This window comes from Ceratotherium simum, chromosome 2, assembly GCF_057802395.1.
Source record: "Ceratotherium simum simum isolate JZ-2026a chromosome 2, ASM5780239v1, whole genome shotgun sequence".
NCBI lineage: Eukaryota > Metazoa > Chordata > Mammalia > Perissodactyla > Rhinocerotidae > Ceratotherium > Ceratotherium simum.
In genome coordinates this window covers 33,550,932-34,127,647 of record NC_141901.1, presented here as the reverse complement: position 1 = coordinate 34,127,647, position 576,716 = coordinate 33,550,932, and the positions used below count along the sequence as shown (strand labels likewise).

The 576,716-nt window shown below is 42.8% G+C and overlaps 5 protein-coding genes and 2 pseudogenes across 12 annotated transcripts in view; 3 read left to right on the top strand and 4 right to left on the bottom strand.

Moving 5' to 3' along the window:
* Positions 1-138,900, top strand: part of ATF6 (activating transcription factor 6) — a 214,681-nt gene extending 75,781 nt beyond the window's left edge. Inside the window, exons 10-16 of one of the 2 annotated variants that reach the window (XM_014783280.2) lie at positions 1,179-1,310; positions 5,696-5,809; positions 6,892-6,991; positions 20,085-20,152; positions 26,526-26,637; positions 85,253-85,337; positions 133,550-138,900. In XM_014783280.2, coding sequence (XP_014638766.2) covers positions 1,179-1,310; positions 5,696-5,809; positions 6,892-6,991; positions 20,085-20,152; positions 26,526-26,637; positions 85,253-85,337; positions 133,550-133,758 — 820 coding nt within the window. In that variant the 3' untranslated portion in view covers positions 133,759-138,900. Of the gene's footprint in view, positions 1-1,178; positions 1,311-5,695; positions 5,810-6,891; positions 6,992-20,084; positions 20,153-26,522; positions 26,638-85,252; positions 85,338-133,549 lie in introns of both variants that reach the window. The other variant, XM_004424822.3, reaches the window with a different exon arrangement.
* Positions 56,497-57,891, top strand: LOC106800973 (proteasome activator complex subunit 3 pseudogene; annotated as a pseudogene).
* A 17,263-nt stretch (positions 138,901-156,163) lies between the features above and the next one.
* OLFML2B (olfactomedin like 2B) lies at positions 156,164-193,257 on the bottom strand. 4 transcript variants are annotated; one of them, XM_014783282.2, is made up of 8 exons: positions 192,643-193,257; positions 189,705-189,968; positions 187,558-187,665; positions 176,715-176,891; positions 170,734-170,965; positions 168,334-168,867; positions 157,818-157,994; positions 156,164-157,242 (listed from the first exon to the last, which is right to left on the bottom strand). In XM_014783282.2, exons 1-8 carry the CDS (start codon positions 192,814-192,816, stop codon positions 156,641-156,643), a joined length of 2,268 nt encoding a protein of 755 aa, XP_014638768.1. In that variant the 5' UTR covers positions 192,817-193,257; the 3' UTR covers positions 156,164-156,640. The 4 variants fall into 4 exon arrangements, with proteins under 4 accessions (XP_014638768.1, XP_014638767.1, XP_087296337.1 ...); XM_014783281.2 differs by having other exon boundaries at positions 168,334-168,870; positions 192,643-193,253; XM_087440211.1 differs by having other exon boundaries at positions 168,334-168,870; positions 170,734-170,962; positions 192,643-193,253.
* Positions 193,258-235,294: 42,037 nt separating this feature from the next.
* On the top strand, positions 235,295-518,465 carry LOC101395489 (carboxyl-terminal PDZ ligand of neuronal nitric oxide synthase protein). Of its 2 annotated transcripts, none has more exons than XM_004424825.3 (12): positions 235,295-235,819; positions 307,991-308,062; positions 428,242-428,334; positions 440,397-440,455; positions 468,695-468,803; positions 479,627-479,768; positions 488,591-488,757; positions 490,432-490,611; positions 497,668-497,833; positions 499,317-499,469; positions 513,664-513,973; positions 514,832-518,465. In XM_004424825.3, exons 1-12 carry the CDS (start codon positions 235,715-235,717, stop codon positions 515,328-515,330), a joined length of 2,055 nt encoding a protein of 684 aa, XP_004424882.3. In that variant the 5' UTR covers positions 235,295-235,714; the 3' UTR covers positions 515,331-518,465. The 2 variants fall into 2 exon arrangements, with proteins under 2 accessions (XP_004424882.3, XP_004424881.3); XM_004424824.3 differs by having other exon boundaries at positions 440,382-440,455.
* LOC147917811 (uncharacterized) lies at positions 493,787-495,081 on the bottom strand (annotated as a pseudogene).
* Positions 505,947-508,850, bottom strand: SPATA46 (spermatogenesis associated 46). 2 transcript variants are annotated; one of them, XM_004424826.3, is made up of 3 exons: positions 508,733-508,850; positions 507,146-507,259; positions 505,947-506,470 (listed from the first exon to the last, which is right to left on the bottom strand). In XM_004424826.3, the coding sequence occupies exons 1-3, from the start codon at positions 508,833-508,835 to the stop codon at positions 505,947-505,949; spliced, it is 741 nt and encodes a 246-aa protein (XP_004424883.3). In that variant the 5' UTR covers positions 508,836-508,850. The 2 variants fall into 2 exon arrangements, with proteins under 2 accessions (XP_004424883.3, XP_087274795.1); XM_087418669.1 differs by lacking the exon at positions 508,733-508,850 and adding an exon at positions 508,583-508,661.
* A 9,367-nt stretch (positions 518,466-527,832) lies between the features above and the next one.
* Positions 527,833-565,400, bottom strand: SH2D1B (SH2 domain containing 1B). Of its 2 annotated transcripts, none has more exons than XM_014783287.2 (4): positions 565,189-565,400; positions 534,813-534,876; positions 533,127-533,292; positions 527,833-531,498 (listed from the first exon to the last, which is right to left on the bottom strand). In XM_014783287.2, the coding sequence occupies exons 1-4, from the start codon at positions 565,320-565,322 to the stop codon at positions 531,467-531,469; spliced, it is 396 nt and encodes a 131-aa protein (XP_014638773.1). In that variant the 5' UTR covers positions 565,323-565,400; the 3' UTR covers positions 527,833-531,466. The 2 variants fall into 2 exon arrangements, with proteins under 2 accessions (XP_014638773.1, XP_087296327.1); XM_087440201.1 differs by lacking the exon at positions 565,189-565,400 and adding an exon at positions 553,436-553,560.
* Positions 565,401-576,716: the final 11,316 nt, after the last annotated feature.

Below are 576,716 nucleotides of genomic sequence, written 5' to 3'. Positions count from 1 at the left end.
TGTAGAAAAAATAAATTTCACACAACGGCCAGAATTTGGTAGTACACCTTTGAAGAGTTTGCAGTATGCCAAAGTGCCACAGTGTACTGTGTGAGAACCACTGGATGGCAGTGATGCTGGGGGTGAAGAATTGAGAAGAATGGCAAATACAATAAGAGATCAGAAAAAGATTCTAGAGAGGCGTACCTGCTTTCTGTTTCCCCCAACACCACTTTGGCCAAATTTGGAGAGAAACTACTATATCCCCAAAGAACTCCTTTTCTCTTAGAACCACAGGGCCCTTAACTGTGACCCTCTTTCATCAGCCTTACTTTCCTCCTCCCTCTAAATAGAATCTGATGTCCTTTCTTTTGTGCTTCTCTACTGAGATTCCCTTTGTGTTGAATTTCAAGAAGGTTATGACTAGTGTAAATTATGTGAGTGGCATCATAAAATGAAGCACAGACACACGAAATATCTTATTGATGAGCCAAACATCTAAGCCCATGGTTAATGAGTTATAAGTGTTAAAAAACTATTGCAAACAAATAGGCATATTTGTTTGCTCCAAATACTTACGCCCATCAATAGGACATACACTGATGAATGAAAGTATTAAGGATAGTGGGGATAAAGAAGTAAAGAGGAAGTTTTTACATGTAAATAAAAATAGAAGTGTTTTTTAAGTAACTTTTGTTAGCTTTATTTGATAGCCTACTTTCTGGGATTGTGAAAGGCTAATGAATTTGGCTGTTGAAAAAGAGAATAGTGCCCATTTCATTTGCAGTAGTCCCTCATTGAAAACATCAGTTTGCAGCATCCAGGAGGACTTCTTATTTCAATTATCTGAGTTTAAAATTTGTTTGTACATATGTGGTACTTATTTCTACTTTATATACATACATAACATAATAATAGTTTTTAAAGCATATAGAATACCGACTTTATTTAAACAGTTTATAAATAAGGTACTTCTATACTCATAAAAATTATTTTCAAAATTGTTTTTCATATGTATAGGATGTTAAGCTAGAGATTTGACCACATCCATGTGCTGTTTTGACTTGCAGCTATGCCCAGCATTCTTGCTGTGTGCATGGACCTACAAAGGAATTCTGGTTTGTTTCAGAGCTACAGGTAGTATGCACATGTGTGACATATTTTTATTTCAATTATGGTTTCACATTTTTTATTTTCAGCATGTTGGAACAGGATTCCAGGAGAATGAAGCCTAGTGTGAACCCTGCAAATCAGAGGAGGCATCTTCTAGGATTTTCTGCTAAAGATGTGCAAGACACGTCAGATCCTGTCATCCAGAAAAACAACTACAGGTTAGATGGCATGTCTCTGTCTGTTAAATTGATTTAATGAAACTGAAACAGAGAATTGTATAGTATAACTTTACATCTAAATTGTTTATACACAGTTTTTTGTTGTTTTTTTTAATTTAATTTATTTTTTTTTAATTTTTTGTTTATTGCAGTAACATTGGTTTATAACATTGTATAAATTTCAGGTGTACATCATTATACTTCTATTTCTGCATAGATTACATCATGTTCACCACCCAAATACTAATTACAACCCATCACCACACACATGTGCCGAATTATCCCTTTCGCCCTCCTCCCTCCCCCCTTTCCCTCTGGTAACCACCAATCCAATCTCTGTCTCTACGTATTTGTTTATTGTTATTATCTACTACTTAATGAAGGAAATCATATGGTATTTGACCTTCTTCCTCTGACTTATTTCACTTTGCATAATACCCTCAGTGTCCATCCATGTTGTCACAAGAAATGATGAAATCCAGCCATTTATACACAGTTTTAATTAGTAGAGCAGACAAGTTACTCAGGTCATTAATAAATTTTACTGTTAAGACCAGTTCCAAGAATAAATTTACTTTTTGAAACTTTTCCCAGTTTTAGAATTCTTGTAGAGATGTGACCTTAACATCTCAGTTTGTGTGCATTAATATACATATTGAAAGACATACAATATATATACATTATATTGTATTAATGTCTTTAATATAGTTATTTCATTTATCTATCATATGTTTACACATATAATGTATCTAATATTTGTTACTGTATCATCTGTGATGGATATGATATGGTGGAATGATATGGCCGAACCTATTTGCAATCATTAGATAAAATCATTTATACTTGTTTATTGTGATTTTTGCTGAATCTCCCTCCATTGTTACAATTTAATACTGTCTTAGTAGGTGTCCATAGAGCTCGTCAATAGTAAAAGACTTAGAATTTTATGAAAATACAATTTCTATATTATGTTAACTAGAAGAAGGTTATAGTGGACATGTTCAAAGCTGTATACTTTTTTTCTTTTTTCTTTTGTGAGGAAGATCAGCCCTGAACTAACATCAATGCCAATCCTCCTCTTTTTGCTGAGGAAGACTGGCCCTCAGCTAACATCTATTGCCAATCCTCCTGGTTTTTTTCCTTTTGTCTCCCCAAAGCCCCAGTAGATAGTTGTATGTCATAGTTGCACATCCTTCTAGTTGCTGTATGTGGGACACTGCCTCAGCATGGCCGCACAAGCGGTGTGTGGGTGCGCACCCGGGATCCAAACCCAGGCTGCCAGCAGTGGAGCGCGTGCACTTAACCGCTAAGCCACGGGGCCAGCCCCAAAGCTGTATACTTTTTGATAAACATTTCCCTTTGTTATTTGGAATTTTTATTAGAGCCAAGTGGAGCTAGGTCTTTGACTAGCAAAGCAAAGGGAGGTCACAGTGTGACACCCATGGCACAGGAATTCTCATTAACTCTGGCTCCTTAACACTGTCCTTTACTTTAGTGATTTATTTGCTGAAGCTTTTCCTGTTGGTATAGAATGCTTTGCAAGCAGCCTAGAACTCTGACCATCTCAGGGTTAGTGTGGATCTGATTGTCTCCAGATTGGATGTTGGCTTAGATTCTCTGTTTTCTTTCCCCTTCAACTCCACCCAGACCCTTTCCTCGTATTTCTCCTATCGGACTTTTTTTTTTCTGAAGAATATTTTTGGCTGATAGAACAAAGCCAGTCAGCACAGATGTGCAGAAATCATTACTGGAGTTTATCACATGAAAATAAAATTATAAATCAGAAATGTATATTCAAAAGCAGTTTTGAACTTTTCTGATGGACTACAGCGTTTATATTTTTGTAGGTATGCACACCTGATTTTTAAAATAGCACATATGTGACAGATCTTTATTCTTGTCTTTTTTTAGTGTGGCAAACAGCCTCTTTTCATAGGCATTCAGAATTTACCAAGTACAAGGCAGAGTTTTTGTTCTTCTCCATCAACACTTCGTTTTAGGCTGATCTCCTTTTGTGCGTGCAGTTATTACCTGTGTGCCACCGTCTCTGTTTTGTTCCGAATAACTTAACCCTAACAGGCAGAAGAAAGGACTTCAAGAATGTTCCTGGTGCAAGTTGTAGGGTGGAATGATCTACATATCCTCAGCTGTTGCTTCTTTTCCCTAGTGTGTGGCATTTCTTTTCCCTTGTGTGTGGCATATGTAGAAGTCTATCACTTCTACCTTGAAGTTAGTTTTCCACTGTGCCAAAATTATTTTTGTCAAGGATGGCAGTGATTTCAGTGTTGCCAAATTCAATGGAAACTTCTGTCTTCATCTTACTTGATCTTTCCTCAACATTTGGCTGTGTGGATCACTCCTTCCTTGCAACATTCTTCTTTTGTATTGCTATATTTTTTAGTTTCCTCTTTTTTCACAGGCTGCTGCTTCACAGTCTTCCTTGCTGGCTTCTCCTCTATCCAAATCTCAAGGTTTGAAACTGTGAATTTTTAGTTTTCTGTGTGCCTAGGTGACTCATCCATCATTGAGCACACAATCCATGTCTCTATATCCTGATGACTCTCAAATTTATGTTTCCCATCCAGACTTCTCTTCTAAGTCTCCACACTCATATATCCAGTAATTTCTTTGACATCTCTATTTTAGCGTTTCAGACTTAACACACACACAGTGAAACTCTATGTCCTTCTCCCTGTTCCACCTCCAAGCACTTCTCTACAGCAGTCTTCCTCATTTCTGTTGCTTAAGCCAGAAATCCTGATTCCTCCCTTTCCATAAGTGCTGTTGATATTCTTTCCAAAAATTATCTTGAATTTGCCCACTGCCACCACCTTAGTCCATACTGCCTTCAGTTTTTGCCTGGATTACTATAGCTCTTTCCTAACTGGTCTCCCAGCTTCCCCTTTTGCCTTCATTGAATCCATTTTTGGTACAATGGTAAGGTGTAAATGTAAACTGAAATTTATCACATTTCTATTTAGCCCCCTTTTGTGGCTTCTCATTACTTTTAGTAATTCCTTATCATAATCTGGTCTCTCTCTTTCCAACCTTATCTTGTGCCTCCCTCACTTGCTCACAACTCTTCAGATGGTGAGTGGTCTTTAGGTTCCTTAAACCTGCTTTTTTTCCACCTGCCTCCATCTAGAACACTCTTCCCCAAGTTCCTATAGGGCTGGCTGCTTCTCATCCTTTAGGCCTTGACATAAATATCATCTCCTTTTCAGACCATTTTATCTAAAGTAGGTACTGACATTAGTTGTCTGTTTTAACCATTTGTTTCTTTTGTAGCTCTAACCACAGTTTGGATTTATTTTATGTGTTTTGTTTCTTGCATTTGGCCCATGTCCCCCATTAAGGTGTTTGAGGATAGAGACTTTATTTCTCTTGTTCCCTGTTGGATTCCTAGCACCTAGCACATTACCTGGCACACAGTTGGTATTCAGTAAATATTTGTTTAATGAATTAATGAAAAGTGTAAATCTAGCCATGTCCAATTTTATGTGTTTGTATTTTTCCTTTTTGGGTTTTAGTATGTCTAGTTTTCTAAATCCAAAGCATTGTATATAAATAAATTCAAGACACATCTAAGATTTCTTAATGAGAAAGGTTAAAATAGCAGCCTGAAGAGAATAATAGCAATAACGTCCCCAGCTCAAATTCTAATTTTCAACTCAGGTTTTGCTCCCTATGTCACACTCTGGATATGAATCCGTATGATATAGATCAGTGTGATGGTTAGGAAAGTATATTTTTTTAGGCTGATGGAATAACTGGTTAATGTCACTGTGGTGTTTGATTAGTGATTCAGATTCCTCCATGATGCTAAAATTTATATTTAGCTTTTCAATGCTCTCACTTTTCTCCTGTCAAGTATTTTATGCCTCCCCTCTCCCAACCACACATACTATTTTAAGCAGACTATTTGGTTTTATTATCACTGAATTGTGAATGACTATAAAACTGTAGTCCTGGTCACATAATACTGTCTTTTTTCCTGTCAATCAGTGGGTCTTTCCCCCAATTTTCCCCGTTATTGTGTCGCCTCCTGTGTTCCAGCAGCACTGTTTATGCCTTGAGCTCACTGAAGACGTGAACCATGTGTTATCATTGTATCCCTAGTTTCTGGTACATAATAATTGCTCAAAAAATGGTGGCTGGATAAATATGAATTACTATGATAATCTCTGTAGAAAATCAGAAAATGACATTTGTGCTGTATGGTCTATACTTCCCTCCTTTTCTATTACGTTTACTTTTATCTTGCAGTATGTCTATTTACTATATTTTTATTTCCATGAAAATTAATACTAGTGATGACTTTCTTATAGCAAACTTCTTAAGGATTTAAGATGCAAGGAGACACATTTTGTTCATGTTTATTTCAGATATGATCATTCTGTTTCAAATGACAAAGCCCTCATGGTGCTAACTGAAGAACCACTACTCTATATTCCTCCACCTCCTTGTCAACCCCTGATTAACACCACAGAATCTCTCAGGTGAGTCTTGTAGATTGTTGCAGATATATCTGAGTGGGTTCCTGTGTTTAGCTTTGGAACCTAGAAAGTATTCGTTCAGATTAACTAAGGGGCTAAGAGAATCTCTGAATTATTTATTGGATAACCATAGGCATATCAATTGTTGTCCATTTTCCCCACCAACCTGCTAGAGGTGATGAAGGGTCTATTTAATGTGATAGTATTGGGGTTGAGTACTTAAATATGTCTTATTTGAAAACTACAGAATGATATTAATATAAAAATTCAGGGTAATTGTTAGACTTGCGGATGATAACATTTACACCAGAAGGTACCTTTTTCTTCAAATTAGGAAAGTAATATTTTGAAGATATGTGATTCTGGAGACACTTTCCCCTTAGTATGCCTTTTCTTGTCTATTTTTCCCTTGAATTTTTCCCTCTGATTTTGGATCCTATCTTTCAACCTCAAAAACTGCTTCAGTTTTTTTGTGATAAGTAGTAATCAAGTATAGTTAAATAAGCATAGTCACAACTGCTTCACAAACTGCTCTAGAAAGGAAGCAGAATAAAGGGAAGTTATATTTGAACTAAGCTTTTTTTATTTCCAGTGTTGGAAAATTGGAAAATTTGGATTATAGTGCATTGAAATTTTTTTTTCCCCAGCAGTAGAGTACATTCTTTTCCTTCTCCCAAAAGTGCATGATTTTCAAAGGCTTGAATGCATCTGTTTGTTGCTAGGAGTCCTGTGACTTGTGAATTGCTCTCCATCGTCTCCACTGTTTCTGTGTACACAGCCCAAGAGCAGAAACAGGAAATACTTTTTTTGTGGAAAAACCTTTGCATCCAATATTTATATTTGGCAGGTGTTTAACTATGGTTTTCTTTGAATTTTGAGCTCATTATTGAGGAGGCTACCATATAAAAATTCATGTCTTATTAAAAACAACATTAAGTGTCTTAGTTTTTTCAAATCAAAAAGCAACGTTGAGTCATCAGGCACTTGGAATGCTCTTTGGAACCTATAAATATGATTAAATTCATTTTTAACCAAGGGGTGAGACATTTATTTCTATGAAATATGTTAATTAAGCTATTTTATAGGTTAAATCATGAACTTCGAGGGTGGGTTCATAGACATGAAGTGGAAAGGACCAAGTCGAGAAGAATGACGAATAATCAACAGAAAACCCGTATTCTTCAGGTTTGTTTCTGCTTGTCTTCAAACAATGTTTGGCGTATTTGTTGGAAGGCTTCCCCTTGCTGAGTTGCTCTCTTTCCTGGAAGAGTTGGGAAACTTGAACTTTAGCCATTTCCCACTGCCTCCTGCTGCTTCTGATGCAACTGTCACTGCCACTGAAGCCCTCCTCCCAGGTTTTATGGCACTAGATTAGGTTTTATAGCACTAGTATTTCCTGCTCAGGCATGGGGCTGTTTTCTGCTTTCTCCCTCATATTTGCTTTCAAGCCAGGGGTTTCTACGCATGGACATCTGTATCAAATGTTTTTGCCACAAATGGTATAATAAATGATACTATTTATCTCCTCTGTTCTTAGAGCTTTTCAAAAAGAGGACGTTGAAACATAGGATAGCTTGGAAGTGAAGGCAGATCTCCATGGAGGGCATTTTTGAACTTAGACTTGTAGCACTACAGGTTAAGGACAGCTCTTACTTAGAACCTGTTTAATTGGGCTTCCATCTTAATGTTGTTTGCCACAAAGCACTGTTTATAGTCATTCCATCATTCATCAAATATGTTTTACTACTTCTGAAGCACTTAGACTAGCAACTGGCACGTTGTAAGCTCCCAACAAACATTACCTGTGGTAGTAATAATGAGCCAGGTTCAGTTACAGACCTTGGGTATACAGTAGTGAGTATGATAAAATTCCTGCCTTCATGGAACCTACATTCTAGTGGGAGAGATAAATAATAAATGACTAAATAAATATACTCAAAATAAGAGATAAGTTCTCTAAAGAAAAAGCGTTGGATATTAGAGTTTGAATTGAGAGGTGAGTGGCTAGTTTAGATTGGGTGGTTAGAGAAGGCTTATCTAAAGAGATTCCACCTGAGTAAGGTATTGTCAAGGTAATTATTGCTAGCTGTTTAACAACTGGCCTCAAATTTTCAGTGGCTTTATGGAATAAAAATTTGTTTCTTACCCACGCAAAGTCTGATGTAGCCTCTCTAGGATGGCTTTCCTCCAAGCAGTGACTAAGGAATCTGGGTTCTTTCCACTTTGTGGCCCCAATAACTTGAAAGTCTTTGCTTCTAGCTTTGGGTGTTAGGGAAGAGAGAGCTTGGCAGATAATGTGAAATGTATTAGGGATCAGGCCTAGAGTTTAGCCAATTTTCAATTGGCTAAAACTCTGTCACTTTTCCTGGTCTCCTTTGCAGTGGGTTAGGAAAATCTAGTCTTCCTGTGTGCTCAGGAAGAAGAAAAGGATTTGATGAGAACATTGCTTTTCCGTAGGCAGAAAATGAAGGAGTAAACAATGTAAAGATCTAGGAGAAAATCTGGTGAAAGAGCTACCAGACAAAGGGAATAGCAAATATAAACACCTTCAGGAGGGAACAATTTGCATGTTTGAGGAACATCAAGAAGTTGAGTAAGGCTGGACTGTAGTGACAAAGAGGAGAGAAGTAGAGGATGACATCAGAGACAGCAGAGGCTAAATCTATCAAACTTCACAGTCTATGGTGAGAACTTTGGATTTCATCCTAGGTGTGAGAGGACAGCATTGAGATGTTTGAGCAGGGGAGTGACTTGATCCAATTTCTATTTTTTTTTTTTAATTGATGTTTTAATAGTTTTTAACATTGTGAAATTTTGGGTTGTACATTTTTGTTTGTCCATCACCATATATATGACTCCCTTCACCCCTTGTGCCCACCCCCCACCCCCATTGCCCCTGGTAACCACAATACTGTTTTCTCTGTCCATGTGTTGGTTTATATTCCACATATGAGTGAAATTACACAGTGTTTGTCTTTCTCCTTCTGGCTTACTTCACTTAACATAATACCCTCCAGGCCCATCCATGTCCCAGGCCCAATAATGTCCCATTGTTGCAAATGGGACTATTTTGTCTTTTTTTATGGCTGAGTAGTATTCCATTGTGTATATATATATATATATATATATATATATATATATATATATATATATATATACCTCATTTTCTTAATCCAATCGTCAGTCGAGGGACACTTAGGTTGCTTCCACTTCTTGGCTATGGTGAATAATGCTGCAATGAACATAGGGGTGCATAAGCCTCTTTGGATTGTTGATTTCAGGTCCGTTGGATAGATTTCCCAGTAGTGGGATGGCTGGGTCATAGGGCATCTCTATTTTTAATTCTTTGAGGAATCTCCATACCTTTTTCCATAGAGGCTGCACCAGTTTGCATTCCCACCAGCTGTGTATGAGGGTTCCTGTTTCTCCACATCCTCTCCAACATTTGTTGTTTTTGTCTTGGTGATTATAGCCATTCTAACGGGCGTGAGGTGATATCTTAGTGTCGTTTTGGTTTGCATTTCCCTGATGATTAGTGATGTTGAACATCTTTTCATGTGCCTATTGGCCATCTGTATATCTTCTTTGGAGAAGTGTCTTTTCATTTCCTCTGCCCCTTTTTTGATCGGGTTGTTTGTTTTTGTGTTGTTCAGTTGTGTGAGTTCTTTAATTATGGAGATCAACCCCTTGTCAGATGTACGTTTTGCAAATATTCTCTCCCAGCTGGTGGGTTTTCTGTTCATCTTGATTCTGGTTTCGTTTGTCTTATAGAAGCTCTTTAATCTGATAAAGTCCCACTTGTTTATTTTTTCTTTAGTTTCCCTAGTCTGAGTAGGCATGTCATCCGAAAAGATTCCTTTATGACCAATGTCAAATAGTGTGTTGCCTATATTTTCTTCTATGAGTTTGATAGTTTCAGGTCTCACCTTCAGGTCTTTGATCCATTTTTTTTTTGTGTGTGTGTGTGTGTGAGGAGGACCAGCCCTGAGCTAACATCCAATGCCAATCCTCCTCTTTTTTGCTGAGGAAGACTGGCCCTGGGCTAACATCCATGCCCATCTTCCTCTATTTTTTTATATGGGACGCCGCCACAGCATGGCCTAACAAGCCGTGCGTCGGTGCGCACCCGGGATCCGAACCGGCGAACCCCAGGCCGCCGCAGCGGAACATGCGCACTTAACCGCTTGCGCCACCGGGCTGGCCCCTTTGATCCATTTTGAGTTAATTTTTGTGAATGGCAATAGCAGATGGTCCAGTTTCATTCTTTTGCATGTGCCTGTCCAGTTTTCCCAACACCATTTATTGAAGAGACTTTTCTTTCTCCATTGTATGTTCTTAGCACCTTTGTCGAAAATTAGCTGTCCGTATATGTGTGGTTTTATTTCTGGGCTTTCAGTTCTGTTCCATTGGTCTGTGTGTCTGTTTTTGTACCAGTACCATGCTGTTTTGATTACTCTTGCTTTGTAGTATGTTTTGAAGTCAGGGATTGTGATGCCTCCTGCTTTGTTCTTTTTTCTTAGGATTGCTTTAGCTATTCGGGGTCTTTTGTTGCCCCATATAAATTTTAGTATTCTTTGTTCTATTTCTGTGAAGAATGTCATTGGGATTCTGATTGGGATTGCATTGAATCTGTAGATTGCTTTAGGTAATATAGACATTTTAACTATGTTTTTTCTTCCAATCCACGTGCATTTCTTTATGTCATCATCGATTTCTTTCAATAATGTCTTGTAGTTCTCATTGTATAGGTCATTCACCTCCTTGGTAAGATTTACTCCTAGGTATTTTATTCTTTTTTGATGCATTTGTAAATGGTGTTATCTTTTTGAGCTCTCTTTCTGTTAGTTCATTATTAGCGTACAGAAATGCAACTGATTTTTGTAGATTGGTTTTGTACCCTGCAACTTTGCTGTAGTTGTTGATTATTTCTAATAGTTTTCCAAGGGATTATTTAGGGTTTCCTATATATAAAATCATGTCATCTGCAAATAGTGAGAGTTTCACTTCTTCGTTACCTATTGGGATTCCTTTTATTCCTTTTCTTGCCTAATTGCTCTGGCCAAAACCTCCAGTACTATGTTGAACAGGAGTGGTGAGAGTGGGCAGCCCTGCCTCGTTCCTGTTCTCAGAGGAATGGCTTTCAGTCTTTCCACGTTGAGTATGATGTTGGCTGTGGGTTTGTCATAAATAGCCTTTATTATGTTGAGGTACTTTCCTTCTATTCCCATTTTGTTGAGAGTTTTTATCATAAATCCATGTTGTATCTTGTCAAATGCCTTCTCTGTGTCTATTGAGATGACCATGTGGTTTTTCTTCTTTGTTTTGTTGATGTGATGTATCACATTGATTGATTTGCGGATGTTGAACCATCCCTGCATCCCTGCTATAAATCCCACTTGATCATGGTCTATGATCTTTTTCATGTATTGCTGTATCCAGTTTGCCAATATTTTGTTGAGGATTTTTGCATCTATGTTCATCAGCCATATTGGCCTGTAATTTTCCTTCTTTGTATTGTCTTTGTCTGGCTTTGGTATCAGGGTGATGTTGGCCTCGTAGAATGATTTAGGAAGTGTTCCATCTTCCTCTATTTTTTGGAATAGTTTGAGAAGGATGGGTATTAAATCTTCTTTGAATGTTTGGTAAAATTCATCAGAGAAGCCGTCTGATCCTGGACTTTTATTTTTGGGGAGGTTTTTGATTACTATTTCAATCTCTTTACTTGTGATTGGTCTATTCAGATTATCCATTTCTTCTTGGTTCAGTTTTGGGAGGTTGTATGAGTCTAAGAATTTATCCATTTCGTCTAGATTGTCCAGTTTGTTGTCATATAATTTCTCATAGTATTCTCTTATAATGCTCTGTATTTCTGTGGTATCCGTTGTACTTTCTCCTCTTTCATTTCTAATTTTATTTACTTGAGCCTTTTCTCTTTTTTTCTTAGTAAGCCTGGCTAAGGCTTTGTTGATTTGTTTATCTTCTCAAAGAACCAACTCTTTGTTTCATTAATCCTTTCTACTGTTTTTTTGGTCTCAATTTCATTTATTTCTGCTCTGATATTTATTATTTCTCTCCTTCTGCTGACTTTGGGCTTTGTTTGTTCTTCTTTTTCTAGTTCTGTTAGGTGTAATTTAAGGTTGCTTATTTGGGCTTTTTCTTGTTTGTTAAGGTGGGCTTGTATCGCTATGAGTTTCCCTCTCAGGACCGACCGCTTTTGCTGCATCCCATATGGTTTGGTATGGCATATTTTCATTTTCATTTGTTTCCAGATAGTTTTTGATTTCTCCTTTAATTTTATCAATGATCCATTGGTTGTTCAGTAGCATGTTGTTTAATCTCCACGTTTTTGTCACTTTCCCAGTTTTTTTTTCATGGTTCATTTCCAGTTTCATAGCATTATGGTCTGAAAAGATGCTTGTTATGATTTCAGTCTTCTTAAATTTATTGAGGCTTGCTTTGTTTCCCAACATATGGTCTAGCCTTGAGAATGTTCCATGCATGCTTGAGAAGAATGTGTAGTCACCTGTTTTTGTTTGGAGTGCTGTGTATATGTCTACTAGGTCCATCTCGTCCAGTTTTTCATTTAAGTCTACTATTTCTTTATTGACTTTTTGTCTGGATGATCTATCCATTGACGTAAGTGGGGTATTGAGATCCCCTACTATTATTGTGTTGTTGTTAATGTCTCCTTTTAGGTTTGTTAATAGTTGCTTTATGTACATTGGTGCTCCTATGTTGGGTTCATATGTATTTATAAGTGATATGTCTTCTTGGTGGAGTGTCCCTTTTATCATTATGTATTTCCCTTCTTTGTCTTTCTTAACCTGTTTTATCTTGAAGTCTACTTTGTCTGATATGAGTATGGCAACACCTGCTTTCTTTTGTTTGCCATTAACTTGGAGTATTGTCTTCCATCCTTTCACTCTGAGCCTGTGCTTGTCTTTAGTGCTGAGATGTGTTTCCTGGAGGCAGCATATTGTTGGGTCTTGCTTTTTAATCCATCCTGCCACTCTGTATCTTTTGATTGGAGAGTTTAATCCATTTACATTTAGGGTAATTATTGATATATGAGGGCTTAATGTTGCTGTTTTGTCACTTATTTTCTGGTTCTTTTGCGTTTCCTTTGTTTCTTGTCCCATTTGTTTTGGACTGCCAATTCAGTTTGGTTGTTCTGTCTTATGACTCTTCTAGTTTTCTCTTTGTGTATCATATGTGATTTTGTTTTGATTATTTGTTTAGTGGTTACCTTGAGGTTTGTGTAAGAAATCTTGTGTATGAGATAGTCCATTATCTGATGGCCTCATATTTCCTTATCCTAAGTCAATTCAACCACCTTCCTCTTCCCCTTCTAATTCATTCTTGTTATACCTTATTCTATCTTCTGTTGTGGCTGTGTGTTTACAGTGATGAGGTTAAATTTATTTTTGGTGAATTCCTTCCTTTGATCTTTGATTTTAGTATTTAAGTGGTTGCTAACCTATTCCGGTAAAGATCTACTATTTTTCTGAGTTTATCTACCTATTTTTCTCCTTGCTCCAAGCTTTGTATTCCCTTTCTCTTCTTTTTTTCAGGCCTGAGAGCCTTCTTGAGTATTTCTTGTAGTGGGGGTCTCATGGCCATGAACTCCCTTAGCTTTTGTTTATCTGGAAGAGTTACTATTTCTCCATCATATTTGAAGGATATTTTTGCTGGATAGAGTATTCTTGGCTGAAAGTTTTTGTCTTTCAGTATTTTGAATATATCATTCCAGTCTCTCCTAGCCTGTAAAGTTTCTGTTGAGAACTCCGCTGAGAGCCTGATGGGAGTTCCTTTGTACGTTATTTTTTGTTTTTGTCTAGCTACCCTTAATATTGTTTCTTTGTCATTGACTCTGGCTAGCCTTACCACTAGGTGTCGTGGAGAGGACCTTTGCCTGTTGACATATTTAGGTGACCTCTTGGCTTTGCTTACTGGTATTACCTGCTCCTTCCCCAGATTTGGGAAATTCTCAGCTATTATTTCCTTGAATAGGCTCTCTGTTCCTCTTTCCCTCTCTTCTCCCTCAGGAATACCTATAATTCTTATGTTACATTTCCTAATAGAGTCAAATATTTCTCTGAGACTTTCTTCATTTCTTTTTAGTCTTAGTTCTCTCTCCCCTTCCATCTGGAGCATATCTGTATTCCTATCCTCTAAAATGCTAATTCTTTCCTCATATTGTCAGCTCTGTTCTTTAAAGATTCCAGGTTCTCCTTTATCTCCTCCACTGTGTTCTTCATCTCCAACAGCACTGATTGGTTTTTCTTTATGATTTCAATCTCTTTTGTGAAGAAACTCCCAATGTCATTGAATTGTTTGTCTGTGTTGTCTCGTATTTCGTTGAGTGTTTTTATGATAGCTATTTTGAAATCTCTGTTGTTTAGGTTATGGATTTCTGTGTCTTCAGGGTTGGTTTCTGGGTGCTTGTCATTTTCCTTCTGGTCTGGTGATTTCATGTATCTTTGCATTGTGGTTCCTGTGTTGTCTTTGTTTTTCCTCACCTTGGAAATCTCTGGTTGCAATTTCCACCCGCCACCACTGTGTGGTGGTAAAGGGCTGTGTAATCTAAGCCCCCTGCACTCTGCCCTGGTTTTTCCGCTGCTATGGGCGGGTCAGATTGCTTGGTCTGGTCTCCTGCAGATCGCTTGGTCTGGTCTGGTCGGCTGAGCTGCAGGGTCTGGTTTGCGGGGAGGAGGGGGCTCTCTCTTTTGCCCTCTGGGTCCCTGGTGTGTGGGGCTTCTCGTTCCCCCCTCGTTATCTGCTCTCTGGGGTGCTCAGATGTTGATGGTAGCCCTGTGGCTTTTCTGAGTCCTCTGTGTGGGAGTTTCCCACTGGTTGAGAGAGCCCGAAGAGCTACGGTTTCCCCGCAGAGGGCCGCCCCTCCCCCCTCTCTGGGAGCCGCACGGACAGGATCGCTGATCTGATGGGGAGGGAGAGGAGTTCTCCTTACCTCTCCCCATTTCCTCCGGGGGCCCAGCACGTTCCACTCTCAGATGTGCAGCAATGTGGATCTTTCCGATCTTGCTTTTCACTGTCTGGGATTTGGTTGTTGGTCTGTGACTGTTCCTTTTGTTGTATCTTATCGGGAGAAGAGTTCACGGGAAAGCTCACTCCGCCATGACACTCTCTAATTTCTGTTTTTAAAAGATCACTCTAACTGCTACACAGAGTAGAGAATGGCAGGGAACATGAGTCTAAGTAAAGAGACCAGTTAAGAAGCCATTTCAGTAATCTAGATGAGAGATCATTGCAGCCCATAGAACCATGGCAGATGTGAAGGTGGAGGAAAGTACTTGAAGACCAAATATATTTGAAAGTAGACTGAATAGAAATTGCTGGTGTAAAATAAAAAGGAGTCAATGATCATTCCTATGCCTCAGCTACTGGATGAATGGTGATGCCATTTACTGAGACGAGACTGGGCAAGGAGGAGTTGGAGGCAGGAATCAGCAGTTTTAGAGATGTTAAAGTTTGGTATGACTATTAGACATTAAAGTAGAGAAGTAAAGTGGACAATCAGATATCCAGGTATGTAGTTTAGAGGAGAGGTTGAGACTGGAAGTTTATTTGAGATCATATCACCTAGGGAGAAAGTAAAAAGGAAAGAAAAGAGGTGAGGAACTGAGCCCTGGGCCAGCTCCAACTTAGAGCTGAAAGAGAAAGGATAATCAGCACTTGAGAAGGGAGAGCAGTGGCTAGGAGAGTGCCTTGAGTAGGATAGGAGAAAATGTAGGATAGTAGTGTCCCAAAACCCAAGCAAAGAAAGTTGTTTTTTTTGTGTGGGAGGAAAATCGGCCCTGAGCTAACATCTGCCAATCCTCCTCTTTTTTTGCTGAGGAAGACTGGCCCTGGGCTAACATCCATGCCCATCTTCCTCTACTTTATATGGGATGCCGCCACAGCATGGCTTGACAAGCGGTGCGTTGGTGCGTGCCTGGGATCTGAACCGGCGAACCCTGGGCCGCCACAGCAGACCACGCACACCCAACCGCTTGCACCGCCGGGCTGGCCCCCCAAAGAAAGTTTTTTAAGAAGGGGCTGTGATTAACTGTTACAAAGGCTAAGAGAGATTGATTAAGATGAGGACTGAGAAATTCCCATTGGATTTGATTATTAGAACTTGTTAGTGACCTTGACAAAAGTCATTCATTGGAGTGGTGATGACAAAAGCCTGATTGATGTGGATTCAGGAAGTAATAATAAATGAGGAAGTGGAGGAAATTATTTCAGGATGATCCCTCTTAATGGGAACAGAGAAATGGAATAGCTATACAAATCAAGGAAGAGGTTTTATTTTTGGATAGGATATATTTCACCAGATTTACATGTTTATATGCTAATGGAAGTACCTTTAGCTATTTGATTATTTGGAGAATAATTGGAAGCAGTATGTGATATGTTCAAAAGTACACTAAAAGGATGTTGAGAAACACGGGCTTTTAACCATTATGGGTCTGTTTTCATCTGAAAAATAGTGAGGGTTAGTCTAGATGAGCTCAAGCTCTGACATTGTGAGATTTCATGATTATCCCGTGTGTGCCTCTGTGGGCCTCTCCAAAACCTTTTGTTCATGTATTATGGCAACTTTATTGTTTGTTAGTACTTCTCTTGGCTGTAGACGATCATTACCAATGTCACAGGTACCTCAGAGTCTCAAAGCTGCTTACTGTCATTGGAATGCAATGTCCAGTACTGTAAAAACCCACTTCTGCCGAAGTCTACACATCAGCTGCCACCATGGTCCGAGGGAAAATGGACTCTGTCTCCCTTCTGCTTTCCAAATCTGGTGGCAGTGTATCTTATTGGCAGAACCTAAATTAAATCCAGAAACCTGGTGGCAAAAAAGTTTGAGTACTGTAGTTTTCAGCCTTCCATCCCTTGTTGTATAGGGGAAGAGTAAGAAGAGGGCAGGAATAGATCATTGGCAGTAGATAATTCCACGCAGCTGGTATAATGGGCTTTATGAAAAATTAGATTGAAGTTCTTGGCCTAAATGAATTTTTTTGCTGTATCTTTTGATATAATTTTTCATGTTATTCTTTCCTGTTCATTAGATAAATGAATAGAGAGTTTACTCTGTTCATTTAGGAGGAAGGAGTTTTAATGCAAGGAAAATAATTTTATTTTAATTTCACAACCTGTTAACATTTGGAGGAGATTTGTAGTTTAAAGTCTTATCTCTTTCTCTGCTATCTTGGGTGCGTATCTTTCTATAGGGAGCTTCGATAGTGGTCAGAAATGTGGGACTCGTAGCTATTACAGACAAAGGAATGACAGGGGTGAATCTGTATTTATCAAGGGTAAAAGAAGTTCTTGGTCAGTCAGAGGAAGGAGAAGAATCATTCTGCTTATGCTGTTGTCAATACCAAAGCATATAGAGAATTCCTCTGATTCTCTTTCTTAGTGTAGAGAGCCTGTAGCTGCTCTGCTTTGTCTTCTTTCCTCATTTCAACTTTCTTTTTCCTCACAGTCATCCCTTTGAGATGTTAAAAGGACCCAATAGTCTAATAAGATACTCTGTAAATTTGACGAATTGACATTTCTTTGAAATTTCTGTCATCTCTAAGCATTATATCGTTGATTTGGCTTGTCCCATTTCATAATTCTACCCTCTTCCTAGACTGTGAGTTATTAGAAAAGGTAAAGGGGCAAATTAATGAAAATATCTTTCAAAATGAAGGCAAAATAAAGACATTTTTAGACAGACAAAAACTGAGATTATTTGTTGCCACAAGATCTGCACTGTAAGAAATACTAAAAGAAATTTTTTAGACTAAGGGAAATGATAATCACATAGAAACCCAGATTAGCAGGAAGGAAGAGTACCAGAATGGGTAAATATCTGGGTAAAAATAAATGCCTCCCCCTTTTTTTAGTATCTTTATTTCATGTGCCTGCGTGTGTGTGTGTGTGTGTGTGTGTGTGTATGTGTTTTAAATGTCTTTAAAAGACTGTTGTCTTTTTAAAGCAAAACTCATAACAGTTTGTTGTGGGGTTTATAGCTTATATAGAAGTAAAATATAAGGTAATAAGAACACAAAGGGAGAGAGGGATAAGTGGAATTATACGCTTATAAAGTTTTTATATTGTTCAAGTAATATTTGAAGGTAGACTAAAGATCAAAGTATAATCTCTAGAGCCGCCACTAAAAACTAACACAAGGAAGTTAGTGGCCAAAAAGCCACTGCAAGAAATAAAAATGAAATTCTAAAAAATATGCATTTCAACCAAAGGAAGTCAGGGAAAGAGGAATAAACAAAGAACAAATAAGATAAATAGAAAATATATAACAAGATAGTAGACTCACACCCAACCATATTAGTAATTAAATTTAATGGGCTAAACACATCAATTAAAAAGGAGAGATTGTGAAACTAGATTTTTTTAAAATGGAAGACGCAATATATGCTGTTTACAAGAAATAACATTTTAAATATAAAGATGCAGACAAATGGGAAATAGGGGTAAAAAAGTGTGTATACTATGCAAACATTAAGCATTGGAAAGCTGGTGTGGCTATATTAATCATACATAGTGTGCTTCCAGACATAGTATATTATAAGAGACCAAGAAGGAAATTTCATAATGATAAAAGGAGCGTTTAATCAAGACATAATTCTAAATGTGTAGGCCACTAATAACAAAGCTTCAAAATATATAAAACAGAAAAGTGACAGAACTAAAGGGAAAAACAGCCAAATTCTACAACATACTTGGAGATTTTAACATCCCTCTCATTTCTATGTAAATGTCTACCTCACATTTTTACTGATTATTATCCTTTGCTAAATCCACATAGGTAAAAATGCCAGAGCTCGTGGCCAATTTTTCAGAGGTTCCTTTGTTAATTGATGTAAATCTTAAGTAAATAGCTCTATTTGCCTAATGTATCTGTAACTCAGCCTTACTTAAAGCCTACCTACTCATTTCTGAGTCTAGGGAAAGAAGTCTGGCTTCTTTCAGACTTATATGTTAATTTTATATATGCCAAAGTAGCAAAATAATTTAAAATTCACCAGCTATTTAATCTGTTCATTTTAAATCTTATATTTATCAACTGGCTGTAATTTAATTTTTGCTTTTTTTACTGCTTACTTGATAAGCATGTCAGTAAGTGTAGTATTTTATTATTTAAATGTATTTGTTTCTCTCTTTTTTTTTATTTTATTGGTGCTCTTTTCACTTTGTTTAACAAGCATTTATTGAACATCCACTATATGCAAGACCTAATTAGATTTTCATAAAATAAGACCTTGACTTGTTACAGAGCCAGAAATTGGAAGCACTATATTCATCCCTGCATATTGGTTCCATCCACCAAACAAATTGTTCCCTTTTCTTTTTTCCCTTAACCCTTTGTATATTCTTCTGTTTTAGCATTTATCACATTGCATTGTTTCCACATATCTGTCTTCCCAGTTAAACTGCAAGCTTTTTGAGGGCAGAAGTCAACTATTAAATTTTGTAGCCCCAGTGCATGTAGTAGCTGCTCTATAAAGGTTTGATTGCTGAAGGATGGATGGATGGACACAGTAATGAACAAATGCTAGTAGTCTGATGATTAAACAATTGCTTAAGCTACTGTTTGGCAGGGTAATAGTAAGGTCACTTCTTAACACAGTAGTTGGTAATGTGCCCTTCAACTCTGATACCCTTACAAAACTCTTGTGAAGATGAGCTTACAAAACTGCCAGGGAATATAAGAAGGCATAGGGTAAAGCAGATGCTACGTGGAAGACAGGTTTCCAGAGTAGCATATGGGAGCCACTAATGGTTCCAGATTGGACTGTTGGCTAAAAAGAGTCATCGGTGAGATCTCTTTAATGGTAGCTTAGTCCATAGGTATATTTAGGCGTGAAGATCTTTTACACAATAGGATCTAGTTTCATTATTATGCTTTAGGAACTTTTCATTGGGAAAATAATTATTTTAGACAAACATAAGTTGCTCTGTGTTTAGTAATACTTGTATGACTTGGTAATAAAACTTAGGGTACTTGATCTAAGCTTTCTTTAAACTTTATAAGTGCCTTAGATGTCTTAATCTCTGTAAGACACATCTCCCAGCCCAGAATGTGACCAAAAGAGTTCTAATTTCTATGTTGATATTTAGTTACGTGAACTTAATATGTCATAATATTTGTGAAAAAAAATATGAATACTTTAATGAGAGCTTAGTAAATGTAAATGTAGAATGAGTCAGTATAGGAAATCTTCATATAATTTCGTTATATGGCATTAAATCTTTTTTTTCCCCCCAGGGTGCACTAGAACAGGGCTCAAATTCTCAGCTCATGGCTGTTCAATACACAGAAACTACTAGTATCAGGTAAGAAAGTGTGGAAGCTCTTGGCCAAGGAATTTAAAATACCTAGTATTTTAGTAAAGTTGAAATGCATACTTCCCTTCCGTCTTAAACTTGTTCTTATCCGTGATTTTTATGTTAGTCCACATAACATATACTGCTTCTGAGCACTCCCGGTAAACCCAGATAATTTCAGAGGGTTAACTCTCCCAATCTGTGTTCCTTAAATACAGATTTAGTTGGAATACAGTTCAGTCATAATGTTGCTGTGAATTTTAAATACACATAGCTTTCCTGTCCTTGATTTGCATCTATCTTGTGAGCCAAGGGGAAGGGAATATTATTTTATGAATATCTGCTCTATCCAAGGTATCCTGCTGAGTGCTTTACATGGGTTTTTTCTTTAAATCTATATAATAGCTTGAAGTGTAGATACCATGGTCCCTATTTTATATATAGAAAAACTGGGCAAGTCACTTATTTTTTCCTAAGTTTTAGAGTCATAGAACCAATAAATGGCAGAATCAGAATTCAGATCCTAGCTATTTAACTTAAAATGCATTTTTCACTACACAATACTACTTAAGATTTCAAAAGATTTCAAAAGATTCCAAAAGGAGTGCTGTACCTAGAGGTTTAAATGTGTTAGCAAAGACATATCTAACTAAAAGGAACAATAATATGGGAGGCAATATAGTGTCATGGTTAAGATGCTAGCTTTCACCTTGGGCAGAATTCAAATCAGAACTGTGCCACTTACTTGCTCTGTGGATTCAAGCAGGTTAACTTAAAGTTTCCTCATCTGCAGAATTCTGCCTGCACAGAATTGATATAATGATTAAATTAGATAATATACGGTCATGCGCTGCATGACGACGTTTTGTTCAACAGTGGACCACATATAGAGCGGTAGTCCTGTAAGGTTAGTGCCATATAGCCTAGGTGTGTAGTAGGCTATACCATCTAGGTTTGTGTAAGTATATGCTATGATGTTTGTACACGGAACATCAAAAGACGAAATCGCCTAACGACACATTTTTCAGAATGTATCCCTGTCGTTAAGAAACACATGACTATATTTAAAGCACTTTGCATGGTACTTGCACGTCTTAAGTGTTCAAAAAATGGTAATGGTGATGTGATGATATTGACAACAGTATCACTGAAGTGAAAGTTAAGAGTCTCAGGTTCTATCTGTAGCTGTACCACAGATTTACCATTCACAATTTATTTAATATTAATTTAACGTTTACCGAGAACCAACTGTGTGCCAGTGTTCCAGGCACTGAGAATACATATAAAATGTAAGTTGAGAGCTGTTCATTATCCTGTTAACTGAGAGTTACTATTAAATAGCAGTAAGCAGAATATCAGCAATTAAGAATATTTAAAATCCTGAGATATTCTATTAGCCTGTAGAAACAGATCATTCAGATCTATATAGTAATTAATAATTCTCTGTAACCAGAATATTTCATTCACTATCTGTTTATTTAAAAATATATCCATTTTCTGATGTATCATTATGATGGCATATTATTTCTTCATTAGTTAAAAATGTTTTTAATCTCTGTACCTTCCTTTCAAGTTTTGAATCTAAAACTGCTCTAAAAAATAGTCTTTAAAAAGTATTTTAAATGAATTATAGCTGCCCTCATTATTCATGTATTGTGTTTGTGTATCCGCCTACTTAACTAAAATTTATTTGTAACTCTAAAATCAATACTCAAAGTGCTTTCACGATCCTTTGCAAACATGTGTAGGCATTCCCAGGTAAGGTTTAACAAGGCAACCCTCTGCCTACCTGTTTCAGCTCTTATGTTGTAAAACAAGTGTCCTTTTCAGGGTCTGTGTAGTGCCATATTTTTCACATTTTTGTGCTTTTTTGTTGGTGATTTCACTGTTGAAAATGGCCCCTAAGTGTAATACTGAAGTGCTGCCTAGTGTTCATAAGCACAGGAAGACTATTGTGCCATATGGAGAAAATACACGTTGGGTAAGCTTCATTCAGGCGTGACTTATAGCGGTGTTGACTATGAGTTCAATGTTAATGAATGAACAATATAGTAAAGAAAGTGTCTTTAAACAGAAACACATAAAACAAGGTTGTATATTCATCAGTTGACTAAAATGCTGTAACTAGGGGTTCGCAAGAACCTAACCTTGTATTTCCCTTAGGAGAATGGTTCAGTATTTGCTAATTCAGTGTTCACACTGACTTTATAGAACATAACTAGCATGAATAATAAGAATTGACTGTATATTCAAAATATTATAGTCAGAAATGGCCTAGTGAGCAAATGGAATTATTTCAAAGGAAATTCTTACAACTCATTTATAATTTCCATTTAGGTCAATCTTTCTTTCCTCTTAAGTTAATAAAGTTTGATTGAAAACATAAAAGACGACCATATAAGAAAGAAAACATATAAGTTTTCTTTTTGGAGAAAAATGAAACATTATTTCTTTAACTCTTCTTTAACTTTGGGGTGTTAGCTTATTGTGCTAAACAGTAAAAGACTGAAAATATTATTAAGAACTATATTAATATCATTTGAGTGTATCTTTTGGGATATGATGTGGTTTGAGGTATTATAATTTAAGTTATAATTTTATCAAGGCACTGACATGGTACTTTTAATATCTATAGCTAGGAATTGTTGAATGACTCCTATGGAACAGGACCCGTGCTTGGTACTTTACACGTATAACATCTCTGACCCCAGTAACGATCCTGCAAGGTTTATACGATTATCTTCATTTTACTGATCAGGAAAGTGGGGTTGCTCAAAGGTTCATTTCCCCAGTAACACCCACTTGAGTTGTGGAACAGGAATTCCAAGCCAGGTCTACTTGTTTCCAAATCCTAAGCTCTTCCCACCTTTCACACAGCCTCATAGGCAAGTGTACCGTGACAGACTGGACAGAGTGGTGAAAGGTAACTTTCCCTCAGACTTAATTTTTGTTACCCCACTTTTTAAAATCATGTACACCAATGCAGAAATCTATTTTCTGATACTTTTATTATTTTGACATGTATTGCAATGCACTTGACTGACTGGTACATTTTAGAGCCTTGATTCAGAAATGAAGTTTAGCTTTAGCAAATTGGATCTTACCTTGGGCTTTTCAAAATGTTATTACAGTTATGTGCCACATAATGGCATTTCAGTCAACAACGGACTGCATATACAACTGTGGTCCCATAAGACTATAATGGAGCTGAAAAATTCCTGTTGCCTAGTGACACTGTCGCCGTCGTAACGTTGCAGCACAATGCATTACTCATGTGTTTGTGGTGATGCTGGTGTAAGCAAACCTACTGTGCCAACTGTATGTGCTATAAAAGTATAGCACATACAGTTATGTACAGTGCATAATACTTGACAATGATAATAGGCGATTATGTTACTGGTTTATGTATTTACTATACTATACTTTTTATTGTTATTTTAGAGTGTAGTCTTTCTACTTATAAAAAAAGTTTACTGTAAAACAATATGTCATGTTACACCGGCAGCAGCCTCGTACATCTCATATTTACCGTATCTCTTGATTGCATCATTTTCTCTTGTGCTTGATTTAATCTCATTGTTTTGTTCATCATGGCCCCTAAGCATACAAAATTCACTGCTAATGTTGCCAGTAAGAGATCATGTTGAGTGATTGACCTGGAAATGAAATTAAAAGTGATTAAGCACTATAAAGGTGGAAAATCAGTGATGGTTATTGCTTTCCTGTCTGGCACGTCTCAGTCTTGAAGAACAAGAACAAAGTGACAGAAGCTGTTAAAGGCAATGAGACTAACAAAAATTTGAGAAGGGGGCTGGCCCGGTGGCATAGTGGGTAAGTTCACACGCTCCGCTTCAGTGGCCCGGGGGTCACAGGTTCAGATCCTGGGCGTGGACCTACACACCACTCATCAAGTCATGCTGTGGCCGCATCCCATGTACAAAATAGAGGAATATTGGCACAGATGTTAGCTCAGGGGCAATCTTTCTCAAGTGAAAAAGAGGAAGATTGGCCACAGGTGTTAACTCAGGGCCAATCTTCCTCACCAAAAAAAAAAAAAGAAAGAAAGAAAGAAAGAAAATTTGAGAAGGGCCTGTATCAGACAGAGAGAAACTTCTGATGACCTGGATTGAAGACCAGACGCAGAAGCGTATCCCTTTCAGCATCATGATGATCACGGAGAAAGCAAAAAGTTTGTTTGCAATGTTGAAAGAAAAAGCTGGACCTGGCCACAATGTTGAATTTACTGCTAGCTCTGGGTGGTTTAAATGATTCAAGAATTGTTGTTCATTACATTATGTGAAAGTGAGGGGTGAGTCTGCGAGTGCTGATGTGAACGCAGCTGAAGAATTTTTAGAAACTCTAGGTAAACTGATTGTGGAGGAAAACTACTTGCCAGAGCAAATATTCATTATGGATGAAACCTCCCTATTCTGGAAATGGTTGCCTGAAAGGACTTTCATCTCTAAGGAGGCCAAATCAATGCCATGTTTCAAGGCTTTTGAGGACAAGATAACAGTCTTGCTTGGGGCAATGTTGCAGGCTACAAATTGAAGCCCTTTCTGATCTGGCACAGTGAGAACCCCAGGGCCTTCAAGCATATCAGTAAGCACATTCTGCCAACATACTACAGGAGCAGTAAGAAATCATGGATGAGCCAGCTTCTCTTCCAAGGTGCCCTCCTGAATTGCCATGCCAGCAGAATGGAGTATACTGTTTGGAGAGTAACATACCTTTCAAGATTTTGCTTATTGTTGATAATGCTCCCAGACATCCTCCTTTTATTGGTAATCTTATCCCAGTATCAAAGCAGTGTCTCTACCTCCAAATACCACCTCTTTGATCCTACCAACGGTCAAGGAGTTATAGCAGCTTTTAAGGCCTAGTACTTGAGAAGGCTATTGTCACAGTTGAGGAAGACACTGAGAAGACATTGATGAAATTCTGGAAGGATTACAACATCTATGACTGCATCAAGAACCTTGCTTGGGCTTTGGGTGATGTCACCAAGGAGTGTATGAATGGCATCTGGTGCATTATCTGCCTACAAGCAAATCTCTGATGAAAAAAAGAAACCAAGCAAACCACCGTGGACATATTTCTGAAAAGAGTGACACCTTCTCAAGAAGAGCCTCAGGCTGGTCCTTCGGGGACATTCCAGAAGAAGGCATTGTTATCATAGGAGGTGACAGCTCCATGTGTGTTATTGCCCCTAAAGACCTTCCAGTGGGACAAGATGTGGAGATGGAAGACAGTGATATTGATGATCCTGACCCTGTATAGGCTTAGGCTAATGTGTCTTAATGTATGAAAAGCAAAAAAAAAAAAAAAAAAACCTTTTAAAAATAGAAAAAAGCTTATAGAATAAGGATATAAAGAAAATATTTTTGTGTGTGTGTGTGAGGAAGATCAGCCCTGTGCTAACATCTGCCAATCCTCCTCTTTTTGCTGAGGAAGATTGGCCCTGGGCTAACATCCGTGCCCATCTTCCTCCACTTTATATGGGACGCCGCCACAACATGGCTTGCCAAGCGGTGTGTCGGTGTGCATCCAGGATCCGAACCAGTGAACCCCGGGCCGCCGGAGCGGAGTGCGCGCACTTAACCGCTTGCACCACCGGGCCGGCCCCAAGAAAATATTTTTGTACAGCTGTACAATGTGTTTGTGTTTTAAGCTATGTGTTATTACAAGAGTCAAAAAGTTTAAAAAATTAAAAAGTTTTTTGAGTAAAAAATTTACAGTAAGCTAAGGTTAATTTGTTATTAAAGAAAGAAAAATATTTTTTTATAAATTGGGTGTAGCCTAAGTGTACAGTGTTTGTAAAATTTACAGTAGTGCACAGTAATGACCTAGGTCTTCACATTCACTCACCACTCGCTCACTGACTCACTCAGAGCACTTCTAGTCCTCCAAGCACCATTCATGGTAAGTGCCCTATACAAGTGTACCATTTTTTATCTTTTATATCATATTTGTACTGTACCTCTTCTATGTTTAGATATGTCTAGATACACAAATACTTACCATTGTGTTACAGTTGCATACAGTATTCAGTACAGTAGCATGCTGTACAGGTTTGTAGCCTAGGACCAGTAGGCTATACCATATAGCCCAGGTATGTAGTAGGCTTTCCCATTTAGGTTTGTGTAAGTACACTCTATGGTGTTTGCACAATGACAGAATTGCCTAATGACACATTTCTTAGAACATATCCCCTTCATTAAGCAACACATGACTGTATAAAAATTATTGCCAAAATGCCACTAATATTTTGATTGAGAGAGATTCTTATAATTCAGACATAGCCTTAGAATGGGAAGTATTTTTTAGAGGATATGAAATTTATTAGTTTACGAACATTTTGCCTTTTTCTTAACTTCAGCAGGAACTCAGGGAGTGAGCTACAAGTGTATTATGCTTCACCCAGAAGTTATCAAGACTTCTTTGAAGCCATCCGCAGAAGGGGAGACACATTTTATGTTGTGTCATTTCGAAGGGTAAGTTCCTTTTGAAAGAATAAAGGAAATATTTTTGAGTATCTACTGTGTACAAGGCATTGTGCTGAATGCTGTGGAAGATAAAAAGATGTGAGGATAGGAAGCAATATAAAATAAATGAGTGGAACAATCTAGGCACTATTAATTCATACATGCTTGACTTTGGGCTGTTCAGCATTATGAAGAGGAACATGAAATTGATGTCAGGCAATGAGTTTATATTTAGAAAATATAAACTGCTTATAGATTTTTGTTCTTTGTCCCTCCACAGCTATACTGTTTGTTTACAACCAAAGGAAAAGTAAAAACATAAAACTTTCTGTTTAGGCTTTGTGGTGGTATTCCCATTTGGTTATTGAGAAATAGACTTCCCAAATTTTGGTTTAAGATGAATCATGGGCTGATTAATGTATTGATTGTGTAATGTTTGGATCTATGTTTCTGAGGCACTCTATTCCTCTTTTCTCTCTCCTTCATCAAACATTTACTCCTGTTGGTGAAGAATGTGTTAGATAACTAGTCAGCTTATGCAAAATTAAGTGTTTATACAAGCACTTTTGAATGTTACAGATGTTAGACGAAATGGAAAAAAATGCATAGCTATTTACATTCCATTTTTTTCCCCTATAAAATGAAAATATATTTTTCATAGAGTTGCCATATGAATATCTCTGACAGAGTGCTGTATGTTAAATCAGGAACACATGAATGAGTTAAAATTCCTTGCTGGTTTGTATCCTCAGTTTTTCTTTTTCTTTTCGGGAAGAGGGAGCATGGTTAGAAATAAGCATATACTAACCGTAAACAATTCATTCTCTGATTATTGTCACCACTCACCATCACTGAAATTCTCAGTTAACTTAGTTCTTTTCCTAAGGTATAAATATCTAGTAGCTCAGAATTTTAGGACCAGAGAACTTAGACACTAGAGAATTAGGAAAATCAAACATTTCATATATTTTTAGTTATTAATCAAATATGCTAGGAGATTTGGACTACTTTAGCAATGGTATCTCATGATTTCTGCCTTTTCACAAAATTCCCTGTGTTCAGCTTATTTTCTCAGACATAATTGGCGTATTTTGATTCTGTACCAGCCTCAAAGTTCATTTTCAGCAGCAAGGGGGCAGCTGAGAACAGGGTTTCGGCAAGGCTCCAACTGTATTGGCTGATGAGAACTAAGTATTTGCTTCATTGTTGACACAATCATGTTTAAAGTGGAAAAAAATATATAAACTTTTAAAAATGGGATTCAGCACTACAAAGAAGAGACTTGATGGATGTTAAAATGAGTGTGTTGAAGTATATGTTATGGAAGTTATCACAGAAGAATTATTTTTAACACTCAGGTAGCCAAATACTTGTCTTAGGTTCAGGATAATTTCTCTATTATTTGATCAAAACAGTATAGTATATATTAGAAGAAGCAATTGTCAAGCCATGGATTGAAGTTATGGTTAGTAATGTTTTTCTATGGAAGAGAACAAGTATTTGTTACAGAAAAAATAATCCTAGCTTTAAAGGGACTGCATTTTTACAAAGGAAGGTGAATGGTATTCTTTTTTTGATGTATGCATTATGTTTCTTGAATTTGTAAAAGCTATTTCTCATTAGTTTGCTATGAAACGTACTGGTGGAAAATTATTGATTCCCTTCCCCTCCACCCCCCATCCTTTGATGTTCTAGATGAAACAGTCTTTCTCATGTTTAGGAAAACTGTTCGGACTCTCTCTTACATTCTGTTTGGGTTTCTCATTTCCTAATTACTGATTTATCACATTTTGGTATTTTATATCAAGGTCAAGTTAGGATAAACCTGAACTTAATTAGATAACAGTAGTTAGAAAGAGACAACATCCTTTTTCATTTTTTCTTTCTTGTTTTGTTTTAACAGTAGGGATAAGGAAGTTAATTTTATCCTGATGACTATAAACTATGTCATGGGACAGGAATTTGGTTCTTAAATCCTGGATTGTTCTTTTTGTTCTTGCTAAAATGAAAATGAAAGAAATAATGACCTCATGCTTGTTTTTTTCTTCCATTTTGCAATATAAAATATTCTAACAGTTTCATCAAAAAGGCAAGTGGGGGCCGGCCCCATGGCTTAGTGGTTGAGTGCGTGCGCTCTGCTGCTGGTGGCCTGGGTTTGGATCCCAGGCGCTCACCGACGCACCGCTCCTCCGGCCATGCTGAGGCCACGTCCCACATACAGCAACTAGTAGGATGTGCAGCTATGACATACAACTATCTACTAGGGCTTTGGGGGAAAAAAAATAAATAAATAAAATTATAAAAAAAAAAGGCAAGTGGCATCATTTCTTATGCAGAAGGATGTAGACTTTTTCTGCCACTTAGGTTCTTAATTTGGTTGACAGAAATTATTGTAATTGATACTGTATGATTGCATTGGAAATTAAGAAATACAGAGATTCTGAAGCCCCAAGGTTGTGCTTAGTATAAACCAGACATAACAGAGCCAATAAGCAAGTCATATTGTTTTATTTTATAATTGGACATATATTAAAAAATATTTTAATATCTAAAAAAGTAGAAGTAGCCATTGACTGTTTTGTATACTATTATTTAATAAATCATCTCTCTCCCAAACTTATACTCCCTTATAACCTACACTCTTGCATGCTTAAATCTCATTATAGTTGAGCTGCTGAAATGATTTTCTCCAAAGCAGACTCACTCTTGGATAACTACTGAATTTCTGTTATAGGCCAGCAAGAAAGAATGCTTATGATCCCAGTAGTCCGGACAAAGTTTCAAACCTTTTCCTGTTCTTTTGACTTTCTTTTAAGTTTTTGCCTCCAACACAGTAACTCCAACGCTCTACTCTGTTTCGTTCCAGCTATTCATAACCTGTTTTCCTATAAGTATTTTGTCTTTTTCTCCTCTCTTTGACTTGTTTTAGTATGATGTGGAGTAGGGGGTGGTGGTAAATAACTTCTCAAACTTCCAAGTCACTTTGAGTCTGGTATAACTGACACGTTAATTTAAAAAATCCAATTAAGTTTAATGTTTATTTTTTCTTAATGCTTTCATATGATAGTCTGTTTAGGGAGGGAGAGGGCACATTAAACAATATAACCAAATAAATTCAAGAGCATGGAACAGAAACAAATACTCAGGAAAGCTCAAATAAAGTCGGATAAGAAAGTGATTCCATATACACAGTGGAATACTACTCAGCCATAAGAAATGATGAAATCCAGCCATTTGTGACAACATGGATGGACATTGAGGGTATTATGCAAAGTGAAATAAGTCAGAGGGAGAAGGTCAAATACCGTATGATTTTCTTCATTAAGTAGTAGATAATAACAACAATAAACAAACACATAGAGACAGAGATTGGATTGGTGGTTACCAGAGGGGAAGGGGGGAGGGAGGAGGGCAAAAGGGATAATTCAGCACATGAGTTGTAATTGGTATTTGAGTGGTGAACATGATGTAATCTCTGCAGAAATAGAAGTATAATGATGTACACCTGAAATTTATACGATGTTATAAACCAATGTTACTGCAATAAAAATTAAAGTAAAATAAAGAAAAAAAGAAATTAAAAAAAAAAGAAAGTGATTCCATAGCAGAGAGGAAAGATAACATTGAGAAGAAAGGTGGGAAAATGATATTTACTTTATCTATAACTTCAATAAACTTTGAAAAACTATCCTTAGATGCTGCTCTCTTGTCCACTAATAATTAAAGAAAAGAATTTTTTACCTTCCTGGGGCAATTCCCCATTGAAAACAGGTTCTCTTTGATTCAGATGGCTGTGAATGTCAGTTCACCATATTATCTCCACTCTTGTTTGATATTTCTTTTTCAAATGAGATGGATGCCATATTTGGAACACTTTTTATTTCTTTTATATTTTGTTTTCAGTACCCATCCCTCAAATGAAAAACAGACGCTTAAAATTGTCTTTTCATCCGTTTCAAATACATACATAGTGTAACATACGTAAGAAGAACCTGAGCGGTAGCTATAAGCCTGCCTCATAGATGTTTCTCTCTCCCTCTCTTTCTGAGTACTTGATGTATTCTAGATATAGTACTATACTTGGGTATTTTACCCTTCTTGGTCTCTGATAAAAAATTTATTAGCAGTATCATATATGTGGCATGGATTCTAAGGATAACACTTAAGTAGTAGGCTTTTATTATAAGCTACATGGAAATTGAAGAACCACAAGAAACGCCCAGCAGCCAAAAAATTTCTCTGTGCTTGTGCTCCATAGACTGTAATGTACACTCGTCCTCATGGAGAACTGGATTAGTGGCTCGTTGTCATTCCTGATTCAATAGCAGCTCCAGTAATTCCATTTCAGCCTTTTTCACACATTGTTCATTCAGACTCTCCTCTTTCTTTCAGCCTCTCCAAACAGAAAGAGGATCTGATTGTATATATATATTTACCATCTCTTATGTAGAATCACTATGATAATCTTGGCTCATGATCCGCGGTCCGTTTGTGACCAGGAAAATAGGGTTGATTTCATTAAATGCGTTCTCTTGCTTCGTAAGCCAGCAACTTTATGCAGAAGGAACAGCCTGGGGCCACTCTTCTAAGAAAATGATTGTGGTGGGCCCTTAGAGCTTCATAAACTGTTTACTACGCTATGCACCCTGGCTTAAAAAAAAATTCTCTTGTACGGGTCCCTAATTGTTTGATTTAAAAGGCTCATCTTCTCATCTATATCATAAGCCTCTTAAAGGCAGGAAGCATCATATGCTTTTTTATTACCACTCCTGATGCTCAGCACGATGCCAGCCACTCAGTGCTTATTAAACAGAACAATTTTAGGTATGGGTCACTAAGAGAAGTCACAGTGATGGAACTTTGCTGTTCTTCGTGATCATTTAAAGAGTGTTTTTACATCTGTTTTGCTTAAAGAAATTCAAATCTATTTTACTGATCTAAGAAATAACACAGCGGTGCTGAATTCGAGCAGAAAGTTTAGTTAGAGATGACCTTTCTTTTGTCCATTTATGGTTGCACTAGCCAGAGATGCATCAGCTTTGTTCTTATCTCTGAATCTAAGCTTTAGAGCTGAAGAAATCTGAGTGAATTGTTTGACTGTGAAATGTTTAACAGTCAATAGGTAGAACTTTGAGGTACTTGCATCCTCATTTTTTAATATTTGCAGAAACATTTTGGAGTGGATTGTCGTTAGACCTCACTGCCTTCTTTTTTGGGGGAAGGGATAGTGTCCGGTATCTGTACAGATTCCGGCAGCATGAGCTAGAAACTTGAAACTTTGGAAAAATATAGGAAAGGCTCTAATTAGTGCAGAAAGGTTGACTGGTGATGTTATTGGTTCAAAATGTTTGCAAAAGTTTATTGCCATGGAAGGCCACAAAAAAAGAATTTCGTAGAACAGCAATATTTCCTAAATTAATACCTAGATTAATTCCTAGTACATGGCTTAGAAGAATGGTGTGTTTTCTTAATGCATATTATTAATTTCTTGAAAATTTCTGTTTAGGTTTAGTTTTTATATAAAATCTTCAGGGGCAGGAGGAATTTCCTTAGTAATCAAAGGAAGTTAGTCAGTTTATAGTCTACTTTAAAAGGATACAGCTCCTTTTGTTTCGGGACTTCACAACTTGAGCATACACGTGGGTCTTGGAGTTGGGCCATTTTTTGATCTCCACTTTCATGGCCTTTTAGCCAAATTCTTTCTCTAGCTGGAAAAAAAAATGTGAATAAATGAGTTTGGAAAGACACTTGCATTAAAAAAAAATATCTTATCTCAGAAGAGAGACTTTTTAAAAAACCTTCTTTTAGAAGGCTTTTTTCTAATTAATTTTTAATTTAGTTTGAAATATACTCTCTTTTGGGTCTAAAGCACATTATAAAAAGTAGTGCAGAATTGTCTGAGTATCCACTTAACCTAGATTTACTTAATGATTACATTAGTAACATTCTCTTTATATATCCATTTTCTCTTTCCTTTATATATAAATACTGACACTTTTAATGTATACAACCATTATAGTTTACAAACCTCTTTCACATACATAATCTTCTTAGTTCCTTACATACATTAGAGTAAGTATTCCTAGTCCTAATCTTCGGATGAAAAAATTGAGGCAAAGAGAGGTTAAGTGGCTTGTCTAAGGACACAAAAATGGTGAGTGGTAGAACTAGGGCAATAATTGAGGTGTTCTAATTTCATACAGTGATTGTTTTCTTTACATTCTGGTGCTGCATTTAGATATATTGCAGAATATGTAAATAGCAAGATGACTGTGTTCCTTCAAAGCCAACCATGTTTCATTGCTAAATCTGCTGGGTAGTTTTGCTGGAGTTATTGCTTAACAATTAAATTTTTTTCTGTTTGTTAATTACTTGATTCTAGCTTAAGCACTTTATTAGCTTACACTTTTTATAATAGTAAAGAATAACCTAATGGTCTGAAAGGTTATAGTATAACTTCAGATTGCAAACCAGGGAATAGAATAAATAGGCTTTGAGAGTTTCTGGTTTCTTTTTAAAACAATTGGGAAAAAAATATCTTTGCTTTGTTTTAAAGAGGAAGTAGTTTAGCCAAAATAGACATTGTTTTAATGATTGGTACTTTAGAACGTCTCGTAGAGAAGAGTGGTTTTTGTGCATGTGTAAATGCATTTTATTACGGATTCTGTATGTGGCATGCCAGATTCTTGAGATCAGAAACTTTTGATCTCAAGCTCCTTGTTAAATATGAGTTACTGTTGTGTGGTTTTAGGGGATTTAGTCATTTGTTCCTTGGCTCTATAACAAATTGCTGCTAACATAAAAAAAAAGATTTCTGTTATTTAGACTTTTCAGTTGCAAACTCTAAAGTAACTTGTTTTATGTTTGAAAAATGATTACTCAATAGTCTCTGTAACTAGACTTGTATATAGAATAGCTATGGACACAAAGAGCTTATAACTCGTGAATAATTTGAAGTCTTCAAGATTATTAAGATGGTGGACAAATCCACGTGAGTCAGGACAGTTTTCCAACTGTTCATTATTTGTGTGCTCTATTTAGTAGTCTTTATTTTATAATGTTTTTCATATGCATTTTTTTCACCTCCCTTTTAAGGTTGCATGCTTTCTCTGGGCAGAGATAAAGCCTAATCATTCTGTTTTGTCTTTCTACAAGGTCTGTTGCAATGCACTGCAGACTGTGTGGAGCAAATCCTAAATAAATGTTAGCTGCTCAAACTGCTTTTTATTTGTGCCCTTTAACCTTATTTTTTATGTCCTACCATTCAAAAGATGACTAGAGGTGAGGTTTGCAGAAACAAAGGAGGAAAATTTTCTCAATGAATGTTTAAAATTACTTTTGTAATTTGAATAACAATGAAAATTTAAAAAATGCATAGTCTACTCTGATGTGGATGGACCTTTAGCTGTAGAATAGAATTGTTCCTGAAAGACTTTTAAAGTTACTGAAGAAAAATGGGATTAATAATTGATACTTTAAAGTTTTGATAGTTTCCTTCTCATCAAATTTCAGGTTTTTTGTAATGAGGGAAGAAAATATTTCCTGAAAGCAAAACTTCATCATAAGAAAGACTATTTCTTCACATGATGAATATGTGAGGGAAAAATGTTTTTTCAACAATTCATAGATGCAGACTTTAGAGACCTGCGTTTTAGTCCTGATTCTGCCACTATTTGCTTTGTGACTTTAGACAAATCACATGTCTCTCCTGTCTTCAGTTTCCTTACGTGTAAAATGATAAAGTTAGAGTAGATTTGCATTTTCCTTCTAGCTCTAGAAAGCTATAGTATTCTTCTAACTATTTGTGTGTGTTTATGTGTATGAACACTGTCTTCTTAGAAATCTGTAGTATTGTGTTAAAACTCTTGGAAGTTACTAAATTGGTTCAGTCTAGTGGACTTAGTACATTAAGGGTTTTGAAAAACAACAAAATGTCAAGTTATAAGGTAGGCCTATAAATTAATGAGTTTTGTTTTTTAATAACTGGTGGTCTTGTAATTTATTTAATAATCACTTTTATAGTACATACAATATGCCAATATTTAATCCTCATAATATCCTTATGAGAGGTAGATACAGTTATTATCCTTACTTTACAGAGGGGGAACCTGAGGCATGGAGAGGTTAATTAATTTGTCCAAAGTGACATAGTTTGGAAGTGACAGAGCCAGAATTTAATCTAGAACATCTGGCTCCAGAGTCTGTGTTTATGATCACTTCCTAATGTTGCCTTTCTAGAATTTTTATATCCAAATGTCTTATCTTTCAAAGTATTCAACTGGGAATTTAATTCCATCGATCTCTCTGTTCAAAATATATTTTGAGTTTCTTCAGGTTCATTTTCTGTAGAGAACAAGACCAAAGACAAAGCCCTCTGAAAAGCAAGCCACATGCTACTACTGAAAGTAATAGTGTAGGAGAAACAGGAGGTAGCAGGGAAACACAGAAGAAATGATTAGAGATGTCTAAGGAGAATTGGAATAATATACTACAGATTATGGGGGGAAAATCAACTTGTTTATTTTGTTTTAAAACGTGGAGGTCAAGGAAGAAGAGTTCAAAAAGGACGTGGTCAGCAGTATCAGATATCACAGAGCTTGCTGAGAATGAGAAATGAGAAAAACCCATTTGTCCTGTCTAAACATGGAAAACATGGAAGTCATTGGTGACTTGAGATTACAATTATGGTAGAGTAATCATTACAGAATCCAGTCTAGAGGCAGGTAGGAGAGAATGTGAAAGAAATAAAGTGATAGGTTTGGTAAATTTGGCATTGAGGGGAAGGAGAGATAGCCCAGATATGATTAAAAGGATGAGAACTAAGGGGGGTGTGTGTGTGTGTGTGTGTGTGTGTTAAGGATAGGAAAGATATAAAGGTAAAGTATAAGGTAAATAGAGACTATTTTGGTTAATTTATATACATATAAATATAGGAATGGAGCATATATTTTATTTTTGACAGATGCTTTAAAGGAAAATAAACAAGTCAGTGTTTGTTTCACATCTATATTAATGTTACTGTTTAAAGCAGAGCATGGAGAAAGTTGAAGAAAAATTTTTGTTTATCTGCAGTAGGACTACAAAAAAAAAGAGAGTATGGAATTAAACAGGTTTTTAAAAAATAAAATCATATCTAAAGTATTCCTTGAGACATCAAAAGTCTTCTAAATCTTAAATAAGGAGCTAGTTTTTAATAATGGTAAAGAGTTTTAAACATATAAAAGTTGATAGAACTATTTCTAATTTAATTTATACATAGATAGTCTTGGAGTTTTTCCTCGTATGAAGTCAGAAAACTAGCAAAGTAGGCTGTTAAATCATTTTATGTCTAAACAAAATTTGGTACAAGCTTTTTGATGATGTCACAAAACTTAATCATGGAGGAAGCAATTATTATAGTTAGGAAAAGTTGATGATTTATGATCTGACTCAGGATTAAGGTCTGAAACACTCGTGTCATTTCCTCCCTTCTCTCGTATGTGGTGATTTGTTCATTTTGGACTCTGATTCATTTAACTTTGACACCATCAGCAAGTCTGAACACTGACACTTAGTTGATTTTTCTTGAAAAACCCTAAAGCTAATAGTTGTGTGATATTTATTTCAAGGCATTGATGCTAATCCATAAAGAGCCTATTATGGGTAGGCTTTGAGGAGTTTTCCAATTCGTAGTCTGGGAATCACACTGGAAGCCAGCAGGATGGATGATGAGCTGAGACAAAGAGTATAGTAAGTGCCTAACTAAATAATTGTGTGATTGTTTGCTTAATGTTTGTTTTTCCTGCTAGGCCTTAAGCACCCTGAGGGCAAGAATTATCTCTTAGTCATCACCCTATTCCTAGTATCCAGCATAATACCAGGCATATAGCAGGTATTCAGTAAATACTGAATGAATGAGTGAACAAACGAACGAATGAACTGGATACCAAATCCGTCAGTTTGACATTATATTCTAAATTTGTTTATACCATCACCATAATGTGATAGAAAATCTGTGATAGACCAGCTTCTTGACTGTTTTTATTAGGGCCATCTCTGTCTCATGATAAATCTAGAAATCAGGCTTTGAAAATTAGTGAATTCAAATGCATTTTTAAAAGGTGCCATTTTGCATGAGGGAAGCTATACATCCAGTAAGATTTCTCCAGGTTTCAGAGTCAAAACCCTGATCTTGATAGTACATCGACAGAAATGATTATTTTTCACTTAGGATGCTGAACAGACTGGTGTCATTTTAAGCTCCAGAATTAATAAACTGTGGACTGAATAAAACCCATATTTACAGAGGCCCATCTACAATGTGTGTCTCTGGTGTCCTAGAAGGATGGGAAGATGTTAGCATTTTATCCCCTGCACAGTGTTTATTTTGAATATGGAAGGTATTCAAGAAAAACTTGTCAACTTGTTAAGTCTTCAACTCTAGAAATAAATCTTGAAAATAAAACTAAAATCTGTCACACACAATAAACAGGCCTGTTATTCAGTTTAAGTTTTATAGTTATTTCTCTTCTGACTCCATTTGTTATTGAATAGAAATTCAATAACTTTTACTCTGTTAAGAATGAGTCTGCCTTGGAGGGGAGTGTCAGATGTTTACTTTGAAGTTCCTTGTAGAGACTGGTTGCTTTCTCCCTCTAAAATGTGCTTTGAATTAGCAGCTTTTGAATATCTATTCTGGTGGAGGTACAAGCAATGTGAACTAAAGAGAATGATATATAGTCAAAAAATAGTTTTTCCTTGACTTTAGAATGAAGAAAATCCAACTCAGAGCTATGCAGGCAGACATTTATCTGATCAGATTTTTATCCACTCATCTTCTATATGTTTGACCCTGACCTTTTAGGCTCCTGTTTTGCCATTTGGCCTAAGACCCAACTGAATAATAAGAAAGTGGATTTCCTTAGATTGATGTGGATCAGTGGTTCCTACTTTTTAGTTTAGAACTCCTTTATATTTTCCAAAACACAGAGAAACATTAGTGAGAAGAGTGGCATGGTTTTACATTTTTATGAATCTTTTTAATATTTGGCTTAATAGAAGCCAGCTAGATTCTCATATCTGCTTCTGCATTAATCATTTCTTTTTGGTTGAAATATATGAAGAAAATTTGGCCTCACACAGATATGTAGTTGGATAAGGAAGGAATATTTTTAAAGCCTTTTCAGATAATTGTGGGTATTCTTCTTTGATGCTACACCAAAATTCAACAAGAGAGTTTCTTAAAGGTCAGTTGCAATGTAGAAGCCACATCTATGAACTTTTAGTACTCTGACACCTTAAAATCCATTGGTTTATCATTTGGAAAATATTGGCTTATTGACATGCAGGTCTTCCAAAATGTTGACACATTTTATTATACGATATTAAAAAGTCACATTCTTTAATACTGCCACAAATTTTATCAGAAAAGTCTTTAGGAAGCTGTTAAGGTCATGGTAGCAGATGCAAGTTTCCCAAAATTCTAGTTTCTGCTTGAAGGCTCAAATTTTATCATAGTCAAAAATATTGTCAGCTGTTTTCCTTGAAGTGGCAGGTTCCCTTAATTCATTTTCAAGAAAATGTCTATCAAATACCCAACTCTAAATAACTGTAGTTTGCCTGTCTAACATTCTTTCAAGTAAAACTGGTGTTCCATTAAAAAAAGCTAGTACAGCTCATAACTCAATTACACAAGTGGTTTCCCTCTAGACAACCAGTATACTTTGGGATGCAGCAGAAGTGCTTTATGTGTATTTCCTGTTTTGTCACACAGAATATTAAAAAGAAGTCTACTCAAGGGTGAAGATTTAATAAAATTAATAATTTTTATTGCTTTATCAAGGATATCTTTAAACTGACTTTGTGTGTCTATATCCAGACATGGGGCGATAAATGATACAGTGAACTCTAATACAGTTTGATAGTGCTGTCTTTTTTCTTGTTGTTGTTGTGAGGAAGATCAGCCCTGAGCTGACATCCATGCCAATCCTCCTCTTTTTGCTGAGGAAGACCGGCCCTAAGCTAACATCTATTGCCAATCCTCCTTTTTTTCTCTTTTTCTCCCCAAAGCCCCAGTAGACAGTTGTATGTCATAGTTGCACATCCTTCTAGTTGCTGTATGTGCGACACTGCCTCAGCATGGCCAGACAAGCGGTGTGTTGGTGCGCACCAGGGATCTGAACCCAGGCCACCAGTAGCAGAGCGCGCGTACTTAACCACTAAGCCACAGGGCCGGCCCCAATACTGCTGTCTTGATTAATGCTAAGGCACCAGAATTGCTTTTGCACCATCAGTGTAAATATCAACACAGTTGTTCCAGGATAAATGATGAGATCCAAAAAAAGTTATTCAACACTGAATGTTTTAGTACTGCTTGTGTTTGTTGCCAAGCATTCCCATAAAAGATCTTTGTTGCTGATTACTTGGTGCTCATACCAAATGAATATATACAAAACATCAAGTCTGTAGATTCTTTCATTTGCAAAACAAAAGCACAATTCTTAGTGGAAATATTAACTCAGTCTACATTTTTGCAACTAAATCTTTAATTTGATGAGTTACTATATGATTGGAAAGTAGCAGTGCCATGATGTCTTTCACTGAATTTTCATCCAGCAGGCACTAAGCAAGGTCATCCAAGATTTTATTAGTCTCTCAGCTATTGTATATGCTTCTTCAGCCAATGAATTATGATTTACTATGTAAGACGTTTCAGTGGTCTTTTCATTTCTAGTATGAAAAGCTATAACAACAAATTTAGATTTTTTTTTTTTTTTTTTGCTGAGGAAGATTCTCCCTGAGCTAACATCCATTGCTAATCTTCCTCTTTTTTTGCTTGACGAAGATTAGCTCTGAGCTAACATTTGTGGCAATCTTCCTCTATTTTGTACGTGAGTCGCCCCCACAGCACGGCTGATGAGTGGTATAGGTCCGTGCCTGGGACGTGAACCCGCAAACCTGGGCTGCCGAAGTGGAGCGTGCTGAACTTAACCACTAGGCCACAGGGCCGACCCCAAGACATTTTAATTTTTAAAGAACTCATCACATCTATGTTTAAAATATTCAGTTCCTTCTTCTTTAAACTCTGCATGATTGGTCTCAGAATGACATTGCAACTTAACTGACATCATTGTAGTATCTGAAATGTTTTGTTGCATAAGAGACAATAAAATAAATTATTAACACCTATAATGCAAGAGAAAGATAGCTTTCAAACTATAATTTTTTTTTTTTTTTTTGGTGAGGAAGATTGGCCCTGTGCTAACATCTGTGCCCATCTTCCTCTATTTTGTATGTGGGATGCCGTCACAGCATGGCTTGATGAGCAGTGCGTCAGTCCGTGCCTGGGATTCGAATCTGCGAATCCCGGGCCGCCGAAATAGAGCGTGGGAACTTAACCACTACACTACCGGAGCAGCCCCTATAATCATTTCTTATTAACAGTTTCAGCCAGTTCTTTGGAGTGGATTCTGCCTTTCCATGAGTCAGAGAATTCTGTAATATGTCAGTTTTATCTTTTTCAGCATCTTAGATGTAGACGGTATAGTTGTGGGTTGAGGAAGCAAGTTTTCTAATCTCTCATTTTTAAGCCAATGATTCAACCTTGAATATAAGAAAAATGTATTACAGGGCCAGCCCGGTGGCTTAGCGGTTAAGTGCACGCGCTCCGCTGCTGGCGGCCCGGGTTCGGATCCCGGGCGTGCACCGACGCACCGCTTCTCCGGCCATGCTGAGGCCGCGTCCCACATACAGCAACTAGAAGGATGTGCAGCTATGACATACAACTATCTGCTGGGGCTTTGGGGGAAAAAATAAATAAATAAAATCTAAAAAAAAAAAAAAAAGAAAAATGTATTACAGATTTTATTTTATAAAATATTAAACTTTAAGAATAACAGTTTTAGATAAAATTTTAAAATTTAGAAAAGTTTCGAAAAAATTTTTAAATATTATTACAAAACAAAACAACAAAGTGTACTTTCTTCTTTGTTACATTTGGATGGAAAGTTGTGGTAGTGAAGTCCGCCCATATAACTAAACTACATAACAACGTGTTTTCAGAACTTTCTCCATTAGTCTGCTACTAGATCATGGAAGGCTTGTATATCTTAAGATTTATTTTTTCATGTACTCAGCAAATATTTTTTCAGGAACTGTCTAATGAATATTCTGATGATATGCCAGGATCAGGGGTTCCAACGATAAATAAGACAGATACAACCTCTGTGCTCATGCGGCTTATATTTTAGTTGGTGGTGCTGACCAGAAACCAAAAAAAGTAAACAGATTAATTTGTAAAATAATGGACAGATGTAATACGTTTCATGAAGAAACAGAACAGTGGGCTCAGAGAGAATAATAGAGAGGCCTCCTAAGATAGGATCATCAAGAACACTCTCCTGAGAGGTGACATTTAACTGACATCATGAGGTGAGGGTGGGGATTCTGGGCAGAGAAAAGAGCATGTACAAAGGCAGAAAGGCAAGAAAGAGCTTTATTTGAGGTATTGAAAGAAAACCAATGTGGCAGAAGACTTAGTGAATGGGATGGGGGAGTGGAGCTGAGTCATGAAATTGAGGTTGGAAAGACTCTGGAAGGGGCCAGATCACACAAGGACTTGTGAGCTATGGTAAGGAGTTTGGATTTTATTCTGAGGGCCAGTGAAGGGATTTAAGCAACTGAATGACATGAATGATTTAGTTTGTAGGATGACTTTATTTGCTAAAGTGGATTAGAGGGAGACATAATAGAAGCAGAGAGACTAATTAGAAGGCTTTTTCAGTAGTCTAGGCAATATTATGATGGCAGTGGAGTGATGAATGGGTTCTAAATGCGTTTTGCAGATAGATTCAGTGGGAATTGGAGATATACTCGATATGTTCAGATTTCTGGCTTGAGTAACTAAGTAGACAGTGCTACTACTGAGATGAAAAAGATTTGGGGTAAGCAGGATAATGTATTTGGTATGAATGTTAAGAATTCTTTTTAACACATTTAAGTTTGAAATGTCAAGGAACTGTGTCAAATTGCTCTGTGCATTTGGGACTTGAGGAGAGGTTAGGTCTGAGCTAAGAAGGTGAATTTAGGAATTGTCAGCTTGGAGATACTTAAATCTATGAGATTTCTCTAGGAAGAGAGTGTAGAGGGAGAAGAGGGTCCGGGACTGAATTAGAGATTCCATTAGAGAAGGATAAACCAGCAAGGGAAACTGAAATGGAGCAACCAGCAGAGTAGGAGGAAAGCTAAGAGAGGAGATGTTTTCAAGAGAGAAGGAGTGGTTGACTTGAAGACTGCTGAGAGGTCAGGTAAGATGAAGGTAAACATCCACTGGATGTGTCAACATGAAGGCCATTGGTATCCTTGACAAGGGCTCTTTAGTGATGAGATGGAAGTGAAAGTTAGATTAAGGATGGATTAGGTGGTAAGGAAATGAAGACAGCATAACTATTTGAAGAATTTTGCCTATAAAAGGGAACAGAGAAAAGATGGTTTTATTATGTTTTTTAACCCAAGATAACAATTTAAAAATTTTTAAAGTAATGAACAGTATATAAAAAGAGAGCAATGTTAAGGGAGAAGTGATGAAGTCCTTGAGAAGGGGCAAAAGGGTGGAATTCATATCACAAGTAGAAAGATTGCCCTTTGCTAGAAGGTGGGACCTTTCTTCTCTTATGGTAGAGGCAAGCCGGGTTCATAGGTAGGAGGTTTGGTTCCAGGAAGATAAGACACCTCTGATCGTTTCTGTTTTCCCACTGAAGTACAATGTGATGTCAGCTGAGCGTGAGGATTCTGGTGGAGGTATAGGAGATTTGAGGAGAGAGGAGCAGGTATGAAATAGTTGTCTTAGCCAATGGATACTGTGCCTACCAGAGAAACAGTAGAATTATCAGGCCATGGTGGGATGCCAATTTGCAGTGTGAGATAAGTGAAATCTCTGCAAGAAGGTGCCAGGTGTGGGGTTACAGTTGATTAACAAGACACAGCCCTTGCACTCAAGGAGTTTATAATCTAAAGAATGAAAGACAAATAGTTAATTACTATACAGTCCTGTGCAGGGAAGCTTTTCTGGAGACTTAACAGCTGAGACCTGACTGCTCTGAAATACCTAAAACAATTACATCATAGCTCAAAAAATATTCTAGAAGGTATGATAGTCACAACTGTGTTATTACATCTTTATGTAATAGCTTATTTTCTTCCTGCTAACATCATCAGGCATCTTTGAATTTCTGACAGTCATTAACACTTTGAGATGCTGTGAGGAAGAGTGCCATCCCTCTCTTTCTCTTCATACCTTTCCTTAATTCCAGCTGTTGGAAGCTAGAAAATTTACAAGAATTTGTAGATGCAACCTAATAGTATTATTTTGTTTTCATTTGGCATATTCTTTTTATCATTTTCAAAATAAATAAAATTTAATTTTATGCTATTGTAATCAGGAATATTTGAACATGTAGCATTTACCTTGGATTTCCGCCTTATTGCCTTCTGAGGAGTTAGCCTTGTAACAATTAGAAATCTGGTATACCACTTGGAAGACTCTAATTCTCTTAATATAAGAATAAAACCTTGCAGCTAGTTTGAATTTAATTCTCTGCCATATGAAGCAAAGATTTACTCTTTAACATAGTTTGTAGTTAAAATTAATAGTGGAATTTTGTATGTCATGCGATGCTGCTTGTTTTGTTTTGTTTTTGTGAGAAAGATTAGCCCTGAGCTAACATCCGTTGCCAATCGTCTTTTTACTGAGGAAGATTGGCCCTGGGCTAACATCCATGCCCACCTTCCTCTATTTTATATGGGACGCCTGCCACAGCGTGGCTTGACAAGCTGTGTGTTGGTCCACGCCGGGATACAAACCTGCGAACCCTGGGCCGCCAAAGTAAACGGTGCGAACTTAACCACTACGCCACCAAGCCGGCCCCTGTTTTGGTTTTTTTTAAGGTGAAGATTTGGGTTTTTCCCCCTTAGCTTTATTGAGATATATATATCATTGTGTAGGTTTAATGTGTACAACATGATGATTGAATACATATATATGTTCAAAATGATTACCACAATAAGCTTAGTTAACACATCCATCACCTCATATAATTGCTTTTTTTTTTGTAGTGAGACCATTTAAGATCTAATCTCTTAGCAACTTTCAAGTATATGATACAGTATTGTTAACTATAGTTACCATGCTGTATATTAGATCCCAAGAATTCGTTCATCTTATAACTGGAAGCTTGTACTCTTTGACCAACATCTCCCCATTTCCTCCACCTCCCTGTCCCTGGCAGTCGTCATTCTACTCGTTTCTGTGAGTAACATTCTACTCTGTTGCAGCTTTTTTTAGATTCCACTTATAGGTAAGATCGTACAGTATTTATCTTTCTGTATCTGACTTATTTCAGTTAGCATAATACCCTCAAAGTCCATCCATGTTGTTGCAAATGACAGGGTTTCCCTTTTTTGTGGCTAATATTCCATTGTATATATATACCGCATTTTCTTTATCCATTCACCCGTCGATAGACACTTAGGTTGTTTCCATGTTTTGGCTATTATGAATAATGGTGCAGTGAACATTGGGGTATCTCTTTGAGATAGTGATTTCATTTCCCTCAGATATATACTCAGAAGTAGGAATGGTAGTTCTGTTTTTAATTTTCTGAGGAATCTCCATACTGTTTTCCATGGTGGATTAGTTTTTTTTAAAAAAAACAGCTTCATTGAGGTGTAATTGACATATAAGAAACTGCACATATTTAACTGCACATTTTATAAATTTTGACATATGTATATATCTGTGAAATCATCACCATAGTCAAGATAATCAACATGCCCATCATTCTGGAAAGTTTTAAGTTTCCCCTTGTCCCTTTGTAATTTCTCTCCACTCACACTCTCTCCTCTCATCAGGTAGCCACTGATCTTCTTTCTGTTACTATAAATTAGTTTACTTTTTTGAAAATAATTTTATATGTAGGAATCATACATTATGTATTTTTTTTCTTCCAGCATAATTATTTTGAGATTCATCCACATTGTTGCTTTATCAGTAGTTCATTCCTCACTGCTTAGTATTCCATTGTAGGGATATAACATGATTTGTTTATCCATTCACCTTCCTCTTTTGGCTACTACAAATAAAGCTACTATGAATATTTGTGTACAAGTCTTTATAGGAACATATGGTCTCATTTCTCTTGTGTAAAAACCTAGGAGTAGAATGGCTGCATTATGTGGTAGGTGTATGCTTAGCTTTTTAGGAAACTGCCAAACTATTTTCCAAAGTGGTTGTACTATTTTACATTCTCACCAGTAGTATATGAGAGTTCCAGTTCCTCCACATCCTCACCAACACTTGATATGGCCGTTCTTTTTAATTTTAGTCATTCTAATAGATACGTAGTGGTATCTCAGGTTTTAATGTGCATTTCTCTAATGACTAGTAATTTTAACCATCTTTTCACGTGCTTGTTTGCCATCTATATACCTTCTTTGGTGAAGTGTCCATTCAAGTCTTTTGCCCATTTTTAATTGGGTTGTTTGTTTTCTTATAATTGATTTGATAGTTCTTTATATGTTCTAGATACAAATCCTTTATCAGATACATGATTTCTCCCAGTCTGTTGCTTGTCTTTTCAGTTTCTTATCAGTGTTTTTCAAAGAGCAGAAATTCTTAATTTTGATGAAATCCAATTTATCAGCTTTTTTCTTTTATGGATTGTGTTTTTGTTATTCTAAGAAATCTTTGCCTAACCCAAGGTCACAAAGATTTTCTCACGTTTTCTTCTTAAAATATTATAGTTTTAAGTTTTACATGTAGGTCTATGATCCATTTTGAATTAATTTTTATATATGGTGCAGGGATGTATCAAAGTTCACTTGTTGCATATGGTTATCCAGTATTGTATCATATTCAATGCTGTGTTTTCATCCAGCAGCTTTTAATGGAAGAATTAAAGCAAAGGCAAGTTTAAAAGGTTATACAAAGCTGTCAGGTTTCTTTGTGTTGTCCTTAACTTTCTTGTTAAGTTGTACATTTTGCTGGAACTTCTTAAAACAGTATCCTGTGATTGAACTTCTTCAACCTCAAATTTCCAGTCTTTTTACTTAACCAATAAAATGTTATTTATATACTCCTTGGAAACATAACATATACTGTAGATAATTATAGCAAAAGTGTAATGGGAAGCAGAAGATATTGCCAAACCAAGAATCTGGAGACTAGACGAAATAAACACTTAACATGTGCCTTTATAGATCACAGTGCTGGGAGATACACAGAAAAGTAAGTGAAAGAGGAACTAAAAATAAAGTTCTTATAAGAACCGTCCGCTACTTTTTGTTTAATCTACTAGTGGGTTTTTTCCTTTTATGTAGTAAAAGAGAGCTGCAGAATTAGACCCTGGAATTAATCTTTTAAAAATATATGTATGTATTAATGTGTGTATACTTACACATATTTTAGGTATTGGCTTAAAGAGTAGAAAAATAGCATAGGGTATAGATAGTTTATCCTGTAGTGTTGTGCAGCCTTATTCAGAAATAAGAAAAAACGTTTTTCCACTCAGCTGTGTTAGTGGAGAAAATAACTTATAGGGGGCTGATACAGCATTTTTTTTGTAGGCAATCTTATAGCATGGGCTTTGGAGTCAGATGAATCTGGATTTCAACCAGGACTGTGCTACTGCTTACAAACTCCAAGACTTTAGGGAAATACTTTTCAGAGCCTCAATGTCCTTATCTCTAATATGATAATGTTAATAGTTACCTCTTCCTAGGTTAAGAAGTTTAAACGAAATAATAAATCAAGTACTAGCACAGTACTTAACACATAGCAGGTGTTCCATGTATGTCTGTTTCTCTGTCATCAGGGAATTGACCTTTGAAGCATATGGCTACAGTTTGAAGAACTCATAAATGAATAGGACAAGGGGAGAGAGTTCGTTTTTCATTAGATGTGATCCCTCCGTACCCCCAACTCCCCATAAAGATTCATTTTAATGCTATTGTTTTCCTTATCATCCATCAATAGACAGAAAATTAGCATATTTGGAAAGAGAATGAAATCTGAGAGACTACACAACAGTGGCTTTTATATTACTATCCATTATCTAATTAGGTTTATGAAGGCTTGATTTAGATAATTTAGACCTATCTTTTTTCCCTTTTTAAAAGGAGGGAAAGGGGATCATAAATTTTAAAGGAAGGGCTCTTCCAAACAGAAAGATAGCCAGAATCTCCCTCAGTAGTCTATGCCTCTTATAACAGCCTTTAAAAAAGTGATTTTAGAGTTTTTTAAAAATATTTCCCATATTGTTTCTAATTCAGTGTTCATTTCACATAATGTCTGTAGAAAAGAGAGAATTAGATTACATACAGAAAACGGAGTAACAGCAGACACCAGGTTTTCTGCTCTTTCTAGGGTTTATTTAAATTGACTATATCCCATTCATTTTAATGGATTTAGTGACATCAGTTGATAATTGAAAAGAAACTATGCAGTTTTTAATCTGACCTTTCCATGTTGATAGGAGCCTTATGACTGCCTTATGTCATGAGTTCATCCAGAAAATATAATAAACATTACTTTCGGGCCAGCCCCATAGCTTAGTGGTTAAGTGTGCGCACTCCGCTACTGGCGGCCTGGGTTTGGATCCCGGGCGCGCACCGATGCACCGCTTCTCCAGCCATGCTGAGGCCATGTCCCACATACAGCAACTAGAAGGATGTGCAGCTATTACATACAACTATCTACTGGGGCTTTGGGGAGGAAAAAAAAAAAGGAGGAGGATTGGCAATAGATGTTAGCTCAGAGCCAGTCTTCCTCAGCAAAAAGAGGAGGATTAGCATGGATGTTAGCTCAGGGCTGATCTTCCACACAAAAATAAAATAAATAAAAAAGAATGAGTAAGATGATAAATTTCATTAAAAAAAATAGTAAAAAAATAAACATTACTTTCATTTGTAGCATAAAGCCAGTCTTGTTTTCTTATAAATGTTAATAACATATACACGTAATCATATGTAGATTTTAAAAGTTACATAAGCATAGGTTTAGTAATTATTAATAGATGTTATTGCACAAGGTAGCAATTCTTTATTTCTCATTTTTAGATGAAGGCCTTTACCTGACATTTTCATATATAATAGAAGTCCATAGGTTATTAAGAAGATCGAAAATTAATGATAAAATAATTTGAATTCATATTATAAAATAGTTCAAGTCTATTATGATGCAACAACTTCACTTAAATCTGAGGCTTTAGGGTCAGCTTTTTAGTTATAAAGTTTATCTTGCTTATTTTTTAGTAAAATATGAGTATATATAATATTCTACCATACAGAAAGAAGTGGTCAACCTAATTTCTGTTCATATATGATTGCTGATTATTTGAAAGCTATTATCCTCCTGGGATTATTTTACCAATTTTTTGTTCGGCTTAGATTAGGGAGAATATAGTGTCTCCTTAAGCAAAGTGCTCATTACAACCAAAGCAAGTCCAGACTCAGTTGTTTTTATTTGTATTTTTCAGTTTTTACTGTAGTTTTGTGTAGTTGACCTGAGTTTAAAATATAAAGCCAAGGGGCCGGCCTGGTGGTGCAAGCAGTTAAGTGCACATGCTCCAGTTCAGTGGCCCAAGGTTCGCAGGTTCAGATCCCGGGGGTGCAGCGACGCACTGCTTGTCAAAGCCATGCTGTGGTGGCAGCCCATATAAAGTGGAGGAAGATGGGCACGGATGTTAGCTCAGGGCCAACCTTCCTCAGCAAAAAGAGAGGAGGATTGGCATCAGATGTTAGCTCAGGGCTGATCTTCCTCACAAAAAAAAAAAAAAATATATATATATATATATATATATATATATATACACACACACACACACAAGAAGGCATATTTACCATCTACCAAAATGTGACTCAATTTCCTTTTGAACATGCTTCTTTTTTAAGAGGGCGAATGGTAGTGATAAATACCAAAATCCAAATTTTTAAAAAACTTTTAGTGCCTCTTTTGTTGCTGTTTAAGAGAAAACATAAATATGAGATATCTTCAGAGCATAAATGATTTCTTTCTTCAGACCTTTAAGAATTGATTTTAGTACCCAAAAAACTTTATTCATGCTAAGTTGTGACTATCTACTTGAATAATTGCTTTACTTTTATAATTAAAATAGCTCTTCCAAAAAAGCAGCTGTCCTCAAAGAATTATTATTTAATCAAGAGATTTAATAAATTTTACTGTCATTCATTCAATGAAATATTTATTGAGTAGCCATCATGTTCCAGGTTATTCTCACTGCAAAGAATCCAGCAATAAACAAAACAAACCCCTTGCTTTTATATTCTAGAGATGGACACAACAAATATATAAGTAAATAATCAGTTGGTGAAAAATGCTGAGAACGAAAATCAAAGTAAAAGAACAGAGTAATTTTTTTGTGTGTGTGAGGGAGATTGGCCCTGAGCTAACATCTGTTGCCAGTCTTTCCTCTATTTTTTGTATGTGGGTCACCGCCACAGCATGGCTTGATGAATGGTGTAGGTCCGCACCTGGGATCCAAACCCACAAACGCAAGCCATCGAAGCAGAGTGTGCCAAACTTAACCACTACACCACTGGGCTGGCCCCAAGGACAGAGTAATTTTAAATGAACATTGAGAAGGTATACTTTTTCAGGTTGAAGCATATAAATTCTTTGGCTTATGTTTTTAAATTTCCTTTTGACTATTTCTGTTGCCAGTGAAAATTATTTAGAGTAATTAGAAACTTGTTATACATATTTTGTATACTAATCTAAAACTTTAACCCCAACTAGTGAATTTAGCATTTATAAATGGAAGTGTCTATGGAGAAATAAAATCTTTAGTTAACCACGACTTTACTTTTAGCAGTAAAGTCTGCAGCTCATGAAATTTGTAATTCTGGAGTGGTTTCAGCTTGCAGCAGCCCCTGGGGAGCCTGTTGATACACCACTGAGTTACAGATTATTATTCAGCTGTAGAAGTTTTATGCTTAGACATTTTCTTACATCTTCCTCTCTCAGTCAGTTGAAATCTTGTATTTTTGCCAAATAAAACAAATCCCATACTAATAAGAAGCTATAAATAAACAGTAGGAGCATGAGTCAGAGCCAGCATCACCCTTATTTCTTGTGTGTACCTCTCTAGTACTCCCCAACATGTTTATTTTGCACAAACATGTAGTACTGCATAACTACTGTTCTACAGACCAACTCCAGTTACTTAAGTGAGGGCTGTTTTTTAGAGCTAAGCAATACGGTGACTAGTAGAATTCTGGCATATTACCAAAGTCAAAAGCAGAATGTGAAACTCAGCATGCTGTTGATGGGAGAAAAAAGAAATATATTTCCTACCTTTCCTGTATAAATCCCTAAAGAGTTTAGCCCATAAGACTGCTGTTAGATCTCCAAAATGGATTTTTATATGATGTAGCATCATTCAGCAATTTTTCAGGGGGAAAAAAGGAAAAGTTGCTAGAGAGTCCCATCTCTTTTGCTAGTCAGGTCCTGTCTGATAAATTTTATCCTATTTTGTTTCATTAATTCATTTATTCATTCAGTAAATGTTCATTGAACACTTATTGTTACCAGGCACTGAGCTACCATAGAATATATAAAAATGAATAAGCTAAAATCCTTGTCTTCAAGGAATTTATTATAGTGGAGCGAAGTAACTTGTAAATCCAAAATTACAACACTGTGATAGGAACTATAAAAGAGATATATAGAGAATACTTTGAGATTACAAATAAAACTACTGTTTATGAAGCATTTACTGTCCTAGCTGTTTTTTTTTTTTTTTAATTTTATTTATTTATTTTTCCCCCAAAGCCCCAGTAGATAGTTGTATGTCATAGCTGCACATCCTTCTAGTTGCTGTATGTGGGACACGGCCTCAGCATGGCCGGAGAAGCGGTGCGTCGGTGCGCGCCCGGGATCCGAACCCGGGCCGCCAGCAGCGGAGCGCGCGCACTTAACTGCTAAGCCACGGGGCTGGCCCCTGTCCTAGCTGTTTTATATATTTCATTTAATCCTTTCAACAGCTCTATGAGGTAGATATTATGACAGTATTTAACTTGTGCCAGGAGCACTAACTTCATCTAGGAAGGAGAAGGTGGTATCAGGGAAGGTTTTTTCAGAAAACAATTCTTGAGTTGATTGTAGAAGGATGAATGGGTAGGGTATAGAGTGGGAGAAAGACGAAGACGAGGCAATGTGGCATTTCACTCAGAGAGAGGTGAATATGTAAAAGCATAGGACGGGTGAGAGAACTGTTGTTGGAATGTGGAGTAGGTGCTGGGAAATAAAAGATGGCAGGATCTAGATCATGAAGGAACTTGTGGGCCATGCCTAAGGAATTTGGTCCTTACCCTGTAGAAGATAGAAATATGATCAGACATGCATTTCAGGAAGATAACTCTGTAATTGTTTGTACAAGGCATTAGAAGATGGTTTTTACTTTTAAAGGAAGTAATTTCTTTTAAGGAAGAAATTCTCCTCCAGCATTGACTTATGTTTATTAAGTACATATAAACATAAAACTCGAAACATTTTCAACTTATAGTTTTACAGTTACCAAACCAAAATAATTGAATAAATTAAATCTAAATAATATTACAAAGATAAAATTCAAATCAACAACATGAATTTATGTAACAGATTACGTTTTTGTAAAAGTCACTACTGACAAGTGAAGGTGATACTAACTCTCATGGTGCAGGTCCTTTCTATGTTTAATCAGACATTTCCATACTGTTGAGTACTCCGTGATAACTTAATTCTTCCTCTAGTTTTTTCTATGTGAACCACTAAGAAAACTTTTGTTCTCTCCAAACAGTTGTTTGGGAGAAGGAAAAAAAGGATAATCATTCCTAATAGGCTCTTCTCTCACTCATCAATTAAAATAATGGTACTTGGTGCCATCATAATCATAAACAAATGTAATTGCGGGCCCCAGAACTACATGGCAGTTGTAATATGACCCAGAATATGCTTACATCAATTATCTTATCATCCAGATGAATACACACAAATAATTATAGGGAACTGATGGACTCCAATTTGAGAAATGCAGAACTAGATGATTCATTGTTCATCCAGTACATTATTCATACAGGGATTTTGCAAACAAGGAAGCCATCAGTGTCTTGGGTGGAAAGTCACTGGCCAAAGCACCTTAAAAAGTCAAGAATCTAGGACCCAGAGGTCAGTAGATTTTTGTTAAAATCAGTGATCTTAAGGACCCTTGAGAGTAGACGTCGTTGTTCCAAACTATACCAATTATGTAATTTGTAAGATAAAATACTGTGAACTTGATGCTATTGCCAGAAGGGGTTCTGCTCAGAAATGCACTTTTCAGCCAAAGTAGCCAGTAAACTTTGTTCTTACTTCATCTACGCCCTCTTTGATATGGCCACTAAACACTGATGATCTCAGGAATTCAAGCTAGTTTTTTTTAAATACTTATATTCAACTCTGTAGTACAATTAGTCATCACTGCTAAATAACAAGATAGTGAACAAGAAAATTATACCTTGGTTTGTTGGTATAGAATTCACAGTTCTGCTCCATTTCAAAGGGTGAAGGGAGATTTTGGAATATTGATATAGAGACTCTCCTTCAATAATAGCTAACATTTATTGAGCAATTACCATGTTCAAGGCACTGTGCTAAACTCTTTACATATATTAACTAACTTAATCCTCAAAGCAGCTTTTATGAGATAGCTATTATTATAAAGTTCATTTTATAGATGAAGGGAATGAAGCACAGAGAGGTTTAGTAACTTAGCCAGGGTCACATGGGTAGTAAGTAGCAAAGCCAGGATTTGAACATGGCAGGCTAACTTCATAGCCTTAACCACAATGCTGTATTGCCACTCCTCTTCATCTTCACCTGTATGCACACTTTGGATTTGGAGACTGATTCTGGACATGTTGCATTGGCAACTACAACTGACAAAAGGACACTGCAGCGAATGCCTCTGCATTGTTTATTTCTGTATCCTTACTTGTAGCAGTCTAAGAGGAAGAATGAAGGAAGGAGAAGTGATATGTTTGTCAGCTCTAGAAATTGGCTGTGGCAGGGTTCTCAGTAACTACGTTGTAAAACTAAACATTTTATGATACTCCCTAGGGGGTATTCATAAGTGATAAATGAAGCCATTTGGTCTAGATAACTTAAGATCCATTGCAACCCAGAGATGAAGAATTTTATAAATGTGAAGAGATAAATATTACCACCTGCCAGAGTCTTAAGATTATCTAGATTTAGCCCCACTGATTATATTTCTTCTAACTTTTATAGACAAAGAGAAATCAGTGGGAAAAAAAAGTATTTTGAAGGATTAAATTCCAATCTGTGTCTCAAGGTTACATGTATGTCCGTACAGTTGACACAACAACAGTTGCTTCAAATAGTTTTGTAAATGGAACTCACGGATAGGACCACAGAATCCCTTCTTCACAGGGCATAGTTTCAGAGTTGGAGGATATTTAAAGGATAAATCAATCCATAAATCTGTAGGATTCCTAAAAGAAGAGTGGTGTGTCAGTTATTGGCATCAGTACATGATGAACCCTGCTGGGCTGTGGAGAAAGGAGAACCTGACCTGAACAAGACAACACTCTACACAGCTGTCCCTGGCCTTCCTCCGCCTGTTAGCACTCAGTGTTAATTTCATGGGTCAAATCAAGTGCATTACATAATTTTTAAAAACAACCGCTGATTGCTGATGGTCGATATGGGAAGAAAAATTAGGAGCTGTTAATTTCCAGTCAACTGCTATTTTTGTTAATAAGGGCAAGAAATATGAATAAATAAAATACTTACATCACACTAGAAAAAAGAGCAGTTGAATCTCCCAGAGAATTTTATATTTTATTGTCAGACAACTAAAGAAAATAATTTCATATAAATGGCTACATTAATCAGTATCATAATGTAGGTAGAAAGAAACTGCCCCACTTCTTTAAAAGAAAACTAGAAATGTTTTCTTTTTGAAACTAGAGTAATCATTTGTTAAACTATATATACCATTGAGGATGTTTTTGATATAAAAGGGAATTTCCATAATAGCTCCATTGTAATATTTTATAGGCAAAGTTATGAAAAAAGGTATGAGAAAATTGTGGTCATGTTTCAATAAGTATTTGTTTTCCTTTTCTCTTTGATAGCCCTAAATTGGTGTAACTTGAATGTAAGTGTGTGTGTGTAAAAATGTGTGTATGTCTAATTCACCTCTTAAGAGAAGTTTAGTGTAAATATAAACAGCAATTCTTTCCTTAAGTAAAAAAAAAACACATTATTGAATTCTGCCTTTTTTCATTTCTTCACATCCAAAACTATCACCAAGTACTGTTAATTTTACTTTCTAAAATTCTCTTGATGCTTCTCCTTCAACGCCATCGCCACCACTTTAAATGAGGCATACTTTCTCTTTTGAATTATGGCACCAGTCTCTCTTCCTTTGGTCTCTTTTTCAGATCCACCTCCACAACTGAAATCATCCATCTGCATGTATTTTTTCCCTGCCTAAATGTCCTTAATTGGCTTTTATTAAATCCAAGTTCCTTAAGCATGGCAAACAGGGCCCTGCCTCCATGAGCTGGTCCTTGCTTATTTCTCCTGCATCATATCCTGTCCCTTCCCTTATATCTTAAGAGCCATCTTAAGATCCAACTTAACAGTAGTCCCCCATTACCACCCCAACATACATGTACACCCTTATCCCCCACCCCCCACCTTTAACATATAATTCTCTCCACCACATCCTTCTTTGTCTCATTCCTGCAAGACTTGAAGCCGTCCGAACACAGAAACCATCTTTGAATTTCCAACTCCTAATTGGGGCTGAACATAGCTGAGTTGAACACAACTTACATTGCTAGTTTGTTAGTATAGGTATCTTCATATGATACACGTGTAGTTGAAGCTATGACGCACTCCCCAGATCCCTCCTCAGAACTAAAGGATTTATTTCCCAACTGCTGGAAGTCCTGCTGCCAAATAGCCCTCTTCAGGAACTGCCTTGTCTCCAACTCAGGACAACTCTGAAGGGCCTTTCCCAGTTCCCCATGGGGTCAGCTGGGGCCTTGAGATTGCATCAAAGTCCAACTTCTCCCTCTGTTCTATCTCTGCCTTTCCACAGGTGTTTATATCAAGAACACTCCCTAAAATTCCTGTAAGCAGACCCTCAGTCGGCTTGCTGGGGAGCTCAACCTGTAACATCTTTGTCTTGTTGATACTTTCCTTTTAGCTCTAGATTTTGTGAAGTTATAGTTAGCTAAAATCTTACTAATTCAAGATCATTTCATCCGATATGTATTGAGCACCTGCTCCATGCCAGGCGCAATGGAAATGAATTAAGACTTGGCCCCTACCCTGAAAGAGTTTACAGTCCAACTGAAGTGACAGTTACATTCGAAACTATACTGTAGCATTTTTATGTTACCGAACCAAGTGGGCTTGCCTCCTGGTGAGTTAAATAAGACTCTACACCAGTGGAAGTTGTCTCACAAAGTAAAGTGTATTTGCAGCAAATAGGAGACCATGAGGAATCATTTCCAAAGTCATGGCGTCCCTGAACAAAGGAGAGCAGGAACTTAGGAATATTCAAAAGGGAGAGGTGGGTATTCACTTGCATAGGCTCAGTTGAAGAACACGCTTCCACATAATGAGGCCTAAGCTACTCCTGGAGAGATCTTTGCATTAATAAGGCAAAGGTCATGGGTGTGTAGCTCTTGTGGTGAGGCTTGGTCAGTTTCAGGATGGTTGGTGGTTACATCTCCTTAATATACAAAGGAAAAGAAGCAACTTGGAAAAACAGTTAATTGCTTCCAAACCCACCTTTGAGATTCTCCAGGTGCCTAGTTGGTAACATTTAGAATAATCTTTTTTTGAACTAAACTTCAGTAATTTTAGTATATAAGTCAAAGGCATGGACTTTACTCTGTGGTGTTGCAAAGAACAAAAGGAAAATATTTCAGGGAAAGGAAAAGAAATATAAATAAGTAGGTGAAATTTTAGAAAGTTACAGAATTTCTCTTTATCATTTTAGAAGCCTTTAGGGAAAAGATAGTTTTTTCACTTTTTATTTTGAAATAAGTTCAAACTTACAGAAAACTTACAAGAATAATACTGAACTCCCATACATCCTTTATACAGATTCATCAATTTTTAACATTTCTCCACATGCTTTAGCATTCTTTCTCTGTACATATACAGATACACAATTTACTTTTCAGAACCATCTGAGAAGAGGTTAAATATATCATGTCACTTTATCCCTTAATACTGTAATGTGTATTTCCTAAAAACAAGGATATTAACCTCTGTAACCACCATACAGTTAAATTCAGGAAAATTTGACTTTGATACTTTAATCTATAGTCCAGATTCAAATTTTGTTCATTATCCTAAAAAAGATGAATTTAAGAAAAGCCACGTAACTTAACATTTGTAATTTAAACTAAAAATTGTATAAAGTAAGCCATGGAAGATCTGAGTAGTTTACTAACTTGATTAAAATACCATGGTGAAGTGAACCACTTGTGACTTTCTAAAGATAGAGCATGGCTAGGCCCAGGTTACCTGTAAAGGTGTGGCTTAAGGGCTCTCCAGAAGTGAGCCTTGCTCTGTAGAGCCCATTTCGTGAGGTGCCTTTCAAAAGAGGTCATGTATTCTGGACCCAGGGATTGTGGATTTCCTTGAGTTCCATGTAAAGTGCACTGACTTGGCACTGCCTGGTCTTCACAGCGCTTAACTGCAAAAAACGATGTTTTTTGGAACCGTCTTCAAGCTCAGGCTTCCCGCCCGCCAGGCTGGGAGGTAGAGGAGGTGCTGCTGCGGTAACTAGATCTGGCAGAGCCCCCTGACACGTGGTCCTCCATGCTCTAGCGCTGTGCGGGCTGCTGGGACCTCCGGGATGTCATTTCCCACGTGGCAGGGTGTGGTCTGTTGGGATTGGCAGGTGGCAGCAGAAGCCCAAACCCAGCCTGCCACGGAGGGAGAAACCCAGGTGGTGTCCACCCCAATGCTCGACCCCCCTGGAGGTCGTGGCTTCCCCGCTGAAGGTAGAGCAGGACATGCAGAGGAAAGTAGATTCGTGTCAGCCTGTATAGCCCAGGAGGCCGAGGATCTGGTGTCCACCTTCTTCCCTCAGAAGCTGTTGGAGCTGGATAGTCAGGTCTAGGCACTCCAGCTGCAAGACCTACCCAGGTCCAGAGCCCCCTGCCGCCGCAGGCACTGTGGGCGATGTGCCCAACCGGGATCTGCCGCCTCGGCAGACCTGGTCCTCGGTCAGAGTACCAGCAGTGCTGGGCGGTGGGGGACAGCTTCTGCGGAGCAACCGGCATCATGTGGAGCTGATTGAGCGAGTAAAACCTGAGCTCGAGCTGTTGAGAGAGAAATGCAACACGCTGCGGGTACAGGTGCAGCTGCTCATCCCAAAGGTGGAGGATGGCAACAACTTTGGAGTGTCTATTCGGGAAGACACCGTGGAGAGCACAGCAGCCTCCTGTCTACGACATTCTCCACCTATTACAACACCCAGGCCAAATTGGTATCCAAAATAGTGAAATACCCCCTGATGGAAGATTATCTCTGCACTGTAGCCGAGGTTGACGAAAACAAGTACCTGAGTGTGCCCCAGATCCTGCTGCAGGTACGGAACCAGTTTGCCACCTTGCCTGAGGTGATCCTCAGAAACATGGAGAAGATCAAGACTCCTTGGAGCACGGACACTGACAACCTATGCTAAGGACTTTTCTCCACCCCAGTTTCCTTCAGGAGTTGGCCGAGCTGTTTAGGCAGCTAGAAGGCTGGTTATTAATGACTCCACATGAAATGACTGGAAATGCAGTTACTGCTTAGTGAGAATTTCATACAGCCTTATCCTCATACTGAATCCTCTTTTGTTGTAATTTTTATTTGATTTTTCTTTCTGGGAGAGAGTGGAGACAAACCATCTGGTAGAAGGTACTAAGGTTGGCCAAGGAGAAAGGACTACCATTTTAAGAAGCAGCTTTAGGGACCAGTCTGGTGGTGTAGCAGTTAAGTTCCCATGCTCCACTTCGCTGTCCCGGGGTTCGCAGGTTTGGACCCTGGGCGTGAACCTGTGCACCCGCTGTCAAGCCATGCTGTGGTGGGCGTACCACATAAAATAGATGAAGATGGGCAGAGATGTTAACTCAGGGCCAATCTTTCTCAGCAAAAAGAGGAGGATAAGCAACAGATGTTAGCTCAGGGCTAATCTTCCTCACCAAAAAAAAAGCAGCTTTGTAGATGAACGTTTGCCAAAGTTTTGTTTTTTTTTTTTGTGAGGAAGATCAGCCCTGAGCTAACATCTGATGCCAATCCTCCTTTTTTTTTTTCTGAGGGAGAGTGGCCCTGAGCTAACATCCGTGCCCATCTTCCTCTACTTTACATGGGACGCCACCACAGCATGGCTCGACAAGCAGTGCGTCAGTGCTTGCCCAGGATCCGAGCCGTTGAACCCCGGGCCACAGCAGCGGAGCGCGCGCACTTAACTGCTCGCGCCACTGGGCCAGCCCCCCCCTTTTTTTTTTTTTATGGTGTTGGTGACATTGAATGATCATGCGTTACTCAAAGAAACCTGAAGTTTTAAAGAAGGTTAATTGAAGCTTCTCCTAAGGTTCTGCCATGTGTTACTTTGTTCAGACCAGAAATACTCTGTTTACACCATCATTTGTTTTTTGCAAGGAAAGAAATTTAAAGGGATGTGTTGAGGTCATTGTATGCCTCCAGTTTAGCAAACTGAAATAAGACTTGGTTTTAACATTTTATGATGGCCTAAGTATGCTTATCTGAACTTTAATTTTCTGATGTATAGGATTTCCCTCCTCCTCAGTTGGACTATGATCATACCCTTGATATTTTTCAACTCGGTTGTGTAAGAAAAGTGAGCATATGAAGAGTAATAAATCTTAATTGTTCTAAAGAAAAAGACATCCATGCCTCCCATAGAATGAAGAGGAATCTGTGAAAATGTGTTCCTTGCATAACCTTCTACCATGTCAACATCTTCCAGTTTCCTTTTACACACAGTTTAGAATTTCTTCTGCTTGTCCATTCGTCTCATAAGTCTCTGCTAAATTTTTGAAGCTTTATATCACATTTACTTTTTTTTTCTCAGTTGATTTTCATCTCCCTTCCTCTTTTTTCTCTTGAGATATTTCTTATAGGCCCTTATTAGAGTTTTCCTCTCATATTATATGGGTCTTTCTTTAAATCTGAAGACTCTAAAATGTGACTTTGGATTTTTTCCTCCTGCCTGCTTTTGCTGCCTGGTTGAGGGGAAACCATTGGTGTCTTCTTAGCAGTGATCTATACTGTTGGTATTTTTCAAGTTCAGCATTTCCACATTTTATTTGCAGGTAAGGTAAATTATTGCACTGTGAGTCACCTCATCCATCAGAGAGAATTTCATGCTTGTGATGTGATATGATGAATCTATAATGTTTTTTGTTCAGAATTGTATCTTTTCTAATGATAGATACTTTAGCCAGCTGAAGTGTTAGAACACCTTTTTTTCAGTACTAGTATTATTTCAGAATCTTCATCACTCAAAAGCACCACCTGTGGAAGTTATATAATATAAATTTGGAAAAGTATGAGTGGGAGTTCTTTTTGATGTCTTTTTCTATATAGGAATGAGATTATTCCTGTGCACAATTGACAGCTTCGTCTCTTTTTTCCATTCAGCTAACTGTGCCCTGAATCTTCATATTTTTGAGACTATGTACACACATAAGTTATGACCTTAATCTTTTAATGTATTTTACAGTAATACTTTCATGCAATAAATTATTTTCTCAAATCAGGTTTTTGTGGGAAAATTAGGAGTGATTAAATTTATTTTTTGTGAGAGATGAGAATGTTTTCCATTGAAATTTCTTTTTCATATAAGACCCTCTGAAACTGGGTGACCATATAAGAAAGTATAATATCTATTATTAAAACTTATTTGTAATTCTACCTTTTTTTTCCCTTTTTGCAGTATCTTTTTAAGGATATCTTCCTTGCTATAAATGAAGTTATGCCTTCAGATCTTGCTATAGATAGGGTTATAACATGATTATTTTATCTCTTCTTTTCATTGATCCTAATTGCCCCCGCTTCCCCCTTCCCATTTCCCCATTTAATGAGTGCAGTCACTTTTGCATGAGACTTTTTCTTCAGGAGTGTCTCTTCAACAATGTGTTTTGGTTGCCGAGGGTGAAAACCAGCATGACTTGATTGTACCACTTGATTCTATAAGCTGCTTTAAAACATTTCCTATTTAACAGCAAGAATTGTTTAAGATGTAAAACAGAGATGTTTTCTTTTGCATGTTTTTTGAAAAAGAAATATTTCTGAGTTTAAAATACACCACATCACAAGTAGGTGGTTTTTTGTTTTTCTAGGGTGGTAGTGATACCGATTACCTTTTTCTGAGATGGTGTCGATGTCTATCCAGAAAGTGCCTAATGATTCCTGGCATTTCTTTTGCTTTTTCATTTTCCTTATCTGTTTCACCAGAATGAGTGAAAAGACTCTATTTCTCCATGAGTAAGGTGAATTAACTTGATACATAAAATTCTGTTTCAGTCACCTTTGTTTTTTATCTGTAGGTATATCTAGAAAATGTGCCTTATACTGGGCCCTGTCCTTACTAAAATCGATATGAATATTTGTCTATTTTAAGCTATATAGATTAAAAAGATTTGTAAACTGGTTTAGTAGTAACTTTATTTTCAAAGTAAACTCCTGAAAAATGATTCCAAGGTAAAACAAGTTTATTCTTTTTCTTTTTATTGAGGTAACGTTGGTTTATAACATTGTATAGGTTCAGGTGTACAACATTATAATTTGACATCTGTATACACTACAGTGTGCTCACCGCCAAAAGTGTAGTTTCCATCTGTCGCCATATAATTGACCCCCCTTTACCCATTTCGCCTTCTCCCAGCCCTTTTTCCCTCTGGTAACAACCAATCTGTTGTCTGCTTCTGTGAGTTTAAAAAGTTTATTCTTTTGTTGAACTTCTGAAAGCCTGAGTTTTTCAAATCTTACCTTAAAAAAAACAACCACAAAAGTTATTGTTTAATAGATAAAGACATCTGTTTGCCTTTGACATTTCCCCTCAAGAGTTCTCTTTATTTCCCTTGTGAGGTGTTATACCTGATTCAGAAAAATGCTAAGAACCCTACCGTCAGTTCATACCATCTGACAGGCATTTAATTGCCTGCCAGTCTGTAATGGACAATGTAAGGGAAGTCCAAACGTTGTTTAGTTTTTCAGCCATAGTTAATCATCTAAGGTTTAAATATCTGTTCTGTACATAATATAACCATTATCTTTTGCTTATTCCTTTTACTCTTAAACTGTCAAACCCTATGCCAGATTGAAATAAATTGTCTCTAATACCCAGGCATGCCTTTTACTAAGAAAATATGCTTGTCCTTCGTACTTAAAGATTTTTGGTATTTGCATTTTTCTCCCTGTTGTAACACTATATCAAACTAAATGCAAGCTGGAATGCTTTTATAAAGTCCCTACTTCTGCAAAAATTAAGCCTTTTGTGATTTTCCTCTGTCTTGCAAATGATTGGAAAAAGGTCTTATGATAAAAAACCTATTTTAGGTAGTGTCAAAACATGATATCCAATATAAATCATTTGCCTATTATTAGTACTTCAGGCACCTTTTTTGTTCCTTTTAAAAAGCCAGCTGAATTGAGTGTGTGTTTTGATGTTTTGTTCATAAGAAATAGTCTTTAAAACTCATTTTGGAATTAAATAATTTTAGTTTTACATTCCTTTTGTAATTCGTGAAAGCTGCTAACTGAAATTTGATTGGAAACTCTGAAATTAGTAGATCTGGTTTTTAGAATTGAGTGAAATACCTTTCTTAAACCATGTGAATAATGTAGAAGAGGCTTAATTTTAAAGTTCTTAAGCTTTGGAGCTTAGAGTCTTTTTAAATTACTGAGTTGTTCATAAATTCTTCTTTGGTTGTTAGAGGCAACATTTTTTAATAATCCATGAGGTTTTCATATTTCTACAGAATTCTCACCAAATTGTCTCAACCATTAATAGATACCTATGTGATCAATTTAAAATGTTTTTTAATTTCAAAAGGACTATCCCAATGCTCAGAAATTTGAAAATAAACAGAGGGAAATCACCCATAACCTACTAGTTTAACAAAATGATTGAAATGTATGTGTGGGTTTCATTTATTTTAAAGGATATGTATGTATTTTTACATCGTTGCAACATAGAATATGCATACTTCTATAGAGATTAAGCATTTATATTTAAATCCAGTCTTAATAATATTATAATTTTATTTGATTGATATCCCCAGATTCAGATAGCAATAGATGAACCTTCTTTCATTCTATCTTCCAAGGATTCTGAAGGCTCTGTTACCTAACTTTGAGAATGATATTCATCTGAGACAGGGGTTTGGCTAGAGTGTGGAAAATAGAAATCAAGTAGCCAGGAGGACATGTGCTTAGATGGCTGTGAGAATGTCTAGATATTTACGTTAGGATTTTACTCTGCTTTTGAGTTGGGGGTCCATAATGGCATTAGCAATGTATCGGTGATCATTTTATTATTTAGTGTTTATCCCTCCCCCTCCCAAAAAAGCCTTTTAATTACCTCCATAAAATATGTACAAGAAAGCAATTACACTGTTGTGTACTGATTAGATGAGTTGTTCCTGCTTACATAATTTGGTATGAGTAGGAGAGAATCCTGCTTCCTCTGTCAACATTTAAACATTTCTGAAAGATGCTATTGTGCACTGACATCAAGGCGTTTTTTAAAAATTACTGATCTTTTTGAAAAACAAAGGACTCAGTCAATTACAGAAACAGGTGCTGGACCACCCTTGTTGTCTGCATTAAAACACTGTACAAAGAGATAACTAAGTATCTGCCCACCTCGAACTGAAATTATCCATGGGAAGCAGAATATATATATAGAAGTTTCATGACTTATCTTTTCATCAGCAATAATAGATGCTTCATGTTAGACAATTATACATTTGTGTATCTTTTTTCTTTGCTTTCTTTGTTGTGATAAGTCTTCAAGTTCCTAAAGGTCAATTAGCAGAATTTTATCAGTGAAGCTTAGTGATTCCCATCACTCAAATTTAAAATGTTTCACTAGTAAACTGAATTTAATGAATTTTCTCAGAGAATGTCAAGTGTTATTTTTGCTTACTGGTGAAAAGCTAACAGGAGCTGATGAATAAGAATTGAACCTACAATCAGAATTAGGTTCCTTTCACAATTTGGCCATTTATTGTAACATTTGTTTCAAATAATATTACTTTCAAAGTGTAAAGCATTTTGAAATTCTTGAATAAATATATAGTTTCCAATTTAGATTTGTGTGTGTGTATGTATGTGTGAGGATGATTAGCCCTGAGCTAACATCTGTTGCCAATCCTCCTCTTTTTTTTTTGCTGAGGAAGATTGGTCCTGGGCTAACATCTCTGTCCATCTTCCTCTCTATTTTATATGTGGGATGCCTGCCACAGCATGGCTTGATAAGCGGTGCGTAGGTCCAGGCCTGGGATCTGAACCTGCGAACCCCGGGCCGCTGAAGCGTAGCATATGAACTTAACCTTTACACCACCAGGCCAGCCCCTCCAACTTAGATTTTTGAAATTGAGAGATGTACTTTTGCCCCCTTAATTTTATGGGTGAAGAGAATTAGACCTAGACAGTTTATAGCATCACACACCTCATCTATGACAAAGCAAAGTCCAGAAGCCAGATCATCTTCCATTTTACGCTAGTGTTCTTTTTGCTGCACTACACTGATTCGTTATTATCAATAAATGAGATTGTTAAAAGAGTTCTTCTAGAAATATGCAAACCAATGGGATTCAACAAATTAACACAACAGCCCTACGAAGTAGTGTGTTATTTTATTCTGTGAAATTTAAGGAAATTGAAATGTTTCTAAACCAGAATGGGCTGTAATATTTTTACTTAATTAAAGATTATGTAAAGAAATAAAAAACAATCTCTAAATTTATATGTTAAATTTAACTTTATTTTGTTCATAAAAAATGACCCTTACTAAACAAAACCTAGGAGTTTTAATAACTCCCATTACATATCCTTCTCAGGAGGACTTATTCCATCCCATCAGCAATGCCATTTGTGTGGAGGATGGTGCTATTAGAGCATTTGGAGATAGACCAGGAGAAGTATAGTATAAGAGTTTGTTTGTTTCACTTGATTATTTGGGTTTAAGATATCCTACTGACCAACTCCTCCACCTCCTGGTGGTGGTCACCATCAAAGAACTGCTAAGTGCAGTTGTCATGGCTGCTGTTCCTAGTAACCTACAGAATGAAGGGAGAAAGCAGAGGAGCTGTAGTTTTCTGTTGGAGAGGAAGCCTGAAAGGACCATTTCCCAAAAGAAGTTTATCCTGAGTACAGTTCAGTATATTAGCCACAAGTCTTCAAATGTAACTAGTCCTAATTGAGATGTGCTGCAACTGTAAAATGCACACTAGAGAATGAAGAAAAAAGTAAAATATCTCAATAATTTTTACGTTGATTGATTACATGTTAAATGATAATATTTTGGATATATTAGGTTAAATAAAATAGATTAAAATTAATTTCACCTGTTTCTTTTTACTTTTTTATTGTGTACTAGAAAGGTTAAAATTATGTATGTGGCTTGCATATATGGCTTGCAGTATATTTATATTAGACAGCACTGCTCTAGAGCTGAGATTTCTAAGGTAATTGAGATGAGCCTTGAAGCTGAACCAAAACCTTCTACACTGATATATTATGGGAACATGGTATTCCATTTAGTGTAGACTTTTTGACTTTTAGTAAAATTTTTATTGGTTTATCATCTGGTTTATAATGTACAACTCTGTAAAAGCCATTCAGAGAGAGACTACACTTTGTGAACCAAGCCTTCTGAGAATCCAACTTAGTCTTGGAACTTAGAGGCCTAAAGGAGTGGCTGGATGGCTAGCATGCCCCTTCAGCATGCCTTCTAAATGGCATCTCTCTTATCCAGGCTTTAGGTGAGAGCCTAGAGTACTAGTATTCTATATTGCTAATTAAGGGTGGCTCCATATGCTTTGGAAACCAAATAGATGGTAAGTTTGACATCTTAATATGAAAATTGAGACACTTATCTGATAGTGTTTTTATCTGGATGAAAGAATAATGTACCTCTGGTGCCTATGAATACCTACAGGCAGTCGGGCTCTTCCTCAAGGAACAACATTTGAACACTCAGTTAAATCCCCATGATTCCATTAAAATTCCCGTAATTCTTTGTATTATTTTTATGTATATGTATACTTTCTCTAGATAAATTTCTTGAGAATAGTGAGAGGTTTTTAATTCACTCTTTATCGCTTATAGTGTTTTGCATATATTAAGTTTATAAAGTGTTTTGAATTAAGTTGAACTAAACCAAAACTGGATCAAACTAAAGAAAATTGTTTCTCTCTTTTCTCATAAGATACAGTAAGTGAGGCGCTTTGCTACAGCTGAGCATGTATGTGGATGTCTGCCCAGGAATATGTCACAGTCGTGAGAGACATCTGAAAATCTAATTCAGAAGTAAACAAGGCCAATTTCAGGCTTCTAATTAAACATTTTTTCATATCACAATAATATAAATGTTTTAAAGTACTCCTGGCAATTCTCCTTCAATATTCCCAGTGATTTCATTAAACCTGTTCATCCTGCAACAGCTGCAAGTTATTCCAAACATCTGTATCAAATCCCCATGCTCTATAAGCCCATTTGAAAGCAGCTCTCTCACCCGATTAACAACATCAGTAATTCTCTTATTACTTTTCTAACCAAGAGTTATGGAGAAATAAGTCTAGTGTATCAAAGAGTGAAGAATCCTGAAACTTGTTTTACAAAACTGATTCTCTATGGTCATGAACATAATGCTTTACCCTTCCAGATTTCTGTATTTAAAATGTCAAACAGTTTTTTAAATACTTGAAAGTTACATAGTTTGTTAAATACTTAAGAAGGAATTCTCTTAGTGTTTTTTTTTTTGAGGAAGACTGGCCCTGAGTTAACATTTGTTGCCAATCTTCCGCTTTTTGCCTGAGGAAGATTGTCCCGGAGCTAAGGTCTGTGCCAATCTTCCTCTATTTTGTATGTGGGCCGCCGCCACAGCACAGCTTGATGAACGGTGTGTAGGTCCGTGTCCAGGATCCCAACCCAAGAACCCTGGGCCGCCAAAGCAGAGCACGCAAACCTAATCACTACACCACTAGACTAGCCCCTTAGATTTTATTAAGTTTTATTTGCTAATAAATATAAGGACTTAAAACATTCCATGTGAAAATTATTTCATAAATTTTAAACAGTTTAAATAGAGTAAGTAGAGTGAACTCAGCACACCACTACGTTATTCCTCTGTTTCTTTAATATTGATAAACGGTTTTCCCTATCTTTTATGCTGTGAGACAAGCACAAAAGGGTTGAACCCATTGCCTTTATATTTCACAGCTTATTCCAATACTTCTATTAGGCACACATCCAGAACTGAAGAAATTTGACAGGCTATGTGATTGCTCTTCTGTGGAGGAGTAATACTCAACTTATGCTCATAGATAATTAACAAATCGCATGAAAAAAGACCTCTTAGAAAGCCATTTTTATGAGCCTCATGAGCTGGGGTTAATATTTTCAATAAGAAGCCAGTAAGTTGAATATAATCTTTTGCATTTAAACTCCACATTATTGTGTTATAAGAAGTCGAAAGACCAAACAGTGTGGTAGGAAGAATAAAACGTTATTTATGAATGTAATTTATGTTTATGCTTTTCGAAGATTGAGTATTGGCAACAAATGAAGTCAGAATAACTTGATTAAAGCCAGCAAATATTGTGGTTTATTTTTTTTTTTAATCTCCTTAATTTTATAGTATGTGCTAAGTTTTTCCTTTGCAAGTACACATGTAGAGACATAAATTTATGCGTTACCTGAGACATGCTCATTCTGTAAAAGTTTTGTGCAAAACTAATGATCTTGAGATCCATAAGAAAATTTAAAAATTATTCATCACATTTGAAAATTGAAAAATTAAAACTTTGATAAAAGCAAAGCCTACGAGAATTATCATAGTCGGAAAGAAATATTATATTACTCATTCCTTTTAGCTCTTCCTTTCCTACCTCAGAAGTCATTTAAATTTATTCAAAAAGGTTTAATTTAAAAGTTCTGCTTAGAAGATAAATTTGAGACTTTTAGTATTATTTCACAGTAATGCTATGTTTGACCTCTTAATTTAAACATTTTAAACATATGTTTATACAACAGGCAGATTGGTGTTCCTTTTAATGAATTAATACCAGAATATAGTTATTCCTTTATTTAGTGTCTTTGAAACTTCACTAATTTCTAAACTAACTAAATTTACTCTGAAAAGAGTTCTGAAATTTTTAGTTATAGTCAGATTAATGGCTGGTTTATTTTAGAGACAATCTTGATCTCTCCTCAGTAACTTCAAGAAGCAGTATTATTTCATTAAACCATCAAATTGTACTAGTCTGTTGATTAACATATCCTGAGAATTTATTGATCTGTTATTTTGTTCAAGTATATATGAAACTCTGTACATGTTCTTGGGCTTACAATTAGTATTAATGCATTTACTAATTTATGTTCGGGAATACCTTTGCTGTATAATCTTAGTAACTGTTATGATATTTAGTATAAAATTACAGTATACAGACCACTGTGTCAACCACTCATACATTATTCTGTCCTGTTAACAGCAAACCTTATCCTTAACTGTTATAAAACAGGTTTTCCTGTTTGTCATACATGTGAAGTATTTATATGTCCTTACGTGAAGTAATTTTTAAAGCCAGTTAGTCTTGAATGAGCAAGACATATTCTTCAGTCCCAACATTCCCCCCTACCCGCCCAGTATACTTAAGTATGTTTTAGGTAAGCCATAAATTGGGTTTATATTCATAGTTTTGGCAATGCTAATGTGAGTAGCAAACAGTAGCTATATTTTGTTTTTAGATTTGATTATTTATAAACAAACAGCTAAGTTATATACTCACACAAGGTTTGTCATTTAAAACTACTATATTATAATTTTAACTTACTATTTTATATTGGAGTGATTTTTATTTGCTATAAAAGTTTTATATTCTGAGAGTTGTCATCAGATCATGCTTTGATCATTCTTTGATTTTCTGCCTACAGTAGTCATATTTATTTCATCTTTGTGAACAAAGAAAATAATTTAACAATTCTCAGTTCTCTTTGTGAAGAAAGTATATCCTGGGAGCTGTGGAAATAATAAATTCAAAGATTTATAAGACAGTTTTCACTACTCATTACTTGTGACATGTAAGAATAATTACTAATATATAATATTGCCTATACCTATTTTGACTTTAACATTTTAATATGTGACTATGTTAGAATTGTTCATGCAAATGCATTTTAGGGTCCTATCGATAATACTGAAATAATTCTCTATATTGATGTGAAATTACTTCAACTCACCTTCATTTACAATCATCCCTAGTTCTTACTTTCATATAATTATGTGTAATTGACATAAATTAGAGGCTATAAAGATTATCTATGATGACAGTTTTTTCCCCTGTATATTTACCATCCTGATCTTATATGATTCAGAGTGATGTTAAAGGTAGCGTATGCTTCCTGATCACACACCAAAAAAAAAAAAAAAATAACTAGAAGTACACAAGGGAGAGAGTGGAAATTTTATGTCGTAGACAAATATGACTTGATAGATAATTATGTGTTGTTAAGTTGTTGATGGATATTGATTTCCTTTTATTTAGGGACATCCCAGAAACCTACCCAGATAGTGAGCAGAATCCAGCACTTTAGCAATTTGATAAACTGCCTTTCATGAGTGAAATGTATTCTCCACTTTGAAGGTCTCAATGTCATTTTTCTTGGTGATTTTAGAAACATTTATTTTGATTTGGTTGATTGTTGGTATGTTGGAATAAAATTGTTGTTGACCGATCTGGTTCTAAATCCCAGCTGGGCCTCAATTTTTTTAAAAGAGGACATGGGCTACATGATCTCTGAGGTTTCTTCCTGCCCTATGACTCTGTGCTCTTGCCTAATATATTTTCTGTGATAATTTTGGTTGACTTTTTGAATGTAATAGCAGACCTTTAAGAAAATCCTCTATGTGAGACTTGAGACCTGAGATTTTGGGGTTGAGAGGGAGATGATCATAAAGCCTTCAAAGATGAAAAATGTATGACCTGATTCGTATAAGGAGAAAAGGTATTCCCAGCACAGAATAATAAAGAGCAAGGGCATTCTGGACACAGGAACCTCACTGTAAAGTTAGGTACACGTGAAAGAACATGGTGGGAAAGAAAAGAAACAAAGGAAATAATTTGAGTTTATTAGAATTCAGGGAGTATTGTACAAGGTAAGGTTGGAGAAGGAAGTTGGGACCTGATTTTCAGTTTATTGGCTATCATCTCCTAGTTAAATAGTCTATATTTGTATGCTTTTTGAATGTGACAGATATAGCAAGAGTTGGGAAATAGAAAAACTTCAGGAAAATTTTAAACTGCTTTGGATTATTATTTTTTTAACATTTTAGAAAGCAGCAGTTTAGTATCTTTGCCTAACACTTGTGAGTATGTTGAAACAAAGAAAGGATTAGGATTTGTCAGTTGAATATCTTTACCTCCCTTTATTATCTAGCATTCACTTCCTAGACACTTTCCTTGGTGGGTTTTTTATAATAGTACCTAGTTGTTTTCCTAATTGATAGGCTTTTGTTTCCCTTTTTAGTTTATCACTCCTCTTTATAATTAGCCTGATACTTCAGTCAGCCATTTCAGATTGTCATTCTACACATCTTTTTGAGTTCCATGTTGATAGGTGACTTTTCATGATCTTCTGTGAATGTCGTGATCTTCAGAGCTCACACCATTTGGTAGTCTAAAGAGCATATATCCTAATAAAAGATTTACTTGTAAGAACAAAGATCCAAAACTTAGAGAAAAAATCCCCACCTTACCCCCCCCCCCCAAAAAAAAACCCTCTAGAGTAAGGAGCATTATTTTGTATAATAACTTGCTTAAGGCCTCCCATCTATTCAGTCTTTGTTTATGAAGAATACTTGTTTGTGTGACCTGGCATTCCAGGGCAGGGCTCAGCATATCTTATTTCCTCTAACGCTTCACCATTAATGACTCATATCAGCACTTCTATAGATCTCACATTGGAGAGTAAACTCCGGTTTAGATTCTTGTTACATTGTTTTGAGAGTTTCCGTAGGTAAGTGTTAGGCAGTATCTTAAATGATGGCTTATTTCTTAGAGGCATCTGTTTAACAGCTGAGCTCTGATGAGGAGAGTAAATAATTTTCAATTATTATGATTTCCTCCAGTTGTACTCCTCATATTACTGTTTCTGATGAGGAGCATATTTTCCAGTTGGGTGCTCTAAATTTTCTTCTTTTATCCTATTTTATGTGTTTGTGAGTTTTATTTTGTTTTTACTATCTTTACAGCTAAGGAAGTTTGTAAAAAAATGAATTTGTCTAGACATTATAATATCTCTAGACATATTAGTCTCTTGAAATGAGTATACCTCATGTTCTGTTCACTTAAGATTCCCTTTAACAATAAGAAAAAAGGTTCACTCATTCACTTATTCACTTTTTAAAAGTTTTAATGAGCTTCTGTTATTTGCTCAATGTATTCTAGTGCTATCGATACCAAAATTTCAAGCTTCTTATCTCTTGGAAGTCATCTTTGTAGCAACCAGCCCTATATTCCATTTATTCCTAGTATGTCTCATCATAGTATGAATACAGATTGGTAATAATATTTGCTTTGGTGGAATTTGAGATGTGTTGGGAAAAGACTTCATTTAATTTTGGGGAAGACTATAAATGTTAAAAAAGAGATTTTCTAAGGATATGAGTGAATAATGATGATGATGGAGTAACCACAAACTGACCAGAGCAGATGTTAGTTGTTTCTATTAAATCATGTCTGGGTTGTTAGAAAATGACAATCTGAACTGAAATAAATGGTCATTAATTTAGAGAAGAAACTTTCTTTTTTTTTTTTTTTTTTTTAATTTTTTGTTTATTGCAGTAACATTGGTTTATGACATTGTAAAAATTTCAGGTGTACATCATTGTACTTCTATTTCTGCATAGATTACATCATGTTAACCACCAAAATGCTAATTACAACCCATCACCACACACATGTGCCGAATTATCCCTTTTGCCCTCTTCCCTCCCCCCTTCCCCTCTGGTAACCACCAATCCAATCTCTGTCCCTATGTGTTTGTTTATTGTTGTTATTATCTACTACTTAATGAAGGAAATCATACGGTATTTGACCTTCTTCCTCTGACTTATTTCACTTTGCATTATACCCTCAGTGTCCATCCACGTTGTCACAAATGGCTGGATTTCATCGTTTCTTATGGCTGAGTAGTATTCCATTGTGTATATATACCACAGCTTCTTTATCCATTCGTCCCTTGATGGGCACTTAGGTTGCTTCCAAGTCTTGGCTATTGTGAATAACGCTGCAATGAACACAGGGGTGCATGTACCTTTGCAAATTGGTGTTTTCAAGTTCTTTGGATAAATACCCAACAGTGGAATAGCTGGATCATATGGTAGTTCTATCCTTGATTTTTTGAGGAATCTCCATACTGTTTTCCATAGTGGCTGCACCAGTTTGCACTCCCACCAGCAGTGTATGAGAGTTCCCTTCTCTCCACATCCTCTCCAACACATGTTGTTTCCTGTCTTGTTAATTATAGCCATTCTGACGGGCGTCAGGTGATATCTCATTGTAGTTTTGATTTGCATTTCCCTGATAGTTAGTGATTTTGAACATCTTTTCATGTGTTTGTTGGGCATCTGTATATCTTCTTTGGAGAAATGTCTGTTCAGGTCTTTTGCCCATTTTTTAGTTGGGTTGGTAGTTTTTTTGTTGTTGAGATGCATGAGTTCTTTATATATTTTGGAGATTAAGCCCTGATCAGAAGTATGGTTTGCAAATATCTTCTCCCAGTTGTTAGGTTGTCTTTTCGTTTTGTTGATGGTTTTCCTTTGCTGTGCAGAAGCTTTTTAGTTTGATGTAGTCCCATTTGTTTATTTTTTCTATTGTTTCTCTTGCCCGGTCAGACGTGGTGTTTGAAAAGATGTTGCTAAGACTGATGTCGAAGAGCGTACTGCCTATGTTTTCTTCTAGAAGTTTCACAGTTTCAGGTCTTACATTCAAGTCTTTAATCCATTTGGAGTTAATTTTTGTGTATGGTGTAAGGTAAGGGTCTACTTTCATTTTTTTGCATATGGCTATGCAGTTTTCCCAACACCATTTGTTGAAGAGACTTTCTTTTCCCCATTGTATGTTCTTGGCTCCTTTGTCAAAGATTAGCTGTCCATAGATGTGTGGGTTTATTTCTGGGCTTTCGATTCTATTCCATTGATCTGTGTGTCTGTTTTTGTGCCAGTACCATGCTGTTTTGGTTACTATAGCTTTGTAGTATATTTTGAAGATTTTATTTATTTTTTTTTATTTTTATTTTTTTATTTTTTCCCCCCAAAGCCCCAGTGGATAGTTGTGTGTCGTAGCTGCACATCCTTCTAGTTGCTGTACGTGGGACTCGGCCTCAGGATGAACGGAGAAGTGGTGCCTCGATGCGCACCCGGGATCCGAACCCAGGCCGCCAGCATCGCAGCGCGCACACTTAACCACCAAGCCACAGGGCCGGCCCTGTAGTATATTTTGAAATCAGGGAGTGTGACACCTCCAGCTTTGTTCTTTTTTCTCAGGATTCCTTTAGCTATTCGGGGTCTTTTGTTGTTCCATATAAATTTTAGGATTCTTTGTTCTATTTCTGTGAAAAATGTTGTTGGAACTTTGATAGGGATTGCATTGAATCTATAGATGGCTTTAGGAAGTATGGACATCTTAACTATGTTAATTCTTCCAATCCAAGAGCACGGAATATCTTTCCATTTCTTTGTGTCTTCTTCAATTTCTTTCAGAAATGTTTTATAGTTTTCGGTGTACAGATCTTTCACCTCTTTGGTTAAGTTTATTCCTAGGTATTTTCTTCTTTTTGTTGCAATTGTAAATGGGATGGTATTCTTAATTTCTCTTTCTGCTACTTCGTTGTTAGTGTACAGAAATGCAACTGATTTTTGTATGTTGATTTTGTATCCTGCAACTTTACCATATTCGTTTATTACTTCTAAAAGTTTTCTGGTGGATTCTTTAGGGTTTTCTCTATATAAAATCATGTCATCTGCAAATAGTGACAGTTTCACTTCTTCCTTTCCAATTTGGATCCCTTTTATTTCTTTCTCTTGCCTGATTGCTCTGGCTAGGACTTCCAGTACTATGTTAAATAGGAGTGGTGACAGTGGGCATCCTTGTCTGGTTCCTGTTTTTAGAGGGATGGCTTTCAGTTTTTCACCATTGAGGATGATATTAGCTGTGGGTTTCTCATATATGGTCTTTATTATGTTGAGATACTTTCCTTCTATACCCATTTTGTTCAGAGTTTTTATTATAAATGGATGCTGTATCTTGTCAAATGCTTTCTCTGCATCTATTGAGATGATCATGTGATTTTTATTCTTCATTTTATTAATGTGGTGTATTACGTTGATTGATTTGCGAATGTTAAACCATCCCTGCATCCCTGGAATAAATCCCACTTGATCATGGTGTATAATCTTTTTAACATATTGTTGTAGAGAAGAAACTTTCTTATAAAATGCTTTGCTAAACTTAGATTTCTCACTCTTTCACTATAAATAAAATCTAACCGTTCAAGTACATTATATCTATAAGTGAATCTTTTTGCTTCAATGTAAATAAGCAATTGTTATAGCATGAAAGTCATTTGTCTGTAAAATATGAAACAATTTTGAGTGAGATAATTTTTTTCACTAGAAGAGTCATTCATGCTAAAATATTTATTGAATACCTTTAGTCTGAGATGCTAGGAATTGAAGGATGGAGTTTTCCCTTTAAAGCAGTGATTCTTCATCCTTTTTTGATCTTGAACCCTCCCTCTCCCAAGAAAAATGCATATACATATTTAAATATAATGCCTCATATGATTTCAGTAGGCCTATGAATCTCACCATTGTGAATCTTACCCTGAAGACATGCAGCCGAGCAGAAACAGACATATTAACACAAACTATAATATGTTAAGTGATTTAAGACGGATGGGTATAAGAGATTGTGGAAACATAAATGAAGGGCAGTTAATTTTGCCTAGGCCTAGGTGGTAGAGAATGGAAATGCAAAGGGGAGAAGTAGGTAGGTGGGAATTGGTCCCAGAAGGGTGATAACGGAATTGACACTTTGTACGTTAAAAATGGACTAAAAATGAAAAACAGTAACAAAATGAAATGCTGGCAAAGATGTGGACAAACTGGATCACTCATACATTGCTGATGGGAATGTACAATAATATAGCCACTCTGGAAAAGTTTATAAAACTAAACATGCATTAGATATAACATCAAAAACACAAGTAAGAAACTTTAAAAAATAGATAAATTAGACTTCCTCAAAAGTAAAAACTTTTGTGCTTCAAAGGACACCATTAAGAAAGAGAAAAGAGAACCCACAGAATAGGAAAAACTATTTGCAAATCATATATCTAATAAGGGACTTGTATCCAGGATATATAAAGAAATCTTAGAACTCAACAGTAAAGGACAACCCAGTTTTTAAATGGGCAAGGGATATAAGTAGAGAAGATATACAAAAGGCCAATAACACATAAAAAGATGCTTTATATCATTAGCCATTAGTAGAAGTTAAAACTAGAAATGTTTCAAATATTTATTTAATAACTTATTTGAAAATAACAATAAAACAATTACATTTTTAAATCAATAACATTTTTAATGAAAAATAATTATATCCTCCAAAGCAAAAAAAAAATTTTTTTAGTGAGAAGAGTGGCATTGTGTTACAGTTTTGCAAATTTCTAATATCTGATTTAATAGAAAAATAGCAGGGTTCTCTTATGTGTTTCTGCATTCAATCTGTTGTAATGTATTGTTTTGGTTGGAATATGTGAAGAAAACCTACCCTACTACAGATATGTAGTTGGAAAAAGGAGGAGTATTTTAATAGTATTTTCATAGAGGAAATGTGCCAATAGAGGAAGATTGGCACAGATGTTAGCTCAGGGCTAATCTTCCTCAAGCAAAAAAAAAAAAGGAGGAAGATTGGCAACAGATATTAGCTCAAGGCGAATCTTCCTCAGCAAAAAAAAAAAAAAAAAGCCATTGTAATAGCACTCCTGTAGCTAATTTATTTATATTATAAACCATTTTTGGATCCTGGCTATATAAAAGACTATAATAGGTCCTGGGGATTTGGCAATTAACAAAACAGATAAAAATATCAGCTGTTGTAAAGCTTATTTATAAAGACAGTAAGTGTTAGGGAGAAAAGTAAAGCAGAGAAGAGAAAGGACGTGAGTGTGTTTGGTGGGGATATGTCTGTGCAATTTAACTAGAGTAGCCAAGAAAGGCCTCACTGAGAAGTTGACATACGAGTGAAGATTTGAAGGGGGTGAAGGTGTGTGCCATGCACATGTTCCAGGAAAGGATATTCCAGGGTGAATAGCAAGTACAAAGGCCCTGACGCAAGAACATGCGTTGTATGTGTGAGGAACAAGAAAGGTAGCTGTTGCAGCTAGAGTGGAATAAATAAGGAAAAGAACCATAGAAGATGATGTCAGAGAAATAAGTAGGTGCGTCAGAACATACACAGCCTTAAAGGCCATTGGGGTTATTTTAATTTTTCTCTGTGATTGGAAGTCATTGGAGCATTTTGATGTATATTTTAACAGGATCATTCTGGTTGCTGTAATGAGAATAGACTTCAAGTAGGAAAGAGCAGAAGTGAGCAGACCATTTAGGAGGCTATTGTAATTATACAAATAATAGATAATGATGGCTTGGACTGATGGTTAGATGCCAGATATATTTGGGCAGTAGAATTGATAGGTTTCACTGATGGATTGGTATGGAGTATGAGAGGAATACTATAAGATCTTTGGTCTGAGTATCTGAGAGAAATGGCATTGCCATTGAGATGGGAAACACTATGGGAGAAGCACATTTGAGAGGTATATCAGGAGCTTAGTTTTAGGTATCTTAACTTGGAGACGTCCAAGTGGGTATTTTGAGTAGGCAGTTGGATATAGGAGTCATCAAGGCCAAAGGAGTGAAATGGGCTAGAAATATAAATTTGGGAGTCATCAATGTATAGATAATATTTAAAACCCTGAGACTAAATGAGCTTGCCAAGGAGTGAGTAGAGATAGATGAGAGGAGCTAATGTGGACTTAAGCTCAGGAATGAGAAAGGGACATATTTAGTGTTGGGGGTAAGAAAAATGAAACAGTCCAAGATCATTCTAGGTTTCTCTTTGGATAAATAGAATTTGATGAAGTTAACTAAAATAGGAAATCTAGGGGAAGATAAATTGTAGTTTAAGGACCTATAGAATATTCCAGTGGCAATGCCTAGCAAGCAGTTATAAATATGGGTCTTGAGTTAAGGTTTGAGTGGTTTGAGCCAGACATATATTTCAAGTCATGGGACTAGATGAGAATGCCAAGGAAGGATATGGATTGAAAAAATATTTGCCTCTAAGAAACACTAATTTTTAATGTGAGTTGTGGGTAGAAGAGAAGGCAGCAAAGAAAAAAAAAGTTGGAGGTAAATGAGAACTAAGAATTTGAGGAGTGAGAGTTGAAAGAGTAAAATGCTGCAGAGAGAAAGTAGGGTGAGGACTAGATACAAGCAAGTGGGTTTACCAGTTAGAATACAATATTTATGAGGACTATTACAGTAGAATGGTGGTGACAGAGCCAATTTTCATTACTTTGGGGATCGAGTGGGAGATAAGGGGGGTCCATTGATTTATGACTCAATCTGTTGTCTTTTATTTACCTAAAATAATGCCATGGTTAATCTAATTAAAATTAATGTTTTTGGAAAATGTTAGGTCAGACATTAACCAAGCAATATCAAATATGTCAGAAATGAAATTCCAGTACTGGGCCACTAATGGTGCTTGGTTGTAAACAACAGAAACCTACTATAAACTTAAAGCAGAAACTGCTTACATTAAGCAGAAAAGGAATTTATTAGAAGGCTGTTTGTTAGTTCACAGACTCCTTGGAAGGTTGGAGAATTCAGCTCAGAACACTCATGGGAACCAAAGGAGGCCACACAGCAAAGAACACAGCCATTGTCTCAGCTCAAGAAGGTGGTTTAGTTGCTTGCCCTTTTCTGAGACTGATTTTGGCATGATGACACATGCAAAAGAAATACAAATCCAAAACCTCAAAAACTTGATAAGTAATGTAGGCCTTTAATGAAGTCTCTTGAAGATACTGCAAACGAAATATTAAATCAAACAATAGACGGCAAAACGTCTGTCTCGCCCCCCCCCCCAACACACACACACCATAGAGTCACTGTCCCAGTCTCTCTGCTAGCACACAAAGGTCGCAGCTCAGGCTAGCCCTCTTTACCAATCTCTTTTCTACCCTTCTAACTTCTAGACCTTTTTTCCTGCTAATAACTCATACCTTTTTTAATTTAAACCAATTTAGCTTCTTCCAACTTTCCTTTCCACCTACGACCTTACCTGAACCACACACACAATCCAGCAGTGCTTAAAAAAATAAAAATCCTTGGAAAAAGCACAGAGATAGAGTAGAAGCTTTGAAAACTTGTGCTTCAATTATTTTTCCCCTATCATCTTTTAAATTAAAAGAAGTGAAATATGAGGGTGTCCTCTTTTCTTGGTTGATTTCATAGAGAATACCTGTGATGATTGGCACTAGTGTTTGTGAAAAGGAATAGTGAGAGATCGTGATGGAAAGAAGCCAGAGGAGTAGGGACCAAATTATAAAGAGCTTTCGTTTCTAGGCTCAGCAGTTTGGATCAGTCATGTGTGCCTGTCATCCTGTTTCTGTTCAGCAGTGGAGCAGTGGCTCTTGGCTATGATGTGGAAAGGAATAAATCTAGACAACAATGTCAGCGTCCATGCTCACGCTACCTGTTGCATTTCCTCAGGGACTTCTCTGACCTCAAATTCTTTGGTCCTTTTTTTAAAAAAATTATCAAACACTTATAATAGTGCTTTCTGCGTGCCAGTCACTATTCCAAGTGCTTTAAGGTATTAACTTGTTTAATCATTATAAACAATCCATGCAATAGGTATTGTTACTGTCCCTTTGTTCCCTAATAATCTCTTTTCTCGGAAAACTTGTTTAAATTTTTTTTTAATTTTATTTATTTATTTATTTTTCCCCCAAAGCCCCAGTAGATAGTTGTATGTCATAGCTGCACATCCTACTAGTTGCTGTATGTGGGACGCGGCCTCAGCATGGCTGGAGAAGCGGTGTGTCAGTGCGCGCCCAGGATCTGAACCCGGGCCGCCAGCAGCGGAGCACGCGCACTTAACCGCTAAGCCACGGGGCCGGCCCTCAGAAAACTTGTTGACTCAAATTTGCTGTAGCCTCAGACCTCCTCCTCCCCGCTCCCCGTGGTTTGCTTTGGTAGCATCTCTGTAAGATGCAATTTAATCTTCAGGAAATTCACTTCCTACCAGTAGTCTTGAGTAAAGTGAGTTTCTAAAATGAAATATCTTGTAAACATTATGTCTGACAAATTCACATATGGTTAAAGCCTTTATGCATTTAGTGTTTGATCTTTTCCCTTAATAAGGCAGTTTTTGGATTGCCACACTGTTGGCACTCAACAAATGATGATTGATAACAAGTTTCCGGGGTGCTAATTTACTTCCCTAAATCACACACTGTCCAGCCTTTGAAAAGCTCTGTATTATATCTGACCAAGTTTTGAACTTTGATTAGCTCAAGTTATTGAATGAAGTAATGTGAAGAACAGGGTCAAAGACCTCCTAACCCTCTACCTGTCCAAAGCATGTAACCAGCATTTTATCCAACAGCTTTCTTCAGGGAAAACAATCCTGACTGGTTTAGAAACACTTTCCCTGAAACTCTCATCAAGAGAGAAGAATGATTTGGAAGCTACTGTCTTATCCTTGGGAAAGTATTTACAAGAAACCATTTTGACCAAGAAACTCAGAATTAATTCTGGTTTTAAAAAAGAGAGGCATATATAACTATTAGGTTGAACCTTCTGAAATTATTTATATTTGACCCACAAAAATGACAGTTTTGTGTGGTTCAACCTTATACATTTTTGTCTGAATGAAAGGGGATATCAAGGTCCCTTGGGCAGGTTTGGGGGCTTCCTACAGAGTTTGATATGAGAACCACATCTTAAAGCAAAACTTGAGTTAGCACTTACGAGGATGTCTAGCTAATTTTTCCTCTGGTGATCTCGCCTACATTATCAGGTTTGAATTAAGTGCAAAAATTTTCCTCTTGTCAAAATGTAAACCTTGGCTTACTCTTGGGCCATCTGTTGAGCGCTAATAGTTTTGATTTATTCTTCCTCTGGCTGCCATGCATACTAATGGTACAGATGCAAACTTTACATTTCCTTTTATTGGTCTGTGGTTTTCCTGCATACGTTAGGGGCACAAATACCGCATTCATATTACCTATTTATATTAACTGTTCTAGCTTTGAGATGAGTAATGTACTTTGCTTATGTTTTTACTGTGATGGGAAGCCCTACATCATAGACATTTTAATAGACTTTTTAAATGATTACATTCTACTTAATTTTACTACCTCTATTTTTTTGCAATTTTTATTTTCAGGATATGTCACTATGTGTGTCTGTGTATTTTAATGATTTCAAATTTCCTAATTGCCTTTGCTTTTTACTTGCTTTAATGAATAGACACGTTTGGTTTCTGATCAACAATTAGTATAACTACTAGAAAAGAATATTAGTTTTTTAGTTCAGAATGTTGTAATTTAGATAAGTTTGAAAGGCCTACTTGTAACTGCTGCTTTGGCCCTCTTATGTTTACAGTTTGATATGTTCTTCAGTTTGTTTGGTAGCTTGAAAGATACTTGGTAAGGTAAATAAGGTAGAGTGATGATAGAAAACAAAAGCTCTCTAGGATAGGAACATAGGTTAGAGAAAATTCAATACAAAGCTATTTTTGAAATGAGGATAGATGCTATTTTTATTTTTAATCTGGGTTTAAATAGTTTTCTATATTGGAAAACAAACTCTATCTCGGTAATCTAGTGAATATGGACCAAATATAAAACGTTACGAAGCCATTATTGTTAATATGCAAGGGCCTGATATGTACATCTTTTTGACTGATAGAGATACATGTTGATCCAAGTGAAAGCTGTTCAGTGTCACAAGTGCAGCCTGTTGCAGTCTGTGTTTCCCTCATCCATAAGGGACATCAGTAGATATTAAATACATTCCTTTCTATCAAAGATAAAGGCTCCAACCTGAGTCAGTTTCCTAATACAGGAGAAGCTGTGTTACCTGGTACAACAGAAACTAGTGGATGATCTGTTAATTAATAAAATTGCTTAAATCGAATGGATAAAGAAGATGTGGTATATATACACAATGGAATACTATTCAGCCATAAGAAACGACGAAATCCAGCCATTTGTGACAACATGGGTGGACGTTGAGGGTATAATGCAAAGTGAAATAAGTCAGAGGGAGAAGGTCAAATACCGTATGATTTCCTTCATTAAGTAGTAGATAATAACAACAATAAACAAACACATAGAGACAGAGATTGGATTGGTGGTTACCAGAGGGGAAGGGGGGAGGGAGGAGGGTGAAAGGGATAATTCGGCACATGTGTGTGGTGATGGGTTGTAATTAGTATTTTGGTGGTGAACATGATGTAATCTATGCAGAAATAGAAGTATAATGATGTACACCTGAAATTTTTACAATGTTATAAACCAATGTTACTGCAATAAACAAAAAATTTAAAAAAAAATTGCTTAAAGCAAGGGATCATTAAAATTATATGTACCTTTATTTTATTTCATTATATAAATGTGCATTCATTTGACACATTTTGGTGTAGGGCCAACACCTTTTCTTTGAGTCCGGATCCACTAGAGTTCCATGTTGCCTTTCCCGCATAAACTGTACTCACAATGCATCAACCGTAACTTCCAGTATCAGTTACAGTTACTTTAAATTAGAATAAGAACTTAAAGATAGTTGTTAAGCAATGTGAATGCAGACTGTTATGATTTTTTTCCCGTCTTTTATGGTTGTCTTGCAATGAGAGAAATTTTTTTTAACCAATTCACTTTTATTAAATCTTGCTCTCTTTTCACACTGTATTTTATCAGTTTAATATTTTATTAGATTACACAGTTACACTAACAAATACAATTAGCAGAAGTAGTTTTGGAAAAAACACAGCTAGTCATGAATGTTCAGTTTGCTATGGGCATAGGTAAGTTTTAGAGGAAGAGAGGGAAGGGTTGTTTAATCTAGTAAGTCAGTTTAAGTTGAGATCCGTTACTACTCTACACAGATGTGTAGAATCAACATTTCACAGCACTTAGTCGGACCTTAATTTTATTGTGAATTACGTTAGTCGGACCTTATTTTTTTTTTTTTAATTTTTTTTTTAAAGATTTATTTATTTATTTATTCCCCCCAAAGCCCCAGTAGATAGTTGTATGTCATAGCTGCACTTCCTTCTAGTTGCTGTATGTGGGACACGGCCTCAGCATGGCCGGAGAAGTGGTGCGTCGGTGCGCGCCCGGGATCCGAACCCGGGCCACCAGCAGCGGAGCGCGCACACTTAACCGCTAAGCCACGGGGCCGGCCCGGGACCTTAATTTTATTGTGAATTACCATCATAACCTTCAGCTGAGTAAAATGTAGTCCTGTTCTTTTGATAAGTTAGTCTCCAGTGCTTTAGCTCTCTTAAAAAGAGGAGAAACAGATAACTTTGGATGCTGTGTTATGCACTAATATTTTGTCTTTTTCTAATAAAATACTTGGAAGAGGGAATTGGGAGAATTGTATGAAAATAGCATATTTTCTCATTGCATAACATTGGAAAGCTGATGCTTTATTCTCACGGTGAAATGTTTTGGTGTTTTCCCACCAGTGTTTCTCTAACTTCTTCTGGGAATAAGAGAACAAAGCTTTGATTATAGTATTTGTCCATATAGTTTCCTCCCTGAAGATATCCCGTGGTGTCTCAGTCCTATAAAGGCCTTTAAGGAGTCCATTTGAAGACATCTTAAAATTAGTGACATGGTTTTGAATGACAGTGCCAAAATATATCACATTTATATTGTGATATAATATATCACAACATAATTTGCGGCAACATCCTTTTTCTACTTTTCCTTTTTATTTTTAAATAGCTTTACTTTGTTGCAGTTGGATTATTTTAACTGACGTAACAGGACGGAAAGAGTTTCGTTCAGATTCGTCAAATTGTACCTCTACTTTTCCAGGATTGAATTTCTGCTATAAGTTCTTTATAAATTAGTAAAATGGGGGGAAAGTACATCAAGAAAGCTAAATAATAAATATGGTGTTTTTATGCTGTTAAAAAAGAGTAAAGCTGTCTCTGATTACTTTAACCCTTATTGAGATTCCTCTTGACCAAATACCTTTAGTACTGTTTCACAAATTTATAATATAACTAGTAATTAGGTTTAGGTTTAGCTATGAGTGACAGAAAATCCAAAATAATAGTGGCTTAGACAAATTAGAATTTTGTTTCTCTCTCATGTGTAAGTTCCAGAGATCTTCTGGTAGCTCCTTGATCAGGATCCGTAGCTCTGGCTTGTTGTTTCATAATCCTCAGATTGCAGCTTCCATCTCATGGTCCAAGATGACTACTCCAGCTCTAGCAGTCATATCTGCCGTCTAGCTAGCAGAAAGGAGAACAAGGGAGGAGGAGGATTGCCTTCCATCACCACCACCTTGAAGAAGCTGCATGCAGGCACCGTTTCTCCTTTCAGCCCATTGACCAGAACTTGAATATATGGCCTCATTTGGTTGCAAAGGAGGCTAGGGAATAAAGTCTTTATTCTGGGTTTCTTTGTGCCCAACTAAATATGGAAGGTTCTATTTCCATTCTAGTTCCTATGGAAAGCAGAGCAGATATTGGGCACAAGTGGCTGTTTCTGCCACAATTAAACATTGCCACAATTAAACAGCATTGTTTCCCCAACAAAATTAAAAACCTGAATTTATATTCTATGAAAGAAAATATTCTGTGTAGCACGGAGCTGAATACATAGCAGGTCACTATGCTCAGTAAATGTTTTTATGAATGGTAAGAAGTCAATAAATATTTGTTGATTGAGTAAGTAAAGCTCCTTTATTTCTGACGATGTCACTAGTAGAATTAATGATGTGCTAAAAAAAGGAGCGAGATGAACACAGTTGGAGAGAAAAAACTGATTGAAGATTCTTTGTTGTGCTAAGGAACATTTAATTTGAGGAAGTGAAAGTAAATGTTAAATGAAGCAACTACGTACACTGTCGCAGGCGTGTGTGTGTGTGTGTGTGTGTGTGTGTATAAATTACTTTGTAACATAAGATAAGCATTATTAAAGTTTGTAGTATAGTGGCTTTGATTCCCTGCAATTCTGATGTTTAGGCCTCTTGGTAAATAAGCACTTTAAATTATAGGTTTTTTTCCCCTAAGTTTGCAAACTTTTGATAATTAGAGGTAAGGCAGGTTGACTGTAATAAATTTTTATGCATTCAAGATGTGATTCTTCTTTTTCATAAATAATAATGTGTCTTTTGGCTTTCTGCTACAAAAATAACTTCTTTGTTTAAAATTTAATGAAGAGAGAAAGTAGGGAACATAATGTTTAGGAAATCATATTTAAAAACTTTTAGTATAGCAACTAGCTTTTAGCAGGAAACTCAGATTTAAGTTGGAGACTGACCTTAACCCATGACCAGTGGGATCTAAGTGTGTTTATTTTTACAATAGCCTTAATTTGGGGCTTGCAAGTTTGTTGGTTTGTTTTCTCATTCAATTTTGGGGACGCTAAAGCAGTATTTTAATTATAGGAATTAAGCTATTTATAATTTTCATAGCATGAAGATCAGCAAATTTTGTTTTTTCTTGGTTATAATATGTTATCTTACTCTTGGAAATGTGTGATCTTTGTGTCTAACAATGCACTTTAAAAAAAAAACTCCTGTGCTGCAATGCTGGAATTCTAACAGAACAACCTCATTATCTTTTCCCTGCTTTTTAAAAAACAAGTTCTCACAGAAATGTTGCCTTGAATTAGACAAAGCACAAGCGGTTACTGGAAATGTTTTCTAAACAGTTCTGTTCATGTACATCCATTTCAATTTGTTCTTCACGTTTAGATTTTTTCTTAAGCTTTACTGATAATTGTATTTCATAGTCACATTGATTTTGAACTAAGTTGCTTTGAATTTTTATCACTCTCAGCTGTGTCAAATCCTACCTTTGATGCTTCCTTTCATGTAGCAGGTTTGTTGACTGAATTTTGAAACGAAGGGACAAGAAAAGAAAGCAAAAGGAGTTACCTTAGGTTCAGCTTTATCTCAGTTGAACCATGCTCCCTTAAATGGAAACACTAATGTACGTTTTTTTCTTTTTACTGTGACAATTCCTATGCTTTTGCTAGGAAGAAAAGGAGTTACTGAAAACAGCAGTAAATATCACAGTCATAAGTCATTTATAATCAGCTTTGGAATACCTACAGATGTACATACCTTTTCCAAAACACTTGTACCTCCCCCATTTTTGAAGCCAAACTCCTCTTGGCTCATTCTTCTTTTTAGTATTTGTGTGGTTGGAAACCAGAAACCTCAGATGCCCTGGATCACTTATAGATCATCACAAGTTGGCAATATTATATTAAGAACTATATAATTGAACTAGACATGCATTTATAATCTTTTAAAACTCTTCCACTAAACTGTGTGCTTTTTAAGGACAAGAACTATACATCTTCTTTAGTATGTACCTGTTACTCACAAACAAAGTCCAATGCTGTGACTGCCCCAGAGGGAGAAGAGGAGGCTAAATAGGCAAGGCTCCAGGCCCTGGCCCTGCTTCAATGAGAATCTCTTTTATATATCAGTAGTTTGGGATCAGAATTTTTTTGGGGAAGAAAACATTCCTCTTCTTTAAAAAAAAGTTTGAAAAGACTCTATTGGATAGATAACTTCAGTATCTTGTGACATTGTCGAGCCTAGCTCCCTCTTTTTACAGGACTGGAAACAGACCCAGATCATACAGCTATCCAGTGGCAGAACTAGAATTAGAATCCCTCTGTTCTGACTGCTTGACTGATACTCTTTGTAGTATACTGCAGCATATATGTTAGCAGAACCTAGGAGTATTCCAAGAATACTACATAGTGCCTGGTAATGATAGACACTCAGTAAATGTTTATTGCATTATGAATGAATGAACCATAAGATGATTTGTAGTTAATTACCCCTAGGCCAAGTTCAAATAAAAACTGTCATTTTTTGTGATCCCAATGAAATGTTGGCATCTTAGAAACCCTGAGTTTGTTCTGTTATAGGACTAAGCCAACTACTATAAATAACAGATTGTTCTTTGTTAATCTTAGGATCACCTGCTGTTACCAGCTACCACCCATAACAAGACCACACGACCAAAGATGTCAATTGTATTACCTGCAATAAATATAAACGGTAAGTTGAAATTTTATTTATGAATGACATGATATTGCTTTGTTGAACCAAAATTCTCTGGATTAACTAAAAGACATTTGAAATGTTCAGTTGGTCAGGCATATATCCATACATTAATTTTGAAACATTTTTCCACTGTTTTCACAAAATATGACTTTTAAATATCTATACTTGGGGCCGGCCCCGTGGTGTAGCGGTTAAGTGCGTGTGCTCCGCTGCTGGCGGCCCGGGTTCGGATCCTGGGCATGCACAGACGCACTGCTCGTCAGGCCATGCTGTGGTGGCGTCCCACATAAAGTGGAGGAAGATGGGCATGGATGTTAGCCCAGGGCCAGTCTTCCTCAGCAAAAAGAGGAGGATTGGCATGGATGTTAGCTCAGGGCTGATCTTCCTCACAAAAAAAAAACAAACAAAAAAATAAATAAATATCTATACTTTTTTAAAAAATTACTGTTTTAAAAATTAAAAGATTTAATTTGAAGTTACATGTAAAATTACTACATTTTTAAAAGAAAAAATTCATTTCCTTTTATTTACAAAATTGGAACAGTTAGCATCTTGACTGCTCTATAGATTTGTTGTCTGGGGCCTTTCTGGTTATACATGCAGTATAAGAAGTCCCTGCTGTGTTCTAAGAGTGAATTTGTAAGGTAAGTTTTTGGAACTCAACGCCATTGACTGTATTGCATAAATGGTGGTATGATTCCCAGACCAAACCTTAGAAGCCTATTTATATTTAATCTGTAATACTGAATCTATCCATACTGATGAATTTGATATTGATAGTATTACTATTGCATTTTGTTCTCCTACTAGTGCTGGGTATTAAGTAAAATACAAATAATACTATAATACTTGGAGACTATCCAAAGATGTCAAGCATAGTGTACTTGCTTATAGCCTAGAAGGAAAAATAAGATAAGCACAGAAATCACTGTACTCCAAAGAAAAAGTCCCATAACGAATATACAAAGTACTAAAGAAATTTAGTAAAGGAGAGATTACTTCCAGCTGGGCTATTCATGGAAAAGAGAAATATCTTACTCCCAAAGCCAGCTGTGTGTTGTAAATGAGCTCAGTGTATATTGTTGACTAATTGCTTTCTTTGACACATCATATTGGGCTCTAATGAAACTAGGAGGATTGGCCATCCTTTTCAAGTCCATTTATCTGGTGTAATAGAACTGCCGGTAAATTTTCTGTCTAGTAGTAGAAACTTCGTAGTTTATAAGTAAGACGAAAATGAAAAGCCCCTTGAACTAACCTGCAGTTGAACGGGTCCACATTCTGATTGCTGATCATAATTAAACCACCAAATACAATTATAAAACAAAACACTGGAATTCCAGATAAATTCCAATAAAATTTAGTCTTGGAGAAAAAGTATTACATATTCATTGTACATTTTAAGACCATAGAGGTCTATAGAATTTCAATGAGCTGTATATAGACGACTTATTAGACATGCTTAGGAGGCAACTTTATAGACATAAAATATTTTGTTTTTGTTGTTAAAGCATAAAAGAATTATGTTAGTCTTAAAAAGACATTTAGAACCAATCAAAAAGAAAAAACTATAACATTGAGAAGAACTTCTCTTTCTTCAGTAAAGGCGTACCTCTGAAGCTTCATAGTGCAATCAACTACTACTTCAAGAAGGACAGTATATTCCAAAGAGTACTATATTACACTCCAAAAAATATATTTAGGAAATATCATTTATTCTTATTCCATAGATACCTAGGTTTCTCTGCTTGAACCATAATAGATTTAATTTCTGGTCAGCTTATGCTCAGAAAGGCAATTGTCTAGGCTTCAACAAGGCGGAATTCACTTAATTTTGTTGTTCTGATACTGGGTTCTTATGCAAGAAAATGCCTGGTGTTATTTTATAACAGTGAGCTATCCATTTATATTAAGCCAAAAACAATAAGATGCTATTCGACTCTATCTTGGCCAGGGGACCAATTTTTGGAAGTGAGCCTTTCGTGGATTTAAAAAATATAATCCTTAGAGGACCATTTCCTTTTTATTCTGGTTTGGATTTCTTTGTACATAAGTTTTGTTTTTTTCCTTTTTAGGATATAGTAAACTATTAGAAAAGTTAAAATTTAAATTCAAGAAATATTGATTGAGTATATTTCATGTGTCAAGTACTGTGCTACATCCTCAGCCTCTTTTCTGAACAGTCCTTTCACCTGGTCAAATAGAGCCTGATTTTTCTTCCCTACCTCATGTATCTCTGAGCCTGCAGGTGGGGTGGGTAGTATCCTTGCTCCCCACTGCAACTTCCAAATTAGCTCTCCTTCAGTCTCCCTAACATCTTTCAAGTATATAACATCAGACTTTACTCCTCTTACCCTTCTTTGTTGCTGTCTTCTACCCCACCTTCACTGATGACTCTCCACCACTGCTTTTGTCCTCTCTCTATAACTTCTACATCCACGTAGAGGATTCTACGTGGATGTAGAAGTTATAGAGAGAGGACTCAGGCACTCAGGCCTCTTTTGATCCAGTCATCTGTTCTGCGTCACCTCAGCCTCCCATTTACATGGTCATACTCTAGAGCTCATCATCATCAATAGTGGCACTCCCTTTGAAATCTCTTCAAGCTTCCCACTTTTACTTACTCTCTTACTGTAATACCCACACTCCAGCTACTTTCTGACCTCACAAGTCTCCAGTCCTCTGACCCTACCACTTTTTCTGTATCTATCACATCCTTAATGGCCATACACTTCTTCTTACCTGGCCGAGATTTCATGTCCCATACTATCACCACTCTGTCGCAAACCCCGCTTACTCTCTGGCTCCTGTTTTCTTAGGTCCCACTTGTCTGTAAAAATCCAACTATCCTCTTTATGCCTGCTTTCAAGCAGCTGAAAGTTGCTAGAAAATATCATCCAGACAAGACAAGTAGATTCACTTCAAATTTATGACCATTAATTCCAAAGGGGCATTCAATCCTGCCCGTCATTGCTAGTAAATTCACTTGCCTTCTCTCTGAAACAAGAATGTCTCACCTTCTCTTCTCAAATCTCCACCATCCCCTGTCCCCACCCCCTCAGCTGATGAACTCACCAAATGCTACATTGAGAAAATAGATGTAATCATACGAGAGCTACCTCATCTTTCCACTACCAACAGCCCAGCTGCATCTCCACCCACAAACTCTGCCTTCCCTCTTGTTGCACTGGAAGAAAAGTCTCTTCTCTTGGGTTCTAAATCTCAACTTTGCTACTTATTAGATATGTATTGTTGGGCAAGTTAATAAACTTTCTGTACCTCAACTTCTTTGTCTGTAAAAGAAGATATTACTAATACTTTCCTCTTAGAGTTGGTGTGAGAATTAAATGAGTAAAAATGCTTTAATTAGTGCTTAGCTATTTTCAGGTTAGATACTATGTTACCACCTTTGTCATTTGTTGTCATTGTCGTCATCATCACCATCATCTAAGGTGACTCTTTCCTTTTGGACCCTGCATCCCAGCTCCTCTCATAGTATCAAAGACTTGGCTCCTGCGTTTATACCTTTTCTGTCCTGCATGATCAGTTTCGTCTCTACTGGATCATTCTCGTCAACATACAAAATGTCTTAATATTACCTTTGGTGTAGGAAGACTCTCTTAACTCCATGTCCTGTTTCTCTGCTACCCTTCGTAACAAAACTCTTGAAAGAGTTACTTGTACTCATTGCTCCTATTTGCTCATCTCCCATTTCTCTCCCTGCTCATTCGTATCTAGTTTTTGCCCCTCACTCTACCGAAATGCTCTTACAAAAGGGTCACCAGTGACCAATATCTTGCCAAAGCCAAAGGTCATGTCTCCGTTCTAATCTTACCTGACCTCTTAACAGTATTTGACATGGTTGACTATTCTCTCTTTTTTTCAGCCCTCTAATTTTTATTTTTAAAAGTTTCAATTCTACAGAAAAGTTGAAGGTTGAGTACAGTAAATATTTGGAGACCGTTTACCTAGATTTCACCAATTGTTAACATTTTTCCACATTTGCTTCATGTTTATCTATTTACATTCATATGTGTTTTTTCCTGAACCATTTGAGAGTAAGTTGCAGACATTCTGACAATTTATCCCTAAATATTTGAATATGCATCTCCTGAGAAAGCGATATTCTCCTACATAAGCACAATAAAATGTCCACACTGAAAAAAGAAATGTTTAACATTGATACAATACAGTTTAATATATAGTCCATATTCAGATTTCTACATTTGCCCCCAAAATATTCTTTATAGCTTTTGGGGGGGAGGGATTCAGAATCCAGTCAAAGATCGTACATTACATCTGCTTGTCACACCTCTTTAGTCTCCTTTCATCTAGAGCAGCTCCCCTGCCCTTTCTTTTTTTAAATTGTCTTTCATGACAAGTACATTTTTTTAGAAATCAGATTTATTGAGGCATAATGTGCATACAATAAAAATCACCAATTTTATGGGTACAATTTAATGAGTTTTGACAAATGTAAACAGTTGTGAAACCATCACTTCAATCATGATGTGAACATTCTTATTGCTTCAGAAACCTTCCTTGTGTCCCTTTGCAGTCAGTACCTTCAAAGTACATTTTTGACATTCTCTCTTTTTTTGAAATGCTTTATTTTGTAGGCTTTTGTGAAACCATGGCTTGTCTAGTTTTCCTCTTGTATCTCCTTCTCCGTCAGCTTAGCCAGCTTCTCCTCCTCTGTGAGGACAGGAACCTTGTTTGTTATGTTTGCCACTTACAACCATATCCCCAGCACCCAGAACAATGCCTGGCCTAGGAAACATGGCAAGATGAAGCACTTGCCTCTCTGTTAGTTCATGTAATGCTCAGCTGCCAGCTAAATGTTATCTTCATTTTATAGATGAAGACATTAAAGCTCAAGAAAGTAATTTGTACCACTTATGCAACCCTACATAACAGAGAGCCAGGATTTAAATTCATTGTATAAAATATGTTCTGATTAATTATTATATTGTTATTTCAGTATTAAAGACAGATGTGCAAATATTGAAAATATTTGGGACTCTAGAATTTAAGATAAACTTTTATACCACTTTATTCTTATGGTATAAGGTTATGCACATTCGTTGAAAGCAGTATAATACAATGTAATGTAATGTTTTGAATTTGATAGACACGTTTGTTGAATGATACAATAAGTAAGGTAAATGTTATTTGGTCATTACTTTGTGGTCACTTGAAAGATTTTACTATTTTAATTCTTTATATGATTAAAAACAACTGGCAAGCACAATTTAGTTTAATCTTTTCAAATGTAAAATAATTGAAATGTGTACTAGGTCACCTTTCTACCACATTAGTTGAGATTTGTAATTCACAATAAAAAGTGAATTGAAATTATCAACCTCCTTTTCAACAATTGTTCTACAAAGGAAAACACATGCAAAAAATCAACCTATAGAACTCTCCTAGTTCCAGAGATAAATTTCTTTGGCTTATTAGGCATATGAATTTGGCAAGCTGTACTATAATTATATCATTTATAATCTGAAGAGTGTAAGTTACATAGGCACAGGAATTTGGGCACCTGTTTATTGAAAGAACAGAGATGTTGTGAGGACATTTCTAATATCAAAGTTTCTCATCCTGAGCAATCTAAAGATTTGAGAAAGTTGAATAAAATATGTTGTCTGCCATTTCTGAGTTCAAAAGTTACATGTAACTTGGAAAGAAAAATGAGTTGTGGGTTTGATCTCTCTCTCTGACTTAAGTGGAGCCTGTAGAATTTTGGAGAAGGTGGTAGAGGACATAAAGTCAAATTTTATTGGGCAACTGGTTTATGTAGTACCTTGGATAGGGATATTTGGGAAGAGGAATTTGATTTTCCAATTTTAGCAAAGTAAATTAGATTCCCAGGTCAATGTCTGGTCCTAAACTATAATGTATAATGATTCTACTTTGTGGTTTTGAGCTGTGGAGAAAGTCTATACAAGAAATAGCTAAAGAGAGTAGGATGTGGGTGTGAAATTAATGCCATTTAGAAAATACTAGTCACATCGTTCTGTGTTCTCCATGCCAATTTAATTTTTGTAATTTATTGTTTTCCATTTTTCATTCTCTTTATTATTTAATTTCCTTTGTCTCATAAGGGAGTTGAAACAGGTTAGTGAAGCTGCAAGAAAGTCTTTCTTTGTCTGAGGAAGTCTTCACACCAAAGATTATTGAAGTAAAATAAAATGCTAGGTACGCTTACCGGTGGCGTATAGTGGTTAAGTTCGCGCGCTCCACTTTGGCGGCCTGGGGTTCGCAGGTTCGGATCACGGGCGCGCACCACTGCACTGCTTGTCAAGCCATGCTGTGGCAGCGTCCCATATAAAGTAGAGGAAGATGGGCATGGATGTTAGCCCAGGGCCAATCTTCCTCAGCAAAAAGAGGAGGATTGGCATCGGATGTTAGCTCAGGGCTAATCTTCCTCACACACACACAAAAAAACCTTATTAAAAACTGATTGGAAATGGTTGGTAGAGCAGTGGATAATGAATTAAAAACTATTGCTATTTTTAAAAAAGAATTCTGGAAGTTCTCCTTATACTGTAAGTCAACATTTCCTGCTTTTAAATTATTTCCATTTATGTTGTGATAAAACTGCTCATTTCCTTTCTTTCACGCTTAATAAATAATTCAACAAAATAGAACATAGAAGAGTTTTTTTTTAATGGTAGCTACTTTGTAGACATCTATCATCAGGGAATGAACACAGCCATTAGCAGATACATTCCATAATTTGGCCAGTGCTTTCACTGATTTGGTTTTACTGTTCTCCTTCCCTCTGTCTGCCATGTACCTAGCTTAGTGTGGTACAAGAGTAATAAAAATAAAACTGTAACTCTAATTCTACCCTATCATTATTAAAGGCCCAAGTAGGTGAACAAATGATTATGAGGCTAAACTATAATTATATTTCATCTCAAAGTAATTTCCATGTAAAGAAAATCAAGAAGAACTTACTAGCAATGAAACACCTTTTTAGTTGGAGAGGATATAACAGAATGGCAGGAAGCAAACCAACCAAATAAATGGGTTGGTTTTAATGAGAAGAGAATGTTGATACAACTGCTTTTGATGATCACAGTTTCATAAAAGGGCTATCCCAAAGAAGATATGTTTGGAAACTGTCCTGTTTGAGACATGTTCTACTCAAGCAGGCTGGTTGCCCAGGAGAGTTGTGCCTGAAAGTCATGCCTTTTACTCTTATAAATTGATTTCTCCTTAAAGATCTGCCCATTATCTATTTTTTTAAAAATGTATTTACAACCTTGCATTTTCATTGCAGTTCATTCCATTTCAATGTTATATAATCACATCCAGACAGTTGAGTGAATGGAGTCTTCTTCGAAACCATGTTTTAATTTTAAAAAAATGCGTAATCAAATAGGTCTCTGACTTTTGACTCACTACTAAAACCAGTAGTAAAATTCCCAAGCTGAGAATTTCTTCTGAGAAAAGTCACACTGTTCACCTAGAAAAAAAAGAGTTTCTTTCTCTCAAAATATATACACAGATCTGTTAATTGTGTATAACTGGCAAGTAAAATGATGAGTGTTCACATTTACTAACTATGATAAGCAATACCTTCGTAAAGACCTAAGTTTACATTTTGAGTGCCTGAATTGAGTTGGCAGTTTTCTAGTAAGAATGCAGTCACCTAAGAGAGGCAGAGTATGACTCAAATTGTCTTTAGAATTTGGGTAAAATTTTGCTCAATTCCTTAGATCGCTTTTTAGCTCACAGCCCACGTTGATGCTAAGTTACCACCTAGGCCTCGACCAATAGTGATAATTTAGATCAGTTCTAAACCAGAAACAACATGCTAACTAATTTTTTTAAAGAGGGATCAATTAGGTACTAGGTAGTTATAAATCCCAGTATCTACGGTATAGGATTGAACATTAGAAAAATATGATAGATGATAGAATCTTGGTGACTAATATCAATTGGTACCCTGGAAGATAAAACTAGAACTGGACTGTAAAAGAAACTTAGGCTATAAGGATAAGGAAAGGATAAGATAATTAAGTATATAAGGATTGCATTCAGCTACAAGTAACAGCAAACCTAACTAAGCATTTGCTTAAATAAATTCGATTTATTTTTTCTTGTATATTAAGAATTTCACAGCAATGAACCAGTCCATTTGCTGGTGTTGATTCAACAGTTTAAGGATGCTAGGACTAAAGTTACTGCAATTCTCTTGGTCTTTCCCAGATGATCTCAAAGTGGCTGCTGCAGCTCTAGCCATCTTATCTGTATTTCAGACAGAAAAAAGGAGGAAGGCATGGCATCTGTCAGGAAAGCAAATATTTTTCAGAAATTTCTAGCAGACTTTTGCTTATGTCTCATTGGACATAAACTGTGTCACATGCTTATGCCTAGCTTCAAGGGAGGCTCAGAAATGTAATGTTTAACTACACACACCTTGATCTGAAAAAAGTGTGGCCTTCTCTTAGTATGAGAATAATGTATATTGAATGGACAAATTAGCAGTAGCTGCTTGCTGCAGCACTTCATCTGCCAAGTTGGGATTGAGCAAGGTATCTGGGAGGAGACAGTACAGAAAGGATTCATGTTGAAGAGAGATGAGAAATAAGTGTTTACTGCATGGCATACAGCTATATGATTTAGGTCATTAGGAGTTAAGGAAGTAACTTTAAGCTATCTAACATAAAAATAACACCATGAAAGTCTGTTAAGAGACTGTTAATCTGGCTGAGGTCTGTAAATACAAAAAAAGTTAGGAGGGAAGATAAGCTAGGAGGAAGGGTAGGATAAGTCAAAGCTGCAAAGATGAGGTGGAGGCATTGCAGCGATCTTGGGGTGAGGCTGTTAAAGGCCTAGAATGGAGAGAAAGGAAAAATGTCCAAAGAAATTTCAAAAGAAAAATCTGTAGCGCTTGGCAACTGAAGGAGAGAGAAGTAAAAGCTGATTTCATGATTTTGAAATAACTGTCCTATAGATGTTTCTTGCCACCCTCATTTCCTCTGGTTGGCTTTCTTTCCCGATTATCTCTTGAAGTCATCGGTATCCATTTTTAACTCCTCCCAAACCATTAGGTTATCCCCACTTAGCATAGCCTCTTCTGAACCCTCTTCTACAAAGTAAATCTGAAAATAGATTTTTTAACTGGAAAAAACAGGATTAATGGTAGATCTGCCTTTATGTACTTGGAATACTTATCACTTTGTTGAGAATGATTATTGCTTTGATGATTTACTGGCAACTACACAGGTAATTTTTTTCCATGAGTAGTTTGTCTTTTTTGTATTTGATTTACTATTAAGCTGTTTAATCTATAGGAACTTTCACAAGACCCCAGAGGTTTAGATTAGATCAGCTTACACTGCATCTTCTAGGATATTAGTACTTCCGTGACCCAAAAGGGCCAGCTGCTGAGTGCACTGTACCTACTGACCTTAGACTCCCATTCACTTTCAGTGAGATCACTTTCACTCCTTCTCCCTTGTGGCAAAAATCTGTTTCTGCTCAAACAGATGGTTTAGCTTTCAAGTAATAAAAACTAGAGATCAGCATCTATTTAAGCCAACAAAATTGGTTTCAGCCTTCTATTAACGCTCCAAAATATGAATTATTTCTTTATTTTACACATATTAAGCTCCTCAGAATGGATTTATCTTTGTACTGGAAAATCAAGAACCTTGTAGTGTGTTAGAAGATTGAGCCATTGCACATAATCTCAAATTTCTGTTTTTCAGAAGAACTGCTTAACAAGCACAGATTCAACTCCTCTGTGTATTCTCTTTTGCAGTGATACCAACTGGAAACACCAGGGATCATAACGTTTTCTGAAGTGTTCCATAGTTCTTTCAGCACTTGCATGATAATTTCTTTGTTATTTAAGACATCTGCAGGCTGAGGACAGGGTGATTGGCCAGCATCATCTCGGAGATATACGTCAAAGACATTGTAATTTTTGTTTATATTGGGAAATACCCTTCCTCTTGGGCTTTTACAAGTAAAAGGTAGAGAGTCCTAAGAAATCTATATTTCATTTTCCTGAATCTAGAATCTTGAAATTGAAAATATGGATTAGAGAGAACTTTTCCTTTGGGGATCCTGAGTACATCAGGCAAGAGTTGCCTTTGGACTCAACCAAATATCCACAGAGATATTTTCCTCCAGATTTATTACAGATTTTACAGAGACAAATGCATGCCTTAAACATAAGATTGAGATTAAATAATGAGACAAATGTGAACTGTAAAATAGTTTGTTGTTAGGAGCAGAGTTGTTAGAAAGGCCATATAATTAACCTCCCTGAATCTCTTTGTTTTCATTCTACTTACTATATAGAACACAGCCTTGTGGGAAATGTGTTCTACTTGGCATCACTACAGTATAGATTAGGACAAAGAAAGACTCATTAATATTCATGTGTTTGAGCCATAAAATATCAGGGTTAAAAAGGCTTTAGTACAAAGTCATCCATGCTAACTTCCTTCCAGTGTTTGGATTCTCTTCTACAACATTTTGCTCAGTGACCAACCAGTTTAGATACAGTCACCTCCAGGGATGAAGACTCCCTGCTTTAAATAGCTCTGGCAATTTGTAAATTGTTCCTTTTCTGTCTCTTCCTTACTTTACCACATAAATTCGCAGGAACACATATAGTCTTTCTTCCATACGACAGACCTTTAGCTATTTGTATACTGTATACCCTCTAAGTCTTCACATTCTAAGGCCTTCTAGTTTTCAGAAGCTATTCCTCTTGTGGCCTAAGTTCAAGGTGCCTCAATTCTGGTCATTCTCTTCTGAATGGGCTCTGGTTTTTCTCCCTTTCTTAAAGAGGGCTGTGAATGCTGAGCTTAATGGAGTATCTCCAAATTCTGTACAGTGTGTATTTCTATTGTGAAACCAGTGTTTTTTTCCAGTTACATCATACATTACACTTTCTAGTCCATAACTCTTTTTCACGTATATTATTACCAAGCCGTGTCTCCTTCATTTTACTTGCTGATTTTGATTTTTGGACTGAAGTTTAGGACTGATTTTATCCTGATGGGACATCTTTTTGATCAGAGTTTTTTCTTAAATCCCTTACTCAACAAACTTTCAGGGAAGGCTTTCCTAAGCCCATAAAAATAGGTTAGGTGTCCCTCCCCCGCCTTACCTGCCCCAAATACTCTGAACTCCCTTATTTTTGTACCATTCATCTCATTTGTAATCAGTAGTTTATTATCTGACTTCCCTGCTAAGCTGTAAGCTCCTTAAGGTTAGGGACCCTGTTTGTTTAATATTTTTTGTTACGTCCTAGTACCTTATAAAAATAAGTGCCTAACACACAGTGGGTGCTCAAAAAAATATTTGTTGAATTGAATTAAATGTATAAAGCATCTGTGCAAGCCAGGCACTATCCTTTGTATCCAAGAAAAAAATGTAATTAATTAAATAAATACACACACACACACACACACACACACAGTGATATTTGAACTGAATCTTGAAGAATAAGTAGGATTAGCCAAGTGGATGAGACATTCTAGGCAGAAGGAGCATTATAAATAGGGATATCAGAGAAAGAAAAACACTTAGCCCATTTGGAGGATTAAAGTACATAGGTACTGAGGTGTAGAGGAAGCTAGAGAGGCAAGCAGAAGCCAGTTTATGAAGGCCTTGTATGACATGGTACAGAGTTCTGATTTTATCCTGTGAGTAACAGGAGCTACTAGAAGATTTTGAGCGGAGGAGAGGCGCAAATAGAATCATGTTTCAAATACTTCCCTGACAGCAGTATAAAGGATAGATTAGAGGAGATGATGCTTTTACAGGGATAAGAGTTAGGAAGTTATTATAATCATTTAGGCAAGAATTGATGGGTACTTCATATAAGAAAGGATTTTATATATATATATATTTATATAACCTGCGTATATTATATATGTTATATATATAACCTATATAACAAGTTATGCATAACCCCAACAAGCATAACCCCAAAACCTAGCAGTTTGAGAAAACAAATATTGATTATCTCACATAGTTTCTCAGGGTCAGGAATCTGGGAGCAGCTTAGCAGGGTGATTCTGGCTCCAGGTCTCTTGTGAGGTTGCAGTCAAGCAGTTGTTGGAGCTGAAGGTTTGATTGGGATTGAAGGAGCTGCTCCCAAGCTCGCTCACTGTTGGTAGGTGGCTTCGGCATCTCACCATGTGGGCCTCTCCCTGGGGCTTCCCCCAAAGCAACTAATCCATGAAAGCGAGAAAGTGAGCGAGTGAGAGAGCTCCCAAGACAGAAGCCAGTCTTTTACACCTAATCACAGAAGTGACATACTGTCACTTCTGCCACATGCCCTTGGTTACATAGACTGACCCTGATACATTGTAGGAGAGGACTGCACAAGGCTGTGAATACCAGGAGATAGGGATCATCTTCAAGGCTGCTTACCAAGCTGGCTTTTCACAGTGTATAAAGAGTAAGTCCAGAAGTTGAGAATATTTTGATGGTTTATGGAGATAAGAGGACAGAATACTTCACATAGAAACTATCTTATTGGTCATTCTTCCCAGCTTCCTACTACCGAGAGCAGGTAAAGGCAGCATTTGCTTGACTGAAAGGTGAGATAAAGACCCCATTGCAAATTTAAATAATGGTTACTTTGCAGTAATTGCTTATATACTATAAGATATGATAATCTTGTTTCATATTTGTTTTTATAGTGTAATATAATTGCAGTTCAGATTTATAAATAAGGAGTGCATAACACTATGCTAAGTAATGTACAGATTTCAAAAGAACTCTGAGATGTGATTCATGCCTTCAAAGAGCTAATAATCTTACTGGGAGGCAGACTTAGGGACAGTCTAGCATAACAGCCTCCTGATACAGGTAAGAAAACAGGTTGGGGGAGGCAAATGGTTGATCCAACCCAGCTGCTAATAGAGCTGTGAGCAGAGCCCAGATCTTTAGATCCCCAGGCACAGCACTTTACACATGAAAGGTAATTTGTTTACACCACCAAGGACATTCTTTGAGAATGTAAACCATTTTTATATTTGAAGCAAAATGACTTAGCATTTAATGTGAGGAAAGGCAAGACATAAATTATTTTAGAAGACACTTCTGTCTTCTGTTAGAAGACCAACTCACTCTGTCACCACTTACTGTATGACTTTGAGCTAAATTATAATACATTGGTAAACAGAGAAAATAATTAACACTGCCACATACCTTACAGTGTTTTGAAGCAGGGACCACCCTAACTGACAGTGAGATATTTACATAAATTTTCCCATTTTAAAGTGATAATATCCAGGGTTAAATAAAGTAAGAATTATGGTATAAATTATGAGTAAAAATAGTATGCAAGTATGAGCTACACTGTTAGAATAATGAGAGGGTAGAAATAAATGAAATTAAGCATTTACAAGATTTATTCAGTATATATTACAGTTTAAAATATTTTAGAGTTTTGTTTTTTTTCCCCCAAACAAAATGCTTTTTAACCATCCATTGCCTGTATTAATAAATAGTTTAAGTTGCAAATTCAGGTTTAGTTCTCTCTTTTTGAGTACTCACCATGGATATTAAGCATATTTCTGGGTTCTTTAACATATATAATTGCATTTGGTCTTCACAAAGTCTTCATGATATAATTTTATCCCTATTTTATAGCTGAGGTGGCTGAGAATTTAAGAGAACCATAACTGAACTTTCTGAATAGTCCTTTGCGGTCAGTTTTCTGCAGCCCAAGCTCCTAATAGTATTTTCAACCTTTCCCTGAAGTACAGTTTATGACTAAGTGAAGACAGTAGAACTAAGTACCAGTTTATGTTACCATAATTTCGGAGTAACAGCTACTGGGTTTATGTTCCGATCATCTGTATTTAATATTAAGCACATAATTTGGCATGATGGCCAACAAAAAATGAAGTATTTATATTCATAATAAGATAGATGTGTTCACAAGCTAGTTCCCTGGAATTTCCGTGATAAACCAGAAAGACTTTTTTCACCACTATATTAAAATCTGAAGAAACAAACTGGGAGACTGTAAAGCTCCAGCTTTCTTGGCATCGTAAGTTTACCTAATTAAAGCACTTTTTTAATAAATTCATTCCATCCAAATTTAGCAGACATTGATTTCAAAGTTTGCTTGCTTTTTCCATGGCATTTAAGCATACAAAAGTCTTTTTTTGCGTTTTCTAGTAAGTAAATGTTTAGTCATTTCCCTAAACTATCCTGTCCCAGACCAACAGATCAGTTCTACATTCAAAATAAAACATATCATTTAATAGTAAAAATAAACCGTCTGTCTTCTCACTAATGAATTTACTGTCTACATTTCTGTAGATGTGGCCATGTATTTTCCCAGGAAAACAAGCTTGCACTGAGACTAAGATAGCTAGTAAGTTCCATTAGAAGAACCAGGTTATGAACATGAAAAATCTGCCCCCTACTCTGAGTTTGGCTAATTGTGCTGTTCTCACATATTCTAGCAGATGTACTATCTTGTTGGTGCTGTCTTCTCCCTCTTATCCCAGGGAGCCTCATTCAGCATACAGTTAATCAATAACTTTGTTTGTAAGCAGCCAGTTCAATTCCACGTTTATTAAGAACCTACTAAAAGCTAGACATTGTTTTAAGAGCTGAGAGATACTATTTAATATGAAAACTATATGTAGTCCTTGCTCCAGATAAACTCACAATATAGTAGAGCATTTTTTTTTTTAACTTGTAGCTGCTTGTATCAATTAATTTTCTTAATTTTAAGTAACAGAAACTAACTCTGGGTAAATTAAGCAGAATTTCTAGGAGAGCCAGAGAATCAGACTTGAAGGTCCCTTAAATAAAAACAAAGCCCCAAATTACACCACAGAGCTCATCATAGACCATAGCTTGCTCCATTGATATCACTGATTCCAGACTCGGCTTCCAGCACCAGTGCTGTGGCTGGCTCTTGAAACTAGATACTACTGCTTCCAGGGCCACCACCCTCTCAGGAGGGTCTTCATAGCCGTGGCTTCTTTGCAGTCTGGAGATGGTCTATCGCCTAGGTTACACGCCTGCACCCTAGTTACGAGGAAGTCTGGTAAATCAAGTGCCTGGTACTGTACTGGAAAAACCTATAGTTCTCCTTTCCTGTGTCTGTGTCCTTTACTGCTCACACAGAACACTCACAAAACTTCTGGTCATCAAATGTGTGGGATTTTTTCCCCAAACCAAGTAATTCTCTGCAACACCAGCTGGGTGTCCTATAATTTAATTCAATATAATTCAATTCTGACGCTATCTACCTAGAGATAGTATCAGATCCCACATGTTAAGAGCTCAGTCCCACAGACTGCTCCCACTCCACTTTAGATGCCAATCTCAAGTAGTAGGTCCCCAGGTTACCCACAACTTTTGTCCGACTTGGCTACAAATTCGAGGTTCCCATGATCCCCTCCTCAGGTTCGATTAATATGCTAGAGCAGTTCACAGAACTCAGGGAAATATGTACTTAGATTTATCAGTTTCTTAAAGCATATGATAAAGGATGCAGATGAACAGCCAGATGTAGAGATAGATAGGGCGAGGTCTGGGAAGGTCCCAGGCGCAGGAGCTTCTGTCCCCATGGAATTGGGGTGCATTACCCTCGTGGTACGTGGATATGTTCACCAACCTGGAAGCTCTCCAGACCCCATACTATGGGGATTTTTATGGAGGCTTCATCACATAGGCATGATTGATCATTAATCCCATTTTCAGCCCCTTTTCGCTTCCCAAGAGAATGGGGGGTGGTGCTGAAAATTTCAAGCTTCTAATCATGGCTTGGTCTTTCTGGTGAGCACCATCATCCAGGAGCCATCCAGGAGCCCACCCAGGGTGGCCTCATTAAAACAAAAGACGCTCCTGTCACCCAGGAAATTACAAGAGTTTCAGGAGCCCTGTGTCAGGAACTGGGGTCAAAGACCACATATTAGAACAAAAGATGCTCCTAGTGTTCCTATCATTTAGGAAATTAAAGGGTTTCAGGAGCTCTGTGCCAGGAACCAGGGGCAGAAACCAATATATATTTTCTATTACCTCACAGGTACTTAAACTTATATAGTGGGAGGTAAGCTTTGCTGATAAGAGGGGAGATTCTCTAAACCTAGAAAGATAGTCAGATGCTAAAACGTCTATCAACAGCATTTTGAAGAATCAGAGAAAGTTAAACACAGGAGGAAAGAAGAAGGAAACGACAACCAAGGAGAAATACAGTGAGTTTGGCCTTACTATCACTAAAAGAAGAAAAAAACATCTCTTTTCCTAAACCATTTGATAAAACTCAGTCAATGGAAGGCTAGGTGATAGCTGATATTCTCAGAAGGTCATAAGGTCCTAAGGACTGTAACCCCCACAGAGGCCCATTTGCTCTCTGCAGGTACAGGAACTATCATCTCTTTGGAAAGGGTTAGCTTCAGCGTAATATCCAAAAAAAACAACAAACCCGAGTTCTCACCCTACTCAGCCCTTAACCAGATGTGTGACTTGTAAGCAAGTAGTTCAGTTTACTGTCCTCATCTATAAAATGAGATGGTTGAGGTAGGTGATCTTTGAAGTCCCCTGTGGGCTCTCAAATTCTGTAACTTCTACATGATAGGCTAATGACAATTAATGTTTTTACTTAAATTGATTGTGTGTTTTAGAAGGCCAATATATCATGAGCTTATTTTTTGATGACAGTAAATTTCCTTGAACTCAAAGAATTAAATCTCCACTTCCCACTTAGTTTTTTTGTTTTTGGGGTATTTTTTTAAAACAATGGTATTTTCCCACACAGTATGGTTTAGGCATTCAAGCTGCAGCAGGGGAAATACTCGTTGAATTTGTCATCATTATTTTTGGCTTCTATCTTTATGAGAGCCTTTTTAGTTTCCTAGTTTCAATGATCTATTTCTCAAATAGATTTTAAACCATAGCATACCTGATTTAACATTTGAGGATTAAATTGCATTTATGATAACGAATTAAAATGTTTTCATGTCTCTTTCAAAAATAGTTTTATATCAATATGAAATACAAGATTCTTCATATTTATTGTAAAGTGGAGAATTTTAGAGACATTCTGTATCCACTAGTCAGCTATTTTCCTGTTTTGATTCAATTGATTCAATGATGGAAATGGTAGCAAATTGAGCATTTAAAATAAAGCGAATCAATTGAATAAATGCTAAACTGTTTTCCACAGCAACTGTACCTTTTACATTCCCACCAGTTGTGTACAAGGCTTCCATTTTCTCCACATTCTTGACACCACTTATTATTGTCTGTCTGTTGATTATAGCCATCGTAGTGGGTATGAAATGGTATGTCAATTGTGGTTTTGATTTGCATTTTACCAATGGCTAATAATGTTGAGCATCTTTTCATATGTTTATTGGCCATTTGTATACCTTCTTTGGAGAACTGTCTCATCAGATCATTTGTCCGTTTTTTAATTTGATTATTTGTCTTTTTATTACTGGGTTGTAAAAGTTCTTTATATATTCTAGATACAAGTTCCATATCAGATATATGATTTACAAATATTTTCACTCATTCTGTGGGTTTATCTCTTCACTTTCTTGAACAAGCCTTATTCTTAACTCTGGTTAAATTTTGGTCTCCTGAACTTTTTGCCAAATTTCCTAAATGTCTCAAGTTGTAAAGTAACCTGAAATTCTTTGAAAGTAGAACTAGACTTTAATTTAAGACTGTAACAGAAAATAGTAATTGTTATAGGAACCAACATTTTTATGGTTGTTTACAAATGTGCCAAGCATTGTGTCGAGTGCTTTACAACCCTAAAATATAGATATTCCTGTTATACGGATGAAGAAAAAGAGGCAGGAAGAGGTTATGTGGGTTATAAAAAATCAAAAGGCACTAATAAGTTGGAATGCCAGTGCAGGTTATTTTCTTAACCAATATTCATATTTTGTGTCTTTATATTCCACGATCATGTTTTTAAAAACAATATTATTTTACAGCTTCATTTTTCATCCACTAACAATCCCTAAATTTTTCTCAGGCATGTTGGAGCCTAGTCATTTACTTCTGTGCTTAGATTTTTGCCTCTTTGAAATTGGAATTTCTTAGTTTCTGACCAGATCTTTTCATTAATATAACCTTTTAATTTTTTGACTGTCCCCTCCAAATTGGCCCTTTCAAACGAATTCTATTAGTCAAAGTTTTAAAAATATTATAAAGGTAAACTGGCTATTACAAAGTGATTAAATGTATATTTGAGATGTTTTAGATGTCTTTTGGATTAGCTGCTGTTAAGAATTTAACTGATCTACTTCTCCATTAAAATGTATTAGTAGCTCAGTGTATTAGTTATGTATTGCTGTGTAACAAATTACCCCAAAACTTAGTGGCTGAAAACAACATTTATTATTTCCCAGTTTCTATGGGTCAGGAGTCCAGGTGTAGGCTAGCTGGGTGCCTCTGGCTCAAGGTCTTTCATGAGGTTGCATTTAGGCTGTCAGCTGGGGCTGCAGTCTCATTCTGAAGGCTCAGCTTAGGGAGGATCCATGTCCAAAGTTCACTCATGGCTGTTGGTAGGATTCAGTTCCTTGTGATCTATTTGGCTGATATCTGCAGTTTCTCACTGGCTACTGGCCAGAGGCCTCCCTCAGTTCCTTGCCACATGAGCCTGTCTGTAGGAGAGCTCACAACGTGGCATCAGGCTTCTCTCAGAATGAGCAGACAAGCAAGTGCTTAAGATGGAAGCTACAGTCTCTTTATAACCTAATCTCAGAGGTGATATCCCATCACTTTACCACATTCTACTCATTAGAAGCAAATCGTTAAATACAGCCCATACTCAATAGGAGAGAATACCAAGGGTATGAATACCAGGATGTGGGGCTCACTGGGGATGATCTTAGAGGCTGCCTGTCACACTCAGTGAATCTGTTGTACTGTCATGGATTACCCAAAAGTCATGGTGTTCCTAGATAAAATATTGACATATGTAATTGCATCATGCAAATAAATAAGATAATTTGATCTTCAGAAAATATGTATTATAAGCAAGTCTCTCCATCCTGATAGATAGATAGATAGATACATAGATAGATACATAGATAGATACATAGATACATAGATAGATATAATATTTAAAAGCATCTTAATGGTAAATATTCACTATTTATTAATCCATTTTTCTTAAGAGACAGCATTAAAGTCCTGAGACACAATTAAAAGAGAAATTTTTATGTGCAACTTCATTTTTTTTCCTTGACTTAGAAGGATTGACATTATTCAATTTTAGTGATGGAAAACTTTGGCCAGTGTAAAGATGATTTTAATTTAAACATGTTCAACATGCAAAAGAATATTTTTCTTCCTCTTAAATCATACTATGAACTTCATTTCTAATTTAACAAAATAAGTAGTTCTGAATGGACTTTAATAATTCATTTGTTCAAGAAGGCTTATTGAGTTACTCTCATAACACATTATGAGTTATACCTATAATAAAGTCCGCACTCCTAAATTTGGCCTCTATGGCTCAACTGATATCTGTCCATCTCTCCAACTTCATTTCCTTTATCACCACCCCCCCGTGCTAATTCCACTTCGGTACACAGTCCTTCTTGCTCATCCTCAACCTGACTGCTCATTCGTGCCTCAGGCCTTTCCATTTTTCTGGAAACCTCTTACCCCAGATCATCACGTAGCTCACTCCTTCACTTCATTTACTTCTCTGTTCCAGCATCACTGCCTAAAGGGGTATTCTTTCACCACTCTTCATGGTGTAGTAAGGATCATCAAACGCCAAGAACGTGATAAAAATGATGTTGGAGAAAGATTAATCTGCTGACAGTGTACAAGATGACTTGTAGGTAGACAAAAGCTGGATTAGACATGGATGAGCAGAGGCCACAGTTAGGAACTTGCACACTCATTCAGGTGTGAATTGATAACAATCTGACCTGGAAGAAAGCTTAGGACGATGTACTCTTAAGCAAAACACAAGACACTATAGACGATGGCAAGTAATCTACTAAAACCATATTACTTTTTCTTGACCATTTAATTGACCTCATTTTTAAAGGACCCTGTTGAACTCTTTGCATACAGTTTTGTCCATTTTATTGCCTTGACCTTGGAGACTTGTTTGTGAGAAATGCTTCCCTCATGAACACCAGTGTCATGTTGATGAAGGACAGTGGGATCTCCATGGTTACTCTGTGATCATCTCACAGGGGAGATATCTCTCTATGAGCTTAAATGGAAAACATCTGCTATTGGTCTTTCTCTTTACCTATTATAAGGAATGTACAGGGTCAGTCTTCCCTGAATTGGCAGTCTAGTTATCTTTGTATTTTCAGTGAGATTACAAACCACTCTTCCTGCTTGTACACTTGAGTAGAGAAGTCTCATGGATATTTTAGTGTTTGTATCAAGCAAAATGTGGGTGATTTTGGCTGACTCCCCTGCCTGTCTCTATGGCCTACTCAAAGCCTAGGTATTCTTTTAGATCAATTTTTTATTGCTGTCATTCTGGTTCCTGTGTTTTCTGGAATATATATGAGGTTTTCTTCATACATATTTTTTCTTCCTCCCTGTGCCAAGGACGTTTCAGAGACTGCAGAGATGTTATTGTGGGTAAGGAGGTCAGCCTGGTAAAGAATTTTCCTGTCCTCTAAACTGATTAATTTGGCAGTCTCAGATTTAATTCGGTTGATACTATCATGAAAATAGGTGTTGAAGAATAGAAAGTTAGTGAATGCAGTTAAAAAAAAGGAAGTTAGAGAAAAGTTGATGGAGACCAGCTTTTGTGCTAAACTTCTCTGACAGGTTCACAGTCATCTGTGTGATTACTTGTAAGAATATTGATATCAACTGTTATTGTCATGCAGGGAAGTAAAGCTTTCATTTTTAATACAGGTTACTGTATTAAGGAGTAGCATGGATGCTAGTACAAGAACATACAATGGTAAAAGAGCCACCTGAAAACTATGTGAAACAATTTATAGAGTGACAGTTGGAAACTAAGCACAGATCAAGCCAGTGGGTAAGTGTTGGTGGCTAATTAATCTTCAGCTAGTGTGGGGATAGCACAGGTTGTTCTATGAAGAAAAATTTTAATCAGGACACAATGGTTGAAGCCACACACATGTCCTTTGAATGAGGAGGAGGACTGTGCCTGCCCCCACATAAAGTAAAAGCTCCATCCAAGCAGGTACTTCTGTTTCCCATGAGAACTCCTTGGAAGCTGAGCTGACCCTGGTGAGCCACTCAGCAGGAAGACCACCTTCAGCATGAGCAAGGCTACACAAACGGCCTACAGAATACAGATCTTCCCTCTGGTTTATAATGTCAATAAATTGTTGCTACCTTCCTCCCTACCCCTTTAACGGAGCCACTTCACAACCCAAAACCTGATAAAGAAAAGTTTGGGGGGCCGGCCCCGTGGCTTAGCGGTTAAGTGCGTGCGCTTCGCTGCCGGCGGCCCGGGTTCGGATCCTGGGTGCGCACCGAGGCACCGCTCCTCCGGCCATGCTGAGGCCGCGTCCCACATACAGCAACTAGAAGGATGTGCAGCTATGACAGACCACTATGTACTGGGGCTTTGGGGGAAAAATAAATAAATAAAATCTTTAAAAAAAAAGAAAAGTTTGGGGCCGGCCCCATGGCTTAGCGGTTAAGTGCACGCGCTCCGCTGCTGGCGGCCTGGGTTCAGATCCTGGGCGCGCACCGAGGCACCGCTTCTCCGGCCATGCTGAGGCCGTGTCCCACATACAGCAACTAGAAGGACGTGCGACTGTGACGTACAACTATCTACTGGGGCTTTGCGGGGGAATAAAATAAAGGAGGAGGATTGGCAATAGATGTTAGCTCAGAGCCGGTCTTCCTCAGCAAAAAGAGGAGGATTAGCATGGATGTTAGCTCAGGGCTGATCTTCCTCGCAAAAAAAAAAAAAAAAAAAAAAGTTTGATAAAAATAGGGAGCACCAAAATAGCAGGAAATTCTTTATCAGGAATAAAAACCACTGTGTGGTAGGGGCTCAGCTATAAGAAGGAGTGAGTTCTTCAAAGTGACCTCCATCTGTGTGCTGTTGCTCCTGAGACGCCTTCCGTTCATAGACATTGTCTAGTGGTGTTGGCAGAGCTTCTGCTGGGTGCACCACATACTTTCCCAGAGACCTTTTTAAGAAAATGTATGGCCAACGCCCTCTGCGTAAAGGCACATAACTCTCAGGAGTGTGAGTTCAACTGTAAGTTTTTTCCACAGGAGTTATGATTTGGTGGTTTCTCTTCTTAGTTCTCTTCTAATTGTTTTTCCCCGTATTCTTAAGCTCAGTGATTTATTTTTTCCCTGTATTTTTCACATGCTTGTGGAAAGAATAAATATGTTTCCCTGGCACTTAGCATGTTATAAATGCGTTGTTTTCCAGGGAGTAAGCTCATTCCACCACTGAGAGCATTAAACCTGTGTTCCTAAGGTAACCCATGTTTTCCTAGGGGCAGGGGAAGAGTTATGACTAGCTTTCACATTCTCTGCTTTGTTCCTGTGGCATCACCCGTTGTGCTGACCACTCCCAGGAAGTTTCTTCTCAGAAATAACGTTACTTTTCTCTCTGCCCTCCTTCCAATTGACCTTCAATTATAGATAGAGAAACTTTATCTATACAGACTTTACAGAGAAATCTTGATATGTACTGCACTCAATTATAAAGCAAGATGCAGCTGGGTTTCAGTAATTGGTATGAAGTTGTCACAACTCTTTAGATTAACAGGTACCTATAAACTAGGTAGGATTTTTTTTTTATTGAGGTAACAGTGAATGTTTATAACATTATGTAAATTTCAGGTGTATATCATTGTATTTTGACTTCTGTATAGAGTACGTCATGTTCACCACCAAACGTCTGTTTGCTATCTGTCACCATACACACACCTGCCCCTTTATCCCTTTCGCCCTCCCCTCACCCTCTTCCGCTCTGGTAACCACTAATCTGTTCTGTGTATCTGTTTATTTTCCATATGTGAGTGAAATCATACAGTAATTTCCATCTGACTTATTTCACTTAGCATTATACCCTCAAGATCCATCCATGTTGTTGCATGTGGCAAGATGTCATCTTTTTTATGGCTAATTAGTATTACATTTTATATGTGTATACCACATCTTCTTTATCCATTCATCCATTGATAGGCATTTAGGTTGCTTCCAAGTCTTGGCTATTGTGAATAACGCTGCGGTGAATATAGGTGTGGGTATGTCTTTCTGAATTAGTGTTTTTGTGTTCTTTGGATAAATACCCAGAAGTGGAATAGTTGAGTCATATGATATTTCTATTTTTAATTTTTTGAGGACTCTCATACTGTTTTCCACAGTGGCTACACCAATTTATATTCCCACCAGCAGTGTTCCCTTTTCTCCACATCCTCTTCAACACTTATTATTTGTCTTTTTAATAGTAGCCATTCTGACAGGTGTGAGGTGATATTTCATTGTAGTTTTGATTTGCATTTCCCTAATAATTAGTGATGTTGAACATCTTTTCATGTGCCTGTTGGCCACTTGTATATCTTTTTTTTTTTTTTTTGTGAGGGAAATCAGCCCTGAGCTAACATCCATACCAATCCTCCTCTTTTTTTGCTGAGGAAGACTGGCCCTGAGCTAACATCCATGCCCATCTTCCTCCACTTTATGTGGGATACCACCACAGCATGGCCTGACAAGTGGTGCATCGGTGCGCACCCGGGATCCAAACCCGGGCCGCCAGCAGCAGAGCGTGTGCACTTAACCGCTACGCCATGGAGCCAGCCCCACTTGTGTATCTCCTTTGGAAAAATGTCTGTTCAGGTCCTCTGCCCAATTTTTGATCAGGTTGTTTTATTGTTGAGTTGTATGAGTTCTTTATAGATTTTGGGTATTAACCCTTTATCAAATATATGATTTGCAAATATCTTCTCCCAGTTGGTCGGTTGTCTTTTTGTTTTGTTGATGGTTTCCTTTGCCATGTAGAAGCTTTTTAGTTTGATGTAGTCCCATTTGTTTATTTTTGTTTTGTTTTGTTTCCCTTGTCTGAGTAGACATATTCAGAAAGATACTGCTAAGACTGATGTCAAAGAGTGTACTGCCTATGTTTTCTTTTAGGAGTTTTATGGTTTCCGATCTTACATTCAAGTTTTAATCCATTTTGAGTTGATTTTTCTATATGGTGTAAGATAATGGTCTACTTTCATTCTTTTTCATGTGGCTGTCCAGTTTTCCAAACACCGCTTATTGAAGAGACTTTCCTTTCTCCGTTGTATGTTCTTGGCTCCTTTGTCGAAGATTAGCTATCCGTAGATGTGTGGGTTTATTTCTGGGCTTTCAATTCTGTTCCATTGATCTATGTGTCTGTTTTTGGCAGGATATTTTTTTAATCCATGTTAGTTATAACATACACACTTGAAAATACTATTATATACACTTGAAAATATCCAGAGAGAAAGATATGCCTATAAGCATGGGCGTTTCAGACAGACGGACATAGGTATGAATCTCAGCTCTTCTTAGCTATATGATTTTACTCACTTTGCTCCGAGTTGTAATTTCTTCATATGAGATTGTAGTGAAGAATGATTTAACATATTATGTAAAGTGCTTAATAATATGTCCAGCATATGAAAGCATTCATGATAGGTTCTCAGTAAATAGTGACAGTGCTCAAACATTTCTAATAAAAGAGAATCGATTATATCTAGAGACAGTCCATTGTGCTTCAGACAGCTATAAATGTTAGAAATTTCTTTTTGTGTTGCTCTAAAATCTGTACTTTTCAATTATTGGTTCTAATTCAGTATTCTTAGGCCTCAGAGAAAAGGTCTAATCCCTTGCCCATTTGGTAGGCTTCCAGGTCTTTGAGGATGGCTGTTTTGTACCTCTGCATCTTCTCCCCACTCAGTTCATAGAAACACAGTTCCTTTATCCACTTTCTCATGGCCTGGGTTCAAACCAACCCAGGATGGAATACCACACTGTAGATGTGTTCTCATCACCAGTGGAGAATAGAACTCTCACCTTTTCTGTTGTCTTCTTAATACAGCCTTAGTTGGCATGAGTTTGGGGGGCAGTTATGTTTCACCTTTGGCTTATCAAACTTATACTTGATTAAAATCTCCAAATCTTTTCCAAACATGTCTCTATTCCACTGTGTCTCCTTCATCATTTATTTGTATGGAATTTTACATTTCGACCTATTAAATTTCTTCTTGTTAGAGTTTGCTCATCTTTTTTCCCCAGCCTATGAAGCTGTTTTGGAGTCCTGATTATGACAGTGAGTGACTTGGCTTTGCACTTCCTCAGCATGTGTTCAGTATCTGCACTCAAATCGTTAAAAGTATTTGACAGGGAAGGAAATTTATGCCTCCAAACTCAACCTACCCCTGAACTCTGGATTCATATATCCAACTGCCTATTTAATATCTCCACTTAGAAGATTTCTAGGTAGGTCACACTTAACCAGCTTCCTGATTCACACCCCCCAGTCTTCTCCTCCCGTTGTCTTCCCGTCTCGGTTAATGGCATATCCATCCTTGAGTTTGCACAGCCAAAAACCTTGGAGTCATCCTTGGCTCCTTTCTTTTTCTCCCACACCCCACATCTAATCCCTCAACTAATTCTGCTGACTCTACTTCAAAATATGTCCTGAATCATACCTCTTCTACTTCTCACCTCCTTGCCCTACCACTTTGGACCAGACCATCGGCATACCATGCATGGATACTTCAGTAGACTCCTAGCATTTTCTGCTTTTACCTTTGCTTCCTTTAGTCTCTCCCAGACACTATAGCGAGAGTAATCCTGTTAAAACAAATTATATCACGTCACTCGTCTGTTCAAAGCCTACCAATAGCTTTCCATCTCACTCAGAGTAAAAGCTAAAGCCATGACAATTGTCTGCACCACCCTGCATGATTCTGACTCCCCCTACCACACACACACACACACACACACACAAACACGCTGCATTTCTGACCTCTTTTTCTTCTACCCTATTTTCTCCTCTCTATGCACAGTGTCCTCCTTGCTGCTGCCTGAACATACCAAGCATACTCCCACCTCAGAGCCTTTGTATTTACTGTTCTGCCTGGAGTGCACTGTCTTCATAGCTTTCAATGTCTGGGAATCTTTCACATGAAACCTTCAGCTCTCATTTTTTGTTTAAGGTATTTTATGAGACTCTATGGTAATAATAGAAGTTATAGGACTCTTGACTAATGGCAACTATACATTTGGCTTCTGGACTCATACACCTGAATATGTTAAAATTACATCTAAAGGAATAATTGCCTGTATACAGAGTATTGTGTGTGGACAATTTCCTCCCCCAACAGATTCCTCCCCCATCTCCTTTCCTATTAAACTTTAGTGATTTTTCACAGTACTTGAGATATCCCTGTGAATCTAAGAGAAATACAGGAGCATAAGGATTTTCAAGGAAATGGTCAGATTTCTCAAATGGGAAAAGTACACTAAAGTTTTTATCCATTGGTACCAAAAATTCAGGGTAAACAAAAAATGTTTATAGAAGAAAGTTATGTCAGACTATCAAAAAGATTTTTTTAATTGGAGGCACTGATTTCCAAATAAGAAGGAGTCCCATAAATTACCTCTATTTCCACTTGTCGTGTGGCAGTAGCATTTGTGCTATTAATATGACCTTAAGGGTCTCAAGTTTAACAGCTTAAGCTGTCATTCCTTTATGGGAGTGAGTTTGGATTAGATTTTCAAAGAATTACTCCTTTATAAAAATTTAAGTATTTCATACTGTATTTCAGAGCCTTTGCTTTTTATTAAAACTGTCATTACAGTAGGTTTGATAACAATAATGCTCACTTACAGAAAATTCCTCACTTGATCCTTTGTTTCCTCTCCAGTTACCACCCATTTCTCTATTACCATCTTTAGCAGAGCTCCTTGAAACACTTATCTGTACTTGCTGTTTCCTCCTTCTCTCCTTCTATTCATTCTTTTTTTTTTTTTTTTGTGAGGAAGATCAGCCCTGAGCTAACATCCGTGCTAATCCTCCTCTTTTTGCTGAGGAAGACCGGCTCTGAGCTAACATCTATTGCCAATCCTCCACCTGTTTTTTTCCCCCCAAAGCCCTAGTAGATAGTTGTATGTCGTAGTTGCACATCCTTCTAGTTGCTGTATGTGGGACGCGGCCTCAGCATGGCTGGAGAAGTGGTGTGTCAGTGCGCGCCCGGGATCCGAACCCCGGCCACCAGCAGCGGAGCATGCGCACTTAACTGCTAAGCCACGGGGCCAGCCCCCTCCTATTTATTCTTTAACCCACTTCAAATAGTCATTCATCTCGTCACTCCCCTGAAACTTCTTGTCAAAGCTACCTTCACCTTCATCTGCCAAATTCTCTTCTCTGTCCTCATCTTCCTGCCAGCAACATTTGGCACCATCTTAAAACACTTTATTATATATACTTGATTTCTAGTATGACCTGTTTTGTTTTGTTTTGTTTTTTTATCTTATTTCACTAGCTACATTTTCTTGTTCTCGTCTATTGACTCTTTCTCTTTTCCCAAACCCTAAACATTGAAATATCCCAGGGCTTAGACCTTAGCCCTGGTTTTTTGCCTAAGTGATTTCATTCAATCCATGGTCTATAAATCACAATATAGGTTAAGCTACTGTAACAAAGAGACACCAGAATGCAGATGCTTAAACAAGGTGAAAGTTTATTTCCCTTTTCTGTGAAAGTAGGTAGATGGTCCAGGACTGATATGATAGCTTGTTAGTATTGGAGACCCAGGCTCTTTCTTTCCTGTTGCTCTGCTGCTCTCAGCATGCTGCCTCCATTTCTTGGTCCCAGATGGCTGTTCCCACCTCTACATCATGTCTGTTTTCTAGCCAGCGGGGAGAAGGACACATCCTTACCCTTTGAGGACAAAGAAGTTAAACCCATTTCTTGTACTCTCATCCCATTGGCCAGAACTGAGTCATGTGACAACAACTTGCTAAAGGGACTCTAGGAAATGTAGTCTTTTTTTTTTTTTTTTTTAAAGATTTTATTTATTTTATTTTTCCCCCCAAAGCCCCAGTGGATAGTTGTGTGTCGTAGCTACACATCCTTCTAGTTGCTGTATGTGGGACTCGGCCTCAGGATGAACGGAGAAGTGGTGCCTCGATGCGCACCCGGGATCCGAACCCGGGCCACCAGCATCGCAGCGCGCGCACTTAACCACCAAGCCATAGGGCCGGCCCTGGAAATGTAGTCTTTAATCAGGTAGCCATGAATTCTAGCTAAAATTTGGCAATTCTTTTACTAGAGGAAAAAGAGGATAATGAATTTTGGTGGACAGAGAGCAATTTCTGCCCACATGGCTTTAAATATTATCTATGTCCTGATGCCTCCCAGTTTTGTATCTCTAGCCTTGACCTATTCCCTGAGTTCCAGACTCTATACCCAGCTGTCTCTCCAACATCCCCCAACACCTGCGTGTTCAAAACTGAACTCTTTTTTGGTGGGGACGGGGTGGGTGGAAGTTGGCCCCTGAGCTAACATCCGTTGCCAGTCTTCCTCTTTTTGCTGAGGAAGATTAGCCCTGAGCTAACATCTATGCCCACCTTCCTCTATTGTATGTGGGATGCTGCCACAGCATGCCTCAATGAGCGGTGCGTAGGTCCGCACCCGGGATCTGAACCTGTGAACCCTGGGCCACCAAAGCAGAGCGCACAAACTTAACCACTATGCCACCGGGCCAGCCCCCAAAACTGAACTCCTGACTTTTCTTCCCAAACCCTTTCCTCATCTTAGTTCTCCCAGCTGCTCATGCCGGAAGCCTAGAACAACCTTGATTCCTCTCTTTCTCATCCAATATCCAATCCATCTGTAAGTCCTATTAACTTTACCTTCAAAATAGACACCAACTCCTACCACTTCTCACCATCTCCAATCCATCACTCTAATCTAAGCCACCATTATCTCTCAGCCAAATGATTGTAATTCCTCCTAACTAGTAGTCTGTCGTTCTACTCTTCACACAGCAGCCAGAGTGACTTTTTCTTTTAATGTAAATCAAATCATATCCCTGTTCTACTCAAAACCCTACAATGGCTTTTTGTCACACTTAGAAAAATCTCCAAAACTCTTACCCCGGTTTACAGATTCCTGCATGATTGGGTCGCTGCCTTCTTCTTTGACTTTATTTTTCTTCTTCACTCGCCCCACCCTAGCCTCCTGGCCTTCTTGGGCTTCCTGGAACATGCTGAGCTCAATCCTTCATCAGGCCTTTACACTTGCTAGTCCCTCTGCCTAGAAAACTCTTCTGTCTGGTCCTTCCATGGCTCTCTCTATCTAATCACTTAGATCTCAGCTGAAAGAGGACATCCTCAGAAAGGCTTTCTCTAACCATACTGTTGTTGAATATAGCGTATTCTTTCCTCTCTCTTTCCCCTTCGCTTTCTTTCTCTCCCTCTCTTTCTTTCTCTCCTCTTCCCTTCTTCCTCTCCTGCTCCCCTCCCTCCCTATCACCTGCCCTCCCTCCCTCCTCTGGGTACTTATCCTGTTTTGGTTTCTTCATAGCACTGTCACTATCTGAAACTGTATCTTTGTTTTTGCTCTCATTTCTCCACTATTATATAAGTACCATGAGGGCAGGACTTAGATTTGTTTCTCTAGCCCCTAAGATGGTGTCTGACATGTATTAGGTGCTTAATATTTATTAGATGCTCAAGTACTTCTTCATATTTCATCATAGGCATATAAATACAGGTTAGGCTGCTATAACTAAGAGACCCACCACCATGAAATGGATGGAGTAGGAATTCAGTGTTTGTGTAATGACTAGATATGCAGACTAGAGATGGGCAGAATTTTTTTTGTATTCAGTCACCTAAAATGTTGGACCCAACCAGTCTTCAGTTTGGAAATCAAATCTCAAAGGTCCCAAGAGAATCTGTTTCTATACTATTTTTCTTCTCTGTGGTAAGAGAAAAGAAAAAGCTAACAGGGAATGGAGACATTTCTAAAATATAGGGCATTTTAATGAACCTAAAAGATCTTTCTGAGCCCAAATAAAGTATATGTTGATAAAATTTGAATTGCTACCTCTTCTTGAGAGGTCTCATAGCCTGCTGTCATGAAAGGATACCCAGACTTTGGAATCAGACGTGGTTCAAATCTGATTCTGCCACTTCACTAGCTGTGTGCTTTTGGGCAATTTACGTAAATCTCTCAGACTCAGATATCTCATGTGTTAATATTGGGGATATAATAGGTACCTCATAGGGCTATCCTGAGGATTGAATGAAACAGTGTATGCCAGGTGCCTTGGTACAGTTCCCTTCCTGTTTCCATATCCTTTCCCACTTCCCTTTACCTAAACTACTTTGCTCCTCCCTAATGAAAGCATTTACTGCCATTGTATGGTTTAATTGTGTTCATTTTGAAGCAGCCATAGCCGCAGAAGTGGCTTGATATGTGTGTTCTTTAATAGTGTAAGCAGTTAATTAGATAAATAGAAAACTACAGGAATTGGAAACAAGGTAGGAAATGTGGCAGATTCTTCAATAATCCCTTGATAATCCCTTGTTTTTCCAAATCCTTTTTGAGTAGCCTGTTTGACTGTTTAAAAACAATAAAACTTCTATTTAAGGAAAAAACCATTCCACGGTAGATTGTGCCACTTTATTGGGGGGGAGGGTTTTTTCACCATGGGTCTAAGAGTCATATTAGACTTTTTGAGATTCCTCTCTTATGTTGAGCTTATATTATTAGCAACATTTATTAGAGTTAAACCAGACCTAATAAGGACAGAGTATGACTCGTGCATCAAGTGGAATATGCTTTAGAATGTTGGGCATACATTAAAAATCTTTGTTCTATACTTTTATATAAGGCAAAACTGATAGAACTCAGCTCTAGAAGAAAAAAGTCAAGATGTATACAATTTAAGATTGAATCATCCATTTGTTCTTGTCTCCATCCTCTACCAGATCTTTCCTCTACATTACCACCAGAGTGACCTATTTAAATAAAATACATATCCTATCCTGTTTCTCACTTCCTTAAAACCCTTCAGTGGTTCCCCATTGCCATTGGGATAAATTCCAAACTCTGTGTGAACCACCGCTTCTCACCTCTCCAGCCTCGTATTTCCGCTTTCCACCTCACACTTTCTACTTCAACAACACCGTGCACAGAACGTTGCCTCATGACTTCATGTGTTTACCAATGCTTATCCCTCTCTAGAAATTCCCCCACTTCAAACCCGGTTGAGGAATCCTTCAGGGTTCAGCTCAAGTGTCACTCCTTCAGAAAGCCTTCCTTGTCACCTCTTTACCCCTCAGGCTAGGGAAGGCACCCCTTCTCTTTGTTCTCATTACAGCATATGCATACCCTTATCATGCTTATGCCAGGCACTATATCTGTTTACATAGCTGCTTTCCTTACTGCGTGGTAAATGCCTTGATCATGGGCCAGGTCTTACTCATCTCTGTTTCTCCAGCATCCAGCACAGTGCCCGACACATAACAGATGCTAAGTAAATATTTATGTAATTGAATCATATTGATCATATGAACAAGCTCCCACTGGGAGAACATCTGCCCTGCCTTATATATCTGAGAAAAGCCCTTGTTTATTATACCCTATTAATTGACAGCTGCTTGGCTATATATATTAAATTAATTTAGTCCCTGCTTAAAAAATAAAGGTTAAATTGAGTATATTCATAGCCCTGTTAAGATTACGGAGTGCCTGTTAGAGCAAAAACATAGGTCGTGACTACACTTTACAGTTGGCTTGAGATTTGTGATGCCCAGCTGCAGTCTAGGGTCGCTTTCCCTGTTGGGTGATTTTTCGACTAGATGAGCTAATAGTGTAAAAGTAGCAAATCACTGTTGGTCTGTGGAAGAGGTTGGGTGGCAAGCCTTCTCTGCTTTAAAGTCTTGCTTTTTAAAAAATGCCAAGGAATATAGGTTCTTTTAAGAAAGTTTTTGGCCTGCATCTTCTAAGTCATAAACCGACCCAGTTTTCAGCCTTCAGCCTGGCTCCTGTAGAGATTAATGGTGACCCATATGAACTATGTGGTGACTCTAGCTGTTTTACCAAAGAAGGGCCCCAAGATTTTCATTGAAGAAGCCCAGAAAGAAGAGATGTCACAGATTCTGGTGAGAAGTACTAAGTTACAAGAAGCTGATTGAGATAACTTATCTTAAAAATGAAAGAGAAATAGGAAACTTGCCAAATTTTCTAGTGCTTTCTTAGCACTAAAAGAAGGCTTAAAGAAGGTTTTAATACTTGCCAAATTTTCCTCTCAGAAACCATTTCCACTGTGTGATAGAGATTTGGATATGCTGCTGCAAACCTTTCTTCTTCTTTTTTTTTTTTTTTGGTATACTAAGTCAGAATTCAAAAGGCTCTGGATAAGGTTTTCATGATAAACAGATAAATCTCACATTGTTTCCAGTGCAGCAACTTCCTCTGGATTCTTTCACTGTCTCCTTAATGTAAGTCTTCGTCACACTTGTATTAACAGTAGAAACACTCTGTGGTATCTCCTTTCATACACTGGTGTTACAGCATTAACTCCTTAACCCTCACACCACCAGAGGAAAATGGCAGTCACTGTAACCCTCATTCATGGAGAGATGGAGAAAATGGATGAACTATGGGGAATGCAGTTGATTTTCTCTCCACAAGACCATGACGCAGTGGAAGGCCAGGGCTAGACCCCAGGATCGCTGATTCCCAGGGCTCTTCCCTGTACTCTGATGCCTTTCGGTTCTTGCTACATTGAGAAGTGTATGTTAGGTGCTTGACGTAATATGTTTAACTCTCACAGCCACCCTACGTGTTAGGTATTAATATCCCTGTTACAGATGAAGTGGCAAAAACTTACTAGCTACTACTAATTGGAAAAGCTGGCCTTCAGACTCATATCTGTCATTCCAAAGCCTAATATCTCTCCACTGTGCCACACTGACTCTACACCATAACAATAAGTCATATTTTATGTCACTTTATAGCCTGGAAGTCCTCCACAAACATCATCACATTTAATCCTTAAGAACTTCGGAAATAATTATCATATCCTTTGCAATAAATAAGCAAGACACGAGTCAAAATGATCTTATTAAAACCTAAGTCAGTTCGTGAAACTCCTGCTCAAACCCTCCAATTGTGTTCCATCTAACTAGAGTAAAGGCCTAAATCTATGTGACCTGTAAGGAGTCTGGTCCCTGGATCCCCCTCCCTGGCCTCGTGTCTCCCACTGTCCCCCTCTTTCTCTCTGCCACAGTCCACTGGCCTCCTTGCTGTTCCTCAGATGCTCAGCGCCTTTATACTGGCTGTTCCCTCTGCCTGACAGGCCCTCACCCCAGATACCTGCAGAACTAACAGGGCTTGACGAAAAAGACTTTTCACCAAAAATCAACTTCCTGGTCAGGCCTTACCAGACCACTCTTTCTAAAATTGCAGTCTAGCCCCCAACATTTCATATGCCCCTTCCATGCTTTAGTTTTGTCTTAAGTCTTCACCATTTTCAAACATACTGTGTATTTACTTCTCTTGGTTATCGTCTGCTTCCTCCTGCCCACTAGAATTGAAATTCTGTGAAGAAATGCTTTTGTCTGTTTTGTTTACTTCTCAACTCCAGCACCTAGAACAAGCTTGGCACATAGTAGGCACTCAGTAAATATTTGATGAGTGAAAATAAATTAGAAAATGGAAGATCAAAAAGGTAAAGTGATTCTCTCCAGAAAATGATGTAGCCCAGAAGTCTCAGAGCTTAAATCGACACTGGTCTTCTGATCCACTTTCCATGCTTTCTCAGTTTGAAGCCTAGCTAGCCAAAATCCAGAAAAAATTATAAGTAGTGTTATTAAATAAAACCCAGTTGGAAACCATCAACAAAACGAAAAGATAACCTAACAACTGGGAGAAGATATTTGCAAACCATACATCTGATAATGGCTTAACCTCCAAAATATATAAATAACTCATGCATCTCAACAACAAAAAAACTACCAACCCAATTAAAAAATGGGCAAAAGACCTGAACAGACATTTCTCCAAAGAAGATATACAGATAGCCAACAGACACATGAAAAGATGTTCAAAATCATTAACTATCAGGGAAATGCAAATCAAAACTACAATGAGATATCACCTCACGCCCGTCAGAATGGCTATAATTAACAAGACAGGAAACAACATGTGTTGGAGAGGATGTGGAGAGAAGGGAACTCTCATACACTGCTGGTGGGAGTGCAAACTGGTGCAGCCACTATGGAAAACAGTATGGAGATTCCTCAAAAAATCAAGGATAGAACTACCATATGATCCAGCTATTCCACTGCTGGGTATTTATCCAAAGAACTTGAAAACACCAATGCGTAAAGATACATGCACCCCTGTGTTCATTGCAGCGTTATTCACAATAGCCAAGACTTGGAAGCAACCTAAGTGCCCATCAAGGGACGAATGGATAAAGAAGCTGTGGTATATATACACAATGAAATACTACTCAGCCATAAGAAACGATGAAATCCAGCCATTTGTGACAACATGGATGGACATTGAGGGTATTATGCAAAGTGAAATAAGTCAGAGGAAGAAGGTCAAATACCGTATGATTTCCTTCATTAAGTAGTAGATAATAACAACAATAAACAAACACATAGAGACAGAGATTGGATTGGTGGTTACCAGAGGGGAAGAGGGGAGGGAAGAGGGCAAAAGGGATAATTCGGCACATGTGTGTGGTGATGGGTTGTAATTAGTATTTGGGTGGTGAACATGATGTAATCGATGCAGAAATAGAAGTATAATGATGTGCACCTGAAATTTATACAAGGTTATAAACCAAGGTTACTGCAATAAACAAACAAAAAAAAACAAACAAAAAAAAAACCAGTTAATTATGAATACTTTTTATGTAATTTGCACTTTTAAAACAATTGTTTCACCAATTACTATATCATAGGGGATATAGACCAGCCTTCCTTTGGACTGTCTCCACGCAGCAGGGATGAGACTAGGTTAGAGAACACAGGAACCCAGGTGTTTCCAGGCCTCTGATTCTGAACTTCTAAAATGAAGGGCTTTGTCATTTCAAAGCCCCACACAGCTCTGACTTATCTTGACTCTATCACAAAAATAGATGAAGTGCCCAGTTTTCTTTTTAATTTGCTCAATTCTATGCATACAGGGTATGCAGAGTTTGTTCTGGGGATGAACTATGCATGGGTATTCCTGCAACTCCACTTTTATCATTGATTACCCATGCACATGTGTTGGTTCTTTCCCATACGTTTATGCAAAATGTAAGCTCCTCATCTGGCTATATTACATTGCAGGATCAGCAGGCATGCCAATCGTCTCATGCAGCCTCTACTGCAGGGAGATTAACCACTGCTTCCTCGGAGTTATCCAAGGGGCAAACAAACCAGAAGGCAAGGCCGCTTAAGGCCAGGGAAATACATCAGGAACAGTACAGTGACACATGGGTCAGGAAAGGAATTATGTCTGCAACATGGCCCTGCACTGATTGCCATTCTGAATTAAGGACACGCACACAGATTGTTAGACCTAAAAGAAGTGCACCAATAAGTCAAGCCAGTGGTTGTCCAACTCTACAACAGTCTTGGCAAAGAAGGTTAAGTGCAATGTTTTGCATTGTATCTCAGCCCAACTGATTTCTTTGGTAGAAATTGTCTCTATAGAGAGTAATATACAGTTATTTTGAGGTGGTGTATGTATCCTTATGAACAGGAGGCAGCTTTCCAAGCTCTTTCACAATATTAGTTATTAAATGCACAAGTTGAGTAAGGTTTGTGATTCCCACTCCTATTATACTGCTGCACAAGGGTTTATGACAAAGTGAGCCTGCAAGCCATGGCGAGAGAGAACACGTTTGAGAAAGTAAGAATGGCAAGCTAATTACAGAATTTGGGATTTGATCAGTAATTGAACCAAAACTTTTATGTGAAAACAAAATAAAACCAAACACCAGCATCCTCAGTTACCTTTCTCTTCCTCAGTTTGCATTTGCTTCAGAGGGAATTAATCTCTTCTTTCTCCTTATCCTCGAGCATCTTTATATCTGCACCTGGTTAAAGGCAGCTCTGTTAATTTCTTTACTTGAACTGAAGTTTCCTTAATTTATCATAACCATTACTCCTGTCACCGTACCAGCTAGTGTTTGGATTTCACACATATGTCTTGCAGTTTCTAAAATACCATCCCATCTCTACTGTATTTCTTCTTGAATGACTTTTCACTGGGAGAAATTACAATTATCTTTCAAACAGAACTACAAATAGGATCCTAATAACGAGTTTACCATTTTTTAATTTCTGTTACATATAGACATACTGTTATATTATCCTGTAGTTTTTTCGTATCCCCTCTTCTGAACTGTTATCAGTGTTTTTTTTCCCTATGTATTTTGTCTGCCACCTTGATTGTAAACTACTTAAAGACAGAAATTGTGTCATGTAATCATTTGGAGCAGAAAACATGCTAGTTCTGTGAATGATCAGAGCTCATCGGGAATTTGGTTAGACGTCTCAGCTGAAAGCAGTCTCTGCCCTGACACCACCCTGTGTCCACCGAGCTCTCAGCCGCCTGCTTTTATGAGCACATTTCCTCTGATGCTACAGGGTGCCTGACTTCAAACCTGCAGAGTCTTGAACAAACAGGAGTGAATGTTGGGAGGAGCCTGGAGAAGAACCTCATTCATTTTATCCCTGATGTTAACACTCCTGTGAGACAACTATGGATCCTCTAAAAAGATTGTTTTTGCTATATCAGTGACACCTATTAGGAATTGTTCCATGAGAGAGCATGAGAAATTCTCTGGAGTTCAAAAAATCAAAATGACATCCTTGATAAAAAATCTCTTTATGGTTTGAGTATCATGGTTAAAACCAGGCATCTCTGGGAATTGGGTCTTGGAGCTATTCTCAGATCGTGTGTTGCATACATTCCACAAGGGCCTTTGGGGATGGAGCGGGCTTAGTTTTTGGTTTTCAGCAGTGTTTGTCAGCTGAATGGAACACTGGAATGTGACATTTGCTCGATTATGCCCATTTTTCATTCAGTATTCATCATTTTCAGTGTGGCAGGTCTTATCTTAAAAACAAATAAAACCATCTCTTTGCTTTTGTAAGTTTAGTTTGTAAAACAGATGAAAACAAGAGACTTCTCCACACTGGACTTCATCCCTGGGTCTTATCCTTCATTCTGTTCTCACTCTCCTCAGTGAGTCAGATGACATTTATCGATCAGAGCATTTTATGGTTAATTCACTTTTAAACTTTCCAAAATGCCATTTTGGTGGTATCGTGCCAGGATTTACTCAGTAGCTTTGTAAATATGACTGCTTCCTTTTTCTGAAAGAAATAGGAATAGAACTGAGAAAAAATGGCTTCCCTGCTAAAAAGAGAAATTACTTTTTATGGCTCAAAGAATAATGGTATAACCATAGCGAGAGATGGCTTGTCTGTATTCCACTTTAGAATAATTCAAAAGTCATGATAAATTCTTAGAAAAGAAGCATTGGTTGTAAGATTCATACATGGTGCTATTTGTAGACTTATGTGGTAGTGTATCAGAATTCACAGAATGGAAAAATTACTCAATGTGTAGAGTAGTATATCCAAATTATTTTCTGTTATGGAAATCATAAATATTCCACAATCCTTAAGCCATTTTTTCCCAAGAGTGTGAGAGAAGGGTAACAGCCAGTATGTTCCTAATTTTTTTTTTTTTTTTTTTGGTTTGGGATCTCAGTTCACAGCAGAGCAGTGCCTGCATTGTACTTGGTAGTGACATTTACTAGCTATTCAATCACGTATCCTCTAGTACTTCTTCTCTAAATAATATAGAGATCTTTCCTTAGTTCTTTGTTAGACAACTTTTCTAGATTGGTTTCTAGTAGGGGCAAAAAGGAAAATCATTCTGTGCATCTTTTTCAGAATAAATATTTTCTGGTTACTTCATCTGCAAGAGTGAAGTGAACATTGAAAATACCAAAGTGAACTTCAGTCATTCATAGGAATGTCTAAATAAGGCAATGACCAGTTATTTCTTTTCCATGGTTGTTTTCCATAATTCCATGATTAGCTAAGGATGAGATTGAATTAGCAATCTCAGATCCTCAGTATATATTTGGCCTTACCTATTGTTAATGAAACTTGCCTGCAAGCAGGGCTGCATGTTGCAAAGCTTAAACAGAGCCATAAAACTATTTATAAATCCAGACACCTTTATGAAGACCTGTTTCTTTGGTTTCCCTTATATAAGCCTACAAAACTATCAGTTGTAAGTAACTGAGGGAAGTAAACACATGAACGTTCTCAAATGTCTAGGCTTTTCTGAACATTATGTGATTGAAAAGCAGCCAAGTTTAATGCAGACTGAGAACTGCTGACATTTCAGTGGAGAAAATGAGACCCAGAATGGCAAATATTGTTCTGGACATTGACCTGTGAGCCTGGTCTCCATCCCCCTCCTACCTCCACTTCTGCCCCTTCTTTGAGGGGGAAGGAATCCTCTAGTTAAAAACTGAATCTCTAGAACGGCCTGTCTCTCCTGAGACAGCTGCTTTACTCTAATTCTTGCTTAGCTCAGTTCCCTGAACGTAGCAGAGGAAAACACTTCCAGCACCCTCTTTAAGTCAGCAGCCTCTTTAAGTCAGCACCTGGTGGGGCCTTGTCCACACAATCAAGGCCTCAGTCATTCATTTATTCAAAAAACGTTTATTGAGTGCTTTCTTTGTGCCAAGCACTGGGGATTCAGCAGTGAACAAACCCATAAAAATGCCTGCCCTCAGGGAGCTGACATTCTAGTGGGATTCCTCATAGGAGTGTGTCCTGAGTTGAATTAAGCTTCAGGAGCAGACAGCTGTGTCTGAGAAGGTTACAGGAGCCCCCTAACCTGTTTCTGTGCCCTGCAACAGGCTTTATACCTGAGCAAATGTGGAAAAGGAAAGACACTTCCTCCTAGTAAAAATATATATATATATATATATGCAGAATCGTTGCCTTCAGTGTTTTACAAACCACTTTTTGCCTATGTATATAAGAAAACTCAGTTTATTGGTTTTTAGTCTAAAATTACAATACCATGTCAGATCTCATTCATTTTAACCTGTTGGCAGTTGTTTCCAGCATTTGAATTAGTTTTTCTGAATATACCTGGTATTGTGTGACTACCATCACAAAAATATACATACATATATATTTTTTTTAGTGAGGAAGATTGGCCCTGAGCTAACATCTGTGGCCAGTCCTCCTCTTGTTGCCATTTTGTATGTGGCTTTCTGCGACAGCATGGCTTGATGAGTGGTGTAGGTCCGTGCCCAGGGTCCGAACCTGCGAACCCAGGCTGCCAAAGCAGAGTGTGCTGAACTTAACCACTGTGCCACCGGGCTGGCCCCCAAAAAATATTTTAAGATTCCATTTCATGAATAAAAAGTGTGCTAGGCTTTACAATAGGCTGAGAGTAATTTGGTAATATCAGACTCATTCTTTTAAGGTTTCTTCATGCTGTAAAATTCAAGTGATTCCTTTTAGAAGCTGAGCCTGCCCAACACAATGGGCAAAAATATTGCAGACAAAGCCGTTTTGATGCTTTGAGACAAATATATAATTCCTGTACATTGATTTTAAATGTAGTTAATGAGCCACAGTTTTTCAGGGGAAACAGTGCTCTTTGACAAAATAATAGTAATTGCAGAGGTTTGGTCCTTAATCTGCCTGTAGTGTAGTTATTCCATGGGTTCTGGATTTTATAGGGAAGTGCTTCTGAACATTGGTTCAGTTTTTATGGGTCTCGAATTTCAGATTGTGACACCATAAAACAGTTTTGTAGTACTTGATGCCAGTGATTTAATTATTAGAAGCAAGAAAGTTATTGGCCATGCCTAGAGTTGGGCCCCAGACCCCGGGCTAAAACTCCAAACTGTGTCTTAAGGCAGCAAATCAGGTCCCAGGTCTAGTTCACTCAGTTTTCAGAATGAATTTTAACCCCAACCCAGTCTTCTCATGGATCCCTTTGTTGCTATGCATACCTGAAGTTCACTTGTTTTCAGTTTTTGAGGCACTAATTGAAATTATATAATCAGATGTCACTTTGGTAGTCTAGAAACTCAATTTGAAGAAATGAGTAATAATTTTGTTAGTCATATCCTTTTTAATGATCTTTCAGGAGCTGTTTGAGATCAGTGAAATGCAACTCTTTTCTATGATCTAATGACAAAACCACCTGCATTTGTGGGCAGCATTTTCAGGGAAAGAGTAGGCAGATCCAGAGAAAAGCAAATCTAATACCATTAGTGTTTGAACAATTATGGAATTATCCAGATTTCCTGAAATCATCTTAGGAGACTATCAAAAGCCCTAGAGGAGCTGAACTTGACAAAAGTAGGAACTTGACCATATATAGCTTAGACCTCTGTGGCACAGGCCCCTAAATTTCCCAGGGGATAAATTTTATCTAGTCACCTTTAAAATATTTTTGATGTTTATGAATTCAGAATATAAACTCGAGGTTGAAGAGAAGTGACTTTGGCTATGTTTCAGAGACAGAGTCTTAATAAGATTATTTTTGTATTTGAGGATGTTTTAGAAATCCTTTGCTGCTGCCACCATTTCTGGAACTGTTCTGGGGTGGCACTTTCTCAAGTTGGGTCCCAAAATGATGGAACTTTCAGAAAGCAAATAATTACCTGATGACATGACTAGCGAGTATGAGAGGATAGCCTTCAGGCCAGTGTTTAATTACACCTTGTGACAGGTGCTATGAAGGAAAAGAACTGACATGATTTGGGGATGCCACTTGAGTTTTGGTAGTAAGAAAAGGGCTTTCTGAGGGAATGTAGTTGTTTGATGTTTTACCAATATTTTAAATGTAATTCTGCTGCTTTTGCAAAACTCCAGTAGGAAGCGTAAGGGAAGAAACCTCATTTTCTTCTGTAATTCCTCATAGTTTAAGGCACTCAGTAAATGTTGACTGACAGTTTTGTGACCCATCATATGGTGTCCATTTTCCTTTAGAAAACTCGCCCGCTGTCTAATCTGGATACAGAAAATGGGATCTAAATGCTTATAAGAGTCTAACAGTGCCTGGCATGTAATCAGTGCTCAAATAACTGTTGAATGAATGAATGAAGATTACAAATTGAGTTTGGTTTCTCAGTTAAAAGTACTCTCAGTGGTCTGATGAAACTACAAACCTTCCCCTTTCCCTTCACGCCCATCCTTCTTAACACACATGTTCCCATCATTCTTCCCCAAGAGTGATACCATTTGGTCCAGGGCTCCACCTGTCTCTTGTCTGCAGATAACTCCCACATTACAGTTTGGCCCTGTTTTCTCCTGCCAGTCAGTCCTCACCCTTTTTTTCTGCTGCTTGCCAGTCCTCGCCACTGAAATGTCTTCCTGGAATCTCAGACACGTGTGTGCTCAGCTCTCCCCTCAACAACTGTGTGGCTCACCCCTTGCCTCCTGAGCTCTTTACTCAGAGGTCACCTTCCTAGAGAGGCCACCCCTGGGCACCACATCTAAAACTGCAAGCCTCTCCCCACCCCACCCACAATCACTCCATAACCACCTTCCGTGTGTTATTTTTCTCCAGAGCACTTATTTAAATTCTATATACTTATTTGTTTTCTGTCTCCATACTCTCACACTCTCCTTTTATAAGAATTAAGCTCTATGAGGACAGGGATTTTTTTTTTTTTCTGTTTAGTTTACTACTGTATCCTCAGTGCCTGGCACATGGTAGGAATTCAATAAATGTTTGTTAAATGAATGAATATATGTAATAGTCAGGCATTATATGTTACAATGTTTCTATTGCATTAGAAGATGTAGTGAAGAAGTCAGGTGCCTGCACCAATGTGTACTGTCACTGTGAGTGCACCAGCTACAAATGCAAACTGATGCTAGAGTGTCCTGATGTGTCTTTGCCACAGGTGATGTGATTTTCTGAAATGATGAACAATTCGTGGTTAAGTTCAGAAAAAAACAACATTCACAGCATAGTGGTTATAAGAATGTATTCTTGATTGGCCCTAAACTAATATCTGTGTCAGTCTTCCTCTACTTTGTATATGGGACGCTGCTACAGCATGGCTTGACAAGTGGTGTGTAGGTCCGTGCCTGGGATCCAAACCCTCATACCCTGGGCCGCTGAAGGGGAACGCACGAACTTAACCACTACACCACCAGGCCAGCCCCATGTGAGAATGTATTCTGAAGCCACGCTGCCTAGGTTTGAACTTGCTGCTCTGCCATTCACCAGCTGAGTGACTAGTCACATGATGGTTCTATGCTCCAGCTCTCATCTATAAAATGGGGGATAATAAAAACAATAATAATAATACCTGACTTAGGAGATTATTATGAGAATTAGGTAAACAGTGTCTAGCATACAGAAGCACTATGTGTTTATTAAATAAATAAAGTAAATTATTATTCACTAGTTTTATTCCTGGAAATTTCATGTATATAAAACCCACGTAAAAGTACTTTATATTTAAATGTAAAACAGAGGTTGTATCTAGACTAATATAGTAATAATCAGGGTTTTTTAACCTGTATGAATATCATATGAGATATGGGACAGTTGCTGCATGGGACTGTCCCTGTGCATTGCAGAATGTCCAGCATCCTGGCCCCTGCCCACTAAATTCTAGTAGTTCCCTTAATCATCATGACCACTACAAGTACCCCTTAAGGGTAGGTGGTTTTGTATACATTCTTCTAGGCCCACACACTTTTTTGGGTGAAATCATTATAGATCTTCTAACTAGAAAAGGTCTTTCTCATCTGACTTCCCATTGCTCAGTGTGCATCTCATTCATATAATATTTTAAAAATTCTGATTTATCTTACAGTTAAACATAGGTTATCCCTCTCTGTATTTGGACACTCCCAGCCTAAAATCTCTCCCCTGTCAGAGAAACTCTGTTTTTAATTTCTTCTGGCAAAGAGCAGACATGGTGGTTGCTAGGAGCCCTTTGCTCTTGCACATGTTCTCCCGTGTGTCTCTGGAGGGATTCTTCAAGTCAGAAGCACATATTGTGTTTCCATCTGCAATATGACTGTTACTTATTCACTCAGTGTTCTTCCCAGCTGATGAGGGAGAGGTTCTAGTTCTACCACTTGTCCCTCACCCCCCCTTCAGAATTGCTAGATGTTTCTTAAAGGAGCCAAACCTCTTTTCTATAAGTATTTTAACACTGTTCAATAAAATGGAACATTTATATATTGATTATAAAGAAAAAGATCAATATTGGACTTCTCATGGAAGGTTTCTTAAAGTGGGACTTGAAATGGGCCTTAAAAGATTAATAGAATTTGACTGGACAGAGAATTTGACTAGGTTGAGAAGAGCAGAAAGGGCTTTTTTCCTAAGCAAAGGAAAATATACCAGCAGAGAGACAATGCGTGGTGTGTTGGGATGGTCAAAACCAGGACTCAGGTTGAAAATTGGAGAGAAGATTGGCTGGGCATAGTGGAGTCAGCCTATATGGAAGTTCTTGAAAGCCACTGTGCAAACGTGACATTTTACCACTTCGTTGTTCATTGTATTCCCACTTTCCTGTCCCTTCTACTTCTTTGTCTTCCCTTTTTTACCCTTTTGGGTTTCTTTCCTTATTTTTCCATTTGTTTGTTTTGGTTGAAAGTGTCCCTTGTGATCTGTGAATGGGTGGATTTGTATCTACCTTCATGCCCGCCCACACACACATACCCCACACCCTACTGGATTCAGGCACAGATGCTGACAGCCTGTCACTGCCTGTCACCATTGCCTGTCGCTAGCTTACACAGAGCAAACTACCTCTTGTTAGGATTAGTATCTGATTCTGAATAGAAATCTGTTTTCTGATATATGCTTCTTTGCAAAGTACTGGTGAAGTCTTGTCACTTTTTAAAATTAAACTTGTCACTTTTTAAAATTTTTTGGATATTTAATTCTGTTTATCGTCAAGGTTCTAGTGTGTGTGTATCTCCCAGCCAACAGCCTCTTGGCAGGCCGTTCTTAATTCAGTTATTGTGTGTTTACAGGATGATCAAAATGCCACATTGCCTAGAGTTTTTCCACCTCCAGTGTCTGGGCACTTTTTCTTGCTTCCTCAGCCCTTCTGAGCATTCAGAATCACATTTTAGTGCTCATCTTTGAAGCCACTCATCTCTTTTCCTTTTTATTTGCCTGATTAATTTTGAATTTGAAGTATTGGTATTTTACACCTTTTTCCTGCCTCAGATCAGTGTTTCCTCTCATTCTGTTTACTTCAGAAGGCCCAGAACATGAGTATTTATATCACTTGTGCAGCACCCAAATGTTTGCTGATAGCAGAGGGAGAGTGAACCTTTAACATTTTCACTCCATACTATTCCTTTTAGTTCTAATTTTCCCAAATAGTCACGGTCTTTTTTCATTAAGTACATAAAAATGGTTTAGCAGTCTTTTCACATAACTCAGCTGTCACAACTCCCTAATCCAATGTTTACCATGTTCCCTCTTGTCAGAAAACCCATGAGCTTTAATGTTTTCTCTTTTTACTAGGGCGCTGCACATTAACAATGCAGACCTGGCCCTTAATGAAAGTGTGCAGTCTGTCCTCAGCCTCTCATATCCTGCCTATGTTTTCCTTCAGGGGCCCTTCCTCTCCTTCCTGCCTGAGCCACCAGAGTCCTCAGGTTCTCATCTCTCCAGTTAGAACCTGCTCTGATATTTTTTATTCACACTGAGGTGCAAATTATAGGCAACAATTGAAAGTGTTGTCCTTTCCTTTTGAACACATGATATTGCACAGAAGATGGACTTTATAATAAAACTAATATTAATTGGTTTTGGTGAAGGAGCAGGGAAGACCTAATTGAGGAGTAAGTAGAAATCAGGAGTACAGACAGATTAACCATACTCAAAGCCTTCAAGTACAGGATAATAGGAGCTTCATTTGCCACTTTTGAGAGGAGTTCTGGAGCCTCTCTGCTGCTCCTGGAAGCGTACCGTGTGAACAGATGCCCAACAGCCCAGTGGAGGGGTCCTACAAAGATCATGAGTTATCGTAAGCTGTTTCCCAGTCTGTCCTCCTGTAATTAAAATAGTTAGAACCTCATCGGTAATGGTGAGACAGCCTCACTAACAGTCCAAGGGGGTTAGTACTGAAACACCCAGAGAACTCTTTTGTAAAATCCCACAGAGGGGACCAAAGAATATTGCTGTAGCCTCTTTAACTATTTTTTAGAGATGTTGGGTAACTTGGGACTCCTAATGGCATGTCACTTCAAACCCTAAAGTATCCAGCTTGTCATTCAGAAGAGGCCTCCTGAATTTAGCTTAAAGCTTTGACATCTTCTCTGGTAGAGTCTTCTTCTAGTAATGCTGATAGTTTCCTTGGCCCAGAAATTGTTACATTCAGAAAGGAGTGAAGAACAGAACCCATTTTAAAGCCACCTCGACCATACCTAGGCTGAGTTTCCTTCTGGTTGGGCTTAAGATAACAGGGCCATTCCAGCCGTGGCTAAGGACTCCCGGGTTTTAGAATCAGGTCACAGCTCTAGTTTTCCCTCAAAGCATCTGAGCTTATATCCTCAGGTTTTTCATCTCTTCTTGATAGTTAAGGTATTAAAGAACTCCAGCGATCAGCTTGAACTGTAGCAGGCACATGGGCTCTAATGACTTCTGCAGGTGGTTTGGCCTACATGAGAGAACCTAGTCTTGATCTTAAACTGTCATCTGGATTCCAAGTTAATCCAGGAAAGCAGTAAAAATTAGAAATGTGTATTACATGTCTCTAATACATATGTTTTCCATTATTTGGTCATCTGTGTCCCAGTGTGCACATGCATATACGCACGGGCACACTCCACGATCTTTCAGTTTTTCTAAAATGGGAAGGGAGACTGGTGTGGCACCTTGAAATCTGAACCCAGTCACGTGTTGTGAATGAAATGACTCCAAATACATTAGCAGGTTGTCCTTCTTCTATGTCCTACTTTTTGGAAAAGAAAACACTTTGATAGGAAACAATGGCTAACTTACAGTCATTCAGATGTAATTCTCTAAGGATAAGCAAATGATTTGATAGCCATTACAAAGTGGCAGGACTTGTAAAATTGGACTTAAGTTTCCACAGCAATGGTCTTAAAGAATAGGTAAGATTAGTTAATACACAGCAGCAGCCAGCTGTTCTTCATCTCTAGTAAGGGTAGGAAAGAAGAAAATTAGCTTCAACTATAATAGAAGAGATTTATAAGACTTATAATAGAAAATTCGTCATCAATGGAGACTAATTTAAAAATTGCAGCAGATAACCAACCAATAGAAGTGGAGGAATGATGTCTTCCATTGGCTTTAAAATAGCACACCTCATCTGCTCAAGGCTGTTAAAGTTGACAGAGTATTAGATCTGTCTAATAGTTTCTAACTTTTTGGCCGTTGTAGACTGCAGTGAAACTCTGATGGAGCCCCTCTGCAGAAAAATGCACACACAAATAAAATTGCTTGCAATTTCAGGGAACTTAGGGACTCCCTGAAGTCTATGCATTAGACCCAAATTTAAAACACTCTGGGGGCCGGCCCCGTGGCTTAGCGGTTAAGCGCGCGCGCTCCGCTACTGGCGGCCCGGGTTCGGATCCCGGGCGCGCACCGACGCACCGCTTCTCCGGCCATGCTGAGGCCACGTCCCACATACAGCAACTACAAGGATGTGCAGCTATGACACACAACTATCTACTGGGGCTTTGGGGGAAATAAATAAATAAATAAATAAAATTATAAAAAAAAAAAAAAACACTCTGGATTAGATGATCTCCGTAAGTCTTTCCTAGCTTCATAAGTGACAAGCTCCATGGCTCAATTCTCCCAAACATATCAATGGAATCTGAAGATCAAATGTCAAACTTTGGATTTTCTTCCTCTGGATTTATAATACTTGGCAAGCACAATGTTGAAGTAAAAAAAAAAAAAAAAGATAATGGAATAGAAAGAATTCTACTTTTAAGTTCAGTTCTTTGTCCTAGAGAAGCCAAGTGTTTAATTTTAAAAATCACTAGCTGGCTCTATCATCTTCACAAAAAGGCAGTGCAGGACTAGGCCTCCGCCAGCAGTCACTCTTCCCAGTCCCCACACCCAGCTCCTGATGCACAGACTGAGATGCCACGTAGACTACCCAGCATTCTTCCAAGTTCAAACATCTTCTAACTGTGTTGCTATGAATGTCTGGCTGGGTTTGGAAAATATTATCTATTTATACTTCTCTCATCAATTTTATGCTCAAGTTGCATTGACTACAAGTTGGAAAATGACCACCCAGAATTACAAATCAGGAAATAATTTGGCCCTCTCCCTAAAATAAAAAGCTTCATCCTCTTAGGAAGTAAGAATGGAGTCTAGTATGTGTCTCTGTGTATATTAAACTCATGATAATAAGTTAGTTACCCCATCCGTGTTAAGCATGGTTCTATGTGGTTTTCCTTTTCCCTCCTGCAAATAGCCTCTAGTTTACCTGCCAGTCCTATGGCACTCCCTTTAATCCCAAATTGGAAATGTACTTGTCTCTTTGTACCTGGAATCAAGAACTCTGGAATTAAAGATTGCCTTAATATGGAAGGGAAGTGATCGTGATCTCTGGGAAAGAGCCAGAGGTGTCAGGTGTCTCTAATTGTTGTCAGTCTTCACTGTACTTTATGCTCCTAAGGCAAACCCTTAAATTCGTGGTTGGGAATGTCTTAATGAAATTAGAAATATTACTGATGAAGAGGAGCCAAGCAGTGTTGGCCAAAGTCTCCTGACCATTCACGTGATATGTTAGTCCTTTTGACAATTATTCCTTCCCACTGTAGAAGGGGAAAGGGAGGGCTAAGTACTCTTCGCTCTACCCGCACTAAAATCTCCTTCTGTTCCACTTGCGCTGGTCATGGTGATATACTGCATGGAAAGCATACAAGACACATGATGTCTGTGGACAGATACTCGGTGGTATTAACTCTGACAGTGGCTCCAGCCCTTATTGAGCCAATGAAGGTTGTTTGAGAACTAGAATTGAGGAGAGGACAGGCCATCCCAGCACCCAGCCCCGCGGTAGCTCTGCTTAGTGACAGATGGAGCCCCTCTGCACCCTTGAAAGCGTATTGACAGTTCACACCCTTAAAGCTCATTTATGTCTTTCTGGGATTGAAGCTTATGGCAGAATTGCACGTTCTGTTGAATATTTATTCCTTGTGTGTATTCCTCCCTGCAGAGAACGTGATCAATGGTCAGGATTATGAAGTGATGATGCAGATTGACTGTCAGGTGATGGACACCAGGATCCTCCACATCAAAAGCTCGTCGGTTCCTCCTTACCTCCGAGACCAGCAGAGGAATCAAACCAACACCTTCTTTGGTTCCCCTCCAGCAGCCACGGAGGCAGCCCACGTTGTCAGCACCATCCCTGAGTCATTACAATAGTACCCTGGGGCTACGTTGGAAAACTAAGAGTGGGACCCTGCCAAATTGAAGAGTGGGTGAGAGAAATGCTTCCTTGCGCCTTCTTGGTGGCGAGCAGAGAACTGCCTCACAACAGAGTTCAAGGGATAGAGAGAGAAAAAAAGAAGCTGCTCTACTTTTCATCATCTGCCCATCTACTTGGAAAGCACTGGAATTCAGATGCAAGGGGAACAGCATTTCTCCAGTGACAAACATAGCCCTGCACCCTCCAGTGTTGCCTGGTGTGGATTTTTTTCTGTACTTTTCTAAATTGCTTTTTCTTCTGTATTTGCTTTGTGTTTAAATAGTCATCTTCTTTCAAATAAGATCCACTTCTCCTCTCTGTCATTTCACTCGTTGATACAGTAAAGAGATTTTTATTTTTATTTACAGCTAATATCACACAGATGTTTCTTGTGATTAGATTTTTCATTAATTTAATGTGAACCCATTGTGGATATTGTGCTTATTGGATAACAAATTTCAAAACCAGAACAGCCAAAAACATCTTCCAAAGAGTCAAAACAATGTGGAGCTTTAGGTAAAGGGAAAATTCCCACTTGGTAAAGTTTATCTTTACTTGGGATTTGCAGGTCACACCTGACACTGCACATGAATAACTGTGTTGGGGGTCAAAGGGTGGGTAGCAAATTTGAGAGAATGAAATGGAAGAGAAGAAGGGTCAGTGATGGGGCTTTGAAAGAGGAGATAGCTCCATTAATACATATGTTTAAAACACTGACAGTTTGATGCAATTGCAGTTTAGGATTAAAGCCACAGCTACCATTTATTTTGAGGACTCGAGGCCACTGAATATTAGCATACGTACTTATGTCTTCTCTTTACTAATCTGGTGCAGATCTTCAAGGACCATAGGACAGATCTTTCATTTTCATTGTGAATCCCCACCCACTACAGACCTTCTATTAATGTGATGATACCAAATTCAGCTAAGGAACACGGAGGTGACTTTAGACTAAGCAAACAAGAACGTTTTCTCTTGAGAATTGACAAGAATTGATTCCTTAAGACTATGTAGACAGACAGGCAAGCTTGGATTCCTGCTGGGGGAATGCATCCCATAATATGGCAATAATTTTCAGTTTCTCCAGTGGAAAAACAGTGAAGGGATTAACTCTTTTGTCCTTCCATGGTAAAACAAAAAAAACACTACTGTGTTCACTTACATTTTACTGTACTTGGACTGCTTTCTTCTCCTCTCTGATTTCCACAGTTTCTAAAGTGCCGCCTCCTCCTTCTCTTCCTGTGAAACTTGTCAGTTTCTCAATAGAACTCATTCTGCAAACATTGCATCCTACCCTAACTGACTTACCTTTGTCAGATTTCTTCCCCTCCGTTTCACACTTTATCAATCTCTTCCTCCTTGCAAGAAAAGGAAAGAGAAATTATGTCAACTCCTGAAGGATTACATGTAGCTGGTTAGTTTTGTGCCTGTGAAATTAGGCATGGCTTCCAAATAATTTTGAAGAATCACTAATACTTCTAACTCTCTGGATAGTGATGCCTCCCTGCCCAAGCTAGTTAGGTGCTGTCTGAGGAAGTCAGTTCAACTTTTATGAGGGAAAAAGGGGGCTCTGTTGCTCTATTGCCTGGGAATCTGGAGTTTGTAAGGCGTTAATTAGCCTTCCTCTGTTCCCCGTGTACAAACCATTGAGTCAGTGCAGCACGCCCCTCTGATTGGGCTATCCTGGGTGATGTTCACACAAGAACCGTTTTCCCTGGGGACCATCTTACTTCTAATGGGCCCAAGGAATAGAAGGCAAATACATAGAAGACCTTTGGATTACAGGGCAGTCTTCTCGTGGAGTATCTTCTCCTGGCCTTGCCCCTCCCCATCCTGTGTGAATTAGCCGAACAAGAAGCTGTGACTGGGGCTAGTAGGCAGCAGCGACATGGTCATTCCTAAGCTGCTAATCTTCTACTGGAGCTGTCGTTGCTATCACAGTAGATGCAAACACAGTATCCGTGGAGTGATTATATATAGATGGTGCTTCCTTCCTCTCCTTTGCACTGAATCACACAAGTACCATCCATCACATGGACTTCTTTTTAGCACCTCGATTTTACTTTATCCCTCTATTCCCAGCTTTTCCTGTGCTCATTTTTACCAACTCATCAGACTGAAGACTTCGGGTATATTATGTTAGCCCACCTTCATGCCTCTCGTACGGGTGAAAACGTGGGTGACAGTTAGGAAGGAGTTGTGACGGAAGAGCAGGCAGCCCTGGTTGTGGAGTTCAGAGAGCCTGTGAAGTGACCGTCAGAAGCCATCTGGGCCTTGCCTTCTCCGTTCACTCGCTGCCCCTTCAGCTCCTTGTCATCACCTGTTCTGGAGTTGATCTTTTTGAGATGAGGGAATAGGATTCTCTTCAGGGTAAAGTTTCAGGAGATGAGTGAAAGGCAACTAACAAGTACGAAAAAGTATTCTACTTTTTAAATTGCTATCAAAGCTATTATTAATCCCTGAGCACAATAGTAGTTTTTATTTTAATGTCTGTCTGCTAGCACAAGGCCCTTTAGGAAATGGAAAGTTGCTATGCCGGCTTAATAAATTAAACTAGTGTTTTGGCTTAATTTTTTTGGTGAGATTGCCTTTTGAGGATTGCAGCCAGGAATTATGGGGGATGTGTGTGTGTGTGTGTGTGTGTATTAATTTATTAAGTTTTTAAGTGAGATTTCGTAAGCTTGTGAGAAAATTAGATAAGCTCATGGAGGAGGCCAGTCCACTGTTATTATTAGATGACTTTGGGCCGCCATTACTGCTGTCTTGGGAAGTGATGGTGGAGACTGCTGGGAACGGTTTTTCCCACGTGGTTGAATTCCCAAGTTTTTAGGCTTAATGGAAGTGGATGTTTGCTGGTGCTAACTACTGAGTCAGACGTCAGGAGCTTCTTCCCCTCGGGGTTAACTCACCCAGCAGAACAGGGGCACAGCCCCATTAGAATGTAGTGTAAACGGCCTCCTTCCAAAGTTAGGATTTGTGAAAGGATTGGTCTTGAGACAAATATATTGCTTGCCATGCTTGTAATTTAGAAACTTTAGATTATCAGGTATTTGTGTGTTCACAAGTAAAAAATCCCCCATGATTATAAAAGCTCAGAGCATCTTCTAATGTTTTTTTAAACAACTATAAGCTCCAGCACAATGCTGGCATTTCTTTTCCTTTTTTTTTTAATTGCAAGAAGTAGACACGGAGGCATTTGAAAGCAGCATTGTTATATGAGTCATCCTTGAGTGTTCTGAATAAACATTACTTAGAAACAGACACGGAACTTGGGATTCAAACTGATTTTTCTATCATTTTTAAAGAGACACTGTCCTGATTAAACCTTCGTAGCTTTAATCTTCCTCTTGGGCACGAACCCCTGGTAGTCAAGGCAGTGATGTTCCAATAAGACGCTGCTGCTGTGGCATTTGGAGTGATTAAAACTGGAGAAGTCTCAAGCTCTTTGCGATTTCTGTACTATTCTCTGATTCTTGCCATTTTACTAAACTTAGGTTGTGAAACTTGACAGAAAAATATCACAGGGAAAAACTTGTCATTGTATTTGATGTTCCAACACATTGAAAAGTTTCAAGTGACTTCCACTTTCAGCTACCTATTAGAAGTAACCGCTTTTACTGAAGAGCCAGAGCAAGATCCCATGCCCCCTTTCAGTCTGGCCTCGTGGAAATTTTCCACCCATGAAAGCCCCCTTTCCACTGCATACTGATGGGCCGACTCAGCTTCCTTCCCTTGAAGGAACTGAACTTCAAATGAGATCTTTCATACTATTGGCCATTTCATACGAATTAACCTCTCAAATAAGATTGCTTGTTGCCAAAATTGAAAAACACTTTTTACTGTCTATGGACCCCTCGTTCTTTACCAAAATATTATTTTTGTCGGTCTTGAGTCACTTTAATTTAGCAAATTAGGGTCTTTGCTGCTAATATGAATACTAATAATAACTTTTACCTTAAAAACAAGAACAAAGCATAAATGAAAGAGAATGAAATGTAAGAAATTTTCATTCCTACCTCTAATAACATTTGGGAGGGGGCATTTCCTGTTTTCTGCCACTCCTAGGGGTTGTGGTTGATTTTTAATTTTCTAGGAAATAGAATGCCGGACTACCCAAAAAAATGTTGCTGGAGTCTAAATGGATCTATGCACATTAAAAAAATGCAGTTTTCTCCTACTTGAAAAAAGAAATCAGAGTATATACTATTATATTTTTAATGACTAATCTTAAAGTTTATTTTGGATAAGACTAGAACTTTCAGCAGTTTGTTCTAATGTCCATGTTCTTTCAGGTTATCTGTCAGAATTTATGAAAAGAAGGATGACAAAGCTGTCTTGATCAGGAAATTTGGTCCTACATATGAATCATGTCATGGCTAGTCACTGTCAAATAGTGGACACCATCCTCAACATGTTGGTTTGCTCACTTTAAGCAATAGGGATTTAGCACATTAAAAGGCCTTTAAATATATTAGGTTTTAAATATATTACCAAGGAGTAAATAAATCATAGTTTATCATTTTCCAAGGTCAACAAACATTGCACTGTTTTGCTGCTTGCCCCCAGTGAAGTGGGTGACCATTGGTTAAATAAACCGAGAGGCTTGGCATATCCCCCAGTATGATAATCCCAGATAGAGATTAGCAGGTTGACTTTCATAGCAAATAACCATTTTAACTCACAATCAGCCCTAATTACCAGGTCAGTCATCTAGATAAGAGATGATAGGGAAGTAGAGCTTTAGATGAAAACTATTATGCACTTCTGGCCTTAGAGATACTAGTCTCTTGGTCTCATGTTGGCAAGTATGGTTGGGCTAAGACCAATAGTGCTTCACCCATGGAGTCATTAGAACCTGAGGAGAGAGTGTTAAAGATGTCATTTCACCAGGATTTTCTTTCTAAGATTGTATCCATGCTAAATTAAGAATGGGTTGAACATGAGGAGGAAAGACGTACTATTCTCTCCCTTAATATTTACATTGGTTTACTATACATAAATAAACAATAACAACAGACTATTTGAGGCTTTCAAGCGAGTCTTTATAATGCAATACTTGTTCTTTGTCTAAAATTCAAATAAAGAATTTTTAAACTTGCCTTGTTTTGTTCTGTATATAGGAAAAGAAAAAAGACCCAAAATGAATCTTCAGTTTAAGTGATTAGTAATAAGAAGGGAAGCCTATGACAGTTTTGTGGCCTGTTACTGTTCAGATAAAATTATTGAACTCTCTTCCACTCTTCTCCTCGGCCTGGTTAAGTAAAAGTTTCCTCTATTGTGTCCAGATATTTGAACTGCAATCTCATCAAGGAAAAGCAATTGTCTAAACACTCATACTTTATCCTTCTGCATCAGGAAACTGGATTACTCAGTCTCACCAAAAGCCTCTTCCCAGCTTGGAATGACAAATGTCACCATGCATGAAGCTAGTCACTGCAGACTGACAGCAAAGAATCCATCCAGGAGTAATCAATGCAGGCATTTACTGAGCGCCCAGTGTATGCCTCAGACACTGCATTAAGTTCATTAACTATTATGTTATCTCAATCCTCCCTACAACCCATTTCCTAAGATAGTGACCTAACTAGTAGGTAGTAGAACCAGTATTTGGACCCAGGCAATTTAGCTCCAGCATATGGATTCTTAACCGCTATATTGTTCCACCTCCCAAGGCATAGACCCAGCATAGGTTCCTGCCCTAAAAGAGCTCGCAGTCAGCCTGTGGTGCCAGATATATAAATATGCAAAATTAGGATAACGCCAGCATTATTTTAGAGGCGAAACTACATTTGTTTCCGAAGACACCTTAATAGACTTCTCTAGAAAATGAGACCCCAAATCCTCTCTTCTGCAGAGAAAGTTAACAGACAGTCCAGGGTAGGGGGGCTGAGCAGCAGAAGAGAGAAAAAGGGAGCAAGCAGCATGGCGTGGTCTCTGGATGCCGGAGCCTCCAGAGAGGGGGCTCATGAGAAGATTCCCTGGTGGCAGGAGTGCAAAAGGACTGTTACAAACTGTGGTGCTAAAATGTCAATCCTCTTCGTTGTCCCAAATCTTCAGTAAAAGCCTGTTGCACACAGAGCTTTGTATCTGTTTGGGGGAGTGAAAGAAGGGGAGTAGGATTCAGTGTGGTGTAACTAGTGAAAAAGTATGCAGACAGTAAAGCAAGATAATTCATAAACAAGAGTCAGTGAAGCAACAGAGGTGAATAGAGCAAAATAACCAGACTCCACCACCAAATCCTTATGAGATTGTCCCCTGGGACTTCCCAGTGTATGTGGGCTACAGCTCAAGCCAACTTTTGGATCTCAAAGGATAACCACAACTGCCATTTGGCTTACACAATACATGGTGCCATAAATAGAGGGCTCTTCTAGCATATACTCTGCAATTTAGCTAACTGTTCCTCTCATTAGAAATTTAGACCACTTTCAATATTTTGCTTACGGCAGGAAATCTATAGCATTTCCTATTTCACGCCATACAATTCATTTGGTATTATCTGAACAAATGCCTGGAGAGAATCCTTCCCTTAGTTCAGTTGATCATAACAGCAGATGCTTATTGAAGACTTAACCTCTACCAGACATTGTGCTAAGCATTTACAAGCATTAAACTCATGAAACTTGGGCCGGCTCCGTGGCTTAGCGGTTGAGTGCGCGCGCTCTGATGCTGGCAGCCCGGGTTCGGATCCCAGGCACGCCCCAAGGCACCACTTCTCCGTCCAACCCGAGGCCGAGTCCCACGTACAGCAACTAGAAGGATGTGAACCTATGACATGCAACTATCTACTGGGGCTTTGGGGGGAAAAAAATGAATAAATAAAAAATCTTTAAACTCATGAAACTTGACCACAGCCTTCTGACACAGATATCATTATCCACATGTTACAGATGAAGAAATGGGCACAAGAGATTAAGGAACTTGCCCGAGATCTCACAGCTAGCACACACCCGAGCTGGGATTTGAAATCAAGACTATCTTGATTTTAAAGCCACATTCTTTTTCCTACACTACGTTGCCACTTGGTCTTTAAAGCCATAGGGATGAAACAGGAGACCAAGTAGAGAGGAAAAAACCAAGCACACATTATGGGCAACCGGGATGTTAAGGCCTGTTCAGGAAAGAGGGACAATAGCTAAGAGTCAAGGTCCAACAACGCTGGTGGGTTTTCTATGAACATCTCATTCCCTTAGCAGACATGTACTCAATGCTGGTTGCATGCAGAGCCCACAGTGGGCTGCTGTCCTACTTCTCCTTCTGAACCTCAGTCCTCATCTTGGTCCTCATCTTGGATGCGTTACTCAGTGGGGTGAAGACAAGCTGGGTGCTCCCATAATTGAAGGGCCAGGCTCGGCCAACCCTCCCACTCTGCTCGTGTCCAAGATCCCACGGGTGACATTCAACCCTGTCCCCAGAGTGTATCTACTGCCTACTCTTTTGATCACAAGTTCTACTGTCTTTAGAAATTTTTCACTGCAGAATCAACTTCTAGTGTGGACACTGGACTATGAGATGGTGAGAGATGCTTATGTAAGAGATCACTAACCTCCAGATCCAAAATTGAAATGCTTTGGTCCAGAAGTGAAGGATATATCTTTAAAACAGGTGCACTGTACCATATTAAGAAATAGATCATCTTGTAAGAGTAACTGTTTACAGCACTGTCACTCCTAAAAACCACACTCAGATGGAGGGACCTTGTGAAGCTAACCAAAAACATTACTTCCAGTTGTTTGCAGGCATAGCCCTATTTCTGCAAACATCAGCTGGTTACAAAGGAAGAACTGAGAGGCTCAAAAGCCATCCCTGATTCTCATTTCTTAGGTGTCTTGCTTGACTTCTGAAGCCTCTGGGGTTATCCATATTGCCTGAGCACCCAGTGGAGCATGGATTCTTAGACTGCATTTCTGCGTAGATGGTGGGCTAGAGGTAGTGGCCCCAGAAGTTAAACCTTTGCCACAGATTCTAAGTGTTGGACCAAGCTCAGACATCTACCACTGATCTGTGGAAAACTATACAGATGAACTAGACAACATCTTTGTCCTCAAAGACATGTGAATGCTGTCTCTTCCGTGAGTCTATGTGGTCACCCTTCTGTTCCCACAGAAGAGTACAGATAATTTCCAGAAGAGGGTAAGGTTTCTGGTCAGCCTGAAAAATAAGTTTAGTTAAACACAAGCTTCTCTCAGGAGAGATTTGGGATGGAAGATTCATTGGCCAGTGTCTTTGTCACGGCCGCAGAGCTCACCCACTCACTTGGCTGCTGGTCCCAGGACACAAAACAATGCATTTCACCACATTGTCTCTGGTTTCCTGGAGTTGCTGGAATTCTCCTCTTGTTGTTCACATCAGACCAACACATTTGCCCCCTCTAGCTTGGCAGCCTCAAGGAAGACAGAATTACAGCAACCCCCACACCACCAGCCCAGCAGTGTCCATCAAATCCTCAGCTGGAGAGAACTGAAAATTCATCTTAATTTAAACAGTATGAGCAGGCAAGATGCTGAAACATTTAACCTCTTGTTTTAAATGGCCCTATGGGTCACCACTCAGGTGAACACAACTAGAAGCACATTCCAACAAGCAGCACATTTGGGGCTAATTTCATCTCCCCGAGATTTATAATCTGCTACAAGTCAGCAGGGCATGAACAGTGCACGGAGGGAAAAATCTACTCTTAGGTAGATTTCTTTTTTTTTTTTTTTTTTTTTGCTGCCATAGCAACACCTTGTCCTTTTCCTTTCCAAAGTCTCAGCACCTCTGCAATTACTTGTTTTAGGACAGTAAGCTCCAGAAAAGCAGGAACCCTGTCAGTGTCTAATTACTATTTTATCCCCAGTAGTGCTTTGACATAGTGTGCTTGGGATATGGTACCCTAGGACATTTTAGGCTAAATCGGTATTTTTTGTTGAGCTGAATTATTGAGCATTTAGAAAGCCACAGATAGACATTGTCTTTCCAGGAGTGTACATGATAGACTGGCATTTGTCACTTGTGTTTGCACATACTAGCTATATCACCATATGCAAATATTCATGGAGCACGCACTACATGGGACACACCACACCCAGTGCTGAGGCAGGACTTCCAGGGACACACAAGACGAGAACCCTCCTTCCCTCCACAGATGAGGCAATGTTAGCTTTCTCCTTCCCTGTTTTATTTCTTCCTATTGCTTTCCCCTCTGATTTCAGTCTGGAGCAAACTGGAAGTGGATCTGGAAGGAGGCTGTAGCCCAGTGGGTCTGCATGTGCAGCCCCCATTCTACAGCAGCAGCAGCACCGCAGAACTTGAAGAAATGCAACTTCTCTGGCCCCAACCCAGACCTACTGAGTCAGACTCTGAGGCTGGGCCCAGCAATCTGTGTTTTCACAAGCCCTCCAGAGGATTCTGATATGAGCTTGAGAACCACCCATGCAGATGTCTATCAGAGAGGAGGGAGGAGGGAGAATATCAGACTTCCGCCAAAGATGAACTTTCCAGTGGCTGCCATCGCTGGGGCTTTTGGGAAATACCAGGAAAGAATTTCCTTCTTGTCATTTCCTTTTTGAAAGTCCACAGGGGTTACATCTTGAGCCTCCACAGCCTCTCATCTCTTGGCGCATCACCTGGCCTCCTGCTGCCCCGGGGGTGGCCACACTCCCAGCTGAGGGGCAGGAATTAGGAATCTGGACTGCGCCCTTAATCAGGAGCGTGCACTCAGCCAAGTGAGCAACCTCAGGGCTCAGAGCTGCGTCCAGAAAGAAGAGACAGAACTGGCTGCTTGCTTCCCCACAAATCCAAAGCTCTCCTGCAGACTGAGCTCCTGAGAGGTCTTGCCTGGAACCAGCATGTCTGTGGAAGGGGGAGGTCTTCTGGGCCGCTGTCAGCCCTCCCTGGAGTAGATCTGGGAGACCCCCAGTGCACTTGGCAGGGGCACCCCAGAGAGAATGCTCCTGGCCCCACTGAGGACATGGGACCTGCCCCCTTGTTTTTCCTCTTCACAGCACTGTGCCCCAGACTCCATGGGGTTTATTCAGTCGGCTGCAGGCTCTAACCCCCTTCAATACAGCACTGTGTCCATGGTTCCCCAACTTTGCCGCACATTGGAATCACCTGGAGATCTTTAAAAACTGCTGCCTGACTCCCACCCCCAGACGTCCTGATTTAATTGGTACAGGGTGTGACCTGGCCATAGGCATGTTAAAATTTCCCCAGGTGATTCTACGTGCAGAAAAGTTTGGGAACCAATGAGCAATGTCTTTTGAGGCCAAGACCTAGCTTGTGTTCTAACGTTTATGGAGCAACACAGTCCTAGAGGCAGAGGCTAGGGCAGGGTTCCAGGGACCAGAAAAAAATGTGTTTGAATCATCAGACAGAGTCAAGGCTTAGCAAATAGCTGGTAAAGAAAGGAGGGGAGAGAGGTAGGGGTGGGGGCTGGTGCGCACTGGACTCGCTTGTGGAGATGATGTCAGACATTCCTCTGTGATGTTTGAACTGGGGAAATGCATGCAAGTCACCATGGCTGTGGAAATGGAACTTTCTGTGAAATGGCATGTTCTTGGAAGGAGAGGGAGCGGGGAGTGGGGGAAAGGAGGGAAGGAAAAAAGGGAGAGAGGAGAGGGGGAGGGGAAGGCCCAGGCCAGAGAGAAGGAAGGAGGGAGATTCACTCCCAGGCCTCTGGAGAACTGGGAAAATCATATGAAGATGTGACAGGAAGTGCAAAGGGGACAAGAGGCTGGTTTGAGCTGGCATGAGGAATGGGTGAAAGAGGACAGACAGCTGCTGACCCAGAAGAAGCCTGAAGCAACAGAAGAAAAGACAAGCCCAGGAGGGAGAGAAGGAATCGACTGCTAAGAGAAGAGAAACACAGACACAGCAGTTGACCCTAGCCCACCCAGCCTCGGGCTCGCGGGCCAGATGGAGAGTTTCCCAGGAGAAGGCTGAGGGGACAGCTTCTTACCACGACATCCCCTCGAGTGGAAGGGACAAGAAACAGCGGATTGCCAGTGTATTCCCTCTCCTCTCTCCTGCTCCTGGCTATGCAGGGCTCACAGACGAAGGAGTTCTGGGCCTGACGTTGGGAAGCCAGACCCTTCCTCTTTGAAGTCTCCTCGAGGGAGAGAGGGTATGTGCTGCAATGGCGGCCACGGGGCAGGGCTGCTGAGGGACATGTGGGTGAGTCCTGGGTACAAGCCTCTGGCTCCCGTGGGTGTGTTGGGGGAAGCTTACCTGTCCTGAGCCTTGCACCAGCCCCTGCTTCTTAGACCTCACCCTCATGGCTTCCCTCAGGGAGAGCCATCCAAATATTGAGTCACAGAGAGAAAAAAAGCCTTGCGGACCAAACCAAGAAAAATTACACAAGCTCTTAAATTCCAGGACGAGAGATTCTACACCTACTTTGTGCAAAATCAGGAGGCTTCTCATGACTGGGTGTGACTAACCCACATGCTTATGACGAACCACCTGCAAAGTAAATATACCAACCGTGTCACACGATGCGCCCCCTCTGATGTTCAGCGCATCCTGAGAGGTGAGCATGCAGGTCCCATCTTCACTAGTGAGATAGCACAGGATGGAGCGGGCCCAAAGACCCCGCCACCGCATTCCGGGCATAGTGCTCTCCCCCATTGGAGCTGCTTTCCCAAGTGTCAAGATAGATGCTGTTCAAGCTCAAGGAACCATTTGGAGTTATTGGAAACTAATCTCAACATCAAGTGCTTCAAGATGTTGAATGTTACCCAGCCAGCCAGTTTTATTCCTCCCTGGGCACCACGGGTCTTGCCACACCAGGCTGCACAGGCCCCTCGGTGCCTCTGCTCAAGCCGTTCCCTCCCCCTGGAATGTCTTGCCAGCTAGCTTTGAGGTGCTTTGGGATTCACACGATAATGCTCTGAGTCCTGCAGCTGGGAGCTGCCTTTGAGCATCTCAGAGTTTCCAGTCAGTGGTTTCCTGTGGGAGAGCGGTCCAGAGCCTCAGCTCTCCACTTACTGGCAGCCCTCCCTCTCTCTGCTCTGCCTCCCGTCCGTCCTGACCACTGGCCTGGCCTCACAGAGCAACAAAATCAGTTTGGCTTCCTCAAATTAGAAAGACAGCAAGCCTGGGAGCTGAAACCACTGGACTTTATTTTTCAGGGAAGAGGAGACAAGTCGGTAGGGGGGCACTCTAGCACCCCAGGGTCAGGGGCCTGGCTCCTGCCGAGCTGCAGTGGGTAGGACAGTCTGTCCTGCAGGAATGCTGTAACCCCAAGAGGGTCCCTGTGAAGGCCCCGTCTGTTCTGAAAGTGCACCGCGGAGGGCAATGGCTCCTCCATAACAGAAGTGGCCATTGTGAGACGCAGGCGTCAGAACGGGGCTAAGGTCTTTAGGGAGGCAGAGATTCCCTTGCTGGCAGAGAGGGCTGGAAGGGTCAGGGTGATCTAGGGGCCACTGGAGCCTGGTGAGTTCCAGGGCCTATTGGGAATGTCAAAAGTCCTTCTGTGTGACCAGAACTGAGCTCTCTGGTGGCAGCCCACACATCAGCCCCATCTACTCTGAGCCAGGCCCTGGCCAAGATCTAATGGGGACACAGAGACGTCCTCGTGCTTCAGCCAGGCTAGAGAGGAAAACACGCAGATGTGAGCAACTTGGAGGCGGCCAGATGTGGTGTGTGCTAAGACACAGGTGAGGAGGGAGAAGAAGGGGAGGAGAGGGTGCACGCCGTCTCCGGCAAGCCAGGGAGGCCTTTCTGGAAGTGGGTTGTGGTAAGGCCTTAAGAGAAGGGGAGAATTCAATCAGGTAGTGACTGGGAAGGGACACCAGTCATTCCAGGGAAACAGCCTGAGTAAAAGCAGGGAAGGTGCCCTCAGGCCTGTTGTGCCCATGGAGGAGTAAAATCGGCTGGTAGATAACTTTCTGCATCTCAAAGCACCATTTTGATGGCGAAATCAGTTTTGATAACCCCAAGTGGTTCCTTGAACTTGGATAGATCTATCGCAAGAGAATCATGCTCTGAGGAGTTCCCTAGGAGGAAAGACATAGGTATCAACCTGCAAAAAGTGAGTATTTCATTGGAAGTCACAAGCATTGCTGTTCTCCAGCAACCAGAACACACCTCATGGTCCTCAGAGTCATTGGGCCCAGTGGCCCTGGAGTGCAGGAATTCCTTCCACAGCACTCCCGACCAGAGTCCTTCTGGACCCTGAGGGTCTTGAGGGTCTTCTCAGCGGACCTTTGACTAGAGGAAAAGCCAGCATCAACACCCTCCAGTGAAGTTAACATTTACTGAGCCCTACTATGAGACCTGTTCCTCCTGGCCATGGCTGGCTGGACAAGGGGCGGACACAGTCAATCCACATGCTCAGTATGAAGAGACGAGCTGGCCCAGTCAGGGAGTTTGAACAAAGAAACACAGAGACAGCGAACTGTGGGTACTCAAACTCAGAGAGCTGGTTGGGGCTCCTTGTACAGTTGAGGCTGCCACCACGTTGGGCCAGATTCAAGATGAGTGAGCAGAGAAAAGCCAAAGTGAGAGAGCTCTCTGAGGGCCCCTGAGGGATGGAGAGGATTGACACAGTTCCTGAATTTTCTGTCCCAGTCCCTAAGAGGATCGTGATGCCTCACTGAATATCTGTGGGACTGCCTGTTGTATCCTTACAACCAGTTGTCTTCTATTTGAGCTGGCCTGAGTGGGCTTCTGGTCTCTACAACCAAGAGATCCTTGATGAGAACACCACTCTCTGGCTCCCCTGCCTCTGGGCTCAGGCGGGAAAAGCCAGCTTATCACAGAGGTTGGAAGATGGAGCTGGGGTTCTTCTGAGGGCAGCAGGCGGACCTCCTATCTTTCTCTCCAACCCCAGCCTTGCCTCTCCAAACCCGAACTGAAGCTGCTGTGTGACTCTGGCAAGTTCACCAGAGTTTTCCGGCCCATTCCTGGCACCTGCTGCTGCTGGCTGCACTTGAACTCCCTCAGGCACTGCCAAATTTTCCTTGGTGCTCCCAGGCTAGGCAATCTCCTCCAGAGAGAGAGAGCTCAGCTGAGGTCACATGGAAAATAACCCTGGAGCAGGGCCCTGCCCTGAGCTGCTTCAGCCAACTTCCCTTTGTTCTTTCTCTCTCTCTCACATGAAACTGGCCTGTTTTACCAAAGGTCAGATTGCATTGCCCTAAAACACAGGAGTGCTATGCAGTAAGTTTGAGACAACTTGTTTGCCTCTCACAATTCTGGGAAAGCTTTAAAAGTGGAGAACTCCGGGGATACCGTGCCACGATGTCTTTGTAACTGTTGGCTTCCAGACTACAAGCCCTTCCAATGGGAAAACTCGCAGTGCTGATGAACTCTGCTTTACACCATAACACATCCCTAAAGAGTCATAGATGATCTGCTCATTTATATTCTGCCTCATTCCAGGGAAGAAAAACAAAAAACAAATGTCACTGCATACACCAAGATGGCAAATTAGAAAGAAAGAAAAAGGAACATCAAAAATATAAAATAGAACCAGGAGAGAGGCAAAGACAAGATGGACACCATAAAAATCCTACATGGTAGCTGTGGGGAAGACACAGTTTGGCCCTAAGCTTTCCAGCAGCTGCTATGAAAAGAAAAGTTTGATTAGTTACACAAAGAGTCATGTATAAACTGAACTTTGGAAAATTGAATCATATTTCAAATACATTAGTGGAGATTGCTATTAAAGAAAACCTTTCTAGCGGACATCTGGTTTGGTTTTTTGGTTTTTTTGGTGTGTGTTTGTTTGTGTTTGTTTTTGTCTGCTCAGCAGCCCTTCATCTGGGGAACTGGCCCTTCCTGACTTGGTGTGATTAGGGTGAGCTGTCAATCACAGAACCCCACCCTGGTCATGGAGGTAGGCTTTGGACCCAAGCTCACTAATCACACCCTCTCCTGGAAATGTGCATCTTGAGTGGAGACACCTGGGGGCTGTAGGTGGTTAAAGCAGAGGCTCCCATGAGGGTTTCTTCAAAAGACAATTCACAATGTCCTGCTACCCAGAGCCCCAAAGCTGGCCTGTTCTGTCCTTCCCATGTCCTGATTTTTCAAGTTTTCCCTTGACTCTGTGAACTGCCCAGTATCCTCCCAATAAATTCCTTTAGCTTAAGGTAACAAAAGTCTGTTTCTGTTGCTTACAGCTAAGGACTCCTAAAGATATGATGCTAACAAGTTCATGTGGAATATGAGAATGCTCTCAAAAAAACCAATATTCAGATCCAGCCCTGACAGCCTAGCAGTTCAAGTTCCATGTGCTCTGCTTTGGCGGCTCGGGTTCGGTTCCCGGGCGTGGCACCACACCACTTGTCTGTCAGTAGCCATGCTGTGGCAGCAGCTCACACAGAAGAACTAGAAGGACCTGCAACTAGAATGCAACTATGTACGGGGGCTTTGCGGAGGGGACAAAAAAAGAGAAAGGAAGATTGGCAACAGATGTTAGCTCAGGGCAACTCGTAGCAAAAAAAAAAAAAATTGTTCCTACTTTCAAATGGTTTGTCCCATAAAAAATTAAAAAAAAAAAAATATTCATCCTGAGTTGCCTTCTTTGAAAGTCACAATCCAAGACCTTTCATTGGTGCCTGTTCGTGATTTCAAGAGAGTGGGGCAGGGTGGGGAGATTGAGAAAGTCAGGCAGTTAATGGAGGAGGTGGGGAGGATGTCCCAGATGCGGCCATGGAAACTCTATGATCAGGAGGGCTAACGTCACCCACCAACCTGCTCAGGATCAAGCCTTCAGAGACTGAAGGTTGCTCACCTGTGTGCAATAAAAACCCCAGATGACCATATTTCCTGATGATTGGTAACTGGATGAGAAACTGGGCATAATTCCCTGTCTCTTGGTTTCAAGTAGGGAAAGCAGCCCATCATCCTCACTGAGGCCTTGACAATGTGGGATGAACTGGAGATGTCCTGGGCTCAGGGACGACCACTGGGTGGAGATTGTTGGCCCCAGCAGGGATCCTCCCTCAGGTGTCCATGAGTCTGCTCTCCTTGAGCCTTAACTCCCCTGAGCTTCAGCACAACCCCCTGAATGTGGTCCACCTGATCTGGTGAGCATTGTACTAAGAGTCTGTGGGCAGGACAAGCTTGAGAAAAATATTATTTGAGAATAACTCCCCAAATATATACTGCAGGAAAGCCTGTGACTTTGGTCAGGTTCCTGTGTGTAAAGTCACTGATTTGACCTTGAATTTTGTGTGGCCAAAATGAATTGCTGATTCATTCATTAGGCAGATCCCTAATGAACAGGCATTATGAGCCAGACTCTGTGCCAAGGGCAATGGAGAGTCTCCATTGAATAAGGAACAGCCTCTGCCCTCCAGGCGAGGGACACCTCATTGAGCAGAAAAGACCTGTTCACAGAGAAATGCAATAAAGGTCGAATGTAATCGGTGCCACGTTAGGGCTACCATTGCTGTGGCTGGGGAATTGGACAAGACTTCCAGTGCTGGATCTTGAAGACAGTCTAAGTGTCAAGAAGAGAAGGAGGCTGGTGGCTGGGTAGGCATTCTAGGAGAAGAGAACCGTAGAAGGGTTATAGGAAGTGAAAGTCGGAGTTCTCAGCCGAGGCCCCAGGAGACACTAGATATCATGTTCTAAAGGAGGGGCCAGACCACATGCTGTATTCACCAAGGAGGGGTCCGGAAACTGGATTGAGACTTAAACTTTTCACCCACATTAAGAGTGTAAAAAAAATTGAGTTGGATGTTTTTAAGAGGATGTTTGAAGAGGATTCCTTTGCAGAGAGCCTTTGGGAGTCCCACCCTCCCCCTGGGGCAGGGAGCACCTACCCTTCACCTCAAGACCAAGGGAAGAGAGCTTTAAGTGAGCCAGCTGGGACACTTAATCCGTGTTCCTTGTAGTTTGGAGGTCACAGTGGATGGGTGACTGACTCCCATTGGGGAGACGGAAGGAGGGAAGACGGGCTGGCTACTTTTCAGAGTGAAGATTACTTGATTGGGGGCCAACCTGCACTCCCAGGCTTGGTCAAGATAAATAATATGTGAAAATTTCCTTTGGACCAGATGTGGCTGTACATGGAGTCATCTTAGGTCCAATCCAAATGGACGTTTTAGAGGGACAGAGATTTCAGCAGAATGCCGCTAGAGGTATCACTAGATTCCTAGGGGCTGCGGAAGGGTGGACAACCTACCAGAATGGAGATGCTTTAGTCCATGTGAAGAGAAAATGACGAGGTATCTCTATCAAAAGAGGAGGAAGTTCTTCAAAAAACCATGAAAGTGCCCAGGAGAGAGAGTATTTTAAACGTCCCCCAAGAGAATTGGACCTCCATCACTTTACCAGTCAAGTCATAACCTCCCTGCTCCCTCTGCTCTCTTCTTTCTACTGTCCAAATCTGGAGGGGCTGCCTGCATCTGGGGGAGTGAATGACCCTCTCACCACCAGCAGGATTCCTGCCTCCTACAGGCCCCAGCAGGGGTGGAGCTGGGGGCAGCAACCCGAATTCAAGTTCAATATTTTGATTATTAAAATTGGGCATTTTGATTACTCAAGAAAATCAGTGTTGGGCTTTTTCATAGGACTTTTTATTACCTGAGAGTTCCCAGAGAAGTCAAGGGGCCTGCCCAAGTTTTCACATGGGAGCAGGAAAAGAACTCGGCCCACCAAACAAATTTACAGGGATATTGGTAAGAAAAATAGAGTTGCTTGATGATGACAGCCTTGGGGGCACACTCTTTCAACCTGACGGTAGCAGGGACGTGATCAAAATAAGATTCAACTGCCAGAGTGGACTTGACAGATCTGTGGGCGGGGACCCAGGGGGCAGGTGGACCAAGTGTGGGGTGTTTGCAATATGCCATCCTGAGGTGGTGAGGCTGAAGAGGCAGTGGAACTAGTAGGACAAATATGGAAAATACTGAGCACCAAGTTCATAGCATCACCATGAAGCCTTCTTGCCGAAAATGCTGAACCTGAAGCTAATCAAGCCTTTAGATCTAACTTCCCGTTTAAAGAAAAAACAGGAGAGAGGGATCAAATAAATGATGGCTGAAGGAAGCAGTCAGATAAAGCCAGAAAGTGATATTCTGCAGAAAAACCAACACGGTTTCTTCAGTAGATCAATGGCATAAAAGAAAGGGGGTAGAGCAGGAGGAAACTATTCTAGACTAAAGGAGATTTAACTGGAGTTTAGTGACTAGTAACCGACCCATAATGGTTTCTTAGTTTTGACAAATACCATGATGACATAAGATGTTAACATTAGGGGAAACTGGGTGAAGGGTGTTTGGGAATTCTTTGTACTAACTTTGCAACTTTTCTGTAAATCTAAAATTATTTCAAAATAAAAAGTTTATGAGAAAGAGTGTTAAGATGCAAAACTATAAATTCAATGTGCAGACATTGATCGATCTGGTTCAGAGACCCAAATGTACCAGACATTTTTGAGACAACTGGGGAAACTGAATGTTACTGATTTTAAGGAATCATTGCTAATCCTCTTACATTGAGGTTATGTAGAAAGACGTCCTTCTTTTAAGAGATGCTTTCTGAAGTGTTTGGGTAAAATGTCATGATGTTTTTAATTTAAAATATTTCAGCAAATTTTTTTAAAGCAGATGAACCAAATATAATGAAATATTGATGATTGTTATATCTTGGTAGTGGGGATACGGGGGTTCATTATACTTTCTGTTTTTCTGAATGATTGAAAAGTTGTCACGATAAAAACTAATGAGCGCCTATTGTTTGCCTTGTACTTTAGATGTTGTTTCATGAAGTCCCCAACAGCCATATATGACAGATCCCTCACCGAGGGCTCAGAGAAGGTCAGCGTTTTGTCCAAGATCACACAGCCAGAACGGCGCAGAGTCCAGAATTGTCCATGAGCACCAACTGCCTCCCATCGTGCCTTGTGCAGAAAGAAAGAATCTCAGGTGGAGTAAAAAAAGGGCCATCAAGCTTGTATCCCAGGGGACCAGGAGATCGTCAGGGAAGTCCACGAGAGGAGCTGGCTTGAGGAATCAAGATAAGCACTCGAGCCTGGATAGTGATAATGTGTTTCTCACTTTTACTTGCGTTGCTTTGCTTGAATCTTCCATGAATCTACCCTCCTTGTAGGCTGACTGTGCTCCTTTTTACACATGAAGCCAGGCTCAGAGAAGCTAAGTGACTTATGTGAGGTCACACGAATGCCAGGTGGGGGAGCCAGGACTCAGACCCAGGCCCTGGAGACAGTCTCCTCCAGCAGACAGCCCTCTTCACTGGGTGGTAGCCGGGAGGAAGAAGGCCCGCACGCCATCACCCAGTTGTGTTCAGGTGTGTGCACATAGCGAGCGGCCGCAGAATAAACTTGCTCACTGCCCGAGGTGCTGGGGTGGTTGCAGGTGCTTCCACCAGCTTCCCCAAGTGCCTGGAGCGACTCTGGGAGGATGTGGGTGGGTGGGTGGGTCGCTTCAGGGCTTCTGCTCCATCCTGCCCCCTGCTGTCAGCCCCCAGGGTCTGCATGCTCAGCCCTCACTGTCTTCTGCCTACATGTCCCCTTACCACACAGGCTTTCTGTGACCTGCCTGTACAAAAAGCCACTCTCTCCCTCTCTCCCATCTTTCTCTTTATCCTTTCTCTGCCTGATTTTATTGCCACCTGTCATATCACACACAAATGCATTTCTTCTCTCTCTCCTGCTCTAGAACACAAGCTCCGTGCAGTCAGGGACTTTGTCTCGGTCACTCAGGATCCCCAATGGGGGCTCCATGAATATTTGTTGAATGAATATTTGTTGCATGAATAAATGAATGTAGAAAGAATAAAGGATGAGTCATTAGTCATTTTTTCTCTACTTTTGAAAATGATACTGTTGGGAAAGACTTTAACTGGAAAACCAAAAGTAAATCGATTTTCCCATCAGTATGGCAATTAAAATGCCCTAGGTTAGGTGGGGGTACAAAGCTCAGAGAAGACTCAGCCAGCAGGCCTGAGAGCTGGAAAAGCCGCCCTTGTTTTACAGGTGAGGGAAAAGCCCAGGAGGGTGGAGGAGGTCACGTACCTCAGGCCTGGCAGCAGGTGGAACACAACCCAGCCGTTGCTCCGCCTCTTCAACCTTCTGAGAAAGTCGGTTCTCCAAGTCCTGTGTTTCCAAAGTTGAATCCCATGATGAGAAAGCTGCCTGGAGGAGTCCTGGGTGTGCTCACGGAAGCTGTTTCCGACCACCCAGCTTCAGGCCTGCGGTCACCCCCCTGCAGGCCCGGCCACCCCTTCCTCCGCTTCCTCCTTCCAGCATGTTGGAGGCACCTGGGGAGCAGGGCCTCACCTGGCTGAGTGGGCGGTTGGGCCCCAGGGCAGTGAATTCACCCAGACACGTGGCAGCTGGCATCCCCAGGGGCTGTTCCTCGTGGCCCCCTCGCTTTCCCAGCAGTGAGGCTCTCCCACTGCCTCACTGGGGGGTCGGGAAGTGAGGACGCCCTACAGAGGGGTCAGGAGGAGGCTCGGAGGAACCACCGCAGGATAACTGACCACATGCGTTTCCAGGATGGAGCCTGATCCCAGAGTCACCGAGGTGGGGAGCTGCCCTCCTCTTCTGCTGACCGCCTCCGTCCTGGGCCCACAGATCCTGGCCATGGACAGGGCAGCTGCTCGCTTCGACTTAGGCGGTACTGCTGCCCAACCCCTGCTCTGCCCCTCCGCCTTGAGGCTTCTCAGCCCCGGCCCCGGCTTTCCAGGGAGACAGCCTATGTCTTGGAATCCTGCACCTACACCTTGCGAGCTGGGCCTCCCAGAATTAATTATTGTGCATGACAGCTGGGCCCTGACCGAGCCCTGACCACTTCCTACTGACCTGATTGCTTGTTCCTGAGGCCCATCTGTGCAGACCACCCAGCTCTGGAACCCTGAAGTCTGAGGCCTTTCTGGACACTGCAGGGCAGGCCAGCTTTTAGGAGGTTAATGCAGAGACCTGAAGAGTGGGCAGATTGAAAGGCCCAGCAGCAAAGAGCCTAAGCTGGGGCTAGGCACGGGTGGTCGAGGGGCAAATATCCAGCACTGGCCTCTGGGCTACCCAGCAATGAGGTCCCTGGGGCGGGGGTTTGGGGGTGGGTGGGGACAAGTCCTAGTCCAGGAGTCTGGCAATTGTAAATACATCACTTTACATGGATGGATAAGGGATAGATAGATACATAGACAGTTAACATTTCCACAGGACATAAGTTCCCCACCAGCAACTCTCCTGGAGGTGACCACATTCCCTCAGAGCAGCCCTATCTGGGGCTCAGGCTGAGTCTCTGCCATGGTTTCCGACCTACAGCCTGACAGAAGGGCCTGGGTTTTGGGAGGGAATGCTTGCTCCCTCCTCTGGCTGGGCAAGGCCTCTGAACACGGGCAGCTCCACTACCACCATCATCAACCAAACCCTTTTTGAACCCTGGACACACCATCTCCCTGCCTCCAACCCTTCTGCTGCCACCAAACCAGACAGGCACTTGCATTTGCTCAGAAAAATTTGACCAAACAGCCCCAAGATAAAGCGACGTCGTCTTGAGATTTATTGTTTGGAATAGTGTAAGTGGAGGAAGCTGATAGCAGGGTCAGGGTGGAAGCCGTCCACCATGCAGGGGGATGTAAGCAGCACAAGAATTGATGGGGCAGTGTGCAGTGGAGGGCATCTGAGGTCTGCACAGAAGGACTCGCCAGGCAGCAGCTGCTCCCTAAAGGGGGGGCAGTGGGGACAGTGTGGTGACACGATGTGCTTGTCTCCCACGTCATCTTTCGGTTCTGTCCTCTTCCCACAACCACAGGAGACACCTGTTGAGGCTTTTTCCGATTTTCTGTCTCTTGTTTTGTATAACGTGGAGGAAAGGGCACGCCTGTGGGCAGCAGGCACCGCACAGGGCTTGGCTGTGCTCAGGGAGGGGCAGCAGGTCTTCCTGTCCTGCAAATATTTCCCTCAGGGACCTAGTTTCAGAACCAGGCCCCTCTCCTGGAGGGGAAGGTGGGAAGGAAAGCCTGGCTGAATGCGAATGTTCAGGATGAGGCAGAGGAGAGGATTATGGGGGGAAAGAGAGGAAGATTATAAGCTGCTTAAGGAAGTGCAGGAACAAGGTCTCACTCAGCTTCGTATTTTCAACAGTGCCTACCACCAGGCCACATGAAGGAGCACTAAGGAATGAACAGGTTCCCACATCTCAGGTAAAATGACCGGAAAAAAAGCAGAACAGAGCTTCCTTGCTCCTTCCTTGGTCTTGACAATAGAAGAGAAGTGAACGGATCAATGCCACAAAATTAAAGCGAGCACACGAATCAGCTCATTCCAAATCCCCACCCCCACCCAAGGAAGCCCCCGTATCAGCAGGGGAGAGGAGCTGGAACACAGACCACATCTCCTTCTAGAAGAATCCAATTCCCCACCAGACATATCAGCATTAAACAAAAACGCATTTTGGGGTGATTTTAAGTTTCTTCTTTATTAAAAAAAAAAGCATTTTTCTGGGTTTTTAAAACTTCTCCAATACATAAATTTTTTTCCCGCCCCTTAGCACTTCTTTCTTGCCTCCTTCACTCCTGCTCCTGTGCCATCTGCCTGCAAGACCCAGATGATGAAAACTCAGTGGTCGAGATCTGGGAGCTGGAGGGGTTGAAGGTTTGAAGGAAGGTGGTTACTGGTCAAAAGGAGAAGTTCATTTGCACAAAAATATAAACTGTGGAGGATGAGACCAGCACATACACATATGGATTGATCTACAATCCACATAAAAAAAAAATAGACCCAAATTGTCATTTTACATTTGCAATATTATACAAAATAATATATATATTTTTAAACAATACATACCCATCTACACACAAAAACACCCACACACTCACACACACACACAAGGTGCCAGTAACCCCTCTGCACTTCTGCTTGAGGGGACAGGGGTGTCAGTAGGCAAAGATGACATGGTAGGTGACCTGGTGGCCATTGTCCCAGGCATAGAGCAGGCGGTCCTTGGGGTTGTAGTCTATCTGGGTGGTGTAGGAATACTCGTTTTCAAACAGCAGCCTGGGGACGATCTGTGTGTTGGTGTGGGTGTCGAAGGCATAGGAGATGTTGGCGTTGCGCTGGTTGTAGCTGTCCACGGCGTACAGCACGCCGCAGATGACGAAGCAGTTGCCGTAGAAGTTCCGCCGGAGCCCCGTGCGCCACGTGGTCTCCTTCTGCGTGCTCAGGTCAACGGCGTTGAGCTTGCTCAGTACGATGACCTCCGGGCTAAAGCCCTCGTCATCCAGGGCCGGGTAGATGAGCCACAGGCCGTTCTCATCCACAGCAAAGTCCACGTCCGAGTGGCCCTGCCACCGCCAGGGTGTGGCCTCCTCGTAGGCCACGTCATGGAGCATGGCCCAGGCTGCCACATAGCGCTGCTTCAGGTCATACTTGATGATGTTGCGGGTGAAGGCCCGGTTGTAGTAGAAGGCGCCATTGTACACCACGTGGCCCGTGCCGATCCAGCTGTAGGGGAGCTTGTAGGAATTGCTCCAGCGACCTGCGGGCCATGAGAAGGCAGGAGGCTTCAGGGCAACGGGGCAGAGACAACCTGCCTGCCAGGACCGGGGCAGCCTCATGTGATGGGACGAGCAATCAGCCAGGGGTCTGCAGGCCCGGGCTTGTGTCTTGGCTCTGCCACTTTCTAGTTTTGTATAGCAAACCGCTTAACCTCTCGGACCTCAGCACCCTCATCTGCCACATAGAAATCACGATTCCCATCCACCTCACTGAGCTGTTTCAAGGATCCAGGGTGCTAACCTACGTGAGTGTGGTTTGTAAACTGTTAAGGGCTGTGGGAAAGGGAGGATGTTTCACCACTGTCTTCTGGACCGGACTCCAGATTGTCCCATGTCCCAGGGGCTGGGAAGGAGGGGCAGAGCTGAGAGATGAGCAAGCAGAGGATGTGAAGGAGGGTGGAAGGGGGGCGTTTCGCTACGAGGGTTGGTCCTTTCACCATCAGAAGAAGGTGTCGCCCTTCTTGCCCACTGTCACCACCTGAAGAGATCTGGACATGATTGCAACAGAGGACAGAGGGGAAGGAGGAAACCCCCTGAGTGGACCCATCACACATACCTTGTTTGAAGTTATCCAGGTTCCGGAACTCTACCAGGGTGTTGCCATAGTAATAATTGGTTACATAAATCCGCTCATCCTTGGCTAGGGGGTCCTTCATCCAGGCCCCTTCGTTCCGCCCATATGTGTTCTGGGTGGTCGGCCCCGTGATTGTGGAGAGGGTGTCCTTGCACCTTCCTGATGGACAAGAGGTGGATGGAGGGGTAGGGATGACTGAAGAATGCCCCAGCCCTGAAACCTTTGCTGGCTCCCCCACTGGAGTCTGAACTCCCCAGCAGGCCCCAACAGCTTATATAACCTGACCCCAGCTGTTTTCTCAGCATCATCTCCCGTTAGTCCCCTCACCCATCCTATACTCTACTCCTGTGGAACCAGCCACTATTGCCATCCTGGGCCATTTTCAAGCCACCATGCTTTGCTCCTGCTGTCCTCTGACTTCTCAATCCTAAAAACTCCTCCCTCAAGGATCTAAGCTCCAACGTCCTTTTCTGACACCACGTCCTCCTCTGAAAAACAATTCTATCCTTCTATGGGATTCCATCCTGCTCCCATAGGACTGTGAACGTGCCTCTCTTACAGGATGTGCCATCTTACATCTCAGCGATGCTTCTGCATCCCTCTCCTCTCTCCAAGCCCACCCCCACCCAGAACATAAGCCCGGAGGGAGCGGGGTCTGTGGCTTTCCTCTTTGTGTCCTCAGTCTCAGAACACACAGTATGCGGCATGTCGTAGGCACTGAACAGATGTTCTGAAACTTGGATGAATACACGGCAGCACGAGGTGAGGAATCTGCCGGCTGTGACCAGGAACATGGAGCTCCACCAGATGCTGAGCTGCCCCGAGGCGCTCGGCCCAGGCCACCAGCAGAGGCCAGACCGGACTGAGCAGTGGATGTTCATGCCCCTGAGGCCCACCTGCCAGGTCCTAGAGAGCTGACCTCAAGCCTATGCCCCTGTCACTACTGTGGGCAGGATGCCAGGGCCCCCTTCTGGGGAGTTGGAGAGGCAGGGGACCAAGTTCCCACATAAGGAGCTTACTCTGGTTATAGGGCCTTCTTCAAAGGTCAAGTATGCCTTAATGGGACAGAAACTCAGCAATGTCCTCCTGAGTGGCTCTTTGCAGTGACCTGGTGCCCAGGAGAGGCCCTAAAGAGCCACTAGAACCATGCTGGGTTCTAGACCAAGTCGAAAGCCTGCAACACTTACTACGCACTATTATTATTGAACACGGTCGTGAATGATACTGAAATCACACGAGACTACTGAGGGCACTACTCTTTCTATCACTGCACTAGTGGGTCAGCGAGGACATGCGAAGAGGGCGATGGAGGGGCGAGGGGGAAGCAGATGAATCCGGCTCTCACACTTTCCCCACTCCTCCTGGGAGTACACCCCCGACTTGCCCCAAGACTGGTGCACAGATAGGCAACAGTGATGAGAATAACTGGTCCCTGACATTCACCTGAGACAAGAGGACAAAGGCCTACAGTTCAGATTTGGGGTTCTCTAAATTCCAGGCCACCCCTATTTCCAAATTGTTCTAATCTGTTCCATCCGTTCTGCTCCCCCATTAGTGGTCTGAGGAAGGAGCCCAAACTGGCAGGACAGGGCAGGCGCTGTGCCCTTGGCCCCAGGCCTGGGGCAGCCAGGCGGCTGGAAGTGGGATGAACATTGTTTCCCAGGCAGGCCCCACAGTTGGGTGCAATTGGCAGGGTTCAGGCAGCTCTGTGTGGGGTTTATTAGGTCCTGGTCTGACAGAGCGGGGAGGGATTCAGTCCCCGTAAGACAAACAACAGAACCTACCAGCCAAAGCCTCATTCCCCCACAAGTGAGCTCATCTGTTCAAGACAATAAATAGAAGGCTCTGGCTGAGCCCAGGGAGTGGAGGTCTGATGGAAAATATCTCATTCCCTGGCGCTGAGCAGGGCCCCGGCTGCTGGTGGAGGAACCATGCTCCCTCTGCATTGAGGTGAGCCCTAGTGTGCCATCCCCAGGGAGGGGCATTTTATGTGCCCCCTTCCCCTGGCAAAGACCAGCCAGGACACCAACTCCCTGTCCCAGAGGCACCCAGCCCATGCCCCGGAAGCCCACCAATGGCCGTGGTGGGAGGCAAGGAGTTTCTGTCAGGCAGTTGCTATGGCTATGCCACCTCTCTGACCAGGCATGGAAACTACAGATGAGCTCCTGGAAACCAGGACTCATCTAAGTTTTGATGTAGTCGGTCGCTCCGGGCAGCCCCAAATCCCTACACTGAGGCTCTGCGACGGCAGGGCCCTAATGTGGGGCTATAGAATGTGCCCCGGGCTTGCAGCCAGAGGCCTGGCCATGTTCTTGGCCCTGCTACTGACTCCAAAGTCTGTGTTGCCTCTAAAATGTCACAGAGCTTTCATTTCTTCAGCAGCAAAGCGAGTATAATATATGCCCTATCCACTTCCCAAGAGTGCTTGAGAATCCGCTCTGATGACGGCGTGGTCGACTGAGTAATGGCTCCAAAGATATCCAGGTTCTAATCCCAGGAACATGTGAATGTGACCTTATATGGTAAAAGGCACTTTGCAGATGCGATTACGTCAAGAATCTTGAGATGGGGAGTATCCTGATTATCCAGGTGGGTCCTCACTGCAATCACAAGTACCCTCATCACAGGGAGGCAGAGGGAGATCTGACTAGAGAAGAGGAGGCAACGTGACAATGGAAGCAAAGAGAGGAGTGATGCAGCCACAAGCCAAGGAATGCTGGCAGCCATCTGAAGCTAGAAAAGGCAAGAAATGGATTCTCCCTTGGAGCCTCGGGAAGGAACCAGCCCTTCTGACACCTTGATTTTAGGCCTGTAAGACTCATTTTGGACTTCTGGCCTCCAGAACTGTTGGAGAATAAATTTCTGTTGTTTAAGCCACTAGGTTTGTGATAATTTGCTACAAGAGGCATAGGAAACTAATATAGATGGAGTCTGCTTCTGGAGTCAGGCATCCTTACTTCTGTAGGAAGAGGGGAGGCCCAGCTTGCAACCTTGAAGTCCTGATACCCAGGACCTCAGGACGTATTTCCACTCGCCCACAGACAGCATATGCTGGCGGCACGAAGGGCAGCCAAGCACAAGCAGGAACGCGGGACAGACTCTTGTGGTTTGAGAGCACGTGAAGACCGGTTCGAGGAAGAAGGTCAGTAAACCATGAGGCCCAGACTCATCATCACCCCTGAGACTCATGACCCCTGAGAATCTGGGGTCGTTCAGATGCTCCCACCCTTGGCAGCAAACTCTCAGCCTTGGAGAGAGCACACTGCACGTTGACTCCTCTTCCAGGGCTATGAGAGAAAGATGGCAGACAGTTCAAAGGAGCTGCAGAGAACAGAGAGTGCTGCTGGCAACTCATCTTAGACGTTTCCCCCGGGCACGGTGACGGCTAACATGGACGGAGCACTCTCTATGTATTAACTCATTTAATCATCAGGAGTCCTGGGAGGCAGCTGGCCCTGCTTCAAAGATTCCCAGGGTCTGAAAAGAAGGGGCTCTTCCCCTCGGCATACAAACCTGCTCAAATCTCACCATCTTGAAAAAATAAATCAGCAAACAAGAGGCTCCCCTGCCCTCCTGGGCTCTCAGCTGTGGCGCTCACTTGGCAGGCATCCCCGCAGGGTGGAGGGGAGCCCTCACGCTCCTCAAACCCTCAGCACGACTGCTGCCTGAAACGCTCGTGCACGCCCGCCAGGGATGCTCTCGGTGCTTTTATTCTAGTCAGGCCTGTTATGGGTCTGAAACTGTGGATCATTTCCGACACCCACCCACCCACTTCAGCTTTCACACCATGCTCTCCTGGTGCCCGCCCACCTCCCTGGTCACGCCTTCTCCAGCTCTCTGGCTGGTTTCTCTTTTCTGCCCACCTTTCAAATGTCATCCTTTAGAGCCCCGCTTTGGCCTCTTCTCTTCTCACTCCTCCTGCGCTCACTGGGCAAACTCAGCTCTTACTGATGACTCGAAGCCCAGAGCTTGTTTCTGAGCACTGTACATCCAACTGCCTACTAGACATTTTTCTCCTGTGTGTCCTCCTGGTTCCTCGAACTTAGTGGATTAAAAATGGAATTCAGTCGCTTCACAACCTGCTCCTCCTGTACTTCCTGTCCTAGAGAAAGGCGTGGTGCACCACCTATTAACCAAGCCAGGAACCTTGGTCATCCTTGACGTCCCCTTCTCCTCCACCCACACTCCCACTGGTCGCTGCGTTGCAGCCAGTCTGTCTCCCACCTCTTCACCTCTCTGCCCTTCTCTCCACCTCTGTGGCTTAGCTTAGACCTCACTGCCTCTTGCCTGGATCACTCCAGTTACGCCGTTGAGGAACCAGGAGGACACACAGGAGAAAAATGTCTAGTAGCCAGTTACGCTCTCTGGCTCATCTCTGCCCCCTTCTAACCTATCCCACCCAGTAGTCGTGAGCTGCTTTTCTGCTTAAACCCTTAACTCACCATCACCAGCCACCGCGTGAAGCCTCAAGTCCCTAACACAGCACATCAGCCCCTCCTGCACTGACACTCTTACTTCCTGCCATCTCCTTCATCCAGAGTTCTCAAATTCAAATGCCTCCAGGGGCCCGGCAGGAACTGAAATAGGTGAAGCAGGCCCAGAGTGAGACATTAGGCAGCAACAGAGACTGTGGTGGGTTGGAAGAGCATCCTGACCTGAAAGCATTCAAATAGAAGACTGTAAAAACATCTTGGGGTAAATTCGGCCCTCAGGTTGCCAGCTTATCTCTTGCCCATACCTAACTGCCTATACTCCCCATGGGTGCCATGCCCAGGGCCGGCTTCATGGGCATGTGATCTGTGCCATCATACAGGGCCCTGGCTCAGAAGGGATTACCAGTGGATTAATGCTTTGCTGTTGCCATCTTGAAATTCTTAAGAATTTTACCTTTGAACTTGTGTTCTATAAGTGAAGTCTAATAGGACAATGGAACACGTGCAAGAACACAAGAGAATGCACCCTGTGTGTGTCTGCCTTCCTTGTCCCCTATTTGCATATAGCATTTGCTATGACTAATGAACACAGAATTCCAGGTGGACCCACTGTGTGTGGGAGTTCCGTGAGACTCAAAGTGAATCCAAGGTAAGTGTGTCACCTCTGGGACTGAGTGAGTGGGCCTGACAGCCCCAGAGGCTACACTTTCCATTCAAACCTGAACTTGCTTTGAAGGTAGAAAGAAGACAATAGCGTTTTAAGAAACACGAATAAACAAGTAACCCTATCATATTCTTTCTTACTTGTGTTACTTCCCTGTATCAGCCAACAACGTATGCTAAAAATGACATAGAAGAGGGAAAGATACAGTGACTCACAGTTCCTTTTCTTTTTAGTCTTTCCTTACTTGGTAAGTCAAAGGTAGGGAGTGTTGGTAAAACGTGCTCATATTAAGAAATGAAACAAAAAAGATGAGTGAGTTTTGTGTCACACTTACACTGTTCTGCTAGGAACAAAATTCCTACGTATGTAGGAGCTCTGGAACGTGAATTGTGTCATTTTGGTGGATTCCACCTATGAGTTAAATGATCTTCTATTTGCATTTAAAACTGACATTGCAAAATATAAAGAGGAATGGTAAAATTCATGCTAATAATTTAAATTTTTAATATTTCTTTACTTACAATGACACAAAACAGCAAATAAAAAACACCATACCAAAAGAGAGAGACAGACAGACAGACACACACACACCACAGAAGAAAGGAAAAAGCTTTATATTCACTGCCTTTAATGGCACATTCCCCTGCTTTTTGAACTAGGGGCCCCACATTTTCATGTTGCACTCAGCTCCACAAATGACGCAGTCAGCCCTCAACGTGCTGGTTCACTTCTGGTGCTCTCGGCAGCTCTGGTCCTTCCCACTGCAATGCCACCTTCCTTCTCGGCCCAGCTAACTTTTCCTCATTCTTTAAGATAGCTAGGTCAGCATTTCTTTCCAGAAGAGAGTCCCTCTGACCCCAAAGCACGCTATGCATTCCTTCAACACAGTGCTCAGCTGCCTGAGTGGCAATTATGTTTATGTGTCTCATATACAAACTCGGGAGCTCTCCAGGGAGGGGCCGCTGCCTCGTCTGTCTATATTCCCAGTGCCTGCAGCACCTACGCATCATCAGTGCTGTCTGTCTTTAACTGAGAAATCTGAATACTGTTCCCCTGCTTAGAAGCCTCTCTACCACTTTTAGAATTAACTCTCGACTTCTCATACCCTTCATCATCAGGCCCCTTTGCTCTCTATGCCAGAAATCCGTCCCTCTCCCCACGTTGCCCAGGATGTGCCAGGACGTGTGGGCTTTCTTCACTCCCCCCTCCCAACCTGGCTCATGCTGTCGGCTCTGCCTGGAGGGGTCCTGAGAGCTGGTGAGCTGGTGACCACCTTGGAGATGGAGCTCCATAGTCAGATCTGATGACGGCCCCCTCTGGACCGGGTACATCACCACGCTTCCCACGTGCTCGGCCACTTTAGTCACCTGCCCCTCCCGCCCCCCCACGGTTAGCCCTCTGTGGAAGTGACCACATCTCACTCACTTTCACAGCCAGCATGGTGCAGTACTGAATGAATTAGGAGTGGACCCTTCATCCTTATAGAGAGGCATAGACCTTACTCCTTATCCATTTACAAGGAACGTCTCCACTTTATATTCTTGTTTCTAGGGCCAGAGCCCCTGTGTTATGACTAAAGTTCCCAGTGGTTTGAGGGGGCTGGTTAGGTGACCAGAAAAGTGACTGAGAGCAGAATGCACCTGCGGAGTTGGGGGATGGGTGAGCTCCCTGTCAAGTGACTTAGGGTGGCTGACTGGGACAATTCCTGGTCCTGAGTCTGGGCGCCGTGGAAGCTCTGGCCAGCACTGCCCCTGCCCCTGCCAGCTCCGCCCTCCTCCCGCTGCCTCAGAGCAGCCCGCTGACACGCGGCAGGCAGGCTGGCCCTCTCACACCCACAGCCAGAGTGGCCGGCCAAGCCTTGGGACTGTTAAGGTCGTACGCTTTGTCGGGGAGACATTCTTCACAGACCGTGATCTTTCCTAGATTCAGCTGTGAGACAGGCTTTCTCTGGTATTGCCATTATTCTGACTGTTCTCTTTGTCTGCCCCTCCTCACTCCCCACCCCCGCCCCAAACCAGCCCCTTCTAAAACACGCATCAGGAATTGTAGTCGTTAAAGTCTGGGACTCTGCAAAGCCTTGACCACGTGGCACAACCATTTTCCTCCCCTGCAGTAGCCTGAGCGGACCTCCCCAAGCCAGCTGCACATGATGACTGGTCCCTTCCCTTCACCAGCCCTGGCTCCCATCACTTTCCTCTCTCCATCCTGGATCCACACTCTGGCCAAATGCTTGTTTTCACAACCAAAAGTAAATCCTAATTTACTTGTTTTTGAAATTTTTCTGCGAGTTTTACAATTCCCCTGAGGATGATGGTCGACATTTTAGGACATCACAAAATCAGTTTTGAAAACTGTGGCATAGGATGTTCCTTTTAAAAGCAGCCCCCTTTTGAAACCTTGTCTCAAATAGCTCAAAATCAAAATCGCCAGACTCATTAAACAGCAAACAACCTTCCACGGGCAGCAAAGCAGTGGCCTATGTTGGTTTCAGCCAAATGATTTGTATTTAACTGATGACTAGGACGTGCAGCACATCACGGTCTTACTCAGCCAGGTACAAGCAAGTCAGGGGGTCTGCAGAGAAGGTTCCAGAAAGAAAATCCCATCCACACTAACAGTTGCCCAAGAGAGGCTCTTGACAGTGATAAACGACTAAAAATGATTCCCGAAAACAAACTTGCTAAGTCTCCACATCGCCTGAACAGCCAAACCTTTCCTCTCGCTGCACCACCCTCTCTTTTCACTCCTCGGTATTTGAAGAAAACACAACATCTGTGTCCACGTCCCTGTGTTTTTTCTGTAGTGGACTCAAGAGGCAAGAATCCCAGCTCGTCTGAAAAACCCCACAGGCTAGTCTTTAAGCAGAACCTTACATCCTCTATGTGATGATGTCATTCTAGTTGAATAGAATATTGAATAACAAGAGATGATGTATCCCCACCTCTAGCTCCTACCACCAGGTAAGTGGCTGCCAGGACACAGGGTTTCTCCCATCTGGGTATCAGCATCTCAGTCAGGCTACCGGAGGGGGACAGAGTGCTAAGAACCCCAGAAAGGTGCATGTTGGGAGTTACAGCAGAAAAGCCCACAGGTGGCAACTCCCAGGGGAGGAAGGCGGGGAGAGGCTCTGGGTGCTGGACCCAGGCTGGAGGAGGGTGCGGCGACAGTGGGCAACTCCACTCCTGGCTAGGAAGTCGCCGAGGGAAGAGGCTCCCGGGCAGGCAAACACCATCACTCAGGACGTACAAGGTATGTGGGTCTACCTGTAGCCTGTCTTCACTGTTAGTACTCCAGCCACCTGCGGACAGGCGGTGGGGGCAGATTTCTAAGTTTCCGGAGGAACTGTCCCTCCCACCCAAGGGTGAAGCAGTGGAGGTAGGAGGGCCCCGGGGAGCTCACTCCCATGGCAACGGGGGAGATAGAGTGCTGGGCTCAGGGCTGCGGTCCGATGAGCATGGTCAACGCCACCCAGAGCCGGCGTGGAAGTGGGAACCTCTGCTCAGGCCCCAGGGCATTCTGCAGAAATTGAGCAGGACTCGCAGCTTCATAATTGGTTATCCACGCAATGAGGAATTGGTCCTCTACTCTATGGTCAGCCTGCTCCCACCACAGAAGGAAAAGAAAGGAAAAGAAAAACATTCTCTTCTGCTCCCGCCCAACCTCTGTGACCCAAGAACTGCCTTCTTGCTTAGCTTCCTCCAGGCCAAGGTTCATGAGATTTTGCCCTAGGGTCCATTTTGACTCGCTATTTCCCTCTCCCAACTCTGCCATTATTCTGGGATTTTCGCCCAGTAAGAATCCCTTGCTGTATCATGGCCTGATAAAGTTACTGCTGAAAACCATAGAATATAATGGGAGAAAGAGTCTTTAGCAAATTTCTAATGTCAAGTGAGACCCACAGAAGGGCAGGGGTTTGGCCAAGGTCACACAGCTGTCAGCGGCAGAGACCAGGCTACAGCCAGGTGTTTGGCTCCTGGCAGGTTCTCCTTCCACCACCTTGTCTCTGGCAGTAGCTGGCACCTTATTCTGAGGAAGGATTGGGAATGAGGCTGCTAAGGGAGCAGAAAACAGGAAGAAGGCCAAGATAGGAATAAGGCAAACCACGTCTTCCGTCACTTCAAGTCTGTTTTTCAACAAGCATTTTGATGAAATTATTATTCCATAGTGTTATTTTTCAATCACTGTCAGCGGGGCTTAAAGAATGTTTGGTTTAGTTCTTTTTGAGAGACAGCTGTAGCCAGCACCCACTTCCTTCTCTGGTTGTCTTCCGCCCACACTGTCATCCTTCTCTGTTCTCAGTCATCTTGTGGCCACGGAGCTCCCTGACACAGAACAGGGCTGCACTCTCCCCACTTCTGGATCATCCCTGCTCCTTTAGACCTAACTGCCAGAAGGCTTCCCTTCTCTGCTTAGAAAAGTCCTGTTCATCCTTCAAAACCCAGCTCAAATAAGACCTCCTCAGAAAAGCTTTCCCTGCCTTCTCAGCAGCCAGGCCAAGTTGGTGCTCCCTCTTCCATTTCCGTTCCTCCATCCTGTTACTGCGTTTATCACACGATGCCACGATGTTTCCAGGCTCTCCAAGGCCGGCTCATGAGACTGTGCCCTGGGGCCCACTGCACTGGTTAGTCCCCTGCTCCCACTCTTCTGTTATTCTGGGATTTCTTCCCCACCCCCCAGAATCCCTTGTTATTTCATGGCCTGGTAAACGTACTGCAGAAAACTTAACTTAGTCATCACCAAATACCCAACACCCATCACAAACCCAGAAAGACCTTGACAAAGGTTTATAGAACTGACTAATGAAGGCGAGATCTTGGCTCCATTGATTTCTATATATTTCAGAAAGGCGGCGGCCGGCCCCGTGGCTTAGCGGTTAAGTGCGTGCGCTCCGCTACTGGCGGCCCGGGTTCGGATCCCGGGCGCTCACCGACACACTGCTTCTCTGGCCATGCTGAGGCCGCATCGCACATACAGCAACTAGAAGGATGTGCAACTATGACATACAACTATCTACTGGGGCTTCGGGGGGGTAAAAAAAAAAGGAGGAGGATTGGCAATAGATGTTAGCTCAGAGCAGGTCTTCCTCAGCAAAAAGAGGAGGATTAGCATGAATGTTAGCTCAGGGCTGATCTTCCTCACAAAAAAAAAAAAAAAAAAAAAGAATTTAGCTTAAAAAAGAAAGAAAGAAAGAAAGGCGGTTCCCACTCTCATCACTGATGCATTGTGAGAACATAAACCCTAGATGTTAAAACAGACCATTGACCAATGGCGTTAACTCCACTCGCCCTTCTTCAGGAAGAAGTCTGACCACCCAGCTCCTCCCTCTCCTTTCAACCTATTTCCAGGCTCAGCCTTTTACCTGAGCTGACCAGGAGAGCAAGGCCAGGTGGGATGAACTCACCTATGACATTCCGGATGTCATCTTCTTCTTCAGGGCTCAGGGTGGGGCTGGCGGGGGCTGTGCCCTGCCCAGCAGTAGCATCTTTCCCCAGCGAGTCCATCCTGACTGTGGTGGGAGGCACTGGGGCCACATGCGTAGCCTCCACAGATACGTCCCCAGGAGCCGCTGATGGAGAAGCTGAGGCCAGAGGTTGTGGGGTGGCTGTGCGGGCCACAGTGGTGGCTGGTATCTGAGTAGAAGGTTCAGGGACTGCCTCCCCTGTGGGATCTGGCAACACTGAGGTGGTCTGGAGTGGTGTTGAAAATTGTTCAACTGAGGCAGAGAGTGTAGGGTCGGGGATGCCGGGAGCTGAGGTCGGGGCCTGTGGCTGTGTTGAGGACAGGGCTGCGGTCTGAGTGCCAGCATCAGTCGTCACAGCAGCACCGTGACGGGTGGCTGCTGGCCTCCGGCTGGCACTAGTTGGCAGGTCGTTGTGTCTCAGAAGCTGATCTTCAATCAGCAAATCCAGTCCGTTGTCACCGCTGAAAAACTCGTCTTCTGGGAAACAAACACAAGGTTCATTTGTGACTTGGGGGAAGGAACAACTGTTCGATGACCAAGGGCATGCAGTATTTGGCAGATTAACAAGAGGGTTTCTTTCCTCAACATGATGCCCTGATTTAGAGATGGAGCCCAGGTGGGATTTAGAAGAAGAAGGTGAAAAGGAGCACAGATGGAAGGTTTTCCTGTAGGGTCTCTCTGAATAGCCTGCTGCTATCCTCCACCTGGGACTCAGGGACCACCCAGAGGACGCACAGTCATGGGCTTCAAAACCTGGGAGGAAGTCAGTCATCCGTCCATTCATTCAGCAGACACTTATGAGGCATGTACAACAACAGTGAGCAAAACAGAGACCCTTGCCCTCACGGAGCTTCTATCTAGTGGTAGAGACACTAAACAGTAGATAGATGGTACACTTGATGGTGTTATGGAAAAAGAATCAAGTAGAGTGAGGAGGGTCCAGAGACTGGGAGAGAAGGGAAACTTGCAGTAGTGGATAAAGTGGTCAGGATGGGACTCAGTGGGCTTGAAAGAGGCAACAGAGTTAGCCAAGCAGCTATCTGGGGGAAAAGTATTCCAGGAGTAGCAGTGCAAAGGCCCTGAGGCCAGCACATGCCTGCTGAGGCTGAGCAGCAGTGAGTCAGCCAGTGTGGATGGAGCAGAGGGTGTGAGGGGAGAGTAACAGGAGTGAGGTCAGAGACAGCACAGGAACTAGGTCCTGTGGGGCTCAGGCGCTGTTGGACTTCAGTTTCTATTCTGAGTGAAATGGGGGAGTCTGCAGGGTTTTGAGCAGAGAAGGAATATGAGGAGGCAAACATTTCTTAGAAAGGACACAAAGAGGTCTAACCACAAAAAGAATAATTGGTAAATTGGATTTTATCTGCTTGTCAAAAATACCATTAAGGAACTGAAAATACAAGCCATGGGCTGGGAGAAAATATTTGCAATACATGACTGACAAAGGACTTGTTCTAGAATACGTGAAAAAAAAACCTCCCACAAATCAGTAATAAAAAAAGACAACAGGGGGCCAGCACTATGGCATAGTGGTTAAGTTCCGTGTGCTCTGCTTTGGTGGCCCGGGGTTTGCAGGTTTGGATCCTGGGTGTGGATCTACATCACTCAATAGCGACACACATACAAAAAAGAGGAAGATTGGCACAGATGTTAGCTCAGGGCTAATCTTCCTCAGCAAAAAAGACAACCAAGAGCTAAAAGTGGGCAAAATGATTATGCCATCAGATGGGTGATCATAAACTGTAAGGAGGCAGAGTCAGAGCAGGGGGAGGAGAGGGGGGCTTCTGGGGGGGCTGGGCAGGGAAAAGAAGGACGAAAGGGGAGGCGGCAGGGGGAAGGAGGAACACAGGAAAAGGAAGTGTTAAGGAAACAAGATACAGATGAGGGGAAAGGGAACATCTATTTTCCGTGCAAAACTAAGAAGGATGGAGCTAAACGGGAGGTGCTGGAGGCTCCATCGGGAAGCCCAGGGACCCTGGAGGGAGGCACAGATGGGAGAAGCCCACCATGCGGCTCCGAGCGAGTCACTCCCCCTCCAAGCCTCAGTGTCCTCATCTGCAAATGGGGAGGACCGGACTGGAGGACACTGAAGTCCCTTCCAGCTCAGCCACGCTCTGCCATGTGGTCTTCGGCAAGTCCAGAGAAGTCAAGGGACTTGTCCAAGGCCACTCGGCAAGCGGTGAGGAAATGCGGCAAGAACTGGATGATTTGTAACTACGGGGAATTCTCAGGTGACCGCTGGCTCCGCGGGGCCATGCTCACAGGAAGTGCATCTCCACAGGGTCCAAATGGGGACTCCCTCCCGGCCCTGCCCCTGGAGTGGCCCTGCAGACCCCAACGCACGCTGCTCCCCGATGTCGTTCTCCTCCTCAGGGTCCTTGGCTTTGTAGTAGGTGATGCCCCGAATGACCGTGGGCTTGGAGGCCGGCCGGCCCCTCAGGTGGATCTGCCTCTGCAGGGGCCGCCGTGGCTTCACCACCTCGGGCGGAGCCAGGGGCCGTGTGTGCAGGAGCTCGATGGAGTTGATCTGCTGGGACACGGTCTCTTCCTGCAGAAACCGCTCCTCATACTGCTCCTCAGAGGGGACAAAAGGGAAGGTTAGTCACTGGTCCAAGAGGCAGGGGTCAGGTGGGGGCAGTGCTGGAGCCCAGGCCATACTAATAACAGCACTAATCCTAAAAGCCCTTCCTAGGAGCCAGGCACTGGTCTACGGGCTTCACATACTCTTCTCATCAGTCCTATGAGGTCGGAGCTATCTTTATCATGTCATCTACAGATTAGGAAACTGAGGCACAGAGAGGTTATGTAAATCGTCCAAGGTGCCACAGCAAGTAAGTGGCAGAGGCAGGATATGAAGCTAGGCAGTCTGGCTCCAGAATCTGTCTCCAACCTCCACACCATACTTCTCAGCGCAGTTCTCCTCTCAGCTCTGGCCTAGGATGCTGGGTGCCTTAGATCTGGTATCATTGCTTCCAGTGAGATCCATGTGTGGTCAAGGGTGCCCAGGCTGGAACATGAAGCCTGAGGACCGAGATGCACACTCAGGATGAAGCATGATTGCCTCTACGTCCGCTATCAGAGCAGACTGCCCCAAACCAACCCTAAGGCATCCAGAATAAAGTCCCAAGTCCTTGGCCTGGCACTTAAAACTCTCTTAAAAACTGACCTTGCCCCAGCTCAGCATTCTTCTCTCTTGTTTTGTCCCCAGCCCCCAAGCCCTCAGTACTCCAGGCACTTGACTGACTCCTGAACCTCTTGGCTCTCCTGAGCTGCTGGGTCTTTGCTCAGACTGTCTTCTCTGCCTGGAAGGCCGTTCTCTTCCTGTCATAGAGTTACTGATGATAATCTACCCATTTCTCAAGGCCTGGCTAAAATCCCAGGTCCTCAAGGAGATACTCCCAGACCTTCTCATTCAGAATTATTTTTTCCTTCCAATCCTCACTTTGCACTTTGTGGCAGAGACTTCTAATTGACTCCCCAAATCCCGTGTTCCTTACTAATGGGAAATTGGTTTTGTGGGCGTGGTCATGGGACTAAGTTCTGGCAGGCAGAGTATTATAAGCAGAAGCTGGTAGGAAAAGCTTTTGGAAAAGTTCCTTAAAGGGGGCCCTGAGCCCAGGCATCTTTTGCACTCTTCCTCATTTCTCTGGCCTGAAATATGGACAGGATGGTTGGAACTGAGCAGCCATCTTGTGACCAGGAGGGGATTATCGAAGATGGACATCTTGCACTTAACCATAGCAGCCCTGGTCCACCTGCCTCCAGAGCTCTTCTGCAGGAAAGAACAACAAACCCCTCTGTTGTTTAAGGAACTGTATTTGGGTCTCTTACTCAAAGCTGAACACAACTCCTAATGGATACAAGTCTGTACTTCTATTATGGCACCTCTCCCAGCCTGCCTTCCACGGACATTATTTAAGGACGCCTCTGTAGACTGGGAGCAGCTGGAAGGGTGGAGACCATCTCTTGTTCATCTTTGATTTCCCTGGATGGGTGTGCTCCTTAATATTTGTTAAGTTGAATTTTTGAATCATAACAGATCCCAAGGAACTGTGTACATTTGTGACTGGCACTGGGATTTTGTCAAATCAAATGATGCTTTAAAGTAGGTAGCTCATGACCTGGGCATCTTGATGGTACCATGAAAGCACTGCTATGATGGTTCTGGTCACACAGAAGGACCACCCTGTGCTCCATAGAGCTGCTGCCCAGGGAGTGACCTCTTGTGTCCACAGTGTGGCAGGGTCTCTGGGTCCCGCCTTGGTCCATCTAGTCATGTCCCCCCAACCAGGATCACAATCCTCCACCTTTGAAACCAAAGGAGCTTGGGTGCAGGGTGTTCAAAGTCAGGGCCACCCCCAGGCGGGTCCAGCTCCTGAGGGGCAGCAGCTCCATCAGGGAGGTGTGGCCCAGCCCTGCTCTCATGAGGACTCCAAAGGCTGAATAACGAAGAAACAGCCTCCTACAGGCACCTCAGCCATGAAAGCCCCCTTCTCAGCAGGAGGAGGTGGGCGAGCTCCCTTAAATCCTGGAACTCTAGATCTGGGTGAAATCTGCCCCGAGAGCAGAGCCCACTTGCAAACAAAACCTCTGTCCTCAGATGCCCAGAGTCCTGAGGGCAGAGCAGGACCTTTGTGGTCACTGAATGTGAGCTGGCAGGGACCCAGCTATCGTGGCCAACTTTCTCACTTTGCACAGGAAGAAGCAAATCTGGCTCTTGTTGTGACCTTTAAAACCTGGCCTGGAGAAAACCTGGAGTCCTCATTCCCAACCAAACCCCCAAGTCTGTACTGGTTTTCCCATAACAAGAGAGTTTATCCAGATGGCACAACAGACATGGTAGTTCCTAAATACGTGCTCCTTGTTCCTCAGTGCACTGCGGATTCTGATTCCTGGAAGACAGGGGACACCTTTCTGCCAGCTTCCCCTGGCTGGGACGAGAGAGCTGTCGGGAAGAAATAGGCAGACGTGTCCTGGGAGCCCTCACTCCTGCCACCTGTCCCTCTCTCACTTCCTATTTCTTCCTGGTGAGGTAACCTCAACTAGGGGTCCACTACTTGGCTTGTGGTGATGACAATTTAGTGAGCACCCATTACGGCAAGACATGTCCCTTTATATTATTTTTAACACTTACAACAATGGGGCAAGGTAGATATTATTATTCACATTTTACAGATGAGGAAAGAGAGGCTCAGAGTCATTTAGCAATTTGGTTGAAGGTCAGTCAATGAAGTGGCTGAGAGGGGCACTTCTTAAGCCATACCAGGGCCGCCTGCCTTCAGAACCTCTGCTCTTCCTTACAATAAGGCACACTGCCCACAGCCGTGACCACGGGACTAACTCACTTGCCATCCAAAAACTCGTCTACATCCCCAAGTCCTCAGGGCCACGGTCTGGCTACTGCCCAGCAGACTTGGAGATCCCTCATTTCGCACTGGAAAGAGCCGGCTAGGAGGCTGACAAGAGGCCCTAGCCCTTGACTCAGACGCTGTGGGCCAGCTAATCGCAGGACCCTGGTTCCCTCTGCATTGCAAAAGCAGGTTGTCATTTCTTCGTGGCAAACCCCAGGAACTGTCTCTAATTCCAGGCTCTCAGGGACGGGTGGGAACAGCAGTTCTTTCTCCCAGCCAAGGAGATGGAGCAAGACCATGGACAGCCTCTGCCAGAGAACATATAATTTCCTTGGATTCACTGGCGACAGGATGCACTGGGCAGCGGCAGCCCCCACCAAGCTTTGATTTCTTCTCTCTGTTAATCCAAGAGTCTGTTGTATGACTTCAACTCCTGGCAGCCCGATGTTCCCACTCCCAACCCAGCCCCCAGAGCCCCTTGCCAACCCTCTAGGCAAAGACCTTCTTGGAGAGAGGCCTCCAACGAATTGCCATTCACCATTCTGAGAAACCTTAACATCACCTATGAGAATCCTGAAAATAACAACCAAACTCAGATACTGCATTCACCCCCTTTCCAGCATGGGGTTCACTAAAGAGACAGAGGGATGAAGGGGGACAGGAAGATCCTAGCCTTTGGCCTCCTTCACCACTGCCTCCTTTCCAGCCCCTCCCTGGCCCTGGCTCTTCCCCCACCACCCTGGTTTGGATGGATTGTGCTAATGTCAGCACTGTGATGAATGGGGATTTCAGGAGGGGAAAGGGCTTTGCTGAGCAAGGAGAAAAAGTTTGGTGTGTTTGATTTGGTTTGCTGTGTGCTCTCAGGAAATCTGAGCTGGGTTCCTGAACATACCACATAATGTGTCATTGAGACAAACAGATGAATTCTCAAGCTTAGCTGACTGGGAAATTGGAAGCCAGAGATGGCATGGAGCGCCTGACTCCACTGGGCAGCCGGGCCGATGCAGGATGCCAGATGGGCTGCCATAGGAGCCGCTGGACCCCAGGTGTGATGAGCGGGTGCCTCCAGGCTCTCTTCCAGCCCAAATGTCCTCTGGCTCTTTGGTTTACAAGATCAGACTCGCTCAGGGATGACCCACCAAGCAGACTAAACACGTGTTCAGTAGCTATCACGTCAGGGACACACAAAAATGAGAATAAAAATAGTTTTTGAAGGAATATGATATTTCCAAAAAGGCATCAAAGCAGTCATCATGGGCAAAGCCCGAAAATTATTGGCCTTCCTTCTCTACTTATTTTCTGGTTTGGAATTGGTTTTATTTTGAGCTATATATTGGGCAGGGTGCAGGCACCATACTCTCTTTAGGGTTTCTTGCCTCCAAAGCCCTAATCCGCCTGCTATCCTGCCTTCGGAACACATGTGCCCAGGCCTCCCCACACCCACAGCTGCTGCCTGGTTGGCGCCACCTTGATGAGTTTCTCTGCCCAAGAGTTCCAAGTCCACATACCCTGTCTGACTTCTTCTTGTACCCCAATTCTTTTTTTTTTTGTTGAGGAAGATTAGCCCTGAGCTAACATCTGTGCCAATCTTCCTCTATTTTGTATGTGGGACGCCGCCACAGCCTGGCTTGATGATCGGTGTGTGGGTCCATGCCCAGGATCGAACCTGCAAACCCCGGGCCACTAAAGAGGAGTGCACAAACTCAACCACTATGCCTCTGGGCTGGCCCCTGTACCCAGTCCTTAACGACCCAGACAACAGAGTCCTAGGTAGCAGTGCTGCCCAGCCCTTTTTCACGTCACAGCACATAGAGCAACAGGTCAGGGGCTCTGACTGTCCCAGGCCCTGCTCCGTCCACACCCTGCCCGACTGCCCCAGGCTGAAGGGACCCCTCAGTGGTACACCTGGAATCCACGCTCTGCCGTCCACCACTGACCCTCAGCTGCCAGTCAAAGTCAACAAGGCCTCTCTTAACTGCTGCTATCCCCTGGGGTCCAGGGACCCCTCTCATAAGACGTCATCCAGACCTGCCTCGCTCGTCGCATCCCTCACTCTCCAAGTCCTGCCGACAAAATCTACCTCTTCCTCTTCCACTCTTTTGGGTTATCTCCCCAATTAACGCCTGTTTCTTGGGCACCAACTTAGGAGATAACCCAACACACTAAATGGTAACGCATTCACATTAGCACATAAACATAACTTAGGAACTGGAGCCAAAAGAAACAGGCACCAAATGGGGAGGTATTTTTAAGCAAGCGGGTCTTGTGGCATCACTCAAGCCACATTAGACAGTGTTCCATTTCATGCCTCGGTGACTTCGTGCTCAGGACACAACCGGATGGGAAGACACAGAGGTTTGAGACCCTCTGCCACCCCTTTGCGGCTGAGCGAGGGAGACCATGAGCATTCACGGATGTGTTTCCTCATCTGCAAAGTGAAGATGTTGATCGCGGCCCGGCCTGCCTCCCAGGGCTGTGGTGAAGACCACATGCGACCGTGACGAAAGCACGCCGTGCGTTACCAAGTCCCTTAGAAACAGGGAGGACCACATAACTCATTGTTTCCAAACTGGGGCACTTTTCAGAGTGAAAGAAAGTGCTCTTAATAATTATGCCAGGACAGCAGGAGTGAACCAGATGGGCCCAGACAAGCCAGCACGTATACCCTCCCTTACTTAAAAAGGCAAGGGATGCTCACAAAGGCGGGATCAGGGATAATGAAAAGAGCAGGGCCTGGGATGCAGGAGACCCAGATTTCAGTCCTGGCTTCAACACTTACTTGCCGAACCTCTCTGGGCTTCAGTGTTAAATAAAACAGGGTCAACCCCTGCCCCAGCGGACCTACAGAACTCTTGTAGAGATGAAATGGGACCATGACTGTGGAAGGACCCAAAAGCTCTACGCACACCTGAGGTGCTGGCAGTAGGCTTCCCGGTGGCTGCGGTCAGAGGCCCGTGGAGGCCAGGGCCATACCTCTGGGTGGGTGTAGGCTGCCGCTGCGTCCCTCTGCAGGGCCGAGTGGATGTCTGGCATGCTGTCTAGGATGTTATTGGAGCAGTTCTCTTTGCCTTGTTTGTTCATCTCAGTTCGAATTTCTTCCACGTCCTCTTTGACGTGCTCGTTTTCCTTGGTGAGGTTTTTAGAAACTTCCTGAGAAGAGAAAAAATTTAAAAAGAGGATCCATTAAAGTGCTCTGAAGACAAGCAGGAGGCAGCTGGCAGCCGTCTTCTGCTCAGAGCACGGAGACACACAGACAGGCTGAGAAATCGGGCAAGAAGCGATTGGGGCCCCAGCGTGTGCCCAGCCCTGTGCTGAGGACTGGTGCCAGGTTCCAGGCAGCATTTTGGGACAGCTTGGCTCCATTATGTCTGGAGCCAAGACATATTTCCATATGTCCAGCATATTTATGCTGGAAATAATGCCTAAGACCACCACAGCTTTCCTAATAATAACATTGCCATGCCTCTGGGCCACCAGGACACCTGCTCTTTTTCTGTTGTTTGTACATAGTCCACTCTTATCCAGTGACGAATAACATTACAAAAACATTCCACTCACTTGCACCTCATACATGAGAACCAGTAGCTCAATTAAGGAAAGAAGGGTTTTCTAAGCCATTTTAGAAGAGGTGGCCAAAGAAATCTACTTAATCTGCTTTTCTAATGAGTACAAACTATTCCCCATATATATTCCCCCATATAGAAAATGGATAGGCTGGCTTTAAACTTTTCATTTACTCATAAAAACAGTTTTCTAAATGACCCCCACTTGGCAAATTAGCCATGTTCCAGACATGGTTCATACCAGAAAGGACCAAAGCTTCACTTCAGTCAACCAACACTGGTGAGTGCCTGCTGTGTGTCTAAGGTACAGTGCGGCAGAAAGAAAGGCTCTAAATACCCCCGGGGTTCTTGTCCGATGTGGGGCCGGGGGATATAACTGGGGAGAGAGGGTCCACCTTGCAGGAAAAAGATGACCAACCACATCGGGTTCTGTAAGTGGCAAATATGAGGTTTAGCGAGCTCAGAGGAGGGCAGGAATGGACTCAAGGCAGAGAGGCAGCGTCCTGGAGGTGAATGCTGTATGTGATTTGAATCATGGACAATTGTGGACAGGCTGAGAGGCGCCCTGTCTCCTCCAGTTATTTTTAGAGAAGTTTACTACACTGAGATCCAACACGGTCCAACTTTGGCTCCCATTCTAAGGTTTCCATGAGCATCTGAATTTTTACATGCGATGTTCTCCTTTGGGCCCTGTTTATGAGGTTGGTAGAGGAAGCAACCGTGTGAAACAGAAGATGCATTTGCTTTCCATCTTTCTTTAACAGACATGGGAAGGGTAAAAGCTCAGATGTTGCCAGGCACAGCGTGCAGCCTGGTAAGATGCTACTGATATCCCAGAGGGAAACCACAGTGGCTCAGGGCCGGGGGGTGGCTGTGTATGTATCCAGGCAGATGGTGACACCCAGACACTGCGGCTCTGGTGGCTCCTACAGGGGCTTCTCCAGAAGAGCCCACTAGGTGCTTGTTAAAACCAACGAGGCTCCAGAACCACCAGCCACGCCATCCTTATGGCATTTCCCTGCACGCCAGATTCTGAGCACTGGAAGGGCTCGATGTGTTCTGGGGGGCTTAGACTGAGCCAGCCTCTCTAAATCACACTGAATGAACAGTGGGAGCTAAAGCCCAAGAGAAAGAGGTCTTGTTTCAAGAATACCCGGAATGAGTGGTCTTACTGGGTGTGTAGTCACTCCTGATAGGTGCTATCAGGGGCAGTCAAGTGCAGTGGTTAATCCAGCATGGATTCTAGAGGGAACAGTTGGGTTCACACCTCAATGCTGCTATCGCTAAATCTGTGATCTGGGACAAATTTCTTAAACTCCGTGGGCTTCAGCTTGCCCATGCGTAAAACGGGGATAATACCAGTACTTTCTCTCTGCATTGTTATGAGGAGTAAATCACTTAATATACATGGAAGTGCACGGAAATACTAAGTGGTTGGTACTTTTCATAGAATGTTACAGCTGGAACAGACCCCAGAGCTCAAGCCTAACCCTTCATTTCATCTGTGAGGCCCAGAATAAGGGTGTGATTTGCCCAAGATCACAAAAAAAGGGGCAGAGCTGAACCCAGCACCCAGCCTCCTTGCCCTCGCTTCTTCAGTTCACTTGCTGCGTCACTAAGAACATGGGGAGAGGGTCCTGGCACTCAGCCAGCTCTCAAGCAGCACCAAGCACATGAAAGGGGCCTGTGAATACTTGCACCTTGGTCTCAGGATATACTATAAGCTTTGCATATGCAAATAAATATGGAAATGTTGGACTCCCATAAGTCCTTGCTACTCAAAGTGTGGTCAAGAGACCAGCCACACAGGTGTCACTCCATGACAGGAGAGCTTGTTAGAAATGCAGACTCTCAGGCCCCACCCAGACCTGCTGAACCAGAATGTGCATTTGAACAAGATCGCAGGTGATCTGCAGACACATTAAAATTTAAGAAGCACTGCCTTAAACGTAGGAAGCTTGGGATAGAGCTGCTGGAAAGGGGGCCAAAATGTGTGCGAGAGGCTGTTTTATAGGAGCCAGGTTCTTTCTGGGGCACGAGAGGGAAAGTTCCCAGTGCCTTAGTGAGAGTCAAGCACTTCTGTCCATCTATAAGCACCTGCTAAGAGTAGCATCCATGTGTCTCCCCCTGAAATGCTCACATCTTGACACATACAATGAAGCCCAGCAGGTTCAAGGGTTCAATATGCTACTTCTCCATTAATGCATTGATGTGTTCAGTTCTGGGCAGGCACTGAGGGGTCAAGTGTAAGCCAGACCGGCAAGGACCCTGCTCTGATGAAGACCACCCTCCATGAGGGGAAGTAAACAATAAGCAAGAAATAAACAAGAAAGCATCAACTAACTGAAAGTAAGTCAGGGCGATGTGACAGATGCAGGTTCTGACTCCTCGGCAAGGTCAACAGATAACACGTCTCTAAGGTGGGGACTGAGGTGTGCCCACATCTGCTGCCCAGCCATGACCCTAGGACTCCACTCTGGGTGGACCCAATGGCTTGGCCCAAGTAGCCTTACTGCTAAAACAAGATGCCGCCTGATTCCTGAACACCTTAACAGAGTTATCAGCATTGGCCATGCATTCCCTGTGAGGCAAAGGGGCAGTTCCCCAGATTTAGCTCCTGCCCCCCAGATCTTGGGGTTTCTAGGCCCCCAGCAGGCCCCTCTTCTCATTGATTAATATATCTCCAATCCCCTTTCTGCTTTTAGTGAAGAGCCATTATTCCAGGTTTCCACAGAGGAGGGTTTGAGGCAGGCCTGGCCCTGAGAACCCAGAGGAGCAATATAGTTTATTCTCCTCATGGGAATGGCAAAGCCTGCCAGCCACCTGAATAAACACCAGGCTGGCGGTGGCATCACCCCATTGGCCTGCTGGGCTGAGCCAGCTGGCGTCCACCAGGGCAGCAGCAGCAGGCCCCTCCGTGGCCACCCCCCATTCAGCCATCTCTAACCCAGGGGTGCTGGCCTTGCAGGGTCCCCCACTCGTCCCTGGGGCTCTGCTTTCCTCACACGGAGGGCCTTTTGTGGGGCACTTCTCAGGAGGTGGGGGATGCCACCCACACAGGGCACTCTCGATCCTGCCCTGGCAGAAGGGTGAACCCCATGACTTCATGCTCCAGGCTCTTCCCTTCTGGGACAGCTGCAACAGCGACGTTTATGACGTGTGCAGCTTGGCTTGGGGGCAGTGATGGCAATGTGGTAGAGGAGGCGGGAAGGGTGCCTATCTAGCAGGGGTGAGCACACCACATGGCCCCTGGCAAGGATCCTGGCACCGTGAAGAGGAAGCAGGGTGGGAGGAGAAAGAGCAGGTAGACAGAGGGCTGGCACAGAAGGCTGGACACAGCCAGCCAAGGCAATGAAAGATCTGGGAACTGTGTCATGGGTCCATGGGCCAGAGAGAGCCAAGAAATTGAGAGGTGTTCACAGAACAAGTACCACGTGCTGGAGGGGCATGCAGTTGGGCATCAGAGGGTGCCTGCTGAGAGCAAGCCTGCACTGCCAAATGGGGACAGGTATCCCATGCTGACTACAGCCCATGCACAGATACCAGAGGCGAGGAGCGTGCAAACTAGGCAGGGTCCCTCGGCAAGAGGGCACTGGATACAGGTGGAGTTGGGGATACAGCTGGCAGTCAGCACTGGGCAGCATACTTGGTCAGAGCACAGCTTTAGGAGGATCAACACAACCAGGTGTGCAGACAGGTGAAACGGGCGTCGGGGGTAAAGCTGTTCCACAGGTACAAACTGTGTCCTGACCTTGTCCAGCTGTTGGACAAGTGTGTGCGTGCCTGGGTGAGACCACGTAGCAGCTTAAGCCGAAAGCGCTGAGACTCGAGGGAAAGATGACCATGGTGCAGAGCCCTGACAGCTCTCTGTGGTCTTGTTTTCCCAACCAGAACCAGGGACAGGGGTGTGGTGGGGGAAGGTGCTGGCTCTGGAGACCAGGTGTGAAACCCACACCAAGGTCACTGCCTGGTTATGTAACCACATAAGGCAAGTGATGGGACCTCTCCAGGCCCCAGTTGGAAAAAGGAGGAGTAACGATACCCCCTCACCAGGCTTGGTATGGAGAATGAATGAGGGCCTGCACGGGGCACAGTGCCAGGCACAAAATAGGGCTAGACACATGGAGGTAAAGTTGGAGGCGGACAGACCCTTGGGATCTCAGTAGCAGATATGCAGGCGGAAAAGAGAGGGGAGCTAAGGTTTGGTGTGGCTGGGGCAGGGAGGAAGGCGAAGACCCAAGGCTGGTGTGTTGTCAAGAGACACACCAGACACCTGTAGGAGGAGACTAAGCTGGACTGTAGCTGGGCCAAACCTGAGCCCAAGGCATGAGGCAAGCACGCGCTCCCACATCTGCGGAGGTCACTCGACCCCCTCCGGCAGATGGCTGGATGTGCACAGGGCCCGGATGCAGACGGCAAGCCTGAGGGCAGAGGGCACAGGCTTTCTTGACGGAGTGAAGTGAGTAAGTGTGGGGGTAACTGGACCCTTGGTGGGACGGCTTGAGGTTCCCATCATCTGGCCCTGCCCTTCCCCACTCTGAGTCTCCAGGACACAACCAGGACCAGGTGGCCTGGGACAGCCGCCCCAGCCGACAGCTGTCTCCAGCCCCTCATAAGAGAGCTAGAGGGGGACAGCAGTTAGAAACAGCTGGTGCTCCCGATGACAGGACAGGCCGGACTCAGCACAATCCCTCCGACCACAGCTGACACAGACGGGCAGCCAGCCTGGGTGCAGAGGGCCCCCAGCTGCCACATTCAATGCCTCCCAAACAGCTGTTGAGCATCTAGTCCACACCAGGCGCTGGGCTAAGACCTGGGAAACAAAGATGACTTAGACCCTGGTTGCCCTCAAAAGTCCACAGCCTGGAAGATAGCCAAACAAATAAAGAGCAAGAAGTTCCAGGCCTCTGATGATGACTTTCCATATTAGGGAGAACCCCACACTTTAACTGCAGCCACATGCTCCCTCACATCCTGGCAGCTACAAGCCATTCCTAGGCCAGCAGGTGGAGGGCTGACTCACACCTTAAATCCCTTTAGCCAAGAAGAAAACCTTTCATTCCACAGTAACAAATTAGATTTGAAGTATACATAACCCCAGGAGATGTAATATATTGACTTGAACTCATATTAAGACGTAAATTGAATTAAATAACGTTAGAGCTGAAATGTATCTTAGAAATATTATCTCCAACCTTCTCCCTTTTCACAGCTGATGACACTGTGGTCAGACAGGGTGAGGGACACCCGCTCTCCAAGGCTGCACTTGAGTCAGGAGAAGAGTAGAATGACTCACAGCAAACCTGTCCCTGAAAGTAGATTTGGTCAAGAGAGAGAGTGAGCACTTGGGGTGTCTCGATGGGAGTGGAGGGCAGGCAGAATGGGGAGGCTTGGAAAGAGACAGCTCCCCTAAGTCACAGCCAAGTCTGCACAGATGAAAACTACATTTTCCTATTAGTTAGTCAAAAGATATATCCCCCTGGGTCAGGAATACTCCTTTGATCTTGCCTTCCAGACCAGAAACACAAAAGCCACCAAATCCTTAGGTTTGGGGGGGAAGCCTCAGCAAGGCCTATGCCAGCACGTTCTGGGGCGCGGGCCAGTTCTGGATCTGCTAAATCCATCGTAGACTTTAAAGCTTACGTGGACACAACACTATCAGGAGAAACGGCTTCAGATGACACACAAGGCTCCACGGTGTCCATCTGGGTTCATGGACAGGGTTTGTGAATTCCAGGAGGTAGGCGCGAGAGAAAGAGAAGTCACGCACACTAGAAGGGGCAGGGCTGCAGCCACAGAAACCACTCTTCAGGAAGCTTACAGGCACGCATCTATTTCAAGAGTGCAGGATATGCACCCGTATGTATACAAAGGCACATGCATACACAGTCATACACATATCCAAGTACTTATAAACGTTGACAGTTGTCCGGCAGCTAAGTAGTAGTGGGGCATTTCTCCACAAACAGTTGCAATTTGGCGTGACTTAATTCAACTAAAGCCTTGATGCTAGAAGAGATTATTTTAATGATCTGTGGCTCTATTTGTCTTTTTCTCCACTTTGATAATAAATCTGCTCCTGAAAGCGGTATGTGGTACTAGGTGTTGTACCCCATGTCTCTTTGTCCTGCTGCCTTCAGAATCCATTTTTAGGCCTGGGCAGCATACAGGTCTTTGGGTCCCTGGGTGCACTCAGAGCTCAGGGTAAAAGTCTTCTTGAGCTGAGTCAATGCCACTGCCAGGTCTACATGCAATGGACAGGGTTTGCCTTTGCCTTTGGGAAGCTACAGATTTTCCTTCTAGACTTCTAATTCCCATCTCTCCTGGCACCTATTCTGTGTGCCCACCCCCACCCCCAACTCCAACACCCACCCATACTTCCTGTCTTCCCTTCCCCCTCCAACCACTCCTGGAGAGGGTCAGCCTGGGTCTACCACATTAAAGGTTCTTGGACTGCTGACCACCTTGGATGTTACTTCTCACCTGGACCAGTTCTAGAGGAATGTCCATGGGGATTCAGGCCTCCACCAGGTGAACAGGAAAGATGTTTTCAGGGTTAAGTTTTTGGAACACAGTGAAATGGCCCTACTAAGATAACATTCTCCAAACTGACACAAATTAGGCAGTCTAACAATCCCAAGTGTTGGTGAGAGTGTGTGTGGAACTTTCATACCCTGCTGGAAGGAATGTAAACTTGTACTGCCACTTGGGAGAACAATTTGGCAATATCCTCTAAAGTTGAAATGAGCATAACTAATGGCCCAGTAGTTCCATTCCTATTTATATACCATAGAGAAATGCATGCATGTGTGGGCCCAGGGTTCACACACAGAGAAGTTCACGTAGAGCAGTGCTCCTGGGGCTGTTATGAATTATGAACTACAAAACAGAAAACAACCCCCATATCCATCATCAAATTGTGGTATATTCATACAATAGCAATAAAAACGAAAGAACTACAAGACAAAAATACAATATACATAAGTATCAAAAACATAAAGTTGAGTGAAAGAAGCCCAACACACACACACAGATACATGAGTCTGTAGGATTCTATATATTTACAGTTCAAAAACAGACAAAACTATTGTTCTTAGATGATGAAACTATAAAGAAAATCAAGGAAGGTGATTAACATAAAAGTCAGGATAGAGGTTTCCTTCAGGGAGGGGGTGTGAGTAGGAGAGGGCATGTGGGGTCTTTTGGGGTGTTAGCATTGCTGTGTTTCTTGAGCTGGGTGGTAGTTACACAAGTATTTGCTTTATAATAATTTGTTAAGCTATCCATTATTTATGCACTTTTCTATGCATGTGTTATGTTTCACAATATAAAACAAAAGCTTAACCAAAATCACTCCACTAAGCAGAACTCCCACAGCTGATTTCACCAAGAGGTAAGACTCTGAACAGTTCAGATTCCAGTTCTCCTTCCTTCCTCTTTCATCTGCAAATGGAGTTTCCATTCCTACAGCCTCCTACACACCCAAGTGGATGTACACATGCGTGCCCGCTTCTACTGCCAAGTACTGATCCGATTCTGGGAAAAATGCCCCTCCAATCTGACCCCTTTTGTCTGGTCTGACCTCCAAAGAACTCCTCTTGGGATTTCAGAATATCCAAAGACCAGGAGCAGAATTTCCCTTCCATTCCTCCTGCAGAGCCAGGCTGGAAGAGTGTTTTTTCCATTTACCTAAGATTCTGCCTTTTCAGTGACTGTAGACTGCAGACAGAGTCAGCCGACATGAGCCAGGAGACGAGTGGCTGGACCTCAAGCCAAGAGACATCGCTCTGCTCTACGGGCCCAGACCCGTCTGTGACTACTGTCACACCACAGCACCCTGTCACTTTGGACTGCCTGGTTTGGGGAACCTCTCACTGGATGGGACCTTCCCTAACTCAACTTTAATCCTATTAGGGGATTTATGGGATACAGCCATGGTTCTGCCTAGAAATTACCTTGGAGGAGTTACTGTTTTAAGTTCTGGTTAGGAAAAACTGATGCTTCCAGAGCAGACAGCAATGATTTGAAGACGCTTATGGGGTTGATTAGAAAGAGCCCTGGACCAGGAACTAGAAGGCCTGAGCCCAGTCCATACTGTCTTAGCACCACAATCACAGGGAAAGCATCTAATCTCCTTAGGTCTCTCATCCTGTCCAGCTCACGGGAACAAATGAGCTAAATGTATATGGAATGCTTTAAAAACCATAAATGCTACACAAATATAAGGGATTATTATTATTATTATTATAAAGGTCCAGTTTTTGCTACTAAATATATCACAGGTTTGAAAAAGAGAAAACTTTCATCGATGTAACTAAGATTGGTTTTGGCAAAAACCCAGTTATTGTGTGACTGCACAGAAGATACCAACCTGCTGGGGTAGTGGCATTGCACCAAATCCACCCACACTCCTACCCTTTGCCAAGCAGGGAGGGCTCAGCCACTAGACAAGGCTGGAAACAGATTATGGCCCTTGAACAGAGCTGGGCTTCTCAGGGGCTGAGCATCTGACCTTGGCCTCACAAGCACTGTGCTCTATCCCTGGAGCTATCTTTCCCAGGCTGTGTTCTCCAGACAGAATAAAAACCATATGGCTGCCAAGGTCAGGTGAAAGCAGAAGAGGTGGCTGTCATTCCTCTTCCTATAAAGATGCAATCCTTCTTTTAAAGGGACTTGCACATTTGGATGGCTCTGGGGGCCAAGAGAAAGAGAGGCAACTTCCAGTTTCCAAGGTCCAATTGGATCCTGGTTTAATTCCTTTTGAACCCAACTGAAAGAATCAGAAAGTGGTTTTAAATAGGAGAAAGATCCCAAGCCTGCATGAAGTCCATTGGTAGTAGGATGGTGTAGACCATTCCCAATCTGGTCATAACCCAAGCGCCTTGTTTCATTTAACCATTTCAAAGTGTTTCCAAAATGACTAGCTCACCTTTTATCCCCTCAGCAATCATACAAAGTTGGTAGGGTTCCTTTCCCACTTTACAGATGGAGAAAGTGAGACATGGCTGCTTGCGGCAGCTAACACAGTAATTCACTCTGTCCTGACTCCTAGGTCCATTGAGGGCTCTTCCTGCCAAACTAAAGAGCCTTACTTTTTCCATATCTTAACATCTATTAATCACCCATCAGGGAACCTCAGCTCCTCCACGAGAGACCCCCCAAAGCTCACTTTTTCATGAAGAATATTGATATGTTTACAGTGATATTAAATTTACCACTTAGAGTGACATTCTAAAAATTACATAAATGGATGCTAACTAGACTTATTGCAGAGATCATTTTGCATTATATACAAATATCAAATCATTATGTTACACACCTGAAACTAATACCATGTTATATGTGAACTATACCTCAACAACAACAACAAATACATAGATTTCTACTTGAAGCAGCAGCTCTTTGAGTCACTGTTTCAAGTATCTGTTCAAGAACTGGATGCCAGTCAAAGAAACATACCCATCAGCTTCTTACCGACAAGGCTGAATGATGATCATTACTTTTCTGGTGACTAAATGATTTCTTATCTATATGTTAAAGCATCAAGGCAACAAAACAGTGTCAACATTATTATTGTCTATAGCGACTTCTGTCTCCCATCATCACATCACATACCGCTGGCTGAAACCCATGGCCCCAACTGTACATCTCTCTGGAACCCAGCCATAATAATGTTGTGTATCTATCTATGAAAATTACGTTACTAGTCCATTCTTCCTGGGGGTGATTAGCCTGAATGTTTTACAGTAGGGAATATTATTTATTAGTAATCATTTTCATGTCTTCTTTCTCTGAAATGGATTTGAGATGGATTACACCCCCACATACACACACATAGAGGCAAGCAATAGAACAGAAAAAAAAAAAAAAAAACAGAACAAGATATTAACAACCATCTACCCAGAAGGGAGATGACACTATCTTAAAACCAGAAGTAAGATGCTTATTGTACCTCTACATTTTATTTAGCTCTGAGTTCCCTGGAAGTCAAGGTAAAAATAGAAATACATTGGTTATATGGTTCTTACATATGAAAAAAGAAGATATTTACGTTTATATTTCACTGATTCTCTTTGCCACCAACAATTTGGCATGATTTTGGATGAATGTTTTATGTATATTTTTTTCTTTCCAAAGAATAGAATGGGTTAAGTCTAGTCAGGATACATGCTTTCTGAAAAAATACTTGGGAAGTTTGATACACTTTTGGGCCTTACCAAGAGAAAGATATGGAAACCCAGAATCTTCCTTACCTCTTCCAGTTTATCCACTCGCCCCACCAGTTTGGTGGTGACCGAATGCAGCTTCAGGAGATCAAGGCCATAGAAAGCTCCTTCCAGCATGTCTATGATGGTGGCAAGCTATGAAACAAGGGTAGGGTGTTAGTCCAGGGCCAGGGCAGACAGACCCAGGGGGACACGTTTCCTCTTAGACCTCCATGTTGAAGGCTCGACAGGGAAGCTACAAGCCAGGACTTGAGAGTGGCCCTCAGAAATTGGCCCTTGTGTAGGTGGGCACATAAGGAAGCACAATGGCGTCAGTATATTCTGCCTACTGGAATACTCGAGTAAGAAAATGGGAGAATCCTTCAAGAACAAGTAAACCTGAGGTCTAGACATCTTCATCAAACTGTTTATACCTCTTATATTAAACCTGTCAGTTGCATGCACATCTGTCTTTCCTTCTAGACTGTGAGCTCCTTGAAAGCAGTGCCTATGTCACCTACATCTTTGTTTTCCTAAGATACTCAGCAGAGTATCTGGCCCATAACAGGTCATCTATAACTACTCAACAAAATGGCTTATAAACTTCAATGCGTTGATGATATGCTTCTGAAACACTCAACTTCACTGTCTATGGAAGACCCTGGAAGACACCAACAAGCTTTTCCTTAGCACTAAAAGCTAAACTGACTGTGGAGTAAAAGAGACCCAATGACCCATCTTTGAGGTGGAAAGCCACCATAGGGCACCCAGCCTTCTCAGTTTTTTCAATACTGGCCTTCCTGCCAGTACAGAGCCACTGGGAAGAAGGTGGCTGAGGCTCTGGTGACATTCAGGGCATGCAGAGTACAGCAGGCAAAGGGGCAAGATGAGAGACACTTAAACCAAGCCTCCCTGCCAAGGACCAGTCCCCAGAAGAGTTGGCTGGATACACTTTTGCCATCTCTGCTCCCCACTCATCTCCCAGCCTTGCTTCCAAATGAAAAATTCCAGGCATGAAATATTCATATTGAGAAGATCTCCTTCCTCTCCACCAGAGGAAGACAGCTGAATCCTGGGTAAGCAACACGGAATGGTAGCTGGTTAGTATGTACTATGATGATTTTCTGATTCCTAATAGAAAATGTTGCCTGCTGTTGTTCCAGATGCCCCCGACTCCAATCCTATAACTGGGTGACTGTGCCTTTGGTTCAGAAAGTGGTTTCATGACAGAGCTGCAGCTCTGAGGGATGCACTGAATACTGGGACACTCATTGTACTGGTAAACAAAACTCTGCTTAAAGGGATATCAATGACTACCAGTTACCAAGTGTGTACCAGGTTCCAGGCACAGCAGTGCACTGTACACGGTCATTCATTAATGGAACTAGTGTCTATTGAGCCCTGACTATGTCAGGCATTGTGCCAAATACTCAATGGTTGTCATCTCACTGATTCTCAAAACCCACAAGGTAGATGTTATTATTCCCGCTTTTCATTCAAGGAGATTGAGGTCAGACAAGTTAAATCACTTGAGGAGGATTCTGCAGTAAGTATTGGCAGAGCAGTGATTTGAACGCAGGTCTGTCTGACTCGCATAGCAAGCTCATCCCACTACCCCACGCTGCAAGTGAAGCGGCGAGGGCAGGGATCAGATGAAGGCCTCGGTCAACCCTTGGGGCTGCCCCAGGTAGGGCCTGAGCTTCCCCACCCTGTGGACCATGATCACAGGATCACAGTTTGATGACAAGCACAGGCCCCAGGCCTCTCCTTCCCTGGGTCACCCAGCCCTTGCGCCGAGGACTGAAAGGTTCACTGCTCTCTGCGTGCCTCTCTCCTCTTTGGGGTGCATGCTGGGCTGACAGGAAATCATGGCAGTAATTCTCTTGAAGAAGAACAGCGAGTTCTTTTGGCCAGCTGGACCTGGCAGCTGCTCCCAGGCCCAGCCTCTCTGGCTCCTTAAGGAGAGGCGGGCACACTCTGCTCTTGGCATCTCCTTGAGACATCAGGGTTGCAAATGACCAGTTTGTCAGATCATCAGCCTCGGATCCACACGCAACACTCTAGGGCCCAGGGCCTTACCTCCTTTAAAGGTTAAAACAGGTCCCACTTATTCAAAGGCCTACGATCCCCAACAACAGCCTTGCCAGACTCATGGGTCCCTCTTACCCATGGCATCACCCCATACCAGGCCCTACCTTCAAGTCCCGGCCATCTGCCTCCCGTAGCTTCTGGAGCCTGAAGTCTCCCTCACAGGGATTGAGGGCCGATGGTGGTGCAACACAGGCACACTTGCAGGACGAGCCTGAGGTGACGGTTTCTACGGTGTAGAAGTCTTCTTTCCTGGAGGTCCCCTGGTTGATCCTCTGGCAGGCGTCTCGGCCCAGGGGTCTCACTACACACTTGCACTGACAGTCTGAGCCCTCAGACACAGCCTTGACCTTGTCATAGTCTCCCAGCAACTAGACAGACAGACAGAGAGAGAGGGAACAGGTTGGGGGGGTGCAAACACAGGCATCAGTCAGGCTCCTGAAGAAGGCTCTCCATTCACTTTGTCAAATGTCCTGCGCTAACCAGGGACCTCAGACAACTCTGAACTGTAGGGTGAAGATATCACCGCCACACAATTTGCTGACTCTGACGTTTCCTTGAAGGCACAGAGCTTAGCTCTCTCCCTTTGTCTTGGAAAGCTGTGCATTTCGCAAGGGATCTTAGCCTTTCATCATTTAAAGGATAAAACAGGGCCAGCCCCGTGGCTTAGCGGTTAAGTGCGCGCGCTCCGCTACTGGCGGCCCGGGTTCGGATCCAGGGCGCGCACCGACGCACTGCTTCTCTGGCCATGCTGAGGCTGCGTCCCACATACAGCAACTAGAAGGATGTGCAGCTATGACATACAACTATCTACTGGGGCTTTGGGGGAAAAATAAATAAATAAATTTAAAGGAAAAAACAAATGAGCCCCATCATTCTTCCAACAGTCCTGCCTTAGCTAGGATCCAGGTTTAGATTAGAAAAGGACACGGAGAAGGGATTGATGGAGGGATTGGGAAAACTGATATGCAAATCTGAAGATGACTTGCTTCTATCCTCATTCATTCCTTCACCATTTATTGAGTGAAGGGACTGTGCTAGGTGCTGTCAGAGGTAAAGAAATGGGCCAGAGAGCTTGCTTTCAAGGAGCTTACAGTGCAGGAGGTATATTAATAACAGTCACACCAAGGAAAGAGCGATCAGTGCCCCTGAAGTGGGACAGTGCAGTGGGAACTCAGAAAGCCACAGAGAGTGGCTCCAGCTGTGCACCAGTGAAGACTTCTTGGAAGAAGTGGTATTTAATCTGGGCCTCGAAGGACAGGTTAGATTTGGAGAAAGGGAACTGGGAGGAGAGAGACAGGTCCAGAAGTCAATAAAGTTTACTCAGCCTAAGGGTTCACTTGGCTCCTAGAACAGCTTCTGCACCCAAACCCCAGGCCAGAGCCAGGAAAGCTAGCTGGCAGGGCTTGCCGCTTCCACAATGCCTAACATTTCCTTCTGAGTGCTTGCCCCTGTCAGCCTCTCCAGGCAGGAAAACACACAACAGCAGGCTTTCTGGAGCCACTTGCTGGGGAAAACGCTCCTCCCAGCTCCTCTCCAACAGACCTGCATCCCCAAAGCCAGTGCTCCCTTTCTAGGCATGGAGCAGGGTTCCCTTCATTTGACTAATGACCCCAGCAGGCAGGCACTGAGCTCGCTGGAGTGGAAATGCTCCTGGGATGCTGTTTGTGGGGAAGAAGGCTTGTAATGTTTTTCCTGCAAAGGTTGGGTTTCTTCTAAGACTAATATTTGTTTTGGGGCTGTTGTCAAATACAGAATGGATCAGTGGAAGAAGAAGTTGTAGTTCAAGGTGACTTAAGCAGCCGGTCCTTGTGGGCTGACAGTAAATTGTAGCTGTCTGCTCTCTGAAACTCTGCCTAGATTTCCACAGAACCCTCCTCTGAGACCCTGGGTGGACTCCTTCCTTTCAGGAGGCTCCAGTTTCAGGAAAGCTTTTGTTGCTGGTCCTCCAGAGCCCCAATGTGAAGGACTTTTATGTCTTTTCGATGGAGGGGTCAGTGCGAGGTTATGAGTGAGTATAGGGCATATATTAGCATAATTATTAAAGACAGGATGAGGAGACTAGTGTTTGATAAATGCCAGAGTGGGCCTGATCATTCTTTCTACAGAAAGGAGACAAGACCCAGCCCAAGGGCTTAGTGGAGGTGCAGGCAGAGCTAGGGATCCTTTCTCAGCCATCCCTCATCCTTAAGATATGGTGTCTTCCACCACACATCATCAAACCGGCTCTGGAGAGCATGAAATAAACACTCCAGAGAGAACTGTCCCTTGCAGTCATGAGATCTGGGCTGAAGACTGTCAAGAAGATCTGGCTCTACCCTACTTTTTACTGTTCTAGGGCTCTTTCCTGTTCCAAGCCTTATGGTTCTTATCTAGAGAATGGAAATAAGGATGTGTGAGGACTGAGTCAGATAAAACAATTGAAAGGACTTTGCAAAGGGACAGTTAAAAAGACGTCACTATCAGCTGTCACTTGCCCCCCACTGATGATCTGCTAGACCCGAGTGGATCTGCATTTCCACTCTCCCTCCCCAATACAGGGGTCTTGTCGTCAGTCTCTCTAGTTTGGGGTCCCCTCACACTTATCACACATGTTGCTGTTCTGTCTTCACCCCGAGCTTGTGCCTGGGTGTCTCACTCTGTGCCATGAAATATGTCCCCATGGTTACACCGTTGGCCTCCTGTCCAAAATGCCTGCCCGTTTTCACATTCCAATTCTGACAGTCACACAGACAAGAGATGGCCATACTTTCCACAACCCTTGAACCACAAGCTTTTGATTTCATTTTTTCCCCTTCTTCTCAGGGAGTTCTGAGTTTCCTTCTCCTCTCCTTTCTCCTAATTTGGTAACCTTGAGAGACCCCTGATTTTGAAAGGAGGACCCATGTCCCTTCACTTAAAATATTCTGATAAATGAAAAGCAAATGCCCCTCCCTTTGGCAATTGGGGGAGAAACAGCTGCCTCCCAACGCTTCAGTGAGGACCATCTTCTGGGTTTTGGCACCACCCAGGGCAAGAGGGGTGGGCATGGGACTCGCATCCTACCTGAGATAAAACGTTCTCCTGGTTGTCCGCTTCGTTTTGCAGAGTCTCATCCCCCGCGGGCGCCGCCGTCTTCACGTCTGGGGGCTCGCTGGTTCCTGGGTGGGGAGTGCTGGACCCCCAGTCCGGAGCCACCACCAGAGCTAAGCAGAGAACTAGCAGCAGAGACTTGGCCATGAGGGACGCGACAAGAAGGGGCTCGGCCCCTTCGGAGAAAGGCTGGGGTCGGGGGTCCGGGCAAGGACTGAAGCGAGAGGGTGTGTTGGCTGGAGCCCGCGGGTGGCTGCTCAGAGCGCCTTCTAAAGCTGGGTGCGGCTGAGCGGGGCAGGCGGGTGCGCCCCAGAGACCCTGGTCATCTCCTTCCAGGCGCGAGCAGCCCTCGACTGTGCGGCCCCTGTGGAGAGAGGGGCGCAGGGCAGGAGGAGGTGACGGGGAAGGTGGAGGTGGCACTGGCTAGCCTAGCGCGCCGTCCTCTGCAGAAGGGCTCAGGTGGGAGGAAAGGGTCCGGTCAGATGCGGGCGGGGCGCGCCAGGCCGGGCGGCGGGGAGCCTCGGGGCGCACGGGCACCCGGCGCGGGGCGGGCTGTGGCGGCGGCGGCGGCGGCGAGAGCTGCTGGGAGAGAGAGCCGCGGAGCGCTCGGGCGGAGGGAGGGGCGGAGCCTCTATTGTGCCGGGGCCGCGGGGATGCAGCCAGTGACGGCGCGGAGAAGGAGGGGGAGGACCGGGCAGCGCACGGGGCTCGGGCGGCGGGGCCGCCGGCCGACCCCGCCTCCACCGGGCCTCAGCTGCCGCGCGCGCCCGCCGGGGGGACGTCGGAAGAGCGCCCCTCTCCTCTCATCTGATCGTATATGATGAAGGGAGAGAAGTTACCCCCAGTGGGGTCCCTGAAGTTCGGGGATCCCTTGTGCCCATTCTCGCCGAGGGGAGCGAGTTTCCTCTGAGATGGGAGGCGGGCACCGAGCGCTCGCTCCAAGCCCGAGCCAGCGTGGATCCTCGGCACGCTCCTTTTATTGCACCCGGGGGAGAGAAGGAACGTTTGCTCTTGGGCATTTCTTCTCCCTGACTTGACTCGGAGCGAGATCTCTGGCAGCTTTGAACTTAGCGCCGTTGGTCGTTTGCTTCCCCGCCACAGCTTTAGAACCTGGTAATACCTCCACCCAGAGGATGACTGTTGAACTCCCTGCTGGAGTGCGTCTGGAGTTGTGTCAATATCAAATACAAAGAGAGCGGCTGTAAATCTCTAACACTCTTTGAATGTCCCCATGGGGGAATCTACTCCCCAAGAACCAAATGATTGTCAAATGGAACAGCTCTTACTATCTTCGTTACAATGTCCCTTAATTAGTGACTTTTATACACCTACTGTGAAGATTAACAATGTGTGAATTTCAGGAAAGATACCGTGCCTTCCGGAACAACCGTCACCCTGAAAATATTGAACAGAGCCAGGCCTCTTCCAAGATGGAGAGGTATTATTATGCATCCTAGGGAAATTCAAACACCTTGCCTCTTTTATGCTACGGAATAAGGGTTGTAATAATTTAAGTAATAAACTAAGGAGACTTCAGCTCATATAAATGATAGTTGACAGAAGTATAATAATAACCCCTATTAATGTATTTTAATAGTTTTTTTTTAAATCCCAGTTTATGGACAAAAATCCAAGGTTCTGGGTGTCTGGGCTTGGGGAAATGTCACACAAGCACGACTCTATATAAGCTATCAAATATTTTCCTAAACTAGATGGGCATAGACATCTATAAAATGTAGTTTTAAAATTCAATTAAAATGTGTTGAATGTCAGCTAAGTGCAAGACAACAAGCTAGGTTGTTAGATATTTACTGGGAAGATGAGATAGTCCATGTCTTCCAGAAGGAGTGGGGGTGGGAGTGAGGAGGTAAGCAGAACAAGTACTCAAATTGCAAGGTAGAGTAAGCATATTCCATGGGGCTTCAAGGAGGAATAGGTCACTTCTAGTTGAAAGGTCAAGATTTCATGGAAGAGTGACACTGGAGGTGACTGGGATGATGGGAAGATTTCAACAAACTGATAGATAAGTTAATAAGATGTAGGCAAGAGAGAGAGGCCATTCCGGGCAGACAGACCAGCCTGAATGTGCGTATTCAGATCGCAGACTGGTGCTCACTTCTCAGGGAAGACTATCTGACTCCACCACCAGAGTAATTCGTCTGTTGTATGCTTCCATTGTACCACGTGCCTCCTCTTCACAGAATCATGGGAAGTACATTTTTATACTCCTTTGTAGGTGTTTCAGTAATGCCTGCCTTCCCTACTCAACTGTAAACTCCATGAGGGCAGGGCTCTTGTCTGGTTTTGTTCACCATTACATTCCCAGAGAGTAGCCAGTGCCTGGAAAAAAGTAGACAATAAAATCGGTTGAATGAAGGGGAACTACAAATAGTCCCGCTGGATGTACTCCCAATGACCTTCATAAATACCATCTTTGTATCCATTAGCATGCATTTGACTGCAAGTGACAGAAAATCTACAATAGCTTAATCAAATCGAGTTTATTTTTCTCCCACTCAAAGAAGAACAAAAGTTGGCTGTTTGAAGTTTGGTTCAGCAGCTCAGTGATGTCATCAAGAACCTAAGCTCTTTATATTTTTCTTAGGGTATTGGCTTTTTGACCTAAGCGTAATTTGTTTAAGCCAGGCCTAGCTACCCCTTTACCATTCTCTTTTGCCAGACATTCAATTTCCCAATCTCTCTTGCAGCTAGGGATAGCCACATGATTCAGTTCTGGTCAATAGGATAAAATGAGTCTGCAGAGAGTTTCTAGAAAAGATATTTTGCTTCCTGATAAAAAAAACAAATAGGAGAGAGATGCTTTTTGGTGCTACCCTTCCCCCACTTCCTGTCTTTGATTGTGGTCATGATGCCTGGAGCTGTGGCAGCCACTTCATAACCATGGGTCCTTTCTCCCATTGAACTGAAATATATCTCCTTTTAAAGTTCAGTCCTCTGGTCCTATACGGTATATATTTAAGATCTTTTCCACAAGAGAGGTTTTCTTCCACGTAAAGATAGAAAGTAAGGACCTTCTAATTCTCCTCTTTCTCAAGCTAACTACACCCACTTTCTTTACCTTTATCTCCATTTTATTCACCTGTTTCTCAGATCACATGGCCTTCCAGACCTTCCATTATTCTGGTTATTTTTTGTCTAGAAAAGCTCCAGTTTGAGTAGATGTTAGAGCATATTGAAACCATTCTCTTTTTCTGGGCACTGCTATTTTGTTAATGCAGCCCAAGATTGCCTTAGCTTTTTTTGGCAGTTATATTGCACCATTGATTCACATTGATTTATTTTTTTACATGTAGTTTTTTCCTTTTTTTTTTTTTTTTTAACGTGAATTTTATGCTGGTTCCCTCCATCCTGTGCTTTCCAGCTGTGTTCTTTTTTTCAACTCAAGTACAGGCCTTTACATTTTTTCCCATTGAATATTATGATGGTTTTGGCTCATCTTTGCATCCTGTCGAAATCTTGCTGTTTTTGCTCTTGTCCCAGTTTAGGGTAATTTCCAAATTCAATAAGCATAGTTTCTGTCTTAATTCAAATCATTAATTCTAAAAAGTCATATTCATTTGGGTAGTGCAAGATTCTGAGCCCTACCGCTATAGGAAAAGTCTTTCCTTATTGATATTAACCCTTTCGGTGTGATTATTCAGGCAGTCAGAGGTGTTGGTCCCTAGCCCCCATGTCTTCATCATGTCTACATGCATGTCTCGAGAGGCTTTTGTCGCCAACCTTTCAGAAATCAAGTACGCTGTCCGTGGCATTCCTCCCACCTGCCAGTCTGATAACCTGATCTCAAGATCCTGAGATGAGCTTGGTTTGGATTTAGAACATCCAAGTTGACATGCGGTAAACTCCTTGCATCCTTTGCTAAGCGCCTACAGATTCCGCTTCACTTGATCCTCAGCGTGTTAGTGTAAAATAAGCATTACTCCCCCTGGTTAACAGATGACGTCATTGGGGCACCAAGGCAATGAGATGGATGATGGCTACCCCGTACCACGTGCCAGGCATCACTTGATGTTCAAAAAATCTCTTTTACAAAAGAGGAAACAGGGTCAAAGAGAGACAATACTTACTGTGGAAGTCTTCAAAGAAGAGGGGCTCGGAGAGCCCTGAGCATGCCGCTTCGGCTACCTGAGACCCAGGACCAGTTTTGCCTGGCCAGCATGTTGCTAGGTTCTGGGGATCCTTCAGCTGCTGCATCCACTAGGCCTCCCCAGCCAAGTTTGCTTCTGGCAAGAGCATCTGTTTTCCAGTGTATCTGGGAGCCTCCTGGCTTTGTTCTGAAATGCTTGTCTGTTGAAAACCAAGGCTTCATTTGCCAGGTGGGGCTAGGCTGGCTAGAAATGACCTGCCACCTTAGTGTGTAATTTAGAAAATGCACCTGCCCCGCAACAGCAGAATCAAAGAGCAGGGCAAAATCCCACGAGCAACATCATTCTGCCATCTCCCTTCCCTGGCTTGCTACAAGGTGGGAGCCCTGCCAGGGAACTGCCATAAAATGTTGGAAAGGGATGATGGAAAGCACAGCTGAAAATGAGGTCTTTTTTCCCCTGTTCTCTCTGCTTTGCTGTTTTCTCGGCTTCTTATTTTGCCTTTGATCTTCTGCATTTTCTCTCTCCTTTAAGTCAATTGAACTCATTTATCGAACAAATATTATGAGCCAGGGGCTCTATGGCCTGCTGAACAAACGAAGACGAAGACAAGACCTCTGCCTTTAGGAGCTCATGTCATAAAGATTATAAATGTGTAATCCTGGGGAGGCATACAAAAGAGTTTTTTTTTTCCTCTTAAGATATTTTAGTAAAGAAAAAAGGTTTTCTTAACTGTGACAGAGCGGAGAGCATGCTTTGTAGGCAGTGAGGAGCCATCAAAGGATTTGGGCCCAGAGGATGCCAGTCAGATTTGCAGATTAGACAAGTGACTCGGGTGGTGAAGAGCAGGAAGCAGAGGGAAAGGCAAAGCAATAACTGTAGTTCTCTGTTTGCAGATTGCCTGGCCTCGCAGGTCGTATCTGCCTGAGCCAGAGTCCTGCGCTGGATGGGTCATTGCTCTGACCCAGAGGGGGCTCCCCTGCCCTCTATGATGCATGGTGACCAAGGAGGGATAGGTAGGCAGAGGCCCTTTGCCTTCCTAAGGAATTTCCCAGGGCTGCTCCATGGCACAACTCCAGGAGATACCATTCACATCATAGTCCACGTGAATGGCCCCCCAAGAATTGTGCAGGCACAACCTGCAACCACCAAACGCTGTCCCGGGACAGGTCAGAACGCTGAGTACAGCCTCTTGCTTTCAACACGTGGTGCTTTTCTCTCTTTCTCTCTCTCTCTCTCAATCTCTTTCCCTCCCCCCAACCCTCTCTCCTTCTTCCTTCCCTCTCCCTCCCCACCCCCCTCTCCTGGTTCTGAGAGACCTTCGTGCTCGCAAACAGAGCAGCTATGTGCTATCGTGTGGTGTGCTTTTTCAGGGCATTCACATGCCTCCCCGCCTTCTCCCAGATGCCTGATGTCGCTTTAATAAGTCCTGCCTTCAGTGACGAGCCTTTACATGCAAATACTCCTGGTAGAGGTAACACATTGCCTTAAATCTATACCAGGAAATAAATAACTGATAACAGATTTTGCTTGGGAAGTAGCAGTGGGAAGACACTGTGAAGTTAAAAAGACATGTTCTGGGACAACCCCAGAGAGGGGGATGTGGAGAAAGGGAATGCCTGGTCCATGCTTTACTCCTTGTTACCCTAGAAATGAAGTCTAAGGACTCATACTGATTCCTGATCTTTAGGGATGAATAGAAGCTGGTTCAGTAACACCTGGGAGAGGAGTGAGCCAGGAAGAAGCCTCGAGATTCTAAAGCTGTGATGGGGCCGGCCCTGTGGCTTAGCGGTTAAGTGCGTGTGCTCTGCTGCTGGCGACCCGGGTTCAATCCCGGGCGCGCACTGACGCACTGCTTCTCCGGCCATGCTGAGGCCGTGTCCCACATACAGCAACTAGGAGGATGTGCAGCCATGACATACAACTATCTACCGGGGCTTTGGGGGAAATAAATAAATAAATAAAATTAAAAATTAAAGCTGTGATGAGTTTTGGGGAAATGCAAGCAAAGCTGGAGCACAGGGGTTACAATGGAGGGAAGAGAAGGGGAAATAGGGAGAGGTGAGAGTAGAGGGCCAGATCACACAAGGCCTGTGTTCATGCTAGGAGTCTGGATTTTAAGCCGAAGGCTATAGGGAAGGAGACACCAAAATTGTTATAAGGGAGTGAAATAAATAAACTTAAGTTCTAGTAGATGGTGCTGGCAGTAGTACAGAGAATGGATTGGAGAGTCCGAGTGAAGTAGGGAGACCTGTTTGGAGGCTGCTGTAGAAATCCAGGCAGGAGTTGGGAAAGCTCTGAGGAAGGTAGTGGCATAGAGAGCAAGGGGTGGGTACAAGATACGTTAGAGAGAGAGAAATAATAGATGTGATGTCTCTCTGGATATGGGGATAAGAAAAGGGTGAGGATATGAGTAAGAGTTCTTGGTTGTAAGTATCAAAGCAACTTTATCTAGATTCATCAAAGAAAAGGGGTGTGGAAGGAACCTTTATTATAAGGATATAGGAGTGTCTCACAGAACCCAAGGGCCCTAATGTCACTGGGTGATTAGAGAGTTGACTTGAACCAGGGACTTCTCTGGTCCACACAATAGACAGAAGGTGTCCGGGCCACAGTTACTTGAAGAGAGAACAAGGCTTTCTCCCTCTCTGGTCCACTTCCAGATGCCCAGGGAAGGAACTCTGGTCCAACACGGGTCAGGTGCCCAATCCTGAACTAATCATCTAAGGTGTGTGTGGAGGGGGTCAGGTCACTCTGTAGAAACAAAATGGGAAGCGGGGCAGGTCCCAGGGAGGGGCTGCTAGACAGACAAATCAATGGGAATCCACTGTACTCTTGCCCATGGCTGGCTGGCTCTCTGTCTGTCTCCCCTCTACTTCCAAAGATGCACTTACTTAACATAAATTAATCATCTTACAGAAAAGCAAAAATGTCTCCCCATAGGAGATAATCCAAATTCGTATCTAGGAATGTCATAGGCAGCTCTTCTGTGTGTCCACATCTCCAGGTGATATCTTTTCCAGCTTCACTTGAATCTAGTCCAGATGTGACTTCTCACCATCCTACAGCCAACAGATTTTAAATGATAGATTTAACCTGGTGTATATACCTGTAGCTCTCAGCTCATTGTAGATATTTCACTTGGTGGATTAGCCACTGAAAATGTTTAATCCATACGTTTTCTCTCCAGGATACTCCTTCCATTCCCTGGTGTGCATGAATGTCATTTAATTTTAGCCTTGTCAGGCAGCCTGGAGCCATGGGGGAGACTGGGCTTTGGGACCAGACAGACAGGCTATGGAATCTGGCTTTACCATACTTACTATTGACCTTGGCAAGTCACTTCACCTTTGTGAGCTTCATTCTCTTCATTCTGACACGGGGATCATACAAATATCCTCCTCTGTTTACTCTGTGCTCACTACAGGTTCCTTTCTTCACCCTCACAGGAATGAACCCTAACCCCCAATTCTAAGGCTAAAAATAATAAGGAATATAAATGTTACTGAACCAAGTGGGCTTGCCTCCTGGTGAGTTAAATAAGACTCTACACCAGTGGAAGTAGTCTCACAAAGTAAAGTGTATTTGCAGCAAATAGGAGGCCATGAGGCATCATTTCCAAAGTCATGGTGTCCTCGAACAAAGGGAAGCAGGAACTTTTATTTCAGATGGGAAATGAATATTCAAAAAGGAAAGGCAGGTAGCCCCTTGCACAGGCTCAGTTGGAAACCATGCTTCCACCTAATGAGGCCTAAGCTCTTCCTCAAGAGATCATTGCATTAAAAACAAGGCAAAGGTCATGGGTGTAGCTCTTGTGGTGAGGCTTGGTCAGTTTCAGGATGCCTGGTGGTTACATCTCCTTAACATACAAAAGGAAAAGAAACAACTTGGAAAAACAGTTAATTGCTTCCAAACCCACCCTTGAGTGTCTCCCGCTACCTAGTCAGTGACATAAAGATCACAGAAGGCTTAATAAAGAGTAATTCTTAGATTTAGTATTGACAGGAAACCCAGACACTAGTACAAAGGTTAAGGTTTACTTGGGAGCAGGAGAGACGATTCTAGTCCAAGCTTTGTGGGGGCTTCAAAACCACACACAGACCTGGGCTCAAATCTTAATTCTGCCACCCATCCCACGGGTGATCTTGGGCACTTTTCTCTTTCGAGCCTTAGTTTTCTAAATTGCTAGGTAGTTGTGGAGATTAGAGATGTATAAAAATGCCTGACCCATTGCTTGCCACGTTCACAAATATTTATTGAACATTAAACGAATGATAAAATAGTAGTTATTTATTAAATGAGTATATTATTATTCCTGTTTCTGACTCACTATGTGAACTTAGTAGGAACTCTCTCTGTGCCTCAGTTTCATCCTCAGGGTGGAAAAGGAAACCATCATTTTTGATTCTTTGTTCCTTCCATCTGGAATTGTGATTTAGGTAAACAAATTTTTCCCTTTTTTTTTTGGTTTGCTTTGTTCAGGGACTAAACTTGAACAAGGTAACTCTCTAAAGCTGGAGCAATTCTTGAGGTGTTCTCAGTAACTGGGCTTCAGAGCCAGCTGCCAGCCCCTTGCTTCTGTTGGCGGGGCAGCCACGGCACATCTGGTGGCTGCAGCTGCCCAGGGAGATTCTGCCTCGAATGGGGGTGGGGTTGGGGGTGGGGGTGGAGGTGGGTCAGCTACAGGGCTTCTCTGGGAGGACAGATAGCATAGCCCGGAGCAAGGTGGTGAGCAGAGCAGAGGGAGGTTGCCACAGGCATCCCTGGCTTGAGAGAAAACCCAAGGGACACCTCCCTCCAGACAGGAGGAAACCCAGCTATGTGCTCTGAGAGCCAATGCTGCCATCCAAGGAGAGAGACACCTAAAATAGCAGCAACATGATTGAGACAGGGCGGCACCGCCCAGGAGATCCAACTCCTGCCAACATTCTTTCTCCCCCTTCCTCTAAAAAATAACTTTCTTCCTTTTGAAAACCCAATTCAAGCCTGTTCCAATCAACCTTGGTACTCCCCCAGTGTCTTTCCTAACCTTCCTTCATCTCATTGATATCACACTGCTTTCTTCTCAGTCTCCTTTCCCTGCTTCCTTCTTGCAAGGAAAAAACTATTCAGAGCTCTGTTATCTGAAAGTGATAAGAGTAGTTCCTGAACAACCATGTGCTGTTCAAGTTTTCCATTCCTTCATAGGAGATTTTCAGAATGTCTGAGCTTCACTTTTTTTAGACCTAGAAATGCAGTAATACACTGCCTTTGCACAACTCCAGGGGGACCATACACTGTAAATAGTGTCCCCTGGGGTTAAGGATGGTTTGAGTACCTAATATGGCCAGGTGTAAGCATCTCATTCCATCCTCACAACCATCCTGCAGTGTAGGTGCTGTTACCCCCAGGCTGCAGGTGAGGAAATTGAAGTAGAGAGATTGACTAAAGTGCCCAAGGAAAAAAGTACACATTTATAAGTAGCTAGCTAGCTCTGATCTCAGGGCTGTCTGACTCCAAGCTCATGCTGTTAATCTCATCCCATCCTCCAACATTTACCTTTTTTTTTTCTTTTTTTGGTGAGGAAAACTAGACCTGAGCTAATATCTGTTGCCAATCCTCCTCTTTTTGCTGAGGAAGATTGGCCCTGAGCTAACATCCATGCTCATCTTCCTCTACTTTATACGTGGGACACCTGCCACAGCATGGCTTGCTAAGCCGTACGCAGGTCCGCACCCAGGATCCAAACCTGCGTACCCCGGGGCACCAAAGCAGAGCATGTGAACTTAACCTCTATGCCATCAGGCCGGCCCCAGTCCAACATTTAACTTTTAAAGTTCAACTTCAGCCCCTCACCCACATGCCATCTCTCCTTCTAGAATTTCATACTTATGGTTCTCCAACCACTTACATGCAGTGGCACGCCTACAGAAAAATAACCGACAGCAGAAGTAGTGGGCAGTGAGATTTCCCATCTGGGAGACCTGGCATCTCGTCCCAACCACTGCCACTCCAGCTGTATGTGTGAGCTTGGGAAGTCATGGGCCTCAGTTTTGTCTATTTGCCAAGAGAATTGGTTGGACTGAGTAATTTCCAGGGTGGTCCCTTTCAACCCTAACGTTCTGAATTCTTTGGTCCAAGTGGCTTGATTTATTGATCCTTCTGTAGTGTGTTCCTGAACACAGTTGGCTTGAGTGTAGCTACCCACAGAAAATAGTTGTTTTGTATGTTTCTGTAAGGCCATCAGTCACTCTAGAAAGTGTTGAATATTTGAGATGTGAGAAGGGTAGACATTCTGTGCTTTTTATGATACATTCTTCAACACCTGAACATTCTGGTTTCCTCAAATTATAACATGGTGAGTGCATAGCCGTCATGTGCAGTCTGCACCTTGAAGGCAGGTGGGAGAGGAGGGAGAGGCGGCAGGGCTGCCCCAGGGCTTGCTGCCAGGAGAATTTGGCTGGTCTAGTCAGAAGCGGTGGATTACTACCTGCGTGTGGAGCATGTGTTCCGGCCCAGGCAGCGGGAGAAATGGTCCCCATTCCAGACTTGCCGCTGGCTCACTCTGGGATGGGGCAAGCTGAGCACTGATGGCAGCATTCACAAGAGCACCACTGCCTGAGTGGTTTACATTACCGTCACTAATTCTCAAAACATTGTTGGGAGTCAGATATAGTTTTCTGCATTTTATAGATGAGACTCAGAAAGTGTGAGTCAGAAAAGTGTATGTAATTAGACCAAGGTCACAGAGTCCAGATTGGAACCAGGGCTTATTTATTCAGAGCCAGCTCTGAAACCCCACACTGCATTCAGGCTGTCTCAGCTTCTTTATCTGTGGAATGAAGGGCTTGACCCAGTGCTTCCGGGCATGTGACATGCATACTGCTGGCGGCACTTGACAATGTGTGAGGTGGAGCCAGATATTCACTAATTGTAATGGGTATGTTTTTTGCTTTAAAGTGTGTTACAAAAAATATAACACATGTAAAACTTGCTATTTCATAGATATTGCTTAGGAAAAGTCTAAATTAAAAAGTGTATTGATTTAAGGTTTAGTTAAAGAAAAATGTTAAGTCCATCCAGGTGATATCGCAAAAATTGTGGAGGTGGGAACCTTCACAAATGCCTGAAGTTTGAGGGCTGTTGAATCAGATAATATGCTCCAATGTCCACTGGTTCCACGAGGACAGAGCAGGACTGTGGCCTCCCTGAGCCTCTGGCACTGTGCCTCCAACTCTTGGGCATTTGGAGCCCTTTGAATGGGGGAAAGAAACAAATTATACATACAAAAGATTTAATAGGCCAAGGCTCAATTTATCCCACTACTAATATCTACCCCGCCCCCTCCCATGTGTCTCTGCTGCATCCAAGGCTTTGCTGTCAGGTGTCTGTCAACATATCCCTTGAGTGAGAAGCTTAAGGCACAGGTTGCAAAGTGTTTGGCTGCAGACATATTTAGTTAGGCCAGCACAGTGACTGACTGTTTTTAATTTCTGAATTTGAATGTCTTTAGGGAGATCACACACTCTAGTTTGCACAGACCTCACTTCTCCACATAATATCGTCCTTGGTAACTCCAGGACCCTGAAGGCATATGAGTCTGTGACCCCTGGGTTAAGGTCTCACCTTCCCCGAAGTCAAAATCCTTAAAGGCCCAAAGGACTGGTTCTTCAATGGCAGGATTTCAGAGCGCGGAGCTCCCAAGGAGCGATCAGCAGCGCGGATGTCGGTAACTCACCATGAGTCTCTAATGCCTGTGGAGTTTCTGTACCAGCCCCGCAGGAGAGGAAGTCAGGACAGGAGCCCGGGCAAGAGGTGGCAATCGGCACAGCTTTTTACGATCCTTTGGTAGCTCAGTGGCTGCTTTTCGATGTTCAGACTGGGAGTAGAGTGACACCTGGTGTCTGGTATCGTTTTTCAAACCCGGCAGTTCCCAATCTGAGCTCATCTTCTCCATCCCCAAACCGGCCTCTTCCTCTTGCCTCTGCTCCCCTGTTTGTACCAGGCAGGCAGCCTGGTACCAGGCTGAAAACTTCACAGTCAGGGCCAGCCCAGTGGCATAGTGGTTTAAGTTCACGCGCTCCGCTTCAGCGGCCCGGGGATCGCAGGTTCGGATCCTGGGTGCAGACCCACATACTACTTGTCAAGCCATGCTGTGGTGGCGTCCCATATAAAGTAGAGGAAGATGGGCACGGATGTTAGCCCAGGGCCAGTCTTCCTCAGCAGAAAGAGGAGGCTTGGCAACAGATGTTAGTTCAGGGCTGATCTTCCTCACCAAAACAAAACAAAACAAGACAAAACTTCACAGTCATCGCCAATAATTTCTTCTCTCTCTTCTCCCACAACCCATCCATTGCCAAGGTCTATCAGTTTGACTTGCGTTGATTTTATGTATCTTGCCTCTTCTTTCACTGCCTCTTTTTGGCCCTTAAGTGCATCTCTCCCAGTGCAATAACTTTCTAAGAGTTCTCACCTACACTGCACTGCCTAATTAATATTCTTAAAGTCCAGTTCCATTGGATCACTCCTCTGCCAGAAGTCAATAGCTCCCTATGACCCGCAGGATAAAGTCCAACACCTCAGCCTGCCTGTGACTTGGCCTCAAGCTACCCTTCTGGCATTTTCCACTATTCCTGTGTTCTCCAATCATACTCCAGGCTTTCTGCAGCTCAGGTTGCTGCTTCCACCTGCATGGACCACTCTTTCAAGAGGGTTGGTTTTTTTTTTTTTTTTGTGAGGAAGATCAGCCCTGAGCCAACATCCGTGCCCATCTTCCTCCACTTTATATGGGACGCCGCCAAAGCATGGCTTGACAAGCGGTGTGTCAGTGCGCGCCTGGGATCCAAACCGGCGAACCCCGGGTCGCCACAGCAGAGTGTGCGCACCCAACCGCTTGCGCCACTAGGCCGGTCCCAAGAGGGTTGGTTATGAAGAGGAGAGAGAGAGCAAATGGTAAAAGAGATGATCAGAGAGAGAGTTTTATTTTGATAGACAGAAGTGACTTGGACATGATTTAAGGCAGAGATTCAAGAGCCCATTGAGGGGGAGGTTAAAAATCCATTCTGGCACCCACTGAACACCTTCTCTGGGCCAGAGACTTGACTCTGTTTTATAAGGAATAATGCATTCGATCCTCTCAACAACCTTACAAAGTAGGTAGTATTGCTTTTCCCATTTTACAGATAGGGAAACTGAGCCCCAGAGGGAATACATTCATGTTACAGCTAGAAGGAAGGAGAGTTGAGGTTTGAACCTAGGCTGTTCAACTTCAAGTGTGCTCTCTTAACCACTTCATATAAGAGAGAAGGAATGACAAGCAGATCCAAGACCATTCAGAGGTGGAAGGAGGAGTAATTCCACCTCGGGTGGGATGGTCATCATCGGCCTTACACAGGAAGAGGAGCACCTCTTCCCTGAGCCTGGAGAGAAGCAGGGTCGGATGAGGGTGACGCAGTTGGACTCACAGGTAGAGGAAAGAAGGTGGAAATGTTCTTGCTAACAGTTCTCGGTTGAGAATCAGAGGGAGGTGGTGGGGTGAGGAGCTTGAGGGGAGTGAGGAGGGTCTGAAAGAGTTGCTGTGGAACTATTTTACTGTGAAAGAGGAATTGTGAGGACCTGGAGCAGCCCGGCTCAGCTGAGGTTCGAGACAGCGCATTTGCAAAGGCCTCAGCCACACAGCTGTGTGAACGCCTTCGTCTTTTCTATACTAAATCTCAGCCTCACTAAAACACTGTCTCCTTCACGAAGCCTTCCCTGATCCCTTGAACCAGATGTGGACTTTCATTTAAGTTTCCACAACATTTTGGTGCTTTTATATGGTCCTTATATTGACATACCTTACATTATAGTTAGATTTGTGCATTTCTGTCTTCCTAGATGGAAGGCTCTCTAATGGCAAGGATGATGTCATACTTGTTTTCTTTCGTTTGACAGGGCCTAGCACATTCGGTCGTATTACGGTTGCTCATTAAATGCTTGATCGCTTATTGGTTGACTGTTCCCCTCTAGATGTGGCTCGCTCTTGCCTTGATTTTTCCTCTTTTGTTTTTCTTTCATCTCTTTCTATCTGTCTGTGCCCCAGAAACTTTCTTTTTGGTTTCTCTACTTTTTCCTCCCACTTACACTCTCGGTGACTGATGGTGGCTGTGGGCATTGCCTCGCTCATGTAGGGTCTCTCAAGCTAAGAGGCTGTGCAGAACAGTTCTAGAATAAATGAAGATCGTAAACAAATACAGATACTAGTGTGACCTGAACACTCTGGGATATGTCACTGTACTTCTTATAGACATAGGGGAACCTGGACTAAAGTGGGCCCAAAATGGATGAAAAGAAAAATCTTCATAGTTACTTTGGACAGAAAGGGTATTTAACTTAATAGTGTTACACAGGAGCCCCATAGCATCCGTATTTCTATTCAGTCCATTTTTTCTGTTTTTTTTTCTCCCTTTAAATGTTACTCCCAAAATGCCACAGCATAGCCTGAAAACTTGCCTTACGGAATTCAGCAGTCATTGAGGGCACACACATAGACGGGAAGTAGAATTCTGCATGTGGTGGGCTGAAAAATACCGCCCCCACCAGATATCCACATCTTAGTCCCCGGAACCTGTAAATGTCACCTTATTTGGAAAAAAAAAAGTCTTTTCAGATGTTATTAAGGATCTTGAGATGAGGAAATTACCCTGGTTTATCCCGGTGGGCCCTAGAGGCCATCACAAATGTCCTCCTAGGAGAGAGGCAGAGGAAGAGTCGGTACACAGAGGAGAAGGCAGTGTGAAAATGGAGCAGAGAGAGAGTTGAAGATGCTGGCCTTGAAAATTGGAGTAATGCAGCCCCAAGGCAAGGCATGCCGGCCTCCACTGAAAGTCGGAAGGGGCAACAGACAGATTCTCCCTGGGAGCCCCTGAAGGGAGTGCAGCCCTGTCAACAACTTGATATGGGTCCAGCGCAACTGACTTTGGACTTCTGGGCTCCAGAACCATGAGAGGATCAATTTCTGTTGTTTTAAGCCACCAAGTTTATGGTAATTTGTTATAGCAGCCACAGGAAACAAATATACCAAACCACTAAAGAGAGAAGCCATTCCCTGATGACAAGTAACCACTGGGAGGCATTTTGCAGAGCATATTGGAAGAAAGAAAAACCTCATGACCATTCTGGTTGTTAAAGACCTTGACATCCAAAGTATAAATGAGCAATTTTAGACAGAGGCTGAAAATGAGTTGTGTATCTGGTAAGAAAAGCAGACAAATAGATGCCTCTATCCCAGCACAGACTCCTACAGAGCAAGAACAGCATGGGCCACTCAGAAGAGGATCAGCCAAGCCTGGACAATGCGAGAAAAGGGAAATCCAGGTTATAACAGGACAGACACAAGCCCCTTAGGCACACTGGGCTAAAGCTTTTTTCCACTCTCCTCATAAGGAAGAATTTGAAGTTAATATTAAAAAAATCAAATGTTAAGTTTTTGTTATTTTATGCTTAACTAATTATAACAAACTGTACTTTATTCTCATTTGTTGATGTGAGTTCAGTTACTTTTAATTAGTCCTTATGCTATTTGCGTAATCTCCTGAGGTAAAGAACTCCTCCTGATATTGTTATGGATAATTCTAGACCCAATGGACCCCACCTGAGTATAGCAGTCAAGGTCTGTTGCTCAGAAAGTGCAAGCCAGATGAACGGTACCTCGTTCAGAATGCTGCTATGACAAGGCTTATTCCAGGGTGTGTGGGCAATCCATTCACTAAAGGAAGGTAGGGTAAAAGAGTACCAAGCTGATGGTTTCCATGAAGTAGAGATAAGATAAGCTCCTTCTTTGTAAAGGAAAATATGAAATCAGAAATATGATATCTCCTTATAAGAAAAGAATCTGCTTTACTTAAATAGAAACTGAGTATGACTTCCTCTTCTGGCTGCAATGGAGTAACTGATAACAGACTTGCACTCTCATTGCAAACAACAAGAAAATTGGACAAAATGTATGAAACAACTGCTTCAGACATTGCACAACAGGTAGCACAGAACTATGATCTCTGAGAGAAAGGAAACAAACAAGGTGAGACCTATGATTAACACAGTTTCCTATCTGGAGGCACTTTCTGGAGACCATGCAGAGGTGGGAAACCCAAGAGATCATAGCAGTCTCACTGAGTTGAGGAGACAGAGCTCAGGGAGGCCAATGCGTCTTGAATATGCAAGGCAGAGTACCAGAAAGAAGAGAGCTATACAGAGAAAGAGATTCAGAAATCTGCATACCGTTTTCTCTTGAATTCTTGGCAGACCACTAAGCTGTACATATGTAGAATAAAACTCCATGAAGGCTGTGCAAATAAAATTACGTGAGAAGGAAAAATTACTGGAGAAATATAAGATGAGCAATTCCCAGAGCTCACACAGGATGGGCAGATCTTCAATTTCTGACCATTCAGAGTGGAGAACCCTCTTCTAACACCCATGCATTTCCAGTAGAGACCCCAAGATAGTTATGCTTTAGTATTAGGGCTAAACTAGACCCAAGTAAAATCAGTGGTGTGTGGGAGCTGGCTCACTCTAGTTTGTGAGAGCCAATTGTGCACATCTCTTCCCAACTCTACCTTCAGTGACATCATATTGGTAGCTGGAAATCAGCCATTATGGAATATTTACACCAAGGAAATCAGCATACACTACAAATCAGGGTTGTTTTATTTTCCCCTGGAGAGTTGGTTGTTAAACATTTACCAGCATACCTGTGGTATCATAGAAAGATATTTGGTCTTTGTCTCTTGTTCCTAATCCATAGCTCCTAAAACCCTTGGAATTTCCTGAGTGATAAGGATAATAGGAGAGTCTTTTGTTTTAATCAGGTGACTCTTGACTGGTCCGTAGATAGCTTCAGGAGAAGGGCTGGTTGCCAGAAAGACCAAGCCTTGATTAGAAGCTTGGAACTTTCAGCCCCAGCACCCAACCTCTGGGGAAGGGAGAGTGGCTAGAGATTGAGTTCAATCACCAATGGCCAATGATTTAATCAGTCATGCGTATGTAATGAAACTGCCATAATAACTCCTAAACAATGAGGTTCTGAGAGTTTCTGGGTTGGTGAACATATTGACGTGCTGGGAGGGTGGTGTGCCTCCCCTCATGGGCCTCAATACCTTTCCCTATACATCTCTTCCATTTGGCTGTTCCTGAGTTGTATCCTTTACAATAAACCAGTAATAGTAAGTAAAGTGCTTTCCTGAGTTTTGTGAGTTGTCCTAGCAAAGTATCAAACCTGAAGGGGGAGGGGTTATGGGAACCCCTAACTTTGTAGCCAAGTTGAACAGAAGTGTGAGTAACCTGGGACCCGATACTTATGACTGGCATCTGAAGTGAGGACAATCTTGTGGGACTGAGCTCAGAAACCTGTGGGATCTGACACCAACTTAAGGTAGTTAGTGTCAGAATTGAATTGCATTGTAGGACACCCAGTTGATGTCAGAATTTGTTGGTGTCAGGAGGAACAAAACCTCTCAATACCACTGAGTAAAGCCTATTCAAAGTCTACCCTTAAAAAATTTGAAAACAAGTCTCAAATATTCAAGGTGGTCTGCAAGTAACTTAGCTGCCTCTCAAAACAAAATTAAACTTTCTTTAAAGGGAGGCATCAAAATACAATCAACAATGTAATATGCAAAATGTCCAGCATCTAATCAAAGATTACGAAACACATGAAGAAGCAAGAAAATGTGATCCATCACCAAGAGAAAAATCAGTCAATATAAACAGGCTAATATGAAAGTGGTAGACCAAATTTTAAAACAGATATTATAAATATGTTCAAGATTTAATGGAAAAAATATATAGATTGTCCCATACAACAAAAACAAATAAATAAAGCAAGCCTTAAAAAGATTTAACATAAAATATGGATATGAGAGGAGAAATGAAAAATATAAAAAAATCAAATGGACTCTCTAGAGCTGCAAAATACAATATCTGAAGTGAAAAATTCACTAGATGGACGTAACAGCATATTAGAAACTATAAAAGAAAAGATTGGTAAACTTGGAGACAACAATAGAAACTAAATGGAACTTCAGAGGGGGAAAAAGCTGCGAAAAAACCCACAACAAACACAAAAAGTGACCTGTGGGACAATATTAAGTGGCCTCATGTATGTGTAATTGGAGTCCTAGGGTGGGGGACAAATATTTCAAAATGCAATGATGGAAAAAATTTCATTTTGATGAAAACTACAAACCTAATTATCTAAGAAGCTAAATGCACCCCAAGTAGAATAAACACACACACACACACACCACCCCAACACATATAAACCACAGAAAGGAACATAATAATTCATTTGCTGGAATCCAGCAGTAAAGAGAAAATCTTAGAAGCAACTGGAAAAAAAGAAAGACAAACTATATACAGCAATACAAAGATAAGAATTTCCTGACTTCTTATCAGAAACAATGCAAGCCAGGAGACAATAGAATGACCTATTTCAAGTGCTGACATTTTTAAAAAGAGCCTCTCAACGTAGAATTCTATATTTGGCAAAAAATATTCTTCAAAGATGAAGGCAAAATCAAGACATCTTTAGAGAAGGAGAAGCTGAGAAAATTTGTCACCAGCAGACCTGCATTAAAATAAATGCTAATGGGAGCTCTTCAGCTGAAGAGAAATAATACCAGATGGAAAGCCAGATATACAAAAAGGAATTAAGAGATCAAGAGGCCGGCCCCGTGGCTTAGCGGTTAAGCGCGTGCACTCCGATGCTGGCAGCCCGGGTTCGGATCCCGGGCGCCCACCGACGCACCGCTTCTCCGGCCATGCTGAGGCCGCGTCCCACATACAGCAACTGGAAGGATGTGCAACTATGACATACAACTATCTACTGGGGCTTTGGGGGGAAAATAAATAAATAAAATTATAAAAAAAAAAAAAAAAAAGAGATCAAGAAATGATAATTATGTGAATATCTATGATACTTGTTCTAACTTAAAAATCTCTTTACATGTAATTATTTAAAGCAAAAACTTTAAAAAACACAATGTATTCTGAGGTTTATGACATAAGTAGAAATAAAATAGAAGGATACCACAAAGCATGGCAGGGGGACATTTTAAGAGTTCTGTTGTTTCTTAAATTGTATCTGAGATTGTGTAATATTTTGAAAGTAGACTGTTATGAATTAAAAATATTGTAAACTCTAAAGCAGCCCCCTAAAAATAAGATTAAGAGGTATATAGCTAATGTATTAGTTTCCTAGGGCTGCCATAACAAGCTATTACAAACAGAGTGGCTTAAAACAGCTGAAATTTATCCTCTCAGAGTCCTAAAGGCTAGAAATCTGACATCAAGGTGTCAGTAGGGCCAAGGAGACTGAAGGCTTAGGGAAGAATCCTTTCTTGCCTCTTTCTAGCTCCTGGTAGTTGCTAGCAATCTTTGGCATTCCTTGGTTTGTAGATGCATCACTACTACTCTCTGCCTCCATTATTTGGCTTTCTCTTGTGTGTCTGTGTGTCTCTGTTTGCTCTTCTTACAAGGACACCAGTCATTGGATTAAGGCCTATCCTAATCCAGCATGACCTCCTCTTAGCTAATTATATCTGCAAAGACCCTATTTTCAAAACAACATTTTGATGTTGTAGTGAGCATGAATTTTGGGGGACACTATTCAATCCAATACTGCTAATAAACCAAAAGTGGAGATTACATGGAATTATAAAAATATTCAATAAATTATTTGATTATGAGAAAGTAGACAACCTCCCCAGGTATAGAAAAACAATACAGTTAGGGCCAGCCCCAGTGGCCTACTGGTTAAGTTTGGCGCACTCGCTTTGGCAGCATGGGTCGGTTCCTGGCCATGCTGTGGTGGCAGCTTACATACAAAAAGAGGAAGACTGGCAGCAGATGTTGGCTTAGGGCAAATCTTCCTCAGCAAAAACAAAAAAACAAACAAAAAATCAATATAGTTAAATTGCTATAGAGCTAAACTGTCCAACTACTCTTTTCATGTCCAGATCAGGCATTTTGGTGAATGGAAGACACTGGATGTTTATTTACTTATGCCCATCTAGTACTCATTTCTTTTTTTTTTCTTGCTCGCAGTGATCCATTTCTTACCCAAATGACTCATTGGAAGGTAACTCCATCCCCTGCTCAGGGTTAAGTTGTGATTGGTTTAATGACTCATGTTAGTCCCATTTCCCTTGCCAGTCATTTATTTGGGGGTGAGCAGGTGACCTAGTTCTGGCCAATGAAATATGTGGGTGCTACTAAGATTTTTCTGGGAAAAGTTATTCTCACTCCTGAAGAGGATACACTCGGAGAGACAATCCTTTTTCTATCTCTGAGTACTACTGTGTTGGAGTACCATGTTCAGAACTGCTTCAGCCATCTTGCTACCAGGAGAATCACAGAGAAGAAGAGTTGGAGCCTGGTGAATCATACATGGAACTTCCAACCTCTGAACACCTTATTATACGGAAAAATACAAGTCCTTTTTTTAAAGCCAAAGTGAATGAGGATTTTCTGTTACCTGTTGCTAAAAGTATTCAAACTAATAGAGTCGGTCTGCATAAGACCTAGGTAAATAAACCCAGATTTTCATTAATCACAGCTGTATGAATGGGACATGCTCCCTATTCGTGGCCTATAATCATATATCTTTTGAAGGCCAAGAATCAATCAGTAAACTCCTACCAAAATAAAGATGCAGATTGTCTACCTTCAACTAATATTATCTTAAAGATCTGACATCTAATTGTAATTTTCTATATTAATTTTTTCTTGGTCACATAATTAGCCTATTCTTTATCTGTACTAGTGAGTGTATCAATCACATATATGTAAATGTCTTATCAAAACATCTTACATATAGATGATTATATAAATGTAAGAGTAAGATGAGGGTAAATCTGACATGATGGTACTGATGTCATGATAAGGGAAAATCTGGTGATATGTAAAGCTTCCCATCAGAATTTTTTAATCTTATATTTTCATTTGGAAAATATTTTTAAAGTCAGACATAAGGATATTCTAGAATAGGTCTCACATTTACATTTGTGTTTATGATTACATTGTCACCCAGTGATCCCCTAAGTGGCAGTACTTGATTTTTTTTTTTTGTTTTTTTTGTGAGGAGATCAGGCCTGTGCTAACATCTGCCAATCCTCCTCTTTTTTTGCTGAGGAAGACTGGCCCTGGGCTAACATCCGTGCCCATCTTCCTCCACTTTATATGGGATGCCGCCACAGCATGGCCTGACAAGTGGTGTGTCGGTGCGCGCCCGGGATCCCAACCGGCGAAACCCAGGCTGTAGCAGCGGAGCACGTGTGCTTAACCGCTTGCGCCACCGGGCCAGCCCTGATAGTACTTGATTTTTAATGTGTTATAATAAAGTCTGATATGCTGTAAGGTCAAAATGATAATTGGCCCATGGCTGTTACTGTGATGGTGTTGAATTCTTTTAATAGTTTAAGGACAAAACTTTTCTTCTGCAATGATAATTCATGCTGCAGCATCATCTAGTTTTCCCTTGGCGTGAATGCATTAGTCATACTTTTAAAGAAGTAAAACTCCTGAATACAGTGTTGATGCCTAAAGTGCAGATTATTTTAAGTTCAGCACGCCTGGGCTCTGTGACTCAGTTCTCCCTCCATTTTTCTCTGTTTGAACTACTAGGAAGCTTTTATTCACCGAGACTACGTTGGACTCCCCTTGGCTCATATGCAAATGCAGATGCAAACACGGGCCTTGAAATACGTGGCAGTATTTGGTTATGTGATGGTATTCTGGATGACCCCCAAATATGTTTTTTATTGCATATTTTCCTTTTAAAAATGAAACTGAAGCTTAGAAATGTTAAGTAACTTTTCAAGGTTGTATGACTACTAAGCGGCATAACCATAGCTTGAATTTAGGTATTTTTATCTCCAATTATAGTGCTTTTCCCACTATTCCAGTGTTTCCCAATTTGGTATGTATACCACTGGTGATATATCTGATAATCTTAGGTAATAAATAGGAAAACATTTTTATTTTTACAGTTGTCTTAAATATGTACTGGAAAATATTAAAATTTTAAAAAATTAAAAAAATTATACATCAAAACTTTGATTTCTCAGGGTTAAAGTAGTTAGCACCATGAAAATCTTAGTCAGAACACACAAAGCACAGGATATGCTCAGGCAAGTATACGGATGTTTCCAAATTCCAGTAACTGCATCTTCTGTTATATAAAATTATTGATGTTAGAGATGATATCGATCACTTATATGGTTTCTCATATAATGAGTTCCTGCATCGTTTTCAGCAAAACATTGCCAAGTCTTTCTTCCAGAAACTCAGTTATTTGCAAAATCAATAAGAAGACTTGTTTCTCATATATAGTCTATCGCAGCCATAGGAGGATTTACTTACTGACTAAACACAGGAAAGTCTTTCCCAACAGAGAACTGCATGAAGATTTAACAAATCTGTTAAAGATATCAATCAAATTAAGAGCAGGCCAATTAATTCTTGACTTTTTTTTTCTCAGATAGGTGGTGACCATAAGCTACATTTGTTTCATACCGAAGATCAGCGGCTTTCACAAGAAAAAGTCCTCTCTTGTCTATTCAATTTGCAAGAAGAACTTCAGGACTTCTAGAAGGAACCCATCACTCTGTAAGATTGTGTGCATTATTGAGACTGACTTTGTAAACTAGCTAATCTCACAGATATATTTGCTCATTCAAAAAACTTAAATTTTCGTTTCAAGGCAAGTTTATGAAAATATGCCATGTGCAAAGTCGAGTGCATGCAATTCTCATGAAACTGGGGTATGGGATACATGCCACGACTGTTGGGTCTTGGTTCCCAATAGCATGGTTTCCTTTTGTATGTTCTCCACGCATATTCACCTTGTGTCCTGTGACTCGCTATACCCACTTATTGTTCTAGTTTATTTTTATAGATTCTTGAAGACTTTCTATGTAGATGATCATATTGTCTGGGAAATAAGATAATTTTATTTCTTCCTTTCCGATCTGTATGCCTTTTCTTTCTTCTTCTTGCCTTATTGCTAGGACCTCCAGTTTGGTATTGAATAGGCATGAGAGGAAACTTGTTCCCAGTCTTAGAGGATGTGATGTTGTGATTTATAACATGAAATATGTATTTGGTCTTTGTTCCATTTCTGACACAGAACTCCTAAAACTCTTGGAATTTCCTAAGTGATGAGAGTGGTAAAGGTGTCTTGTTTTATCTTCATGAGGTGACTTTTGGAACCCAGCTAAGGAGAGGGGCTGGTTGCCAGGAGAACCAACCATGTGATTAGAGGGTTGAAACTTTGAATCCCACGCTCTCTGCCCCCCAGGGAGGGAGGAGGGGCTGGAGATTGAGTCAACTGCCAATGATTTAATCAATTATGCCCATGTAATGTAGCCTCCATAAAAACCCAAAAAGACAGGTTTGAAGAGCTTCCAGGTTGGTGAACACATGGAGATTTGGGGAGAGTGGCCCTCTAAGATAGGGCGTGGAAGCTCTGCCCACTTTCCCCATACCTGGCCCTATGCATCTCTCCCATCTGGCTGTTCTTAAGTTATGTCCTTTTATAATAAACCACTAATCTAGTAATAAAATGTTCCTCTGAGTTCTGTGAGATGCTCTAGCAAATTAATTGAACCAAAGGAAGGGGTCGTGGGAACCTCTGATTTATAGCTATTTGGTCAGAAGCACAGGTGACAACCTGGGCATGTAATTGGCATCTGAAGTAGGGGGCACTCTTATAGGACTGAGCCCTTAACCTGTGGAATATGATACTATTTCCCCGTAGGTAGTGTCAGAATTGAGTTGAATTATAGGACACTCGGCTGGTGTTCAAGAACTGCTTGATGTGGGGGGAAAAACCCCACACATTGGAATTGGTGCTCAGAACTTGTTAGGGGAGAAAGCATTCAGCCTTTCACCATAAGAATAATGTGAGCTGAAGTTTTTCATAGATTTCCTTTTTCGTATTATCTATTTTCCTTCTCCCATTAAGCTTAGTGTTTGGGTAGAATTATCCCCATTTACAGATGAGAATACTGAGGCTCAAAGAAGTTATGTAAACTGCCTACAATCATGCAGCTAGCAAGAGGCAGTGGAGACTCCAATGCCAGTGCTGTTTCAACTGTACCAATGATCCAATTTGTCAAGTGCCTGACGCTTTATTCAATTTAAATCATTCATTTAGTAAACAATTATTGAGTACATACTGTGTGCTGTGCTTTGAACGTGCAAAGCAGTGAACAAAAGTTATTTACTTATATTAATAATAGTTTTAAAATTAAGATGATACCCATGTTATCTTTTAACATAGGCTTGCAAGAGGTTCTTGCATAGATAACTTAGAAAGATAAGAGGAAGTCACTTTACCAATGGAAATTAATGTTCAATCAGGATGGCGCATTCCATTAAGCATCAAAGAAATGCTGAGTTTTAGTTCTTAAAGCATGAATTTGTGTCTCCAGAGATAATTTGTGATAACAACTGTGTATCTGATGGCTCTATTTATCTGTATTGAAGAACACACTATTCCACCTCGAATATAGGCTGTACTAATGGAACAGCATCATTGGTTTGGTAATTGCTATTGTCTTCTTTAAGCATCATATCAGAGAATGTACTTTCTGATTTTATTGGGAGTTAATTTATTCATATTTTAAGTATTTTGGATGAGAAAATTTTAATTTTAGGTTTACAGTTTTTTTAATCCTTGTACATATGTAGCTTCTAATTCATTCATTCTAAATTGAGGGATAGTTTGCAGAGTGAAAATCAGTTCATCTTTCTTCTCCAGGTTATAAATAAATATGAAGAAGAAAGTCAAGATTGTAGCAGAGAAGCATAGAATGTCAGGACTGAAAGAGACCGTGGCGATCACCCTGTCGTTTTACAGATGGGGAAACTGAGGCCCAGAAAACTTAAGTCACATTATAAGATTATACAGCTACTGTTCAAATGGCAAAGCGTGGACTCAAACACAGGTCTGTGTCTCCACGGCCTGTATTGTTTCCATTTCCGCAGGCTGACAAGCATCAGATGAGTGGCTGGAATAGTTTATTATTATTTTTTTTAAAGATTTTATTTATTTATTTTTTCCCCCCAAAGCCCCAGTAGATAGTTGTATGTCATAGCTGCACATCCTTCCAGTTGCTGTATGTGGGACTCAGCCCCAGGATGAACGGAGAAGTGGTGCCTCGGTGCGCACCCGGGATCTGAACCCGGGCCGCCAGCATCGGAGCGCGTGCACTTAACCACCAAGCCATGGGGCCGGCCTGGAATAGTTTATTTTTAAGGGCCCTTTCAATTCAGAGAATCTTTTATTATTTTTCTCCTGTCATATGTAGAATTGTATTATTCCTACAAAAACTAATATTTGAAGTATTTCATGCTGTTCTCTCTGAATAAAGAAACATTTCAAATTATGACCAATAGTTTTAAAAAGTCAGTTATAGGCCAGTTTAATTAGAATTACCACTGCCTTTGAAGAAAAACTCAGAATTCATATACATGTTTTAGTTAAATGGAACAATTTTGTGTAAGTGTTTGTGTTTTACAGGATATGTGGTTGTCCTTTTACCATCTGTTTCAAAAAGGACCCACAATTCCCTGTCACAGTAGAGATATTCACCTGCAGGGACTCCACGCATCTGCGCCTAAACGAGCAACTCGACACTGAGCTTTCTCAAGGCACAAAATCAGCCTGATAAATATAAAAAATAGATCACTGCTTTGAAATGTAAAGTGTGCACTGCCAAAAAAAATGAAATCTACATATTCAAAATTTGAAAGTTCTATAAGATTATACCAAGCAATGTTTTCCTTTTAGAAAAAAGATTTTAATTTTTCCTGAATGGTGATGAAGTCATTTTTATTTTGGTCAAATCCACCAAACTGTAGCCTCTTAGCCCACAGCTGTTTTCAGCTATGTCCCCAGCACCTATCTGAGAATTACTGGTCATGCTGATTAAAAATGCAGATTTCTGGTCCTTTCCCAGACTGCTTTTCTAGTTGGAGCCTTGGGATTTTGGATTTTAATACCCTCTCCTCCCAACTCCCAGGATGATTCTTATGTGCATTAAGTTTGGATCATTGGCCTAGAAGACAGTTTAATCTTAGTTTTAACACCACCAACCACACAGGGTGCTTCATACTGCATTCTCTGATGCTGATAATGTAATGCCTACTGAGTTCCAGCTTCTCAAGCCCTTATAGCTAGAGCTTCTCAGCCCCCACTTACAGGCCAGTCCCCATGTAGGTTCTTGGTCCTTGGATTAGTTTTGTGCTTGTTCAGGGAGAATTTTAGGCTTCACAGGTCAGTGGTCCAGGGATCAGCATTGAGAATGACCATGCTGCGACATTAGTATCTGTTCTGGCCCCTCCTTCTTTAGTACTCCAGGGAAGGGAGAAGGTGCATACTGCAGCATCCTCCTCACCTCTAGGGGGCCCCGCTTCTCACTGGTTTGTTGTTTCATTCCACAAAGTTTATCATTTTTGTTGTTAGTGCATGAAGTCGATTATGACTCCTAGAGACCCTGTGTTTTTGTGCCATCCTCTCAACTTCCGGCACTGTATCAGACAATGCTCCTCTGCTATCCAAAGGGTTTTCATGGCCATTCTGAAATGGGTGGCCAGGTCCTTCTTCCTAGTCTGTCTTAGTTTGGAAGCTCTGCTGAAACCCAATGGGTGGTGTGGTTCCATGACCAGAAAGGAACCAGGGGCCGCAGAGGTGAAAGCGCTGAATCTTAACTATTAGACCACTAGGGCTGGTTAAAGGTTATCATACAGCCTTCAAACTAATCCTTCGCCTCCCTCTCTCCTCCCAGCTCCACACAAAGGGGCTGGTTGGGCAGGATTTTAGGCCTGGGCAATAGTTACATGTATGTTTTTGATGGAAGAGTGAAGCATTATTCATTTTATCCAAAACAGACTATTTTAGGTCTCCAAATAGGTCTTAGAACTGTCTCTAAGTTTTAATTACACTCTTTCCTGTAGGCTAATTGCCACTTAATTTAAAATATATCATTGACAAGTCATCACCTCTAGGTTTTGGCAAACCTACATCTCAGACCAGAAACCCTTTGATGTTTAGGTCTCGTATTTTAAAGGAAGAGATGCATGCACCAGAGGCCTCAAATCCAGTTCTTTCTGGGCTAGTAAAGGCACCCAGAGGAGGCCAAGCTTCCTCTTCATCTCCAGCTGACTCTCCAAACCGTTTCTTCTTTTGGTGCCAAAGGTGTCATACAGTCATCTGTCTTTTCAGCTCAGACTTTCTGGCACAGGGAGCACACTTTTATCTGTGATGTGTCTTTATGCTCTGTGGTGCCTGGAAGTGTGTGAAGGAATAGAACCTTTACCAGAAAGAAGATAATCTTTCCAGAGGACGACACAAAAGGTTTCTCTGTCTTTCCATCAAGCTCCCTTTCAGTTTGCAGAGTCAGCCTTGAAGGGCACCAGGTGTTTCCCTCTCTTCTTTAATTGTACCCTCTGATTCCAGCACCAATGTTGTGGTCACCCACATGAGCAGCTATGGAGATCCTGGGAAGGTTACGGAGGACCCTTAGGGTTACAACTGATATTCTTTACGAACCTCCCCAGGAACGGGTTGTTTTCTAGATTTTGCAGAATAAAGTAATTATAAGTCAAACAATCTTTTTTTATTTTTCTGCCTCTCATAGCAGAACTTTACTGCCTAATTGTCCTAAAGTGCTGTTTTGGCAGGGATGACTAGCCCAAAAATTCGTGCTCCCTTCCAAGATGCAGAGTTATTGCTGGCAAGCAGCTGTCCAGCCACAGACACTGAGTCTCAGCTTCTAGTGCACTTGGGAGGGACCATGTGACTAGTCCTCACCAAAAGATCTCGAGCAGAGGTCACCTCTGGCTGAGCTGGTTAAGTTCCAGGTGCATGCCCTTTCATCTCTTTGTCATCTGGCTGCACGCAGAGAATCCAGCATTGATGACAAAGTGGAGCCACAAGACAGGAGCTTGGATCCTGAGTCACCACTTTAGAAGAGAGCTGCCCAGAAGAGCTGCTTGATCAGGAATATCTACTTCCAATTTGTGTGAGTGAGAAATAAACTTGTATTGTGCTAAGTTGCTGAGATTCGGGATTGCTTGTTACAGTAACTAGAGTCAGTTACCCTGACTCATACAACTTTCTTCCTTAGAGTGAGGATGAGGATGCAAAAGACAATGGGGGGTAAAGGACTGGACAGCCTCATTGGTCACATATGTAAGAAGAACACATACAACTAGAAACCCAAGTGCCCAGAATTCCATACTTCACACGTGATCAGCATCTCTAATCATCCTGCCTAAAAACACGGTACTCAGATCTAATGCTTATCAAGCTGCAGTGTGCAGGCAGTGCAGGAGGTTTAGGGACAAATGAGCTAGAGTCCCTTAAGTCTCTTGTGGCAGCACAATACCTGCCAAATAGAAGCACTGGATAAATGTTTGTTCAATTGGGTAGTTGGAGAGTCAGATATGAAACAAAATACTTACAATACAAGATAAATGTTCAAACAGAGCTAGGGGAACAACAAATTTCGCTTACACATGGTCTATGTCAGTGGTTAGCAGAGAAAAGGTCCCAGTTTCTGGCGGTCTCTACAAACAAACATACAGACAGCACCGGGTTCATTACAGTTGTTGGGTAGAAATGAAGCCCACAGCTTGGACCTCACCTCCTATCATGGCTGCTCTGGGAATTCCCAGGCCTCCCTGACTTTTCTGCTAGTGGTCCCATCCAAGGCACCCTTTGCTGGTCCCCTTTCCTCCTTCCTCCTCCCTGTCCACATCCCTGCTGCATCCTCACACTGCCCCTCCCAGCACCTCTGCTCGATGGAGGCCAGGGCTTGTAGCCCCCACCAGGGAGATGTTCTTGCCTATTTCCCTGCTTGTTGTCAGCCCCCACTGTTCACTGAGTGCTGTATGTCCTGAACACTCATCTTCTCCGGTCCTTTGATGAGAGGGCAAAATCGTGGCTCCTAGGACCAAGAGGGAGGAAATTAGCACCCTTTCTCCAGCTGAGAGTCACCTCCTCACTTTTCCCTTCTGCTCATACATTTCAAGTTCAGGTTCTGAAGAGGCTGTTTGGGGAGCAGGCATTTGGCATGGCCTGTCGGCTCCCCGCTTCTCACAAGGGGTTAGGCTCTGGTCTGGTCTATGCTTTTGAGAGCATTAGGGGGAGTTTGTGTTTCAAACATATTTTGATATACTTAAAACATGTTTCATGATCTTTAAAATAAAAAGGTGAGGGGCTGGCCTGGTGGTGTAGTGGTTAAATTTACACACTCCGCTTCCGCGGCCCAGGGTTTGTGGTTTCGGATCCAGGGGACAGTCCTACACATCACACATCAGGCCATGCTGTAGTGGTGTCTCACATACAAAGTAGAGGAAGATTGCCACAGATGTTAGCTCAGGGACCATCTTCCTCAAGCAAAAAGAGGAAGATTGGCAACAGATGTTATCTTAGGGCCAATCTTCCTCACCAAAAAAATATATATATGTAAAATAAAAAGGTGAATCCAAACTATTCTGTAAAATTGGGGTAGAGGTGGATCGGGGGTTCATTTCTCAGGCTGCTTCCAGATCTTGTCTTCTCAGTGGAGCAGTTTGCCACTACTCAGTTCTGCCCCATGAGGGCACCAGAGACTGTTTGCTGTACAGAGGACAGTGCATAGATGGAAACCAGACAGGTTCTGGGGCAGCAATCAGCTGTGGGACCAATGAACAGAGTCAGAGTTTGGCCAGCCCTGAAAGCCCTGCCACGTGCATAGCCCTGAAGAGCTCTGCACGGCAGGTGGATGACAGCTGGGTTAGCGGGATGATGACAGGACCCAGAAGGCAGAGTTCTAGCTCCAGCTCTGCTATCAGCTAGCTGTGTGGCTTTGAAAAGTCACTTAACTTCTCTGGACTTTAGTTTCCTCTTATGTAAAAAGATGGGGTGGAAGGAGTTGACCCAAAAGGTGTCTTCCAGCTTTAGTGCTTTAAATTTCTCTAAATAAGAAAAAATGGGAAATGATAGAACAACATAGATTTTTATTTTCTGGAAGATTTTTTTTTTCGTGAGGAAGATTAGCCCTGAGCTAACATCCGTTGCCAATCTTCCTCTTTTTGCTTGAGGAAGATTGTCCCTGAGCTAACTTCTGTGCCAGTCTTCTCTATTTTGTATGTGGGATGCCACCACAGCATAGCTTGGTGAGCAGTGTGTAGGTCCACACCCGGGATCCGAACCCGCAAACCCTGGGCTGCCAAAGTGGAGTGCGCCAAACCTAAACACCACGCCATGGGTCCAGGCCCCCTGGAACCTTTGAAAGTATCCCTGTCCTGGGCACAAACCTCAGCATGACCAAGAGTGAATATGGCAAGACGGCTGGGATGGGGGTGATGTCAGAGCTGTGAATGACAATGGAGGACAATGAGGCTCAGGAGAAAAATTGGGGGTGGAAATCTCACAAGGTCTCCCTAATCCAGGATCTTAGCCATGCTAGGAGCAGGATCTGGAGGAAGAGTGGATAACCTTTTTGTCACCATCCCAAGTTATCTAGCTGTGTATGAAATAACAGCCATGAAACACAGTATAACCCAGACCTGTTCAGGAGTGTTTGGTATCACTCACCAGCCCTGTTGAAATGTGGGCAGTCATCTCAACAGTATTCTGAGGCACAGACGAGGTTTCCTTGACAAGTCATTTCCACACTTGAGTTGTGCACAGTATTTTGGTTCACACCAACTCATTGGGGTAGGGAGATGAAATGCAAGTATGTAGCATTGTTCTTGAATAAATGAATGAACAAGTCAATGAATGAAAGAAAGAGTGAGCACTGAGTGGGCGAGTCTTGGCTGTGAGGATAGTAAAGGCAAGTCTGATTCAGGCATAGCTCCTCAGTGTTAGTCTTTTTTTTTTTTTTAAAGATTTTATTTATTTTATTTTTCCCCCCAAAGCCCCAGTGGATAGTTGTATGTCGTAGCTGCACATCCTTCTAGTTGCTGTATGTGGGACTCGGCCTCAGGATGAACGGAGAAGTGGTGCCTCGATGCACACCCGGGATCCGAACCCGGGCCACCAGCATCGCAGCGCGCGCACTTAACCACCAAGCCACAGGGCCGGCCCCTCAGTGTTAGTCTTTAGCTCCTGAGCAGAGAGGACATGGCAGCAGGTCAATGGGGTCTAGTCGGCTGTCCCAAGTGGTGCTTGCATGTAGGTTAAATTCAGAGTCCAGCGTGTTGCAAAGGACTCTAAAGAGACTGCAGGGAATAGGGAAAGGGTGGTCTCCTATGTGGTAAATGCCAGAGGTAGAGGTAGAGGCAGCATGAGATCTTCTGAATGTGGGGAAAACCGCGTTATCACTCTGTTGGGGGCAATACCAAACATTTCATTCCCTGTCTTGCAGGGATGTCACATGCGACACGGGTCAGTAAAGCAAGATTGAAGGGGGGGACAAGGATTGCTTAGAGAGAGGCATCAAGGCAGTGGGATCCTTGGAAACCTTTCTGAGAGGGCATTGCCCTCCCAATTTACAGAATGCACCACTCTCCTGAAAAGTCATAAGGAAGGCAAGTACTGTGTCTTTGGTCTTGCCTTTGCCTCTTTCCAAAAGCCCCTCCCATCACGGGAGCCACAGGCAGATAGGCTTACAGTGGAGTGGGGTAGCGAATCAAGGACTGAAGGGAAGAAACGCACAGAAGGGGTGAGGTAGGCATGGCGGGCTGGCCTTCTAGACCTGGCTCCACTGCTTATGCCTCTATGATCTTGGCAAAACCCAGAACCTCCCTGACTGATCCTTAGTTTCCTTACCTGCACAGTGGGAACCATACTTGCACCTCCCTCAGAAGGCTCTCATGAGGATTAGGTGAGATGATATAAACGAAAGGGCTTTGCAAACTATACAGCATGGTAAGAAAATTAACTATTTTTGTCATAAAAGACAGAGGTGGTGTGTGTGCACCCAGAGCACCAGGATTATTACTATTTTTGCTTGGTGGGTTTTTGGAGACCCCTACCGACTTGCCAGAACTACTTCTATTGGGTGACTGCAGGTGGTAGCAAAGTAAGTTTTTGAATGGGCTCAAGAGCATTCTGTGTGTGGCCTGAATTCTTGCATTGCCACCCCTCAGCCTGGTCTGGTCTGCAGAAATCACCTTTTGTAGTAGGTCGGAGGGGACCTGGGGGGTACCTGCAAATTTTCTGCTAGTTCTCTACATTAGCACAGGTGACATACTTCTATTTTGCCATGGTAACCTACAACTTATTTGACAGCCAGCAGTGGTGACCAGAAAACTTTATTGCTTTGAAGCCCACTAGGCCATGAATGCCTCCCTGGGGCCAAGAAATCCCAGATGCTTGGACAGAGTCTAGGAGGAGAAATCCTGGGGGCCAGATGATACAAAATATTCCCAAAACACATCTTTGAAAGGCTGAATGGACCCTCTTGCCTCATTGCACCACTAATGCCACTGTGATGTGCATCTGATAATAATAATGAATATTAATTCAGAGTTTATGATGCGCCTGGGACTGTAAGTACTTTATATGCATGATCTCATTGTTTTAAAACTTCTATTTATTTTTTTATTGTGGTAAAATATACAACATAAAATTTATCTTACCCATTTTTAAGTGTACAATTCAATGGCATGAAGTCTACCGATCTCCAGAACTTTTTCATCATCCCAAATGGAAACTCTGTACCTGTTAAATTATAATTCCCCATTACTCTCTCCCCCCAGCCCCTGGCAATCTCTAGTCTACTTTGTGTCTCTAGAATGTCTATTCTAGGTATCTTATATAGGTGGAATCATACAATATTTGTCCTTTTGTGAGTGGCTTATTTCACTTAGCATAATTCCTCAAAGTTCATCCATGTTGTAGCATGTGTCAGAATTTAATTCCTTTTTAAAGCTGAATAATATTCTGTTGTATGTATATACCACATTTTATTTATCCATTCATCTGTTCCTGGACATTTGGGTTGTTTCTACCTTTTGGCTCTTGTGAATAATACTGCTTAAAACTTGTTTTTTACTGGAAAATTCCAAACATATACAAAAGTAGACAAAAAAATATAATGAACCCCCATGTACAATTATCAACTCATCAACGATTACCAACTCATGGCCAATCTTCTAGCATCTATATCTCCTCCTGATTTCCCCATCCCATGTTATGTTGAAACGTATCTCAAATATCATAGATACCATTATTATTTTCATTTTATAGATGGGGAAATGAAGGCACAGAGAGGTTAATTATCTTACCGAGGTTATGACAGCTGAGCCCATACTCATGTGTCTTTGCTACATCTGTGTGTATGTGAGTGTGTTCACATATACACACACATGCATCAGGTCAACTTTGGGCAAAACTGTACATTTGGAAACTTTTCCTTTTCCTACATCTTTTCCCACATTTGGATGCCATGTGTAATTTGGAACAGATAGGCATGAGTTTGAAGTCTTAGTTCTTAGTTACAAGTAGAGTCAGTGATCCCCAGCCTCCAGAGTTGTTGTGAGGATTAAATGAGATAAAGTCAGTGAAAGTGCCAGGCACCTCCTAGCATGTGGCAGGAGATCATTATGTGTGCTTTTTCCTCCCCTCCTCGGGGAGTGGGGGCTGGGGACAAGCACACCTTCCCTCTAAAAAAGTAGACCTCAAGAAAACATGCACTATCAGAGTGTGACTCTCAGAGGTCAACGTGTAATCACTGCTGGGGGATTTGTGTTGTGAAATAAAGGATTTTATCTTTTTGCCTTGCGGTGCGGTGCGGTGCGGTGTGCAGGTGAGCATAGAACAGAGGTGGTGCAATTCCTTCTTGCCCCTGAATCATGTATGTGTGTGTAAGTGCACAAATGGCTAAGACAGGCCTGTGGAGAAGCTCAGGCTTCATTTTCTGCCCAGACCATTACATTATCTTTCTTTTCTGTAAGGAATTGTGACCCTGAAATAAGCAACCACTTTTTTCTATCTCCTTTTCTTCTTATTGACTAAAACAGGAGAAAAAGTCCTTTGTTGGGACCCTGTGTCATTTTTCTGGCCCGAGGATACAAAGCTGCAGGACAGAGGTTTGAGCTCAGGTCTCGGCAAGCCCAGCTCATCCCCTTCTAAACCTCTGTGGCCAGGCCCCCTGAGTTAACCTGGGAAGAGCCTGCAGAGCTCAGTGGACAATTGAGCAGGACTCACAGGCTGACCATAGAGAAGTCTCAGGTAACCTCAAAATGCATCTGCAGAGGAGGCTGGAGGGGCAATATCGCCTCAAGTATATTAGGTGATGGTTAGCAAGAGTCGGACTGGCTGTTTCCTCTGCCTAGAATGCCCTGTTCAGATCTTGCCCATGGAAGTAACGTAATCCTTTAATGCCAAGCTCAAATACTGCCTCCTCCATGAAGCTTTCTCTAGGTTCCCTCCCACCTCCCACCACCAGCCCATTCCCGGCTGCCATACAAAGCGCGTTCTCTCACTCTGACGCCTGGCGGCATCACTTTTATACCCTTTGAGGACTTTTTCTGCTTTATTTTTGTACTCCCTGAATACCAGTCCTAAGTCCTTGATAGAACAAAGCGAGTTCCTCGAGATCAGGAATCGTTTCATCTGTTTCTTTCTACTGTTCAGAGCTGTTTTCAGGGCACACAGTCAGCAACCAATAAATATCTGTTGAATAAATGCTGTAGCTCACAACAATGGCACACAGTAGGCACTCAGGAAATGCATACTGAATGAAATAACATCCATCCTCAATGGCTGGGAAACGTAAGACACTTTTTACCCTACTCTTGATGTTTAGATGGAAACCAGTTTCAAATAACCTTTCAAGCTTTAAAATCTGTGGAAACTCCCATGGAAATAACCGTAAAAACTGCCTTGAGGGAGTACCTGAGATGGTCTCAAATGGGGTCTCAGGTATTCTCATATCCCAAACTGTGTCCTTTTTCTTTGTCTGTTTGTTTCATATGCCAACTGGTCTCCAGAAAACTTTGAAGGCTCATAAAGTGGAGTCCATGTATGATGATTTAAGATCGTCTCAGTTAGAACATTTGATTAATTAGAAATTTCCTGCTCGTCAGTAGGATGATTATTGATATCTGTAGCAGTGACCCTGCAGTTTCACAAGAAACTCAATACATTATTTAAAGAAGTGTTACAATACCTCCAGAAACATCCTTTTTAAAAGCCATTTAAACCATTTTAAAATGTACAATTCAGTGGCGTTAAGCACATTCCTGTTGTTGTACAGCCATCACCACTATCCATCTCTAGAACTTTTCATCCTCCCCAACAGAAACTCTATACCCATTAAACTGTAACTCCTCATTACCCGCTCCCTGCAGCCCCTGGTAACCTCTGTTCTACTTTCTGTCTCCATGAATTTGCCTATTCTAGGCACCCTGTGAGAATGGAATCATACACGATTTGTCCTTTTGTGACTGGCTTATTAGCATAACGTCCTCAAGGTTCATCCATGTTATAGCATGTATCAGAATTTCATTCCTTCTAAGGCTGAATAATATTCCATTGTATGTATATAACACATTTTGTTTATCTGTTCATCTGTCAATGGACATTTGAGTTGTTATTACCTTTTGGCTATTGTGAATAATGCTGCTGTGAACACAGGTATACAAATATCTGTTCAGAAATAAGCTTTGTATTATAGACTTATTCTTATTCTTGTTGGTAAACACGATATCCACGGTAACTTCCCACTAACCAGAAAATTGGACCAATATCCCATTCCACCATTAGGCGTGGTAAGGACTTTTCTTGGAATATGTGGTGGATGCACAATAGACAGGGATATGAATGACATCTCTGTCTCACAAATGGACTCGGGCCACAAGGAGGCAGATAACTGGACCACAGCAGCACATTAGTAATGTGCCCAGCACATTAGTATGGACTGTCAGATCTGCATTAAGAAATCGCACTCCACCCCCACCCTCACCCTGACCCTGTCACTGTTCTAGCTGTTAGACTGGGCTGCTTTTCCAAAAAGGTATGAACTTGAGGAACATTTGTTCTGAATTAAACTTGGCTGCAGTTAAAGTGTTATCATGTATATGGAGCTCAAATTACAGAGGCTGCCTTTGGCCAGTGAATGGCACAGCAAGGCTGCTCAGAGAGGTGGAAAATTCTGAGGCCCCTCCAGCACTGTTTCAGGAAAAATGCTCTGAGTGGTGTGGAGAGGGGCCAGCTGGTGATGTCAAGGGATTTATAAAAGAGATTACAAGACCTTTTAAGGGAATGAGGCAGTTGCTAATGATGGAAAACTGCTAAAGCTGGATATGGATAAGGCTCAACACTTAATTTGCTAGTTATCTTGAAATGCTTGTAATTTTTAAAAAAACATATTGAGCCACTCCCTTCGTGTGTAGTTCAAAAGACAACAGTACAGTGTTGTGGGAAGAACCTGTTATGCTAATCAAAGTCTGGGGTAACTGAAACTGAGCTCTCCAAACACAGAAAGCCCAAAGTGGGCGATCCAGGACCTGGGAGGGAAAATTAAATGCCCAAACACACCTGGGTGCACTGCACATCTGTACTTTTCTTTCTTTCTTCCTTGTATTTTTTTTTTTTTAAGCATACCAGTGGGAGGTCTGGAGGAAGCCTTATTTTTTAAGCAGCAACAAAGCTGCTTAAAAGCTTTACACCTCCAACGAGAGATCTGAAAAGAAAATTTTTACTTATATTGCGTTTCCAACTGTTTCCACAGTCTTTTCACAACCCTCGCGTCATCTTATCTTAAGAATGCGGGTTTTATAAAGAGGAACCAAGCTCAATTACAACGACAGGACAGATTTAGTTGAGCAGACAAGCTTCAACTTTAACAGCTGGGCTTACTTTGGGTTTTAAATAGATATCTAATGAAAAAAGTCCCAGATTTAGGACTAGAGATCTAAATTTGAAGGGGTAAAAGTGAAGGCCTTAAAAATCAATTTTTGGTGGAGCTGCTAAAGAAAATCTCTTTTGCATTATGGAGCACTAAAACAAACAAAGGAACAAACAAACAAATAAACCAAACAAAGGACCTTATAACTAGTACTCAAATTGTCCTCCAATGAGAAGGCCCAAAGTTAAAGTGGACTAGAAGCAAGAATTGAAAAGCATCTGGAAGTAAGCAATATGGAAGTACTTTGGGAGCCATGATCCTGAGGTATAATTGGTTGCAGCTTTATCTGTTTTCCTCTTTATTTGTGGGTACAGGAGAACAGCGCAAAGACTATCTATACACTCTTATAATATGGAAAATCCAATCATCTGCTTTAGCACCATTTTTCAATTGTAGCTTAAATAAAAGGGTCAGGGAACATATGTTGTTTTCTTTTTGTGGCGGGCGGGGGGAGGCTGGTACAGGAGTAATCTTTCTGAATCAGCACCTTGGGTCACATCCCAGTTCAAATATTTCCCATGGAGGGCAGTCATTCCGGCCTGGTGTTGAAGGAGTCCCCTCGCTGCCTGCAGACTCCGCTCCCAGCCTTATCACCAACTGCACTCCAGAAGGAATACTCCACCCTGTGAGCATATCTCCTCGCTGTCCCCTCAAGACACTGTGCAGATGAATGTCTCTACTGACCCTGTCTCCATGTCTTCTGCCCTCCTCCTACTGTGTTATTAAAATCCTTTCTGTTTTTCAAGCCTGACTCAAGCCTCACCTCCTTCTTGAAGTCTTTCCTGACTACGCCAGTCCCTACGATCTTGCTCCTTCCCTTCCCTCCCATGAAACTTAGAAATGGTGCCTTTGATTTTTATACTTAGATCATACTTAGATTATCTTCTGCACTTAAAAGTGTCTGTCTCGGGCTGGCTCCGTGGCTTAGCGCTTAAGTGTGAGTGCTCCACTACTGGCGGCCTGGGTTGGGATCCCGGGCGCGCACCGACGCACCGCTTCTCTGGCCATGCTGAGGCCGCGTCCCACATACAGCAACTAGAAGGATGTGCAACTATGACATACAACTATCTACCGGGGCTTTGGGGAAAAAAAGGAGGAGGATTGGCAATAGATGTTAGCCCAGGGCTGGTCTTCCTCAGCAAAAAAAAAAAAAAAGAGGAGGATTGGCCTGGATGTTAGCTCAGGGCTGATCTTCCTCACACACAAAAAAGTGTCTGTCTCATTAAGGGTGTATACTGCTATTATATCCCCTGCTGCCTCTGGGAAACTATTATAGCAAGAATATGTGTTAAATATGGTTTTATTGCCTTTGACCAAAAGGCTTGTTGACCAAAACCTGTTGAATCAATAAATATTTCTTGCCTGAAATATTAAGCAGGGCCAAGAAACACAACTATTAACTTTACCTTGAAAAATAATCTTCTGAATTAGAAAAGCAGGGAATGGTTACACTATCCAGGAGAGATTATTAGAAAAATCTACATGAGAAATGGAACTCAATCGCTGCCAGAAACCCAACCTTCTTTCTTCAACTCAAAATTCTTCAGACCTGCTCCTTTCTCTAGATCTCCTAACTCCCCACAAGTATTCCAAGAGAAAGAAGACTGTTAGGTAGCCTGCAGGCCCTCTGAAAATGGCCATAACCTGTGATTCTATTTGTTTTTTGCCTCTCTGGTCCAGGGACAGGCGAAGAAAGTGCTACAGAAGGAGCCGCAGCCACTGTTTCCACTCAACCTGCTTCCCTCCTTCTCTAATTCTGTCTGCACTGACAAGCTGTTGAGGAAAGCCTGGAACCCAAAAGGCCTTCCCGTCTGGAAGTCAGTTTGAAAGAATACTCAATTTATAAAAACATAATATGCATAATTTTGTAGAAAGAGAAACTTACATTTAAAACAGAAAAAAATGACTCGGGGCTGGCCCCATGGCTTAGCGGTTAAGTGCGCATGCTCCGCTGCTGGCGGCCCGGGTTGGGATCCTGGGTGCGCACGGATGCACCGCTTCTCCGGCCATGCTGAGGCCACGTCGCACATACAGCAACTAGAAGGATGTGCAGCTATGACATACAACTATCTACTGGGGCTTTGGGGGGAAAAATAAATAAATAAATACAATTATAAAAGAAAAAAAAGAAAGAAATGACTCAATAGGAAATGCGGCTTGCCCTTGGTACAGTGGCATAAGTGGAGGGAGTCAGTTACCATAAAGGGGAAAAATACATAGGCCAGCATCCAAATACGTGATACTTTTTAGAGTCATCTTTCTGATGGGGCAAACATCCCAAATTATTGCTTTATTGCTTATGTAATAAAAGATCATAATAAACGAAACTCGGAGTAGAGATCATTAATGATAGAGGACGCTATTTTCCTTTTTTTTTTTTTTTGCAGAGAAATCACTTAATATCTTTCTCATCACCTTTTAAGATGGGCTAATGATTTCCCACTCTATATGCTGCAGGGAGACACTGTCAGGTAAAAATGGCACCATGAAAAAAGAATTTGAACTTTTTGGAGCTAAGTGTTATCTAATGGGAGGAAATCATTACATGCTGTTAAAATTTAATATTATTTACACAAAGATTTCATGAGTTCTATCCATGTGTGTATCTGAGCAGTACTGAGAAAGGATTTATTGCTCTATGACCTACCCAAGTTACTTCCCTCTCTCAGCCTCAGTTTCCTCATCTGTAAAGTGGGGATACTGATAGTACCTACCTAATACAGCCAAGTGAGACAATGCACAGGAAGTGCTTAGCATAGCAAAGCAGGCATTTTATGATCAAAAGCAAATTAATTTTCTCAGTTCCAAATATGAGCTAAAGTTTGCTGTCAACTTATTCATAACCCATCATTGTGTGATGAAAAGATTACTGAGTTAGGAGCTCTAGTCTCTAGTGACAACTAGGCAAATTACTTAACCTCTCTGGATTTCTATCTCTGTCTTTACAATGAAGGAGCTGGATTAGAGGATCTCTGAGGAACTTTAGTTCTAAAGTTCTGTGATTTATGATTTTTTCATTTTTAAACAAAGTTTTAATAAAATTTAACACAGGAAGTATTGTATGCTTTAGCAATTTATATTTTAATGTACTTCAGATTAAAATTGTATTGTGCAATATTTAAAACACAGAAGGATATGGAAAATGATACATGTACCTGTCATTCACTTTAAGAAATAAAACAATTTTTTTTTATAGATTTGGAAATGCTGTGGGTGAAATTCAATTATATTTAAAGGTGTAAAAACAAGATTGAAATCACTGCTTAAAGAGAAAAGGAAATTACTTTGGCTGCCCATTGTTTCTGGTAGAAGGGTGTTTTTATGTCTATGTGGCTCTGACGTTATGTTAGGTGGAGGCCAAAGCAGACAACAGGCCTCTCTTGGGAACATTTCATCTAACTGAAATGGAATGAATATAGTTTAGCAACAACACACATCTAAATCAAACATCGACCCTGAAGTTGATATGCATCTCATTTGCAGTAACAAGCCTTTCACGGCAATCCAGGCCATGATGGAAACATCTCGACATAGAATTGGATTCAAATTTTGGTTCCTTTCCTTTCTAAGTGTGTGACCTTGGGCAAGTTATGTAACCCGTCTGTGCCTCAGTTTCTTCATAAAAAGGGGCTAACCTTATGGTTGTTGTGAATATTAAATAAGATAGTACATGTAAGGCTCTAAGAACAGTGCCTGACACCTAGAGAAAGCTCAGTGAATATTAGCTATTATTATTATCCAATTCCATAAACAATTACTGGATGTCTATTATGTAGTAGTCTCTGTACTAGACACTGAAATACCTCTAGGGGCATCAGCATTCTGTGTCTGGTCTTCAAACAATGTGTCACAGAGTTAGAGATGAAATTCTGGTAAATTCAGCAGTCCAGTGGGACCCAAATTAATCTAGAAAAAAGGCCGGCCAGCCATTTGGAGTCAGATGACTTTTTAAATTCAGGAGAGGATATGAAATGTAAATGAAGTAGTTACTTAAGGTCTTGCCTTTAAGTTGTTGAGTTCCTGTGCCAGGTTTTAGAGAGTGCATTATGATGCATATTAAAACCCCTGTGACATTCAAAGAGTCAAACATGCCTGATTAGACTTTCATGTCCTGTATCTATAAAAAGGTTAGTGGTGCATTTCCTCAGTGCAAATTATTTTTGGCTCTTACTAATATTTATGAATATAATAAAGTCTATACAGCATAATGTATGTAATGAATTTGTTCCAGTCACCAGCTTGCTTTTATTGAAGGAGATATTCCAGAAGATGCTACATCTTGACCAGTAATTTCAGCAGATAGGGAGTAGGCAATACACAGGAAAGGACAATAGGACTTTAGCACTATGGGACAAAATGAGAAATACAATCATGGCAATAATGCATTCTCTTATACTAAAAATTTATCATGGAAATGATGTAGGAAGACACGCCTTTTGCAAAAGGTTTCATTGTGATGCTTCCGTGGTGTTCCAAGCCTCGCGTATACAACAAGCAATCAGTGTTTGGTTTGCGAGTTGCCTTGGGTGGATATGCCCACAGGGCATGAAAAGCAGGTTTAAGGTGATGAATTCAACAGGAGCTGACCATTTGGTCAGTCATCTTGGGTTGGACTGGCTTTGGCACTGGCTTCTTTGGTTGCTTTTGGTGACTTTGGGGTAATATTAAGTAAATGTAAATACATGTGCATCCCAGCTATCATCTACCTCTGCCTGTGGGGTTTTGACAGATACCGAATATTTGGTCCCTAACTCCTCCTACGGCCCCTTCATTTGCACATTTTGCACGGTTAAGACACTGAACATACAGTTCATAACCTTTCCATTATACAACCTTTTCTAAGTCGAAATAATGAGGCAACCTTTCTCAAAAACTCTTGATGTAAAGAAGAAAAGTGAATGGGTCTCTTCTCAATAATAGGCATCTTGAACTTAAGCATTTACTAGGATAGGAAGAATACTACAACAGCCAGAAATAACTTGGAAGCTCATGTATCCAAACCCAGTCATAGAAGGTTAAGTAGAATAAAAGGGTTCTGGATTCTCTTGCCCTTAGGTATCGTTATTTGCCCATTTCCACAAGGCTGACGGCTTTTAAATATTAAAACCATCCCAAAAGGCATCCCACCCCCCCTCCTCGCCCCATTACACAAGTCACAAATCACTGCTCAAAGGAACAAAATGCGCCTGCGATAGTCCCCCATTTGGGTGCAGTCATGATTCTGCAGAGAAAGGAGAGTCTCAGAATTAACGAGCTGGATATATTTGGGCAAGGACTTGGGCCTTCCCGGTAAAACATAAAAACAAAACAATCAACACCGCCCCTTCCCCGCCAAAAACAAAAACAAAAAAGCCGTGGCGCTGCTGCTGCTAACTCTTAGCAGGCCGGCTCAGAATTTGACTGTACCAAACAAAAACAGGACCGAGCTGGGGTTCCTGAGGCGCCGGCCGCCTAGAGCCAGGGCGAAGTTCCCCGGGCCGGGCTGCAGGCGGCGCGGGCACGGCCGGGCGCGGCGCTCCCGGGGACTTTCACCTGCTCGGCGAGCAGCGTGGGGGCGGCCCCGGCGGGGGCGGGGCCTCGGCGCCCCGCGGGAGGAGCCGGCCCGGGCCCGCCCCGCAGGAGGAGCCGCTGGCCGGCGGCTGATCTGGCGTCTCCGTGACAGGCACCCCGCCGCCGCCACCGCCGCCGCCACCGTCGCCTTTTCTTCCTCGGCCCGGGCCGTCCTCGCCACTGCTCCGGGGCCGACGAGCCGCCCAGTCCCGCTTAGGGCCGCGCGCCCACCGCTCCCCTCCCCCGGCCCGGGCGCCGCGCCGCCCACTCCCGCCGCGCCTCCCCCGCGCCCTCCTCGCCGGCAGGAATTGCGCGGCCACAGCGCCGCCCGGCCCTCCGTGCCGCTCCGTGGTCCCGGGGCCCGCAGCCGCCGTGCGGCCAGGGCGCCCCCCGCCCCGCGACCCTCAACCCGTGCTCCCTCCACGCGCCGCCGCGCCCGGCTCCCGCCTCCCCTCCCCGGAGTCTCGCCAGCCCCTTCTTGCAGCCGCCTCTGGAGGACCGGGTCCACCGCGGGTCACCATGCCCAGCAAAACCAAGTACAACCTTGTGGACGATGGGCACGACCTGCGGATCCCCTTGCACAACGAGGACGCCTTCCAGCACGGCATCTGCTTCGAGGCCAAGGTGAGGGGGCCACGGGGAGGGTCCTGCCCGGGAGGGAGCATGTCTGAGTGGATGGGATGCACAGCCATCCTGGACGAAGAGCTGGTGGGTTAGGCTGATTTGGGGGCCTTTCTGTTAGGGAAGGTGACTTCCCCTCGGTGTAGAATTCCGCGGGCTCCTGCCCAGAACTGCTTAAAAGCAACTGGAAAGTTTGAGCGGTATTGCTTCACCCCCCTCCTCCCACCTGCAGACTCCCCTATCCTTACCCGCCTGGGACTGATCGAGTTACTTCCCGGGGCCCTCTTTCTGAGGAGGAGAGGCCAGTGGGTGAGCGCAGCCTGGACGTGGTTCTTAAGAATCAGGGAAGCTCTGGTGTTATTTACCTGCTAGGATCCCATGGGAGAGGTGCTTTCAGGAAGGTCTCTTAAAGGGGGAAATTCCCGCTTCCTGATTGAGGAAAAATAATACAGGGGTGTGTTTTTAGATTCTAGTTAACCAGGTCAGAGTCACTTCCTAAACGCCTGATTTGCCACGACTCCTTTGCAAGTGCCGGTCACTGAAGTGGGGGTTGGGTGTGGGGGAAAGCTGCCCATTTGCTAGTTTTGTGGCGTAATGTTTAGTTTCAGCAGCTAGTGGGGAACCGCTGCTGGAGAATTTAGCAGGGATGACTGGAATTTTCAGCGCTGAGGCCAGAGCCCCAGGTCTTGCGGGAGGGGGCGGAGCGGGAGCCTCCGTACTGGAGCATCAGTTGAGAATAAGGATGGCCCCAGTGATGCACTTCCCAGAGTGAGGAGTTCTGGTTTCTGAAATTACAGCTGGGGTTCGTGCTGCCAGTTACCTGGGGAAAGTGCTTCGGCTCTTCCTTCATGCCACTTGACCCCACCACTGTGACATAAAGACCCGGGGCGCTAACACCTACTGTGTGCCTGTCACTGATAAGTGACAGGAAGTATTGCCCCTCAAAGGAGGTTGTGTCTTGCTGGTTTTGGAACAGCAGTACTTTCGATGTGGAGACAATTTTACTCTTCGTTCCCTTTTTCTCCTTTATGACTGTGTAGATGCAGCGTGTTAGCACCTTGTGCAAGGATTATTCCATCAGGTGGCTATTCAATTTGTGACATCTTTTGAGTGTCTGATATGTGCCTAATGCGGTTAGTTATCTTAAGATTTTTTCCTTCTCATGGAGATGTGTGAATTGGTGAATCTTACCTTTTTTTTTTTCCCTGAATAACCTTCCCCCACCCATATTTGCTAGAGCTAGGAGGACACCCCCCTGCCCCCCCAGACATCGAAACCTGCGGTGAAATGCAGGGCTGAATTACTGGGTATGGCTAGGACCAGAGAGGGGCTGTAGCCAAGATCTTATCTTGATTCTCTCAGAATAGACCTGGATGGTCTAAGATGGGATGTTTGGGTTAAATTTTGTCTGGGCTTGTTGCTTTGGTGAGCAGATTTTTTAAAGTGTGAGTTTTTATCACAGTCATGATTTAGTTTTCTTGGACATACTAAATTGGAAAATTGGCTTTTGTCTTGTTTGGTTCACTAGTGCTCTGTTTTGCAAGAATGAGGGTAAGAAGAGAGATCAGCATTAAAGTGTTTTTAAGCCTTTTTATTCTTTTCTTACAGTCTCGGCATTTGGTCCCAACTAGGTCTCAAACCCTAGCATGCATAAGAATCACCAGGTGAGAGTATTAAAAAGTCTGATTCTTGCCACCCCCAATTCTAATTTGATGCCTCTGGGGGGAGCTGGGACTGTGTACCTTCAACGAGCATTCCGGGTGATTTAATGCAGGTGATTGGGACCAGACTGAGAAATACTGGTGTTGAGCCTTGCCTCCAACTTGCTGGATCTTACCCTCCCTTTCCCAACATGCAGTTTCTTTTCTAAGCGAATGTCTGGGGGCTGCGTGATATAGTTCCTATAGTAACTTCCCTGGATTCACACACAGTGGTGCTCAATAAGAGGAGGGGGCAGCCACAGTTGGTCTAGGCAGTGTTCCCAATGCAGATCTGAGACGTGGGGGACCAAGGGTTCTGCTTGGAGAATGGCTAGGTAGAGAAGAAAGGACAGGGCTGACTTTGAGGACTGAGTCCTAACTCCCAGCTCTTGGTAACTGATGCTGGACACCAGCACATTCAAACCATGTCAGCCAAGATCTGAGTAGAGGTGGAAGCAGAAGCTTTTCTGTCTCATGTGTTCCCGGCAAGCCCCTCCTCTGACTGGTTTCCGCATCCCTCTAGAGCGGTGTCCATGGAACTGCACAATCACTGGGATTTCAGGGTTAAATCCACACCACACTCGCCCAGTGTTTCGGAAAAGCACAGGCTGTAAAATGTAAATGTGTTATTGCTGCCTCATCAGATAGCCTTGGAAAATGAGCCCGGGTCTTTCTCTCCCAAGGGCTGGCAGTTTTTCAGAATCAACATTGGATGGAATGACTCTTTGCATGGATGCTGCTCATTTTCGGGGTTCTGCAGAGATTGAAAGCCTGTGGCTGGGGTTGAAGGGCATCTGGGTGCCAGAGGTTCTGTGCACTCAAAAAAAAAAAAAAAACAACCCATGCATTTAATTATCAAGCAGAATCCTAGATGTTTTTCACCTGTAGTATTTCATGTACTTCTCACTGCTTCCCTAGAGTTGGGTCTCCTTATGTCTTATAAATGAGGATATAGGCTCAGGGAGGTTGTTGCTTGCTTTAGTGCACACAGCTGTGCATGGCAAAGCCAGGATTAAACCTGGGAGCTTTGACTTCAGACTCCTAAATCCAGTGCTTATTCATTTAATAATTTTTATGGAGTGTTCACTCTTTGTTGGGCAGTGGTCTGATTCACGGCTCACTGGTGGGCCTCAGGTTGCTGGCCTCTTGGACTCTGATGCAGGAAATTATTCAAACTTTTAATACTGGGCTGTTTCCCGATATCCCCTTGGGCTGGGAGCTGCTCCTAAGGGATACCCACTGTCCACGTTCAGCGTGGGCACCGGCTCGCTGATGGTTGCTGGTGGGTGGGTGCTAAAATCTCACTTGGCTTGAAAGCTTGTGTGGCCTCTCTGTATCTGCCTCTCCCTCTCCCAGAATGTCTTCCTGGTGGCCGGTGCCATCAACTGACTGTCTCTACTTGCTGGATGAGAAGGAGACTTCCAATGATGATGATGCAAAGGATAATAAGAATATTAATAACATAGTGATGCCTTACATTTGTAGGTGATTTTTGATTTGCGTGGGACTTGCACATACAAAGAATTTTCCTTGTATAGAAACAGGAGCATTAGTGTTATCTCCATTTTTCAGATGAAAAAATTGGGGATCAGAGAGATTAACGTGTCCAGAGTCACAGAAGTGATAAGATGATAAAATAATGCTTATAGCTGATATTTAGTGAGCACTTACTCTGAGCCAGGTATTGTTCTAGGTGCAGTCCCATTTAATCCTGGTCCGTGGTTCTTTCCTGGTCCTGAAGTGGTTGCTTCCTCTGTATTCATAGCACTCATTGCCTAGCTCATTCACTGATATCCTCATGTGTGGTACAGACTGGCAGAACTCGAAAGCACCTTAGCTCACATCATTTTACAGATGAGGAAATTGAGGTCCAGAGGGGAAGTCATTGACCCAAGGTCACATATCTAGATAAGAACAGATTCAGGACTTCTCTCTAGTTTCTTGGCTTCAAATTGGTTTCAGTTACCTATTACTGCTTCACAAACTACCTCCCAACTCAGTAGCTTAAAACAACATGATTTAATTTGCTCATCATTCGTGCGTCAAGAATTCAGGCAGGGCTTGGCTAGGTTGTTCTTCTGTTGCATGTGGTGTTGACTGGATCACTCACTTGGCTTCATTCAGCTATGGCTGGGCTGGAAGGTTCTAGAAGGCTTCACTCACATGGCTAGTGCCTTGGTGGTCCTCCATGTGGCGGTCCTCTCCACTGGGTGGCTTGGATTTCCTCATAGCATGGTGACCCTTTTACTTGGCAGCCGGCTTTCAAGAAGGAGTGTTCCAAACAGTGAAGGCAGAAGCTCTTAAGGCCTGGCCTCCAAAGTTATACAGGGTCACCTCTGCCGCATTCTGTTGGTCAGATCAGGCCATAGGCTGGCTCAGATTCTAAGGGAGGAGAAGTAGATTTCACTTCTTGATGGGGAGTGTCAAGGTCACATTGCAAGAGTGCAAGTGGGATGAGAGAGATTGCCGAAGCTGTCTTTGGATCACAGTCTACCACAAAATTTTGTGTTCTGTCCCCTCTGCATATCCTTCTTCAACAACATTGAGTGTTGTTTGAGGACTTTGTCTCATGCTTCTGTGTATAATCCCCTCCCCCGACATTGGGTACATACATAGCTGGTAATGACAAATTATTTGTCAAGTGGAAGAAATGATCAACTGTAGAAATCTGAAAGCAGTCAATATATTGTCATATTGCTGAGTGATTTTGCAGTTTGTTCGCTCTTGGTCAAATCTGAACTGAATTCTCTGGCCATATTTCCCTCCTTGCTAAATGGCTTCACTGGTTGATGGTTTCCATGATGTGGATTTTAGAGAATTTCCAATAACCCCACATGGCAGGCTGCCTGTGGATGCCTTTTGAAAACACTGACTTGAGGGCTTCCAGATTAGGACATTACCTACATTGGCTTACCATAAATGGGATACTCTAACTCAAACCTGAGCTTGTAATACATGGTAAAGAGCTCTTAGAACCTACTCCGCTATATCCTGGGTGTGTGCACTCCCCACCCCACCTCAGACTGAGGGTCCTGTCTTCCAGGATTCTGGACCAGTAAGGGGTTCAGATAGAGGGCCTGGTGTATTCACTGATGTCATCATTGAAGTGGAGGTTTATTTCACCTTATTGTGTGTTTGCCCACATGCTTTTAAATCTGTTGTTATCTTCTGCCCAGACCACTTTTGGGGTAAGGTGAGTCTCAAAGATATAGTGCTGTTCTGAAATGATTCCTGTTTTTATTTACTCTTATTTTGCTCTCAGATGTCCCAGAATGTTCTTCCACAGCTGGTGTTTGGGATTTGATGGGCAAGCCTATTTCTACCTTGGCAGTACATTTCATGATTTTATGGCTTTCAGTCACGTCTCCTTGGCCCAAAACGTCCCAGTCCATTTAATGGTCAAAATCACGCAGCCACGTGTAATGCTGACCTTTGCCTGTCATCTATCAGATGACATGACCCTAATCAGACTATTTGTTTATCGCTTACTCGTAATGCTGTTACTTCTAAGAACTCAGACTTTCAGACTGCTTTCTCTGTCTGTAATTACCTGCCTCCTCACACCTTCATTGCCTTGAGGCTGTCCTTAGGCCTCTAGTGACTTTCTTGCTGTCCTCCTGCTCCCCTGAACAGTGTGGGGCCATGCCCATGACCCTGTCTGTCCCTTCCACTTTCCTGCCCTACACTGCAAACTTGGTCTCTGCTACTTTCCCTCTTCCTTCCTGTTTTTGGAAAAAGAACGTTCTTCCTTCCTCCTTCCCATCCTTTCTTCCTAATAGCTGTTGATATATAATTCACATACCATACAATTCGCTAATTTAAAATGTACAATTTAAGTAGTTTTTAGTATATTTGTAGATATGTGCAACCATCACCAAAGTCAATTTGGGAACATTTTCATCACCTCAAAAAGAAGCCCTGTACCCTTTAGCTATCATCCCTCTATTCCCTGATCCATCCCAGCCCTAAGCAACCACTAATCTACTTTCTGTCTCTAGATTTGCCTGTTCTGGACATTTCGTATAAATGGAATCATATAGTGTGCGAGTTTTTTGTGACTGGCTTCCTTCACTTAGCATAATGTTTTCAAGGTTCATCCGTATTGTAGCATGTAGGAGGACTTCATGCTACAACCTTTTGATGATCAAATAATGTTCTGTTTTATGGATATACCACATTTTGTTTATCCACTCATCAGTTGATGGACATTAAGGTTGTTTCTGTTTTTTAGGTATTATGAAAAATGCTGCTATAAACATTCATGTACAGATTTTTTGTGTGATAAGCTTATATTTCTTATGGGTAGATAGTTAGGAGTGATTTTGTTTGATCCTGTGGTAACTATGTTTAACCATTGTGGAACTGCCAGATTGTTTTCCACTGTGGCTGCACCATTTTACTTTTCCACCAGCAGTGTATTAGGATCCTGATTTCTCCACATCCTGATGGACACTTGTTATTATCTGGCCTTTTGATTCTGGCCATCCTAGTGGGTGCGAAGTCATATTTCATTGCGGTTTTGATTTGCATTTCCCTGGTGAGTAATGATAATAGAACATCTTTTTCATGTGTTTATTGGCCATTTGTATGTCTTCTTCGGAGAAATGTCTATTCAGATCCTTTGCCCATTTTTAAATTGGATTGTCTTTTTTTATTATCATTGTAAGAGTTCTTTATATATACTGTATTCAAGTCCCTTATGTAGATTTGCAAATATTTTCACCTATTCCATGGGTGATCTTTTCACTTTTTGTTTTTTGGCTGAGGAAGATTTGCCCTGAGCTAACATCTGCTGCCAATCTTCCTCTTTTTTTTTTTGTTTGTACGTGAGCCACTACCACAGCATGGCCAGTAACAGACAAGTGGTGTAGGTTCGTGCCCGGGAACCAAAGCTGGGCCGCTAAAGTGGAGTGTGCTGAACTTAACCGCTAGGCCACCGGGGCTGGCCCTCACTTTCTTGATATTGTCCTTTGAAAGACAAATATTTTTAATTATGATAAAGTCCAATTAATTTTTTTCTTTTTCTCTCTCTCTCTAAGACCCATCTGCCCTCCATCCCCTGCTAGCTGGCCTCTCCTAAGTCTTTGTTCTTTACCCCATCACTCTCCACCCCTACCTTTGCATTGTTCCATCGTCCTCCCTACTGGCTCACCCCTCTCTGCCCAGGAATATGCTATGGCCTTCCCTGTGTGAAAACTCTTCTCTCCACCTTTTCTTCAACATATTGTCCTCTTCCTCTCACAACTAAGCCTCGTGAGAGAGTGGTCTACTCTCCGCAGTTTCTCAATATTCATTCAGTGTCTGGCCATGTCCTTCTGACTTCTGTCCTGGCTACCCTGTGGAAGTTGTTCTTCTGTCACCCTTCTTTGTCCTCATCCTTTTTGATTTTTCTTCCTGAGCCTCCTATCCTTGTCTTTCTTGGAATACCTCATTCAGTTCTCTGTGCAGGCTCTCGGTTGGCCGTGCCCAGTTCCTCTGGCCCTACCTCCTTCTTTGCTAGCTGTCCTTCCCCTCCCTTTGACCTCTTACGTGAATGCTCCATTCCATCCTCTCCCACCTCTTCTGTTATGCAGGTTGGCTCCTGGATCTCTAGCTCCAGTCCAGACCCCAGATCTTTATTTCCAGCTTCCTCTGGCTGTCTCTAACCCAACGAACGTGTTGCCGACTCCATCTCTCAACAAGCTTGAAATAAAATCTCTCTGCTGACGTCATACTTCTTTTAATGACCCCACCATCCTCTTGGGCACCCAGGCCTGACACTTTGGAGCAGTGCTTGAATCCTGTCATGTAACAGCAGACTCATTAGCTGTTAACTGTACCTGTGGTGGTTAGGCTCTTCTCTTCTATACTCCCACATCAAGTCAGTTGAATTTTCTCAGTGACATCCATCCATGCCTCCTGCCTATTCTATGTCTTCCCACCTCTCGCTGGTTTAGATGCTCACCACCTCTCAGCATACTGTTTCAGTAACCTTCTGAAGGCCTCCATTTTATCCTATAAACTTTTGCTCTGTTAATTTTTCTGAAATATGATTATGTTACCCTCCTACTCAAAAACACTAAAAGTTTCTAAGCTTACTATATTAGAACCAAAATTCTTAGCATGATATTCAGGGCTTTTTGATTTTGAACAATTCCCTTTAATCACTTCATCCCAACCGGAGTACTCACCATTCCCTAAACCCACCCTGCGATTTCCCACCCATCTCTCAGGCCCAGTCCCCATGTCACACAGTGAAGTGGGTGTTACCAGTCCCTCCTCCATGGAAGGGACTGACCAGACCCTGCTGTGGCTTCGAGCTGCTTGCCCCTGTCTAATTGTCACCCTCCCACTGTCACGGTCCCTGTCACTCTGCTCCCTGTGCCTTCTGCAGTGCTGAGTGCAGTGCCTTGCGTATAGAAAATGTGTTTCGAATGAGTGAATGGAATTTCTGAGATGCTCCCTACAAGGACTGCCAGGGCGCTCTGTGTCTCCCAAGAGTGGGAGATGCCTCAGCTGGCTCCAGTCTCTTCCCGACCGTTTCTCCTACTTAGGCCTGCAACTCTCAGTCCCCAGTGACCTGAGGGCCTCCCCGGGGATCCCAGGAGATATTCCCCACCGCCGCCTCCCAGAGTGCCACTCCCTTCCAGATGAAGTGTTGAGTAAACATTTTTTCCTGAATTAAATGGCATTTCAGTGATGGATGTGCAGTGGAATTGGAGTCTTTGCTTATAGAACTTATGGCCAATTTCAGGAGTAGATAATTGTCATTTATTAATAAAAAACATGTTTTCAACCAGTTGTGTTCTCGCTAGTGAATTGATACCTTTCTCCCCCCTAATTCATTGTTTTTTTTCCTTTAATTTGCTATTTTATAGTTTTTAGGACATGAATTTGGTTGGCAGCATAATATAACATGGATTCAGGAGCCACACTGTATTTGGGTTCAAATCCTGGCTCTGTCCCTCACTTGCTGTGTGACCTTGTGTGAGTTACTTAACATCTCTCCTTTAGTATCCTCGTCTGTAAAAAGAGGCAACCAATATCACATACCTCTTAGGGTTAATGAGAGGAGTAAACCAGTGATACCTGTAAACGCCCAGCACAGTGCCTGGCAGAGCCCGTTGCTGTTTTTATTGTTGTTATTTAGTCCCACAAATTGCAATTTGTTTCACCTGTGCATGGTTTTAATCTATGGAATTGTCATACATTCTATTCTTTTATAGATCAGAGGCCTAGTGGGGTATTATCTTCATTTTACATGCCTGCTCAAAAAATCTAGCTGTCTGATTCCTAAAGTTGCAAATCAGACAGCGTGACTACTTTGTGGGCTTAAAATAGCTGTCAGCCTCCTTGAGAAGGAATAAAAAGGGGTTAACTAGCTTCTGGTGCATGCCCCCATCACATTTGTTCCACCCTTTTAATCCTTGTTAGGATTAAAAATCACAGAATCTTGTTAAGTATGGTATGTTGTCTGTCTTCCCTGTCTTTCTCTGAATTTCTTGGATAAATATTTCTTTAAGCAGAGGTAATCTAAGCAGCAGGAATCTTGCATCATGAGATTAATTAATACCTTGTGATGCTTACATTTGCCTTTTCAATTTTTATATTCAGCGTCATGTTTCCTTTTAAGCACCGGAGCAGTGGCTTTAAAAGTTACATAAATGGCACTTCCAGCAAATTCCGTGCCCGGTGTTGTAACACTGTAGAACCCCTACTCCTCTACCCCGTATGTGGAACCCAGTTGGTATTCTGTAGCACTTAGTGAGACTTGTGTCTTATGGTCCATCCATGAGAACGGAGGACAGTGGCTACCCCATTTATTCTTGAAGCTTCAGTGCTTTCCAGGGGGAACTGTTGAAATGATCAACCTTGAGAGTTGAATGAGACCTGGGACTCCCAACCTAGGAGTGGCCCAGAAGGAGGCACTTGCCACCCAGTGCACCCTGTATTCAGAACGTTCTGAGCTCCGTTAGCCTGTGTGTGAGCACATTAGAGAGAAATGCTGTTTGCACACTTACAGAATTATCACATGTCCCGTATTCTGTGCTGCTCTTTCCTCCTGGTCTTGTGTGTGCATTTCTTGTCCCTGGTCTAGGCTACAGGCTGCTCAAGGGCCAGGGGGACTCCCCACATACCCGCCTTGTGCTGCCAACATCACAGAAAGCTAACATGATAATCGCTGTCATTTAAAAAGCACTTACTATGTTCCAGGCACTATGCCAAGCCCTTTCTATGACATGAGGAATCCTCCCAACAGCTGTGTGAGTTAAGATACTGTCATTATCTGAGTTTTACAGGTGGAGAAGCTGAGGCATAGAGAGGCACGTTAACTTGCTCACGGTCCACATTTAGTAACGGATAGATTTGCTGAGTCAAAGCTGGGCAGTCTGGCTTGGGGTATCCATGGTTAACCACTGTGCTGTGTATCTTACAAAATAGCAGGAGCTAGTGTTTATCAAGTACTCACCACGGTCTATAGTCTGTGCATGGTTTCAGCATTTTACACGTGTTAACTAATTTAATCTTAGCAGTGGCCCCGTGAGGGTAGGTGTTTTTGTTCCTATTTTGCAGATGAGGAAACTGAGGCACATCTTTGGTTGGATTGAATGGGCAAATGGTCTGTTAAAGGTGGTGGTCTGAGCCCCTCCCATCAAGGGTATGCCGGTGACCGGTCTGCTGCTGTGTGCCAGTGGGCAACAGGCCACGTGAAAAGATCTCGCTAGTGGGCCATGTTGATGATCTCTAGGTATGGAAATAAGGCGTTGCTGAGTAAGTGGGAGAGCAGGAGACCAGGCAGGAGGGGAGCTCTGGGAGGCCCTTCCTTCCTGGAGAGTGTTATTCTTTGTGGGCCCTTGCCCATGCTTCCTGTCTAACGGTGGCGTGGCGGTGCCGTTGGTGTTGCACTCCCCCTTACCATACCTCTTCCTTCTCTCAACTTCCACGCCCTCTTCCTTGCTTTTTTCAGCTCCATTTCTGAGGACCAGTTCTCTCTGCTCAGAGCCCCCAGGGTCCCTCCAGGAGAATACAAATGCTGAAAAACTTCCAGCCCAGGAGACGTTGCCTTTTGCGTTGGAAATCTCAGCCCACAGTGCACAGTGGAAAAGCCCCTTGATTGTGTCCTTTTTTTCTATCTTGAGTATAAATTCTTCCCTTTTTGTTTTGATCTCTTTGGCTGGGGAGAGGCACTCATGTGGAAGCATTTTCTTTTTCTGCCAAGAGGAAGATTAATGTCTCCCATGGGCCAAATGACAGGTGACATATTATCTCGCTCCCATGCTCTTTCCCATAAACACACATAATCTGTACTGTAACTACATTTTCAAACTGGCTCTCAATGTCTGTGGATTTTCTTTTCTTAAATTTGGCAGCCCAGGTTAAACACATTATATCCTGGGCACCCATATCCAAAGTATGATTGGAACTTTTTTTTAAAATACTATTGAAACTTTTACCTCTTGCTTCAAGGTCACTTAAATGCAGCTCCTTCCTCCTTCAGGTCAAGAATTTTGCAGCGTCCTCAAATGAGGGGAATCACCTGCAAATTCCTTTGATTAATTAAAGCATCTGTTCTCAAACTTTGTCAGAATCACCTGGAAGCTAATACAGATAGGCAGGCTTGTTGAAATTGCATAGGGCCTGGATCTCTGTGTCTTTATCACGTTTTCCATGTGAGAACCATGGAGTTGGAGCACTGGAAACTTGGCTACTCATTGGAATCACTTGGGAGTTAAGAAATTACTGATGGCTGGATACTCTCAGTGATTTTAATTCGGTTAGTCTGGGGTACAGCCTGGGTGTTGCAATTTTTATATCTTCTCTTTCTTTGCTGAGACTTTCTGTTTTTCTTATTTGTTTCAAGCATATTTGTAATTGCTTGTTGAAGTATTTTTATGAAGGCCTCTTTAAAATCCTTGTCAGATAATTCTAATATATCTGTCATCTTGGTGTTGACATCTGTTGATTTTCTCTTCTCATTCATGACATCTGTTGATTTTCTCTTCTCATTCATATTGAGACTTCCCTGGTTCCTGGAATGATGAATGATTTTTGATTGAAACCTAGGTGTTTTGGGTATTATGAGATTCTGGATCTTAATTAAATTTCTGTTTTAGCAAGACTCCTCTGCCAATGTGCTGATGGGGGGAGGGGGGTGCTGCCTCATTACTGTTGGGTGGGGGTGGAAGTCTAGATTATTTATTGGCCTCAGCTGATACCAATCTGGGACTGGGCAGGAGCGCCTCATTAGTGTTGCTCACTTGGCCTCCACTGACACTCTGCCGCCTTATAACTGGGTGATGGTGCAAGTTCTAACTCTCCACTAGGCCTCCTCTTGACATATCAGCAATGAGGGGAGGAGGCCTTGTTATCGCCCAGGTAGGGTGGACATCCTGATTTCGGCTTCCTATTCAGCCTTCTCTGATACCATCAGGAAGAAGGTAAGGTTGAAACATCTCTTTACAGCCTGGTGAGGGCAGAAGTCTAGTTTCCCCGACCTGGCAGGTAGGGGTAGAGATGGGGGTGGGGAGCACAGTTTTTTTCTGTGGTGTTTGGCTGGAGTAGAGCTGTTACTGTCTAAAAGTTTTCTGTCATGTGAGGCTGCCTCTTTCTTGGTCCTTTGGCTGGAGAAAGCAGGCTTTCCTTAGACTTCTTTTTCTCGGTGTCCATTGGTGTTTCTGGGTCTCTGGCTTCTCCAGCAACCAGTCTTGGATCTGTGACGCAAAAAGAAAACCCAGGGAACACGCCTGTATGTCGTTCTTTGGGTGCTGAGGTCCCTAGCTGGTCTGCCTTCTTCTCTTCATCTTTCAGAGTCTTCTTATGCTTGTTTTATATATAATGCCTGGAATTTTGGATTGTTGTTAGGAGGAATAGGGAAAAGTGTGTCTACTCCATCTTTCTGGAAATGGGAGTTTGCTGAACATTGGGAGTTTTAAAAGCTTCCCAGGAGATTCAAATCAAATCAAAGAGCAGAATTTGAGAATCTCAGGGTTAGAGCACTGGAGCACACAAACGTAGTTTTGGTGGAAAGACCAAGAGGATCTGGGGTCTTCCCCAAATGGTGGTCTTTATGAATCATTGTGTACTGCCTCATAAATTCTTATCACTTATTCACTTTCTTTCCATAGACTTATTTAGATTTTTTTTTTCCCTCCATTTAGCCCTTTCTTAGTCTGATTTCTGTTCCCTGAATATACATTCCTAAATGCAGGCATAGAAATAATCCAATCATATAGGAAGTATTTATTGTGCTCCTACCGTGTTTAGGGCACAGTGCTTGGTGTTGAAGTTCAGAGAGAGATGAGACAAGATAGTGACTTGAAGGAAATCACTCTGGCTGGGGAGATACTGATATGTGGAAAGACAAATACAATGATAGTATTATGTATTGAGCACATACTGTGTGCTGGGCATTCTGCTAGCTGTTTTATAAATTTTCATTTAATCCTTCCAACTATACTGCATGATAGATGTTATTTTCTCCCTCTTATCATTGTAGTTTCAAAGGCTCAGTATTAAATGCCTTGTCCAAGATCACTCCATATCCAGTTCTGGGACAAAATTGGACCTAGGATTTGGTGCTGGAATAAGGCCTTGCTTTTTCCACACGGAGGTGTTCCACTAAGCTTCTTTCGTGAGCATATCATGGGGGTACTGCTGTGATGGAGTAGAGCTCATCCATTTATATTCTTCCCCAGACCCAGGACAATTTGGGAGGCAGCTATTGTTAGTGGCTTAGTCTGTGACTTTGGAATGGATCTTGCAGGGCCATGAAATGATGATTCTTGAGGTTTTAAAAATATCACTGTAGCAGTTCTGTGGAGAGTGGGTCGGAGGGGGCAATAATAGACCTGGAGGGACTGTTCAGGAAGCTCATCCCATACTTCAGGCAAGAGAGGGAAGTGGCTGGAATTAGGGCCCATGTTCCACTCTGGAAGTTGCTAAGAGGTGTAAGGCATCTTTTAGTTTGGAATGAGCACATGTGTAAGTAAAGAAGCGAATGGGCAGCTTTTAGGTAAGTGAAATGGAGGGGAAGGGTGGTCTTGTGGTATGAATTGGGGAGAGGAGAGTTTATATGTAGGGTTTTGTAACTTTTTTTTAAGGAGGAAGGAGATAAGAAAACCATAGATAATGAAGAAGTGGCAGAGAGGTAGGAAGACCCATATCCCAGGAGGCTTTAAATACCAGGCTTGAGAGACATGACTTCATCTTGTGAACAGTGGGGAACAAAAATGTGTATTTCTAGGGGATGATATAAATATATATATTTACCTAATGCATGTATGTGTATACTCACATGCGGAGTCGTGTATTAGAGTAAATGGATAAGAGCTGTTATAAAATTAGAAAAGAGCACTGAAGACTATGCTGAAGTCCAAGTGTGAGGACCTGAACCAGGGTGACAATGGTGGGTGAGGAAATGAAGGGATGGATGTAAGAGAAATTACAAAGAAAGGCTTGATACAGCAGCCTATCTTGTGTTCATAGGAGCAGGCTGTATTTGGGAAGGAGAGTCAGAAGTAGAAAAGACAAAGAATTAAATAGTCTTTACTTCCAAGGAACTTATGTCTAAGTGAGTCGTCACAACTCAAGTGACAAAGCTTTAAACACCATCCATTTGGAGGACACCCTAATATCTCAACTGCATGAGACTGAAAGGTAGTTTAACTTGCCTCATCTCTGTATCTGGTCCAGGCTGTTCATTGTGAGTTGGGCCCTTAGCTGCCTGATGTCCTAATGTCCTGTGTGAAGTTCTGTCTTTCTAGAGCAGTCCTGATATCTTATACTAACTCAGAGTTTAGGAAGCATATTAGGCTGTCAAGACTTGGCAATTTTAAATCTGTTTAGCTAAAATGATGAAAATGAAACTGTGTCCATATGAGGCCCTCTGTGAAATGAGAAAAGAGCTGAGGGGGATGCTGGCAAAGGCTGTGAAAACATAGACCCTAGATAATTGACAATCTCAGCAAGCTGGGATGAGGAAGTCCCTTTCTCCCTGCCAACCTCTTCTTGGAAGTGGAAGTTGCTGAAATATGAAAACTTCGGGCAGGGATTCTATAAGTCACTAGTGACAAATCCATAATGGGTTTCTGAGGCTAATTAGGTTGTTTGGGATATTAGACAGCAACTTCCTTTGTGCCCTTAGGCTTTCTGTTAATACTTACTGCCTGTATTGCAGTTACTTCTGTCTTCTACAACCTGCCCCCCACTCCCAGGTGGTGCCTTCTGGCCTGTGAGGTCCTGAAACAAGCACCACGTCTGACTGACTTTTGAATTTCCAAGGCATAGCATAGTGCCTGACACATTATAGGTGCGCCATTGCTCTTGAATGGATAAATGAATAAGTGATGTTGATGTCACTGAGTATACCCTGCTTCAGTCCTCACCACATTTACCTGGTGTCTTTGCCAGGAGTGAGATCCCTAGCATGGCTCTTGCCCAAAGTAGTAATTCTGCTTGTCCTGCCCAGCCCAACTGTCATACAAGTCTTGTTGGTTTTATTTCACAAAACTGTTCTGTGGAGAGAATGTGATATTTAATGACTTGACCCTCCTGGCCATTCCCTTGGCAAGATGGTAAAGCTTTTTATGGTGTGGGTCTCATTTTTCTTCTACTGAAGGTGAACTAGCCTGTGGCCTGAAGCTGGCTTTGTAGTTGTAGACCTAGGATGAATACATCAACTCCATACTCATCTTGTGAGGCTTAGCTTGTCAAATACTAGTTTCTGCCCCTGTCTCCCAACTCTCTGTGGGTTCTTCTTCCTTGAATTGCTGTAGCATCATTTGGTTTATAATCTTAGCGTTAATTGTGTACTTGTCTTAGCATAGGCCCCATAACAGGTGGTTGAACTTTCATATTTCCTGCAGTACTGGCAGAGGGCCTAGCCATAGTGGCTGCTCAGTAAGCACGTGAAGGGTTCATGGAATTCAGCAAGGGTTTGGTTTGTCAGAGTGAGGCCGACATCTTTAGGGTCCTGTGGATGTCAGGTGCCTCATGACAGTGATGCCTTTTAGTGATTCTTTATTTTCTCTTTCCAGCAGTAGCTTAAAGTTGTTTTTCATTAAAAATATGTCTGAAGCATACACTTGAGGCTGCTGACTCACCTCTTCTAAGGGAGAAGGCCTGGTGGATTGGATATGCCATGTGGGAGGGATGTAGTCACTCCTCTCACCTCCCTATTCCAGTATACTCTTTTCTTCATAATAGTCTGTTTACCCATTACTCAATAGGGAGGCCAGGCTCTGAGAGACTGGAATGCGGCACGGAAGAGTGCTGGACTGGTTGCAGTGTCAGTCCTCTTCTTTGTTGGATCAACAGCCTTGAACAAGTCACTTTCATCTCTTTGTACTTCAGTCCCTTCGTCTGTAAAATAGGGGAGTTGACTTAGAACCTATATCTTAGATGATCTCTGAGGTCTCTTCCAACTCCAACACTCGAATTCTATTTTAGTTTTAGTCTTCTCATGTCTTCTGCAGATCATGCCACTTTCCAGTCACATCCTAATTACTTAATGTCCACATACTGGCAGACAGATCAATTAGAGCAAACAGCCAGAACCAGCAAGACCGCACGTGGTGCTCAACATGTTCCCGGCTGTGTGACGGTGCCCTCTTCCTTTGAGGCGTGGGAGGAGGGAACTTGTGCTCTCCCTTCCCTTAGCTGTTCATCAGTATGTTGCTCAAGTGTAACCTCATGTAAGCAGAACTTATTACTTGTCTTCTGTTCTCAGATATTTACACCTTTTGCTGCTCTGTGAAAGAAATCTTTTAAGTCTTAGCTATCAACTTTTCCCTATTGCGGCCGAAATAGAAGAGTTTTTTAATTTCTTTTAAAGATTGACCTTGCCCTAACATCTGTTGCCAATATTACTTTTTTCTTTTTTCTCCCCAAAGCCCCAGTACATAGTTGTATATCATAGTTGTAGAGTTGTAGCTCTTCTGTATGGGAAGCCACCTCAGCATGGCTTGATGAGCGGTGAGTAGGTCCACGCCCGGGATCCGAACCGGCGAACCCCCGGCCACCGAAGTGGAACGTGAACTTAACCGCTACGCCACCGGGCCGGCCCCGAGAAGAGTTTTGAAAAGCAGCAGAACCCTACAGGGTCGCATTCTGCAGAAAGGCACAGGAGAAAAAAGGCTGTGCTGCAATCTTGGATTTTGTAGAAATTCAAGCAGGAAGAGGCCTCTGTGTGCTTGACAGCCCCAGGGGAAGACCTGGTATCTTTTAATGCAAAATGGTATTTCAAGACCACCATCTGGGCATCTGAGATGTTAGTTTTTATTGGGTTGGCCATTGTTTCTAGAGTTTCTTCAGTGGACAAAGCTGGGAAAACTACATACAAAGAGGACGCACAAGAATGAATGTGGTAGATATAAACATACTGGTGAATTCATAGATATTTCCAATTAGAATTCAAGACTGCAAGGTTTTTACTTAACCTCTTCTATCATCTGTTCTTTCTTTCACACTAAGGATTCTGGTTTTCAAGTACAGAGGGAATGAGAGAATTGAATATCCCATAATCACTCATTTGCTTTATCTCAGAATACACAATTAACAGTCTCAGAATAACAGTACTAATACCAGCATCCATTATGATACTGAAAACAGTCCCAAAACTTTTTTTTGCATATACCATCCCTATCCTCCACCAAAAAAAATAAATATGGCTGTACTAGATCATTGTGGTGGGTTGAATAATGGCCACTTAAAAGGTGTCCCGGTCCTAATCTCTGGAACCTGTGAATGTTACTTTATAGGGCAAAAACTTGGCATATGTGATTAAGTTAAGGCTCTTGAGATGGGGAGATTATCCTGGATTATCTGCGGGGGGGGGCCCTAAATGCCATCACAAGTGTCCTTATAAGAGGGAGTTGACACACAGAAGAGGAAAAGACAGCATGATCCTGGAGGCAGAGATTGGAGTGATGCAGCCACAAGCGAAGGAGGGCTGGCAGGCACCAGAAGCTAGAAGAGACAGGAATAGATTCTTCCCTAGAGCCTCCCGAGGGACGGCAGCCTGCTCGGACCTTGATTTCTGTCAAGTGAAACTCATTTTGCACTTCTGGCCTCCAGAACTGTGAGAGGATTAAGTTTCTATTTTAAGCTGCCAACTTGGTGGTAATTTGTTATAGCAGCCGTAGGAAAGTAATACAACCATGTGGACATTACATATTGTAATATCTCCCTTTTTACCCTCACTTAGTCTTAGTTCCTCAGTTACTGCGTATTTAATACTGACTACTAATACTTATATCCGTGTCTTGAGTCATTCTGTTCATCTGAAGTTTGTCTAGTATCCTTAGGTAGGGCTCATGGGAACAGTATTCCCTGATTCTTTTGCATGTTGGTAATCTTTTGTCAAAACTGCTGGATGTAAAATCCTTCACGTTATGTTAAATGTTACTCCATCTTATTCTGGTATGAAGCTTGTTGTAAGTCTGATAATCTGATTTTTTCCCTTATAATTCATGTACTTTTCTTTTTCTTAGATGCTCAGATGATCTTTTTCTTTGAAGTCCAGTAATTTTGCTAGAGTATATCTTGATATTGATTGATCTGAGTCAGTATTCTCAGGTACACAGTATGCTCTTTCAATATGAGGTTTCAAATCTTTTTCTTTTGTGGGAGTTTCCACAAATTATTGTTTTTAGCATTCTGTTTCCTTGCTTTGGTTTTGTTCTTCGGGAATCCCTCTTAACCGGATGTTGGCTCTTCTCTGCCCATCTTCAGCGTTTGTCACTTTCAAATCCTTTTGATCTTTCTATATTTCTTTTTCATTTAAAAATTTTCCCTACTTTTCAGGCACTTGTTAGATTTATTTTTTCTTGTGTTCCTTCTAGTTTAGCTTTCATTTCTAAAATAATTTTATTTCTGATTCTTTCTTGAATTCTGTCACTTCACTTCTGAATTTTCATAATTCTAATTTGTGTTCTTTCATGTCTTACATAACTTAAAATATTTTTAGCTCATTTTGAAATAACATGTTATATTTTTCTGTTTTTTTGAATAGATATCTTTTTGGCATGCTTTCATTGTCACACATCTCCACAGATGATATTTTGTTCCCTATTCTCTTTTTCTCATAGAAATGCTTGTGCAGTTGACTTGGATACTTTTCTGTTGTTAGGTTTTATGTGAACTTGTTTTCCTGAATTTTTAAAAGGATGAGAAGTTCAGTAGCATTTGTAACGTCACAATTCCTCTTCTGCTGTTTTCATGTAGATTAGAAAAATGTGGTGGCTCTGTTTCCCTTTCTCACTTCTGTCTGAACCTTCTCTTTCCTTGGTCTCTGTTGCCTGTCCTCAATTTTGATTCTACTCCTTGTAGTTTCTCAGTGTGGGATCCTGTCCTGATGAGTCAGATTTGAGAGTCATGGGGGGTAGGGCTCCAGACTTCAGATTTCACTGTGGGCCCCTTGCCCTCCTAGGTGCAAGTTCTGCCATTTTCTCACGGTGCTCTTCAGTGAATTCCTTGGTCCTTTTGGAGTTCTCTTCTTTCAGGTTCATCGTGTGCCCGATTGCTTCCCTTTGTTTCCCACACAGACACCGATATCATGCTGGCTATTGGAGATTTGTCCCCATCTGCATGTATTTTGGGGCTTGTGGGGATGCCTTGTCACCAAATTTTGTTGGATATTGTCCGTGAGTTTTAAATTTTGCTATTTAGTTGCTCTATTTTGGTAGGGATCGCAGAAGATCCAGTAATTATATTGCCACCATTTTCCAATAATTAGGATATTACCTTTTAATTTTCACTGCAATAGGGCCAATTGCTGACTGAGATCTTTAAAGTTTTTTTCTTTTTTTTTCCCCCGTGGAGCAGCAAAAGGTGTAAATATGTGAGAACAGAAGACAAGTAATAAGTTCTGCTTACATGTGGTTACACTTGAGCAACATATTGATGAACAGCTAAGGGAAGGGAGAGCACAAGTTCCCTCCTCCCACGCCTCAAAGGGAGAGGGCACTTCACACAGCTGGGAACATGTTGAGCACCACGTGCGGTCTTGCTGGTTCTGGCTGTTTGCTCTAATTGATCTGTCAGCCAGTATGTGGACATTAAGTAATTGGGATGTGACTTCACTGGGGAAAGGGGCATGGTCTGCAGAAGATATGGGAAGAAACAGGAAGACAGAGTGGTGGAATTGGAAGAGACCTCAGAGATCGTCTAAGATTTAGGTTCCAAGTCAACTCCTTTATTTTACAGATGAGGGGTCTGAAGTACAAAGAGATGAAAGTGACTTGTTCAAGGCTGTTGATCCAACGAAGAGTAGGATTGGCATTGCAACCAGTCCAGCACTCTTCCATGCCACATTCCAGACTCTCAGACCCTGGCCTCCCTCTTAAGTAATGGGTGAACAGACTATTGTAAAGTGAAGAGGGCTTTTGTAGAGTAAATTGAAGGGTATTCACTCTTTTGTTTTAAGAAGGTCAGTGTTTGGACTAGAGAGTTCTCTTAAAATAGAGGCACACGTAATTGGGTGTTTGTGTGGAATAATTGAGGGGCAGAACAGAGGATTTCATCAGCAGTATCACAGCTCTCCCAGGGCAGAATCGAGAGCAGAACCTAAAGGCCTGACTTCCTCAGTCTCACTGAACTTTTCACCCCACCAGGTGATAAATCTGGTGTGTGTTGACATTTCCAAGAAAAGGAAGTTCTTCTCTGAAAGCTCTGTTATTCATTGAATAGTAGTTTATGACTGATTTAATAAACTGACATTTATTCATCTCAACATATATTCTCTTAATGGTCTTCTTGTTTCTTTGGCCAAGGAGATAGTAATTCATATTTGTGTACCCAGGGCCTGGTACATGATTTGTGTTCCATATATATGCATTGAATGAATCTGTGTGGAGAAATGGGACTAATACATGAAAAGGTGAACAGACTCAAATACCATGCATTGCCGAGTATGGAATAATATGCCACAAATCCTGAGAAGAAAGTACAGTATGGGAAGCCTTCCTGGATGAAATGGTACGGAGGATTGAGTACTAATCCCTGTTCTCCTACACTTCCTGGCACAAGCCCTTACTACTTCAGTACTGTGGTAGTAACATCAAATGGGGGAAGACCATAGGAAAAGTATATTTGGCCATCAGAGAAAAATGGCTCCTTGAAGAGAGCGGCGAGTATTCAGCTGTTGCTTTCTTATCTCTTACTTCTCTCACCCCTACCCCAGCCTCCTTTGTAGTTTCTCAAACACTTTAATTACTGTGTTTGGTCTTCAGATCCTTTATTTGAGATAGTTGTTATTATTTCCACTTACAGGTAGGGAAATTAGGTCCTAGTCACTAAGTGTCTTGGCTAGTGAAAGGCAATTCCACTGCGACTCCAGAGCCCCCGCTATATTGCATGCCACCTCTCAGAGCTGGTTCTGATAAAATATATCTACCCCTTCTGAGCAGATGATAAGTGAGGATGTGCTAACATAAGAAGAGGATCCTGAAAGACAATTTTGTTGTTGCAATCAGTAAGTTCTTACTGCCTTCTAGGCAAGCCAGGTACCGTACTAGGTTTTAGGGATATAACCTTGAACAAGACAGTGTTGGCTGCAAGGGTCGTGTGATGTAGATATGGTATCCTGCAAGATTGGCATATCCTGTGGACTTTTCAGAATTATCCAGGCGATAGGTGTCAATAGAGTGCTTTTTCATGTGCAGGAGGTGTTTTTGGTGGTGGGGACGTTAGGTATGTGTTAGACATTTTGTCTCTCCTTCAGGCTACATACAGATTAGTGGAGGAGATACTGTGGATATTCTTGAAAAAATTAAGCAGCTGTACAAAGCAGTTAGGCAATGTGAACAGAGCCTGCAGTGTAATTTTTTGTCCTCTAGGACTTGTGTTTCCATTGATTGTGACCAAGAAGATGGACTCCAAGGTTCCTCTGGCAGCCCACTTGTTCTGTGACTAAGACCTCAGTAGGTATAAAGTGCTTGTCTGTAACCTTCCTGGTCCTCCTCAAAGCCAGTTATGTCAGTGTGCATATCGTACGTAAGAGAGATCTGTGCTAATGGCAGAGTACATAGCTCGGCTCTCAGCTGGTGGGTGGGACTGAGTTGTTACCCCTTGGGAGAGGAAGAGGCCTTGACATACTCGTGCCTCTTGCTGAAAGTGGACTTGGCTGTCTGATGGAATGGCCCTGATGGCATCATAAACATGGGTTGGTTCCCTGATCCTTCTTCCCCTTGCTCATAATTCCATTGATTCTAATCTTCCACTGGGACAGCGGATGGCTTGGTGAGCAGGGTGATCTTTGCTTGTTTTGCAGACTCTGGTCTCATTTAAGTGTTGGTGGAGTGTGCCAAGTCAGACTTGGTAAACTTCTGCTTGATTTATTCTTCCCCTGGAGCCCACAAAACCCATAAAACAGAATTAGAGAACCAGTCCCTAATCATGCTTGTTAGGGCTAACCATAAACACAGTCTTGTTGGTGGATGGATGGTTTAATAAACATCCGCTGAGCATCTGAGCTGAGTCTGTAGGTGTGCCCTGGTCCTGTCCTGAACCTGGCTGGGAGGTGGACGTGGACACATGGCAGATTCTTGGACATTTTGACGCCGTCTCTTCCTTTCTTTTGACTTTACACTAGTTGAAGCTCAGGCTTGAATAAGTTTGATTTATCCAAGATCACACAGCTGGTTTTGGATTGAGCCTTGGCTTCTGTCTTGTTATTGGTCCCTTCCAAACTGATCCAGCTGTTAAAGTGTGGATGGGGATGAGCCAGGTGTCGCTGTCCTTTCCAGCTTTAAATCCAGCACCAGGCAGCCACAGGTCGTCATCTGTTTTCAGTGCTTCTGGGAACAGGGTCTGTTTGCTGTAAAAGGGGACTTGTGGGGGTGGGTGTGAAGCAACTCTCTTTAAGTCCATTTGTCGCTCCACCATGGGGTTCTGCAGGGATTTTATTTCATGAATGTGAGTCTGACCTAAATTTCTTTTTTCATAGCCCAGTGTGGGCATTCGGTAACAATTCTAGGAGCTGTGGCATCATAACTTATTCAAGTTTCTTAGTGGGGACTGATTAGTGACTTAGAGATGGGGTGTGTGGGTGCTATATGGCATTAGAAGATAAAGTTGGGAGACAGGGAAAGAATGTTAAATTGTCTTTTGTCCTATCTGTGTTTCAATTTCTGTGGGGACTATGGACCATTTTAGACCATGAGCCCATCTGTAAACAGGGCTCTTTATCCTCTGAGTGTGGTTACTTGTGCCACAGAAAGATGGAGGACCTTGGTGTCTGGAGACCTGTGTTTTAGTACCAGCCTTGACACGAATGGGTCATTAAGATTTTGGGCAAGTCACTTAACCTTTCTCAGCTTTAATTTCTTAATTGACAGAATGGAGTTAAACTATGCCTCACAGGATTATTGTGAGGATTAAATTACACAAGTGAACTGTAAAACACTCTTGAAAGGCTAATTATCATGTGGGATTTATTGCAATAGTCTTCGAGTCCAATATAGAAGTTGTCTCTGATGACTATAGCTAACGTTGCTTTCTCTCTTCTCCAGTCTCCTTATTCATCCTGTTTAATCCTCATTGGTGAATATAAGTTAATATTCTTAATTGCTACGAGGTGTTAGGTCCTATGTTCTTTTCCATTTTTATCACTAGCGTTTAAGGAGACTTTTAGCAAATGCTCGTAGAACTTCTTTATTCAACCAGTATTAATCAAAAGTCTTCTAAGCACAGGCTCTGCGGTGGAGATAGAATGGTAAACAAGATACTAATGGTCCTCTACACCATCTTTCTCAGGAGGGCATCTGCTTCTGCTTAAATAGGTCCAGTGATGGGAAAATCTTCACTTTCTGTGTTAGCATATTTTATGTAGAGATAGCTTTAATTTTTTAGAAGACTTCCCCTCGTATTGAACCAGTGTCTTCCAGTGTGACTTTATCAATTAAACCACGGTCAGGCCTCTTGACATGAATTTAATTTTTTTAAGTTATGAAATGTCTTAGGCATACAAAAGTATAGATAATATAAAGATCATGTAGGTATCCACCACCCAGATTAAAGAAAAAACATAGTAGAAGTCCCCTGGATACTCCTTGTTCTTATCTTCCTTCTCTTTTTCCCTAGAAGGTACTGCTACCTTGAATTTGTTTTATTCTTCCATATATTTATACTTTTTAAAAACGTATATATGTATTCATTAAGATTATATAGTATTTTTTGTCATGTTTTAAAACTTTATTTAGTAGCATAATACTCTACTTATTCTTCTACACTTTGCTTTTTTCCCACTTAACATTATTATTTTGAAATTTAGCCATGTAGCTTTAGTTCATTCATTTTCACTGCTGAGTAGTATTCCATTGTGTGGATATAGCACAGTTCATCCATTCTTCTGTTGATTGGTATTTAGGTTGTTTCCAATTTTTCACAATTATAGACAGTGTTGCAGTGAACATTCTTGTACAAATCTCTTAAGTCTCCTTGAATATAGTTGAGTTTGTTAGGTTATATACCTAAGAGTAGACTTGCAGGGCTGTAGGCTGAGCACATCCTCCACTTTCTTAGATATTGTAAGATTGCTGGAGGGATGTAAATTGATAAGCAGTGCGTACATGTTGCTTTGCTCCACACCCGTGCTAACACTTCGTTTTGGTAGCCTTAATATTTTTTGCCAGTATGCTGGGCATGAAATCTTTTTTTAGAATTCGCATTTCCCTCATTACTGGTGAGTTAGAGCATCAGTTTTTATGTTTGTCAGTTTTTTTTTCCTTATGTGAATTGTTTGTTCATATCTCTTGTCCATTTTTCAATTGAGTTTTTTGTCTTTTCCTTGTTGATTTGTAGAAGTTTTATCTGAATGCTGAACTTGGTTATGGTGCTCTTCTATATCTTTTTAAAGATCTGCCTTTCACATTTAGCTCTGGAATTTATTTTTATGCATGGTTTGAAATAGGAGTCTAATTTTATTTTTTCCTCTGTGTAGATAACCAGTTGTCCCAGCACCATTTTAGTCTGTTTATTCACTACTTTTACCATGTCCCTGCTGTCATATATCAAGTGTCTGTGTATGTGGAGGTTTGTTTGAAGGCTTTCTGTTCCATTCTGTTGGTCTCTTTCTCTCTCATTCCTTCAGAATGTCTATCTTAATTGTCATAGCTTTATTATAAGTCTTGTGGTTTGGTAGAATGATTCCCAATCTTATGGTCTTGATTATTCTTGGGCCTTTGCTTTTTCATAAAAATTTTTAGAATCAGTTTAGTAAGTTCTTTAAAATAGGGATCTTTATATTTATCAGTTTTTTCCTTTACTGATTTGTGTTTTTGAGATTTTTAGTCAGAATTACATTGAATTTATAGAATAACTTTGGAGATAATTGACATCTTTATGATATTTAGTCTTCTAATCCATGAATATGGCTTATCTCTTCATTTATTTAGATCTTCAGTCATGTCTTTCAATGAAATTTTATAATTTCTTAAAATTTTATTCATCTTTGAATTGATTTGTAGGTGTCTTATAGTTTTGGTTCATACAATAAATGCTATCTTTTTCGAACTTACATTTTCTAACTGTTGGAGGCTGGTATTCTTTGCGTTTCATGGCGCTTTCCACTACTAGCCCACCTAAAATGTTTCTCATCTTCTCTATTCCAGATGACTCTGTTCTCTCCTGCTTTGGCTGTTCAACACCAGACCTTTGAACTTATTATCAGAAATATGAAGAATTATTACTAATAGCTCATAACCAGATGAAAGAATAGTCAACTTGACTGATAAGAGTAATGCAGATTACACTGAGATAGCATTTCTCACTGTTGGTAAAATTCCAAAGGTTTGAGCATGTACTCTGTTGGCAAGGCTGTGGAGGAAATAGATACATAAATTCCAACTTGCTGGGCAGGGGAATGCAAAATAGTATAATATCTTTCTTTGTAGGGAAATTGGCAGTACCTAGTACAATTACATATGTATTTACTCTTTGTTTTAGTAGTCCCACTTCTAAGATTCTATTCCAACGATTTACTGGCAAAAATATTTTTAAAAAGTATGCATTTTGCTATTCATTGAAGCACTATTTGTAGTAACGAAAGGCTGAACATGACCCAAATAGTCTTCATTAGAGCACCAGTTGGATAAACTATGGTGCCTTCACGTGACGTGATGGAGAGTTATGAAGCTGAAAAAAGGAATGGAGAATATATCTGTGATGGAGTATATATTAGTGAATATTAGTGATATATAAGGAAGTATTAAGGATATTTTTAAGTGAAATATATTAGGTTCTATTTTATATTATTTAGGATATATTAAGTGAAAGGGCAAGATACCATTTATCTCAGAAAGAGAATATGTATTTGCTTACATTAAAAAAAAAAAAGAAAAAATCATAATTTAAATGGTTATCCTTAGGAGAAGAGAGGTAGTGGGCTAGAGGAAAGAGGAATAAAACTTTGTCTTCTCTGAAGGACCTAGTTTTTTTAGTTTGGCCTTAAAAACATGTAAATTTTTAACATAATTTTGAAATAAATTTAAATAAAAAGCAGGTAATCCCTGAGAAAACCAAATGGATCTGCGTATTGAGCTGGTTGGCATAACCCACAGAGAGGAACTCTGCCAACTGGCTTTAAAACAGTGATTTGATTGTACATTCCTAGCGGCATATACCGTAAAGATACCAGAAGTGCAGAGAACATTCTAGACTGTTTTTTAAGTATTGTTGGTGTTGGTAGTGTTATTCTGCTATCCTTATGTGAGTATTGTGGGAGAGAGTAAACAACTAATTATATTGGTAGGAGGAAGGAAACACCGATGTAAGCATGAGGCTAAGTAAAATCTCTACAGTCCTGAATTTGAATTGGATGTACAGTGTGAACTCATGAAGCATTTCATTTATTTAAAAAAAAAAAAAAGCTCGAGCTCTATCTGGCGGTAAGGTCCAGAAACAGTGACAATGAGCATTCCTAGTGTCCAGATGGTGATTGCCAAATACCATTTCCTGCTAAAAGGAACCAGGGCTCTTTGGAGAGGTGGCTGCTTTCAAATCTGGGGCAGGAGATACACAGGATGTGCCTGGAGCATCTTATCACACCTGACAGCAGGCGAGCTATTGAAGACTTCCAAGGTCATGTCACAAAAGGACTCAGGAACCAACTTGAAGAGGCTTCCACTGGCCAAAGAGGGAACAGTTTGAGCATCATTAAGGATAATACTACAGTGGCTTGAAATACATCATACAGGTTTAGATTCAGGAGCTTATAATGATACACTCTTGTAGGATGCTAGGAAATTAACTCATTATTTTGAAAACTGGTAAATAAAGGAAAAGAAACATTTTACAAACTGTACTTTAGGATGACCAAAGAGCTGATGAAGGGAAGTCTCTCTTTATAGAAGTAGTGCAGCTAAGAAATGAAGTGGGAATGATATATTTTGCAATTTATTTTTTGTAATTTTGTATACCTAATAAACTCATGGATCTAGGCGTGATCAACAATGACTGCTGACGACATAAAAGGGGAGACTATGTGCTTCCTGATGTAGCCTTGCCAAAAAAGTTGAACCCTAATCTGATCAAGCCTCCACATTTAGCATACTTTTTTTAAACAATATACAGCGGACAGGGGAATATATTAAACAGTACCATGGGAATGTAGTTAGCAAAATCTGACTGTTGGAAACTCCACAGGAAAATAACCTGGGTTTTTAAATAATTACAAATAATAAGTTATGAAAAAAAGATGGTAGGTAAACCTGTAGATTAGAATAGACATATTAACTAGTTGCAGTGTTTGGACCTTATTTGGATCTGAATTAGAACAAACTTTTTAAAGAATTTGAGACAACCAGGGAAAATTTGAACACTGGCTATTTGATGAAAAAAATTAATTTTTTTCAGTGAGATAATGGTGTTGTGGGTTATGTTTTAAAGAAAGGTCTTTTACTTTTAAAAATGCATACTGAGTCATTTACTTTTGAGATATTATGATGGCTGGGATTTGCTTTAAAATCAAGGGCTGATGAGGAAGTGGGTGAGTATGGGTGAAACCAGAATGGCCATGAGTTGATGGTGGCTGAAACTGGGAAATGGGTTCATTCATTGTACTATTCTCTCTACTTTTGTGTATGTTTAAGGTTTTCAGTGGTAAAGCCTTAAATGAAAATAGAATTCTTAGCATAAAAATGGGTCAGAAGAGATGAATTTATGAAAAGTTTTATGTAAAATGGGATTCTGTATTATACTCCATTTTCATAATTTCTTTGTACATAAGAGAGAAATTCCTATAGGGAAACAGAACACACGCTGAATGTCTGAATTAGTTCCGGTTTTAGTTCTGGGATTCAGCTGCTCACCAAGCCCTCTAAGTCCAAGGTTGCTGATGGAGGCAACCCAAGTTTGCTCCCCTGGAAGACCATTCTTAAGAAGACTGCTTAGTATGGATTATGATTCTCCTTTAATCTGGCTCTGTCTTCTCTCATCATCACCTTCAGCCAACTCTAGATATAGTGTCTCTGGGGATGGAAAAGAATTTGTTACCCTATTCCCAAGTGTTCAAGGGCCCTTTGAAAAGCCAGCAACCTAGAGATGGCCTATGACCTCCCAGTGTCACTTGACCAGTTAGTGGGATAGCTGGGATTTGAACCTGAGTCTCCAGACTTCCACTGCTCTGCCCTCGATGCTTTGCTCTTATTTGATAAGTTGATTCTACATGTGTTTCCCCATGTGATGAAGGGTGCCTGTATTCTTCTTTGTTGAACCTCCAGTGTGCTGTTCAGAGAGAATTTTGGCCCTGAATAATTTATAGACCACTGTGCCTGTCTGAGTACATGTTCACTAGCCATATAGCTTTCAACATGCCCAAGGAAATGAACACAGCCTCCAGGGTCTGAGGAATATTAAACTGGGGACAAGAACATTTTTAATATTGATGATACTCATAAATATAGTGCTTTAGAATTTAGAAAGCGTTTCACATAAATATACCATCTCGTTTGTTTCTCTTTACCATACCTGCCCTTATCAGTGATAGAATGGCTTGTCAAGTCGGAGACTTCAGTCAGGGTCTTCTGACTCCAAACTCCATGTTATCTCTACTTTGTCACACTGCCTCCTTCTTTTAGCAGAAGTTTAAATAGTAATGTATGGTATCTTTTGATGATGCCAGTGGCCCATCATTATTATGGTATAGGCTGTTGCTGTCACTGTCACCACCACCACCATCATCATTGAATGAGTAAGGATTATTGCTAATGTCAACTTAGGACTTACTGTGTGTCAGGCATGGTTGGAAACTGGAGTCCTAATATTTAAAAATAATAAAATTTAATTTTCTTACAATTTATGTATGTGGCATACATATTAAAATCGTATTAGCTGTGTGATCTTGGATAAGATTAAATACTTTCCCACGGTCACAGCACTAGTAAAGAGCAGAGCCAGGGTTTGAACCCTGGTGTGTCTGATACCAGGGCTGGTGCTCTAACCATTAAGTCGTTCATTGACTTTCATTCATTCAATTAACACATATTTAGTGTGTGTCTACTCAATGCCAGGTACTTTTCAGGCACTGGGGATACAGTTGTGAAGAAGACAGACACCCTCCCTAGTCCTTAAGCAACTTACAACTAGTAGGGTGAGACAGTAAACATGATATTTTTAGGCAACGATGAGGAAATAAAACTGGGCAGTGTGACACAGAATGTCTTGAGTGTGTGACTGGGGTGCTGCTTTTAGGCTGGTCAGGGGCTTTCTCTGAGGTTAGACAGGACTTGAGTATTCTAGACAAAGGGACCAAGTGAAAATTAAAAGTCCTGTAGTGGGAGCTGGCTTGATATGTTTGGGGAACAGAAAGAGAATATAAGAGAGAATGTGGAAGCCATTGGAGAGGGAGGGGTTGCCTGTCCAATAGTGGACATAGATTTGCAGTGAGCTTCCACATTCTCTGTCCCAGTCCCCATGGTGACCCCGGCATAGGTGGGGTGAGGAGTACTCCTTTGACCGTGGAGTTCGTTGATCAGTGACAAGTCTCATTTCTGAGAAACAAACTCCACCCCGGAGAAATGATGCGTTTCTTTAAGACTTTTAGGTCTCTAGTCTCAAAACCAGTGAAACAGGTATAAGTAATGGAGACTTGGCTTGATGGCATGTATGAAAACAATTCTAGGGTCTTCAGTGACATCAAGTGGAAGCAATGTTAACAGTGACTTGGTTGCCAAAAAAGTTGCTGCAGTTGGAGGCTTTCCTGATGGATGATGTATGGAGAGGTAGTGCCTGCCAAATACAAGGACGTTCCTGGCCAGAAATGGAATAGGCTTCTTTGGATGCTGATGCATTCCCTCACAGTTGATGAGAAGCTGCACTGCCCTTGTCAGGAGTGTTGGAAGATGGTTCAAGCCTGGGCGGCTGGAGGTCGGGGAGAAGTTGGACTGGGTAATCTCTGTTGGCCTTCCAACCTGCAGTCCTGAGAGCCTCATTGCCGAGGCGGCAGTTGATGGTAATGATGGTTAGCAGCAATTTATGGGAGATGAAGGATCCAAACTCAAATTATGTTCCTATCCGCCTCACAGTTGAGGCCAGCGCTCCTTCATGCCCTGACTCTTTTTGTTGCACAGCTGCATAAGGTCGCTGATTAACTCTGGGCTCCCTCTTATTTTTAGTGGTATCTTATTTAATGCAGTTCTAGATTCTCTAGCTAACTGGCACCATCTGTCTGTAATCACACTTCTCAAAGCTGCTTTCTTGCCTCTCTGATGGGTTTGGAACTAGTTGTGTTCTCTGTAGACTTGCTGTACTTTAAAATTTTTACTTGGCATGGTCAACGAAGGTACCATATAGCATCTGTGGGAGCCAACAAAAGCCTTGGAACAGAAGGCTTGAGTTGTTGTCTCATGTTAAGAGCATCCTGGCCTTTAGTGTAAGGTGCACGAGACTCTGTTCTAGGTTCTGATCCCTTTTGCTTGTGTAGCCTTGGCCACCTCTTTCAACATCTTTGGGCTTCAATTCTTTTATCTCGAAACAAGTTGATGGGGTTAGACCAGTGGCTCTCTGAGGGCACATCCAGCTCTTGGATTCTTTAGAAGCATCCTTTGCCTGTGCTCCACATCGTCAGGAACATAATTGGACTTTTCTTTTTTTTTTTTTAGTGAGGAGGACCAGCTCTGAGCTAACGTCCATTGCCAATCCTCCTCTTTTTGCGGAGGAAGATTGGCCCTGGGCTAACATCCATGCCCATCTTCCTCTACTGTATATGTGGGATGCCTGCCACAGCGTGGCTTGATAAGCGGTGCATAGGTCCACGCCTGGGATCCGAACCTCCGAACCCCGGGCCGCGGAAACAGAGCGCGCGAACTTAACCTCTACGCCACCGGGCAGCCCCCATAATTGGGCTTTTAGATAGGCTCTGACTTCTCAGAGGTTGCAATCTAAGATATTCTGACATGGATGCGCGTTTAAAAGACAGAAACCCAATAGATTATTGAATAATTTTGTCAGTAGTGTGATAAAGCTGTCACTTCTGAAGAAGGAATGTCTATGTTGTTCCCTCCCACTTTCACTACTTAGGTTAAATCATTTGCCCTAAGAACTCCCTCAAATATAGGCATGTACATACCATACACTGAGTATATTAGCCTTATAAGCATGTCAAGGACATAATAATAGCAGCATCTTTTTACATATATTATTTATAGTCTTCATAACAACTCTACAGGGTGAGCTGTTGTAATCTCCAGTGAAAAGATGAGTGAGTTCAGAGAGATGAAGGAGCCTCCCGAAGGTTTTGTGGCTCCTCCATTGTGTCTGACTTCAGTGCCTGTGCTCTCTGGGCTGCATCTCAGAATAGGTCTGTCAGGTTGGTGAGTGTATCAGGTAGAGGGCGGTGGGGATAAGGGTCACTGAAGGAGGCAAGTTGACAGGATCAGAGATGAGGATTGCTGGTGCTTGGAGATGGGGGTGAGAGGAAGCTGATGCCTCTCCTCCCCATGGCCTTGGGGAGAGGTGGAACTTGAGGCTGGCAGCAAATAGGTTGTGGGTGATCTTGGTTCCTGTAGTAAGCACATTTGTTGCAGCAGGACTTGAGGCAATCCAGGCTTGTCTTAGTTGGCAGGACATCTATGCATCAAGCCTACAAAGTCTGTCTGGTGGCCCAGTGGAGTCCTGCCAGCCCCAGAGTGGAATGTGGTATGGGGCTCAGGCTGCCAAGGAGGGCACCACCTCTCTCCTGTCCATCCCCCACCTCTGAGGAGGGAGGGCAGCCACAGTAGATCACCTGCTTCTAATTGCTCTTGAGCACTCTTCCAAGGTGGGAGAATTACAAAATATATATTTTATTATTCTAAAGGTAATGTCATTACAGAGAGTTTGAAAACCCATAACTTATACAGGAAAACGTAACAGTCAGTGGGAGAATATTTCAAGTGGTGAGGTGGTTTCCTTTACTCATCTATAGTCTTAGTTTAAGGTGGCACAGTGTTTGGCACATAAATATTTAATTTGAATGGAAATAAGTGTGGTGCCTTTCATCATAAACCCCAGTGTTGGAAGAAGCCATGTCACTCTCTGCGGGACAAGATCACCCTGCTTAGCTGGAGTATCAGCCAGGGAAACAGCCTAGTTGGAAAGAGATAGATATATGAAGAGCTTTATTGAAGGAACTGGCTTTGGTGATTGTGGGGGCTGTCAGGCAAGTCCAAAATCTGTAGGGCAGGCTGTCAGGCTAGAACTCTTGGGCACAGACTGAAGCTGCTGTCCACAGGCAGAATTTCTTCTTCAGGGAATCCTCTGCTATGCGCCTAAGGCCTTTCAACTGATTGAATCAGCCCCATCTGGATTATCTAGGATAATTTTTATTGAAGTCAACTGATTATGGACCTTAATCACATCTACAAAATACCTTCATAGCAACACCTAGATTAGTGTTTGACTGAATGACTGGGACTGTAACCCAGCCAAATTGACGTATAAAACAAACCCCATCACATTTGGTAAACTGTCCTGTTTGAAAATTAATCTGGAGAATTGGGTGCATCATCTGCCTTGGTAGCCCAACCCCTCCTTCTACAACCCTCCATAGGACGTATTTACCAGGTCTAAAGTAAATCCCACTGGTCTCACCTGGACCTGTCTACCCAGAACGTCATGTTCTGTCTGGACTTTGTTATATTCATTTGTACTTCTGCTTCCTACGTATGCTTAAGTCTTCTTTTGTGTATCCATGACCTTTCCCCATGACTAAGTTGGAAGTTCTTGTGGGAGTGGGGTGGTGTCTTCTGTTGCATTTGTCCATCTGTCTGTGGTCTGAATCCATGCTGCAATGCTCTAAGTGGCTTCTCAGTGAACTGTGAGTGCAACTGATGACTTATTTCCAGGTCCCAGAGTGGCCAAGATTCTTGCTATATCTCCTCATGAAAGAAAAAGCAATTTAAACAAACAATTATTTTGTTTGTTTCCCTTTGGTCATTCAACAGATATTTTCAAATGCCACTGTGAGCTGGGGATTGCTCCAGGTGCTGAGGATATAGCAATGAACAAGACAGACCTGATTTCTGCTTCTTTGGAGCTTTACAAACTAGCATGAGTATTGAGAGTGTGGGAAGAGAGAAGGAGAATCATAATAAATAACTATATAAATGAAATGAAAAAGCTAATTTCAGATAGTGCTAAGTGTGTTGAGGAAAATAAAGCAGGACACTGTGACTCGAAATTTGGTGGTCATTTTCTGAGTTCAGATAATGACTTCCTAGTTGTGTGATGTTGGGCAAATTCCTTCACCTCTTTGAGCCTCAGTTGTTCCATCTAGGGTGAGAATCTCTGAGATGTTTGGAGTCTAGGCCACCTGTGGTGGGAGCCATTGTAGGTTTTTGTGAAGAGGTCCAAGTAAGATGAATTGTTGAGAAATGTCTTTTGGGTTAGTTAGAGCTTTGTGCCTTGGAGTATGGTTTGTAGACCAGCAGCATCAATATCATTGGAGATCTTATTAGAAATGCAGGCTCTCAGGCCTTGTCCTAGACCCACTGAATCAAATCCGTGTTTTACCAAGATCCCCAAGTGACTGACGGTGTACTAAAGTTTGAGAAATACTGGAGCGAGAGAGGCTGAGGGCAATTCAGAGGCTGGTAGAGCAACTTGGGCATTCAGATGAGAAATGGAAAAGAAGAATGAATTCAGAAGGTTAGTTTTACCAGTTTTATCCTGAGTGAGGTCAGTCTGTGAATTGACTTAAAAGAAACGGACTTATTACCAAGATTGCCAATTTATTAGATTATAATGGGAGGTATGCAGTTTTTAAATACTGAGAACTTACACTAGTCTTTCCACAGGACATTTCTCCCTGGGTCCCAAATCCCCTGAGGATGTCTAATACACAAGGTAGAAGGTTGTTTGAAGAGTAGAGGATCAAGAAATTGGAATTGGGGACCGGCTCCGTGGCTTAGCGGTTAAGTGCGCGCGCTCCGCTGCTGGCGGCCCGGGTTTGGATCCCGGGTGCGTGCCGAGGCACTGCTTCTCCGGCCATGCTGAGGCTGCGTCCCACATACAGCAACTAGAAGGATGTGCAGCTGTGACATACAACTATCTACTGGGGCTTTGGGGGAAAAAAATAAATAAATAAAATTACAAAAAAAAAAAAAAAGAAATTGGAATTGGCCTTTATCAAAGGGATATCCAAGCTGCCGTCACTGGATGCACCATCCTCCTTCGCTTCAGAGGCGGCCTTTGTTTCCCTTTAAGATCTAGGCCCAGCCTTCTGGAAGCTGAGCTCCTGGCCTCTGAAGTGTGTGGCCTGCTATTACGGCCACTGTCACTTTCTCCAGAAGCTGGGTGATAGCTCACCTTTGTGTGCAGGTTGTTGTGTCGCCATCTTCCTTCGTAGTTGTGACTCCTTGGACTGTTGTATGCTGGTCTCATGGTAGGTTGACTGCTTCTTGACCCCTGTGGAAGACTTCTTGATCCTATCTGTCTGGTGTTTCCAGAATAAGCTGCTCCCCAGTAAGTTTGCATGGACAGCTCATCCCATCTCCTAGATGTCAATTCTCACGTGCTTCATTCCCGAGAGTGACTCTTTCCTCCTTGGGTTTCTTCTTTTGTCTTTCTTGAGATCCATCACACGAAGGGTGTTTACTTTATTCAACACTTACTCTGCGCTGGGCATTGTTCAGGTCCTGTATTTACTCCAGCTACAGCTCAGAAAGATCTTGGATGAGCTGGTAGCTTAATATGATAGATTCATAATATGTTACCTTGGAATCCATCCCAGTTAGGGACAATGGTGGATGTTGTGGGGTTTTCTTTCAAAAATATTTTTGTGTTCCAGAGATGACATATGGACAGGCAGAGGACAGTTACGGTTTCTGATTGAACACAGGAACATTCTGACGATTCAGGATGGATGGGTGTCTTAGAAGTTACCATGTGCAATGTGAGGACAGCTCTTCTTGCCCTCCCCTGCCCCCACAAGTAGCATCCTCTTTAACAAGTACAGTTTCCTCAGAGACTTTTCTTTGGAACAAGAGGCAGCCTTTGTTCCAGTGTCTGAGTCAAAGTTAAACCCATTTCATTTTTTAAGTTGCTTGTGCTCTCATGAAGCTTCTTGCAGATATATATACCACAGCACCAGGGAGTAAGAATGGAGTTGAAAGTGGCCCTGTGGACAGCATTAATCCATTTTCTAGGGCATAATCTGATAATCAGAAAATGCCGGCTTCGGTTTCCTGGGGACAGGAGCTCATTTTATGCATTTTGTTCTGTTTGCATTGGCTGTCTCTCCAGACATTGCAGGTTTCCATACATTGGTTCTGTCTTTATCAGATTAATGTCGGGCAGTGGAGACTAGATGCGTGTGTGGATTTACTTGCTGCTGCTTAATGGATTGTAGCCTGTGTCTGACACTTGAGTGCTGACTTCTTGGTAGCTATTTATTTTTTTTAAACTGATGAATTCTTGCCAGGTAATTGACCATGAATTTTTCTTTCTCTAGACAGGGAAGCATGAACTCATGTGCCCTAGTGCAGATCCTTTTTTATTTGAGAGGAAGGGAAGGAGATGTAGGGAAGGTCCGGGACACTTCGTGGGCCCTGGCAGCTCAGAACCTCGAACTCTGTGGAGCCCCAGCTGCCCTTCAGCTACAGGGACCGCTGACCTCCCTCCTCCTGGCCTTTTAGGTGTGTTGTTGAGCCCATTGGTGAACGGATATTCCATTGTGCTTCTGGCATAAAAAGAGGGGCTGGTGCCCTGAATGTACCTTGTTAGGCTGCAGTAGGGGCTGTATCCTTTCAGCCCTTCTGGGAAGGTTCTGTGCAGGAAAAGCCGCCTGTGCGCGAGCAGAGAGGGGCTTCCACTGTCTCCTGGGAGCCTTAGAGACCCATCTTGGCTTCTTGCCATCTGACGATGGCCAAGCCCACATATTCTTTTTTTTGCTTCTACTTCCTTACCACACATCAGTCAGTGAACATTTATTGTGTCTTCTGGGCACTGGGCACATCTTATTGTCCTTCTTCACAGTGTTGTTAGGAGAAGATACAGGCAAAAAGATAGCAGGTGCTGCGTGTTGCTGATATTACAGTTGACTCTTCATTTAAAAACAAAACAAAACCACTCTGGCCTCCACACTTTTTCTTGCGTGATTAATCAGTATTTATAGAGTGCTCTCACATATAACCACTGTTTGTTTGGATAGTCAATTGATATTTTTCAGTTTGCTCTGTCTCTACCGAGTACCTACTACATGTCCAAGGGTGCGCATGAGATTGGGGTCGAGGTAAGGGTGGGCGTGTGTTCACTGGGATGACTCAGAACTCCGCTCTGGGCTGACGCTCGGTTCTTCCGAGTCATGGACCCTATGAAAATCTAATGAAAGCTTTGGCCTCTCTCCTCAGAAGACGGCTCATGAACAGAGAACTTAGCATAGCATTTAAGGGGCCCCATGGAGCCTGTGAGAAAGTTCATGGGGATTCTTAGGACTCCAGCATAAGAGCCACTTGTCTTGATGATATGACAAGTCACTGAAGAGCTGGCTGATATTTGTCATCATCTGCATTTTGGAAGGTAGAGATACTAATTTCTAGACCCTCATCGTGTGTTTTCCTTTTTAAGAAAGACCTACAAACTGGACCTTTTCACTGTCGTAATAACCAGAAGAGAGGCTGCTTGGGGTCCACGGATGGGAACTGTGCCAGTAGCCATGAGGGAGGCAGTGAGAGGTTTGAAACAAGTCTATCTAGGCATTCCAGAGAGGTCTTTACTTTCCTCCAGTTTGGAAACGGGATCTGGGAGCTCAGCATCCTCTGACACAGGAACCTGATTAACAGGGAAGGATTTACTGCACAGACAGAACTATGCAGGCAGTGATCCTGTGTGTCTGCGTGTCCCTGGGAACTGGGTAGGGATATCCCTGCTTTCGGCTTCTATTTAGATCAAGCCGAAATCTCGACTGAGTTTACTCTACATTCTACAAAAGCCAAAAAACCAAACAAAAAAAACAACAAATGGCAGAAAATAAGCATAGGACTTGTACTGCTGCTGTTCATTTTTTATTTAAAAATTGCCAATATGAAGAAGGTTCAGTTTAAGAGAAGTAGTAAGAACCGACTTGCGTGGCTTTTTCTTTTCTTAAAAATTATGCGTGTGTCCCTAATCCTTTATGCAGCTATAGCTTTCTCTTGGATCTTGGAGCACTTAACAGTCAGAGCTAAGGAATCTCTCTTGTCTTTGTGAGGTATTGAGGGTAGCAAAAGGTATTCTTGTCAGATGAGAGGATTTATGGAGTCTTTTGGAATTGCCCGGATTTGTCCTGTGGAGACTTAAAGCGTGAAGCACATTGGGGATCCTTGGCTTATTGGAAAGGAAATGGATTGCGTGGGGGAGGTGGCAGGGATGGTACTAGTCAGTATATGGCCAGAGTGACAAATGTGAACTTATCCCATGACACAGGATGTCTCCTGTGCTGCTGGTGGGAATGTAAATTGGTACAACCACTTAAGAAAGCAATTTGATTTTATATATGTATATACCTATGTATATATGTATATGATACATATACACATGTATGTGTACATATATATCAAGATACTTTGACAGTTCATACCCTTTAACCAAATAATTCCTACTTTTGCGGATCTGTCCTAAAGAAATAGCTTAAATATGGTAAAATATCTTGTGCGTTTTATCTTTATATTCAGCACAGTTTCATTTATAATAGTGAAAAGTGGAAAGACAGCTTAAGTGCTCATAATTGAGGAATTGTTGTGCAAGTGACAGTTCATTCAAATAATGGAAATTTGTACAGTCGTTAAGCTTGTTTATGAATAAGGAAACAAGGAAAGAATTGGAAATTTGTTGTAGGAGACCGGGAGAGAATCCTCCAGATTTTTTCCCATACATTTTAGCATGTACTTCTCCACATTCTCCGTGTATAATTCTCCTCAGGATCGTTCCTTTATCTTCCCCACTCCCAACTGCATTCCTCACCAATCTGTTGCTACTCAGACACTGGCAAAAGTGTTGATGCCTCTGCTCTCTAATCCTGGTGTTCATCTCTCTTGGATACGGGTTCTGAAAAGGCCCCCTGCCCTGTAATTTCCTAGTGACCCACATCTCTGTAGAGCAGAATTCCTCCTGAGGAGTTCAGCCAAGTGACCACTGCAAAGCCACGTTGGGGTACAGTGCTCTCTGCTGAAGAACTTGCAACGTTTAGGATTTTTTCATTTGAAAACTGTGTTTGAAAGGGGTAGACTGATCAGCTCAGAGTCTGAGAGAGTATTTAGTCCAACCTCTCATTTTGCAGATGGGGAAACTGAGGCCCAGTGACATGCCCCAGATCTCAGCTGGTAGTGACAGGTGTGGTGTCCCCTTTTACAGAGGAGGACTGTGGAGGACGCTGGCTTCGCCCTTTATTGGCTGTGTGACCTTGGGCAAAAACTCGGCGAGTCTTGGTGGGCGTATTTGTAAACTGAGGAGATCGTATGAGATGCTTAGCACACCGTGTCCGCCATATACAAAGTGCTGGTAAACGTTAATTATTGTAAACAGTAAAAATAACAGTGCAAGTTAGTAACAATTGCTTTTGATTGTTTTACTTAAGAGAAGGATTCTTGCTTCCGATATTGTCTGGACCTCCCCCGGAAGTAGACTCGCACTTCCTTGGGGATGTGGGATAATTGTTCAGATAAAATCCCAGCGTCGGGGACATAAAGCAATAATTGGATGTTCGCGGTTAGGGTGGAATAACCCATTTTTGAACTGTTGAGGCCATTTGAAACAAACGCGTTACAATGCAGGTGAACCTCTATTTGAAGACAACCTAGTATTTGAAAGCCGGAATGTATCAACAGATGAATTAGGGTGATTACTGTAATTACAAATGACTCCTTCACTTGACGAATTAATTTCAAGATGTATTTAAGTAGATGAAGCTCCAATTGAGTATTATAAGATTATTCACTGACAATTTTCCCTTGTACAATGATTAGTAAAATAAAAATGGTGTAAAGCAAGACATATGTAATCTTTGAGATAAAATTGTCTTCTAATGATGTAATAAATGTCTAGAAACAGTGCTTTCAGTTATCATCAACGTTTAAAAAATCTTAGTGCTAAAAAGTGTAATAAATTATCTGGTGGGCATATAACAAAATGAGAATTATTTTAGTTTTTATTCCACACAGGTTGTCAGTAAATCTCGAATTAATGGGAAGAGTAGAGAACCCTCCAGAATCCAAGATCGTATTGTGCTATGTATGTAGTAGGTCTTTGGGAAATATATTTTAAGAACTTTTTATTATGAAAAAATTATACACAAAAAGAGAGAGAATAATATAATGAACCCCCAAATACTCATTACCCAGATTCAGTTGTTTTTAAGACTTTGTCATATTTGCTTTATCTATTACCTGCCCCCTTTATTGTGTTGAAGTATTTTAATGTAAATTGTATTATTTCACCATTACATACTTGAATGTGCATCTCCATAAAAAGGTAGCCTTTTCTTACACACCTAAGAAAATTAGCAAAAAAAATCGTTATACCTAGTCCTTAGTTAAATTTTCCCAGTTGTCTTGAAATATGTCTTTTTACACTTGGTTTGTTGGAATCAGGATCCACGTGCAGTCCACATGTTGCATTGGGTTGTTATGACTCAGAACTCATGTCTAGAGTAGTGTCCTAATCCTCCCCTCTGCCCTCCCCTCACCGTGACTTTGACTTTGAAGAAACTGGCTGAATTGTCCAGTAGGATGTCCTGTACTCTGGAATGTTTTTTGAGAATCATTGTGAACACAGAGACATTGATACATTCAATGTGTTTTGATAATTTTATGGTCATTGATTTTGATACTCCTATTGTCTCATACTTTGATAGGGAGTGTCTCTTCAAGTTGGCTCCTGTGTCTTTTTGACGTGACTCCATTCATTTTAAAAACTTGTTTTCCCATTAGTTTTATGGCCTTACTTTGTGGCGTGTCAAGATACCCTAGGCTGATCTATACATTTCCTAACCCAGACTTGGAGTCAGTCCTACCTTCAAGAAACCCTGTTTCCTTTTCATAGAGAAGGTATTTAGAGACCACAGCTTGGTTGTTGGTGGTATTCATTGCTTGCTTCTAGGCCCTTTCAATGTTAGAATTAGGAAATGTATGTTTCTGAAAAAAGTTCATGCTGCTATTTCCAATTATAATGAACATTACAAGATTTTAACTTCTTTAATTTTATACTTGTGTATTTTTCTTTTTATTCAAAATCTTGGTTTCTAACAATATTGTTTGTCTTATCTTACAGTATATATTGGATAGTTTCAAAAAATACCATTATTTCTACTAGTAGTATCCAGTGAAGTTTAAGATTTCATCACAGTTCTTTGTCCTTAGAATATATTCTACCAAGTATTTATTGTCAAAACGCTGTGTTCTAAAGGCCTTTGAAATATTGATTTTCTTTGCATGTTTATATCACCAACTTGAGATAATATTAGGTTCATTTGTTTCAATTGATTTCTAATTTTTTAAAAATTAATTTTTGAATAGCTAAAACAGTTATGATTACAAATTCAGAGCTATTAACGTGATATATTCAGAGATGTCTACCTTCTACCCTGTGTCTTCCCTCATCTTGTAGATAAACATTTTTATTACTTTTTGGGTAATCTTTTCGATGTTTCTCTTTTGCAAATGTGTGTGTGTGTATTTGTATATATATATATATATTTCCATCTCTTCCCTAACCCCCTACATAAAAGGAGAAATACTGTATTCACTATTCTGCATATTGGTTTTTTTTCTTGGAATTAATTTCAAACAAAACAGTTGCAAAAATAGGACAAAGAACTCCTATTTACCCATCCCTTAGCTGCTGCTTTTCTCCCTCTCAGGCGTCCATACACTGTACACATTATCTTACCTACATATTTTATTCAAATTTTACCACTAATATCCTTTATAGCAAGGCAAAAATAACTTGGTTTCCTGGTCTAGGATCTAATCTTGGATGGTACAATATATTTAGTTGTTACGTCTCTTTAGTCTTCTTTAATCTGGAATAGTTCGTCAGTTTTTCTTTGTCTTTCACAACCATGATATTTTTGAAGAAAACAGACCAATTTGTAGATGTCGCTTTTTGAGAGTTTGCCTGATGTTTCCTCATAGTTAGATTTAGGATTAGCATTTAGGACAGGAATGCCACAGAAGTGATGTTGTATCTTTCCTAGTGCATCATATCAGGAGGCACAAGATGTTGGTTTGTTCCATTACCGGTGATGTTAACCTTCATTACTTGGTTAGGATCTGCCTTTTTCCTCCAAGTTGTTTTTTGTTCACTTAACAATATATCCTGGAAATCATCCTTGCAAGTGTATGGAACTCTTCCTCATTCCTTTCTACAGCTGTATAGTATTCTGTCCTGATAAACATAGTTGATTCAACCTGTTCCCTGTTGACTGACATTTGGATCATTTCTAGACTTTTGCTGTTACAAGTAGTGTCCCAATGTATAGCCTTATTTATAAGTCATTTAATAATTTTGCTATTTTCTTTTTTTGTGTGTGAGGAAGATTAGCCCTGAGCTAACATCTGTTGCCAATGCTCCTCTTTTTGCTGAGGAAGACTGGCCCTGGGCTAACATCCATGCCCATCTTCCTGCATTTTATATGGGACGCCGCCACAGCATGGCTTCACAAGCAGTGCGTCTGTGTGTGCCCGGCATCCGAACCCCAGGCCACTGCAGCGGAGCACGTGCACTTAACTGCTATGCCACCGGGCCAGCCCCAATAATTTTGCTGTTTTCTTTTTGAGATAGATTCCTAGAAGTAGGATTCCTGGGTCAGAGGGTAAATGCATATGCGATTTTGATAGGTATTGCCAGACTTTTCTCCATAGAGATTATATCATTTTACATTCCCCCAGCCATGATTGCTTCTCCATAGCCTGGCCAACAGTGTAGTTCAGCTTGGACTTTTGCTAATCTGATAGATGAGAAATAGTTTCCCTGTGTAGTTTCAACTTGCATTTATTTTATTTTGAGTGAGGTTGAGCATCTTTTTAAGGGCTACTGGCATTTGTTTTTCAATAAACTGTTTATCTTTTGCCATTGTTCTATCAGAGTTTTGGTCTTTTTCTTCTCAAAATTTAGGAGCTCATTGTATATTGGTGATATGAGCCCTTTATGATCTGTTGCAGATACTTTTTCTATTTTTGTCATTTGTGTTTTGACTTTGTTTATAGTATTCTGCCCCTCCGACCCCACCCAACCGCATACAACCTTTTATGTTTGAAAAATTTGTTAAAAAGTTGAAAGAATAGTACAGCAAACCTTTATATTTTCCACCTAGGTTCATCAATTTTGAGTAATTTTGCCGTATTTATGTTATGACACTTCATCACTAAATATTTTATGTGTCCTAAGAATAAGGATAAACCTCTGCATAAATACAGCAACATTATCACACCAAAAAAAAAATTAATGATAATTTGCTTATGGTATTTTTTTGTTTTTGCTTGCTTTTATATAGTTCATATGCTTTTATGTAGTTAAATTTATCAATCTTTTAATGCTTCTGGGTTTTGAAGCATAGTAAGGTTTTTCTCACTTGAGGGATGTAAAAAAATTTACCCATGTTTTTAGTATACTTGGGTGGTTTTATTTTTCTTAAATTTTAATTCAGATCTTTCATTCATTTGGTATTTATCCTAGTATACAGGATGAGATACAGATCTAATTTTATGTTTTTCTAAATGCAATCTGGTTGTCCCAACATTATTTATTAATAAGTAACCCCCCCAATGGAAATACTGCCTTTATTATACACTTTATTTCCATATTCCTTGGAAGTTTTTGTACTTTCTATTATTTTGCATTGTCTTTTGGGACATATTCATTCAGTTGAATTGTTATTTCAGTTCACTCAGCAATCTATTCTCCTGTGGTTGCATTCTAATCACGAAGTAGTCATTCCTTGTACATATTTACAAAAAGTTGATCATACCAGAATGAAATATTCAATGTCATTTTAAATATTGATCATTATCATCATTATCCAGTATCCCTGAATGAAAATGCCTCAACAATTATTCATATTCAAAACCAAAGTTTATTTGTAATCTCCTTTCTTCAAAGGGGTAGATTTTCCTATTTTTCCATTATCATTTTTAATCTTTCTCTTCTCTCCTTATTTACAATATAGATATTTGGGCATCTGCTATTTACAAGGTAATTTAACTGATAGTATAGCATATGAGTTGTACAAACGGGGAAAAATTTGTTCCACATTCAACTCCTGCTTCCTTTTATTATTTGAAGAAATCAGCTTAAACTGAGGAATTCCTGAACCACCAGGGATCAGCTGCTGGTCTGTGAAGCCAGCCTGGGACTTCCCTGTCAGCTGATTCGTGTGGTGGGTGGCTGTTGAGTCACTTAAGGGTATGTCCTGATGAAGCATTGATTCTTTTTCCCAGTCTTAGGAGATTCTTATATGGCCCCGATAATCCCTGTTTTGATTTTACCCTTTACGCTGCACACAGAAATTCATGAGAATTTGAGAGTGCTAGATGTGTACTGATTTTTGTGCATGTTCTTGTCATCTCATGCCCAAGTGTTTTGGATCCCCAGCTAAGCTTTTCTCTTTGTGTTGTTTGAGTGTTTCTGTGTGTGCATACCTCTTTTTAAACTCAGTTTTGGCCGTAATCTGACCATCCTAGCCCTCTGTGATCTATCCCTCCTCAGAATCTCTGTCCTCTCATTTGGCCCATGGTCACACATGCCTGTGTTATTATAGAACTATTTTCTCTAGGTCTCCTCCCCTAATTGAATAAGCTGGGCTGTTTGCCATCTGACCTCATTTTTTTTTGATCTGCCATTATTGCTCACTGGCCCACACTGTATACTCCCTACTCTGCTCAACCAGTCCTGTCATTGCCACAAACACACCATATGCTTTCCTACCTCCGTGTCCTGTCTCATGTTTTCCCTTCCTGGAATGTCCTCTCTTTCCACTTCTGTGTATCGATTTATCCTAATAGGCTCAGCTCAAATGCTACATCCTCTGAAGCTGTCTCTCACCTCTGCTTCATTAGGAAACTGAAGAGTCCTTTTAGAACCCTTGATACGTTAATGATAGTCTTCATGAGGCTGTGAGCTCCTCGAGGTGGGTGATTCCATTTCATTCAACTGTTCCCTCTCTTGGTAAGCCCATGCTGGGCCCAAAGCAGATATTTACTATGTGTTGAAAAAATGAATAAATCCAAATCTTGCCTAACCACCAGGGTGCTGCTGAGTCTTGCTGCAACCTCTCAAGGAGTCTGTCTCCCTCTTGACCCAGGCACTGTTAAGAGAGCTTATGACGAAGCTGAACACAGTATTATGCACATATTGTCTGTGATCTGATTTATGCATATTAACTTTTTCTATCTAAATTGTAAGCGCCTTGAGGACAGGGACCTCTCTCTGCCGCAGTAATGAATATAGTTAATTGCTTGGGCTTAATATAAACTTGACTTGTTGGCTGAGTTGTTGCATATAAGCCTTTCCATAGGGGAGATGTGTGCTAGATTTCTTGTATCTTTCTTAGTAACAAATTTAGTCATGCAGCATAGAAATAACAACTACTGTTCGTTGAGCTCCTGTTCTAGGAGCTTTACGACTATTTCTGATAATGGCTATAATAACAATACTCCTATAAGGAAGGTGGCATTTTTTTCATTTTACAAGTGAGAAAACAAAAGCACAGAGAAGTTAAGTACCTGGTCCAAGGTCTCACAGCCTGTAAGTGGCAGAGCTGGGATGTGAACCCAGGTCTATTCTGACTTTCGAGACCACAGTGCTCAATAACAGATATGTGTTGAGTGAATTTTTACTTTTCCTGCAGAATTGATTGTGTTGCTTTGCACCTAGTAGATACTTACTACTCATCCTTTGAGAGCTGTGTGTCAGCTTTGGTTTTACAGATGAAGAGTATTCACCTGCCCTGCTCTATTTCTCAGGCAGTAGCCACCTGACTTCTGGTACTTGCTGAAAGTCCTGTTCTTGCTGCCTCCCAAGAATAGGAGGAATAGACCAGTGCATTAGGCCGTCTCTGCTGTGCTTTACATCAGGCTGTGGCAGTGTCCAAGGCAGGGAAGAGGTCTTTCCAGAGACTCCCTTTTATTGAGCAGAATGAGACCTTCAAGAGATCATCTAGTCCAGAATCTTCAGACCAGTTTCTGCAGTCAGCCTCACAGGGCAGGTGCCACTTCAGTTCTATTAGAGTAAACCCAGCATCTTGTACAGTGTCCAGTGTGTGCCATAATATTTGTTGGATGAATGGATTACTGATCACCAGAATCACCTAAGGAATTTTTAAAAAGAATATTGATTCTCAAGACCCACTCTGGGCCTAAAAGATGAAAATTTTCTTGATTAGGGTCAAGTAGGTCTCATGGTCCAGGTTTGGCATCTGCAAATTTAGCCCCTCTCCATCTTTTAATAGATAAAAGAAAATGGAGACTTAGGGGAATGAATTTGGAAAAAAGACAGTCGTGAGTGAAGCAGAAATGCTTTCTTATTTTCTTCCTGTTTTCTGCAACCAGAGGAGTTTCCTCTTCAGATTTGTGTTGTGGGGGCCAGTGAATATAGTGGAAGCATGTCCCTTCAGGACTTGTATTTTGTATTTGATTGAATGTTTGCTGCTTGTTCTATGTTTGGTGCTAGATGTGGGGAGTCGAAGGGTGTTTGGTTTTGGGGGCTCTCAGTGCAGTGGAGAAGCAGATATATAAGCAAATAACTTCATTAGAATGCTGCTGATTCCGTGACCAGTGACAGGGCACGATAGGGTATAAAGGGGAGCACAGTAGAGATATTAGGGTCTTCATTGTATTAGCTGTTTAGGAAGATGGGCCAGAAACAGTTAAGTCAGTTATTTCCCGAGGAAAGAGGCTTCTGATTTAGATTGTTAAACAGGCTGGCCCAAAGTACAATGTCCTTGTGGGGTTGAAAGGTATTCAGAGGTGATTTGATTTAGCGGCTGTCCAAGCTTAGCAGAAATAGCTCTTTTTATGGGCTTCTTGGACTTTTCTGTGGGCTCCAGTGTTATCCAGTGGTATCTTTTCTTGACTGTGATTAAGATAGAGAGAGGTGGAAAAAGCGTACTGCTGCGAGACTTTGGACAGGTGTCTACATTTCTGCAATCCTCAGGCTTCTCACCTGTGAAATAGAGGCAGCAACGCTGTCTGCTTGTATCATAGGATTATTACCAGAATCAAACGAGATAATGTGTGAAAATACTTTGAAAACTGTGAGCTGTACAATGTAGTCCTTTGTGACTATCGAGAAATCTAATTTGGTGGCAGTGGCACGTGTGTGTCCAGACACGATCCCAGGGTGTGCATGGAAAGATGGGCCGAAACCTCATCATGCTGGAGGATTGTGGGAAGTTGCAAAGTATAGTCCCTGGGAGGGAGAAGGTCATGGGACACCTGACGCAGCCAAGTACTGGGTGTACGACATCAAACACAGTGCTCTTTCTAGCGGAAAGTGATGGCCTACACAGACTCTTTGGGAAAGTAAAGCATGTAGGAGAAAATGCAAGTCACATATGTCTCCCCAACAAGGGAATCCATGGGCAGCTCATGATGAGAGATTTATATCTGGGGAGATGAGGGTAGATGGATGCAAGGTGATGCTACTGTGTAAAATCATTTTCTATCCACCTTGATTAGCTCATAAGAGAAATGACCCTGGTAGAGAGAGAGGAAGTCAAGGAAAAAATGTAGAGATTCCTCTCTGAGCTTTAGGTGTGTGGAACACAGGAGAATTGCCTTTGGAGAGAATTATCTGATGAGGTGAGATCACAGGAATGGGATGATGATTATTTAATAATAGCATTTAATTGTTCGACTTAATCTCAGCTCGTTAGTGCAATATGGAAAGTAGTGGTAAATGTGTTCTGAAACTGTCATTGGTATCAAATAGTCTGATGATGACATAGTAGCAATCTAGAGCAGAGCATCCCAGCCGCACATCTCCATATTGATTCCTTCTGCCCTGTGGGCGGTGAGCAGCCTCTCCTAGCTTCAGACTCCTTTGGTTTACTCCGGTTACCAGGTGCTCTGGGTGCCATGATGGGGCAAAGATCTGTTTTCTGAAATCAGAACATTCTCCTTGCTAAGATTCCCGGCTTTACCTGAATGTGCCCTGTTTCCTTGTTTGCTCTGGCTGTTCTCTCTGAGCTGTAGGCTTTTTTGTCTTTTCCTTTGTGGTCTCTTTTGACTTGGCACCTAGATGAAACTTTGGCGTCAGCAAGATCCAGTGATTGTAGTTGATGGAATATCATGATGTCACATGTTGGCCGAGATTTCTGGGTCCGTTGCTTCAGTTCCATCTAAGTTCATTCTCCGGCAGCCATTTACCTACAGTATTCTCCAGGTGTGTGCTTATTTTGTTAGTCCACTTAATTTGTCTATGTTCTTGGTGTTTAAGCTTAGACACTTTGAGTTAAACTAACAGCAAAGGCAAGTTATTGTTGCATTAGATGCCCTGTATTTGGTTATGCTTTCCTAACTTGCCACAGTAGACCTTTCAGTCTCACCATTTTGTCATATTTTAGCCTGCACTTATCCATTATCTGTTTTATTTATTCTTGATAGCACCAATTCTAGTAGGTTTCATACCCCTCTTGGTTACCATTGCGTCTGTACCCAGAAACCATTTATGATTTTCTCTAAAAGTCTGTTGGTGGTCTAGTGGTTAAGATTTGGCGCTCTTACCACCATGGCTTGGATTTGTTTCACAGTCATGGAACCACGTCACCCCCATCTGTGGCGGCTGCCTGTTGCTGTGATGCTGAAAGCTATGCCGCCGGTATTTCAAATACCAACAGGGTCACCCATGGAGGTGTCAGCAGAGCTTCTAGCCTAAGACAGACTAGGAAGAAGGTCCTGGCCACCCACTTCTGAAGAAATTGGCCATGAAAACCCTGTGAATAGCAGCGGAGCACTGTCCCATGTAGCACGGAAGGTGAGAGGATGGTGCAACAAGACGGGGCAGCGTTCTGCTCTGCGGTACACAGGGTTGCTAGGGGTCAGAATCGACTTGAAAGCACTAACAACAACTAAAAGTCTATAAATACAGTCACACTATCTTGCTGTTTTATTGTTCTAAAAGTGTGATATTTTATATGAACTAGGTTTTAGAACAAGCTCTTCTTTTTATAATCTGGCAACAGTATAAATTATTGATGTTTATTATTCTTCTAGCTGTTATGTGATAGATTAATCTGTTCAATTTTAGCTAGCGAGTGACTCAGATGTTGTTAGCATTCTGCTGTGGCATTGGGTGGTCTTTAGCATTTTATTGGATTATTATAAAACACCACCAAAGAAATATGTTGGAACTGGTATTTATTGCCTTAATCTTGTTGTCTGCATTGAGAAGTTGCTAACTAAATGTTTTCTCCTGGTTTCCTTAATTGCAGTGTGGTTAATTCCTCTCAACTGCAGGAAGCCAAGGTCATTGTTATTATTTTTCTGGTCAGTAGAAGTAACCGGCATTCGCCGAGTGCCAAGAACATGCTTGGTGTGAGGTAACACAGAATCAGATCTAGTTCCTGCCCCATGAACTTGATGTGAAATGAGCTGGGCAGAGAGGAGGGAAGGAAGAGAAGACATTTTCACAAAATTGTATCTATTCTGAAAGGGAAAGAAAATGAATTCAGTTCAAAAGGACACCTTAGGAATTCAATTAAATGGGATAAAACAAAGGTGACAGAGCCATCAAGACAGCATTTATGCTAAATTACACAAATCTGAGGAGTGAGTCATAGCAAGCAGAGGCAGAGGCAGAATGGATAACATACCTCAGAGCAAAACTGTGGTGGTGTAAGTGGGGGAGGAGGGGTAGACGAGTGGGTGAAAGTGGAGATGCAGCTAGTTAAAGGTTAAAGGAATCCTGAAAACCACCCTGGATTCGCCTCCCTCCCTAAGGACCACATCTGGTGAGTTTCCAAGGTCTGTCCCTACTACCTCTTAGCTGCTCGTCCTGTCCCCGATTCTATTGCTCTGGTTCTGATCCTCCTCGTCTCTTCCTGGTCTCTCTTACCCCCTCCAATCCGTCATCCAAGATGCTGCCATATAAATCTGACCAAAGTTTGCTGCGCAAAAATCCTTAGATCTCGGGGCTAGAGGACGTGTAGCATCTGAACAGGCCTCCGGGCCGTGCCTCCTTCATTCTGTCTCTGTGTGAGCTGGTGCTCCTGCGGGAATGGGCCTGTTCCTGTTTCCATCTCACAGCAGCTCCTCGTTCTTCAAGTTCTGTCTCCTCGGTGAAGACCTCTGACCTCTGACCAACACCTAAAACCTAGGTGTTTATCCTTCCCTGTGCTTCTATTGTGCTTTGTAGATATAACCTCATCACAGCAATGAGCTTATTAGCACATTGTCTTATTGAAGCATATGTCTGTCTTTCATGTGTACTGTTAGTTCTTAGGAGACAGGCATCACGTCTTTGTTTTTATATCCTCAGTGATGATGGGGGGTGGCTGAGTGATGGGCTGGCTGAAGGAAGGACTAGCCGGGTCATGTCAGGCTGCAGGCTCCTCAAGGCCAGTGTGCCTGCTGAGTATCTGCAAAGGCTTTTGTCTTTCATTTATTGCAAGAGGAAATGACAGGCTCTTGGAATCCGTGGAAAGATGAATTTCTTCCTCTTTCTGGAAGATTTCCAGTACTGGAGGACAGGAACAGTTGGTACAAACGTCCTGAATTTGTGGATGTGATCTTGATGGGGGGACACCTGTTCTGTCTGCAGAACTGGCATTTACTTTGGACTCTGAGAAGCAGAAGCCTTCTACATCTCCCAAGGAGAAGGCCATGTCTGTGCGGGGAGGTGGCAGACCCAGGTTTACTTTGTAACTTGGCAATGACTATCACCATCTGGGGATCTGCCTTAAAGCGTGAGGGTGGCTGGGACACTTCTGACCTCTGTGGAAACTCAGGAAGGGTAATTGAATTTCAAGACTAACAGTGGCAAACAGACAGACCTGCTTTCTAGAACACCAAAGGCCTCATTCTAAATGAATTTTGTGCATTTAGTGGACTGCATGTCATTGATTTGTCTATGTTACTTAAATGTCTAGGAAATGGAATATTATAAACGGACTCTCTAAGTGGAAACTCTAAACTTTTTTTTTTTTTTAAAGATTTTATTTATTTATTTTTGCCCCCCAAAGCCCCAGTAGATAGTTGTATGTCATAGCTGCACATCCTTCTAGTTGCTGTATGTGGGACGCGGCCTCAGCATGGCCGGAGAAGCCGCGCGTCGGTGTGCGCCCGGGATCCGAACCCGGGCTGCCAGCAGCGGAGCGCGCGCACTTAACCGCTAAGCCACGGGGCCGGGCTAAACTTTTTAAATTTATTCAAAAAGTCTGTATTCACCTTCCTGGGTGTATATGGCTGTTAAATGTTGTAGGGGGTGTGATTTAGGTACATGATACAATCTAGGATCCTAAGATTCTGGGAGTATAGTGAAAGCTCTGTTATATGAGAAAGTGAAAACATTAAAACAGACCAAGTTAGTCCTATAAAAATGGTTTCAACAAATGCTGCAGATCTTCAGAGGAGGGAGATACTGCTATGGGCTGGAGGGGTCAGGGAATATTGCATAGGGAAGAAAAGGAGATTTGAGCTGCATCCTGAAGGTGGGTGGAATTTAAAGAAATGTAACAGAGAAGAGAGGTGATTCCAGGGCAGGAAAACAGTGGGCACAAAGCCAAACAGATGGGGCTCCTTCACTTAATATTTTTAAAATTTGTGGTGTTGATGTGACCAAGTATTTCACTGTAGAAATCTGGGCTCATGATCCCCCTACCCCAGCCCCTTACTCTTACTTTTATCTAATTTCTTCTAATTCTTTGAATTCCTACTGTGTACCCAGCACTGGGCTGGATACGAAAGAGGTACAAGACAGCACCCTTTTCCTTATGGAGCTTCAGTCTGGTAAATTACTATACCCTACTGGAAAACATACAACCAGCAGCAGTTTTTGAAATGAAATGTCAGATTAGAACCCCAGATTCTCTCTTACTGGTATGACACCCAGGCTTGGTCTCTCATTCTCCCACTGCTTTCCAGATATATTCCTTTTCTTTCCTCCCATGCTGCAGAGGTGGGTAAATGGCTACTCCTTACCTTTTACAGATGGGAGACTAATGTCAGGTGATTTGCCAATGAGGAGAAAGTTGGTGGAAGAACCATAGTAAGAAGGTTGTTTTTTGTGTCTTGTCTTTTTCTTTAATTGCTTCTCAGCTGGCTGTAGCGTGAAGGGAGCTGCCTTTGAGCAGATGGAAGAAGCGGTGCCTCTTGGCCTCTCTGGGATGAATACTGCCCTCTAAAGTTGCCCTAGGACTTTAGGAAGAGGTGGATTGCGTCAGGCCAACCAGAGTGTGGGTTGCAGTGCTGCAGCTCTGAGCTGCTGCAGAGGAATTGGTGACTCATGTGAAAGCAGCTTGGACTTGTGCACAAGGATTCTGAGATTCTGGCTGGGGACTTGGGACTTGAACTTGGAGTCTCTGTCCTACCCTCAGTCCTCACGGGCGTTGATTTTGGTGATGGAGATGGGAACTGAGAGACAGAGTCCATCTTCCTTTGCTTCTTTGACTTTGTCATTGATGGATGCTCCCCGCTCTTGCCCCAGATTAGGAGGCGCAGCATGATTTGCATTTGTACGCAGCCTCCTGCTGCAGTGCTGCTTCCTGACATTTTCTATCCATCTATCTCCTCTTGGTCAGTTTCAGCCTCTCAGCCACAATGATAAGCACATTCAAATTCTGGGCCACTTCTGCCAGCCCCAGAGCTGTTCGTCTGTCTCTCTGCACTTCTGCAATGCTATTGATTTGCTGTTTGCATGCAGTTTAACTGGATTTGGGTTGGTGTGTGCTTCTGGATGCTTTTCTGTCTATTGATCTGATTTAATGGTACCCATCACCACGGCTCCTAGGAGTGCTGTCTGGGATCAGCACAGTGTGCTGCTAGCTACTTTTTGCTTTAAAGCGGAGGTGGTCCAGGGACTCAATGGGACTAGAGGCAATCCTTAGACCTCTGTTTCCTTTTTTAAAGTCTGTGTATGAGGGCCTTTTCCTGCCCTCTCTCTGCTTGATTTCTAAGCCCGTTCTTCCCCTATTCAGTTGCCTGCCTCTCATTCTGCTGTCCCATTAATTAAAAACTCATGCCTTCTCCCCACTGTGGTTGCTCAGTGTCTCTCCTGTGCCTTAACATATGCACGTGTGTGCACATGAACACATAATTCTGTCTTACTGTGGTGTTATACACAAACTGAGCATTTCTTTTAGGGTTGCTCAGGTTCCTCTCCATCTATGACTCCACAGACAGAACACCCTCCTTAACTGAAAGTTACAACAGCTGTGGATTGGCCTGGAGTGTGTATATAAGCATATGTAGATCTGTGAGAGAGACAATATGTAAGTGTGTAAGAGAGAGTGCTGGTGTGGTCAGTGGAGCCAATATCTGTTCCTCACATTAAATGTTACATGTAACCCAAGGGAACAGAATGCATTGGACAACTCCTTTGGACATGTAATGTATTGATTTGGTAAATAACTCTAGCTAATATAACAAATATACTCGGTGTATTAGTAGCCAATTACCTCAAAATTTAGCAGCTTAAAACAACCATAATCATTTATTATATCACATGGTTTCTGTGGGTCAGGTTTTCAGGAGAAGCTTAGCTGGGTGGTTCTTGAGGTCTTTTAGGGGATTGCAGTCAAGATGCTGGCTGGGGCTGCAGTCATCTGTAGACTTGACAAGGCTGGAGGATCCGATTCCAAGATGGCTCGCTTGCATGGCTGGCAAATTGGAACTGGCTGGTGGGAGGAGGCCTCAGTTCCTTGCCTCATGGACCTACCCATAGAGCTGACTGGGTGTCTTCATGATGTGGCTGTTGGCTTCCCCCGGGAGAGTGAGCTGAGAGAGAGGAGGAAGTTGTAATGCCCTTAAAACCTAGTTACAGAAGCTGCACTCAGTCATTTCCATAACATTTTATTGGTTATTCAGGTCAGCGTGTTCACACTTGGAGGGACCTACACAGGGATGTCAACACCAGGAGGAGAGTCATTTAGAACCATCTTGGAGGCTGGCATCCACACACCAAAGTTTCAATGGCTTATATCAATGAGTGTTTCTCAGTCACTTCACAGTACTGTGTGGGAAGGGGGCTTAGTTCCATGCAGTCACTTGGGAACCCAGACTCTTTCTGTCTTGTTGTTCTGCCTTCCTCTAGGTCCTCAGTGGCCTCTATTCATCTGAGAATGCAAAAGACAACAAGAATTTCCTATGGGGAGTCTTTTTTAATAACCAGGCTTGGTGGTGGTAAACATCACTTCTGTTTACATTTCACTGGCCAGCACTCACAAGATCGCATGAGGGAGGTTGGAAAATATCATCAAGCTGTGTGTTTTCAGCAAGGTGAGGAGAACATGGATATTGTCCTGGTGGTTTCTGCCATATTTCACCAAGTCATATAAACCTATGCTAAAGGCTCTGTGTCATTCAAGAAGGAAAAATATCAACCAAGTAGACTGGTGGTGCCCATCACAGCCAGTCAGCGAATCTTCATGCATTCCCTGAGGGCGTTCTGCATGCTCAGCACACTCGGGCTGACTGTGGCGCGGCAGCAGGGCAGTAAGCCCAAGGAGGGATGGGAAGCCATGGTGTCTTGAGCATTTCCTTTGAATTTCAGGCTCTTCACGGAAGAGTAATAACAATAGCTTCCACTTAGTGATTGTGCACTCTGTGTGCTTTACATATGTTATCTAATTTTCACTGCAAACCCTCCACTTAGGTATTATCTCCATTTTACAGATGAGGAAATTGAGGCTCAGTGAGGGAAGGTAACTCTCCTAAGACGCCACAGTCAATAATGTGGAGAGGTTGGAATTTAGACCCTTTCAGCTGTACCAGGCTGCCTCTGAGCTATCCCAAAGTGGAAACCAACAGCGCTAACAGTCTAGTGATGCTTTTTGGGGGCAGTCTTGGGCCGTAGCAAGAGAACTTCCTCTCCCTCTCTAGGAGAGAGGTGGTATCCCAAGGCAGTCCCCCCACCAGAGCTGTTGCTCTGCATCCTGGGAACAGGTAGGGCTGTAGAAAGGTGAAGGGGAATCTCCTCCCCCAGCCTGGAAAGTCGGGTGCTTTGGGTTGGCTCAGCTCTACCTTCTCCCTCGGAATGCACCCTCTTGCTTCCATCCTAGTGGGCAGGGTCCTGGTGCCATGTTTCTACTGTGGTGTAACTATCACCTCTTGCTCTTGTAGAGCTTTATATCTTTTTCAAAATATGTTCATATTGATCACTCATGTGAGCCTGACAAACACTCTGAGGGTAGGAAGAACAGGTATTCTTACTCGTGTTTTACGCTTAGGGAGGCTGAAGCCCAGAGAGGTTAGTCTGTTCTTCTGGTGGGCAGTAGTGATGATGGGGGACGTGGTTTTCCTTTGGTTTGGTTTTGTAAATGTGGGAAGAGTGGCCCAAGAGGATAAGGCTTTGTGGCGATGGGCGGGTGGGGGATTTACAATTCTTGGAATTTGTACAAAAATACATATGCTGATATTAGTAGTGGTTATTAATAATTGTTGTTATGCCCTTAAGTAGCATTTTATTTTGTTCATTTGGCCTCCCCAGTCCATCCTGGACAGATAACGAAGGAAGAAGCTGGTGCAGCTGAGTGCCAGTTTTCAGAGGGCGACCCCGTAACCCTGGCAAGTTGTTTCCTGAGGCCTGGGATCCTGCCTGCCTGGGAGACATTCTGAGGGGCTGGTCTTGCTCCCTCAGTACCTATTCCTTTTCTCTAACTTTACCCAGGAGCTGAGGCATTAAGAAGGCCCTTCTCTAAGAGAGGGTGTGTGCTTGGCTGGCAAGGCTGCTTGCACCTGTAGCACCCCTGGTAGGTCAGGACTGTTGCACCATCTTGCTAGTGAAACCAGGCTGGAGGGGAGGGGACATTGCACCTTACAGCAACCAACCAGGATGGGGTTTTGCCCAGGTTGTGGGATTCCCAGGATGTGGAACTTTCAATGCTAAAACCAGGGCAGCCGCAGGCAGACGGAGATGGCTGTCATCCTGGTTGGCCTCCACCCCTCCCACTCTTGCCCACCTGAGGAACCTCACGGCTCGTGATAGGTGAGCATCTGGCAGGAGGCTCCTTTGTGGATGAGGGCCCTGGCTCAGGACATGTTGCAGCATTTCCCTCTGCCCCAGTGGCTGCCTCTCAGCCATCCTGGCTTTTGGCCCCATCCCTCCCGGTTGTTCTCTTCTCTGAACCTCCCAGAGCTCCAAGGATGAGGGGCACATCTAGCAGGGACATCTAAATGGGTTTGGTTAGCCCTGTGGTATGTAATGTGAATCTTTTCCACCTCTCCATAGAAATCTTTATTAAAATATCAATTTCTCCTTAAAAAAAAATCTTCCATCAGACAAATCCGAACCCTTGCTGTGCGTCGTTGGCATCTCTCAGAATGGGAGGCAAGCAATGTGGTTTGAGGGTCAGTTTTTAGGCCAGGTTTGGCGCTTACTTTTGTTTTCTAAAGCATTTCTTGATCCTTGGCCTTCAGTTGCCTTCTGTCGCTGTCCTGGACCACTTCCTTTTCCCTAACCTAGCTCCTCTTGTATTCATTCAAGGTTCTCCAGACAGTCATTTCCAAACCGAATTCTTTATTAGGATAGAGCTTGGTCATTCCTTGTTAACATTTTTTTCCCCCTTATAATCTCTTCCTCCCTGATCTTTGGCAAATAGAAAGTGCTCTGTAATTTTTTAATAAAGAGAGGAGTGGAGCTCTGAGATATTATGTGCTTTTTCTATATGGTGTCATTTAATTCCCATGGTAACCCTGCGAGTTTTCTTTTCACAGATGAAGAAGAGGAGGCTCAGGGAGGTTGACCAGCTGGCTCAAATTCATAGAACAGTTTAAAAGTGGCAGAGCTGGGATTGGGACTGCCAAGCCTTTGCATTTGATTCTGTCATTACTTTAGAGTATTGGCTTGGAAGCCAGGACACCTGGGTCATACTCTCACCTTGACTCTGTAACTAACTGGGTGGCCTTGAGTAAAACACTTGATCATTGGACATTAGTGTCCTGCCTTGTTGGAGTAGAACAAGAGGTGAGACTGAAAGATGGAGGGACCTTGCAGTGCTAACATCTCTCTCCCGTCGTTTCTTCTCTCTGAGAAACTGTCTTCAGAGTCCCTGTAATTCTCATTGCTGCCTCCTCTCACTGGCTACCCTTGTGGACTCTTTTCTCTTTAATTGAACTTCGATTGTTCTTACGGCCTTTTTACTCTTTCTCTCCACCTTTTGGTGAGAGGAATTGTTACTGTGACTTTTAATTCCTCAGACTTCCTGCTTCCTTTAGTTTACGGGGATTACTGTATCTGAAAAATCATTGCAAAAGTATTTTGCTGTTTTGTGATGATGATGATAATGAGAATGATTAATTACTCTGCTACAAGGACGGGTGGGTGGATCACCACAGGAAGTTGGGTGATAAGATGGAAGTTGAACAGTCTGGGGCTGCCTGGAGGTAGGTAAAAGAACTAGATAACGTTTTAAAGGTTCTTGCTTAACGACAAATGTTTGTTCGTTCATTTGTTTGGGCCAGGCATTGTGCTAGGTGCTCAGAATACAGTGATGACAATAGCAGGGACACCTGGTTACTTCAGTCTAGTTAGGGGAGACACAGTTAATCTAAGAATCAAACAAATAGAAGCTCACGACTCTGATAAGTGAAACCAAGTGTAACCGGGAGAACTAACTTAGGGAGCAGAGAGAAGATGTAAGTGCTGAGCACTTTATATATATTATCTCATTTTGTCTTTACAGTGGCTCTGTAAGGAGGGTAGGCTTTTTCCCATTTTATAGAAGCAGCAGCCGAAGCTCAGATTTCAATCCAGATCTGACTCCAAAGGCCAGGTTCTTTCTGCTATACCTTGCTACTTCCCTTAAGAGTTTTTAATCCCAGCCTCTCTAATTCTCTCTGCAGGGCCATCACTCACCCTTGGGCAGAATAGATGGAAGCTTCCATGTTGTGATTTGAAGGCTGTAGTTAGAAGCTTTTTTTTTCTTTTCTTCTGAGGAAGATTTGCCCTGAGCTAACATCTGTACCAGTCTTCCTCTATTTTGTATGTGGGTCACTGCCACAGCATGGCTTGACGAGTGGTGTAGGTCCACGCCTGGGATCTGAACCTGTGAACCCGGGCTGCCGAAGTGGAGTGTGCTAAACTTAACCACTATGCCACCGGGCCAGCCCCCTCAAGGCTCTAGTTAAAAGGCATCTCTGTCTCCAAATATCCACTCTACTGATCTGATACTCAGTGCTGGAAACTCTGATGGCCATTGAATAGCCTGGGGATATTTGGTTTTCATGACATGCTGTTAAGGTACGAGTGTGTCATCTGACCAGGCTAGTAAATTAGGCCGTTTGCTGCCAGTGTTGTCCTAACATGGATTAGTTTGTCTAATTAGCTATGTGTGAAATGGAGGGAGGCTGAGGACTTGGAACACAGGATAGGGAAGTTTTGGTGGGGAAAAGGGGTGGGGGGAAGGAAATTGCCCAGAGGACTGATACTACACTGGGAGGAGGGCTGGATACAGGGTACCTGGAAAGATGAGGAATGGGACCAAAAGTGAGAGGTGAAAGGTTGCCAGAGAGAAACTTTGCCTCTGCTGGTCATATTCATAACTGGTCTGTCTCGGCATCATTTTTCCTTTCAGGGATACAAAGTACATGATACTATTCTCAACTCTTGTGTGAGAAAAAAGGAACTGGTGTCTTCTGTCTCTGTTATACACAGATTAAAAGCCAGTGCAGCCTAGTGGTTGAGCCAAGAGTAGACTGACTCATGTCTCTCCCTGGAGTTCTTGGAGCTGCTGCTGCTCAGGGTTTGGTTGGCGTCGAGGTGAAAGTGCAGTCTGTTGGGGTTGCCTCTTGGCAGCTGGCATCTTGGGCACCTCTTTAGTTTCTCTCTCTTGTTTTTCTTCTCCTACTCATTGACTTTGTTTCTCCTTAATTTATCCTCTTTAAAAGTGTCCCCTTCTTACGTCTTAGTTGGCCAGAGGGCACTCATCGTAATGCTTAGTAGAGCTAGGAGCGCTTGAGACACCTTTTGGAGGAGCATTGTGAAGGCTTACCCATAATGTCCTTTAAACTCGAAAGACCGGAAGAGCTATAATGTGCAGAAGAGAGGGCCTGTGGGTGCCACAGTGATGAGAGATATCTTTACGTATTTGAGGAGAGAGCTGAGTCTGAATCTTTATGGAGACCAATTTTGGCTTGACTTAAGGGAGAACTTTCTAACAGCTGTAGTCTGAGGTAGTGATCTCTTCATCAATGGGGGTATTTAAGCATAGGCTGGTTGACGACGTGACAAGGATTTATAAAAGAGATTAAAATTTCAGGTATATGTGTGGAGGGGGAGGGCTGTCGGACAACGTGATCTGCTATTCCTATCCTTTCCAACCCTGAAATTCTACTTCCTTTTGTTAATCTCACCATGACCTGACTTTTTCTTTTTTTCCTTTCAGTCACAGTCTCTGAATGTCGGAATTTTTAAGTTGGAAAATGTATAATGCATTATTTTATCTTTTTTCTTGCTGTGTCTTTAAAAATAGACTTCTGTCTGGAAGATTGGTGCTGTTGTGTTTTGGGGTCACCCCAGTGAGCCTAGTTCACTCAGGCAGTCCCAGGAATGGCATGGTGTTTGGACTCTTTGCTCTAGAAGGTTCAGCATGATACTGAAATAGTCTATTTTGTGAGCTTCTGTTTCATTTTACTGCATTGGAGAGTAGGAATATGTAATGGGATTGCTATACTCTTAAAATGCAGGAAAAATTTGTATTCTTTGGGGAGGGAAATATATCTTCTAGAACTAGAGCTAAAATTCAGTACAGTTACAGCTCATTGTTTCCCCAGGGATTATTTATCTGGTGAACTCAAGCATCCAGATGACAGCCAGCAATGCAGAAAGGCACAGAGGAGAGAGTTGAGCAGCCAAAATGGATGCTGAGGCTTATAGCCGTGTCTTAAAGGAGAGCCCATGAGAAGCTCACCCGGAACCTAATTTGGTTGCAATTCTACTTTCTCGTCCACGGCAAACCAAAAGGGGATAGTTATCGTGTGTTTTTTTTTTAAAGATAACAGCTTTATTGAGATATAATTTACATACTGTAAAATTCACCTTGTTAAGGGTGTACGATTCAGTGGTTTTTGGTATATTCACATAGTTGGGCAACCATCACCACTCTCCGATTGCAGAACATTTTCATCATTCCCAGAGGAAAACCTGTACCATTAGCGGTCACTTCCCCAATCCCCGCAACCACTAATCTGCTTTCTGTTTCTATAGATTTGCCTGTTTTGGACATTTCCTATAAATGGAATCATACAGTATGTAATCTTTTGTGACTAGCTTCTTTTAATGTTTTCAAGACTCATGTATGTTGTAGCATATATCAGTACTTCATTCCCTTTTATTGCTAAATAATATTACATTTTATGGATATGCCACGTTTTATTTATCCATTCATCCATTGATGGGCACTTGGGTTGTTTCCATTTTTCGGTTATTATGCATAATGCTTCTATGAACATTTATGTACAAGTTTTTGTGTGGCTGTATGTCTTCATTTCTCTTGGATATATACCTAGCAGTAGAATTGCTAGTTCGTATGTTAATTCATGTTTAACTTTTTGAGGAACTGCCAAAATTCCAAAGTGGCTGCCCTATTTCCTGCAGTAATGAGTGAAGATTCCAATTTCTCCATATGCTTGTTAACACTTGCTATTGTCTTTTGTATTTTAACCATCCTAGTGAGTGTGAAGTGTATCTTATTGTGGGTTTGATTTCATTTTTCTAATGACTAATGATAAAGCATCTTTTCATGTGCTTATTGGCCATTTGTGTATCTTTGGAGAAATGTCTATTCATATCCTTTGCCCATTTTTTATTTGAGTTTTTTGTCTTTCATTGGTGAACCCACTTTGTGGGTTGTCTTTTCACTTTCTTGATGGTATCCTTTGAAGCACAAGTGTTTTTAATATTGATTAAGTCTATTTTTTTCTTTTGTTGTATTTTTTGTGTCATATCTAAGAAACCATTGCTTAATCTAAGGTCACAAAGGTTTACTCCTATGTTTTATTCTAAGAGTTTTATAGTTTTAGCATTTACATTTAGATGTATGACACATTTTGAGTTAAATTTCACATATGGTGTGTGGTAGGAATCCACCTTCCTTCTTTTGCATGTGGATATTTAGTTGTCCCAGCACCATTGTTGGAAAGACCATTTTTCTCACAGTGAATTGTCTTGGCACTCTTGTCAAAAATCAGTTGGCTGTGAACGTAAGGATTTATTTCTGGACTCTCACTTTTATTCTCTTTGGCTATATGTCTAGCTTTATGCCTGTGTCTTGATTACTGTAGTAATTTTTGAAATTGGAAAGGCCGAGTCCTACAACTTTGTTCTTTTTCAAGATTGTTTTGGTTATTTTGGGTCCCTTGCATTTCCACATGAATTTTAGGATTGGCTTGTCAATTTCTGTGAGAAGGGCAGGTGGGATTTTGTGATATTGTGATATAATAAATATATATATTTTATCCCTGGTTCCTGGCACAGAGCTCCTAAAATCCTTAGAATTTCCTGAATGATAGGGGTTGAGAGGAGCATCTTTTGTTATTCATGAGAAGCTCCTTTCAATTTTACCTGACTGGATGCTAATGAGGTGACTCTTGGTGGGCTGCTAATAGCTTCAGGATGGGAGCTGGTTGCCAGAGGAGCCAACCATATGATTAAAGGGTTGGAACTTCCCCTAAGGGGAAGAGAGAGGGGCTGGAGATTGAGTTCAATCTCAGTGGCCAATGACGTAATCAATTATGCCTATGTAATGGAACCTCCATGAAAACCCTAAACAGTAGGATTTGGAGGGCTTACAGGTTCGTGAACACATTGAGGTGTTGGGAGGGTGGCATGCCCAGAGAGGCTTCCCAGACCTCCTTGCCCCTTCCCACACACCTTGCCCTGTGTACCTCTTCATCTGGCTGTTCATTTGTACTCTTGATAATTAGGTAATAATAAGTAAAGTGTTTCCCTGAGTTCTGTGAGCTGTTATAGCAAATTATTTAACCTGAAAGGGGATCATAGGAAGCCCTGATTTATAGCTGGTTGGATAGAAGTACGGGAGGCCCAGGACCTGCAATTGGCATCTGAAGTCGGGGGGCAGTCTTGTGGGACTGAGCCTCTTAACCTCTGGGGTCTGTACTAACTCTGCGTAGTTAGCGTCAGAATTGAATTAAGTTATGGAACACCCGGTTGGTGTCTGTAGCGAATTGGAGAATTACTTGGTGTGGAAAACCCACACGTTTGATATGAGAAGTGCTGGTAGTAAAAATGGTTTATAGGTTTTAATAGAGATTGCATGGAATTTGTAGATCAATTTGGGGAGTATTGCCGTGTTAATATGTCTTCAGATCCATGAGCATGAGAAGTTCTATTGATTTATGTCTTCTTGAATTTCTTTCAGTGATGTTTTATAATTTTCAGTGTACAAGTCTTATACTTCTTTTGTTAAATTTATTCCTAAGTATTTTATTCTTTTTGATGCTATTATAAATGGAATTGCTTCCTTAATTTCATTTTTGAACTCATTCATTGATCCTAATAGGTTTTTTATTGTGTGTGTGTGCATACTTTGGGGTTTTTTGTATACAAGATCATGTCATTTGTGAATAGAGATAATTTTGCTGCTTTTCCAATCTGGATGCCTTTTATTTCTTTTCTTGCCTAACTGCCTGGGCTAGGACCTCCAGACCTATGTTGATTAGAAGTGATGAGAGTGGACATCGTTGACTTGGTTCTGATCTTGGGGGAAAAGCATTCATTCTTTCACCACTAAGTATGATGTTAGCTGTGGGTTTTTTGTTAGATGCCCTTTATCTGGTTGAGGAAGTTCCCTTCCATTCATATAGTTTGAGTGTTTTCATCATGGAAGGGTGTTGGATTTTGTCAGACACTTTTTCTTTGTTGGGATGATCAGATGGTCTTTGTCCTTGATTCTGTTAATAATGGTGTATTATACTAATTTTCATATGTTGAACCAACTTTGCATTCTTGGGATAAATCTCATTTGGTCATTGTTTGTAATCCTTTTTACGTGTTGCTGGATTTGTCTTGCTAGTACTTTCTTGGGGATTTGATGACAGTTATGGTTCAAAGCAGAAGCATATGTAGCATATCGTTATCATTCTTGTTGCTAACAGTGTAGAAAGCATTAGAAAAATACTAAAAATCAGCTTCAAGGACTCAAAAGGCATAATAGTAGTCTGGAGCCATTTTGCGTGAAGTCATTGCTGATTTTAGCTTATATATTAAGTGATGCATATAGTGGTTATTCTGAATCCTGAAGAAATACATTGAATTATAGCTTACAGAGTCTCAGTTGTTAGGGCAGAGTATAATATATTTTAGGAAGATTTCTAGTCAAGAAAGTTCAAACTAGAGAAAACTTTGGTATTTAAATGGGGTACCTGCCAGTTATCTGGAAATTTTACTCAGTTGTGGGGTTTCATTCAGTAGCAATGCTGATAAATGATTGACTGTTGTACTAGAGATCCTGCATCCCCAACTCCAGGAAGGCTGTTCCTGGTCACAGCCCATGCAGTCAGGAGGGAAATGTGACAAGGTATTTACCTCAAACTGAGCCCACCCCATGAGGTTCTGTGAGCAGTGTCATAGTTAGCCATTCCACGGCTGGGGGTGGTGGGTGGGGGTGTTTGTCTGTCAGTTCTCTGTGTGGCCTGGTCACTGATGACACTGCACCCCTGCCCTCTTCACTCCTGTTTGAGCCTCTGGGACTGGATTCTTGATTCCATCTCCCATTGACTCCATGGCATTTTGGATCACCCTGCTTTATGCACAGTCATTAGTCTATGTGAATCCAAGAGGGGATTATTGTAACGCTGCAAATTCTGTATCGTCAAAGTCTTGTTGGTCCACAAAGCAAAACATAATGATATAAAGAACATCATCACTTTATGATTGTATGGTATTTTATTAACTATAAAACTTTCATTTTTATCTAATTTTGTTTCTTATGGCAACTCTGACGTATAGGTAGTACAGATACTAGCTGTATTCTATGGATGAAACAGAGGCTTATTGAGTACTTAGAATTTAGCAGGTGTAGAATGATGGTGCTGCCCAAAGGTGAACGCCTTCATTCTGTATGTGGAGGATTAGGGGATCCCTCTCTAGCGTCGACCTGGGGTCTTCTCATCTGTTTCTTCACTTCCCTGGTCCTCTCCAGTAGTGGGATTGATTTTTCCTTCCTTTGGTGTCATCGGTCCATTTTCATTAATGAGCATCTTGAGTTCCATTCCCAAAGTCATTCAGGTGAATCAGATAGTGACCCCTTGTCCTTTTACTGCAAATCATGGTGCCCTGCAATTTTTCATTGGTTTTTTTTTGACCTCACGACCATTCAGGTGACCGTGCACAGGCGTCCCCGTCCATCTCAATTTGAGTATAATGTAGTGAACCAGGCCTTACTGGGGCATTGGCTTGTGTTCATCCTGTTTGCTTATTTCCTACTGAAGTATCAGTCTGGCAGTGCAGGATAGGGAGAGCCCCATTGGTTCTGATTCTACCACTCACAAGCTGTTTCTGTTCTCTGTTTGAGCCTCAGTTTTCCCTTCTGTAAAATGAAGGGTTGGATCAAATGACCTTTAAGGCCACTGAAGCTCTGCATTGGGTCTGACTTCCCTGTGATTTTGTAGTGTTCCTTGTTCATCTCTCCACTCTTGCTTTACCTCGTTGTTTTCCAGGTGATGATTTCATTATCGTGTAGCCTTTGTCTGCATTTCTCTTTGCCTCTCCCCGTGTCTTGGGCTTTCCTCCATTTCTTTATTTTCCATAGAAGTAGTAACCCACTGGCCAAGTAAGCATCTGGGCAGGGTGGGAAGCACTCTCTGCCCAGGATGCAGCCCTGGCATCTGCCCCTCTCCTGTCACTGTGATGCCAGCCAGAGAGCTTAATCCTGGAGCTGAGGCGTTCGTTCAGGAGCTAATAGTTGAAAGACCAGAACAGTTTCTCTGTTTTGCTGCTTTTTTCTCTCCTCTGTGCTGTATCTCTCACATCCTCATAATAAAGAAAAATAATCAGGCCGTCACATCTAAGGTTTTGCTAATGGAGACTAAAAGAACCCAGAGAGACAGCATCTCCATGGGCACGTTGGATGGTTCAGTCTTACCCTCTGTCCCTTTTAGAGAATTGCAAGGCATTAGTATAAAGACAAGTTACCACAATTATTTTGCATCCAACCCCTTAACGCTGAGGAGTGGGAAGGATTCTGCTGTGATCTGCGGCACATTCGTCGGCCCCCGCTGAGCCTCTGATCAATAGTGACACAGTCACATCAGATGGCCTTCGAATAGTACTTCCTTTTTCAGATGGGCTGAGAGACAGGAAGAAATATAAGTGCCTCATTCCTCTTAGACTACAAATTAATAAAGACGTGGTGTGCAGCTGCATTTCAAGCATTTTGGAAGCTTTTCTGGATGTGTGTGTGTAAAAGAGGACTGAGGCTTCTGTCTTGTTGCATTCGGGGGTAAGGACACTGGTAAATGTCCATATGGGGACTTCTAAATCCCCATTCCCCTGCCCGCACACCTCTGCGCCTGGAGAACGCAGAGCAGGCCTCAGAAATGGGGAGTGGGATGCCCCCCAGGCAGCTTTTCTTCTTCCCCTCCCCCAGAGCGTTTAGTAGAAGGTCATTGGCTGAGTGTGTGCCCTGGAATCTGGGGCCACCGCTGCCGGTGCAGTTAATGCTGCTTTGTTCGATGCTAAATGAGGCGAGAACTTTCACCCAGGTCACATTCATAATCCCGCTCAGCAGGATGCTCAGCTGTGTGCCAAGAGCAGTTTCTACAGGCGGGCAAGAACTTTCCCATTGGAGCAGTGGCGCTGGCCTGGAGTGGGGAGAGCGGGCTCTGGGCCCCAGTGCTGCCGTGCGCTGACTGTGTCCTTGGGCGGGTCACTTAACTTCTGTAGGCTGCAGTTGCCTCTCGTTCATTCAGCAGATCCTTGCGTCTTACTCTGCCAGGCAGTGTTCTAAGGGCTGGGAATATGGGGGACTAAGAGGCAAGGTGCCAGCCCTCAGGGAGCTCCCCTTCCACTGGGGAAGGCAGAGAGTGGCCAGGTGGATGAGGCAAACCTGTAACTGCAGACCATGTTAAGTGCTGGGAAGGAAACAAACAGGGTGATGTGAAAAAGAGCAACTTTAGATGTGGTCATAATGGCCAACATTTAGTCAGCGCTGGAAGGGTAAAGGTACCTTTACACAGTAGTACCCTGCTGTGCTAAATACTTTTCATACATTCTTATTTAACCTTACCCTTGTAACGTAATCCTGGACATGAGTCCTAAGGTTCCTTTTGGATTTGAAATCCTCTGCTCCTATCACTCTCAGTTTTCAGAAGGTTATCAGGACAGAGGATTGGTTACCAGACTAACTCAGATGGGCCCATCACAGCTGGTGATTTCTAGATACAAGCAGAGTATCAGATTTCTTACTGCTTGTGTGTATTTTTGGAGAGAGGACACAGTGTGGCCAGGAGACCTGAGAGATGTGAGAAGGTAGGCAGGGTGGTGGAATAGAAACCAGACTGGGTTTGGGCCGTGAAGGGAGAGAGTTGATAAGAATGCAGGCGAGAGTGTCTGGACTGGGAGCCAGGAGCTGGGGGGAGACCTTGCCCCTTCTCTGCTGTCTGCTAACTGCTTTAGGCCTCATTGTTCTTCTCTGTAACAGGAGGGGCTTCTCCTTGAGTTCTACATGGTATATGCTGTGGGCTGAGGCTGTAGAACTGAGTGGTTTTCAGAGAAGAGATGAGAGCTGGAACACAGAGATCCAGGGACCTTTACATTGTCCCCATTTATGGGGGCTCTTTCCTTTTTGCCTCAGGAGAGTGTGACACTGTGGCCTTTCCCTGTGGCCTTGCCTGCACTGACCAGCCAGTGGGGTTTTAACAGCCCCATGACACAAGATTCTGCTGTTCTCTTCTGAAGAGTGTTGATTTTTGTTCTTAAAGACAGTTAACATGACTGGTCTTAAATCCTAAATCTTTTGCTGGGTTCCTTGGAGTCTCCTCTGCACATGTGCAGTTCGGGGGTCATCCAAGGACCTGGCTGGGGTTGACACACAATTTGGGGGCTCCCCCTCGCTGACACCCTCCTGTCGGGGATTTCTGCACTCACTTTCAAGCTCCTCTAGCTATCTATCCCAGTCTCTGGTATCTGAGGCTGTCTGAGTGAACTTTGATGCCTGAGCTCTAGCCAGCCTGGCTGCACTTGCGGGATTGTGCTGTTGGGTGAAAAACTGCACAAACCAAGTCTCACCCAACTCAGTTCCCTTCTTTCAAAGTTGATTCCCTGCCAATCTCTGCCTGTTTTTGGTCTCTCTCCAGTGCCTTCAAAGTTGTTTTTATTATTTCAATTAATAGACTTCATTTTTTAGAGCGATTTTAGGGCTACAGAAAAATTGAGTGGCAGAGTTCCCATATACCCCCTCACTCCCCAACCCCACACAGTTTCCCTTATTATTAACATGTTGCCTTAGTGTGGTGCATTTGTTACAATTAGGCCAGTACTGATACATTATTATTAACTCATGTCCATTGTTTATATTGTAGTTCACTCTTTGTGTTGTATGTTCTCTGCAAGGTTATTTTTTTCACATTTTATCTAGACTTCATATTTGTTGTTTGTTGGAGGCCTGATGATGTAAGTTTCTCCAACATGATCAGAAACAGAATCATCTAATATATTTATTTTTGATTCACATGTAAGTTTTTTCCTGGTCTCTAGAAACAGTTGACAGAAACATTGTAAATGAAGGGAGATCCCTGAGGAAGGTGATGACAGAAAGTCAAACAAGTCCATGGGTGGCTGTTATGTCTTGCTGCTTTTACTGTTGTGATTCACATATCAGGAGTCAGTACAGTTCAGTTTATCAATGTCTTCAGAAGTTAATTCCAGAAAATAGGGCAAGAAAATGAAAAAAAAACTTTAGGAGATATTAACCAAGCACTGAGGCTGAGGTGGTCTAGAAGCTTGCAAAAAATACCTGAGGTCTTTTGGTTAACCTTATTTGCAGGTGACTCCTGCTTATCTGGAAGATGAAGCCACGGATAAAACTTACACAGATAATCTCCTGTCTTGGTTACCCAGTACAATTTGCATCTTCCTTCCAGTTTTTTTTTTTTCTAGGTGCTACTGAAAAAGAAGCAAGCCCTGATATTTTTAAACTCTTTTACTTTATTCCTCCCTTCAACTCTGTGGTAGATGTTCTGAATAGAGGCCCTATGTGGTGTCTCACCACAGGGATTCCTGGAAGGCAAGCATAGAAATCTTACAGAAGTCTTACAGAATGCCAGGTGATTAAAAATTCACCAACAGAGAGCTTTGAAATACCATCATCTCTTGGTAAGCCAGGAATTACATGTGCTACTGTAAGACATCTGGCATAGGTCCAGATCAGGTACCTGAATAAAAGTCAGATAAGTTTATAGAATCACAACAGGACTCTACAGGGTGGGGTGGCTGACTGGAAGAAACAGGCTAATGCCTGTGGTGCTGGAACACCAGGCAGAATCCAGGGTTCAGGCCTCTCCTCTTGCCCCCCACAGAGTGGTGATTCTGCCATGAACACTTGGGGTGGATATGCATTCATCCTTGGAGGGTTCTGGTCAGTCAGGTGTGTTTTAAGCATCTCCTGTGTGCCTGGACCTGTGCTAGGCATGGTCACCTGGTGATGAGTAAATTGTGTGTTTAGCCATGTGTTGATGCTATAAGGGAGAACTGTAGGGAGTTATGGGAGTCATCCAGATGAGCATCTCACCTTCTTTGGGGGTCAGCAAAGGGAAGTAGAGATTAGGCAGAGATCTGCAGGATCATGGATGTTGGAGGACTGGAGAGAGAGAGGGTAGGAGAAGAGCCTTCTGTGAAGAGGAAGAGCAAGTGTAGAAGCCCTTGAATGTGAGGAGATATGGTGTATTTGAGGACCTTCTGGATAACAGAGAGGCCAGTGGTGTGAGATGAAGCTGGACCATGCTGGCTGTGTTGGCCATGCTGAAGGCTTTGATTGACATCTTTAAAGCAGGTGGAAGCAAGCGTGGGCGATTCTTAAGCAAGGAAATAACACAAGCTGATTTGCATTCGAAAGATTTCTCTGTGACAGCCTTGTGGAGAACAGTTTGGAGGGGGTCATGGGGGCAGTGGAGAAACCAGTGAGGAGACATTGTGTAAATTAAGTAAGAGAGGAAGGTTTTCTGGGATCGGGTGGTGGCAGCGTAGATGGAGAGGTGGAGGAGAGAGAATTGGCAGGTCTTGGTTGCTGATTAGCTCTGATGGATAAGGGAGAAGCTCAAGGGTGACTTCCAGGTTTCAGGCTTGAACAACTGCTGGACAACTGGGGGCTGTTGATCAAGAGGAGGAAGCCTGGGGGGGAGTATGGCTTGGGGTTGGGGAAGGGAAAGAGAGCACGAGTTTCCCTTTGAAGTTATTCCTCTGATTCCCAGGCATGGAGCCAACCCACCTCTGTTTTCCCAGGAGCCTTTGGCACCCAGTATCCTGCAGGAGAGGCAGATAAAGGGGATGCCATTTCTGAGTGATGACCTGTCACCGTGCATTAGCCTTTGACTGAGGGCAGGGACTTGGTTTTCGCCTGATCCCTGTAGGAGGTGACAGAAGCCTGGATCTCCAAAGGTTGTTAGCTCAGCAGGTGGATGAGGTTCAGGCCTGGGAGCCAACTTTCCATTCTAGAGTGGGAGGGTGCCGGCCTGTGTTCAGTTTACCAAGGAAATGATGAGCTTGACCACTGAGGTGGAGTGGTTGTAAGGACCACCCTCCAGCAGGTGGGTCTGGTTTCAGACTGTGTCTCACACTTACTCTGTCTCAAGATAGAGACTTGGGATGGACTGAAGTTAGTTGTGAAGGTGGTAATCGTTAGTTATCGAGAAACTTTTTGTGGCGGGGTTATACTTGTACATAGGGCAGTATTCACTTATCATACCCTCTGGTTTTGCCCCGAGGTCTGGGCTTTCTGACCCCTCCCCTGCTTTCCTGGCATCGTGGTTCTCCTTTTCGATTCATGTTATTAGTGTAGATATTTAGCTTTGACTAGCAGATGTGGACATGAACCCTGCTTTGTGTTTCCTTTTCATCTCTTTGGCCCTAAGGTGCATCTGTCGTGGAGATTTCGACCCTAAAGTGTGTCTGTGGTGGGTTATCTGCTCCGGACTCATTCTTAGAAAGGCAGATTTGTGATTTTCCCATGACTGGGAAGGAAGGAAGATGAGTGAGTGATTGTGTGGTGTGTATGTGAGTGTGAAGAATTAGTGAGTGTGTGGGATGACTGTGTGCATGCTCTGTATGGGGGGTGTGGGATGAGTATGTGCGTGTGGTATGTGAGGTGAGTTGTGTGTGCGTGTGGCACGTGAAGTGTGTGAGCGTGTGTGCACTGCATGTGGGTGTGAAGGGTGTGGTGTATGTGTGTGCATGTGTGCCAGCTTGGGTGGTGGCTGATGGTGTGAAGGAGGCACTGGTAGGGTAAAGACGTTGGGTGTCCTCATGTGAGCTCCTTCACATGCGGAATGCTGCTCCCTCATTAGGAAACCCTTCCCAAGTTAGAAAGCCGCCTCTCCTCCATCTGTGTCGCCTCCACTCCCTGCACTCTGTGTTTCCTGATTGCTTCAGGATTCTCAGTCTGACAGTGCCCGTTCCTGAGGAGGGGGAGAGGGGCTGGGCGGAGGTAGCAGTGTGGGGACGGGTTCCCATCTGGGCATTTGTGTTCAGGCCCAGTTGTGCATCTTACTGGGCAACAGGCCCTTTCCTGGTGTGGCAGAGATCAGTGTGGGAGGACCGTGCAGTCCCCCAGGCTCACCTGTAATGTGTGACCTTGCTCACTCTTGAGGTCCTGACTCTCACATGACGGCTGAGGGAACACGAGCCCCTGCAGGTCTGATTGCCAAGTCAGTCCTGACTGCTCAGAGTTCAGGGCGAGAGCCATCAGGCGTGCAGTGTCCAGGAGAGGGAGTGTGGAAACTAGCCCCGGCTAGAGGGCCTCTGAAGTTGGGCAGTCACAAACCCGGGCCTCATGTCCTTCCTGGCTGTGTAGGTCGCTGATGTAGACACACTGCAGGGGCCCCAGCCGAGCTCAGAGGGGAGAAACGCCAAGCACGGTTAACTTGGATTGGGGGCTTCGTTTACCTGAGCGAGTCTCCAGGTGCTTTATTGGCGGGTACACTGCCCCCCACCCGCATCGGTGGGGCTGTCCACCATGGGCCCAGACTGCAGTGTGCTCACTGCTTACCACAGGTTTCTGGGAACTGTGTTCTTCAGTGTATTAGCACAAACTGTGGATCAATACTAGGGAAAAACCTTGTGCAATATTTAGTTTTTGAAACCCTCCTCACTGGGGACAGCCTTAGCTCCAAGTTTCAGGAAGAACCCTTTATTCCCGTAACCACGGCAAATACATTCCCTGCAGAGATGACTGTCCTCTTGTCTTCCATTAATGCAATCTTTGCCTGGGTAGACTTTTCAATTATCCTGGGCCTGTTAATTTCTAAGGTGTCCCCTGGGCTATCTTATGTGTAAAAAGGAAAGGCAAATCCCAGTGGGTCAATCTGGAATGGGATGGTGTGTATGAGGGAACTAATATCATATGTGCTTAATAAATGTTGAATTGTCCTCCTCTTTTCTCATTTCATCCTGCTAAGGAATGATATCTAGAGAGTCTCTATACTTTTGATGCAGCAATCCCACTTGTAGGAATCCAGGTCATTTGGATGAGCTCAAAGGTGTGTGGATGAGCTCAAAGGTGTGTAGATGAGGAGGTTCGTGGAAGCACTGTTTGTAATAGTGACATAGGGTAAGTGTCCGTCAGTCGGGGAGCCATCACATGTAATGTGATAGAGCTATATGCATTGGCAGAGAAAGATGCCCAAATTATATTAAAGTTAAAAAAAAAAAAACAAAAACATGTTGCAGAACAATGTGAGAAGTATGAACCTTTTTACATAAAATAATTTCCCCTGTGTGTCTATGAATATATACGTCCATTAGTGCACAAAAAGAGATATGTCCAACTGTTGACAGTGGGGGACTTTATTCTTCTGCTTTGCGTATTTCTGCATTATGAATAGTCTACAGCAAGAAAGTACTCATATATTAAACTATCTGCATATCATTTGGTTTTAAAAATAACTTGCAAGTCTAATCAGGTTAAATTTTTTAATAAAAAGTAAGTGGTCCATTCCTTTCTTCCAATTAGGAGCTTATTGAAATGCGTGAGGTCTCTATAACATCCAGGGCTAACTCAATGAAGTTCCACTAATTAAAAAAGTATATAATAGGGCCGGCCCTGTGGCTTGGTGGTTAAGTGCGCGCACTGCGATCCTGGCGGCCCGGGTTCGGATCCCGGGTGCGTATCGAGGCACCACTTCTCTGTCCATCCTGAGGTCGAGTCCCACATACAGCAACTAGAAGGGTGTGCAGCTATGGCATACAACTATCTACTGGGGCTTTGGGGGCAAAAAATAAAATAAATAAAATCTTTAAAAAAAAAAAAGTATATAATATGTGCAGAGCACATTTGTGCAAGAGATTTATACCTTATCTCATTCAATCTTTACTGAAATCCCATTTTACAGATGAAGAAATTGAGACAAAGAAAGGTAAGGTACCTTACTGCAAGGATAGTGGTGGGAGAGTCTTTCTGATTTGGAAGCCTGCTTGGTTAAACACAGTGCTCAGCTGCATCTCTGATAAAGCACAAGATGAAAAAGGAAGCAATTTCTTGTTTAGTTGCTTTTCATAAAGTTAGAAATAGTCTCAAAACAAGACACGCTTCTGGCTCTTGATTTCCTCATCTATAAAATGGGGAGATGAGCTGGATGGCCTCCAAAGGGCCTTCCACTGCTGACATTCTGTGATTAGGGATGCTTGCGACCTCTCTTCTCAATGAGTGTTTGCTTCTTCCCCCCAGTACGTAGGAAGCCTGGATGTGCCGAGGCCCAACAGCAGAGTGGAGATCGTGGCTGCCATGCGCCGGATACGGGTAAGTGGCTGGAAGTGGGGCTGTGTGGACCTGGAACTCAAGCATCTTAGCTGTTGGCTCTTTTAGATAATGCTAGAGATGCCACAATGGATGGTTACACCCTTTGTGAACCCCAGACCCCCTCTCCCTGTACTGTCCAGGGAAGCTGTTCTGAGTTGGGTGGTTGATCTTGATTAAAGGCCAAGGTTCAAGTGGATGTGATGGCTGGAGGGGTACCATCCTCCCTCTCTCTCCTGACCTGCAGTGTCTCAAACTGAGATGCATGTTACTCTTGAGGATGTGTGGAGTGAGAGAGAATGGCGAAGTGTCTTTTTTATTCATAGACTTTAGGGAAAACGTTCGATAATTAGTAGTTAATTGACTCAAAACATTAAAAAAGTAAAGCAATTTATTGTGGTTTATAAGATAAGATTTACTTGAATTTTTAAAAACAAATGTGGGATTTCAACAAAATTTCCTTGGTTGGTTGCTTTAGGCTCTAGAAGTGTTATGCATTCTCATCTGCCATTTTGGGTACTTTAGAAGGGTTTGGTAAGCTTTCCAACCTGTTGCTTTCTGACTCTGGTACACGGAATAGAGTTTGAACAAGAATTAAGTTGTCTTTTGATCACCTGTGAAGAAATTTGTCCATGTGCTCTGACCTGAAGCAGCAGAAATTAGTTTAGATTGGTGTGTTTCAAAGGTGGATTTGGTCAAATGGATTGTGATGGCTTTTTGGAGAGAATGGGTATGGGAGGTGGCTGGATTGGTCATCTTGGACACAGCCTGGTCTGGGCTCCTTGTCTTTTAGAAGAATCTGCTCACCTAAATGGAAACCATGTAGCAGAGGTTGGGAGCTTCATTTTGCTTTGCTAGTTTTACTTCAGCCAATTCATCTGATCGACAGAAACTTCAATTCAATGACAGTAATTTTGGGAAGAAAATTAGCATGTTTGCTCCTGTTTCTCTGAGCACTTCATCAGCCTAATAAAATAATTTTTTCACTGCCTTAACCCTCCCAGTCCTTCAGTGTTTTTTGTTAAGTTGAATTTATTGAAACTAGTGTTAAATACAACAATACTGTTTTTCATGGACATAGGAATGAGTCGCTTCAAAGCACTTTGACATCAGTTAGTTCATTTAGTGTTCACAATAAGCTGTGAAGGGAGGGTCGTGTTGCCCTCATTTTCTAGATTAAACTGAGGCTTAGAGAGGCACAGTGAGGAGTCGCAGGGGTCTAGGAAGTGGCGGGCATGTGGCTGAATGCAGTTCTCTATTCGTTCTCGTGAGAATGTGCAAAATTCATCACCCCGGTGGCTTCATCCTGGCGTTCGGTATTCCCAGGCCTTTTTTCTTCTCCTCCTTCACCTTCCTGATCAGACAGAAAGCACAGAGGCCTTGGCTGGGGATGTCTGGAGTGTGACCCTTGTTAGGATGGCCTCCTGCTCTCACCACGGCTGTGACGAGGACTGGACCTGGAGCTGGCCTGTCCCTGGGGTTTCAACCAGAAAAAGTTCCTCTTTTCTCCATATCTGGCTGAGAGACAGGGAACATGTTGCTGATATCGCTATCGTTATTAGAGTAATATCTCTCGTTGATAGAGTAATAGCTCTATTAATAATAGTAGCTATCCGTAGTAATAGCTACTGTTCGGCACGTGTCCTTACTAAGTGTCAGGTACTTTATTAGGCCCTATTAATATAGATATAATGTTATTTATTTTCAACTACTCTAGATGAGGTGAGGATATTATTATCGCATTTTGTAGATGAGGAAACGGAAGCTTGGGGGATTAAATTTATTTTCAAATTGATGTCGATAAGTGGAGCTGGGATGCACCCCCAGGACTGTGACCCTAATTTGGGTGATGGCCCCAGCTGGGGAGCCAAAGGGTTAGAACCTGGAACTTCCCCAGTGAGGGAGTCAGTGGCAGAAACACAACTTTTGTGGAAGGAACAGAGGTACGGGAAAACATCACCTTGAAGCAGCGGAGGGCCAGGGTGTGTGGTGGGGCTGGCTACACCTGGGATCTGGAGGAGGCCTTTGGGGCTGGAGTGTGGCCCCCGTCTCCTCTTCCCTCCTCACCTGTCAGCCCACATGGCCATGTGCCAGGAGCTTCCCTTCCCTGTGACCTGCTTCCAGTTTTTAATGAGCAGCTCATTAAATTAGAGGGAGAGATTAATTGGCCAGAAAGCTGTTTGGTCTGGCTGTCCAGTCAGTTGTTTAGACTGGCCACCAATAAGAACTCTGGGTGTGTGTTTTACCGTGAACCCCCCAATTCACGGCTGCATCCAGGCTGGCATTTTCTTTTCTTCTCTCCCTTTCTGAAGCTGATTTGGCTGTAATTACGGTTGTCAAGAACTGGGGCATGTGATTTCTGTGTGAAGGACTGTTACTGACTTGGTTCTTTTATGTTGAACTGTGCCAGGCGAGCACTGGGCAGGATGCTGCAGGGTTGGCTGGCTGGGCGCTCTTGAGGATTCACAAGGCACAGGCCTCCCGGCTTGGCCAGAGTGGTGGCTAGTCCTCAGGGAGAAGCAGTTCTGATAAAAATCATGGTGTCTTACATCTGTGAAGTGTCGTGCCTTGCCAAGCCCTTTAGATCCCAGTGTCCCTGATCCTCTCTGGAGCTCTGCACAGGACAGTGGATGGGGCATGCAGACTGTCTCCATTTCACAGACAGAGAAGCACTCAAAGTAAAGTGATCAGCCTGAGGGTGGCCAGATCCATCTTTTGAGCTGGGGCTCCAGCAGGTGTGTGGATTCCTCTTCCTCATTTCCATACTGCAGTGTTGACCAGAGCTAAACATGGACTTGGTTGATTTGACTGCTGTTTTTCCTCTTCCCTTTCCCTCTTTCTCGTTTGTTCTCTTGCCATATAGATTTTCTTTAAAATCTATCTGTCTTGGGCATCTTTTTTTATTTTTATGTGCTTTCAGGATTTTTTTTTATGGTTGTTAAGAAACACATAACATTAAATTTAACTGTTTTGAAGTGTATGGTTCAGTAGTGTTAAGTATATTCACATTGTTATGCAACCGGTCTCTCTCAAACTTTTTCATCTTGCAAAACTGAAACTCTATACCTGGTAAATACTAATCTCCTTCCCTCTTTCCCTCAGCCTTTGGCAACACTTTGATACTTTTTATTTCTATGATTTTGACTACTTAGATACCTCATATATGTGGAATCACACCATATTTGTCATGTCGTGACTGGCTTATTTCACTTAGCATAATGTCCTCAAGGTTCATCCATGCTGTAGCATTTGACGAGATTTCCTTCCTTTTCAAGGTTGCATAGTACTCAACTGAATGTATATAACACATTTTCTTTATCCATTCATCTGCTGATGGACACTTGGGTTTCTTCTACCTTTTGGCTATTGTGAATAATGCTGCAATGCACGTGAATATGCAAGTATCTCTTTGAGATCCTGCTTTGAATTCTTTTGGATATATGCCCAGAAGTGAGATTGCTGGATTATATGATAATTCTATTTTTAAGCAACCTCCATAATGGTTGCACCATTTTACATTCCTACCAACAGTACACAAGGGTTTCAGGATTTTTTCCCTCAGTAACACGTGTACCTTCTTGGGTGCTGGCCCTTTAAGTAGATGGTTTTCTTTTTCTGGTAAGGATCTGTTGGGAGAGTGTTTCTGGGTGGTCTCAGGAAGCAGGACATGCATTTGCAATGGATTACCAGGTTGCTTGCTGTCACAGGCACCCCCTGGCTGAACTGCCCCATGGCAGGGCGTGGGAGTTCCTTATACTGTACTTCTGAGGACAGGATTTGGAATTGTGAATGGTTGTAACTTAGCGTTAGCACAGTCCTTGGTATGAGGTGGCACCTAAGTGGATAAATTCCTCAGGACTTCTTAGAAGGCCTCTCCTGAATTGAGCCCTTTCACCTTCTGCTTCTCTAACACTTCCCCAAGTAGAACCACTTCTGACTCTGCCCTGGTCACCCAGGGTCCCTCTGCCTGCATGCACAGCCCTGGGTCAGGCTCCTGGTGACCAACATTGGCCTGTCCCCAGGCCTGTGTGTTTGGAAGGTGAGGGCCTGAGACCTGGGAGGTGGAGGAGGAGGAAGAGAGGGGCAGGAGAGCCTTCCCTGCTCAGCTCGGGGAGGGTGTTTAGTGCTTCCTTCTCCCTGTGACTAATAGTTATTACTCATATGTATTTATAACTGCCGCACTTACAACTTTAAACCCACTTTCATGCCCATTATTTCGTGTGATCAGCCCGATGTGTTCCTATTTCTTACCCCTGTTTGAGCGGTGGGCAGATGGGGCAGGGAGAAGGGAAGGGAACACCTGGCTCACTATCCGTAACGTATGTGCGTTCATTCATTGATTGACTCACTCATTCAGCAGATCTTTATTGAGCACTCTGTGCTGTGCTAATATTCCAAAATTCGTGTGACAAGGTAGGTACACGAATTACTATATAAGTTATTAGGAAAAGGGCAAGGAACTAAGGAAGTATGCACCTGGGAGATGTAATCCAATTTGGGGGAGACAGGGAAGGCCTTGTCGGACACTGAGAGATGGAGTCAATACAGTAGATGCTGTAGCCAGATGACCCCTGACATGAGGACATTGTGGCTCAGGGAGGACTTGTGGCTCCTGGAGGGAGGTGACCACATCACATCATAACTATCTTTGAACCCCAAGTGGCTTAGTGCCTATTAGTAGTGTTTACTGAATGAATGAATGACTTAAATGTTTTTCCCAGTAAAAGGCACCTGCTTAAACCCAGTCTATTATGTCCTTCAGACACACAGAATCATAGCACATCATTGATAGTTGGAAGTGACTATAACTGCAGCTCATCAGTTTGTCCATAACATTTTTACAGAGGGGAAGGTGAGGCCCAGGTCACACAGGAGGGAAGGCCCAGATCTTCCCAACCCAGCATGCTTTCCACTGCTGCAGAGTAAGACCAGTGGAAATTCACTGCATGTTTTTTGCTTCCTTGTTTCCTTTGAACAGCTTCTAGGAACTTCTAGGAACTAATAGATTAATTGGGAGTTGGGATGAACTTTGGGGAGCTCTAACTGTCCAACTGAGTTGGAATGAACTGCAATCATGGGTAGCAATAGTTTTTAGATCTGCCCCACTGCCCTCATTCTTGGTTTCCGAATTTGGGATTTGCCACTTTTCCCAAGGCTGAGAGTGGTACCATTAGCTGGTCCTCTTGTACACATAATGACCCTGGTCTGTGCCCTTGTTTGTCTTACTCTACAGAAATCTTCAGTTTCCCTTCTTTTCTGTGTTAGTTTACTGTTGCTACTGTAACAAATTACCACAAACTTACTGGTTTAAAACATAGTTTTATTATTTTATGGTTCTGGAAATCAGAAGTTTGAAATGAGTCTTACGGGGCTAAAATAAAAATGGGTTAGCAGGGCTGTGTTATTTCTGGAAGCTCTAGGGAGAGCCTGTTCCTTCCCTTTTCTAGCTCCTAGTGACTGCCTGCATTCCTTGGCTTGTGGCCTCATCACTCTGAACTCGGCTTCTATTGTCACATCCCCTTCTCTGGCTCTGACCCTCCTGCCTCCCTCTATAAGGACCCTTGTGATTACACTGGGCTCAACTTGATAATCCAAGGTAATCTTCCTATTTCACGATTCTTAATCACACCTGCAAAGTCCTTTTTGCCGTGTCAGGTCACATAGGCACGGGTTCCAGGGATTAGGCCATGGATGTCTTTGGGGGCCCATCATTCTGCCTACCACACCTGCCTTATTTATTATCTGCCAAAAAGGATAAGCTAAGACGTGGAGCCCAGACCCAACCAGCAGGCCCTCTGATTCCAGATCTGATGCTTTCCTCACTCTGTGCCAGCTGCCTGGTATTGGGTTTACCCACATGTCATCCTCTGAGCCCGATGATGACCCAGGCAAGAAGAAGGCTTAAGAGATACTCTCCAGAAGACTGGATGATTACCCTGTTCTTTGTCTACCAAGGATCTGAAGGTCTGAGAAGATACCAGATGGAAGAGGAAAATGAGACAAGAGAGAATATGACTTCCTTTTTTTTTTAGCTGTATAGTTTACAACAGTTGACAGACTTCAGAGAAATTCTGTGTGAGCCCACGGTTGGCTCAATACTAGGACTGCTTGCTTGAAGGTCGCTGGTTGAAGGTGAAGGGTGCCCAGTAATGCTGAAATCAGGCTGCTGGCATTGCACCATCGGTGCTGTGTGAATAGGTGAATCCGGCAGCCAGATTTTAGGTATGATTTGCGTGTCCTTTGTTCCCACATATTAACACCAGTCCCTGTCATTTCACTTTTTAGCTTCCTTGGGAAGGCAGTGCTGTGTAATCAAAAGAGCTCTCAATGAACAATAATGAGAGTTGGGCTTCAGTCTTCTTCTGGGCTTACCGTGTCACCTTGCTGAGGTGTCTGACTGCCGTTAATCTCAGTTTCCTCATTAATAAAACGAAGTGGATGATACTTCTTGTTCTGTCTCTCTGGTGCTATTGTTGAGTCTGGGATAATGCATGAAAAAATATTTATAAACCATAAAGGGTTATTTATATTCATTGGTATCATTTTTACACCTTCCTTTGGGTTTCAAAGCTTTTCATAAGTGCAATTCAATACCCTGAGAGATACTGAGCTGTATGATCTAGCTCGTTTGAATAGCCAGCATCTTTCTTCAGATTTCAGTGCCAATATTGCTTCCTTGGGAGGCCTTCCCCTGCTAGGTCATTTTGTCCTCTCATATGTTCTTGTGGCACTGCACCTCTCCCTTTTGTAGCAACTATATTCCCAGGGTCTGGCAGGGTGCCAGCCTCTGCTCAGTAGACTTTTGTTGAGTGACTGAGAAAGTTAATCTTAGTTGGTAACCTTGTGAGCATAAAGTAGTGAAACCCAGGGGAGTTCCACCGGGGGGGTGCTGGGAAGGAGGAAGGCTGCCCTAAAGTCAGACCTGACCGATTCTGTACCTTTGCCTGAATCTGGTGTGTGGAGAGCTGGGCTGGGCTCCTGTGTGGCAGCTGGTGCTCTGTTACTCTTCCCCTTTGGAACCTGTAGCTGCTGGAAGGGAAGCCTCAGGTGGGAAAGGGAGAGGGTCTTCCTGGGCCTTTGGTGCTGCAAAGGGGACAACTGTCCTTGTGGCCAAAGACCAGATTTCTGGCTGTTAAAACACCAGATCCCTGTGGTAGAAATGTGGTATGGCCTCACAGAGGCCAATGTAACCTGGACCTGGAGGCGGGGCATGTTTGAAGCCAGGTGCGCTCAGAGATGTTCCGTCTCGCATTGTGGCTCCTCTGGCTGTGGGCTGGGTAAACGCTTGGCCACACTGCAAACAGCTTTCACAGCTGTCCAGTGTGGGATCAGAGTTTTCCGTTTAACAGTGACTCGATTTCTCAAGTGTGACTCCTCAGAGGGGTGTAGTTCAATGGCCTTGAACGGAATGGGCTGTGACTAGGAAATGGCCAAGCCCTCCCCTCTCCCACAGCTCCCTTCCACTATTGTCAACTCTTCCAGAAACTTCTCTCAAGGAAAAAATAAAATGGCCCGTGTTCTCTAGGGAGAACATGATTGAAATGCTCTTGGGAGACTCTCCAGGGCCTCGTGGACTGGTGGCTTTAGGAGGAGGGACTGGAGTTGTGAGTGCCTCATCTTAGCACACGTGTTTCCTTCCTCATAGGCGTTCCCCACGCTGCATGTGGCCTCTTCGTACATTCAGCCACTAAATCCATATTTTACCCCCTGGGAGGCTTTGTCCAGGAATCACTTCATCCCTTTATATAGTGCTCTGCTTAGGCGCCTCCTCTGTGATTAACTGTTTTCCTTCTCTTCCTAAGTTCAGAGTTGGCAAGTCCACCTCTGACCAGCTAAAGTTGTAACACCAACCTCTCGATCGTTATTTTGGCATGGCCCTATTGATTTCCTATTGCTGCTGTAACAAATTACCACAAAGTTAGTGACTTAAAACAACGCAAGTTTATAATCTTACAATCTGGAGGTCAAAAGTCTGAAATGGGGCTAACACCAAGGAGTTGGCAGGGCTGCGTTCCTTCTGCAGGCTCCAGGGGAGAGTCTGTTCCCTTGCTTCTCCAGCTTCTAGAGGCTGCCTGCATTCCTCGGCCCCTGGCCCCTTTCCGTCTTCAAAGCCAGCAATCACATCACTTTGACCTTTGCTTCTGTTGTCACATCTCTTCTTCTGACTCTCCTGCCTCCCCCTTTTTCTTGTAAGGACCCTTGTCGTTACATTAGTCCCTCCTCCCTCCCTGATAATCCAGGATGATCTCCTCATCTCAGGGTCCTTAATTTGGTCACATCTGCAGAGTCCCTTTTGCCGTGTAAGGTGAAATATTTCAGTTTTGGAGATTGGGTTGTGGACGTCATTGAGGGGGGTCATTATTCTACCCACCACAAGGGGATTAGAGTGTTAGGCTCGTAGCAGGGATTGGAAAGATTCCACCCCTTTCCTGAGGTGCTCTAGTGTTGGGATCAGGAAGAACTAAGTTCCAATCCTGTTCCTTCTGGTTGCTAGGTGAATGACTTTGGACAAGTTTCTTAGGCCATCAGTCTTTGTTTAATTGTTGGTAAAATTGAGATGTTGTCTCGGCACATATATTTTACAGGTATATGTGAGCGTGTGCACCAGCACACGGATTGTGTACCATAAATAGTAGTGTGTATTGAGCAGAGGCAGTGCAGTCAGAAGACCTATACAAGTTGGCTGCCAGACACACATAAGCACCCGGTAAATATTAGCTATTAAAGACATCAGCGTTGTGGGCCAGTTATTTTTTTTTCTTTAACCAGTCTGTAGATCAGTGTTTCTCAAAATGAGTTCTATGGCTCTCTTGGCATTTATGGATATGTTCTCAGGGGTCTGAGTGTTATCTATAAGAATTAAAAAATTGTGTGTTTTCATTTGATCCTAGTGACAACAAAGTAAAATTAGCCTCTTCTGGACCGTTGGGAGGACCATTTTATGCTTGAGCACTGTCAACTGATGTTATTGTCCGCAGTGGTGTTTGTCTGCTTGTGTTGGCACTAACTAGTTCTTTCATAATTGTCATGCACTGAAGAAAAAGAAAAGTCCAAAGTATGTATTTAATGAATTCCCGTCAGGTGAAGGACAAATGACTGTACTTTGCCTGTTAGGAATTCAGATTTTGCAGTAGTTGGAATAGAAGAAAGGGGCAGCAAAATGGAGCGTGGGGCTGTGGGCGGGGCTGCTAGGCAGCGCGCGACCTGGGGCGGCTGTTTGAGCTACTTGTGCCTGCTGCGATTGGTGTTTGATCAGTTCCAGCATCTTCCCTGACTTGTTAGCACCCGTGCCGTCCTGGTTGTCGAAATTCTGAGTGTCACCCCTGAGTTTGCGTATGTTGGACTCAAAAGAACTCGGGTAAGGTAGTCATCGTGTATCCTTATTGTGAGCAGTGATATAATTTCAGTTAAATAACAAAAATCTTCTCTGAACACCTTTAATTTGAATTTATGGGTTATATCATTTGTGTTTAATTTATAAATTTGTATAAGACCCTATATGCGTAAGTAGTTTATATCTAGTTTTATGTTTTATGTATGGTGATGTTATAACAAACATGATTTGCCAACACTTTTTTGGGTAACAGCTTTATTGAGACATAATTCACATACCATGCTATTCACTCATTTAAATTTAGTGGTTTTTAGTATATTCGTAGTGTTGTGCAACCATCACCACAATCAATTTTAGAACATTTTCATCACTCCAAAGGGAGACTCTGCACTGCTTAGCCATCACCTCCCACCTCCCCCACGATCCCAACCCCAGGCAACCGGAATCTACTTTCTGTCTCTATGGATTTGTCTGTTATGGATATTTCTTATCAATGGCATCGTACAATACGTCGCCTTTTGTGTCTGGCTTCTTTCACTTAGCATGATGTTTTCAAGGTTCATCCATGTTGTGTGTGTCAGTACTTCATTTCTTATTACTGAACAATGTTCCATGGAATGGATATACCATATAAGATTTATTCATTCAAACTTTGAGTGTTTGCAAATGATTTTTTTTTTCTCTAAAAGGGGCCCATACTTGATTAAATTTTAGAGAACTCTTGATATGGATTGAGCAGTGTGTGATGGGATGGTTACAGCTGTCTTATTCTCAGCCAAAGGAAACAAATCATTGCTTTCTTAGGGATACTGGGGTGAGGCATTCTCATCAGGATAAAGACTGGTGCGCTGATAACAGAACCTAATTTTTTCTCTACTCATTTAAAAAAAATGTATTGATTTCCTTTTTTGAGCCAATATTGTTTTAGGGTCTGGGGGTACAGCAGTCGACACAGCAAGTCTGCATGGAGCCTATATTCTGGTGGTTTGGATGGAGGTAGGGGAGAAGACAATAAACATATAGTATCACATGTAAATTCTCTGCAGAAATATAAAGCAAGGGAGGCTAGACAGTGCCAGGAGGTAGAGGGTGGGTGTTATTTTATATGGATTGTTGGAAAGGCCTCTGGATTATGGTGACATTTGAGTCTCTAGGGATGTGAATATGAGAGAGAGAGAGCACCATGTGAATATCTGGAGAAAGATACCCAGACAGAGAGAAGAGTAAGTGCAAAGGCCCTGTGGCAGGAATGGCCTTTGCAGGTTCAAGGAAGAGAAAGAAGGTCGGTGTGCCTGGAGACTCAAGAGTCCAAGAGGAGTGATAAATTATTTCTAGGAATTTATGCCCAGGAATCACACCTCATGAGAATCTGGTTCACTTAGTACCTACTGAATGCTTGACCACACATGAGTAAATGCATTTATCTTTTCCCCGAATCTGCACCAGACTGAAAAGTTGCTCTGCACAAAGAGCTTTGGTTCTGTTCCTGAGGTGAGCCGTACGAGAATGACTTTAAAATTGGGGCGGAGCTGTTAAATGCATTATTTGTCAGCAAAGAAGTTAGTAAGAATCAAAACCAAATACATTCTTGCTTTTAAAAAAATGTGTCCTACTTTATTACAGCCATTTATGCTCTAGAGTAAGAAATAATGTAATTGAGTTTCCACGGGAGCATTTGAATATTGCACAGCTCAGTCCACAGTTTCTTGCACCAACCCACTTAATGCTTGGGGGGCTTTCTGAAGCCATCAGTGTTTATCTGTCACATCAGGAGGATATGAAGAGCCCCAGTTCATTGCTGCTACACTCACCAGCCTTTGGGGACTCATTTGTTCATGCTGCTGCCATTAAGAACAGGTTGTACTGAGCATTCAACTCCTTGTTTTGATGACTTCTGTGGATTGTTAAAAAATGTATATGTAGCATAATATTTATCATTTTAACCATTTGTAAGTGTACAACTCAGTGGCATTAAATACTCTGTACCATGACCGCTATCTATACCCAAAACCTTTTCATCATCGCCAACATAAACTCTTACCCGTTAAGCAATGACTGCCTCTTTTCCTCAGCCCCTGGTAAGCTCTCTTCTGCCTTCTGTCTATGATTTTGCCTATTCTTGATTCTTCATATAATTGGAATCGCATACATTATTTGTCCTTCTGTGCCTGGCTTATTTCACTAAGCATGTTGTTTTCAAGGACTGTCCGTATTGTAGCATATATCAAAACTACATTCCTTTTTATGGCTGAATAGTATTCTCTTCTGTGATCTTTTTCACTCAGCGCATTACACAGGCTTTTGTGTGTGGTTGTTTCCTCTTGGGACCCAAAGTAGCATGTTATAGGACAAGGATGCACAGCCGTGGAACAAAACATCCTCAACACTGTACAGTGAAGACTTGAGCTGCTGGGAGGGAAATCTTTGATCCCACTTGAAAGATCTGATCCGTTACTTATGTAGCACTTTATAGTTAAGTCAGTTTTCATGTCCATTGTCATCTAATTTTAGTCTCCACTAACCCTATAAAAAGCAGATATTATCCCTGTTTTACAGATAAGGGTCATTGAAGTAAAATAACTTGCTCAAACTAATTATATTATTGTTGTCCTGATCAGTAATAGCCAGGGGTGATTATAGGTCATGTTTTGTGCTGTGTTACAGAGTCCGGCTCCGTGCAAAGTGTTACTTGATCCTCACCGCAGCTCTGTGTGGTATGGGTATGATCATCATCCCAATTTATAGATGAGGAAACTGAGGCACAGAGAGGATAAATAACTCGCCCTACGTCACAGAGCTGGTAGGTGGGAGATTTAGGATTCACTCCAGAGCTTGAACGTGGTTAGTTGTGGTATCAGGACCAAGACAAGACTGCAGTCGGCTTGCTCCTGGCTCAGAAATCCTGTAGGAACATGCTGGCTGCCCCTGCTTTGCCAAATTTCAGTCCAGGTAGCATCACCTGTGTCCCGATTGTGACTTTCTCCAGTCTGGGACACCGCCAGGCGGTGGACAGCGCTAGATGTAGATGAGGCCGTTATTGGATTTTTATAAGCTGCTTTTTGGAGTTTGAGACTCATATGTCCTATGTGACACTCCCATTTGGATGTCCCAAAGGCACCTTAAATTCAGTATGTCAAAAATGGAATTCATCATTTCCGCAGTCTCTTCTCTTTGCTCCGAACCCCCTCTTCTGCGTTTTTTTCTTATGTTCCCTTATCTCATTGAAAGGCATCTTATCCATCCAAGAAGGTAAGCTAGAAACCTCTGGGTCACCTTAGACTCTTCTCTCTCAGTAGCCTGCACGTTAGTCACCCTTACTGATTTCGCCTCCTAAATATTTCTCAAATGTGTCTCTCTGTCTCCATCCCTACCTGGGCAGCCCCATGTCGTCTTATTGCACGGACAGTTGCAGTGGTCCTCCAGACTGTCGCTGTGTCTGAGGCTTGTCCGCTTCCTACCTTGCCCTCCACAGTGCCGCCTGGCTCATCCGTCTAAAGGCTAGTCTATAGGATTTGTCCTACTTAAAACCATTTGGTGGTGGGGCTGGCCTGGTGGTGTAGTGGTTAGGTTCGTGCACTCTGCTTCGGCAGCCCGGGGTTCATGGGTTCGGATCCTGGGGGCAGACCTATAAACTGCTCATCAAGCCATGCTGTGGCGGTGTCCCACATACAATATAGAGGAAGATGGGCACAGATGTTAGTTCAGGGCCAATCTTCCTCAGCAAAAAAAGAAAAAAAACCATTTGGTGATGGTTCCTTACCTACAGGCTGGAGTCTAAACTCTGAGGAAGGCATGTGGGGTTCCTGGCACCTCAGCCCACCGTGGTGGTCCTGCTGTTCTTAGTGCCTGCAGGTGTCCTGTGGGGGTCCACCTCTGCTCCTGCTCTTCCCTTTGCCTGGGAAGCACCCTCTCCTCAACGTGGCCCGAGTTTGTTGCCTCGGGACTCAACTGAGCTGCATATCCTGCGTGAGCCATTTGGGCGTTCTTCTGGAAGCTTTCCCTCTGTTGAGACCTTGGTCTCTGCATTTACCACAGTGTATTTGTCTCCTTGAGGGCAGGGACTGTGATAATCATCTTGAGAGCCACGGGGTAAATTACCCAACTGCTAATTCTTCCTTTGTAAAACAAGAACAACGTCAACTGTCGGAAGTAAAGGCAATGATGGTGTCAGGTCCTTAGCAGGTGCCTGGCCTGTAACAGATATTCAGTGGGTGTCAGCATCTCCTCTCTCCTGTCCCTGCTGCTGTATGACTGGAGAGAGACCTTCCCTGGTCAGACCCACACATTAGCATGTGTTGGAATGTTTCCTTCTGAACCATTCTTGATTTGGAGGCAGAAGCCCTTGGTTTCTTTCCTTGCTCCGCCGCTGTGACTTTGGGCAAGTTAATTTTTCCAAACCTCAGGCTTCCCCTTTGTAAAGTGAGGGTCATCTTTGCCCTGTTATCTCATAGCTGTTGCATGAGGGTTAAGTGAGATACCACATAGGCGGCTTTATAGATTGTCAAGTGCACATACAGATAGGCAGTTGCTGCATGTACAGAAGGCAACGGGGTGGGCTGTACAAGCCCCTTGGTCAGGGCCCCTTGCTGGGGGGATCTCCCACCTGGTGTTGCTGCCCTTCGTTGAATCTGGTGCCCCTGCCGCTAGGTCTAGATGGAAAACCTGCTGCGTCTGCCTGTTCTGTGTGGCACGCAGCCCTTTGCCATTGCATCAGCGTGAAGAATAATGGGGCAGCTGCCCTTTCCACCCTCTCCTCCTGCCCGACGTCTTCTGTCTCCCTGGAGAGGCGTCGAACCACGCGCGCGGCAGTCGGTTGTGGGGATGACAAGTCACTTCTCCGCAGCGAGCTCAACCCTCCTGTCTAACCAGTTGGAATCACCCTTGTTAGTGTGATAATTAGCAGTTTACCCCATTTCCTTAACCACTAACCATCTTGAGAAGGCTTGGCATTCTCCTTTGCTGCTAATAGTCTCATCACCCGAGAGCTTGTTAAATAGGTGGCGCGCACACCCTGGCTTTCTCCTGAAAACAGTCATTCTGAGATCTTTTCCTCCTCACACAGCCTCTCTCCTCCAGCTGCCGAGCCCCAGCCTCTGCTTCTCTCTTTAGAGCCCACGGTAGGGAGAGCACAGACTGGGCGTGGAGAGTCCCTGGTTTGACTCTACTTGGCCAGCGCATGTGTCCTGAGTGAGTGACTTACTCGCCCTTGGCTCCAGGGTGGCTGTGAGGCTGAGGTTGGTGTCCATTTCCATGTGGACTATTCCATTCAGCTCTACCCAAGACAGCCCAGGCTCCCCTCCCGGAGGAGGTGGGAGTCCTGCCTCTGCTGTGTGCTAGATCCTCTAGCTCAGGCCTCCCCAGGCAGCCTGCTACCTGACAGTCTGCAGCCTTTCTGCAAGGGGCCTCGTGGGAAGGGACACTCTCGGAGCGGCTCAGACACAGACCTCGTGTGGCATCCTTGTTGACAGCCATCTCAGCCTCTGCTTCATTTTGTCACTTGTGGCCCCAAGTGGGTCTTTCTTTATCCTGGCCCAGGAGAAGCTGGAAGAGAAGGCTGTTTGAATAGTTCTGGGTATATATTAGTTGTTAATATTTTTTAATTTGACTTGGTATCTCCTCAGTACCCAAGAAGTATGAAACTAAAAGCCATTTCATGGAAAAACCAGGAAAGAATAGGGAGGGGATGGTTTCATTTCTTCTAGGTGACACTGATACCCAAACATCAGACACATAAGACTCAAGTGTCTAATTCAAAAATACAGTGATAACTAATGATAGCAATGATAGACTTGCTGTTATGTAACGAGTACTACTCTAGGCATTTGGCCTGTAGTAACTCAGTCCTTACAATTACATTATGAAGAGGAGCTTCAGTAACTTGCCCAAGGTCACACAGTCAGTAAATGGCCGGGAATCCGATTCCAGAACCTGGGTTCCTGACCACTGCACTGCCTCTCTAAGGCACACATAAATCACTAAGTCACCTGGTTGGGATCGTGTGCTAGTTGGACATCATGTGTTACTGCAGAGTGCAGCCTTGACCTCTCCATCGGGCCTCTCCCTGCACAGAGTCAGCAGTGGTCTGTATTCGCTCCATCCTGTTGAAACTGGTCCCATCCCATCTCCACTTCTCTGGGGCTGCTGGTTGAGCCAGTCTGCTCAGGTAGGAACTTCCAAACCAACCTTTTCCTCCCTGGTCTCCTCAGTCAAGCTTTGTGACATTCGCTAGTACAGCTGTGGAAACAGCTGATAAACAGGGTCAGGCTGCTCAGAGGGAGATAGTGGCAGCAGGGTCCCTGGCAGAGATTGCCTGCACACTTGGAAGAGCAAAGGCCTAGAAATCAATGGGCGGTGGATGTGGGAGCTGTCGTCACGCTGAGGCTTGTGGGCACATGGGCTGGTTTGTTCCTGCCTCCCTTCCTCCATTGAAAAACTAAAATGAAGTCCTGGTAAAGATGATGAAAGAGAGTCTCGGAGCCTCCAAAAACTCTGCCTTCTCTGGATGGTGTGGAAAGCTGCTGTTCCTTATTGAACAAGAACCTTAAGGGGGTGAGGCTGTGAGGGATTGAAAGTCATGTCTGGCTTGGTGGAGGTTTGCGTGCCCAAACCAGGCCTGCTTTGGGTTGGGTTGTCTCCACCTGGTATGGGGCTTAGACCCAAAGATTCTCTCCCACTTGGGGAGCTGGGTTGGGCCGTCTTCTAAGCATTGGACTTTGAGGTCAAAATAACAAGTCTGCCTCTCCTGGCTGGGATTTCGCACAGAGCGACGGGATGCTAACAGCCCAGCAGGATGCCGGGTGCCACTTCCAGACGAGGGCCCTCCGTGAATTGGGCTCGAGGGCAGCGCTCTGCCTTTCTTGGCCCATGACCCTCTTGATCTGGAGCCTTGTTTTGACTTTTCTCCTCAGCACCTCCTGTCTTCAGACCAACCCCACCCCGCCCCCAGTTTTCTCTTTTACAGAAATCCTTTCTTCAACCCTGATTAGATTTCTTTGTTGGCTCGAACATCTGGTCTTCATTTAGCAGGGATGACACTTAATTTAAGTAAGAGTTTGGCTGCCTTTAAACTAAACAATTACACCCTGCTGCGGGGCCAGTGGAGAGTCAGTAGCCAGGTTGTTATTGAAAGAGATAATACTGATTTATGATTTTCACTTAAACCCATTCCCAGACACCCCTGTGTTTAATCGCATGGCTGGACACTCAGACTGCTCCTTTAAGAATCCAGTGCCCTGCTCTTCATAGAGGGAGTTGTTGCTCCTTGGTGTGCATGCAGGACCACCATATGCTTGTGGCGTGAGTCTGTCTGATCTCACGGAGGAAGACTGTATTGGCAGAGCTGGAGGGCTCCTCCTGCCCACCCAGCACACTGCTTCTGGACCAGCATGAGGTTTGTTATGTCTCTGTTCAAAAACCTTCAGTGGCTCCCCATTGCCCATGAATGAAATATGGAGTTCTCAGCTGGCAGTCAGGGACCTCCCCAGTCTGGCTTCACTGTGCCTGTTGAAACTCATTGTCCATCGTTGCCTGATTCTCTAGCCAAACTGTGTTTCTTACTAGTCTTCAAGCATGTGGTATCCTATTTGTCCTGCCGTTCTGCCTCTATGTGCTTCCCTTTCTCTGAAATTCCCTCCCTTTCCTGCCTGCCTGTCCTCTATTCTTCAAGGCCCATTTCAAAGGAAAATCTTTGCCATGAAATCTTTTCTGATTTCTCTCAGTTGTAACGTACCCCTCTTTGAACTCAGCTACCCTCCCTATCTCTCCTCAGGTATTTTAGCCCGCTTTGTGTTATAATTGTTCATATAATTGTTGTTATTCTTATTAAATTGGACTACCTGAGAGTAGGGACCCTGTGTGATCACATGTGTTCCCCGACAGAATGGAGCTCAGTACCTGGAGTAGTAATAATTAACATTTTCTGGGTGCTCAGTATGTGCCGGTTCTAAGCACTACACGAATTCACCTCAGAAATCCTCACAAAAGCTTTCAGAAGTAGATGCTGGGTTTAGTCTCATTTTACAAATAAGATAGCTGGGGTACAGAGAGGCTGAGTAACTTCTCTAAGGTCACTCAGCTAGCGAGTGCCAAAGGTGGGGTTCTGTAGTAGACAGAGTTCTCCAGAGAAACAGAACCAATAAGATATATATAGATATACAGAAAGAGATTTATGACGAAGGATTGGCTCACACGATTATGGAGCCTGAGAAGTCCCCCAATCTGCCGTCTGCAGGCTGGAGGCCCAGGAAAGCTGGTGGTGTAGTTCCAGTCCAAACCTGAAGGCCTGAGGACCAGAGGAGCTGATGGCATAAGTGCAGGTCTGAGTCCAAAGGCCCAAGAATCAGGAGTGCCGATGTCTGGGGGCAGGAGAAGGTGGATGCCCCGCTCAAGCAGAGGGTGAATTTGCCCTTCCTTCGCCTTTTTGTTCTATTAGGGCTGTCAGTGGGTTGGATGACATCCACCCCCATTGGTGAGGGCAGATCTGCTTTACTCAGTCCACTGATTCAAATGCTCATCTCTTCTGGAAACACCCTCACAGGCACACCCAGAAATCATGTTTCACCACCTGTCAGGGCTTCCCTTAGTCCAGTCAAGTTGACACATTAAATCAGCCATCACAGGTTCCCAGCCAGGCCATCTGCCTTCCAAGTCCAGACTCTCAGCAACTATGCTATGTGACTTCTTTCATGGTGTGTACTTGCTTGATAGATATTTATCAAGAAAAGTTGTATTGGAGTCAGGAGATGTAAGTGAGCGGGAATAGATTCGTTTAAAAACAAGGAAACGGAAGAAGAGAAGTAAAATCAGAGTGAGCAGGTAGGAAGGAAAGTGGAGAGCTAGGAGACCAAGGAATGGAAGAGATCGGCCACTAAAAGGATGGGACTGATTGTGAGGGGAAGCTTGGGCATTGGCATGAGGCTTTGGCGTGAGGTCCAGGCGGTGCTGGGATGCCAGCCTCATGAGGCAGACACGGGGATCGTCGGTCACTGTACCTGGATCCCCGCATGCTCGGCACCATCTCCACAGATGCTCCAAGTGTGACTCACAGCTCTTACCAAAAGGGGTAGAAGGGGGAGGATGCAGATCTCAAGCTCTCCAAGCCCCTTTACTGGTGAGGAAACTGGGGCCTAGAAAGGTCATGACTTGCCCTGGTCCCCACTGCAGGGCAGCAGTGCTAACTGTAATTCAGGCTCCCTGGTTCTTTCTGCTTTGTTTTCGTGCTTTAGAGGGAATGACAGATGACTTGCTCTCACCGTTACCGTTATTGGAAAGGGTTAAGTTGTGATGGGGCTGCTCCTCGTCGTCTGTATTCTGCCTGCATTAGATCGTGCCTGTTTCCCTAGCCCTACAACTTCAGCTTGGGTCCAGACCCCAGCCATCTCTTGCCTGATCATTATCATTGTCTTGCATTGGGCTTCTAGACTTGGTCTTCATTATGGCCAAAGTTGTGTTCTCTGTTCCTTGCCTCAACTGTCCCCACCCCCAAACTCTGTCTTCTGGTTCAGGACCCTGCAAGTGAGCTCTTAGACCTCACCCTGTTTTAAGGTCTTTGATCAGCATTTTCCAGCCTCTCTCCTTGAACTCATCGCCTCTCACTGTCCAATTTGGGCCCCCACTCTTCCCCTGAGAGTTCATTCAGTCCAGGTCCTAGCTTCTCTCCTTTTCTGTTGTGCTGCCTCTCGTGGCCATATTACAACCAGCTGTGCCAGTCTCTTCCTCTCCATGGAGTCCTCCCAGTGCCTTGAAGGATAGTTGATGATATTCTCCCACATCACCCTTTTTGGGCATATATTGCTTCCTTATACCTCTGTAACCCTTTACATGGAAAGATGTCATTCTCAAGGGGCACACTCAGCAGCCCAAAGGTGGGGCCTTCAGCCCGTGGGATGCTTGATAGTGTCACACAGGGAGACACTGACCTGCTCAGTGGGAGAAACTTCCGCAGGCCTCACTCAGCCTACTCACTATCCTTTACCCAGCACAAGCAAGAGCTCTTTGTAAAACCAACCAGGAGTCCAAGTTCAGGATGAACCCATGATGGGTTGTGGGGGAGAGGGAGGAGAGGAAATCCAGATACCTGCCAGTAAATGGCAGCTAAAGGTGGACATTTGTTGTGCCCACACTGGAGAAGAATAAATCGTAAGTTCTCACATTTCATGGGCAGTGGGGTAGCCATGGCAATAGAAATATACATCATGGGATCCTGACTTTGTCTGAACTTTGAGAAAAGGTGGTTGCAGAGGCTGAGACTTCTCTGTGGTGCATGTAAACCCCTGATAGAAGAGAATGACTACTTACCCCGGTCTAGAGTGGGGTGTGTGGGCCTGTGAGTGGCGGCACCCCAAGTCCGTGTGACAGTTTTTGCCTAGAGGATGCCTTTGCCATCCTCTAGATGGCCGTGAGGCTGTGTGTCTAAATCATTTAACACTGGAGCCAGCAGCCTTCGGGAGGAATCTTGATGAGGTGGCTGGTTTAGGTGGAATATAAGCAGATGGGCTTTTGACATGATTGGCACATGTCACTGTTTCTTGTGACCCAACCAACTCTTCAAGTATATGTCTTTTTCCTTCTGTCAAATGATGATGTTATTTTTCTTTCATCTGAAGGTTTTGCGTAGATAAGTCAGAAGAGGATCATGAATCATTTGAATAACTTTGCTGATGTTGAGACTGAGGGTTGAGATTCTAATATTTAGGCAGCAAACTTCCCTGCCTGCTAGTTGAGTATCATTCTTACCTAAACACATTGTAAGTTCACCCCTGCTCAATGGGAGCCTGCCTCTTTTAGGGAAAAAAAAAACTTTTTATTTTAAAATAGTTCTAGATTTATAGAATTATTGCAGAGAAAACCGAGTTCCTCTATATCTCACACCCAGTCTCCTCTATTAACATTTTACATTGGTGTGGTACACTTATTACAATTAATGAACCAATATTGGTACATTATTATTAACTAAAATCCATACCTCATACAGATTTCCTTAGCTTTCCCTTAATGTCCCTTTTCTGTTCCAAGATCCCATCCAAGATATCACATTAATGGTTGTCACATCTCCTAGGCTTCTCTTGGTTGTGACAGTTTCTCGGTCTTTCTTTGTTTTTGATGACCTTGACAGTTCTGAGGATTACTCAGGCATTTTGTAGAGTGTCTGTCAATTGGGATTTCTCTGATGTTTTTCTTATGAGTAGAGTAGAGTTAATGTGTTTTGGGGAGGAAGAACAGAGAGGTGAAGTGCCATTCTCTATCACCTCATATCAAGGGTCCACACTGTCAATATGATTTATCCCTGTTGATGTTAACCTTGATCACATGACTTGAGGAAGCATTTGTAAAGTTATTCTTTTTCTTTCTCCCTTTCCGTATTGTCCACTTTTGAAGAAAGTCACTATGTGTAGCCCACAGTTATGGAGTGCAGAGTTATGCTCCACTTCCTTAAGGGCGGAGATCTACATAAATTATTTGGAATTATGCATGGGAGATTTGTCTCTTCTCCCTCACTTATTTCTTTATTTATATCAGTATGGGCTCGTTGATGCTTATTTTATACTTCAGGTTATAACTGCTACTTTGTTGCTCAAATTGTTCCCGTCATTGAGAGCTCCATCATTTGGCTCCCATCTCCCTTAGGCATAACCCCATTGTTATGGATTTTTTTTGAGCACTTTTTTAACTTTCTGGCACTACAAGATTCTCCAGGCTCATGTTGTATATTTCTTGACCTAGTCCTAGAATCAACCATCTCTGTAAGGAGCGCTAGTTCCTTTTATTGGAGAATGGTGTTAGAAACCAAGATCTGGATGCTAGGAGGTGTGCACATTGCAACCGGGGTGTCTTTGCTTCTAGGCCCTCTCAGCTGATAGAGCACCCACCTCCTTAAGTGCTTAAGTGTGTATACTACTCTTGTGTAGTCACATGTTTATGAATATTTTTAGATGTAACCATCTATATCTACATTAAGCTAAACATAAATTCACTCTGATATCTCTGAATCTAATCCATTATCACATGAATCATTCTAGCCTCCTCCCTTTGCTTATCCATAACTTCCTATTCCAACAGTGAGAAAACTGGCTCCCACCATCCATTTACTTAATTGTTCAATTCCAGTGTAGTGTTTTTAAGTGTTCCCCTGTGGGAAACAGCTTTGTCAACTAGTGTACAGAACTGATGTACAGTTCCTTTTGCCTTGAGTGTTACGAACTTCACTCATTTCCAAAGTTACTTAGGTCAGCACCTTTCCCTCACCTCCTTAAGTGAGATTGTTTCATACATTTGTAATACATTTGGATTCTTTGTCACAGTTTGCATTCCATCCTGGAATCCCCCCCTCCCCGGGGGGGAGAATTACCTTTATATGCAAATATAAAATTTGCATATATTAAAGTTTACTCGTGCTGTAAAGAGTCTCTGGGTTTTTGACAAATGCTTAATATCTTGTATTTATCATTCCTGTATGGTACACAATAATTTTACTCTCTAACTAATCCCCCATGCTTTACCTCTTCACTCCCCATACTCCCACACCCCTGGCAACCATGGATACGGATACTGTCTATAGCTTTGCCTTTTCCAGAATGTCATATGATTGGAATCATATAATAGGTAGCTTGTTCTTGCTGGCTTCTTTCACTTAGCAATATGCATTTAAGATTCATCCATGTCTTTTCGTGGCTTGATCATTTCTTTTTTATTGCTGAATAGTATTCCGTGGTATGGATGTTTATCGATTCACTTTTCATCCATTCATCCAATGTCTTTCATTGAAGGATATCTTGGTTTCTTCCAGAGTTTGGCTATTATGAATAAAGCTACTATAAACATTCATGTGCAGGTTTTTATGTGCATGTAAGTTTTCAAATCAATTGGATAAATATGTAGAGGAATGCGCCTCATTTGAACACCTCGCTTTCGAAATCTGCCTCCCCCTAGTTCCACCTAGACAATGTCAGCACACTCTGAAAATTGACTAGTTCTTGCTGAGCCAGCCATATATTGACCTTTTCTCTTTGTCTAAAAGTGGCGAAGCATGGCCACCCCGGTTGCTGAGATCTTTTTGTAATCCGGGAGATGATATGGGAAAGTAGGGCGATTATGTGATTTGGAGCAGCCCTGGAGTCGGGGCTAAACTGAGCCTTGAAGATTACTCCATTGTGTTGAATAGAAGCTTAACCCTGATCCCTGAAAGCTGTTTTCACTTTCCTTGGGTGTGGCAGTAAGGGCAAATAACCTGGGGGAGTTGGCTATAGCCAAGCAATTCATCCTGTGTGACTCGGGAGAGAGACTGGCCCACCCGTGGTCCTCTCAGGTTCTCGGGTCAATTTGAGGCCTTACAGGGAGGTGGGCTATGCACTCGGTTGCCGAGTCTGGTATTGGAGTCACTGGCACGAAGGGAACCACACCTGGGGTCAGTGTCGTCAGCCAGTTTACCCATACCTCCATTTGTGGGCAGGTTACTGGCCTGTAGAAGTTTCAGGTTTAAACATCCTGAGTTCACCTACTCTTTCCACTTTATTTTAAAAAACGTTTACTGACTGCCTGCCATGTAGCAAACATAGTGCTACTTTTTCACTTATTATTGAATCCTTTTAGCAATCTTATGAGGTACGGTTTTCCATTTTATAGATGAGGAAACTGAGGCTGAGGAGAGTTAGTTAGCTAGCTCATGACAGAATTGGCATTCAGCCCCGCTCTGTTGGTGTTCGAGCTTTCTCAATCCATTGCACCATCTCTGGAGAGAGGCGTAGTGTAGAAGGCGGCGTCTACCCGGCTGCAGAGGGCTGGGGCTGCAGCTCCTCAGGCTCACCAGGGGTGCACGGCAGCTGTGAGCAGCGGGAGGAACGGAGTTCCTTCATTGTGAGAGGCAGAGGCTGCTCTGGGGGTGTTTACTCTCCCTGTGCTGACCTATTTAGATCCAAGTTATCCTTGTTCTGAAAATGGTCAAATGTGTAGAAGTGGAGAGACTAGTAGAGCTGCTCTTATCCCTCCCACTCAGGTCCTGGAATAACCAGGATTTTGCCATTGCTTTCTCTCTTCTTTTGTGGTTTGTTTGTTTTTGTTTTTATTTTTTATTGATACTTTTTATTTTTTGGCTAGAGTATTTCAGGACAATATGGGTAACAATTTTACGGTTGGTTCATCTCCCTGGTCTGTGTGGCATCTCTCCTTCCTTGGGTTGAATTTCCCACCATTGTGTATCACATAGTTGTTAGGTGTTTATTTTACTTAACACATATTTGTATAGTTCTAATCATATGCCATACCCTTTTCCAAGTCCTTTACAAATATCAGCTTGTTTATTACTCATAGCAGTCTTATGAAGTGGATATTACTATTCTTTTTTTTTTTTTTTTAGATTTAGAGAAATTTTGGAGGTTCTTTTTTGGTAGAGGTTTTTGATTTGGAGATGATGAAACTGAGATACAGAGAGGTTGAATAACCTGCCCTGAGTCGTGCAGCTAATAAGTAGTCTGGGTGACCTTCAAACCCAGGCCGTGTAGTTTTTTTTTTGTGAGGAAGATTAGCCCTGAGCTAATAACTATTGCCAATCCTCTTCTTTTTGCTGAGGAAGACTGGCCCTGGGCTAACATCTGTGCCCATCTTCCTCTACTTTATATGGGACGCCGCCACAGCATGGCTTGATAAATGGTGCGTAGGTGCTCTCCTGGGATCCGAACCTGCAAAACCCAGGCCACCGAAGTGGAGCGCACGAACTTAACTACTACGCCACCAGGCCAGCCCTTGGCTGTGTAGTTTCATTATCTGTGTTTCTAATTGCCATCCTGTGCTAGAAATATGATTAATTCAAAAGCCAGTACTGTTGTCTGTTCCCTGGTACTGCTAAAGATGCGGGAAGGAAAAAACTAGCTCTTGGCCTCCAGATGCTCCTGGTATGGTAGGGAGAAGGACCTGGAAATCAATCGCTGTAGAACAGGGAGGTAAATACTGTTATAATTATGCCTAAGATTCAGGGGGAATGTGAAAGCAAGATGATGCAGGATCTCCTGGGGAAGTCAAGGTCAGCTTCCCAGAGGCTGTGATCCTGGAGCTCAGATCAGGAGGATGGATGAGGGGGGTGGGGAAATCCAGGCAGAGGACGTCCTGGGCCTTGAGGTGAGAGCACAGGGAGGGCTGGAGAGAGATAGATGTGGCACTGGGCTTCTCAGGCAATAAGATCATGAAGGCACTGACTTGCATGCTGAAAAGCTTTGACTTTTCTCCTGCCACTGGTGGGGAGCTACTGATGGGTTTTAAGCAGAGAAGAAACATGGCGAGGTTTGCATGTTACTAAAGCTCTCTGGGGGTGGTGCAGAGGATGGACTAGGAGGAGAGCAAGACTGGATGTATTTCATTAGTGCTCTCAAGAAATGCTGGGGCCCCAAACCAGAGCCTTGACAGTGGGAGTGGAGAGGATGGATCTGAGGGATGAGGACCAGGGGGTCCTCGTTATCAGACTTCTGAATTATGAGGTTGCCTAGGAAAGCAGCAGGGGTCATAAAATCACAATACTCACTAATAACGGATCACTTATGAAAATACTGCAAGTGGTGAATGCACCGTGAGGTGACCCCCAGTGTGTCATGCCCTTGTATGATCCTCTCCATGATTATGTCACGTTATATAAGACTCGGTTTTAGCAGACGGGAGTGAGGGCTTCTCCTATAGGCTTTGAAGAGGTGAGCTGCCGTGTTTGAGGGGGTCATGTGGAAAGGAACTGCAGGAGACTTCTAGGAGCTGAGAGTGACCCCCAGCTGACAGCCAGAAAGAAAATGGGGGCCTCAGTCCTATTGCTGCAGGGAACTGAATTCTGCCAGCAACATGTGAGCTTGGAAGAGGACCCCAAGCTCCAGAATGGAACACAGCCCGATCGATACCCTGATAGCCTGTGAGACCCTGAGCAGAGGATTCAGGTTAGCTGTGACTGGACTCCTGACCGAGAGGAGCAGGGAGATAATAAACATGTGTGGTTTTAAGCTGAGAAGTTTGTGGCGATTTATTACGTGGCAATAGAAAACTAAAACAGTCCCCATTCAGTCATCCTTCCCTTAACACTGGTGTCTATTCTTGTTCGTCCTCAAGGTCTGGCCAGTGTTTCGCTTTCATATATGGCAGGACAATGCAAATTCCATGCAAATAGATTTCAAAGTGAAATTGCAAATCTTGCAAAAGGTGTAGGATTATAGAGAACCAATAAAAGGACTGCTGGAGAACTGCTCAAACCACTCCACAGACAAATGAGGGCCGGGCAGCATTAGACCCACTCATAATTGGCAAGAAAAGCAACCAGCGTGCCGACGGGAAACTGGATTCAAAAGAGAAGGATTTGAATATCTTTGAATGTTAAGAAACACCTTTGAGAAAATGTAAGCCTTTAAATCATTTTTGCAAAGAATACCCTCTGTATAGTAGTGTTGTTTGAAAATCAGAGGGGAAGTGAAGAATGTCGTGTTATTGTGCAGTTATGTTGCAATGAGGGAAAAATTACAACAATAAATCAGTAATTAATAAACTCTTAGTCCAGTCTAAGAATTAATGCAAAACTCAGTATAACCTGTTTCACATTTTATGTATTGTTTTGCATTTTAAGTAATCTTATTTGCATAATTTTTACTTCATTTGAAAAGATCAGCTCTTTTATTTTTTCACCATTTGCTGTGAAGGTTTGGTTCCCATTTTCAGGGGTCCTTCTAGTACCAGCTAGATAACAGTTACTGACAGTTGACCTTGGGTAACACTTACTGAGAGTCTTCCGTATTAGGGGACAGTGTTGTTAAGATCCCCTCAATGAGGGGATCTTAAGCCAGTTATTAGGGGGTGGATTTGGGCTTCTCACTTCTGGGACAGAATCCAGGGTGTCCAGTTTATTTCAGTCATGGCTTTGTGAGCCTTCAGTATCTCTGATGCTCTGAGATTTCTGTTTTGTACTTTCCTCAAGTGTATGCAACCTCTTTTTTGATGATGACCTGAGGAGGGCAGCTCTTATGAAGGACTCTGGAGAATTCCTGGATAGAAATGAAAAAGTCCCACTTTCCATTTGGTTGAACTTGTGTTTTTTACAATGCTTCCATAACCGTTTTAATTTTAATCCTCAGAGCTGTAGAGTGAGATGGGTAGGGAGCCATCTGCCTTCCTCATTTACCAGATGAGGAAGCCAAGGCCTGGAGAGGGAGAATGCAAGGTCATTGGCTTGTTACTCACAGGCCCAGAATGAGATTGATTATTAGCAATAATTGTCACTGTTATGGCATTTACAATGTCTGCTCTCTGACAGGCACTGTTTAGGGTGCTGATGTACCCATGCTATTTAATCTTTACATTATACTTCATAGTACTCTCAGGTTGGAAAAGACCGAGGCCAGAATGGGTTACTTGCTTGTGGTGAGTGGAGGAGCTGGGATTTGATCCACAGTTTTCCTGATTCCAACACCTTACTCTTTTCGCTACGTCATAGGTGTTCTAACTAACGTCGTTTCGGCTCCACCAATACTGTGTCGAGCATACTTGGAAAGGTCTCCATAGGACGCCTGTAGAGAACGCAGCTGCCTTGTTTTTCGATAGCTCCTCTGAGACTGACTGAGGTGAGAGGGTTGGATGAAACCCAGCCTGAAATCTTGTTCATTGTGCTGCAGTGGGGAGCATGATTCCAACTGTTGAATAGTCAAGATAGTTTCCATATTACCTTCTATTGCTACTGTAACAAAGTACCACAAACTTAACTTAAACAACATAAATTTATGATTTTATAGTTGTGTCTGTCAGAAGTCAGATCCGGGTCTCACCTGGCTAAAATCAAGGAGTCTGCAGGGCTCTGCTCCTTTCTGAGGGCTCTAGGGGAGAATCTGTTTCCTTGCCTTTTCCAGCTTCAAGGGGCTGCTGGCATTCCTTGGCTCATGGCCACTTCCTCTATTTTCAAAGTTGGCATCATTGCATCTCTGGCCATTTTCCGTAGACACGTCTTCTCAACTCTCTTCTTCTGGCTCCCTCTTCCACGTTTAAGAACTCGTGTGGTTACATTGGGCCGCCAGATAGTCCAGGATAATCTCCCTATTGCAAAGTGGTTAATTTAATCGCATCTGCCAGGTACCATTTGCCATGTAAAGTAACATATTCACATGTTCTGGAGATGAGGATGGAGACTATCCCAGTCTCTATTTGGTGACATTAGTTGGCAGCCTGTGTTCATTTTATGGTAAACTGATTCCATCCTACTTCCCACAACCTGTGGCTTTAACGGATTACTCGTCTTTTGGTCAATGACCTGATGGCTTGAAGAACTCTCGAGTCTTGATGAGGGTTATCTGAACAGCCAGTTACGCAAAAGGCTGGATTGTAAGGAGGCTCAACCCTGGGCTCTGATGTTAACCTGCTGTGCATGTTGGGACGGGTTGCGTGGCTTTCTGCCTCTGATTTTCAGTAGGCGTGAGCATTCTCACCTACCTCCCAGTGCTGCTAGAATCACTAAGAGGATTATGATGTAACTTCTAAAGTAACAATTTTGCACATATACACACGATATAAAAGCCAAAAATAATAACGAGGAATGTTGTGGAATTTGTGGTGAAGGAAATATAAAACCTTATGGGTGCAAATTCTAGAAAGAACGCATGCATACCACCTCCCTTCTCTGGAATTATATTTTAATTCCGAACCTTTGGCTGACACCTCCTCTCTCCTCTTCCAGGAGACACTGAGGTTCCGAGGTTGTTCCCGCGATTCACCAGGAGCATGTCCTAAAAAGGGCTGAGCCTGATGATAAGCTGCTGCTGGGGAACCAGAGAAGCGATTTCTTGCCTCTTCCGTCTCCTTTCATAGTTGCTTTTCTTAACTTTTGTTTATTTGTATATATATTTGCAAACGTTAAAATAACACTTGTAATTATGGCATCAAGATAGGGTAGCCCTGGTGTGATGGGTCTATATCCAGCACCATTTGTTTAAGACCTCAGGAATCACGCAGTGAAAACTGCATTCTGGTTGGCACCATATTATCATGCTCATCGCTGGGCAGATATCTTAATGTCACTGCACTTGATTCTGAGTGGTTATGATCATCTCCCACAGATGAGTGTTTAAAGCCAGTGAGACGTTTCCACAGTGCATTGAAGTATTTTAAAATTTTATTTATTTATTTATTTTCCCTCAAAGCCCCAGTAGATAGTTGTATGTCATAGCTGCACATCCTTCTAGTTGCTGTATGTGGGACGCAGCCTCAGCATGGCCGGAGAAGTGGTGCATTGGTGCGCGCCCGGGATCCGAACCTGGGCTGCCAGCAGCGGAGCGTGCGCACTTAACCGCTAAGCCACAAGGCCGGTCCCGTTGAAGTATTTTTAAATAACCTCTGTTTTCTTTGATGTAAAGCCTGATTCACAGTTATTACATGAAAGTTTTTTAAAAGATGAGAAAAAAAAAAAAAAGAAAACAGAACTCTCCAGTAATCCCTCTGGCCAGAAATAGCCACTGTAAAGATTTTTGATATATATCTTCTATATTGTAATTTTAGGAAAAATGGAGTATTTTTAACCAAAATGAGATCTTATCATGTGGAAGGTTTTGCGATTTTTCTTTTTCACGTGATATTTTATAAGATTACTTCATGTCATTAAATAATCCTTTACAGCATTGTTTTTAGAGGCTGGAATATTTATATTCCAGTAAATGGATATAGAATAATTTGTTTAACCAGGCCCCTGTTTGACATTTAGCTTGTTTCTAGTTTCTCATAGCTCCTTGTCAACATCCTTGTATTATGTCACTGAATACATTCAAAGTTATTCCTTTAGAACGAATTACTAAATGGAATTCTTGCATTCAAGGGGATGTGGAATTCTAAGGCTTTTGATACATATGTTGACAAATTACCACACCTCCCCCCACTTTCAAATAGCATACCCTCTGAGTGTAAGCGTGTGCTGGGTTCTCTGCCGCTCTCCTCTGTGTGCAGATGAGTGTTACAGATCTGTGAAATAGAGGACGTCGGGGATAGCTCATGGAGATACAGCTCACTGATGGTGAACTGGACTCAGATTCAGAGTGGACTTTCAGCTGCAGCAGGTGTCCAGAGCCCATGACCACTTGCCTGCTGCCCTTATTTAAAATTTTCCAGTGTCTGAGATGCCATGTGATGTGCTGGACAGAGCAAGGCTGTGTGTGCCCCTGCCTGATTCAGCTGTACTCATGCAACCGTGTAGAGATCAGAAATAAGAAAGTATTTGGAGGAGTTCCCAGGGCCACATAAATATGGTGGTATAACATCATCTTGTCATTGTCCCTGGCTTGCCATTCTCACTCTCAGGAGCCCTCTTCCCAGCAGGGAGCATCAGCAGCAGCCCAAAGTTACAACCAATCTAATCACCATTGACTGTTTTCCCATCTGCCTGGTGGAGAAAGGGGCTGGCCTCTTGAAAAGTGGGGCTGATTCTCATGTTTAGGACCTCAGCAGAAATGGCCCCTGGTCAAATGGCGTGCTAGAGTTTTCAGATAAAAGATGCTGTTTTGTATAAGCGAATGATGCCCTTTGCAATCATTTTGCAAATTATCCGTGGGAAACTTGCTCAGTATTCTGTTCCACAAACTTCTGCTTAATGAGAATTCTTCCCTATATTTCTGTTGCTGGACTTGGGCCCATATGTTGTCTTTCATAGGCCATTTTCATAATGCTTGATTAATGCTCTATTGTTAGTGTCCCTTGTGAGACCTGGGTCACTTGCTCTTTTGAAATGGGATTTTTAGAGTGCAGGGGCAGCACTTGTGTTTGTTACATGGCCTAAGACCCAACTCCAGCAAACACTGAGAATGGCTGAATTTTTTTCAACTTTGGTGCAAGAGAGCAATGTGGCTGGCTACTGTTAAATCTTTTGAAAAAGTGGCAAAGGTGGTGTGAACATAGGCTACATGTATAGTGGTATTATATTCCATCTTTCAAGTGCAGTAGGTTTTGTTGAGCGATACCAGTGTGATAAACATTCCCATTTTTCTTCTTCAAATGTTGGCTGTTAGTAAGATTATTTTCCACAAATATGTAGAGTTGGGATTTGCATTATAGTGTATGTGTTGTGATATCTATATCACGTTATTTCGCCTTACAATGGAAGGTCTAAGAACGGTCTTTTACATGTTGAACATTTCAGTTATTAATAACTACCCAGAAAGTATCACTTGAAACTGCCATTATAAAAAGCCGGAATGACATCCCTATCTAGGCAGACTTCATCTAATCGAAACATGGAAGAAGTTTAAGGTGCTCATTTAGTTCTGCTAATGATTTATTATGAAAAAGCTGGCATATTTTTATTAGTGGTGTATTAATTCTTTAAGCAAAGTAGTTTTCTTTTGTTTAGATGCAAAAGAACACGCCTTTGCACGCAGAGCCAGATTTCTCATGCTTAAAGACTTGGACTGTGCCCGGTGTTTCAACAACTATTCATTTACTCAGCAAATATTTGAGTATCACTATCTGACAGTATTCTAGGCACTGGGAACAGATGGGTGAGGTCTCTGGTCCCATGGAACTTATGTTCAAGTGGGGAAGATCAATTATAATAAGACTATATAATAAACAAGGTAATATCAGATGGTGGTAAGTCCTGTGAGGAAAATAAAAAGAGAAGTGTGAATGACAGTGATGCTGGGGGAGCGTGGGGTGGACCTACTTTGGAGGTGTCTGGAGGGCCTTTCTGAAGAGGTGTAATTTGGCTAAGGCCTGAATATTGATGATGAGCCAGCCTTACCAAGACCTGTTTATGGCTGAGGGATCAGCAAGGACAAAATAAGAAGGCAGGAATGAGCTTGGCCTCTTCCAGCAACAGAAGGAAAATTAGTGTAGTGGGTGAGAGCACCCTGACATGAGGATGAGAGATGGGCAGCCCCAGGTCGTGCAGCGCATTCTAGGCCATGGCTGGTAAGGAGTTTCTCAACATTTTATAATCCAGGCCTGTAAATTGGCCCCCAGTGAGATTTTCTGGAGTTTTACTTTTTGTAGTTGGTATTACAAAAATAATATACCTTTTGCGGCACCCTCCCCGCCCTTCTCTGGCCAGCTCCATACAGAACATGCTGCACCTCTCTTTTCTGGGATGGCCCTGCAGATGTTGGGCTCCCTGGCCTCTCCAGGTTGACATCTCTAGTTTTATCAGCCATCCTTTCCTGCTTGGATGGACTCTTCAACCCCAAGGTTTCTCTCTCCTCTGAACACATTTTAATTTGTCTGAGAACCTCAGAAATTGGTAAAATTCTGGTGGTTTGAGGAGGGCAGGGGAAGGTGGGGTGATATACTAAGGTGAGCATAGTCAAGGTTTTTGAAAGCAGTGTGTTTCCAGAAGCAGGAGATCCCTATTGTATTGCTTTTCTGGAGACTTGACTGAGAAGGGGCTCTGCCTTGGGACCCCCCCCCCCCACAAGTCTGACCGACTCTGACAGAGTTGTTCCACCACCCCATACCTGAACTTACCCAATCAGCATTACTTAGAACAGTAAGTAATGGCCTTCTCTTGGCCTCAGTTTGCTTTTCCTTCAGCATTTCTGTGTGCCTGTACTACTGACACTATTCATACAACAACATTCAGTTTGGAAAGTACGCCTGAATTTCTTAAGAGACAGGTACTGCTCTGAGGATCTTTCTGCCCCTTCTCTGCTTCAGCTTGCTAACTTCTTTCCTGGGTAGTGTTTTGATTCTTTTCTGAGCATTCTTTTCCTGGAGGTCCTTCCTGCTTGAAAGTGCTTTCTGCATAATGCCCTGCAGTGCAGAGGTCTGGTGAGGGGGCAGCGTCCCAGCTTGTTTCTTGCTGTTTCCTCTCCACAACCCATAGATCTGCCATTCTGAGGTTCTGCCCACCAGCCTGGTGCCTGGAGACTCCTGTGGTTCCCCAGGACTCTTAGTATGTATTCTTTGATTTACTGAGTTGCTTGAGGACCTGTGTTTGGGCTGGCAGAGGAAGATAAGGAATTCCAGAAATTCTTGCTGCTTTCTCCCAGATAGCTGGCTCAATTCCCTTCCTTTTCCTCCCCCATTAAAGAGGCCTGGGGCAAGAGAGAGTTGAGCCCCACTGATCTTGTAATTGACCTCTTTGTGTTTGTTACTGATTGATCCTTCTGATCAAGATGAGTTATTGACTCATTAATTTTAATAATGATGATGATGATAATAATTGTCATTGCAGTCACACCATTCATTTAGCCTAGGCTTTACCCTGTTCACTTAGATTTAGATAATGTAGGCTGAAGTGCTAGCATAGATCCTGGCATGTGGTTGGTGCTCAATTAACAAGTTAACTGCTACTTAGATAGTGAGTGATTGTATCCTTGAAGTTAAGGGAGTTGTTTGGGATTTTCAGTCAGTGACTGATTCTTTGGTCTCCCAACTCTGTATCCTGGATTACTTGAATGATCTAGGCCATTGGTTCTCAAAGTGTGGTCCCCAGACCAGCACCTGGGAACTTGTTAGAAATGCAGAGCCTCAGGCCCTACCCACGACCTATTGAACCAGAAACTCTAGGGTTGGAGCCCAGCAATCTGTGCCTTGACAAGCCCTCCAGGGGACTCTGACATATGCTCATATTTGATAACTGTTTGTCTTGACCTTCAACTTCTTTTTTCCAGGGATTTTTCAGGGTGTGTCTCAGATTCTAGTGTAAAAGTTGCTGCTCTTAAGATGATTCTGTTGAACTTGGAGAGGTCTCAGAAGAGGTTCTAAAGAAGTTTATGTGGTTTTGTTTTGGTGATTAGCTGGTTGGAAGGAAGACCTTTCGAGCATGCCATAAGACCTGGTGGGGTAGGCTTGGGGTTGAAGTGGAGTGATTAGCAAAAGGGCCATTGGAGATTGTAAATTCAGAACAAGGGGTACAAGTGACATTTGTTCAAGGAGTACAAGTGACATTTGTTAGGGAACCAGGCTAAGAGGCTTGATGGCTGCCTTCACCCTCATAGAAGGGATGTCCCTTACCATGCGGCTTTTGCAGCATGTTTTTGGGCGAAGTCTTCTCTGGTCTGTGTCTCTGTGGGCAATACATGTTTGCTTATAATCTCAGCCTCTCTGTGCTTCCACTGATGGCCAGTCTCTCTTCTGACTTGAATATGTGTAAATATAGGTAGAGATTTTTAAATAATTTAATCTGGCTATGGTCAGGTTTACCAACCTGGGCACCGTTCTCTGTTTTCCTTAGGTGACTTTTGCATCTTTCTGCATGAATTTGATAGGTGTTTGAATTTTAAATTAAAGGTTCAGCGGAGACCTGACATGCTTGTTGCCACCTTCTTGCAGGACAGGGCATGTCCCTGCCTCCTTTGTACAGACTAAGGAACAGACTTAAGAAGGTATCTAGTCCCATCTCCTAATTGCAACCAGACCCTCTAACATCTCACTCTGACCCCTGTGAATGACTAGGATGTGACCGCCTGCAAGGAACCGACAGCCTTTGCTGAGAGACTCCTGTGATGAGGAGAGTGCATCACCTTTGGAGAACCCTCAGGATTTTGCAGGAAAGTTCTAACAGTTAAACATTTTTCTTAGCTGTTACTGAAAAGATGACTGTCAGGCTATCAGGAAATACCCAAATGCTGTAAGGAGAGATGCTGACGTGGCTGGAAAGCGGCTGAAGTTCGGAGCCTGGATTGTCCTGCAAGAATAAGCAGCTCTAGGTCCCCTGTTTTAAATTCTGCTTGGTAACAGGTTGTCCATTTTGAAATATCTTAAGGCAGACTTCAGGGCTCCCCCGGTCTGAAGTGGAGGAAAGCCGCGGTGAAGGGAGATAAGGTTCTGGGCCATTTTGTACTGGAGTGTGTCCCAGTGCCCTGGCTTAAAGGGAGAAACCCAGGCCACTCCGTAGCTGATGGGAATGCAGGCTGCTGAAAAGCTTCTAGAAGAGAGAATGTAGGAATGGGGGTAGGGGAGTGTTGGAAAGGGAATGAGAGAAGCAGTCAGGCCTTAGCAGGGGAGGGAGGAGAGGGTGTTCAAGAATTGCTGCTGATGGACGATTACGTGTGCTTCTTTCTCCTCTTTGCCATTTACTAAATGCTGTGCTGAATAGCAGCCAAAAGACTCTAAATTCTCTTGGCTTCCATCTGAATTTAGTTGGGTTGTCTGTTCCCTTCCCTGATAATTCCCTGAAGAATGTCTTCTGATTTCAGAGGGGGCCAGAGAAAAGGGGCACTTCTCAGAAATCAAGCCAGATCTTTTCTATTTCTTTCTGACCCTTTTCCCAAAGCCTGGGGCCCTTCTTTCCTCCCCACTGCCCCCTACCCCCACCCCCTACAATATTAGTTAGATTCTGCTGCTCTATTTTTGCTTTCTAAATGGATGTTTCTTTTCTTTCTTTCTTTTTAATTAAGAAATTACCTTTCCATCTGAGCTATTGGCAAGTATTTGCCAGAAGATCCAAGGCAAAGCTGCCAACTTACTGGAGTGTGACACAGCTGCTGAGGCCACCCGTCTCATAGGCTCTGCAGAGATGCGGGGCTGTCACTTCAACAAGTGTCAGATATACACATTCTGCATTCAGAGCTCCCTGTGCATAGCCTTGAATAAATATCCCAGATGAATCTGCTCTGTTTCCCATCTCCAACTCCTTTCCATCTCCATCTGTTTTTTGAGCATGATTTCCCAACTTTCTAATCACCGCCTCCCTAGACCCCTATATAGTCTCTCTCCTCGCTCCCTCTCTCCAGTATTATAAAAACACAAAGCATCCTTTACTACTTTAATAGAGCAGATATAGTATATTCCCTTGGCCACAGCCAGTTTGCAAGACTGCTCTGCCCAGCTTGGTAGATTGCAGAGAGCCTGTTGGTCCATCTTTGTAGCTTGTGGGGTCCGGGTTGGTTAGGGAGCCCGTTTCTGACCAAGGAGAGTCCTCTCCATATTGAACTAACCTTCAGTGCTGGCTGTGCCCTTTTTTGTTTTGAGACCTTTTCTCAAAGGGCACTGTAGTTTCAACTTCCCTGTTGGAAGTCCTGCGTCTGTGGAAAAGTTCTCTGTAACCTTTCAAGGTTTGCTCTCTGTTCCAAAGGGGCTCTTGGAAATGAAAATGGTCTTTTTTTCTTAAATGATCTTACAGATGATCAAAAGGAGCACATAAAAACTGTACTGCGGGGTTGGCACGGTTGCAGTGTACTCTTTACCTTTGGTCTGGGCTCACAGGTCTGAGACAGTGTCTCGCCAACAGCCGTTGGCTGTCCTTGGGGATTGGGGTGGAGAGACACAGAGGGGGAGGTAGGAGGGGGATATTAATGCTTTAGGAAGTCGAACTTCTTTTGTTATCGTAGGAGAGGCATTTGAAATCGGGTTGAGGCATTTGGTCCTGAAAAAGAGAGCTTGCGGGAGCTGGAGTTTGATGTCCAGCATTATCTTGGGGGTTTGGCCAACAGCTCGCTTGGGTGCTTTGCCTGATTGACTCTGGGAGGCTTGTCTGCATTGGGATTGCTCATGCCTAGTAGTAGAGGAAATGCTAGAGATGGCATTCTCTGAGCACAGGCTGCCACTTAGTAGTTCTCTGATCTTTGTAAAATTTGCTTCCTCTCTGGTTGACTTGAGGTGGGAGTAGTGACTGGAGGGGTCTCTGAGGATTAAATGAATACTTAGTGTAGTGCCTGGCATGCAGTAGGTGTTCAATAAAGCTGCCATTAAAAGAATAACAGTATTGATAATTATTAATACTGTTATTACTATTTTTCTTAACAGCATGAAGTTGGTGCCCCCATCTTACTGTCCCATAAGTACCTTGTGCTCATAGCGCTTCTTACTCTGCCCTTTAATTGCCAGTGTGCTTGCTATTTCTATGGGGCTGTGCTCCTGGGTCCTTGAACCCGTTGTCATGTTGACATCACATCCCAGCATCTCCAGCACCTAGCACAGTGCCTGGCACACATGTGCCATGGGTGCAGTGTATACGTATTGAATAAATGAACAAACTCCTCTAATTGACTTTTCTTAAAATTTGTTCCCGGACTCCACGTTCGTCGACTCTACAATGCTCATCCTGCACTTAATGCAGGCTGGGTGCCTATTTGAACTCCCTTCCTGCTGCCCCAGTTACCATATTATTTGCTGTTTCCTTTCCTTTATTCATGCCCGTTCTCTTGTTTTGAAAAGCCATTTATCTTTTCTGTGGCCATTTTACGTCCTTTTCTCTGTTCCTTTGTTCTTTCTCTTCCGTGACGCACTCCCAGCCACTCCGTCTCATATCCATCCCAGTCATGCAGGCCTATTTCATGTATAGAGCATAAGCCCTCGGATATGTTCTTGGATTGAATTTTTTGTGTGATAGTTTTCTCTCTCCAACTAGATTGTCAACTTCTTGAGAGCAGCCGTATGCCATATATTGTATCTGTCCACTCTAGGTCATAGACCAGGGCCAGGTACCTAACTGGATCTAAATAAAAAGTAAGCCGTTGTCAGAATAATTTAAATGAATTAGACAGTTGGACTAAAGGGGTAAATGAGATAAAAATGTCTTATCTTTAAGACCCAATGGTCTTTAGACTTGATTGTGTGAAGATGGGGGTTAGAGGACTGTTATCAGCACCTAAATGTTTTGTTAAGATTCGGATTTTCTGTACTGTCTCTTCCCAACTCCTGGTCTCCCATTTCCCCAGTCAGTTCTTTTCCCGAGTGGGACTTTGGCGTGTCCTCTAAAAGTTCCAGTGCACTTGTGATATTTGGGTCAGTAGTGATGAAACAAAGCCTGGTTTTCACTTGGCAGCATTCATTGTTCCAGGAGTCGTAGGTCTGAGGTGCTGAAAAGGACCTGCGTCATCTCTGAGGCCTATGATCCCGTCGTCTTCCTTGGGTGCTGGATCTTCACTTTCTCTTCCTCCTGATTGTTTTTACTCTGTTTGAAGAGTTCACACTTCTTTAAAGGTGTGAAAAAAAATGTGGTAAAATGAATATCTGTCAGCTGCCTCTGGGGAGGAAGGCAACATATTTGGTGGTGATAAAGGAAATGGGGATGAGTAATGGTAACCATTTATTAAGAGAGTTTTATTTACCTATGCTGTGTTCGTTTCTTCATTAGATTGTTGATAACCAAGCTGTTTCTGTGTTAAACTATGATTGATTAATTCCTTCAACATTTTTTGAGGCCAGAAGTCCTGCAGAGAACTCGTATGCTGTGGGATTTCAGGAGATGCAGTCTGTAGCACATAGTACATACTTTGTTAATGTTCCGGAATGGATGAGTGCAAATGGAAAACATGCCACGCAGGAATGTGCAGACTGGTCTGCGACTGCAGTGAAATAGCAGAGCGAGGGCTGGGATGAGTGAGGGGTAGAGGGCACTCATTCTCAAGAGGGAGCTGTTGGGGAACAGCAAGGAGATGCCAGAGGAGCCTCCCATACCATGTAGACTGTGGAAGAGAACCTATAATAGAAATAAACGTGCTTTGAAAAATGCAATGTAGTATTCCTATAGTAGATATTCAAATAATTATAAATTTTATAGACCAACAGAGGGGCTCTTTGCGGGGAGCAGACTGCCTGTCACTTATGGGCTAGAGGCCCCACTGGACTATGGTTTTTGTCTACTTTTTTCTTTTTCATACCAAACCCTTCTGCTGGTTTGGGGAGCAGCTTTGTATTTTCCAACTGTAACTAGATGAGAAATTGTGAAGAGTAGTTAGAATAGTTTATTAATCGTTCTCCTTGCGTTTTCCCGTTCCATTGTGAGTAAGGCCACGTGCTACATGGATGTTTACTGGCAAGTGCATAAAACACACGTTTTTGAGGGCAGAGTCCGTGTCTTTGGGTAATAATTAACTGTTAATGGCATTGTCTTGGATGCTGTATAGTAAATAGTCAAGAAATACTCAGTCTTTCTTCAGTGAGAGTTTTCAGGCCAGCATGAAGACCACACACAGACAAACCTGAAAGGTGGTGTTTTGACTAAATACAAGTGGAAACAAAGGGAAGAAATCCTGCTGGTTTTGTGTTGCCCTGTTTAATTGCATGATGATGTTGGCTTCCCTTGAATTTCCTCATGCCTATTGAAGGGCACGCGCGTGATGGTGCGATGCCGAGCGAGGAGTACGGAATAGAGGCTGGCGGCAGCATGGATGTCCTGGCTGCTGGGTTTTCAACTATAGGTGGATCTCTCTCGGGAGTTTTCAGGTCTGAGTCTGTGAAATGGAACAACTGGATTGAGCATGGTCCTTCCTTAAAAATAAGTCCCTAAGAGCTCAGTAAAGTGCTTTTCAGTTGGAAGCCTGTGGAGAAAGAGCCTGGGACACAGACTTTAGAATTAAGGCAATTTGGGTGTTTTTTTTTTTTTTTTTTTTTAACCTGACCCTCTTCAGGCTCAGGAGAGAGGAAATGACTTGTCAGGGTCACTTGGGGCTAGGCCTACAGACTGGATCTGCTGTATTTCCCTCCCTGGGTTCTTTCCACCATCAGGCACCAGTGGCCCGGAATGTCACTTTTCTGAGTGAGGAAGCAGAGATGCACGGCCTGAGGGTGCATTTTAGGATTGCGGGACTGAGAGCACCTAACCTTGCTGGTCCCTGTCCTGCCTGGGGTCACACTGTCCCCAGGTTAACTTGTGTTTCCAGGGCTGCTCTTCAGGACTTCACCTGCAGAGAGCTTCACAGCACATGCATTGTGAGGAGGACAGGCTGCCCCACCAGCCTTGGTGCCCCGAGCGTGCCCTGTGAGAGGATGGCTTTACCTGCACCTTTTCCTCCTCAGGGGCTGTGGGGTAGGGAGGCTTGATGGGCCCCGCTCTCTGAGGGCTCTGGTGCTGCTCACTCCCACCTGTTCTGGGTTTAACCTAGAAGGCATTGTGCGAGAATGGCGAGGGAGTGATGAACACAGGGTTGCAGGAGAGAATGGGCTGCCCTGATGCTCATTTAGAGCCTTAGGGAAGGAGCCAGGGAGAGAATGACATTCTAATTACAGACTGAGTTGTCAGGCCTATAATCTTCCTTGATGGTCCTCCTTATTCTCCAGGCTTCAGAGTCATCTGCATATGAATCGGAGGTGCCCAGGCTTCAAGTTTCTGATCTTTGTAACATCCTGTCAGTCTAACCTTTTGTGATCTTGCCCTGGGTGAACAGAGGGCAGGAGCCCTCCAGTTATTGTCACTGAAATGTCCCTGCAGTGGCCTGAGAGTCGGATTCAGGCGTTTCCAGATCTGTTTTTAAGAAATTCGAGGCAAAAGTCAACTGTAAAGGAAACCTGAAGATGATGGGAAGTTCTGGGTAGTTCTTGCTGACCTGACTGAGAGGACTTGGGAACCCCTCAGGTTTCTCCCCTAGGCTTTGGAAGTGGGCTGTGTAAGCATGGTATTTGTTGGTATCAGTATGCAGCAAATCTGCTAATGATTCTGTTGCCTTAGACTCTAACTTAATTGACTTGTTCTTACATTGATTTATTTATTGACCTAATATTTATTGAGAGCCTTCCCTATGCCATGCTCTTTGCTAACACTGGAGCTAAAACAGCAAACCAGACACATTCAGTGCCTGCCTTGAGAATTTAGGGTGTAGAGATTGGAGGAGACTGTCCAAACCAACACCCACCCCCAGTTTAGATGTGGCCCCTCTGGCCAAAGAGGGGAGGTGTCTTACCCACGGTCGCAGGGTTTGGGGTCTTGTTTTCCCAGCTAGACAGTAGGCAGCTGGAGAGCGGGATCAGGTTTTGTCCTTCTGCATAATACCCTAAAAGTAATCGCCACTCAGCAAATATGGATTGATTGATTAAATGTGTCAAAGATATTCCTTACAACCTTTCCCAGTGGTCTTGCTTCTCATTGCTGGATAGGTTCCAGTCCTCTGCCGCAAAGGGGGTAGGCATGATGATTTACCAGTTTCTCCCCATCTGACCATGAATGCAGCTTCAGATTGCATTTGACCATCAAATCTCCTAGATTCTAGTCTGTTTCTAGAATTATGTAGAACCTGAGGCAGGAGGAGACTGGATGGAGATTTTACTCTCCTAAAGGATGTCCCTTGCAAAGATGTCCCTTACGGAGTGGGAGAAGGGGACAGCAGCATTTTGGACTTTCTGCTATGCTGCTATGTGCCGGCTGCTTCCTTGCCCTGCATTTCTTTTATTTAATCCTTTAAACCTTGTAAGAATCAGTAGATGGTGTGATCCCCATTTTGTCAAGGATAAACAGCAGATAACTGACAGAGTTGGCTGAAGCTTGCATTCCAGTGACTTCCACCCTGTTTCCCAGCCCTTCTGCGAGGTGGACCAGTATACAGGCAGGTGAAATCATGAGCTCTGAGTGATTTCTGTGCTTTCTCTTCACAAGAAGTATCCAGGAAATTGGAACTCCTGGAAATTCCCTTGGTAATCCCTGGAGAGTGGAGCATAGATTGTCTGTCTTTGTGTGTGTAAATCCCTGAAATTCTCCTGCCCCTGGAGTGAGTGGTGATCAACTGCCAACCTTGAAAGCTGGCCCCCAGGTACTTCTATGTTGGGATACAATTGAATAGACTGGTTTTAACATTTAAGGATTTTGTGGCTAAAACACATAATTCTGGGTTTGAGGACAATTGCAGTAGACTGGCCTAATTGTTTGATTTACCCACTTGAAATTAAGAACTGTGAATTCTGTATACAAATGCAGATTAAGCAGGATGCAAATTATGGCTTTCGTCTTAGAGTGCAGAGGGCAGTTGCTGCAGTTGGCTTTGCAGGAGGAGGCAGTGGCTGGTGGTGGAAGCCAAGTGCCTGGAGATGGAAGCTGTTGGCACTGGGAGCGCGGCACCGTGTGAGATCTTAGGAAACCCATTTCACTTCCTCAGCTTCAGTTCTTCCATCTGTGAATTCGGAGGAAAAATTACTGGCTCTTCATCATCCCTTTCCCAGGGCTGCCTTACCCAGAAGTCTTGGTGCTTCAGGAGAAAGGAACTGCTGGTTGTCCACACAGGGTAAAACACTCGGGTATGAGTGCATATATGTGTGCACAGATATTTGCACATGGACATTTGATGTTTTTCACCCTGGTGGCCTTTCTGTGATTGTTTCCATCAGGCCCACACTTCAGCTTTTTAACCCTTTCCCTGAACTTTACTCAGGACCTTTATGATGACACAGAAATAATACCATAGCATCCCACTGCCCCTCCCAAAAGCTTGTGCTTGTTCTGAGCCTTGGAGAGGGGCTCTCTGTGACTCCTGGGCTGTAGGTTACCCACCTTCCCTGGGCCCATGAAAACAGGTTGAACAGAAATCTGGCCCAGGTGCCCTTGGATTTTGTGAGGCCCTGGGGCCTGGCATTGGGGGCAAAGGATTATCTCCATGATTTCTTCTCTTTGAAGCTCAGGGCTTCTGCTGCATCTTCCCTGGCACTCCTCCCCTGGGGATTAGAAAGTTCTAGACTTGGTTCTGAGTGAAGTTCAGAGTGACGTCACCCGTGAGGAATTCTTTGGGAGATGTGGGAGGATGACTTTTGGAGAAACAGGAGTTCTCCAAAGAGAGAAGAAGTGTATATTGCTGTGGTGAATTCCATCTGTGTCTCAGGAACCTGGGCTGCTCTGTTCACTTCTATCCTGAGTTGAAAGGAAATGGGAACTTAGGCTACATTAGTAGAGCTACTGTACCCAGAACAAGAGAGTTGAGAATCCCACTCCCTTGGCACAAGTTATTAGACCACACCTGGAGCACTGTGATGAATTCAGAACAATGGACTCATTGGAACGTGTTCACAGGAGAGTTGAAGAGCCCACTCTGATCTGTGGAGGTGGCTGGGAAAACAGAGATTTTAACCTGGAGAGGGCAAAACTAAGATTTTTGACAGGGTTTTAAATATCTGAAAGGCTGTCCTGGAGATCCATGCGTGGTCCCAGAGGTCCTTACATTGGAAGCACAGAACTCTCGGATGAAGGCTTTAAGGAAGGAGATTCTGTTTAATATAAGGAAGAATGAATTTCATTTTGGAGTGGTAGTTTTGCTGTTTTTTTCTTGACCGTCAAAGTCATATGTTCATTGTAGAGCATTTGAAGAGGAAAGAATAAGAAAATCCATGAAATATCTGTAATACCCCTATTCAGAAGTGGCCACTATTAGCATTTGGCACATCATCTTCTAGTATTTTTTCTTTGCAAAGTTGAAATCACGGTACATAAACAATTTTGAATCTTAATTTTTAAGTAAGATTACAGGTAAAACATTTAACCTTACATTTAATAAATTATGGTAAACATAAAATTTTAATGATTTCATAATATTCTATCCTAAAAATATAATGTGATATGATTTTATCTAACATTTCCTCTAACATGGACCATTAAGTTTATTTCCTAGTTTGTGCTTTTATGGTCAACATCATTATACATAAATCTTTCCGTGTGTTTCAGATTATTTTCTTGGGTTTCCTAGAAATGAATTTTTCTGGCCAAAATGTACAAATAATTTTTTATACAGTTGATGCATATTGCTATATGGTTTTACAGAAATGTTATACCAGTTTGCTCTTGGTATCAGTTAAGATGCGTTTACTCCAATGATCAGAAAACTTAACCTCAATGCCTTGAATAAAAAAAAGGAATATATTGGCTTATATAACTGGAAAAAAAGATATCAGATGTACCTGGATACAGGGGTTCAACTAATGTCTACAAGACTCAGTTCTCCCCTTTCCTCCATCAGTAAGAATTTGTTGGCTGCTAAGGGCCATACATAGTTGGTAGTGGCATTTTTAGGGGGTGTGTGTGTGTGAATGGCTGTAGTTGACCCTTGAATCAGGGGTAGTGTCTTCATGACTGCCACAGGCAGCCTCACCCCAAGGAGGCTATCACAGGAACCTGCTTATTTGTTAGGTCCCATTTCATCTAGTTTGGCTGACATGGAAAAGACTGTTTTTCCTGTGAAATTTTTTTGTTACACAAAGGAGGTAGATTATAGAGCCTTAAAGAATTGTCCGCTGGGGGCCGGCTCCGTGGCTTAGCGGTTAAGTGCGCGCGCTCTGATGCTGGCGGCCCGGGTTCGGATCCCGGGCGCGCCCTGAGGCACCACTTCTCCGTCCAACGCGAGGCCGAGTCCCACGTACAGCAACTAGAAGGATGTGAACCTATGACATGCAACTATCTACTGGGGCTTTGGGGGGAAAAAAATGAATAAATAAAATCTTTAAAAAAAAAAAAAAAAAGAATTGTCCGCTGATCCATCCCTCCATCTGTCTCATCATCCATCCGGGTAATGTAGTGGAGTGAGCCTTGGATTAGCGGTTAAAGGATGTGGATTCTCATCCAGGTTCCACCACTGGTGCCCTCATGCAGTGTGCCCTAATGGCAATGACCAGAGCATAGCTGGGATCAGGGAGCAAGGGAACGGTTTCTCCTCCTGGGACACATCCTCCATAGCATTTACTTTTCAGCAGTTTCTAAAAGGCGAGATGTCGACGTTATGATGAAAGGACTGTGGAAGAAGTGTGTGGAAGCCAGACTTGGAGCCAGCCAGGGTAGGTAATCAAAGGGTACTGTCTCTCTCTCATTTTTTTGAGTCGATTTGCAGACCCCACCCCCAAGCTCACTCACTGTGACTGTAGAACCTGACTTTGCATCTGCTTTCTGAATATTTCCTCATTATTTAAAGGGGGCTAATACCAATTCTGCCACTTGCAGAGGGTTGTGGGGGATCAAATGAAATGAAAATGCACGTGATAGTACTGCATAAATGTAAGATGATGTTTGAAGTGTTGAGCACCTAAGGCATAAAAGCAAGTTCCACCATGCTTCTGAAAGGGGTTGTCGTAGCCTGTTCAACATGGCCCCAGAAGATCTGGTCTTTTTCCTCATTGGTAGAGAAGCCCAGAAAGAAGGTTGGTAGGATATTCAAGAACCACTGAGGGTCAGCACATAGAGATCTGGATCTCAGGAAAAGCATGCAATGTGTGTATTCTTCTTTACATCCATTGCCACCACAGACCGCCCTCAGCCTGGCTCAGATTACTGCAGGAGCCCCGCCTGCTGCTCTCCTCTGCATCCTCCCTAGAATGCTCTTTCTAAAAGTGCAGGTCTCCTCATACCACTTGCCCTGCTCTAGCCCTGCTCTTGGGATGATGCAGATTCCTTCACGTAGCCGAAAAGAGCGCACAGGAATGATCTGGCTCCAGCTGATCCCTCCACCTTATTTTTCCCCTTACTCCTCTGTTCTTTGCATTGGAGCAGGACTTCTTTCCGTTACACCATGCTCTCCTCTGCCTTCAGACCTTCCCACGTGTAGTGCACGTCTCCTTAACCCCCTAATCCCAAAGCTTTTAGTCATCTTTCAGATTTCAGCTTACATGTCACTTCCTCCAAATTTTTGTCGGTCTTGTCACTGACGGTGGAGGGAGGAAAAATGGCTCATGTGTTTGTTTCCGCTGTCTAGGCAGGTGGTGACTGGGTATGAAACCCAAGTCCAGCAAATGGCCAGTGAGTGTGGTCACTCTTAGCTGAGTTCACTGTAGGAGCTGGGAGGAAGGTGTTCTCCTCCTGTCCCTTTGGCGTCATCCTGTGCACGTCTGCTTTGGGCATGTTCTGTACTTCCTGCCCCATGGTGTAGAGTCCCAGCTTTTGATCAGTGCAGCTGCTCCCAGCTGTTTGAGTGGTTTTCAAAAGGGAGTGGAGGAATGTAGATGTCAAGTGCAGGCTTTTCTTAATTCCTAGAAATCATGATGAATCTGAATCACTGGGTTGGTGTTGCTGCAATTATCTAGAGATTGTGTGTGCACACGTGTGGCTGTGGGTGCTGTGTGGGATGTGAATGGGTGGTGATTTGTTTACAGAGGAAAACTGGGGAACTTTGAGAAGAAGCTACTAAAATTTACCCTAGATTTTTGCTGAAGCGGATAAGAAGATATCTGAGTTCTTTGTACAACCAAACGGTCGTGAGACTGAAGGACACAAGGCTTCGGAACTGTCTTGTAATACTTCATTTAGCACAAATATATTGCGAGAAGTCATATTGCTAATCAGTTGGTCCTGGAGATGAAACAGAACCGATGCCTAGCTTCTTAGTGGATGAGAATGTGAAAAGAAGGCCTGTGAGCCCCAGCTGGGCAGTTGGTTCCTGGTGATTATTCATACATTTATTGGACGAACATTGATTATTGTGTGTTAGGCTTGCTTGTGCCTGAATACACATTACCTCATTCCTTCTTGCAATTCCAGGATTAGTTTGAGTTTTATTTTAGGAGTTTTTAAGAAATACTCTAGAATTTGTTTTAGATAGTGTGGATGTTGATCTAATGGGGAGTGGGGTTGAGTTGTGCTGTTTCATTGCAGGACAAAGCATTAACAACAAACTTGGCTCTCTTTCCCTACCTGCCAGACCACTTTTTTTTTCCCGTTTGGCAGAGAGTAACTATTAAGTGAATGGGGACCAGAGAAAGCACAACTGGTTAAAAGCAAGATGCTTCCTGAAAATGGGATTCAACGTTACAGGGTTTTCCTTACCTCTCCCTAAACACCACTCTAATATTGCCATGCTCGTGCTTCTATTTGCATTTCTCATCCAGAATGACATAACAGCTTCTCCAGGGAGTATTCTGATGTCATCATTCACTGCTGGATCTTTTTAGTAAGGAAGATTGTGGAGATATGTGGAATGGGTGACTGGCACAGAATTATAGGTTTGGGAATTGTAGCTGTCTCGCTGAAGGTCAGCCTTGTAATTGCTGGCTCTGGTGTGTGAGCCACCCTGCAAAATTCTGAACTCTGGAGGTGACCTTGCTCTGTGAGCAAGTGGTGTTTTTGGGACCTGTTGGTGGCGCTTTATTTCTCTTCTTCAGATGTCTCCTGCAAACTGTTCTAAGGGTTTATTTCTCCCACAGTTTAAGAAGATCATTTCTGATTTATTTGAGTTGTATTTATGCCCCTAAAGTATTAACCAGGAATCCAGGTATCAGAAATCAAAGTTCTTTATCCATTTGGCTATTTTATCTTGGTGGAGCAATTGTTCATACTGCTCAGTAAAGACCACTTCGTGAGGGACCTGGGAATCATCTGTTTACATTTTGAAAGGCAAAACAGCGGCATAGAGTCATTTAGGGAATGTTATATAAGTAACTGGAAAACTCAGAGGAACGGGGGAAAAAGGAGCAATGTTGAGCCAAGTGGTTGGAATAGGATAAAAGGATCTTTAATTCAGAAAGCTCTGGAAAGGGAAATGGACTGAGGCATTTTAAGCCTATTTCCATAAAAAAAAAAAAGTTCTATCTTTTTCTGATTACTAATTTGTAGATTTTACTCCTATAGATTGATCAGATTTATAAGAGGATTGTGTATTAGGCTTCAGACTAATTCGCCGCAATAGAATACCACAGACTACATAGTTTAAACAACAGAAATTTATTTGCTCACAGTCCTGGAGGCTGGAAGTCCGAGATCAAGGTGCCGTCAGTGTTGGTTTCTGGTGAGGCCTCTTTTCCTGGCTTGTAGACAGCCTCCTTCTTGCTCTGTCCTCACATGGCCTTTCCTCTGCGCACACACTCTTGGTGTCTCTTCCTCTTCTTAGAAGGACACCAGCCCTGTTGGATTAGGCTGCACCCTTATGACCTCATTTAACCTTAACCACCTTCCTAAAGGCCCCATCTCCAAATACAGTCACATTGGAGGTCAGAGCTTCAACATATGAGTTTTGGGGGAACACAATTCAGTCCATAACAGATGGGAAGATCTTATAATTTAGTTTAGTGGTTGGCAAACCAGTCCACCCCACCTGTTTTTATAAAGTTTATTGGAACACAGCCTTGCCCATTCATGTGTAGATGGTCTGTGACTGCGTATGCACTACAGGGGCAGGGTGGAGGGGTTGAGAATAGTCTGTCCTTCAAAACTCTAAGACTATTTGGCCTTGTACAGAAAAAGTTTGTCAACCCCTGAAATTGGCTGAGCCTTGTTCTAATAAGAGAAGAGGATTGTCAGGTTTCGTATCACAGTGATTTTTAAAAAACTAACATACAAGTAAGCATTATGTGTTGTTTACAAATTAAATAGGAAAGGAAAGGAGAGTGAAAATTGCCCCATGGCCAAGGGGCCATACCAAGTGGCTGGTACACATCAGGGTTACCAGAAAAGGCAGCTGTGGTCGGAAGACCTTGCTGTGTGACCGTGGGCAATTCGCTTCATATCTCTGAACCTTGATTTCTTTCACTGTAAAATGGAGATGAGATGACCTGTCTCATAACATGGTTGCTTGGACCCAATGAAATAAAGCCACGAGAGCATCCTATAAATGGTAGGAGGACTGTATAAATAGGAGGGATTAACCAGCACCTATTTGTGCTGTTACAGCTGCTACAGCTATGTGCCTTGTAAAACTACCCTATTATTTAGAGACTGAGAAATATTTGGATGGTGGTACTGTGCTGCTCTGGGAAAAGCAGTCGCCGGTAGGATTTTTATCACATAATTAGAGGGTATGTTAAATGTGCTAGTGAAAAGCCGCTGTGTGCTGCTGCCTTGTGTTCACGAGGCCTGGGGATCCTGAAGTTTTTCCCTGAGAATGTTCTAGAACACTGTCCCTGCTCCGCTCCCTTTTGTGGTGCTGGCTCTGGGAAGTCCTAGACATAGAGCCAGTGCCACAATGGCCTTAAATGTTAAAATCACCATCTACCCACTGGACTCCTCTACTTTGCACACCTGGGTGCTGGTCAGTCACCTTGAGTGTACCTATACTGAAGGGAGGGGCAAGCTGGAAAGCCCGGGAATGGTAGGAGTGGGGAAGATCCCATGTTAGGATGAGAAACAAGCAGAGCTGTTCAAGCTGTTTCTTTGTTGACTCATTTATTCATTTATCTATTCATTCCATCACTCAGCTTCCTCATTTTAAGAGTGATAATAGAATGTACATTACAGGGTTGCGGTAAGGATTAAATGAGATACTACAGATAAAGTATTAAGCAAACTATCTGACGCGGAGCAAATGCTGATTAAATGGTAATTCTTATTTTTATCATCATTTTCTAATTATTTCATATTCATTAAGTCCATATCCTGTTCCAGGCCCTGGTGAACAGAGATAGGAGATAAAGATGCGTAGGTTCTGGGCAGCCTTGGCTTCTGCCGGCTGGTGATGATGGGGGAGGACCAGAGGTGAATGTGCTTTGTGTGTGTCCACCAGGCGTGCGTGTCTCACAGGGAGACCAGTGAGGCTACTGCTGTCCCTTAACTCAGCCCGATCACCTGCCAGAGGCCCCCAGCCTGCCTATCCAAATCTCACCTGTTCTTCAAGACCAAGCTTGGTTGGGACCTCTCTTCTTCCTGATTAATGCTGGTCTACAGTCGTCACATTTTTCTCAGAATGCTGGAGCACTTAACACCCCCAATTTAACTTTGGGTCGCGTCCCACCTTATGTTCTTATAATTGTTTTAGGCCGCCTTGAGAGAAGAGACATGTCTCTTTCATCCTAATTCCCGACTGCTTATAACAGTGCCTGGCACATGCGCTCAATAAATATTGAATTGGATGAATTCTAATTCAATTTAACCATCATTTGTTGAGCATTTACTTTAGGATTTCTCGACTTCATTTCCACTGACATTTTGGACCAGATAATTCTTTGTTGTGGGGGCCATCCTGTGCACTGTAGGATGTTGAGCAGCATCCCTGACTTCTATCCACTATAATGCCAGTAGCACCCTCTGATTGTGACAACAAAAATGTCTCCAGACATTGCCAAATGTCCCCTGAAGAGCAAAATCACCCCTAGTTGAGAACCACTGACTTACTGTGTTCTAGACACTGCATGTATCTCCTTAGTTAAGTTATAAATACCTTGGGGAGGATTTTCATTGTCTCCACAATGCCTTATACTGGCCTGGCCGTAGATTAGATGTCTGATAAATGTTTGTTTACTTAATCTGCTCAGCTCATTTTCCTGATTGCACCACCTTTAGCTGAGGCTGGAGAGAACAGAAAATTCAAGGCCATATTCATCATCCTCAATTAGCGTGTATTAAATAAATGCTTACAATTTCCTGGTTTTCATTTTGCTTTCCTTAGTGACGCTCAGGCCTGGAGTCCCTTACTTTCAGAATGCCAGGACTGCAAGGGAGTGAGCAAATCCCACATCCCTTGTTCAGATGTACTTTGAAAAAAATTAATAGGTTTATGGGTACATTTTTTTCTTCTCTGGAATCTCATTTATGGCCTTAAATCTCCACGGGGGCTTTTACAATTTTTGCAAAAGATTGTCCTTAATTTGCTTAGGAATGATGTCTAGGAGTATTTACTGGGCCCCTCCTGGGGTGGACACCAGTATGGGGCCCAAGTGTCCCAGGGCTCAGTTTTACCTGTAAGGTTGTAGCAGGGTAACCAAAGGTCTAAGTCTTTAAGTTGGGAGCAGTGCTGGACTGAAGTGTGTGTTTGTGTGTGTGTAATAGGGTGGTCGTGAGGACAGAGAACAGTTCTATTGGGGAAAATGAGAAGTGGTATTCCAGGAGAGCTCAAGACAAAGAGCTTCAGAAAAGAGGAGACCTCAAATCTAACCTGGGGTGCACCACTAAGTGACTGTGAGGACTTGGGCAAGGCAGTTGCTCTTCTCCCAGCCTGAGTTGCACCTGTGAAGGGGGAGGAATAAGTTAAATGATCTTTACTATCCTTTCTACCTCCAAACATTCTGTCACTTGCAGACTTTATCCTGAAGTGCACTTCTTTTATGCTCATGGAAGAGAAATTGGTTAGAGTGTTGGAATCCCCAACACCTTGTGAACACCAGTCTCATGCTAACCACCTTCAACTTTTGGAAAGGCTGTCATGAAGCTGAGAGCCTCAAGTTCTTCTTTTGTACTCTGAGAGCCAAAGCAGGTGATAGGAAGGCAGATTCTGGCCCAACAGAAGAAAATTTTTCTAGCCATCAGAGTTGTTGGAAAATGAAATTAGCTTGAGAGGGAAGGAGTTCTCATCACTGGGAATATTCTGAGGCTGATCCGTGCTTGGCAGAGATTGAGGTATGAGATGAGTAATCAGACTAGGTGACTTGAAGTCCTTTCTGATCCTGTGAATTGTTAAAAATTATATATTTTGTGAATTTTCCTTATCTTGAGATCCTTAAGATGGGAAGGGGAAGAGCGATGGACAGAGCTGCTGTCTGAAAACTAATTCCTTGGTTGGGAATGGATGTTAAACTGAGGGCTCTGATGGGGAGGGAACATTACTATAGCTACATTTCTTCAAAAGCAACTTTTGAGTGGGGAGTGGGCTGAAATCTAGGGGCTCAGAGATGCGTTGAGGAAATCTTGGAGATCTGTTGGCTGTGGGGCCCTGGCTTGACCTTCATGGTCCAGTGACTGGCCCCTGTGCTGAACCCACAGGTCTGCTTGCCTCTCTCCCTGTGGGTTGTCTTGCCTTACTGAGCAGCAAGCAAAAGCCATGTTGTTTCCTCTGCCACCTTCTGTCTGTCTCCTCATGGCTCTGACTCAGCTGTCATGGGAGTTGGCTGTGACTGAGAACCAAAATTAATCCACTTTCTCTGGAAATTATTTCTTTTAGGCCCATGACTGTCACGTCTCTGAGCTCTCTCAGGCCAGCATCTTTCTGTGAAGTCCTTGCTTTCCGTGAGAGCATTTTTGTAGGGTTCCATGGAACACCTGTTCCACTCTGTAATTGACTGGACATATTTATGCCACTTGTAATTACCTCGAGGTAATTGTCTGCGGAGGCCGTGACAGCGGCTCCTCCTGGGCACCTTGCCTGAGTGTTCATAACCACGCTTCCCTGCCTGTGGAATGGGAGGTCAGTTTTATCTGGATGGTAGAGCAAGAGTGATGTACCCAAATTGTTCCATCACGCTGGCCTTGGTCTTTCCACTGACTGTCTTTATTTCTTCATCTCTGCTGTTTCAGACAACCATGTGGCACAGTGTATGAACTGGCTGTCAGGGGCCACTGAGCCACTTGCAACCTAAGCTGCAGTGCTGCCCTTAAGCCTGGGAAACTTTGGATGTTCCACCATTTGAAGGAAGTTTGTCAGTCTGCTGCTGCCCTGGCCTAACCCTACCTCTCTCTATTGTGTTCTTGCTATTTTCACCCCTCTTCTCATCCCAACCAGACTTTTACATGGAGATGAGGAATCTAAGATGGACCCCTCTGGTTTTGGGAATGAGAGTGAATGGTATTTGAGGTTGGGAAGAGCCAGCAGGCTACTTGGGTTTCTTATTGTCTTAGCTCGGGTTGCTGTAACAAAGTACCATAGACTAGGTGGCTTAAACAACACATTTATTTTCTCACAGTTTTGGAGGCTGGAAAGTCCAGGATCAAGGTGCCAGCAGAGTCCATATCTTGTGAGGATTCTCTCCTTGGGTTGCAGATAGCCACCTTCTCTCTATGTCATCACATGGCCTTTCCTTGGTGCGTGCACACAGAGAGAGATCTCTGTCTCTTCCTCCTCTTATAAGGCCATAAAGCCTATGTGATTAAGACCCTACCCTTATGACCTCGTTTAACTGTAATGACCTAAAAGTACCATCTCCAGGTACAATCACTTTGGGTGTTAGGGCTTCAACATAGGAATTTTGGGAGACACAATTCAATCTGTAGCACTTAACTGTTGGTGCTTTTCTTTCTACTTCAGAAGACAAGGAATAAGACACCTTCCGGGGTATGAACAACCCAGTGAGGCAGTGGTTATAGGGCTGTCTTCTTCCCGTCAGAACTCGTGCTTTTCTTTTTCCCTTGCATCTTTTTCTTGACTGTTGGAGACCCTGAGGGAGCCACCTTTTTTCTTCTCCATGTAATTCCATTGTCCACAGATAGCTAACTATTTCCTGGTTAAAGAACACTGACAAAGGCCTATGGTCTCTAGATATTGTGCCATCGGGGGACTGGCTTAGTTCAGAGTGCCTGCATCTGATTCAGACTTGGGTTACCAGGAGTGGCTCATATTGAAGTTCAGTCCTTGTAGCCCTCCTCTGCCAAAAGATCATTTTACAGAAAACAAAACAAAGATTGCAAAAGTTCCGAAGGCTGGTATGAGGTCTTAAGACTACTTAGTGGCAGAACCAGGAGCATAAGCCTGGTTTATAATCTCTAGTTGTTGTCAGAGCGTGCACTCCTTGGGAGATTGTAGAAGGAGGTGCTTCTCTCATTTTGTTGACTAACCTTCCCTTGCCTTGCTTTCTTGGGGGCTTTTCTCCATGTCACACTAAGGGGCAGGGAAAGGGAAAGGGTGAGATACCTCATTGTGTGGCCTTCTCTACAAGTGGGAAGGTGTTTTGTGACATTTAAAGAATGAGGGGCTGCCTGGCCAGTGGGCTGAGCAGGTCTCTGTAGATACCACCTGTTGTACCATTGTTCTTTAGAACCGGCATGCTGGTTAACTTCACCCTTAATTCAGGTGACACATAGTAAATATTTAGCTCTGTGCTGGAAGCTGGGATATAACAGTGAGGAAAGTGGGCTTGCCCTGCCTTCATGGGACATAGTCTAGTTTCTACCCTCCCTATCCCCAGATCCTCACTGATGCATATAGATTGGGAACCTCTGAGTGACTGGGGCTTGGGATGGGAAATATGTAAGCTCTGACTCCCCTGCCGCCCCTATCTGGCAATAGGGTATATTTGGTGATGGTAGTGGAGTGGTGGTGAGGGATGTAGGATGACACCAGGGAGATTTGTAAAAGCTTGGAGATTTTAGTGAAACTGTCCTTACCTGAAGCAGGAACAGGTTAGGGGATGCCACTGTGGGTGAAGGTCTAGGAAGGGGGTGGTGGATGGGGTGGAGAATAGCTTATGGGATGGCTGTGGAGGTTGTCTCACATCTCCTTCCTATTTAGATATCCGTTCTGCCCTGGCTGCCCCCTGGAATTTTGACTGCTGCTGTTTAGCTTAAAAAAATTTTTTTTTCTTTTAAATTAAAAATTTAAAAAAATAAAAATTGTGTATATTTAAGGTATACAACATGATTTCTTTTTTTTTGTGAGGAAGATCAGCCCTGAGCTAACATCCATGCCAATCCTCCTCTTTTTGCTGAGGAAGACTGGCCCTGAACTAACATCTGTGCCCATGTTCCCCCACTTTATGTGGGATGCCGCCACAGCATGGCCTGACAAGCGGTGCGTCGGTGCGTGCCCGGGATCCGAACCCGGGCCGCCAGCGGCGGAGCGCACGCACTTAACCACTACGCCACGGGGCCGGCCTAACATGATTTGATATACATATATATAGTGAAATGATTATTAGAGTCCAGCTAATTAACATATCATCTCCTCACATAGTTATCGCTTGTTTTGTGTGATGAGAGCACCTGAAATCTACTCTTAGTGAATTTCAAGTATTCCATACAGTATTATTAACTGTAGTCATCATCCTATGCATTAGATCTCGAGATTTATTTATCCTATGTAACAGCAACTTTGTACCCTTGCCCAACATCTCCCCATTTTCCCTCACCTCCCTGTCCCTGGTAACCATACTACTGTCTGCTTCTATGTATTAGACTTTTTTAGATTCTACATATAAGTGAAGTTATACAGTTTTTTTTCTTTCTGTGTCTGGCTTATTTCACGTAGCATAATGTCCTCCAGGTTCATCCATGTTGTTGCAGATAGCAGAATCTCCTTTTTTAAAGCTGAATGATACTCCATTGTGTATATATATGCGCCACTATTTCTTTATTCATTTGTATATTTAAATATATGTCGACATTTAAATATATGTCAACAGACATATAGATTGTTTCCGTATATTGTCTATTGTGAATAATGCCGCAGTGAACATGGGAGCACAGATATCTCTTCGAGGTACTGATTTCATTTCCTTTGAATATATACTCGGAAGAGGGATTACTGGATCATATGGCAGTTCTATTTTTAGTTTGTTGAGGAACCTTCACGCTGTTTTCCATAATAGCCATACCAATTTACATTCCCACCAACCGTGTTGTACAAGCATTCCCTTTTCTCCACATCCTCGCCAACACTTATCTTTTGTTTTTTTGATTATAGCCATCCTAACAGATGTGAGATGATATCTCATTGTGGTTTTGATTTCTATTTCCCCAATAATTAGTGAGCACATTTTCATGTACCTGTTGGCCGTTCATTTGTCTTTTTTGGAGAAATGTCTATTCAGGCCCTTTGCACATTTTTTAATTGGGTTATTTGTTTTTCTGCTATTGAGTTGTAGGAGTTCCTTATATGTTTTAGATATTAACTCCTTATCAGATATATGGTTTGCAAAATATTTTCTCCCAATCCATAGGTTGCCTTTTCATTTTTTTTTTTTTGTGAGGAGATCAGCCCTGTGCTAACATCTGCCAATCCTCCTCTTGTTTTGCTGAGGAAGACTGGCCCTGGGCTAACATCCGTGCATCTTCCTCCACTTTATATGGGATGCCGCCACAGCACGGCTTGCCAAGCAGTGCATCGGTGTGTGCCCGGAATCCGACCGGCGAACCCCGGGCCGCTGCAGCGGAGCACGCGCATTTAACCACTTGCGCAACCGGGCCGGCCCCAGGTTGCCTTTTCATTTTGTTGATGATTTCCTTTGCTGTTCAGAAGCTTTTTAGTTTGATGTAGTCCCATTTGTTCATTTTTGCTTTTGTGGCCTAAGCTTTTGGTCTCATAGCCTAAAAATCATTGCCAAGGCCATGATTTTTGAAGGATTTTTTTCCCCTAATGTTTTCTTCTAGAAGTTTTATGGTTTCAGGTCTTATGTTTAAATCTTTAACCCATTTTCTGTTGATTTTTGTGTATTGGGTAAGATAAGGGTCCAACTTCATTCTTTGGCATGTGGATATCCAGCTTTCCTAACACCATTTATCAAAGAGGCTCATCTTTCTCCATTGTATATTCTTGATGCCCTTGTGGGAAATTAGTTGACCATTTATGCATTGGTTTATTTCTGGGCTCTCCATTCTGTTCCATTGGTCTATGTGTCTCTTTTTATGCCAGTACCATGCTGTTTTGATGACCATTGTTTTGTAATATGGTTTGAAACCAGGAAGTGTGATGCCTCCAGCTTTGTTCTTCTTTTTCAGGATTGCTTTGACTATTTGGGATCTTCTGTGGTTCCATATGAATTTTAGAATTGTTTTTACCGTTTCTGTGAATGTCTAACTGTCCAGGGAGTCCTCTGGCAGCACAGTGGACAGTGTTGACAAGCTCAGCTGTATGTGGCAGTACCAGTTGCTGGATGAGCCTGGAGACTGTCTCTTGAGCTCGAGTGACAAGCTGCTGATTCTTGCTCAGCGTAACCATTTCTGACTCTCCTGGATAGTATGGGTGGAGCGGGGAGTTGTGTCTAGGCAAAGCAGGTGTAGAGGGCGTCTGTGGGGCATCAGGGCAGGGCTGGCTGCCTACCTCCCCAACCTTGAGGAATAGAGGTACAGTTAGGGGGTCCTGAGTTACCTGTAAACCCTGGCAAGTTTCCTGGGAAAGGATGTGAACGTGATCATGACCCCTTTTGTGTTGTTCCACACATATTTAAATACCCTGGCAACCCTCATCCTTTGCACTAGCTGTAATAACCAACTGCATTTCCTGTCTCAGAGCCTCTCCTTCTCTGATAATTAGCTCCTTTGCCTTTCCCCTTTAATCTAGTGGTAGTTACACCGGGACCTGCCTGCTTAGGAATTTCTGCATTAAGGGAGGAGGCTCTCCCACTGATCCTGTGCAGGCATTTTTGCTGACAGGTTGCTGTGGCCAGAGTTGCCAAATCCAAGAAGCAGAGACCTTTCACCTTCACCTGGGTCATATGCTTTGGGGAAAAAGAGATGTGCCCACACCCCCTTTTCATCCCCTACTTCCTGTACTCACGTCCTCGCTGTTGAATTCGGGTTGACATTCAATTGCCCAATCTCCAGTCATAATCGACTAATTGGATTGTTTTTAAATTCTCCTCTGGATGAATTATGAGCTTTCTTGACTTTGGTCAGGCTGCCTGGAGTCAGTCCCAGCCCAGGCAGGTGCTGTGCCAGCTTCCCTGGCATGTGCCTGTGCCAGCGTATTTTACTGTTGACCCCTAGCTCTCCCTTGGAAATACCAAGCCTGGAGCTCTGGAGAAGGCGCTGCCACTCGTGTAGTTCTGAAAGGCTGCCTTTGTCCTGAGGAATGCCTGTCGCAATGAAGTCTGATAAACAGCCAGCTCATTTCTCCTGTAAATTAAAAGGAAAGAACCTTGCCTAGTAGAAGTAACTTTACTTGTCTCTTCTCATCTTCTTTATTCAAACCTATTTAATGAATATTTATTTAAGACCTAACACGGCACTGTGCCAGGCACTATAAAAGGGCATGTAGAATTTTGTGGTCCTTGCCCTCTAGGACCTAAAGCCTTCTTTTTCTTTTTTTTTTTTTGAGGAAGATTAGCCCTGAGCTAACATCCGATGGCAATCCCCCTCTTTTTACTGAGGAAGATTGGCCCTGGGCTAACATCCGTGCCCATTTTCCTCTACTTTATATGTGGGACGCCTGCCACAGCATGGCTTGATAAGCGGTGCGTAGGTCTGAGCCCAGGATCTGAACTTGTGAACCCCGGGCCACCAAAGGGGAGCACACGAACTTAACTGCTATGCCACCGGGCCAGCCCTGGACCTAAAGGCTTCTTCTTGGTGGACACAGACCATATGCACATGAAACCATTAACGAATATATAAAATGGAATTCAGTGAAATGCCAAATGTAAGAGCCTGCCTCCTCTGGTTGCCTTATGGGACCAGAGCTTCCTTTTCCTGTGTCTTCCAGAGATATGCTTCTATTTCAGTCCCTTTAACATTTCTTCATTAATTCATTTGTTTATTCGTTTCATTCATTCAGTAAACGCCAATTTAATGCTTACTCTTTGCCAGGCACTCTGCTAGACGCTAGAGACAAGGAGGTGAATATAAGACATGGCCCTTGGCCAGCTCACAGTAGAGTTGGAGAGAACATGAGGGGGACATGATAACGCACAGCGGTAAACGCTGTACTCAAGGCAGGGATGAAACGCCACGTCAAGCAGAGGATGAAAGAGCCAGTCAGCTTCTAGGTTTGATTTTACGTTCATAATTTGTCTTCTGTTCACAAATAACTCTCAGTGTTTCTCTTATCCCTCCACTACTCAAATGGCTGATAAATCTCCCTTTTCTGCCACCCTAACCTGCACATCTTTTTAATTTTTGGAAATATCCTTATTAGTCACTGTGTATTCTTTTGCCTTTCATCTTATGTATTTATTTTTTATTGTGTTCTTGAAGCATCTCACAGAGCTATAGAGCTATTATTTTGCTTAGTTTTCCATCGAGAATTATCCACTCTTTTCTTCCATAGAGTGGCTGATACCATGTGGGAGTTCTATCTATATGTTTAGACTTGTTTATTAGTCATATTTCTTTATTTCTCTTGCCTCTTATAGTTGCTTGGCGTTACTAATTCACCATTGTTATTCCTGAATTCTTAAAATTCTTTGAAAAATAACGCTTTTTTCCCCCTCTGGGCCACATCAGTGAGTGGAGTGCCCAAAATAGAACAACTTTAATGATATAAAACAGTATTGCTGTGCCTCTGCCCCTACCCACCACAGTAGGGCTTCTATGCTGCATGCCCCTTGAAGCTTCTCAGAGTATTTCTGCTCACCCCTGGGAGGTGCCTCGTGGGTCCTGAAGGCCACTTTCCTCTCAGGTCCTCTGTGTGGTGATGACCATTCAGAGTACCCACCCCAGCCTTGGGCCAAGCAAATCCCAGGAAGGGCCCTGCTGGGGCCCTGGGACTGGGTCTCCCTGATGCTTACCAGAGTTGGGCCAGTTGGCCCCCTGCGGAGGTCATGCAGCTGCGCTGTTGGAAGCTGCTGGCCCTGCTGGCCCACACTAGTGATGCACAGGCACCTCCCAGACAGCAACACTGTGTTGTGCCCTACCCTGAGATGGTGAGACCTTCACTGGCAGCTTTGGGCTAGACTAGTCTCGTGAGCCCTGGGCCTGTGTTGTCTGCTGCACTCTCATGTCCTGATATTTGGGCTTTTCCTAAGATGCAAACATGAGTCCATGGATGCGGAGCCAGAGAACAGAGTGACCAGCACTGTGTTATGCTTAGAACTGACCTACTCCCTGGCCCGAGCCCTGTTACTGGCCCAAGGCTATGGACCCAACTCGCTCTCCTCAATATGCACTCTCTTCCCGCAAGCCCTTTAGTCCATCTTCCAGATGGTCTTCTGGCAGAAGGGCCCCTGAGGTCCTTCACTCATGCCCAGATATGCCTGAATCGTCAGGTGAAGGCACCTTAGGCTCAAGCAGGGACCTTTCAATAATTATCAAATACTAGAACCTCTTTGGGGGCCTAGTGGTTAAGATTCGGCTCTCTTATCACCTTGGCCCTGATTCGTTGCCTGGGCAGGGAACCATACCACCCACCTGTCGGTTGTCATACTGTGACGGCTGTGTGTTGCTGTGATGCTGAAAGCTATGCCACCGGTATTTCAAATACAGGCAGGGTCACCGATGGACGGGTTTCAGCGGAGCTTCCAGACTAAGACAGATGAGAAAGAAGGACCTGGCCGTCCACTTGTAAAAAAATCGGCCACAAAAACCCTATGAATAGCAGCAGAGCAGAGCATTGTCTCATATAGTGTCGGAAGGTGAGAAGATGGTGCAAAAAGACCGTGCAGGATTCCGCTCTGCTGTACACAGGGTGGCTAGGAGTTGAAATTGACTCCACAACAAAAATATCCTCCTTACAGAAAATTTGGAAAAAAGAGGAAAGTGATAACTCATGACCTCACCATCCTTGTTTTTGTTAGCATTTAGGAGAGTTTTCGTCAAGTTTCTTTCTCATGCACATATTCTTTACATGATTATGATCTGCTCTTCTGTTGCCACCCTCTGGTCTGTGTCCATCTTCCGCCTGTGTTTGCCCAGTGCAGACCAGTGCAGACCCTCACGTGTACCTCTGTTTCCTGCCAGAAGGCTCTAGCTACACTGCTCTTCCTCTCCTCCCCCTCTCCTCCCCATTGTCACTCTTCAGATCCTGTTGACATCTGTTTACATTCCTCTCCCTCCTCACCCTGATACTCATCCCCTCGCTGCTTTCTCAGGTTTCTTTCTCATTAGTTGCTTGCTACCCTGAGCCACCTGTGTCCCATTTCCACTCTTATGTCAGCTGGTGACCTCATGGGGCTGGTGTGTGGTGGGCCCACCAGCAATAAGAAAAACCCTCCTTCACACAATTGCCATGAGGGAAGAATATCTGGGATGGGGCTGGTGATTGTGTCAGGATCCGTGCATCCTTAACTCTGCCCTGGCCAAAGCAACACGGAGAATAAGTACTGCTGATGGGGCACATTACTGACACCCATGATTTATTTTATCAGTGCCTAGAGAATCATTGGACTGTTTACTTGGAGAGTTTGACTCTTGGTGACCTGCATTTTAATCTCAGCCCTGCCCTTCTTTCCCCCTGTATACTTGAGGCAGGTCGCTTAACCTCTGTGCTTTGGTTTATTCATCTGCTGAATGAGAATATTAAAACTTGTCCTATCAACCTCACAAGTGTGTTTGCAGATAGCATGACAAGCCTTTTGTAATTCCAGGAGTACTATGAAATGTAAAAGAAAATAATTATATTCAATAGAAAGTGTAAGCATTATAATAATAGTATTATAATATAAGAACCTTGGCTCTAGGACCAGGCAGGCAGCCTGGGTTCAAATCTTGACACTACTGTTACTAGCTGTGTGACCCTGGGCAAGTTTCTTAGCTTCTCTGTGCCTTGGTTTCTCTGCTGTAAAATGTTAAGTCTGGGTGACAGTACTTACTTTATAAGCTTTTGGTTATGGTAGGATTCAATGAGTTAATGTTATGTAGCATATTTAAAGGAGGGCTTGGCACATTTGTAAGTAGTATTATGGTGGGTACTGTTATCATATATAGAGATGCTCTGTCATCAAACCTTTCCCTGCTGGTTAGGGAAGGGGCCCCAAGTGAGTGACCTGAAGGGGAGGAAGGACGTTCATGGATATCGAGTGCCTGTTGTGTGATAGGTACAGCTGGCACTTCTACGTGTCGTCTCCTTTAGATGAAGAAGCTGAGGCTTGGAGGACAAACCTAGCAAGATTCAAACCTTTTTGTCAGGCTCCAAATTGGTGCTCTTTTCATTGTACCCTACCACTTCCCATTTGGGTCCTGACACATCTTGTGTTGTTGGCACAGCTCTGAGGTTGATGGCATCTGGGTCAACCACCAGTGTGTTTGAATGAGTGTGGATGTCCCAGTTATTGTTGGTGCCAAGGAGGCAGAGGGCATGTACGTGGCTGACTCACGGATGCCAGAGCAAAGGGCACAACCTCTGTGTTAACTCTGTGAATATAATTAAACCCGCGTGTACACCTTTCTCTTTGTCCTTTTCCCTATTCTGTACATTTCTCTAATTTGGTTAGTATCAGTTTTTAAAATTAACCTTTGGCTGCTCTGCTGCCTGGTTTCTGACCGTGACTGGAGATGGCATCGTACCAGTTGCTGAATGATAGCAGTTTCCTTCCCACGCACAGATAAGTGGTGGTGATAATAATAATGGCCATCATGGATTGAGCATCTGGGAACTTTAGATAATCTCATTTATTTCTCATAAACAACTGTGAGGGAGGCTGTATTATCCCTCTTGTTAGCGATGAAGAAACTGAGTCTTGGAGAGACGAACTTCCTCAAGGTCACAGCCAGTAAACGGCCACGTGGGATTTGAACCTGGGCTCCACCTCTGCGTCCATCAGATCAGTTCTGCTTTTGACTGACTTACGGTTTGAGTTTCCAGAGAAGATCCTATTTGAAGCAGTTCTGGGACGTTAAAAATTTGAAAATCACTACTCTAGGAGAAAGACTCTTTGGCTGGGACCTTGATGACCTAAGGTCTTGCTCTGGGTTGACGTGAAGTCACTTGTCCTTCCTGAGCCTCGGTTTCCCTATCTGTGAAAGCAGGGCTGCACGATCAACCTCAAAAATGTCGGGCTCACGAATACACAGCTTTAAGCTGTCTCACCCATTTGAAACCACGCCTCTCTGGTTCTGCCCTGAGTGGTCACACTGAGGATTTCATGATAATGATCATAGGTGTGACTGTTACCCCGCTGTTGTTCCCACTCCTCCTGCCACCCTGGGCCGGGTCCTGCAGGTGTCATTTCCTACAGATCTTGTGAGAGCATCTTCAGGACTGATTAGGGACTCGATGGTCTCTGGGGGAGGTGCTCACACACGTGGTTTGCTGGTTAGCAGTAGCACTGAGGCAAGACTGATTTCCCTCTCTGAATGGCCTCCTGACTCCAACCTCCCGCTGTTCCTGGAATCCAGCCTCTCAGCGCATGGGGCAGATTGTCAGAAGTGTCCAGGCAGCCTGTCCCTTCCAGCCCCATCCATTGCCCACGTGGCGTCACTGCCAGGTGCTTCTCTGTTGGAGGACAGATGCAGCTCTGAGTACAGTGGCTCCCACTCTGCTTTTGCAGCCACTTTCACATTTCTCTTCTCTGCCGCACTAGGCTTGATGTCACCAGTGCATTTGCTGATGGCTTGGCCTAAAACAGTGTTTCACGGACAGTGTTTTGACTGTCTTAGGACGTTGCCCACGAGCCCAGGGAAGGCCTCTGGTGTAGCAGCAGCTTAGTGTGCAAGTGAGGTGTTACATTGTGCTTAGCAGCGGGAGGCATTCAGTTACCCGGGGGTAGGAAGCGTGACTCCACCATTTACCAGCTGTCTTTCACTGAACAAGGTCCTTAACCTTCCCAGCCCTGCCCCTTTACTTGTAAAATGGGAACACCCACCACATTGGGTCGTTGTGGTAGATGACACAAAGTATGTCAGGGGCTTCCAACAGGGCCTGGCACGTGGTGGGTGCTTAGCAATATTAGCTGTTAGTAGCAGTCGTCTCCAGGGACGGGGGCAGTCAGACTTGAACTCCAGAATTATTTGTTTGGGTCTTGGATGGGCTCCTGTTTCATCTTCATTTCATCTCATAGGCCCCAGGAATCTGGTCTTGGTGCCTTTTTTTTTTTTTTTTTTTGAACAGCTGTCATCCATTACGTGTTCTTCCACCCAGGTGCTGTGGATCAGGACACTGGCCCTTCGTTTATTCTTTAGTCTCAGTCTCTCCTTCCTTTCTCCCACCAAAAAAAAAAAAACGCTTTTCCTTTTTAAAGGGTTACTGTTGCTGGCATCATTGAGGAAGCAGATGGGGCTCCATAATTACTCTTTGGAAGAACTGCTGGAGATGAGGCTAGCCTTCAGAGCTGCTTGTTGCCCCAGGGGGGAAGGACTGAGCTCTAGAGAGTAGCCCTGAAAACCTTCAGCCTCTAGGAAGTTTCCTCTTGTAGGACTAAGTAGATGTTAAGTTTTAAGCTTTATTCTGTGATTCACTTGGCTTTCTCTGATCACGCTGCTGCTTGAGGGAAAGACTGATGGCTTGGAAAAATGTGGCTTGTAACTTTACCTCTCAGGAAGCAGCTCTTATCTGCTGGTGCCCCTGGGAAAGAGTAAACATTGACGCATTAAGTGACGGAACTTCTGTTTTTTGCATGTGGACGTGAGTGACGAGATGCTGTAGGAACTGGGAAGTTTCTTCCTTTTTCGTAGCTACTTCCCTCACTTCTGTTCAGCTAGAATTTGAGGATCTGCTCTATGGCATGCACCGGTCTAGGTTGCTGCCACAGACAGCAGACATTTTAATGGCGATGGGGGTTAGATGGACAGTGTACAAAGAACATAGGTGTCCAGAGTGGACGTTGAACCCATGCGCCCGGCCAAAATGATGGAAGTGCAGTTGCTAAAAATTAATTTTCTCATTTATAAAATGGATAAGGTGTTATCTGGACTTTGGAGGCTGCAGTGTGGGATCCGTAGCATTTCTAGGGTCAATGTTTATTTGATTCTTGGGTTTTGAAGGACAGAAGCTTATGAGGCCCTCCTGTGTTGCCCTGGTCATCTCTTTCCATTCTGCCTCTAAATTCTCACCCTTTGGTGAATTCAGCAAGCAAACCTATCCTTCCCCTGTGGCCTCGTGCCAAGGGCCTCATTTTACACATGGATATTTATGTTTTTTACATATGCTCTTGGAATCTTTGGGCCAAATGGTGAAAAAAAAGTTGATATGATTCACCATTTTGATATGTTTATCAGATAATGAGTCTTACTATCCAGAATTTGTTGACTAATGATCCAGGCTCTATTCCGGGAAAAAAACCAAAAACCAAAAAACAAACACAAAAACCCTTTAAACACTATTTTAACACATTTTTGACATAATGGTTAGGCTGATTGCATAGTGTTAACCTCTTCAGGAATTCACATTGAAGACCTGCTGATTTTCTGTCTTTCTGTCTGTCTTTCTCTTTTTTCAATTTACAACTAGAATTTCTTGCTGGGGGAAAAAAAAATCCAAGTTGTTTAGAAGAGGATCAAATCATGCTCTTGTTCTTCCTCTCTAGGGAGTTTATCACCATTAACACTTGGGGTAATCTTTCAATTCCTTTTTGTTGTGCGCATAACACAAACACACACACACACACACACACACACACACGTGTCAATGCCTGACCCCACAGCTTATTGGCTTTTTGACCTAGGGCAAATCATTACACCTCTGCAAGCCTCACTTTCCTCAGTTTTCAAATAGAGAATATTAAATAACTCACAGGACTGTTAGTGAATATTTAAATTTAAAAATTTAAAATTTAAAAATCCATGTCAATATTTAACATAGTATCTGGAACGGAAGCACTCAATAAATGCCAGCTACTAATTTTTAAAACAAAAATGGGATCATACTATACACACTTGTACAGCTTCCTTTCTTTTTACTCAATGGTAAATTATAGCCATCCTTCCATGTCAGGATATACAGATACTCTCCATTCCTTTTTAACGGCCTCATAGTGTTCTGTTGTGTAGATTAATTATAATTTATATAATCATTCTCCTAATAAATTAAAAAAATTATTTGCTATTATGTATAAAAAAATGTTGCGATGAATATACTTGTATCTCTCTCCTTGCACTCTTTGTATTTCTGCAGGCTTTATTGCTAGATGTGGAGTAGCTGATTTGAAGGCTATGCCAGTTTTTTTAGGTACCATCAAATTGCTTCAATGCCTGCTATTAATGTTCAAGCTGAGCAGTATTATTATGGCGGTATGCAAGCAACAAGATTGAATAGTGGACTGCATCATAAATTTCTTCCTTGAGCGTGCGTAGATGTTTGAGAGACCCTTTTACCTGACTGATGTTAATGAAAGAGCTCATTTGGGTCTTGGGGGCCCCCTGCATTGTCAGGATTCTCTGTGCTGTGAGGACTGTTTACGTGGTGGTGACACCACTGAGGGGATCCGTCTTACATTTACCTACCAAAGATGCACATTGGTGCTTCTTTCATCAAGCAGATTTTTTTTTTTAACTTGATAATTTTTAGTGCAAATCATTGGATGCCAAATCAGCCTCAACTGTGATTTTTATTACTCAACCTAATTCATAAGCCAGACAGCCACATGCCCCAGCCCGGCTGGCCCATTGCTGTTGCCACTGCTGGTTGGTTATGAAGTTGTACTATATTTTACTTCTTGGGGACTCTTTATGTTTTCTGTTGATCGTGATGAGCACAGTTTGCATCATTCTGAAAAGGCATGAAACTGCTGAAGGAAAAATGAAAAAAGAAACATAACATCCACTTTGAAGAATGGATATTCACATTCCTGATGGGGCAAGGTTAAGGCCATGTGTGATTGATTAGGTCTAGAGAGAATGGAAGAAAATGAGTGTGGTGGTGGTATGAGAATTTGCACACAGATCATACTGTTCTTTCACGGTTTTGTTGTCTGACAGCCATGAATAAACTCTCATCAATTGCCATTTCAGCTCGTTTATTGGTTATAATGCCATCTTAGCACACTGTTCAGACTTTTTAACATTTTATTCAGGATGTTGAGTATAAGGTATGTGGAATCTTTAAGAAAATGGTTCTGAAATTATATCCAAGACAGTTGTAATTATTCCTATTACATGTACGAGTTAAGTGAAAAAATACCTCTTTTAGAAGCTAGTTATGGAATTTTCTGCTTTTAACTTGGAGCTGCAGTTGTAGACTCACCTCCCTACCCCCACCTCTCCTCCCTAACTGTATGTCATTTTTTTTTTTTTTTTGGTCTTGTATTGAAAAAGCAGAGAAACTCAGTTGAGTAGGAAAATAACTAAGAACATTCCTGTGATGATTTGAAAGCAGCCACGGAGTAGATTTTTCCTGGCCAAAAAGTGGATGGGGGTGGGGTGAGGGGCTGGGAGGCTGTGATAGTTAAGGAAAGGCTCCCGGGAGGAAAGGCTTCCTGGGTCCAGCTGAGCTTAATGCTGGAGGGAGGTCTGAAAGGGGTTGGTATTCCAGAGTCAAGTGTTAGAAAGAATAATAAAAATCTCAGGTTAAGATCAGGGTTTAATTAAACTGTGATTAAGAGATTTCTGAAAAAATTCCTGATTGTGCTTATTATAATTGTTTACATAAAATATTTTCTTTATGAATCATCTGTTGTTAAGTTCACCTATTTTAATAGTCACAGTTTAGTAGATAGAATATAGGAAATTATTAAAATTTCAAAGCACTTGCCTTGCAGTTCAGAGCACCTGCTGCCCGCCTGGGTGCTATCGCCTATTTGCGGGAAAAATCCTAAAGGAAACCTAAGATGACAAAGTCAAGATAAACATTGCAGTACTATACATGATAGTATATATAAAACTTATTTCTGAATCAAAAGAGCACCTTTCACTTGTGCCTGGGCACCCTGGGTAGTATCTTTTCTGCTAGAGAGTTACTCTGCTAAAGGCAATCTCCAGTTCACTTTTGAGAAGTTTATGTAAATAGTGATTTAATTTGTACTTGCTGGCGCTTTGCATTCGCAGGTTTAAAGACTGTGTAGAGTCATTAACTTTTAATTAACAAACTTGGCAGTCCTAACACCTCTCATTCAAGATCTCAGAATGTTTCTGGGAGTGAGAGGGAAAAAAAGACATACCTTTCTCAATCCACAATAGACAGACAGGTGGGGGCCCTCTTGGGATGTGGGTTGGTCAGGGATCCACTCAGGAAACAAGGTGAGGATCGATCTTTGAGATTCTTCATTCAACACGTAGCTATTGCCTGCCTCTGTATTCAAGGCACTGTTTTTTCAGGATTGACATATATTCTGACAGTTTCTTCCTGCTTCTGACCTTCACAAATTCTTCTCTCCTCCAGCAGAGACTTGACTTTGGTAAAAACAATGCACTTTGTGGGCAGAGGAAACATGCCAGTGGAAAATTAGGACCTTATTTGGTTTTCAAGGTGGTTGACCTTTATAGGCACAGGGCCCTAGACCTGGAACCCTGGGAGCCAAGAAAAAGGTCAAATGAGAAATGTGTCATGTTGGATGTGGGTAAGTGACACTAAGAGGGACAACCCTTCTGATAAAGCTTTGCTTTAATGAATAAAAAATAAAATAAATGAAGACTTGTACTGAACAAGAAGACAGAAGAGACGCTGTGGACCCATCCCTTGAACCTGATTTTTTCCAGAGAAACTTGGGCAGAAGGTGAGAGAGAGAAGTTAGGAGGATAAGAACTGTGTCTGTCTTTGTTGCCAGGGGAACTGGCTAGAATCCTCCCCATGGTTTTGGGTAAAACTGATGGTGTTTCCAGGATGGACCACAAGTCCTGAGTGACACTGCCTTATCAGAGGGAGGCCAGGGTGGGCGGATGTGTGGAGGATGAGGAGTGGGGTGGGCTCACGAGTAACAAGCAATGGATGGTAAATGCAGGGCCCTGGGGAGTCTTAAACAGGGAGAAAGTGAGCATCCAAAAAGGAGCATCAGTAAAAATAAGGTTCTAAGTAGTTTTTCCCTTGGAAATTATTCTCTTCCTGATGATAGACCTGCGACCCGGAAGCTAGGAACGTGATGGCCTCCCTTCCACCACCCCACATACTCCTCACTGAAGTCAAACCATTCATTCTGTCCCCTTCTGAGCCCACGGTGATAAATACCAGCACAAACTTCAGTCTTCTCTGACCAGGGCTCTCTTGGGTAGGGTTAGGAGGTCACTCCCTTTTTTTCTTATTCTTTAGCTTTTGGTAGTTCTCCCATTTCCTGAAGGCCTGGACCATTGTCACAACAACATAAACCACGACGAGTCATGGGGAAGTGTGCCTTTGGAGTCTGTCCCTCCTCTTCCCTCCCTCTCTTGCATGCTCCCGTAGACCAGGGTTCCAGCCCCCACAGCAGGTGCTCAGCCTTGCTGTGCCTCTGACAGTCACTTACCTTCCCCAGCCTGGAGACTGGGTGTGGTGGTACCTGCAGTGCCCCCCTCTTAAGAGAGGTTGTATGAAGACAGAGTGAATCAGGGTTTGTGGGAGTGCTTCTTATACATTATGAATGAATGAATTTATGCCCTCCCTTTTCCAGAGAGGATGAAAGTATTTACGGTGCTTCACAAATAGTCAAAGATGTCCCACGTTCCATTTCCTTAAAATTTTCACTCTGTTGCAGATCCAACTAACCTACGTAAGGTTGTCAATTTGGTAAGCTCTGCTGTTTAGTTCACTTAAAAGGGAGCGAGGCCTGTGAATTCCTCCTGTTCTTTGCTTTCTCCTCTGGCACAATCCTTAGATTGCTTTTGGTGCTCATTAGGAGAGAAAAGGCCCAGTAGTCACCTCTGCTTTAGCCACAGAATACCAATAGCTCAAGTTATATTTTTTTCCGCAAAATGAAACTATTTAAACAAAGTAGTTAAATTTATTTTCTGTTTAGAAACAAGGAATATTATAGAGGAAATGGAGAAGCTCAAGCTAAATGAAAATATTTTTGCTTATATTCACCATTCATTTAGGATGAATTTACTGGGCACGTGCTGTGGTGCCAAGCCCTGGGCATTCAGCAGGGAAGGAAATGGGCAGTCCTCACACTCATGGGCTTGCACTGTGGCCTGGGGATCTAAATACTACATGACTATCAGAGCAATAGTGCCAACTTGCAAATCATGACTAAGTGCAGCGAAGAAATAGTGAGGGGTGTAATGGGAACCTAACAGAGCAGTCTGATTTAGTTTGGGGGCATTGGGAAGGCTTTCCAGTGGAAGTTCTGTTGAAGCCATTACTAGCTTTAAATTGTTAGTTTTTCTGTATATTTCACCTGTAGGCTGATTCAGCTCACTTTCCCTTCTTTGGGTTGTATTTCCTGCTAAGCTCTGCTGCTGGTTAGAGAACAAGTGATGAATACGCCCTTTAGCACTTGGTGTCTCTCTAAGCCAGTATTGCCCTCAGGGAGCTCTTAAATTCTCCCCTTCTTAATAGCCCTTTGATGACGGGCCTTAGACTCAGCTTTTAACTCTTCTTTCTCCAGTGTGCCAGTAGCTTTTTCCTCCCCAAAGGGCCAATTTGTCTGGGGGACAGGGAGGAATATACAGGCCTCATACTGCCTCACATTGCACCATTCATTCCCCTTTGGGCTGTGAGCTTACAAAAAAACAAAAGCATCCTGGACAATATCTTAAATACATTTTCTATAATCATATATTAAAATATTTAAGCTAAAAATAAAATTATCATAGTTCCAACGTTCAGAGTTATCACTGTTAATATTTATGGAGTATATTCTTCCATTCTTTTTCCCCCTGTGCATTTGTTATTTGATATATCTATTTCTGTATATAAAAAAATCATAACTTTTTTTTTAAGCATGCCAGCTTTTTAGTATTTACTAGGGCCATACTAACATTTCTTGGTGGACTTTTTGTGAATATAGTAGAGTAGGCACATTCAAAGTCCTCTCTTCTCTCTTCCAAACACAGAAATGATTAAAAAAAAATGTAACTGAATTCAAAATCAAGAGGAACATTTCTTGGACCAGGAATGGAGAGAAGGGTGGGGGTTAATGGCCCAGACGTGAAAACCTGCCCTAGAAAAGGGTTTCAGTGCACCTTGTGCGTGGCAGGAGACTAGAACCAGACTCCTTGATGAAGCTGGGGTTAGGGCCATGCTCCTTGCCAGTGGACTGGGGCCTAATCGTTCCCACTGGTCCTCAGTGATGGGAAGCTCTCCTTTGGCCCAGGGGGGAAACAGAGGAAAGTATGAGAATAGGACCCAGGACTGTGCAGCACACAGATGTGATGGATCTCTAGCGTTTTGTTGTCTGTAAATGGAGCAAATCCTGAAAGCCTACCTTCGAACCTTGTTCAGAGTTGCTTATCCTTTAGGGCAAGGCTCAACCATGGTGTCCACTGCCAGGGACGAAAAAACTCCTATGCAAGACGAGTGTGCGAAGAAAATTTCTGGAGCATTCAAGGAAAACCATGTCCACGAGAGGCAAGCAGCAGACCCCTCAAACAAGAGAATCTAAACCCAAGAAAAAAGGAGCAGTGGAGCACTCTGAAAATGTCATTAAAAATGTGTGCATTTAGAAAATGTGTGTATTTAGAATCTGAGAGAGATACAGGAATAGTAGTATTTCTAAGATGAAAATAGGAGGTTATTAAACAAGAAGAGGTCAGTATGAAAAAGATCCAAGTGGAAATCTTTGAAATGAAAACTCAAGGTTTGGGGGGAAAAAAAACTGAGAAATGGTGTCAACAGTAGACTAGGTATAGGGACCATGAATTTGAAAACAGAAACGAGGCAGCTGGAAACGTTTGAAGGGAAAAAACGTAGAGGTTAGATTGATTAACATACAATCAGTAATTTCTTTCTGGGGTTTCTTCTGGTTTAGTCAGAGTAGCTTAGATCATACTAATCCTTCTACTGTGGATACTAGAAAAGCATGTGTGTGTAAATGTAAATAATATAAAATTTGGAGAATACCAAGGCATGAGGCCTTGAGAGGCCAGGATCCTGGAGAGGAAGGGAATGTGGAGAAGTGAGCCTGGCATTAGGTGCCACTTTCCCTTCCGTGTATTTGCTGTTTGTAAGTGGCAGCAGAGAGGCTAAGTGGATGTACAGAGCTTTCAGCAGTCTCTCAGGGTCTTGGAACTGGGAAGACAGAAAGTGCAGTTCAGGGCTGGCCTAGGAGAAGGGCACCTAGTAAACACCCCAGGCTTTCAATGTGGAGCCCTGAAAGGTTATATCCAGCCAGGGAGTGAGGGCAGACTGGAAACAGACCACTCACCAGGCTGACACTGAGCTTCTGATCAGCTCAATTGGATCAAGGTGCGTTTTCTCTATCCACTTTTTTTTTGCCTGCCGAGAGCAAGTGTAAATCCTCTCTGGAGAAAGATAACATCATTCAGAGCCTCAAATTAACTCAGTGCTTTTTCATATGCACTGTATGACAGTCAATAAAACGTTACCAGGTGTTTCAGAGAGTACAACCAAATGACGGAAAAATGAGAAAAAACAAAAGAAATAGAACTAACTGCACAGGAGCTTTATACATTGCAGCTGTTACACATGGACTTGAAAACAACTCTGATAACTTCAAGGAACAAAATGATAAGATGGAGAATTTTGGCAGAGAATTGGTATCTATTAAAAAGAATCACAGAGCAATTGTAAAATTTCCCTGGAAGCAGGTAATATCGTAATCCTTTATTAAAGATAGGAGTTGGGGTGGAGTTGGAGTCTGGGGCCGTGATCCTGACCGATGAAATAGAGCTGCCTGATTGCTCAGGATCGTCTCCAGTGCTGTCCCTGTAGTGTGTACTTTGCTTGCGGCTTGGAAAGGAAGCAGAGGCAAGTATGAGAATAGGAACCAGGCCTGTGCAGATACAGCCTCTAGAGTTGCTGACTGAGAGCTGAACCTTTGGTTAATAAGACGCTGGATAGATGCCTACAGGGGAGAGAGGGAACCCTGAAGTGAGGAGAGACCATTATAAAAAAGTCTTTTTGTTTTCTTTATATAATTTCCTGTGGTCAGTTAGGGTACCCAGAATGGTATAGCTGCTGCTTTTATTTTTTTTCCTTTTTTTATTTTATATTTTCTATTGCGTTATAGATTTGTATCATCCTTTATTTTTATTTGCTGGGCTGTTAGGTGCTCGAAGCCAGAGTTTCTGTTTTACCTGTTCATTTCTCTTTTCTGCGTGTGACCTTTTCTTCCCTCACCTCCACCACCCTCCGCCCAACACGTAGCACATTACGTTTGTGTAATAGGAGCTAAGTAAATATGTGTTGAATGAATAGAAGGCATAGCTCTTGATTGACTTATTTGTTAATTTGAATTGTTAAAGTGCTCCTTGAATGATGATCATAGGGTGATAGTGGTGCGATGGAAAACATACGTTTCTGTTTTCAGGGAATTGACAATAGAGAAGAGGGAAGATAGTACTTGAGAAGGAGAACAGTAGGCAATGGAGGATACATGGCAGCTGCTCAAAGCCTTGCTGACGCTCCTTCAGCAACTTATTTTTCCTCATTACTAACTGTATCCATAGGGTCCAGTCAGGGAATAGAAAACACACCAGTCATTTGAACAGGGAGAATTTACTATAAAGAATTATTAGCTAGAAAATGAGAACTAATTACTAAGAGGGGTAAAGAGAATTTTAAAGAATACAAGAGCAACTTCTATCTCTAGGTCTGAGGGAGACTATCCAAGGAAGGATAAACTAGGAAAGAGTCTCCCAAGGATGAGGTTCAGATCTCCTTGGAGAGTGAGTGTCTGGGGCCCACTGGATGGTGGAGAAGTCATGGGGGACCAGCAAGACTCAATGGGGGGTGTATGCCACTGAGTCTCTCACATATCATTGGCCAGGAAGTTGCCTGCTGTGCCATAGAAGCGAGGACAAAAGCGCTAGAACCAGGAAGAGAACCCCTGCCTCCCGCAGTGTCCTTCCAGCACCCTCTACTGACAAGACCTAACGTTGTGCCAGCTGGCAGAAGAGAAATGTTTAGAGCAGCTCAGTCCAATAGAAATACAATGCAAGTCAGTATGTAATTTAAAATTTCTAGTAGCCACATTATGAAGCAAAAAGAGCTAGGTTACATTAATTTTAATAATGCATTTTATTTAGCCCAGTACATCTAAAATATTATCATTTCAATATGTAATCAATATAAAATTATTAGTGAGATATTTTACATATTTTGTACTAAGTCTTCAAAATCTGGTATGTTTTATACTTACAATACATCTCAAATCACACTGGCCGTATTTAAAATGCTTAACCATGTGTGGCTGGTGGCTGCCGTATTGGATAGTGCAATTTATGGGGTCCAGCTCCAGTATCAAAGCAGGTGAAAGTATCGTGGATTTGGAGCTAAGAGACAATAAATTGATAACCAGCACACAATTATAATAATTATGTGGCCACATGTTAGAATATTACATGTAATTAAAAATATTTTAAAAAGTTGCAGGAATTTTGGGAAAAGCCTTATATTAAGTCAAATAGCAGCATTTAGAATTATGTATAAATAGAATATCAATTTTGTAACAACAACAACAAAACTCCAAACAGAAATTTATGTATGTTACAAGATAGAAAGGAAATACACCAAAGTATTAACAGTGGTGATCTTTAGGAAGTGGTACTAGACTCTTTGGTTTCTTCTTCCTACATTTATGTATTTTCAAATTCTCTTTAATGGCCACACATTTAATTCATGTAACATGTATGCCCTCATAGGCAGAGGTGTCCCTTGTTTCTCCAAGCAGTGGGGCTTGTGGGAGCCCAGGCCCTTGAGCCTCAGTTGGTCACAGTTGGAGAGAGAAATGGATATACTGGAAATGGGGTTGACTCCAAAGAGTGTGTGCACCTGGCTTTGTCAGGTGCAAAGCTCTTGCCATTCTATGTTTGAAAAGTCACGACAGGGAGTCCTCAAGGTAGCAGTAAAGCTAATCTCTCCGAATTTGTGGATAAAAGAAGCTGGTTTATGCAGTTTCCGTTAAAAGCTGCTTGGTAATGGCTGAGATCGGAAGGCTTGGCATCCTTCATTTCCTTTCTTCTTCTCGGGGACCAGGGGATTAAAAGGCTGTTATTGGAATTGATTTATTTTGCCTCTTCTACATAGAGCATTTTATCCCCTCTGCTCTATCTTAAAGAGTAGAGGTTCTTTTTTCTTTTCCTCAGGGAAGCTGAAGGTGGGGAATGTTGTGATCTTTTGTGCTGTGTGTGGGCTGGGGGGGTCTGCTGACACAGCTGTAAGACAGCTTGCCCATTTTGTGGGACTCAGTTGTGTTTTGATTCTGTTAGCTTGCCTCAACTTTATGCTAGTTTGGCCTAGAAAGGCCAAAGGTCCATGAGACCAACCCAAAATCTGAACAACCCAAAAAATTGTAAAGAGGCAAATGCCTATTGACTTTGTTATGTACCAGATACTGTTATTAAGTGCTTGTCATGAATTAATTCATCTAATCCTTATGATAACCCTGTGATATAGAGGTATGGTTGCTTCTCCCATTTTATATGAAGGAAACCAATGCATAGAGGTTAGGTAACTTGCTCTTGGTCACACAGCTGGTAAGAGGAGGAGGCGGAATTCAAATTTACACAATCTAGCTCCAGAGTCTGTGCACTTCAGAATTAGGCCAGTGCAGTGGTTCACAAACTTTAGTGTGCCTCAGCGTCTACTTGAAGGCTTGTTAAAACACAGATTGCTGGGGCCCAGTTTTTCATTTGGGAGGTCTGGGGTGGGGCCCAAGAACTGGCATTTCTAGTAAGTCCCCAGGTAATGCTGCTGGTGCTGGTGCAGGGATTACACTTTGAGAACCCGTAGGCTCATCCTTATGGCCAAAGTAAACAGTCCTTACTAGGCAGCCTCCTCCTCACCCCAGTGTCTGCTGCTCTTGCAAGATGGTGATTGTAGGGGCCGTTGGTGGGGGCCCTGACTCTCATAGCAAGGGTCAGACTACCTCTGACTAACCTGGCCATTTTCCAGGTGCTCTCAGAGTAAGGTGCTTTTACTTGATGTACTTTAAAAACAACTTCAGGGCCGTCTCCGTGGCTTAGCGGTTAAGTGCGCGCGCTCTGATGCTGGCGGCCCGGGTTCGGATCCCGGGCGCGCCCCAAGGCACCACTTCTCCGTCCAGCGCGAGGCCGAGTCCCACGTACAGCAACTAGAAGGATGTGAACCTATGACATACAACTATCTGCTGGGGCTTTGGGGGGAAGAAATGAATAAATAAAATCTTTAAAAACAACTTCACCGAGGGGGCCGGCCCTGTGGCTTAGCAGTTAAGTGCATGCGCTCCGCTACTGGCGGCCCAGATTCTGATCCCGGGTGCGCACCGATGCACTGCTTCTCCGGCCATGCTGAGGCAGCGTCCCACATACAGCAACGTGTGGCATGATCTGGACCTTGAAAAATGGGTATCATTTCAGTAGATGAAGATGGGGAAAAGCTATAGGCTGAGGGAATAGCACTTAGAAGTGGGAAAATGCAGGGCATGGTATCCTAGCTGTAAGTTAGCATGGTGTCCCTGAAACAGGAGGGGCTTTAATGGAGTGAGGATGGGAAGCTTCATTAGGCTTATATTGTACAAGACTTTGAGTGCCATGCTAAGGAGTGTGTATCTGATTCCGCAGACAGTGGGGAAGTCATTAGTTTTTGGATAGGAGAGTGGCAGTGTTAGAGATGTGCTCCAGAATGTCTCTTCTAGTAGAAATTTTTTTGTGAGGTAGGCAAGATCATCAGCATCTTTTCTCCCCAAGCTGCCCAAGGTCTCCAACTTCTAAATCCCTCCACGTAGAACCTGTCTTTTCCTCTCTCTGTATCCTGTATCATTTTATATCCCCATCTGTCTCAGCCTACTCCCTCTTATAAAATGTTGCTGTCTTGGTCTCCATGGTTCCAGTCTAATCAAAAGATTCATATCACAGTGGGGAGTGGATACTGCTGTAACTCTTGAGCCCATTCCAGAACCTGCAGATGTATGTTCACGGTGCTCTGCTGAAGGACCCCTCCCCGCCTCCCAACTCACACTGCCCTTTGTGCTTAGCCAGGTGAATTTGTATCCAGGTAGGAGAAGAGGCTGTTATTTCTGGGGCCGGCCCCACAAACTACCCTGTGAGCTGAGGTAAAACCCTGCTCTGATTCCCATCCCTCTTTGCCTCTTTCATGTGCTGTTCTGGCAGGGCCCAGCTTGAGTCTGCTCATAACTTTCTCAACTGGTTCATTTAGATTGGAGCTGCCACTGTTTATTGTTTTAAATCTAAGCACTCCTTCAGGGAGTTCTTAATACATGAGGAAGAGATGTAGTACAGAGAGAGGGAAATTTTTCATATTAAACATTTTAAAACTTTTTTTCAACTTGTCAACTGTTGTGACATTCGACCCTGGGGACCTGATGGAGAGCTTTCCCCTCATGGAAAAGTTCACTTGGCTAACCTGAATTTTAACTTAATCTTAGCCATATCCCCACAACAGAACATTTTTCTCCCTGTCACCATTTCATTGCATATGTAGCAACCAGCATGACCCTTACTGGGTGTTTGTTTAAGAGCTTCCCTAAACTGAAGAAGCCTTCACTGGTGCTGGTGGTATTGGCACTTTTGTAGTAGGGGCCTGCGCTGCCTTACTCCACCGCCCTCCTCCACTGCCCTCTCCTCGGCCTCTGCAGCTTTGTGGGCCCTCACTGTTGCGCATACCTGTAAAGGGGCCACTGGGAGCTTCGTCAAGGCTGAACTGTCAAAGGCTCTCGCTGGTTTATGTTTCAGACTCTTGGAGCATGGTCAGCAGTGCAGAAACATGCCCCTTGGGGAGATCAAAGCTTTGGTGGCTAGACTGATGCAGTCACTGACCTGCTTAATTAAAACCAGGCCTGTGTGCATGGCAGTGTGATTAAAGGCAAAGAGACAGTTAAAAAAGGTGATGGCGGTTAATTCCTAGCATTCTGTCTCTTGGTCCATGTGGGACTGGTGTGCAAGGAGAACTTGCCTGTCTCATCCACTCCTGACATAAGTGTGTTTCTGTGCACACGCTTATGCATACATGTGGTCAGATCATTTCTGACACCTGTCTCATCAGTTGAATGAATCATAGAAATATAGAATCTGAGAGCTGGAAAGGACATGGAGGTCATTTGGTTTCATCCCTTAGAGATGAGAAACTGAGGCCAGAAGGACGCTCAGAGAGTTGGTTAGGAGCAGAGCCTACATTTCATGTCATTTCTCCCAGTCCCAGCTTAGTGTCATGTTGTAAATGACAAATATAACTTATTTAGGTTCTCATTCATTCATTCCACAGATTTTATTCATCACCTACTATGTGTGGAGGTCTTTGGTTTCATTACTGATTTCCCATTCATCTGGCTCCTTTCCATCTTTAGGGCTGTAAAATGATTCAATTCCACATTCCCTATGCCAGTAGCTCTCCAGGGTTCGAATACCAACCACCAGTTTTGAATACCTACCGTATCCCAGACACTGAGCTAACGTTTTTGAGTTACTAACAACAAAAGCTACCATTATATTGAGCCCTTATAAATCCCTGAATCTGTGTTAGATGATTCACAGATGCTACCTCACTTAATCCCCAGGAAAATACTTGTAGCTGACCTATCCTTCACAACGTGCCGTTCGTGTTTCCACAGCTGAAGGGCTGCAAACTTGAGCAGAGTGCCCAAGGATATCAGGGAGTAACTAGACTTTTTTAAACAGGCTTGACTCCTGTCTGTCTGCCTGCCTGCCATTAAAGCACATGCTTTCCCCATATGCTTGCCCTGCTAAGCTATGAGGAGGGGGGGCAAGTCTATCCTTCTGATCTCTCTCCACCCTTCACCTTCTAGAAAAGAACACTTCAGGCTTTTTTGGGAGAGTCTACTGTTGCTCTGTCTCTTTCCTTTCTGTTTTCATTGTTTATGGATTTAGTCTCTCTAAATGTAAACATACAACTCGCGGGCTGGTCCACTGATTGCAGAGAGGCTGGCTGGTTTTGGGGCTTCTGTCACCAGCCTGCTCTGCATTCAGGTCATGTTGCCTCACCCACCTGTCTTTCCCTCCTCCTTAGGCATCAGAGCAGCCTCATCCAGCTAAATCCCTAGTTATTTGACAGTGAAGGTGGTGTCATCTTGATCGTGGGGTGCTCATCAGAGCTTTGGCTACCTCTAGCCCTCATGGAAACACAATCCATTTATGTTCTATTAAATTCATCTTGGTGTCCTGTGAGAGGGTGGTGATTTAAACCAGTTCATTTCCCACTTACCGCTGAGGCCGGCTCACCTTTGCTGGAGAGGATTCTTGACTCTCTTTGTGGCAGGGACTCCTGAGTTAATGAAGTCTTTTCAAGAGCTTCAGATTGAAAGCTAGGGTCCCTGAGGTAAGACCTGATGTTGAAATTATAATTGGGCAAATTCTCATTAGAGACACAGGGCCGAGGATTGTGCTGGTGGAATCTAATGTCTTCTAATGTTGACTTCAAACAAGTAAAGCCTTTGTTAAGCCATTTAACTATAAAATTGGAACCTGGGAAGGCAGTGCAGCCCCTGGGATTAGAGATCAGGAGATTCGGATTTGATTTCCAGCCCTCTACCAGTCACTCACTCTCAGCCCTTAGGCCAGTCGCTTCCTTTCTGTCTATTTTCCCCATTTTGCACAGGGATTTATTTACATGGGCATTAAGGCCCACTGGGAAGCAATCCCCTTTTCAGCTCAGTGCCTGGTTTGGTGAGGATGCTGGTCAATCTAGAGTTTAGGGCACATATGATTTTGGATTAACTCTACTACTTCTGCCTGAAATTAACATGGGCAATTAACAGTTGATTGACAAGAATGAAAATGAGATCCAAAGAATTAAAGCATAACCAAGTCCTTTTTACTAAAAGAAAACTCAAGTGGACACAGACCACCAGTGCTAACACTTCATCAGCTATCGCACTTATAGGGAGACTTTGCAGGGAAAGTTTTAGCTTTGTATTTTGAAAAATTTAAGTGTACTCTACAAATAAAGCTGTTATTTTTGGTCTTATATGGAAATGTGAGTCCTTTTCAGCAAACATGAGAGAAGTGTGAGTCCTGTTCCGTCTCCTCGTCTGCTTCTGAGGGTGAAGAGAGGAGCGGGAGGCTCTTGGTCATGGCCAGGCACGCAGCTAGGCTCCAGGCAGGACTGCTGTCTATAATGGTGGTGCAGCCCCAGCTAGTGTGAGCCAAGCCTGAAAGAACTAATCACATTTCATATGCAAGCATTTCTTTGACTGTTCTGTTTTTAATGAAGGCATCGTTTAGAGTGTGCATTAATCCAGTAGTCCTGCCTAATTGTTTTCTGTGTAACACATGAGCTTGAGTGAGGAGACCACAGGGTGGGAGGCAGGGTGTGGGGAGGAGGAGGGAGAATGGATGTGCAAGTTAGGGAAAGGTGCCTCTTCTTTGGGTGGACGCAGCCCCATGTTGGGATATGTGGCTTGGAGAGGGGAGAATGGGTGGATTTCAGCTCTCACTGATCCCTCAGCTGGGTGTCTTTGTGCAGATCACAGCCTGTGCTACTTGATATGTGGCCTTGGTTGCGGATGGCATCCACAGGGTGAGAGGGTAAGAGACTTGGAGCACTTAATCAGAGAAGAAGCTCTCTGAAGTGACCTCCATTTAACTTGCTGGTCTCCATTCCTCTTGCAAAATGTATTAATGGCTACTGCTGCTGTATGCTCATGTTACTATCATCTTATAGGCCACTGTTATTCTGCTTCCTCCATTTGGGCTGAATGCATACCAAGATCCAATTGTGTAAGTTCCTAAGTCTGTTTGTGCCAGTTAAATCGAGTAATTTAATCATTACATAAATGAAATATGAGTGGGGGAAAAATGGCTAATATTCCTTGAGCACTTACTATATGCTAGGCACTCTTCAGAGTGCTGAACATCTAGTCTCCTGTAACTGCTGTGTTGATAAAACTAAGTTGAATGTTTTGAACAAACTTGATAGAAGTGAGTTGCCGCGAAAGAAGTTGCCAATGAATTGGTAATGAAGAAGATAACAGTAAAAAAAAAGTTGGAGGGAAACTAAAAACCTTAGAAGATTTCTGCATCCAGAAACCTTTGCGTTTACTTAGCAAATGTCTTTCAGTTCTTAATCCACATGGAAGAAAGCAAAACTAGAAATCAGTCCATGTGTTATTTATGTGAGGAAGATTTCGGGAAATTAATCTGTGGACCCATACTTAGAGGAAAGATCTCCAATCTACATCAAAATATCAGTGAATAAACATACATTTAGATGTCTATTAAAATGTTTAATGTATGCACATGTCATTTTCTATGATTCTTCGCTTTAACGTCTGTTTTAATTAGTGGACCACCTTTAACTGGCTGTGATCATGTTGGTAAAAAGCCTTTTACTATAAGAATGTTACTGGAGCCAAATCAGATGTGAGCCCCAAATGGCCCCTGTTCGTGTGGGCGGGTGCCCGTGGTGAGCTGATGAGGCTTATCTAAGGAATGTGACTGTGAAGCAGCCATTGGGACCTACACATCATACTCTTTTATGGCAAGTTTCTTTTTTCTCAGTTATTGGGTTGAATTGGATTTTAACATGTCATGTATTTCTAGAGCTCAGTGGACTGCATCAGCCCAGGTTTTGGAGCTTGATGTTGAGCATAATGAAGTTTGACACATAATAACATTGCTCTTTGGTGCCTGTCACCAAAGGGATTTCATTGCTCTTGCCACGGTCAGATCCTCTGAGAACTGGAAGGGCGAACATGTATGTGTGTGTGGGTATATATGCACACACATGCTTATATTCAGTTAAGCAAATATTCAGTGAGCCTACTATGTGCCAAGTGTTGTACTGTAAACCATAAGAAAATACCTGATGTGATCATTGCCCCTGAGAAACCCGGGGATGTACCTAGAGGAGTTCCACATCACTGGCGAAGACAAATGGGCTGTTAGAGACCATTGTGCAGGATGAGGACAGCAGGAGAGGATCCCAGTAGGAAAAACAGCTTAGAAGTAGGGTGACGGTGCAGAGAAATTAAACTCGATGATAATAACTTACAGAATAATTTACTTTCCATTTGCTTTAGTGTTTATCTGATTTAATTCTCAAAATAATTCTAAGAAGTAGAAAGACCACTATATTGCCAACTGACACTTGAGGACACAGATGTAGAGGGAAGGCAACTTGTCTGAGTAATGTGGAGCCAGAGCGCTGGTCAGGCTTCCTGGTGCCTGGGTTGGTGCTGCTCCCACCACCAGGCAGCTTTGCATCTTTCTGGCACTTTCACTCACCTACGTGCTTAGAGACACTATAGTCGTGCATTGCTTAACGACAGGAATACGTTCTGAGAAATGCGTTGTTAGGGATTTCGTCATTGTGTGAACATCATAGAGTGTCCTTACACAAACCTAGATGGTATAGCCTACTACACACATAGGTTACATGGTACTAATCTTATGGGACCTCTATTGTATGTGCAGTCTGTCATTGACCGAAACATTATGCAGTGCGTGACTGTAGTTGAAACTCATACCTTAACTGTGCAGGTTAGACTGTCTTATTGCCTTATTGTCTCTCCTTTTTAATAAGCCACAGCTACTGCCCACTTACTAAATACAGGGCCACACTGACTTCTGGGATTGGCCCAAGTCTGGCTCCTGCGGCACCATGTGACATGTGGCCGTGTGTGGAGGCGTGCCTGCTCACCTGGCAGGGGCTTGGGATTCCTGCCCTCTGGCTATGTGGGCAGCGGCTGGGGCAGCACCCTCATTCAGTGCCTTCTAAACCATTCAGGGAAATATTTTAGGCTTACGCATTCTACCTAAGCCTGGACAAACTCAGCTGGGCCCTGGAATAGCTCTTATTTAATAGGAGCGTTGCATTTGCAGAGGTACCATAAGCCACCTGGATAAGGGCCCTTACAGCAGAGCGCTCTTTGCAGTTGGAGCTGAATTGCACTGTCCGTGTGAAGGAACGGTCTGGAAGCCTCCCTCTGGGTTCTCCTCACTCAAAACAAAAACTACAAACGTAAGGGTGATGTTAAGCTCAGCGTGTGTTACTGAGTGGCTTCATGCTTACATGGGACACTGGAAGATACGAACAACCACAGGGAAGAATGTGAGGCACGTGGGCCTTTCTTTGTGGTCCACTGATTTATTCAACAGATATTTGCTGAGCACCTGTGAAGTGCTGGGTAGTGTACTAGGTATTGGGGATTTCATTTGAAGCAGTCGTGGCCCTGTCCTTGCAGAGTTCACAGTCTGCTGGAGGGATGCAGACAAGTCCAGATATAATTACATTGGAGTCTGAGAAACGCAGTGGATACACACTGGACGCAGGGCAGTGGCACGTGGTTATGCTGGGTAGGGCCGCTCAAGGGCTCTTGGCTGAAGGGGCCAGTAGAGGCTGAAATCCAGCCCCTGCTCTCCTCCGCAAGGCATGTGCTGACTGGAGAAGGGAAGCCTCTTTGTAATACACAGAAAGCCCACAGGGACCAGCAGTGACCTTGGTTGGGAAGACACTTGACCTGGATTTAGGACGGAAAGGAAAACTCTTTGGAAGGAAACATCTGAAATGAGACCTAAATGATGACTAGGAATTAGCCTGCCAGGGGGAGCAGAGGAAAGGTAGGAAAGAGCATTCCAGGCAGAATCATAATTGCCAACATGGGGTTGTGCTTGGCAGGTGCCAGGTGCTAGTCTGATGCCTTAAAAGATTAATCTTTTTAAAAGGAAGTTGCGTGTAGAATGCACAGAAGTGCAAGAAAACAGCATTTTGGGAAATCTGAAGGGTGTTCGTTATGGTTAGAGCATGGAGTTTAGAGGAAAGGGAGATCCGTGAAGGCTGGCATGATAATTATAGCTAATTACACTTGCTCTGTGCTAGGTAACCTTCTGAGCACTCAGTGCCTAGTGACTCATTTAATCCTCACAACAACTGTATGAGGTAGGTGTTATTATTATCCTCATTTTACAGATGCAAATGGGGCAGAGAAGGATTGAGTAACCTGTCTAAGGCTACACTGCAGAATGGGAGAGATGGGATTTGCACTCAGGCTCCAGGTTCTTAATCCCCACACTGCCTCTCTGGGAAGAGCCCAAGATGGAGACAGGCCTCCAAGGATAGACTGGGCAGAGGAGAGAAGGGAAGCCCATCCAGATGGGGTGACAGATGTCAACTTTGATGAGAGGGTAAGGACTGCAGTCTTTGAACAGGAGAGACTTGCCACGTGGTGCTATTTCTAGTCTTGCTTTTCCAACAACTCTGAGAAAATGAAAATCCTTCCTCATATATTATCTCATTAGTTCATAACCACAGTCCCCTGAAAGTTGAATGTAATATCCCCACTGTAGCAATGAAAAAAACCAAAAAACAAAAAAACCTGAGGCTCAGGGAAAGTAAATAACCTTTCCTTTAAAAAAAATAGATCCTCCCTCTGTTCATTTGTGAGCTCATTTGTTTCTTTTGTTCGTTTGTGAGCTCATTTGTTTCTTTTGTTCATTCATTTACTTAACATCTGTTTATTGAGTGTCTACTATATGCCAGACCCTCTGCTGGGTGTGAGAGATACAGTAGTGAAAAGGCACATTCCCTAAGGTCAGGTGGGTGGGGATTTTAAACCAGTTAAAACAGGTCAGTGTGGGGATGTTAAAACATGTCTGCAAATTCTTTGACATTCAGGTCATTGAGAGATGGGATCTATGACTTCTTCCCTTGAACCTGGGCTGACCTTAGGGACTCTTTTGTAGCCCATAGAATGCAGTGGAAGTATGTGACTTCTGAGGCTCTGGGACTTCTGAGACTAGGTCCAAAAAAGGCCAGGCAACTATCAGTCACTGAGGGAAACCAGGCTGCCAAGTAAGAAGTCCAACTAGCCTGATACAGCCATACTGAAGAGGCCATGCGTGGGCACTCTGGTCGACAGCTCCCGCTGAACTCCCAGTCGACAGCCAGCATCATCTGTCAGCCTTGTGAGTGAGCCATCTTGGACGCCCAGCCTTGTCTGACCTTCTGCTGACTGCAGCTCGAGCCAACTTCTTATGTAACTGTATGAGAACCCCAGGCAAGAACTGCCCAGCCCAGCCTCGCCCACATTCCTGACCCATAAAAGTGTGAGCAAAATGAAATCGTTGTTACGTTACAGAGGTTGTAATTTGTTATATAGAAATAGTCACTGGAATAGTCCGCCTCCAAGAACTGAGGGGAGCAGTACCTCAGGGGACCCGGTGGAGACAGGGCTCGAATCCTGAGAGAAGAAATTGCTTAAATCTTCTGGTTCAGCAGTGAGCAGAAAACTTCTAGCTCTCTCGCAGCTTTTATTGCTAATTGGTCTTTGGGAAGGAGGGCTCGGGCAGAAGTAGAAGAGAAAAAGTGAAATGAGCAGTGTAATAAAGAGGACTTGATTTTGCATGCTGCTTTGGGTTTGAGCCGACATCCCCCCTCCATCCACACATACGCACATATACATACACCCACGCACACAGCAGGCAGCGCAGGAGCCTGATTTACTAGAAGTTACAGTCATCACTGATGGAGCCTACTGTTCTCAGTCTTTAAGCTGGTAATGAACAGTGCTTTAGGTCTGACATCCTGATTAGTTAAACTGTTTGCAAATGTCTCTGCAGGGCTTTGCTTCAGGCTTGTCCGCTGAGTGGTTGTGGCAGACAGGAGACTGAGATGAGGAGTAAGGGCTGCAGCTGGAAGAGAAAAGCATCTCCTTAGGCCCCCATCAAGCACTGGTTAGTTGGAAGCAAGCGAGGTAGGCGATGGTAAGGGGAACGGGTATGGGCTATGGCGTGAGGACATTTCCTATCAGAGACCAGGATATTCACTTCCTACATTCCGAGTCTCCCCTTTGCTTTCCCTCTTTCCTGTGGGGATGCATGTAGGATGCCTTCCTTTCTCTTCACAGAAGAGGAACTGGGAGGAGAGGTGATGGTGGTTAATAGTGTGTTCCAACTATGGCCCTCGCCCCATTGGAAAAGACACAGTGAGGAGTGCAGAGTCTCCTTTCAGTTGCTGGAAGGGCAAAAATCTCTTCCCCCACCAGGGCCAGCCTGGCTCCTCTTCTTAACCCATCAGTTATGGCAGAAGTCATGATGTTTTCACCAGAAATATCTATGGGAAGCTCTTGGGATTACTTCTGAGAGGCAGGGCGTTTCTGGGAATTCTTCTTCCTTAATTAAAGTTTCTAATTTTTAGTTGGTTTGAAATTAAAGAACTTTACCCTTGGGCTGTCCGAGATGTTAGCTGTCAGTTCGTTCTTGCAGGGACCCATAGGAGCAATTTTCAACCTCATTTAACCTGCAAAACAGCTGTTGTAAGAATTGGTGGAGGATCTTCTTCCCCCAAAGGGGGCATAAGTGGCAGGAAGTTGATTAGGATTCAGTGTTTCTATTGCCTGGGCCTGTAGTGAAACCTGTTGTGTTACTGAAGTGAGTCCCAGGGACCCAATAAGAGGTGACATTCCTCCTACGAGAGCTCTGTGTGGATTTTCAAAGACACTGTTATCATTGGCACCGTTGCACTTCGGAGTAGGGTACTGGCTCTGCTAGGCAAATCAGCCCTGGGAGGTTTTTCACCTGCTCTGCTGTGAAAGTCACGTTTGCAGTTGAGTTCAAGTTTATGTCATTGAAGCTGAGCGAGTTGGGGTGGAGTGGAGGACAGAGAGGGATCCAGCTCAGTGGGCAGGTTCTATTTAGGGAGCATCTGGACTCTGCTGGGAAGGTCCTGGCAGCCCGTCTCATCCACCTCTCTCTGTAGAGGCAAGGTCTCTGGTGAGGTCAGCAGTTGATTCCCACCCTCCTTTGTGAGACACATTCTCAGAGACTGTGCCCTTGAGCCAACCTTTGTCACCATGTTGTTAAACTCTTAAGTAGGGAAAACCTAAGGACATTTTCATGACTGCTCCAAGTTCTGTGTGGTTTTGAATAAACAATCATAGGACTGTATTTTTTTTGCAAGTGGAGGAGAAGTTGGAGATAATTTAGGTTAGCTCTTGCATTTTACAGATGAGGAATTTGGACTTTGAGAGGTTAGTTGCTTTGCCCGAGGTTACACAAATAGTGACAAGCTAGGAAAAGAACCCAGGTTTCCTGGCTCTTAAATCAGTATTTCTGTTGCACTACATTGCTTTTTCTAAAAACAGTACCTGCAAATCAATTTAAAACAGGGTTTCCATGTAATTCTTTATTGTGGGGGCTCATCTGTGCATTGTGGATGTTTTGCAACATCTCTTGCCTCTTATCTATTAGATACCAGTAGCAATGGTTTCCCCACCCAGTTATAAAAAACAAAAATGTCCTAGACATTGCCAAATGTTCTGTGGGGGGCAAAATTGCCTCTTGTTGAGAACTACTGATTGAAGTTAGTGTATCTTTAAGGGAGAAACATATAGTAGTCCCCCATTATTTGTGGTTTTGCTTTCCGTGGTTTCGCTTTCCGTGGTTTCATTTACCTGTAGTCAACCACGGTCCAAAAATATTAAATGGAAAATTCCAGAAATAAACAATTCATAAGTTTTAAATTGCTCGCTGTTCTCAGTAGTGTGATGAAATCTCGCACCATCCCGCCCAGAACGTGAATCATCCCTTTGTCCAGTGGATCCACGCTGCATACGCTACCTGCCAATTAGTCACTTAGTAGCTGTTTTGGTTATCAGGTCGACTGCTGAGGTATCGTAGTGCTTGTATTTAAGTAACCCTTATTTTACTTAATAATGACCCCAAAGCACAAGAATAGTGATGCTGACGATTTGGATATGCCAAAGGGAAGCCATAAAGTGCATCCTTAAAGTGAAAAGGTGAAAGTTCTCGACTTAATAAGGCAAGAAAAAAAATCATATGCTGAGGTTGCTAAGATCTAGGATAACTTTTATTACAATATATTGTTATAATTGTCCTATTTTATTACTAGTTGTTGTTAGTCTCGTACTGTGCCTAATTTATAAATTAGACTTTATCATAGGTTTGTATGTATAGGTTTCAGTACTATCTGCGGTTTCAGGCATCCACTGGGGGTCTTGGAACGTATCCTCTGTGGATAAGGGGGAACTACTCTACTTAGGTTAACTCCTATGAGTGTGTGAGTACAAAATGGACTTGAGTAGCAGTCAGGGATATGAGAAGATATATTACTTCCTGATTAACTGTGACCAGACAGGGTAGTGAGAGCTTATAAGAAGATGATACTGCCTGTTCCTTTATTTGAATGCTTAGATCGTAATGCTACCATAGCTGGAGAGGAGAGTCTGTTGGGGTGAGGGAATGGTTAGAGGAAATCGTTAGGATATTTTGTCTTTAAGGGAAGTAATTGCTATAGGCATTCTTGTCTAAAGGACTTGTATCCAGAATATATAAAGGACTCTCAAAATTGAATAGTAAGAAAACAAACAATTTAAAAAGTAGGCAAAAGATGTGAACAGACACTTCACCAAAGAAGATATACAGATGGCAGATAAGCACAGGAAAAGATGTTCAACGTTACTCGTCATTGGGAAAATGCAGATTAAAAGACTGACCATATCAAGTGTTAATGAGGATTTAGGGGAACTGGAACTCACACACACTGCTGGTGGGAATGTAAAATGGTACAGCCACAGTTTGACAGTTTCTTAAAATGTTAAACATACACCAACTGTATGATCCACCATTCCACCTCTAGGTATTTACCCAAGAGAAATGAAATCCCTTAATCCCTCTTGTCTGATACCTCAAGACAGACGCTTCTGATCTAAGCGTATCCCAACAATGCACAGCAGTGTTTGAAAGAAAAACATAAATAAGGAACTTGTGCAGAACCAGAGGAACTGAACTGCATTTTCTTTTCTCTGCCCCATCCGGTGGCACCTGAATGCCTCCTTTGTCTGACTTCTGGAGTGCCCAGGCTGGGTCACCTTTCCTGGAGCAGACCTAGAGGACTGCAGATCTTGCCTGGCAGCTTTGCAAGTGCCTGTTTTGTAAGACGGATTTCAAACTTTTTGTTATCTTTATAAAGGGTGTAAAAAAACATGAAGACTTTCTAGACTAGGGTAGCAGCAGTATATAACTTCTACTCTTGTTTTTATTTCTAGATTCCAAATCTTTCCCAACTCCCGTTCTCTACCCTAAATTATATGCACTAGGTGTGACAATGTACCTGCCAGATTCATTCCTTGTTTTCCCCCAAACAGTGTCCACTGTCCATCCCTACTACTACAGAGAATTCCTCCTATAACTTCAGCATCTTATTCCCAGTTGAAATTTGACTTCTCAAGACTACTTTGGGGGAAAAGACAGGTCTAATCGTCAGACTTCATGTGTACACATGGTCTGATGGCTTAGATGAGAAAATAATCAGAAAACTATGGGGACATATTCCATCTTGTCACCTGTAATCTTAATGTCACAGTAGTTGGTTGGGTACCAACTATTTTCCAAACAGAAAGTTGGATAACACAAAAGGATTTATAACAGTCCTGCCTGGAGTAATTGAAGTCAAAAGCCTTTGCTAATATGGGAGAGACATTTTAGGTAACCAGCACTATGGTGCTTATTAACACATGAGAGCATAATTACTCAATAAGGTTTTATACCATATAAAGGAGACTGGCAGTTACTGTCTCCATGGAATAAATGAGATAATTGAGATTCAAGCACTCAAGTGCCCAAGGTCATGCATATAATAAGTGATGAAACTGACCTTCAAATCCGATCTTCAGACTTGATGCCAAGTCCAGTATGTCTTTCATCACCTGTATACTTTTCTATGTGTGTGTTATTTATGGAATTAACCCATAAGCTGCTCTCATTAGATTAAAAAAATTAACACTTTATTGCTAGTGGGAATTATGAGATAGCAAAAATCAGAGTGATTTCTAATATGCTCCTCTTTTACCTGGGAAAAAAAAAGTTTCCAGCACGAAAGAAGGGTGGGGACAGACAGCTTACATCAGTTCCTTATGGTCCTGCAGCTTCAGGGGTTATGGCCTGGGCCGTGTTGATGACCCTCACATTCGAGTGTTTCCTCTAGAGATCCTAGGTGACAGGGCCCAACAAATGGGTAGAGGTCATCCTTATGTGACTCTTTATTCACCCAGCTCTACCAACACAAATAACAACAAACTGTAAACACTCATGTTCCGAATTCATTTCCTTTGGAGATTGGAGGTTTTGTTATATGCACCATAGAAATCTTTAGGGGACCCACCTCAATATGTTTTTTTTTTTTTAATCTTGATTGAAATCCAACTCTTCTTGTTCCTTCTCCATCATTGCCCCCCCATCCCGGCCCCCCTCCCGGCCTTTCTGTCAAGGGGCGATGGACAATAGATGATAGCAACAGTTTCTATGGTAACAGCATCTGAGTCATCTCCTTGGAAACCTGCATAAAGGCCTTCCATCTCCAGACCAGCTCAGTGCGACTTGGAAGGCCTTTGTTCCCTTGAATGTATCAGCATGGGGGAGCAAGCTCTCCTGGGCCTTGGCTACTGCAGTTTCCTTTGGCTCCTGATGCCCATGGCACTTTGGGTATAGAGTTGGATTCAGGCAAAAGTGGGGGGTGGTAGGACCTGGAGTGCTTTTCTCAGCCTAGCCCATGGAAGATGCATTGTCTCTGGTCCAGCACCAGATACCCAGCAGATTCAGCCAATAGGCCTCTCGCTTTTTAAAATGCCCAACTGACTCAACCGAGGCTCCCACAGTGACCAGCAATGGATCAGAATAAAGCAATACTGTGTCTGAGCACAGATGAGCTGGATATTTTGGCACAGTCATGAAGAGAATCCTGAAATAGGGCACCGTGGGATAGCTTGTAAGAGTCCCTTTCCTTGGGGTGTCCTTCAAATGCAGCAATTTTGTTTCTGAAATGCAAGCAGGATGGTTTCCAGCAGCTCAGAGGAGTAATTCTCTTGTCATCATCCACACCAAGTAACAATCACCAACATTTCCATTGTGCTTCTTATTTTATAGATCATTTTCGCATACAGGAGCTCAATTAATCATTTATTCAATTGTTCAACACTTGTTAATTTGGAACCTCCTATGTGCCACACATTGTGTTGGAGTTTGGGGCACAGTGGTAAGAACATAGACATGGTCCCCGCCCTAATGAAGCTTACAGAAAAGAGAATCAATTACACATGAGTGTGAACATTCAACCAAGATCTGCTAAGGAGAGGGTCCATGGCATGATTAGCACACGATAGGGGGATTTGACCCAGTGGAGACATCTTCCCTGAAGAAGTGATGATCATGCTGACACCTGATCAACAGCGCCTTTTACATATAAGGAAGCGAAGACTAGGAGGGTGAACAGACTTCCCCAGGGTCACACCAACTGCTGAACGACAGTCCTGGGGTGTGAACCCAGGACTTGTGCAGTCAGATCCTTGTCCTGTCTGTTCCCTCCTGCTGGCTCGCAGCATGGCCTAGAGTCAGTCTAAGGCCAGATAGCCAAGCGGGTCTTCTCCCATTTCCCCTTTCAGTGCTCACATTGTCCGTCAGCAAGGTTCTGCCAGCTTCCAGGACTGGGCCCATTGTCCATTCACCCAGGGGGACAATTCTAGGGATTTTCTTTTTATGTAGACATTCTCCTCCAAGGTGTTAACTGATGAAAGGAGCCTTCCTAGGACTGTTGGCCTTTAAATACAGGACTCTGAAAGGCTAAAAGTTTTGAAGTCTTCTCCCAGTCCCTCCCAAAAAGGATAGAGGTAGGTTGAAAAAGAATATCCGCTGGTAGAGTACAGGCCTTAAGATAGAGTTTTTGCCAACATTTAGGAGCAAACCGGCAGCCTGTGCCAGGCGGCACCTGTGGGCCCCTCTGACTTCCCTGAGGTTCCCTCCCCATTGTGAAAGGGCAAGGAAAGATGTGCTGTCTGCCTCTTGGAGGAGTGAGGCAGCCCTCCTCAGTCCTTGGGAGAGAAGGAGGGAGGGAGGGCAGGTTTGAGTTGTGTGAAATGGCACCACCCCTGTGGACTGGCTGAGGTGGCTGCTGTGCGCACGGCCCTGATGGCGATGCAGAGGGTGTCCAGATTTAGACTTCTGTCTGCTTGTTTTTTGAAAAACCAAGAGTTTAAATGTAGCTGGTCACCCTCCCTCCAAGGACCACCCTTCTACCTACCACTTGAGTTCTTACTCCTGCTCTCTCTCTGTGGATATGGTATCAGCCAGAGACTGTTTTCTTGAGCTTTCATAAGCCTAAAGCTGACCTTCCTTCTGCTTTCCTGCCTCAGCTTTCCTGATACCTCAGATCCCTGCCTGTTCCCGTCATCTCAGGATCACTTACTGCTTTAGGCAAACCCTGTGACAGCTCCAGTGGGGCTGCCCTGCCTGTCCCACTGCCAGGGGAAGTGACTTTGGATATCACCTCTAGTGCCTTCTTTCCTGGCATTTTTTTTGTTTTTTTTGGAGGTAGTGTCTCAGCACCCACAAAACTAACCTGTTTATCTGTAAGTTTATGAGCAGTAGCTCAGCTAATGCATGATGCTGAGGAGCTGTAGGAATACAGTTAGTCTGAGTAAGACAGTATGGTGCCATGTTATCTTTGGCATGGACAATTCTGCTCTCCAGCTAGGCCCTCCCAGCTCATGTTCTGCTGTGTCTGTAACATCTTCCCTGGGTTCCTCAAATTCCCACAGGCCTTGTTCCCCGTATAGTTCACTTGGGACCTTTACCTACTACTTTGTAATTATGGGTTAGCTTTTCATATGGCCTTGTCTTGTTCCTCCAGATAGAACATGATTCTATGTGTAGAGACCATGTTTTCTCATACTGTGGTATCCACTATAGCTGTGCTGTTCAATTGGATAGCCACTAGCCACATGTGGCAATTTAAGCTTAAAATAAAGTAAAATAAAAAATTCAGTTCCTCGGTTGCACTCACCACATTTCAAGTGCTTAGTAGTCTCATGTGGCCAGTAGCTAGTGTACTGGACAGCGCAGATGAAGAACATTTCCATTATTCTAGAAAATTCTTTTGGACACTGCTGTTCTATAGCACCTGGTACATATCTGACACCTAATTGGCCCTAAAATATTTACTGATGGAGCCCTCAGATTAACAAAGCCTGTTCTCTGGGTGAAGCTGAGGGCGGTTACAGATGTGGGAAAAAACATATTTTGCCTCATCACCATTATGAACTGTCAGAGGGAAAAAACAAACCACTTTGCATTCTTACAAAACCAAAATCAACAAGATTACCCTGTCTAGTTCTGGTCAGTAACATAAGTGAAAATTTAGGCATTTCCCATAGTCCTGGATTTTCTGGCTGGAACAGTTTTATCCTTGCTTTTGTGATGTTGAGATCTGAGGAAGTGTCACCTCCTTTGTGGATATAATCTTGGGAGAAAGTTGCAGTTTTCCCAGCAGGAACAGATGAATCTTGTGGGTTTTTTTCTTCTAAATATCTGTTGATTTTTATTTTCCAAGCCACTTTTTTAAAAAAAATGTTTTTGCTGACACAAGTAGTTTGATTGAAGATTTATCTTTTTAAATGCATGAATCCAGAAAATAAGAAGCAGGCATATCCTGTACCAAGGAAATGATCATTCCTATCTTGGGGAGGTAATGTCAGCTCCTACAGAGGCTCCTTAGTGGTTGAGGAGGAAAAGGGAAGATAGGATTCCTGGATTCTGGAGCTGTGTGATTTTGGGCAACTTGGCCAAACCAAGTTAAGAACCATTTTCTTATTTTTCTAATAAGAGCTTCTGATGACATATTTGTGTCATTGTCTCTAAATTTTTTTTTAAAGTCGGGACCTCATAGGGCTGGGATTTCTGGTGACCAGGAGCAGCTTAGGAGGGTGTCACTGGTTGGGAGAGACATATGTCGTCATGTGTATGAATGGGTGAATATGAAAGCTACCACTGCCCCATGTGGCTAACATCCCCCCCACGCCATGTGACCCTAACAAGTGCTTATAATTTTTACTTGAAATAATCTGAATGTGTTTAAGCTGTTGGACCAGTCCTCTCATTAAGATTTCATAAGCTGTCAAAGAGGGTGGAGAAACCTCCCTAGGCCTTCTTGCTCAGCGCGTTTTGCTTGGACCCTGAAAGAAGTATGTAGCTTGTTAATAAGATTCACACATGAGAATTAAGGTTGAAAGCACCCGGAACCTCAGAAGAGGCCGGCGGCTTTGAAGTGGGCTCTCTAGAAGTGAGCACATAGGAGCAGAGGTGTGCAGAGCTGAGAATGCCTCAAGGGCAAAGCAGTGGGCCTGGTAGAGGACAAGGAGCATGAGAAACTTGGACTTGGGAGGCAGAGCTGGCAAGCTGACTGCACCACCACCTTGCTGGCTAGTAGCAGGCAAACATGTTGGTCATTTTATAGTAAGGAATATGAGGCCCAGAGAATCTACACAATGTGTTTTCTACAGTGGCTGGCATATCATTCGAGGCTGGGATTGGTGGGTGGTTACAAAGAAGGGATATGAGGTTAGTATGTTCTGAATTATAAACTACTATAATATTTTACAGTATTCTTAGTTTATGGTATATTACAAATTATAACTATAGGCCACTATAAACCAGGAACAGGGCAGGGCATTTTATCAACACAGTCTGTGGAGTGGGTGATATTATCCTCCTTTTGCAGGTAGAGAGATTGTGGCTTCGATGGTATAAGTAGCTTCCCCTGGCTCACAGGGGATCATCATCACTGGTAGATGCCCGATCTGGGATTTGGATCCAGATCTTTCTCCAAGCCCATATTCTTTCCACTCTTCCTGCTTCCTCTCCAAAGAGGCTCTTTGTGGTCCATCTCAGTTCGGACATTCTATGATGCTGTCAAAATGCTTTCCTTCAAAAGGCCCTTTAAAAAGCTGTTAGAGCTCCACAAATAGTACAGATTGAATGTGCTCATCAGTTAAACATATTTACATCTCCCACGGGGCTGTGGAATTAGCATCTGTCAGGCTGTTCTAAAGCACTGGGAAGGGCTCGAGATGACCTTGAAGAGCATTTTATTTTGAGGTGGCTTCCAGAGTTTGTATTATAGATTGGTCACTTTTTTTTCCCCCTCTGTTGGAGCTTTTAATCACAAGTGCTCTTTCTCTGGAAGCTGGAATCTGCATCTTTTCTGTGCTCGTCTGTTCCAACTGGCCCTGGCCAAAGAGGTGAAGTCAGCACCCCAGACCCTTCCCCAAACAGTTCTCTCTTCTCCCTCAGCTCCTTTTACTGTTTCATGCTGAGAGACCTGGGTGGCTGGCCCAGGAGAGGGATTTCAGATGTGGGTTATTTGCTGATGAAGATATTTTTTTTTTTACAGGATAGGCAATGAATTGCTCTGAGCTATCCACATTCTCTGATTTCCTCTTTCATGACCTGCTCCTGCTGTGTGTAAGGTGCTGATCAGGACAGGAGTCCCAGCCAAGGTGAGAGCTGTAGTCAGTGGCCTTAGAAGGAGCAAGGTCAGGTGGATCCTTGGGAGAATAACCTCTGTAGCATCGTGAAGTCATTGCATGAACGTAATCTCACAAACAAGAGAAATGTTGAAAAACAAACTATGCCAGTGATTATTTTCTGTATGAGCAAACTAGCCTAGACTTTAAGGGTAGGCATAAGGTAAACAAGAATTGAATAAATTAGAGTAGAGATGAGACAGGGGCAAATAGCATCGCCTATATATCTAGTCCAGCCCTGGCGTTCTGGCAGAGCAGCTGAATGACTGTTCTCTCTGCACATCAACACATCTGATCTGATGTGTTGGTAAACATCCCTGCAGCTGTCTTCCTTACTTTGGCTCCTGGGCTGAACTTAAACTTCTAAAGGATTTTCCTCCCCTTCCAAAAGGTCTTTATCACAGTCTAACTCCTTGTGAGTCCTTGGGATTTTCAGTTGTTGGCCAAACAAAATACGTTGACGTGGACACTGTTTAATTTACTGTTTCCTTTCTGACCTACATAAAGCATCTTTGAGTGCCAGCATCACTCATCTTATTCTGCTACATTTTCTTCTCAACTTCTTTGCTTTCTGTCCTCCTCTCTCTTAGACACACATGTGTGTGCACACACAAATGTGTGGTTTGTTATATGGAGTAACAGGGTCTCTTATCTCTTAAGAACAGAGTGGTTGATGATGCAAAAGTTATTTCTCAAGGAGTCTTAGGGTCCCTCATACATATGATGTGAGTCAGGGATTTTGATTTTTTACCCTGACAACTAGAGCCAGATACCCAGAGCTACTTGTGAATGTGCCCCTCATTTAGGAAATGGCTTGTTTTAAATGATCTCTTAATGATTCCAGGCCCTTCAGTCATAAACACTTCCTAAGCACTTACTAGTTACGTGGCATTCTCTTTTTCGCTCCAGATTCCTAGGTGAAACAGACTTTTGTTTAGGTCTTTCCTAAGGAGTGGTCAGAAAGCTTGAGTAAATGTTAGATGTGAAAGAGCAACACAGAGGGGAGATAAAAGCATAGAAAGCATAGGTGGGGCATCCCAGATAATACAAATTTAGCTTATTACGCAGACACCCATATTCAGGCCTTGAATCTATGACAAATACTGCAGAACTTTCTGGTTGGAGGAGTATTTACAAAGAGACCTCTGGCTGGAATTTGCCAAAAGCCAGGGAGTTGACACGTTGGGAGGACAATGAAAGCCAGTGGGTTTCTCTATTCGTATCTGTATGTGATTTTTCTGATAAGAAGTACTGCCGGAGGTAGTGCATGGGCAGTAAGAAATCCAGGTTCAAATCTGTCACACACACAAAAGCTGTCAAAGGCAACATCGTCTGTAGTGACAGTCAGGAGGGGGCGGCAGCAGAGAGGAGGTGGCCATCTGCTGCAGATGTAGGATCTTGAGGCCTGGATTGACATCTTAGTGCCATGGTGGATCCACTTTGATTGTAACTCATGGTTGCTGGACCTGACTTAGCCGTTCATCTCTTCAGATTTTCTCTGAAAATCTGGCCAGAGACGTTTCCTTTTTATCCACATTTCAGAGAGGACCTTTCCCCCTTTAAGCAACTCCATTAATCAAATGTACCAGATTTATTGCCTTGTTTTGGTTATTGGAAAAATTGTCCATGAACTGTCCCCTGGCTAAATTTCAAGCCTTATTTCTAACCACTCTCCTGTGCTCATTTTCTCCAAATTCGGGGGGCTCTTTGCATTTCCTGAACACTGCGCTGGTATCTGGAGGCTGCTGCACATGTTCTTGCTGCCCAGCCTCCCCTAGCCCTCATATTCCCCTCCTCCCTGTCTCCCTCGCATACCCCTAGTCATCCTTCCACTTTATCACACAGTATTGATAACAGTGAATCGGAATTATTAGACATCTATCTTTTCTCACTAGTCTGTGAGCCCTGTGAGAGTAGGAACCATGTCTTAATAATTTTTCATATGCCCTGTTTGTAAAACAGTGACTCCTTACTCCTGTGTATCTCCCAACAGGTCTATGAGTGGGACGTGGGGGTGGGTGGGAGAAAATTGATAGAAGAGTAGCCTAGATGGGTAGGAGGCATAGGTGCAGCTCCCACTGCTCATCTTATATGTAACCTTTTTCTCCCATTGAATCTGCCTCTACTTCCCTCAGTTCCCATCTCCTAGCTTGGTTATTTCCCAGGTTGACACATAAATGGTCATTTTTAGTTCCATGTGTCTTATATCCCATGGCTCAACTCTTACCTCTAGATGTTTGTGTCTCCCCACAGGTCAAGCCTTTAAGGTCACAGTGGAAATCTTCTGACAATAGTGCCTGTCTGACCTATTGCAGGATTGGGTGATGTTTTGACAGGTGTTGGCAGTTGTTCTGTGCCATCTGTATTTCTTTGTGCTGCTTCCTAAATTTGAGTTTTCAGGGAGGGGAGAGTGCCCACAAACACGTCTACTACTAGGATAAGTAAGTGGGTCTTCGTAGAGTTTATCATCATTAAAGACTGAGGGTTAAGTGCTTATATAAGCCTGGAGGGTGTGACGTAAGGTCAATAACGAAGGAATAGTCCCAACGTTGGCAGGGTGTGTGATGGGGGTTCACAGTGGCGTATGTAGGATGATATTTGGTTGGTTCTGTTAGGACCCATTCCCTCAGCTTGTAAACTTGGTGGTTGACATACTCGCCATTGCTCAGGGCTCACCATCCTTCTTACCATTGCTCAGGGAGACTAGAAAAGACGACCTGTCACCTCTGATACGGTTGTCTAGTTAGGATTCTTATCGTCTGGGACAGAGAGCTCGCATGTTTGTACACATGTGGTCTCTCTCCGAAATCACACCCCTGTGCGCACTCATCTTTTCTGAGTTAGATCACTTTTGGGTGACGATTTGGGCAACATTTTCAGTCTTTCGAAAGACTATCCCACATCCAGAAAGGCATTCCTAAGATGTTTCTGGAGTTGTAAATCAAACTATTGATTATAAACATGTGAAAGAATGTGCTGGTTGCTCTCCATAAGCACAGTGGCCGTCTCTAACAATACCGATATATTCTCTTAGTTTATAGAGGATGCTACTGGTGTCTGATTTTCTTCTCCATTGATTTTTGGTTTTTATGATTGCTTTTGAACATTTTGTTCAAATTTTATATAATAGTTCGACTTTGCCATTCTTTGTGTCCGACTTCATAAATACAGTTCTATCGTTGAGTATTAACATGAATGTGACATGTTTTTTGTATTTTCTTATGGAATTTGACTGCATACGAGATTATTTTTCTTTCTTAGTTGAACTGCCAAAAAAAATCATTAAAATTTGCTTTCAATTATGTTAAGTTCACAGCACATAAACACACAGAGTCAAAAAGCATTATAGAAGTTTAAATGTTTTTAAAGCATTGAAACATTAACGTGTTGGTTATAGGGTTGCTGGTCTTATTTTAAGAGTTAAATTTCTTAACTTAAATCCAGCTTGCACAAAGTAGAGTGGATTACATTTCAGAAAGAAACTTAGCAGTTGTAGTTCCTAGTTGAATTTATTCCCTGTTTATTTGTAATTTTTAAAATCTGCAGTTTGTGATGGTTTTTCTCCAAAGAAACTAAGACACCCTTAAGAAAGCACGAGTTTTGTGTCTTTGAGAATCCCTTGTAGTTTCTCTCCCTTTGAGAGTGTAGTGATGTTGTTTCTATGGAAACAGTGATGTCACGGGTATGAATGGGACTTAGTGACCACCAAGAGTGCCATATATCAAGGCCAGTGATAGAGCCCAGCTTTACCTATGAAGTTGCTAATGGGGCTCTGTTGTCAGCAACTTGAAATATATATGACCAGGAAGAAAGTAGATTTGTGTAGCAATTCTGGACAGCCCATATGGAGTGGGTGTGTGTTTGTGAAGCCATGTGTATGTGATTGTGAAATAAATCCTGCTTTGCAGTTTGACTTTAGATCATCTGGATTCCCAGGTCTGTAGGATGGGAACTTGTAACCTATGAAATCAAGTTCTCAGCGTCTATGGAAGGAGTGAGAGAGGCATGTGTTTCCAGGGTTTGGTATCCAGATACATAAGGCTTGCACTGTCAGCATTAATACCAGCAGGAGCTTTGTAATGCATGTAATAGATAGGCATTGATATAGAGTAGACATAGAATTCCCACTTTAGATGGCACAGGCTGCTCCGTTTTTCATTGTTGTTTGGGTATTTTTAGTTTTCCTCTACTTTCCATCTTTTTCTGTTTTATCCTTTGCTTTTTGCAGGTATCTGTGTGCCTGCCTGTGCTAGGCTGAATAATGGAACCTCAAAGATGTCCATGTCCTGATGATTCCATGGCAAAAGGGACTTTGCAGATGTGATTAATCTCCCATCTGGAGATTCTTAACATATCCTGGTTTATCCACTGCGCCCAATATAATCACAAGGATGCTTATAAGAGTGAGGCAGAGGGCCGGCCTGGTGGCGCAAGCGGTTAAGTGCATGAGCTCCACTGCGGTGGCCCGGGGTTCGCAGGTTCGGATCCTGGCGCGCAGCGACGTACTGCTTGTGAAGCCGTGCTGTGGCAGCGTCCCATATAAAGTGGAGGAAGATGGGCACGGATGTTAGCCCAGGGCCTGTATTCCTCAGCAAAAGGAGGAGGATTGGCAGATGGTAGCTCAGGGCTGATCTTCCTCACAAAGAAAAGAATGAGGCAGGAGGGTCAGAGAGAGAGATGTGAAGATGCTACACTTCTGGCTTTAGTGATGAAGGGGCCATGAGTCAAGAAATGCAGGCAGCCTCTAGAAGCTGGAAGAGTCGAGGAAATGGATTCTCAAGAAGGAATGCAGACTCATTTTACTCATTTTAGACTTCTGACCTCCAGAACTGTAAGAAATTAAATTTGTGTTATTTTAAGCCACTCAGTTTGTGGTAATTTGTTACAGCAGCGGTAAGAAACTAATGCACTACCCCTGGCTGTCTCCCTCCTAATTTGATGCATTAAATCAGATGACTGAATTTGTTAGAAATACACCATCTGTCCAACAAACATTTGTTATCAATTGTGTGTCAGGCATTCAGCATGAAATAAGGCACAATGTGTTCCAGATCTCAGCTTTGCTGTGCACATAGTCCAGTAGGGAGATTGAGCTGGGACAAGACAGCAAACATATCGTTGCAATCTAATATATGCTGAAATTAAATTATGAACAAAGAGTGATAGGAATTCAGAGGAAGGGGCAACTGTCTTATTTTGGGAGATCCAGAATGTTTGGGCCTTACAGAATGAATGTATGTGTGTTTGGCGGGGGTACGGGGGGAGTGAGTGAAGAGAGGCTTGCCTAATAGAGAAAGTGGTAGATGAGCAAAGACCATTCCAGGTAACACAAAAAGTGTAAATCAGCCCAGGTTGATGTTCATTGAAGGAAGTAGATGAAGATCCCTGCAGGGACTCACCTCTCTTGATTTTCTAAGGTCCTTTTTGCCTTTCATCCTGCATGTTGGCTGGGTATTTGGGCCTTTAAGCTGCAAAATTTCAGCTGTGGATAAGAGAAGCATCACTTATAAGTATAAACCAAAGGAACACCTAACCTGTGGCCAGTGTACTTTCTGGAATATTCCAGAAGCCCTCACTGTTGCATTGACCACAGCAAAGAGCAGCTCCTGATCCTAAGAAGATCAGCTTTGTTCTCAGATGCTGGAGATTCTCACAGGTATCCCCATTAAATCTCATGACAGTGAATAGTGTCACAAAATATAGCCAGTTTCCCTTTTAGTCCAAATTTCATTGTGATTTTTTGTTTTGTTTTGTTTTGCAGCGTGTACTTGATCATGGTAGTAATCTAGTGATATTCTAATGGGAAGATATTGTTAATTCACAGCATGAAAGAATGAAGAACTCAGAATTATATTTATATTAGCTTATATTTTATGAAGGGAAAATAGGGCATCTGGTTCACCAAGAATTTATAGATACTTTTAATTGCAAATTATGCAGAATGACTTAGCATCCCTTCGTTCCTACTTAACAGTTGTCATCATATCCAAAATATTTATGAGTACCAGCTAACTGCAAAGCTTTGTTTAAAGTTCTCTGGGAGGTTTAAAGCTACCAGTAACGTTACTAGTAGCATAAAAAAACAACATTTAATCATTTAACCCATTTATTGAGCCCTTTAAATGAGCCAGGCACTCTTCTAATCTCTTTACCTTGTTTGATCTTTAGAAGAATTGCTTACTTGCTGCCCATACTCCATTGTCCTACCTCTCTCTCATCTTAATCTGACTTCCAGCCCCATCTTTTTGCTAGAATAATTCTTGTTAAAGGAATTAGTGATCACTGTCTTCAGACTCACTGGATGTTTTTCAGTTATCTTCCTTGACATCTCAAGAATATTTGTCACCATTGATCATCATCGCCTCCTTTAAATCTTTTGGCTTTCACAGTACATCACACGCTGCTGGCTATCCTTTCTATTAGATTGAACCATATAGAAATTGCTGGTAATCAGCAATCACTTTGGTCTACCAAATGGCATTTTCCTGTGGTTTTATAGAGATTCTCTGTGAAAGTAGATCCTCCAATGATAGTCTATAAATATTGGAGTTCTCTCTTCTTTTCTCTCTTTACTCCCCCCTAGGGAATCTCATGTACATTCATAACTATACACAGACAATCCAGAATCTATATTTCTGGCTTAGACCTCTTCTCTGATTCCAAATTTTGATTATTTTTCCCACTTTGTACTGGACATCTCTTCTTGGATTTATCAAAGACACCTCAAATCGTCATGTCCAGAATCACACTCTTGATCTTCCTTGTGAATCTGGTTGTCTTCCAGTTATCCTGATCCAGTTACTGGCACCACCATGTATCCAGTTGCACAAACATTAGAAACCTCCCTCTTGGTTCCCTACTCTTCCTCCAGTCCCACGTCCAGTCCAGCTCCCGGCCCTGTTGCTTTTACCTTTAAACTAGGTCTTGAATCCAACTATTTGTCTCTATCTCCAGCACCTTCCTAGTCCTCCTAGTTCAAGTGGATTATTATAGTAGCATCTGAATGGTCTTCCTACCTCTAAGACAGCCTTGCCCTCACCCCCAATCTGTTCTGCATACTATGATGAGTGAGTTTTTGAATTCAGAATCTTCAGCCATGCCTCACCTCATCCTCCCAACCTAAACATGTCCATTGCTTCCTTTTTCTCTTAGGCTAAAGGCCACACTTCCTAACATGGCCTGTAAGTCTTGCACGTTGACCCCTATCTACCTCTTTAGCCTCCTCTCTCTTCACTGCTCTCCTCCTCGTTTTTCCCAGGGTCACATTGCTCTTTTTATTATGCCTTGTGGCCTCCATACTCCCTCCAGCCCAGGGCCTTTGCCTAGGCAGTGAGCTTCGCCTGGGATGTTTTTCCTCCCTTCTTGGTCTACTTAGCTTCTATTTCTGTTTTAAATTTTAAGTGTCACTTCCTCAGAGAAACCTTCCTTCTCTTTCCTGACTAGGTCACATCTCCCCGTCGTAAGTTCATTTTCTTTATGAAAATCCTTAGTTACAATTTTAGGTGGATTTGTGTGATTCTTTGCTGTGTGTATCCTCATAACAACTCTGAGTTAGGTAATGTTGATCCCATTTTACAGATGAGGAAACTGTGGCAGGCGATTCGCCTGAGATCATTCAGCTAGAAGGTGACTGATCTGGGAGTTCAACTCAAATCTGTGTGATTCTATTTGTTAATGTGAAGTTCAGCCATGAGGAGCTAACACAAGCTTCCGTAAGATGGAAGTTTTTCTTTCTCACATAAATACTGTCCCAGGGTGGTATGGTAGCCCACGGTATCAGAGACCTTAGCTCCTTATGTGTGTTGTTCCACCTGGTGTGACCTTGACCTTGTCCAACATGGCTTTGAGGCCAGGGAGGAGGCAAAGTAGACACATAGAGCAGTCTCTTAATCTTAAGAAATATTTCCCAAAGCTACCATAGGCACTTCTGTTTATGTCCCATTGGCTACAACTTAGTCTCATGGCCACATAAACTGCAAGGGAGGCTGGGAAATGAAGGCATTATTCCTGATGGCTATGTGCTAGCTAAAAATTGGGATTCCTATTACTGTGGGAGGAGAGGCAGTGTGTATTGGGAAATTACAAGCAATGTCTGCATAGACTCTGAAACCTGTGTTCTTGACCATCAAGGGCTGTAAGTCCTTGGCCTCAAGGATCTCTATTTTATTAGAGAAACAAAATATAAACAAGTAAAAAGTTAACAGTGAAAGAGAAATACCAGTGAAGTACAGTAACAGAATGTTACCAGGCATGTGGGATGTGTATGGGAATGCCAGATGATTTCTGGTGGTTTCCAGGAAAGCTTCAGGTGGTGGTTGGGCATGGCAGTCCATAACCACAAATTGTCTGGTAAGAAAATTATTCCCTTTCTAATTTTGTTTCAGTCTTCTTGATGATATCAATACCTGAGATTAATTGGTCTTTACCACCACTCTAATGCTGGTTTTACTTTTTAATCTCATTGGTGTCAGTGAAGGCCTCATCTTCTGGTTCTTGACGTTTTCCTCCCTACTGAGTCTTAAACATGGTTTCTTTTTTTGTTGTTGTTGAAGGCCTTGACCAAAGGGCTGTCTGTCTTCATATTCTGGAATAGTTCTGCATTGCCTTCTGTTGAATGCTGGGTTTCTAACTAATCCTGATAGAAGAACCTATTAATTATTAAAACATTTCACCAGGATGCTTATAATTCTGATCTTTTGTCCTTTTCTTCCTAGAGGATACATATTCCAGTAGTGAACTATGGAGTGTTAGGCCACAGTGTACTGACTGCTCTTTTGTAGTTGTTAAGTTGGTGGTAAAGTGACTTCTTAGGAAGGCACATGGAAGACTCAAACCCTTTTACAGTTTCTGAAGATAATGGTATCATTAGATTGTGATACTAGATGTTGTGTAGAAGAGTGTCTCTCTCTTCTGTAGCATAATATAATGGAGGAGGTCCATGTGGTTCTTATCTGACTCTTTTGTTTGTCAGTAGCAGGAGTCAGAGAGATATAAACAGATCATAGTGACATATAGTGAGTAATTATTGGGATTTTTGACATAGCCAAAGAAAGAGAACCATGGCTTGGAGTAAGTGGAAAAACTAGTAGATGGACCAAAGAGCTGTATGTGCCCCATTGAGGTAATATTACTTCCAAACTAATATTTGAAGAGAGAAGAGGTTGCTTCTATCACAGTTTTAGCCTCACTAAAGTTGGTGTAGAAGATCATATAGAATTTTCCTGAAGGGCCCCACCAGTGTTAGGGAATGTTCATGAAACCTGGTGGATTGGCTATGTGTGTTTATCTCCTCTCCCTCCTGAAGTCTCACTAAAATACCCCTTAGGACAAAGAGAACAGGAGAGGAAATAGTCAATAAAGAGATTTCAACAACTTTTTTTAAGAGATGAATGCTTGGGTGCATTGATGGCCGTAATTGAGCAGAGGCAGCTTCAGTCTGAGGTCTGTAGAAGGGGATACTGATGACAGGTAAGTATTGATTGATTGATGTGGGAAAACTCTGGAAAGGCTCAAGGCGTGGAGGTACCATTTGTTGTAAAAAGTAGGGGTAAGGTACATGATTTTAAAAAAGATGTTAAGTAGAAGTCTTCATGTTGAACTAGTGGTACCCTAGAGCTCCTACCTCTGTTTCTGGAATATTGATTGTAAGAAGATTTTTCTCTGGAGAAACTGATTGGTCCCAGAGAAAAGATCTCCAGGCCTTGAAATTGGAAGTTTTCTGCAACTAGAAGTTCAGTTTGCGTGCTGATCACTCTACATCAAAGCTCACTTGTCAGTGAGGCTTTCCAGGCAACTAACCCTACCCACACACATAGCATTTCCAGTCAGCTTTTGACTTCTTCCTTCTTAAAATGGGTGGGCAACCCAAAATCATGAATATTTGAGGAAACTCTCCAACATAAAAAGGAGAGCAACCAAAATAAATAAATGGAAGGAGGCAGCTGAAGAAAACCAGAGATAGCAGAGACCAGAAGGAATCCTGAAAAAACAAAAACTAGAATTAAGACACTACATTCTAAAACAAGAACAGGATGCTATGAAAAAGAAATAATCAGTGAACTCTCAGAAATTAAGAATAGGATAGTCAAACTAAAAAAGAAATCAGTTGAAAGGTTAAAGAGAAGAAATAAGGCAAAAATTACAATAGGAATACAAGTTCAGAGGGAAAAGATTAGCAAATCAGAGATCAGTCTAGAGGATCCAGCATCTGATAAGTATGAATTCTAAAACAGAGAAAACAGAAAAGTCTAACAGGAGGAAATTGTCAAAGAAACAATAAAAGAAAAATTTCTAGATTGATAAATGGAAGTTTCTAGATTGATAAATGGAAGTTTCTAGATTGAAAAGACCCACTGAATAACCAGTGCAACGAAAACGAAAGGACCCAGAGAGTACCCCAGGCACATCCAGGCAAACCAGGGCGCCTCAAGGATCAATTCCTTCTGCAAATGTATGGTGCTATAGCCCTTCCCATTGGCTGCCTATTCTGTCTTAGAAGTAGCCACAATGTATCGCCAGAGGAAGACTCATGCTCTGTCTTTTAAGCTCATTGAGATTGGGAGCTGCCAGTCACCTTACAGCCAGTTTCTCATGGTCAAATATCTCTTGCGATGCCTTGGTTATCTTAATTATTCATCATCAAATATGATGCCCCTGTTTTTAAATTGGATTTCTTTTTATTCTTGGTAGTGACTGGAGGAGGAGGCAAGAGATGCAGAGATGTGAAATGAGGGACTTTCCTTTACCTTTTGGAGAAGTAATTTGAAACATTTTAAGAAAGGGGATAATGGCTGATATGTTGGGAACTGGAATGGATAAACACATTCAAGTTTTAAGCATCAGTGCTCATTTTTGAGCAGTGATGTGATTGTAATTGGTTGCAACTGAGTATCATCCTGATCAGAAAGGGGTTGGGAAGAAATAAAAGGAACCCAGCTCATTTTAGCCTGGAGAATAATAGGTCTCTTTTTTGGCACAGTTATTCCAAGCCAGTAAATTGTTAAAATGACGTATTATTTTGGAGCTTAGTCTTAGAAGATCCTTTGATTTGGGCTCAGAATGTGATGATTGCTACAAAACAAGGTGACCATTAGAGATGATTTTCTAAGGGCTCTAGCTACCGTTCTTTTTTCTTTTTCAATTTTCTTTTGAAAAAGTAGGAAAGAGAAAAATTTACCCATGGTCCACTCAATAGCCTGATTTCCTAAAAGTTGTTAAGCTCTTAGGAAAAGAGAAATAGGTCAAACAGACTAAGTCTGTGTTTCCTAAACTGAAATAACTTTTCTAAGTGTTGGGCTAAGTGTCCAAGGGGCGTTAACCTATAAATTCTGAGATTTTTGTGATGCTCTGACTCTCCTTTATAATAGCTATTAGAATAACCACATATTTAAAAAGGAAAAATAAATTGAAGGAGAACATTGGCCATATTTGGAAGACTGTCTTCCTCTAAAATTAAATGGCAACTATCCAAGAGCCTGCCCGCTGGTGGTATTTATCCTGCCTGGGATCTGTCTGCCTCTGGGTATGGGTAATGTCTACGAGCCTGGTATTATAGTTACTTGTACCCTTTCTCACCTCCTTTATGAGTCAGCCTCCTTTATGAGTCCTTGCTTCCTCCCTTGCCCTCTTAACATTCGCACAGTCAGAGTGATCTTTCTACATTGTCAGATCAAGTCCTTATATGTGGCTGAAGATCCTATAATAGTTACTAAAGAGGATTTAAAGCTGAATCTGTATAGCAACTGCCTTCAAAGAACGTAGACTCTGGTTGAGAAGATGAGAGAGAACCATGTTCCAAGTTAAGAGTGTTAGGTAACAGGAGGAAATGCATTTTATATATAGCATTATTATAAAATCAGTCCCCTGAGTGCTAATTGCCATAGCAGTGTGGAAGAAATTCCTTCAGGAGAGGTTTTCACAAAGTGATACTTGAAGTAGAACTTATGGGAATGCTTTGGATAGATTAAGGGACTGAGCAAGGAGTTCTAAGGTAGTAATTTGCATAGGTAACAGTGCAGACAGGAGAAAATTGAAGTACTGTCTTCAGGATAGACAGTGAATAAACCACAGTGCAATTGAACTATTGCAACATAGTATTTCATACAGGTCAGTGATTTTTCAGATTTTTCTTTTTAAAGCTAAGATCCCTTTTGTCAAAGTGTTATAAGGATCCCCAACATATCAAACACAAGAACCGTAGCTTCTGGGACGCAGCAGGATGCAGTTGGAGGGTGGCTGTGCGTCTCTGCCTGCGTGGTTTCTCAGCCCTACAGTGGGTGGGAGTCTTTGAGGCTTTTTCACCAAACACAGGGCTCTGAAGAATACAGCTCAGAAACCGCATGTTTCAGGGAGCAGCTTGGTAGGAGAAGGAGAACTGGCCACTTTGGGTCAGTTGGTAGAAAGTGTTGAAGATCGGTTTTGAGTTTCTTGTTTAGGCAGTGGGTTGTTATAGAAAGTTCTTGATCAGAACGTATTATAGTGTTTCAGGAAGATTAGGTGGGGTGCAGTTTTTGTGTCCCCCTCATCCCACAGCATGATCCTTAGAACATCTTCCAGGGGTCCACTGAGAGTAGAGTGTTTCCTTTTTCAGACTAAGGAGCAAGGTGTGTGTGGCTGAAATAACTTAAGGGGAGAAAAGGTATGAGGACCAAGTTGGTGAGTGCTGGCTGAGGTTAAATAGACTATAATAGCTATGAAAGTGCTCTGAAATTTATAAAAGGCTGTTGTGTAAAAGACTAAATTATGTAAGTTAGAATGAATATCTTAGCAGCACTAATATTATGGTAGAGTAGGGGAGAGGAGGCGGTCCTTGAATAGGAGAGACCTGTTCAACCTTGCGTGTGTGTGCTGGTTCTAAGGGCACAGGCTTAGCGTTCAGATCAGTATTAATGACCAGCCAGCTTGTGGTTTTCCTCTTGTACTGAGGACTTTCTTGATTCCCTATACTAATCCCTTTCCCCCTTGCAGCATATGTGGAGAACAGGAAGGGCATTCTGCAGTGTGTGTTCCAGCAGAATGGCTGGCTGAAGCTAAGGATGCTGCCAACCTCCTGGATTTCCCATGTCCACTCTGGACCCTGTGCAGGGAATGAAGCACAGGCATCAGATGCGCCGAGGAGGAGAAACAAGCCCGGAGAGGTGGCAGCATGAATAGAGAGCTTAGATAAGAATGGTGTGAGGAAGAACTGAGCCCACTGGATTCCCCCTTCCTCTCAAACGAGACAGCCAGATGATTCCATCAGCTGTCTCCCTGTGGGCTTGCCCTCCGCTGGCTGCTCAGGTGTGCCTTCATTATTTAGCCTGTCCTTTTGTCTGAGTTGCAGGTACGTTAGCCTTTGCTTGGTGTGGATTCAGTGAGGAGGCAGAGATGTTCATGAAACCAGCAAGGTGGTAGGCTTGATGTGGCTGCGTGACAGAAGGACTGAGACCGGGGTGAGACTCCTGCCTAGGAAACTAGGCTGAAAAATGATTTCTGCCCATTGGAATGTTGGAATTTGATCTTGAATTCCAGCTTATAGAGACATGTCCAGGCCTGATGACAGCTCCCTAAGGCAACAGGATATGCCCCCACATCTGGAATAGTGGCCTCCCATAGGGGCTAATTACCAGATGGAGTGGACCAGGCTGGGAAGCACAGCAGTCGGACGACCTTCAGAGTGTCCGTTGCCCCAGCCCAGAGATCCAGCCAGTGCCTGGACTGGCTGTGTGTAGTCTGGAGGGAACGCTGTGGCTGGGAAGACTTCCCTTATCTCCTTAGGTTGGTATGAGATTCTACTGGTCTGTACTGTGAGACACTGCTGGAAGCCCCTGCCCTTGACCTGGGAGGCAGAAGGTCCAGAATTGTCACTCTGGTTTGCATCTCAGTGGGGATGGTGCTCCTCGTACTCGGTATGTAGCAACCCTAGAGGTGTGAGGGACTTGTGAGGAAGAGGAGGAGGAGGTAGGGAAGCATCCTTCATTCTGATGTTTCATCCAACCTAAAGAATTTTAATTTTCATTTTATTTTTATAATTAACAGGGTAAAATTGATTTTATGGTATAGTTTTATGAATTTTAATCTATGTATAGATTCATGTAACCACCACCTCCATTAGGATACAGAACTGTTCCATCTCCTCTAACATCTCCCTGGTGCTGTTCTTTTGAGATCATACCCTCTCCCCAGCCCTAAACCCCGGCAACTACGGATTTGTTCTCTGTCACTTAGTTTTGCCTTTTTGAGAATGTCATATAACCGGACTTATACAGCTTGTAACCTTTTTGTGTGTGTGTGTGTGTGTGTGTGTGTGTGTGTGTGTGTGTGTGAGAGGAAGATCAGCCCTGAGCTAACATCCATGCCAATCCTCCTCCTTTTTCTCCCATTTCTCCCCAAAGCCCCAGTAGATAGTTGTATGTCATAGTTGCACGTCCTTCTAGTTGCTGTATGTGGGATGCCGCCTCAGCATGGCCGGACAACAGTACGTCAGTGTGCGCCTGGGATCCGAACCCAGGCCACCAGCAGCGCAGCGTGTGCACTCAACCACTAAGCCACGGGGCCAGCCCCAGATTGTAACCTTTTGAGACTGGCTTCTTTCATTCAGCAAAATGTCTTTGAGGTACTTCCAAGTTTTGTATATATCAGTAGTTCATTTATTTTTATTTCTTAATTTTTTTTTCATTCCAAACAATTTACCTGTTATTTTTTGTAGCAACACTACATCACACAGCAAGTGTGCTATTTCCCTTATATTTTTGAGTAGTAGTCCATTATACAGATGTACACAGTTTATTCACCTGTTGGAAGGATACTTGGGTTGTTTCTGATTTTGGTGATGATAAAGAGCTGGTGAACGTTCGCATACAGGTGTTTGTGGGAACATAAGTTTTCGTTTCTCTAGGGTAAATACCTAGCTGATGTATTGTTGGGCATATGGTAAGTGTATGTTTGACTTTATGAGAAACTGTGGAACAGTTTTCCAGAGTGGTTGTGCTATTTTACATTCCTGTCAGCAGTGTATGAGAGGTCCAGCTGCTCTCCGTCCTCACCAGTGTTTGGTGGTGGTACTATTTTTTAATTTCATTATTCTAATAGGTGTGTAGTGGAATCTCATAGTGGTTTTAAATTGCATTTCTCTGATGGCTAATGATGTTGAACATCTGTTCATGGGAGGCCATTATTCCAGACTTGGGGGATTATCCTCTTGTCTGAGGGAGCAGTAATGAGGTCTGGACATGTCTCAGTAGGCTCTGAGTCTCAAGATGCAGACTGCAAAAAGTTCCAGTGGGCAAAAATCATTTTTCAGCCTAGTTTCCTAGGCAGGAGTCTCACCACTGTCATAGTGCCTCCTGTCACACAGCACCACTGAGCCAACTGCCAGACCTTGTTGGCTTCCTTTCATGTGCTTATTTGCCTTGCACATATCCTCTGATGAAGTTCTGTTCAAGTCTTTCGCCCAATATTTCCTTGGTGGTTTTTTTATTGTTGAGTTTTGAGAACTCTTTATATATTCTGGGTATATCGTTTGTCAGATGCGTAATTTGCAAATATTTTCTCCCAGTCTGTACTGTGTCTTTTTATTCACTTCAGCCTGGCTTCCACGGAAGAAAAGCTTTAAATTTTGGTGAAATTCAGTTTATCAATTTTTTTTTTCTTGATGGATCATGCTTTTGGTGTCATGTCTAAGAATTTTGTATAACCCAAGGTCACAAAGATTTTCTCCTATGTTTTCTTCTAAAAGTTTTATAGTTTTACATTTAAACCTGTGATCCATTTTGAATTAATTTTTTTTTTGTTTTGTTTTGTTTTTGTGAGGAGATCAGCCCTGTGCTAACATCTGCCAATCCTCCTCTTTTTTTGCTGAGGAAGACTGGCCCTGGGCTAACATCCGTGTCCATCTTCCTCCACTTTATATGGGACGCCGCCACAGCATGGCTTGCCAAGCAGTGCGTTGGTGTGCGCCCAGGATCCGAACTGGCGAACCCCGGGCCGCCGCAGCAGAGCGCGTGCACTTAACCGCTTGCGCCACTGGGCCGGCCCCCATTTTGAGTTATTTTTTGCATGAGGTGTGAAGTTTATGTCAGTGTTCATTTGTTTGCCTAGTCTGGTCACATCTCACTCCCAGTGGTTCATTTTCTTTTCCTGACAAGTAAGTTTGACTTTAGATTTCCATCAGAGGTGGTAAAAATGTGCCTCAGATCATGGATAGTCGCTGCGTGGGAAAAGAATCCCAGGATTAGGCCCCATGTCAGATATGTCGGGCTATTTCACAGTTCTCAGTAGGAGTTTCTTCTCCCTATTTTCATCCTCATTTCTGAATAGTCACTTTATTTTAGGTCCATGTTTCAAGTCTCATATGTCTCCTGAGGCCCCCTCACATATTTTCCATTCTCTGTGCAGTGGTTTCATTCCTGTACTATGGGTGTCACAAAGGTTGTGCTTGGTACCTGCACATGATGTCATAGGGAGGAAACGCAAAGAAAATGCAGAAGAAATTCGGATAAAGCAGGGATCGACAGACTATGTCTTGTGGGCCAAATCCAGCCCACTGCCTGTTTTTATAAATAAAGTTTTATTGGAACATAGCTATAGCCATTAATCTGTGTATTGTCTAAGGCTGCTTCTGTGCTGCAGTGGCAGAGTTGGCTAGTTGGAACAGAGACCACCTGACCCCCAGGGCATAAAATATTTAGTCTCTTGCCCTTAACAGAAAAATTTTGCCAATTGCTGGAGTCGAGGCTGGTACTGGGGATGAGTTTTGGGGAAGGGCACTCTGCTGAGTCCTGCAGAAAACAAAGGATAGCAGTGCTTTTCCCACATAAACCATCTTGGCATCTTTTGGCCCAGGATGATTTGTTGTCATAGGAATTTGGGGGAAGTAAAATCTGGCAGAGCCTTGGTGTAACCTAGTGGTGACAGGCTGAAAGGGAAGATGAGATGGGATGGAGATTATGTGTTGCATCTGAGTCAGCTGGTGTGGGAGGGGGAGACTCAGGGAATTAGGGGAGATGACCAGCGTTTACCTCTTACCCCTCTTTGCCTCTTGGTTTCTCTGGGTCTGCTACATCGTACTCTACTTTAGTGGTCCTCAGCCTTAGGTGTGCAATAGAATCACCTGGGGAGCTTTAAAAAAAATCCCAGTGTCCAGGCTGTACTCCAGACCAATTAAATCAGAATTTCCGGGGGTGGGATCCAGATAGCAGGATTTCTTAAGTTTCCTGGGTGGTTCCAGTGTACAGCCAAGGTTGAGAACCTTCGTTCCACTTTGTAATCCCTTAGACCCCAAGGAAATATTGCCACCTACTGACAGTAGGAAATTATTATGCTTAGAAACAAGTCAATAACTCTTCAGATTCCACTCCAGTCAGGGAACTTGTGCTCTAGATACTGTATTTTTATCATTTGTATATAGAATTTGATTTTTGGCCATCTTACAGTGGTTGTTCATGAGAAACACTCTGTCTTAATTTTTATGTAATCCAGAATATTGACATATATAATTGGTAGGAGTCCTAGAATATTAGCACTGAAAAAAGCCTTAGAGATTATTAGTTCAACCAACTAACATACCCAAAAACCTTTTGGACTTGTGTACTCTGGCTCTAGAGCCTTGCTACTCAAAGTGCAGTCCAGGGACCAGTACATCACCTGGGACCTTGTTGGAAATGCAGAACTCCCCCACCTACCAGCAGAATCTATAATTTAACAAGATCCCCATGTGATTCATATGGACCTGAAAATTTGAGAAGCACTGCTTTAGAGAGTCATGTAAGTGGAAGCTTCTATGAGTAGATTTCAGATTCATTGTAAGAAACTACTTTTTAAGCAGAGCTGCCAGTATTCTGTTAGAGGCTGAATGCTCATTTGACAGAGACAACACTGTTACTTCTAAGAGCCCTCCCAACTCCGATTTTATTATTTGCCTCCTCTTTCTCAAATAGTTTCTTCAGTGTCGCCCAAGAATGACCTTCTTCATACCTTCCTTATACCATGAACATTCATTGCAGCCATCTGTTCTGTTCACTATGGTCTTCCCATTGTTTTCTCTTAAACCTCGGAATTCTTATGACCCTAATAGATGAGCGCAAGCACAGGTTTTCCAAATCTTCTCCCATCTCCTTCTCATTGTGCTAACAAGTCTAAGCTTAGGGGAGAAGATTCAATGAATCAAAGACTTAGGAGAGGCTAGGAAAGGGAGCCCCACGTCAATGGCTACACGACCTCTAAATTCTCTTCTAATTCCTATGCCTTGATTCTCTGGTACCAGCTAGACTTTTTCAATGTAAACATATCCTTTGTGCTCACCTGTGCTGTTATTGTTGAAAGCATTGCCACTTTTTCCAGGCAGGAGATTTTGAAAGCATTTCCTTGTCCTGCTTCTCAGTCTATACAGTGATTTCATCAAGGCATTTTCTTTGTTCTTACAACCCAACGCTTGATGTATATTCCTGGTCTTTCCTAGGTTTCCCATTTCCAGTCTCTCACCTTTTAGAATCCTCAGTGCTGGTGCCAGGGTTATGTTCAACATCGGCCCCTCTGCTTTTCACTTTTTTCAAAACCCTAAAGAATGTAACTCCCTCCTACTTTCTATGCAAAACTCTAATAATTTATTAATTTTCCACTTGAGAACCCTTCCCCATCTGTCTGTGTCCTTTCTCTCTTCTATCCCCTTCCCTTGCTTCTGGGATCGGCCTGGGCTCACTAAACCATTTCCTTGTCACTGTACCTTTTCCCCCTACCTTCCTCAAGTGTGCCTGCCCTTTAACTCTTCCTACAAAGGCTGTAAGGTTTGTGTTACATTGAGTCACATTTAGAGCTGTGAAGGTTCTCAGATATAATCTAGCCCAATACCCTCATTGCACAGAAGGGAAGAGTAATACCCAGAGAGGTTAAGTGGTTTGCCCGAAGTCACGCAGCTAAGAGAGAAAATGATTGATGTGAAACAGCATCACTGTGCAGTGTGGCTTCTTCAGGAGAATTCATAATACTTGATGTGAATTGTTTCATTTAACTTTACAGAGGGAGTGTGGGGATATGCGTGGTGGATGGTGAGGGGTGCAGGGAGGTCAGGGAGGTCACAAAACATGATTGATTGCCTTCTTTTAAAGAGAAGTAAATCGAGCCTTAGAAAGACAGAAGGATTCCTCATTTGTCTCATAACCATTTTTGAGGAAGAAAACCCTAAATCCCTGATTTGTAACTCTACTAAATACTGGCAAACTTTTATTCCTTCTAGTTGTCTGTGTAGATATGAATTATACTGTTTAAGCATTGATGTGCCTTTTTTTTTTCTTCCCCTGGAAGATGATTAAATGTCCCTGGTCTTCCTACTTACATGAAAGACCGTGTTAACCGTTTAGAGGAAGGTCTGGGGTAGATATCAGAGAAGAATGGAATTGGTCATATTTGGGGTTTGTTTTGTTTTGTTTTTGGCTTTTCACTCACCTATGCCTCTGTTTTTACTTAAAAGAAAAAGGTTCTAATAAGGTTTTTAATGTGCCGCCAGAGCTAGTAGAGGGAAAAGCAACCTGAAGGCAGTGGTACTTATCTTGGTTCATAAATCACCCCTTCGGGCCCCTTAATCATTTGGGTTGTTGTTCAGCTCTCCGTGACCTGTCAACATGCTCCCAGTCGGAAAAAGTGATGGCTGTATTCCAGGGCCTGTCTCGTCTCCTCTCCACGGGGAGCAGTCGCCACTCAGAGGCTCCCCTGAGTACACAGCTCGAAATTGCCTGCACTTGAGGCTGCCGCTGCCTGCCATCCGAGGGCCCGTTTAATTTGCCCTCTACCATCATGCCGGTCTCTTGACACTGTGAAAATGCCTCCCTCCCACTGAACATCTGTGTTTGGATGAACCTCTCTCCCCCTTTCTCAATGTTCCAAACAGCAATGAACTTGGGTATTTCCTGCCCTGAACCCCTCCTTACATTCAGAGGGCTGCTTTACCATGTTTTTCTGACTTCATTGGCATTCTGTACCCTTTCCAGGTCATTGACATGTGTCCCTGTGTGTGGAACAGGGTAGGAAGCAACAAGGGAAATGAAGGCAGCCAGTGCAATTAGTGTGGGAAAGAATTTTGGGGGGAGATCGCAGACTTTCCATGGAGTAGCCTGAGAATGTTCCAGAGCCTATGAAGTTAATTTCCAATAATTTTTTTCTCCTTTTCTTGCTTTCTGTTATAAGATGGGGTTGCCTGCACATTAAAGAGCTCATTACATATGTATTTAATAAATGGAGGAATGAATGAATAATTTTATTTCCTGGACCCAGGATTCTGGGCCAGTGAAAAAAACCCAGATGTTGGGCAACATAGAGTTCAGGGCCAAGAGCCAGAAGATGTGGGTTCCAATCTTAGGTTTTCTGCTAATGAACCTGGAGAACTTTTTTACCATCTTTGGGCAGTGGCTTCTTCATCCATGAGATGAAATGTTTGGTCAACATTTGTGGTCGCAAATGTTGCAAACACAAGGATTCCTCTAAAATTTTGTTGATAAAGTATTTCAGATACAAAATGTATAAAACACAATATATGAACACCTGATACCAACCACCCAGCAGGATTCCCTCCCAACATAGTAATTGTAATTTTAGCAGCTTTATTTAGAAAATGGATGACAGCAAATAGCAGTCTTGCTTTTATAGGAATCTGTATTTTAATTGTTACAATAGTATCTACACTTCAAAAAAAAATAGTACACGTGTGATCAAGACACATTGATTTTGTTTAAGGCAGTTCTAGGTGCAAAGGAAGATATACATGAGTTCTTGTAATATGCCTCTATGGCCCAGAGTAGTGTTTCTGAACAGTGGCGTTTGTATTACTGCCTGCATCCAAAAAATGCCCACTTCTGGCCCTATCCCAGATCTGCTGAATGAGCATCTCTGAGGGCTGGGTCTGGGATTCTGCCTTTTTATCAGGTATCTCAAATGGGATTTGAGACTTGGGTTTTGAATCTCCCGGTCTACAGAGCTAAGGAAATACTTAAGTTCTACATTTATGATACTTCAGCAATGAAAATTCCTTTCTTTAAAAAGTAGCTCCTCTAGTTCCTATTAAATATTGTGCAGTTTATAAAGATTTTATTTATACCCAACTTTTAGTGGTATGTCTGTTGCTACAATAAGTTATTCTAGGCTTGAGGTTGATAGATAGGAACTAAATGTCTCTACCTAGCATTCCCCAGAAGCCTCATGGGTATTCTAGAATTTGGATTCAGTGCCAACGTTGGTCTTTGTGTTGCTCACCTTTGTGAGGTTTCTTGTGAACGAACAGTACCAGTCGCTGAGCTACGCAACTGTGTCAGGGACTGCCATGGCTCTTGGGCACCCTGTTCTCCAGATCGTGGCTCCATAGGCACAGGAGCTGGAACTTAGGGAAGCTGGGTAGCCCAGAGAACAGAGGTTCATCTGGATGGCCAACCCCCATCCCTTACCTCTGACTGTGCTGTAAGATGATTGAGAACAGCCTTGGCCAATAATGGACGCTCTAAGTTATTCCACGTAATGAAGTATGGATCAAGCAAAAGATAAGGTACTTAGTGTGTTGTGGAGTATGGAAGAATTCAAGTCAGATCTTCTTAAAGTCCGTATGCCCCTGGAATGGAATCCAGATTTTAATAACTTAAGTTGTTAATTAATTAACTTGTGGAAGATTTAGTTTATCCTTGTGGACAGTGTCATGTTTTCTCAGGCTCTGTGAATAACCACTGTCAACTGTGTTCATTAGTTTATTTGACATTCATTTGTCACCCTCCTGTGTCCTTTGGTGCTATTTTCTTGGGTATAAATATGTGTAAGTCATGTTTCTTGCTTTTAAGGAGGGCATTGCCTAGTGGGAAATAAACAACCCATCAGTGCTGAGTGATAATATAGGGTTGCATATAGCTGTAGCAACCAAGTTGATGGCGCAACCCTGTGGGAGGATATGGGAAGGGGAAGTTGACCTGCAAGGCTTTGCTGTGGAGAAGGCTGAGTAGATATTTCAAGAATAAGCAGGAATTCATCAAGCAGATGGTGAGAGGAGTGCATTCTAGGCATAGGCAATAGCAAATGCAATTACATGGAAGTATGGAAAAGTATGCCATGTTTAACTTGCATGTGGGAGAGTGACAGAAATATCCTTTTGCAAGCAGAATTAAAGTGGACTTGTTGTGAACAGAAATGTGTTTGTTATACAGTGTTTTCAGATTTTGTATCTTTTTATTGTGGTAAAATATACATAACATAAAATTTACAATTTCAACCATTCTTAAGTGTACAGTTCTATGGCATTCACATACAACATTCACATTGTTGTACGACCATTACCACCATCCATCTCCAGATCTTTTTCATGTTCCAAAACTGAAATGCTGAAGAATGTGATTAAAATGCCCGAAGATACTACCAGAGTTCACTTTTAAGTTTCCTGTGATCATTCACGGGAAGCAAAGCCACTAGGCTCATTCTAGAAAGGTAGTGAACACAGCCGAATATAAGCTGAGGACTTGCCAAGCAAGAGCATCACTGTCTGCTTTTGCAAACGGAGTCTCCCCTCTTGGTGAAGTCACCTCTGAGCACTTGGACTCATAACTATAAGCATTATGGGGACAGTGGGAAGGAGCTGGGCAAAATAAATTTTACGGTGAAGAACGAGGACCAGTTTCCTATGTAGCTGGTGAGTTAGTGCGTCACTAGGCAAATTATTTGTAGCCAAGGTGACTGAGGAATCAAGGATCCTGTAAAAAAAAAAAAAAAAATCCAGGGATTCTTCAGAGTGCTAGACATTGTTGTGAAATAGATCGTTAAGTCTGTAAGGGGGCGGAGGGGGATAGTCCTAACCCTTCTCCCTGACTCCTGAGAAAGTCATTCTATTAATTCTATTTCTGCAGTACAGCCTCGAGCCCAGGACTGGGCTAGTCCCTTTGTTAAATGCACTCAGCTGTTGCAGATCTTCTGCTTCCTCTTTTTGGATACCCAGTGGCTAGGACTGAGACATACAGGGTTAGGAGGCAGTTCTGGGAGTTCAGGACAAGGAAGCATTGGGGAGTCAGGAGATACTCTGTTCTGTCAGCGGCTCTCTTGACTTCCAGCCAAGGAGTTACTTGTGTCACTCATTGAGTGTTTACTCCTGGATCCTGCTGGATCTGAACCCCCTCTCTTTACCCAGCCTCCCCTTCTGGGCCTCACTGGTTGGCACAGCATGCTAAATTCCAGGGCTGCTATTCCAATATAGGGTTCCTAGGCTCTGTGTAAGAACCCCAGCCACTTTGCCTTGGTCTTCCTAGTCAGTGATTAGTATTCCAGGACTGGTATTGTTTTGTTCCCTAAAAGGTCAGGTCCTGTAAGGCTTAACCTGTCCTTGCTGGTGAGGCTCTGGCTAGCAAAGCAAATACGTCAGGTCAGTCTGGCCACATTGGGGGAAGAGCCAGGCCTGTTGGCACAGACTCCAGAGCTGGCATGGAGTTTATAGGAGGCTGGCCTGAGCCACAGACGGTGGCACCAGCAGTCCTGTTTGTTCTTCAGCCCCTGGCAAAGCCTGAACAGACTAGATTCCTATCCTGCGGAACACAGATGCTTCCTCCTGAGCCCGCCTGCCCCTCGGAGCAGCACAGTCTGGAGGAAAAGGAGGGCTTGCCTCTGCGAGTCCCTTCTCTCTGTTCTCCTGGTCACTCCCATTATCTCCCCATCTCCAAATCCATTTTCTCTCCGCCTCAATGAGCACAATAACATGGGTGTCTAAATGAAGTGTAATTACCATATAAACAAATGGTTTAATGATAATAAATGTTTAAGCATTTTTGGATACTTGATTTCATTCCCATAGTTTGCAACAGAACTGCAATTTGTGTACTTATTCTTCAGTTGGAAAGGGTTCGGGACATCTGGTCGCCAGGCAGGTGGAGGAGATGCAGAGTATGGCCAACCTAAGAACCCTTATAAACAGCACGCGGGTAGTACTGGCAGCTGTAATGAGGCCTGGGGGCCTATTTCATGCCTCTCTTTCCCCTCTTCATTTTGAAGCACTCCGGAGCATTCCACCAGCTGTTGTAAGGAGGAGCACCTGTGTTGTCCTTGTCATGGAGATTCTAATGCAATCATTTGGTCATGCTTTTCCATGTAGTCCCTGTGTCCACAGACCCTATAAGAGCCATCTGGGAATATGTGCTTGGTGATTGAATTAGAGGGTGTTTTCCAGTTCCAGAGAGAAAGTTTAGTTGCATTTTGAGTTCTTAAGATCAGAGTATTAAAGGCATGGCCAAGGTTGTCAAAACATGAACTGTAGAAATAGTTAAGGTTTCAGATACACAGGTGAGGAGTTGACTGGGTGCCTCTTGCCAGCCTTGGATAGGGGGGATCTTGATTTAAAAAAGGTCCCAGAGACAGTGAAACCAATAGGGGGAGGTGGACCAAACCAGAAAGAGAGAGAGGGTCAGCTACAAGACCGTTCTGGAAATACAGGACATCTAAGGGTCTGGTTTAGCAGGCAACATGCTCTCTAAAACTAGGGGTGGGAGAATGACGTGGTGCTTTGCAGAGATAGGTACTTAATATTTGCTGCTTGGATTTTGTTGCTAGAAAAGGGGCAGAAGGAAGCATGTGGAGCTTGTGCGAGTGACCTACTGGAAGAGACCAAAGAATGAAACAGTTGAGGATCGACCTGCTGAGGGCAGATTTTGCCCACCTCTGGGTGTTTCTGGGATTCTTATGCTCTTATTTCCCGCCTGAGTTCATCAAAACGCACCCCTCTGCACTCCTTTGACTAGCAGGAGCAGCCCTGAGTTTATTGACTTGTTCCCCAGGGAGGCACAGCTGAAAGGTTGTGTTTACTGAAAGCCCCAGTGAACAGAGGAAAATGCAGGTGTGGTCAGGAAGTGTGGCTGGTTCACCTCTCCCAGTCGGCACCAGGCCAAAGTGGGCCGACTTGCAGATTCTCATTCCAGCTCTTCCGTGAGGGGGGTGGGGTTCGGTGGGGGCTGTGGGGGTGATTTCAGTTCTTCTAGCGCTTCCCCTGAGTAGAATGCTGCAGTCAGGGGACACACTGCGGATTGCAGCGTGTCCTGAAGTGCATGCCGGTCAGACACAACTCGAGCCTTCCCCAGCTCACAGCCACTGACCGGGAGAGGAGTCTGTTCTTTGGCTGAGGTCCTGTCCTAAGCGAGACTCCGGTACAAACAGTGCATCTCCTCCCCGTCTGTCAGACGCGCTCGCTCTCCCTTACTCTGTTACTCTTAATTGGCTTTGGGTTCCCACACCCTGAAGCAGAGTCTGAGGTTGAATTTTCTTCTTTCTCCTGTGTGTCTGCTGCTCTGGTTTGCTCTTCTTTAAGGCCCCCTTGGTGAAACAGGTAGCTGTTGACAGGGTAGAGTGATTGGGAGGGTGGGCGAAGTGACCACCAAGCTGGGAGTGATGTATGTTGCCATCACCTGGAAACTCAGATCGACTGTAAACCAGAGCCTGCCCTGATGATATAAAGAAAAATATTTTACTTCAGTTAGCTAGGTCGTGTCCTTGTCTCTAAGAAACAGACTGCCAAGAGGCATCAGCATTGACTCTGCAACAGAATAAGATTAGCTGAGATTTCAGTGGAAGGCACAGAATGTAGACAGAGTAGGAAGCTCTAAGTTGAGTTCTTAAAATCAGAGTATTAAAAGGCATGGCCAAGGGAAGGTTCTGGATTTCTGAGGAAGTTTTCAAAGTAGGTTAGGATGGGTTAGGTTTATTTCTATCAACATACTAACTAGAAATAATTAGGTTTTAGTTGTACAGGCAAAGAGCTGGATGCCTCTTACCAAGCAAGGGTGGTGGCTTGGTGGGAGAGGCTCTTGAGTTTGAAAGGTCCCAGAGAAGAGGGCCTGGGTTGGAGTCTTGGTTCTGGGTCCTGTATTATTATTTTTTAATCGGTAGCCCAGATATTTGATTAGAGAGCTTAGCAGGTAGGTTTGTTAGGTGGTGAGACCAAGAAGGGGACCAGAAGATGGTTTTAATAAATTGGATAAGTGCTCAGAAAGAAGTTCAGTGAGGAAAATGTAGAATTATACCACCCATTATGAATATCTTCACAAGCATAAGAAATGGCTATGAATGAGCAAATAGAAAAATATCTGGGATCGAGGATGAGGCCAGCTGATGGATGTAGGGCTGTGCTTGAAGCAGCCGTGAGCTGGATTGCAAATGGGAGTTTAGAGTATAGTGGTTGTGAGGTAATGCTCGCCCTTATAACTATGAGTGGTCAGATTCTTTCTAGGATACTCTGTCCCCAAAACCTTCAGGCTCATGGGACTGTGGGTAAACTTGGAGACTGACCTACAGATAAAGGAATTTGGGAACTGAACTTGTAGAGAATAACTTAGAATTCATAATAATCTTTTAGTGTTTAAAAAACTCTGATGCAAACCCTGGTGCCAGCTCTTCTTAATCTTTATTGAGGATGGAATAGAGTTTGAGGAGCATTTGGGTAGACACAAGGAAAACCTGCCTGATGATGAAAGTCGTTAAATGGCAGAATGAGCTACTGAGGGAAGGTTCTAGATTTCTGATGAGATTTTCAAAGTAGGCTTTGTTTTTTTATCTCATTAGGATGGATTAGGTCCATTCCTGTGGTCCTACCTGATGGCTCAGTGGTGAAACTGATGATCATTCAGAGTCCCTGTCCCAACCCAAAGTTGCCTGAGCCCCTCCCTGCAGACATCCACCTGCTCTTACATCCCCTGGGGTGCCCCATGTCCCCAGGAACTGTACCAGCTTCCTAGACCCATCTGTGGCCTTCTTTTCCAGGTCATGAGCTAGCTGGGGCCGTGCAGATGCACTGATCTAATTGGATTGAGCTTCTTTGTTCTCTTCTCCTTTGCAGTATGAGTTTAAAGCCAAGAATATCAAGAAGAAGAAAGTGAGCATTATGGTTTCAGTGGATGGCGTGAAAGTGATTCTGAAGAAGAAGAAAAAGGTAGGTGGCTCTGAACCCGAAACTGGTGAAAAGGGAAGCAAGGAAGGTAGGCATAGGATACCTTTACCTTCTAGGCCACTCTGCGGACAGAATCCTTCCCTTATCTGGTGAGGTGGTCTGCTTTGACCAGCAACAGTATTGAAGAGGCTGCAGCTGGAACAGAGAGTGAGGCAGGGCCAATGGCCTAGTCAGCTGATTGGCTCAATCAGTCCTGGTGTCTTATGAGTGACAGGGTCATCTCCTATCATCCTTGTATTCAACCCCTCCCCCACTTTGATACCTTTACCTTTGAGTCTTGATCTTGGGAAATACTTCAAATTCAAGAGATGACAAGTAACACCATTCAGTGGGGGAGTGGACGAGAGGAGACTCTCTCAGAGCTGTCCCATCTGTTGTAGGAATAATGCTCATTCCCACCTGGTAGCATTCCCAGCTGGTGGCATCCAGCCCCATTGTGTGTCCTTGTGTCCTCATGTTATAGCCCATCTATTTAAAGTTTTTTTTAGATATCTGATTTTTTTTAATTATTATTTTTTTTATTTTTATTTTTTTGAGAGAGATTGGCCCTGTGCTAATATCTGTTGCCAATCTTCCTCTTTTTCCTTTTTTCTCCCCAAAGCCCCGGTACATAGTTGTATATCATAGTTGTAGAGTTGTAGCTCTTCTGTGTGGGATGCCGCCTCAGCATGGCTTGATGAGCTGTGAGTAGGTCCAGGATCCAAACCGGTGAACTCCAGGCCGCCAAAACTGAATGCGCGAACTTAACTGCTGCGCCACCAGGCCAGCCCTAGCCCATCTATTTAAATAGTCCCTCAAGACCCAGGCACTGCTGCTGTTCAGTGTGCAGGAAGGCCGGGGCATGGCCAAAGTGGGAGGAAGAGGAAGAAGGTATTGATCTATACGGTGGGCATTCCTCTGAGTTGGGGTGAGACAAGCAAATGAGCGTATGTTGTTTAAACACTTGGCTGTTTTGCGTTAGTTGTATGTGTTGGGGGAGAATGATGTTAACCTCTGGGAAAAGCTAGATTTGCATAATGGGCAGAGGGGAGAGGGTATGTTTCCAAAAAGAAATGGAAAAGGGCTTGGTTGATTGAGGATATACAAGGAAAATATTTTTTTTTCTGTTTCTTGATTCTGCAGATGCCTTTGTTTTTATTTACGGTCACTTTGTTTTGTACTTATTGATGGTAGCTCCATCACGTAGTAATATATAGACCTCTTGAGCTGCCTTTGGTTCCAAACCTAAGATGCTCTTAATTCAAATGGTACTCAAGGCAGACCTTGAGTCTGGGGGTTCTGGAATATAAAGACAAATACATAGTAGTAGGCAACGTAAACTTAGAGAATCAGGTGGTTGAGAGGGATATTGAAGAAGGGTAGTCGTCTTGCCAATCCAAGGATTTAAATCTTCTCTACATCTTCCTTGTGAAAGACATTGCCCAATGCATGATGGGACACCTCCAGTGATAGAGACTTAACTGCTTCCTGAGGTAGCCCATTTTTCCTCTGGACAGCTGGACATTTACAGAGGTCTCCTGTATATTAAACCAAAACTTGTTCTCTTTCATTCCCTAAAAATATTTAGGAGTGGTCTAGAAAGTATTTTATGGCTATGATGTTGGAAGTATGTAGGAATAAAATAGAATATTGATATACTGTTTATAAAGAACTAACTCTTTCAAAATTCACATTGTAGGGAATTTGTAATAGCTTATTAAGTATCTTTGACTTTATAAACCTCCACTGTGGGAACCATAGGCCCCATCTTGTTCTTACCCCGGGGTATCTTTTCTGCCCTCCCCCTGCCTCACATGCACACAGTGGTTAGCCATGGGACAGTCTTTAGCATATTGTCCTCTCAGGAGTTCCTGAGCAGGAGAGCTGCTGAAGCAAGCTGAGGCCTGTCACGTAGGTGAAGTCGCTGAGCCCCAGTTAAAGAAATTATGGATGATGACAATGAATTTAAAAGCAAGAGATATCCTTAGAGGAAGAAAAAAAAGAGGGCCAATGCAACCCAAGCTCATGATTCAGGGAGCCAGGATGAATCCAGCTTGGCTTTCGTCACATGTGTCAGATAGCTTTACTCAGCCCTTCCTGTGAGGGGGGACTGGTAGCTCAGTGCCCTCATGTACCACCTGATAAAATAATAGTCATGATTTGTGGGCATTTTCCAGGTTACGAGATGCTTTGACATCTATTATTACCCATCCCTTCATCAGTCCTACTAGGGAAGTCTTGTGGATATTTCCCTTGGTCAGCATTCATGGCACTCAGTCACCTCCGGAAACAGCCACGCAGACAGTGTCATCACTGAACTCTCCCTCGCCAGGGGCTGAGCTGTCAGCTTTTCAGAGTCGGAAATTCAGACTCATCAATTTCGAAGTTGTGAACCTTAGGATGCTAACTCACACTGACAAAGCTCAGAAGAGCCTGATGTATAACTAAACTGCCAGTTTTTTAATTCACTTTGAGACATGAAACGGTGTCCCAGACCAGATCCTCACTTTAGCGTGACAAGCGCATTTTCTTCTATCGGAGACAAGTGATGTGAGAAGGCAGATTATTAGAAGGTTGTTCCATGAGCACAGAAATGGAGCAAGTCAGCTAACTGTGTGACAGAAATGTTTCCTGGCCTCTGGCTCCACAATAAACGGGTCCACAGGATGTTCATAGTGCCCTTGTTGGGCACATGCTCTTCCTGGAGTCTGTTGGACACTCTGCCAGGGTTTGCCTCCTTGCCTCTCTGACTTCTCTCTGTTCTTCCATGGCTGACAATCCCAGCATCTCCCCAGCTCCCCAATCTACTTCTGACCAACATAATCTTTGTTTCCTTTCAATTGGGTTATATTTCAAGGCCTGCTGTCCTGGAGTCTATTCTGTCCCTTTCAGGTAACCAAGTACCCCTCTGATCTGAAACATTATGGGGTGAGTTCATAGTTTTGCCCTTAGGGGGCAATCTTACTTCCCATCTCTCTGTGTCTCCCATGAGTCATGTACCAGGTGCAGTGTCATCCCCACTCTGCATGTGAAAAAACTGAGCTTAGAGAGTCTAAGTGCTTTGCTCAAGATCACACAATGTGTAAACTGTATGCTGGGGTGTCACCTGGCAGACAGGCCAGCCTCCTTCCACTAAGGAAATGAAAGCTGAGCTGGAGAAGCGTCTTCTCCAGGGAGTCCGTGGGACCTCGTGACTCGCTTTGAAACTCTATCCTGGTAATCTCCAGTATGGGTTCACCCTCCAGCTGGCCCAGGAAAGAGGTGATCTAACAGATCTTTCCTAGATCTGATTCTTCTGATGCCAGGCTTGTGAAAGGGGAGCCTCCTGTCTTGTTGTCCCCACCCACGCCAGGGCCGGGGCTGTGGTTTGGATAATGCCTTTAATCACACCGCCTTTGACAGATGAATGCACATTAGCAGCAATCAGCCTTTTTGTCATCGTGTTCCCATGTGACTGTCCTCTGGTATCTGAGTGCTGATACCACCTCTCTCTGTCTCTGTGTGTCTCTCGCTGTCGTCTCTTTGTTTATAGAATTGAGAGATGCTGAGTGTAGACACGCCACCCTTGTCTCCAGGGAAATGGAGCAGTCGGCAGATTTCAGTGATGGCTGTCCTGATCAGGTTAAGAACTGCCAGTCTTGCCTGGTGGCTGTAGGTGTAGAACCAGTCCTGGCTGATAGCCATGGGCACTAGTACCATGTACAGCCTGACATTCTCTACTGGTTAGTCAATGCTGCACTAGTTAGTAAAAACGTTGACTGGTCCCCTCCTTCTGCAGACAACATATTGATTTTCACTGGGTCAGTGTGGCATGCTGGAAGGAGCCCTTGGCTGAGATGAGAAGGCCTGGCTGCTAGTCCTGGCTCTTCCCTTCCGTCTGTGTGGGTCTGACCAATGATTTTGCCTCTCTGAGCTTCAGCTATAACATGAAGAGTTGGCTTAGGTGATAACTTTAACTGCCAGCTCAGACACTCTGCGCCAGCTCTGGAACCATGCTTTTCAGTGCTCGTGTATATATATATATATTTGTGTGTGTGTATATATACACACAAGGTCACCTGTACTTACTCAGGTCTTTGAGAACCTACTGGGTTCAGAGAAAGCAGACCCCAGAGGCCAAGTGGGTTGGTGTGTTGTTGCCTTCTGATCCTCCAGGGTAAGATAGGACATTTCCCAAAGTAGCCACTGAGCTTCCTCTCCCTCCACAGCCTGTCCATGACTGGTGAATGCATCCTGGCTGGGGAGAGAAGCGTGTTTATAGGAATCCTCTGCTCTCCAGAGAACATTTTAAGGGCAGGGGCCATCTTGGTAAGTTCAGCGCTTACCTGGGCACCTGTCACATGTAGTGTGTTTTCACTTATTGTGCCTGTTAGCTAACTGGATGAATGAACATGGTTTGTTTATGATAATGTCATTAAATCAGGAAGAAATAAGTACTTAGCAATTCGATCAAATGAAGTTTGGTTTGTTACCTTTGGCTATCACATTCTCCTCCCTCTTTTTCCTCCTGTCAATCTGCCTGTTTGAAAAAACAAGGATGAGAGCCTTTCCCAAGCATAGAAAGGCCTCAGTGGAAATTGCTAACCTCAGTGACACATGAGTAGGACTTGTTCAGTGCCTCTGATCTTCAGCTGCTTTATTCTTTTGTAGGCAGTAGCCAAATATATTGTGATCACCTCTCACTGAGATGTAAAAAGACGTCTTTTTGGTTATATTAACAAGTGTCTAAAAATGCTGCCGTCTTGAACTGATGCCAGCAGATAATGAATCTCAAATTCCTTGTGAATCTGAGGTTGTGTTTGTGGTGTGAACCCAGCTACTAAGATGATTGGCTTTACTTTGATGTCTCTCAATTAGGGCATTTTCTTCAATTCCCAACTAAGCCCAAGTAATTATCTTTTCTGTGTGTATAATAATGATTATTTGTTATAAGACTGAAATCACACTATAGCACCCATTTGCTGGGGAGTGGATGTCTAAATAAGAAAGATTAGTCTTGAACTTCATCCAAAGGATTGTTCTACTGAAGGACCTAAAGGGCCTCAGTTTCATGTGGTTTCTCTTATAAACCAATAACTTGGTTGGGATCCCCTAAGGCAACATTCTAGAAGGCCTCCATCATGGTCATTAACAAATATTTGTTGTGTGTGTCTACCATGTTCAAGGAAGTGGGTAGGATACATAGAGATGTTAGACATGGACCTTTTCCAGCAAAATTAATTATTTTTATAGCATTATATGCATACATAGGTCTGTTACAGCTCCTATAAGATTGCATTGGAGTTATTTATCTCTCTCCCCAATAGGTTGTGAGCCTTTAGAGCAGGGACCATGTCTTCTCTCCAATCCTATTTCATCTGTTTGGGAAGGTAGAAGACCAGAGGGAGCAAACTGATGAAACTAATTACACACTAAGATGATAACCAGGACAGCTAACCATAATAGCTAGCACTGATATTGAGCACCTTCCGTTTGCCAGGCCTTGTTTGATGCACTGTACACTTATTAAATCCTCACAACCATCTTGTGAGGTAGGTACCATTCTTATGCTCATTTTACAAAAGAAGATTGAGCAACTTGCCCAAGACCTCAGGTCCCATCAGTAGTGATGTCAGAGTTTGAACCACATCTGTCTTGCTCAAATCCCAAGCAAGTTCTTCCCACTACCATGTTGCTGTGTGTGTACTAATCTCCTCAGACTCCTTTAGAGAAAAGCTACTCTATAAGAAATGCCTAATTAATCAATCCAGGGTCTTTAACTTCTTGCCTGTAGTCTGTCACTGGGACGTCACATTGCAAGTAAACTAGTTTCCTGCCCAAAGAGTGGTGTGTCAGTTACTGTGGAAACACAGAACTCAGATCTAATTGGGTAAGAAAAGGGGGCACTTAGAATGATAGAACCAGAATTTAGGGAAAAGTTTAGAAATGATCTAGTCTGATACCCTAATCTATTAGATATGGTGACAGAGGACAGGAGAGGCCCAGTGACTGCCCTGAGGTCACCCAGGTGTAGTTACTGGCAGAGCCAGAACTAAACTTAGTCTAGTCTTGTTTCTACCATGTTGTGTTTCTAGTCTTTCTTTATTTTTTGCTAGTTTTAAAACAAGCATAGTAGGAATTGTGTGCATTGTGTCAGGATTTATTAGCACTTCAGTTTTGAAATGTGTTTTCTGTACCCATAGGTTATGCCTGAAGATGGGTGATAGCTATAATTTCAGACTAATCCTATTCTATCTGGAAGCATGGAGAACTTGTCAAGTTGAGTTAATATGGCCTTTGCAAGGTTTTTTTTTTTTTTTATTTTTGAGAAGTCACCATTGCTGCCAGGAGCATGAGTAATGGTGAAGCTTACAGACTTTGTGATGTTTCTACTGGTCATTTCCAGTCGGGACAGGCAAAAATGTCAGTACAAATTTTTCCTCCACTTTGGGTTCCAAGGGAAGGGCTTCAAAGATGCCATATCCATTTCCGGGTTCCAGAAGGAGGCGGGACTACTGTGATAATTGTCCCTGACTCTGTTTTCTGTTCTTGGCACTGTTCCAGGCGACTTGACCTCTGAACAAGTTCCCATGTAATATTCCCTGCCAGAAGATTTTCAAATGGCAAAATGGCTGTAACTGTGCATGGAGAAGTCGACTTGACATCTGTACTCATTAGATAAAGGAAAGGGAAGGGCCCTATATCGAGGATGTGCTTACCCTGTTCGGTGTCCTATAAAAGCGTACTCTGTAAGCCCTCTACCCCCTCCCTCTGTCGAAAGTGAAGAGCTTCCTGGCAGTGGAGAGTGAAAATCTGATTTCATCATCTGGAGTAGCAAAGAGAACATGCGGTCTAGAGATGGACGAGTTGCATTTTAATTACCCCTGGACTAGGTGGCCTTAGGGGGAAGGAAGTTAACTCCTCTGAGCCTCAGTGTTTATCTTTAAGGCTGAGATCAATTTTGATAGTGTAAAGGAAGTATTATATAAACATTCTTAAGTGAAAGAAAGGACTTTTTTCCCCTGTCAACTGAGAAATTTCTTGTGAGAATAAAAAATGAAGCAACTTAAAGAGGACTTTCCTGTATCTTTCCTTTCTCACCTTCTCACTTTCTCTGTTATTCTAGGTCCTTCAATAAGCAAATGCCAAGACAGGGTTGAATGCCTGTAGGGGAAAATGGGGAGGCATCTGGGAAAGGCTGGGATAGCTGTCAGACTTTAGTCTGGGTCTGACTCCAAGTGAAGGAGAGAGGAAGGAAGGAAAGTTGGGTGAAAGTCTCTTAGACTGCAGGACAGTCTGAGGAAGGTTTGGCAAGGCCGTCAGGGAGTTCTGAAGCGAAAGTCATCTGTCCGAGAATTCCTGAGTCTCCTAGGAATGAGTCTTCCTTAGTATCCCTGCACACTCAGTCATTGGCTGGGAGCAGCCTGTGGGAAGCAGGGCCCCTGCACAAACACAGTGATGGATTTCAGAATGCAGCAGCCGGGGCCCTTGGTTAGTTAAACTCCCTGTAATTGGAGGTCTGTAGGGTACATTCTTGTGACCACATCTTGCTTTCTCACTCCAGAAAATTTCGACTAGCCAATATATGAAGCAGAGCCTTCCTTCAAGTTAAGCTACTCTATATCTCATTGACTTTTTGAATTACCTCAAAGTAAGGAATTCATAAAGAGAGAGAAGAAAAAGGGAAGGGGAATGGGAGACTGGTGGGGGAGGGAAAGGCACAGAGAGAGATGGGTGAATAAACTCTAGTTCAGAGGCCTCTTAAAAGGCTCAGCATTGGACCGGCCCCATGGCTTAGCGGTTAAGTGCACGCGCTCCGCTACTGGCGGTCCGGGTTCGGATCCCAGGCGCTCACCGACGCACCGCTTCTCCGGCCATGGTGAGGCCGCATCCCACATACAGCAACTAGAAGGATGTGCAACTATGACATACAACTATCTACTGGGGCTTTGGGGAAAAAAAGGAGGAGGATTGGCAATAGATGTTAGCTCAGAGCCGGTCTTCCTCAGGAAAAAGAGGATTAGCATGGATGTTAGCTCAGGGCTGATCTTCCTCACAAAAAAAAATAAAAAAGGCTCAGCAGTGCCATGAGTGTCCTTGGCAGGCACGAAGGGGACAAGAAGTAAGAGAAAGGAGTTATCCATATACATGTACAGAGTTGGGGTAGGGCAAAATGCCAGACGTTTGCCCCTGGGGCATCAATCTGCTATACCAGGCTTCCGCACCTACATTTTTTCCCCCATTCCTTTGTATTTCTGGAACTAGTGAGGAGGTAAATCTTTGTCTCCCTGGGCGCTTAGCTACCGCTTTGTTACCACTAGTGCTCCCAGTGGTGCCAGCGAGTTCCTGCCTGAGCCTGGACTTGAGGTTGAAGGAGGCTGAAGACCAGCCTCGCTCAGTCCTGCTGCTCCTGGGCTGTTTGCAGTAGATATGGCTGTGAAGGGCACTCTTGCCCTGAAAGGCGCTCGAGAGGTGCTGACGGCTTTAGAGAAGCGTTCCTCCTCCTTCCGTCTTCTCTTCTCCCCTCCGCCTCCTTTCCACGCCCATCTGGACTTGAAATGTCTTCATTTCCTGACATATCTTGGAGACCACAGCCGATTCAGGACAGAGGTAGCAAAATTGAAATTTTCCTCACGCAGCTACCAAGACTCCAAGCCCTTATTTTCAAGCGTTTAAAAAAAACATCACTTCAGGTATAACTTGGAGCTATGTGTGTTTTCTAAAGACAATTAAACTGGGTTTGGCTGCAGTTACTGTTCAGTAATACATCTCGTATCCTGTGGTTGAAGCCAACTTTGATTAACAGTCCCCTTAGGCTAGATCATTACTGTTTTTTTCTGTTTCCCTTTTCTCATAAAAAAAATATTTTTCCTAAAATTTTGTCCTGAGAATATTTTTATGTAGAAAAGTGAGGAGGGGGTGGTTTGTTTGTGTTGTTTTCTTTTTTTCTCTAGAACGTTTGAAAAATTGAAGAGATAGGAGAAATGATTTCAAAACAAGAGAGAGGAGAAGGATGAAATTGTTCTTGAGTTAAAGCATGCAGAGCCTCCCTGAGTTAAGCTATTCACGATACTGCGTTGACTCTGAATTGTACCTGAGTCCCCGCGCTGTCTAAACATCAGAACTTGGTCTTACTGGGTTATTATCTAGGGGGACACCTTGCTCAAGTAACTGCACTGCTCAGGGTCTTATTTGAAAGATGGTGGGGTAGGAAGGATATTGGATGTGTGGGTAGGAAGAGTGGAAACCCTTTAGTTCTAAAGTTCTTGGATTATCAGGCGTTGAGGAGAGTGGGTTTAAAAGCTCTGACCATATTTGCCTCAGGTTCTTGAATAACTGAAACATTGATGAGTCCCCCTACCCCCAAACCCTTTGAGTTATCATTATAATTTCCTGATCCCTTCATAGATTTAATAGACTCATCCAAGGATTAGTGTGCAACCTTTAAAGGGAGAGGACTGGATTTTAATGGGATTTTCAGAGAAGGAAAATAAGTAGGTGAAAAGTTGTTTATGGGTGGTTTTGGTCAGGATATTTGATATGGATGCTGGTACCTCTTTTAAAAGTAAAGTATTTTCTGCCTGCCATGGACCTTTCTGTTGTTCATCCTCATTAAATTAACACAAGGTGCCCTGGAAGCCTGGTCTCTCCGTCCTCCTATTTAGGTCTTCCAGAGAAAGAAAATAGTTATTCTGTGTTATTTTGCCTCATTGTTCTTTCCTTTTTATGAATGTATTAGTTTTATTCTTTAGACTTGCCAGAAAGAGTCTTGCCCAGATCACCTTTGATAACAGGGGTTTGTTTCCAGGCTGGGAGGAGACATGAGCTGACACGTGATGCTGCTTCTTCCTCAGCAGTGCAGTCGGTTTGAGTGGAGAGAGATGCAGCTGGTCACAAAAACCGCCTCTCGTTCCTGGGGGCTTGGCCTGGGCTCGGTCTAGGACTTGATATTCTCCAAAGAGAGGATTTGATTGGGTAGAATTGGGTCTTTTCAGCGTGGAGCTCAGTAACTGGGCAGGTCTGTGCCAGCCGCTCTGCGGCACTTGACTTCCCTCGTGTGCAGTCCGGTGCTGATCCTGAACCCAGTTGGTCAAGGCCAGGTTAGCAAGGTTGGTGTCATCAGATGCCCACAGCATAAACCAAATCATCCACACTCAGAAAGAACTCTTTTAGGGGCTTCTTTTCTCAGAAGGGGGCAGTGGATGTGGCAGCTTCTTGGTTTCACGGCCTTTTGCATTGAGTTATTTGCTCCTCTATTAACTTTGAAAATCATAGAAGAGCAGCAAGGATTCTCATGAGCAGACTTTCCTGATAGTGAGAACATGGAAAACTGAGGCTCAGCTGCCTCAGGAGCAGAGCAGCCTCTGCTGTTACCCCTCCAAGTGTTTAAATCACGTGGCGATTTATTAACACCGAGGTGGGCCCTGGCCAGGGACAGGGTTAATGGATCATGATCAGTTGACTGTCTTTAGAGTGTCAGGGCACCCACCCTCCGTGCCAGGCCTGAGACTCCAGAGGAGTGTGCTGTGTGGGAAAGAGATCCTCCTGTTGGGGATTTCAGCTGAACCCTTCTTTGGTGTAGAACAGTGGCTCTCGACCCTAGGGTCACATCAGAATCACCTGAAATGTTTGTTAAAGCTGCAGATGACTGGGCCTCACCTTAGACCGACTATATGAGTGGCTCCCAAGAGGTGGAGCCCTGGCATCTGGAGTTTTAAAAAATGTACAAACCAGACTTGTGCTTTTGGGAAGACGGGATAGATGCATTTATCCCTATTTCTCCTGCTGAAGTACAACTGAAAACCCTGGACATTATCTATAAAACAAACATAAGATTCTGAGAGGTGGAGAGAAGGGGGACTGGCTGGGGACTCAAAGAATTACATAATTGTGAGTTCCCTGGGTGTTCCTTTCACCTCATATAGCTCAGACTTGGAGCTGAAGGAGGGAAGGAGGCAGCAACCCAGATACGGCAGTGGGAACAGATGCAGACACCCCAAAGGAAGCCTGCTCTGTCTAGCTGGAAGACGAGGAAAGGGGAGGCCTAGGAAGGCAGAAAACTTACAGATAATAACCACCCTTTTCCAGCCAAACACACAGAAAAACTGGCCCCCACTCCCACCCAGGCCAGCACAGGCTGAATGGGGAGCCTAGACCTCCCCCCTTGCTTGCCAGGCTGTAACAAGGTGCCCCAACCTCCCCACTGAGACGGTGTCAGAAGAAGAGTGCCAGGATGTTCAGCCCTGCCGGCTGGTAATGAGCACCCCACCCCCCCGTTCTCTCTTTTGTGGAGAGTGGAGTGTGTTCTCCAGTTGTCCTGGACAGCACTATGACAAAGCCCAGTCAAGGTGGAGAGGATTCTCTGTCCCTGCACCTGTGGGTGGTTCCTGAGGGCATGTGGGGGCTGCTGATGCCATTGCTTCCCCAACACATCGGGGTGCTACTCACTTCATCTAGCATCTGGGGTCTCCAGTACTGCCCTTGAATTCTCTCTCTCCCTGCCCTTCATCTCCATTCTTGTCCTCATCCCCAGCTGCTCAGGGCTCTCCTTTGTGTTCACAGTAAGTTAGGTTCACAGCCAGAATGAATATCCTCTTGTGGGTAACTGCAGATGTACTAGTTAACTTGCCAGGCTTGTGTCCAGCCGCCCGCCCTCCTTTAAGGGAGGGAGGATGGGGTCTACATTTCATGTGCATTTGACAGCATCATTCACAGCCTCTTTGCCCCCTTCTCCCTTTTGTTCCTTTTGCTTCTACTCCTCTGGAATACTGTATAATCTGTTTTTTTCTTGGTGATTTCTCCATGAAATTCTGATTTAGAGTCGGCCTGTAGTCTGCTGAGGCTGCCTTGGCTCCTGCCCACCCTCTGCGCCACTCTCCTAAAGTGCTTGAAGGAAACTGATCAGACCAGACACGACATTTTCCACTTGTCTTTTTGGAGCAATCAACTCCAGGTCCCTTAGAGGGAACAAGTCAGGCCAGGAGCAAATGCATGTGTTTGCATAAGCATTAGTTGTTCAACGTGTGCCCTGGTTCTGTAGCAGAGGACAAGCCTAACTTATTCATTTACAGCTTTTTTTATTGCAGAAAAAGGAGTGGACGTGGGATGAGAGCAAGATGCTGGTGATGCAGGACCCTATCTACAGGTAAGAGCCTAGTCCCGTGCTCGGGAGGGTCCCTGAGCCCCAGGGTCCACACGACGTCTCCTGGAGCCATCTGTCAGGCTGGTGGGTCCAGACAAATTAAAATAAATTTCTACTGCTTTTCCCTTCTGAGACCTGTTGTTTTTGTAGATGTAAGTACAAGAAGCAAATCTCTTATTTTTAAGACTGAAAGGAAAATTCTTCTTATGCGCAGTTGCACTAGGGGAACTGTGAGGGATTTCTTCTTGGCGTTTAATCCAAATCTTTCGGTTGTAATTTGAGACCTTTTCATTTTGTGTTAGTTTTGTCTTAACTGAAATTTCGTAATTGCCTGTATATTGGTCAAAATGAGAGAGCTGGGTTTTTCCATCCCCCTCTTCTCACGATTTCCCACGGTTGTTGTCTGTTCCACCTTTCTGCCCCTTCAGAAACTTGAGTGTAGATAAGGGGTTTGTGATCATTTGGGAGAGCAGAAAGTCACAAATAGAATCCCTAGAAATTGTTTTCACAATGAGGCTGGCATGATTCTTACAGAGATTAGATGACCTCCATCCGTGTGCCAGAGGAATGCCCCATAGCTTGGGCCATACAGAAAGCCAGGGCCCTCCTGGGACCCACCGCTGGACCTTGATTCATCCATGTCATTCTTCTGTCCTGGATCTGTTTTCTTCACTGGGAGAATAGGTATTACCTATGCTTTTGGGATTTGCGGAACTCAGATTTAAATTTTGATGTTGTCTCCTCTCAACGTTACTTGCCTTGGGTGACAAAATGGATAGTGGCTGGAGCTCAACTGAGAAGCTGGCAGCATGGTGACCCTGCTTTCTAGTCAAAGAGGAATGCCTGTGAAATGGAATTTCCATTCATTCAAACAAATATACGTATGTAAAATACTCAGGCCCAGTACTGTGCTAGGTGATTTAGTAGATGACTAAAATGAGTTAAGGAAGTTTTAGTATAGTAGGGAAATGGAGTCCTAAAAAAATCACTGTGGTGCAAGGCAGTATGTCTGACAAAATGAATTTCTTCCTCTGTGTTCCTGTTGTACTTTTTAATGTTGGTTGAAATAGTTGTTAGAGCGTGTTATTGTTACTTTAAAAAGTCAGTCTTTTGCCACTAGACAATGAGGTTCTTGAGGGGACGAACTATCCCAACTTGTATTTCTAGCACCAAGCCTGTGTCTGGCCTATATGGGGCATTTAATAAATGTGTGATGGGTGGTTGGATAAATGTATTGAATTAATATCTGAAAATTAACCTAAGTGTGGTGGTGACTCACAGAAGGGAATAATCACTTTCCACTTGAGTGATAAGGAAAGGCTTCAAGAAACAGATTGCACCAGAACTGAGCTTGAAGGATGTGAATGGACCAACCCTTACCATTTACGTTTAATAAAAGGAATAATTTCTTGTTTTTTTTGTTTTTGTTTTTACGATGGCACCATATACATACGAAAGCAACCTCTTGTCTGGTCATGAACCTGAATCTTGTCTTTTCCTCGTCGAAAGAAAAGACTTTCTCCAAAGTTTTAACATATCCCAAACAAGCTGTTGATTTTATTTTTATAATGGCTTTGTTGAGGTATAATTGACATACAAAAGTAGAGTATATTTAAAGTGAATAATTTGGTAAGTTTTGACATATGTATACACTTCTAAAACCATCACTTCAATCAAGATGATGAGCAAGTGTCACCCCCGAAAGTCTCCTTGTGCCCTGCTGTAATATTCCGCCCCCAATCCCTCCCTGTTCCATCTCCCTCCCTCCTGCCCCCCGCATCCCCAGGCAACTGCTGATCTCCCTTCTGTTATTATAGATGAGTTTGTGTTTTCTTGAATTTTGTATAAATAGAATCATACAGTATACTCTTTTTTTTTTTGGCCTGGCTTCTTTCATTCAGCATAATTATGCTAAGGTTCATTCCTTGGCATCGTGTGTATCAGTAGTTTATCCCTTTTTGTTACTGAATAGTATTCCATTGTATGAGTATAACACAATTTACCTAGCCATTCCCATGTTGCTGGACATTTTGGTGGTTTCCAGTTTTTGGCTGTTACAATGAAAGCTTCTATGACTGTGATTTACAAGTCGTTGTATGGACGTGAGCTTTCATTTTTCTTTGGTAAATATCCAGGAGTAGAATGACTAATTATATGGTAGGTGTATGTTTAACTTTTTACGAAACTGCCAGACTGTTTTCCAAAGTGGTTGTACCACTGGTGGTGTTTGAGAGTTCCAATTCCTTTACATCTTTGCCAACATGTGGTATCATCAATCTTTTTAATTTTAGCCCTTCAAGCAAGTGTGTAGCCAGCCCTGGTGGTCTAGTGGTTAAGATTCAGTGCTCTTACTGCCAGGGCCTGGGTTCATTTCCCAGTCAGGGAACCCCACCAGCTGTCTGTTGGTTGTCGTACTGTGGTGGCTGCATGTTGCTGTGATGCATGAAAGCTATGCCACCAGTATTTCAAATACCAGCAGGGTCACCCATGGTGGACAGGTTTCAGCAGAGCTTCCAGACTAAAGCAGAATAGAAAGAAGGACCAGGCCACCCACTTCTGAAGAAATTGGCCAGGAAAACCCTGTGAACAGCAGTGGAGCACTGTCTGATACAGCACCAAAAGGTGAGAGGATGGCGCAAAAGGACCCAGCAGGGTTCCGCTCTGCTGTACACGGGGTCAGTAGGAGTCAGAATCAACTCAATGGCACTAACAACAAAATACATGTATATTAGTATCTCATTGTGGTTTTAATTTGCATTTTCCTAATGACTAATGATATTGAGCATCTTTTCATCTTATATGCCGTTTGTATATCTTTTGTGAAGTTTCTGTTCAAATCTTTAGCCCATTTTTAATTAGGGTGTTTTATTTTCCTCTTGAATTTTGAGAGTTCTTTATACATTTTGGGTACATGTCCTTTATCAGATATATGATTTACAAATATTTCCTCCAAGTCTGGCTTGTCTTTTCTCTTAATAGTGTCTTTTGAAGAACAGAAGTTTTAAATTTCGATGAAGTCCAAATTATTAATTTTTTATTTTATGGATTGTGCTTTTGGTATTGTGTCTAAGAAATCTTTGCCCAACTCAAGATCACAAAGATTTTCTTCTGTGCTCTCTTCTGGAAGTGTCATAGTTTTAGGCTTTACGTGTAGGTGTATGATCTATTTTGATTCAATTTTTTTATATGGTAAGAGGGATAGCTAAAAGTTCTTTTTTTTTTTTGCACATGAATGTTGAAAAGACTATTCTCTCTCCACTGAAGTACCTTTGTCAAAAATAAGTTATCCATATCTATTTCTATTTCAGGACTCTTTATTCTTTCCCGTTCATCTAGTTGTCTATCTTGACACCAGTACCCCATTGTCTTGATTACTGTAGCTTAATAATAATTCTTGAAATCAGGTAGTCTTAGTCTTCCAACTTTGTTCTTTTTTCAGAGATTTCTTTCAATTAGTATTATATATCTTTTTTCATTCATTCACTTTTAAGAAGAGAGATGGTTTTTTGGGGGGAGGGGACATCAAAGAAATTTTAAATTTTAAAGTGAGTTTTTCTTTGGCCAGCTCCTCCCTCCCTCCCCGCAAATACCCCACAAAGCAGACTTTCTGGGTGTAGTTGCAGATATCTTCCTAATCTCGCAAAACTCAGCAACCTGTGTTTTTGAACAAAGGGATGAAGTTTAGCCAGTGCTGCTCTGGGCTCCCTGATACTTTTCTCATGGATTAAATGTGGTCTGTGTATGTGTGAATTTGTTTATCTGCATGCTATGGGTAGATGAAAGAGGACTTTGTCTAAACTGTATGTCCCATTCTATCATCAATAAGAACATTTATCATCATGATATTATGGTAACATTTACAAGTGGGTACAATTATTTTTCTGCCCTTAAGGAGCCGCACAGTGTGATTCGGTAGCACTGCTGAAGAATCCCTGATCGCTTATGGCTTTTATGAAACACTGATTACTGTAGCCGTCACTTTAGGGAAACTCCTTTATGGTAAAATACATTCTTCTTATTCAAAAGAGGTGCCATTACCACATTGGCAATGAGGATTTTGGTTTTTATTAAGTCAAATTTTAAATTTAAATCTTTTGCATCTCTCACATAGAATAACAGTCATGTTTTTTTTTTCACCGTGGTGAAATATACATAACATAAAATTTGCCATTTTAACTGTTTTTAAGTGTACAAATCAGTGGCGTTAATTACATTCACAATGTTTTGCAACCATCACCACTGTCTATTTCCAAAACTTTGACATCACTCTAGACAGGTAACTCTGTACCCATTAAGCAAGGACTCCTTATTCCTGCTCCCTGAGCCTCCAGTAACCTCTAAAATCTCTAAAATTTTAAGAGACTAAAAGCACTGTGGTGGACATCTAATCCAGTTTTCTCTCCATTACAGGATGCCTCTATTTCTCTGAAATGATTTGCTATTACAGTGTTCTTCATTAAGTGAAGGCAAATTTCTTTACGTAATTTTTGTGCATTTATCCTAGCTGTCTTCTCTGGAGCCACAAATATATAAATCTTATTTCTCTAAAGTTCCTGAAGCCAGTCTTCATTATATTTTTTTCCTAGACTCCCTGATTTCAGAACACAGTATTTCCTCTTAAAATTTGTTAGAATTTAATATGATATCCCAGATGCTGTCTTATCAGTGTAAAAATATAGAAACACAGTTTTACCCTCATGCTAGGGAGTTTTGCATTCATTTTTTAAGAATTAGAGCACACGCTATTTTGCTGTTTTGTTTAACAAACTGTGTTAGGTCCTAGGTCATGGTGGATTTACTGTCCAGAATCTTTAAGATATTCACAGTAATTCTTTTTAATATAGACTTTTTTATTCTTTATGTCTGCAGTTTTCTGTTTTATTTTTTAGCCTAAATACGGGATTTTACGTATATCAATTTTCAATGTTAAATTAGATATAATTCATTTGAGCCCATTATTTAGAGTTTTTGAATTCTTGGAAATCAGGGTTCAGACAGGGAAGCAGGCAACTCTGAATGTTATGGCGTAAGAAATTTGTTATAGGATTTAGACTTATACAATTGTGGTAGGACCTGGGAGGTACAAGGCCCAGAAAAGATCAGAGAAGTCGTTAGTCAACCCTGACGTGGGTCATAAGTCAGAGTTTGCAAGATGTTAGGTGCGTCCACGTCCACGTTTGCAGGATGTTAGGAACTGCAGAGAGGACGGGTGCAGATATCTGCAGAAGGCTGTTGACTCTTTGTGGCTGCTGCCTTTGAGTTTGCAGTGAAGCTTTTGAGGGTAGAGCCGGCTTTGCTGCTGTTCAGCAGGACTGACAGTTATGAAGGAAAGCCAGATATGGAGCACAGAGGAGTGAGGACAGATTGCAACTCTCTGGCACCTCCTTGTCCATCCTTTCCCGCCTCTAACCAGTGATGACCTTCAGAGCATAATAGCTGCTGTTTCATTTCCGCCTCCCACATCTCCCACAAATTTCTTTTGTGAGCAATTCAAAACTGCAGCTCTACAGGGAAGGGAATGCTGAGATACATCGTCCTAGCTTTGCTGAGTTGACCCAGTGTAAAACCATCACCCTAGGTTCTAGTAGCAGGCTAACTGTCCTTTAGTTTTCTGTTAAGTGCAACTTTAATAAGAATATTTTCATCCCAGTCACTGATGAGGCTGTTGAATAGAACAGGGCTAGGCCTGGAAAATGAAGACTTCATGTTTTTATTTTTCCTTTACTTATTTTGGATTTTACTTCCTTAGTTAACGTGCTTATTTTACCCTTTCTGGTTTAAAGGGCATGCTTATAAAAAAAAACGTTAAATAGCGTTGGAGTAATTGTACCGTTATAGAAGTCACTGTGCTTTTGAGTTTCAGTTTCCCTGCCTTGGTGTCTTCTACCTTAGTCTTATTGGGCACTGATAGAATTAACACATTTGACTAAATCAGCCCCTAGGAGGTTTATGTTCCTCGATACTAGGGACCAGACTGACGAGTAAACAAAAATCCTTTTTTTTTAACCAGAGGATGTAAATTAATCGACCTGAAGTCCTTAGGAGCTAGACTGGAAATAATTCTCCCAGTTTTGAGTATAAATGATCAGACCAGGTAGAGTCCCCATAGGGTTTCCAGCCAGTCCTCAGGAATGGCATTAATTAATGTCTAAGCAGTTGGTGAGATGATTAGAAATTAGAAAAAGTGTGCTCCAGTTTTGGCCCTCCACATGAGCCATGCTTTGGTTTTGAGCAAGTCAGAGATAAATTATTCAGGGCTAACTGGGGAAGGGTGCATGGAGAGCTGGTGTGTGTTGTTGCTCATTGTGCTGGGCAAACAGTGGTTTATCAGTCTGGGACCAGTTGGGAGACAGAACTCACACAATGATTTAACGGGAGAAGAATTATAAAGAATTATTAAGCTGTAACAAAACAGTACCTTTAAGATGTAAAGAGCCCTTTTAAGAGTCCTCTAGGGATGAAGGAGAGTACACAAGGAAGCACAAAGTTGGAGGGGGGCCCCTCCCCTAGGCTGGGGTTCAGATCTCACTGTAGAAGGTGTGTTGTAGCCACTGGTTGGCACAGAAGCTCACTGGATTGCCTAGGTCAGAGCTGGTCCCCAGTTGCTGCGAAAATAGGAAGCAACCCTCAGGGGCTGGGTGCAGGAGAACTGCAGCTAGTGGGTGGGTGCACAGAGGGAGTTGGGGCATCTCTGTGGATGGCAGGCCTGGAACACTCAGGGTCTTTTTGGGGAGGGCTATGGGAAGGTGATCACCAGGCCGCACTGGGAATGCGAGGTCGCTGAGGGACTGTGTGTTCTGAGCACGTGGCTGAGACAGAACACCAACGGATGTCCTCATACCCACACGGCTGATGGACTGCAGCAGCCACAACCAGCAGGAGAAGTGTCCTCCTGCAGTGTCCTTCCATTGTATAGAGAAATAGAAACAGCCTGCTCACTGTAAAGGAGACATACTTAAAGGAATTCTGTCCATTATCACAGAGCATGTATTGAAAGGGCAGGAAATTGATCATCGGTAGAAGTGGTTGAGCAAGCCATCATCCCTCCCCTCCAAGAATCCATAGTCAAATGAGACTTGACATGTGCTACCTCAATCCTGACACCAACCCCGAGTGGTAGACTCTGTCATTCCCATTCTGAAGATGAAGACATTGAACTTCAGAGATAGTAGATAACTTTTCCTTGATCACATAACTAGTGAATGGTGGGAGGACTGTCTGGCCCCCGAACTCTTGTCCTTTGTTTCAGCACTCTGCTCAGGGTCGTCCACATTTCAAGACAAACTCATTTATTTGCCTTAGTATTTGGTTTTTATCATTTCAAAATGATATATCAAAGTGCAGGACATTTTGCAGGACACAAAAAACTGGATTTTAAGGTGAATGACATGTTTTCTCTCTTGGGGATTGATAAACCTGTTCTATTCTGTGGTATTTGGGAATTTCTTGGGAAATCAAGGGCCCCGTGTAACATGTTTCACTTAGATAACAATCAAGAGTTCAAATCATCGAGCCAGAGAAAATTAAGGAAAGATAAGTGTCCTCAGGTTCAGGAAGCACATCAAATTGCAAGCAAGGTAAACAAAAAAATTGGTTCTTAAACTCTAGACTCATAGTAATGAAACTACAGAATGTTAGAGACAAAAATTTTAAAACGATCTGGAGAGGGAAAAATATATTGCCTACGAAGGAACACAATTAGGCTGATAGCGCAAATGGAAGACTGAATTATCTTTAAGAACATGATGAGTCAAGTTAAGTGTCAAAGCTTAGAAAGTACTCCTTTAATACCTTCTTATTATGGAAGTAAGGTAGAAAAAATCTTAGGCAGCATTTCTAAAGACTTGCAAATAAATGAAAAGGCATCTGTTCTGAAAGGTGAATGAGTAATTCAGATCAAGGAGAGTAAAGGAAGAATAAAGCTGGTATTTATGAGATGGAATATGTGGGGACTCACAGGAGCAGTTTCATTAGAGAGGTGGAGGCAGAGTCTACTAGTCACTTGGTATGAAAGGAGAACCATGGTACGATGGATTAGAACTTAGCAGTGGGATCAAACAAAGATACGTTTTTAAAAGAGGAGATAGTGATGCCTTTATAAAGGGAGAAGGAAAAGAGGCCTTAGGGATTAAGGTAAAGGGTTTTAATTTTTATTTTATTTTATTTATTTATTTATTTATTTTTTGTGAGGAAGATCAGCCCTGAGCTAACATCCGTGCTAATCCTCCTCTTTTTGCTGAGGAAGACCGGCTCTGAGCTAACATCTATTGCCAGTCCTCCTCTTTTTTTTCCCCAAAGCCCCAGTAGATAGTTGCATGTCATAGTTGCACATCCTTCTAGTTGCTGTATGTGGGACGTGGCCTCAGCATGTCTGGGGAAGCAGTGCGTCGCTGCGCGCCTCGGATCCGAACCCCGGGCTACCAATGGCGGAGCGTGTGCACTTAACTGCTAAGCCACGGGGCCGGCCCAGAAGGTTTTTAAAATGTGTATAATTGTAAGCATTCTTTTTTTTGAAATGGAAGTAGATACTATCCTAACCTAGGATATATAGGTAGAATCACATAATTAGGAGAGAAGATAGAATATATCATAATTAGTTACTCAATATTGTTTTCTAGAACCAGAAAAGCTCTCTCGGGATTCTTAAAGATGTCTCTCCAAAATCGATGTTTTCTCTCCAAAATCAGGTAGAAACCCCCCACATAGAGAAGATTCTACTCTGTAACCTCCCTTCCTTCAAACCTCCACACACCCACATCCCCAACTTCCCAACTCAAACCCTTCACGCGTGCATTCTCTTCACTCCGTTGTCTGGATTATGGAAGGGAACTGAGGTACCAAGCATCCTTGAAAGGTCAGAGAAGGATGAGCAGACCTGGAGTTGAAGCCAGTTCTTTGCTTTTATACATACATGTCTCATTTGCTCTCTCCCTGATTTACAAGGGATGGGGTGACTGCATCTTCCCATATTATTTTTGTAAGGCTGAATGTCTTCTCCAGCCTCCCAGTATGTGAGGTTCTTGAGGTACCCCTGCTAAACTGGGAAAACTGATAGCCAGGAATCTAGAGGCAGCCCAGCCTATAGATCTCTCTTTAACTTCTCATATCATTTCTGGGCCAGCCTATCTGAAGGATATGAATGTCCATCACTCTGGTCATGAGTAATGTTTCATGTAGAATTGATGTTTTTATTCCCTCCAGCTTCAAAACCTTTCATACATAGTGCCTTTTCATACATATGCATGAGTAGGAATTACTCATCCAATTTTATGCATGGAGAACCTTATGAACTGAGAAGGGGAAGGAAATATCATCCATGCTCTCTGGCTTCAGTTAGTTCCTCACGGCTGCTCTGTGGTCTTTATTCGCCCCTGGCAGAAATTCCGCTCGCTCATGTACCAAGCCCTTTTCACCGTCTTCTATCTGTCAGCTCTGTCTGTACACCCTCACTCGCCTTGGGTGACTCCTATCTTCTGTGGGATTCCTCAGCTTTCCTCCTCCTCTTCAGCACATCTTTGTGTCATTGCTTGCATCACTCTGTCCCCTGCCTCTCTGTGGTTCTGGACCTGTCTTCTCTTGTTTCTTCAGCATCGTGAGCCATTAACTATCCTTCCGCCAGCCACTCAATCTGTCACTTTCCGTGGACTCCTCCTCTGTCGTGCAGCTCTCTCCTATCCTGAAATAGCCTCCCTCAACCCTGCTAACCCCATTCAAGCGCACATCCCTGTCAGCTCTTGGCTCCCTCCCACAGCCCTGGGTATGTTTTTACCAGGGCCCACCATCGTGCAGTTTCTCGTGGTCTGACTTTGATTTGCACCACTTCTCAGAAAAGGCTCCCTCCGTGTGTGTTGTGCACGCTCCCAGATACACCAGCACGCCCTAGGTTTTTCTGCAGTACCACCCCTCCACTTCTCTTGTTCCTCCTCTTATTTCAGTTTTTTCTGTCTCCCTCTCTCTCGTTTGCTTTCAGCCCTACATACTTATACGCATTCTTTATCGTTCCTTAAAAGCAAGTTCTGCACTTTCATCTGTATACCTCATTATAGGCTGACAAAGTCGCTTGTGCTTAGGAAGTCGCAGTGAACACCTGTGATGGGCTGTGAAGCTCCATCAAGGGACTGCTGACCCGTAATTCATTCCCGGCCTCTCGGCTCTGTGTCGCATGCACATATTAGCATGCGTGTCCGAGACCTTTCTTTTCCTGTCTTTTTCTCTTTCATCTCTTCTGCTCAGAAGTCATTATATGCCTCTATATAGAAAGCATTGGGAATGTAAAGACAGATAAGGCATAGCCCATCTCCCTAAGGTCCTCACGGTGGCTCCTACTTTCTGTGATGGTTTTCAGAAAAGCGTTCAGGGGAATATAATTGAGGCATAAGTTTTAAAATGACCGAATAGTACATGCTTGTTGAAAATAAAGTAGTGAAGAAGTTTTATAAGGGAAAAAGTCAAATGCTCTTCCTTCATCATCTGTTCCTTTAGTATCACTGCATATGCAAATATACTCAGATGTTTTTTCACAATCGGATATTATTCTGCACGTAGTTCTACAATTAGCCTGTTTTTCTCTCATTAATATCTCAAGGACTTCTTTCCACATCTCTGCTTACAGACTTCCCATGAAGGCTTTGACTCTGAGAGCTCCAAAGGGAAAGTGGTGGTTTAGGGAAACCAGTGTGGCCTGGAATGCAGCGTGCCCCAAATGCAGAGAGATTCACGTCAGGGAGATGAACTAGGGAGAGATTGCCCAGTAATCTGAGGGTAATGGGAAGAATGGACAAAAGGGGTGACAGCAGTAGAAGCATGGAAAGGGGTCAGTGTGTGAGTTGTTTTAAGCTTGAATCATTCACACTAGTCACAATCTGAATAAGGAGAATAAGTGAGGGAGAATCATCTTATTTGGGGAGGTAGGAGAGGGAAAGAAACTCCCAGTGAACTCAGCTTGAATCTTTCTGCCCTTTCTGAGAGCTTTCTGCTTCCAATGAATCCCACTTGATTATTAAATTCAATGACAGCAAAAGAATGGAAATTTTTGTCATGGTGACTCTAAACATGAGCTTATAAAGGCAGTGACCATACTCGCTTTGTCCACTACTATATCCCTAGTGCCTGGAAGCATCCTTTCCACAGTAGTTGCTCAATAAATACTGCATGACAAAGCTAGAGCCAGCTTGATCCACTTGTTTGCTGCACTACAGTGTTCATTTCAGAAAGGCCATTAAGCCTACTTATCCTCTTAGTGGCTCAAAGCACAGCCAAATGAGGCATGAAGCCGGCCAGAGAGTGAGTAGATATAAACAGCAGCAAACTGAAGACAGAGCCACCAGAACTATCAAAGTTAAGCCTCTGGATCAGTCTCTCTGTGCCAGGTCTTAGAGGGCATCTTTTACACTAATAATGATTGAAAATCCAATCAGGCCAAGTTTAGAAAACTTCATGTAATTAAACATTGTCTACCGGGGAGGTAATTACCCTATGGAGGAAGAAGCAAAGGAATAGAGAAACCAGGCCTGGTCCCAGTTCTGCTACTAAATGACTGCTGGTTTCAAATTTCATTGCTCTGTGCTTCATTTTCTCCTCCTTGACTGCATGAAGGGATATGACTTAGAATTTGTGCAAAGCATTTGAAGAGTCTTAGATGGGGAGATGTGTGCAAAGTTTAACCAACACTCCCTCCCTTGCCTCCTCTCCCTGCTACCCAGTAGGCACTGGCCTGGGCGTCCTTTGGATGGTTTGACCTTTTATGGGACATAGATACATTTAAGAGTCTGGGGAAACTGGATTCTCTCCCTAGAACAATTCATTCTTGTGAATACTTGCAAAGTTTTGTATTTTAGAACAATTCGTGGACCCCATAGTCCCGATGTTCATCAATTCTAAGATAAGACCCCCTGGTGCCAACAAGCATTGTAAGCTGTCTTTGAGTATTTTGCATCTCAAGCCAGGAAGGTTTATCATTGGTTGTCCTGTTGTAGGAGGAGGAAAAAAAAACCTATCTAGTTTTCTTAATAATTTAATGTTTGAATGATTAATGGAGTTTACTTTATCAGCCCAAGAAGCATTTGTTTCTTGTTAGAGGAGTCGTCTTATTCCAAACAAACCAGTCTTGGTGTATTGGTGGGTTTCAGATCAAGTAAGGGGAGAGGATTTGCACAGGAGAAGGCTTTATGTTACCCTGGTTGTCCCTGGGTTCACATGGATATGGGGAAGTCAGCATGGGGTCTGTGTTTCACACTGGTATGTAAGGACGATGTAATGGGCCAGGGAAAGGGCCATTGCGTGACCAACCTTTACCCCAAAGGCAAGTAAAGATTGGTGTTGATCTGGAACTGTAGCCCCTGTCTGACAAGCCCTTAATAGTAATAGGTAGTCTCTATGATTGTAGTAGGACAGTATCATAGCTCATCCCACAGTGGCAGCTTGGGCGTTCTGTACTACACACCAGTCCAGATGTTGTGTTGCAGTGCTCTGTTCTCTAACCTGGCTGGGTAAGCTCTCTGGGCTGCTTCTTACGTCTTGGCACAGTTAGGAGGAAGAGTGATGATATCCCACATCTAAGAGTATAGCCAGTTGTGAGCCTGGGCTTCCTTTCTGGTAGCACAGACCTCAAACTGTGGAGGTAAGGATGACTGGGAGGTCCAGAGGGTTATGCACAGAATTCAAGAAATATGGGATGAGAAAAACTAAATTGTCTGCAAGTCCCCACACCCTTTATCAGGAGACCCTGAGACGCAGCTGTTGAGGAGTTACAGCCATTCCCAGTTGCTGGCAGCAGTCGTGATCAAACCATGATTAATCAAGGAGTCCTCTGTGTTTAGCTTAACATTTCTGCCTGTCAAGTTCTTATTCATCTTTCAAGGTTTATTTTAAATACCATGTCCACCAGGAATTCTTTTCTGATTTCATCCCCAGTTCCACAGTGGGGATCTAATTTCTGTTTCTCTTTTGGACCCTAAGGCTATATAGCCCTTAAGTTCATCGTTGTATTATAGCTATTGATCTGTTATGTTTTTTTAGTAGGAGCTACATTTCATTCATCTTTATGTCTCCTTGACCGCTGTCTTGCACGTAATTGTGCTCAATACATATTTGTTAAATAGAACTCTTCTTATATCTTTGCAAAATTCCCAGGAAGTGGGTACTTTCATCCTATAGACGTTCATCCAGAATTGAATGGATGGATGGGTGAATGAACCAACCAACCTGCACACATTTTTTGAGCCCTGAATGTGACCCATATATGAAGGTATTTGGGGAAGGTGACAAAAAACGTTAACATTAGAACATCAGAACGTATGTTCTCATAGAAGATAATAAACAGCACACAAATGACTATAAAAAGGCAGCACTGCACTTGGGAACACTAAGAAATGAGAAGTCAAGTGACCTTGTTCAGCTTTGCTCAGGGAGAGGGCTCAGCATCTCTTCGTGCTGTGGGATTAACCACTAAGCAAGGCTGCCTTCGAAAATATACCCCTCCTTCCTCAAGTTGGCCAAGGATGCCAGCCCCGTCCTCTGTTATCGCTGTGCAGTTAGCTCTTTCTTTGAAGGGCTAATAGTCTTTTTTTGTGGATTATCTTGGTCTTTGACTTTATCTCTTGTCCAGTTTGTTGCAGTTTTTACCAATAATTTATGACTGTCAGAGGGCAGATGGGAGAATTTAAACCATAATAAACAGTAAATATGTTCATCTTGTTTTTAGTAATGGCCCCAATAGAAGGGTTTTTGGAGGGGAAGAGCAAGAAGAGCCTCAGAAGGGCAACCCCTGATGGACATGATCTGCACGTGGGCTCCTTGTCCTTCATTAGCACTTAATTGTTGAAGATGCTACTGACTGCTGGGGGAAGTGGGGCATTGCTGGTGCATTTCCTTCCAGAGTTGAACTGGCCATTCAGGCAGTGGGCCAGTGGTCTGATCTGCCTGTCCTTACACCCAAACACTGTTAAAAAAAAAAAAAGAAAAAAGAAAAAAGAAAAAAAACTATACGTGTTTGTATGTGCATGTGTGTATATATATATATATACACACACATATACACACACACATGCACACACATTTATCATTGTGTGTGTGTGTGTGTGTGTAAGAAGTATTTTTTTATCAAAAGAGCTAAACCCAAATCCTTCCAAACTGCCTTTTTTCACTGATGGGAAGGACAAAGCCCTAAGGAAACAATTAAGCCTGTCAGATGTCTTTGCTGACAAAGAGGAATTTGACAAGCTAAATGTAAGAGAGAAACTGCAAGTGCTCATAAACCAGGTCCCAAGAGAGCCTTTAGTGTCTCTGGCCAGGCCTCCCACCCTTCCACTCCTTTATATTTACATGAGCCCCATCCCTCAGGTCGTCGGAGCCAGGATGAATTAGTGCACGTCTCCTCCCTAAGAAGATGGTAGCGAAATGTGTCTGGCTGCACGTGTTTTCCTTTTGATCCATGTCACATTTCTGGTAGGTGTCCTCCCCCTGGGGAAAGGGCAGTCAGTAATGGACAGGTAAAATGCAGGGCTGGAGCAGTTAAAACAGCCTTTGCTTTAATCAGGACATTTGACTGAAGAATTACACTGATCTCTTGCCTCCACCAGAGATGACTCCTCCTACTTGCGCATCACAACGCCTCAACTCTCTGCCAGGGAAAGGCTTAGCTACTTCAGAAAGGCCACCAAAATGCACTCTAATGAAGGGAGAGGGCGACAAGCCAGGGAGAGGATCGGCCTACCTTTGTGGCAGGTTCATAGGTGGTGACTCAGAGGGAACACTGCCTCCTCTTTTCTGGGGTGAGCTCCTCCCCTTGGACCCTGTCTTCTGCTGTCTCATCTGTATCTTCAGCCATCATTTTCCCAATATTTCCCCTGGATCTTGAGGCTATTTCTGTTTCACATCTTCTTTTTTAGCATATAAATAGGCTCAGATTTTGCCATGCTAAAAAGAAAAGATACTCCTGAAGCCTGCCATCCTGTCTTGCCCTTTCACTGTGACTCTTTGGAATAATTGCATTTGCTGTGTATATTTCCAAAACCCCCACTCATTTTTCAGCTCGTTATAATTGGGCTTCTCGCGCTCTCTACCGGGACTGCCATGGCTAAGGTCACCAGGGATGTCTTAGTTGCTAAGTCCCTGGCTCATTTTCCATCCTCGTCCCATTCAGTCTCTCTGAGGCACTTAATGCCATGGACCTTCCCCTCCTTCTGGAGACTTTCTCCCGCCTTCGCTTCTGTGCTGGTTTTCTCTTGTTCCTCCTCTCAACTCCTGGTCTTTTCGTGCTCTGTTCTTTTTGCTGACTCCCCCTGTTCTGCCCTCTGTTTCAATGGATACTGTTAATGAGACTCTCAGGGACCCCTTCTCCCCTTGTTCTACCTGCTCCTCAGGGGATCTCATATTTCCCATGGCTTCAGCCACCCCCAGAGTCCCATGACTCCTAAGTCTGCGCCTCTCCCCTTAGTCCCTTATTTCCAGCTGTCCCATAGGCAGGTCCATTTGAGTGCTTTGGTGGCCCCTCAAAGTTGACATGTGCAGAGTCACACTCCTCTTCTCCCCTTCCTGTCCCGTCAACTCTCTCCTGCTTCTGTGTCCTGACCTGGTTAATGTTTAATCCATCCACCAGGTCACCCAAGTTACACAGCTCAGAATCTTCTCCTTTCCCCACTCAGCCTCACATCCAGAGAGATGGCTCTTGAATCTGTGTCCTACTACCTATGATCACTGCCGCTGCCTCAGTTAGGCCTTTAATTTTTCTTGTCTGGACTCAGAGCTGACCAGTGTGGCTGCACAGACTGTTCAGTGCACACCTCCAGGGTGTGCACTTGCCCTGTGCTTGGCACCTGACTTACCTAAACTCTAATTCTCATGACCGCTCCCATGTTTGTAGATGAGAAAACTAAAACTTGAGGATCAAAAGACTCACTCAATGTCTCACTGTTGTAAGCAACAGAACAGGGATTTGAGTCCAGCTCTTCTGACTGGCAAGCCCCCAGTCCAGATTCTTCCTCTTCCGCTAGACATTCCATATTGCAGTAACCTCCTTATTGGCCTCCCTTCTTCTGCTCCTGTCCTTCTCTAATCCATCCTTCACCCTGCCGTGACTACCAACCGTGTCATTCCCCTGCTTAGGCCCCCATCAGTGTCCTGAGCCCATAACGTGAAATCAGAGCTCCACGACTGGGCTCTCCACAGCGAGCCTCCCTCTGCTCCATCTCCTGCCAGTCCCTCGGCATGTCCTCTGTTCCCTGTGCCCAAGTAGACTGTGCTATTTTGTGACTCCATGCTTTTCTGTGTGCAGCTTCCCTCTTCTGTCTCTGCCCTTTTCTGTCTCTGATGGAAAGCTTTCCTTTGCTCCTTCAGATCTGCTCTCCACCATGCTAGGAGCCCAGGGAGGCTGGCCAGTGTGTACCACATCAGTCGCCTGCTTCATCGTCACAAGAGCACCTGCCAGATGGCACACAGTTCTCTTTCTCTGGGTTCCTGTAACTGCCCACTGCCCTGCCCTTCGGGCTTGGGGGTGCTGAGGGCTCCCTGGAGTACTGCACTATCCTCTGAGGTTTCCCTGCACTGTGCCCTCACTTTTGTAAATAATTTCTTATTAAACTCTTCTCAGATTACTTACATTATCTGTTTCCTGCCAGGACTCAGACTGATCTGTTCCCCACTCTATAATCCCTGTCACCTCCCACGTATCCTTCAAGATGCTGCTCAGACAGCAGCTCCCCCGTGCGCCTTTCCCGGCCCACAGGCAGGTGGCTGCATCCTCCTCATTGTTCGTGGCGCTCTGTTCCGCTGTTCTGCACTTGCCTCCCTCTATCAGTACACTCTGAGCTCTTCAAGGACAGGCTCTGAAACGCACTCAGCTCTGTATCCCAGGAGCATCTGATATGGGGCCGGGGGAGGGGATGGGCGCAGAGTAAGACGTGCATTTCTTAGAATAAAGGTTATGCTGAACCGCTCCCAAGGCACTGTAATCCCTCAGCAACTGCTCTTGGGTGGTGGGGAGACAGAGGACGAGGAGGGAGGTTCTGGCGTACAGCAGGAAAATTCTAAAGCAAGGACCTCTTTCTTTATCACCTTCTCCTCACATCCCTCTACCCTTGTACCGGGCTGCCTCAAGCCTGCCAACCCACCCCTTCCTCAGACTTCCAAAGTCAAAACAGAAGACCATTAACAAGTGATTGGAAATTGAAATGAGATCAAATATAAATCAGTTCTTTTTTTTTTTTCCGTTTTGTTCTAAGATCTGTTAGTGACCTGGAATTAAAGATACATGGTCCCTTATAGTTTATTTAAAAAAAAAAAAAAAGGCACCAGAGTGTCATTGAGAGGGCGTTGTCTTGGGAGAAATTGGAATAGTTCAGCCATTGTCCTGGGGGGTGTGTGTTTGAGAATGAGAATTAGGGTTGTTGACCCCTGAAGTAAACACCTGCCCCTGCACCAGCACCGGCTTGTTCTCTTATCCTCAAGTCCTGAGAGGAAGTGCCTTCAGGTGACTGTGATTCAGACCTTCTCTGATGTAGCATCAGGCAAGCAGATTGCAGCAAATGGGAAAAGAAAAGTACCTGGATGGTGGCAGCCAGGCCCAGCCAGGTATACTCCAAGCCCTGGGAGGGGCGTAGGTGCCCTCTCCTCATTTCCCGTTCTGGCACACGGGGTTCCCCATGTGCTGGGCAAGTGGCCTGAGAGGTGTGGGATTAGAGCCAAGTATGGAGAGTGGTATGGGATGAATCCCTGAAAGCTTACGTGGGTCCTTTGAGGGCTGCCTTTGGAGAAACTAAGGTGTGCTTATGACATTTATAGTATTTCTGGGTTGGTTTATTTGAAGAAAGTTGGGTGGAAGGTGGGCATTCAGGGATAGCAAAGAAATCAAGCACCTGTCACCCAAGTGTCCACTGAAAATCTTACCCACATGAGGATGAATTTGTTGGCGACCATAGAGAATCTGTGAAGGCATCAAGGGCTTGGAAAAATTACTGGAGTAAGGAAGTTCAGGGTTCCTAGGTGGCATAAATGTACCATACTACCAACGGTCTAGCTGAGTACAGAGATAATAATGGTAATAATAATACTCTAATATTCAAATGTTATCTGACAGTTCTTAATCAGCTAAGCAGGTAATGTAGAAGTTAAGAACTTGGTTAAGATTGCTGGGATTCACATTCTGGCTCAGAGACTGAAGTGGGTCTAATTGTGTCCCTCAAAAAGATAAGTCCAACTCCTAACCCCTGATACCTATGAGTGTGACCTTATTTGGCGATAGGGACTTCGCAGATGTAATCGTGTTAAGATGAGGTCAGAGTGGATAAGGGTGGAAATCTAATGACTGGTGTTCTCATAAGAAGAGGGAAATTTGGAGACAGAAACACAGAGGAGATGCAGGGGAGAAGGCCGTGTGAAGATGGAGGCAGCAGACTGGAGTGATGCAGCTAAGAGCCAAAGAACACCAAGGATCACCGGCAACCAGAAGCCAGGAGAGGGGCATGGAGTGGATTCTCCCTCAGAGCCTCTGGAAGGAACTAACAGCACTAATACCTTGATTTCTGCCTTCTGGCCTCCTGAACTGTGAGAGATTAAGTTTCTATTATTTTAAACCATCCAGTTTGTGGTAATTAGTTACAGCAGCCCTAGGAAACTAATACACATACCTACTTGCTGTGTGACCTTGAGAAAGTTGACTAACCCCTCTCAGTTCCCTCATCTCTAAAATGGGGACGGTAATAGTACCCACCTCAAAAGGTCATTGTGAGGATTAAATGAGTTTTTACACATAAAGTGATTAAAGCAGTGCCTGGCACATGGTAGACGCACCATGGACTAGCGAATATTCTTATTTGATCACTTCAATTTAGTAAAGATTTTTTGAGCACCTACTGTGTGACAGGCACTATGTATAAGTCATTACATCTGATTCTCAGAACAATCCCGTGAGCCTCTTCTCCTGCCATTTTGCTGTTGAGAAAACTATGGCTCAGAGCATTAAGTGGCTTTGAGAAAGTAGAATGGCTGCCACCTCAACTGAGACTTTGTGGCTGTTCTGTCAGTTCTCTTGTTCCACAGAATCACAGGGTCTCAAGGTATCCAGCGGAGTGGATAGGAAGGGTGTCAACCTTTGATTATGATTCATTTTTCATTGGAAAGATTTATGTCTAACCCTTCTCTCCACATACCGCTTGAAGAAGGGAAGTCTTCACAGTCTTGAAAGTAAGAGGATAAATTGTTCATGGGGAAAGGAGAGGAAGATGCAGCTTTCTAAGAGAGGCTCCCCCAGCACACACTAGTCAAAGTAGCACCCTTCCTGTTTGTGGTGTGTAGGTTTTCCCTCTGCTCTCTGGCTCTGGGAGGAAAATTGTGTCTCTGAGCAAGAGTCTTCTGGAAGCCTGAGGACCCTCAGTAGTGTGGGAAGGATGGGCTGACCCTAGAAAACATGAACACACCAAGTGTGTGAACCCGGATAACAGAAGCAGAGGAGAAAGAATTGGCAGCCTGTTAAACCTTGGTTTTTGAAAGCCAACAGCAGGTGACAGTTATTTTGGAGAAATTACCTGTATTGGAGAGAAGTTAAAGCCTTGAAATAGGGGCCGGCCCCGTGGCTTGGTGGTTAAGTGAGCGCGCTCCACTGCTGGCGACCCGAGTTCGGATCCCGGGCTCCCACCGGCGTGCTGCTTCTCCGGCCATGCTGAGGCCACGTCCCACATACAGCAACTAGAAGGATGTACAGCTATGACACACAACTATCTACTGGGGCTTTGGGGGAAAAAATAAATAAATAAAATCTTTAAAGCCTTGAAATATATGAAAGGATTTTTGTTGTGGTTTTGTGAGGGACACTGGCCTGTTTTTTGCCTGCCTGTCAAGCACTGAACAAGAAGAAATTAACTTATCACAGCACTTGGCGTTTTGAAAGTGCTGTGTGATGGTTTGTGGTTGATTCAAGTAAAGCAGGGGAGATTTTAGTGGATATGAGAAAGAACTTCTTAACAGTTATGAAATTAAAACATAAGTTAACTGCTGAGATAGGCTGTGAGGTTGCCTTAAGTAGACTTTCAAAAGATAAATGTGTGTTTGTCTGACTCTCACTAGATTTTAAAACTCAATTGATTGCTTATTTCTTACTCTAGGTATGTAGTAGATCATTGCCATAATAATTTAGACATTTGTGTAATTTTATTCCTTAAACCTTAGAAATCAGCTCTGATATTTGCACTTCTCCGCCTGCAGTTGAATAGGGGGGCTTGACTGTCTCTTGAGGTCTCTCCTAGCCCAAAAATCCCAGGCTTCTTTCCACATCATACTGTGATGAGGCAGGTCTGTAAAATACGGCCAGTTATGGCAACAAGCAGATCTCAGACTATGTGTTCCAACACCTTAGACACCTGTGAGGTGAGGAGACCAGTTCCATGAGGGACTGTGGGCACCATTTTATGAGATGTCCCAACGCCTCAGACATCTGTGAGAAGGAGACCAGTTCCATGAGGGAGTGTGGGCACCATTTTATGAGATGTCCCAACACCTCAGACATCTGTGAGGAGGAGACCAGTTCCATGAGGGACTGTGGGCACCATTTTATGAGATGTCCCAAACACCTCAGACATCTGTGAGGTGAGGAGACCAGTTCCATGAGGGACTCTGGGCACCATTTTATGAGATGTCCCAACACCTCAGACATCTGTGAGGTGAGGAGACCAGCTCCATGAGGGACTGTGGGCACCATTTTATGAGATGTCCCAAACACCTCAGACATCTGTGAGGTGAGGAGACCAGTTCCATGAGAGACTCTAGGCACCATTTTATGAGTTTATCACCATTACTTTATGCCAAATAGCAGCCCTGAGAAAGTGAAGTCTGAGGGAGACAGTCCTCAAATCAAGAATGGCTAAAATGAGGAATGAAGAAGATGGAAATTGAAATAACTTCTAATAAAAGAAAACCAGCTAAGGTGACAAAGAGCCCTGTAAATCCAGTGGGAGAAAAGATAATCAGACCAAAGCAGTAATGAGAGAAAAATGATCAAGATGAAGGACAATTTTATCTAACGATTAAATTAAAAATAAGAGGCATGGGAAAAGAGTGACAACCAGGGACAGGAGTGTGAAACTGTGTGAATGCTACAGTGCTGGGTAGGAAGAGAAAAAGACTCACCAGTATTCAGGCCGCATGCTGGGGCTGTGGGTAGGAGTGGGGATGTTCGCTGCTGTAGATCCTGGTGTGGTTCTATTGGCAAAGCATTGGGGGCCTCCCTCCAAACTACCACCTTTTCTAGTATTCTCCCCAGGCCCTCTGAGGATAACACATTGCTCTGGGGGCCCACAAAAATTGCGTGGGCTGGGCTGCCTAGGGAATCATGGGCAGGAGTCACGCTGGATTTTCCCAGGACCATGCCTTCACAGCTGGGCCACACTCAGCTGATCTTAAGCAGTGGGTTGTTTCTGTTTTCTCTCTTCTGCATTTTCTCACGTTGTGCTTCTAACTCTCTCAGAGGTTTTGCCTTAAGAAGACCCCACTGGATTTTTGTCTCCACCACCTGCAAGTTACTTGGTAGCTTATCTTTTCCACTGTGCTTCACTTCCCTCTGTCCTTGTGGGGTGTCTTTTGGGTTAGGAATGCCCATGCCTTCCTGGACCTCAAGAGAAAACTCTATGCTGTGTTCAAACTGGAGAATCCCCAGGGAGATGGTGATATTGGGGAAACTGATGATTTCTCTTTGTACTTCCACTTGCCATTTCTAGGGTTGTTTCCATAGTTTTAAAGTATTCGTACAACACTTCATAGGTTACAGACTATTTGCACATCCACTGTCTCAATATTTTCCCATCCCAGAACTTTACAACTACTCTGAAAGATATTTTTATTATTCTCACTTCAAGGATTAGGAAAGAAAGCTGAGAGAAGGGAAAAACTTTGCCCGAGGCCCCATGACAGGTCGAATCCTCTGCCCTCAGGTTCTGTGCTTTGTGCTGTGGCAGGCCCCAGGCTGGCTACGTGAGACCTGGCAGGTTTTGAGCAGCAGGAGGTGTGGAGGCTCCTCTTTGGGGCTCTGTGTCTGTGGGTCTTGGATAGGATGGAGCGTGGATGTAAACTCAGGAAACCTTGCAGGTGACTCAAGACTTTTCACGTTCTCTGTAACCAGTAGGTTCCAAAGTCAGCAGACAATCCCCATGGAGATGAGGGGCAACAGGGGCAGAATACTACTATCTGGGGGAACGTGGCCGTGTCATTTTAGAGGTCGTTATACTCAGAGACAGGGATGATGACAGAGTAAGGTGTGATCTCACGGCCAGAGACTGAGAGGGAATAAGAGACGAACTTGAAGACAGAAGTACAAGGTAGTTGATTCCATTTAGGCTGAAAAAGGTGAGACTATGAAGAAAAATCATGTGGCTGCCCAGATTTTCATAAAATATTCCTTAAAAAGTACATAGTATAGAAGGCAGAGCTTAAAACCAACTATGAGTGCAAAGGAACAACCATTACTGAGAGGGCTGAAACTCCAAATGCATTCGGTTCCTGGAAGAGGCTGAAGATGAGAGAGAAAACGTGTGGAGAGTAGCATGTGACAAGGAGAAACCTTCAAGTCCCGTCTCTCTTTTTTTGTCTCTCCAGTAGAGAACTATCTGATCTTCAAACTAGAAACACTAGAACATAGGTGATTTAAAAAATAGATGTTCAAAAACCATGAAGAAAAAGGGAGGCGTCCCTCACTCCTTTAAGTGTGTCCAGATCTCCGTCACTTAGGTCCTGGTGTCCTAAAGCATGTGATTACAAAATCATGATTGGTCATCTTTGCAAAATCATGGGGAATGGATGAGATATGAGAAGATTACAAGAATAAAACATCCCACTTTTTAGAGAGAAGGGAACTCTGCGTCTAGGAATTATAGGCTAGTGAACTTGTCATTGCCCCTGGGCAAAATTCTAGAAGAGATCATTAAGCAGATGGTTTGTGAGAGCTTGGAAAAGGAAATAGTGATCACTAGGAGCCAGTCATAAAAAGCAATCACCCAAGTAAGCTTAGGAAACCTGCCCTGAGAGCAGTTGTGCAAATAAGCTTTGAATATTTGAGTTGACCACAATGTGAGCCAGCAGTGAGATGCTGTAACTAAAGAAAAAAACATGATCAGAGGTGCCTTGCTAAAAATTCAGTTCTAGGGCATAGAAAATATTTATCCAATACACTCTGTGATGTTCTCATGCCTTTAGGAACACGCATTCAGTTCTGTGAACTGCATTTTAAGAGTCATTGGCAAGTTGGGGTATGTACAGAAAAGGAAGATGGAACTCTTATTTACTGATCAAGCAACTCACCATGTGCTGGACATTGAGTTAAATCTTAGGGTGTGTGTATATGTTTTAATATTTAAAACAATACTGTGATGAGATCATTAATCTACCTATTTTATTTTATTTTTTATTCATTTATTATTTTTTTGTGAGAAGAACTAGCCCTGAGCTAACATCCGATCCCAGTCCTCCCCTTGTTTCTTGAGGAAGATTGGCCCTGGGCTAACATCCGTGCCTATCCTCCTCTACTTTATATGGGACTCCGCTACAGCATGGCTTACGAAGCGGTGCATGGGTGTGCGCCCAGGATTCGAACCTGCGAACCCCGGACCACCGCGGCGGAACGCGCACACTTAACCGCTGTGCCACCGGGCCAGCCCCTAATCTACCTATTTTAGATGAAGAGAGAAAAGGTTATATCACCTGAGTAGTTTGCCTAAAGCCCACATCTAGGAAGTGGCAAAGCTAAGATTTGAACTCAGATCTTTCTCATCCGAAAGCCCACGCTCTTTCCACAGTACAAACCTGCCAGAGCAATAAGGGATCTGGAAAATGGGCTAGTTGAGGAACTCTTGAAGGAAGAGGAAGTGTGTCACTTTAAAAATGAAAGGAGTAAATATAAGCGTGGTAGTTGTTTCCAAGTATTCAAATGGTTGCCGTTTGGAAGAAGGATTAGCCTTGTTCTCTAGGCCCCAAGTGATAGAACTAGGGCAGTAGTGTGGAAGTAGTAAGAGCAGTTACCATTTGTTAGCCGTTTGCTATAAGCTGATTTCTCTGCACCACGCATTCATTGTTTAAATCCCGTCAGTGAGGCACAGTACTATGATTGTCCCCATTTCACAGGTGAAGAACCCAAGGAGATCAAGATAATGACCAGCTAGTAAGTGGCAGAGCCTGGGCCTGACCAGGTCTGTCCCGTACCAGGGGGCCAGTGTTTTCAACCATTTCCCTTCACTGTGTTCCTGTTGGTAGATTTCTAATCAATGTAAGGGTAAATTTCCAAGTAACTAGAAGCTCTCAGAAGAGGGAATGGATGTTCTATCAGAGAGTGAATTGCTGGGTTGGATCTAGGCCTGATGACCACTCAGGTCTCTTTCTACTCTAAATTCTATTTTTTTCTGTGCTCCTAGGGAAACAAGTTTACCTATAGATTGGTAGTCGAGGGAGGGGGGTGTTGGTGGGTCTCAAGGTTCTTTATCATTCTGTCAACGTGAATTCCAACATGATGATAAACCCCAAATCCAGTTTCTTCAAGATATTGTTTATATTCCAGTCATTTATGGTAAGTTTATGGACATAACAATCTGCAGAACAGTGTATTGCTATGACTTTAAAGTGTAACAGTTCCATTAGTAAGTGAAAATTATGCTATGCGTATGTTGAAATAAAAAAATTTTTAAGGAATTTGAAGGGGAACAAAACTTTAGTAATGACTCTTAGCACTATGTGAGCTACTTTGGTATCCTACCCTTGATAAGTATACTGGAAGTTGAGAAAATTGAGGTACTTTTTGGAAGCAGGATCAGAACTGCACTGGACTTAAGGATAAAGATGAAGGAGGGAGAGGGGAAATCTTTCCTCATTCTCTTAAGTGCTCATATTATGTTTTTCTCCTCTTTCCCACCCCCAACACACACAATCACAGTTCTTAAGAAAACCAAGAGTTCTTAGAATATATTTCTAGATCTGAAGTTTGAACCTGAGGTTCAAACTTAATCTGTTGATTTTTTAATTTGTTGGTGAATGAGGCCACATGGAAAAACTTTCTGCTTCCTGATTGTGCTCGTAGACACTTTACTAAGCTCTAAGTAGCTGACTTTTTGGTTAGCTAGAGGTTATTTACTTTTAATAATGACACATTAAGTTTCTGAACTTAGACATAGCAGGGCAATCTCCAGAGAGCTCCAGTCCAAAGAGAGTGGCTGCATACATGCACAGGTTGTCATCAGATTTGCTGAAGAGGTGCTTTGTCTATCAAGGTAAAGTTAACCTTAGCTTGCTGCTGTCCCTGGGTGCCTTTCATTTCTCTCTGTCTTGTGAACATGCCAGTCTGCATATATATCTGCTCTATCAATTTTAAATCCAGTTCTCAGTCCTTAGGGTATTACATAATAATAAATTAAAAACTCAGAAATCAAAGGAGTTGTATATGTGATACATCTGAACTAACTCAATCTGACTTCCTGGGGGGAGAATGAATGGCCAGGCAGACCACATTATGGGTGCTTATTAATGACAGCAAGTATGCCTCCCTCCCTCCTCAGTAGGCACTAGGAACCTCCTATGTGCCGGTCGCCGTGCTGACACTGGGGATACCAAGATGTGGTCCTTGTTCCTTCAAGGAGCTCCAGTATAAACATCGTAGTGTGAGATATGTGCTATGGTAAAGGTGAGCCCAAGGAAGTTGAGCAGCTCAGACTTGGCGGGCAGAGGGCAGGGAAGGCTTCTCTGAATCAAGTCTTGTAGGATGCCAGGGATGTCACAGCAGTTACAAAGGCAGGAGGATGTATGTGACTAGTTCTGAAGGGCTATGTAGGTCAAGACTCTGGAGAGACATGCAAGCAGAAAAGTAGATACTCCGTGCTGAGGAGTTGGGATTTTATCCTGAGGGCTGTAGGAAGTCATTGAATGGTTTTAAGAGGGAAATAAGGGATGTAGTGTGTGTTTTTAAAAATACTACTTTGCTAGCAGTGTAGGCAATAAGTGAGCTAGGAAACAAAGAGACGCTAGATGGGTTGCAAAAATCCAGGTGAAAAATAAGGAGTTGAAGAAAAAATACATTTCGGAGACATATTAAGGAGATGGGCTGCAAAGACCTTGGTCATGAGTGATACTGGAAAACAAGGGAGGAAAGAGTCAAGGATGTTGCCCAGCTTTCTGTCTTGAGTGGACATGGTGCCCCTCATCGTGATGGGGCTTGGGAGAAGGAAGGCCATGTTTGTTTGAGAATTATGGAGAAGATGATTAATTCACTTGGGGACAGGATAAATTTGAGAAGCTTGAGAGACATTCAGGAGGGGTCATCTGGAAGGATTGGTTGGGTGGGCCTGGAGCGGGCAGGAGATGCTGAGGTATAGTTGTTGGCCTGTCCCTTCCATGTTAGGAGGACACTGGCGTCATTAGAAGGATAGGGGATTCTGTGGACCCAATAACATTAGATTAGCTGTTTTGGAAGTCACATTAAACAAACATAACAACCTCTATTTCAACATCATTTAGAGTTAGTAGACGTATGAGATGTACTGAGGTGACTTTTAGCAGAGTTCAGCAGAGAAACTGTGGTCCCCAAGGTGAACTTGGGTTCCCTCCCAGGGTTGTTCTCCTCTCTGTATCCTTTTTTCTTTTGATGTCTCTCCCAGGCTTCTTGGGGTCCTGTGGTGAGAATCTTGGTAACCAGACTATTTAGAGGCTATGTTGGTAAGGAGACGTAAAAAGGCACTTTGCTAGGTATTTCATCTTCCCAATAACCCTGCAAGGTGTTACTATTAATAGTCCCATTTTGCAGATAACAAAACTGAGCCTCTGAGGGTTGCATGGCCTACCTTGTAGTAAGTGGCAAAGTTGTAGATACAACTCGATGAATCCCATTGTCTTTCTGCTACACAGCACTGACTTACACTGAAACAGATCAGGCCTGTTAAATCCCTGGATGAAAGTTACCAGTGTTGTTGAGCAAAAGAAGTTTTATGGAAATGATGTGGCCCCAGAGGTGTTTATAAAGAGCAACACTCTCCTTGGATTGCCCAGTTCCCCTGAGGTATCCCCTGTACTTCCTCCCCTGCCCTATGCCATCAGTACTCAGACCTGGTGGTTCTGGTGGTACCCTGTGCTAGGCCCACTTAAGGGTCAGCCATTAGGGCCTTGCTTACAATTTTTCCCCTTTTCCCAGCCTTTCCCTCTGCCTCTACTCTTGTCCCCACTTTCCCCCCAGCAGCCAGAATGATCTTTTAGTTGAAAGTATCAGGAAGTGAGACCTCTGCCCAAAAGCCTCCGATGGCTTCTCATCTCACTTGGAGCACAAGCCCTGACCTTCAAGGCCTCCTGTGTTCTGGCCTCTGGCTGCCTCTCTGACCTGGTTGCTGACCACACTCATTCCTTCTGGCCATTCCTTGAATGCTTCAGCACTTTCCGATCACCACAGGGCTTTGAAACTTGCTGTTCCAGCTTTCTGCCGTGCTTTTGCCCAGATAGTGACTGGCTCCCTCGTATTATTGAGGTCTCTGCCTCTCGGTGAGGCCTTCCTGCTAGCCACCCTAAGATAGCGGCCCCCATCATGCTCTGTGCCTTATTCTGCCTTCTTTTTCTTTATAGCACTCATTTTCTATTTGTTTGTTGACATCTCCTGCGTGTGAGCTCCGTGAATTCAGGGGCTTTATCTGTCCTGTTGTCATCGTCCCCCTGGCTGCTGGAATAGTGCTGGCCCACAGTGTGCACTGGGGCATTGGTTGAATGATGAGATTAATATGTAGAAGCTGTGGGCTTGACCGAGGGGGATGGGAAGTGGCGTCACTACACCGAGGGACCTACAACAATGAAACAGAGTGTCTTAGTCTCTCCCAACATGGTTAGCATGGCTGATTCCCTCAGTCTCCTCGTTTGGAGATAACGGTAAAGGGGTATCGGGAAATTTGTCCACATTTCCCTGGGTTAGATGCAGACTTATTGCTCTGATAAGGATGGGAATGATTTTTCCTTCTAACACAAGTTACCAGGACAGATTTGCTGCCTCGGGAGGTGACTAGTAACAGTGTGGGTTCCGTGTCCTACTTGTGCCCACCCTTCCAAATCTGGAGGTCACTCACAGGAGTGTCAGTGTTTGTGGAGCTGTTGCAAGTGTCACCTGCATTGTGGCTTTCATAGGAGGAAGACTTTCTCTGATGACTTTTGTGAGCTCTGTCTTCAGAGTATCCTTAAACAGAGGTTTCCTTGTGGGAGATTTGAACCTAATGCCATTTTCAGTGCATTTTTCTGTTGCTCTTCCTCTAGGATCTTCTACGTCTCTCATGATTCCCAAGACTTGAAGATCTTCAGCTATATCGCTCGAGATGGTGCCAGCAATATCTTCAGGTGTAACGTCTTTAAATCCAAGAAGAAGGTAAAGGGGCAGTCATCCGTCATCTTTTATTTTCCTCTGACAGACCCAGCATACTCCCAGCATTGACCCGTCTCCCTGTTGATAAAGAGGCAGGATTTGGAGGTGGTTCTTTTAGTGCGAGACATGGGGGCAGTATCTCAGTAGTCTGTCGTTGCTTCTGTATAATGAAATTCTCTTTTAGTTTCATCTGAACTTTGTACTTAGTTACATGCAGACAACTGGAGAGATCTCCACCATTGGATAAGTGCACTGGAACAGAAGCAGGTAGACAGCACCAGGAATGATGCTCACCTTGGTGTGTGGTAGGGAAGAAGCATTGCCATTTACTAAGGTTGATGCTTCGTCATAATTCTGTATATTGATCAGTAGGCTACCAATCATGACATGTGGAATCTGGTTTAGACTTAGTGTGTGATATTGGTTGTCCTGGATGGTTATTTTGGTCTGGTAAACTTGCTGCTTTAATAAATGCAACTTGCAATTCTGTAGAGGCATGCTTCCACCCTGTCATTCCTCTAGGAGCCTAACACACAAAAAGGTTTTAACCTGGGCTCTCGCCCCACCTCTCCACTGGAACCTTGAGTGATGTTATGTGGGTCACTATTCCCCATGGGTCTCAGCTTCCTTATCTATAAAACAAGGAGGAAAATCAAAATCAATATTTCCTAAAATATAGTCTGTAAAACATTTACCATCCAAAATGTTCCGTGTTAAAACTTTCCTATTTAAATTTGCTGGGAAGTCCTGAAGTTAGAGAAACTGCTTTAACTTTATCTAACCCAGCATTTCTCAAACTGATTTGGCCGTGGAATCATACTTTTTTCATGCAATATGTGTTAATATCCTGGGAACTATTTTTCTGCAGAAGAGATTTTGGAAAACACTCTTATTTATGCCTCTAAGGTCCCTTACACATCTACCATTCTAGACACAAACCACTAAGCCTGGTTTCTATGAGGACTACTTACAAGCCCCTTCCTAGGTACTCTTTCTTTGATGCTGCGGGGCATCTTATGCCGTAAGACGTCTTTAATAGATTTGTGGGTACCTTGTAAAGTGGGGATAATAAGAATAATGCATGAGAGGGTCAAGATTTACTACTATATGTCCCTGCCCCTGCCTCAGCTCCGCAAAGAGAGTTATGCTTTGCTGCTTTAGCCTCTTCCTCTAAAGAGATTTGTGCCCTTACCCACGTATTCCCAGGCTTTGTTTTTCATTTTATTTATTTATTTTTTCTCCCCAAAGCCCCAGTAGATAGTTGTATGTCGTAGTTGCACATCCTTCTAGTTGCTGTATGTGGGACGCGGCCTCAGCATTGTCAGAGAAGCGGTGCGTTGGTGCGCGCCCGGGATCCGAACCCGGGCCGCCAGCAGCGGAGCGCGCGCACTTAACCGCTAAGCCACGGGGCCGACCCTTCCCAGGCTTTTTAATGCAAATCATGGAGTTAGATGGAAAGAGCTAGGACTGGAAAGGTGAAAGGAAGAAGGGGCAAGTTGACAGACATCACATCTAAATAATAGTACAGTTGAGAGAAAAAAGTGTAAGTGGGGCTAAATTGAGCTGCATATTAAAGAACTGATACAAAGAGGAGGGAGAGAAAGAAAAGCCAGAGAGGCTGGAGATGAGCGAGTTGAGGGTTTGGGAGAGTAAGGCTGTTATGCAGCTTTGAGCTATAGGGGATCTGGGGAGGAGAGAAAAGGAACTACAAAGTGACATATGGATTGGATCACCTGTAATGTTCTTAGACAGGTGCAGCTAAAGACTAGAATTCCCGTTTAATTCATTTTGATTGCTCCTTTGTACATCTGACTTTAGTTTTGTACAGAGACTAGACCACATGAACTTGGAATTTATTAGAGTTACAAATAACACTTTGTAATTTACCAAGTGCTTTAATATTTAATTTTATTTTATCATTATAACACCTATGTGAAGAAGTTAAGACAGGTAATTTTCATCCCCAATTTTACAGATGATCCAATTGAGGCTCAGAGAGATTAAATGACTTGCCCAAGGTCCCATGAATAGGCACTGGCTAGAGTCAGGGAGACATGCAGAACAAAAGAATTTTGAGCAGGAAACTTAGGTAAAAGGCATCATTATATTAGCCTTGCTATCAGATCTAGTGTGGCAATGCAAACACACTGGGGTCATCCAGTTCTGCCAAGACCTGAGTCTAAGAACAGTGTCCACTGGGAACTTGGATCTTGAGGTGAAGCACAGAATCAAGTTCTTATTACCCAATGAAAAGAGTAGTCATCTGGTTCCCTATCATATCAATTTCTTCTGTGTCTCGTAGCTCTCGGAGCTAATTCTGATCTCTGGCTCTTCTATTTTCTATATCCCTTATACCCTCACCTACTGAGACTGTAACTCTTCATAGAGTTGGTTCTCAGGCCCTTTGCTGGCCTATAGCCATGCAGCTGAAGGAATTGTTTCCAGATAGCCTGGGCTGTGAGCTCCATTGCTGCTGAACTATAGGTGGAAGGGCCGGTTTCCAAGCCAGGAAAGAGAAGTCAATTGTTCAGCAAAGGAAGCAGAATTGGGAACACGTCTGCAAGGTTTTGCATGCTTATCCTGGTTAACTTCCAAATACAGTGATTTACTTTTTTGTAAAACACTTCTGGTTTGGGGAGATAATAGCTTGGGAAACAGTTTTAATTGGCAAATCATAGGAATACTTAAGAGGTGAGAGGGAAAAGGACTATATGCCCTGAGGAAGTGTGTATTGGAGGGATATTTCTGGATTGTTGGCGATCAATAGGGAGATCTCTTGACTGGAAGCCAACAGACCTGGATGTTCTCCAGAGCCCTTGTGTTGATCATAGTGTGGAAAACCTTGTATGAGCTCCTTGCTGTGTCAGGGCTTTGGTTATTGCTGTTCACATCACATCAGGTTCCCTGTGTATGTGTCCATGGCACATTTCCCGTGACAGGTTTCTAATGTGGGTGTCACCCTTACCTTACAGTTCAGCATGCGGAACAGAATTGTCTCTTCTGTTGGTTGAGAATTTGAGTCAGGTGTTTCAACTTTCCTGGTGGAGGGCCTCCCTGCCCCTCGCTCCCACACAGTTGTTATTCTATACCTATGGATCTTCCTGTACCCACTCAAACGTATAGCCAATGTGGTTCTCATCTTGGGGATTTTAATCTTGAGCAGATTTTTTTAAATTGGGCTTTCATCAAAAGTTAGATAGCAAAATAATGCAGGAAGATAAGATAGTTCCTGCTATTCATCTACTTATTATAGATTATCTAAGTTTTAGCCTTATCTCAAGTCCAATAATAATATTTAATCAGTTTTGGTTACTTGCTATGTGCCTGAGACTGTTCTACACTCTTTATATGAATTATCCATTTCATTCCCACAGCAGCTCTGTGAGGTAGGTGCTATTATACTCTTCATTTTGTAGTTGGGAAAATAGAGACTTAAGGGACATAACTCGTGATAAGTGGTGGAGTCAGAACTGAACCCAGGAAGTCTGACTCTGGGTCAGACTTAACGGCTCTTAACCGCTCCATGATGCCATCTTTATCAGGAAGTTACGTAACTAAGGAGTAGCCTTGTTTGCCAAGACCTATTTGTAACTGGGTTCTACTGTGATGGTTACTTGGGTATGAAGAGCTCCCTACCTCTGAATGGCTCAAGTCACTTTGACATCAGTTTTCCTTTTTTTCTCTTAGTATCCTTATATGTATCTGTTAGTATCCATATTGACTCCATTTTATAGTTGAAGAAAGAAAGGGCCCAGGGAAGTAAGTTGCCCTGGGTCACACAGTAAGTCAACAGTGCCAATGAGATTAGAACCAGGCTTCCTGCTTCCTAGTCTAGGGCTTTGACCACTAAACCCTGTTACAGGAAACTCATAAAAGACACATGAGCCTCTCTGAACTCCAGTTTCTCCAGCCATCAAATAAGATGAAATGCATCTCAGGAATGCTGATTGTTGTGTGCGAAGTGATCTGATCTTCAGGGAACAAATTCTGTGCGGCTGGGAAGGATTGCGGCGGGGAGGCGGGTGGGGGGGGGCAGTCCCAGCACTATTCAGACTAGTGCTAGAGGGAGGGTGGGAGTAGGTCTTTTCCTCACCTGGAGCATCCAATGGAGACCCTTCTTAATAACACAGACATTCCTGTTTCCCCTCCTTGGGGGATATAATGATAGTATTCATTTGCTAGGCATCTTGCCTCTTGTGAAGCCTCTTGCGTGGTCTCTTGACCTCTCCTGAGAAGTAGGTGTTGCCCTCCTGTCATTTTCTCCCAGCCCCAAGAGGATGTGGCTGTCTGCCCTGATTAAGTGTGACTGTAGTTATTAGTGCATCAGTGCGTGAAGTGTTGGTGATTAACAAGAGCCACAGGAATCGCCCCATTATCTTCACGGGCAGCTCCTTGAAATCATTTTGCCTGCAATCACAGCTCAATTGGTTTGGGTTAGGAGAAATCATTTTCTCCTGTAATGCCGTCACCATCAGATTAGGGGCCACAGCTGAGAAGTTTAACCATCCTTTAAAGCTTGCAACAGATTTTGAATGATGATAATGGTCATGTGCTAAAGCATAAGTCACTTGCCTGCCCAAGCATAAGATATGAAGGAGAGATAGGTTCTAAATTTAAAGAAAGAGCCTGTTTTTTATATCGTAAGTGTTGGGGTGGGGTTGGGTTGGGAAGTCAAAATATAGAAATTATATGTTTCAGAACTCATCTAGTCCAGCCTCTTGGTTTATGGATGAGGAAATCAGTACCTGGAAAGGTGAATTAACTTGCCCGTGGTCCCCTAGCTGGTTGTGACAGTACTGAGGTTATAACTCGGCCTTCTTTTCTCTATGGTGCTGTAGTTCATGGACTAGCAGAGTACAAGGAACCCAGTAGTCTTGCGGAAATTTTAAGATCCACTATCTTCTGTCAATGTTGAAAGTCATACCCACTTTGACACTAAAATTTCCCCATAGTGAGCAATATTCTGGTGTCCAAGGCATTGCCTTGATCAAATTATATCATCAAGGCTGTTAAATAACCTGTTGGACAGAAACCTAACTCATCCCTATTTCAGAGCCTTGGTACCTTGGATCTTACTCTATGTAGAAGTCCAAATATCTTTTCTTGCTTCAGCATTATGAATTCTATAGATTGCAATCATTTGATAGATATAAGCTTAAATCTTTTACTAAGGTTCAAAAAAAAAAGCACATTAAAGAAACATGACCTTCAGTTCTATTTTTGTTGAAATTCTGTGGTAGTTAAGGTCAAGATAAGGGTACTGTACTTTATTGCTGTGATAAATGAGAAGAGTCATAAACCTGTGAGCTGTCCTGGAACTGACTTATTGGACTTCAGTTCCCTAGAATTCAGAAGTACTTGGCAGGCAAATCTCAAGTGCTCAGAAGTTATAGGGTGGGGAAGAAAAGAGTAGAGAGGAGAGCTGGTAGACTAATAAAGAACCTTACTTGTGAGAAGTGTGCTCCCGCTCTGCTCTCCTGTCTCTTCTTATTGTCGCCATTATCATCATCCTCATCATCTTCAGATACACTTTGCATTTGGAGCCTATTCTCTTCACTTTCTTTACTTATCTGGTGACTCTTTTAATCACCTCCATGAGCTGTAAAGTAGAGAGAGATTTTTTCAGGACAGTGAAATTCGGAACAGTGCCCAAGCTTATTTATTAAATCAGCTGCAGAATAAGATTAATAATTACCCTTCTTTACATGTATATAGCACTCAAAAGATTCCCAAATTTTACATCAAGGTCACTTCAAATGAGAACAGAAAATAAAATCAAGATTGACTATAATTTTTCTGTGGACCAGTGATGTACAGGAATCAACTTTTTAATTTCTCTCTTCCTAAAGCCATCACTGCAAGCTTTTGTCTGTTTTTGAGTAGACAGCCCACTCTCACTGAGAATATAGTGTTATTTTCATGATTGTTGCTGCAGTTCATCAAATATTGACATCTGCTAGGTGGATAGTTGGTACCCACATTAGGAGTACTAAAGAGAATAGCTGTTCATTGCATCTTGATTTGACTTTGTGCTGGATTGAGGGATGGCCTGGGGGTCTGGGGGAGGGGGCTTTGTCAACATGAATAAATAGATGGTTTAAAGAAACATGTCTGTGTGTCGTGAGGGTAAGTGGTATAAAGTTCTAAGACAGCTTCCTTTCCAGCCCTATTTTCACAAAATTGCCTGTAATCAGCTCTCCCATGAGCTTCAGTGCTCTCCATCTGCAGCTGAGAGCCACTCTGAGGTTAGATATTCCTTCCCAGCTTTGAAAACATCAAAGCAACTATATCCAGTCTAATCTTGACAACTGAAAGCCCACAAATGCTTTGGAGTTGCTAATAGAAAATGGCTTTTGGACAGGAAGATTTGATCCATGTGGCCAAGTACTTTCAGGGGCTTATGTAAAACTAAACTGGATTTGTATAGTAATAATGCAATATAATGATGCTTTTAAAAAACACCTAGTATATTCCAGAGAATGGCTAGATCCTGGAGCTGGAAAAGGCTGCCTTTCTAACATTCCGCTTGTTTACTCTGTTTTGTACCTGGCTACCTTCGCATCTTTAAAACTTCACTTTGATTTACTAAGGCCTGTTTGTGGTCATGAGATGTGGGTAACTGCTTCAACGTGACTCATGGGACCTATGGAAGGGGTTCTTTTCAAAGCTTTTTTTTGTCAGAATTCTCTCTCTTGGGTTTAGACATGCCTTATTAACTAAGTCCCAGCATGTGTGATTCCTGCATTCTAGCGTGGCAGGCAGAACCAGTTTTCTTGCCTAGAAGGCCTGGTCACCAAGTGGGGTAGGCCTAGCAGGCAGGAGCCAGCATGGCTGTGCAGAGAGCAGATGGCACCGGTGGTGGGAGGGACAGCCCCTGCCTGGTGCAGGGTGGCCGTCCTAGCCACCTTCAAGTCATTTTCCCACCACAAGATCTTTGTATAGACTGTCCTAAAAGTAGACTTTCACTGGTGAAGGAAGGAGAGCCTAAAAGATCAAGGGGCATCTGAACTCACATAGCCATTTCTGAGTAGAATTAGAAGCTGTTCAGCCTCCTCTAACTCCTAGAGTGGTGAATGGGTAGGGCAGTTTTTCTGTGTGTATATAGTCATTCTGTAAAGCAGATGGCAGGGTAGCTTGATTATGTATTTAAGTAAGGTGGGCTCTTCATAAAATGTGCTACTGTGTCCTTTTACTGTGAATGGAAGTATAGCATTCACATTTAAGAGGACTGAAGGATAAACTGAAACATAACCATTTAGCACTGAATGTGCAAATCTAGAACTCTTATTCAACAATTTCCTCATAGTAGAAACCATCATAGTAGCTCAGACCAAAGATCATCTAGTCTAGAAATTTTCCTCTGTTGCTGTGGGGGAGGGATGGTGGCTTTTAGTCCTTCTGATGCTGGCATACTTATGTAAGAGATGATTCCCTTACTATCTTTATGTTTCTATTATTGAGAAAATAATCCCAGCCTTTCCTGAACTATCTTTTATTTTCTGTCTTAATTGCCTTTTGGTGCAGTGAATTCTATATTCAGAATAAAACATTCTTGAGTACTTACTGTGAGAGTTGCTCTCATATCTGTTAGCTATATATTTATTCCTCTCTGTGGCAGAGGAGAGGCTGTAGACATCACTGATTCACTTTTTCAATTGAAGTTACAGAAATATTTTGTAGAACAGCTGTGATAAAGGGAGGCTAGAAAGGAAATGGGAGGCTGAAGAGATGGGATGCCATTTCCAACATGGAAGGCAGGACTGGTGAACCTCAAGTCTGCACCTGAGTTTTCAGGGGAATCAGATAGAGGTGAGGGTCAATTGCATATCCTGGTAAATGTACTAAAGTGTAAAAATGCAGCATGGGGAGTATAAATATTAAGCATTAAAACCAGCACACTTCCTTATGACCATCTTGGGCTTGTAATTAGTTGGTTGAAACTGGTAGGTATGTTCCATACTTTCGTCCTTGATGAAAGTGGCAGAATAGGGATTCGAGCTGGAGTCGAGGTTCTTCAGATGCTCAGTCCTAAGTGTATCCCATCATCTATTGTCAGCTTGTGATACATGAGAAAGCCCAGTCCTCTGAAAAGTCATTTCCCACCGACTGTTTGCTCTTATTTAAATCTGAGGGCTTCCTTCCAAAGAGAAGTTTAGAAATCCTGTCACTACCCCTGTCTAATCCCATAGATTCATGGACACTTGTTCGAGAACCTTTCAGTTTTTAATATCATCTTGAAAGCTAGCTAAGGGACTTACAGATTCTGTGGAATTTGTAACATGTCCTCCTATGGAGAACTTGAGATTTTATAGCAACAGACAGTAACGAATTTGGAGTTTTCCATGTGACTGAGTATTTTAAAGAGAGAAACTGGGTCTGTACTCTGGGAATGATACAGTTGGGAAAAGACTAACTCAGTCTTTGCAGATACTTATTCGGTATGGAATATCTGGGTTAGTTTATGTAAGATGAGATAGTAATGGAATTAAACAGTCTCTGCATATCATGTACACTTACTGTCTTTTTAGAACCCCGCAAATTTTCCTTTTCGGTTTCTTGTAGAGATGGCTAGGAGAGCAAAATTCCCCAAAGTCAGAGGAGAAGTGAGGGAGGAAGAGTCTCTGGATAACGGACACTGCCTGTACTTGGTAGGCAGAATACAGCATCTCTAAGGTTTGGTAATGAGCTTTGCTGTAAAAGATTAACCATAGGCAGTCTGCCCTTGTTCTCATAAAGGAATTAAGCAATAAGTGATCTGAGGAGGCCCAGGGGTGGAGCAGAATCTTCTCCGTTTCCACCTGAGAGTTGAGCTTCCTGGCTCAGCTTGATTGCCAAAAGAGATGTGGAAAACTGAGGTGTACTTGGCCCAGGTTGGTTAGGAACTGTGCCCTCTAAATCACACCTTTTAGTATATTTTGAGAATGGGAAGGGTGAGGGCTTCTTGCTTAGGACCGGTGCCTGCTGCTTACTTCCAGTACAGATGAAACAGGTGTCTCTTAGATACTAAAAGTTTGTGGTGTGAGAAGGGGCCTATGCCTGCTGTTTGGAAACAGGAGAAAGTTAAGGTTGGACATAGAGGACAGAGGCTCTGACCCAGCACTGGGTGATGGGGGCCCCCACAGAAGTTACCCATCTCTTCCTGCTTCACTTAACTTAAGGTGCTCATCACTCAGAAATGTCGGGATGTTGCAGGTGAATGATCAGTTAAGAACATCTCTGGAGTTAGCATCATGGGCTAAGCGAGGTTTGCACTGTAAGACAGTCACTTCTAGGAAGTCGTTTGAGTTGAGGAACACCAAGAGGGGTAGAAGTAGACTGAGATCTGAAATAGATGTGTGATTGAAAATTGGCCAAGATGCCTTTTCATTTTAACATGGATGCTCTGGCCTGAAATAAAAAGAAGGAACATAGAAGTGATGCCAGGCTTGAGCAAATAGCAGGGGTAGCAATTTTGGGAATTCTACCTAGCAGAGAGTGGACTAGAGAAGTAGGTCCATACATGGGGTCTGAGGCCCCTAGGGGTCCGTGAAGATAGTAATGGGGAAATATGAGCTAATTTCCATTTTATGAAAAGCATAATGAATCATACGTTTACCCTCCGCAGAGCCTTACAGGCTTATCAAAACGTCGGACTCTTTGCCTTTGTCTGTAATTGCATTAGTTTGGTAATGGAATACCAGCCATCTCGTGCTGATGAGAAGCTCTGCTTGACTGCTGATGTTACCTGGGGGGTTTGAATGTGGTTGGTGGACTGTGTGATGCCACTAGGTGGTCACAGCGGACCTGAAGTCACATCAGCCAAAATGTGATTAATCTTAGACTCAAGTATAGGGTGACAGCCACAATTGAATTAAACAAACTACAGGCTACGGTGGTGGAATGTTTGGGGATCACTGGGCTTAAAGGAGCGGTGTGCTGAGCTTCCCCAGCCTGAGCTCTTAAACTCGGCATAGCTCACATATAACTCAGTCTTTGAAAGAAAGTGGAAGCTGACTGATGATCCAATTATAGTCAGTTACCCATTTTGGAGACCATGTCCTAAAAAACCTTGCAAGTGGTTCTTCCTCACAGCCTGCGAGGGCCGCTTAAGACTCAGTACAGAAACAGCCTTCTTTGTGCTCTCCTCCTCTCCTAGCTAAGTAGCGGAAGAGTGAGAGCTAGGGTCAGGTCAGTTGTTGGGCTGTTAAAGGAAGAGATTAAATAGCAAAACAAAAGAAAGAAATGGACCCAAGTGAGTGATGTCTTTACATCTCTTTATAGCAAGATTGAGAAGGCTCACCTTAGATTGTTTGTTGCTGGTGGTGGTCCAGGGAAGTTGGACTCTGGGCTTCAGCTGGTGCTGCTGTTTAGACCATGATGGCTTCTAAGCCCAATATCACCACAGCCCTTGGGCTGCAGGAGCCCCAGGGAAACCTACTGTTTCCAGCAGAAGAAAAATGATGGCTGAGTCGCTCTTAGTGTGAGGAAGCCATTGTATGCCGAGGATTCTGAAGCATGTCGACCACTTTTGTTAAAATTGGGAGGAGGAGTTGGGCTAAGTCCAGAATTGGGGTATTTGCTGTCTGTCCTCTCAGCTGACTGATTGTTTCAGAACTGTGGTGACAGGTTCTGTTTTCTGGAGTATTTCAGGAAGGGAAAATGTTTTCGCACTCTTCTCTGCGAGTACGTGCACATCTGAACAACCTTAGGTTTTTCCTAAGGTTTGCTGGCTTCACGGGTTTCTGTCCACATGCCCCTTGCACATCCTCTCCTACCCCCGGCCCTTCTCGTGTCCTTGGAGAGGGTCTCCATGTCCTTCACTCGCTCTTTTCCTTTCTCCTTCCTAGAGCCAAGCTATGCGAATTGTCCGGACGGTGGGGCAGGCCTTCGAGGTCTGCCACAAGCTGAGCCTGCAGCACACGCAGCAGAATGCAGACGGCCAGGAAGACGGGGAGAGTGAGAGGAACAGCAGCAGCTCAGGCGACCCAGGTGGGCAGCGCCGCTGCTGTGGCTGTGGATGGACAGGCAGGTGGACTGAGCGCGGGGTGCTGGACCACTCCACAAAGCCCCAGGCCATCAGTTCACTTAAAAAACATTTTATCTTTCCTCTTTCTCTCTAGATTCCAGATTTTCTTTAAGGAATGCTTGTTGCTTTTATAACAGAAAATTAAACATATTTAAACTATCAAACAAGGACGCATTTAAGCTCGTTATCAGGAAAAACGTTTCAAAGGTAAAGCCACTTATGCTACCAAATCTGACTTCAAAGAAAATTTCCGTACAAAAGCACCTTCATAAAACAAATTAGAAAGAAGATAAGTTTACAATTACCTAAACAGTTGTTTTTTTCCTATTTCTAAATTCTATAGTTCTGTAAACCCTCATTGTGGACAGTGTTCCAATGTCCCCAATTTTCAAGTCTCATTAAAAGTCAGGAATAAGACACAGGTGTCTTTTACCATCTGTATCATCTAACAGTAAATGTGAAAAAAAGTATGAGCATTAGAAAAGAGCAGGTAAAAGGTAATATTGTTTATATTTTTTTATGTGGAAAACTCAAGAAAATAAACTGAAAATTATTAGAAATAATAAGAAAATTCAATTAAAGAGGGGAGGTTCAATATTTCATACAGGTAGCTTATGATTTTCATATATCACAATAACAACCAATTCAAAGTCATAGTGGAAGAAAAAAATCCATTAAAGTAACTATTTAAAAAGATTAAATACCTATGAATAATCAGAATAAAAATGTATATGTTTTATATGAAAAATTAGTAAACGAATGGAAAGTTCTTGGATAGGAAACCTCGACATCATAAAAATGTTAATTCTCCTTATGTTAATTTATAGATTTAACATCACAATACAAATTTCTAACAGCAAAGGGTAGGCTATAGTATTCAAAACTTCTGGGATGCAGCTAAAGCGGGGCTCAGAGGAAAACCCAAAGGTTCAATTATTTACGCTAATAGACGACCAATCATGAAAATCAAACTAATTAAGCATCCAACTCAAGAAGTTAGGAAACAAAATAAATCTCATCTTGCAAAAGGCGGTATTGCAAAGTGGTTGAGGGTGCAGGCTCTTGGTTTCCAGCGTTCTAGCTGTGCCAGTCACTGGCTGTGTGATTTTATACAAGTTCCATAAGTTTCTGTCCCTAAGTTCTTTTTCTGAAAAAAAAAAAAACAATAATAGTATTGTCTACCTCATAGAATTATTGTGATGATTAGATGAGCAGATGCATTTAAAATGCCAAGTCTGGTGCTTAGCACATAGTTGATACCAAACACATGTTAGCTATTATTATTTTAAAATAAATAGGGAAAAATGAAAAAGCAAGATTAGAAAAAAATTCTTGAGAAGATGAGTGATGACAGAGGAGTGGTTTTCATTCCTGTGGAGAACAATGTGGAAATCACTATTAAATTTGAAAATTAAATTTGAAAATTCACATGCCTCTTGACTCCCAAATTTCCCTTAACTTCCCTTTTAAGAATTTATTCTAAAGGTAGACTCCTACATATGTGAAATGATGCATTTCACATAAAGTATGTAAGCAAAGATTTTGTTATAAAAGCAAAGAATTGGAAGCAGCAGGAGGGGATTTTAAAATAAATTATAGTATTTATTATTGTGGAATAATGCTTACTCTATGCCAAAATGAACATGGAGATTGAGTAGAGATTTCAACAGGGAATGACTCTTAAACAGTCCCCTTGATGAGGAATGATGACCTTTGGTGGGGATGGGGGGTTGGGTAGAATTGAGATGATAAAGCCTGGAGGGTGAGACTGGGAGGCTGCCCAGAGTGCTGATGAGGAGGAGTGGTGGGGGCTATGGCTGCAGATGGAGACCAACGTGGTTACGCTCTTTCTGCTGTAACTGGGGGTGAGCATTGAAACAGTGGGCCCACCGGTATGTGCACCTCTCCTTTTCCTTACCTTTTTGGTGATAATTTTCTCAAATCACAGTAATATATGTGAGACCTCAGCTACTTGGCATCTTCTGTATACCACTCTCCCTAAGAAGAATATAACTGATGTTCTACATGGAGAAACATCTGGGTCCATTTTAGGAAAACTTGTCAGGCCCACTATAGTTTCTTCAGAATTTAAGATGTCAAACAAAGCGCCAAATGTGTCTTTAAGGAGGTCAAGCATGGGTGGGATGTGCTCTCTATAAATCATATCGGTGTCCCTGCAAAGTAAGGGAAGTGGCAGGGGCTCTCCCCTCCTCGTGTAATGAGGATATGGCCTGTGGAGTGATGTAAATTGTGTTAGGGAGATATACATATACACCTACATATACATGTACATGTAGATTTTAAGGAATTTGGCTCATGCAATTGTAGAGGTGTGGCAAGTCCAATATCTAGAGGGTAGGCCAGCAAGCTGGAAACCCAGGGAAGAGTTGCAGTTTGAGTCCAAAGACAGCCTACTGCCATAATTCCCTCTTCTTTCAAGGAGGTCAGTCTTTATTTTATTAAGGCCTTCAACTGATTGGATGAGGTCCACCTACGTTATGGAGGGTAATATGCTTTACTTCAAGTCTACTGATTTAAATATTAATCTCCATCTAAAAAATACCTTTACAGCAACGTTTAGGATGCTTGACCAAATATCTGTGCACTGTGGCCTAGCCAAGTTGACACAAAATTAACCATCACAGACTTGAAGAGGCAGTGTGGTGTGGTGGAGAGAACGCTGGAACAGCAGACTAGAGAAGCACCTAAGAGCTTGGGTTCTGGTGCCAGAACAACTGGCCTTGAATCCTGGCCCTACCACTTTTCAGCTGGGTGATCCTCCACAAATTGCACGGTCTCTCTGGATCTTTCTTTTCATCTCTGCCACATGTTGTGAGATAACGCAGGTAAACCAGCATTGTGCCTAGCGTGTAACACACTCTACATACATGTTAGCTAGTTTTGCAGTTCTGAGTCTGAAATGCGTGCCCCCAGCTATACAGTGAGGAAAGGAGACAAGATCTGTGAAGTCCCATGGTTTTATGGCAGGTCCAAGTTAAATGATGCATCAGGTGCCCTGCAATCAGATTGCAGTGTAGGTAGGGCCATGGCCATGAGGCTAAACCTGCTCTGAGTGGTATTAGCTCTTGGACTACTGCATACAGATCTGGACTGGAAACGTTTGCTTATCAAGGAGGCTGCTTACTCCCTGACCCCACCATCACTTCCTTTTTACTGCCCCACTTGCTTTCTTACTGTCTGCAAACTGCTACACACACATTTCTTCTTTCCGTAAAGGCTTCCCCCAGAAGCCTGTATCAACTCCATTAGGATTTTTCTCTGTATTGGGGCACCTTGAAGCTCCAGAGTAGAACTGTGGGTTGGCAGTTTTTTTCTTTACGAGAATCTCGCTTCCATGTTAGGGAGTTTTTTCTTTAATGCAGTGTTTATTTTTCCAGTGGAGCTGCCCCGCGTGATGGGATGGCATGCCCTTTATTGTACAGAGAAACTTGTTTACTCTGGAGGAATTGGAAAGCGTAGGCTTTGCTATCTTCTTTGATGTCTCATCAGCCCCTTTCCCTTCTGAGTTTTCACTTTTAACGATGTTGCTCACTTTCATTGTGTGTGCTGCCCCTCTCTTCCCCTCTCCGTGCCTGCCTTTCTTTCCTTCCTCATTCTTTCCACTGTTCCCTGCCGTGGGGGGGAGATTTATCTTTTGTATCTTTTGGCAGTAGCTGCCCTTGGCCATTCCCTGGGGCTCAGAGCCAGGTGGGGCCGCTGCTCCTGTTCAGCTTGCCTTGCTTTGCCCTGTGCGGGTCTTTGACTCCTGGAGAGGGTTTCCTGGGAGAGATCTTGTTCCCTTGGAGGCATCCCTCCTCCCACGGTGGCAGACAATCCAACATGGGAAAGGGCTTGGAGCCCTTGGGAAGAATAGAGCTTCTTAAAAATGAAACTCTCACCATCTAGACAATGAGCAACGTATTCAGGAATATTCATTGTGTACCTGTTACACCTGTTGGACCTGGACATCCTGCTCACTCAGAATAGCAAGCACACCACTGACCTCCTACACTTCTCCCCCACCACACCTGCTCCTCTGTCTCCTCAGGAGACGTCTGCCTGATCCTTTGTTTCTCCTTACTTGCAGCTCCTTCCTTCATTCAACAGATGTTTATCAAGTTTCTCTGATGGGCCAGGCTCGATTACGGGTACTGGGGATACTGTGAGCAAGACACCAATGGCCCTGCTGGTGAGGAGCTGACACTCAAAGTACGATTGGGGGATGCAAACACGTGACAAATAAACAAGATCATTTTAGAGGGTGTAAGTGCAATGAAGAAGATAAAGCAAGGTAGGTCGTGCTACTGGCACGGTTAGGTAATCCGGCAATACCTATCCCACTTAGCGCTGTGACACTGAACAGCCCTGGGGAAACAGCCATCCACACAGACTGGTCCATTACACACCTGTGGTCCCCAGACTCGGCCCAGGCAACTTCACCATTCAGCAGTCCTTGTGCTTGTCCCCAGCATCCGTCTCGGTGGACGATGTCCTTCCCCTGTCCAAGATTAACCCTTGCACCTGCCTCTGCTTTCCACCCTCATCTCGCCTATTCCGGAACGCTGAGCCCTCAGTTATCTCCCTCTCCTGAATCTTCACCTGAATCTTCTACTGTGCTGAATTTTTCCCCACTGCAGATAAATCAGGTCAAGCTTTTCTCATCTTAAAAGGAAATCAAGCCCTTCTCCAGCATCTCCCCCAGCCTTATCTCCTTCCTTTCCTTCATAGCCAAGCTTCTTGCCAGACTTATCTATACAGTTGTCCCTCCGTATTGGTGGGGGATGGGTTCCAGGACCCCCACAGATATCCAAATCCCCGGATGCTTAAGTCCCTTATAGAAAATGGTGAAGTATTTGCATGTAACCGGCATACATCCTCCCGTATACTTTAAATCATCTCTAGATTACTTACCTAATACAATGTAAGTGCTATGTAAATAGTTGTTATACTGTATTGTCTAGGGGATAATGACAAGGAAAAAGTCTGTATGTGTTCAGTACACAGTCATCGTAGTTCTTTCATCTGTGGTTGGTTGAATCTGAGGTAGGGAGGGCTGACGGTACTGTACTCACTTGTCTGCTTCCTTGTCTTGCCCCACCCTCGCCATTCACTTCAGCCTCCAGAGATCTGGTGTCTGCTGCTGCCAGCCCTTCCTGAACCCACCAGTCAAGGTCACTGAAGGGCCTCCTAGTTAGCAAATTGAACTGGCTTTTTCTGCAGTGTTCACCCCTGGGAACGAAGGCTCACCTTCCCCGTTGCTGGAGGATCCCTATCCCTCACCCCACGCTCTTTCCTTTTTCTCTGCTCGCTGCTTTCCAGCATCCTCTGCAGGCTCTTCTGTTTTCCTCTTGCGTGTAGGGATTTCTCCTGGGCTTGGTCCCTGGTGCTATTTTTGTCTTCCTATAGGTTCAACTAAGGTTTATCTCCAAGCAAGACCTTTTTCCTTAACTCTTTGCTTACGTCCCCAGCAGCCCAATGGATATCTCCGCCTGGCTGTTACACAGATTCTTGCAATTTCAACAGGTTTAAAACTAAGTTCATCCTCTTGTCCACAATCCTCCTCCTCCTGCGACTTCCCTAAATGATGCCAGTCTCCACTCAGTCACCTAAATCAGAAATTTAAAAACTCATCCTATGCATGTATATGTATTCCTCTCTCCCTCTCCCTGACCCTCTCTCTCTCTTGCCACAGACAATTGGTCTCCAAGTCCTGTCAGTTCTGTACCCTGAAGATCTTTCAAATCTGTCCCCTCTTCTCTGCGTGTTGCCACCTCCTTAGCTTAAGCCCTCGTATTTCTCACCTAGAATATTGCTTTCTGTCTTGTCCCTTCGAGATCTGTCCTCCACATCATCTCTAGGGTGAAATTTGAAAGAGTGAAAATCTTTTGGTATTACTCATCTACTTCCCATCCTTCAGGATAAAATCCCAACTCTTCCTGGTCAGGTCCCTCCCTACAGAGCCGTTTGCAGGGCCTGCACCATGCCCTGGACTGCCATGCCTCTGTGTCTTTGCCCCCGCCTTGCCCTCTGCCTGCCCGCTCCTCCCCTCCCCCATGCCCACCACTTCACCTGCTTTATTAGCTGGTACCCCTTCCTCAGGTGGTGTTTTCCCCTCTGCACAGGCTTCTCTCACCCCCACCTGAGTTAGATGTTCCTCTTCTATTGTCTTGCACCCTGGATAGCTCCCTCATAGGCGACACAGCCTCATGCTGCATCTGTGGTTTATGTCTGTTTCCTCCATCAGGTTGGGGAAGCATTGAAAGCATAGGTTTTGCTTCTTCATCTTTATGCCTAGTAGATTTCTGTCATATACAAGGTGCTTAATAAATTCTTCTTGAATAAATGAGTAAAGTAAGTGTATGTGTCCTGGCTTCTAGTTACTATTCAATGTATCAGGTAGAAATAGTTTAAATGAGCAGTTCAGAAAGCAGCACTGCCCTCTACCCCCGAACTCAGTCTTACCTCTCCCTATTACAATTTGGAATCCATAGTCCCCTATCCCATGAGTTTCTTGGTTTTGCTAGGAGGATTTTCATATCGTTTCTTATCCCTTGGGCTTCTTGATGCCAGGAAAGTTGCAAATACCAGATTACCTCCCTTGTCTGATAGGACCTGAAGAAGACCACTAGCTGTGGGTCCCTCCTCATGATCTTGTCTTATTTGATAAGCTAACAGACATACACAGTCATTTTAGCCCTCCATCCAGCATGTTCTTTCCATCTACCCCAGCCTCACCCTTCCCGGTTCTAATAGATCTGTTACTATACTGATCTCTACCCATGAGCTATATTAAATCTAGAGGACTTCAAATGTGATCATCAGAGAACCCACTGGGTGGCGGGAAGTCCCTCAGAAAGCGGTCCCATGGTTTGTGAGTCACTTACCTGGGCCTTGGTTTGGGAACTCCACTCTACAAACCAAATGGCTGCAAAGTTGGTTTTTTTGACTCCCCAGAAGCGGAGCTAGAACCTGAGAGATTGTCTGATCCCTCCAGGGCTTCTGGCATGGGCATCCTCAAACCCTATGTGTGGGGCTGCTTGGTCCTTGTTATTAGGATCTCCAGGGATGGGGGTAGGGGGCAGCTGCCTCCTATAGCCCGCTCCCCTGTTTTGCTGTCTTGTCATGACACTATTTCCTTTGTCAGTATTTATTGAACACCTTCTCTGTGCTGGATCCTTAGGAAACAGATGGATGTGACACAGCCCTGGCCTCAAGACTAGATGGAAAAACTGACAGCCATGCACATCCAATATCATGTGCTAAGTGCACTGACAATGGATGCACGGTGCTGCGAGAACCAGCTCCTCCTGATGACTGGTGGAAATCTCTCCTGCTCAAACACATGCCCATTTCACCCTGGCCATCCCTCTGCGGGCATGGAGAACCAGATGCTCGGTTCCCAGCACCATCCACCTACTGAAAAATAGCCATGAGTTATCCGTTAGCCCGCTCTCCCTCAGCCTAAACCTCCCAGTGATCAAGAGGGTCACTTCTGGGTGTAGGAGGTGGTATAAAGCAGCCTGCTCCCTCTGCTCCTGCCCACTGGTTTACAAAGGAGCAGAAGAGCTGCCCTGCTAGACCATCGTTTCTTTTATACACCATTGCAACCCTCAACGGGCCGTCTCCCCAGGTCCCAGAGCAGCAGGGAGGAAAACCTAGCACGCCATTTGCTTTCGAATACCAGGCTTGCTTCCCCAGAAGATGTGTAGGTTTGCATGGGAAGACTTGTTAGAACTGTTTGTTTGACAAGGCAGGCGCTCAAATGACCGGGGCCTGGCTCCCTGGGTCGGCTTTAGGGCTAGGGCGTCAGCTCTCCGTATTTGCTGCTAACTTTAACCTGTTCCATTTTTGAGTTGGTGCTTGGTCTCTCAAAGCTTTTAAGAAATCTTATTTGAAGACAGTAGTAATGAATCTAATCCCAAATGTAGAGAAAGAAAATATTTCCTGGGAAATGCCAAGAAATCGCCAGAGTTGATAATTTATAGAGTCTAAGAAAGAGAGAGGAACAAGAGAATGAAAAAGAAATAGTAGGACTCACATACATACGCTGAGCATGGTCACTGTCCTCAGTGGGAACAGGGAAAGTGGGGAGAAGACGGACACACTAGAGGAGGAAGTGTGGGAAACCAGGCCACCCCATCTCTCTCCCACCACTGCTGCCTTCCGCAGGCCCCTTCCCTGGCATCTGTGCTTGGGGGCAAGGTCAGAGTCAGGCTCTGAAGAGTGGGAAACTGATACTGTATTGGACGGGGCCTCCAATCTCTTTGTCCTTTTTCTTCAGGCAAGCAGCCCTCCTCGTCCATCTAACTCAGCCTCTAATTTTATAGTTGAAACTGGGGCCCAGGGAGTGAGGTGATGTACTCCTTGTCCCTTGTCCGGCAGCCCATCAGGGCCACGGCTGGGGAAGCCCCACGTGTCTGGCCCCCCAGTTTGGGATCTTTTCCTGGGCTGATTCCACTCCTGAGCCAGGATGAGGTTGAGGTGGCTGCCACTCCCTTATTGCAGAGTCCCCATACCCTGTCAATATAAACATGCCAACTGGGCAAAGCCGTCACATCAGGCTCAAGGAAATGTCATCTTTGTTTCTGGACTTTAAAAAGATATTAAAATAGGAACATCTTACTGGATTGGAAATTTAGTGTACCTGAGTGAAAAGATAGGTGAATATGTTTCGAAGTCAGTGGCATCCCTATGCGTGACATCACTGAAGACTAAAGTGGTAGGAAAGGAGGTCATTGTTCTTGGTGTCACCATTCCCTTCCCACCTTCTCTGTTGTCCCTGCAGGCCGCCAGCTCACTGGAGCCGAGAGGGCCTCCACGGCCACCGCGGAGGAGACTGACATCGATGCAGTAGAGGTCCCGCTCCCAGGGAATGACATCCTGGAATTCAGCCGAGGTGTGACTGACCTTGATGCCGTAGGGAAGGAAGGAGGCTCTCACACAGACTCCAAGGTAGGAGAAGGTGGCCCATCCAGGTGATCTGCACATAGGCCGCCTCTTGGAGTAGGCTGTGTCACAGCGTCAGCTGCGTCTGTCACTCCTGGCCCCTGCTGGGTCAGCTGCAGAGTGAGGCACTGGGCAGCACGGGGCGGTCCCAGAGCGTGTTTCATTTCCTCTTAGCGAGGCCTGACTTCTGGAAATCTGGCTCCGTGTGCTGATGGCATTCACTGCTGTGTGTCAGGATGCCGCAGAGCTCGTTCCTGACATGCATCGCCCTCCAGGGTCCCATTAGTACTTGATTCCCTTCTTTTCCCTGGCAGCACCACCCTTGATGGCACCTCCTCCCTGCACAGTACCTGTGCAAGGCTAATCTTCACACACCACGTGATCCCCTGGGGCTTAGCTGGTGGAGCAGAGTTAGTCTGGGCTCCCTCTGCCTGCAGCCAGCAATTGTGTGCTTTGATGCTCCTGTGTAATAGTGCTGTGGAGGCTGGAAACTGGCCCATTGGAGGTTAGAAACTGAGAGACCATCTCAGGCATCATCAACTCCAGTCTCACCTCCTGCAGGTGAGATGATGGAGGCCCCAAGGAGTTCGCAGTATGATCAAGACTAAGAAACTAAGAACTTGAGACCAAAGTGCAACAAAAAACCTGGAAGGAAAATTCTGATAAATGGCCCTGCCCTTAGATTCTCAGCCAGTTTGCTGATCACGGGTGCCTCTCTTCCCGCATCATGCATATGCCTTTTCTCAGGTGGAGGTCATTAGGCCAGTTCATCAGAAGGAGAAGCCTGTCTAGTTTGGAGGGCAGTACAGTTCCAAATTGCCTGCCTGATATTTTCTTTGGTGCCATTTGTCCTCTGCAAGTGGCAGTAGCCCTCCGTCATTGGGTGCCTCCCTCTTGCATGTTTGAAGAAGGACCAGCAGCAGAACTGCCAGAAACAAATGTCTCTCCCTGCAGTTGAATTCCATGGATCATAGAAGCTGTGTTAGTGAAAGTTTCCAACCACCAGGAGGGAGACGGCAGGAGGGACGGGGACAGAAACTGCTTTCAGCTAACAGAGAGGATCTCTCCAGACCATTATCTGTTTCAGCGTCCAGACTTTCTTCCCTGGTGGCTCTCTCTGTTAGAGGAGGCAGTGTGGGCTGGAGCAGCCTCCCACCCACAGCCTCTTCCTTCAGTGGCCATCTCAGGAGAAAGACCGCAGACCCTGGAGGAGGGAGCCCTAAGGAACGGCAAAGTAAAGGTGGAAGCTGCCTCCTTCCTGATCTCCTAGTGGGGTGGTAGGGAGCTGTGTTTCATAGAACTAGATCCCTCTAAGTGCAGAACCTCAGAGGGAGCTGTGTTTCATAGAACTAGATCCCTCTAAGTGCAGAACAATATGGTATATTTAGAAGTGGTGGGTAAGAGAAGGGACTGTATCAGCTGTCTGTCTCCCATCACATTGGATTAGACACTCAGATATCCAAATAGAGTTTTCTGACTATGTGGTGCCAGCCCAGGCAGTCACACCATCTCCTCCCTAGGGGCCCGTCCACATTTCCATTAAGACACAGCATTTCCAGCTCTTGGTTATAAGTGGGCCATTTCACTCCACTCATGTTCATGCCACATATTACAAAGAGAGTGAGGCCCCTAAAGGTGGCTCCTGCCTAGAGTCATGCCCTGTCTTCTCTTCTTCTCCAGGTTCCGCCCCATGCCCAGGAGCCCATACTGACAGCCTCACCCAGGATGCTCCTTCCCTCTTCTTCCTCGAAGGCCCCGGGCTTGGACACGGGGACGCCACTGTCCACCCACCACCAGATGCAGCTCCTCCAGCAGCTCCTCCAGCAGCAGCAGCAGCAGACGCAAGTGGCTGTGGCCCAGGTTCTCCTCAGCCTCCTCCCTACTTCGCAGGCTCCACTCTCATGGGCTTGACGCGCCTTACCTAGCGAGGGGCTCAGGGCAGGTTTAAAACCTAGGGAGCCGTCAGGGATCGCTCATGCTGTGGGATCATTGCTTGTTGGGGAATGGAAGCAGTGGGAAGGGGAGAGATGGGGGATGCATTTGAAATGGGAAGAAACATTTTGGTTTCTCGTGTATCTCCCGCTCTGAGTTGGGCTTGGCTGGCTTGGCTGGATGTTGTTGGATAATGACTTGAACTTACCAAGGACCAAGATGCACACAATTCCACCCTTCCTTTCCTGCCTTATTTTCCTGGTGTTTGGGGTGGGAAGGGATGCCTTTGGAGTCTGACAGGTGTGACTTTCTGATCCACTCTTGAAAGAGCTTAAAGTAAGAATTTGTGCCAAACACCTTTGCAAAGACACCACCCTGGCGTCCCAGCTGCCTGTCCATAACAAGTTTCCACACCTCCATTACTGATCTGCTTATTCTAGGTAGTGTTTGATACTCTCCTGGCCTTGGAATTCATTATAATGGGATTTAACTTACAGGAACTCAAGTGTAACATTTGAGCCATAACGAGAAGAATTGGCGTAGATCTCAGGAGGAAAGTGTTGTTTGAGCTCCAGAGACTTGTTGGGCTGCTGCTACTTTGTTGAGGAGGGGTGAGCTGATTTCTCCTGCTGCTTTTAGCAAGGGTTCCTTCTGCTTGCTTTCTGCGGAGGGCACTGTAGTCCATATCTTCCTTAGAACTGATAAGTCTGAGCTTGGTCTTCGTTTGAGCAATCAGGGAATGAGGAAGACACGATCATTCATACCATTTAAAGGCTGAATCCTGAGTTAAGAGTTAGGGTCAGGACCTGAGTGGATGGATGAAGACAATGAGGAGGGTGAGGCTGTCTGGGTTTGGGAGTGTTGGTGAGAGATCTAGAAAGGCAGCCCTAAGCATCGGCATTCTAAATCTGCTTGACCAGACTGACCTCTAAGGTTTTCTGTGTTCTAGAGTGAGAACAGAGAAGGCTTCTCTTGGGAGCACTTATGGATCCCTGTTGTTTCTTCTGCTTACTCTTCTCATGACCTTCCAATGGAGTGAATCACCCAGATAAAGCTGTCCTTTCCAGTGTGTACCCCTTGAGGAAACATCCAGCAGCCTAATCACAGCAAGATCTGCTACGACTTGGGTCTTGAAAAGACCTTGTTATAACACAGCCTCACACTGACCTGGGCCTGAGGCACGAGTCTCCTGGATGCCTTTTGCAGCCAGGTTTCGAGAGAGTAGAATCAGTGGGGGCACTGCTCCCAAGTGATTTGAGCCTTGTAAAAAAATTCTGACCATGAAACAAAAGGATGTGTGCTGATGCTAGGAGGATTTGCAGGTGTGCCCAGAACAGTAACAAAGAGGAGGAATGTCATTAATAGCTTCTCATAGTTGGGGGAAAAAAATCATCGCTCTTTGTCAAATAACAGAATTCATCTCCTCTAGTTAATGACGGCGTGGCAGTCCCGAGGATCCCCTCCTCCCGGGTGTGATGGCTGACAGGAGCACAAAGCCTGAGCGCTCCACCACAGGGCCGTTCTCTGACTCACATCATTTCCAAAAGTTTTCCGTTGACTACAAATCCATTCTCCATCCATAATACTTTTCTCTTTCAGCCTATCAATTGCCAAGTAATTATTATTTATCTAAGAATGGGCTTGATGCATATTCATGATGAATATTATCAGAGAGGCATTTGAATTTGAAGTCACTGCTAAATACTAAAGAGAAACTGTTTGCAAATGTATAATCTACACAGCAAAAAGAGTGTGGTGGCAGTGAAAGGAAGCACTCCATCTATAAAACCACCAGACCTGTGACTTACCATGGGTCGACCACAGTCGGGATGAAACCCTAAGAGCAGTTCTCTGGTGCAGAATCAACCGTCTATCTCAATGGGCCATCACTGCCCTAGTCCTAATTGAATTGCCTCTCTCCTAGAAGATAGCGCATCCAGGGGAAGGGAAGAGCGTGGTGTTTGCAGTTCATTTCATGAGCTTCTCTCAGTTGCAGCCACTTCCACAGGCTGGGCACTCTTAGCCTCTCACTCAAAATCTGTTGATTAGAGTTGGCGGTGGCCTGCTTGACTCTCAGTTGGAGCAGTGACGTGATTGAAAGGCCACCATAGTGCATCCATATCCCACATTGGTGAGATGACTTTAGGGTTGTAGACTTTCAAAATCTTGAGGTCGCATAGGACCTTGAGGTCATCAGGTAGCTGCTTGAGCATACTCCTCTACCCCTCTCTGCCATCCCCATCGGGCAGTCTCTGGCCACCTTCAGTTTGCATCTTCCTTTGCTGCCAGGAATGCAGCGGGAATCTGGCTACCCTATCCTCCAGATGGATTCAGTCCTAAACCAGCCTTCAGGTACAGGTTTCTCTGCACATTTCTCTTTCTTCCTCGCTTTGTAGCATTTGGTCCAAGAGCTTTTTATTAGTTTCCATATCTTTGGGTAAAAATAATTATATAAGATATGTAAGTGGATTAGTAGATAGGTCTTCTTTGCATCTTTCCCACATTTAAAATAGATCAAATCTGGCATATTTGGTTTCTCTGCACCGGTGGGACTGATTTCAGTTTCCGGCCGAGGTCAGCTTTTACTTGTCCTGTCAGACTCCATCACCACCAAACTGCCAAGTTTCTGTCTGTCTTCATTAAACTACCAGCACTCCCCAGATTCCAATGGGTAATACTGTGACCTCAGCATTTCAAGTGGTAACACATTTTCCTTTTCTCTGGGAACATCTGCTTCCTATGTGGCTCCTGAGAAGACAGTTTCTTGCAAACAGGTGCACTCTTGGGGTCCCTTGTTGTATTATTTATGCCCGCCCTTTACTCTCAGAGGCCAGTGTGGTTCTGCTGTTATCAATGGGACCAGGCTTACGTCTCCTTCATGGTATTCTGATTTGGTCTCAGACCCCAAGACCTCTCCCATCCTCTCCCTAAGTTGGTTCAGAGCTGTTCTAAAAGGGGCCTGCCCAGGCCTTAAAGGGCCACGGGCAAAGGTGTTGTTCAACCAACTCTTAAGCATTTCTAGGTTAGACCTCATGTGTAAATAGTAAATTCCCGAGCCCCCCTGACCACTTCCCCAGCCCAGCATGAGGCTTGCCTGGCTGCACTAGCTTCCTGCTTTTAGAGGGACCAGATGTTCAAGGGTGTGAATGAGAGGATAGCCAAGCCTTGAACCAAAGCTGGGATGTAGCTGGCACCCGCATGGCCATGGCTGGGCCTGCCTAGCTCCAGAATTGATCTGGGCACTGCGGCTGACTGGCAACTGTTAAATAGGCCAGAGTCCTTCACAGTCTGTCAAATCCTGGCCTAGCTTATGAAAAAACTGTTAGTGCAGCTCAGTATTGCTATTTAAAGATTTCTACTCTATCTGCTGCCACTTGTGCTCGTTCTGAAACAAGTGATTGGTTACTCGTGCTTCGCGATCGTGTGTGCTGTAGTTAGAGGAACAGCGCTAAAAACACTCCGCACCCACCCCCGGCCCTAGATTTAGCATCTTGTCCTCGTGGCTTCTCCCGGTCCCCAGCACTCTGGGTGCCCTGCCCAGGTCCCTGCCTTATGCATGCTGAGACAGTGCCACCTGCCTCTGCTTGTGTGTCCAGTGTGTGGGGGGCAAATCGCTCTGGTTCTCTCCACTGCCATTTCCATGTGCCTGCTGCTCCCTAACTTCAGCCTGGCCCTGCCCCCACTTCTGATGGAGGAGCTGGAGTCCAGGCAAGTAGGCTGGAGAGCGAGTGGGCAGTGGTCTGGTGTTGCTGGGTGGGTTGAGGGTGGGTGGCAGAGTTTTGGGAAGTGGCATAGAGCTGGAGGGTGCAGGGTTGAACTTACACTTGTCGTGCTGTGGCCGGGATGCAGAGCTGGACATCCGAACACTGCACTCCAGGCATGGCCCTCCCACTGACTTAGTCTGTGACCGGAAGAATCGTTGCCAAAGACCACACAGCTCCAGAAAGGGGAAGCTAACTTGTACCTTTCCAGAAATTAATATGGTCTACCTTTGTGAACGGTGTTTAATTCTTTGAAAGAAAAGTGCACAGAATAGAAATAACAATCCCGTCTAGTAGGGAGGAGGTGGTGCTATCTGCCCCTGTTGTATGACTGAGGGAGCGAGCACACAGCTATAGCCAACACCCCAAGCCAAGGCTGGAAATAATGCTGCTTCGTTTTTGGAGCTTCAGTGCCAGACCTCCATATGCAAAACACAGGGACTATTAAATTGCCTCAAATTTAAAAGCAGTCCAGGCCCTTTAGTCTCAATTTGGCTTGGTTTTGGGTTCTCCTGTGGCGCAGCCTGCTGTGATGAAGGGTTGGAGCCTCATGCCTGATGCCACTTTGACGGCTGCAGAAGCAGAAGAGCTCGTTAGTGCTGGTTTGGGGCAGCGGCAGCAGCGTGTGCTTTCGCATTCCCAGGGTTTGAAAACGCCTGAAATGTTAGAACTCTGCATTTGCAAAGCTAAAATTCTGATTTAATCTGGTATGAGTTGCCCTCAAACTCAGGAGCATTTTCTCATGGCTAGTGGATTTGTGATGGAGGCATTGATTCAAGGGTCTTCTTTTATGTATTGATGGTATTCCACCATTAGAACTTGGTTATCTGCAAAACAAGCTGCCAACTTTTCCCCCCGGCTCCTGTAGAAGGGAACTCCTTCTTTGTCCCCAGTCCTAATTCTCTGACTTTACAGTGGGGATCTGGAGGTTTTCTTCAGAGAGCCTTTAATGAATGCCCCCTAGTACCGACCACGGTGTCCACCTGGGTGTGTAATGTTAGACTGTTCGAGCCTCTAGCCAGCCTTCTCGGTTGAGAGATGGAGAAACTGAAGTCCAGGTAGAAGTGAATTACCTACAGTTGCACAGGGAGTAACCAACAGACTCGAGCATTCCAGTTCTTGGTCCAGTGTTCTCAAATGGCCTTGTCTGTTGAGATGTTCAGATGTGGGATGCAAGTATAGTGTGTGTGGGGAGCCCCCCCGCAGATGCCAGTTAGTGGAATGCAGAATTTTCCGCTTTCTCTGTTTACAGGCATTGAAAATTTTGTTCCACATTTCTGCCTAACGTTTCTGTTTTGTTCCAAAGAAAATAGAAAAGGGATAATTAACAATTCTGTCTGCTCAGTAGATTCCTTTCAATGATACTCTTAGTTGGAATAAGTTACATTACTGGCAGGTGGAGGGTGAAGGTGGTCCTTCCTCTGGGGGCACATCTGGGGGCTTCCTACAGCAATTGTCCTATTCCTCAGAACCAGTAGGATTTGAGGGACTCTCAGGTGAAATATTGCCATGCCTCAGTTTCCAAGGAAGATAAAGGCTTAATAGCCACTCACCATCTGATATCCATCTTAAAATATTATTGCTACTTCTTTCGTTGTTCTCACCCTCTCTAGATCTTTCTGGAATTTATATGAGGCAGTAAATGAGGCTGATGTCTCAACTAAAATATCAATTCTGTCCTTAGCAATGCCTTAGGGAGGACAGATTTACTTTAGATTCCTTAAGCATCCTGCCCCTGGGGGAAAGATGGGCCCAACCTTGGGAGCCACTAATGGAAAGCGGCAACTAATCTCATTAGTGGCTCCACTTAAAAGCAGAGCCAACTGCAAGGTCAGGTCCTCAGATCTGGGCAGGGAGGGAAGCAGCTGCTGCAGCCAAGAGTATGATTCTCTGAGTGCTGGCTGCTGGGAGGGGCAGACACTGGGCTGGCAGGTCCCTGGTCGGGCCCGGCCAGACTGTGGGGTGGACATGGTCTTTTACTACCTGATAAAATGTGAATCTCTTTGGAGCAATCTGCTCTTCAGAAATCCAGAGCATTTGTTTTCTGAGCAAGAGAATCAGCTAGCTCTTCCGACTCCCCTCCCTTCTTTCTCCTCCCCTCCTCGTTCTACCTGTCCTGCCCCAATCAGCCTGACTCTGTGTCTTTATCCACACCATGTTTTTGGTGCAAGAAGACTCTTTCCCACACGCTGCCTTGGTCCAGGTCACCAAATTCATTAGCTCCCTTTCTTCAGGGGCCTTCTGACACCCTCCACAGAGACCCCTTTATCTACTTCCAAGCACAAGAATCACATATGTGTGTGAACATTGTTAGTGCCCTGTGACTCAGTTTCTTCAAGCCAGGGTCCTAATATAAATGCCCCACATCTCCTCCCCCTGAGTTTTCCCACACTCGATTACACACCAAGAACAGACACTACTGGGTTGTAAGCATGCTGGGTGTGCCACTGCCAGCTCTTCTACCATGAGAGTTGATGTGGGTCCCCTTCTTCCCACAGAGGGCAGCTCTGTCAGCTGTTCACCTCAGCCCTTCCAAGGTTGCTGGAGGATGCCCTGTTATGCCCTACTAGGTATGAAGCACTGTCCCAGGTGCCCTGGGAAATAAAAAGGGAACGGACCATCAGGGAAAGAAGCTGACACCCACAGACATGAAAAACCAGGCTTTATTATGACCACATCACTAATTTAGAAAGGGTATGTGTAGGGCTTCCTGTTTCTCATTATGTCTGGGTGTGAGGAAGGGGTGAGGAAAGATCATATGGGGGTTTGCTCTGACGTTCTTAGTTAGTGGGTCAGTGTATCAGTTTTTGGTTTTGTTTTTTAAAAGACAAGATGAGAAAAAGGTACCTCTCTCAACACAGCAGTGATATGTTAGTTACTAAAGGAGTTCTGACAGGGGCGGGGCAGGGGCTGGGGGATGGCTCTTTCCTGCCTCTCGCCCTTGGTGTGGGGCCCCGAGTGGTACGTGAGTGACATCTCACCACCCTCACCGGGACCTACAGAGAGGTGTGCAGGGCCAGTGACCCGGCTTCTTTGGCTCCTCCTCTGAATTACAAGCCCATGTGCCCATTTTCCCCGGGAAGGGCTTCTTCAACTTGAATTGAACATGGAAGGCTTTTCTGGTCCTGGCTGTCCACTGGTGACTTTCGTTTGCATTCACGTCCCTCTCTCCTCTCTGTCCTGTCTTCTCTCTGTCTTCTCTCCCTCCTCCTGCTCTCTGCAGGTTCACTTGCTGAAGGACCAGCTGGCTGCTGAGGCTGCGGCGCGGCTGGAGGCCCAGGCTCGCGTGCACCAGCTCCTGCTGCAGAACAAGGACATGCTCCAGCACATCTCCCTGCTGGTCAAGCAGGTGCAGGAGCTGGAGCTGAAGCTGTCAGGACAGAACGCCAGTAAGCCAGAGCCCTGCCCCGCCTCCCCTCCCCCCGTGGAGCTCTGGGAAACACGTTCTTTTCCCTACAGCTTTGGGCAGTGCTTTATTGGACCTTTGACCTGCCCTGGTGTTCCAGCAGAAAACAAAGGCAGCTTTGTTTGTCCCGTCCATACATTTCATGGAATGACAGAATGGCAGGGCCAGAGAGGGTCTTGGCTGCCTTCTAGTCCTGTGTCCAGACCTGGTCTTGAATGTCCCAGAGGTCACTGCCACATGCTCCTGCAGTCTTTCCTTGATGGGGGCTTGGGCACTCCAAACCCTGAGGTAGCCCATTCCTTTCTCAGAGGGCTTTTCCGGGTGAAATATGCTGAGCACCTGTTGTGTGTCGTGTTCTCTGTGAGCTCTGCGGGAGACATCAAATCGTATAGTAGTTTATTCCCTCTGCACCATGCATTTCACAACTCTGTAGCCTAGAAAAGGGTGGCAGCAGTGTATCTACTTAATGGAGAAGGAAGAGTAACTGTGGCCAGACAGCTCTCTGGTTAGTGGCAGAAGTTGCCTGGCTCCTGGCCTGAGATGCCTGCCTGTACCCCCAGCTGCCTCCAGGCTGGACTGGAAAGTACTAGAAGGCAGTGCATCTCCGCACCTTCCTCTTGAGTTTATCCATGAGTTGTCTGCATGCTCTGCGTGTTGGCTGTGGACCAACAGATATCCATTGGTCATCTATTGTGCCGGAAACTGTGATAGAATTTAATAGACATGATCTTATTTGATCCCTGTAGTGGTAGATGTCGTTATGCCCATTTTACAGATGAGGAAACAGACTCAGGGAGGTTAAGAACTAGCTCAGGGTTACAGGACTAGCAGGGTGTAGAGCCAAGAGGCAAACTTGGGTTTAACTGCAAACTGATGCTTTCCCTGTTATACGGGTCGTTCTCCCACACTATCCTGAGAGCTTTGTAAAAAATAGATATCCTCAGGTCCAGCCCACAGAGAGTCTGCATTGGTAGATCTGCGCAGGGCTGGGATTCTGTATTGTTTAAAGTGGCCCACAGGTATGGATTGAGAACCACTGCACTTCACCACTCTGGAAGCCTCTCTGGATTTTTATTTTTGTTTTTTGAGACCCTGCTCTGTCCTAATTAATACCAGTTTACAAGGTTGTCCTAAACATTATCGCATGCTTTTCCCATGGCCCTCTCAATTTGTACCTTTTCCCTGTCACATGCCCCATTGAAGGCATCCGCTGGCCCCCCAGCTCCTCACGTGGTTGTCGTTGCCCGCCTTTACCGAGGTCCCAGAGCTCCCCCGCTCCAGCCTGGCGTGCCCATGCCTTGGGTGGGGGCCGGGGGGAGGGGGAAGGAAGGGCTGAAGGGCTGAGAGACCCCAGACCCCCGTGAGGGGCCGCTCAGTGGGTCGGGGCGCAGGCCGTCAGAGGGCTGGCTCCCCAAACCCCCCACCTTGCTAATGTGGCCTGCTCCCCCTCTTGTCTCCCCGCGCAGTGGGCTCCCAGGACAGCTTGCTGGAGATCACCTTCCGCTCCGGAGCCCTGCCCGTGCTGTGTGACCCCACGACCCCTAAGCCGGAGGAGCTGCACTCGCCGCCCCTGGGCGCGGGCTTGGCCGACTTCGCCCACCCGACAGGCAGCCCCTTAGGTAGGCGCGACTGCTTGGTGAAGCTGGAGTGTTTCCGCTTCCTCCCGCCCGAGGACACCCCGCCCCCGGCGCAGGGCGAGCCGCTCCTGGGCGGCCTGGAGCTCATCAAGTTCCGCGAGTCGGGCATCGCCTCGGAGTACGAGTCCAACACGGACGAGAGCGAGGAGCGCGACTCGTGGTCCCAGGAGGAGCTGCCCCGGCTGCTGAACGTCCTGCAGAGGCAGGAGCTGGGGGACAGCCTGGATGACGAGATCGCCGTGTAGGTGCCGCGGGGCGAGGAGGCGGAGGAGGCGGCCGTGTGTGAGGGGCCGTGTCGGGGCTGCCGCCCGGGTAGGGGCTGCCCGGCTACGCGCACTGCTGAGGATGCCCGGGGGCCCGAAGAGTTGACAGTTTCAGAAAAGGATTAGGATTCTGCTTTGGAGGGTCAAGTGGGGAAGAAATTGGATTCCCAGAGGTGAATGGGCTCCTCTCTCCTACTTGTGGCTACAGGATGGGAAGGGCGGGGCCTTCCAGAGCTCGTGGCTTTGGGAGAGGGTCCCTCTTGAGGACCACCAGGCTGCTGAAGGACCTGCTCCCCGCCCGCTCCATCATCAGGCTCCTTGCTCTGTCGTGTGATGTCCCAGCAGCCCCCTCGCTCTCGCCGTCTCCGTGCTCCCGACTATGAAGGGAAGCCATTGGTACCTTCTCAGGTACTTGGTGTTTGGACATGGGGATGCTTCGCTTGCCTACCCCTCCCCTGACCTTATGGGAGTAATTCCTGCTCTAGGCCCTGGCAGAGATTGTAGAGGTTGGATGCTCTGGGCTATTAAAGACGGGATAGTCCTTTTAGTGCGAGTGTGAAATCGGGATGTGTCCCATTGGATAAGCTTTCAGATGAATTGGATCCAAACATTTTCTCTAGCCGGATGTTAGGTGTTGCTTCAGAGGGAGATTGGCAGTTTAACACGGTTTCGGCCTTTGCTGTGAAAGCCGGTGGGGAGGGCAGCCTCTCTCCTGGCACATATCACTTAGGACTGACTGTTTAGTGTGGAAGCCCTGCCCACCTCCTGCCTGCAAGCCCAGCTCATCCACATGGAGGCTGGGAAGCGGCCCCTTCTCTCCTGTGTCCTGCCTCAGGGACTGTGCCAGCTGAAGCTTCTGTAGCACTCTTGCCTCTATGGAAGCCTCAGAGACCCAGAGCCCCCAGCCTTACCTCTCAACCTGTCCCCTCCACTGGGCAGTAGTGGTCAGTTTTTGCTGCAAAAAAAACGAACACAGGCTGGTAGCTGAGATAGCTTACATCCACTCTTCAGAATCACTGCCACTTAGGTCAGGGACCATAGCCGTGTCACCCTTGACCTGTCTTTCTGTGGGTGTGTGCCTCGAGCACACCTGTAAGAAGTGCCCTATGCAGGTCTCTTATCTTCTGCCATCTAGGTCCTGCCTGGAGATCACTCAGTACAGTGGGCTGATGGGGGCAGGGAGGACAAGCTCCTTTTGCTCCAGTAAGGCCATCAGTGGCTGTTAACTGATTTAAAGATGCCTGCAGAGAGAACTGAGATGTGCTAGAGTCATGTGTTTGGGGAATTAAGTCTTTATCCTGGACAACAAGCTACAGACCCAGACTGCAGTATTATTTGAGAATCACTTGGTAAGGATATGGTTGCCCCAAAATAGAGTTCTTCAACCCTAACTTTGCTTTATAATTTATATAAATGAAAGTGCAGGTCTTTTCTTATAGCTACAGTTGGATTTCTTCCAGACCAGAAAGTCCAAATTAAAGGAAATGAATGCAGCTTTATGTTACTTTCCTTGGTGCATCAGGTGTCAGTGGAAATAGGACGGGTACGTGTGTGTGGGTGCACGTGTGCTTATATGTACACACGTGTGAGAGAAGGTGATACATGTGTGTAGGGCTGTGAGAAGTGACCAGAGAGAAAAGAATGGGAATCTCCAGGGTGTTTGAATCAGCAGTAAGTTTGTGTTCTTTTCTTAATGTGCATTTAGTTAGAAAGGGGTGGTTTTGTTTGTTTTGTTATATTTTCTAATTAACCGTTGGAAGTAGGTCCAGATAAACAAGGGAAGGAAGAACCAGGAAAGTTAGGTCCACAAAACTACGGGAGCGGGTGTCAGGAATCCAGTTTGGGCGAGCCTAGCTAGTTTACAGAATCCTAACCTGGGCTTCCTTGAGTGTGGGACCACTTAGATGATTAAAATTTTGAGTGTTCAGGGGAATGGAAGGTCTGGCTTCTGGAGGCCCAGTGCCTGCGAGCAGGAGCTGAGGATCAAGCCAGAGGCCAATGGATTCGGTGTGTGGAAGGTGGTAGGAGAGGGCTTGTATGGAGTGGGGCAAAGAGTGGGTGGGGAAGATAGTTTCTAAGAGCGTCTTGAAAAGCTTGCAAAGGGAAAGAAGAAAGGAAATGGAGGAGAGATTAAAGAGTTGGAGAGACTGGTTAATTGCACTGCTGTCTTGGGACCCATTCAAGAGCCCTGCCCTCAGAGTGCCCCATGGTGGTTTCCACCTGCCCATGCCCATCCTTTCCCCAGGCTCTCTCTGGAGCGCTGGTTTGTGTGTTGGCATCCTCCCCAGTTTGATCCAAACCAGCGCACACTGGATGTGTGGAGATGGGAGACAAAGGACAGGTCTAGAGGCCTTGAAGGGTCACCAGCCGCTGGGCAGGAAAGGGAACGTTGCAGACCTGATTTCCCGGCGATGTCACCCTGTCCTCCTCCCTCCTTGCTTCTTGCTCTGCTAACTCAACTCTTGCACTTCTCTTTTTTAATCTTTCTACTCTGCCCTATATGGAGGACAAGTGGACACCAGGGGCACCTACCTTATGGGTCCCTGCCCCCGCCTGCCCCAGGTGCCAGCAGACTCTTGGGCACACAAGGCTCTCACAGTTGCAGAGCCAGGAAAGAATTTCTCTGCACAGATGGACTGTATATTGGGATTGAAAATGATACTCCTTATATCCCTGCTTACATCAGTGCTCTCTGTAAAGCCTCTTTGTAGCCTCACCTCTCAACTGCTCTGGTTTAGGAGCTGGATTCCTTTTATCTACTCTTTGCCTGACTGCTTCTTCCCACCCCCCTACCCTCGAGGCCTCTACTTCCTGCAACTGTTGTGTCATTAACTCTGTTGGATCAACTCTCTGGGAAAAGATTCTGTTCATGTAAGTGCACTTACTCCTTGGATGTTGTCACTAGTCTAGTGGCTTTTGCTAAATAAACCTTTCTTATTTCTAAAAGCTTTTCCATTGTCTTTTCTTGCTTCTTCTATTCTACCTGCTTCTTCTCCCCCTCTCACTCCCACCCCACTTCCCAAGCCAGGTGGCATCAGCTCTGTGGCGCACAGTTCCCAAGGGTATGGTGTTTAGAAAGAATTCACGTGTTCCTGCAAGGAAGGTGGGGCCTTCAGGTGCAGTTTATATAGACCAGCCTTGTAGGGTCAGGCTCTGCCACCTGGGACAATTTTGCTCCTCCAGGGGACATTTGGCAATGTCTGGAGACATTTTTGGTTGTCACCACTGGGGGAGGGATGCTATTGCCATGTAGTGGGTGGAAGCTAGGGATATTGCTAAATATTCTACAACGCACAGGACAATCCCCACAACAAAGAATTATCCAGCCCAAAATGTCCGTAGTGCCCAGGTTGAGAAACCTGGTGTACACTCGTTTTTTCAGACTCTCCCAATCCCAGGTCTTTTCAGACTCCAAAGCTGTTGGAGTAGATGGGCTGTAGCAGCAAAGTTTGAGTGCTTAGAAAAGTATTACATCATAGATATTTTCAGATATAACTAAGATCATCAAGTTTATAAAAGTTCATTGACTCCCTGACTAAATGTCTGAAATATGTAGCTGGTAGGATTCTCAATGGATCCATTTCAGAAATGTCCATACTGGAGGCAAAACAGGCTCCTCCTGACCCCCACCTGCAAGGATTACGATGTCACTGCAGCACAGCTCACTCATTGGCATGTGGGCTTTCCTGCAGGGAGTAGAAATGAAAGGGGAGGAGGAATGCTGGTGAAGGGGGTGGGGGGAGTGGCTGTTCGAGAAATGAGGAGCTGCAGGGTCTCGCAAAACCGACATTCTGGAAACCTGGAAAAAATTCTGAAAACTTTGGCCAGAATTTTTAGCCGTTTTGAAGGCAGAGGGTTTGTTAAGTCTTTGTCAGGCGCAGGCCTAAGGGAAGGTTGGGAGGGTCAGACCAACCAGGTTCACGTGCCCTCTGCCCTTTTCTGGCTGAGTGAACTGAACTGAGCCTTATTTTCTCATCTGTAAAATGGGGACGAAGCTATAATGAAAAGTAAATGAGACTGCATTTTAAAAGCACCCAGTAGGGTGCCTGGCAGCGGCCCAAGCCAGGCATGAGACAGTTTATCTTCTAATGAATTGAGGAGGAGGGGGAGGCTGGCCTGTGCTGGTCAGTACAGTTCTGCGCTCAGTGCATTTTCTGCTGTGCTGAAACTTTACTCACAACTCTGTCCTGAGAAATTTACTGGAGTTGTAATGATGCTTCATTAAATGTGAAAGGTGGAAGGCACCTTGTCCTTAGGGACAAAACACTCAACTCCAGCACCTGCCAGGCAGCGATTGGAATATGCTGTGGCCCTGGGCTCAGTCCCCAGCCGTTGGATGGCTTTCCTCCTTTTTTTCGTGTTCTGTGCCTGTGATGCAGATGCCCTGGAGGAGGGGATGTGGGCTGGGCAGAGGGTGCGAGAGCAGATGAGGAGTCCATTCCTCTCCCGGCTCTCCCGCAGACGGTGGTGAGACCATGAGCAGCCTCCTCATGTCCGTCCCCCTGTCCTTCTCCCTGTACTCCCTCAAGAGCCCCATCAAGGGGACACACATGCACAGTGATGTGTGTGAGGAGTAGCCTTCGAGTGCTCAGGTGGCTTTTCCATTTAGGGAAAGGAGGTCAGAGGGAGGACTGAAGACTTGCCCACAATCACTCACCTGCTCCCTCAGGGAACTGGGCCCTGGGAGTCATGTGTAGGTTGCCTAGAGACCACCCTACCCCAGAGTGGACTCCTGGCCCCTGGCCCAGCGGGAGCCTGCAGTCAGGTAGACTCGAGGACCTGGCTGGGTAGGTGGAGGGTGGGAGAAGAGCAGGGTGAGGAGCAGGGGATGGGATGTGGGGCTGAGTGGTCTCACAGCATGGCACGTGGTAGGGTTTGAGTCTAGCCTCTCTCTCACTCTGGGGGGATGAAGGAACCATAAACAATGTTTTAGCAGGACTGTGATAAGCTAAAGCGACTCTGCTAAACCATAAAGTGGGGCTTCGGGAAGACTTACTGTATGACCACTGGAAGGTAAGGGGATACTCTCCACCCAACTTATTGGCCAACCAGTGGGGAGGCAGAGATAAAGGGGGAAGATTGGTGCCAGGGTCCCTGAAAGGAAATGCCCCACTGTGGCAAAAGGGCCCACTGAGTCATTAGGGAGATGAAATGAGAGGTAAACAAGGCCTAAAAGTAAGACCATCAAGCATTCAGCTTTTCTTTTTCAACAAAACAGCAAAACAGATGTCCTTGCTGCATCCCTGATGCTCACCCATTTTTCTGGGTGAGAGCTGGCAGTGAGGTTTGCTCAGAAATGGAATGAGAGTCAGGGCTGTCTGCTGGGACATTACTTGGTAACAGGAAGCAATGTTTTCACATGGTTACCTGCCTGTTTTGACATGACTCAACACAGCCATGCAAAGATGCCCCTGGGTCAAAAACGATTCTCTTCTGCTTCAGCCAGAAGTGCCCCTTCTAAGTGAAGGATCGTGATATGTGTGGTGGGAATGGGTCCCAGCCCTCTTGGCCTCTTTTCTACCTTATTTGTAGGGGCATGTCATCCCCCCCCTTCCACCCCTCAGAAGCTCTAACATCTAAGGAGGTTTCAAACTGTGCAGAGGTTCTGCCAGTGGAACCTTCCACATGCCAATAGGAAAGGGCTTTCAACCCTTCCCCCCTCAGTGAGCTCTCCACTGGTATGGGGCAAGGACTGATCCCAGAGGGACCAGCAAGAAGGCCAAGGTCTTAGGGCAGTAGTTCTTGGGCTTGAGCTGTGTCAGAATCACCTGAAGGGCTGATTAGAACACAGATTGTGGGGCTTACCCCGAGTTTCTGGTTCAGTAGGTCAGAAGATTTCATTTCTAACAGATTCCCCTGGGGACGCTAATACTCCTGGTCTGGGTACCTTTTTTTGAGAACCACCATCTTAGAGGATATTACCAAACTTGAGGTATTTTCTTTAAAAAAAAAAAAAAAAAAAAGAGGGTGGGGGGCAGGGAGGTGAGCCTGGTGTTGCTAAGCAACCATTAGCCAAAAGAGAATGGGTTGGGGACCTGGGGCTGGGAAGGACAGCAGGTGGTGCAAGGTGACCTCAGACTTGACAGAAGGCTGTGACTAACTTGGGTTTATTGACATCTCTCTGGAGACATAAATAGGCTTCATCCCCTATTTACCTGAGGGGTCCACTAACAAGAGCTGCCGCCATCCAGCGGGGCTACTTGAAGGCCTGGCAGCTGCCCAAGGAGAGCCTGTCTCCCGGCCGGGCCTTCTCCTTGCACCAGAGGGTTTTGAGCTTACGGTAGTACACCTTGCAGCTGAAGCCCTCCTTGAAGCCCCCTTTGATGTGGCTCTTGAGGGAGTGCAGGGTGGGGTACATGCGGCAGCAGGACGCGCACTTGTAGCCATTCTGCTGGCCCAGGTGCCACTTGGAGGCCATTAGAATGTCTCGGGACGTGATGTAGTCCACGGAGTCCATGCCGTGCCTGGATTTCTTGGTGGCCTCTTGGAGGCAGGTGTTCTCTGGGGAGGAAGAGGACGAGCAGATGCTCTCAGCCATGTCCTCGGGAAGGCAGGTGTCCCCGCTGCCCTCGTCCCGCTGCACCTCTGGGAAGCTGTGGGCCTCCAGGTGGTTCTCTTTGTCCCTGCATATGAAGTAGCTGTAAGGGGAGAACCAGGGCCGGTAGATGGTACAGTTCCGCCTCAGCTGCTCCCCATTCTGGGAGTCCCCCAAGATGCAGTCTGCAAAGGAAAGGGCTGGTCTGAGCCTCAGGCCACAGGCAGCGGGCAGTGAGGCCTGGGGAGCTGAAGGCCGTGGGAGAAGCAGAAAGGCAAGAAGGCAGGGAGTCCGGCGTGACTGCGGGTCACTGCGCACCCCGCCCTGAGTGCGATTCTGAGAGCAGGCGGAAGATGGGGTGGAGAGAGCGGTCTAGGGTACCCCTGCCTGCCGCTTGCTTTTTCTTTTGGAACAAATGGCGGTTTGAGCGCTGGGCAGAGACTCCCCTTTTAATCACTAAGCCTTGGTATTTGTCGGGTGCTTCCCTCCCTGCAGGCACCTTTCCTCTGCCTGCTCTAAGGATAGACAGACAGGTGGCTCAATGGACAGCCAGACCTCTGGCCTCCTACGATTCCTCGTTCTGCCACCAATGGTTGTGGCCGTGTTTCCGGCCTCACTGTCTTCGTGCAGCAGCCCACTTAGGTAGCAAGTCCTGCTCCACAGCAGTCTGAGAGACAGGCAAGGAGAGGCGGGAGGCCTCCACAGGCCTGTGGGTTTCTGCTAAAGGAAGGACCAGATAGGAGACTGCAGGGGAAAGGCAGCAGGTGGTTCTCCAGTGCGCAGGCACCCTTCCCTGAGGGGAGCAGCCCCTGTCCTCCCAGCTGGTCACTTGTGCCCGCCCGAGTCAGAGAAGGCCTCACCTGGCAAGAGCACTGTGTTCACCACCCCGTGCCGGAGAGCGCTGCTTTGGTGCTGAGGTGGCAGGGCCTGTGCGGGGCTGGACGCCTCGGTGGGTAATGCAGTCTTAGCAATGCCTGGGTTACAGAAGAAACACTCCAGTGAGCTGACGAGGTGGGGAGTCCTGTTCTTGGAATGCCCCCAGACGTGCCTAGAGGCTCAACCTTGGTACTTTAAGGCATCGCAAAGCTGAAGCGAAACTATGACCTCTCTCGCACCAGCTGGGCAGAGCTATTCTGGGTGACACACTGGGGAATTCCAAATGGGCAGTTTCACTGAGACCTGGGAAAGATTCTCTCTGATGGAGAATTGAAGATGTGGACCAGATGACAGCTTTCTGCCTGACCCACCCCTCTCCTGACCCTCCTGCGGCTCACCGTGTGTGTGTGCACGCGCGCGTGTGTGTCTGCATTGCAGCCTTAGGCACTCCCCAGAGCTCCAGGAAGGGAGCGACTCTGGTCACAGGCTGCATAGCTGTGTTACGTGGTTCCTTTGAGGATGAAAAGCCGGTTTCTCCAGTTGAAACATCTCCCACCCACAGCCAGAAAGAGTTGAGGTGGACCCTAGCTGCCTTGCATACCCTGGATGGGTGCTAACACTCGGATAAAAAGCCGACCTGCCTCAAATCCCAGAGCAGCAGCTGTGCTCAGTTTGAGAAACAGATGTATAAGTGTCCTGTATATAGACAAACGGATGTTTAGGAGAGCTACTCCACAGAGCAGTACTTCTCAAACCTTAATGTGCATAGGAATCACCTGGAGATCCTGTTAAAAATGCAGATTCTGATTCGGCAGGTCTGGGGTCAGCCTGAGATTCTCCATTTCTGTTTTTTTTTCTTTTTTTTTTGGTGAGGAAGAGTGGCCTTGAGCTAGCATCTGTTGCCGGTCTTCCTCTTTTGGCTTGAGGAAGATTGGCCCTGAGCTAACATTTGTGCTGATCTTCCTGTATTTTGTATGTGGGATGCTGCCACAGCATGGCTTGATGAGCGGTGTGTAGGTCCATGCCTGGAATCTGAACTCATGAACCCCGGGCCGCCGAAGCAGAGTGCATGAACTTAACCACTGTGCTGCTGGGCTGGCCCCAGATTCTGCATTTCTAATAAGTTCCCAGGTGATGCTGATGTCACAGGTGCACAGACCACACTAGTAAGTCCTCAGAGCGCCCAACTTTATTCCATGATGTGCTTATCAGTTACGCTCTCTCTTAGGTTCCTACTGATAGTCTGATAAGTCTAGATATTCTCTAGCTTGTCAAAACAGGGCTAAAACTAGCACATACTCTTTATATAGATAGACCATTACCTTGAAATTTCATGCAGACTCTAGAGGAAAAAACTTGACAACAAATGTTTCCCTCATCCTTTCCTTGCCAGAAATAAATAATCAGCAGGAACTACTTACCATGAGTGCAGCATTTTGAAAAATTATTTTCTCCCCATGTGTAATTGGACTTTCTCACTAAATCATGGTCCTGTAACATGATCTGTAGAGTACTCAATTAAAAGCTTCAAAAAACCACATTTTTATGGTACTAGTGACAACAGAGTTTACCTGGCAAGCTGGTGGCATGTGAGGACATAATATCAGGAAAAGTGCTCAGGGCAGAGGAAGAGATTCGAGGTCCAGAAATGCTGAGGAGTGAGAAGTTCTCCATCGTCTGACGACCGTGGAGTATGGAGGTCACACACCTGCTGCCGAAGGGCTTGATGGGGTTGTCTAGACGATAAACATTCTGAGCACAGCTGACATCACAAGGAAGTCCCATGATTCCACTCACCAGCTAGTTTATCCCTTTCAAAGATGGATGGAGTCTGTTGCAAGCAGGATAAAATTATTTTGACTTGTCGTTCCTCAGTAGTCTGCCTTGATTGAGAATACCCAGCGAGAAAGAAGAATGTGGTGGAGATTTGATAGTGGCGTAACCTGTGTGCTCCGCTTTGCTTTCCTGTGCCGTTGCTGTCACCCCCCAGCTCTGGGAACCTCTGTCTTCTCTGAAAGACATCCTTGCTTTCCTTCTTCATCTGCCTGAACTCTGAACCAGATATTTTTGTTGTTTTGCTTTAGTTTCTGTTTTTTGGTTTGGGGTATATTTTTTACATTTTCTTTGGAAATAATTTCAGACTTATTAAAAAGTTACAAAAATAAAATTAGTACAAAAAACATCCGTATACCCTGTATCCAGATTTTCCTATTTGTTAACCTTTTATGCGTTTTGCTTTATCAGTTCCCTCTCTGCCTCCCTCTCTCTGACTCTTTGTGTATACATTTTTTTTTCTGAGCTATTTGAAGGTAAGTTACAAACACAAAGTCCTTTTGTACCTAAATACTTCAACGTGTACTTCCTAAGGATAGGGACCAGGTATTGTTTTAAATGGTTCGTGGTATTTTTAGTAAATGACTAAAACACAAATGGGTGGCTTACTCAACACCATTTTGCTCCTTATAGGCAATTTGCTGGTGAGACTGTGGACTCCAGAGTGGCAAGGTTGCTCCTTCTCTTTGCTTCACTTTTGTCATATAACAACCTAGTACGCTAGAGGGATGTGGAATAAGGATGAAAGATGATGATGTCACTTTGAATATAAGCTGAGGGTGCCCCATTCTAGATACTCACGACAGGTGTCAACTAGATACATACAGTGCTTCAGATCTAAATGTGGATGTGTTTATGCTGTGTTGGAAAGCTCTGGCCCACTCCGTGAGTAACAGTGGGCTCCTCTTGCTGTGTGTGGAGTGAGTGTGTGAGCTTCTGCACACGAGAGCCCAGAGTTGCCTTCCTATCTGTATTTATTCATAGTACTTACACATTTGCAAGACAGTGTGGAGACCATGATTTCTTTGTGTGCCTCCCTCATAGCCTGGTTTGGAATGTTAGAAAGAGTTGGAATGTAAATTGACGCCATGGGCTTTGGCAACTTTGAGGCTATTGGCAATTTCCCTTGGCCATCGTGGTGTCGAGAAAGATCATGGGTCTGGGAGTGCACATGTGTGAGTTCTAATCCCCACTCCGCCATTAGTTCCCTCTGCAGTATTACGCAAACCTCTCTGCCACCTGTTTTTCTTCCCATTTTGTTAATTTAGACAGTTGGAGTGGGTGGACATCTTCCTGGTCTAAAACTTAGTGATTTACATGTGGAAATGAGACAGTATAGAAATGAGTGATGCACAGGATCCAGAAGACTTAGCATTTCATCCAGCCTTGGCCCATTACATTCCTCCCACTGCCAGCTAAGTGGAACTTCAGATATACTTAATATAAAGGGGGCTCAAAACATTGGGGAAATATGGGAGGCCACATCAGTTTCTGTTTCTAGAGTTTTTAGAATACGACTGTTTTAGTTTAGTTGTTGAAAAGTTTATGGGAACCTGGTTATCCAGGGTTTGTTATACTCCTAGTAGCAGGGCCTATGTCTTGCATGCTGTATCCTCTTGGTACGTTGTTGCTGGTGGCCCAGGCAGGTGACACTCTCGAAGTGGTCGGTCGCTACATAAAATGTGTCTCTCTCTCGTTTGTTTCCCACTTGCCTTCCGAGCCCCTTTCTCAGACAGGTAAGATACTGTCTTTCTTATGGATGACTTACACCCCCACTGCTCTCCTCTGCTTGGGTGTGTGCATGTTGGGGGGTGCTGTTGGGAGGGCCACTCAACCGGGGTCCCATAATCTTTCTTTCCACCATTGCCATTACTTTCTGCACCACCAAGCTTCCAGTCCCAAGGAAGGGAGGGACGGAGTGTGAGTGTCATTAGTGCATCAGCAGAAAAGGGGCTTATTTCATGTACCTTGGATGTGGAGACGAAGGGAGCCCCAGCCAGAGGCGCTTTGGAGAGAAGGGCAGTTTCTCCCAGCCTGACCTCAAGAGCCCCTGCAGACCACCACCAGAGGAGTGGTTTTGAGTGGCTCTTGTAAATGCAAAAAGGCTTGGAAACAGTTTCTCTACGATGTCAGCCGATAATGCAGTCAGTTTTTAAGTATTCATATAAAAAGTCAATTAAACTAACTTATTAAATGCCTGCCATTGTGCAAGGCCGTATCCTGAGCATTATAGAAAATAAAAATCACTTAAGATGCCACATCTCTTTGAGGAACTTACCATTTTATTACAGAGACAAGATGTATTTGCCAGAAAGACTTAGAGAATTGTAAAGAGAATGTGTGATGGTCTGTCTTTAATACTTAAGAATTCAGTGTATACATTCTGAAGGGAAGAGAGGAAGAAATACAGGATATCCAAAATGGTGCATAATCCAAAAGTTATTTATGTTTATTAGAATGTGTTTTTAAAATAATAATAATAGGAGCTCACAAGTTACGGATCACTTTGACAGGTGTTTTTGGTACTTACACTTTTAGAAATGAGTGTGTCTGCTCTGAAAATTTACTTTAAACCAATGAGGAAACCACCACGGAAATATCTGAGCCAGGAAGTGGCGGGAAGGGGAGAGGTGTGCCTTCCCCAGCATACCTCTCTTGAACATTTGCTCTGCTTTCATGGTGGCCCAAATACTTTCGGCTTTGGGAGAAAATAGTTAAATGCTTTAGTTTCCAAGGGCTTCTCTGCCAGCTCGCAGATTTCATGATTAAAGAAAAATGAGAAGGATGTGATAGGCAAATTCTGCAAAAGTGGGTGACATGGCAAGATACACTCTTAGGAGAAGAATCAGGAGTTAATAACCCTGTTGTAGGAGTGGGTTGGGAACTCCTGCTGGTGTGGTGGGTCTATACCTGGAGCCCAGCCAGCCTGAACCGGTCAGCTCTGCACCCCATATCCCAAGGATGCTCTAATCGAGTTCCTGGCATGTCCCCTCTGTGGTGGTGCGTTCCCTGCACGTGGATTGGGGCAGTTACAGAGATGAAGACCATGGGGTTCATCCCCACAGAGGGAGAGCTCCACTCCTCTTCCCACAGCTTCCTCCTGCTGCCCAAAGACCCTTAGAATATGGCTTATCTAGGTAGTTGGCTCAGAAGGGATATCTCTGCTGGAACCACAATAAAGAGAACTGTTTCCCTGGCCCAAGACTCAGCAGTGCAGGGCACAGAGAACTGCTTTATGCGTAAGTCCGACAGAAGAAAAAGTCTACCCTAACCTCAGTTACTCTTAGGAAGGCTCACTGAAAATAGGCACTTAGCAGAGGTGTTGACTTGGAGAGGAGGCTAGTGACCAAATATAACCTCTTCTTCCCCCAGACTGATAAAATATCTGGGGCAGTTGGGAAGGACAGAAACCTCAGGCCTGTTTCCAAGGCCCCAGAGTGGGTCTGCCTACCTTGAGGATTGAGCTGGATTTCAAGGTGAGGAGAGGGTGCCCCAATGTGAGTATCTGGACAGCATGGCTTAGAGCCCTGAGCTCTAGCCGTTCCAACTACAAACCTTGGAGCTATGATCTTGGCCTCCACAGTTCTCCATCTGCACAATGGGTTTGACACATCAATTCGAGATACTTATTGAGCAGCTACTAGGTACTAGACCCAGGCCAGCTGGTGAAGGTACAAAGATGAATGAGACTTGGCCTCTGCCCTGCAAATGTTTACAACCCAGTGGGTCTACATCCAGCCCTTTGAGTGAATCGTTCTAGCCAGAGAGAGATCCCTAAGAGAAGGATCATCTACTGGGCATGTTTAGGCAACTGTTCTGTGATCCCCCAAGGCTGGGCAGAGTATTGGAAAGAGCCCTGAGCTTTGGGTGAGAAAACCTGAGTTCTAGTTCCAGCCCCTCCAGTAATTAGCCCTGTGACCTCAGGCCTGGCAGTTCATTACTCTGAGCCCCATCTTCCTCATCTATAAATAGATACTTTACCATGCCCCACCTCACTAGGTTGTCTTGAGGATTAAGTGCGCTGGTGCTTGTCAAGGTCCTCCTGCTTTGTTGGCACCAAGTGCTTGTCCATTTGGTGTGACCTGGTTCTGAAGCACCACGTAGCATCTCTCTGCAGGCTGCTGGCCCATTCTCCCAAGTTCCACCTCAGGAGAAGTGAGCAACTGCTGGCCCATTTTTCCATGGAGGAAATGTGCGCCACACATGGCTTTTCAGTGGGGAGCTTCCAGCCCCAGGCCTCGCACTTGCCATCCCTCCACTGGCTTCTGTCCCAGTGCTTGAGTCAGAGAGCTCAGCGTGTGTTCACAGCAAAATAAAAATGTCATATTGCATTGCTTCCTCCTCACTTTCTTACCTCAAAGGGCTTGGTGACCCCAAGGTAAGCGGTCAAGCTGTGAGTCAAGGAGGCAGGTTTAAAGGATCAGTAGTTAGCTTTTTTATGGCTAGAGTTCATCACTGATTAACTTGGTTGAGGCAGAACTAGAATTTCTAGTCACACGTCCCATCAAGAAAACTGGATTAGAAGGTTCAAGAGTGTCTTTGCTGACTAAACTTTCTTGATTATTTCCAAAGCCTTGTGAAGTTACAAGTTGTGGGTGTGGCATAAGGAAAAGACAAGCCCCACTCCCCTCGACTCACTGTCTCCCTGTCTTTCCCTCTTTGTTCCTAGTCGACCACAGCATGTTTGAGAACTTGAACACAGCCCTCACTCCAAAGCTCCAGGCAAGCCGCTCCTTCCCCCACTTGTCCAGGCTGGTGGCCCCCAGCTCTGCCACCCTGGGGTCTGTGGAGCCTGGCGGGCCGGGACTCTGGGTGGGCAGCAGCCAGCACCTCAAGAACCTGGGCAAAGCCATGGGGGCGAAGGTTAATGACTTCCTGCGGAGAAAAGAGCCCTCGAGCCTGGGCACTGTGGGCGCGATGGAGATCAACAAGACCGCGGGGGCCCAACTGGCTGGTGGGGCTGATGTGGAGGACGAAAGGTGAGTGTGTATCCCCCTTCCTGCCCCAACATCCCTACAGTTCTGTGGACCCACTAGAAGAGATTCACGGACGAACTGTGGTGTCTCCAGGGGAGAATGACCCTGAGGAAGGGACGTGAAGTTGTCAGGTGAAGAACAGCTGAAGGATGGGGCGATGTTCACGGGAGCTGGCTTCTGTAACCATAGCTAATGTTTATGAGTGCCCATCATGTCTGAACACTGTGCCACACCCTTCAGCTGCATTATTCTACCTAACTCTTATAACAGCCGTCTGAAGTAGATTATATTATTTCCATTTTGCAGTTAACGCATGTTCAAAGAGGTAACGTGAGTAGCTTAGGGTTACAAAGTTAGTAATTGGCAGAGCTAGAACCCACGTAATGCCCAGAAGCTCCCCAGGTGGGTTCTGATTCCCACCCACACCTGTGAACCACTGACCTGACTGTTGGTAGAAGAGCAGCGGGTGTCTGTCGGAACCCACAGGGGCAGGGGAGGGAGCAGCCTGCTGTGGTAACCCCCCCATTCCCAGGCCTTGTTTTAAACCCCCATGCTCCCGAGGTGGTAGTGTCCTTTACGGGGCTCATTGCGTAGGTTCTGATGTGACGCAGTTTACTGGTGGTCCAGTGTTAACGCTTTGGGCTGCTATGAACACTAAGTGAGGAAGTGACAGGCCAAAAGCCTGTTGTTGTGCTTGACTGCTAAGACCCACGTGCTAAACCCAGTATGAGAGCCCGAAGGGTAAAGCGCTTCCTGGGTGAGGGAGTCGAAAGTGCCGTTGGAGTCAGAGGAGTGAGAATGCAGCAGAAACGTGTCTCGCCATCCTTACAGCAAGTGTGTTTATTGTCCTCAACCGCACAGGTCAGCCCTGCAAGAAGCGTTCCCTCGGCTGGATCCTCCGCCTCCCATAACCAGGAAGCGAACCCCTCGGGCCCTGAAGACCACCCAGGACATGCTGATTTCATCACAGCCTGTCCTAAGCAGTCTGGAGTATGGGACAGAGCTGTCCCTTGGGCAGCCCCAGGACTCCCCTCCCTCTGCCCAGCCTGTCCCAGCAGACGCTTCACAGCCAGAGGCCACCATGGAAATGAGGGATAGGGGCGAGGCTCTGCCCAATGGAGAGGTTTCCCTGTCGGTACCCGATCTAATCCACAAGGACAGCCAGGACGAATCCAAGCTAAAGATGACTGAGTGCAGAAGGGCCTCCTCCCCTGGCCTCATCGAGAGGAATGGCCTCAAACTCAGCCTGAGCCCCATCAGCCTGGCTGAGTCACTGGAGGACAGCAGCCCCCCTCCTCGGGCACGGACCTCCAGCCTTGACAATGAGGGCCCTCACCCAGACCTGCTGTCCTTTGAGTAGAGCCTCTTCTCTTCCCTGCTAGGCACCCCCTTCCCCTCTGCGTTCTCCTCCACTGTGCACCCTGGCCCTTGCCCCAGCTCCACTGTGTCCTTTGCACAAGGCACCTGCAGAGAGCCGATTCTCTCACACAGGCTGTTGCAGGGCCAGAAGTCCACGAGTAGTCATAGTTTGTCTGCAGAATGGCAAAGGAACTGGGGTGCCGTCCCTGATCCTCATTTTCCGTAAGCTCCTCTGGGTGCTGGCTGCAGCCCTTGGATGTTGGAGCTCCCCTGCTCCTGAGTTGTCCTGGCTTCCCACTGAATGGCAGGATCCCCAGCCCTGGATAGGGTTTTGCAGGGATTCTCTTTGCCTGTCGCCACATGCTGGCGGCTCCCCTGCTCTTCTCCCCCCCATGCCCTGGTTCCTTCTTGCTCCTCTCTGGTGGCTCGGGAGGCCTCCTGCCTCAGGGGGAATTGGGCTGGATGAGGAATGGTGGGCCTGGCTTGATGATGGCCCAGACCCGGAAAGCCACACACCCTGAGCACAGCCCAGCTCGGGCTCCTCCTGGTCCCAAGACAGCATGGGCCCCTGGTTGTCATCTTGTCTCTGCCCCCGTGGCTGTGGGCTGGAGAAGATGCTTACCAGCCCTGACACCTTGAGGCAGCCTCGTTGCCTGGGCTCTTGGGTGTTTCCCATCTGGCCAGATGGAGAACACAGTGAGCAGTCCTTGGGCAGGGCACAGAGCCAGCCACCAAGAGCACCAGCCCCGTGTGCTATCTGGGAAGATGCTATGACCAGCTATGCTTAGGATCCTGCACAGAAGGAAGGACCAGGCCTTCCCTTGCTATGTGTGAAGACAGGGCTAGGCAGGCCCCCGCAGAAGCAGCAGAGCATATTCTGATCTTGTTTTCAGGGAGGGTCCAGGAACTTGGCTTTCAGGGCCAAGAGAACCCAAGCAGAAGTAGTGGAGAAGACGGTGAAAACAGGATGAGGAAAGAGCAGTCACCGGGGATCAGAGCAGCTCGTCAGGGACCACCCACTGCAGAAATGATGCAGTTCTAGGGTCCAGGCATGGTTAGTGCCAGAGCTAGAGTGGGGAATGTGAGGGAGTGGGACGCAGTGAGAACAGTCGCGGAGGTAAACTACTGTCCATTGAGTGGAGGTGCTTTGCTCTTGTGCTGAAATTGCCTGCGCCTCCCACCACCCTGGTCTCCCTAGAGGGGCCCCTGGCCTGCCGTTCCCTTGTCCTGATGCCACATGGTCCTCTCTCAACCTGCCGTGAGGATCTATGTGACTCGGTTCATCCAACCCCAATTGGCTCCTGCCCTCCTGGGTTAACCCACTTTTGTGTTCCTGTCTCCTGCCAGGGGTCCTGTCGTGCTGTCTTCCTGTGGCCAGGAGACCCTGTCAGGGGGTGATTCCCACCCTGGGGGCCTTTGCAGCAAGAAGAGCACATCCCTTTTCTTGGACAGGGTGGCCAGTTCCCCGGGAGAAGGCTGAGAGGGGCACATCCAGCGGGCAGGCCTCCTTCTGTGACTCCTGCTGCCTCCGCTTGTCTAATCATTGTGCGGCTTCCACCTTTGAGCTCCGGGGCACCCAGAGCTCACTTCCCGCTTTATCTCATCACCCAGTTCCCGCTCTCCTCCCTGCCACCTCTGCCGTATGAGACGTCCAAGCTGACTCCTATAGACTTAGGCGTCTAGGGGGTGGGGATTGCCAGGATGTGGCTGCCCTTCCTGCATTCTTGTTTCTGCAGCCATGCGACCTTCCCACAGCCCTCCCACCCCTCCTCTTCTACCCTGTCTTCCATCGCCCTGGAAAGCAAGGCTTCGCCACATGCTCACAGCAAGGCCTTGTCTCTCTTTCCCCACAGGGGTCCCTGCATGCTGGGCACCTTGCGGGCCGTAGTGAGGTGAGCAGGGCTCTTACTGAATGTGTAGATCCTGCCTTCAAGAATGTCACAAGGATGTGATGTCTGACCTTGATGCTCAGAAGCTCTCAGGACTAGCATCTGGGGGCCTGTGAGTTTTCCCAGAATGGCTTGGGGTTTTGCACAAAACAGAGGTGAGGGTTGGGGCAGAGAACCTGAATCCGTGTGCTGGGAGCTAGCCCAGTTTCATCTGAGTTTCCATGCCAGAAGCATGGTTTGCTTCTCTGATAGGGGAACTTAGCAGATACCTGTGCTCGGGGGCTGACCGCCCACCCCCACCAGGGACCAGGGTGGCTCTGCCCAGGTGATATTGTAACCGTAGGCACAGGCGTTGCAGGCCCGCGCTGGCTTAAGCACCCTGCTCTCCTCGCCACACCCAGCCAGGGCTGAAGTCCTGGCCCTCAAACCCAGTATCAGCACAGAGATCCTCCGAGGTTGTCCCAAGACTGTCACCAGGGTGAACTCGGAGTTCCTCAGACTCGTGTCTGATACCGACTAAGAGGCCGTGGGACCATGCTCTAATCTTAAGTGGCCTCTCTGTGATCACCGCACCATCCTCCTGCAGCAGGGGTGATGCTGCGACCTCGGGGGGCTCTCTGAGGCTGAAATCTAGTCCTAGCTGCTGTGGATGTTGCCTGGTGCTAGGGGCTAAGAGACACCCCAAGGCCTGCAGGAGCATCGCCTTCTGATCCTGCTGAGGGCCTGGGCTCAGACCAGCTCTTCTGTCTCGACAGCCTGACCTTCCTGTGCTTGCAGTATAGCAAGTGCATGCCCCCACCCACCGCACACGTGCACACACACAGCCCGCGCTGAGGCCAGCTTCTCTGGGAGCTTGGCCCCCAGTCGGCCCAAGGGCAGAGTAACAAGGAGGAATGAAGGAGCAGTCTTCTATGTCCACATAAGGAAGTTGGGGCCCCAGAGTCTCTTCTCCCCCAACCCCATACTCAGCACGTAGCTTTACCCTGTTAGATGACACAGTGAGCTTCCAGAACCTGGCAGGAGGATGGCATATTCCCCTGCACGGAGAACAATGTGTCTGTGTTACGTATGTGGACGATATGAAGACAGACATGCATGTAATCTATTGACTACTCAAGAACAAAGAGTTTGGCCCCAGTTTGGGGAAGATTACAGATCTGAGTATTTTCTAGAGATTTTATATTTATATTTTTAGTAATTTTCTGGTAGAAGGACACTGCGCAATAAAATGATTTGGTTTAGTTTTACTGGGTTTTTTTTTTCTTTCTCCTGACTGATGGGAAGCGGTTGGTTTTCTCAAGCCTGAGTTGTCGGGCGGAGAGCATTGGCATTTTCCTTTGGGAGGCTGGAAGAGTGAGATGTGAGGGAGATAGAAATGTGAGGAAGATGGGCGCTGCTGACAGGCCGCCAACCTGAGACCCTTGGGGGAAAACGATCTCTCAGGATATGCCATCATGCGTTCCCCTAACTGGCCGCCATGAAAGTGTCCCTCTTCCAACTCGACCTATGGCTGTTTCAGGAGCATCACCATGACGAGCACAGGTAAGACCCTCCTCAAGAGGAAAGCAGGGAGGAGATGCAAGTGACTCCCAGATTGTCCTTCAGGCCAGTAACTCAACCTGGGGTCCATAGCCGCCTTCCACCAAGGAGAGGACAGAGTTGCGTGTGTGCACGTGTGCAGACAGTATTCAGAGAGGGAGCAGAGCTGCTGCTCTCAGTCTGAGTCATCAGTAAATGTCAGTAAAATCCCAGAGCTGCTGACAGGCCTTCCCCCAGACTGGGGCCACCTTGCTGCTCGCTTATTGAGAGAGTGTGGCTTGCAGCAGAGCTAGCCTGAGCCCCTTTGCTCCCCTGCTGCCCCCAGGCCAGTGTCAGAACCAGGGACCCAGAGGACTCACACAGCTGAGAATCAGTGAGGCCTTAAACTTCCTTAATAGGAGGAAGTGGAGAAGAGAGAGGAAAGGGAAGGAAAAGAGGCATTTAGTCTGTTCACAGAAGCCGAACACATTTCTAGAGGGTGAAGGATGGGGCCTCTCTGCCCAGCCCTTGTCATTTGCCCCCATGACCACGTGGGGGGTTAGAATCTACAGTTCAGCACGCAGTGGTCCCAGGCTCCGCATCAGACGTGTCCTGGGTATGAGGCTGAGTCTCCAGGCTTTTCTGCATTGAATTCCACTCCTACACTTCATTTTTCAGAAGATGTGCAAGAAAACAACGGGTGCTGTAAGGTTGCTCGCTTGCTCTGCAGTGGGGTGCTGCATATTGTTCTGAGAAGGCAGGAGTAATACAAAAACCAAGTCAACATATTCCATGCGTGGGGAAAAGGGCATTGAAAATACAATAGCCACTTTTTCCTTTAAGCGTAAGCTCCAGCGACTGTCCGTGGGGCTACCTCTCCCATTGGATGGCTTCAGGATCTACTCTGCAGTCACGCAGGTGTGAAATGGGCCTTTAATATGCCTTTCTTTCCCACTATGATGCAAAGTAGTTATTTTTGGCTAAGCTCAAGTACGAAAAATTGTGTAAAAATAAAATTTTTTAAGGAAATTTTTAAGTGTAAAAATGGGTATGCATATATTCATATGTCATGTTTTTTAATACTCTAAGCTGAGCCATTGGTCTAGAAGCTGGGGTACAAAGATGCACTTATTCAGACAATATATCCAAGCCCCTACCGTGAGCAAAGTGTGTTTCCGGCACTGTGCCAATGTTGGTGGAAAAGGGAGACCTTATTCTCTCTCCCCCTCCCTCCCCCTCCCTCCCCCTCCCTCCCCCTCCCTCTCTCTCCCTCTCTCTCCCTCCGCTATGCTGAGGTGGGTGAGGACGCCATTGTACCTGGCCTCCTCAGCTTTATGCTAACAGGCTGCGTTAGCAGGATTTGAAAATACAATGGAATCACCAAAATGGGGTGGGGAGGGGCGGATTAATTTCAACTGAGTGTTCCTTTGAGCTTAATCTGCCTACAGTACTTGCTGAAGGAAACTAGCAATCATGGGTCATCAGGAAACCCACTTCATTCCTGAAGTCCACATGGGCTGGTGGGGAACCCCAGCTGGTATTCAGAATTTAGTGCATTAGTTAATTCAGGACTATGTCTCAGGTGCTGCCCCAAACTCAGAGAATTCCTTCTTGGTCAATTTACTCTGCTGTCAGACCTTGGAATTCCTTTGAAATCCCTGAATCCTGGGCATGTTCTAAAACTCTCTCTACTTGTACTCTATGTCCTCTTGTCTCCATCTTGTCTCCCCCACCTCAGAGCTTCCCAGGCCAGCCTGGCAGTGGGTGGTGGTAACTCAGCCATGGCTTTCTCTTGAGACTCTGGCCTTCAAGGTCCCCTGGGCTTCACTCAGCATTGTCCCTGCTGGGCCCACCGCTGGGTTTGGGGTGCCCCACCTGGAGCCCCCACTGTGGCTCCTCTGTGTGTGGGAACAAGTAATTAAATCCACACAAAGTAATACAGCTCTCATGGATGAATCCCCACCTCCCCCTGGACAGCTTTATAAGTCCTGACGGCATTTAATGTCTGTCAGCTCTCCCAAGGAAATCCACTCTGGAAACTTTAATTGAAGTTGTCCAGTGAAAGCATCTTCGAGTACTTTACCCTTCCAGGATGCCCTCCTCCCTGGTGCCATTTGCACCGAGATCACTCGATTAAAACCCAGAATACCCCAGCACTGACTTCCCACTAATGAAAAAATTCCTCCGCGTTCCGTCTCTAGGTCCCGACGCTCCTGAGACATAAAGCCTCTTTGTGTCCAGCTTATCTCCAGCTGCTGCCATGATAAATAGTCCAACTCAAGGGAGCCTGGGGAGGCTCTCCCCCGTGAAACGAACCACTTGGTTATTGACCACACAGGGCAGCAAGCTTGAGGAAATATTTAAGGACCAATTCAGACACACTAAGCTGGCTACTTTCTCTCTCGTGGGAGGTGCCTGAGGAATCTGTCGGGTACAGAGTAGGAAACACTGCAAGTGTTTTTGCCTTGGAAAAGATACATACGCACACAAAAAATCCCCATAACAAAAAGCAACCTCCCAACATATTGCAACTTTGTTTTGTTTTTTGCTGTTGAGCCAGTCAGCGGTTTCCAGTGCCATCTGCTTAGCTACCTTCTTCCTTAAAGCACCCACCATGTTCTCCACCTTTTCCTTTCCAGGCTCATGTTTATTAGGTAACTACTGTCGGTTTGGTCTGGTGATTAAGCACAGCCGAGTGTTCAGCCTCCTTCAAGGGCTAACTCATGGCAACTTATAATATCTCCCCGTGGTTACCTTGGGGGTGTTTCATGTTGGACCAGGCTGCTATGAGGCCAGTGAAGGAGCAGCCTGACCTTTTGAGATGGAGGGCAGTCAGCCCCATCAGCCTGTGAGGGGCTTCAGCTTCAGCCAGGGGATGAGCCCCCCTTCACCCTGAGCCCACAACGGACAGACACAATTGCGGGATAGGAAAACTTGGAACAAGTCTGGACTACCCATCTGGTCTACCATCCCAGCAGTCTCCGGGTATCCAGTGAATTACATCTCTGTCAACCTTCCTTGTTCAGTTTAAATCCTGGGTCCTCTGTGTCAAGAATTGTCAGAAAGTCTTTGCAGCAGACCTGATGAATACTCTTTAGACTGGCCGAAGTGTGACATTTCTAGGAGCTGGGTCTCCTGGAGAGGGTGTGTAAGCCACCTAGGAGATGATCCTATGTGTAATGAAGCTAAAGGATGAGGCTATGGTCAGCTGCCCTGCACGTGCCTCTCCCCAAGTTCCCCTTACTCATCAGTCAGCAGTTATGTAGGTGGTATAGATTGTGACTAGGCTGGGGAGTCTTCTGTGAAGAGCTTGGGAAAGGTGTGAGACAGGCTCTCGGCGCTCTAAGTCATCTACAACCCAGCCTACCTTGCCAGCTTCATCTGCCGCCGCTGCCTCTGTTCTCCAGTACCCCAGTACCCAAAACTGCTCAGAACTGCTTCCATGCCTTTGTTCAAGGCCGTCCATCTGCCCAGTCACCGTCTGCCTGCCTCTTTCCTCTGACTTTGCCAGGCTATGTTAATTCATCCTTCAGATATCAGCTGAGGCATCCCTTCCTCCAAGATTCCTTCCTGGACACCACCCCAACCCGTCCTTTGCTTTTCCGTAGCATCCTCTGCATTTCTCCGTCATGGCACTTGCCATATGATGTGGAAAGTAGCTGTCTTCTGGTGTCTCTCTGCCACAAGTCTCTGAGCTCCTCAAGGGCAGGGACCGAGTCATCTTCATCTCCGACTTCTCAGTCCCGAGCACTGTATCTCAGGAGCTCTATAAAGATGTGCTTTGAACTGAACTAAACTCAAGGAACTTGTAATTTTGGAGATTTTATATGTATGTAAACACACACACACACACACATATGTGCTAGATGGTGTGGAACAGACTAGACTGGGCTCTCACTGAGGTCTGCCGTAGGCCGACACCACCCCCTTCAGCCCCCTTCCTCAGAGCCTCTACCCACAGGCCGTCTCTGTACCTGATCAACAACTGCAGAGAAGGATTGAGGGAGGCCAGTTTCAAAGTGGAAAATGATTAATGGGCCAGTGTGTAGCTCATTCATCTCCAGCCAGAGACTTCATTAATTCTGCCCCAAGGACAGGTGCCACCTTGCCATGTTGCTGGCAGAAGCAAGCACTTATGTCCAGCCTAATGTAAGAAAGGTCGCACTTCAATGACAGGTACCTGCCCACCTCTGGTAGCTGCTTCTCACACTGCTCTGAGTTCCAATTCTTAGTATTCATACCCTACCCTTTGGGGCTTTGCTATTAACTGATGCTTTATTATATTTCTAAAGCTCCTATGTATTCCAGGAATTGTGCTAATCAATTTACATATATTATCTCATTTGTTTTTCTCAATAGTTCTGCAAGGGAAATCTTATTAAGCCTGTTTTTCAGCTACAGATAATATCTGACTGTTCAAAGAGATTCACATACATGGTCTCATTAAACCTCATATAGGGTAGGTATTTCAGCCCCATTTTATAGATGGGTAGACTGAGACAGAGTGACTAAGCAGATTGCCCGAGTCTTAGAACCAATCAAAGACAGAACTAGACCTGAAGGCCTAGGTTTTTAGACCTGAGGAACAGATGTCTTCTCTCTCAACACATGGCTCTGCTCAGTTTCCATCACACCAGTCTAATAAAAAATTCCGGGAAATGTTCATGGCCCAGAAACATCATCTTCAGTTGGAGCTTCTTCAGGGGTGAATGTAATTTCATTCAGCGCTGAATATTCAGGTAGGATGGGAATTTAGAGACCTATTCCTCAACCACTTCATTTTACAGAAGAAGAAACAGCAAAGACTATATCTTTTCGATGTTAATCTGTGCTAGCATGGTCTCTGATTCCCCACAGTAACCCTGTGCATTAGAGTCATTATCCCCATTTTCTAGATGAGGCTGACCAGAGGCTTAGGGAGTTTCAGCAACCTGTCCAAAGTCACTCGACCAATAAGGGACAGAGCTGACTCTAGTGCCTCTTGAAAACATTCCTTCTTAGGGATGTTGGTATGAATAGGCTCTATGAATTGCAAGAATTTCAGCCCCAAGCAGGAGGGGCAAGAGTATGTCTATTGCATCTCAAATTGCAAACTTGGGGAAGCCTGGCTCATCCACTAATCCTGTTATCAACACTGGAGATTAAGCATTCAAATGAGAGGTGAGTATTGTTCCGAGAAATGTAGCTACCATGGTTTCTCAGCACTGCTGTAAAAAAAAAAAAAAAATGCTTGGTATGTACTTGTTTTCTTAGTGGTTGTCTGACCTCTTGTGGCTGGCTTTAGGCATTGTAGTTTCTGATAACTAATTTCTGCAAAAGGCATCTTTTTGTGATAAAATTAAGTAACATTTATTTATGAGATAAATACTCTCTCCATTTTATAGAGGCTTGTAATTTTCCTAGAGTCATTCAACAAATAGTATGTGGAAGAAGAAATCAAAGAGAGAACACTTTTTTTTAACATTTTTTTTTTGTGAGGAAGATCAGCCCTGAGCTAACATCCATGCTAATCTTCCTCTTTTTGCTGAGGAAGACCAGCTCTGAGCTAACATCTATTGCCAATCGTCCTTTTTTTCCTCCCAAAGCCCCAGTAGATAGTTGTATGTCATAGTTGCACATCCTTCTAGTTGCTGTATGTGGGATGCGGCCTCAGCATGGACAATGCACGGACAAGCGGTGCATCGGTGCGCATCCAGGATCCGAACCCGGGCCGCCAGCAGTGGAGCATGCGCACTTAACCGCTAAGCCATGGGCCCCGCCAGAGATAACACTTTTTAACTAGGAATTCCAATAAGAGAGAGAAAATAGAAGGGGAAGAAATCTTTGAAAAAAGAAGGGCAATTCTCCAAAAGTACAGAAAGATTAAAATCTCCAGAATGAAATGGCATATAGACTTTCAAACAGGATAGTGAAGGAAAAACTTACACTTAGATACATTACAACGGAATTTAACATCATGGAGAAAGATCATGTAACATCTTCAAAGTTTACAGGAAAGAAAATCAGCTAAAAAGGAGAATCAACATCACAATAAGAATCCTACATACAAAATGATAATGGCCTCATATTTTTATATTGGTGAAAGAAAAGAACTTAAATGTTTATTTTATATTCAGTTCAAGTATCATTTAAATGAGTGTAATATAGAGATATTATGAGGCATACAAGACTGCAAAAGGTCTACTATTCAAAGACCATCTTTGAAAATACTCTTGGAGGAAATATTTTGGTTAGAAAAGAAAGAAACTCAGGGGGCCGGCCCCGTGGCATAGCGGTTAAGTGTGCGTGCTCTGGGGCTGGCCGCCTGGGTTTGGATCCCGCGCGTGCACCAATGCACTGCTTGTCAGGCCATGCTGTGGTGGCGTCCCATATAAAGTGGAGGAAGATGGGCATGGATGTTAGCTCAGGGCTAGTCTTCCTCAGCAAAAAGAAGAGGATTGGCATGGATGTTAGCTCAGGGCTGATCTTCCTCACAAAAAAAAAAAAAAAGAAACTCAGAGGAGTGCTATGTGTTTGGAAATATATAAGAAGTGAGGACGAGTAATTGACTCAGTAACGTTTACTGTTACTTAAATGATAAAGGACCCAAAAAGAGTGAATAATAATTCAAATTTTAGATATCAGAAATGAAATGGGATTGATGATGGTGACAGAAAGGAAATGAGAGTATGCTTAACTATAACAATTGATGTTTTAAAAATATTATAGAGAAAAATAATACAGGTCTTAATAAGTTATGGGTAACCACCAAAAATGTTTTTTTAAAAAATGAAGCTTTTAAATCAGCAGAGGTAAATTTGATCTATTCCATGGAAAGCATAAAAAGAGGGGGAAAAAAGGACAACAAAATATACAGTAAATGGAAAGAATGGAATAAGATTTTTATCTTAGCTCAGGCTGCTGTAACAAAATGTCATAGATTGGGTGGCTTTAATAACAGACATTTATTTCTAACAGTTCTAGAGAATGAGAAGTCCAAGATCAAGGTGCCAGTGGGTCCAGTGTCTGATGAGGCCCACTTCCTGAGGTGCAGACAGCCACCTTCTCACTGTGTCCTCACAAGGCCTTTCCTCAGTGCTTGTGCATGGAGAGAGAGCTCTGGTGTCTCTTCCTCTTCTAAGGGCCCTAATCCATCATGAGGGCACTATCCTCATGGCTTCATCTAAGCTAATTACCTCCCAAAGACCTCACCTCCAAATAGCATCACATTGGGGATCAGAGCTTCAACATATGATTTTAGTGGGGGGACACAAACATTTAGCCCATAACAATGGCAGAAATAAATTCCAATAATGCAAATTGTAATAAATGTAAGTGTATTGAACTCACCAGAGAATCATAAATTGGAAAAAAATTAGACAGCAATATTTTGTCTATGGAAGACAGAGTTGAACATGAAAGATATGAAAAACTTGAAAACGAAGAGATGGAAAATTATATATTGGGAAAGTATGAATTAAAAGAAAGCCAGAATAGCAATTTTAATATGTTGTAAAATATAATTAAAGGCAAAAAACAAATAACAAAAAGAAATTTCATAAAATAAAAGAAACAGATGACAAAATAATTATAAAAAGATATACACCTAAAAATATAACCTCAAAATAGTTAAAACAAGACTGGTAGAACTATGAGGAGAAATCAATACACCAATTGTAATTGGAAAGCTAAACTGTTATATATTGGGTTAAAATGAGAGACTTATTTCTCTTGGACCGACAGATCAAATAGACGAAAAATAAGATCTATAAAAATATTTATTTTACATGATCTGTAATCTTGAATACACCGAGAGGCAGTGAAGAGAATGAGCTTTAAAATGAATAGAAAAAACAATTCAAAGAAATGAAATATTCACAGAATGTTCACATTATACCAAGTCAACAAGGAACCCTCAGAAATCAAGTCAAACTGTGAAATCTAACCTTAATGCTATATAGTTTGAAATCTATACTAAAATGAAAACTAAAATATATGTTTGAAACAATTATAAACTATTAGTCTTTGGATTGAAGAGGACATTTTTATAGCAATTAAAAATACTTTGACCTGAACAGCAGTAAACTCTATTCATGTTAAAATGTGTGGGATACATCTAAGGTAAAGTACTATGAGCCAAATTCATGGCTTTAAATATATTAGAAAACAATAAATATTGAAAACAAGCCAGATGAGCTCAAAAAATGAAAATAAAAATGAAATAGAGAATAACAAAAAAGAAAAAATTAACAAAGCCAAAAGCTGGCTTTGAAAGGACTATTAAGATGGAGAAAAATGATTAATAAAGTGAGATGCAAATAAGATACAGAGTGGAGAAAGAGATGACTACAGTCACAGCAGAACTTTAAAAATAATAAAAAAAATTTTATGAACTATATGTGAATAATTGTGAAAACAGACAAAACGGATAAATTCCTGGAAAAACAAAGAATGCCCAAACTGGCAAAATAATTAAGTAAACTGCTGAGAATTAAAAACATTTAAATAGTAATAAAAGACTTCTTCCCCCTCTTTACCAGAGCCTCAAACTCAGTTTTACAAGAATACTAATAAACTTTCAGGGAACAGATAATCCTTACTTTACAAAGTTGTTGCAGAAAATAGAAAAAGGAGAAATACTGTTTAATTCACTTTATATGATTAGTATAATCATGGTTCAGTAAATTATAGTCCTGTTTAGTTTATGAATTTTAATGCAATTATCTTGAATAAAATATTAACTTACTGAATCCAACAATCTATTAAAAGTACTACAACATGGTCAAGTTAAGCAATGCAAGGATGGTCTAATATCAGCAAGTTTATCAATGCAATTTACCGCTATAGTGGAGTGAAGATAGAAGGAACGTGACTATCTCGATAGATGCAAAAACAAACCACTTAATAACTTTCAAAACATTTCTGATGAAAACTCTAAAATAGCCTTCTCAAAGACTACAGCAAACATTATGCTTAAATGGAGAAAAGTTCTAAACTTTCCATATAATCCTGGGAACCACACAAGAATGCCCGTGATTAAACCTGACTACTGTTTAATGTATACTGGAGGTCATAGCCAATCAAGTAAACACAGAAAATAAATAAGACGCATCAGTATTGAAAGGAAAGAGAACAAAATATTATTTACAGCTCACAAAATCATTTACATAGAATTTGCAATTCAATTTACAAGAGAATCAACAGGTAAACCAGTAGATCTAATGAGAGTATAAACATGTTGCTACTACTATAGCCTGCTAGAAATGTAATAAAACATGACATAATTTATAACCAAACATAAGAATTAATTTAACAGAATATACAAGACATCTATGGTGAAAATGCATGATTCCATTAAAGAACAAAAAAGATAGACCTGAGTAATGTGTATGCATGGGAAAACATCACAGGCATGTCAAGTCTCCTCTAATTACTCTACAAATTCATTGCAATTTCATTCAAAATTCCAGCAAGATATTTTGAGCAACTTAACATATTTATTCTAAAATGTGTATGGAGGAATCAAGGTCCACAAATAGCTAAATCAGACTTGAAAAATAAGAGATGCTAAATCAGCCTTATCCTACCAGACAATAAGACATTACAAAGCCAGGGTATTAGAACCATTGTGATACATTATAAAGGAAGAACCATAAATCAGAGGGGGTAAAATGAATTATTAAGCAGGTTGAAATGGGAAAATTGTCTCAATATATATGGAGCAATACAAAGTTGGATTCTTACCATATACACAGATCATATATTCTAACCATATACACAGATTTATCATTTATTCAACAAATATTTGTTGAGCATCTAGTATGTGTGAAGGACTTTTCTAGACACTGGGGATATGTCAGCGAAAAAGGCAAAAGTCCTTGCCATCATTAAAACTCTAACTGTAGAGGGTAAAAGTATAAAGCTAGTAGAAGAAAATATAAGATGATTTTTTTCGTGATCTTGGAGTAGGGAAGGGCTTATAAAATAAGAATCAAAAAAGCACTTGATGGGTTTGATTACAACATAATTAAATGAGTATACTTTACGACCCACGCATATAGCCCAGAGGAACTCTCACACTTCCATAAAGAGACTTGCACAAGGTTGCCCATCATGGTGTTGTTCCTGGTAGCAGTTTTGGAACCAACTTAGCTGTCTATCCCTAGAGGAATGGATAAGCAAAATGTGGTGGATGAACACTATGGAATACCATCCGTCAGACAGAGGCACTGAATTAGATGTACACTCAACAATATAGAATAGAACCCAACATGACATTGAGTGAAAAAAGTAACAACAGAACTGGAGCAATAGCACCACATCATGTATGTAAATGTAAAAGATATATAGTCACAACCAAGACTGTATATTCTATAAGGGCGCATACATACCAAGTGCATATATCAAATGGTATAGAGCTGGTTCCATTGGAATTCCATTGAATTAGGGATGAAGGGGAGAAAAATGAAATAAAACGAAAAGAAAAGTCCCGTGTGGATTTATGGTGATAGTGAGTTAAGAACTAAGGAATGTGATTAACTCCACTCTCCATGCCTAAGTCAAAAAGAGAAAGAGAAAGAGATTTTTCTCACTGTTAAGAGATGAGAATAGAATCCAGTGATCCTTGAATTGGAAGGTATCTTAGCAGGCAGTCTAATTTCTTCTTGGGACAGGAATCATTTCTCCCACATTCTTGGAAAGTATCACCCTCCACTTGAACTACAAGAGGGCAGACTGTTAGAGCATAGGATAGCTCTAGCAGGTTCAGAATTCTTCTTGTATTGGGCTAAAACTGCCCTCCTATAAACACCAACCATTGGTCTGAGTTCTACTGTCTGGCATTGCACCTGGTGAGTCTTCACCCTCTTTCACAGAACAGCATTTCAAACACTTGGAATAGCTGTTGTAATTGATTGTCTTCCCTCTTCCAGGCCCATATACCCAGATCTTTCAGCTGTTCTTCACATGACCGGTTCAAAGTCTTCCAAAAAATTTCAGGGATTTATAGCTTGACCTCAACATCAGCTATTAAATATGGCTGGCTTATTTGAGAAATGTACTGAAATCCCACTGGGGACCAAGCATCATGCAAGGTGCTATGCATGGGTGCTCAGAAAAAAGGAAATGACTTCTGTGAGAGTTATAATTGACAGATCTTGAACTAATAGTCTGGTTCTACTGGATTTTGAAATGTATAAATCTCTGCCATCCAGAATGAGTGACCATATTTTATATATTGATTTATTCAGCCTTTTATTCAAGAAATATTCACTGAATATATGTTCTGTGCCAAGGACTGCAGTAGGCTCTGGAAACTGGAACATGCTTTTTTGTACCATAGAGAATCAAAGACCTAGGACAAAACCCTGGGGAGCAGGCCTGCTTCTGGTGTCCTTTGCTGAAGCAGCCAACAGGATTTGGCTCCCCCAGCTCTCTGAATATGGCTGCATTTCATTACTTCTCTACTTGGTAGTAGCTATGTAATTCTGTGACCCATGACTTCAGGATGGCGCACACTTTGGGATTCCAGCCACAATGTCTGTTCATGTTGTCTGCAAGTCTAGAGTTCCTCTCTTTAATAAATTTGAAAGATAAGGCCAGTGAGGTGAAATGAATCACTATAGTTTGAAGATGGGTAAGAGAATGGGCAATGAATTTGGTACATTCCACACTAAACACATCTTTATTAAAATTTTGAGCTAGCAGAAAAATTCAAAGGGCCTTAGAACCAATTCAACAAACCCTTCAGGGGTCTGCTTCCAGTCAGTAACTTCTATGAACTGGACATAGCTCTGTATAGCACACATTTCTACACCCTGTGGAGGATACAAGGGAGACTCAACCATACTTTGGTAGCACTTAAAACCTAGTTGGGAACAAGAAGCACACATAGGAGAATATCTTTAAAATCTCCACACATATCACTGTACAGAACCACATCCATGCTGCTGAAGTGGTTGGTGCACAAATGAAATTAGGCAAAATCAAGGACAACGTGTGTTCAGAGAAATGTTGGGCAGGAAAATCAAGATTAGAAAGAAGGAGAAAGAGCTGGAAGGTGAGTAGCCCAGGCCGGAGGGAGAAGGGCACACGAGTGGGTCAGGGCCCCCACCTTTACCAAGACCAGTATAGACAGGTGCAGAGAATGTATTGGCTGTTTTGGGAGGCTGGGACCCTGATCCCTTGCTGATGCTGTATACATCTCCATCACTCCAGGACTCCTCAACTCCACCAGACACAACCAGGCTTAGCAGAGAGGCTGGGGCTGTGTGTATCACCCCACTCAGCCACTTGTTTTATAGATGAAGAAATGGAGACCTAGAGAGAGAAAGAGGTTTGTCCAAAGATGGCCACAGGACTGGAACACAGGCTCCTAAGTCATGGCTAAGTGTGATCTCTTCTGTATGAAGCTGTCCCTCTGACTGCCTGGTCAGAAGGAGGATGTCAACCATGATGTAGTGGTAGTACCTTTAACAAGTCAAGGAAATAAGTTCAGGCTGTCCTATCCCAAGAAAGAAGAGTGAGAGGGGAAAAGACGTTTCGAAGCTCCTCGTGATGTATGCATAGGAGGCAGGGACATGGGGAGTGATTTCTCTGAGGCTGGTGGACAGAACATCTTCACTCTCCCAGACCAGGAGAGTCTGGATTGTCCCCTAAAGGTCAGCCTTCCAGACCGACACTTGCAGGAGAAGCAGGGTCACCAGTGAGAGCTGTCACCCATCCCTAATTGCTTTGTCCAGAATTCTTATCTTCAAGGCAAGACATCCACATAGTCACTGTTCCCTGGGGGAAAAAAAGAAGACCAGCCATGAGGCTCAACACCCAGGAGTCACCTCCACCAACCATACCCAAAGGAAAGAAGACCTCTCCCCAGCCACAGGGTGATCTTGATGCCACCTCAAAGTGACATTTTCAAGGACATTACCACAGGGAGCTCCCCTGGCAAAATAGGGGGAGGGGGTCTCTTAATAAGTCAAGCATCAGAGTTTCCAACAACAGATGCCTCCATTCGCCAGCAGAAAACCTGTACCTCCCTCAGAGTGAGAACATCTGAAACTTGTTCTACAGAGGCCAAGGGAAGAGGAGGAAGACAATGAGGCTGATAGGATGTTTCCCCCGTGATAGTTGAGGATTTGAGCGCTTACTCTGCCAGGGCTGACCAAGCATAGACAATTGGTGGGGTGAGGCTTTGTCCCAGTTCTTGGGAAAGAGCTGTAAAGGGTTCTCCTCTTGGGATTTGTGATTATTTTATCAATGCAACCAGGGTGCAAATACTACTACCACCCTAAGCACCCTCAGCAACTCATCTGGGTTTGCCTAAGGGCTGCAGCACAGGAACATTCCTGGGTTTCTAGCTCTGCCCCCTTTAATACTTTTGTTTTCTATAAGTTTTGGTGGAAAATGGCCATGGGACTACATCTGTAGCTGAGCCTATAGGAAATGACTTTGTGTGTACATGGGTGCACAATCCCCCGCATGGGGAGGGAGGGGGACAGAGAAACAATGGTAGAGGAGGAGTTTTTATTTTAGTCATTAAAAAGCTATTCTTAGTCTGTTGGGGAGGTGAGAAGCTGGCTGTGGCAGCCTAAAAGGCGACTTCGTTGTAGACAGGGTAGAATGTGTGTGGGGTGACTGCAGGCTCCCCAGAACTCTCTGTCCTCTGCCTTTCTCCCTAGCTAGCACATCTGCTCCCATCACCATCACCTGCCCACTGATAACTGAAATCCCTTTAACTGGGAGTATAACCGTACATCCCATAGAGTTAGATCGTAAATGTCTCAGGAAGTCTGAGTTAAATTCAAACTAGGCTGTAACTGACAGATACTAGATTATTTTCTGAGAGCAGATTCAAGGGCTGTGGGTAAGCAAGAGCAGCTGCTCGTGATATGATTTGAGAGGCCTCAGCATGGATTCTCTGCACTTAAATTTACTGACCGTCTCTCATTTTCCACCATGGCTTAATACCTTTAGGGACATATCTGAAATAATTTGTCCCCTAACACTATATAAATGAATGCTTAGCAAATGTTGAGCAAAATGTAACAGGATAAGCCTTGGGTTAGGGGTTGAAGCGATTTTCTCATTTGAAAATTATGCCTATTTGTCCATCTATACCCAAACCTGTGTGGTTTGCACAAGGTCACAGAATGAGTTTGAAGTCAGCTCTTCCAGAGGGCTCAGGAACCACTCTTGTTCCCCTGCTATCTACACACAGAGAGCTCTGTATGTTGGCCACCTTCAGGGGCTCAAAGATACCACTTCCCAACAAGGTGGAAAGTGCTCTCAGTAGGTGAAGCCTTTTAGAGATGACATAATAGAAAAGGGCATTTATCTGTATTGATTCTACAAAGTAGGCCAGTGGTGGAAATGGGACTAAGGTTCCTTTCTGATCCCTGGGTAAGAGTTTTTACCATAATTATCTTCCAACTTTATCTTTGATCTTCTCCACCTCAGGCAGGGGCTGGTTCTCTTTATTGGCTTTGAAAGGTGAACCACCAGCCCTTGATTTGGTTTTTCAAATTTGGAGATCAATTCCTTTAGGTTTGGAAAGATCTGTTTTCGAGCACCTTCCACAGTCTGCAAAATACAAGAAGGAGATCACTCGTCATGGTGCAGTTATGTGTGAAAAGTGACACTTCTCAAAACAGTGGTTTTCTGGGTGGCCTCTGAGCTAGCAAACTGAAAACAAGTGCCTGGCAGTTCATGCTTAAGATCTCACACCAATTGCACTACACAGAAACCCTTGTTTTTAAGACGACCTCTGACTTGAGAGCTACTCTGAGTAAAGAGGATTAACAATCAAGGAACCATCTCAGTCTGCAGTATTGAGTGAGCCCCCATCCTTGAAATGCCCCTCCGTGTCTGAGTAATAACTGATTTGGAGGTCTCTCTGTTTTGTCCAGATAAGAGACAAAAAAGGGTATTAAGGAATTATCCAGAATTTCCCAAAGTCTGCACAAAAAAGAAATAAATATTTTAAAATAAGTTGCTTTTTAGAACACATTTTATTTTGAAATAATTTCAGACTTGAAAAGTTACAAAAATATTTTTTAAAATTGCCATCTATATGCTTTACCCACACCCCAAATGTTATTTTATTATATTTGCTTTTTATTCTCCCCTTCTAAATATATATAAATGTCTATGTGCATATATATACATATCTATGTGCATATATATATATACATAAAATATTTTTTTCAAAAAAACCCTTTTAACCCTAAACACTTCAGTATTTCGTAAAAAGCAGGGACATTACATATCCACACTATAATGATTAAAATAAGGAAACTGATCTTGATGCAGTACTATATTTACTAATCTATAGACCTTATTCAAATTTTGTCAATTGCCTCAATAATGTCCTTTTATAGCAAAAGACAAATTTTATATCTATCTCTCTGGGGATCATTGTATATTCTAATCTCTTTCAGATATTCACAATGAACATTTATATTTAAGATTCTGAGAAATCTTGCAGTAAAAAATCTACTTGACCTTGTGTGCAAATGTTTCAGAAAGATTTCAGGATTCTCTGTCAGTTATTAAAGAGTCAATCACATTTATTATACTCTACTCCCTAAGCCAGAGAAGTAAATTAAAAAGAAGCAAAAAAGTTTTTCTGATTAGCTCTCAGTAAACCAGAAAAATTAAAGAAATCTCTAAGACTGCCGGTTGACTGCTGCTTCCCTTTATATTTTCATACAACTATGGAGCCCACTTGACTTCCTAGACTTTCAGACCTCTCCCCACCTTCTACCCCCATCCTGGACAATGTTTAGTTTTCTAATTCAGCAGTGGTCCTACGTGGAAGCCAGGTTGGTGCATTTGACCAACGGAGGAACCAGGGTTGTGTACCTCTACACTTTTGAATAACAGCTTTGGTTATTCAAAAATGGGACCAAACTCTAGTGCCTTCCTATGTCTCTCAGAGAAAGACAAGGTTAACTATTGATCTGACTCTAACTCTGCACGGTGCTTCCCTTTTTAGAATGCCTCCACATGGCCACGTCTCAGATTCAAGATATCATCTCAGGTTCTGCCCTCTCCACTTTTTGTCATTGTTGTTGTTACAGGAGTTCTTGTTATGTTCTTACCTGTATATTGTAATACCCATATGTCTCTTTGAAGATTCGGTATGTGTAGACGAAATTTTTAAACCTGTGGAAAGATGACTGTGTGAAATCATATTGTTCTTATATGCAAATCCAGGTAACATCTACCATTATATACCATTATATTTTGTCAGTCTTGGATCCCAAAAAGAAACTGATCATTTTCATGCCTTCTCATCAGTGAGAATGTGAAAGAGACAGAGGTTTTGAAATGAGGACCCCTGTTCTAACGGTGGAAGTCTGGGCTGTAGCAAAGAGGATAAGGAGAGAGAATTTACAATTTCCATGGTCTTGGTATTTCTCTCTAGTTTTTTCACTGAGCTCTAAGTTGATACAATAAACAAAACACCATTGAGCCATTCCGATATTGTTTATTAAATGGTGTCATTGACCTAATTAGAGCTAGTTAGTGTAACTAAAATAGAGAATGTTGGGAATTTTATCTAAGGAAGCGATTGTGCTCTTGTTCCTCATTGGAACAGGAACCATTGGCTAAGTAATCTAACCAGAATTTAGATAACAGATCCAATCTAGCAATTTCCAAAGCAAGAAATAGCATACCTTACCATTTTTCTTCAATTTCAATGTGTCATCAATTGTAAGATACAGTATCAATTTAATAATAGCTTTTCCAGGAGAAAAATGCATGTATTAACATAGGCTATATGATCGCTATCAACTGTTAAACATGTTCTGATTCCACAGAAATATTAAAATGTAAAAAATGAGAATCAAATACATTGACATGAGGTTCAAATTATCTGATTGATCTCCCCCTACTTGCACCCATGCCAAAGAATCAAATGACTAATCTTTTGACTGAATTGGGAAGTCAGATAGCTACGTATAGCGTTAAGGTACAGGAGACTTCATCGCTGAGTTAGCAATTGACTTCAAATCCCAATTTTTTTGTGGAGTTTCTTGAGGCCAGAATAAGCCAGCGGATATCCCCAAATCACATGGAAAGCAACAAAATGTTTTACATGAGTCCTTGTCCACATGTGACAAAGTATCCTGCAGTCTGGGAAGAAGCCTCAAAAATGTCTTTTCACAGAAATATTGTTCAAGTCAGGATCAAAACAAGGTCCATACATTCCATTTGGTTGATCACATAGTATTTTTTGTGTGTGTGCGCGTGAGCAAGATTAGCCCTGAGCTAACATCTATTGCCAATCCTCGTCTTTTTGCTGAGGAAGATTGGCCCTAGGCTAACATCCATGCCCATCTTCCTCTACTTTATATGGGACGCCACCACAGCATGGCTTGACAAGTGGTGCATTAGTGTGCCCCTGGGATCTGAACCAGTGAACCCCAGGCCGCTGCAGCAGAGTGCGTGCACTTAACGGCTGGGCCACCGGGCTGGCCCCTGATCACATAGTTTTTTGAAAGCCAACTATCATATAGCCTATGTTAAATTCTTCAATAAATGACTTTATTTTTAATTATATTGTTGTATTATCAGCCTGAGAAAATCTTCACTAAAGGAGAATGAAAGAATAAAACAAAAGGAGGTTCTATGTTAATTAGTCCAAAAGCCAAATATGTCAAATTATAAACAGACATTGCTGAAATATGGTCTTATTCTTTGCAAAGTATTTTTAATGAAATAACAAGCCACATTGCCACAATGCTTTACAAGAACTTGTGATACCTATATGCATTTATTTGGGAATATTTACCAAAAAACAATATAAGAGATTACAGAGCAGTGAGATTAGTATCCATTCTATATGACTATGGGATTATTTGGTAAACGTAAAAATTTATTTTTAATGCTCCCTGTTCTAATTATTATTTTATAAATGCCATTTACAAAACTTTTAAGAGAAACATGACTTTTCAGCATGCATTTACACTAAAGAGAGGTAAAAAGACCAAGCTTCCCCTAGGCCTACTGACCGCATCGCCAGTGGGGATGGGGTGCACCCTCCTTACCCCCCAACACTTGCAGTCTTGCTTCCACTTTCTCTGCCTTGAATCCACTGGAGTAATCTCTTCATGGCCTTTATCCCTATTTGTCAGTCACTTACAAGCACCCCAGTATCGCAGGTCATCTTTTTCTCCTGTTTTCTAATCCTACAACGCTCTGTATAGCCTCTGTTGTGTCCCTTTCTCTCCAACTCCTGAAATCTTTCCACTGTGCTCTCTGGAACTCAAGGTCCACCATTATCAAAGTCCCCTATATCTTTAACTTGTTCTCTAATCATCCCTGTCATTTTATTGCTCTAAAAGAAACCCAGCTCTGGCCCGCAGACACCGCTTCCCCTGCACCCTCTAAAAGGCTGCTGCTTTTTCCCACGGCCCTTTTGACTACAGGGTCTAGCAGTGAGGCCAGTATTCTCCTTGGTCTATGGTTCTTCACTGTTGTTTCCCTTCTTCCTCCAAATCCTCAGCTTTGAGTTTCACATCATTAGATTATATCACCTACTCCCTCTCATTACTGCTGACATCTCCTGATCCCTGGGTTATTGCCACTCATTTCTCCAGATTTTAGCTCCCAGCTCACTGTCACTATCTTCAATACTATTCCTGCCTAAATCTTCAGCAATTTCAATGCACACGTAGATTAGCCTTCAACATTCCAATCTCTCAGTTCCTTGAATTCCTCTCCTCCAGTGTTCTTGTCCTCCACCTATATCAGCCACTCACTCCCGTGTGGACGACTAGGACTGGCTACATAATTTGTGGGGCCCAGGGAAAAATGAAGATGTAAGGCCCCTTGTTAAAAAATTATTAGGAATTTCAAGGCCGTGACAGCAAAGTGTTAAACCAAGTGCAGGGCATAGGTTGAAGCTAGCCCTCCTTGTAACATTGACCTTGTAATTGCTAGTAACTGCAATACTTTCATAATGTGAATTTCATGTATCCCACTTTGTTTTCCTGACTTCTCATCTTTCCAGATCCTTCCTCTAGTATGCTGACCCCAACAATCCCTTGATATCATAGACCCTCCAAACCTTTGATCCTACCACTTTTCAGGGTTTCTCACATGTTTTCACTCCCTTCTTTACGCAGCCTAAATTGCTTGTCCACCATTATAATCATTCCCTTATATACTCCTTTACCATCTTTCACTTTATTTACTCAAATATTTAGCAAAACCAAAACCCTGATTAAGCCCAACTCTCTACAGCTGTATGTGGCTGGGGAGAAACATACAACTTTGTTGCCTGGCCTCACTTTAGATTTGACCACAAACCTCAAGTGGGCTCTTGCCCTTTAGGCACTAATTTACCTTCACATTCTCAACAATGATTCTACACCATCTCCTTTCTTCTTAAACCCTCAACGCCTCACTCTTAACTCATGATTTCACTGAGAAGATTAAAGCAATCAGAAGAGAATTTCCAGATTCCCATCACCACACCTATTTGCATCTGCATTTGTATACTCTGCCTTTACTAGCATAGATGAACTTCGCATGTGGCTCTCTAAAGCTAATCCCTCCTATTTCCACTGGATGCCATCTGCTTTCATCTATTCAAGGACAGAGTTCTAGCAATTTTTTCCTCTTTCTCTGACATCATTAATTATTATTCTTTACACAACAGCTGGAGTGGTCCTTTTAAAAATGTGAGTCAGAGTGAGGTCTAAGATGGTAGCGTAGGAAGATCTTGAACTCATCTCCTCCACAGACACACTGAATCTACAGCTACATATGGCTCATTTCCCTCTAAAGAAGATCTGAAAACTAGATGAACTGCTTCTCCAAAACAAGGGATAGAAGGACCATGTTGAGACAGGTAGAAGAGGCAGAGACATAGTAAAGGTAGTAGATTAATCACTTATAAAGCTACTATGAAGGTTAAAGGACAAACGTAGTAAAATTAATTAAAACTATAATAATTAGTTAAGGATACATACAATAAAAAGATGTAAAATGTGACATCAAAACCAAAATGTGTGTGTGGGGTAAAAATGTAGAGTTTTGGAATGTGTTTAAATTTAAGTTGCTATCAACTTAAAATAGACTGCTATATATGTAGGATAATATATGTTAACCTCATGGTAACCACAAAGTAAAAGCTTATAGTAAATACACAAAAGAAAATGAGACAGGAATCTAAACATAACATTAAAGAAAATAATCAAAACACAAGGGAAGAGATAAAAAGAAGAAGAAAGGAAGTGAGAGGAACTACAAAAACAGCCAGAAAACAAATAACAAAATGGCAATTAGTACATACCTATCAATAATTACTTGAAATGTAAGTGGACTAAATTCTCCAATCAAAAGACATAGATTATTTGTTTAACTGCTAGTCACATATTGCCGATCATTAACCTATACCATAACCAGGCTATTGTACAAAGGCCACAAAGACGTGTTTTAACATGTATCAGCAGGTTCTCAAATCTGATATGAAACTTTGCTGACATTGGAATGAGTTATTTCTCAGGAACCAAAAGGGTTGAGGAGGCCATCTGAGACTGAAACGTGTTTTTAAGGAAGGAAATAACGTCAGACCCTGTGGGCAGAACAGAAGATGAGAAGTCCGGAGAATTGATGCCAGAAACAGTCTGACGCCTCCCTATTCTTCCCTCCTCCCTATGTAACTGCCTCAAGATTTTGTGCTTGCTTAAGATGGTCTGTGGGATGTGAGTCCACCAACTTCCAATTTCGCTAGCTAATTGAATAAATCCCTTTCTTGACCACCAACTCATATTGCAATTGATTGGCATCACATTGTGGCAAGCAGAGCGAGCCCTTGCTCAGTTACAGTTGAAAGGATAAAAAATCAAGACTCATCTATATACTACCTACAAGAGACTCACTTCAGAAGTAAGAACACATTAAAACTGAAAGTGAAGAGGTAGAAAAAGATATTACATGCAAATGAAAATGAAAAGAAAGCTGGTGTAGCTATACTTATATCAGACAAAATACTTTAAAACAAAGACTATAATAAAAGACAAGGGCATTACACAATGATAAAGGGGTTAATCCAGCAAGAATATATACATTTATAAATACACATGCACCCAACATAAGAGGACCAAAATATATAAAGCAAATATTAACAGACCTAAAGGGAGAAATTGACAGCAATACAATAATAGTAGGGCACTTTAACACTCCACTTACAGCAATGGATAGATCATCCAGACAGAAAATCAATATGGAAACATCAGCCTTATATGTCACATTAGACTAGATGGACTTAACAGATATATACAGAACATTCCATCCAAAAGCAGCAGAATACATAGTCTTCTCAAGTGCACATGGAACATTCTCCAGGATAGATCACACATTAGGCCACAAAACAAGTCTCAATAAATTCAAGAAGATGGAAATCATATCAAGCATCTTTTCCAACCACAATGCTATGAAACTAGAAATCAGTTATAAAAGAAAACTGGAAAAAGTACAACTACATGGAGATTAAACAACATGTTATCAAACAACTACTGGGTCATAGAAGAAATCAAAGGTGAAATAAAAAAATACTAGAGATAAATGAAAACAGAAACATGACATACCAAAATCTATGGGATACAGCAATAGTGGTTCTAAGAGGAAGTTCATAGCAATACAGGCTTACTTCAAGAAATAAGAAATCTCAAATAAAAAATCTAACTACACTTAAAGGAACTGGAAAAAGAAGAACAAAGTTCAAGGTTAGTATAAGGAAGGAAATAATAAAGATCAGAGTGGAAATAAATGAAATAGAGACTAGAAAGACAATAGGAAAGATCAATGAAGCTAAGAGCTGGTTCTTTGAAGAGAGAAAGAAAATTGACAAACTTTTAGCTAGACTCACCAAAAAAAGAAGAGAGAGGGCTCAAATAAATAAAATCAGAAATGAAAGAGAAGTTACAATTGATACCACAGAAATACAAAGGATTGTAAGAGATTACTATGAACAATTATATGTCACCAAATTGGACAACCTAGAAGAAATGGATAAATTTCTAGGAACATACAATCTTCCAAGACTGAATCATGAAGAAATATAAAATCTGAATACACTGATAACTAGTAAGGAGACTGAATCAGTAAATAAAAACCTCCCAACAGACAAAAGCCCAGGTTTAGATGGCTTCACAGGTGAATTCTACCAAACATTCAAAGAAAATTTAGTACCTATCCTTCTCAAACTCTTCCAAGAAGATCAAAGCTGTAGGTATCATGTTCCCTGATTTCAAACAATACTACAAAGCTATAGTAATCAAAACAGTATGGTATTGGCATAAAAACAGAGCCCAGAAATAAACCCAGGCATATATGGTCAATTAATTTATGACAAAGTAGGCAAGAATATGCAATGGGGAAAGAAGCGTCTCTTTAATAAATGGTGTTGGGAAAACTGGCTAGCTACATGCAAAAGAATGAAACTAAACCACTATCTTACACCATACACAAAAATTAACTCAGAATGGATTAAAGACTTGAACATAAGACCTGAGACCATAAAGCTCCTAGAAGAAAATATATGCCATAAGCTCCTTGGTCTTAGAGACGTTTTTTGGATTTCACTCCAAAGGCAAGGGAAACAAAAGCAAAAATAAACAAATGGGACTACATCAAACTAAACAGCTTCTGCACAGCAAAAGAAACCATCAACAAAATGAAAAGGCAACCTACTGAATGGGAGAAAATATTTGCAAATCATATATATGATAATGGGTTAATATTTAAAATACATAAAGAACTCATACAACTCCATCACAAAAGAACAAAAAATATGATTAAAAAACAGGCAGAGGATCTGAAGAGACATTTTTCCAAAGAAGACATGCAAATGGCCATCAGGCACATGAAAAGATGTTCAACACCACTAATCGTCAGGGAAATGAAAATCAAAACCACATTGAGATATCACCTTACACCTGTCAGAATGGCTATTATCAAAAAGACAAGAAATAACAAGTGTTGCCGAGGATGTGGAGAAAAGGGAACCCTCACGCACTATTGGTGGGAATGTAAATTGGGGCAGCTACTGTGGAAAACAGTATGGAGGTTCCTCAAAAAATTAAAAATAGAACGACCATATAACCCAGCAATTCTACTACTGGGTATTTATTTGATGAAAATGAAAACCCTAATTTGAAAACATATGCACCACTATGTGCATATATTGCAGCATTAATTACAATAGTCAAGAGATGGAAGCAACCTAAGTGCCCACCAGTGGATGAATGGATAAAGAAGATGTGGTATATGTACACAATGGAATATTACTTAGCAATAAAAAAGAATGAAATCTTACCATTTGCAACAACAAGGATGGACTTTGAGGGTATTATGCTAAGTGAAATGTCTAGACAGACAAAGACAAATACTGCACGATTTCACTTATATGTGGAATCTAAAAAACAAAACAAAGAAAACAAACCCCAGACTCATAGATACAGAGAACAGATTGGTGGTTGCCAGAGGGGAGGGAAGTTGGAAGGGTGAAATGCATGATGGAGATTGAGAAGTACAAACTTCCAGTTATAAAATAAATAAGTCATAGGGATATAATGTACAACATGGGGAATATAATCAATAATATTTTATTAACTTTGTATGCTGACAGATGGTAACTAGACTTTTCATGGTGATCATTTCACAAAGTATACAAAAGTCAAATCACTATGTTATATACCTGAAACTAACATAATATTGTATGTCAATTATACTTCAAAAATAAAAAAAAAGTGAGTCAGATCACGTCACTCCTCTGCACAAAAATCTGGTCAATTTTAAAGAAGAAAAATCAGATTGGGTATGTGTTTGTTTGTGGTAGTGGTCGTGGGAGGGTGTTCCTGTCTTAACAGGTCTCAAGTCTTCTTATAAAGCTATAATTAAGACAGCAAGGAACTGGTTCCAGAGTAGAAAAGATATTAATGGAATAAAATCGAGAGCCCAGAAACAGACCACTATATGTGTGAAAACTTGATACATGACAGAGCTGGCACAGCCAATTGGTGAGGAGAAGATGGACTATTTGTTAAATGGTAATGGTAATGTTTTCATGTGGAAACAAATAAAATTGGATCCTTACTTCAGACTCTAATTGCAAACTCATTTATGAAAAAAAAACATTAAACTTAGGAGAATTAAATATAAGTGAACAACTTATATTGAGTTAAGGAAGGAGTTCTTAAATCACAACAAGTACAAGCTATAAGAAAAGAGTAATAAACTTACTATATTAAAATTAAAACTTCTATTTATCAAAATATATCATTAACAAAGGGAAAAGTCCACCGATTGGGAGAAAATAATTGCAACACTAATATACAATAAAAACACTAGTGTACGATAAGAAAAAGACAAATGGAATGGCCAATAAACGTATGAAAAGATGCTTCACTTCACTATCAATCGGGGAAAACAAGTTAAACCACAATTAGATATCATTTCATACCAGATTGGCAAAGATTTAAGAGCCTACTAATAAGAAATATTGGCTGTGATGCGGAGCTATACAAAGTTTTATATACTACTGGTGGTAGTGTAATTAGATACTAATGTCTTAGCAATTTGGCAAAATATAGTAAAGTTGAAATGTGTACAATCTATGAGCCCAAATGTCTGCTCTTTGAGATTGCAATATTGGAACAAAACAGACAATGCTAATATTTTCTTATTTATTAAAAAGCAAAGATCAGTGAATCTAAATATTTAACAAAAATTTAAATATTTAATATGATTTAATAAAAATCATAAATATATTATGAAATATCGAGTAAAAGTGTAAATTAATGAAAACATAAAATAAATACATATTTTCTAATATGAATGATCATTAGATTAAACTAATTAAAATACAATATGCAAAAATAATAAACACTCCATAAAACTTATTAAATTACAATTAATAATGAAAAATTTGAAATAAAACAGCTTTTTTTAGTGCAATTTTGAGACAGAGTAAAAAGAAGGACAGAGGAAAGGAAGAAGGGAAGGAGAGAGAAGAAGGCAGGGAGGGAGGGTGTATCAGTGGTGTCATTATTGAGTTCTGAGGATTTTTTTGTGCAAATTTTTGCATCTGTTGGAAAAGTTCTATCTATTTATACTAGTTGGGGAATGGTAAAGATGTGAGTATAAGCTAACTTTAAATATTTTCCTTTGATTTTTTCATCTTCAAACAATCCCATCTCTTGTTCTGCAACTTTGAAAAAATCTGTTTTGGACATTTTGGATCTTCATAGGAGCTGATATCTTTTTATTGAAAGCAAGATATAGAGTTCATTGTTTTAAGCCTTTAGTAATCTCGGCGGTTGACTTTCTAGATTCCAGATGCTTACCTGTTCGGAAACAGTCTTTATCCAAACAAAAAACAAAGCAATTAAACAGATAAAAAGGGTTCACCACTAAGTACTTATTATTTTTGACATCAACCTCACCTCTTTTGAAATACACTATTTTGTGGTAAAGGCTATGTTTTTATTCTCTGGTAATTCTCTTTAGGGAGGTTTTACTTTGTCCAGTATTCAGAACAAAGTTTTAGATGCTTCAAAAAACAGACCTAAAATGAATACAGTCTAAAAATTTGTATCCCTGATTTTTCCCCCTGTGCCTTTAGGAGGATGGGATGTGGAAAGGGGTGACTACAGGCTAATTGTCATGGGGAAAGAAGAGTAGTGATGGGTAGATTGGGTTTACCTGGTGTATTCCACTCTTAACAGGTCTCAAGTCTTATAAAACTATGATAATCAATATGACAGTATCCACATACCACAATAGCCAGCCACATGCTATCTTTGCCATCCAAGGCTTTGCTCAAAGACCTGGCAATGCAAGGCAGCTGAGTTGACGATTCAGGGCACTGAGTGCTTCAGGGCACCTTGAGGTGGGGTGCTCCATCAGGAGGAAAGGAGGGGAACTTGTGAAAAATAATCACCCGTTACGTAATTAATGGGCACTTGGGTTGCTTCCACGTCTTGGCTATTGTGAGTAATGCTGCAATGAACATAGGGGTGCATAAATCTCTTTGGATTGTTGATTTCAAGTTCTTTGGATAAATACTCAGTAGTGGGACAGCTGGATCATATGGTATTTCTATTTTTTATTTTTTGAGAAATCTCCATACTGTTTTCTATGGTGGCTGCACCAGTTTGTATTCCCACCAGCAGGGTATGAGGGTTCCCTTTTCTCCACATCTTCTCCAACATTTGTTATTTTTTATCTTGGTAATTGTAGCCATTCTGACTAGTGTAAGGTGATATCTCAAGTGCCCATCAACTGATGAATGGATAAAGAAGATGTGGTGTATATATATACAATGGAATACTACCCTGCCATAAAAAAGACAAAATCGTCCCATTAGCAACAACATGGATGGACCTTGAGGGTATTATGTTAAGCAAAATAAGACAGACACCATATGATTTCACTCATATGTGGAAGATAAAGAAACACATGGACAAAGAAAACAGATTAGTAGTTACCAGAGGGGAAGGGGGTTGGGGGGGTGGGCAAAAGGGCTAAAGGGCTATATATATACGGTGACAGATAAAAATTAGACTATCGGTGGTGAGCATGATGCAGTCTGTACAGAAACTGATAAATAATAATGTACACCTGAAATTTCACAGTTATAAACCACTATGACCTCAATAAAATAATAATAAAAAAATCATCTATTACTATCCAAACATACCATTTATCATACTGCATTCTAATTATCCATTTACTTGTCTGCAATTCACACTTGCCTCTGAGTTCCACAAGGGCAGAATCATGTCTGCTTTGTTCACTCTAGCACATTGCCTGTTTCATAGTACAGACACAATAAATATTGGTTGAGTTGCATTGAATTATCTTAACAAGAAATGTGCCAAGCCTATAATGAAAAGTCTTACCAAGAGACATAAAAGAATACTTCACAGAATAAAGGGAGATGCAATGTTTTTGAATAGAAAGACTGAATATTGCAGAAATATTAATTCTCATCAAACTATATTTTAATTTACATTCCTAGCTCCAACCTGCCCCTGAATTCCAGACTCATTTATCGACCTGTTGACTTAACATCTCTGCTTAGATGTCTACTAGGCGTTTCAAATTTAATGTGTTCAATACCAGTATATACCTGTGCTGGATATTTTCTGTATCTCCATATCCTCTTTCTAAACATCCCCACTCTTCTCTGTGCTCTGACCTTGCCTTCAGTCTTCTGATTGGGTTCATAATGGGAGACATATACAAAGAGCATGTATGGAGATAGATATAAGGGTGTTAACCAAGAAGGATGAAATAAACATTAGTTTGGCTGAATTCATCAATAAGGGCTCACTCACCCAGGATTTAGAATTTAATGTATTAACTCATGCACCTGGGAGTGGCATAATATTCTGCTAGACTGGTTAATTGAAGCATGGATTCAATAATGGCCTATATTCAAGAGAGATCAAAATGCCAAAACTTCCCTGGCATTCTATAGAGAAAGGAATCTGAAGAGAATCAGGAATCAGGGAGATGGGAATGTTGTAATGGATCTGTTTATGCAAACTGCTTAGTCATTTCTCACCCCCTCCAGGTGTCTGAAGGACAGCACCTTCATGATGCACTAAAGAATACATTGTGAGGAGAGCACCAGTATCCTTAAAAACTAGCTAACAACTATAGGTTGGTGCTGACAGTGGGAAATCCTGCAATGGAATTGGGTGCCCTTATTTCAATGGAAATAATGGGATCCAGGAAGAGTAGAGGTCAGGTGTCAGCAGTCAAATGAGAGACAAAGAGGTCACAATTATTATAAACCAGAGGGATATAACCTTGTAAGAGCAGTTTGCTCTACAGGGATCTGTGATGATGTTTAATTGATACACTGGGTTCCAAGGCATGGAATAGATGAGCAGCCTAAAGTGCTATTTGATATAAATGTAGACAGAGAAATTCTAGGTCTGGTGGCAGAACCCTGACTTGACTCACGTAGTAGGGACTCTTGCACCTCTTACCCAATTTGCATGCTTAATCCAGTTCACAGACCCAGAGCCCTTTTGAGAGGGCTACTGGATTTTTATATTCATTTAAGAAAGAAATGTGACCACTCTTCTCCAAGCCTTTCCCAGAAGAACATGCAGCATTTACCAGGGGCAGTATGTACTGCGGAAAGGAAAAATACCCAGTATTTTTGAGAGTTATTTGATACTAGCTCTGAACTGACACTGATCCCTGGAGTCCCCAAATGTTCCCGTGGTCCACCAGTTCAGAGGCAGAACTTGTGGTAGCCAGGTGATAGAAGAAATCTTCACCTCGGCCTATTTCAAGTAGATGCAGTGGGACCGCAGGACCATCCTATGGTTATTTCCCCACTTCCAGAATGCAGTTATGCACTTAGAGAAATTGGGAGACTCTTTTAATTGGTTCTCTGATTCATAGAATGGTGACTATTGTAGTAAGAAGGACCAAGCAGAAGCTCCTATAACTGGCGTCATCTGCCAAGATAGTGAACTAAAAGCAATTTCACATTCCTGGAAGAAATTTCTGTACTAAAGGCACTATCAAAATCATGAAATATGCAGTGTGCTGATTCCTACCACATTCTCATTTAACTCATCTATTTGGCCAGTGCAAACAACAGACGTGTCTTGGAGAATGACTGAATTATTATAACCTCAATCAAAGGTTATTGTGTTTACAGCTGCAGTTTCAAATGTGCATCTTTTTGTGGATAAAATAATCACAGTTCTGGCACCTAGATATAGGAAAAGATTTGCTGTAGATCAAACAAAAGCAAGCTATCTCTCTATCTATCTAGCTAGCTATCAAAAGTTTCTAATAGCAAGGTAGTCAGAACCATTTTGCCTTCATTTGATGGCAGGAATGGCAGTACACAGTCATGGCTTTACATCAAAAGATGTGTCATTTCTCTTTCTCTGGCAAAATATAACCCAGAAAGACCTTAATTATCTTAATATACTATAAAATATGATGTTCGTTCATTTCTAGGTCTGTTTCTATTAACATTTCTTCTTAATATGGATTGTATTTTCTGCCTCTATTCATATCTGGTAAATTTTAATTGGGCTCCAGACATTGTAGATTTTACCTTATTTCATGCTGGGTGTTTTTGTGTTCCTATAGATATTCTTGAACTTTGTTCTAGGATTCAGTTAAGTTCCTTGGAAATAGTTCAATCTTTTGAGGGCTTGTTTTAAAGTTCTGTTAGGTGAGACAAGAGCAGCCTTGAATCTAGAATGCAGTCTCTTCCGCTATTCCGTTCAGTATCCTTCTTATTACTCTAACTGATGCCCATTAATTATGAGATTTTCTTCTCGTCTGTGAGGAAATAACTACTTCCAGACCAGTGTAAGCTCCATAGATTATTCCCTTGGCTCCTTTTGGGTGATTTTTTTACCCTGCCTTGGGTACTTTCCTCATACACATGAGCTATTCAGCACTAAGCTGAAGAATCAAGGAACTCCTCTGCAGATCTCTGGAGATCCTTCTCAGTATCTCTCTCTTCTCTTCTGTATTCTCCTCCCATGAACTCCAGGTGCCTTGGCCTTCCTGGACTCCTAGCTCTATCTCATCAACTCAGGGAGACCATTAGGATCCATCTGGGTAGATAAGGACATTAACAGAGTTATTAAAATTATCTCAGATGTTCAAGAATCTAGAGGAAAGATAGAGCTTGTTAAGCAGAAACATGGAAGACATCAAAGAGACACCCAAATTAAAATTCTAGAGGTAAAAACTACATTGTCTAAGATTAAGACTACTGGATGGGATTAGCAGCAAATTTCACGTTACAGAAGAAAGAAATTAGTGAACTTGAAGACAAAGCAACAGAAACTACCCAAAATGATAATCAGAGTAAAAAGACTGAAAAAAAAATAAATAGAAAACTAGTGAGCTGTGGAACAACTTTGAGTAGCCTAATACACCTGTAATTAGATTCCCTGAAGTGGGAACAGGAAAAGTATTTAAAGAAATATCAGACAAAAAATTTTTAAGTTTGATGAAAACTATAAAAAAAAAAAAAATCTAAGAAATTCAGTGGACTCCAAATTCAAGAAACACAAAGGACATGACACAAAGGTATGTCAAAATCAAATTGCCTAAAACTAATGATAAGGAGAAAATCTTAAAAGCAATTGATGAAAAAAAGATACATACCTACAGAAGAACAAATATAAGAACTATAGCAAACTTCTTATCAGAAACAATGCAAGTCAGGAGACAGCACAGCAAACCCTTTAGAGTATTGAAAGAAAAAATTGTCAACCTAGAAATCTATATCCAGAGAAAATCTTTCAAAAACTGAAAGTGAAAAGAAGATATTTTCAAATACACAAAAGCTAGAATAATTTACACTAGTAGATATGCACTACAAGAAATGTTATAGGAAGTCCTTTAGGCAGACAGAAAGATGATACCAGATGGAAATTCAGATCTATACCAGTGGTTCTCAACGAGAAGTGATTTTTTTTCCCCTAGGGGGACATTTTGCAATGTCTAGAGATATTGCTGGTCATCACAAATTGCACAAGGCATTCCACAAATTGCACAAGATCCAAAATTTCAATAGTGCCAAGGTTGAGGAACCCTTGTACACACAAAGGAATGAAGATTACCAAAGATGGTAAATATATGGGTAAAGCAAGAATATTTTTTCTTATATTTAAAATCACTTTAAAAGATAATTGCTTGCTTAAAGCAAAAATAATAATAATCTATTGTAGGGTTTATAAAATATATAGAAATAAAATGCATGACAATAATAGCACAAAGGCTTGATTAGAGTGTGGAAGAAATGAAAGGATATTCTTGTGAGGTTCTTATACTATAGGTAAAGTGATATAATATTACTCAAATATAGGCTATGATAAGTTAAACAAAGTATACTATAAATACTAAATAAACCACTAAAAAGCAAAGAATTATAGCAAGCAAGCCCACAAGACAGATAATTTGTAAATATAAAAAAAAAATTCACTCAATCCAAAAGTAGGCAGAAAAAGAGGAAAAGGGAAACTAAGAACAGATGAGATAAATAGAAAATAAATGCCAAGATGGTAGATTTAAACTTAATCATATCAACAATTGCATTAAATACAAATGGTCTAAACATTCCTATTAAAGGGAAGATATTGTCAAACTGGCTAAAAAAAGCGAGACTTAAGTGTATGATTCCCACAAGAGACCTGATATAAAACAAAGACACAAATAGGTTAAAAGTTAATTGATGATAAAAATATATCATATTTATACTAATAAATGAAAGCTGGCAATATCAGATAAAGTAGATTTCAAAGCAAACTATAACCAGCAGATATATAACCAGACTATAACCAGAGATAAAAAAGGAGGTTTTTCAAAAAGATTAATGAGCCAATTCATTAAGAGGATATAACAATCTTAAATGTTTATGCACCTAAATGTTTGTCCCAAAATACAGAAGCAAAACTGACAGACTACAAGAAGAAATAGATAAATGCAGGATTATAGTCAGAAATCTCAACACCCTTCTCTAAATAATTAGTAGAACATATAGACAGAAAATCAGTTAGCATAAGAAGAGAAATAATAAACAGGAAAAAAGAAATCATTGAGCTATGAGGAAAACAATAAAGAAAATAAATAAAACAAAAGCTATTCTTTGAGAGGATAAATAAAATTGACAAAGTTTTATTTGATATCAATGAAATGTATAAATTACTTGAAAACATAAACAAAACTCACTCAAAAAGAAATAAATAGAATAACCTTATATCTAATACAGAAATAAAATTTGTAGTTAAAAACTTTCCCACAAAGAAAATTCTAGGCCCACTTGGCTTTATTGATGCATTCTAACTAAACATTTAAGGAAGAAATAACACCGAATGTAAACAAACTCAGAAAATTAAAGAGAGACTACTCCTAACTTATTTCATGAGGCTAGCATTTCTCTGATATGAAAACCAGATATAGATATTTTAAAAAGTAAAGATACAGTTTATACTCCCCATGACATAGATTCAACAATTCTTATCAAAATTTTAGCATATCAAATCAACCAATATATACAAAAGATAATACATAACAATCAAGTGGGATTTATCCCAGGATAAATTTCAAGATTGTTTTAACATTTGAAAATCAATGAACATTGATTGATTAACTCCTAGAAGAAAACATAGGAGATAAGCTCCTTGACATCAGTATTGGCAATAATTTTTTTTATTTGACACCAATATCAAAGGCAACAAAAGCAAAAACCAATAAGTGGGACTACATCAAACTAAAAATCTTCTGCACAGCAAAGGAAACCATCAACAAAATGAAAAAGCCACCTACTGAATGGGAGAAAATATTTGCAAATCATATATCTGATAAGGGGTTAATATCCAAAATATATAAAGTACCAATACAACTCAATAACAAAAAAACAAACAATACAATTAGAAAATGGGCAGAGGATCTGAATAGACAATTTCCCAAAGAAGACATACAGATAGCCAACGGGCACATGAAAAGGTGTTCAACATCACTAATCATCAGAGAAATGCAAATCAAAGCCACAATGGCGTATCACCTTGTGCCTGTCAGAATGGCTATTATCAAAAACACAAGAAATAACAAGTGTTGGTGAGGATGTGGAGAAAAGGGAACCCTCATGCACTGTTGGTGAGAATGTAAATTGGAGCAGCTGCTATGGAAGACAGTATGGAGATTTCTCAAAAAATTAAAATAGAACTGCCATATGATCCAGCAATTCCACTTCTGAGTATATATCCAAAGGGAATGAATAATGTATTCCTACATCTATTGCAACATTATTTACAATAGCCAAGATATGGAAACAACCTAAGTGTCCATCGACGGAAGAATGGATAAAGAAAATGAGGCATATATATATATATATATATACAATGGAATATTATTCAACTATGAGAAAGAAGGAAATCCTGCCATTTGTGACAACATGGATGAAGCTTGAGGGCACTATGCCAAGTGAAATAAGCTGGACAGAGAAAGACAAATACTGCATGGTATCACTTATATGTGGAATCTTTAAAAAAAATTGACAGACTAAAAAACAGAAATTTATACTACCATCTTAGTTGCTGCGGAAAAAGCATTTGACAAAATTGCATACTTTCCTGATAAACACTCTCAGCTCTACTAGGAATAGAGGGACTAAAACAGTTAATGGTAAAAACAATACTTTTACCCTCAAAGAATGACAGGGATTTTTGCACTCATCACTTCTATTCTACATTGTTCTGGAAGTCCTAGCTAGTGCAATATGGCAAGAAAAAGAATGGAATAGAAAGATTGAAAGGGAAGAACTACGACCATCTTTAACTGCAGATGGGATGTAGATAATCACACAGTCTCTACGAAAAAGCTGCTAGACTAATAAGTGAGCTTAGCAAGATTGCAGGATACAAGTTCAATATACAAAAATCAATTGTGTTTCTATTTACTTGCATTGAACTAGTGGAAAGTGAAATTAAAACTACATTATTTAAAATAACATCAAACATATGAAGTCTTAGGACTAAATTTGACAAAAGATGTTACAAGACCTGTTACAAAACATTGTTGAGAGAAATTTTAAAAGACCTAAATAGGGCCAGCCCCAGTGGCCTAGTGGTTTAGTTTGACTTGCTCCACTTCAGTGGCCCAGGTTTCATTCCCAGATGCAGACCCACACCACTCGTCTGTCAGTGGCCATGCTGTGGTTGTGTCTCACATACAAAAAGAGTAAGATTGGCAACAGATCTTAGCTCAGGGCAAATCTTCCTCAGCAAAAAAAAAAAAAAAAAGACCTAAATTAAGGGAGAGATTAAACCATGTTCATGGATCAGAAGGATCAATATTATTATCAGTTCTCCCCAAATTGATCTATAGATTCATGCATTCTCAGTCTAAATCCCATCAGGCTTGTTTTTATGATAGTTGAAAGGCAGAATCTAAAACACGTATGGACATGAAAAGGACCTAGGATAGCTAAAATAATCTTGAAAAAGTTGAAAGAGTTACACTCTCTGATTTAAAAACTTGTTATAAAGTGACAGTAATCAATACAATATAGAATTTGCATAATGATAGGAAAAAAGATCAATGGTAAGAGCTTAGAAATAGATCCAAACATATGGTCAATAGATTTTTTTTTACAAAGGCACCAAAGAAATTCATTGGGAGAAAGAATAATCTTTTTCATATTCAGTCAAGATGGCGGCGTAGGCAGACTCGGAACTCACCTCCTCCCGTGGACACAGCCAATTTACAACTACTCGTGGAAAAATTACCCCTGAGACAGAACTGAAAACTGGATAAGAGGAACTCCTGCAACAACAGACAATCCTAACTGGGGAAAAAGAGGCAGAGACTCCCTTCTGGAGAGGAAAAACGCCGCCTTCACAAGCCGCCAGCTTCACGGCCGCCGGGAGCAGCGCACAGGTACGCAGCCTCCCTGGAGGGGCGGGGCCCTGAGCCGGGGAGCGTCCCCGCTGTGGGCATTTTGTGGACCCAGCACAATCGAGACCAGCGGCATAATATCTGACTGTGCCTGCTACTAAAGCATTGGGGAGCACCCCCAGAAAACCTGGTTCACAAAGAAACTAAAACTGGCTCTTAAAGGGCCCGCGCACAAACTCACCCGTTCCAGAAAGCATCCTAAAATCACCAGAAAGAAAGGTACACAGTGCTTCGGTGACAAGAGACTCACCTAATAGGCCCTGAGTGCATCTCGGTGAGAGGTGAGACCTCTCCAGGGACTGGGACATTGGCGGCGGCCATTGTTGTGGCCTGGTGTGAGCGTGCTGACACAGACGCCATTGGAGTTTTCCCTGAGACCTGCTAGCCCAGGGTCCGCTCCACCCGCTAGAGCACCGATTTAATCCAGCTCAGCCAGGGCAGGCAGCCCACCCTAGAGACTGGCCCCACCCAACAACAAGCCCTCAGGCAACGTGTGGGCCTGCATAGATTGGTGACTGGATTCTCTGCAGCCTGGCAACTGAGCTGACTTGAGCGGGGCAGGGTGTGCACAAGGAGCGGGTGGAGAGTGTGGGGTGGTGGCGGAGTGTGTGGGGCTCCCGCCGTGGAGAGACTGGGTCCGCTTGGGGAGGTCGGGGCGCTCACACGGGGCAGGACTGTGTTGACTGTGTGTGTGGACCTGTGGGCAACAGGGCTTGTCAGCTGCAGAAGACTTGTGCTTCTCAAAGACCCACATAGGAGGTTTGCCCCACCTTCCAAAGCCTGAAACAATTCGGTGCTCCTGTGCCTGAGGGCAGCCCCACACAGCTGCAATCCTCAGAGAGCTGACAAGAGACCTAATAGGCTAGAGGTTTACAGCACTTGTAAGGCCCTGAGCCTAACAACCTGCCACACTGGGGGCCTACTCACTTAAAAGAAATACTGCAACACAAATATGGTATTAGAACTTGCAGCCAACTGTGCTGGGGCTACCCACACCTGATAAAGAGACTGAAGGGCCCACAACAACTACAAGCAGCTGAGCATTACAACAGCTGGCCAGGAGCATAACTCAGCCTCCCTGGGCGCCTATAGGGAGAGCGAACAGGCCACAATAGAAGGACACACGTAGCCCACATAGGGGCCACCCCTGGAACATTGAGAACTGAGGGAAGCACACTGGAAGCCTCCTAAGCCATCACTTACATAAGGTCACCTATCCAAGAGCAGGAGACGTAGCCGACCTACCTAATACGTAGACACAAGCACAGGGAAAGAGGCAAAATGAGGAGGCAAAAGAATACATTCCAAATAAGGGAACAGGACAAAACCCCAGAAAAGGAACTAAGTGAAACAGAAAAGAGCAACCTACCTGACAGAGAGTTCAAACTAAGAGTGTTAAGGATGCTCACTGATCTGGGGAGAAGAATAGATGAACTCAGTGAGAATGTCAACAAAGAAATGGAAGATATAAAAAAGAACCAATCAGAAATGAAGAATACAATACTGGAAATGAAAAACTCACTAGAGGGACTCAAAAGCAGAGTAGAGGATACAGAAGAACGGATCAGTGAGCTGGAAGAAAGACTAGAAGAAATTACCCAAGGTGAACAGGTAAAAGAGAAAAGAATTAAAAAGAGTGAGGACAGTCTAAGGGACCTCTGGGACAACATCAAGCGCACTAACATCCGTGTTATAGGTGTCCCGGAAGGAGAAGAGCGAGACAAGGGGGCAGAGAATCTATTTCAAGAAATAATAGATGAAAACTTCCCTAACCTAAGGAAGGAAACAGACATCCAGGTACAGGAGGCACAGAGAGCCCCAAACAAGATAAACCCAAAGAGGCCCACACCAAGACACATCATAATCAAAATGTCCAGAATTAAAGATAAAGAGAGAATCCTAAAAGCCGCAAGAGAATGTCAAGTTACATACAAAGGAAACCCCATAAGGCTATCAGCTGACTTCTCAGCAGTAACCTTACAGGCTAGAAGAGAATGGCACAATATATTTAAAGTGCTAAAAGGAAAAAACTTACAGCCAAGAATACTCTACCCAGCAAGGTTATCGTTCAAAATGGAAGGAGAGATCAAAATTTTCCCAGATAAGCAAAAATTAAAGGAGTTTGTCACCAAGAAACCAGTGTTACAAGAAATGTTAAAGGGACTGATTTAAGGGGAAAAGAGAAGACCACAAATAGGAAAAATTATCTATTTCCACGATTAGAACGTAATGAATACAAATGCACAAAAAAGAGGTTAGATATGATATCAAAAACATAAAAGGAGGGAGGAGGGTAGTTAAAGAGTACAGCTTTCAGACAGAGGTCAAACTAAAGAGACCATCAATTCTGTATAGAAGAAGTAAGGAACAGAGAAGGACTACTAAAACACTGAGAAAAAAAAATGTTTAAAAATAGCAGTAAGTACATACTTATCAATAGCTACTTTAAACGTCAATGGACTAAATGCTCCAATTAAAAGGCATAGGGTGGCTGACTGGATAAAAAAACAAGACCCATATATATGCTGCATACAAGAGACACACTTCCGACCTAAAGACACTCACAAACTGAAAGTGAAGGGATGGAAAAAGATACTCCACGCAAATGGCAATGAAAAGAAAGCTGGGGTAGCAGTACTCATATCAGACAAAATAGACTTTAAAACAAAAACTGTAAAAAGAGACAAAGAAGGGCATTACATAATGATCAAGGGAACAATCCAACAAGAGGATATAACACTTGTAAATATCTACGCACCCAATGTAGGTGCACCTAAATATATAAAGCAATTATTAACAGACATAAAAACAGAAATAGACAGTAACACTATAATAGTAGGAGACTTTAACACTCCACTTACACCAATGGATAGATCATCCAAACAGGAGATCAATAAGGAAACATTGGCCTTAAACGACACACTAGAACAGATGGACCTAGTAGATATATACAGAGCATTCCATCCAAAAACCGAAGAATACACGTTCTTTTCAAATGCACATGGAACATTCTCCAGGATTGATCACATATTAGGCCACAAAACAAGTCTCCATAAATTTAAGAAGATTGAAATAATACCAAGCATCTTTTCTGACCACAACGGTATGAAACTAGAAATCAACTATAGGAAGAAAATCAGAAAAGCCACAAATACATGGAGATTAAACAAAATGCTACTGAACAACGACTGGGTTAACGAAGAAATCAAAGAAGAAATCAAAAAATACCTGGAGACAAATGAAAATGAAAATACGACATGCCAGAATTTATGGGATACAGCAAAAGCAGTTCTAAGAGGGAAGTTTATAGCGATACAGGCCTATCTCAACAAACAAGAAAAATCTCAAATAAACAATCTAAAAATGCACCTAAAGGAACTGGAAAAAGAAGAACAAACAAAGCCCAAAATCAGTAGAAGAAGGGAAATAATAAAAATCAGAGTAGAGATAAATGAAATAGGGACCAAAAAAACAACAGAAAAAATTAATAAAACCAAGAGCTGGTTCTTTGAAAAGATCAACAAAATAGACAAACCTTTAGCTAGACTCACCAAGAAAAAAAGAGAGAAGGCACAAATAAGTAAAATCAGATATGAAAGAGGAGAGGTTACAACAGACACCTCAGAAATACAAAAGATTATAAGACAATACTATGAAAAACTATATGCCAACCAATTCGACAATCTGGAAGAAATGGATAAATTCTTAGAATCATACAACCTTCCAAAACTGGATCAAGAAGAAGTAGAGAATTTGAATAGACCAATCACCAGTAAGGAGATCGAAACAGTAATCAAAAACCTCCCCAAAAATAAAAGTCCAGGACCAGACGGCTTCCCTGGTGAATTCTACCAAACATTCAAAGAAGACTTAATACCTATCCTTCTCAAACTCTTCCAAAAATTGAGGAGGGGGAAGCTCCTAACTCATTCTCTGAAGCTGACATTACCCTGATACCAAAACCAGACAAGGACAACACAAAAAAAGAAAATTACAGGCCAATATCACTGATGAACATCGATGCGAAAATCCTCAACAAAATACTAACAAATCGCATACAACAATACGTTAAAAAGATTATACACCATGATCAAGTGGGATTTATTCCAGGTATGCAGGGATGGTTTAACATTCGCAAATCAATCAACGTAATACACCACATTAATAAAATGAAGAACAAAAATCACATGATCATCTCAATAGATGCAGAGAAAGCATTTGACAAGATCCAGCATCCATTTATGATAAAAACTCTGAATAAAATGGGTATAGAAGGAAAGTACCTCAACATAATAAAGACCATATATGACAAACCCACAGCTAATATCATCCTCAATGGTGAAAAACTGAAAGCTATCCCTCTAAGAACAGGAACCAGACAAGGATGCCCACTGTCACCACTCCTATTTAACATAGTACTGGGAGTCCTAGCCAGAGCAATCAGGCAAGAGAAAGAAATAAAAGGGATCCAAATTGGAAAGGAAGAGTGAAACTGTCACTATTTGCAGATGACATGATTTTATATATAGAAAACCCTAAAGAATCCACCAGAAAACTTTTAGAAGTAATAAACGAATATGGTAAAGTTGCAGGATACAAAATCAACATACAAAAATCAGTTGCATTTCTGTACACTAACAACGAAGTAGCAGAAAGAGAAATTAAGAATACCATCCCATTTACAATTGCAACAAAAAGAATAAAATACCTAGGAATAAACTTAACCAAAGGGGTGAAAGATCTGTACACTGAAAACTATAAAACATTTCTGAAAGAAATTGAAGAAGACACAAAGAAATGGAAAGATATTCCGTGCTCTTGGATTGGAAGAATTAATATAGTTAAGATGTCCATACTTCCTAAAGCCATCTATAGATTCAATGCAATCCCTGTCAAAGTTCCAACAACATTTTTCACAGAAATAGAACAAAGAATCCTAAAATTTATATGGAACAACAAAAGACCCCGAATAGCTAAAGGAATCCTGAGAAAAAAGAACAAAGCTGAAGGTATCACACTCCCTGATTTCAAAATATACTACAAAGCTGTAGTAACCAAAACAGCATGGTACTGGCACAAAAACAGACACACAGATCAATGGAATAGAATCGAAAGCCCAGAAATAAACCCACACATCTATGGACAGCTAATCTTTGACAAAGGAGCCAAGAACATACAATGGGGAAAAGAAAGTCTCTTCAACAAATGGTGTTGGGAAAACTGGATAGCCATATGCAAAAAAATGAAAGTAGACCCTTACCTTACACCATACACAAAAATTAACTCCAAATGGATTAAAGACTTGAATGTAAGACCTGAAACTATGAAACTTCTAGAAGAAAACATAGGCAGTACGCTCTTTGACATCAGTCTTAGTAACATCTTCTCAAACACCACGTCTGACCGGGCAAGAGAAACAATAGAAAAAATAAACAAATGGGACTACATCAAACTAAAAAGCTTCTGCACAGCAAAGGAAACCATCAACAAAACGAAAAGACAACCTAACAATTGGGAGAAGATATTTGCAAACCATACTTCTGATAAGGGCTTAATCTCCAAAATATATAAAGAACTCATGCATCTTACCAACAAAAAAACTACCAACCCAATTAAAAAATGGGCAAAGGACCTGAACAGACATTTCTCCAAAGAAGATATACAGATGGCCAACAGACACATGAAAAGATGTTCAAAATCATTAACTATCAGGGAAATGCAAATCAAAACTACAATGAGATATCACCTCACGCCTGTCAGGATGGCTATAATTAACAAGACAGGAAACAACATGTGTTGGAGAGGATGTGGAGAGAAGGGAACTCTCATACACTGCTGGTGGGAGTGCAAACTGGTGCAGCCACTATGGAAAACAGTATGGAGATTCCTCAAAAAAGCAAGGATAGAACTACCATATGATCCAGCTATTCCACTGTTGGGTATTTATCCAAAGAACTTGAAAACACCAATTTGCAAAGGTACATGCACCCCTGTGTTTATTGCAGCCTTATTCACGATAGCCAAGACTTGGAAGCAACCTAAGTGCCCATCAAGGGACGAATGGATAAAGAAGCTGTGGTATATATACACAATGGAATACTATTCAGCCATAAGAAACGACGAAATCCAGCCATTTGTGACAACATGGATGGACATTGAGGGTATAAGGCAAAGCGAAATAAGTCAGAGGGAGAAGGGCAAATACCGTATGATTTCCTTCATTAAGTAGTAGATAATAACAACAATAAACAAACACATGGGGACAGAGATTGGATTGGTGGTTGCCAGGGGAGGGGGAGGGAGGAGGGTGGAGGGTGAGGAGGGTGGTTCGGTGCACGTGTGTGGTGATGGGTTGTGGTTGGTGTTTTGGTGGTGGGCATGATGTGGTCCGTGCAGAGGTGGAGGTGCGGTGATGTGCACCTGAAATTTTTGCAATGTTGTAGACCAGTGTTGCTGCAATAAACAAAAAATTCAAAAAAAAAAAAAAAAGAATAATCTTTTCAACAAATGAGCTAGAACAATTAGGTAGGCATATTTAACAAGATGAACTTCAACTTGAACCTTACCCCAGATATAAAAATTAAATAAGAATTGGCTACACTAAATGTGAAACCTAAAACTATAAAACTCCAGAAAAAAACAAAGGAAAAAATCTTTGTGACTTGAGTTAGGCAAGGATTTATTAGATACAATACCAAAATCATAATCCATAAAAGAAAAAATTGATAAATTGGGCTTCATTAAAATTAAGAACATCTGTTCTTTGAAATATACAGTTAAGAGGATAAAAATACAAGTCACAAAATGGGAGAAAATATTCAGGAATCACCTATCGCATAAAGAACTTGCATCCAAAATATGTAAAGAATCATCAAGACTCAATAACAAAATACAGTTTTTAAATGGGCAAAATATTTGAATGGATACTTCATCAAGGAAGCTTTATAGATGGCAAATAAGCATATGAAAAAATACTCAGTATCATTAGTCATTAGCCAAATGTAAATTAAAACCACAATGAAATACCACTACACACTTATTAATATGGCTAAAATTAAAAAGACTGACCATACGAAGTGTTTGTGAGGGTGTGGAGCAATCAGAACTCATAATGCCAGTGGGAATGTAAAATAGTGCAATCACTTTGGTAATTTCTTAAAAATATAAACCTACACTGAACATGTGACTCAGCCATTCCACTCCTACTAATTTACCTAGGAGAAATGAAAACATATGTCCACAAGACTGGGTCACAAATATTCACAGCAAGTTTAGTTCTAATAGCTATGAATGAGTAAACTAATTGTGATATATCCCTAGAATGGAATACTACCCGGCAATAAAAGGAATGAACTCCGATGTTTGTAACTGATGCATGATACATGGATGAATCTCAAAATGATTATTCTGAATGAAAGAAGTCAGATAAAAAGACTACCACTTTATGATTTGATTTATATTAAATTCTGGAAAATATATATTAATCTATAGTGCCAGAAAGCAGGTGATGGTGGCCTGGGGTCTGGGGGTGGATGGGAGGTGTGGTAAGGAGAGATTAAAAAGGGCATAAGGGAAGTTTTGGAGGTCATGGATATCTTTGTTATTTTGTCTGCGGTGATGGTTTCATGGGTGTATACAAATGTCAAAATTCATCAAATTGTCCACTTTTTACTTTGTGTCAATGATACTTCAGTAAAGCTGTAAACATAATGCATGACATAAATAGGTATATGAATGGAATTTGTTTTTGCTCTAATATACAAACCAAATTTACATTCATTTTACGTATTTGGCTCTTGCCATGTTCGTGGTTGGTTTTTGGCATTAGATAGAAAAAATATTTCCCGTATTTGTTGATATGTCTTCAGTAAATATGTGGTGGTTTGACCCCCAGTGTGAGGCACAGTAGAAGATGTCTCTGGCCATGACACTGAGGAATGATCCAGATAGTCACTCAATCATTTCTAAGGTTTATAATACTTGGTGTATTTAAATGCCTACCTTTTGGGTTATCCTGTGGAAATCTTCAACCCCATTTAAGATGTGAGATACACAGGGCATATAAAGACATTTTTAAATCTTTGGCATTACATTTTCAGTTGAGAGTTGAAAAGGTTAGAATACAGGTCAGGTCAGTGTGGTGGGGTATATACAAGACAACCAGTGTTGTGGGGAAACTTGTTCATGTTCGAGTTTTTAGTTTTATTTTAACCAAACTTCAAAGGATCGGTTGAAGGAAATGGAATTGACTGTGGCCTATGATGTCAACTACGTATTCTACATTTTTCCATGCCATGACACAATGGGGAACCCAAGGCAATAAAGAATGTTTTAAGACTTTTGACTTCTGGCCTTCTCACTGATCTTGATTGGAATGTGCATTGGTACAACCTTTTGTTGTACTCATTTGTCAATGTGTGTAGAAATGTTAAAACATCTAGGATTTTATCCTAAGGAGAGAGTTGGGCAAGCTTTCAAAGATGTAAGTACAAAAATGTTAATAGTCTCAAATTACATTGGGTCCATTGGACCAAATTGGAAATAAACTAATTGTGTACTTATGTCTAAATTATGATATATCCAATCAATAAAATACTAAGCAGTCGTGAAAGGATGATGTGTATTGGCTTTCTCTGATGTGGAAAGATACCTACAGTACATTGAAAGAAACAGGCCATCATGTAACATGAACCATTTATGCACATATATATTTGCTTATACGTGCATATGCATAGAGAGAAGTCTGGAGAGATGGGTGCTGAAATATTAGAAAGCGTGATTTCTGAGTGGTGAGATTGAGATAATTTCTGCTTTCCTTTTTATTCTTTCTCTGCATTTGATTTTCTAAAACAACAAAAATTTTGAATTATTTTTTCTTTCTGAACTCTAGAGTCTTTCCAAAGAGCTCAAAATCTGAGAGCTGGAGATGACTCTTGAGGTCTCTTCCACTCATTCTTTCTATTGCTGTTTCCTCCTCAGTGAGTTCATGCAGTAAGTCAAGGTTCAGGTTCTTCTCACCTGCAGCCTTCCTGCGGCTACAGAAAGTCTCTCCTTACCTTCACGCTGCAGATGAGTCCCTTCCATCTCCTAATATCCACTTCATTTTGACTGTACTGATTCTAAAGGCAGACATAGCTTCAACTTCTGACACCCACAAAGTCACAGTACACAGACAACATTTTGCACGTTGGTGTTTTCTGGAAGCTATATCATACTGTAAGATCAGGTAAGATTTCCTGTCCACTGTTACCACATAGCTTTCTGGTCAGTGCTATATCCTGCTGGGCCAACTGTCTCTGTGACTTCCTTCCTTTATTTCTAACCTTTCCTATAGTTTTTGTATTTCAGTCTGTGAAAACTAGAAGTTGCCCTGCTGAGAGTGGTCATTACAGTTATCCCACACCTCACAGTGTCCATTTACCTCCCTATTGCTTCCTCCAGGCTCTGAGCGGTGTTGAAGGCACCAACTGAGGGTCTAGCATAGTGCCTGGCATATGAGAGACTTTATAATTTTATTTATTTATTTTTTTCCCCCAAAGCCCCAGTAGATAGTTGTGTGTCATAGTTGCACATCCTTCTAGTTGCTGTATGTGGGACGCGGCCTCAGCATGGCCGGACAAGCGGTGTGTCGGTGCACGCCCGGTACCCGAACCCCGGCCGCCAGCAGCGGAGTGCAAGCACTCAACCGCTAAGCCACGAGGCCGGCCCAGAGAGACTTTAAATAATTGTTGAGCAACTAGAATTGAATGGTCTGTACTGATCTGTGTGATAACAAAATTTCACAAGGACTATGATGAGAGCCATTTTGATGTGGGCTATTTGGCCTGAGCCTTAAGCCTGAGGGTTCCTGAAATTTTGTCTGCCTTTCAGTGACATGGGCAGGGAGTAGGGTGAGGCTTGATCATGTGCAGGTGCCCAACAAATATTGGTTCTTGCCTCTCCATTTGATTTATTATTATTATTTTTTACATTTCTTAGTGACTTTCTCTTTAGATGAATATATAAGCTAGATTGATACACCACAGAACAGTTGAGAATAAATGTCAATTTTTAAAGAGAATCCCAAAATAGACTACTTACCCTGAGATCTTGGTCAAGGTCACACCCTTGAAACTTCTTCTTTTTTCTCTTCCCACTGCTTGCCCCACCATAGCTAGTTCCTCCCCATCTCCCATCCAGAGACACAACAGTCTCTATGGCCATCATCTGTCAGCTTCGGTACATTCTCCATATCAGATTGGAGTTCCTAAAACTCAGCACCAGTCTTGTCACTTCTCTGCTCAGAAACCATCCATGTTCCCCCATCAGCTACAGAATCATTTTTTTAAAGACCCCATAATACTATCCTACACCTACTTTTCTGAAAGTTGGTTTCCAAACTACCTTTCCAGCACCCTACGTGATTCATGTGTGCTTTAAAATATTGTATTCTAGACCTCTTTTCCTACCTCCACCCTTCCCTAAAACGCCTTCCATCCCATTTCCATGTAACCAAATCTTACCCACTCTTTAAGTCCCAGCTCAAATACCACCTCCTCTAAGCCTTCTTAGAAGGCTTGAAATCACCTTAGAATCTTCCCAGGCCTTAGCACAGTGTTTGAATAGATAGTAGGTATTCACTACATTTTTATAAACATTTTTTAAATTACAAAAATAATATGCACACAAATAAAACATTTAAACAGTAAAAAAAAGTTATCAAATGAAAAGAATGAATCCACAACCCTTTTCCTAACTCACTCCATCTAAATTCCCAGCTGTAACCACTATTATAAGTTTCTTGTATACCTTCTAGAAATTTTATACGAATATACAAGGATATAGGTATCTTTTTTTTTTTTTACACAAATGGAATCAAACTTTGCATCTTGCCTTTTTCACACAACAATAGATCTTAGAGGTTTTTCACACCATACATAGATTTGCCCAATCTTGTTAATGCCAATTTGCACATACTGTGGAGTCATAACTACAAGATAGATTTTTATTAGTGAAATTTGAGGTCAAGGGTTATATCCATGTATATTATGTTTTGGCCACATTACCATCCAAAGAGGCTGCATTAGCGTGTGCAAGGCTGTCTGCTTCCCAGCACTCTAACTACCTCTGAGTATTTTCATAGTTTTAATTCTTGCCCATTGAATAGGCAAAAATGGTATGTCATCATTCTTTTAATTTGTACTCATAGCTCCCTAATTCTAAGAAGCACTGAAGTGCATCCATAGAGAAATTTGAGTTTTAATTCCTATAACAGGTAGAAGAAAAAGTTCAGTGTTCTCTGCAAAGAGGAGGATACTTAAAGATAGTGGATTCCCGCTGATATGTGTTCCGAATTGCTTTCTAAACTGGGCTAAACAAACATGGTAGCTCTGACACTCTGGCCTGGAATTTCATACTGAACTCAGACCTTTGGAAATGCCAGATGAATTTTAACACAAGCAAGTCATTTGAGAACTCCAGGTCTCTGTTTCTCATCTAGAAAATGGGGACTGCTTATGCTTGCCTTGACAGATGACAAGAAGGATGAAAGGAAATGATGTGTGTGAAGCCCTTTACAAATCTAACAAAATTTGAAATATAATAAGTATTTTAAGTATTGCAAGTGGAGCCAGCAGAATACATGTAAAAACGTGTTCTCTCAAGCTGAAATTTCATAAAAGGTCCCTAGCCTTTTCCATACGGTTATATTTCCAAATAAAGTGACTTCTACTGGAAAGGACCTTTCTCACATGGCTACCTTCTCTGCATTTCCCCTCACCTCCCATGCTTCCTGCAGCCCTTCCTTTCACCACCACTGTCCCCCACTTTGGCTGTTCCAGAGAGTCTGCTCCTGTGGCATTTGTACCAGGGAGAGAAGCACAGCTGGAGAAGCTTAGACAGACACATTCCTTCCAACCTCTCCTTGCAGTGTCCAGCTATTTCTCACCCTGCTCATTAGGACTTTGGTTATCATTACTACATTCAATACAAAGTTTCAAATGCATGGAAGATGAGGCTACTCACGAGACACAGAGGCACAGGACTCCTGGAAGAGACTCACTGTCTCTTAACAGAAAGTTGCCATCCACCCCTTCCTTGAGCAGCAAGGTCTCACAGTCTCTCTTGGACAGAGGCCCGTGGTAATAAGGCAGATCCATGGAGAGCCCTCTCGTATCCCTGAAATCCAGTGGGCGACGGCCTTGAGAAGGGAAGTGGAGGCAGCTGGCCTAATGGGGCCCGCTGTGGTACCTCTTTCTCCTCTGATTGGTAGCAATGAGATGAAGTTGTTCTGTGGGACTCCACCAATTTCGCAAGATTCAGGAAATGAGAAGGGTGGGGGTGATAAAGTGACCAAGGCTTTTCAGCCTATAAGTGGCTCAAGTGTGACTCACAGAAGTGGCTGAGAGCATGTTTGATTACACAACAGAATCAGTGATGTGCGGGGATGGGGCTGCAATGCTGAAGTCAAGCTCCCCGGCACTGGGTTGGAGCCTTGTATATCACCCTAAATCACCAGTTTTCCCCTTCTCTCTGGCTACTGGTGTCCCTTCCAGAGAGCACACCACTGTTTCTGCTATAATAGGTGCCCATTTTCTGCTGAAGCTGCCTGTGATTATGCTATGCTTAGCTCAGAACAGGTGCTCAAAAGTGTTTGGATGCTGAATGAATCCAGATATGTCTAGACACGATGGGACAATTGAAAAGGTAATATTTCCATGGGTCAAATGACGTGAAAAATGGCAGATGTCAATGGAAACAGAAAGCAATTGGACACCATAGCAGAGAACAGCCCATTCCCTGGCTAAAGCTGCTAGCCACTGGTAAACAAAGGCCATTTTTAACATTCTCTGGCACTGTGCCTTTTGGGGAAGGAGGTGGTGCAGGTGGGAGGGATTATCTGGGTATACAAAGTTAGTGCAAGGATGCTTCTCTGGGTGGAAGAAAAGAGGATATTAGGCTTGGGTTTGAAGACCTTCAGGTCCTTTGAAGTTCCCGTTCTGGAGGACAGCAGTGATGTGTCCCCATGAAGAGAGACCAAGAAAAGTCTATCTAGTCAGAGATACTTGGCCCCCTTTAGACAATCTGATGTTGATGAGAAAATTCCTTTGTTTTCCTGCTGAGCCTTTTCCACTTTGATCAACTGACATTCTTGGGAAAGGTGGTTTCTGTTATCCGAGGGTCAGAGTTAACCTTAAGAGTAATTTCCAAGGCCTGTTTTTCCCCAACTTTATTGAGATTCACATATAACACTGTGTAAGTTTAAGGTGTACAGCGTGTTGATTTGATACACTTATACGTTATAAAATGATTATCACCATAGCAGTAGCTACCATCTCCACCTTGTCCCATAAATACCATTTCTTTTTTGTGGTGAGAACATTTAAGATCTACTCTCTTAGAAACTTTCAAGTATATAAGACAGTATTATTAACTATCATCAGTATGCTGTACATTAGATACCCAGAACTTATTCATCTACTAACTAAAAGTTTGTGCCCTTTGACCAACGTCTCACTATTTCCTCCAAGGCCTTTTTAAGCAACAAAACCATCCTACACATTATCAATTAATTAATTTTTAATTAATTAATTTCAGATAGAAGAAGTCATGCAAGCATATCTAGCATCCAATGTTTTAAAATGGATTACATTTACTAACTCTCACAATTAACATCACGCAATGTCAGTTGGTATAAACTGCATGTGAATTTCTCCCTATTCAACTGCCTTATCCAAATATCTATAGGAATTGCTACATATCTCAAATATATATCTATAAAGATAGAACCATGTGCTCATGAATCATCCTTACTTCTCTTAATGCTTTCTTAACCCAGATGATTATTTCATCTTGCTGCTTTGTTTACGAGCTGCCCACCCACTCTTGGGGATCTGTCTTGCGAACTTCTTAGTAGGAGATTTTCGTTCCTCCTTGGAAGTTCCACTGCTCCAGGGTTGGTGTAATGTGGTGTAATGGAGTGACACTAATCAAGGAACTTGTCATCAGAGAAATGTGCTTTCAAATCCTGATTTCTCTTGTGTAGCCTTGGGCAATTCACCATTTAACTTCCTGGGAATTATGACAGTTCAGGAGAGAATTTTTACTGATGAAAGAGGAAATTGGCTACCAAGCTTGATGCAAGGATATTTTTTTTTAAATAAGGGAGGAAATAATTGGATGCATGTTCAAGATCTTTAGCATCACAGGGTCTTTAATGCCTTTTTTTCCTGTGTCAAAACCCAATGCCCTCATCCTTGCTCAACATAAGAAAAACGCAAATTAAATACATACTGAGATAACATCTCCCACCTATCATATTGGTGCAAATCAAAAGTTTGAAAACATACTGGGTTGGTCATGCTGGGGTGAAATAGAATAAAATCTCATACATTGTTGGCTGGAATATGAAATGGTTACAACTACAATGGAGGAGAGTTTGGCGATATCTAGCAAATTTGTATAGGCATTTACCCTCTGATAGAACCATCTCAATTCTATTTTGTACTAAATAATTCAGGCAAAGATAGTCAGTGGGTGAAAACTTTAGGGAAATGTTTGATAATGGTCTTTACAAGGGAGAGATCATGCTGTCACCACCTAAACCCACTGACCAATCTTAGCACATCTAAGAGTGGGACAACCAGATATTGAATGCCTACTAATTTGATGCAGCAGGAAACACACAGCACCACTGTGGAGTGTACTTTCAAAAAAAGTTGAACTTGGGGCCAGCCCCTTGGCTTAGTGGTTCAGTCCAGTGTGCTCCACTTTGGTGGCCCAGGTTCATGCGTTCGGATTCCAGGAGCAGACCTACACCACTTGTCAGCCATGCTGTGGCGGCGACCCGCATACAAGATAGAGGAATATTGGCACAGATGTTAGGTCAGGGTAGATCTTCCTCAAGCAAAAAAAGAGGAAGATTGGCAACAGATGCTAGCTCAGAGTGAGTCTTCCTCACCAAAAAAAAAAAAAGTTGAACTTGAAATGAATCAAGCCCTTATAACTAACTTCTATTCATGGGACCTTCATGAGGAAGCAGACAAACAAATCCTATGTGGGACATTGACTAGGACAACAGATGTAGTTTCCTCATATGTCAATGTCATAAAAACTGAGTCATATAGTAGGGTGAGGACTGCTCTAGGTTAAAAGAGATTTATGAGGCATAAAACAAATGCAACATGAGGATCTTGTATGGATTCTGGTTTGAAAAAATCAGCTACAAAAAAATTTCCTGCCATTGAGGAAATTTAAATATTGACTAGACAGTAGATGATACCAAGGAATTATTGTTGATTTTGTTAGGTGTAGTAATGGCATTGTGCTTCTGTGAGTAAATAGCCATAGCTGGGTGATGGTGTATGAGGGTCTTTATATTAATGTCTCTATTTTTGTATGTGTTGAACATTTTTCACACTAAAAAACCCTTCCATTCTCATGTTATTCTGATCCCATATCACCTTTGAGAATAGTTGCACAGTACATATTAACATCTTTAATTTCTCACATGGATCCCCTTTCTCTCATCCATAGAAATCAAAGCCTAGTGCCGTGTTTGTAGAACATGACCCTATCCCTCTAGCCATGGTTGATTGGACCAAGGGTAGGCCCCTGACCCAAGATGGGCTAATCAGACACACTTACCAAGGAATTTGGAGGGAATGAAAAAAGGAAGAAAGAGAGAGGTGCAGGGGATTGGAGGGAGGGAGGAAATAAGAATGGAAATGAGTTTTCTAGGAATAGCTGTATAACAGGTACATTGTTGTGCTGTGAACTGGTGGCCATATCCCACCCAGCGGCCAGAATAAGAGAGAAAACTGGTCCACACAATGAAGAACAAAGTAGACTCATGGAGAGAAGCAGAGTCAAGAGAAAGTCCTACTAAGGCAGCCTACTGAATGGGAGAAAATATTTGCAAATCATATATCTGATAAGAGATTAATATCCAAATTATAAAGAATTCATACAACTCAATAGCAAAAAAGCAAATAATCCAATTTAAAAATGGACAAAGGACTTGAATACACATTTTTGCGAAGAAGATGTACGAATGGCCAAGAGGTACATGAAAAGATGCTCAACATCACTAATCACTAGGGAAATGCAACTCAAAACCAAATGAGATATCACCTCACACTGGTTGGAATGGCTATCATCAAAAAGACAAAAGATAGCAAATTCTGGCAAGGATGTGGAGAAAAGGGAACCCTTGTGCACTGTTGGTGGGATTATAAATTGGTGCAGCCACTATGGAAAACAGTATGGAGGTTCTTTAGAAATTAAAAATAGAACTACCATATGATCCAGCAATTCCCCTTCTCAGTATATATCGGAAGGAAATGAAATTACTATGATGAAGAGATATATGCGCCCTCATGTTCACTGGAGCATTATTTACAATAGCCAAGACATGGAAACAACCTAACTATCCATCAACAGATGAAGGGGTAAAGAGGATGTGGTGTATATATACAGTGGAATATTATTCAATCATGAGAAAGAAAGAAACTGTCCCTTCCCTTGTTGGGGTGGTGTTGCATCTGGATGGGATGCCTGGACCTTCGGCAATCATTGTGGGATCAAAAGAGCTAGGCTGCCTGCTGAGAAGGGCAAAGTGGGGAAAGAGAGAAAGAATCTGGGTCCTTGTCAATGGCATTGAGCTGCTTTACCAACTGCCCTAGGAGCCCATCTCTCCTGTGGACTTCCAGTGGAGCGGGAGAATAAATTTCCTGCCTGGTTAAGCTATTTGATTAGGGTTGATTAGCACAAAGAATCTTAATGGATACACTGACATATGGCATTGATTTTTTTTTATTAGTTCCAATACTATCTTCATTGATAGTGGTTTTTTCTTAAATGTAATTACTTAGCTATTAATAGTGTGTAGCAGTTTCCACAACAATGTTGAAATCCCACTACTTTTAGATTTTCCCATACTTTGACTATCAGCTTTCCTAAAGTCCCTCTACCATAGATTGATTATCTCTCATTTTTCCTCTCCTCATTCCTCAAATAAATTTTTTTTTTTTGTGAGGAAGATCAGCCCTGAGCTAACATCCGTGCTAATCCTCCTCTTTTTGCTGAGGAAGACCGGCTCTGAGCTAACATCTATTGCCTAATCCTCCTCCTTTTTTTTTTACCCCAAAGCCCCCCAGTAGATAGTTGTACATCATAGTGACACATCCTTCTAGTTGCTGTATGTGGGACGCGGCCTCAGCATGGCCGGATAAGCGGTGCGTTGGTGCGTGCCCAGGATCCGAACCCAGGCCGCCAGTAGCGGAGGGCGCGCACCCAACCGCTAAGCCACAGGGCCAGCCCGTCAAATAAATTTTTAAAGACCATGATATTGCTATGTTGATTATTGAAAATAATAGCTGGGTGTTAAATTAATATGAACATACTGTGACATGCAGATAAACTTCTGAGCTATTTAATAAGTGAATACAGGTAGTATATCCATCTCACTGCCTTAACTACTTTATGTATCAGAACATAGTTTTCATATGCATCATTTTATTTAAAAATGGAAATACTCAGAAGTAAACAAAATAAAATTAAAAAACCCCTGAAGAGTGCAAACAAAAGTCAAAGGGGCTGAGGCACTCCCGTCAAATATAAAAGGTAAACTTGGTGAGTACAAATTTTAGGAGAAGATGCGATTAGGAAATTTGTTACTTAGACAAGTAAACATTAGGTAACTTGATTATTCCATGCAGTTTGGTTTAGGTGAACTGGCTTGACTCTTTTTGGAACAATACACGAGAAACTGAGGTTAAAATGCTCTTCCTGCAACAAGACTTGGGCATTGGGCTAATTCCTAGGGAAGAGGATCATAGTCTCCAATGTAGAGACACAGATGAGTGGGGAGAGAAAAGTTAAGGGGATCTACTTCATCCTCCAAGGGAGAAACCTGGACTTACTCCCTGAAGGAACCAGATGCATCAGGTGTATTAGTTTCTTATTGCTGCTGTAACAAATTACCACAAACTTAGGAGCTTAAAACAACACAAAGTCATGATCTCAGTTTCCTTGGGTCAGAAGTCTGGCAGTCTCGACTGGGTCTCTGCTTAGAATCTCACAAGGCCAAAATCAAGAAGTCGGTGGGCCTGCGCTCCTTTTTGGAGGCTCTAGGGGAGAATTTATAGTCTTGCTCGTTCAGGTTGTTGCTGGAATTCAGTCTCATGCATTGCAGGACTGAAGACCCATTTTCTTGTTGGCTGTCAGTTGAGGGCTGTTCCCAGCTGCTAGAGGCTTCCTACATGTCTTGGCTTATGGCCTCTTCCTCCATCTTCAACATCAGCAATGGTGAGTTGAGTCTCTGTCACACTTCAAATCTCTCCTCTGCCTCCCTCTTTCACTGCATATTTCTAACCACCATTCTGCCTTCTTCTTTCACTTTTAAGAACCTGTGGGATTACACTGGACCCATCCAGACAATCCAGGATAGTCTCCTTATCTTAGGTCATTTGATTGGCAATCTTAATTCCATCTGCAAAGTCCCTTTTGTCAAGTAACTGAGATATTCATATGATCCAGGGCTTAGGGGGTCATTATTCAGCCTATGACATTAAGGACACGATCAAAGGAAGAAATAGAATTAAATGAAAATGCTGAGGCAAATGTCAGAGACAATCAGAAGAAAAAACAAAACAGGCGTGGTTAGGTGGTCAGCCTGGAGAAGTAACAGATGTCTGCCTCGCTGCCCAGGCTATGTGACAGGGTCTTGTCTTCTCTGTCACCCTTTTCACTGTGCTTCCTGGCCCTCAGTGGAAGCCCAGCCCATGACATGGGGAACAGTGTTGATCCTCCCACGAGATCTCAGCAGGAAGAAGATCGTAATCATTGGCTACTTCCAGCTCAGCCACAGCACAACTGCACATACCTGTTTATGCCCGACATTCCTGAGGGCTCCAGTGTGAGGATACTCTGTGTTACAGGCTGTGGGCCAGGGGCTGGTGGCGGCGGCAGCGGTGGTGTGTGGCAGCAAGAGACGGTTTTGTAGAATGGTTTTTCTGGGTTTAAAGGAAACATAATTTCACAAACTGAACCCCTCTTATAGTGAAGGGGAGTCTGGAGGAGGTGGTATCTCTCCCCCGAAGGGGAGCAGGGTAACACCATTACCTAGTTTCCTGGTTTCCCATCATGGTCTCATCACACCAAAAGAAGGAAAGCCAGAAAACATCAGTGTGAGTCATACCGAAAGAGTGCCTGATCTTCACCTAGCTCTACTCCCTGCAGCTCAGCATTCTGATCATGCCACAGGGCCCAGATCATTTTAAAGGCCTCTAGAAAATTCTTCCATTTCACTCTGAGGCTCTTCAGCGCCCAGGGACGTAAGGGACAGCACTGATGGCAAGCTTGAGAAGGTGCCCCCAAGGCCATGGGGACTGGATGACTCTTATTAAGAGTGGTCCCTCAGTTTCACTGACATGATCGGTGAGTCCAGAATGCTTCCTGGGTAGATGTCTCATTTCCTCCCCGTATTGCTGTCCTAGGGCTGCCATAACAAAGTACCAAAAAGTGGGTGGCTAAAAACAACAGAAATTTATGTTCTCACAGAGGCTAGAAGTCTGAAACCAAGGTATTGGCAGGGCTGTGCTCCCTCTGAAACCTATAGGAAGGATTCTTCCATGCTTCTAGCTTCTGGTGTTTGCCAAAATTCTTGTTATTACTTGCTTGTAGAGACATCACTCCATTCTCTGCCTCCATCATTCCATGATGTTCTCCCTGTGTGTATTCACATGGTGTACTCCTCTCTGTGTCTCTTCTCATCTTCTTATAAGGACATGAGTCATATTGGATTAAGTACCCAGCCTGGTCCATTGTGACCTCAGGTTAATTGATGACATCTCCCATGACCTTATTTCCATATAAGGTCACATGTGAAGGTCCCATGGTGGACATGAATTTTTGGAGGACAGTATCCAGCCCAGCATACTCCCCTACTCCCTCTTCTTCCAGCTCCTTCTTCCTCTTCTAAACGTCTGATTGGTTCATGAGATGAGTTCCATCTAAATAAGAACCATGGAAGTGAACTCCAAGGTCCTCTGAGGAACTCCAGAGTAGGGAAAGGATTCATCTCAGTGACCAAAACCCACGTACGTTTCCTGGCAGATGGTTGAATAACCTCAGATGATCTGCTTCTTTTCCCTTTAGTCTCTCAGAGACTGGGATTAGAAGAGTCTCCAGAACTGTTGGGAGTCTTTGCTGTTTTCTATCCTTCATTCCTAAGTCCTCTTCTACTGGGATGCCCAGAGAGGCCCCTGTTTGCTCTTTTCATTTTTTAAAAACGATTGCATCCAACAGGGTGGATAAGAAGGCCTCAAGTAACATTGGAGTCCACTGTCTTTGAGAACAGGGCCTGTAATGTTGTCCTAAAGTGTCCCTGGAAGGGCGGAGGAGAGATCATCCATACAGGTGGACACCAGTTGGACCAGGGGCTGCTGCGTCCCAGGAAGGGTCTGTCCTCAGTGAGTTCTCAGGTTCTGCAACCTGGACCAGTCCAACACCTGCACAGCCTTAAACCCTATGACTAATAACATCTGCTCTCCCTGCCTGGCAGCCTTGAGCAGGTACCTGACCCTTCTGGCATCTTGAGGACCCATAGGCAATACTCTGAGAATGTCTGGGGAGTGCTGAGAGAAGGACACACCCCCTTCCTGCACACACACACACACACACACATACACACGCACAAGCCTACACATACACATACACACCCACTCTCCACATAGGTGCTCTGGCCTCTCCAACTCTCCTTTTTATTTCAAGTTCCAAGGCACGTGTACATAGTTACTGCCTAGTGATGTGGATTCTCCCAGGGAAAGTGATTCTACTCCTTTCTATCCTGGACACCTTAGGAATTTGGCACATCCAGGCATGGTGCTGTTTTAAAATACAGTGTATTAATAGAAAATTTGAGGATTGCTAAGGCCCACATATCAGAAGATGATTGCCATTGAAACAATGATTTATTACTCACAGTTCCCTAGAGGAGGGGGCAATGGGGAAACCCCGAGGTAGGCTGCAGGCACAAGAGCAGAGAGAGAGGGGAGGACTGCAGGCCAGAGCATTAACTGTGTATCCTCGAGGAAGGAACTGGTGAGGCAGGGTAAGCAGGTTTGGGATTGGCTGGTTTGAATAATTTCAGTGGGCTCTGGGGCGTAGGGTTGTCCGTTGCTGTCGGGTACCTGGCCCTGGGTGATTAGGGCTGGTGGATAGTGGCCTGGAAGAGTGTGAGATAATGGAGGTGCTAGGATTATGGGCTCTGGATTGGTTAGTTTGCATTTGAAAAGTGGGGCAACTGTCTAGTACCTTTAGAAATTGGCTAACTCTGGGAAGGTCTGATGTCAGAACATCAGTATGCAGAAAATAAGAAGGTATGGTTAATACAGGTGCTCAGCAAACCTGTTTGACTAACCCGGGGCAGTGAGTGGTCAGCATGGTTAGTCCTAAGAGGTTTTCTGGACATGAGACCATTGCTTTACTTAATTAATTAAATTAATTAATATCCACCCAAATGTCCTAATGGCAGAGGTCTAAGGGGTTTCTCCCAAATATAAAATGTAATTTACATGAGGACTTCAGGGACAATGCAGCTGCCTGATTGGCTAACGTAGGAGTAACTCCAGCTGTGTATAACGCAGCTTGCAGAGGCCTCCTCCCCAGCACTTGACATTTAGGTAGAATTCCCTCAACTCCCCCAGTTGATGCTCTGGGGAAACTTCTGCAATATTTCTGCAAGTTCCTAGGGACTTACTTTTGCATGACCTTCTCTGCCTCCAAGTTCCAGCCCCATGTTCTCTCCTAGCGCTGCCCCTGTGGACACAGAAAGCAATACTGCAACACATTTTCTAATGCCTTTCCCTGCCCAAATCAAAGTTCAATCGTGAGGAAAGATTGGTGAGCAAAGTAGAATTTCCTGAAGATTTTGCAGAGGACGTAGAGAAGGAGAGGTTTGCATTGCACACTACACGACAAATAACTCAGAAATCCATTTAGACCATGTGATTCCCCAGAGCGCCTTTCAGCCAACCAATCTCCCAGGAACTCTCTTTGACCACCCACCCCCCGCCCTCCACCCCAAGTACAGTCTTGTTATATCTCCTTCCCTGTATGCGGTGATACGCAAATTAATCAAGCAAACAAATGAAAGCACAAGATGAAAGGAGGCAAGAAGACTCGAAAAACATTACATTGTTGAATTGTATATCAAATGTAGTGAGGTTACATTTTACAAGATTCCTAATAGTGTAGATTAAAAAGAATGTGGCATGAATGACTGAATATTCTCTAAAACCTGCAGCAGTGCAAACCCCCCTAAACTGGAAAGATTCATCAAGGGTAAAATAACTACAAAGCTGGCGAATGATATAATCATATACTCAAATACACCAGTAATATGTTAAATGTAAATGGACTAAGAGCTCCAGTGAAAACATAAACATTGACAGATAGGATTAATGTAAACAAAATCTAACTTGGTAATGTTTACTAAAAAAACATATAAAACATATGAACACAGAAATTTTGAATGTACACCATAGAAAAAGACTATAGTATGTAAATATGAACCACAAGAAAATTGGAGCAGTTATATTAATATCAGACAAAATAGAGTTTATGAAAAAAGCATTAATGAAGAGGGTCATCTTGTAATGATAACAGGTTTAATATCTGAGTAATATATACAATTTAAAATTTGCATGTACCTAGAAAGATGATCTTAAAATATATAATATAAAATTGATAGATCTACAAGGAGAAATAGACAAATCTACAAAGTGAGATATTTTGATATACCTCTCCCCATAATGTTCTCTTACGATAATGAAATTAAGCTATGAATAATTATCAGAAGAGTTTTAAAAATCTTATAATATTTTGAAACAAAAGTGACAACTTTAAATAATCTAAGTGTCAAAGAAGAAATAACAATGGAAAAAGGAAAATATTCAACATTGTAATAGAGGTCCTAGTCAGAATCATAAGACGAGGGGTAAAATATTACAAAGGAAGAAATAACACTGTCACTATTCACAAACAACATGATTGGACAATAATGTGCAAAGAATCTACTCATAACTTATTAAGATCAATAAATGAGTTTGGAAAGGCACAAGATACAAAGTCTATGTAAAAATTAATTGTATTTGCATATAACAATAACAAAAAATTAAACTTGAAAAAATTCATGATGCCATTTATGATATCAAAGCATTTCAAGCACCTACGAATAAATGTAGGAAAAGATGTGCAAGATCTCCAGAATCAAACTATGACGCATTATTTGGAGAAATGAAGGAAGAGTCAAATGATTGAGTGGAAATCTACACAGTTTGGAAGAATCAACCTTGTAAAGATGTAAATAGCTCCAGATTCGTATATAAAGACAATCCCACGCAAAATCACAGCAGATTTTTCTTTTAGTGTGGAAAATGACAAACTGATTCTAAAATTTATATGAAGATGAAAAGAATCACTCCTAGCCAAGACACTCTTGAGGAAGGGGAAAAAGGAAAGAACGAATTCTACCAGATATCAAAATCTAT

What these genes read in the sequence shown, in the direction of transcription:
- OLFML2B (XM_014783281.2), bottom strand. Translation starts at nt 192,816, where the DNA reads ATGGCCAAGTCTCTGCTGCTAGTTCTCTGCTTAGCTCTGGTGGTGGCT. An exon ending in CAGATGGCCGGGACTTGAAG is followed by an intron (nt 187,666 to 189,704) that starts GTAGGGCCTGGT and finishes CTTGTTTCATAG; the next exon opens with CTTGCCACCATCATAGACAT. An exon ending in GAGTGGATAAACTGGAAGAG is followed by an intron (nt 176,892 to 187,557) that starts GTAAGGAAGATT and finishes TTCTCTTCTCAG; the next exon opens with GAAGTTTCTAAAAACCTCAC.
- LOC101395489 (XM_004424824.3), top strand. Translation starts at nt 235,715, where the DNA reads ATGCCCAGCAAAACCAAGTACAACCTTGTGGACGATGGGCACGACCTG. An exon ending in GCATCTGCTTCGAGGCCAAG is followed by an intron (nt 235,820 to 307,990) that starts GTGAGGGGGCCA and finishes TCTTCCCCCCAG; the next exon opens with TACGTAGGAAGCCTGGATGT. An exon ending in CTGCCATGCGCCGGATACGG is followed by an intron (nt 308,063 to 428,241) that starts GTAAGTGGCTGG and finishes TCTCCTTTGCAG; the next exon opens with TATGAGTTTAAAGCCAAGAA.
- SPATA46 (XM_004424826.3), bottom strand. Translation starts at nt 508,835, where the DNA reads ATGGAGAACTTCTCACTCCTCAGCATTTCTGGACCTCGAATCTCTTCC. An exon ending in ACATGCCACCAGCTTGCCAG is followed by an intron (nt 507,260 to 508,732) that starts GTAAACTCTGTT and finishes TCTGTAACCCAG; the next exon opens with GCATTGCTAAGACTGCATTA. An exon ending in GAACACAGTGCTCTTGCCAG is followed by an intron (nt 506,471 to 507,145) that starts GTGAGGCCTTCT and finishes TTTCCTTTGCAG; the next exon opens with ACTGCATCTTGGGGGACTCC.
- SH2D1B (XM_014783287.2), bottom strand. Translation starts at nt 565,322, where the DNA reads ATGGATCTGCCTTATTACCACGGGCCTCTGTCCAAGAGAGACTGTGAG. An exon ending in GTCCTGTGCCTCTGTGTCTC is followed by an intron (nt 534,877 to 565,188) that starts GTGAGTAGCCTC and finishes ATCTTTCCACAG; the next exon opens with GTTTAAAAATTTCGTCTACA. An exon ending in AAAGTTGGAAGATAATTATG is followed by an intron (nt 531,499 to 533,126) that starts GTAAAAACTCTT and finishes TTTTTCCCCCAG; the next exon opens with GGAACAGTGACTATGTGGAT.